This window comes from Pantherophis guttatus, chromosome 1, assembly GCF_059756535.1.
Source record: "Pantherophis guttatus breed Tessera chromosome 1, ASM5975653v1, whole genome shotgun sequence".
NCBI classification, from domain to species: Eukaryota; Metazoa; Chordata; class Lepidosauria; order Squamata; family Colubridae; genus Pantherophis; species Pantherophis guttatus.
The window spans coordinates 246,134,024-246,710,739 of NC_142063.1; the positions used below are offsets into that span (position 1 = coordinate 246,134,024).

Here is a 576,716-nt window from a genome sequence, read left to right on the forward strand (position 1 = left end):
CAAACTGACATGTCTATCCAGAGAAACACTGGCTATTGACTACAAACAGAAATCAATGATCACAAGCTCTCTGAGTTGACTGAATTTCCACCTTGTGAACAGCCGCTCTTTTTGCCAGAGACAGATTTTGGTATCTATTGAAGGGACAGTAGTATTTTCAATGAAAAAACATCAAGTACCACACAACTAATCCTAAGGAGCCATGGTGGTACAGTGGTTAGAATGCAGTATTGTAGGCAAACTCTTCCCACAGCCGCAAGCTCGATCCTGACGGGGCTCAAGGTTGACTCAGCCTTTCATCCTTCCGAAGTCAGTAAAGTGAGGACCCAGGTTGTTGGGAGCAATGTGCTGAGTTTGTAAATTGCTCAGAGGATTCTGTAAAGCCACTGTGGAGTGCTATATAAGTCTAAGTTCTATGGCTTTATGAGCTCAGCCCAACTCTAAAAATCAAATGGAAAGTGCTCCAAATGATGCTTGAGGCTGAATGAAGCAACATGGGTTAACCAACACTGAATCTCAGGTATGAGCCGTAAACATAACCTGCAAGTAGAAAGAATATGGAAGTCTTTAAGCTAATGTGGCTTCTGCTAATTAAATAATAAAATCAGAACCACTGACTTCATTCAGGTAAGTGCTTGATTTCTTTATATCAAAATAGAGTACTGATTAATGTACATGTCTCAACCTACCCTGTTCTTCATATGTTATCTGGAATTCCCATCATCCCCAGCCAGGTTGGCCAAGAGCTCCTTTCCATGCACATCCATGAGAGGGCATCATGACATCAAAGTGACGACATGCACATCATGATATCATATATGTTCATCTAATTTGCCTCAGTTGTGTCATATGAGATGACTGAGGCTAATTACATCATTTCATTATTGTACAAGGATGACAGATCATGGTTATAATCAATTCTCCCCACAAGTACCTATGCCCCCTCTCCCGTACACTCATACATTGATCTGATTCTGATAGTGCAAAGGGAAAGAGGTTATGTTTACACATGTATCATATGTTAATGGAGCCATGCTTGAAGAGCTCTATTAGGTGTGGGGGGTTAGTTTTTACACAACACACTGAAGAGAAACTAACTATATGGAATGCATTCAGACAACACACTAAGCTAAAAGTGTGGTTTGGTGGTTTGGTAAGTCCTGAAAATCCAATGTAAAAATGTTGTGGTTGTATGAAAGATGAATAGTTGTTAGGCTTTTGTGCTCCAGCCTATACACAATTATTTTTGTTCAAAGCAGCTAAGTTTGTTTCAATACCTCTGGCAAGGAAACAAGCTTTTCCAGTGAAAGAAGACCATGTGAACAAAACATAATAGTCCAGAAGTCCATAGAAAATGGTCTAGGACAGGGGTCTCCAACCTTAGCAACTTTAAGCCTGGAGGACTTCAACTCCCAGAATTCCCCAGCCAGCTGGCTGGGGAATTCTGGGAGTTGAAGTCCTCCAGGCTTAAAGTTGCCAAGGTTGGAAACTCCTGGTCTAGGAGGCTGTTGAAAGTGAAGACAATACCACTTGCAATGCCGCATAATTCCCAAAGATTCAGATGTCAGTTGGAGAGCAAGAAAAACATTCCTAAGAGTGAGAGATGATCAGCAACGGAACACACTGCCTCAGGAGATGGTGAGTTACCGGAGATATTTAAATGTCTGTTGGGCATGCTTTAGGAGTGGTTTCCTGTGCAACAGGGCAAGCAGTTAGATTAAATGATCTCCTTCTATCCTAGAGTTTAGGGTCAATTTTATATTTGCAGAATCTTTGTAAAAGTCTGATCTCATCCTGCTTTCTATCCTGCTCATGAGAGCAGCAACAGAACAAGAGTTAGTCTTGTTGGGGGACACTGTCAATCTCCACAGTGTCCCATTTAATGGAATCCTGGACCATTAAAGAAGAAACTTATCCCCCCAATAGAAAAGAAGCGGGATTGGAATTCAGGTCTACCATCAGTCTTGCAGTGGATCCTTTATAGCTACATCAGAGCCAAATCGGATTTTTCTCTGAAAATGAGCTCATTTCGCCAATGCCCCGATTCAGATGCTCCTGATTGGCCCACGTTAATTCCCATCTATTGTTCACAATGGGATTTAAGGGAAGACAACAGAAAAAGCAGGGAGAGTGGTAATTGTTGCTCATTGCTTCTTCTTTTTGTCCTACCAGGATTTTGCCATGCAGTGTTGGAATGGTCCATATTAATCTTGGCTTGCTCTGCTCAGGGTGTGCATCTGTTTTTGGTCATATATGTGCTTAGGTGATATACTGTATGGCTAAGCGCACATTTCCTCTCTTTGAAACTAAACCTGTTTGAGTACACAGAATCTTTTAAAAAGAAGTTGTGGTAAATATAGACAAATAGAATCTTAACAACTTTACATTGTAAATAAAACAGCCAGGCAGGGCATGTGAAAAAGAAAATATCCAGAAAAGGAAAGAAAAATAAACCAAGGCTATTCTTACACCAATTAGTGACTATTTTACACAGTAGATGTTAGGACAAACTGGGCTCAAAAGTCTTCATTCTGTTCATTCCAGATTTCTCACGTTATCCTCCAAGCTCTTAACCTCATTTTCCCTCCTCCTCTTGCTCGCCTCCTTTGCTCTCGCTCTCTTTTCACCGTAATCTTTTAAATAGTGCCTCATCAGCAAATCTGCTGTTCCAAACCTGCCTTGCCAAGAGGCCGCTTGTCTTTGCGGTGTTTGGACTCGCTGGGAGAACAAGTACTCCTTGCACGTGGCCCACAGGCTCTTCTGCAAAAGAGGAAAGAAGGGATCCCTTTTCACCAGGCCCATCCCATCAGGATTACCTTCTTCTTCTTCTTCTTTTTAAATACATTTTATTAATTTCCTATTTATTACATTTCTTAGTGCTTAATAAACATGGTGTTGTCTGGGTATTCAGATTGCTTAGCAATACCAATTCCCTTCTTACTCTCCACTCCTTTTTTCCAACCATTGGCAAAAGAAGTTCCATGTTTGATAATATCCTGTGTCTTCTTTCTGTTTGATTTTCAATGTAAGTCTATCCATTTCTGCACAATATAATATCTTTTTAATTATCTCTTCATCTTGCGGTATTTCTACCTTCTGAAGGTTTGGTGTCAAAAACGTCACGAGACACACAACATACCCAAACACATCATGCAAGCACACCAGATATCTGACACTGGACATACCTTCCTCAAACCCTCAAGACCAGGAATGAAATCCAGCAGGTTCTGACAGGTTCTGGAGAACCGGTAGCGAAAATTTTGAGCAGTTTGGAGAACCGGCAAATACCACCTCTGGCTGGCCCCAGAGTGGGGAGGGAATGGGAATTTTGCAATATCCTTCCCCTGGAGTGGGGTGGAAATGGAGTTTTTGCAACATCCTTCCCCCAAGAGTGGGGAAGGAATGGGGATTTTGTAGTATCCCTCCCTTGGAGTGGTGTGGGAATGGAGATTTTGCAGTATCCTTTCCCTGCCACGCCCACCAAGCCACGCCCATCAAGTCACACCACACCCACCAAGCCACACCCACAGAACCGGTAGTAAAACAATTTGGATTTCACCACTGCTCAAGGCTAATTATTGATTTTTCTTTTCTTTCCACAGCCTTCCCTGTCACTGTCCTTACATGACCTTAAAAGCTGGTACAAAAGAGATGACCTGCTGCCCCCTATCTCTGCGTCTTTAGGCTCATGACTGCGAGTTGTTCAAGAAGAGAATGAAAGAAAACTGAGGACTCTGTATCACCTGTCCAATTTTAGCTATGGGCTTCATTTTCATTTGGCGACACACCTGAATGTTTGAATAAACGTATTTTTCTCCTTTGCTTCTCCTGCACAAAGCATCCATTACAACGATGGTTGTTTTTTTCTAGTTATTCATGAAGTGGTCTTTTTCTCCAATTATTTGGGTATTGTATAAATGTAAGAGTGTGTGTAGGCATGTGTCTATGCACGTGTGTGTAAGCATATGGAAGCAATTATCTTGTACTTAGACAAGAATTATTTTTCTTCCTGCCTCTTGTTCTTTGCTGTTCATTTAATGAAAGTGGTACAAGGCAGGAGGAACCCAATAACCTGATTTTTGAACTGAAGTCTGCAAATGGTTTGTGTAAGGTTTGGAAAGGTTGTCATCCATTCGATCCGGTTCTGCGCAAGACTTAGGTAATTCACAGAAAGCACAAACGAGACCTATATTTGTAGGGTGTGGGTGTGGGTGTAAAAAATAGACTCCTTGCACATAGAAGCACTGCACTGACAAGATTGGAGCTGTGTCCTTCTGTCCCAACTGTACCATCGGGCTTACCAAGGCTTAAGAAACTGAGCCAATTAATTTAACTGTTGGCTCAGCTCCTGCTCCAACTGAATGCCGCAAAGACAGTTTTGCAAAGGTAGTTGTAGAGCCTAGCATTTTAATTAGTGGGAAGTCTTTCCACATCTTTTCGTCCAGCTCCTGGGATTTTCTTCCTCCCACTTATAGTCAAGGCAATGTGGCATCTAGCCATCATCCTTCCATCCTTCGTACTTGGATTAAGGGACATCTTTGCTACATGCTCAGTTCTACATAGCTCAAGTTCCCTTCCATCTGTGCTTCCTTTAGAAAAAGAAAAATCACATGGGAAAAGACGAACAAAAGAGTTTGTGAAGGTCAATTCCCCCTCCCAATTTTGCATTGGTCAGTTGATGACCCACTGGCTGGCTAGAAAATAGCAGTGAAGATACCGGCATAGTAATGCAAAACTTATGCCAAACATCTGAGGAATAATATGAGTGGCTATGTAGAAATGCTCTTCAATCCATCCTTGAGGGTTGGCAGGAGAAAAGGAAAGGCCTGTGTTTAATCCTGGCTCTTTGTAAATGACCATGAATCTGGAAATTCTTTGAGAAATCAATTCAGTGGAATTGAAAAAAAAACTTGAAGATATCTGACGCCTTTTTGACAGCTATTGGTCTGGTAAAAATGCTAATGTATTGGGCCCTAGCAAAGAGGCTGGTTTGTGACCAGACCAGGACCACATTCCAGAACATTCATGAAAAAGGTGGCGTGGGTGTATGTGTGTTGCCTGACACAAAGCAGCCCAGCCCATCCTTTGGGTGTGGTTGCTATCTGCCTCTGACGTACTTATTCCAACTAAGAAGTGTTGACCACAGATGGTATCAGTTTCTTCCTGCTACCTAACAAAATCAATCTCTTCGCCATCCTGTCCAGCCACCTTTCCCCCCCCTCTTCCAACTAGCCCACAATTCCAGGAAGGAAAAAGGCAATGTCAATTGGCATCAGGGGCAAATGCTTGGATCATAGACAATGGCATCTTCATTCCGTATACAAGCAGGGAAAGATGCCTTCAGAATCAGCTTCTCCTTTGTTTGCTCAAATTAATGACTGATTTTGGACAACAATCCAACCTACATCTCATCCTCCCAATTAGGACATGGCAAAACCATAGCTGAGTTCCTCCCATTCAGTCTCCCCCCCACACACCGGTTTTGAGTCTTTCTTCTTCCTCAAGTTAGAGAAGAGGAAGACCCACCTAACAGACCTGGTTTTTTGGGTCTAGGACAATTTGCCATAGCCAACTCGTCATAGCCAACTCAGTGGAGAACTCCTGCCGGTTCTGTCCGGCTCACACGAAGCAATAGCACCGGGGGCCCGTGGTTCAGTGAACCGGTAGTTGCGGCAGTGCGAGGCTCCACCCACCCAGATGTTGTTACTTCCTAGTTTTTAACTTTCTGTGTATGCGCAAAGCCTTATGCGCATGCACAGAGGGTAAAAAATCGGACGTGATGATGGCGCGCTCCAAACTGGTAGGGAAGGTAAGTAGATTTCACCCCTGATCCAACTTGCCATGGCAAACTCACTACAGCCAACTTGCCATGGCTAACTCACCACAGCCAGCCTGCCATGGCAAAATCACCACTGCCAACTTGCCATGGCTAACTCACCATGGCCAATTTGCTGGCCAACTTGCTATAGTCAACCCACCGCAGGACAACTCTCCGCAGGACAAAAGTTACATAATATTGAAGAAATGGTGGAATAGAATCATTAAAGAAAGGATGCAAAAGGAGGGACAAATGAAATGTGAAGGACAAAAAATTGAAATAATTTGTAAATTATTTTAAATAATTAAGTTGAATTGCTGAATTGTCCTGTGGCAAGTTGGCCATGGCAAGTTGGCCCTGTGTCTTTTCAACCTTGGAACCATGACCTGAGTAGAAGATTGGGATCCCTGGAAAGGGTGGTGGAAAGGCCACCTATTTCCCTTATCACAGAAATCTGTTGAATCGAAGTAAGGGATTACTGTTTATTGGTATCTGAAGAAATGATCGAATAGGCGGTTACCACTATTGGCTGCATTCAATATCTAGAATTGTCCCTATAGTTCCCATTGCTGGCTTTTGAACTAGAAATCAAAGTGGGCATTACTATTGGCTGTAAAAGTGTCAATCTCCTGTCATTTTATACTGATAGATTAACCATCCTATTTTGAACAAGGGCAAAATGGACTTTTTGTATAAAGATTAAAAAAGGGGGAAAAATAAATTTGTGATTTTTGGTTTTTCTGATTTGATAACAAGTTAATATATTTATTTATTTATTTATTTATTAATTAAATTTCTATACCGCCCTTCTCCAATAGGACTCAGGGCGGTGCACAGCCAAGATAAAAACAAAGCATACAAAATTTAAGAACAGTATTAAAATAATTAAATATTTTGGCCGAAATTAAGATAACCCAATTTAAAATCAATTTAAAATATATGATAGGTTAAAATATACAGTATTTATATTCATAACTGCTGTGAAGCCACTATTTCATATCTTTTTTCTTTCTTTTCTAGTTTTCTTCAACTTTTTTCTTTTTTTGTACTCTACTTTTATATTCTTTTTTCTTTTTTGTTCCTTATTTTATATATTAGTATGTTACTTTTATCTTCTTGTAGAAAAGTTTCAATAAAATTAATATATAAACAAAATTAAAGTAACAAGTGAGTAATAAAAAAAAAGGAATGAAGTTATTCATTGCACCAGAGCCAGCAATAAAGTAATAAAAACAAATTCCCTAAAAGGCCCAGACTTTTAGAACTGGAATCAGGTAATTTCTTCTTGGGTGAATAATGACTGTAGGAGTAGTAGTAAACCTCATTTATTAGTCAATTGACCACATCAAAACAATGAGTGTCAACCACAATAAGCAACAATAAAATAAGGTAAGATATGGTAAAATAAGATAAAATAAAATAAGGTAAGATAAAATAAAATAAAGATAAAAGAATGAGATAACATAGTGTAAGATAAAATAGTCCATATGTGTTTGTTTCCTGTTCCTTTCTTAACATCTAGAATCTTATAATAGAGCATTTAGTTTTTGTTCTTTTAATACTGAGAAACTGATTCGTTCAGGACTGACAAAATCTGATCGATTCAGAAGTGTAGATCCCACTAGTTAGATACTTTTTTAAAAAAAATATCCTATACTACATAGAAAGAACGCTAATATGTGTTTCTTCTAAAAGATGGGCAGCAAAAATCAGAGGTAAAACGTTTATAATGATGGGAATAAGACAATCTGTTGTTATGATCCCTATATATGGGTCTGTCAAGTAGTGTTGGTAAAGACTGAGTTCTTTCTGGAGCATGTAATTCACAGTTATTTCTGTTTCTGGTGGTCCATAAACACACGTTCTCTCATAATATGGCACTTCATGGAATTGTCTATATTTAAACATAGAACCTAGCTTCTCAAATCTTGCTTTGGTAAAGACTATCTAATGGGAATTTATGGTAACTCATTGCCAGGTATTTTTCTGTTTGAAGACATTTTATTCTTGGCTAACTATTTCAACAATCTGATGTTTGCAAGTGACTCAATATTGGTTTGGATGTTAATGTCCAAAACTTTTTATTTGAATATTTCCTTGGCCTGAAGTCCAGCTGAGAGTAGATTGAGAAGCCAAGCTGCATTCAGAAGCCAAGCTGTGAGCTGCGAGATGATTTGGAGACTTTGATGCATCCAAGTGGTGTGTTGAAGTGTCCCCATCTGTTCTTCAAAGCTAATTTTTGGTAGTTTGTCAGGTTCTATTGGAAAATCATCCAACACTAGTTAAAGATTTTGATTACTGTTAGACAATAAATGGAGTGGTGGCCTATTTTAGTGTATTCCTGTTGATCTCCAGAATAAAACTTAAAAAATGTGTTTGATTTTGTTCAAGTAGGCGAGCCTTTGATAGGGCCCACAATTGTACACCATAAATTAGCAATTATATGATTTTTGCCTTGTGAATCTTTAAAATGGGAGGGGGGAGTGCTTGGGTAGTTATAACTGAGTAATTTAGTTAGCATTTTAGAACTTGATGTGGTCTTTATTGAACTTCATTTGAAGTGTTAGTCCCAGGCCTTGTGTTTGTAAAAAATGACTCCTAAATATGAGAAAGGCACTGTTCTATAGGCTTCTCTTTCAAGTGCCAGTTGTATTTGACCCACTGTTTTAAAAAAAACATCACTTTGGAATTAGTTTTATTAATCTTCAAAGAATTAGAAGTGAAAAAAGCACTGGATTTCCCCACCAGTCTTCTCAGGTCTACTTGTAAATGTGCCATCAGAACAATGCCATTTGTCTTTGTCTGTTAAGGTTCTTTGGCCCGTGAACGTCAGTAGAGATGTCATTCAATGGTGGAATGCTGCTGGTTTAACAACCAGTTCGGTGGGGGCGGGTTTCACGCACACACACACATGCTTCGCACTTACACGTGCCTAAGGCACTTGCACACAGCACTAAAAATGGAGCATTTAGAAACTCAGCTGCTTACCTTCCAAGTCAGCAACGGTAAGTAGAACAGCGAGGGGGGGGGAAATCAGCTGTGCTGTGCGATTGAGATGAGCTACAAAGCAGGAAATAAAGGACAGGATAGAACTGATTGTTGTTGATACCGGTTCGACTGAACCGCTCCGAACCAGCTGAATTCCACCTCTGATGTCATTGCCATAAAGGTTAAACAACATTGAGCCCAAGATGAGTTGAAGTCTACCTATCTTAAAGTTGCTAGGTTGAGAATTGCTGCAATAGAGGGTGATTACCAGGCCTGGATTCTGTATTTAGTTTGGCCAGTTTCTTCCATAAGGCATCTCTATTACGTCAAATGCTGTGCTCAGACCTATGGAAGATGTAAACAGGTGTTTACTATATGTTGCATATTTAGTAATAAATTGGTATGGCACAAAACGGATCTACTGTGGAGTGCCCAGGTCTGAATCCAGTCTGTTCTTCCACTAATATGTTTTTCTCAATCACTCAATCCTTGATTTTTCTCAAGAGATGTTTTGCATACATCTTATTGTTATGTCAATAAGACTTATAGGTCAGTAATTTTTATGGTCTTCCTTGCCTCATATTTTATGTATGGAGCTATAACACAGCTTCCCCATCCTTCAAGGATATGGTCAGTGTTGTCTATATAAGTAAAAAGCCCTGCCAGCAGAGAAGCCCACCAGTCAATATGTGTCCTGAAAAGTTCGGAGGGGTGGGGTATAATTAGTTGTAAGTATTCAGTTTACTGATTTCTCCAAGACATTTTTAATCAAGCGAAACAAATGTTTATTTTAAGCTGAGGGGCCATGATGGCTCAGTGGTTAAAGATGCTGAGCTTGTCAGCTGGAAAGCTGACAGCCTGAGTTTGAGACCCGAGCACCGTGTGATGGGATGAACTCCCATTACTTGTCCCAGGTCCCACTCACCTAGCAGTTTGAAAGCATGCAAGTAGATAAATAGGTACCACTTCAGTAGGAAGGTAACTGCATTTTGTGCTCCTTGGTGATAGACCATGGTCATGACGAAGACCATGTCTTCGGATAATGCTGGCTCCCTTGGCCAAGAAATGGAGATGACTGCCTTCTAGAATCAGACACGACTAGACAGAGGAAACCTTTACCTTTATTTCAAACTGTATACCCTTTTGAGCTACAGTCAAGTAAAACAGCTTATACCAATTTAAAATAACAAGAGCAAAAAATATCAAATGTGTTAAAATCACATGACAGGAAATTGAATCAGGTTAAACATCCTAATTACAATGAAAAGAAAAAGGGGAGGGAAGAAGAGGGCAGCGGAGAGAAGGGGAGGAAAATTATTGTTTGTAATATATGTGTTATACACAGCGACTTATTAATTTTCTTTACATTGTTAGCACTCTGAAGTTGGATTTCACTTAAAAATATAAGGTATCTATTTTAGTACATCAAATGTTTTTGGAGAAGAAAGCATGAATGGGCCTTCTTTGAAGCAGAGTCTAAAATATTCCGATGGTGATGGTCAGAAGTGGTATTCAGCCGGTTCTCACAGGTTCCGGCCCACCCATCTGCCCCAGCTCCAAGTCGTGCTATTTAGGCATGTTTTTGAGACCAGGTGCATGCGTGAAAGGCGCACGAGCAAGCAAAGCACATGTGTGGAAGCCGGGCACATGCATGGACAGCGCACGTGTGCATGAAGTGGGCGTGCACGTGCGGGGCGAACTGGTGGTAAAGATAAGTGAAACCCACCCCTGGTGGTGGTGGTGAAAATGATAGGCCAAAAAGCTGAAATGCTGATGAGGGGAAGAAGAGAGTCCCTGAGAGAATCCTCTCCTAGCCGCTTTTGATCTTCAGTGGCCAAAATGATGATCATAGTCAAGGCTATCGACTTAAGGATGGCATAGTTGTATTCTAGATAAATCAGCCAAAAAAAAAAAATCACACCCTATACTGTATATCTAAAATTTGCAGAGGCAAAACCAGAACGTATTGCTGTAACGCATTCCACGAGTGTGATTTCTTTCACTGTTTCTCTGCAATAATTCTCTTCTAATTCTGGTGCAGGATTTTCCCCAAATACCCTGCCAAATGGATCCATTTCATAAATCATAATTTTCTTCAAAATGCAAAGAAAATGCAGTTCAAATCCAGTATAAGAGAAGGAGAGAAAGGATAAAACTGAATTTCTTAGGGTTCCAGGAGACTTTATTAACCTGTACCTTTGGCCACCAATAAATACCAGATGACTTCAAATGTATTTTCTGGATTTATCAGCTGTAATTATCTTTTATCTCATCCTTGCCCTTCTTACTGAGCTGAAAGAGCCTACAATTTCATGCCATTTTCAAGGATAATGTTTCCTACTATTGAAGGCACAGAAGTGAAATAGCTTTAGGAGACAGCAGTGCTTATGCCAATAATATTTGATTAGGCCTAATTGATGCAATGATTATCAAAAGTTCACTAAATGGGAAAACCAGGGAAATGCATTTTGCAAGCCATTTTCTCATTTAGATGTTGCCCTTCTCTTTGTCTCTGGCAGGCCATATATTCCTATCTTATAAATGTCATTTATTGCTGTTTCCATGAAGAATGAAAATGCAGGACATTATGGTTTACAAGGAATTACCTGTAGTCTGTCATAGCATAAATACTTGGGTTTTTTTTGGGGGGGGGGGGCTTAGCAATATAACAAGATGCAAAATAATTAAACATAATAACAATTATAATGATAATTTATTAAGCACACATTTCCTTCATGAGCTGTTTTACATAAGACATTTTACACAAGATCAGAAATATACAGAGTCCAGTCCTTATTTGGAGAATAGATGATTACTTATAGTGTTATTCCATTTCATGTAATTTTAAATGGGCATGCTGCTTTTCAAAACTATGTTTTCCCAGAATAGCTTGCAACACATTTAAATCACCAAATAAAATACTGAAACAATCAAAATACATCATAAAACACTATAATTTTAATATATGTTAAAATAATGATGAAATAACATAGCTTAAGAGTTCCTCCACACTACGCATATTTAAAATTAACATATTAATTGATTTATCCTGAACCTTACCAGCTGCAGTTATATTCCAGCTCCATTTTCAATAAAGAGAAGGCAAAATCTATGCAAGAACCTTATTTATTTTTAAATGAGGCATTGTTGCTGTGGTTGTTGCTTCAAAAGAAATTGATAATATTCAATCACCAAAATAAAAATACATTCCTGCAGTTTAGCAGTAAAATTAAGGTTGTCTCATGTTGACAGAAGCTGCAGAAAGCCAGAAAAAGAGATGCTAAAATTGATTACATAGGAGACATGCCTGATGTTATTGTGCAATCATACAAATTGTGCTTGTAGAATATGAAGGGAAACAGCAGCGCTGTTGTGGTTTATCCCATTGAACAAAGTACAGTTTACAGGTTACCGTAGTAAGAATCATTGTATGGGAGACTGATGCTGAGGGAGAGGGATTAAAACGGTCTAGGCCAAGAGGTTTTTGAACTGTTCTTTAGATATCTAAAGGAATATTTAAACTAAAATCCATACAGGTCAGCATGAAATACATCAGTAGTGCCCCTTGGACTTCCTCAGAATTATGAGACGCCTGCTAGTAAAAGAAGAGTTGAGTCAATTTCTGAGTTTTGTAACTTGCTATATCAATGGCAATTTTTATTGGATTGCTTTAAAATTTGGCCCGGTTGTTGGCCGATCACAGGGGACCAGGTTCAAGTAATTATCTCAATTTCTGAAGGGGAAAGAGTTTTGGAGGGTAAGAAGAGTGAAAGATGATTTTGTGACTCATAATTACTGCAAGTAAGAACAGAATTTTATGCCATTTCACTGTAGACACACATTCATGGAAACAACACAAGGTGTCTAGTTTTTATAACATAGTTCCATGTCACGCATCAGAGTATATTTGGGCAATAGTAGGGGAAGGTTGAACAATTTTTTCTTGTTGTGAACATCAGGATATCTCTGTACTTGGTTCAATCCTGTAATTTTAAGAATGGTTTCATTCCTGTTCACTTATGATACACTGAAACAGGAAAACATTGCTTTTCCCAATTTCCGACACTTGATCCTTTCTTCTTGCTTTCTTTAATATTTCATGATTTTGTACTGGTTTTATGTTTTAGGCACATTGCTCTTTTTATTGTGGCATGAAAACAACAGCATATGGGCTTGGTTTCTTCCCCCTCCAGCTTCACAAAGTCACCAGTTTATTCTCCTTTTCCATCAGAAAACATCAATCTCTTCTCCAAAGTAACTATCTTTTTGATATATTGAGCTCAATCACCATTTCTTAATTGTGGTTTGTTGAGTGAACTACAGCGCAGAGGTCACCAATTAAGCGAAGCCATAAAGAAACAAACTTGAGGGGTTTAAATGGGTTAGGAATCGAGGGGGGAATGTCAAAACCCAACAAATGTCAATTGTGTGGGAATGATCTATGAACTGTGTTGCAGAAATAGTCAATAGATTCTTCTATCCCAATTGTCTTGCCTCAAGCAGATCTTGGTGAGTAGGCATAAGTAAATTTAGTGGGATTTACTACTTTTGAGTAGACACAAAATTGCATTACGTGCATGTTAGAATTGTTTTGAGACTAAAACAATGGAAGTTTTATCGGATACCTGAAATGTTATTGTCTTTAAAGGAAGTATGGAAGGTAGAAGTAAAATTCCTTGATTAACTCTCCAAACAATGTTCATAGACAAAGGTTCTCCTCAGCAAAGCTCTACCACACAACCAATATTTTCAGCACTTTGCTAAAAACTCAGTACCTATTCATTTAGTGTACCCAGCACATTCCTGATGAATCTCATATCTAGACTGGCACATATGTCATTCAATACAGCTAGCAAAAATATAGATTGAGGTTTATTTAATAAGCATCAGCAAATGTCAACAACGTTTAAGTGGGAAAAACAGGGTAAAAAGCAGGCAAAACCACAGAGAAACAGAAACATGAACAAGAAGCAAAGATTTGCATTACCTATGTTGAGATCTAAATATCAAAAAAGGGCAGAAAGTTCCAGAGGCCCTGGAAATCATATCGTGGATAAGTAGCATGAACAGTTCCAAAGACAATGACTTTTGGTTATTCTAGCTTTACGACAATATAATGTAACAACCGCCAAATAGAGATGGAAAATCTCTCTATTATATCCCTTGGTGACCCAAGTGCTGCTATCACTGCACTCTCACGGAAGCTGTGGAGGCCTGGATGGGAGACAACTGGCTTCAGTGGAACCCTGGCAAGACTGAATGGCTTTGGGTGTATGGAGCTTCAAGATCTGGGACTTTGACATCTTTAACTTTGGATGGATCCCATCCCATGTACCCCGGACAGATCTACAATTTAAAGCAGTGTAGATTCATTTCCCTTTCCCTCCAGCATTAAATTTATTTATTTATTTATTATTTAAATTTGTATACCGCCCTTCTCCCGAAGGACTCAGGGCGGTGCACAGCCAAAATTAAAATACATACAATACAAAATTTAAAATAATTTAAAAGCAGAATTAAATCGAATTGGCTTCCCAAAATATTAAAACTCATTACCCTTAAAATAACCCATTAAAATTTTAAGCCAGCCCAGCTTGCTGAAATAGGAAGGTCTTCAAAGCTCGACGGAAGGTACGCAGGTCCGGGATTAGTCGTATTCCTGGGGGTAGCTCGTTCCAGAGGGCGGGTGCCCCCACAGAGAAGGCTCTCCCCCTGGGGGTCGTCAGTCGGCATGGCTTGACCGACAGCACCCTAAGGAGGCCCTCTCTGTGGGACCGAGTTGGCCGGTGGGAGGTTATCGGTGGCAGAAGGTAGTCTCGCAAATAACCAGGCCCTAAGCCATGGAGCGCTTTAAAGGTGAGAACCAATACCTTGAAGTGCACCTGGAAGACCACCGGAAGCCAGTGCAGCTCGCGCAGGCAAGGTGTCACATGGGAGCGCCATGTCGCCCCCATAATTACCCGCGCGGCCGCATTCTGGACCAGCTGGAGCTTCCGAGTGCTCCTCAAGGGGAGCCCCATGTAGAGAGCATTGCAGTAGTCCAGGCGAGAGGTGACGAGGGCATGAGTGACCGTGCATAGGGAGTCCCTATGGTATGATGGTACTCCCACTTTGGGCCATGTGTCATGTTTTAAACCAGGCCACTAAAGCTTGTTTAAAAACAAGCTTTGGTAGCCTGTTTTTAACAAGCTTTGGTGGGGTAAGGAAACTGTCATTTAGGATAATGTATGACCCCAATCTTTGCACCTCCACCATCTTCGAGAGAAGAGGCTGAAAAGGTTAGGAATGCTGATGCTAAACTCTGAGAGCTCAGCTGCCGAGAGCACTAACGCCGATTGCTAATATCAGTGGTATTTTACAGCAATTATTACATTATACGCCAGTTTTGCCATGTCAGGCTACATCCTCTTGGTTCTCAGTATTTAATCTCCCTTGGTATTGTTTTTTAATGGAAGTACAGTCTGGGACAGTAAATCCTTCCAGAACCTTCTGAAATATTAATTAAAAAGAGCATTCATTGTAAGACTTTAATAACTACATTTTTGTTACTAATTATTGCAAATTTACTCTGCTTTTCTGAGTATCAGTTATCTCTGAACTTGGCACTCTTTTTATGTTGCAACAGAAATGTTTAATACAAATTGAGAGAACATGCTTTTTATTGTATTCGCTTCCCTTCTGTTTCATATCAAATCTGCTACCTGACAGCACGATCTTACGAAGTGATAGCACAAACTGTAATTTTTATTCCTGTAGTTAGTGATTCTTGAAATTAATTCCATTAAAAGCTCATCTGTTTTCAGGTTGTGAGGAATGGGACTTTATTTTAGAGGCTTATCGGGTATTAGCATACAATGAAAACTGTATATTGGATACTTCGTTTTCCAGAGGTCTCAGATAGTGTATATTTTAAAAAGATTAGAAAAATAGGACCTTCTAGTTCAGGGGTGTCAAACTCGATTTCATTGAGTGCCACATCAGGGTTATGTTTGACTTTGGGGGGCTGGGGTGGCATGGCCAGATCGACGTCACTCATATCGGGGGCGCCTATGGTGGCCCAAGTGCTCTGCCAGCAAAAACAGGCTCCTGAGCTCCGTTTTCAGCTGTGACAGCCTCCTGCAACCCTCCATCAGCGAAAACGGAACTTGGGAGTGCTGCCCATAGCCCTCGCAAGCTCCATTTTCAGCTGTGATGGCCTCCTGCAGCCCTCTGCCAGCAAAGGCGGAGCTCAGGAGGGCCGCATGCAGAGGCACTGTGGGCTGATCCTGCACTGTTTCCAGGATGGCCCCGCAGGCCAGATCTAAGCACCCCGCCAGCTGGATCCGGCCCCCGGGCCTTGAGTTTGACACCCCTGTTCTAGTTTCTCCTAAAGTATTAATATAAAGTGCATTTAGTTTTAGAAGTCACATCTGTGTTACATTATCTCTGTTTAAAAGATCTACATTACTATTTAAAACTTGTGAAGAATTATTTCTACTAATTCTTTCTCCACTTAATTCCCAGGAATAGAACAATAAAATGTGAATAAGAACTAAATTATAGCTGCCTTCAGTCTTCAAAGATCATAATATCAATGTTAATTAGGCTGTTTTATCAACCTGTGTAACACAGACTGACATTTCATATTCTGTTCTTTCTTTTTCCTGTCAAGTTAGACCTGGTTGACATTTTGTGATATTTCCTGATTTAGAACGGTAACATTATTTAGTTGATCACATTCTCAGGACAAGGAAATACAGGTTAATCTAGTGAATGGTTCAGTTTGCAGAACATATTAGGTTAAAATGCAATTAGCTAGCTTGTGCCTCAGTGTGTTGTGTGAATTCAGCCAATGTGGTTACTTTATTGTGCATGTAACCGGCAAACTCAGAAAATTGAGTAATAACACAGCCACTGACGTGATGCTTAATTCTTTCTTCTGCTCCTGTTTTCCATTTCCTTTGATTGAATTTATGGATCATGTTAAGCAATGACTGACCAACCATGATTTATTAAATAAGACATAATTTGTGTGAGTGCATACAGCTCAATAAAACTTCAATCACAGTTTATATATCACATGGACTAGGTGGAGAAAACATGTTGAAGTACACATACAAAACAATATTTAAACTTAGCTGAAATTCAGTGTATCATATCAGAAGTGACCTGAAGTTCTTTGTAAAGGCTACCAAAATGCAGTATTATGGTGGCCAGTAAACTACATGGATGCTACCAATTCCCGAATTGTCCAGGGGCATCATTTTATTCATTAAAAATGTTTCTATATCACTTCAATAAAAATCACTCTAAGTACCAGTAGTATAATGCTGCTGCCAATGTATAGAAGGCAGTAAACAGGATTATATTAATGCTTTTCATCCAATTCTTTTATCATAATATGGGAAAAAAGAATCTCATTGCCTTTGAAATGCTGTCCATGGTCTTCAGTCATATGTAGATTTATCGGTTTGAGATATTCTGATTTTCATTTCTAATCAAAACAACTTCAAAAATGTCTCTATGGACTTAAATTTGTTTTTGAATGCGCACAGGGTGAATAGATTTTTGTAATATCCTTTCATTCTACCTATTTATCATGTTCTTTCTTTTTTCGTTGCCAAACAATGGCGTACCATCTTGCCTGTCCATAGACTGCATTTAATTCTGCTCAAAATGGGGTAGATAAATTCTCTTTCAGTACCAAAGTAAATCTGGATGCATTTCATTGTACAGAAGTACAAGAAATTATCATTTTTAAAAATCTGACTTTTTTTATAGTAAGAGGCCATGAAATTATCCTCTGACAGCCTGCATTCAGCCACTGCTTCCGTCTAACTGTTCATATATCCACTGAAACACTTTGCAGATAAGTACAAACTGAGAGAGAATAGAACACTTTCTGGTAAGGAAGTTAGGAGAGGGATCAGAGGTCGATTCTTAAAAAAACAACAGACAGAAACTGGGAGGAAAAAAATGGAAAGAGAACTTGGACACTGTGTCCATGCATTATGGACGGCACAAAGAAAAATGGATCCAGACAATGTTACACTGGTTTCAATAAAAAATAATATTGGTTGCTGGACCTAAATTGAATTGGCCTGTATTAAAATGTGGAAAGCTTGTTAATTCAAGCAAAAAATCTGGAGAACTTTGCTGAAGGGAAGATTTGGATGAGATCTGGCAGAAGATTTTGCCCACTCAACACAGAGGACATCTCAGGGATCCCAGAACATTCTGTCAGTCAATGCTGAAAACAGAGCATATGCCAGTCTCAGAGAGAAAGAAGGCTGGCCAGTATATATTTAGCCCTTTCCTTATCTCTAAAGTAGGATGTAAATAGAGAGGTGTGCAATTATAAATAGCCCATATGCACAAGCAAATTGGAGCAATATTATAGCTTGCAATCATACATGTAGTTAAAGAAATCACAAATTATGATATCCAGATGTAGAGAGGCAATCGAAAAAGACAAACAATGGCATCGTTAGATGGTAAGGGGAAAAAAGGGAAAACAAAACAAAAAAAACACTTTGGAATGCATTTAGCTCGTTATACAGTAAATTCTGCTTACAGAACTTACACTGGAGGAACTAAAGCTAATGTTGTTAGCTTTTCATAATAAAGAAAAAATAACTTCAAAAAAATGCAAAGGAAACTGTTGTTTTACTATGTCATTCATAAAATCCTATGAACCCTCATAACTTAATTCCAGCTAAACAAAATTCGGAATGACTGGAACCGTATTTTCATTTCGATCATTTGTTTCTCGTTTAAAAACCAAACAAACTTATATGGGTCTGAAATGTAAAACTGTCTTTATTCCTATAGAATTAGATAACTATGACTGCAGATGGTATGGAATTCAATATAAAAACTAAAACTTTAAAAAACTTTACTTTAAAAAGCTGACACAAAAACTCCTGTAATAATTTGTGGAAGTCGGCAAGTGGCCTGTTAATTTTATCAAATTCTGATTTTCCAAAAATACAGGCATTCATGGATTTCCATGATCACAAATTCAAGGCGCATTGTTTGCAATCTTTGTATCTTGTTTTGAATGGATTCTCTAAATTGGTCTAGCTCTAATTGGGTCCTTTTCTATATAAGGAGAAAACTAATCGTGTGGCCTGAGCACCCTCCACATTTTAAATTTTTATTAAGTTTTTAAGAATTACCAGGATATCATCACTAGAAACCATCCTTTTCTTTTCCTTCTATTTATGTCCTCTTGATTGACATTTTATGATGTTTGTATAGCTGACACAGAAGTCTGTAACTTATTTTGTATGGGTCTGCCCTTGAAGATGACTTGGAAGCACCAGCTGGCATAGGACGCAGCTGTCTGCTTGGCCGCCAACACTAATCGGTCCAGCAGAATAATATCTATTTTGGAGAAGCTGCATTGATTGCCAGAAGGCTTCACTTCAAGCAGGGGGTTGCAGTCTCTAAAGTCCTTTGCTGAGTTGGGCCCTTGTTATCTTTGGGACCATCTTCTCCAGAATCTGCCTTCTCTACATAAATTAGCCAAGAATGTAGGCTATGGGTGCCCATCCTTAGAGAGATCAGGGGGCAGGAACCCAGTAAATAGTATTCTCAATGGCAGACTCTTTATTAACGCCAAGGTTAGATTAACCTCCACCCTTTTATCTTAATAGAAGCAGGTAAAACCTCCTTATTTCCCAGGGCATTCAGTGAGGAACCTTTTAAATGAGAACACTAACAGGCCTTAGGGACACGGTGACTCAGTGGCTAAGATGCTGAGCTTGTCGATCGAAAGGTCGGCAGTTCAGCGATTCAAATCCCTAGTGCCACGTAATTACTTGTCCCATTACTTGTCCTAGCTTCTGCCAACCTAGCAGTGCGAAAGCATGAAAAAAATGCAAGTAGAAAAAATAGGTGGGAAGGTAACAGCATTCCGTGCGCCTTTGGCGTTTAGTCATGTCGGCCACATGACCACGGAGACTTCTTCGGACAGCGCTGGCTCTTTGGCTTTGAAACGGAGATGAGCACCGCCCCCTAGAGTTGGGAACGACTAGCACATATGTGTGAGGGGAACCTTTACCTAACAGGCCTTATTTTTACAGTTTAGTACAGAATTGTTTTTATGGATATTTTAATGCATGCATTCTGTTATCCCCCAAGTCATATGAGTAGATGGCATTCAAATATGAATATTTTAGTTTGTTATTTTTAACTTGGCTTATTTTACTAAATTAATGAAAAGAAATTATGGGCCCAACTTTGTTCATTCTCTTTGATTGTATCAGAACTGTTTGCTCAGGTAGTCCTTGACTTACAACAGTTCATTTAGTGACCATTCAAAGTTACAATGGCACTGAAAAAAGTGTCTTGTGACCGTTTTTCACACTTACGACCATTGCAGCATCCCCATGGTCACGTGATCAAAGTTCAGGCGCTTGGCAACTGACTCATATTTATGACGGTTGCAGTGTCTCAGGGTCATGTGATCCCCTTTTGCGACCTTCTCCAAGCAGTCAATGGTGAAGCCAGATTTGCTTAACAAACTTGTTACTAATTTAACAACTGCAGGGATTCGCTTAACAACTGTGGCAGGAAAGGTCGTAAAATGGGGCAAAACTCACCTAACAAATGTCTCACTTAGCAACAAAAATTTTGGCCTTAATTGTAGTCTTAACTTGAGGACTACCTGTATTCCAAACAAAGTTTGGTGAAAAAACAGTGTGAGAACATCTGCTGCATTTGATAATTTTTAAAAGAAAATAATGAGTATTTCTTTTGGGCTAAAGTTCAGCAAGATACAGTGATGGATTCTATGGATTCCATTCTTCGTATCAGGATTCAACCTTAGGAAGATGGCTAAAGGGACATGCTTCTGAACCAGTGGTGGGTTTGCCCCCGGTTCGCACCGGTTCTATAGAACCGGTAGTAAAACCGGTGGGAGGCTCCACCCACCAACCCCGACGGCATGCGCAGAAGAGTGCGTGCGCGTGTGCAGCCCCATTGCAAATCGGTAGTAAAGGTAAGTAGAACCCACCCCTGTTCTGAACAAATTAGAGTGTGTTCTTCTCATCCAAAAGGTTGTTGATCAAGGAGATCACAACTTGTAGCAGTGGAGTAAAACAGCAGCTCTTTGGTTCATTTGTTTTGAAAGTACTTTGCTGGTTGTTCATTACATTTTGGTTAGAAATTGAGATTGTGTAACTTGAAAAAACATGGTACACATTTCCATATGGCATAAAGTTTCCCAAAAATGGTACAATCTGTATAGATGTTTTTCTTGTCAGAATGACAGAGGCAGCTGCAAAAGAAACATATTATGAAATAAGCAATTTTAATTTGGGTAACAGCATGAATATAAATACTGAATTCTTAAGGGACATGACAGTTTAAGAGCCTATAGCCTATAGCTTCCTTTTTTAAAAAACATTTTCTGTAAAGCTTGTAAATTATAACATAATCCTTAAGCAAACTCTGGACTACATGTGTGTGAAAAGATACATGTATATGAAAACATACACCTTCCTTTATGCAAATTTGTCATATATTAGTTTTAACCCCCAAGGCTGATCTAACTTGGTTAGTAAGCTTCATGATATAACTCCAGAATCAGAATCGTCTCTCATTAATTGGTAATAGCATTTTCTATATCGGAATTAAAGAACCCCATAGAAATGTTCTAAACAAAGTATTTGTTTTCTGAAAATATTTTATAGATATATCAGTTAGAATAATTCTCAGAATATAAATTAATCTGAGAAATATATTCACTTTTTAATATTTCATCCTTTCATAACTGTAAATTATACTGCAAAGGCTACTGCATCAACTGTTCTGATATTTCATGCATTGTTCAGCTTTTGAGCCCAAGAAAATAAAATTTACTACCTGCATTTCTTTGCCATAAACTGTAAATTTATTAAATACTGTATGTACTGTAAATTGATATTACTTTGGTTTTCTTAATATTTAACCTTATCCTAGATGCTCACTTTACATTTCTATTTTGATAATTAGCACTTTTCAGTCTTCCTTATATTTAGACAATAAGGTGGAATTGCCTATGTATCTCAAACTGTTACTGATTCAATATCCATTTTTTCTAATAGCTCTCATCTCTTTTTTGCATAATTTCCAAATTATTTTATTAAAATTGAAACAAGAAGATAAAAAGTAACACAAACTAATATAAGGAAGAAAAAAAGCAAAAGAAATAAATGAAAGAAAAAGCAAATAGTGCAAAAAACAAAAAATGAATACTAGGAAAGAAAAAAATTATAAAGAAATGGTTTTCAATGTTCTTCACAGCAATTATAAGTGCAAACATATTTTAATCTCTCTCTAAATTTATGTCATATTACTCTTCTTTCTATATCCTATCTAACCAAACCACAGATCACAAATTCATTTATTTTCAGTAAGGGGCTTCCAATCAACAATAAAAATAGGTAATATCTTTTATATAATCAAAGAAGTCAATTCATCCATTTCAGTAAAATCTGACAATTCCACCAAGCATTTCTCTAGAATGGGTAGTGTTGAATCTTTCTATCTTTATGTGTATGGTAATCTTGCTTTCATAATCATACATTGAAATAATCTTCCATGGCTTTTTCTATCTGTTTATCCATTAGTCCTAAAAGGAAAAGTTGGTTTTAATTGAATCTTTATCTTTAAAATCCTCTATATCAAGGTATGTATTTGAATCCATTTTTTTAAAAAACTTCTTGATATCTCAACAAACTATGATAAAATATCCCTTCATATTGTTCACATTTCAAACATATATTTGAAACGCCTTTACACATTCTAGAAAATTTCTCTTATATTGTGTGCCAGCAGTATATCATTTTATAAAAATTCTCTTTGAGATTATAATATAGTATAAATTTCAACCCCTTTAACCACTTATTTTCCAATTGATACATCTGTATACTATAACCAAAATTCTTAACCCCCTTTATCATACATTGATCAACCTGTTCTTCCTGTTTCAAATTTCAACAATAGTTTGTACATTTTAGCAATTAAGGTTTATCAAAGGTACACAATTGTATTTCAAATTCTTACTTTGCTCCATGCAATAAATCTTTTTATTCATTTTCAGTCTTTCAGATAATTGTTCTATTGATTTGATTTTAAATTCCCCTTTGTTTTCAAATAAGTTCAACCATTTATCTTTATTAACCCTTTCTTTTCTACTATATGCTTCTTGAACGGAGATCCATAAAGATGTTTTCAGACACAACTTGGGTTTATATCTATTCCATATGGTCAAGATGACATATCTAATAAAATTATTTTTAGTGTCCACATTAATTTTAACTTTATCAAAGCATAAATATTCATTTCATCCAAACTTTAGGCTGTGACCTTTTAACTGTAAAAGTCTCTTGTTTCTCAGCAATACCCATTCTTTCATTCAGACAAAACAATTATCAGTGAAGTACAATTTCAAAGCCAACGTATTTTTTTTCTTTGCCACTGTTTAAATGGTATATCAGTTGCCAAAACTAGTATGGTCTTAAATAAATTCTAGGCAAAACATTCATTTTTTTCACATAAATTCTTTCCAACAGTAACAATTTTAATTTCTTCTATCTTAAAATACCTTTTTCACACAATGTCTTAACACTATTAGTTTGAAATAGCATACAATTCATATTTAGCATAGTAATAACCAAGTATTTTACTTTTTTCTCAAATCTTAAAACCAGTTTTCTCCATCAGTTCTATTTGATCTTCTAATTTCATATTTTTCTGAACATCTTTGTCTTCTGATTATTAATCTTGAAACCTGCTAATGTACCAAACCCCCTTAATTTTTCTATTGCCAGTCCATCAAGTGGATCTTATCAAAATCATCTGCAAATGTCTTCAATGAATATATTTTTTTTTCATCTTAACTCCCATAATTCATTGTCTTATGTCTCTATTCAATACCTCACGAACCAAAATGTACAAAAGTGCAGACGGCGAACATCCTGGTCTTGTCCCTTTTTAAATCTAGCATTGTTTTATTAGTTTTCTGTTAACAATTATTTCTGCTTTTTGAGAAGTATAAATTGACCTTACCCACCTAATAACATTATTTCCTAGGTTCATATGTTCCAGAATTCTAAACAACAACAAAAAATCTAATTCAAATTGTCAAACAGCTTCTCTGCATTGATCAATGCAGGTTACTTTTCATTATGTCTTGCTCCAACTATTGCAGAATATTAACATTTCTAACATTATTTTGTAATTGCCTTTTATGTAAAAATTTGCATTGATCTTCATTAATAAAATCCTGTAAAATTATTTGTTGTCTTTCAGCCAAAAGAGTTCGTAATCATTATTCAATAAAGACATTGGTTGATAATTTCCTGTCCCTCATTAGGTAACATTATAATCTCTTTCCAACTATCAGGAATCTTTCTGCAGTATTTCCTGACTTTTGTATAAGGTCCCAATCTCAACTCAGGAAATCAACAGAGACTTGCCAATCTTTTCTCTGATATCCTCTCCATGTTCTTCTAGAATTGTTCTAAATCTTAAGCAATTTTTTCTCTAAGTTCCAATAATGCCAAACTGTCCAAATCCATCTCCAACTCTCTGTATAACTTCTATCCTACTTCCCCAATCTTCCACCTTGTCAATAATTTGTTTGAAATCTGTAGCCAGTGGCCCTATAGATTTTTCAATTTTCTTAACTTTTTTCTGATCTTTTTTCATCCATGCAAATCTTTCTTCCTTTACCTTTTTAACTTTTTACCAAATTGTTAAACAATTTCTGCAACAAATCTGATGAAATGTCCTTATCTGTAAATTGTTCCAATGAACCCCCATATCCTTCTCCCAATTTGACAGTTTTCCTTGTGGTTGCCATGGTAAGAAAGTAAAAGTATGTTAATTACTACAGAGAACGTAAAAGGCAGGCTTCTTTTTTCTATTTTCTTCTCCCTATATTTAACATTTTAGTCCCAATTGTCTCTCCATATTCAGTCATATAGTCCAATTCATATTACTCTTATCTTCTGGTTTTGTAAAATCCATCCATTATTACTGTCCTTTAAAATAAACTATCAATATTTCCATAAAGATCCAATTTTTTACTCTAATTAGTGTTTCTATTTTCAAAGGCAGTTTCATCAGAAAAAATAGTTTTTCTTATTTTTTTTTTAAATGTCCCTTGTCCATGTAAAACTTTCTTATATCACAATCTTGTTAAGCGTTTTGCTTTTTAAATTAAAATCCTCTAAGATATCAGGGTTTTATTTTTCTCTTCTTAAATTTCAAAAAGAAGGCACTCAGAGAGTCTTTGATCTTCTATGCTATTTGGAATATCTCTCTTATGTTGTAAAGCAATTAAATTGTATAGTGATTAAGAAGGTGAGGCTTTTGGAAGGTCAAAAGACTATAAAGGCTGTGCAGCAATTTAGGGCACATTGTAAATCCCTTAACTCCCAAGCCGCTTGCCTCACGATTGACCATAAGAAACTAATGTCCTGCAGCCTCCTTGAGAGAAGCAGCTCTTCCAGAGCTTGTGTGGGTGATCCCTAATTTCTCTTTCCTCTGGAGAAATTTTTCAACCAGAACCATCTCCTGCCTGGGAATTCCACTGCTGGGCTGCCTCTGCTTGCACAGACACTGGTAGAGACATCTAACCAGCTGTAACATTCACCCAGAAGCCCCTACTAGCTCTCATCTCTACTAGTTCTCATGCTGTATATTCACTGCGTAGGTTTAGCAGATTATGAGGACAATAAGGATCTTTGTCTCATTCCCTTTCATATTCGAAAGCATTCTGTTTTTGTCCAGATTAAATTTTTATGGCGGCTTCTTGCTCACTGTAAAGATTCCCTAGAAGAATAATCAGGTGTTCTGTCACGGTCACCAACCTTAACATACATGCTAGCGTGATTCAAACAGTTCAAGTGCCACAGCATCCAGGGGCAGGGGAAGTGTGTCAAAACAGACAAGATGACGGTCAAAGTAAAACCTCGCTATTCTGGGGGAATGCAGTATTATTGTCCTACAAAAGTGGTGGGGCTTTAATTGTAATGTTGTAACCACCATCTTGTCTTTGACCCAGCCCTGCAGAGGCTGTTTGTCAAAGGCCTCTCAATAAAGCAAAGATGCCTTCTAATGCCTTCATTTCTAATCTCATGCCCCTCTGCCTTTTTCAAAGTCTGATTTTTTTCGGGTGTTATTTCTGCATGGTTCTACTCTTCTTTGTAAATCTTAAGCAACATTCCACTTACAAGCATGGCCAAAATTAAATAAATGGAATTATGTCAAAAAAAGCTAGATTATTACACAACTTTGTTCATATTTGTTGTAAGATAACCTTTATTGTCATTTTTTCTTTGGGCACTCTGTCACACATTAAAAATGAAATTCTGTTGTCTGCTCTCTATAATAAGTGTTATATAGATGTTACTCCACAGGCTTAAATATTTAAATATTTTAATTTCTCATCTATTCTGGATGCTTCCATATTTGACAGCTCCTCTATTCCTCACTTTTTATTAGGGATGGTTCCAAAATCTTTCATCTTTCCTTCATTTTATAATCCTGTTTATAATGGGTTTCTTTACATCTTATTTTAAAATAATTTGCCACTATTAGATCTCTTCCATAATTACTCTTTTAAGTATTCCTTACATAGATGTTAAGTTTTCCTATGATTCTTCTGATCTTCTTAAAAAGATCTTTCACTTTTCTATTGTTACATTCCTCTGCATGTTAGCATTCTTGCTGAAGATGTCTTAGCCGGATATTGGGAGTTTGTAGTCAGTCATTGTCCAGAGCTTTGTTTTATCCACACTTAGTTTTATCCATGCTGGCTTGTTCTGCCAGTCACTAAGATGTTTTTTCTTTTTAAAATGTTGGTTTGCTTTGGTAGTATGGACAGTGTTTCTTATCTTTTCCCATAGCTTTTCAGTTGCTTTTTCACATATGTTAACCATATGGGACCTTATTTCTAACATTGATCTTATATTCTGATTGTGTATTTTCTAGGTCATACATTAATGGCACATCTGCTGTCTGTAATTCTCTAAGTTTAACCTACTTACGCAACACCAATAATTAATGGTTTGTCAATAATCTGCCCCCAAAGTATTTGGCTGGCTGGATTGTACTTCTTCATATTTGTATCCTATTAGGCAATTGATTTGGTTCCACTGTTGTCAATTTAATGAAGTTTGCATGTAAAGGCCGTGTTTATATTCCTCAAAGCAATATAAGCATTAATGACAATAAGCCAAAAAAAAAAAAAACCCATCACTTCTCAAACCCCTATTAATCTATCTCCTATGTATTGTGTTTCATATAATTTTATGCAAAAATTGTACTGTATACAGAATTCTTTGACAGTTTCCTCCACTGCCTCTGCAGTACTATAGGTACATACATTTCCTGATGCTTACCAGATATCTAATACTCTTGATAGATGTGCTGTATATCTTATTGGTTTCTAGCCTAGCATGTACTTAGCAATATCCTTTTAGAATAGATCTTGTTTTGTAGCCCTTCCACTGTAACTTTATTCCTTCAAAAGGATTCGTGATCTAAACAGCATATCCTCTGGCACCAGAGGAAGAAAGCAAAACAGCAGTTTCTCATTGTTGCACTGTAGCCATTGACCCCCAATATTCCCGCTACATGATTCCAGAGGACTGGATACTATTTAGAGCATTGGGACAATGATATAAAGATCATTGGTGAAGAAAGAACTGGTGAATGTTGCTGTTGGAAAACTTCTGGATTCGGATTCTTCCAGAAATGAAAAAACAACAACAACAACCCAGTACGACTGGATTATCCAGTACAAAAAATTGATCGGGAACAAGCCATGCTAAAATTAAATGCACAGAATAATTTTGGGGTGCGGGAGATCTTGCTTGTGGCTTATTTTTAACAATTTACTTCAGCAGTTTCCATCTTGCCCTTGTATCACTGGTTGTTCTAAACAGTATGACCTTCAATCTATACTGTGATCAGTATATCAAAAATCAGTATATCAAAAATTGTGGTTTTGATAGAGCATATAGTTTACCTACTACAAAAATGTAAAAATAGAACAGTGGGTCATTGTTGACAATTTAAAGGTGGATACAAAAACAGCTTTTGACTTAGAGCTGCAATTATCATCAAATTACAATTCCCAGAATTTGAGCTAGCTGTTTAGTATAGTTGATATTTTATAAATTGTCTGATCATCTTTTTCAGGCCCAAGCTGTTCTTCATCTTCAGTGCTTGCATACTGTAAAAGGAAATTAGCATCACTTCTAAAAATGGGCCAATTCTCTAGATTCAGAAATTATGGTTTTGGCCTGTGACATACTGCAGTTGAGATCCCTCCACAAGATTAGGTTCTTAGGAGTTACCTAGAGAAGTATTTGGGAAAAAAATAGCTTTCATTTTGGAAGCACCTATGCCTTCAATTACAAACCAAGCGATCCCTTATCAAGAGTCATGGATTTTCTGAAGAGCATCAGAAGTGATTTCTGGAGCTTGCAACCACAGGGCTCATACTTGGCACAAGGCTGCCTTTTCCTTTGCCATTTAAACGTTATTCTTTTGCTTGTTCTCACCAGTCCCAAACTCATCCAAGTGGCCAATTCTTTCAGAATCCCCCATCGGCCCCTTTTGCCTGGGGAACAGAGGCCAGCCTTGTCAAGGGGCTGCTAAATGAAGTGGAGGGTTCACTGGCAGAGTGTGAGAAAATTCTCAGCAGCTATTCAAGGCCATGGACCAGGTGCACCCACTTCCCCGGCACCAAGGAGCTGCTACCGCCTCATCTTGAGCTGCTAAAAAATTGTTTACTCTTTGGTAGCAAAACAACATTGTTTACTTTATGGGGAAAAACAGCGAAGGCACAAAGTGTTTCAAACACACCAAGGGCTTCACAAACCTTCTAGTGTCCTATAACACTGAAAGCATTAAAAGGCAAAAAAGAATGCCTGCCTGCAAATGTGTGTGTACACACACAGAGAGAACGAAGGCCCGATACAAAACAAGGTTCTTCTCTTTGGCACCAGTGTTCTGGGACACATTAAGTGTAAGAAAGGGAAAAACAGAGGCTTAAAGGGAGAAAAGCATTTCTTTATTTATCGCTTGGGTCTACAATAGCTACCTTTGTACAAGAGCAACCCTGCTGCTGCCTCATCAAGCCAAGCCTGCTTTCTGATCAAGAAAAGCCCATCTGCATCCAGTATATTAGAGGGTGTTTTAAAAGATACAAGTTTCGTTCTTTTGTGACTATTCCTCATGTATTGATGCCAAAGTTATTGTCAGTTTAGGTGGTCTGCTAAATAATTAAACATCAACTATGAGCTGCCTGAGGGAAGGTTTAAAATGTGCCTTGGGTTTTAAAGAGTCGTGCCTCCTAGGGACCCTTCTTTCCATGGCTGCTTGGTATTTCCAATTCAGCTCCTTTTTAGCCTGACAGACTGGCTCCTCTGGTGGAGCGTGTGGTCCAAACTGCAGCTAAAAGGAGGCCACTGCAACCTGTCTACCTTTGTCACCGGCTCACAACTGCTGAAGAATCAATTAAATATTTTATGTGTAGTTTCATCTGAGAAAATCGGAGGTGTGGTCATTATTCTTCCTTCGAGGCTCCAAGTGTGAACATTTGTCAACTAAATCTGTCTACAAGGAAATGGAAGGCTTCTGCACAATTAGAGATTTTTGAATGTTGTGTTTCCTCTCTTCTCTGAACCTCAAGTCAGTTTCATGGGCATGAAAGCATCTCCTGTGGTCCCTAGGGAAAGTTGACTCTCGAACAGATTGCTCTAGAACATAAAAGATGAGGCAATTCTTATTTCTGAAATTGTTCGTGCCACTCTGATTTGATTACATTTTGCTCCCCTTCTTTCTTGTTTGGTACAAGAGGAGTTTCTAAACTGCTGCCTGTTTCTAAGTTTGTTTTATTATAGATCTCAAGTAGGCTACCCATAAGTCACATGAACTCCATCTTGATATTTTTCAGCAGATTGCCTGCCGATTTGCCACCGACATTACGTAGTAGCATAGGCTGGGATCACATGTCTGTTCCCTGTTTATGCTTTTTCTATGGTCTCTACGACAGATTTTAGTAAAAGATTGAATTAAATTTAGAAATTTGCAGACCAGAGGGTGAATAAATGATGCAGAGGAAACCATCTTTATGGGAAAAAATGTGGCTACAGAAAAATGTGGTTTTTATTCCAGTTACATCCCGTTACTTTGGCCAGGCTCATTTTTTCACACCACATTCTGTGAACTGCAAAAAAGATTATGCAGTAGTAAGTTAGAGATGTGTTATGGGAGAAAAAGGACAACAAATGAAGTTTTTATGTACATCTTTTTAAACTTAAGCTTTGAGAGAGAAAAAAAATCCAGAATTAGTCTTAGATTGCATCTTGTTTTTTCGAGATACACAAATTGGTGGTGGACTGTGGTTGCATGTGTATGCCTGCATTTTAAATTTATATAAATAGTTCAGAGCATTGTTAAGAAAAAAAAAGAGACATGTGGTTAATTTACTTGTGCTCTTCTCTTGGTTCATTTGGAAGCATCAAGCTGCACAATGCCAAAGTCAGGATATCGGGATTATTCATATAGTTTAGCCCCTTATAGATTTACTTTCTTCTTCTGATGATGATTAAATGAGACAGAGCTCTTTAGATTTGCCACATTGGGTGACTGATGGACCTCATGGGGCTCTAAAGGAACTTTGGGTCCCCCCCAAAAAAATCTGTTGGGCCCTTCAGACAAGGCTTTGGTTGCAGCCTGGAATAGGTGAATGACTGAGACCTTGAACCAGATTGTTCCTGTGCTGCATTTCTCTATGTGCCAATCCCACAGTGTACCTTGATTTCCTGACAGAGTACCAGAAGCAATCCCCAAAGTGACTTTGGAAAAAGACAAAGTGAATCCAACTAAACACAGGCCAACATTGTGACAACAATCAGCATTTGCCCAGTGGGCCTGCTTAGACTGACCTGTGCCTTATTTGGGAGGCTAGGCCACAGGCAAAGTTTCACAATATCTTATCACTTATGATATTGAGTTCCTTGACAAGAAACACAAGAGAAGGCAAAATCATTTGGATTTGCCTGAATAATTTGTTCCACCTTCTCCAGTTTGATGCCCTTCAGAACTATTGCAATATCTCTTATAAATTAAGGAAGCTTGGGGAAAGCTTAATTAAAATTAGTTTTCTTATGGCCTTTCATAACTGGCTAGTTTCTGCTGCCCTCTGTCTTTAAATAGAACAAAGCTTGTTGAACCAAACCGCACCATCGTTGAGTGTGAGACAGAGAACAGCAAATTCCATTAAGTGCATAAATAAGGTGCATATATGGTGCAAGATATTCAAAACAGCTGATCAGATGATAAAAATGAACACGCTGTTTATCCTATACAATAGCTACTATGACATTGATTCTGATGGCCCTTTCAGCTAATAGCGTGTACATAGGTAGATGCAGTATTTTCTATTATAAAACTGAATAAATGCAATTTAATATATGAATTAATTTTATAGATTCAAAAGTGCTACAGTTTTATTTATGCTTTATACTATAAGTGTATTTCCATATATAGTACATTTACTCAAAAGTAACTCCATTGAATTCAGGGACTCTTTCTTCTAAGTAAATTGGTATAAGATTACAGCCTCAATGCAACACACAGTTTAATTCAATACTGCAAAGAGAGCAACCCTATAGTAAAAACAAAAATCTACAGGACAGTTATGTTATTTTGTGCATTGCACACATTTGCACTGTAAAATTGGGAATTCTGAACCACCTACTTTTTTTATATTTGCTGATAAAATGTTTTTAAAAGTTTATCTTATTTGCAGTATAAGATTTCATATCATTTTCATGCAGTTCATAAAAATATTATTTAAATTCTTCTTACAAACTTAACCTAGGAACTAATTTCACTTGGGAACTAAATCTATATAAATTTGCATAGGACTAGCAGACTGATATGGAAGACACATGTCATTAAATTCAGCCTAAACAGATCACAGCAGAAACCTATGAGAAAGGAAACAGGAAATGGCTGTCTTCTAAAATGATGTGTTTTTCCTTCGCTTGTTAATTTTATAAATTCTAATTATTCGTGTATCTCAGAATAACAATGTTTTATATAAACTAATTTAATCAAATAGATTGCAGTCAAAACTGCAGTCTTAATCTTATATTCCCAGTACGGTAATATTTGCTTTACCATGTTAAAATAAATTTCAAGAAACTAATGCATACCATTTTTTGTAGACTAAACCCAAAATAAATATGGAATCCAGGATTCTCATTATTACTTTACTTTGCAGTAACTACTCAAAGCACCCTGGAAATCTTGAAGCCATTCGATAATTGGGGTAACAGAACTATCAAAATAATTTTATTTCAATTTGCTCTTCACTCTTACGAAGATTTCTTCTTCTAAAGTGGTATACACAGTCTATTAGAACAATTTTATCTGCGTATGCATACACAGATTAAAACTATTCACTTTCTATCATCAATTCCATTCTTGACTTTAAAAAAAGTAGAAGCTTATTGAAATTTTAAAAAAGGATGATGCGCACTAACTTTATGTTATTTGGCAAGCTGGAAAGGAAGCATTCAAAGAAACATTGAGCTCACAAAAATATTCTCAAATTAAAAAAAAAATCTGTGGAAGAAAATAAATTATATCAATTTAGCCATTCAATAACTGTTGTATTTCAGGAAAAATGCTATGGTTCCCAAAGAAATGCAATTTAAAGTAAGATACTATGGTGAAACAAAAAAGATGCAATGGTGATAAGAAACCCAAAACCCATATTGCACTATTTCAATATGACAAAGATGATTCTAGAGAGCAACCTTATTACACACTACCTCTAGCTTGAAGCTAGGAGTCAAAAATAGTTTGCGATATACAGTTAAGATCATCCATTCAATATCAAAATTGTGATTGACATATCTAAAATTATGGGCACCGCTGAAGTAGGATTGTAGATATTGTAGCCAAAAATATTATATTTTCAAGCTTGCCCATCATGACAACAATGTGTTTTTAGCCTCACTGTGTCTACATAGAAAGAATGAAGTGAGAACAATATTTGGCTGGGAACTTTTATAATGAACTAACGCATCTGAGAGTGAATTCCCAGGTTTAGCAGCAAATATAAAAGAATGTAAGTGTTAATTGTTGTTGCTATTGTTTTGTGTGTTTGTGTGTGTGTCAGTAATCACTATTAGAAAACAGGAAGGAAAATTAAACTAGAAAAGTGAGGCATAAGTGTACAGTTGCAATAGGAGCTGAAGGCTGGTAGCTATTTTTTTGTTCAATCCTGGATACAATTGTTGTAAGTTTTATTTTAATTAAATTGTCAGATCAACATTTCAAAAGCACAACAGACCTCTAAAGAGAAATGTCTGAATTTTTATGCAACTCAAATGAATATTAGGATTATGTTAATGGAGCTAAAATGTTCTGGAATAAGAAACAAACCTTTAAAATAAGGAAAGCCCTTTAAACTAAAAAATCTGACAGCCCATATTGCACAAATATTTATGGTCTTGTCATTGATTCACCTTTTCAGTGAGAAAGAATATGGTTTTTCTATATTTATATGAATAGCTTTGGCAAATTTCAAGAAAAAAATTGTTTAATTCAAAGAGATAAGATTTATAAATTGTTGCAAGATCTATTTTTCTTATGTGAAATAAAATTTTCACAATTGCAGAGACTGATAACAAAAATGTTTTTAAAGTATATATTATTTTTCATTGTTAAAATACAGAGCTGTTATCCTTTAAACATGCTTTCACTCTTAAACACTATTTAGCCCGACTAGATATTTTATCCTCCATAATTATGTTTCCTTATCAACTCTAATCCATATTTTTTAAACTATAGCAATCTACACTAAAATTTATCATCACAATTTCCAGGTTTCTTATTTTGATTTATATATACAGAAACAAATATATTAAAACATCATAATTTTAAATGTTTTTGAAAAAAACAGGAGTTCATTAAATGGTACGAACAACTGTACTTTAAAATGTTTTTTAAAAATGAGTTTTGATTAAAGCTAAAGCATGCATAAAAATTAGGTACAACTAATTTTTTTAGAAGGTTTTTCAAAGCATGGCACCATTGTACATAATAGGAAGAAGCAAAAGCAAATCAATGTAAGGGTTTAAACTACTACCAATTTTTGAGGTAAATACTGGGATGCATATGGATATGCTACAGTTGTGTTATTTTTTCCATAAACCTGAATTTAGTATGTTGTAACACAGCTATAAACTTATTGACTGTATGGATATATTGCAAAAAATGAAATCTTTCACTTATCAGTAACTGAAGAACATGATTTTTTTAAAATGCACATGACCAAAAAGAAAAAAAAAGGAAAATTACAACATGTCACAGATTCAATTTCCAATGTTCCAATGAACAGCAGCTAAAAATTTAGTAATTAATTCTGTGCAGGACATGTGGATCAAAAAGATGATAAATAAGAAGAAATATATCCCCGTGAATCTGGCAATTTGCTGAGCTATGTCTGATATTTCCCAAATACTTCTGGTCCAAAGGAGCAATGCTCAACTCGGTGTAAATTAAGAGAATCCCAGCCTTTATAGCTTTTTCAGTATAAGGAAGACACGGGCAGTTTTACCTATTTTAAATTTAAATCAGTTTTGTTATTTTTTCAAAAAAAGCCCCCTACAATATGGTTTCAATTTGGAAAGTAAAACAAATGGCTACATTTAAACAAGATTCCTATTCCTGCTATTTCATGATCGTCTATATTTCATTATGTAACAGTGAACATGAAATGAGGTCTCTTTTAGCTAGGCAGGAATATGCCTTCAACTGAGATGCTTTGTATCGTGCAACTCGATCCTGCAGAACACGTCAACTATATAACAGTATGTATTTTTTTCTCCAAAGATGGGGAAATTATCTTAGTAGAAAACCTACTGTCACCTTTGCTTTTTCATAGAAATACTTAGAATTCATACATTGCATCAATATCAGCAATAAAGAACATTTAAAAGCTTCAAGATATTCAGTGTCAGCTTAAGATGCAAATAAAATGATAAGCACCCAAAACTTATGTCCTTCAGAATTTAAGCAGCTTTCTATTGCCTATCAAAACTACAAATGTACACATTTTAAAATTCTGCAACAATTTATAAATAAGCGGTCGTACCAGGATATTAAAGTACATTTGAGCCCATGCTAATTCAGAATTTCCTGTTACAAAACCTTCTATTTTTATGTGACATGCATTATTGTTACCTTACAGAACATTATCTTACAGAACAATTCTGCTTATGTTAAGATATAAATTGTACTTAGCTGAATACAATGTATAATTTCCTTCAAATGTATTTAGTATTGCTTTTATGAATTAAAATAATTGCAAGTATAGATCCCTTGACTGCATCTTAATATATCCAAGATTATAAATTATATAATTTATAAACTAACATTCACATACATTTAATAGAACATGGTTGCCACAAATAATTAAGAGAAAGATCTCTATTTTTATGTTGTGTTCATTTCTTAATTTAGGTTGCTTAATAGCCTTACAAATGAATCAAATAACTTTTTTTGAAGAATGTGTCATTTATAAATGAAGTATATAAATGATTTTATTATTCTGCTTGTAACAAAACGTTTTAGAATTAAGCTGGTGAAGAATAAAATAATAATTAACTATTCATCTTTCATTTTTAAAGCTGCAAAGCTCCTATTACCAGGTCAGATTTATTCATGGTTCAGTTGTACTTAAAACAACTTGGCTCTGTGTCTTAATTCTAAATACTTTGTTTCTATTGCTTGTAATAGCACAAAGGGATATATTTTGGCCAATTAAATATTCTAAGATTTTATTTTCTCACTAATGTCTTTTGGGCCTTCAAAAAATATCCTACAATTCTAACAGTATTGATTATATGAAAATGAACAGATTTCATTTTTGTGTCTAATTTTAGTATTTATTTATATAGCAAAAAGGAAATCTGTATGAAAACTTCATTAAAAAATAATCTCTAGGAAAACTAAGACAAATACATGTCTCTTACATTTTCCTCAAAATTATTATTCTCTTTTGTTGGCTGGGGTTCTAACATATAAAGCAATAGACACCCTCACCCAATCCTCATAAAATCTCATTTTCAATTTCAATATCTAAAGAAGAAAGCACAGTACCTACCATCAGATTCTAGGTATCTTTGATGAAGTGTATGGAAATGCTTTGGTATCATGGCTGTAATATTTGTTCTACTGATGTTCTTGGAATATTCAAGCAGAAGTACACCTTTTTACACCGTAAGACTACCTGGCAAGGGAAAGCCAAAAGCAAAGGCTTTCAGGACAATGAGGTTAGATGACAACCGCTAGTGTTAATCTTTCCTATCATTTTTTCTCTCTCTTTTTGTTAATCTTTTCATTGGCACTTTGCAACTTTATGAATCATCTTCAAATTCTTATTTTCATTTAAGTGGATGCAATCTCTTATTTTAAATACAAATCGCGGATATTTCCCTGTCTTCCTCTTACGTTTTTCACCCTTTCTCTGTCCTCAGGTTGTCATTATGTCTTTATTCTAAAATAGCCTTTTCTTCATTACTGTCTTTCAAGTCATCTGCTTCCTATTTCCATTTTTTTGGAGGGGGGGGGCAAAGATCTTACGAAGACAGTGTATATATTGTATTTTTTTTACTTTCTTTCAACATTACTACGCTATTTTTGCTTCCTTCCTTCCTGCTCACTTCTGCCCTTTCTATATAGTCCTCAACTTACAAGTTTGTTTAGTGATCAAAGTTACAACGGCACTGAAAACAGCGCCTTATGACTGTTTTTCACACTTATGACTGTTGCAGCATCCCTAAGGTCATCTGATCAAATTTCAGATGCTTGGCAACTGGCTCATATTTATGATGGTTGCAGTGTCCCTGGGCCTTGTGATCACCTTTTCTGACCTTCTGACAAGCAAGGTCAATGGGGAAGCAGATTCAGTTAGTAACCATGTTACTAACTTAGCAACTGCAGTGATTTGCTTAACAAGTGTGGCAAGAAAGGTTTTAAAATGGAGCAAAACTCAAGTGAAAGGGCAGGAAGCAAGCAAGAACAGTAAGTGTCGTAAGGTTGACTACCTGTATTGCAACTGTCTTGCTTAGCAACATAAATTTTGGGCTCAGTTGTGGTCGTAAATCAAGGATTATCTGTACTGGCATTCTTGATTGGCAATGGAATTTGTACATTTTATGTAATACCTAACACACTGAGTGTAGTACCAAGCATGTAGTATATTAATCAAACTAAAGTAACAGTTTGCATGTCATATGGATTAAAAGGCTGATCAGCGTAGTACATGATGATGTAGAAGCACCTTCCTTCAATCCTGCATGTCCTGGGTAAAGCAGGAGACTTGTATTATGCGTATCTTATTTATGCTGTTCTTCTTCCATAGGGTGTATGTGTGGAGGGGAGGAAAAAATAATATATCAGCTTATTGAATATACCAATCTCTCCAAAACATGCATGATGTGTCTGACATCATGATGCATGGAGCCGTGATGGTGCAGTGGTTAGAACACAGCATTCTGCTGACAGCCTGGAGTTTGATCCTGCCGGGGCTCAAAGTTGTCTCAGCCTTCCATTCTTCCAAGGACAGTAAAACGAGGACCCAGATTGTTGGGAACAATATGCTGACATTTGTAAACCCCTCAGAGAGTGCTGTGAAGAACTATGGAGTGATATATAAGTCTAAGTGCTAGTTCTAGTGGTACCGCATAGAAGTGAGTAGAAGGCTGTTCTGTTAACAGGTACTCTTAGTTTAGTGACCACAATTGGGGAAAGCAACTCACTGATTAAATGAAGCAATTGCTAAGTGAAACTGTGATTGTGCTTATTACGATTTTAGTTCAGCTTTCCTTTGCTTTATAGACCAGGAAAGGTCATAAATGCGAGCTTTGGTCATAAAGTTACTTTTTTATCACTGTCATAACGGCAAACAATCACTAAATGAAACAGTTGCTAAACAAAGGACTACCAGCATTGGGAAAAGTGAAGATTGGCCAGTTCCCTAGATTTGTATGACTGTAACCTTGTTGCTCGTATACGATTTTTATTGACTGTTTCCTAATATGATTTGATTGCTTATTTGTACCCTATGACTATCATTAAGTGTTGTACCTTATGATTCTTGACGAATGTATCTTTTCTTTCATGTACAGCGAGAGCATATGCACCAAGACAAATTCCTTGTGTGTCCAATCACACCTGGCCAATAAAGAATTCTATCTGTGATTCAATACTTGTGGGGATCCTAGGGATGGCTGACAAACAGGGGAAAACATAGGACTTTCTTTTTATGCATGACATCAGCTGCAAGGATATTATATGTACAAAGATGGAAAGAGGAACATCTTTTTTATTGTTTTAAAATGTTTTTAGTATTTTAATTGTAATTGTATTTTTTGATTTGTAAACCAACCAGAATCATTGAGCGAGATGGCCAGCTATAGAAACTGAATAAATAAACAAACAAACAAACAAACAAACGAATGAAATACCCATAGTGGAGGAATGGATCTTGAAATTAATGGAACCAGCTGAGATGATCAAAGTGATCCCTTTGATTAGAGACAGTAATTTGGCTAAATTTCTTGAGGCTTGGAAAACCATTGTTAGATTTCCTACAAGAAAAGGAGAAAAATGAGTTTTTGACTCTGGGATTGAGAATTAGATCTGATTTGGTTAAAGAAATATTATGAATTGTTAAGTATATGGTTATGATATATATACAGTTGATAAATCATATATTTATATATAGTTTATATATGCATTAGATGAAATTTAAATTAAGAATGTATGAATATTATTTAATATTAACCTTGATTATCTGTATTTGAAAGGTTTTAAAATATTGATGTTATTCATTTGAATTTAGAGGAGTTTGTTGTATTTTATTGTCTCTGTATTGAAGAAAGCCAGAGGTCACATTTTTATATATATCTGCTTTAATGTATGATTTTTAGTCACTCTTTCTTTATCCTTTTATCCCCTTCCCTTTTTCCTTTAATGTTTGTATTTTTTGTGTTTTATATTTATATTTACACACACACACACACACACACACACACACACACACACACACACACACAAGTGTAGACAGACAGACAGACAATTGGATAGATAATCTAAAGCACAGACAAAGGCCCTAATCTCACCAAAGGTGTTTTTTCCCAAACACTCTTAAATTGGCTAATTCAACATACTGCCTTAGCTCTTTTTTCTCCTATAGAAGTACCAAAAAATAATGTCCAGAGAACTGAATTAAGAAAAATAACATAGTTTCTATAAGTGACTATTTAGGAAAAGATAGGAAAACATTTGCACAAGAGTGCTTTGCAATATTTTTATTTTTTGGGGACATCACATAAAATGACGAAAAATTTAGGTTATGCAAACAAGTAGTTAGTAGTATCACTATAAGAATTGGGAGTCCTCGTTTTCAGTAATTTATCTTTTTAATATATACCTTGAAATTCCATAATCACATTTCAGTCTTTCCCACTATACATTTAAAGTAAAATGAGATCCACAGTAAGTTTTACGAAGGAGCATTTTATCCTCATTCATTAATGAAGATAATTATAAGCTGTCACTTAACTTCTTGTATATTTCATAAACACAGAACTGTTCATTCTCCTCCAGTCTAAACATATACGGTACATGCACCCTACAGATAATCAGCATAATTTTCCCTCATACCTTGTGTACACTTTGAACTAAGAGTCCAAGTTTTCTATAGTGAAATCAGACTGCCATCTATGGGTGTAAATTAAGACTTAGCAAACAACCTACCACAAGGCCATTTTTTCATACTCCAAATTATAGGATTTATAATAGGCCACAATTTTCAAATTTATTTGGATATAAACAGCATTAAATGTACTGAATTACTTCATCAACTACAGAAATTCAAATGTTTAGTACATTATTTCCACTTGCATGCTGGAAATAGGAAAAATAATAAACACAAAAATGTGGTAGGAACATTTAGATTTTGCTTTCTGCAAGTAAGCAAGATATAGAAAACAGCGGTATTCAAAAAGTTAGATTGGATATTTATTAGGAATAGTTCATATGTTACATAACTATAACTGTATTTATGCAGCAAATATTTTTCCATGCATCAGAAATATTACAATAATGTAACAATAATGTTATTGTTATATTCTGACAGGAATATAGAGTATGCCTTGGCAAATTAAAGATAAGGAACTGCTTTCATCTTGAGTTTTTATATATAAAATCAAAAACTAAATGGAGATAAAAGAGGCACACAAGAAAGCAAGTTGTATAAAGTGTCACATTATCACTGTTAACAAAAAGAAAGTCAACAAATAGCTAAATAAAATATAATTTTAGCTTTACTCCACTTAAAAGGATGATTGCAATATACTTTGATAATCAATTAATTTCTAAATGATCTGAGAACAATAATATGTAGCTGGGCTTTTTAAAAAACTGCACTGCAGTAAACTGGCTAGATTATACAATGGGCACTACTAGACGATTTAAAAAATAAAATGATGAAAATATCTGTATAATAACTTGTTTATAAAGTTAATTGAACATTATGGAAAAAATGTGCAATTTTTAAGTATAATGTTATATGTTTTTGGGTAATGAAGAATTCCATTCAGTATTATAGCCAGTCTCAAGTACAACTACCAAATCTGTGTTGAAAAATATAGGCTACAGAAACGTTGTTGGCTTTAATCAGTTTCTCCTTCAATCCCTATTGACTTGGTTCTCTTATTTAAGTCTCACAAGAGCCATGTATTCAATTTAGCTAAATTTTCCAGCTACCATATAATTTTTAGATGCATTCTGAGACAATCTCTCTCAGTTCTCATATTTAGGTTTGGATCTTCCCTCTGCACTTCATATTATAGATTTTGTTTATTTGGTAAATAATCAACTTTACAAAAGTTGATTAAGCATTCTGGGAGGAAAAACCATCATTAACCACTATGGTTGTTATGTCAATGTAACATATGCCCTTTTAGTCACCAGCACTTTGTGGCAACACTTGTGCAAAGCACAGAACAATCCATTTGCTGGATGACTGATCAGAATCTCCAATAGAGAGAAGTATCTTTTGGAAAGGACAAAAGAAACATTTTAGAAATTTTCCAAAAAAGGGGATAATATGTAAACTAAAAATTAAAAATATATTAACAGAAAAAAATAAACATGTAGTGTCTGTATTATATAGGAAAGGAGGTTTAGAGAAAAATGAGAACAATTTGGCTTCATCATAAAATTAATATAAATAATCTCCAACCTTAGATATTTCTTTCTGAAGAATGATACAAACATTAAAAGAGAGACACTGTAATTACAAAACCAATTCATTAATCATTTTGTATCCAAGATTTAAAAATAAATTTAAACATTTTAGAAAATATTTTGTGGTCAGGGTTGTTCATATTTTAATTAAGGAGAAAAAGGGATCTCTTTCTCTTTCCAAACTATGAAGGCAGCCAAATTGCATCATTGACAATGTTTCAACTGCCGCATAGCTAGCTTCTAGATTAACTAGACTGTTACTTTCAAATGCAAAGAAGTTCTAATCTAATGAAATCTGTTCCATAACATGTAAGCTGATTCTATATATTGCAACTGAGCATACTTATGTAATTGCTAGTATAACATATATATGTTAATGCATTTTATTGGAAGACAAGATAGTCTCGTAATTTGTTAGGATAACATCTATATGCTTCTTCACATTATGTAGAACAATTAATAAACTAAAATAATTTAACATAAAACAGATACATTTCAGAAACTATGTTTTAAAGCAACTATTGGAAATTATATAATTGTTATAAAACAATTATTGGAAATTTAGCAAAGAATTCAGTGATAGTAACTGTAGGTGCATTGTGTAAATGAAAGCTGATCTGTTACCTCTGAATCAATACAAAGTCTACTAAAAAGTATCTAAAATAATTATTTCACCTCTAATACAACAAGAGGATATAGATGATGATTCAGACTTCCAATTCCATCAGTAAAGAATATGTTAGCTTTCCATTCAATGGTATTGGAATTGCTATATTTTGTATATGATAGAGGTAAAATTTAAAATTACTTTATTAAATATATAAAATGTATATTATATTTTCTAATGAATAGATTTAAAAGATAATGCACATGAATGATATTTGTATACAACTAGGTCTGATTTTATTAGGGTGCAAGAGATAATTACTTCTTTGCAACAAGATTCTGTCACAACACAGGCAATGTTAGCAAAGTCAAATTGCATATCATTTTTGCAAGTTGCATAAAAAGAACGTGTATATAACTATATAATCATGCATAGACCCATATTCTAGAATATATGTGTCTAATATTTATAATCTAATAATGTAATAAAGATAAATGACAGTTAAAGATTTGTGGGTTTTCTCCATCCCTGTTTTTTCCTTTTAGAACTATAAAACAGGGGACAGATATATGTTTTAAAAAACGTCTGTAAACTGAAGAATGAAATTTATTGTAGAAATCTGAATCTGTCTGAAAGTGTCTATTGTCATTTTTAATGAAGGAAAACTTCTGCAGTGGTCTAACCTGGGTATTTCCTGTATAGCAGGACTGATTCACAATAATAAAATCTGTGCCTTGGTGTGCATCTTCTGTTTTACTGCCAGCCTTACTGCAACATTTTGTTGATCTGAAATAAAAGAAACTTGTGAGAGGCCAAATGGATGCTGAAGGGTGTGTGGAGTTTCTTATATTTATGGCCTATATTTGAAGTCTTCCTTGTGTCTTGGGAAAAGCTGACATCTTTTCCATTTATATAACTGTCTTCGTTGCATAACATCCAGCGTGCAAAGCGCACAGCTCCTTTAATTCTATATCAGTCTCTATCATCAGTATAGTCTGGATTGAGGCTGAGAAAATTGTACTTATCACTTTACCATATAAATTGTTCCTTATTTCAGTACCTGTTTCAGAGAGATTTCAAAACAGAAGATGAGGTGTGCACCCCACAATTTAAAACAGGGCCTTCTTAATAGTGGCACTACAGTTTGAGAATCATCTCTCTGCAACTCTTTCAGACCAACAATCAAGTAAACAATACTCCAATCAAGAGCCATCAGTAAACAGCCCAACCAAAGAATCTCTAAGACCCGCATGGACAGGCTTTCAAATGCAAAGAAGTTCTAATATAAACTGATAGAAAACAGCATTCCTTACTAGCACTGATGAGGTTACCTAGTTAAATTAATGAAATATCTGCAAGAAAACAAGCAAGCTCAGAGACCACCAAGGAGCCCTCACTCTTTCAAATGTTCAGGGTATTTTATTTTTGGCAAGCTTTTATATTTCCTTCCATTCCTATATTTATGTCACCTTAGCTGGCATTTACCCATGTTTAAATTGCCTTTAAATTGTATTCTCATTTTTTCAGCATGTAATCCAATGTTTCCTAACATTCTTCTCTTAACCTCATTGGGACTTGCTTCCAGGTAGTCATGAATTGAGCTGCATATTTAGTGATTTTAAAAAATCTATGTATTATTTTGGAGTAGGAAAGCTTTATAGAAAATTACAAAACAAAGTAAGAATTGTGTTAGATAATTTTAAAAAATCTTGTGATGAGAAGGCAATAGAAATACCAGAATAGTCTTTAGGGAAGAAAAAGTGATATAGAAAATGCACAGAAAGAAATTACATGGAAATATGAGAACCCAATGTAATTTAGTGTTTATAATGTATACCCTCCCCCACACACTTTAATCCAAGTTCAAAATGGATTAAATTTTTTAAAAAGGAACAGGAGAACCAAAGAGCACAGTGAAATCCAAATCTCACTAAGTAATTCCTTTGGGGAAGACACCGCCTCCCAAAAATTGCAGGAATAAATTACCAAAAAGCTTTTATTATAGAAACCTTCCTGTAAAAAGCATAGTCCAAAAGAATGAAGTTAGGTTGTAAGCAATAGAAATTAACAGTGCCAACCTTCCTAAGGCCTGCTCATATTTAGTGCCAACAGGTCCCCTAGTGGTTTAATCAAATATTGCTGAATGACACCAAATGTGATTTGGCCTCAACAACTACAGATCACAAATATTTATTATATAGTATATGGGCAAAAAACTATCAGCATTGCTAAATACAATTTCCTACTTTTTAAATTTCCATTGACTGGAATATTGGAGGAAGATAATGCATATCTTTTGTCTTCCAAACTATATGAGGAAATGTTCAAGATTAAAAATAGCCCTTCAATATTTCTAAATCTTTCATGATGCATGTAGGGCATCTGAAATAATTTAATATTAAATAATTCTCCATAAAGCAGAACTAAACTAATATTGGTTTATACATTTGGTTTACTTACTATATGCACACATTTCTAAAAAATCATTTCCACTAACTGCAAGAGAAAAAAAAGTAGCATAGCTACTTTTACATTGTTTTTTCTTAGAGGAAGAATATAGGATGCACTTATATAAGAGCTTATTATATTTTTCTTCATTTTAATCACTGGCAATGTATAAAAAGCTTGTGAATTATTATCACCAGTCCCAATTTATTTCTAACCTTTGGAATTATTGCATATCTTTAAATGCAGGTACCAACTGCATTTCATGCCTCATGCTGAGAGTAATAGGTAACTTCAGAAAACAAAGTGCCTAGATAAGAAATCAACACTCAAAGTAATACTGCTTAAGTTTGTTCTTAGAGGTTTCTAAGATTGAAGGCTTGAAGATTAGGACTGCCTGCTGTCTGGGGTCTCCCTTTCACTTTGCGTCCATTACACACATTCCACCCCAATACAAGTTTTCTCTCTTCTCATGTACTGTACGTCATTATTATTTCCTAGACATATAAAGAGCATGCAGAGAACGTTCTGTTAACAAGCCCCAAGTCGTCTTTTAGAACACCAGAGTTAGATTACTTTATTATTCTGATAAAAGCTTAATGAAAAAGATCTTTATTCATTTAGAGACATGCATGTTCTATTTCATTTTTTTGTACCAATTTCATTACAAATATGTTTATATAGATTTAACATAAACATGCCTAGTAAACGTATGTCCTTCAGTGTAGTCCTGTTTCTGCTTTTCCCAAATGTGACGAACACATTTGGGAAGACAGAGAGAAAAGCAGAGAACTAGTTGTTGCTCTATAAATGCTCAGCATTCCAAACAACTTTTCCAAGTGGCCAATCTAGTCCTAAGTACTGTTGATGTTTGCAGCACACTTCAAAGTAAGGGAGACTGCATAAATATGACTGGCATGGGATTACAAGCCCAGATCCTTCATTGAGTTATGGAATGTATTTCTGCTCATCGAGGCCTATCTTTTCAAGAAGCTGAGCTGAGTCATGGAAGAAAACCCTAGATTTTTAATTTAGCCATGGTGTTCTCTTAACATTTCATTTGTATGTGTGCAAATAGAATTTATGCATTATTATTAATATTGGTTGAGTTCTTTTAATGTTGTTTTAAGTAATGTTTGTTTTATCCAGGTTGTTATGGAAAACTATTGTTATGGCCTTTATCTCTGCCTCTTTGAAAAAGTAAAAGGATTAAAGGGACACAATCTAGGGGGTAAAAACACCACCAAAATCATTTAGATGGTGTAGCTGGAGTGTCCCGATTCCCACATCCCTCTTTATCAAAGATCTCCCTTATCATTTATCAGCAATACTCATGTACACAACCCTGCCTGAGGATTCTAGCGATTGTACAGTAAGTACCAAAGCTTTGCCATCTCCACTTCGTTTGGTACGTGCAGTGTACCAAACATTATGCTTACAGTTTAATCCATATTAAACTGCACATCTCTGAAAGACAGGTAAGCAGAATTAAATCTGTCTTAACACAGATAACGTTGCATATATATGCATTCATTTCTAGGATTTAAAAATCCCTTTCCAACAATTCTGCCCCCTTTTTTTTTACATTATGTCTTGATGGAGAAATTCTAAATGAAATAGAGCACTGTATTTACATACTATATCTACCTATACATACTCTATTTACATGCATTCTACCTATTTAAACACATATCTATTTCTTGCTGCCTTGAATTGGAAACAAAACAAGATAAAGCAAAAAAAAAAAGTATTCAGTGGTAGCCTGCATCAATATTATTAGCCTGGATTTGTTATGAGTGAGTGAATTAGTGTGCGTGTGAGTGTGTGTGTGTCTGTCTGTTGTCTGTCTGTGTAGTATACTTCATGTTTTCAACTAATGCAAATTATTATTTCAATTTTTTTTATATATAACTTAAGACGGTGCACGTTTCTCTTCCTTATTCTACTTAAAAACACGCCACCAAAATACTTGTTAGTATATATACAATATACTGAATGAATTCCTCCTCCCTCCCTTCGTTTGCCCAAAACACAGAATAACACATACACACATACACACACACGCACAGACAAACGCACGTTTCCATGTAAACAAGTTATTTACCTTTGTCTGTCTTCTTTGCATAACATTCACTGTAGGACTTAGACCCAGCTGTTTGTTTACAAACCACACAAGTCAGCACTAGGTTGTTTTGTGTTTTGTTTTCCCCTTTTTAAACCCTCCAAGAAAACTTAAAATGGCAGGAAAATAAAGCACAGTGCAAATACATTCCGCCCGACATCGCGCTACCATTTAGCCCAAAGCCCCTGTTTAAAAGACTGAAAACGCACGCGAGAAAACTGTGTTTACAACCCACTCGTGCTGACTTCCGCCCCCTTCCCCCACCCCCCCTTTACAACCCGAAAATAGTACACCTCCGCATCCCTAGAAAATTCTGCTTTCTGGCTGACAAGAGGATCTCATTTAAGCCTTTAATCTACGCTCTGCAAGACGCGAGGATCAGAAGGAAAATAAAATCACCGACATGCCATGAAAATAAGCAGAACACCCGACAGACCTTTTATTGCCTCTATGTATTTCCCTCCCTTAGTGACAGACGTTTCATTGGTTTTCAGCCGCGGCGCAAGCTCTGTTGCGATTGGCCGAACGGGTTGAGCTTAGCTCTGTTGGTAGGGAAAAGGCTGGCGGTCAAGCCGGCCAATCGCGTCTTTTGTTTCCAGGAGAAACATGGCACGAGGAGCTATTTCGATCCTACGGGTGTGATGTCAGCGCTGGAGGCCAGGCGGGCCCGGGGAAACGCGCGGTCTTACAAAGGGGCAGGAAAAGTATAGGCAAAAAGCGAGCTGGAGCAGTTATAGAGCCCCGGTGCAAGAGACACACCTGACCGAACTCAATCGGAATGGTTAGAGGCAAAATGTCCCAAAGGGGCTTTTTGCAAGAGGCAACTGGACTTTCTTGTTTTTTCTTACAATCAGTCAATCCATAATCGATCCAGATTGATTTATTACAGTTTCAGAAATCCCACATAGTCATTATTTATTTATTTATTATTTATTTATTTATTAAATTTTTATACCGCCCTTCTCCCGAAGGACTCGGGGCGGTGAACAGCCAAGGTTAAAATACATACAGTATGAAAATTAAAATAATTTAAAACATGATTAAATTAATTGGGCTTCCAAATTAATAACTTCTACTGTAATTTTGAGCTCATTACATCTTAATGGTTACAAGATCACTTACATCTAAGGGCAGTGTATCTTAAAAAAACAAATCTCACCCTTATGGGTGGTATGTGTCTTCCTCAATCTTGAGTCCTCTATCAAAGTGTCTATGGAGATTCTCGGTCATCCAGGTCATGGCTGTCCCAAAGGTGCTTTTTTCAAGAGGCAACTGGACTTTCTGGTTTTAATTTGAAGACGTTTTGCTTCTCATCCAAGAAGCTTCTTTAGCTCTGACAGGATAGTGGGGAATGGAAGGATTTATATTCCTTGCAGGCAGCTGGTCATTTGCATCCTTTTAGAGCAGGGGTGTCAAACTTGTGTCTTTCACGGCAGTGTCATGTGATGTATTGTGACCTTTTACCCCCTGCGCTAAATCGGGCGTGGGTGTGGCCAGCATGTGACGCATCTGGCCCGCAGGCCACGAGTTTGACAGCCCTGTTTTAGAGGGTTGTGAAGTACTTGGAGGTTTATCTGTGTCATCAGGGTCACCTGAGAAGTGATCCTGGTTCCTGTAGTCTGCAATTTTTTTCTCTGGAGTATAAATCCTTCCATTCTTCACTATCCTGTCAGAGCTGAAGAAGCTTCTTGGATGAGAAGCGAAACATCCTCAAAGAAAAAACAAGAAAGTTCAGTTGTCTCCTGAAAAAGCACCTTTGGAACAACCATGACCTGGGTGACTGAATCTCTATAGACTTTTGGAGGCAAAATGTGAAGGACCACATCACCACCGTAAATCCATACTGTAATGCTTTTTGGGCACCCTTCCCTCCATCGGTACGGAACTTACTAATCTTTCCGTAAGACCAAGGTATAGATAGTCCTCGGCTTACAACAGTTCACTTAGTTGTGGATGCTCCAATACTGGGAGTTTTTAAGAAGAGATTGGATAACTATTTGTCTGAAATGGTATAGGGCCATGATGGCAAACCTATGGCATGCGTGCCCAAAGTGACACACAAAGCCATGTCGCCTGGCATGTACGGCCTTGCCTGCTTGTCTTCTGGATTTTTGGCTCACCTGCACACGCAATGATCAACTGTCCTTCGGGTGCACAGCAGTGGCGAAAACCGGTGCACACATGCACTCTGGCCAGCTGATTGTTGGGTGTACGTGCGCACCAGAACCTGGAAGTTCGGCTTTTCTGGAGCGCGATCCCTTCTCGTGCGTGGCAGTGCTGAAAACTGGCCTGCGCATGGATGCAGGCCAGCTGATCGTCGGACACACATGCACGCTAAAACCCAGAAGTTTGGCTTTTCCGGAGCTTGGCCCTGATGAGTAGGTGCATGCGCGTGTGATGTTTTTGTGCAACCTTTTCAGCACTTGGTGCCGAAAAGGTTCGCCATCGCTGGTATAGGGTTTCCTGCCTAAGCAGGAGGTTGAACTAGAAGACCTCCAAGGTCCCTTGGAACTCTGTTATTCTTTTCTAGTGACAGTTCAAAATTACAACTGAAAAAAAAGACCATTTTAACAATTTTTCACATTTATAACCGTTTCAGCATCCCTATTGTTGCAAGATTTACATTTAGATGTTTGACAACCGACTCACATTTATGACAGTTGCATTGTCCCTGGGTCATGTGATCTCCTTTTGCGACCTTCTGACAAGCAAAGTCAATGGGGAAACCAGATTGACTTAACAACCATGTTACCAATTTACAACTGCAGTGATCCACTTAACAAATGTGCCAGTAAAAGTCGTAAAATGGGACAAAACCCACTTAACAAATTTCTCACTTAGCAACATAAATTTTGGACTCAATTGTGGTCGTAAATTGAGGACTACCTGTAGTTCAAAGATACCGTTCTTCCTTGGTCATATTTTTTAAAACATTGGGATTCATTTGCAGGATGCAATTTGTAAAACACGTTTGTAAGGAAACGTCGATCTTCTTATAGTACATTTGCTCTAAAATGGTATCTTTGAAAAATAATGCCGGTGCATTGCTAAAATGGGTAGCGTGGTAGTATAGATCTTCTGCTTAATGGTTTGTTTCAGAGCAGTGATCTCTTAATCTAGTGTCTCCAGATGTGCTGACTACATCACCCTGGTTCCCCTTAGGATGCTAGTTGAGTTGATAGAAAGTTCATACAGAGAAAGATAGAAAGTTAAATAAATAAAAAGTCCAATATTTCTGAGGGCACTATTTTGTCCAAGAGTAGCACTGCAAAGAATTATGGCCAGTTATAGGAATGGAGGTGTGTATTTTAAGATCCATCAAAATATAATCTATTTTTAATTCCATCCGCATGTAAATTGGAAAAGTCCAACCCTTCTTCCTTTCATGGTGGTTTAATTATTCCACCCCATTATAAAGCAGTAGCGATTTGTTCTTTGTACTTGTCATCAAGAACAAGTAAATTGGACTATTTTTTTTTTTGCTACATCCTGATGAGTTCTGCATATGATTGTATCTGGAAATTCATTGAACTGGGCAGAGCTTTATAACTGGGAAAACTTGGAACAAGTTAATTGCTTCTGATGATAATCCTATGTAACGTAATGGTTCCCTTTAGCATAGTTTATTTCTTCACATAATTCTTTAGAATAAATATATCCCCAAATAGCAGAACTGACTACTTGTGTGGAGAATAACATTTGAAAAATTAAAAGTCACTCATTGGGAAAACTCTCCAGTACTTTCATTACAGTAGAATTGTTAATGGCTTAAAACAATCAAACTATTATTTTGCCCAATTTAAGGTCATTGCATTGACTGATTGAGTGAGTGATTGAGTGATTGATTACTTGATGAGATTTGTCTAGTGCCTGAAACTGAAGTATTACACCAGAGGTCTTCAAACTTGGCAGCTTTAAGACTTGTGGACTTCAACTCCCAGAATTCTCCAGCCAGCATAGCTATACTATAGTACTCTGGACTACACTATACTTGTGCGTATGTAATTGTGAGAATTTACCTGGTGAAGTGACTTCCTTATAGGTTTAGTGTTTAAAAGCTAATTACAGTTTCATATGAGATACAAAGTGGGCTTGAAAGATCAAGGGTTTATGTCTGACAGCCATAAGTGGACAGGGAAAGGTTCTGCCTTGATTTCCAAGCTTGGCTTCTGAAGATACACCGCCTCAAAATCCTTCTTTTCACTTTCTGGCCACTATCTCAAAAATAACAAGGTAGTTCAGTAACATATTGTTGCAAACAAAACCCATAGATGCAAAGGTGTTGAGGCAAATCTACTATTTGTGTGCATGGATGTACCAGAAGTGGTATTCAGCAGTTCTGACCAGTTCTGGAGAACTGGTAGCGGAAATTTTGAGTAGTTTGGAGAACCGGTAAATACAACCTCTGACTAGCCCCGCCCCCATCTATTCTCTGCCTCCCAAGTCCTAGCTGATCGGGAGGAAATGGGGATTTTGCAGTAACCTTCCCCTGGAGTGGGGAGGGAATGGAGATTTTACAGTATCTTTCCCCTGCCACACCCACCAAGCCACGCCCACCAAGCCATCCCACACCCACCATGCCACGCTCACAGAACCGGTAGTAAAAAAAAATTAATCCTACCACTGAGGTGTACCATGGAGTGCTCACTTATTAGAATAAAGTTAAGCACTGAGTCATTCTGGGACATGAAGGGCTCTCACAGGGAAGAGCGTGTGGATTTATTTTCCATTGTGCTCAAGGGTAGGGCAAGAGCCAATGCATGGAAACGTTACAGAGAGAGATTGAAACTTGAAAATAAGAATTTCCTGATTGTGAGGCAGTGGAAGCAGTGGAAGAGCCTGCTTCCTGGAACTGTCAGTGCTCCATCAGTAGAAGTTTTCAAATAAAAGTTGAATAGCTATTTGTCTGGGATGATCTAAGTATTCCTGTTCTGCACAGTAGATTGGACTAGAAGACCTCTAAGGTCCCTTCAACCCTATGAATCTATGTATTAAGTTCAGCATTCCTTATCGACAGTGGACAGAAATGCCAGTTATGAGTCCTAAATTGTGAATAAAGGCGAAGGCCCATGCCTGCTATTAATGTTTATTGTCCATCCATTTCAGGGAATAATACTGACTTCTAGCTATATGAAAGTGAAACATTTATTTTTACTTAATCTTTATACCATTTATAGTTACATAACCCCCCATTGTTACCTTCTCCATTAGAATTCTTCCGTGCAAGGGTACTAACTATTCCATTACAGAACCACCTTTTAGCTGTCCCCAGAGGATAAAATAGGCTTGATCCATTTATTAAATGGAAAACTCTTGTTTCATAGCAGTGAATAAGATGTTTTCCTGAGCTAAGGACTATCTGGGTTATGCTGTGTTACACGCACACCTAGGTTCAGCCTATGTCAGTCACAGCCTGTTGAGGTATGCAGATCTTGTAAGGCTCCCCATCAGGTTCTTTGGAATACACAGAGTCTCAGTAAATTTAAAGTAACAGTAAAATTTTACTGGTTACAATGTGCATTTACTTTTTTTCACCTTCACGCATTCATCCACATTTACCTGTGTCCTTTTCAACTAGGCAGCTAGGCAATAGCGAGATGGACAGAAGCCACCAAGTCTGGATCCAAAGATGGCTTGAGTCGGTGGGCTTCATGACCCCTTAATATACCCAAAAGTTCTTGCTTGCTTGATTCCTAGGACTAGCAGCTACTCTTGCCTTGTCATTTACAAGTCTGTTGATAGGATTGGAGGGGGGGGGAGGGTTTCCGTGTGCTCAGACCCACTTTCCTTTATTTGGTTCAGGTTACATTTTCCCCCTATGTTTTCTTATCAGTTTGTTTCCTTTTTACCTACCTCCTTGAAAGGATCTTTTAGACAAAATTGCTGACTTTTTGTTCTCTCTGTTTATGTGCCTGCTTCATCTTTAATTATGGCATCTTCAGCCTAGACTCACAGCTGTGAGGTGGAGAGAAAGAGATGCTTGGTTTGTTTCACCTTCCAGCCCTTTAGGAAACACTATGATGATCTGGTACCACCCAGTATTATAGTAATGTCAGCCCAATGAGGAAGCTTGTTTCTATGGTGATCACACAAGTACCCACAATTGTGATCTTTTCTGAAAGGAAGGGGAAGAATGTTTGAAAGAAAATTATGCTGGCAGGAAGAGTAACTTGTTTCTGGCCGGCAACCAAGCACTGATTGGTTGTTAGGAGTATCCAGGTATCTGCTTTAATGTGCTTTCCTCCAATCTGTGGAGCAGCAGAAAAGTTTGCCAGCATAGTTTGCTAGTTAGCCTCAGCCAGAGTGGCGCTTTACTACAAACCTTGTTATAGGACAATGATTGGTGGATTTCCTGACATGTGGGAAAACACCCACCAATCATTGTCCCCAACAAGTGGGGCTAGGAGGGGGGTGGGAATGGAAAGTGAGTTTGGACAAGTTTCCTTGGAAGTCTCCACCTACTTTTGGATGATCTATGCTCTCTGCTCTTTCTTACTTTCACACTCTCTCTTGTCTGTTTCTCATACTCTCATTCTCTCTCTTCTTTCTTGCTTGTCTGTTTTACTCACATTCTCTTGCTCTAATGCTCATTCAGTCCTTCACTTCTTGATCTCACTCGTCTCTCTTATTAGCTCGTCTTTTGCTTATTTGTCTTGCTCACTCATGTGTGTCTCTTGCATTCTTTTTCTGCTACCTCATTTGTGTTCTTCCACGTTCTCTCAATTGTTCACACTCTTGCTCTGTTTAACAACTACTGACAGGGGTCTCTTGACAAACACTGGCAGGTGGACTTCAACCACATCAGTCAATGTTACCTGTCAGAGCATTTATTTTTTACATTTGTCTAGTGGTCTCATATGAGACTGATAGACCTGTTTAGATAAGGAGGGACCACACAATGGCTCACAATGGAACTTTGCAAAGGCATTATGTGAGCAGATGCCTGATCTTGTTATGACTCTGTAGTAGTTTATTATCTTGCTATTGCTGTTAAACGGCCGTGGTGGAAGGTCACAAGTGCCTGGAAGAAAGGGTGGCAAAAAACAGCCCATGGGAGCTGAACAGATCCCAACCTATGCCTCACTCTCACCACAATGTCTGTGAAAGTTCCATATATCATGTGCACTTCATGGCCTGTGTTGAAAGAAGATGGAAAACATGCTTTCAACATTGGATCAGATAAATAGAAAACAAGGATGCCTGGTCTGTTAGGTGGGCATGAGAGGAACGTTAAGTGATGCAGGCACATCCTTCAAGAATGGTTAGGAATGTATTTTTGAGAAAATGTGGGAGGTATGCTTGGTTGTGTCCTTAGTTCTGCTATCCTGGTCCAGAGGGACAAGTATTAATTGTTGTTTCTTGGCCAATTCAGTAGACTTACAAGCATGTGAATTCTCACATTGTCCCGATATTCTTAGAAATAGTCAATATAATTGACTTAATCTTGATTGCTTTTTAGCCCTGGGATAAGAAGAGTTTTAAGGGTTGTGGTGGCTCAGTGGCTAAGTCGCTGAGCTTGTTGATTGAAAGGTCGGCAGTTCAGCGGTTCAAATCCTTAGTGCCCCGTAATGGGGTGAGCTCCCGTTACTTGTCCCAGCTTCTGCCAACCTAGCAGTTTGAAAGCACGTAAAAAATGCAAGTAGAAAAATAGGGACCACCTTTGGTGGGAAGGTAACAGTGTTCCGTGTGCCTTTGGCGTTTATTCATGCCAGCCACATGACCATGGAGATGTCTTTGGACAGCGCTGGCTCTTTGGTTTTGAAACAGAGATGAGCACTGCCCCCTAGAGGCGGGAACGACTAGCACATATGTACGAGGGGAACCTTTACCTTTACCTAAGAAGAGTTTTATATGGTCATTTAAAATTGTCCTTAGTTACTTTTTCCCTTTTCTGATCATTTGTACATTTGATATATTAAGATTCTTGCCCCATGCATTCCTCTTGAAGCTGCCTGTTTCTCTGCCTTCCTTGTCCACCATATCAAGCCCAAACAAAGCTTGTTCTGAGATTTAGTTTTGTGAATGGCCCTCTATTCAGGATCAGTTGAATTGGGTTTATTCAACCAAAAATGCTATATTGCTATATGGCGAGTACTGAAATTGTGGTTAAAATGTTGTTAATAAGGTTTAAGGCAAGCCTTAATTTTGCTGCCTGAAGCAAAATTAAAGAAAATATTGAATCTCACTACATTTTCACCAAAAGAATGGAAACAAAACATTTCCCTGTCAGTGGGAAATATTGGGGCAGCAATATTTAAGGAGGTTCATTTTTTGTGATGAAGGTCATTTAGCCCACTTAATTATCCCAAAGTACATGCCATGTATTCATATGATTTGTTTTGGGAGGAGTTTTCTGTCCCTCTTAGTTGCCCACATCCACCAATAAGCTCTAAGAAGCACTCCAATTAGTTGGACAGAGGAAATGCATTCTATACATGGATGCTATTTCAATGGCAGGAACACACAATGCTTGTTTTGGAGTCAAGGAAATTATACTTTAGCTTTTCCTGAATAAAGTTTAACTAGCCAGAATTCCATATCTACAGTACATAGAGAGATGTAAAATAATTAATTAAAGTAATATTTTCTACCATATTTGTTGCTTTCTAGTGAGATGTGGGTGATTTTGTAGTGAGCCAATTTTAGAAAATCTTAAGTACCTTTTCAGTATAACTATATATCGGGTGAAATCCTCCTGATTCCGACCGGATCAGGCGATCCGGTAGTGATTGTGCCGGGTGGTTCGACGATCTGGTAGTGATGGCGGAGTGAAGCTCCGCCCACCCACCTGGGTGTTGTTACTTCCTGGTTTTAACCAGGAAGTGATGTGTTCTTTATCTTCTGCGCATGCACAGGTGGTTTTGCGTAGAAGGTCTGCGCGCGCATGCGAGCAGCGCATGCACTTCCAAACTGGTAAGGAAGGTAAGTAGATTTCATCCCTGCTATATATGTATATATAATATACGTAATTGCCTTGGAATGCAGTCTTCTTCATGGATTTCAATATACTATAGTGTTTTTAAAATGCATTTTTCAACTAGTGACATGTTAGCCTTTTTTTGTCAGGGTAGATTTATAATACAACATCTATATACAAATTTCATTAGAAATGTACGAACTGGAGATAAACTAAAAATGAAGTTTGTCTATTTATAATGGATATAAATAATCATTATAAGACAGAAATTGGAAATTTTAAGAGTCATGCTGAAAAAAATAACACCACTTTCTCCAATTTTCAGTTTTTATTTTTCTATAAGGAATACACTTTTATTGCATTTATATACAAATTAGGTAAGCAAAAGCATTTAGCCAATATAAATATATCATTCTTACTGTGATTTGACATAGCTGTTCTTGGGATGCTTGAAAAACTATATAGAGGTTGTGAGAATCTAAATTTACCACTAAGCCCATAAAATGTTGATTCCCAAATAGGGCACAACTCAGAAACCCCATCTGTCTTTTTAAATGTTTTGTAGGTATGAGACAGAATATAAATTAAATTCTTTCCTGTGTTTCACCACATCCAAGCTTGCTCACATCTTCCCCTTAATTCTATAAGAACAAATAGGATTTTATCATGCCGTGTAAGAGTGGAGAGATTAAAAGGAAGATGGATCTTGGCAGCATGTTTAGCTCTGGAGCTCTTAAAGTTGCAAGTAGGATATCCAAGCTGTAGGGTTCTCATGAGCTGAAGCAAACTTGAAAATATCTAGGGCTTCTGGACAAAATCTGTATGATGGGACCATTAATCAGTCTAGTATCCTACTAGACCGACTAAGGGAGTTGGGAGTGGGAGGCACCGTGTTACGGTGGTTCTCCTCTTATCTCTCCGGTTGGTCTCAGTTGGTGTTGATAGGAGGACAGAGGTCGACCCCTAGGCCCCTCGTTTGTGGGGTGCCTCAGGGCTTGGTCCTCTCTCCCCTTCTATTCAACATCTATATGAAACCGCTAGGGGAGATCATCCGACAATATGGGGTGAGATATCAGCAGTATGCCAATGATACCCAGCTGCATATCTCTACCCTGCATCATTTCAGTGAAGCAGTGGATGTGATGTGCCAGTGCCTGGAGGCTGTGAGAGTCTGGATGGGAGTCAACAGGCTCAGACTTAACCCAGACAAGACCGAGTGGCTGTGGGTATTGCCTCCCAAGGACCATGTCGATTGTCCATCCTTAGCCCTGGGGGTGGAGAAGCTGTCCCCCTCAGAACGGGTTCGCAATTTGGGTGTCCTCCTTGACCTACAGCTGAGATTAGAGCAACACCTAGAAGCTGTGGCTAAAGGGACCTTTGTACAGGTTCGCCTTGTACACTAATTGCGACCCTACCTGGATCGGGAGGCTCTTCTCACAGTCACTCATGCCCTTGTCACCTCAAGGTTGGATTATTGCAACACGCTCTACATGGGGCTACCCCTGAAAAGTGTTCGGAGATGACAGTTGGTCCAGAATGCAGCCGCTCGAGTGGTCATGGGTGCACCTAGGTACTCCCACATTACACCAATCCTCTGTGAGCTGCACTGGCTTCCTATCAATCTCCAGTCAAAATTCAAGGTGTTGGTTATTACCTTTAAAACCCTATATGGCTTAGGGCCAGGCTATCTTTGAGACCATCTTCTACCGCATAGCTCCCAATGACCGGTAAGATCCCACAGAGTTGGCCTCCTCTGGGTCCTGTCAGCTAAGCAATGTCGGCTGGCGGGTCCGCGGGGGAGGGCCTTCTCTGTGGCTGCCCCGGCTCTCTGGAATCAGCTACTTCCTGAGGCCCGGACCGCTCCCACCCTACTGGCCTTCCGGAAAATGGTGAAAACCTGGCTTTTCCGGCAGGCCGTTGATCTCGCCACTGCGATCTTGCGAGATCCGGCCATGAGCGGTGTGTATGGGTTTTTTTAACGTCTCTTATTGTATATTGTTTATATTGTTTTTGTTGTAAGTCGCCCAGAGTCCTCAGAGAGTTGGGCGGCATAGAAATACAAATAATAAATAAACAAACAAACAAACAAACAAACAAACAAATAAATAAATAAATAAATGTTGTCACTTCCAGTGAAAACATTGTAAATTACTATTACAATATTTATTGGCAGTTGTATTGTTGTTTAATGTGTTCTTGTGGGAGTAACTAGTTTGCCAATTGAGCAAGGCAAACTATTAAATATGTAATTATTTTGACTAAAAGCCATGATGGCTGCAATAGGACTACTTATCTCTAGAGTTGGCTTGCTATTGAACAGAAGGGGAAAAAATGGTAGCTGCTATTGGTAGTTTCTATTGGTTCTAGTACTTGTTTTTAGTTTTTATTAATTTTTTGATTTTTTTTTCAAAAAGTCCAGTGTGTAAAAATACAATCAGTCAATCCATAATCAATCCAGATTGATTTATTACAATTTCAGAAATCCCACATATTCATTAATAACTAATTTTGAATTAAGATGTAATGAATTTTGAATTCATTACATCTTAATGGTTACAAGATCACTTACATCTAAGTGCAGTGTACCCTAAAAAAACAAATCTCGCCCTTACGGGTGGTATGTGTCTTCTTCAATCTTGAGTCCTTTATCAAAGTGTCTATGGAGATTCTTAGTCATCCAAGTCATGGTTGTCCCAAAGGTGCTTTTTTCAAGAGGCAACTGGACTTTCTGGTTTTTCTTTGAAGACGTTTTGCTTCTCATCCAAGAAGCTTCTTCAGCTGTGACTGGATGGTGGGGAATGGAAGGATTTACATTCCTTGCAGACAGCTGGACATTTGCATTCTTTTAGTGGGTTGTTAAAGAATCTTAAAGAATGCAAATGTCCAGCTGTCTGCAAGAAATATACATCCTTCCATTCCCCACCATCCAGTCACAGCTGAAGAAGTTTCTTGGATGAGTAGTGAAACATCTTCAAAGAAAAAAACAGAAAGTCCAGTTGCCTCTTGAAAAAAAACACCTTTGGCTCCTCTATCAAAGGCTTGGGAGCTTGAAGGTTCTGCTCAGGATCTTAGCTGTTCTTAGTCCTGTACTCTTCTGGACAGAAAGTTCTGATGTTGTTCCTGGAATTTATTGGCGGCACTGTACGAGTTTAGGAAACACAGTCCTAAGTGCTCCTACCTTTATTTTTCACATTCCATCTACTTCCTTCTTCAGGCCCTGGTACATCTCCAGTTTCTCATACTCCTTCTTCCTGAAGGGAACATTAGGGGAAAAATACTTCAGCTTTGGCAGGAAGTTGGGGATTACTCATTATTAGACTTTGTGATCGCTGAGCACATGCATTATTCGGGAAATACACATAGAATTGTAGCTTTAAGCCTGCTCACATGTTTGTGGAATGCATCGCAAGTCAGTAGACAAGGCATAAGCCTCCCTTCCCCTTCTTTACAGGTGGTCCTCGACTTATGACTACAATTGAGTCCAAAATTTATGTTGTTAAGTGAGACATTTGTTAATAGAGCTTTGCCCATTTTACGACCTTTCTTGCCACAGCTGCTAAGTGAATCACTGCAGTTGTTAAGTTAGTAACCTGATTGTTAAGTGAATCTGGCTTCCCCATTGACTTTGTTTGTCAAAAGGTGATCACATGACTTTGGGACAATGCAATGGTCATAAGTGTGATCCAGTTGCCAAGCATCTGAATTTTGATCACATGACCATGGGGATGCTTCAAAGGTTGTAACTATGAAAAATAGTCATAATTCACTTTTTTCAGTGCCCTTGTAAGTTTGAACTAAGTAAACTATTATAAGTCAAGAGCTGTTTGTACTTGCACCAGCTTCTTGTATTTTCCTAATGGCAGTAAAATCCTTGAAAGGAAAGATTTACTGGTATTCTAAAAAATATGCCCAGAAAAACCCTGGTAAGATGCTGACTAGAGTGTTGAGAAATGACAAAGCAGGGCAGGGGTATGCATGGAAGAGAGGGCTGCTCTTTTCTTCTGCCTGCCTTGCAGTGTGTAACTTAGGACTCCAAATGTCTTGTATATTGCAGTAGTAATATATAAGGTAGTAAATTTTTTTACTACCAGTTCTGTGGGTGTGGCTTGGTGGGTGTGGTGTGGCTTGGTGGGCGTGGCAGGGGAAGGATATTGCAAAATCCCCATTCCCTCCCCACTCCGGGGGAAGGATATTGCAAAATCTCCATTCCCTCCCCACTCTGGGGCCAGCCAAAGATGGTATTTGCCGGTTCTCCGAACTACTCAAAATTTCCACTGCCGGTTCTCCGAACTGCTCAAAATTTCCACTACCAGTTCTCCAGAACCTGCTGGATTTCACCCCTGATATATTGGCATATTTTTGGTGCCTTCAAGTCACTGTTGACTCTTGATAACTGCCTGGAAAAGTTCCTGCAGTTTAACTATTTAGGATCCAAATATATATATTTGCAAAATATATAAGAGTTTTCATGTATTTGTTTCCTGCCTACAAAGCAACTCTTGGGACTGCTAATAATTAATTAGCTAATAGTTTATAATATATATAAAAAACAGACCACAAAGATTTGGGGGACTAGAACAGGGGTCCCCAACCTCCAGTCTGTGGACTTGCACAGGGCTCCGGCATGCCAGAAATAGGGCCTCACAAATAAGCAAAGTCCCATCCATGAGATGCAGGCATCACATGAAACCACACCCCATGGAAAAATCTCTCTCCACGGAACCGGTCCCTGGTACCCAAAAGGTTGGGGGCCGCTGGACTAGAACATGGCAAATCATGCTTTTGCGACCTTTATCTAAACTACTGCAATGTGCTCTTTGTGGGGCTGCCCTTCAGCATTTGGAAGCTTCAACTGGTGCAGAATATGGCTACAAGGGAGTAAAAGATGAGAATTCAATACATATAACACCATTGCTTTGTGAAGTGCATTGGTTGAGACTGTGTTTCTGGGTGCAATGGAAGGTGCTGGTTATCACTTTTAAACTCCTTTCATGGCTTGGGGCCGGGTTACCTTAAGGGACCGTCTTTTTCTAGTTATTCCTACCCTTTCAATTTAATCAAGCAGGTTGGGGACGTGTTTTGGCAGCAAAGAATATCTGTGGGGGAGAGGGAATGGTTCTATGTGAGTGGCAGGTGCGCGCACAAGCACGCACAGCTCCATTGCGGGTGCTCATACAAATGGAGCTTCATGTGCAAGCAGCTACTGCTCACACAAGTGGAGCTTGCCACGCAAGTACCTGCCACTCATGCAAGTGGAACTGCGTGTGTGAGCATGAGTGCCCGCCACTTCTGTGGCCCGGTTCCAAACAGGCCACAGCCCTGGGGTTGGGGTTGGGGACCCTACTCTAGAATATACTCCCTTCAGATACCAGAGTGACCCTGATCCTGTTGGCCTTCTGTATCCAAGCCTGGTCCCCGAGTGTGTTAAGGGCCCTGTTTCCTGGTTGTATTAACCTCCATAGTAACAGTTTTATTTGACGCCATATGTATTTATTTTGTACTATCTTAATTGTTTAATTATTTTTATGGCTTAAGATGTAGCTGCCGAGATCCACTTGTTAAGATGGGCAGCTATATAAATCAAATAAGCAAGTAAATTATAGTTTTGCATAACTGAAGTGAGAGACAAAAAGCCAGCATGATAATAACATCTGAGTAGACCTCTCTCCTGACATTTTTGCCATGTCTTACAGGGAAAAACTTTCATTTCTTCACCTATTTTCAAGACAAAAACATAAATCAAATAATAACGTCTGCATCTCATTTTGAACTAGCACCATATAAATTTGGTTTGGTTTTATTCTTGCATAACAGGCAAGAATAAAAAAAAATTGAGATTGCACTTTTGACTTCAGCATTAAAAGCTATTTTTATTATTTGCAAATTAAGCTGCATTTAGAAATTACATTTTTAACATTTAGATAGAAAAATACTTTATTTTTCACAGATACCAATTTTTCATTTTAAACGAAATATGGCATTTAGGTTACTTTTCCGTCAAAGAACATACCATTTTTAGAAATGATGCAAACTGTAGAGGCGTAATGCGCATGCTTTAAAATTTTGCTTCTTTCATTGCTATATTGTAATAGCAATGGCACTTCTACTTTGCAACCATGTCATAAGATAGAGTGTGCAATTACGAACATGCTTTTAGTGTAACTGTTTTTAAATGGCATCTAATTAGGACTCCAGTTTGAACTTGTGGTAACTTGCACAACTGGAGAACACCAGGAGATAAATGTCCCTTTTGGGTGCCCTTTGGCAGGGTTGGATTATAGCTTGATCAACCTCAGCAAGCAAATTAACAATAAATAAAAGGGAAGATGTCATTTAAGATGTCAGAAAGAACATCCGGGAGCACAGAATCTGATTCTTATGTTTATTATGAACATTTTCTCATGTGTTATTAGCTTAGCTTAATGTGCCATGTTGCATGCTGCAGAGGAAAGGGCATCTGCTGCTGACACTTGTTTACAAATTTTATTTATTTTATTTTTTATTTTATTAAATTTTTATACCGCCCTTCTCCCGGAGGACTCAGGGCGGTGTACAGCCAGAGATAAAACCCACAACATTATAAAAGTTAAAAGACGAATTAAAAGTATTAAATAATTTGGCCGAAAAAGCTAAAATAAAGACAACCCATTAAAATAGCATTAGGCCTGCCCTGCTTGGTGAAACAATAGCGTTTTGAGGGCGCGGCAAAAGGTGCGAAGGTCGGGAATCCTACGAATCTCCGGGGGCAGCTCGTTCCAGAGGGCAGGTGCCCCCACAGAGAAGGCTCTCCCCCTGGGGAATGCTCCCCTTCCTGTGGATTATTGCCTTTGTGATGATTGGCTGTTATTTGTGAGGTCCTTGGTGCTTTCTGAGCTTGGTGATTTTCTTGCAGACATTTCATTACCAAATTAGATAGCATCATAAGTGCATCATAACATCATGAGCACTGATGAAGTTATCTAGTTTGGTAATGAAACATCTATAAGAAAACCACCAAGTTCAGACAGCACCAAGGACCCCTCATTTCTACCCCGAGCTACAAATATTCCCTTCTATTGATAACTGTTATTTCCTGCTTGTCTTCAACAGGAAGCTGATGTAGAACATTGTAAATAGGTTGGGGATGGGTTTATCTTCTCCCAATCTCTTTTTGAAACGACCTTCACATCTTTGCAGGAGCTGAAAAAGATTGGCAGTAAGGGAGATTGCCATTTAGGTATTTCCAGTTATGTGATGACAATGCTGTGGTCTTTTATTCTGGATTCTTCTCCTGCCATCCCCCTGTCTCAGCTTTCAAGTATAGTCAACAGCCCTGGAATTTTCTGGTGGTCTCCCATCCGAATACTAAAATGGTTCCCTTTTCAACGTTAGTCAAAGCTGAATTGGTGTGGAGAACCCAAGCAACAATGAGCAAACCTGATCGACACCACTTGACATATGGCAGGGCTGGTTTGGGGTTTTTCCCAACTGTATTTATTTTCTTTGAACAAGCACAAAGGGGCCATTTCCTGAAATGGAAGTCCTAGCTTAGCACACATCTCAAGAGCACAGTTTGAGGGAGATTGCCTAAACTATTGCCTGGAAATCTATGCTACGTTTTAGCAATTTGGTTCTTAGCAATCAAGAGCAAGATTTTGAAATCAAAATTCTTTCTTCATCTTCATTTTTTTAGCTTATTCAGTCCTCCTGATGTTGTTCTTCCTCTTATCTCCTTAAAATTTCTCCTCGAAGATTACTGTCAAGTTTTCCTTTCCTCTTGGGACTGCTGAAAATTGTGGAATGAGACCATTTCCAGTATGCCAGGTCCCTAGCTTTTAACCAGCGAAATGTTTAACTTCTCATTAATACACGGAGAATTACAGTCTTTGCGGATTGAACTGATCAATAGAACTACCATATCTGGGCTCTGAAATTCTGAATAATCACTACATTTCTGCCAACTAGCAGTCATTCAGATTTCTGGAGCCTAATTAAGGTCATCCTTGCTGGTGATGTATGCTTTTCCTCTTAAGTTGGTAGTAACCAGAAGATCTTGTTTAGAGGACTCATTCTCTTAATATATACGCTCCCAAATCTTACATAAGGGTTAGATCAGTGGTGAAATCTAAAATTTGTTACTACCGGTTCTGTGGGCGTGGCTTGGTGGTGGTGGGGATAATATGATTGGGTGGGTATGGCCAATTTTTTTTTCTTTTAAAACCATTTTTTACATGTAAAACCATGTAAAAAATGCTTTCAAAAGACTCTGACGATCCCAGCTGAGTTGCCTGATCGTCAGAGGGTTTTTAAAAAACCCTCTGCTGATCAGGCAACTCAGCTGGGATCGTCAGAGCTTGGCTCGTCAGAGCTTGGCTCGTCAGAGGCATTTAAAAGAAAAAAAGCCTCTGATGATCGCGCGGTTCAGCTGGGCATGCGGGGCGGGGGCAGGGATTTTTGCTACCGGTTCTCCGAAATGCCCACCGCCATCGCTACCTATTTGGCCGAGCCGGTCCAAACCGGGAGCATTTCACCCCTGGGTAGATTCAGATCCACTGTAGTGACTTAAAGGTAAAGGTTCCCCTCGCACATATGTGCTAATTGTTTCCGACTCTAGGGGGCAGTGCTCATCTCCGTTTCAAAGCCGAAGAGCCAGCGCTGTCCAAAGACGTCTCCGTGGTCATGTGGCTGGCATGACTAAATACCAAAGGTGTACGGAACGCTGTTACCTTTCCACCAAAGGTTGTCCCTATTTTTCTACTTGCATTTTTTATGTGCTTTCAAACTGTTAGGTTGGCAGAAGCTGGGACAAGTAATGGGAGCTCATCCCGTTACGCGGCACTAGGGATTTGAACTGCTGAACTGCCGACCTTTTGATCGACAAACTCAGCGTCTTAGCCACTGAGCCACCGTGTCCCTGTAGTGACTTACTATTATCTAATTAAGACTAAGATTGCATTTTAATAAGTAAGTGAAAAAGTTATAGAAATAGAGGTTTCTATCTAATCAGTTCTTGACTTTTTTTATTCAGCATAAATAGATCACTCAGCGTAAATCTCAGGGTCAAACTCAGGAGTGAAATGCTCCTGGTTTGGACCGGATCACTCGATCCGGTAGTGATGGCGGCGGGTTGTTCAGAGAACCGGTAGCAAAAATACCTGTGCCCCCCCCCCATATGCCCAGCTGAGCCGCACGATCATCAGAGGCTATTTTTTTTTACTTTTAAAAGCATTTTTTTCTGCAACTCCTTCGGCCGAAAAGGTTATAGGGAAAAAAATGCCTTTAAAAGCCTCTGGCGATCCCAGCTGACTTGCCTGATCGTCAGACGCTTCTAAAAGCATTTTTTTCTGCAACCTCTTAAGGTTGTACAAAAAATGCTTTTAAAAGTAAAAAAAAAAAATTGACCACGCCCACCCAGTCACATTACCTCCCCCCCCCCCCCCCCCAGCCATGCCCACAGAACTGGTAGTAACAAATTTTAAATTTCACCCCTGGTCAAACTGCATGTGAAATACTTATACTTTTCCAATCAAAGAACTGAACCAGACAAGTAGATTTAACTTTTTTCTCATTATGGCTTCAGGTTTGGTGTATTTGCATTTTATCCCTGCTGTTTATTTTGGAAAGAAATATCTTTTCATTGACAATTTTTGAACTGGAATTAACCAGGACAGGAGGGTAGCTAAAATTCATATCAGGTAGCCTTTCATTGCTATCTTATATGAATGTTGTCTGCACAGAAGGATATGACTGAATGTTTTGAGTTCCATCTGTGTTTCATCAGTAAACTGCATGTATCGCACGTATTTTGCATCAGTTGCATGTCTTTTCCTCCCCCCCTATGATACAGCTACCTTCTTTTTTCTATGTAATCTGGGTGGAGGAATATACCAGTTATTATCCAGGCTATGGTCTGTTCACATAAACACGCTTCCTTAGAAGGAAGTGGATTGTGTGGTGAAATTTATGCAACATGGCCATGTGTAACACAAAACTGTAGGAAGAGGCTATTTCTATTATGGATTAGGATAAAAATAGGGAGTGTATATTGTGAACAAGCCATAAAATTAGCACAGCCAAAACTGCTAAAAATCACTAGTGACAAAAAAACCAAATCCTAATTTTTACATTATTGTATAGCTTATTCCACATTATTATTTTCTGTAGTTTGTCATGAAAATATTTATAGGAAATTCTCGATTTACAACAGTTTGTTTAGTGATCGTTCAAAGTTATGGCACTGAAAAAAGAGATTTATGACCGTTTTTCACAGATATGACCTTTGGAGCATCTCCATAGTCATATGATCAGATTTCAGATGCGTGGCAATTTGTTCATACTGTATTTATGACTGTTGCTGTGTCCCGGGGCCATGGGATCACCTTTTGCAACCTTCTGACAAGCAAAGTCAATGGGGAAGCCAGATTCACTTAATAATCAGGTTACTAATTTATGAACTACAGCAATTCACTTAACAACTGTGACAAGAAAGATTGTAAAATGGGGCAAACTCACTTAACAAATGTCTCGCTTAATTTTGGGCTTATAAATTGAGGACTACCTGATTTATCTATTTAAGAGACTGTCCAACTGCACAAGACTCTGAGCCATTTGCAATTTATTGAAAACAATGAAACAGTGGTATCATAAAAACATAAACCACAAGAGTCTGAAAAAAGAAACCGACTCACAATTAAACAAAAATCCTACAGGGTCTGGACATCCTACCTGTTCTAACCCAAGGCTTTAGGAAATATTGACTTTTTAAGATTACTTGAACATTGTGAGAGAGATAGCATACAAATCAGGAATGTAGGAATGCTGTTCCAGAGAGCAGGCACCATGAGAGAGAACTATTTCCTTGGGTGTCTTTAGATAACAATGGGAGCGACTGGCATATACTTAATCTGCCTGATTGTACAGGATAGGCTGAAACTATTGGAGATAGGTGCTCTCTCAAAAAGTCAGGCCTTGTGTCATGAAGGGCTTCATAGTTGGTAACCAAAACCTTGAATTACACCTGAAAGCCAACTGGCAACAAATTCAGCTCATGGAGCAGTGGTGTCACATGAATAAACTGAATCAAGCCCATTACTACCTACACATTCTGGAGCAGCTGTAGCTTCTGAGTGGTCTTCCAAGATCAACCCCATGTAACCTCAATTGCATGTTGCAATAATCCACCTAGATCTCTCAATCTATATATAAGAATCAATATATAAGAATAGGTCCTTCATGACTTAAGTCCGGGATATTTGCATGATCTTCTCCTGCCTGCCTCTCACCGTCCTGTTCGCTCACATAGAGCCGCTCTCCTCAGGGTTCCAATAGCGAGCCAATGTCACCTTGCTGTGCCCAGGGGTAGGGCGTTCTCTGTGGGTGCTCCCACCCTCTGGAATGAATTACCTACTGAGCTCTGGATGGCTCCTGATCTCCGCTCCTTCCATCGGGACTTGAAGACTTGGCTTTTCAAACAAATAGGCTGAGACTAATTCCGGGCTTTATTATTTACTACTAATTAATTATTTGGATTAAATTATGATTTTTTTGTACTTGTTTCTTAACTTGTGTTTGCCGCCCTGAGTCCTTCGGGAGAATGGCGGCATATAAATACATGTAATAAATAAATGAATAAATAAAATCTAGGAATGAGCATAATGGGTGAATAAGATGAATCTCTACGAAGCCTTTCTTGGCCATAACTGCCATTCGCTCTATAAGCAGGAACTGCTGGTTCAAGAAAGCCCCAGGTTGAGCACTAATCTCAGATGGGGAAGTGTGACCCCATCCACAATTAAAGACTGACAGTTCCCAGGAATAGGAAGGAAAAGGACCTTATCTGGTTTTGTCAGGATTAAGCTGATGACTGTAAGACTGTCCCAGACTCTCTCAACTTCCAGACACAGAAACACGTTACTAACTGGATTGCTCAGGTTGCACAGGATCAAGTATCAGATTCTGAGTTAACAGTTGACTCCACCCTGTGATTTGAGGTTATTTTAAGCAGGAGGGGTGAGAACACTGGGCAATCCCACAAATGAGGGCTCAATCCTGATTTAATTTTCATCATTACATAATTTGCATCAGTTTGCATCACTTGTGTAAGCATATAAGTTTGAAATTTTGCAAATGATATAAATCAACACAAATGATGTAAATTATGTCAATTAAGTATTCATGCAAATGATGTAAATTGATGCAAATGATCAAAATATGTTAATGATGACAATTTGGATTTAACAGGCATTCTGTTTTTATGGAGGTCCCTTCCCCACAGTTGGTCTGTAAAATTGAGGTTTTAATGTAGCTAAATCCCCTTTTATCATCTGCCTTCCATTTCTTTAAGCTTATTACTGCCTATTCTTTTTCTGTGCTCTGCATAATGTTGCTTACTCTGACAGTGAATAGTGTGGTGACTTAATATTAATAATAGAAAAGGCTTAATAATAGAAAAGATAAAAAGGCTTCCCTACCTGTAATTTAAACTGCTGGAGCAAAGAAAGCTGAAGAGAAATCCAGGAGGGAAGCTTTTGCAGAAAACATTGTGCATTCAGCATTAAATATATACTGTACCATTGGGTGCTACAGGACATGTCCCTGTCCTTCCTGCTGTTTATGAAGCTGCTAAGAAAAGTTAGTTTTGGGTGAGGTTACAGCAGTATGCTGATGATTGCCAGATCCACCTCAGGCCAAGCTGAAAATGTTGTGGAAGTCCTAAACTCAAGCTTGGAGGCTGTGAAGGTCTGTGCATCTTTAAGATTTGTGGACTTCAAATCCCAAAATTCCCCAGCCTAGTCTAGATGGATAGAAACAAGCTAAACTTTTGTGATAGCAAGGCAGAATTACAGAAACACTTTGGCTCAGACACATCCCCAGTGATTATTACAAATGAAGTCACCCCGAGGGAGCAGATTTGCACCTTGGGGGCTCTCCTACATGTTTAATTACCACAAAAACACTGGAAGTGGCTGTGACCAGGAGAGCTTGTGTTGGTGAAACAATTTTAAGTTTACCTGGACAATGCATCATTCGTGACTGTAATTCACACTCTCATTACTATATTATTAGATGAATGGAGCTGCTTTTGAAAACAGCCCAGAAACTTAAAACTAGTTCAAATTGCAGTAGTTAGGACGCTTGTAGGTACTAACCACTGCAGGTGGTCCTTGTTTAACAAATCAGCCATGCAGGAACCATTTGAATTTATGATGATGCTGAGCAAGTTGTAGGTATGACCAGTCCTTCTATTTACAACCTTGCAGCACCCCATAGTCATGTGATTGTGATTCACTGCTTTCCTTGCCAGCTTCTGACAAGCAAAGTCAGTGGGGAAGTCAGAAGGAAGTCAGTAGCTTAATGACCTATGCAGTCCTTAATAATGGTAACTGCTGGACATCTATGTGTTCACAACTGCAGTGTGTTCACAAGTTTGTTTGGGTTTTTGTTTTACTTATAAGTGGATTGGAGTTTCCAGTCTAATTAGTGAAGACTACCTGAGTGCAATATAAAACCTACAGGTAGTGCTTGTTTAACAGCCACTCTTTCAGTGACCATTTAAAATTACAGTGTCCCTGAATGAGTGGTACTTATGGCTGGTCCTCAAAGTTTCAATCGCCCTCCCCCATCCACCAGCTGCCATTGCTGGCCAAGCTGTACTTGTGCCATGCCTCGTTAGCCACCCACGTACTCTTCCCCATCTGACAGCAGCCACTTACCTGCCTGCTGGTCTCCTTGTGAGCCACCTGAGTTTTGTTTAACAATGTACAATCCTTGCTTAATGATGGCAACAGAGAATGGCAGAATTGTTATCACTGAGCAATGTGGTTATGTAATATCATGCTTTACAACTCGCTCAGTTAATGATGGAAATTCTGGTTCCTAGTTACTGTTGTTAAGAACTACTTGGGTTTGCTGGTTACTTCATTCACTCATTACAGTGTCAGGGTTAGAGAACCACATGTCATTGCTAATTAGGGTGAGAATCCTTAATGAAGTTCTTATGGATTAGTTTCCAAAGTTCTCATTTCCATTGTATGATCCTTTATACACAGACTTGAGAATATTGAACTGTAATCAGTTTCTGATTACGAAGTACAGTAGAACCTCTGGTCATGAATGCTTCTGACCACCACCATATTGAGTTCCAACCAAAAAATTCACAATTTTTTTTCACAGCTGATTTCCTCTTCTACGCCATTTTTTTTGTAAATTTCCGCCAAATTTCCAAAATTAGGTTTGGGTCACGACCAAATTGGTTTGCGACCAAAGTTATGGAACAAATTATGGTCGTGACCAGAGGTTCTACTGTAGTGTTTTTGTCTACAAAATTCTTTACAACTTGGCTTTAAAATACATGATCAGTTCTGTATCATTGCCAGGAAAACTATGTAAATGTGTCCATGAAGCCATCAGGATTCTCAAAGGAGTTACCTATTTATGTGTAGATGAGGGGTGGAAAGGATTGGAACTTCCTTTTAATTAAACAGTAAGGAACTGCGACTGCTAAGTGAGAAAATTATAAAGGAAAGCTAAGCACAAAAGTTAAAATTAACTCTTGAGTTTGACAGTTTAGAGAATGGGGAAAAGAGAAATAATGTGCCTATGAAAGAGGTTAGAGAAAGAGCCAAGAAAGCTTGGTGACTCTTACACAAAAGTGGCTCAATTAAATGTTACATTATTATAATCACAGGGAAAAGGTTCATGTTCATTATTTTGGCAGCATCATGGCATTAGACCCAGAGGTTTTGTCTGTGCCACCTCATAAGTAAGGGAATGATTCTGGGGAGGATGCCAGAGAATATAATGAATCCTCCATTCGATGTTTAAAATGACTTTAGGAAAAAAATTCCCTTTGGTTCCTAATCCAAAAAGTGCTTCAAAATGGAATACTAAGGGGGAAAAAAAGAGTTCATCGCAGATGGTATTTAATTTCCTTTGTGGTATCTCTTTAATTGAGAAGACACATGGATGAATATATATGAGAAGCAAGAAAATAATGTTCACTTTGTGACATTAGGCTTGGCTTGATTCCAGATTTTAATGCTTAGTGTTGACTGGTGAAATCCAGTGAGATAAGTTGGTCATGAATAACTTATACCTTGCTGATTTTAGTGTGTTTGTTGTCTAGGTAGATGAATAAACCTGAATCCACCCTATGTAACTTGCATTTAAATGTTGGTTTTCAATATTAATATTGTATAATTGATGTCTGATAGGAAATACTAATGGATTGATGTATAAAATGGACTTAATAATGTGTATCAATTTTAAATCCTGCTGTTTTTTGGGGGTGGGGGAAACAATCCTAATGTAAATAATGTTTATTTACAAGCCAATAAACTTATTTTAGGATAAAGCATTTTCATTAAATGAGAACACAGCCAACTGAATTATTTTGAAAACTAGTAGACTAGCATGAACCAGTCAGGCTTTATATGTGATTAAAATTAAAAGGGAAAGCTACGTAATTCATATTTGGGACAAATGAATCTGCTGAAGTTTGGGCTGTGTAATACTGGCTACAATATTCTATGATCGCAGTTGTATGTTATGGCAATTAAAAGAGAAAGAGAAATATTTATGGGGAAAAAATAATTATAGACACCAGATAGTGCTGCTAAAGTAACATTTAGAGTTATATAAGGAATATACAGTACTGTTCATCTTCTGAATATTTTACTACTCGCCTTTATTTGGGGGCGCACCACAAAATAAAAAGAGCACAAATTACGGGCACAATACAGGCTTCACTTAATCCCACTGAGCATGCTCACTCCCGGCTCACTAGTTACCAATAGGCGAAGGGCAAAGGCGTCAGTCGACGCTATTGGGCATGCTCAGCTTTTCTGAGTTTGCGCAGTATTTAATAAAAAAAAAGGGGGCAATTTTCATGCTACACCAGCTACGGCGAGAGAAGAAAAGCAACTCTGATTTGCGTACGTGACGACCCCCCGTTTCTCGTAGCGTTCTCGGTCGAAAGCTTTTATTTTCCCGCGATAGCTTTAAGCTAAGGAGCGAAGAATCAAGGGAAGGCTTGTAATGAAGGGAGGCCCGTGCGTGTACGGTTGCTATGGTAACGGGTCGCCGGGAGCTTGCCGCGCGGAAGCCTGGCGAATTGCGTTCGGTTTCCCGCGCGTGGGTTGAGCGTGCGCGGGCATAAGTTGTGTGTCCCTTGCCATGGCCAGCGCGCGTTAGGAATCTGGCCGATCTACTATGGCAGGTGCCTCTTCGCACTCTTCTCGCCTGTGAAACTTTGATGGGAATGACTGATGTTGGTGAGATTCAGTGATTATATACAGTAACCATCAGCTACCAGGATCCACCGAGTCTTAGAAGATAGTGAACATTAAATATGTAATTGAAGCGGGGCAGTCTCGGAAACGTAGGAAAGGAAGGACCCTATTTATTTCACCTTTCTTCTCTTTTAGACAAATGCTGGAATCAACTTGCATTTCATCGTAATGCTTGTCAGTAATAGCTAATAGCGAGTTTGCAACAAAGCAAATGGTGAATGTGCTTCCTTATATCAGAAGTTAATGCAGAATGTACAACAGATACGTTGCCAGGTTAGTATGACAATGACAATGCTCACAAACCATGCAGAAACACACCTAGCCAGCTGCATTTTAGTCTAGCATCTTGCATGATCAGCTGGTGAGGTGGTTTATGTATGTTGTAGTTTACTGTCTTGTACCAGGCCAGAAAACGAAGTAAATTTTGATTTAGTTAACCATGGGCTAATACCTTGGGGAAACACCTGTCAATATAGAGTAATTTTGGAATAATTCTGAGCTCATCTGTTAAACTTTATGATATTTCCTTAACAAAACTGTAATGAAGCCCCCCGCTGTTTAGGAAGTATATATGGGACAGTTTCTTCAGGGATTGAGAATTTAATAGGCTGAGAGGAATATATATCTAAGAAAAAGGCTTAAATAGAAAATTGATTTAAAACTATGATGGGTAGGAGAGCTGAATCTCATACTGATTCTTTTAATCACGCATGTATTACTCAATCTGTTTTCTCCATATGCATCATAGTGTCTTCCAAATGTGTGGAGAATCAGAATCCTCAGTTCCCATGGCTATTGTTCAGATGTTTGCAGATTCTGAAGGTGTAAAATGGGGAACTACCATATGATCTGAGTGTTTGCCATCTTCCTAAATCACGAAGTATGATTTATAAAGCACAGAAGCCAGAGTCAAACCAAATAATCCACATTATGTCTTTTGATGAAAATAGTTCACCATAACATCATATAACCTCCTCCCACACCCGCAAACTCTAAAAACAGCACAGCAAGCATCTGTTTGCTTGTAAGTATCAGTTGAGGGAAGAGAGGAAATTGAACTGGGAAGAATAGAAGGGCTGCTAACCTTTTGGTGCTGACCTTACGTTAAATTTCTTACAAGGAGGGATAAGAATTTAGGTGATGTATGTCATGAGTTTTCAAATCCTCGTTCAACTATCACAAGATGAAAGAAAGGTATGAACACAATTGTCCCTCTCAAGATGATTTTGTTCTTTACTCTATAACCTGTGTTGATTTAAGGCCATGAGGTTTATCTCTCCGTGCTATTTAACAAAGAGACTATTAGCAGTGGTTGGAAAAAAGGGGTGGAGATTAAGAATAGAATCTGTATTGCTAAACAAATTAAATACCCAGACAACACGATGTTTATTAAGCACTAAGCAATGTAATTAATAGAAAATTTATAACATTTATTAAAAAACAAAACAAAAAAAACAAAGAGACTAAAGAGGATGGGACAGGAAAAAGGTCATCTATTTGTTTCTGTAATTCTTGCATTACAAAAAAATGGTTATGGCTCAGAAATAAATTTCACCACTTGCTTGGCTTATCTGAGTTTGAAAATTCAACAAGGCTGGTAGTGTTTAAATGAAACCATCAGAGAATTTGGAAGCTATAAGCCAAACTTGGGAATTTGAAAAACTTTGCAAAGAAAGGGATGCTTCTGTAACTGTTGCCAATGAAACTGTATTTAAGCATCCCAAAGTTAGCTTGACTCAAGGGCTTCTTTACTGTTGGCACCACATATTTCTACCTAAACATAGAAATGTCTGCATCTGCTGAATTATTTTTGTGATGAGGAAATTAACACTTTATATATCTTTGCTTACTAGGAATCTTATACTGTAATTTTGAATTGTACACAAGGAAAATATTTAGACCCAGGAGTGTTCTAATCTCTGTTAAACAGATCACTGATGATCTTTAATATGGTCAGCACTCAGCAGTTAGGGATGACTTAGTTAATGTGAGCATGAGATTGGACTAAATAGCCTATAGCGACTTCTCCATTTTATTGTTTCTGTGTTTTGTGTTAACATTCACGACAGTGAAAACCATTCAGGAGTACAATTTTAGAAGATGGGCTGAAGATCCAGAAGGATCTTGATAGACTTGAACACTGGGCCATATACAACAAAATGCAACTCAGTGGTGAGAAAAGTAAGGTTTCATACTTGGGCAAGAAAAATTAAATGCACAGGTATAGAATAGGTAGTACCTGGCTCAACAGCAATAACTGTGAGAGGGATCTAGGAATCCTAGTGGACAACCACTTAAATATGAGCCAGCAGTATGTTGCAGTATACAGATTTCTACTGCTTTAGGAAACCCATAGTTCCATATATCCCATATATCCAGTTTTGCTCACCATGATACAAATTAAACACATCAGAGTTAAACTGTGTTCTATTTTTCTAGCTAGATATTCTTTAGGGATACTAAATGCCTAATAAGATCTAGTCAGAATTCTGTTTAAATAAAATATATACTGGTTTTGATGCCAATTTACAAACTGCTTCTAAAAATCTATTGAACGTAAAAAATAGTCTTCTCTGTTGATTGAAGAATTATTATTTAAAATTTCCAACTAAAGCCCTCTTGGATTTCTCACTACTGAGTGCAGCTGGAAAAAATTAAGTTTTTCCAGGGCGGCTTGCTTTTATTCTGTGTTTCTTATTCATTATTTAAATGGTTGCTTAAATAAGGTGCAAAATAATTAATTCAGCAGCTAAAAACAGACGAAATGGACCAAATCAAACTAAATGGAATAGTTGTGTGAGTGGAGCTAAAAAGAAGGAAAGAAACAGTTTGACACTAGAAAATTTATTTGAATTCTCTACAAAAACTGTAGAATAAGATTTTTCACAAGTTCATTAGCAAGTAAACATAGGAATGGATATACTATTACAACTAGGTTTTAATATTTCCTTGTTACTTAAACATAATGCATTCCAGTGGAACCAGTTCACACACATTTACCTACATCAAGTGCAGATATGTAAAACAAGCCAGCTACTCTGTGATGAAATATATTTCTGATCTCTGGGCTTGAAAAGAAATGTATTGGAAACAAGAACTGCAGAAATTACATTGAAATTGGTGTGTCTTTTTTATGCCTTGGCAGTAACAAATCAAATATTCTAAATGGATTGCTGACTAACACAGTGCTTTTTAAAAATTATAAATACATTAAAATAGGTTTTATTGATATATATATATACTGAAAGGGATCGTAGTTATTTTTTAAATTGATTGTTTATTCTTCTAGGAAGAAAAAGGATATTAGCATTTTTCTTGACTAATATTTAAATACTAATCAACAATGCTTATTCTCTGTTTAATAATACATATAGTGTTGCCTTCTTTCTTTTGAAACTAGATTTTTCTCTTTATCATTCAAATCCTGCTAAAATGTCATTATTGCATCACTCACTAAAATATAAACTAATAGGTGTTTAAGTGCTTTTATAAAGCGATATCAGTGTAGTTTTTATTTCAACTTGGAGAATTACCATGTTTGACTGAGAGCATGTAACAGAGATGCTTTCAATGAGTGGCTTTTGTGTATCTTTCATTTTTGTAAAAAGATTTTCTGTGCTTCTTATACTTCTGCGTGGGTTTTTTGTCATTAAGTAGGGCAAGAATAATTGTAGCTCCAGTATCAGAAGAAGCTTTGTATTAGTTGGAACAATTGCTGTTCTTTTTGCAGGTTCAAAAACTCTTATCTCTGAACAATTCAGATGGTCTGTAAACTTTCTTTAATAACATTGTAAGAGAGGGGGTATGCTGGTTTGATTGGACCTTTGGTACTGTAGGTCTAAGTGATCTATAACATTTATTCTGGGGGTATTAAGTATTAGAAGACTTAAGATGACATGCTGCTTTGCTACTTGTAAGTCTTTTATCAAACTTTAGATGTGCAGTCATTATTTCTTACTTCGACTTCTAAGGCATTCTGTTGTGTTTCTGACTTATTAACTCTGTCCTGCTTGGCCCAGTTCTTCCACTGATAAGTGCAAAAATCAAGATGCTTTTTCGCATAAAGCATTAATATGAGAGAAAGAAAATGAAAGCCCACATTTTTTCAGAAATGAGATAAAGTTAGGCAACATAAAGATATTTAAATGAGACCTTAAAAATCCATAATACTGTGATTAGCATTAATGGGGAACCTAGGAATCTGATCTGTTTTCCATATTTCGATTAGATCATATTAAGACTATTTAAAATAGCTCTACTATTGAATAGGTTCCAGAGATTGGAACAAAATTCCATAGGTTGCTGCAAAATGCAGCAATTATGCTTGTTAATTAACAAATAATATTACGATGTTTTTATTCCAGTATGGAATTTTATTCCAATATGGAATCTTCACTGATTCCATTTGCTTGTTGTTTCCCAGACTTAACTCTAAATGTTGGTCTTAAGCTTTAAAGCTTTGAATAGCTTAGGGCTCTAGTTAACTAATAGGCTGACTGTCTTGATATTCAGCTGTGAACCTGCCAAGGTCCAATTTTATTTTATAAGCTCTATGTGCTTCAAACTTATCAGAAATGTTTATTGTAGTATATATGTCTTATGTGTATTTGTTAATTTCTTGCTGAAGGATATTCATTACAGTTGGAAGTTGTATATCATAAATGTATGTATATCAGGGTACTGTATTGGAGAACCCTGTCATAGTATGGTTTTTGCTTATGTATAGACTAGACTGATTATGCTAATCTGCAGTGCAGACAGATGGCTAAGCAGCATGGACTAATGTCCAGTATATTGGGAACTACTAGGATTAGATGTACATTACTGTGTAATCTGAACTCTAAAAACTTACATAGGAAATAATCCTGTCTTTAATAATTTTCTGTGCAGCAATATGCAGTCTTCAAAGAACAAAAATGTAGACTATTCAGAAGCATTCTATAAGCCTATATTACCTGTCCAAAAGACTAGTGCTGAGATCATAAATGAAGCACGAAGTACACTAAGGACATTAAGAACTCAAAGGCCATTTACACCAAGGGATGAGCGAAGGAAACTTTTTGGTTCCACCTCTTCAAGAACACCTGAAAATAGACCACCTTCTGCTTTTAGGTATGAAAAGGGGGGGGGGATACTCTTGTTCATATTGAACATAGGCTTGAAACTTACCTGAGTATTTGTGATGACCCGGGGCGTGGCACGAAAGCAACACAGCCAGAGGATAGGCCTAATTCCCCTTTAGAAACTCCCCAACTTTGCCCCCAAATGTCCCCACATTTACTACAAGTCCTGGAGCAAAGCTCTCACACGCATGTTCAACAGCCTCTGGCTACGAGTAGTCCAGTAAGCAAGGTGAGCAAAGCAGTAACCAAGGCCAGAAGTCCAGTAAGCAAGGTTAGCAAAACAGTAACCAGAGCAAGAAGTTCAGCGAAGCAGGCAATCTGGGCAAGATCCAGAGCACAGTAATCTCCAGGCGTTGGCAAGTGCACACGAGGCTCCACAGATTCAATGCTTGTTCCCGACAAATGCCCCTCCCACCGGCATCTCCTTACATCTCAGTCCCCAGCTGTGCCTTGTGAAGGGGGGCAGGGCACTCTCCTACCTCATAGCTGGCTAAGTCTGTGTTGTTCTTGCCTTCTCTCTTCTCTTCGTGCTCTAGGATCAGAAGGGGGTTGTCCTTGCTCATTGCCTAAGCTCTATCTCTCCTGCTCCTCCCTGTCTACAAGCCTTTCTAATCATGAAACGCCCTGCCCGGATTGGCTCTGCCCTTCCCCAGTTTCTTCCAAAGCCAACGGAGCCACCCCCTTGATCTCTGTCAGCTCCTGTTCCAACTCATCTTCCCCTGCAGATTTAGGCGCTGACGGGGGCATGACAATATTTCTCATAATTCTCAATTCCAAAAATAAAAAAAAAAACAATTTTGCAGTTGTCCATATCTTATTACAACATAGATCCTCTAGAAATATTTAAAGTTACTCACTTCTAAAATGAAAATTCCAATCCAAAACCATTACTAGGTTTGTGTGTAGGAAGCTAAAGCTGCTGCAATATACTGGCTAAAACTTTTCTTTTTTTCTGTTGGTTTTGTGATTCCAGAAACAATTGCTTATATAGGAGAAGCTTTGTCACTGAATGGCTAACCACTGTAATTATTCATCACCACACACAGAAGGGACCAAAACAATAACAGCGTTAATTCTTCCACTGAATTTACCAGCTAGGAATCTATGAGATAAAACGAATATTTTTGTTTTTCTTTATAACAAAGGATTTTTATCCTTTACATGTTATTCCAAGAAAGAAGTTTGAGGTAAATTAAGCAACTTGGCAGTAAAAATATTTTCACTGCATTAGTGACACACAGAAGGAAATCTTGTGGTGAAAAACACACAAACAGCTGTGTACACATTGATTATTATGATTTGTTTTTCATTCTAGTCTCCACTCTTCAAGCTTTGAGTCAGTTGAGTCAAGACCTGTCTCTTGTGCACGCCTCAGCCCACTGGACCATGTGCGTATTTATTTTTGGCAATGCTTCTACACTCTATGCCCAATTAAATCTTGACACTAAGAAAACCTGTAATTTGTAGGGATTATGTAGTGTGATGCTTAAACCTACTGCCATAGTCCACTGGAGATTTTGTCATCTGCTCAAGATTGTGACCTGGCTGGGGGTATGCATCAAGGGGAAGGTACTCGGGTCACAGGAGGGGCAAAGAAGATTGAAGAGTTGCCATCTTTATTGTTATTACCAGGCAATAAACTGTAGGTTCAAAACAGGAGAGTGAATTTGCAATTTGAGAACAGAAAAATATATTCCACAATTAGCCTAAAGCAACCAGATAGTTCATATCTAGGCCAGAGCCCTTAGCTATCACTCGCTATAAAAGAAGTAGCATACTTTTTCTGTGACCATTGGCTTCCCCAGTGATGATGGTGGGTAGGCTAAAGAATCCTCTTGTTCATGAGAAAAAAACCCTGAGCTCCATTCCTTTGATTCAAAGAACAACTGCACCTTTTGTTAATTATATGATCGAGCATGAGGGTAAAGAAGATAGCTCCCGCTCAGAAGGACTAAATACTGTATTTTTTGCACTATGAGACGCACCAGACCATAAAATACACATTAGCTTTAGAGGAGGAAAACAAGAAAAGAAAATCTGCCTCTGCCTCCCAGCATCCATTCGGTATTCATCTGGTTAGCATCCTTGCAGCCGACAGCCTGGTCAGCTTCAGCATGTTATTGCAGCCCCAGCATGTGGCTTGTCAGGGCTCTGCTCCATTGCGCCCACCACCGGTCAACTGAGCTGGAGTCAACTGAGCTGGGATTGCTGGAGCCTTCACTCCCAAGCAGCTGATTGGCGGTTGGATCAGCCTGGAATACTGCCAATCAGCTGCTCTAGGCGGGGATCACCAGCACCGATTGCTGCCTTCGCCGTTCACCGTTCATCATTCAGTGGCGATCCCCGCTGCCTAGAACAGATGATCAGCAGTATTCCGGGAGGCCAATCTAACCGCCAATCAGTTGCTCGGCAGCGAAGGCTCCAGCGTTCCCTGGTGGTGGCGAACAGTGGCAGCGGTGAACTAGTCACTGCTGCACCAACCCCCCTCCTCCCCCTCTGCAATATTCGCTTTTCAGACATTTCCACCCACTTTTTTGGGGGGGGGAGTGTGTCTTATAGTGCAAAAAATACGGTGTTGGTTCTTGCATTTTGGGAGGATACAATCAATAGAAGACTTAGTTATAGAGTACTTAAGTCCTGCATTGTGATCCCACCCTCTGCTGGAAATCATTTGCTATTTTTCTCATTTTGAGATTGTTTTACAAGAATTTCCCATATCATTTGCATTCCTAAAAAAAAGTGCATTCTGTGTGCATTGGCACATTTTGTCAATTTTACCCAATATAATAAGACTGTGGCATATATCATGCGAGTGATATGAAAAATGGTTGCAAAAAAAATTTTAAAACTGGAGAAATAGCTCTGCCTGTTGGGAGTTAATAACATGATTAATGTCTATGCATTTTTACAGAATTTACTTAGTACAGTCCTCTTTAGTTTTGGTTCAAATTCTGTCATGTCCAATATAAACCTTTGTGAGAATATCTTCTAAGGAATTAGGAATTTGCACTCATGTGGTTGAATTATTCATATGCTACATTAAATTTTGTTTTGTAACAGAAGCCAAAATTATTGTCATCAGCCTCTAATTATGAAGACTATTGTGTTTCTCCAACTTTATCACCAATGGATTCAGAGGAGATCAGAAAAGTCAGCAATGCTCGTGCAAAGTTGTTTAAAACTGTTTCCTGTGGAAGTCTACTTCCAGATAAACTATTTCTTCCCAATGACTGTAAGAATACTAATCCATAACTTTCTCTATAACACAAATCCCTTTTTAAAATAATGAATGTAGCCTTTCAATATGAATCTAAATTTCACTCTTCCATCAATAAACCTATTGCCGATTTAATCAATGTAACTCTACATATATTTCCACCTTAGAAATAAGCACTGTTCAATTTAGTAAGATTCACTCCCAGGTAATTTTTTTTTTTTAAATTTGATTTATATGCCGCCCTTCTCCGGAGACTCAGGGCGGCTTACAGTGCGTTAAGCAATAGCCTTCATACTTTTGTATATTTATACAAGTCAGCTTATTGCCCCCACAAACTGGGTCCTCAATTTACCTACCTTAGAAAGGATGGAAGGCTGAGTCAACCTTGAGCCTGGCGAGATTCGATCTTACTTTAATTGCAGACAGCTGGTGTTAAATTACAGTGCTTCTGTCTGTTGAGCTAAACCAGGCTCCTTGATGTATGTATGATATTATAATCTCCATATATTAGTTTGAGCTTTAAATTACTGTATTTTTTGGAGTATAAGACGCACCGGAGTATAAGATGCAGCTTAGTTTTTGGGGAGGAAAATAGGAAAAAAAATCTGCCTACCAGGTATTAATCTGGCTAGCATCCTTAGTCTGGTCAGCTTCAGCACATTAGTTTGCTGATTTTGAGTACACACGCTTTTTATCCCCTACTTAGGGATAAAAAACAGCTTTTAAAGCACAGCTAAGAGTCGGAGGGAGCAGGCAAAGCACGGAAGATTGCTTCACTCACTAGTACTTCAGGGCTGAAAAAAAGCTTCGAAAAAGCTACATTCGAAGTATAAGACGCATCCAAATTTTCAGCCTCTTTTAGTGGGGGGGGGGGGAGTGCGTCTTATACTCTGAAAAATACGGTAGCCATCAGTCCATTATGCTTTCAGTCTAGTGAATGATCTTGCTAGAAAGGGGTAGAGGAAAGCCTCTTCAGGAGGTTTTACACAGTTGAAATTTTGTTGAAAGATTTTTACAAACACTTTAAAAACATTTATATTTCTTTAGAAAAATCTTTGATGCAAGGAAAAACCAATCACCTCTGTTCTTTATAAATGTACGTTATGCAGGTAGTCCTGGACTGAATGACTGTTCAAAGTTATGACAGACTTTCCTGGAGGTATTTACAACCCAGTTTCAAAATGCTGATGGCAACTCTTCCCCCCCCCCGATCACATGACCACAGGTTGTGTGCTCTCCCATACTTACAGGCATTAGCAGGATCCCATGGTCACGTGACTATGTTTTTTATAATGTAGTTTTGCTGAAAACCAGGGTTTACTTCGGTTTTTTGGCAAAACCAGTCCGTTGGTTCGCTGAACAATGGCAGCGTACATTTAATGACCACCACCAAAAGATCTTAAAATTGGGTCAGTCACGTGGACGGTCTGATTTTTGACTTTCATGATTATGAGTATGATGGGCAGACTCCATTACGGTTGTCAAGTTGAGGACTACCAGTAGTTGTTCAGTTGCAGTTAGAAAAAACAGCAAATACATGAACAACTCTTATTTCTGAACAGATGTTGTTAAAAGCTATCTTTCTGCATGTTTTACCTAGTGAAAATATTGCAACTTTTGTTTAATACAGGTAAGAGGCTGTATTTTGAAGAGCATTTTATTCCAAGGAGTGATCATGAAAGTTTTTCACAAAAGCTGCCTGTCCAGTTCAGCGTCAGGGATGCCTGTCTTCCACTAACTTATGTAGACCATCATAATAAGACAGTAGGAGAAGAATTTTTTCCACAAATGAGAAACATACCATTTCCAGCACAATTCAGCAGGCAAAGGTCAGTATTTTTTTTAACTTTACCATTTTCTCCACATATATTGTCCTGGAACAGCATTCTCCCAGAGATTTGCATGGCTCCCAATTTACCATCTTAAATGCATTAAAAACACATTTCCATAGGCCTTAGGTTAGAGTAAAGCAGGATCGGGATGGGGTGTTATCTATTTTTTATCTCTGTGGGTGGGGGTGAAAGTTAGCTACTGCTTCTCCTGGATAATATGTACTTTGGAGTTTTATTTCAAATATTACTGTTTTTCTGTGTTAAGTTGTCTAGAGTTGTAGAAGTTGGGTGGCCTAGAATTTGAAATATAAATAGATAGATAAATATTTTTAGATCCAGCTTCCTATACAACAATGTCTCTAAGTTACTTTCAAAATATACAATAAGAAATAAGTTAAGAATACTATTTTTAAAAAAAAACACCATACAGGAAAAACAAACAAACAAACAAACAAGAAGAAAACTTCCTCCATATGGAAGAGGCCAAGATCAAGGGAAGGTATAATTATGGGTAGGTCAGGAATATAAACAGACAACTAGAAGTGACTTTTAGATTCTGTCAATTAATGTCTGGATCAGTATGATCGAGCCATCAAAATATCTAGTCCCAAGTTGGTTCGGTTCTTACATGTCAAAAGCAAAATTTTAAATCTGGCTTTACAAACCAGCGTAGTTATTTCAACAGAACTATTATATATAAATACCCAATTGCTCCATTGTAGCTGCAGTTTTAATTTCTGCCTCAGTTACAAAAGTAATGTATAGAGCAGGTTATAGCCATTTAAATTCAAAATTATCAAAACAAGGACATCATTAGTAGCTGTTTGTGTTCAGGAAAGGACAAACTAGTTGATATACCAATTGAAGCTGGCAATAGCTGCTGCCCCCTGCTCTCCAGTACAGAGGTTACTTCAAGGTGTACAATTTACAGTGTTGATTTTAGGACCACTCGGATCTCTGTTCTTTCTGAGCGAATGCATAGGATTGAGGCCTGAGTTGGATCTATATCATTTCATTATATGCTCTAAAATAATTTGAATACCATAGTATGCAAAAAAGTTCAGAGTGTTCCAAAATTTGTTTTTATTCATTGTATATAAAAACTGAACTGAGAATTAGTTTTCGTACCCAAGTGAATATTTGGTTGCAAGAGGATTGGCATATATTCTTCTTTATAATTGCTAAGAGTAAACCTCCTGCAGACTGATAATAGTTAAACGTACTCATTTGTTTGTATATTTATTTTTGTATTTTACATTTTAGAATTATTACGTCAGTTTGTTGCAGTTACCTATACCTAACCTAATTATGCTCTGACAATGTATTTTTACCTTTCCTTACTCTTTTTAAGCTACTTGTTTAAATGCCAAAATTGTTTAAGCATAATTCACCGACAATATTAGTTGTACCAGTAAACTATGAAATCTTAGGTGCATTTCCTTTTAAATATAGAATTTACACTCATAGGTAGGCTAGGTTAAATGATTCAAGACAACTCTAATTTTAAATGTCTCAACTGACTTTATCTTATAACTTCATAGGTATGTATGTGATAAATGTTGCTTATTTAAACAGTTATTTAAACATTTAACAGCTTATTTAAACATGAAATAGTAACACTGTTCCTAATGAATGGTTTTAAATCGATTTAGAAATAAAAATTTTAAAATTAAGAACTTCCTTTCTATAATAGATATCAATTATCCTTATTTCCAAACTTCTCTAAGATAAATCAGGTGCCTTTTTAATGAAAGTGTTTTGCTTAAGACTGAAAAGTAGAATTGGAACTCCATGTAGGTTTTTCACTTTTCTACACATTACAAAGTGAAACTGGAAAATGTTGTATTTGTGAAAAAACAAAGGAACAAAGTTTAAAACTTTTAAAAGCTAATGTCAATACCTAAATGTTGCATTTATATCGACTGCTGATCAACTAGTGTCTATGGAATGTAAGGTTTCCATGCTTTGTTCCTTATCTTGTGGTTTACATTTTGTGTTACATGATTGTAGCTGCTCAGGCTCAGAAGCCTGAGCAGAAGTTTTTATGTTCAGTAATGATGACCTCTTGTGGTATAATTCTTTTACTGCAACATGGATAGATTAAATTTAAAACACACTATGAAATCGTGTTAACTACATTACGTAAATAAATGAAGCCAATGCATTTAATACTAAATCATTTATAAAAGAAGAACCAGTTTCATTTCTGATATGAGGAAACAAAGTAGAACTCTAAGAGGAGGTAAAATATTTTGTCTTTTATCCCATTTATATTCCCCTGTTAATTAAAAAAAATACATGTGGCATATAGGATTGGGTATTGCTTTCAATACCCATTGACCAGAGGATATAAATAAATGCTCAATTTCCTTTCCTCAGCTTATCCAGGGGGAGAGCAAACAGACTTCTGCTCCTTTCCTTCCCAGCTGCTCCCCAAACTGGTTGTGGTGAGACAATTTAGCTTGAGAAACAGGTGGTTTGGCCGCCCACTCATTCTCAGTGCTGTATCAACTCTTGGTAGAGTGTGCTAAAAACAAACCCCTTGGGAGCACTGATCATCTAATTGTGAGTTGCAGTTAGCTGTAATGAGTGTTGCCATCCTCTGACCAAATTAGATTACATGAGATTTCGTTGGATTGCAAGAGAAGGGTGAAATCTTTAATCCAGGAGTGTCAAACTCGTGTTGTCATGTCATCGTCACGTGAGATTGCAACTTCCCCCCCTTTGTTAAATGGGGGGTGGAGTGGCCAGCGTCTGACACATCTGGCCCATGGGCCGCAAGTTTGACACCCCTGCCTTACTCTATCAGAAAGTTATTAATTTACTTGCAGCAGTTGGTCACAGTGGTTGATTAAAAGTTATGATAAATAATTTATATAAATGGAATAAAAGATATTGATGAATATCCCTGCTCAGTTTGTTTAGTAATTGGCATATGAGAGAGAGGAAGAAAGAGTGTATGTAATTTTGGTTCCTGAGGAAATCCAAATTGTTTGGATGCAGAGAGATCTAGTAGCATAGTTTGTGTCAAGGTCATCAGTGTTAAAAGGGGCTCTCTACTTAATAAAATGCATTCCCAGTTTAGTGGATGAAAGGTCAGAGTAAATATTATACATGTATTCATAATTTTGATGGCTTTTTGGCATTTTTAAAAATTACTGCTAATTTCCCCCCCTTTTTAGTGACCAGTTTAATAGACAAGAGTCTCCTTTATCATATCCAGACTATACTGAAATGACTAAATCTGCAACTAAATCAGGTACATATTACATACTTAGCCCATATATAATTTTTCATTGTAATGTAATGATAAGCGAATGAACCTTGGCAAGCCAGAGCAAAGCTTTAGTCTTAAGTACTCTTCCCATGTGTCCAAAAGTCAAAAAATAATATTTGACTTAACCTAATTGTTCACAAGTCCTGGTTTGTCATAACATACAAAGCAGGAATTATGTTGTCAAAACATTTGTTAAAATAAAACTAAATGTTAATTTCTTTCTTCTCCTGATCTTTGGCTTGTTCAAGCTCATTTGTGTTGGATATCTTGAGTTAGGCCTGACTCCTGGAGATTCTGTGGACAATTACCCTCCATCTTGATTTGTTCTTGGGGAAAATCTACAGTTATTCTATGGACATTCCAGGGTTATCTCTGATTTAATCTATCTCTACTTTGCCTTCCTATCTTCTACATCTCTCAACTTTACCAGTTTAGTAAATTTATCTAGTTTCATCCTCATTTCATCCTCAGCTATCATTGCATGCCCAAGATTGAGTTTCTGCTTGGTAATTATTGCCTCAGTGGAATAGTCTGTCAGTCTTTCTTCCAGCATGGATTGATTGAGTTTTTCTTGTAGTCTGGGGTATTCTTCATATCTTTGATTCAGATGTCTACCTTTTTTCATTCGTTTTTAAGTTCCTAAGTGACTATTGCTTTAATTATTCTGCTATGTATTGGCATAAAAATATACATAGTTTTTATGATATTTTATAAAAGTGCCATTGCTTTTTCCTAGAAATAGTCTCTTTATTTCTTTAACATATTGTTCAGCTCAGGAAAACAATTATATACTATGTCCAATATTTACATTCCGTTATGATAGCTAAGCATACTGGTTAACATTGCTTTTGTGAATATCTTACATTAATACAGTTTTTAACCTTTCAATGTATGCTTTCTTAGTTAAGTTTTAAAAATCTTATTTATTTTTAGTTTTGTGGGTGTCATTCACAAAAATAAAACTGCTAGTGCTTTAATGTCCAGTTTGAATTTAGTGTGGCCAGCCAGTTTGATGTAGTGGTTAAGGTGCTGTCCTAGAAACAAGGAGACTGAAAGTTCTAGTTCCGCCTTAGGCATGAAAACCAGCTGGGTGACTGTGGGCCAATCGCTCCCTCTTAACCCAATCCACTTCTCAGGTTTGTTATTGTGGGAAAAATAGGAGGAGAGAGGAGAATTAGGTATGTTTGCAGCTGTGAATTACTTATAATAATAAAGATGGGATAACAATTTAATAAATAAACATCCCAAACATTTTTCCCAGTCATAGAATGATGTTGGTTCCTTGATATTTTGGACAGTTGAAGATGCTGGATGAATGCTGCACATGTAATAAACACTAACATAAATAAGATTTTGTTCTTTGATCATACTTTTTTAAGCGAAGTTTTTTTCATGAAGATAAAAGCTTATGATTGACTAGACATTTTTTGTATAATGTTTATATTTCTTCTGGTTTAGATATCTTTGTTTTGTAAGAGTCTAAGGTAAACAAAAAATAATATATGATGGTAAATTGTACAAATTATTGGAAGGTCAATCCTTAGACTTTTATTTGCCCTGGGAAATTGGCAGAGATGGGATGAAAGACAGTGAGGTGCTTGAAACTTGAAGGCAGTGACAAAGTGTTTAATTAAAAAGATGATTTAATTATGCAAATTGATTGCATAATTATTGGGCAAAGTGTTGGAATTAATCTAGCAGTGCTAGATTATATTGATTAGAATGAATAATCGTGTTTTAAATTTATCACAGAATAGAATCAATCTTTGTTACATTGTAATATGATGAGAATTGTAGAGCAGGAATGCAGTGTCGCCCAGTGGTTTATCTGTGGAGGACTTAGAAACCGTGGTGTTACAAAAATTCTAGTCCTTAGTTGAGAAATTATATCAAAGTGATATTGGGGATTTGTATTCCATTCCACATCATTAAACAATATAATATGAAGTTCCGTTGTATCCCTCATGTTTGTCAACATTTATCTGAAACACTTGAGATTTGTCATCCAGAAATTTGGATGTATAAAGTATCATTAATTATCATCCCTAGTGTCTAGACATTTTAAGGTGGAGAAGATGGCTAAAATGAGACTTAATCTGGCTCCAGAAACAGCTCTATAGAATCTGGGATCCCAACACTAGCATAGTCAAGGAAATCTTTGGGTGTGGCTTACATGTCTCTTCTAGGAATTGCTACCAATTATAATGTTAATATGACTTAAGGAGAAAATTATTAAATGCACAAGGACTGCTATACATCAGACTGCTTTTACAGTTCATAAATTTCACTTGGTCAGATGAAATGATCAAATGTAGAAAATTAAGCTATCAGTGCTGACTACTGATGCATTTCTAATCCCAATTAAAACCGATGGTTCAAATTTGAAGCAATAAACAGTTTAGACCAAGCAGCTTATTCTATTGCTTTCCAAGTTCCTGTTATTCCATCAAGAGCTTGTATATTCCATCAGGAGCTTGTATATTCGTATATGGCAATTTTTGTCCTTAGGGGATATATTAGGGTGAGAAAAGCCAATGGCTTGAAGTCATCCAGTGTGTTTCCATGGCGGAAGTAGACTTTATTTATTTATTTTATTTATTTGTCAAGTACATATTAGATAATATATATAAGCATAAGCATGAATTGAATACATAAAATGAATACAAATAAAGGGAACATTAGGACAGGGATGGTAGGCACGCTGATGCTCTTATGCACGCCCCTTACAGACCTCTTAGGGATGTGGTGAAGTTAACAGTAGACAGTCTTAGGTTAAAATTTTGGGGGTTTTGGGATGAAACCACAGAGTCAGGAAGTGTATTCCAGGCATTGACCACTCTGTTGCTGAAGTCATATTTTCTGCAATCGAGTTTGGCTATACAGAAGTCTATGTAAATTGCGTCTATTGCTTTGCCCTGATCGAGATTTGTAGCCCATATGTTTTGCAATGTAGAAGTTGTAGATTACAGGATAATTTTTTTCTGAAACCAAATTATTTATTAGAGAGTAGGTTGTTTGTTTCTAGGTGGAGGGTAATGGATTGGTTAATGATTGATTCCATGACTTTGCGGGTGACGCAGCATAAATGTGAGTAAAATAAATAAAAAATAAATAAAGAGATTGGTTTGTAATTTTCAACTAGACTGGGGTCTCCCTTTTTGAAGATAGGGATGACCGTGGCTAGTGACCACAGGTTGGGTAGGGAGCTGGTCCTGAAAGATTTTTCAAAGATTATGCTCAGGGGTTCTGCTATAGAGTGGAAAGCTTTTTTAAGAAATATGCACATAGTCCATCAGGTCCAATAGATAGAGATGGTTTTAGTCTGCGTAGTGCTTTTTCAATGTTATTTTCTTGAACCAAAATCTCCCCAGTTCTGCTCCAAAATTGAAATCATTTCTCCAGAGTTCTTCATACAACTTGTTAGTTAAAAAAGGATTTCCGAGAATCCCTCTGCTTACCTCAAACAGACACAGAGTGATAAGACAAATTGAACACAAAAACTGGCAATATATTATTTATTTATTTATTTATTTATCGGTTCAATTTATATGCCACCCTTCTCCGGAGACTCAGGGCGGCTTACAATGCATTAAGCAATAGCCTTCATACTTTTGTATATACCTGCTTAGTAGGGCTTTCGGACCCCCCCTAAGCGGTGTTCTTTTTTGTACAAAGTCAGCTTATTGCCCCCACAAACCGGGTCCTCATTTTACCTACCTCGAAAGGATGGAAGGCTGAGTCAACCTTGAGCCTGGTGAGATTTGAACTTGCAGTAATTGCAGGCAGCTGGTGCTATTTAACAGCACTTTAGTCTGCTGCGCCACCAAGGCTCTTATAGCTGGTCCTTATATAACAGAAAAATTGCTATGGACTCTCTTTTTAATTTGCCTTTAGTCTTTTGTGGAACCCTGGGGTTTGAAGAAACTTGCATTACACCATTATGATCCTGTTGTTTTATTAGCAACAATTAAATGTATGTTGTAGAATCTGCTGGGTTGTATTTTATTATTAATTTCATTAATTTTTGTTTTTCATTGAATTGCTCTTTATTACCTAAGAGTGCCCCCCCCACACACACATGTGCTTTTATTCTTAAATGCTTACTTGGGGGTTATAGGAAACCCACAGCATTTACATGAGCACTTTACTACCTTCCCTTTTATGTTCCTCACCAATTAGTATTCACTGATTTTTAGTAAACCCTTTTCCCATCTGTACATGATATGATCACATTATATTATCAAATTTGGACTGTCTTCTAACTCTGAAAACATGGTTGGAAGAAGTGGGTAGGAGCCATTTATTTTTTCTGTCTTGCACTGAAATGTCTTGTTAGTCAGGGAAGAGAAGCAATAAAGCGCTTCCTCCAGCAGAGCCTGTGTTTCTTTCCCAAAAAATCATGCCGAACTCCGCTTTGACAGAATTCTAATTGGGCTGGCTTTGCCCATAGTTGTAGATGGCCCAGTTGGTAGAAGTAAGCATTTACAGGTAGTCCTCGACTTACAACAGTTCATTTAATGACCGTTCAAACAGCACTGAAAAAAGTGACTTATGACCGTTTTTCACAGTTACAACCTTTGCAGTATCTCCACAGTCGTGTGGTCAAAATTCAGATGCTTGGCAACTGGTTCATAGCTATGGCAGTTGCAGTGGCCCAAGGTCATGTGATCACCTTTGCTGCTGACAAGCAAAATGAATGGGGAAACCAGATTCACTTAACAACTGGGTTACTAACTTATCAACTGCAATGATTCACTTAACAATTGTGGCAAGAAAGGTCGTAAAATGGGGCAAAACTCACTTAACAAATGTTTCACTTAACAACAGAAATGTTGGGCTCCATTGTGTCGTAAGTTGAGGACTACCAGTACAGAGAGAAGTACCAAGAATAAGGAGGAAAGAGAAGGGAAAGACATAGCATTCATGGGTGAAGTGTAGGTCTCAAGGTCTTTCTTTGTCTCAAGGTAGACATTCATGGTTTGGTTGACTCCTCAATTTGTCTATTATCTCCCCAGCTTGACTTACAAGGGCATCCATGAAATCTGTCCTGCCCAGTGATTTCAGAGTGAATTAATATTTCTCTATAAAGGAAAGCTCCTCTGCTATTTTAAAGGTTATTTATTTCTATGGCCCTCCTTGGCATAATCGGTGGTGGTGAAGGATCTTGCTCATGTAACCGTAACCTTCCCTAGATTCAATTGATTTAAGCTGACACTGATTTCCAATATAGCCATAAAGAAGACAGTAGCACTGCAGGTTCAGAAACCCTTACAGAAAATGGCTTGTCTAAACCCTTTTGATTCAGAACCAGGTTTGGTGTGGAAATGACCTTGATCACCCTGATGGACTATTTGTCCTGAGAGGGGGGGGGAGGGAGAGAGAGAGAGAGAGAGAGATGGGGAAGTATTGATTTTCCTTATTCTCAGTAGCTTTTGACACTATTGATTGTGGTTTGTTTTTTTTATAGCACTTGAGGGAGTTGGGAATGGAAGGCATCACTGTTACCTTTCTATATTCTTTCAGACGGTGGGAACTCTTTGGAAGTTGGTACCATTTTCCATATTATCTAATATCCATTTTATTGGGTACCAGTTAAAGTGACAAATGTGTTATCTGTTGACATTTGAGTTAGACTGTATCAGGTAAATCACAATCTGACTAACCAGTGGCTTTTATGTTTTCCCATTTTCACTCTCCCTAGAACATGCCCAGAACATACTGGGCATGTTCTAGGTATGTCTCTGGACTAAACTCGTGTGGAATGGACTAGTTGATACAGCCTGTTCCAAACACAGGAATATGCATGGAATATTTTGCACATCCATGTAATTTTGTTTCCCATGTAATTTTTATTTATTACATGTGACTTTCAAGAAGATTGATATTAGCACTTTGCTACATTTCTTACTAACTTGGAAAGAAGGAATGGAAGAGATTTTAAGCCATACTGAGCCATATAAATTTATAGCACATAATTTTATAAATAAAAATGAGTGCCATTTGTGTGTTTGTGTATGTGCACGCATGCATACACATGTAATTTGATTATTTGAAAGAAAATAGAGATTGGACATGACATGCCAGATCATATTTGGCAAGGCTAAACTCTCCAGATTGATCTATTGTGTGTTTACAGGCACTTTGCAGTGCCTCAGCTTTTTGTGCTTTTACTAAAGAAAGATTTCTGTGAACCAAAAGAAAATGTTAATTTGTTCAAGTGGAAAACTAGCAATTCAGTACTTATTAGAATTGTAATGATTCTCTCTGTATAGTAGGTAGATTTTTAAGATAACTAATGTTCAGTTATCTGAAACTCAGTGTTGCTAAGGCTCTTGAATTTTACATGCTAAAAACAGCAGCCAATAAATGTAGACCAGTGTCATTTTTGTGACCAGCATACAAAGCTGTGGTTATATCAATAAACCACCGAGAGAAGGAACTTCTGAACTTGTCTGTCTTTGCTTAAGTTTCCTGTTTTTCTTCTTTTTATTACTGAGACTGTTGAAGTTAGATTACTAAGAAAATTCTGTTGAAATATTTATGTTTTACCTGAGTGGTGCATACTACTATAGAACAAATTACAGTCTTATTAAATGTTTTGCCATAAGTTTTGTTGTGTGACTTATCTGAAAATCATTGTTAATGTATCTCTTCAATAATATATGTTTCAGAAAATAGTTTGGAAACAAATGAAATGGAAGAAGAAGAAGAAGAAGAAGAAGAAAGCTATTGGAAAATAAAAGTTTTACCAATTTTACATATATTAGAGATTGGTAAATAATATAGTTCTATAAAATTTGTTTGGGTTCCATAAACTAGACTTTTCAAGGCTTCATTGTATTCATTATTTCTAATAATATTTTTCCTATTACCAATTTTAAACAGTCCCATTGCTGGCAAGATAGCCTATATTCCTACTCTTAGTTTGGACTGGGGGCAAAGTGGAATGGAGATATAAAGATGTATTTGCAAGGTTTAAAAGTCTATTGCAAATGCATACGATAAACATTCAAAGAGGCTGTAAATATTAATGACATGTACTAGAAGTAGGCTATCTGGTACATTTTAGATGTTTTGAATGACAAATCCCATATTGGGAGTTAAAAGACCAAAACATAGACACTACCATATTTGTGGGTTTTTTTTTAATCATAACAAATACAAGCCATTGCTAAATGCAACACTAATTCTGTGATTCAGTTTTTATGTCTTAGCATTGTATATTGTGCTTGCTTAGATTAGTGTTTAAGAATCAGGTAGGGGAGCTCAAGATCTGCAGTAGGCTTTCAGTGGCATATTTGAGGCCACACTTCAAAAATAAGTAGAGCCATGGAAATGGTTTTAGGAATTTTAAGGGGTGAAATGAATGTCCTAAGCATCTGCCAAGTGTAATATATTCATTTCACTCCTTCAGCTCCCTCATCTTAACATCAGTGCAAAGAAGCCCCATATTTTTGATCCCATATATCTGAGAAAACTTTATTGCATATGAAAAAGATGCTAGCAGGTTACAGATGGCCCTAGTCTAGTTGCCTCTAGTTGAAGAAAAATGCATGCTGTTTCTGGGAAAGGTTTGGATAGTCACATAAACATCTATTAGAATGATACTGACCAAAAGCTATTTATATAGTTTTTACTCCAGGATCATTTTCAGGAGGAGTATTGAAAGGAACTCTCCAGTTGAGTCCATAAAATTTAAAATAGCTGTGTTTGTTGGTAGTGCAGGTTTTGTGGTATTTGTTTAAAAAAAGTTACTTTCTTCCTCTTTAAAATACTTGATCACTAATTTTACTTTCTGTTTTTTTTTCCAAATCAAATAGAAAACAATGTAGAAAGCCTCTGCGATGCCTGTACTATTCTTTACCAAACATTGGAAGAAGGAAATATGCTTGGCAAGCGATTCAAGAGGCGAAATTTACTGTTGAAGATGTTATATAAATTAGTTGATGTTACTTCCGATCCTCTTGGCTTGAAATTAGCAAAAATCATTCTGGGTGTAAGTTAAATCTGTTATACCTGTTACAGAATGTAATTCTATGATACTTGTATGAAAGTGGTAGTTATATCCTGAGAAATACGACTAAACGTTAACTACTAAATCATTTTTCATAAGAGATTGCAGAACTCAACTTTGCATTGTTTAAAATTACACTTTTTTTTTGTTCTATTGTTAAATTTACTTAAAATTTAGGAGATTAACAGTGCAATTATTCCTTTAGCTACTTAGAATTGAGTTTACTTCCAAGTAAATAAATATAGAATTTCACAATAGTACACAATAATAGATAAAAATACCATGTGCTCACTCTAGTCAATTTTTTTGAACTAAACTGTTCAACCTATACCAAAAAGCAGCTACACTTTGTGAGAATTTTTGCTTTCAAGGCATAACAACAAATGTATTTACTTGAATACATTTACTTGAATCCTAGAATAAGTCATAAACCACATTCCCTGACTTCTTACTTGATTGGTTGAATATCGAAGGGATAGATAGCAGAAGAAACTTGAGGAAAACAAATATTCATTATTGTAGTGTATGGTATCTCTCCTAAACCATTCAAAAATTTATATAACATTTTTAGAAAGCGCTGGCAACAGTTACTATCATATCATGCTCGTGTAATTTGTGATATACTATTTAATTTATTTGAAAGTATGTTTGTCATAGTAACTAAGACATTTGTCAAGACCTAATCATCACCTAGTAGCTATGTAGTAGCTATAGAAATTTATAAGAACTTGTTACTAGGTTTTTAACCATTTCCTACTTTCAACAACTTCTCCATTCACACATTCAAAATGGTATGCTGGATTCAAGTGAAGGGAAAATCTATTCATTAAGGAAATTCAGATTCTCTATATGTGTGTGGGTATGCAGTATATATTTGTGGATAACAATGATTACATTTTTCTTCCTGTAATGTAGTGCCTAAAGCAGGATTATTTCAGTTAGAATTACCCAAATGCATATAACATGGAAAACTGATTTAATGTCATTAGATTAATCAGCATCTCGCAGATGGTTTTATAATCACATTCCAGTACATTGCATGTAACAGGAAGCCCTGTTTTATATGATGTAGTATTGGTGTATAAATGGAGGACATTTCCTAAGATTGTATTGAAATTTGAACTTTCTTTCTTGCAGATTTTTCTGTCTCCAATAATTTTGGATTAGATAAATGGCTGTTACATGTTGATCATTTGATATGGGAGCTCTTATCTGAGTACTTGTTTTGGAATATGTTTGAAAGTTGTGATAAGGCTGCAAATGTTTCTAGTTTCAGTTACGTGCAGCATGTACATACAGGTAGTCCTTGACTTACAACCACAATTGAGCCCAACATTTCTGTGGCTAAGCAAGACTGAGGTTAAGTGAATTTTGCCCCATTTTACGATTTCTCTTAACCACTGTTGTTAAGTGAATCACTGCAGTTAATTAAGTTAGTAATGCAGTTGTTAAGTGAATCTGGCGTTCCCACTGACTTTGCTTGTGAAAAGGTCACAAAAGGTGATCCCATGACCTTGGGACACCACAGAAATATGAAGCAGTTGCCAAGCATCCAAATTTTGATCACAGGACATGGGGATGCTGCAGAGGTAAGTGTGAAAAATGGTACCAAATCACTTTTTCCAGTGTGGTTGTAACTTCGAACGGTCACGAAATGAATGGTTGTAAGTTGAGGACTACCTGAATATGAGAGCTGCTTTTAAAAGAACAGCTAAAACATAATGTGTAGTTATTTAATATGTATTCTCTTTTTCCATTTTTCCTTAAAGCTGAAAGTGAGTGGGAAGAATCTGCTTAATGTTTGCAAATTAGTATTTAAAATCAGCAGAAGTGAAAAAAATGATTCCCTTATTGAGAATGACCAAATACTGGGTAGGTAAATATTCTGTTCTGTGACTGAGTAGGATATCTTTTATAATGTGGAAAAGATAATATACTTGCTGTTATGTGTGGGCAGGGGAATATGAAACTGCCAAATAATTCAGTATAAATATGATTTCATTCTGCGTTTTGGTGTTAATTTTTTTTCTGTTTCTGATTTTGCCTATCCTAAATGCGTTAATGTTTTTGAAGCTAATGAAGCTAATATTAGCTAATCAGAAATACAAATATTATTACTGGGTAGGAACTGGACATAAAAATTGTAGCTGGAATCGAAGAAAAATATATAGAGAGAGATGAAAACTAATCACCAGGCTTATTCTTTGATCTCTGTTTCAACATGGAATCTACGTAACGTATTCCAAAACCCAATTAGAAAGATATTGTTTGACTTCTTCTCCCTTCCCACCTGATTTGGCTAAATGATATATTTTTCCTGCATCAAAGATTGCAAGACATATTTAAATGGTGAATGGGAGGGAACTTGTTATAATCCTAATTTGCATGAGAAATTAATACTTTGCTTATACATTGCATACAATTCTTTCATCTGGAATTTTGGGGCAAGAAAATGGAAACACTTTGAATCAGATTATTGTTAATCAGACTTTTAAATGATCTTTTAGTTAAAGATTAGTTAAAGCGTGCCCACTTTGGGCACTCAGTCCGGAAAAGGTTAGCCGTCACTGGGCTAGAATTTAAAAAAGAATGTTAGATTTGTATCCTGTCATCTTAATATGTGATTAATTCAAGGAAATACTTTTGTGTTTATAGGGTAATCTAAAGAATGTTTAGCAAGCCTTAGGTATCAATATCTAGATGTTGGAAGTACAGGTCCTTGACTTATGACTGCAATTGAGGCTAATATTTCTCTCGTTAAGTGAGACACTTGTTAAGTGAATTTTGCCCCATTTTACGACCTTTCTTGCCACAGTTGTTAAGTGAATCACCCCAGTTGATAAATTAGTAACCCAGTTGTTAAGTGAATCTGGATTGTGTGTGCTCTGTAGCTAAAAGATGTTCGATAGAAAGATTCTGCTACATCCTATTTCAAATGCTAGATTGAAGATAAGTGTTTGTAATAGAAAGAGTGGTCCAATATTACTCCCATGTGATCAAAGTTTGTAACTTGGGACCTGAGTTGGTCTCCATCTCCATCTCTCTCTCATGTGTATGTATTTATGTGTGTATTATTTTTACTTGTTTTTATTTCTGTTTATGTGCCTTTAATTTTTTCCCTTTGTTTTTAAATTAAAGTAAGGCAGTTGAATCAAAAAGTAAAAACTGTACATAGCTGGGTATTACCATCAGGAAGACAAGATACTTTTTAGCTGACATAACACACATGTGATTAGTACCTACTAATAATCAGAAATAATTATCCTCTAATGATTTTTATTATTGTGACCAAGACTTTTCATTATATGCAACTTCCATTGAAGCAAATTCAATTGTGTGCTAATTTCCTTTTTAAAAATGGACCTTTTTGCAATCACTGAGGGCTATATTTGCAAAAAGGAAATTTCCATTGCTTTGCCCTCATCAAAAACTTTCCTGGGTTTGGGAGAATGTTCAATCCAGGCCTTGGATTTGCGATATGCTCACATAGTTACAATGGAAAAAAAAAAACCAGCCAGAAATAGCTGGTAAGCTCCGCTGTTGCAAGTTCCTTCTCTTCAACAAATTTCCTCAGCTATTTCTCTTCCTTATCCCTTATCTGAATTATTGGGATGGCAGCAAGTAAATTAATCTTGAGCAACTGTTTTTGCAGTCTCATTGAATGCCTTTATTTCAAAGTACTTTAAATAAATAACAATGCAGAATTATTTATTTCTTTGATCAGTTTTATATTGCTTACTATATCACAAATTCTACGGTAATTTTGTATACAATAATCAATAGTTTATGTATTAATTAATTTAGAAAATGTATATGGCTGCCCAACTCATTCATGGTGACTCTGTGGCAGCTTAGTTGCAGAAATTATTATTACTTTATATGATAGTTCCTTAAAAAAAAAAAGGCCTGAACCTCATGTGGGGGGGGGGGTTGCGGGTTGCACTAGAGAGGAAGATTCACATCATACTAATTTTTTTTGTAGACTCTCTGCTTGAGATTTTGAGAACTGAAGACTTGCAAACAAACACTGAAGCTTTTCTTTATTGCACTGGTGCTATAAAATTTATTTCTGGCAATGCAAGGCTCATTAATGAAATGGTCAACAAGGGAGCTATTGAAATCCTGCTGCAAGTAATGAGAATGATTAATGAAATTAATGAAGATGATACTCGATTTTCCAGTTCAGGACATCTCTTGGTCCAGGTCAGAATTACATTTTTATTTCAATTATTCACTTATTTCAATTTATTTCAACAAAAAAGTTTCAAGCTTTCTAATGTGTTCCCTTGCCAGGTTTGACTTTTGGTGGACTGTCCAAGTTTTTTTTCTTAGAAGTATGGTGGAAATGGTTTGTTACTACTTTTATTCTGAGATGTTTTCCACATTTTCAGTCTAGGCAACTATATTATTCCAGTTCTAACCTTGTGCTACTCTGATGAGCTTTTCTGAATTAGCTAAAGCAACCTAAGCTATAGCAGGCACTTTAACTTAATAGTTCCAGAATGATAACACGGGTGTCAAACTTGCCGTGTCACATTGCCGTCACATGATGTTTCGCGATGTTTTTCCCCTTCGCGGAGCTGGGGTGGGCATTCCCTGCGCGTGACACATCCGGCCCATGGGCCGCCAGTTTGACACCCCTGATCTATCATGTCTGTTATTGTAAACTGATAAATTGTTACTAGAATTTATTGGAAAATTCTTACTACATACCAAAGGAATAGTGAATAAGGCATTCCTATCCTGTTGTGTCTTCCTGCCAGTTTCTGTCATGTGCAGTAGCTCTAGTTGTATACTTGCTGAATCTGGGTCTTGCATTCGTCTATTTTATTTTACTTTATATGTAAAATATTTGTATAGCGCCTCTTGTCTAAGATTAAGGCAGCATGGTTACTTCTTGCTGATAAGATTACAACAACCACGGTAGCTCAGGGTATTGAGTCAGTATAACATTCCTTTCCTTGGAACAAACAATAGGACATGAAATTAAGAAAGAATCATTGAAGTAGAGAGAAACAAGATGTATGTTCCATCTAGGACTAATGGGGGATGGGAATGCTAATAAGGCTGATCATGAAATATTGAAATTGATTCCTGATTCCTGTAAATATTTATTTGTTTATTTATTTGTTTATTTGTTTACTTACTTACTTACTTATTTATATAATACTATTTTTAGAAACTGTCCATGCCCCTCACATAAGACAATATCACCTTTTAAAGTTGTTTAGCTTTAAATTAGACTTGAAAAGAGTCCCAAGTTCTGGTCTGTTTGTGAAAGGTTGTTTGGGGTCTTTTTTTTTTTTCTCTCTAAATAAAAGTTTAATGTTACAATTATTGCTGTTCAGGAGTGGATGTAATGCCAAAACAGCAATATTTGTAATGAATATGTTGTAGTGATGGTGAAGGAGAATTATCTTGTAATTCATGGAACGATTTATTATTGAATTTTAATAACAGTTAAATGTAAGTTTAAAATAATAAAAAATTCTCATTTGAGCCATCTTGAATATTATTATTCAGGATCTCATATTAAAAGGGCCAGTTCAAACAAAAGGGTTTATGTTTGAAGAAATAAGCAGGGCCTTCAGTGATTTACAATAAGTACCTCATGTAATCTGAAACCTGAGGTTTAAAAAATGCTGAAAGGTTTGTTACTGTCTTTGCTAATTAAATGGTCTAATTGTTTGTAAATGTATATAAAGAAATAACTATGTCTAATGACTTAAAATTTTTGTATAAAAATACATGTGATAGCACATGCAAAATAAATAATTGGAATTCCAATGTTATGTTTTTAGAGAAACATATTTTGGGTCATTTGGCACAAAGAAAGATGAATTGAAGCCTAGTAGGTCTCTGTTCAGTTGTGAAGCGAGAGTTAAAAATAAGTCAAAAATAGAGAGGAATGGTATGGAATCTGTCATTTAGGGAGCTACATTTGATGGGTCCTACGTGGTAGACCTTCTTAGCTATAGCACCTGCATTGTGGAATATCCCGTCCTCTGAGTTGGGCTGACACCATCACTCCTAACTTTCTAAAGGCTTCTCAAAAAATGGTTGTGCCATCAGGCTGAGAACTGGTAAACTAGTAAAATGGCTCTCATTATAATCACTTCACCCATGATTTGTTTTAGCTGTGTTTTATAATTTTTAATGTTATCAGTAATAATAATATTTATTGCTGTTATTTGTGAACTATTTTTTTAAAAAAAAATTCTACTCCACTGAGAGTCACTTGTATTGTAAGATGGACAATTATATAAATTCAATAAATAAAATAGAAGTAGCAACTCCAAATAATGAATAAAGTTCTTTCAGATAAAAAGTGACTTACAAGTAGGAATGTTTTTAACAATAAAGCCTGTATCATTGTTTCATATTTTGAAGTTTAAATAACCTACACTATTTTCTACTGAGCTTCACACTACTGCCATCAGAGGAACGCTGTGCAAAATTTAGTTACATTTTCAAAAATGTCTGGTACTCCTAATAAAATTATGTTTACTGTGTTTGTTTAATTCATATTTAAATGTATTTTCTCTAGCTCACTGCCACTTTACGAAACTTGGTAGACTTACTTCAGTCAAGGTGCAAATTCCTTGAGTATGGAGCAATTCCAGAGCTCTGCCTCACATTGGAGAAACGTATGAGTGACAAGGATGTATGTACCAATGTGGCCAGAATATTCAGGTAACCCCACTATTTTTTTAAAAAAATACAGTGTAGATCTTTTTGCCTCTTCAGCAACCACCTCATTATCTATTGAAGTGGTTGCTTCCATAGAGATACTGTTTGTATTTCTGTTGAAATACTTTGGATCAGTATAGCGTTTAATTCCTGAACGATTTTCTTGGCTCACTTTTTTGAATAAGTAAACACAAATCTTTTGCAATCTAAACACAAGTAGGCCACCCACAGTCTTCTGGGCGCCCTTGAGTACATTATCTTTTTTGACTTGTGGTTTCTGTAAGAGTGTTAGTACTTCTCTCCCTCACCCAGCCAGCCGATAGGATTATTGTTACTTGCTTCTAATGCTGTAACCTGCCTTAGGATTGCTATGAGAAGGGAGGAAGAAACGTTATTGCTTCCTCCTCCTTCCTAGCAACCGTGCTCAAGATTGCGGATTTTTAAAATGACTTTAGCATAAGCAAAACAGAAATTGGCCTCAAAATCATTAAGCATGAAGAGCATAAGACCTCTTCCATTGTCCCTTTTAAATATTCTTGCTAGATATAGTATAGTACTAATTTTGAGTTGATTTATTGGGAAGGGATTAAGTTCTGCTTACTCCCCAAAAGATCTTATGCTGAATACTACTATGTCTGAATGTATATGAAGGTGTATTTGAATGGATGAATATGTATGTGCAAGCAACCAATAGATACGGCCTTGGGTTACTAACTTAACTCACCCCTGCTCTAAGGCAAAGGACATCAAAAACATCCCCATAGGAATGAATTAGGGGCATTGCTTGTTTAACACAGAAAACTTCTTATATTCCATCCCTTGTGTGATTCCTTCAGAAAAAGAATGCCACTATATCAAAGAGGAAATCTGTCTCCTGTAGCAGTGGCCAATGGCAGCAGGCAGCATTTAAGGCTGAATACAATAATATATTGACTTTTTCTCCCCCTTCTGTTCAGTAATCCATAATTAAATGGTCCAGTGAAACAGGTCAAGGTCTTCTTGCCATCAGCTGAGAGCTTCAGGACTTGCCATCTTTGTTTCGCCATCACTGCTGTTGTTACATCTTTTCTTCCTTCTCATAAAAATACCACTTTGCTTTACAGCAGCCACTTCCTGTGTGTGAGGTCCTTGGTACTCTCTGAGCTTGGTTGTTTTCTTGCAGACATTTCATTACCCAAGCTAGGTAACATTTTCAGTGCTCTGGTGATGTTACCTAGTTTGGATAATGAAACGTCTGCAAGGAAACAACCAAACTCAGAGAGCACCAAGGATCTCAACCTGAGCTACAAATATTCTGCTTTATTGGTACTTCCTTATATTTTTTGCTGCTGCATTATCCTTAGCTGCTGCCGCTTTGTCTTTCTTGTTGAGGTGCTTGAAGATGTTTGTGTTGTCTGCAAGAAATCATAGTGGGACTCAAAAGAAACAGTAGAGGGATTTGGGCAGAGGCTGAAGGGTGGGGGCCGGCGGGTGGGCAGGGCTTCAGCAATATTCTCTCTATAAGACACACACACATTACCACCTACTTTTGGGGGGGAGGGGAAGTATGTCTTATAGACCGAAAAATACGGTAAACTTTTGATTGTTATTATTCCTTGTGATAGAATTGATTTTTTTTGAGTCATCAAAGTCATTGCCGCTTGTTTCTCTAATTGTTACTTCTATTGAACTCTACAAAAATAGACAATGCTGGCCTTTTCATTTTGTACTATGAATAATGTTTTAAACCAACACAAAATACTTAGATTTTAGTTGGAAATCATAAAAGGAAACCTCATCTATATTATTGTTTCAAACATGCAGCAAACTTTCTTCCTTCAACGACTGCTGTACAGCTTTGGCAGATTGCTCCAGATGTTATGCCTTATTTTTAGCCCTGCTAAACAAATACCCAACAAAGCAGGTCAGTTTTTTTATCTCCTGGGTTTTTTTATATATTTTAATCCTTTAATGTGCCTGTGGTGTTGTATGTATGTTAGTCCATTTTTAGAGACAAATTCCATGTGTATTTTCCAGATAGAAATGAATGCCTTCAGCCATTTAGGCACTTAGAAATAGGTTCCTGGTGCAATACAATCCTTTACTTATAATCACAATTAGGACCAGAATTTCTGTTGCTAAACAAGATAGTTATTAAGTGAGTTCCACTTGATTTTTTGACCTTTTTTGTCATGGTTGTTAAACGATCACTGCAGTTGTTAAATGAATCACATGGTTATTATGTGAATCTAGTTTCCTCCATTGACTTTGCTTGTTGAAAGCCACTTGGAAACTCAGAAATGGTGATCACATGACCTTGGGATGCAACAACCTTTGTAAATACATGCCAGTTGCTAAGTGCCTGAACATGCCATCATGGGGATAATGTGACTGTTGTACATGCGAGAACTGATTGTAAGTCACTTTTTTCATTGTTGTAACTTTGAACACTTATTAAAGTAAGCTAATGGTTGTAAGTCAAAGACTATCTGTAGATGTAGATAGTACAAACCTCCTACTTACTGAGATGTAATAATAGAGGGGAAACTACAGATTTAAGGCTTGGGAGCTTCTTGGTCCAGAAACTTCTGTATTCGGCCAAAAATGGAATGAAAGAACAACAAATAAAAAGAAAAAAAGAATGATTTTTAGAATAATAGGAATGCATTAAAACAAATATTTTTTTTCATAACAAGAGCAGATTAAATGTTTCTTTTGACTGTTGCTATGTGGAGATCCCAATTCATTACAAATTGACGTAACTATATATTTTTAACTTGTGTCAGTTTTTAATGTAATTTATACTGAAAGAGTCAGTAAGGCATCAGGTTAGAAACAAGGAGGTCATGAGTTCTAGTCCCACTTTAGGCATGAAACCAGCTAGGTGACCTTGGACCAATTATGCTCTCTCAGCCCCTGGGAAGGAGGCAATAGCAAACGATCACTAGAAAACCTTGCCAAGAAATTTGCAGGTTCTAATCTAGGCAGGAATCAAACTGGCTCAAAAATACACACTTCTTTTTTAATGCTAATTCCATTATTATTGTTGTTTTGGATGTCTATGCCATAATAGTGGAATCTTTTCCCCTCTTTTACTATGAATTACTGCAGAGGAGTACTGATGCACACAAGGCAGAGTATGGATTATTCCAGAGTGTATCAGTACACTTCATTAAATGGTAATGTGCTCAATTCAACTGAGTAGTGATATTTATTCAGATATATGTAGTCCTATTCCAATCCTATTGTATCTCTTTTTTTATTTGTCCTGAGAACTGAATAATGGGACTCTGTTGACCAGCAAGTCCTAACCCTGATTCTCTTATGTGGAAAACGAAGGATGTCTCAGTAATAAATTCTTATTAGTAAATGTTGTTTGGAGTAAATACAGATATAAAACTTTTGAGATGAGAATGAAGTTAATAATAAGCCTAACTAATCATTGTTTAGTACTTCCTAATTCTCATTAGGTAGCCAATAATTTTTAACAGCATTAGAAAATGAGCATCTTGAAGTTCATTGTTCTGATACATTAGTTGCTTAATGCATCTACTATATTCTTCTTTGCAGAAAGGGATCACTCAAAAATTATATCTTTATGTTAATATTACATATTATAATAGAGAATTATGTCTTACTTAAAGATAAAAGTGAATCAGTTTTCACAAGTTTTTCTTCGCTAAGTACAGTATTTGTTTGCAAATGTTGTCTGAGGAAGAAGTAGGAATGGATATTCTAAAAGTAAATTAAGTCCTTTCTCCTATTTTCTACATTTTCAGCAGCACCATCCCTAAATAATACACAATAAAACAACTATTTCGTAGACAGTTATTGAATCTGTGTTGCTTTTGCACAAATTAATGATTATGTTGCTGGGTTAAATAAACATTGTAGTTTGTAGTTGGGTAGTATATTGAGATTCGATTTTGATCTTTTATTGAAATCAGTGTTATAAACGTGGGCTTAAAATTGTGAGAAGTTATGTTTTGAAAATATTGCTAGAGAGTATATGCTTCTGCAAGGAATGTTTTATGCTATTTGTATGTGTAAATGTGATAGATAAATAAAATCATGCTTGGTTGCATTATGTATTATTTCACTTTTGTACTAAGAATGAACTGTTTATTCAATATGAACAGAAGTGAGTTAGATTATTTTTTCAAACATTGAATTATTTATTGAAATGAAATTTATCAGTTTTCGTTTGCAGCAAATTATTTTCTTTCTTATGTTCAATTTCAGGACTTAGTTATCCGTATCATTTTCATTCTTGGCAATTTAACAGCAAAAAACAATCGAGCCCGGGAACAATTTTTTGAGGAGCAAGGAAGCATTGATACACTCATAACACTTTTCCAGACTTACTGTGAAAATGTTCCTAATCGTAAACTGTGGAAAGATGGCGAAATAAAGAACCTCAGACACCCTTCTGAAACAGAAGACATTCTCATCAAGCTGATAAGAGTGATTGCCAATCTGTCCATTCATCCAAATGTAGGTGCATGTTTGGCAACTAATCATCACATTGTGGCATTACTTATTACAGTACTTGGTAAGAACTGCTTTTGAATATATAATCTGTAGAAGACAAACCATCAATGTTAAAATCATTTGGCTGACATTAATTTATGTCAGACTTCCCAGCAGCAATGTACATTTTCTAAAAGCACAAGACACTCTTAGAATTGTTGCTTGCCCACCTTCCTGAACTATAAGTAAATACTTTCATTATATTAGGGAATTTCTGGAGCAATTTTTTAAAAGGTTCTTGGGTACTCATGCCCAGTAGTCATGTCAGTTGGAATTGAAATCTAACATAACTTGAGGTTGGGAAAGGCTGGAAGGTTCAGAGATACAGAACTAGCTGCATAGTTAAAAGTTCACCATTATCTTATCTTTTATCTGTAAGTTCATTGACTTTTTCAGTTTCCTGCTGTTTAATCTACATCCTAGAAATATATGTGTTAGTTGTATACTGAATAAACTGGCCATTTTAAATGATGGATTTCAATTCGTCTTGCTGCATTGCAATTGTGTAGCCCATAAAGACCATTATAATTGAGACAGCATTCCTGTAATTTTTTGTTTTAATTCTGTGCATTTTAAAAACTATGGTGACCATCATCTACACTACCAATTTTATTAGCTGATCATAAATTAGAAAAGAGAATTGACAGGGATTTTGTCTTCAATTTTTTTTCTTTGCTTTTTTCAAAACTTTCCAAGGTCTTGCTGGGCATATTATGTATTCAGATGTCAGTGTGAAGGGCTTCTCCTGGAAAAAAAAAACTGTGTGGCACTTAACAGTCAACCCTGACTTGATGCTGCCTAATGAATGAATGAAGGACTTCAGTAAAATGAATGTGTACATCTACTTGTATAAAAAACACACGGTTTCACTTTGAAATGGCCTCAGACAAAAAGGCTGAATTCAGCATCAGAATTTTATTGAAATGTTGCCAGTTCCTTATTACAGCAGTTAATTGTTTGGCTTCATTTTATGATGTCAGTGTAACTTTTTATACTAGAATGACTGAAGTTATGATGAGCTACATAATCGGTATCATGATAAAAGACTGAAGTCTTCTCTTCTAAATCACTAGAGAGCAAGTCGGTTGATGAATGTGAGGAATTGGTTATTAATGCCATTGCAACAATCAACAATTTATCCTTTTATCAAGTGAAGAATTCTGTAATCCAAGAGAAGAAATTACATATTGCAGAACGTAAGAATATTTTAAAAGTTAATTCTCTCTATTACATGGTAACACTCAGTATTGCTTATGATTTTTTTGAACAAAAAATCATCAAAAGGAGCTGATCTAATTTAATGATTTTTTTCAGACAATTTTGTAATGATAAAGCTGGCCCAATTTGGCTTAATCTTTGTCATGTTTGCCTTTATTGATTAGCCTTATAAAGGAGAACATGCTGATTTTGTAAACTGGTAGATTAGCATATTACCTCCCTTTCACTAGTTTTGTCATTTGTTTTTGTTCCTAACTCGTCAAAGGCTTGACTAGTGTAAAACATGATTCTTTGACTCTATAGATAATAAAGCTGAACTGCATATCACTGAAAGATGTCATATCAGAACTCACTGAACAAAATTTTCAGACACACAATATGTTAATAGGGATTTTCTGTCTTTGTAGATATTGCTGAATTGCTCTTTTAACATGTCTCACAATTGGCTGTGCTGGCTGAGTTTGTCAGAACTTGCAGTTCAGCATCTTTTGGAAGGGCACAAACACAACAACTCTGATATGCATGGTATTTTTAAAAAGTTGGAGTCTTGTTTACAAGAGATTTAGCAGTAATGAGAAAAGATAACTTCCTGATTAAGTAAGAAAAATGCCAAGATTGTCTAGATATTCAGTATGATTAATGGAGGTTTGTCAGCAGATAAGGAACAAAGGCAGGAGAAATGACAAGTTTTACAAGGGTGAGATTAAAAGTGAGAAAATAATTCTTATGAGGGCAGTTTCAGCAGAATGTAGAAAATAAAGGGAAATAATATTTTAAAGCTTTTTTTTTCCTGGTTCTTCCACTAACTAGGCTTCCCTAGTTAGTGGAATGTATACAGTCCTGGTCCAATTGTATGTTTCAGTGAATCCCTAAGTAAAAATAAACTGGCATAACCTCTGAATGGTGCAAAGTTTAAATACAACATCTTTGTGCAAATTTAACTGCACACCTATTATTTGTGTGCAGTAGTGAACAGGTTCAAAGTTTTAAAACAAACCCCAGTAAATATTGTGAATGCAAAAGTTTGGACACCTTTTCGGTGGATATTTTGAAATATCTCCTTTGGCAGAAAAAAAAAGAGCTTTCAAACATTTCTGGTAATAACCTAAGAAAACTTTTGGGAACTTTTCCACGGAGAACTTTTCTAAATCAGAAATATTTTAGATCTCCTTGCATGAACTACACATTTGAGTTCTCCCTATAGATTTTCAATAATACTCATTTGTGGGTACTGTGAAGCATTGCAAAAACCTTTCTTTTCTGTAAATAGGGTTGATTTGAACATTGTCTTGCTGAAGTATCCAACTGTTTTAAACTTCAGTTTCATTGACTGTGGATATTACTTCTACACTATGTTGATGTCCTGTTTTTAGTATTAAAACTTGATCAAGGGTAACTCGACTTATGCATAGCATTGTATAAATTGTATTTATATGTAGGTGTCATGGCACTTTTAGCTGAAGCACAACACACAGCAATTTTTCCCTCTACTCTGAGAGGCTAAAATAAAGATGTACTCATTGCTTAGTTTGACCTTCTGAGACATATTTAACTGTCCTGTTTTTGGAAAAAGATACTTATCCCTTAAAATATATATCTAATGCAGTGTATTTTCCACTTACAGTGCTTTTAAAGATGTTAATGAGCAGTCATATGGATGGAATTCTGGAGGCTATTCGTGTCTTTGGTAATCTTTCTCAAAACCATGAAATCTGCAATTTTATTATACAGCGAAAAGGTGAGCTCCTATTCCATTAGAAATAACCATGTTAAATAAAGTAACACAAATCATATATTCACAAAATGTTGCCTGTTAGATTTTGCTTAAAAGAAATGGCTGTTAAAACAATCTGCACAGAAAGAATTCTATTTCGGAATGCTTGGACAAGGGCCATAAAAGGAGATGGTTAAATTTAAGCAGAATTTGCAAAGGCACATATGTCATTTCATACTACACTCTGATTGCCTTCCAATTAAAATACATACTTTTTACTTTTAAAAAATTGAAAAGCCCAAAATATAATGAGAGAGCAATGCATGAGTTCAGCTTTGTATCAGGGGACTTTTTAAAAAAACAATCAAGAGTAATTGTGCTGAAAGTAGTCATGCCAAGTGTTCATGTTGAGATTATTGAGATAAACCCTTTGAAAAATATGGCATTTTCATTAATTGCATAGATAACTGATAACTGCTACAGAAGAGAAGTCAGTATGTCAGTCTTTTAGAAGTGGCATAGCAGTATTGTAATGGTGCATCTGATAAGTTATGTGTTCTTAAAAGCAAGTTTGTTCTCTTTGATTTTTTTTCTTCTGTGATCTAGTGTACAAGTTCATGATTGCTTTGCTTGATGCCAAGCACCAAGATGTCTGCTTTTCAGCCTGTGGAGTTCTCCTCAATCTTACTGTGGATAAAAGCAGGCGGAGTATTTTGAATGAAGAAGGAGGAATTAAAAAGTAAGTTCTAGAAAGTAGCTGAGTCAGAAAAGATATTGCTGAAATTCACACAGGGTCGGGGGATATCTAGTATATTTGTTCTTTCTATTTTCCTACAAGGCTTCTACAAAGACTCTAGTTTTCAAGGGTTTAATAACAGCTATTCACCTATTATTACAACAGATTAATCGATTGCTTGAGAGATTTTGGGCCCACAGACTGGCAACTGGCTGGTTTGATATGCAAAACTTTGTGGAACTACAGTGAGAATGTTACAAGTAATGACCCCTGCTTTGAAGATGATGACTCAAACGGTCTACTAGTTCTTCTTATGACATTTCTTGGTAAGCTGTAAAAGCTGTTTCTTTAATGAATGGAAATAGGACATATAGAAAGTTGCTTACATGACTTTTTTTCTATGTAGCCCATTATTTTCTTTACAGCCTTTCCAGAGTCTTAGCAAGAAATCATTACTAGCAATAACAATAGCACTTATATACCGCTTCATAGTGCTTTACAACCCTCTCTAAGCGGTTTACAGAGTCAGCAAATTGCAAATTGCCTCCAACAATCTGGGTCCTCATTTTACCGACCTCGGAAGGATGGAAAGCTGAGTCAACCTTGAGCCGGTCAGGATCGAACTCCTGGCAGTGAGCAGTGAGTTAGCCTGCAATACTACATTCTAACACTGCCACCATGGCTCATGATATTACCAACCACCTGTTTTTTTAAAAAAAGAAGCTATCAATTATTTGAGAGCCAGTTTGATCTAGTGGTTAAATTGTTGGACTAGGAGCACAGAAACCTGAGTTTTATTCCTGCATGAAAGCTAGCTAGGTAATATTTGGCTAGTCACTCCCTCTCAGCCTCAAGAAGGTGGCAGTGGCAAACCATCTCCAAAAACACTGCCTAGAAAACTCAATGAAGTAATCAGGAGTCAAGTCTGACTTAAAGGCAGGGGAAAAAATCGACTACCAAAACTCCTCAGGATATTTATCTTAAGATATTTATGCACATTCTTTTCTTTAGATCAGGAGTGTCAAACTTGATTTAATTGAGGGCCACATCATGGTTCCATTTGACCTTGGGGGTGGGGGTGGCTGGGGTGGGCGTGGCCAGCTTGATGTCATTTGTGTTGGGGATGCCTGTGGTGGCCCAAGCGGGGTTGGGAGGATCCTGTCTCCAGCGGAGGAACGCAAGACCAGGGAGAGGGCCAAACCCTTGTCCTCGCCAACTCAGGCCACGCGGAGGACCCCCGGATGGCAGCGCAGGCTGGAGGGTAAGCGCCTAGCCCGTCCTTTGAGCTCCCAAGGCACCGGTACCCCACAGGGCAGCCCCGCTTCTCCGAGGGGGTGCCTGGCTGTGCTTACCTCCTCGAGGCTGTTGCTGCTGTGCTTACTCTCCTTGGCTATGTTGCTCATGGTGTGTGTGGGAGGGCAAAGTGTGTGGGTCAGAGGGACACCCACTCCCTCTCTAAGCGAGGAGACCCAGCTTTGTAACAAAAGCATCCTCAGCGATAGAATGGGAGACCACCAAGAGAGGGCAGGAGGAGGAAAAAAGGGAATGGCGAAATGGCAGCAGGGCTGCTGGTGGCCAAGTGCTAAGGCAGGACTTCCCTCAGATCCTCCCTCCCTCTCATTATAATCACCTTCCTTCTTTCTCTTTTCTTTTCCCTTTCTTCTTCCTTCCCCCCTTTCCTTCTTTTTCCTTCCTTACTCTCTTCCCATCTTCCCTTCTTTTTGTCTTTCCTCTTTCCCTTTCTCCTTTCCTCTCCTTTCTTGGATGCTCAAATGCAAAAGGGGAAACATTTCTCAGTGCCTCCTAGTCTGTGAGCAAATGCCATGTTTGCTAGTAGTTTTGCTAGCAAGCTGCCAGTGAAAACGGAGCTCGCATGGCCCACCTGAGCTCCATTTTCAGCTGCCACCGCCGCCTCCAGTACGCTGCCAGCCGCCACCAGATTGTAAATCAGCTCCTGGTCGGCCTGGGTCAGGCTGAGGCACTACGGGCCAATCCTTCGCTGTTTCCAGTTTGGCCCCACGGGCCAGATCTAAGCACACCACAGGCCGGACCCGATCCGCAGGCCTTGAGCTTGACATCCCTGCTTTAGATTCTTCTTTGGGTTGGTAGCAGATACATCCAAATAGATGTGTGAATAACTCTTAAACTGTTTTAAGTTATATTTAATGCTGATTGGTAGGTATTCTTTTTCTTGCTGTAGATGAAGAACTGGCTCTGGCTTACAGTTTTGACAGTGACTTAAGAGAATATCACAAACTTTATTGGGAAACAGAGTTCAAACCTGTGGCACACAAACTTCTCCAGAGAATTCAAAATTGAAAATCATTACTTGAGTTCCTAATACTGTGTTTCAAGATGGGTGTTGAATCAATCAATGCACGAATCACTTCTGCAGCTGCTTTTGCAAATCATTAGATATCAAAACATTTCAGTATGTTTCCATGAAAAATGCCTTTTGTTTTCTAATTTTTCTACGTAGCATAGACATTCATTGTAAAACACCTTTTTCTTAAATTTCCAATGGCATTTAGGAAACATAGAAATAAAACTAATTGCAACATCTGAATTGAGTATCTTTTTGATTTAACTTTATAATAATGTTATGTTTTATATTTAAGATTTTATAAAAGATTGCAAAAATTAGTACCATGGTTATCAAGTATAGATCAAGGAATTCAGACAGCATTCATTGTTAAATAATTTTGTTAGGTTTTAATGTATAGAATAGTATTGCATTTGGTCAACAATTTCAAAATGAACTTTTAGATGATTCAGACTAAGATTCTCCATCCAATATTTTAAAAATGTATTGAAAATCACAGTATAAATGCAGATTTTTACTTTTAAACTATTGTAAATGTATTTATGTGATAAGATTATAATCCTTGTCCCTTTATTGATAAGACAATCTGGTAATTTAATTTAATTTAATTTAATTTAATTTAATTTAATTTAATTTAATTTAATTTAATTTAATTTAATTTAATTTAATTTAATTTAATTTAATTTATATGCCGCCTCTAAGTGAGATAGTTATTTGATTTCACAAATGAAATTCATAGAGCAGGGAATGAAATTGGTATTTTTAGCCAAAGCCAACTTTAAAATTGCACATTTGGCTTATATGTTTTGGATCAGCATTTGCCTTGCATTTTTGAATAAAGGAAATAGCAGATGCTTCCTGTTGAACTGTCAAGAATTGCAGTTTAACTTTTGTCGTTTTTCTCTCAAACACAAATTAGAAATACACACCAGATACAGCATTCATTCGTCTATTTTGTAATGAATGATACCAGTATTAATGTAAAAAGTCTGAAAAAAAGAGGAAAATGTTATTTTTTTATTTAAACAACCCAGTAATACTAACAAAGACCTCATACAAAAAGTGTTCATATATTTTACACATGCACGCACTCACATACGTATATCAAAATCACTTACAGGGTTTTTGTTCTTGTTGTTCTTACGCTATTTTCTTGTTTAACTACATAAGCTGCTACTTAAGGGGCAGACTGTAGAAATGAGTGTTTTAGTAAGAAACTATTTGAGGCCTGAATTGATATTTTGACACCTTTGATAGCTTCTAGGAATACTGAAGAAGTAAGATTATCTATCCTTGCTCTCAACTATTCAGTTTTTTCACAAAGTTGCAGATTTTTAAGCAGCTTTGATAGTCTTGCACTGCCTCAGTCTGAAATAATAAGACCAACCTAGACAGCAAAAGATTCTCTTAACAATCAAAACTGCTAATGTAACATCCTGTTCAGCTCTGCATTGTCAGCAAGGAGGTTCTCTTAACATCACATACAATGTAGGCTCAGACGATAGCATTACTTGCATTTGTTTATAGCTTAATAACTGGAATTGCTAGTCTCTTCATTTAACCAGCATGTTCAGCAGCATCAGGACTTTTACAACATTATTCACCCTTATATCAAAAGTAAATTCTTATCTTCCAGATTCTTATTTATTTCTGATAATACATGAAGATTTCGGTAATTAGTTGTCTGTCAGAAGTCATTGCCTCCTATGCTAACTAGAGCAGGCTGGAATCCATTTGATTGTGTCTCTGAACAACTGTCCTACCACCAACCTCAACATCAGCAGTAATATCCCACTAAGGAAGGAGCTGCAATAATACTAGTAGTAGCAGTAGGAATAATAATAATAAACACTATGGCACAAATAATTTCATGGCTTTTAGCCCCTGCTGGTTGAGAAGCTCCTTAACAAGCCCTGGCAAGTTGCCCCTGTGGCACCTTCGATTACTACTGCCCAAAGTTTTCACGTCATGTAACGAGTAATGGCTCTCAGAGCGTAAAGCAGTTCAGCTTGCATCCGTGCTTCTATGAGAAGCAAATTGACGTGAACCTTAAAGAAAATAAAAATAAGTTGGGTTTAGTGTCTTTTGTGCATTACAGTATTCTAAGGCATGCTAATATTTGAACTAAAGCCAGAAGAGAATCCATGAACGTACTAGTGATGGATGATGGCAGGGATATTATGCAACAGCCAATTAGAACTGCTGCCTCCATATAATACCGTGTTTCCCCGAAAATAAGACAGGGTCTTATTTTCTTTTGACACCCCCCAAAATAAGAGCTTGGCCTTATTATTGGGGGGGGGTGTCTTATTTTGGGGGTGCAGGAGGCGGTAAGCGTGGGACTGGGACTGCTGCCATTGCCTCCCCTCCCCATTCTTCGCGTTGGCCACTGCCCTGACGTCTCCCGCCACCGCTGCTTCCTCATGGAGCAGGACTCTGCAAGGCTTGTGCCATTGCATGCAGGAACTGCAGCACCACCACGAGCTTTATCATACCAGCACAGCTGGTGTCATTCTCGTGAGTTCAAGGAGTTTGGCTGAACTCGCGAGAAAGGTTTTTTTACAATGTGTCTCCCTGCACAGAATGGCGAGGAATGCGACGGTGCTGGAAAAGTAAGATGCGCGTCCTGCTTCTCGCCCACCCCACCTGCCACCCCTCTCAATAAAGAGACGGTGGGGAAGGGAAGTAGCCAGGCTGCTATTGCCATTGGGGTGGGACGAGACGTGTTGGGCCGTGCGACGCGCGTCTTATCTTTCCAGCACCATCACGTTCCTCGCCTTTCTGTCCAGGGAGACACGTAGAAAAAAACTTTCTTGTGAGTTCAAGGAGTTTGGCTGAACTTGTGAGAAAGTGCTGGAAAGGTAAGACGCGTGTCTCGCGGCCCAACACGTCCCATCCCAATGGCAACAGCAGCCTGGCTGCTTCCCTTCCCCACCATCTCTTTATTGAGAGGGGTGGCAGGTGGGGTGGGGGAGAAGCGAGACGCTTCTCGCCCACCCTACCTGCCACCCCCAAACTGCACCCTAAAGGGGGCGTGTGGCTAAGCGAGGGGCAGGAGCCCTGTTATGCCCGGCGGGGGGGAGTGGGGCAGTTGGTGGGGGGGGCTTATTTTGCTGGGGTGGTTTATATTATCACATGTCCTGAAAAGCCCAATTGGCCTTAGGACATGTCTTATTTTTGGGGAAACACGGTACCTATATGCAAATATTCATTAGGCTATGATAGCAATAGCACTTAGAATTATATACTGCTTCACAGTGTTTTACAGCCCTCTCTAAGCTGTTTACAGAGTCAGCCTATTGCCTCCAACAATCTGGGTCGTCATTTTACCGACCTCGGAAGGATGGAAGGCTGAGTCAACCTTGAGCCTAGTGAGATTTGATCTGCCAAATTGCAGGCAGCCGGCAGTCAGCAGAAGTAGCCTGCAGTACTGTATTCTTTTTTTTTTTTTTAATTTGATTTATATGCCGCCCTTCTCCGGAGACTCAGGGCGGCTTACAGTGCGTTAAGCAATATTCAAAATTCAAAATTCTAACCACTGCGCCACCAAGCTTTAGGCCTGGAATGACTTACATCTTATCTGGTGAGGCAAGGTAGCTCTAATCATAGGGACCTACAGAGTTTTCTTCAATACAGTACTTTAATGTGATTTCTACTAAAAGCAATAATGCAAAGAGAAAAATTGTATAGCCTAGCAAAAGTGTAAAGAGATAAAGTCAATATAAGCAAAACAAATGCTTTAGTAAATTAAACTGTCAATATTATTCAACCTACTAAGTTACAACACACAGATGTATAACATCGCATATACAACATACCTTCTCAGAATGTTTGAATTGCCTCCAGAAGCCATCATACATTCTATTTGTGGTTCTCTCAGGAGCACATACTACAGTTTTGATATAAATTTTAAAGCTGCGATCCAAAAGCTGATTAATTTCACCATAGTCGTAGTCATCGTATCTGTAATCAGGAGAACAAATATGTTCAGGTTTTGCATCACATTGTTGCCAGTTATAATAATTACTGCACTATTCCTCGCTATTTCACAGCCATATATTTTCTGGTAGATCTTAAGCTGGTTTTGCTAGAATCCCAATTATAGTAGTACCCTCAGTATTTTTGTCCATTCTCAATAGTTGGAAACAGCACATGTCCCCTTTTTTGGTGGTTTGACTGTTTCCATCTTCTACTCTATGTAGTCCTGTTCAGATATTGACTTTCAGAGTACTGCAGTTATCTTTTGCCTTTTTGAATCTGCTGCTTTCTCTGACAGCTTTCTTAGTATCTTCCAGCCATGGATTTGGGAGCAACACAAAATCTTTGTTCTAGAACTGTGATAGCTAACCTTTTCCAGACCAAGTGCCCAAAGCGTGCAAGTGCGAATGCGCCTGAACCTCCAAAATGCAATGTGTGTGTAGCCACTGTGCATGTGACCCCCCCCCCGCGCATAAGCAGCAGAGACCCGACCAACTGGCTGGCAGGAGGCGCGCGCACATGTGTAGCAGAGCTGAACTGGGCAATGGTTCACGTGCCCACATAGAGGGCGCTGCATGCCACCTGTGGCACATGCACCATAGGTTTGCCATCACGGTTCTAGAATTACTTTTAGCTTTAGCTTTTTTAGCTAGTTAGCTTTCTCGGGATACAAGGTTCTTACCTCAAGCACAATTATTATCCAGAATTTGCCTTTAAAAGCATTTGTTAGTAAGAAGTTACCAATGCAACTAGGATTTTATCCAGTTCATTGATTGTATGCTCATGGCTTTTGATGTAGGTTCTTAATATAAATTTCCATAATATGTGTTCAAGCAATATGGGAAACAAAATTTCCAAAATTAATAGATAACTAAAGCTGATCCGGACCAACCTTATTCCAAACATACAGTGGATGTAATTCCAGATTGCGCGTCTAAGCATTGATGTATCCACATCTTTATGCATAGCCATTGTGTTGTAAGTCAAGTTGTAGGCAATTTGAAACTTCTCATCTATCAGTTGTCCTACATCTGGATAGAGACGATTTACCAGCGAATATCCGTGGTCTTCCCACGAATAGTCCTTAAAAGCAAAATAGATACATGGAAGCAAGTTCTCACAAACAAAGTAGAAAAAATATATATTTTTCACTGCATTTTTAAAATACAAATTAATGAGATAATTGCTAGGTATTCCAACAGCATGGATACTCTGTTGTCCTCCACTGGTTTCAAGTACAGGTAGTCTTCAATTTATGACCCACAATTGAGACAGAATTTCCATTCCTATGCAGTGTGTTTTTCAAGTGAATTGTGCCTCGTTTTATGAACTTCTTTGATAGGTTTGTTAAGGGAGTCACTGCAGTCAAGTGAATTCAGCTTCCACCTTTGAATTTTCTTGTCAGAAGCCGGCTGGAACAGTATCATCCCCCCCCACATGAACCCAGGATGCTACAACTGTCTCAATACATGCCCATTGTCAAGTGCCTGAATTCTGATCCCCTGACAGTGGGAATGCTATGACTGTTGTGAGTATGAGAACTAGTCACAGGTCATTTTTTTCAGTGCTGGTGTAACTTCGAAAGGTTGCTAAACAAATGGTTATAAGTTGAGGACTATCTGTATAGCTTTCACAATAATCCCCTATATACTGCCTGAGAATGATTAGTAAATGCTCAAAGCTGCAGGGCACCAAATTGCCTGTGCTTAAAAAAAACCCATACAGCATGTAATTTATACACCTTAAAAAAAACCATACAGCATGTAATTTATACACCTAATATTCTGGGGCACACTTTACAATTCATACTGATAATGTATGACTTACCTGCACACGGAATGTAGGTACGTGCATCCCATGTCTTGAGAAATCTTTATAGCCATAGCTAGTATCCTCAAAGTGACGAGATACATCTCTTGTTGGTGCTATTTCTTCATCTTCTGTTAAATATGTAATAAATATGATAGTTTCACAAAAATAGCTTACAGACCATTGCCAAATTATAATAAATGACTTCTGTAATCAATACAGGAAAAGCATTTTGCAGATAAAATATAGCTTCTTCAAAAATGCTGTGCTGAAATTCCTCCCCATATAATCTTTTCTTTTAATAACAATAAAGATCAATACATGTTGATCGTATGTGTTACAAAACGGAGGGCTGCAACTTATTTGAATGTCACTTATGTGGTAGCAAATGAAAAATGGACAAGCTTGTTTTCTTCTGTAATTATTTCCAAATATGAGAAAACTAGCCCTTGAGAATGAACTCACTACTTAATTACTGTGAATGGGGTGAATCATGTAGACAGGACCAGGAATTAGCATCAAAGATCCTTGCTTTCGATCTTGTTGCCTTTCCATAAACAGATTAACAGGGTAGATACAATTAATATCCAGTCTACAAGTATATTAGAAAAGTTCATGGCTTTAGTGGCAATGAACCAACTATACAAGCTTAGCTGTACGATAATTGCTGCCACTGCAATTTTTGGGCTATAAGTTCCATATTGTAAATATGTCAGTTCTTCCACTATCAAATACTGTATGTAAAAGACTGGCTACAGGCTGGTTGTGAGCACTCTTTCTTGTGCTGCTTCTGAGAACCAAGGGGCAGGGAGAACGAGCCAACTGAATAGAAGCCTTGGCTTAGGCATGCCAAAATACACACATTGCTTGCAACACACACCCTTCCTATCTATATACAATTTGTTCTTAGGTAATTATGTGTGGCTAGGAAGGTATTTGTACCACTATATCTGGTACACCCATTGCATCTTTCCTAGATTGGAGGAGCCTGGCAGACCGTCACTCATTTCTCTAGTCATCTCATGGCTTGATTACTATAATGCATTCTACGTGGGCTGCCCTTGAAGACACCCCAGAAGCTTCAACTGATCCAGAAGGTAGTGGTACGAGCAGTGATGGGAAAGCATTGATATGGTCATGTAATCTGTCCACTTCATGAGTTACATTGGTTGCCAATTTGCTTCTGAGTGTAATTCAAAATGCTGGTCAATGCCTATAAAGACCTACATGTAATAGGTCCTGATTGATTGGTCAGTCAAATATTTAGATTTGATTTGACATTTTAATCCACCTATTTAACGCCTATTCCCAAGGCATTAAAAGATATCATCACAGGATGCTGTTCCAAGTAAAGCTGCCTTTTACAATTGACTAATGGCGATTTTGTCAATGTGATGGTATTCAAATGGTGCTCCAGAAGCTTTGGGATCTATCATTATTGGTACTACTTTTGCTTTCTTTTACTACAGTCATTTTACTTCTGTTTGTAGGTCTTTTGTATTTTGTTTTTTCCTCCAGTTATTTCTTTCCTATTCTTGCTGTCTTGATTTACTGTAACTTCCACTTTCCAGATTTTTTTTTGTTTGTTCTTATTGACAATTGTTAAGTCATTGTGGTTTTTATACCTACACACATGGAATTGTCATTTTGTAAATGATGTAAGAGCAGATTTCTGGTTTTGAATGTAACATTTTTAGTATTTCCTAGTACTATTGAAAACTTATTATGTTGTGGAACACAATACCATTTTTAACATTTGAAAAGAGATATTTTAAGCCCATACAGAGCCTTCGGTTTAAAATGAAATGACTAAATGGAGAAAGCCAAATTTGCTGGCCTGCTCCATTGAGCTAATAAATTCACATTTATTTATAAAAAACCTGTTTTGTCCTATTAGTGATTATGCAGCTTTCCGTTTTTAAACCTCTTAAGTTTTAACAGATTAATTTTAAGGATGATTGTTATAAAATGAATGTCTGTTAAACTGGCAAGTGCTAATGTGACAATTTGCATCATCTGCTTGATACCATTACACTAATTATGCCACTTGTGTTAATTTATGTCATTTGCATAATGGTGCTGTTTCACAAATGACAAATTATATTATTTACTTTGTGTGTGTAGTATTATGCAAATGATATCAATTTGTGCAGAAAATTGGTCTGATCCTTATAAAATCTTTTTCATCAAGATAAATCAAGATTTCACTGTATTTACCAAATCTAGTGTTCTTTAAGCTCCCTGAATTGTGAGTCACATAGCCAACAGATACGTTAGTTGGGAATTTTGTGGCTGGAGACCTAATACTTTTGGAAGGCAGCAGTTTTGCACCAACTGGCTCAGGGTGCGCAAATTTCCCATTTGTGCCAACCTGAAATATATTTTTCAGCAAATCTGAAGACTCCATTTAGTTAAGATGTTCTATTTTTTCATTTTGACAAACCAATGGGCAATCTCTGAGACCTGACACTTCTTTTCTGGATTATTGTTCATCTTGCTTAAGAAGTCGGACAGGTATATACTGAGCTGTGAAATATTTAACAACTTTTTGAAGGACAGTTGGATTCTTGATTTCTTAAAGGAAGCAATGTCAGGCTTATATTGTACTGAGGGGTGGTAGTTTAGGTACAAACTTTCTAAAAATTACTGCCCGATGGTCAGAACGTTTTAGAGTGCGCTGGGTTGAATGTAGGTTTGAATGATGATGACGATGACGATGTTGATGATAATTCTGACCCATTTTTACCCCTGGTTTTAGAAGCAGTTATTGTTGCCCTGATGAACTATTTATGTTACAGAATAATGAGGAAGTATAAATACTGGAACTGATAAATATATATGTGAAATTAAAAAAATAAAGAAATATGAAATACGTTCTGACCTGAGCAAACCACCAACATGCTTTCTCTCTTCTCCTTCTCGAATCGGGTGGCCTTTTCCTCTTGACTAGCTTCAACATCGTCTCTGCATTCCTGTATTTGCTTCATTTTTTCCATAAGTGCTTCTACTTCACAGGAGGGCTCGGGAGTCTTTAATAGCAAGATTTTTTAAAATTGCAATGTAGCACTGATACTCTATTATGATAAAGGCCAGATTTTCTATTTTATACCTAACATAGTATTTGCAACTTTTTTAGAATGCCTATTTATAGAATTAAGAAGAAAGCAAATACAATTTTTTCTAATGCTTAAATTAAAGGAACAATTATTCTGCTGCATAGCAAATACATGGAAATTGTTTTACCACTTGAAGGAATTTTTAAATCTCCTAAAATGAGAATATGTAAAGTTGATGCATAAATGTACTTGTGGGCAGGAATTGCTAGCAGTAGTTCCTTAGTGTGGCACTACATCACAGGATAGTAACATTAAATATCCTATAATTGTGATTGCTATAATACAGCTAATTCAACCATTTTGAACTTGTTAGAACAAATTTCAAAAAGGCTGAGGCCTTGCATTATTATTAATAAAGTCTCAACTGAGCGGCAAATCATGTTTCTAACTGATACGCTTCATAGTCCCAAAATTTCTTACAATTAAGAGTGACTATTTCTGTTTGTTTTAATTAAACCAACATAATGCAAACTGTTTGCGAGAAGACTGTTCGCTTCTTAAGAACTTTATGATTATCTTCAATCATATAATCTTGAAAAATAAAAACAATCTTATAATCATTCTTTGTCTTGCAGAGGATATATCAGATAATTCCAGGTGGTAATTTAGAAAAGTCAGACCAACTCTTGGAAGAAAAACATTTCTTGACCATTGATGTTTCTTCTAGCTCATATTGAGAAAAATCCAAGTCCGTGTATCTTAAGCCAATTGGGTTTCCTGGCATGCAATTATATCTAACACTGTGCATTTGCTGCAGTGCTGTATATGTTAATATATACAGTATTAGTAACAGTACAAAAGGTGCAGCTGAAATGAAATGTTATGTTCTAGACTACATTCAAGTTAAGATTGCTTTCAGCCTAATATGGCAGCCTCTTCCCACATCTGAGACTTCCAAAAATTTTCTCTGAATTTCTTTTGGTGTTCCAGGGTCCATGTGTTCAAACACTATGGTTACAAAGTCATACAGAAGTTTCCTCCAATGGTTAAGTAACAGATGTACTCCATTTCAGTGTGCCCCCTCTATAGCATCCATCTTGCATTTCTAAAGAGATTTACTTGATAGTTTAAAGTATTCATTCTCTCCATTAAAAAAAAAAAAGAGGAGGGAGGGACTAAGGGAAGGAAGGCAAGTTGTACAACTTTGCAAATATACACCACAACAAACGGATGCTTTTTTAAAAGGTAAACACACTCAACCTTTCAGAACATAATACTCACTGTAATATCTGTATCAGGGGTGTGCATCTTATACTCATCATGATTGCCATTTGTTATATCACAAATGCAATAACCATCAACGGAGAGCAGCCTGAAAGTGTGACCGCCATCACAGTGGATCTCTGGATTGATTCCACAGCCAAAAGTGAACGAAGCAAGCGAGTGATAGTGTGTGAGGAGTACTACAGCATGGACCAATTCTGCCAATGACCAGCTGTGTTCTTCGGTTTTTAGAAGTTGCTTTAAAAGAAAAAGCAGGGAGAAGGAATGTAATCATTACATCAAATTCGGTCAGGCCCCAAGAACCAACAGTGACATGTGGAGTTACTTCTGAGAGGTTCCTTTATTGTTCACCTACAGGCAGACTCTTGCCAGATTAAAGTAACTATCTGCATAACTATAGATGTACTGTGTAAACTACTAGTAGACTTTTCAAGCTCCGTTGCCTTTTTGCCTTCTGAAGCAGTCCCTCTCTTCTGGGACTCCAAACTATATTCCATAACAAACTTATAATCATCACACCACAAGTAATATTATAAAGGTAAGTCCACAGTGGATCAAAAATACTACAGCAAGAGATTAATGTTAAGTGTGTTCCATTCTAAAGGGTCCTTTTAAAATGCAGAAAGCCATGTTAAATACTTTTCAATCCTTTTTCATTTGACAGCTATGAGAATTACACCATGTATTGTTTGTTCTATGGATCTAGGACAATAATTTAGAAATAAAAGCAGGCAGTGGTGAAGGATGACTAAGCATAAAGTCTATGCAGGAAACAGAGTTTGAAACAATATAGTTTAACTACTTTAAATACTGTAAAAGTCAAACATCCAGAAACAATTTAGTCATTCGTGCTATGGGACTCAAAGATTTTGGAGAGAAAATATAATCAAAATGGGTACAATTTTGTATTTCTGGGGAGGAAGGATGATCTTTTCTTGTTACATTTTGAATTGGTAAAAACAAAAAGAGAACCTTTAAAAAAAAATATTGCAACAAGTGATGGGGAAACCCCTGCTGAGTTCATTAAAGTGATTTGGAGACAGATTCTGCAATAACTTAAATTTGAGTAACAAACATTAAATTGGTAGCTTAAGAATTATGGACCAACAAATAATGGCAGCCATTTCAAAAATATAAGATCATTACAGATTCAAGAAACATACTTACTTCAATATGTTCCTTTGTAATAAGCCAGGGTCTGTGTGCCAAGATTTTATTCAAATCACCCAACTTCTGCAACTTTTGAGGTGCATTTTCTAGACCATTCAGCCATTTAGGATCTCCTCCAACTTGCAGAAAATAATTGACATGAAGGTTTACCAAGTAAGAGCACTGATGTCTTGCTGCAGCCTAGGAAACAATGTGCAAACAAGAATTATGGAACAGAGATGTTCCGTAGTCATTTAAAAACATAATTACAGAGAACACTGCTTAGGTAAAGTAAAATAATGCATATAACACAATACCGTACACTACTGGGAAAAAAAACCATGCACTCTTTTAATTATTTCATTTTTGTATATGCCTTATATGCAAGATCAAAATTGAAAAGCAACACAATGAAATGGATTAAATTTGAAAGCAACTTGCAGTTAAATTTTAGGCTGAACTGCAACTCCCTCATCTCTCACTAATAATCACACTGGTGAGGATTGATGGGGAACAGTGTTCAGTTTCATCTGGCAGGCTGTACATTGATCAGCCCTGATTTAAGGATAGTATTGCTAGAAAGAAATTTCATTGACTGAAATGATATCCAAATTTTCCTTTAAAAAGCAAAGGCATATATAGTGGCTTACAAAACAGAATCATCGTTAGAATGATTTTTCAACAAGCTGAAAGCAGCAAGAACAAAACCACAAAGAAGTACAACTAGCACCTAAGTGAGTTAAATACATTACCTAATAGTCATTGGGGCAATGACTCTTCTGCATTTATTCCCTAGGCAATCCTAGGCAATAACATTTGACTGTTGATCTTCAAGTGATCTCTGTTAACAGTTTTACATAAATGTCAACAAACAAGATAAAAATCATGGAATCCAGGCCAAAGGGCTACATATGAGCCTTTTAAAGTATGCTATCAAAATTAAACTGGATCAATAAAATATTCTTCCTCTGCAAACTCCTCGCAACACAGTAACCCAGAAGATACCATGTTTTATACCAAAGTTAGATTAAAGTTGGACCATCACTACATATTAATGCAGTTAATAAAAATGCCACCTAATATTTATAGCATTTAAATCTAAAGTTACCTTCTTAAGCACTGTTAAACAAGGATAGACAAGAACTAACTATATGCAACACTTAGTAGTTGGCTATTTTTACATCCAGGATGTAACAAGCATGCAATGTGGACAACCTCAATGAGCCTGTTCATATTCTCAGGATGCAAAAATTGTAGGGAGCCTTTAATCTCTGCACTAACAACTGCAAAAGATGCATAACTTAATATGCACTGTAAATCAGAAGGAATTAAAATGATTTTATATACAAAAAAGTGTCTTGCAAACTGGTCATAGAAATGGAAGACTATGTATGACTGCAATGATGCAAAATAATTATTCTTTGCTATTCTCTCTATCATACAATAGAGACATCATTACTGAGATATAATAGTTTAGTTCTAATTTCGGTTTGAATTCATTCAAAACTGTACTCTATCACTTCAATTGTTTTATATACCCATTTCACTGTTAAAAAGTTTCCAGACTGACAATTTTCTTAGCTTTATGGAGATAGTGGAAAGGTGAACAATCCATTACCAAAGTTACAACCCAACCTCCTACAAGAGGAGCTGTGTAAGAACATTATTCAGACACATATACCACAGCAGGCCCATACATCAGAACAAGAAAACAGAACGCCTATGCAACAACTTCCAACAAAATGAATATCTATGCAGTTTTATCAAAAAGTTCCTGACTATGCTTGACTATGTACTAGAGCAGGGGTGGGCAAATATGGCCCCTTTATGACCTGTGAACTTCAACTCCCAGAATTCCTGAGCCAGCTTGGCTGTCTCAGGAATTCTGGGAGTTGAAGTCCACAAGTTGTAAAAGGGCCACAGTTGCCCACCCCTGGACTAGAGCATAATCAACACAAGCTATGAAAAAGATAACACTATTACACCAAAAAATCTCAGAAACGATCAACAGGACTATTTCAACCACCATAGTATTATGGTGGTTGGTAAGGCATTACCATAGCACGCAAACTAAATTAAATTAAAGCCCTCCAAAACCTCTTATGTAAACCAAAACAATGAAGGAAAAAACATGAAGGAAAAAACGGAAGTCATCTACTACATACAGTATAAGGACTGTAGCAGCCACTATGTAAGACAGACAAGCAGAAGACTAGAAGAGCAGATCCAGTCAGAAGGACACAATGCAAACCTCTTAATCTCATGCAGCCAAAAATGGACAGACTCAACCACAGTTTCAACTGGGAAACTGTGAGCATCCTAGACCAATTCCAAAAATGTTAGACAATTCCTGGAAACTTGATATTCAGTCAAATCAGCTACTGTAAGAAATAAACCATATTTACATGTCATTCAAGAGACAAAAGCTAAAAAGTAAAGAAAGACCAGAACAATCTCCTCCAGCAGCCAACACCCAGATAAACATAAACTAACACCAGACAAACAAGCAGAAACAATACCCTCAACAAGGAACTACCAAGTAGAAATCCACACCCCCATCAAAACCGGGAGGGTAAGCTACTGTATATAAACAGGGAACAAATCCACACTCACTAGCACTGATGATATTACCTAATTGAGTAATGAAATGTCTGCGAGCAAACAATCAAGCTCAGGGAACACCAAGGATCTACAGTTCAGTTCCGAGCTACATGTACTCTTCTACTGAAATTATAGAGCCCTTGGCAAGATTATTAAAAATATAGGAAGTTTCCATATTTACAACTGAGCTCACCCAAGCCAGTTCAGGTTGTCAGACTGTGGGACAACATTTTTGATTTAATTTAAATGCAGCCATAAAACATCAGTATTGAGTTAGGAATCGTTTAAAACTTTCCCCTTGAACTCTCTTATTTAAATCTATCTAATAATTTTAAATCCATTTTCCTAAAAGTCCACTTAATTTTAAATTAGTTTTGCTTTGGTGCTTTAGAGCTGTATGTGCTCTCTATTCAGCAAGTGCTAAAAAGTGAGTAATATGAGAAAGGGCATGTAGATTTAGATTTAGATCAAGAAAGATTGAAGAGGGAATGAGAAAACCACTTTGCTCAGTATCACTGATACTAAATTGGCTGCTTTTATGGAACATGACAATGTAAACAAAAGTCAACTTGTTTGTTGCTCATGTCAATAAAGAATTTGCATGTATGATACTGTGTAATTTTGAGTATAATATTTAGTGCAGATAGAAACTCATTAGGATATCTTACAATATTCCCGAGATAGAATGCTGTTATTTTTACAAATTAATAAAATTCACAGAGATCCTGAGATTCTCTAACCACATAGTCATATACTTTAAAGAGAAACGCTAATGCTGTAAGAAAAATGTTTCATGGGTCATATTCAACATACCATTATACCTATATAGTGTCGATAGCAAAGAGGCAGTGGACCATCCATCTGCAATAGATAATGCTGCGTTTTCAAAAAGCTCTCCAGATACCGTGGATGAAAAACCATCACCAATGTAATGTTATCCAAATGCCCTAAAGTTGTGAAAGACTCAGCAAACAAAGAAGACATCTGAGGATCCTCAGCGCTCACTTGAAGAATCTGTGTGAAGGGGGGGGGGAGAGAGAAACCACAGCAACAATATTTTCTAGGAGCAAAAATAAGATATTTTAAATAATTGTAAATTATTTAATAATTCAAAGCCAGTGTTTTTCAACCTCAGCAACTTTACGATGTATGGATTTCATCTGACAGAATTCCTCAGCCAGAAATGCTGGCTGAAGAATGCGGGGAGTTGAAGTCCATATATCTTCAAAGTCTTTTGAGAATGAGAAAAATAGTCCAAATAAATTGTTAAGTCTATATACTGTGCACACATTGAGTTGGGGCACAGAAGAGATTCTAGAAATTAACCATTACCCAAACATGGCAAATAGTATGCGAACTACAAATTAATAATGTGACTGATTAATTATCTGGAGGCACATTTTAGCTGAGAAATAAATAGAAAACATATTTTAATTATCAACAATGTATAGTCAATAAAGTCTTCCAAATTGCTAAGTAGTGGAAAATAAATCACTCTCAGAAGGCCACTTGTGAATCTTAATTTGGAATTAAAGTTCACCAGCTAATTATATTTATTTAACATGTATGTCTGTTACAATTATGGATCAGGTTAAACAATAGTTGATGCCCAAAAGAATTGGGCAACCAGTTTAAAATGGCCAATTAAATACTGGTAGTCCTCGACTTATGATTACAATTGAGCCCAAATTTTCTGTTATTAATGAGACATTTCTTAAGTGAGTTTTGCCCCATTTTATGACTTTTCTTTGCCACAGTTGTTAAGTGAATCACTGCAGTTGATAAGTTAGTAACCTGGTTGTTAAGTGAATCTGGCTTCCCCATTGACTTTGCTTGTCAGAAGGTTGCAAAAGATCATCACATGACCTTGGGACACAGCATCCGTCGTAAGTATGAACCAGTTAGCAAGCATCTGAATTCTGATCACATGATCATGGGGATGCTGCAAAGGTTGTAACTGTGAAGCTCACTTTTTTCAGTGTTGTCGTAACTGTGAACTGTCACTAAGTGAATTGCTGTAAGTCAAGGACTACCTGTATTAAAATTACATTTATTGTTTATTGTTTTATTTGTTCAATTTATATGCCTCCCTTCTCTGGAGACTTAGGGCGGCTTACAATGCGTTAAGCAATAGCCTTCATACTTTTTGTATATACCTGCTTAGTAGGGCTTTCGGGCCCCCCCTAAGCGGTGTTCTTTTTTATACAAAGTCAGCTTATTGCCCCCACAAACCGGGTCCTCATTTTACCTACCTCGAAAGGATGGAAGGCTGAGTCAACCTTGAGCCTTGTTGAGATTTGACCTTGCAGTAATTGCAGGCAGCTGGTGCTATTTAACAGCACTTTAGTCTGCTGCGCCACCAAGGCTCTACATGAACAACTTTTCCTGCTGCCAAACACTACTAATGATTTGTTGCACTCCGGATGGCCAATACAGATTTGCAGTTTAACAGCTGTTCTTCAGTCAACATTAAACTTTGAAAATCCCCTCCAACCCTGGCAAAAATGTCACAATTTCATTGTTTTCATGCAAAACAGAAAGCCTTAAATACCTCCATTTCTGGGATGTATCTGCTTGGTCCTTGTCCCAGTGGTCTGGGGATCCTAATTCCAAGTTCCTAGAAAAGAATATTATACTACAGTACCTGAACTTTTTAGTTATAAACATTTCAGCTGCGGCTTTGAGAGCAATTAATGCTTCACCACTGAAACAGAACCAGCCTTGTATTTCAAAAGTGCAATCAGTGGAAATGTTCTGCCCATGCTTCATAACAAGCCACACTTGTTTACAGTGCACCATTCTGCTGCCATTAAAAACAATGAAACCTGGTTCAGTAAAAAACCTAGTTTTGCATAAAGTACTTGGCAAAGGGTCAAGAACAAGGAGTTCAGTACACAGCTGCTAGCAGGGTAATGTCAGCGATACTGGAGGCTTTTGAAGTACATCTGCATATCCGCAAAACAGAGTATGTATGAAATCTCTCAGTATCTTTCAGGAAGTTAACAGGGCTGTAATTTTATCAGGGCTTGAGGGGGAAGCCACGAAAATACATGCAATAGGATTTTTTATATGTCTATTTAAAAATGACAAAGAACAAACAGTAATTTCTTAGACTGAATTTATAGTCAACTTGAAACTTTTATCCACCGCAAAACTTTCGCTGAATTAATTTTCAAGCCCCATTGCACAACTAAAATGTTTTCAGCTATGATATTTTAAACATATTACAAAAACAGTGAATTACCCAAGATTACCCAAGTGGCGTTTTTAAAAACACCTTTATACACACACTGCATGAACCAATTTTGCAATTGTATGATAATGCAGTTAAAAAGATAACCTTATGGAATTCACAAAACTAAAGCTGGTTGCCTTTGTTATTGTGAACAAGACCTAAGTCACATAATCATTTCTATTTTTTTTTTCGTGCAGAATCACTTCATCCAGAAAAGAAGTTCTGTGTCAGAACAAAATATTTTTCTCCTGCGTTCAGAAAAATATATATCAAGTTATGATATATAAGTATCTTCACCCATTAAAAATAATAAGTAGTAGACCCCAGCAATTTTTTAAAAAAAGCAAGACTTGGCCTTTGAAAAGCACTGCTGGAGCTTTGGCTGCCCACTGAAAAAGCAAAATGAATATGTGGGCAAAGTTATTACCTTACAACAGGTTCTAGAAAACAGGAACCAAGCCCTCTTCTGGTCAATTACCAAATAATCAAAAGAAAGACTGACCCAAGAGGCAGTTTGGTCTAGTGGTTAAGTTACTAGGCTAGAATCCAGAAGAGACTGTGAGTTCTAATCCTTCTGCTTTAGGCATAAAAGCCAGCTGGGTGACTTTGGTCAGTCGTACTCTCTCAGTCCAACCCACCTCACAAGGCTGTTGTGGGGAAAAAAAGAGGAGGAAGGAATATTAGATATATTTGCTGCCTTGAGTTATTTATTAAAATGATAAAGGCAGGATAATTTTTTTTAAAAAAAGGATGGTTGGATGGTTAAATGAATTATACATTATTTCCTCTCTCACGGACACATACACACACACCAATTATTTTAGAAATTTACAATAAATGAAAACATGGCATTTGTGATGTAGCTATAAGCATCCCAATAGGTTACCACAACCACAGCTGCCACCATCACTGCTCATTTACCCTGGCAAAGCCATGTAGCAGCAGCTTTCTTTTTATGGGAATATAACAATTTCCTTGCTCCAGAATCCCAGTCTGGATCCTTACTCTTTGTGCAAATATATGCTGGAGTTTATAAATATGGCAGTCAGCGACTGCTTTTTGAACTTTGATGGCACCACTAAAATACCTGGAGGACTAGAGAATGGTCATCACTGCATCTACTAGCTGTGCCAATACTGGACACCAGCAGCAATGGCTAACAGCACTGCAAGCGTCCATATCAGAAAGCATCATGCAGTTAAGATTCCTACTCTGAAGCAGAGGGTCAACATAAGCTTGGTGGCAGGACACTTAACAGAATCATTGGCATCCACAGATTGGGGAATTGGGGGAAAAAAATACAGGCGCACATCCTTTATCTTTTAATGGCATGTAGTCTATCTACTTGATAAAATGCATTGCTATTTTTTTTTTCTTTGATCAGTTTGAATAAATCTAACAGGCAAGCAAGACAATATGCAGGTCTAATATAAGCAACATGAGACGCCCAATCTTTTCTGCAGCCTCTCTCAAACCAGTATGGGCAAACATTGAAATGCCCCATTATTTCAATGTTCCTTATTCTACTTTCAGGTTTTATCAGTTTGTACAAGAATAGCAGTTCTTCACCACAGACAAAAGTCAAAGGCTGCCAAAAATACAGAAACATTAGAGAATCAGTACATAGGTTGTGGACCCCACCTCGATTCTTTAGCCCAAAATAGTTATGCTTTAAAGCTTTTTTCGGGGTGTCTTATCAGTACAGTATTGTATTATACTTTTTATCATGTTTTGCCTGTCTCTCATCTACACTTCTTGAAGCCTTCTTGCTTTTTGTTTTCTATTGCTAAACCTTCATCCAGAACTGTTTCATTACTTCCCATAACACAGTTCTTTTAGTCCATGCACTGAACTTCTAACTAGTTCAGAATCTATTGTCTTTACAATTAAAACTATAAAAGGTTTGCTGTACCATCTCTCAACTTTCATTTCCTCCACTACCTTCCTCAGTAGGTGTTGGTTTCCTTATACAACTTTGCCCTTTCTCTCTGTATGTTTATATTTACGCTCTGAAAGATCTTCCAGTTTTTAAAATTCTTCCCTCAAAACTATGTTTCCCATGAGACTTTTAATAACCCCTTAATTCATATGCTGCTTTCATCTGCATTCAATATATGGCTCCCCCCCCCCATCATTTATACCTGCCTACTCACCTTTTTAAAATGTTTATCCACTTGGGACAAGGATCCATCCTTATTCCCCTCATCCTCTCAGAAACATTTTCTGGTCAATTTAGATATTTAAATTGGCATGCAACAACATTCATCTTTAAATCTCTGTGGTTCTTTTCAGTTTCTAATAAATGATTTCATATTATGCTTTCATGTGGTAAGATTTGTATTGGTGGTTTGTACATTTCCCTTTAAGTACAATGAATGGTTAAAACAATTAGATTTTTCTCTACTCTTATTACTGAAGTGGACAAGACAGGCAAGTTGGATCTCTGGAGCTAAGCAATATTTTTAGGGTGGGAACATTCACAGAAACCATTTCCACCCACATACTGTTCTCTATTTTACAACTGGACAACAACACAACTGGAGATTTTCCTTGAGTCAGCCTCCAAACAACCAATTGAGGAAGTGAGTTGATGCCAAATTGTATAAGAGATTATACAAAACTGATATTGTCTATAAAAAATTTTATGAGGTACACCACTGACTTCATATAACAAACACATGTTAAATTTCCTAGTAAAAGGTCTTCATAAGTAGAGTTCGCCTGTTCTATTTTTTTCTTATTTCACTCCAAAATTAATGTACAAGTCCTTAAATCTTATTTCTAGGCTTTTTGATTAAATGATAGCACAACCCACACTATACATAGACACCTTGAAAATGGTAAGCACCCATTCATAACACCATTATAGCCCAATATGTCATATTTTCATGGAACTGGCAACTCATTTCAGATTGCAAAAGTGATATCCATGAACAAAACATACTAAACATTTCAATTACAGAAGGAACATGAGACTACAATGTATAGAATGCTAATATATTAGAAGTCCAGGTTATCAAAAGAATAAGGACATTTAGAGGCCCTGGATGAGTTTATAGTATTCTTGCATTTAGCTGCTGCTTGCAAAGCTCCTGCACAAACAACCCACCATCTTTTACAGCAGTCTGGTCTGCTGCCAAAAAGCTCTACTCACAAATAAGTTATTTGCATGGCTTAACTGCATTTTATTTCTCTGCAATTTCCAATCACTCGTTTTAGGATTTGAAATGGCAAAAAAGCATTAACCCAGTCTGTTCTCCTTGGTTAGTAGGTATTTAATGGCAACAAGGATCAAAAGTGGTACTGAATTAGGAGCTTTAACAGCATAAACTAGGAAAAAAAAAATCTTGATTTTCAAAATTACCATCAAAGCAAATCTGAGTAGCATTACACTTCCAATTGTGCCATTATATTTTATGTATAGGAACAAGTAGTGTTCAGCCTTAAGCCAAAAGCAAACTAGATGGCAAAACAAGCAACAGTAAGGAAAAATCTTCCTGTAAACCAGGGAAACAGGAATGCACTACCAATTAAGCCAAGCTACCCATCCTCCCTGCTATCCCCATTATTTATGATGAACCACCAGTTTAAGGATATATTTTTAACCTCATGATAAAAAAAGAATATTAAAATCATACTATTTCAAATACTTTAGAAAGATTCTAACAAGACCATACCTTTCTATCCTAGGGACCAATTTCATTCTCTCCCTATATCCATTCCTGGATTTATACCGGTGTTGATTCACCAGAGTCCAGATCTGTCAACAGTCATTTTTGAACCCTTTCATTGCCAACCAACTTTCTAATTGGTCTGGGTTATTTTTTCAATATTTGATGCTTGCCTTCTGCATTTGTCATCTCCATTAAGCTTCTCTAGCGAAAAACCCAAAGGGCATCAAATCATACAAGATCGATCCTTGCCAAGTCCTCAAACGATAACGCGGCGCTTCCCCGGATTCTCTGTCCCGTCACGGGTCTTTTTACCTTGTTCCCACGGCTAGTACAGCCAAACGGTCGCCCTACTTCGCGGTGCCGAGTTGGGTTGGGGCTGCTCGCCAGCTTCATGCCTAAACGCGAATCGGGGATGCCGCCGCTGCCGTCGTTCCCTTCCCCACCGACGAGCCCCGCTTAGCACTCCAAAGAGCTCCAGAGCACAAGCCGGCCGAGACTTTAAAAACAGCTGGCGGGCGGGGCATCCCGAGCCGGGTACAAACAAGAGAAACGGAGCCCCGCCTTTTGGCCCGCCGCCCACCAATGAGCGGGCCCGGAGGGTTTTGGGGCGGGGCCCGACAAGCTACCTTGGCGGGGAGGGGAGCGAATGAGCAGAAGGCTCCGGGATGAGGGCGGAGAAGCCTGTGGAGCTTTCAAGCAGCTTCTCAAGCAGGCCGGCCGAGAGCTGCAGAAACGCGGCAAGCAAGGCCTCTGGTCCTTTTAGTCCTCCTCTCCTCTTCCTATGCAACATGAAGAGCAGGCTGTTTTTAAACGGCCTCTTTGCAGTACAGCGCGAGGAAGGCCGACTCTGATGAGAATCACTTGGCCGCTCCTTCTGCAAATAAAAGGGAAGAATTGTTTGCAACAGCGGAAGAGTAAAAAAAGGACTCTTGTCCCCAGCCTTCCAGTGTCCAGATCTGTTAAATTATCTCAAGGGCTTCAGCATTCTCCAAGTACAGGAGTGCTGGGTTGAGAGACAATATCAATACCCCATCTTTAAAAAAAAAAAAATACTGTATGCTTGTAGCAATATTTGAAGTATTTGATTTGGATCCCAAAAAATGTGTTGGAGATAGTAACAACCTCCAATCCGTCTAGTAAGAAAGAATGGAAAATCAGTTTTAGCCAGTGCAAATGTTTGTTGGGGTAGAAAACACATGTAAAGCAAGTGCTAAGGGAATGCATAGTGAAGATGATCCTGCTACCAAACAAGGCCCATATACTTAGCACACCCTTTGCAAGTGACTTCCAAGCACCAGTTTCTTCCACCTACACCTGATGCAGAAGAAAGAGCATTTGCTGGGAATTCCCCTGGCACTCTGCCCAAAGGCCGTCCCACAACTTTCTGTATTCCAGGCCAGAGAGCATTTCTCCTCATAAAATGTCACCTGCATTATATGATGCAACTGAAATCAATAACAACTTTTATAGCAAATCGGTCCAATCGGCAGCACTTTTCCAGCATTTTAGACAAGAATCTTTCCCAGCCTGTCCTAGAAAATGCCAAATGATGTTTTATATGCAAAATACATTGTTGTTAGGATCATTATGTTTTTGTCAGCCATAGCAAAAATTTCCTACGAACAACCTAATGGGAATTCCCATATATCTTTAGACCAATCATTTTACATGTAGCGTTGTGGACCAAATTGATCATCTTTTTCCCTCTTAACTAAAAAACATATTTGGTGTACATACCAATGGGTCTGCTCACATTATCTTATTTAACCTATTCAGAGAAGTGCTCTAAATTTCTTGACAATCTGTTTAATAATTCTTGGGCTCGTTAACTGAGCCATGTCTCTTCGTGCTTAAAGAATACATAAATTACAGAAATTAAAATTTCAGTTTACTTAACACATATTGCCTTTGTTCTCGCATAAACTTTGTGCGAGGGTTTCTGTATAGTTAGTGGACAATATTAATAACACTTTTCTCTCCCAAGAAAGGGAACTATTTAAACTGCAAAATTGAAATATTATCTTTTACATGTACGTTTTTAAAAACATAGAATTAACTATGTATTCCGGAAATTGCTGGATTTAGTGTGACATGAGAAGAGAACTTCGCTATTATTATTGTTTCAACAGAGCAATGTGGCTACTTATTAGGGCTGCCTCAGACAACACCACTACTATGGATGAGTTGGGAAAACATCTATTTGATTGCGGCTATATACTTTGTGTTTAAGTATTCTAAGAACAGATCATTATGTGGCAGCTACAGACCACATCCACAATTCCCCTTTGAATTTCATTTCCATTTGCTTTAACTCCGGGAACATATGGGTTTTTTTTAGGGGGGAAACCCTAATCCCCTCCATTAGCTGATTTGGAGATGTACAAAGACAGTGGGCATGGAAACTAGAGCTGCACATTCTTCAAAAAGGATTCAGAAGAAATGCTTTGGTTCTTTCCCGAATATAGAACCTCTCTACTAATTGCTGATTCTTTCCATGCTTTTAATAGAATTTGAAAAATATGTAGCACCTTTAAGTAATCTATTTGTTAAAGTTAGGAAAACATTTAAGCAGCCCATTTTCCAGGCTTCCATGAAAGCCTGGAAAAAGCCAGACTCCATTAATCAACAGCAGAGAGATAATGTTCTCAATCATTTTGTGTGAAAAGCCGTGAGGAAAATCCTCATCTTGAGGTAGGCTTCTCCTTTTTGAGAGCAAGTGTAGCATCACTTTAAAAAAATGCCCATGTTATTGCTTAAGTTATTGCTTAACTTCTGATACTGAAGAGTTCTGTAAATAGACTAAAATGTTTGGCAGCTCACTACAAAAGAGACCACAGTATTTTAGAGGTTAAATTGTCAGATTTTCCTCTTATACAGGTAGTCCTCAATTTACAACTACAATTGAGCCCAAAACTGCTGTTGCTAAGTGAGAAGTTTGTTAAATGACTTTTGCTCCATTTTATGACTTCTTGCCACAGTTGTTAAGTGAATCACAACAGTTGGTAAATTAGTAACACAGCTGCTAAGTGAAACTGATTTTCCCATTGACTTTACTTGTTAGAAGGTTGCCCCTGGATACTGCACTCATCGTGAGTCAGTTGCCAAGCATCTGAATTTTGATCATGTGACCATGGGGATGCTGCAATGGTCATAAGTGTGAAAAATGGTCATGTCACTTTTTTCCGTGATGTTGTAACTTTGAACAGTCACTAAATGAACTGTTGTAAGTCGAGGACTACCTTTAGTTATACTACTCCATGTTCATGCAGTTACTACAGTTTAATGCAATAATTACTTAAAACTTAATTCAGCATAGTTAAAGTAAGGAAAAGCCAAGATTATGTGTTAAGAAGACAAAAAGCTTAGCTCCTTCACTATTAATTTATGGAAATAATAGAGGTCATTTTTTACAGGGATGTTTTCTTTTTCTTCTTCTAAGAAAACGGTTACCCATAATCTAGAAAGCAGAATTTAGAAAGCTCATATCATAAACTAAATCTTATCTTCCTTTAGGACAGGAGAGTGGGTATAAAGCATATCCTAAATTGTATACACGACTTGTTCTTAATAACTCCAGAGTAAATTCTAATGTTGTTCATCTTATAGAAATAGAATGTAAATTTGGGGAAATTAGGAAAATGTATTATTGTCAGGAAGTGTAAAGATTCATTCTGCAGCAAACAGTTTGAGTTTACAGTTCTTTTATTAGTTAAGATCTATAACTGCCTTATTTATAATTCATTTTTAGTTTATTTGTCAAAAGTCCTGTATTTTATTTCAATTTGAGATAGCTGCTTTCAGCAATAATGGGTCGTCCTTCCCCATGATCCCCATAGAATACATTTTATTTGGAAAATTTAGAGCCACAATTATACCTACTAGCTTAACTATTTAATAATATTCATTAAATTGTTTGTATTTCCATGCCCTCCTAAGAGACAGCCATGTTTCTATGTATTCTAATAGCCTTAATTATATGTACCATCTAATTGCATTGTTATAATTGTAACATTATTGTAATTATTGCTACCGTGGCCTAGTGTTGATATATTTCTGAGCCATGTAAACCCACTCCATATAAAGGCTAGCTTTCATAATAACCATCAGCTGCTTTTTTTAAGTCACTATATTTTTATGTGTGGCAGAAATACTTTTCAGTAGTTTTCAAAGGGAGAATCAAAGTAGCATTCTCCAACAGAAAGAACAAAGAACCCTTAAAGTGTAAAAAAAAATACAATTGTGTAGTCTATTGTGGATCACAATCCACTTCATCAGATGTATAAAAACTCTGTTGAAATGGGTGGTGAGTGATCCTCAACAGCTTATGCAATCAACATTTTATTCTTCTTTAAAGAACTATACAAGCCTATAAATATGCTATAAAATGAAAAAAAAATTCTTTAACTTAAATAGTGCCCTTGCCAGGTGAAATAAACATTTTTTTTCATTTTGATTTACAGCTCTAAAGCTTAATGTATTTAATGTTTAGTGATTAGAGACTACTCAGCCTTTACTATATGTGTTGCAACTTTAAAAAAATGATGTGAACGTATCTCATTTACTGTACCTTCTGGGGAAAGAACAAAGGCAAGAAAGAGAGGCAGACAACTGAGAAAAACAAGGCAGCCCTTCAAACAGGTCTTGTTCAACTTCCTAATTTGCCCAGGAACTAAGAGCCTAGCAACAGTTCTTATCCAATCAGAGATACAGGTACAAGGCTCAGCTCAAAACCTCACAAAAACCAGCCTCCTCCAATAGTTTCTTAGCAATGCCTTGCAACAAAAAAAGAACTGCAGTTTCATAAACTGAAATGGGATACAAACTTACCAATCTTCAGAGATAGTCTCCTCTGCCTGCAAAATCAAGACTAGTTGATTTTTAATCGAGCTTTTTAAAACTGCAGTCTCTTTCTTTAACCACCCTTTGATTAAGACTCCCTGTGTGTGTTTCTGTTGGACCTTAGCAAAAAAAAATTACTGTTTCATTGTACTCATTTCATTCCTCTGAATATTTTCTTTTTTCAAACTCTTCATTTTCAGTAGTTAACTCATTGCACACCTACTTGTACTTTGTTCCTAGACACTTCAATGTTTATATTTTTGTAGTCCAGTTTCATAAGCTCTTTAGGAAAGAAAAAGTTTCAGAATCAGTTATACAATATGAATCGAGTTTTCTCTCTCCAACCAGTTTATAATCAGCTTCCACTGAAATTTAGTAAAACTGCACAGAATCTTTTTGACACTTTGCAGTATAATTGTCCAGCCACTCCTCTTTAGCACTGCAGCTATTTTAAGTGGGGAACACCCACATTTACTTTCTAGAAAACATGTTTATGGCAATAAAGCAGAGTGTTTGCTTAAAAGTAATTAATGATCAATATAAAACTTAAAAACCTATAATTTAAAAAAAAAAATTTAAACCATCAGCCTAAGCATCTCACACAAAAATTTAAACTGTTACTGAAGGTCAAATTCTAAAATATTCAGTCTACCTACATACAATAGGCAGAGAAAAGTGATTCCTTCTTTTTTGTTTTCAGAAATGAGATTAGTGTTACATTCAGACTGTTCACAGAACTCATGTGCTACAGAAAAAGGATAAGATAGTACTGTGTAGCAGTACAGTACTGTGTAGATAGCACAGAGTCCTGTGATTGGGCTATGGAATCCTGTTTTCCTAAGCATTTCAGAGACAGATGAAGCTGCTATAACTGTAAAGGATTCAGAAGCAATTAGTGATATCCCAGACCATTTTTTTCCATACACCAGGATTATTGATCCCTCATTGGTGCCTAATTCTCTCTAGGCGAGAGGTGTGAAACTCAAGACCTGGGGGATGGATCTGGCCCACGGGGTGCTTAGATCTGGCCCTTGGGGGCCGCCCAGAGGTGGGTTCTACTTACCTTTACTACTGGTTGGCAGCGGGGCTGCGTGCTTGCGCTTGGCTCACTTGCGCTCTTCTGTGCATGCGCAGAAGTGTTTTGATGACGGGTCGGTGTGCGGAGCCTCCTGCCAGTTTTACTACCGGTTCTATAGAGCCGGTGCAAACCGGGGGCAACCCACCACTGGGGCCGCCCTTGGAAAGCAAAGGACTGGCCTGTGGTGCCTCTGCCAGTGAAAACGGAGTTCAGGAGGGCTGCATGCAGCCTCCCAAGCTCCATTTTCACTGGCAGTGTGTTGCAGGAGGCCATCACAGCCGAAAATGGAGCTTGCGAGGACCACGGGCAGTACTCGGGAGCCCATTTTTGGCAGAGCGCTCAGGGCCGCCACAGGCGCCCCCGACCCAAGTGACATCAAGCTGGCCACTCCCACCCTGGGTCCCCAAGGTCAAACACAACCCTGATGCGGCCCTCAATGAAATCAAGTTTGATACCCCTGCTCTAGGCCGTATTTATGGAATCAAATCCAGACGGAGGTTCAACTTCTTCCTCCATGCATACCCAATGATAAGCTATCTGTATGCTCAGTCAGGAAATGGCAATGCCAGTAAGGGGAAATCCTGCCCTCTCCTGAAGTTCTCATTCTGCTGCTGTCTGGCCATCTTTCCTCTACCCAAATAGAGGGTGGGAGCATGAAGAAGAAAGAAGAGGTTGGTGGGAACTGCCTTGTTTTCCAGGGGCTAGCTAAGTAGATCCTTTAGTCCCGGGGCCAAAGGAAATAGCTTAACACTAGTCAGACAGCCTTCTATTCTCTTGCTAGAACTGTTGGGGGGAGGAAGACTCAGTCCAGAAAGAATGGACAGGTAGAAATATCTGGAATGTGTTACCATTTGATCAGTACAGCACTAGTTAAACAGTTGTATCTGACTGTACATTAATGGGTCCAAGGTCAAGCTGGAGAGAAGTGCTGAGTGGTGCACTGCAGAGTTCCCTTCTCGGCTTTCTGCAATTCATCATATTTATTAATGACTTGAATGAAGAGTTCAAAAAATATGGATATCATATTTGAAGCCAACACAAAAATAGAGAATAAGCTGAAAAAATAGACAAAACCCAGCAAACTGAGCTTAAAGACAAAGGCAAAGTCCTACATTTGGGTAGGATAAATTAAAGGTATGAGTATAGGATGAGGTACAACAGTGGTCAACGGTATATGTGAAAAAAAATGAGGTTCTTGCTGGTTCATCAGGTAAGCAAGCGTCAACTGTGTGAGGCATCTTCAAAAAGGAGAAATTTAATCCTAGGTTGTATCCATATCAATATGGCATCAAAAATCCAAATGATGTCTACCTAAACAAGGAAGATCATTATTTAAATTCCATTAACACATCTTAAGATACATGATTTCAACTGGTCTACTCTAAATGTACTCTAAAACCTCAAACTAGCACTGGCTAAGACAAGGGTAAGAATATAAATTATTTCTTAATTAGGATTTTGCAACAGTATTTATATGGTGATGAGGGTTTTAACAGGGTTAATTAGAATGTTAGCACTTTAGACACTTTCTACTGAAATGAGCAAGCCAACAAATTACAATAAAGATTATTTAAAACTACATTAGAAATTCAAAATGAGGCACATTTAGTTTGGAGAAAGCAAATATGTTACTAGCCAAACAAGCATTTTTCTAGTTCTCCATTCTATAAATATTCACCATTCATCAATCTGCAACAGTGTTTGTGGTTTACATAACTTTATGGTCTCTATGAGTAGCTTCTGCTGACAAATGAAAATTCCTTTTGTGCACATCAATGAGATTAAATTTCATAAAGCTTCCAATTTTGTTTCAAATGTGTTTTTTCTTCCTTAATAAATAAAAAGTTGCAATGCTTTTTCCTTCTGAAAATTTTGTAAATAGATAAAGTTATTTAAAACCTTATCTAAAAACTAACATCTGTAAAACAGCAAAATACAATTAATAAATAAGTGACATGTTTATTAATATTTAAAACTGTAAAATCCATTCTACCATTGTAGTGAGTATTTCAAGTCAAAATGTTTATAAATTGAAATGCCTGGGAAAAGAGAAATGTTTTTGTTCAGGTGTGCCTCCTCAACTTGCTGGCTGGGGAATTTTGGGAGTTGAATTCACTTCTACCTCTGTATTTTAATATTTACTTGAAGCCATTGGGTGTAGAGTTGGACATCTGGGCAAACATGAAGTGTACCAATGGATTTCTAGGTGCAATTTAATGTGCTGTTGCCATCTCCAAGACCCTACATGACTTTAGATTCTGCTGTCTAAAGACCACTATTTGCAATGAGATTTGCCCATCCACTAAGATCTGGAAAAAGCGGCTCGCTTTCTTTTTTTAACCTTTCAACTCTTATGTATTGCTTTTGGTTTGAAGAATGTATTAAGCTTTGAAAAGGAAGAAAGAAGAAAGGAAGGGTGGGAAAGACAGGGAGGAAGGTATATTGATACTGAGGGAAGAGAATTATACTGTATTGTACTGATGTTCAAAGTATCATGTGGTATCATATTGATATCCAAAGAATTTTTCTATAGACTTTTAGCAATAGCAATAGCACTTAGACTTATATACCTCTTCACAGTGCTTTATAGCCCTCTCTAAGTAATTTAACCATGTTGCCCCAACAATCTGGGTCCTCGTTTTACCAACCTTGGGAGAATGGAAGATAACTAATTTGGAAATATAGGCAGATTATAATAAACAGTATTTATTGCTTGCCACCAAAATTCAAAGCGTTTTAACAAACTTACATTTTAATCTAGTAGGATCACAACAGAAAATGGGAATGAATCCTTTAATCAAATGAGTAAAAGTACATTTATATTTGAACAGTGTAAGGTAAGAAACAAAACATCATTTACAGAAAATGGGGAGGGGATAATATTTTTAGAATAAAGGGTTTTTGAAAGTGGAAAGAAAATTAATTCAATTATTAGATATGCAAGTAACTAAAACTCCAAATTCTTAGCCCTAATTCTACCACTACAAACTCCCTCCAAGGAGCTTCCAAGGAGAGCAGTTTCTTTGATGTCAGATTCACAGGACATGGTTCACCATGGTCCTAAAAGCTTCAGAAAACTTGTCTTTAAGAGACAGCTGTCCAAGCCACTTGGGTTGACTTAGCATATGTAGGACATAGATATCACAGTAATGTTTACATTTTGTCCTAGAGAAGTGTGCTTGAGGTAGGCCCCTCAGTTTTAGTGGAGTTGTGCTAAGGAAGAATTTAATTCAATGAAAAATAAAATGAACAACTTCCTTCAGCAGAGATCTGCAAATTTAGTATGACAATCAAAAAAGGCCTGAGCTTTTTTTTTTTTTAATGGTATCAGTAAAACAGAGAATCTCTTACAAAATGGCATCTGATAATTTTGTAACAGAACACTGCATCAGTGTTTCTCCTTGCTACAAATACATACTTATATTCTGGCTTCTAAAACAGAATAAAATGGGAAATACTTTGCTTCTCTAAAGCAGAATATGAAGAAGAAAATAGAAAAGTAGTTTTTTCACCTTTCCCTTTCTTTTTCTTTTTCTATATTTCTTTTTTTTAAAATAATTTTTATTAATATATTCTAGAATATTAATATATTCTATGCACCAATACACAATTCTTTTTCTATATTTCAATGCCTGTAATCCAGGTTTTTTTATATGGCAGCAAACAAAGTCTGGTCTTGAAATTTGAGACTTCACAGAAAAAGAATGTGCAACCTTCTGAATTCTAGACCACTGTCACTATGCACAAAATTTACTTGCATTATTCTCAGAAACAATTTGGAAACTTGGAGTGAGAACAATTTAAATAAAATTCAGTGGAAAAATAATATGCGCCCATTGGCAGTTATTTTTCCCTAGACAGCTATTATTCCTAAATTGTTTTTTTAAATGCAAGAGAAATTTAAGAAGCTGTGTCCCTAAAAACAACTACAGAATTGTAATACTTACCACTCATGCATACAACATGAATCATAACCAAAGCCTCCTCCTGGGCTATGGGCTATCTAAACAATTCCATATTATTAAAAAGAGGCCAGTTTATAAAAACCTAACACTGTTCACTCACACAATCGCAGTATTACTTTAGCATTTTATAAAAGCACTTGTTTTAAAATCAAGCATAATAAGGGATATTTGAGAAATTGCAGCCTACACTAGCCACCCACAATCAGAAAATTTCATAAAATTTCCAATTAAGAATATTAATAAAGTGTTTGTATTATTTGCTTGCTTCTACAAATGCACTATTTGCAAGTAAATAGCAGAGGCTTAAACTTTGTGCATGAATACACAAAAATGTAACCAACTATGTTCTTTGTAAATTATTATACTGCCATATCTCTCTGGCCATCTTTACTATTTGAGAAATAATCTTAAATTTCTTTCTAAAATAAAGAAAGCTTAGCATGCTTATATCACCACCCCCTATCCAAAACATGAAGCTGCAATCCTATATATGTGATGGCCAGGAAGCAAATTACCATGAAATGAATAGATTTTATTTTCAAGTACACACGTATACAACTGTACTGTCAAACAAGTCAAAGGACTTACTGTTCTCAAAAGAAACACTTATTCATTCCCCTTATTCATTACTAACCCACCCAAATAATTTGCAAATACTGTAATCATGTTTGTTTGAATATGAAGCATTGCATAAAAGGTTCTCTGAAATTCAGAGAAGATTCTATCTTGCTTTTAGGGATAAACAGATTCCAAGGGTGTGATCTCCTTCAGCCAATCACAAATCTAAGCCACAATGCTGCCATTCGTTCATGTCCTATTACAGCAAAGAGAGGCTTGTTTTTCTGCTTTTGTCTGAAACCTTAATGATGAATGGCTGCTTCAGGGAAAAGATTAAGCAGTGTTGTTAAGGCTTATTATGAAAAACCGATGAAACAAAGAAACAGCAACAGTTAATAGAATAATACCTCTAAAATACATCCGAATTTCAGAAAGAGAACATACTTTACCTCAGGATCTGTAATATTCCAACATGAACTTTTGTGACCAAATTAGACATGACAGCAGCAAAATTGGATCAGTGGCTAAATCTCTAGGAAGGTGGGGGAAAGGAACAATTTGAAGTATAATATGGCCAAAATGTGAAGAGCTGAATTTCCTGTTCACCCTTCCTCCACAAAACTACTTTAAGTGGGCATATATTTTTTCTTTCTTTCTAAAAACAGGGTTGTTTTCCATGCCCAGACAGAATTCTCTCTGGAGAAAAGGTTTTGAAAGCAAGTAATTATGGGTAAAAAAGCAAATACAAGGGAAAACTGAGCTCTCACTTCCACTGATACTCTTCTTGACAAAGTTTGCAAACATACTTTGCAGAGGATGTGGCTTGTGCATTACTTTTGCCAGTCCTCTCTTGCCAAGGAAAACAACCAGAGTATGATTTTTTACAAACATAATTTAGGATACTAAAAGCAGGTCATCACTTGAACTGAAAATGGTGTCTACTGTCTACACATTAATTTACATGACATAGTGACACTTTTGGCTGCCCTGAATAAACATGTAAGGTGAAGGTAAAGGGTCCTCAGAGTCTAGCTTGATTCCTGGTGAACTGAGATAAACAAATACATTACAGGTAGTCCTCCACTTACAACCATTCATTTAATGATTGTTGAAAGTTGTAACATTTTGGAAAAAATGGCTTATGACCTGTATACAGATTTATGCCTGTCATACCACCAACCCCCATGGTCACGTGACCATAATTTGGGCACTTGGCAATTAGCTTGTATTTATGATATTCACTTAATGACCTTGTTGATTTGCTTAACAACCAGTGTAAAAATTGTTGTAAAATCAGGTCTGACTCAATTTATGACCACAACTACTTACAATGGAAATTCTGGTTCCAATTGTGGTTGTAAGTCAAAGACTACTGTAGCTTTGTTGATAACAATACCAATGATTAGCCGCTGCCGCCTTCTGGGATTTTTGACCCTGGATTGCCTTGATATCTCCCATCCATCTAAGGATTTGCTAGCTAAAAATTTGATAATTCGCTTCCTTCATCACCCCAAATCCTTTCATATTTTTTCTTGCTATTACTTCATACATCACAACATTTCTATATTAAATTTCCTACTGATGGGCTTGTGAAACTTTGCATGCCTTTAGGATATGTAATAACTTAATGCCTTCATTCAATTTCAGGCCACCTGACTCCCCAGCAGCTTTGCGCAACTTAAATTAAAAATGTAAAATAAATTTTAATGAAAACAATCAGTGAAAAAGAATACAGACGACCAAAATAGGGGATATAAAACCCAAAAGGGTTCAACTATCATTCTAGCCCAAGACCTGGGAGAACAACCAGGTTTTTGACAATTTACAGAAAGTCAAAATACTGGGATAATAATATAGTAATAGAAGAAAGTGTGGATAATTGATGTAACAATACCAGGGGACAGTAGAGTACAACACAAATGGGGAAGATCACAGAGGACCAACATTTGAAAATGTAAGTTGAAATTTTATATTATAAATTGGCAGTGGTGCTTCCAGTGGTTATCAGCATATTGAATAGATCGGCACATACAGGTAGTCCAGGGGTGGGTTCTAAATTTTTTTAGTACCGGTTCTGTGGGCTTGACTTATTTTGTGGGCGTGGCTGAATAGTCATGTGACAATTATTTAGGATTTAGTTGGTCTACCAGGCTTTTAACTGCTTGCAGAGCTGTACCGATTTACCCATTTATTTTTGCAGGCACTGGTCTACCCATTTATTTTTGCAGCCACTGATCTACTCATGTATTTTTGCAGGCACTGATCTACTCATGTATTTTTGCAGGCACTGGTCTACCCATTTATTTTTGCAGGTACTGATCTATTCATGTATTTTGGCAGGCACTGATCTACTCATGTATTTTTTTTTTTAAATTTGATTTATATGCCGCCCTTCTCCAGAGACTCAGGGAGGCTTACAATGCGTTAAGCAATAGCCTTCATACTTTTGTAAATTTATACAAAGTCAGCTTATTGCCTCCACAAACTGGGTCCTCAATTTACCTACCTTAGAAAGGATGAAAGGCTGAGTCAACCTTGAGCCTGGGGAGATTCGAACTTGCAGTAATTGCAGGCAGCTGAATGTTAATAACAGGCTATTAGTCTGCTGTGCCACCAGGCTCTTTTTGCAGGCACTGGTCTACCCATTTATTTTTGCAGGCACTGGTCTACCCATTTATTTTCTTTTAACACTGATCAGCTGTAGGGCAGCCCTTTGAAGCCCCGGGGCAAGAGTTTAAACAGTTTTTTTCCCTCTAGCCATCAGCTGGGACTCAAGAGGCAGCAATAGTCTGGGGTGGGGCCAAATAAAAGGTAAGAATAACACAGGGGGGGGGGCAGAACCGGTTCGGTGACGTCATATCGTCACCGCTACCGGCTCGGCGGAACCAGGCGGAACCGGGAGGAACCCACCACTGAGGTAGTCCTATATTAGTCCTGTACCATTCCTTTATTGACCGTTCAAAATTACAATGGCACCGAAAAAAGTGATTTACGACTAGTCCTTGCATTTATGACCATTACAGCATCCCTAGGATCACATGGTCAAAATACAGGCCCTTGGCAACCAGCATACATGTACAAAGATTGCAGCATCCCGGGGTCATGTGATTGCCATATGCTGGCTGCCAACAAGTCAAGTCAATAAGGGAAGCTGGATTCACTTAAAGAGCACACGATTCACTGAACTGGAGTGATACGCTTAATAATCATGACAAGAAAGGTAGTAAAATCATCACAACTCACTTAACAACCATCTTACTTAGGCAATGGAAATTCTGATCTCAATTGTGGTCATAAGTCAAGGACTACCTGTATTGACTTACAACCATAATTAGGACTGAAATTTGGGTTGCTGAACAAAAAAATGTCATGTGACTGCATCGCCTAGTAGCTGCAATCCCAGCTACCTTTGTTAAGGTAATCTACCAGTCGTTAAAAGGGATGAGGTGGCTCAGTGGCTAAGACGCTGAGCTCATCGATCGAAAGGTCGGCAGTTCAGCGGTTCGAATCCCTAGTGCCACGTAATGGGGCGAGCCCCTGTTACTTGTTCCAGCTTCTGCCAACCTAGCAGTTCGAAAGCACGTAAAAAATGCAAGTAGAAAAATAGGGACCACCTTTGGTGGGAAAATAACAGCGTTCTGTGCACCTTCGGCATTTAGTCATGCCGGCCACATGACCACGGAGACGTCTTCGGACAGCCCTGGCTCTTCGGCTTTGAAATGGAGAAGAGCACCGGCCCCTAGAATTGGGAACGACTAGCACATATTTGCGAGGGGAACCTTTACCTTTTTTATCAGTTGTTAGCTGATGATCCACCTCAATCAAAGCCATTTCTGTCTTGGTCCCTTCCAGCCCTGAACCCAGTAAGGAACTGCCTCCGATTGATCCCCCCTAGCCACCTATTTCCCCCATATTACTGCCCCTTTGGCTCTGGGACTACATGCTACAACTCAGGAATCTGCAGCTACCCCCCTCAATCAAAGTCATCCTTGCTACCCTGCACCTGGTGACCCCTGCCATCCCTGCTAATCTTCACCATCTTCTTGTTCCTGCTGATGAGGCATGTCTGGCCTGGCCGTTGGGGCGTACGGGACTGGTTTCATGCAGCAAATAAGAAGGAAAAAAAAAGCACAAAGCAGCAGGAAGGGATGCAGCAGACTAACACTCCCCTTTGTACCACGTTCTTGAGCTGTAAGGGGCTGGCTTCGCACTGCAAAAAATTGAAAAAGAAAGGCTGCTTTTGGCTTCCCCCTCCCCATTTTCACAAAGCCCACCCACCCACCCAGGAGCTTGTTGCAAAAAGAAAAAGAAAAAGAAAAGGCCTTTATACTATTACAGTAAATCAATGAAAATGATTTTGTTTTCTAGATAGATAGTAGAATGTAAAATCAAAACTTTTAAAATAGAGAATAAGCTTCATTCTAAGTAACCTCACGGCCATCAGTAAAATGTTATTGAACTGGATTCTTTTCACCAGGAAGCTTTCCACTTGTCATAGAACTTGTGTCCTTTTTGGTTAGCCATTTTTGTTGACCTTCAGAAGCACTCAGTGCAGATAATACTTCCCATATGATAAAGCTGAAAGTATTTTGTTAAGTAGTTAAGCAGGATTCATACAGATGAGGAATCGATGCAAAATCTATTGCGGCTCTCTTAATTAGGGCCTGGTGGCTCAGCAGACTAAAAGCATTGTGATTAACACCAGCTGTCTGCAATTACTGTAAGTTCGAATCTCACCAGGCTCAAGGTTGACTCAGCCTTCCATCCTTTCTAAGGAAGGTAAAATGAGGACCCAGTTTGTGGGGGCAATAAGCTGACTTTGTATAAATATACAAAAGTATGAAGGCTATTGCTTAACGCATTGTAAGCCGCCCTGAGTCTCCGGAGAAGGGTGGCATATAAATCAAATTTAAAAAAAAAATATTAATCTATGAGCAAAATACAAATTTTCACCATGAGAACCATGCAGTACTTCTAGAAGATTCACATTCACATTCCCCCCTCTCCTCCCCCTGACTATTAAGGGTTAGAAAGTTTAAGTAAGAATTAGGGCAATATTGTTAACTAGCAGCGTCAATTACAGTAACATTGCCACAGAAGGAAGGAAAAAGGGAGGGAGGGAAAGCGAGTTTATTCCATTGGTTCTGGTGGGAAACCAACTGTTTATTTTTTTTTTCCTCATCTGTTGCTAATTAGTAGTCATTCCCATCTGGACAACTACAATGTTTCAAGTTAGTTCGTAAGTTTTATATATTTAAAAATCAGTATCTATATTTGACTATTCTTCTTCCCTATTCCTTTCCCCTTTGTTCATATCTTATTTATCTATTTATATAAGAAATTCATATAGCCTCCTATCTCACAATAATGACTCTGCCTTTTAGAAAGTCAGTAATCATGTTTTAAATTGCTCTGGGCATGGGTTATTATTTGTACAGGTCCATAATGCTGTCCATATTGTTAAAAAATGGAAGCATGCAGATCATTTGATAAGACGCTTCACTTTGGGTCCATTCTTAACATTACCTCTTGGTTTTCATGTCTTTTATACAAACATCTAAGGAAGCCTTGATGCACCAAGCCTTTGAATAACTAGGTCCACTTTGCTTGAATTATTTTCAGAGACCTATTAAACTTAACCAACTCACGTATCAGCTAATAGAAAGACACACACACACCATTTTTTTAATTTCGTACAACTCAAGCATGCACAGTGGTCTTGCTTCCCATTTCCCCACAGTAACTCTATGAGGCAAGGAGCTGGGCTGAGAAAGAATGACTGACCCAAAGTCACCCAGTGAGTTTTCAAGCCTAAGAGATGGAAGGTAAGATCAGTTCAAATGCTTTGACTCAATCTGGACTCTTTGTTAGTTCATGGACTCATCCATATATTGTACTTAATTAATTCCCAATAATACTGAAGTTGCTTGTCATTGCATTCTTCTGCAATGGTTTTTCAACTTTTTCAAGTCTAGCTTACAGTCCTTTTATTTCCTTTTAGTCTCCAATTAACCAAAGCTGACCAGCTTCACTTTCAAAATTAACCAAGATGTCTAAGTGCTACCAAGAAAAAAAGAGAAACTGAATGAACTCAAGTTATTTTCTTTTCACGATAGTGACAAGTTTTACTCATAAAACAGATGACTACAGATTGCAAAAAGACCAAGCAAAGAAAGTCTTTTCAGAATCTTTACCCAGATCTATCCAAGGGTGGATTTTAGTCTAGATTTTTGTCTTTCTACTTTTGTTATTTTGGTTTTGGCCTCTTCTTCAACTTCTTAAGTATTAGATAATAGCTTTTAATTATTTACACCAACTGCACAGTTTACACCATTTTTCTCTTCCAGATGTTGACCTTGTTCCTACAATTACTAGTGACTGTACCAATGATTGTAGGCTAAATTGTGGGGGTGTACAAACCATTCTGAACTTTGAAAAGTTTTTCCAATTTTAATGGAAATGTTCCAATGTTCCTCTGACCATAACAGCAATGTTCCAAGTAGCCTAAAACAGTTTTGATATAGTAGGAACATTTCTGTGCTAAGGTGGGAACTCATCTATTTTGAATCCAACCTCAAAATGTTCAGACTTTGAAATAGTCTACAAGCTAAATATGAACAAAGTGACTTAATACTAGTGTGTCACAAACTAATTTTATATTAGAATTGGATATATGTGAATATTTTTTCACAATTTCCATTCAATTGCCATGGATTTAACTTTTCTTATCTAGAATAAAAAAAACCCAAATTCCCATTCATCATTCCATATATGCATATTTTATATTGTTTCAAAGGAATCAAATCCTTCAGGCTTGTCTCACCATAATTTTGACCTTACTTCTTTCTCAAGTGAGTCATAGACTAAATATTCAGTATTGCACAACAGTGGCAATGTAGCTTATGGTAGCTCTTTGCATGCCAGTGCATATTAAAATTTTACAACATAAATACAGTGGGCATTCACACTGTTAAATAAAATATTTATAAGAAAACCTAGGGCAGGCCACATCTTACAAACACAAAAGGAACACCTCATTAAAAAGAAAGAATCAGTGCAGCCAAGTGAGAGAACAAATGAAGTATCCCTTGCCTATACAGGCAAATTCTTTATCTGAAGTTAAAAACATATTTAAATATGTGCAGCACTTAAAACAGGTTTTAGCACGATAAACATAAATAACAGTTTGGATTCCCAAATAGCATTATTTATTTAATTAGAAGTTGGAGCTACAATAGCTTTAGTCCAATTTAGGAAATAGTTAACTCTTAATATCCCATTCTAGGATCTGTAATTAAGGACTAACTTTTTATTTACCTATTTATTTTAACTCAAGGCAGTAAACATAATAATACTCCTTCCTCCTCACAACAACAATCTTATGAAGTGGGTTAGGCTGAGAGACTGGCTCAAGTTATACAGTCAGGTTTCATGCCTAAAATGGGACTAGAACTCACAGTCTCCTGGTTTCTAGGCCATCATCTTAACTACTGCAACAAATAAATTTCTTTGCTCTACATTGTATATACTATAAGTATACAACCTGGTTGTCTCCAAATGTTTGTGAATACTATTCCTATTCTCTCTAAACATGACCATAGAGTTATATTTATTGTACCAGTAATACAAAACATACCCTGAACTCTGCATATTTATGATTGCCATAACCACACAAATGTTCCTTCTAAGTCTTAGAAACAAAATCTTACAAACACTTTAATTTATCCATCCCAAGAATCTAAAGCTGAGTAGGAGTTATATGGTTCCCATGCTGATTGGTTGGGGAATAATTCCTGGCCCTAACACTGTTTTATTTAGAATCAAAAGTATTCTTAGCATATCTTAACAATCCTTAGAATCTGAATAGGAAAGGACAACATAAAGTTTGAGAAGGAAGCTGCGGTACTTCTATTGTGTTGTAAAATGGCCTTGGCTTCCTTTCATCCTTGCCATATCAGATTAGAGGCTTATATTATACCCCGGCAGATCATATGCCACTTTCATAGAACATCCATAAGTCTTATCAGAGACCAGGATAAAACTGGTCTATCTATCCAGTTCTATCCATCTAACTGTAATTCTCACTGGTGGTTCTTAATGCATCTGCTTCACTATCTAATGTTCAGAGATTAGGATTAGGGTTCAATAAGTACACATATTTACTTTAAACTGTATTATACAATGGGATATTCTATGATAAGATGTTCATATCTTTTGAAAACTTCTTTCAAATTCACTAGTTTATAAGGAAAACTTACATTCACTCTCTGTGTCTGTCTTAGAAATCTATATTCAGTGCAATTAAGAAGGAATCTAGGCAGAAATAATTTTTGGTTTCAAGTTAAAATCATATATTAGTTTAGATAACAACAGCATTTACCTCACAAGCAGCCAAAAAACTACTGTATTTCTAAGTTCATTTATACATATTTCAGACTAGTGGCATAAACAGGAATCTAAACTTGCAAAATTCATTAGGGATATTAAGAATATTTTTAAAATTTCTGAATCTAATTTAGAAGAATAGTTCTAATAATAATTCTTGTAATATTACAAGAATAGTTATCTATTGACAAAACCTCTGCAAGAAGCAACATTTGAAGAGCAACATTCCCTGGTCAGAATAAATGAATATTTATTGCAGGTGCAATTGGATAGTTTCAAAGAGATTCCTTAATTTTGTCTTTTCTTGAAATGTGGTACTTGCAATACAAGCCAGCAATTCCTATGGTGACACGGTGCCTTCCCTGGTACTTTTTTTATTATTATTCATGTGAGGATGGGAAGAAGAGCATTTTGTATGATTTCTTGAGTATTGTAACTATAAAAACCCTTCAAGATGAAATTGTCCTTTTGATGGACAAATATGGTATCTCAAATGTGATAACCCAACATGTTCTTCTTTCATGGAAGAGTGGAAATCCTCTTCCTCTCAGCAGGAACAGGAAGAGAATTGGAGCTGACAAAACCTTTTTGAACAGAATAGCCAACTGCTGTGTAAACACGTTTCAATATTTGGCAGCAGTTCAACCAGCAGATGGTAAAACAAGACAACACAAACTCTGTGAAATAATAATGACTATGAACTAGCAACTAGAAATGCAGTGCCCTTTTTTCTTAAGTAAACCCTTTAACTGTCAATGATTTAGTCAATTGGCACCCTTTTTGTCCTTGAGCTTGACAACTGCTTGAGCTTGACAATTGCAGTGGTCGGCCTCAAAATACATGTTCTAGGGAGTGTATAGAGGTAATTGACTCTATGCAGACAAAAATTATCCCATTATTCTTTCATGTATACTCTTCAGTGTACACGGAGAAGGTTTACATTATCTTTCCCTTTGTGGTGATATCACTCTGCACCACTCTTTCTTTGCAGGCAAGAAAGCACATGATTCAGTCACAGCTATATATAGTCTTCTCTACCTGTCTCCATGTATTTCCCCAATTTAACTAATTTTCCCAACAAGCAACTATTCGACTGCATTGAAAACTGTATTTTCTCAAAGAAATCATGGAAGCAGTGGCATGGAAGCAGGAGAGATCTGTAAGCAGATATGAACACTTTTGACATTTTTACACTATGTATGCACAAAATGGCAGCTTTAAACATCTATATATACATTCAGTAAATTACATAGCTTTAACCCATGTCCTACATAATATATCTGATTTTTGCTCTCAGTTGTGAAAAAATGTAAGGAATACATGCTATAGGTTAACACATCAACCATTAATAGTTGGAAAAATTAATGCTGTATAGAATAACTAAAAGATAGGAGCTTAATCTAGTGAATATTACATTTCTGCAAATATTTTATTTTGAATAAAAACATTTCTTTAACCAGGACTAGATAGCCAAGACTTAAAACAGAATCTAGGGTACTGAAAGAAACCACTCATAAAAATACACTTCAAGATACTGTTGATTGTTCTTTCATATTCTTGAATGTTTCATTTGGAAAGTTAATGTACCACATTAAACAAAATGCTTTGAGTTGGCAGAATGCTTGGAAAATTCTGCTCTCAATTTAGATTTACACATACCCTTTTCTTTATCACTTCCTGCCTGTGCCATCCTAACAATAAGTGCCACTTGAACATACTTTCTCCAGCAATCCTTTGTGCATCACAACAGCAGGAATATTTGCAAGATTTAAAGCTTTTCACCTGACACTTGTCAAAAACTCTCAAGAATAGAATAAAGTAGAAAAGAAATCTGGGCAGACAGAAGATTACAGTTCATTGATAAGTCCAGGCTTAAAGTAGTTTATTGATATTATTTACCAGAAAATATCTGAATTTTTTAGAGGACAGAAATCATTCTGATAATTACCAGAATTTCCATCATCTGCTCAAAATCTCAAAAGGTGTGTATCTTTTTTCCTAAGCAAGCTGGACTAGTCAGTTCCTAGTTTTTATCCAGCAAAACATTCCACATGTTCTCAAATGAGAAAGCAGGTTTAGCTTCTTTAATATAAGAGGCCTTAATCAACCAATACTCCATCTTGAACTTCTCCCTATATATCAAAGCAAAATTGAACTTTTATGTAGGTAAATTCTTCAGTTTCAAGTGAGGCAGCATGCTGGTAATAGGCAGTTTATCACCACTATTCCATGCCAAACCAGAAGACCTGTTGTGGAAGTCCAAACTCAATATCTGACAAAGCTGAGGGTTGGACGGGTAGAAACAAATTCAAAATTAATCTCAAGAAGGTAGAGCTGCTTTTGTTTCTCAGCTCAGAATCTGCCCCAGGTCTATTTGGACCATGAAATCCAGGCAATTGTTCTGGATGGGAATTTCCAGCGCAATGAGGTGGGTCGAATGAGGAGGTAGAGATTTCTAAGGGTCTCTCAGTAAAATGCCTGAAAAATTTAGCAGTTCTTTCATGAACTGGCATTTAGCTGAAGAATAGGAAACAAAGATTGGAAAGATTGAACTATACAGTGGAACTTCCCAGGGATCTGTATTAAAACTCATGTTTGTTAGCTTGCTCACAGATAAGTAACAAATGAGCAGTGAAGTCAGTAACACAAAATCCCTACTAACAACATATAGGCTATTTCACTGATAGTAATTTAGATTTTAGAACATCTCCATATTATCACTGAATTATTGCTTAAAAGATATAAATCCTGTTGTTGTCATTATTACTATTTTGGCACAAACATGGTTGAATGACTCTAGAAGATAGTCTAATGGGGAAATGACCAGAGTCTTCTAAGTTTCACTCAGTTATTGCTGTGGTAATATAAAATCCATCCTCATTATTATATAAACCTCACCATTTATTTCTATTTGCTGCTAATGTTCTAATGCTAATGATTCCAATAAGGTTCATTTAATAATAAAAAATGAATGATGATCTTGAAATGTAGGATGAAAAGTAGAAAAAAACAAGAGTTAAAACAGCAAGTATGTTCAAAGTAATCCAGTTGTAAATCCAGTTATGTATCACTAGCCTATTGCTGAAAGAAGCCAAAGTAGTATTAAGTGTTGCAGTGTAAAAGAAGTATTTCTTCTTTATCCCAACATAAAATCCCCATTGTGAACAATCTAGATTCTAAACCATATCATGGAATATCAGAGAGCTCTTCAGCTTCAACAGTTCTGATTTCTCTGTTATGGAAACATAAATATTCTCCTGGTTGGGGTAGACAACAACAGGAACACTAACCAATCACTTTCTTATAAAGAGAATACATATACTTGTGCATGCGCCACAGTTCAATGCTTCTATATTTCCTTCACACACAGAAGCCATTTTCTGAAACACCAGCTTTTCAGGAATATGCATATGATTTTCTTTTCTCCCAATTATTTTTCTGTTAAATAGTACTATACCTTGTATCTCTACAAACTGTCTAGAGTTAGCTTTGTATATGACAATGGCTATCAGGATACTTCATGCCATTTAGCAATAGCACTTAGACTTCTATACCGCTTCACAGTACTTTACAGCCCTCTCTAAGCGGTTTACAGAGTCAGCATATTGCCCCCAACAATTTGGGTTCTCATTTTACCCACCTCAGAAGGATGGAAGGCTGAGTCAACCTTGAAACTAGTGAGATTTGATCTGCCAAATTGCAGTGAGCCAGCAGTCAGCAGAAGTAGCCTGCAGTACTCCACTGCGCTACCCTGGCTCATTTAGTGGAAATTACATGTTAATTCCCTGTTTAGAAAACTGGCAAACTAAATTGTGGGGGTATACATCAATGCCAAAAATAACTTATCTGAAAAGTAAGCCTGATACACAATGTCATTCAACATGGAAATCACTTATGTAGAAACATTCTACACAGTAAAGAGACTATTTGGAAATGTCACCATGGGGAACTCCCTCAATATAACTATGGAAACCTGGGAAAGTAGATCACCTGGTATTTTATTCAAGAGCACTCTCAAATAAATAACAGGTCAATTGTCACTGTTTACCTGGACTTGCATCTTCTCAGTTGGGTAATATGGCTGCACCTTTTACTCTTGCAAAATCAGGTGCCTTTTTCCTTTCTAATAACAATAGTGCAGGATCAGTGGAGGAGGAAGATTAACTGTGTGAACTAACTATATCAGACATGCATGCTCTGAATATGCCAGGAGGCAATACTGAAGGTGAGAGATGTGGGGGTTTTTTTAATATAGTTTTTTAAAACTTTCCTTAATAAAAAAAATTACTTATTAGAAGTTCTGAAATGCATATATCAATTTGCATACATATTTTCAGTCTTGCTTGTTGGGTTAAACTTGACAATTAATAGCATTCCACACTCTAAATGGGGTATTAACTACCTACCATTACTTACTTACTATGCTAACCCCTAACTTGCATTCTCTTGCTTATGAGTGATGCACTTTGGGTTGCTGTAGTGGACATAAAAGCCTGCTGACAGATGTACTTTGTTGTGCAATTTGACTAGCTAATGCATTTTTCTTGACATAAGCATTTTAAACTAGTTTTCATTTTTCTTTCATGCATAGTGGCACAGAAACACAACTTTGGCTTATGGAGAAAAGCTAATTTCAGGAAGAATAGCTACCCATATCAGAAAATCAGCCACTTCCTTTTCTCAGTACTGAATAGTTTCCAAGGAACTATAGACCTGGAATTATTGTTAACTGTGTTTGATTCCTTAATTCCAAATATCTCTCTGCTGGAGCTATGCAGTACTTTGAATCTGAATCCCCAAAGGTGTTCTGGAACACATCAGAGTGCAAACATAGTACCTGACAGCAGTACCTTAAAACAAACACATTTTTGCCAGCTCATGTGGTGGGTTGAAAGGGCAGCCATTCAGTCCTGAAAAAAACTGCTTTAAATAGCTGTGGAAAAGTGAAATGTCTGTGCCTCCACGTGCTCCAAAGTATTTTACAGAACTAATATATATACCTTTTAATCCATTATTTTGTTCTTCAGTTGTTATATCTCAATATTCTAGGAAATAGAATCTGCAGAACTAAAGTCCTTCCACATTTGCTATTTTACCCATGAACTGTTAATTAGATTTCCCATGTGAGAATGGGATGATGAATTAGGTAAATCTCTCATCCAAAAGACTTCTAAACCTCATACCTACTAGGGAAAAAAAGTAGATCAGTTCTAATACATTTTTGTTGTAAATCTTCAACAAGTTAATCATCACCCAGAAATGTTCAGGCATATCACCATGGGATGCAGTGTATCTCTAATATTTATTCAGTGAAATATTCCTAGTGCCGCGTAATGGGGTGAGCTCCCGTTACTTGTCCCAGCTTCTGCCAACCTAGCAGTTCGAAAGCACGTAAAAAATGCAAGTAGAAAAATAGGGACCACCTTTGGTGGGAAGGTAACAGCGTTCCGTGTGGCTTTGGCATTTAGTCGTGCAGGCCACACAGAAACGTCTTTGGACAGCGCTGGCTATTTGGCTTTGAAATGGAGATGAGCACCGCCCTGTAGAGTCAGAAACAACTAGCAAGTAAGTGCAAGGGAAACCTTTACCTGTACCTTATATGTAAAAGTTCATATATTGAACGTGTTGCAAGTTTAATTATATAATTTACAATTTGAATCAACTCCTTACGTTGTGCTTATAATGATAGTTATCCTTTTCTGGGACAGAAAATAATGAGATAAAAGCTTTGTATTCCTCAACTTACAATTCCATTTGATGCTAAACAATGAAGTAAAAGCTTTATCTCTCAGATTTTTGCAGGTTATATTTCTATATGCTGACTTTCCATATTAATGAGCATGTGTGTACCATCACTTTCCATTTGCTATCCCATCATGTACCGCAATTCAATCATGATTTGAGGCTTACCTACTCAAGAGTAATTGAAAACATTTTGGGCTTCTGCAACCCAGGCCTTATCGCCTTACAAGATATTGTTTAAAACCTAAGTGGTACAAATCCAAACTGATGCCTATTTCAGATTCAGATGATAAAGCTCTCAACTTACTTAAAAAACAGTGTGAGAAATGGCAGCATGAAGGTAATGCGCAAGTACTGTACAAATCCAGGTGGTGATTGTATGAATGGCAAGCTAAGCTATTTTTTTGGCAGTTGGTATACAGTAGCAAAGTAACTAACATTAAAGGGAGCATCATTTATACGTTTAAAAAAAACTATCCCAAAATATTAAGAATGATAGGCTGGGCAATATAACATAAATACATGATCAATTCTGATAAGTCAAACTGATTTGCATGTCCCATAACAAAGCTGCACATTTTTGTACGATTCCCAAAATGGATTTTACCCTTTCAGAGTAGTTGCATTCCGGGGTGACCATCATTCTAAAATTCTGTGACATTTTCCCCCCAAGGTCATTGTTCTGTTTGATCATTGCCACTCCAGTTCCCATTATGTTTTTGTGCCAAGTCAGAAAGGCAAGACAACCAAGCGTAATCAAGAACAGAAGGTTATAAACCATGCTTTTACCTGAACGTGTTTCAGAATGGCTTCGGTCTTCTCTCTCACGTCTCTGAAGGGACACCTCTTGGAAAGCGTGAGCAGATGAGCAAGCATTTGGTTCAGCTCACCTGGGGCGCTATTTGCAGAGGGCAGGAGCCCTTCTGCAGCTGGAGGAGAGGCACTGCCTTGGTCCAGAGCCATTGCCTCGCTTTTCTTCAGGACCACCTGCTTTATGTTTTCCAAGGCGCTGACTCTTGCGTTGGCATCCCGGCTGCACAGCCCGTCCCACCTCACCTCTCCATCTCCTTCAGCCATTCTTAGAGGAAAAAAAAACACAATCCTCCACTCTTCCCAGTCTCAGTTTGCGGGCACCGTCCTCATGGTGAACTTTCTCTGGAAAAATCAAAAAAGGAGAACGGCTAAAGAACAGGGGAGGCTGGCACCACCACCACCACCACTGGGTTTACCTGTCAACCCCTAGACAATCCGTCCGTTTGCATGGCTGAGCAGCGCCAAGCGGTGCTTTCGGCCAAGTAGGTGGCGGAGCAAAGCGCCGAATTTTCTGCCACTGTCAGGCAGCAGATACTTCGATTTCCATAATCCCGGGCCAATTACAAACTTTCATGGGGAATGCCTGAGAAATCTGCTTGCTTTTTTTTTCCCGTAATGCAGAAACTGCATTAGGGAAGGGGATGAAAAAGCGGCTGGCTTCCACGACTCCAGATGCGGCAGAGTTAGTTCCTTCCTTCCTTCCTTCCTATGTCTGCTAGCCACTCTCACCCTCCGGGGGGGGAGAAAAAAAATGAAGCCCGAACTCCCCTTTTAAATTCTCTCCCTTCTACTTCTCGCCCTTGGCAGCACAGAGGAGATAGGAGTCGGGAGGTGGGGTGGAGCCAAGCATGCAAAGACCAGTGTGAAAGCGGATTGTGTGTGTGTGTGTGTGTGTGTGTGTGTGTGTGTGTGTGTGTGTGTGAACCTGATACAAGATTTTACCTGAGCAGATTTGCAAGCATGGGAGCAGGCGAAGCTACGCGCCCCGCACCCGTTTCCAGGAGTCCCTGGTTCTCTTCCCCGACCCCGATCCAGAAGGCGGCAGCCAAAGAGCCGGGGAGCCGCCTTCCCTCCTAAAGTTACACGCGCCTCTGAGCGAACGCGACAGGGAGCCGCCCCAGCCAATCCCGTTTTTTTTAGAAGTAACCAATCAACGTGAAGTATTCCCGAGGTATCTGGGATTTGTAGTGCCAATCGGGCCGAACCAGAAAGTCCCTAAACCCGAGGCCGGAAAAAAAAAATCCCTTAAAAAGGGGAGGAAAGGGGGCGGGGAGGATAGAGTACATGATTCAATCACGTGGGCGTATAAAATTAAAAATGAGGATGGGTTTCTTTTGTTGTTCGGTGGTGTCAGCGTTTTTGGATCTGAGTGAAATGCCTAGGATGAAGCCGACGAGTTCACTCAAGTTTTTCTCAAAACTTTCAAGTTCATTGTAACTTTTCTTTAATAAAGTATTAGCCTTAAAGTACCAGAAATAATTGTACCCTCTGCTAATTTTTTTATAAGGGACATTTATATAATAATCTTAGCAGGAAAGGTAGTCTTTACACTTCTGTAATTCTCTGTTACTAAGAAGTTTAATGGAAAGGTTTAGAATCTAAACTTTAGATAATGAAGATTATACAGAGACTATATTACCTTAACACAAAGAACCAGTTTGAATGTATGGAAGTTTTTTTTTTTTTTTTTAATTTATATGCAGCCCTTCTCCGGAGACTCAGGGCGGCTTACCATGCGTTAAGCAATAGCTTTCATACTTTTGTATATTTATACAAAGTCAGCTTATTGCCCCCACAAACTGGGTCCTCAATTTACCTACCTTAGAAAGGATGGAAGGCTGAGTCAACCTTGAGCCTGGTGAGATTCGAAGTTACAGTAATTGCAGACAGCTGGTGTTAATCACAATGCTATCAGTCTGCTGAGCCACCAGGCCCATTCATCAGTTCACCAGGCTAAACTTTTACTGTGAATCTGAATTTTAAAATACTATAGAAATAGAACAATAATAATTGAGCTCTTGAAAAGAGTACTTTAATAAAATCATTGTCAGGCCTGTCCAGTCCTTTTTCTATGCAGGGATTGTTAATCAAAAAGTGGGAAAAAGCGAAGAATTAAGTAGCCTCTCATTTTCTAATACAGTTTGGCTGACACTGTAAACTGCCTTGAATAATTTCAGCTTCATTACTGTGGTTCTCACTTAATCATTGCAGCCATGCCTGGGTGTAGGTGGGTGATATCACCAAATGCTGATTTTTTTTCTGATACATCATCACAACTGTGGAGTGTATGCTTGCCCAACTTAACAGCAGAGAAGCAAGATTGTTTTTGTATCAACATGATAGTATTACATAATATTATTTTATCTATTACAATAAATGTCTAGGAAACGTCTTGCAGCACATCTGGTAGTAAGAGCCATGGGTTGGGGATACGGGTGCAATAATGATCAACAGATATATGTGCATTACCATTTTTAAAAAAATAGAGTATGTAGAAAGAGACAGGACAGGAAATAGTTTCTGTCAAAACTATTATAATTTTCAATTACAGTTTATTAACCTATAAATAAATATATAAAATAAAATACTGTAAATATATAACCTATGATTGGTAGGATAAGCAACAATTTGCCAGACAGAGAATGAACAGTACAGAATAACACAAATTAAAAACAAGAGAAAATAAATAGTAATTTTTACTATTCTCCATCATAGGTTGGTGTACCTTTTCATATCTTTCTAGTGCAAACCATTCTTCCATCATAATCATGAATCAGTTTATATATTGCCTTTTGTTTTTCGTTTCAAGGATTTCATCAATTCCAGCCATGATTTTCTGAGGTTTCTCCTTCCTCTCAACTCATTCATTTTTCTTCATATACAAACGATTGTTCTTCAATTCAGCCTCAATTTTTCTCTCATGTAAATTAACTCAAAATAATTTTATACCAGTTGCTCAGGTTTCTATTCAGTCATATTCATTCATTCATTCATCATCCATTCATTCTTGGCACCATTTACTCTTGCATTATACACATTTTAAAGCAGGAGTCCCTAACCCCCAGGCCACAGACTTTTTGTATGAGAAGAGTAGATTAGATTACAAATTTTAGAGATATGTATACCATTTGCAACATTCCTGACTAACAATAAAAATAGTATAACCTAAATTTAGGTTAAATTTAGCACACTGTAGATAGCAGGCTACCGAAGTGGTAGTACTGTACAACTAAAGCCCAGATTTATTCAAGCATGTTCACATTATGAAAGAGAGGATCTCTAATACGGAAACTACCTTGCAAGCCAATATATTCCATCAGTTGGGAAATACATGCATGTACTGATCTGCCTGAGATTCCTTTTTAAAAAATCTCTACATTACATTACTAATCATAATATATATATAGGAGACATTGTGACACAGTAGTTAGAATGCAATATTGCAGACTAACACTGCCCACAGCCAAGAGTTTGATCCTGACCGACTCAAGGTTGACTCAGCCTTCCAAAGTCAGTAAAATGACTCAAATTGTTTGGGGCACTATGCTAACTCTGCAAACTGCTTAGAGAGGGCTGTAAAGCACCATGGAACAGTATATAGTCTAAGGGTTATTGCTATTGCTATTAAATGTGATAGTTTTCCTCCAAAAAGTTAAAAATAGAATATGTTATTTGCCCCCTTCATTTTAAATATAAGATTCTGAGAATTAAATTATCCAAACAAAATATTCTATATTGCATAAGTAAGAGAGAGGATAAATTCATAACAGAGGTAAAGGAAGCCAATTTCTTTTGATATTTATGTGATCAGATTTGCATTCGTGGTATTCCATATGATTTGTCTGTTAACTTTTAGCTCCTCCAGAACTTAAGGCTTAAATAGCAAGACAGTTTACCATCCTAGTACTTAACCTGCCAAACCACATGAAAACATTTCTGATAGGATCAAGGTGGCTACATTATGAAAAAAATATTTTTAAAGTCAAGTGTGAGCAACATATAATCTTCCATGTTTGATTAAACCTCATGCAAGCATTATAATTAGTCATGCTGGCTAGGGGCTGATCTGAGGTGAAGTTCAGCAACATCTTAAGGACCACACATTTCATCCCTTTTAATGTAAATTCCAAATTGAATTCAGAAAAATAGCTGTACAAGTAGACTTCCAGTCTGGAGATAATAGCTTCAGTTTCTAAAATTAATCAGATATTTAATATAATTGTATTTTTCCAAAGTAAAACTTCAATTATTACTAAAATAACTATTTTAATACTTCTAATAAACCAAAACTAACATGTATTCAAAATAAATGAGGGTGTATAAGCCCTATTAATTTTAAAGCCAGGATTTCCTGCTAAATAGTTTGGCAGTCATTAGTAAATGAATATTCTATTCTATCTACTGTAGAACATATATAGAAAGGGAACATATACTGTACATCACTAATCTAAAAGGTCACTAAGTAATATGGCTAAAAACTAGCAAACAAAATATATTCAATACCCTTCAAGTTATAGGATTTAACTACAAAAATACAAAATACAAAAATATAATGGACATATTATGAAATATATACAAACCTTCTGTCACCTCAAGAGAAGAAAAGTAATGGACAAAAAAAGTATAGGATAAGATTTGGGACAGCGGACAAGTATTGCAACAACTATTGTCTTCTAATAAAGATTAGTCCTGAAACCTAGTGTTTATATAATTATATTGAACAAACTGGCTTTTCCATAAAGAAAAGGCATTATATTGAACAAACTGGCTTTTCCATAAAGAACAAAATTAAAGAACATGAAAGCAATATTAGGCTTAAGAAACATATGGCAATTACCATGAATATCAATCAGGAAGACTAAAGCAAAAAATAAACGTCTAGAGAATGTCAACATCATGGCACAGTGTACGAGGGATTTCTGTAGAAACATTAAATTTACAAACATTCCAATAATTGAAAGTAGAATGATTATATGGTGGATGTTGATTAATTGTGGGCATTCTGCTCCGTCAAACACAGGTACCATGACATTGGTTGCCATGGGCCTGGATAACTCTGGCCATTCATTTATTATAATGGTTTTCTCTAGCCTGAGAACAACTGGTTCCTTCTTTACCATTTTCATTCCTTACACTAAAGAAGTATTTTGTAGATTCTTTTAAATCTAAAGACAACTTTTTAATTAGCAAATATTTGGAATTAGGCTCATTTAAACCAATTATTTTCAATTGATATAGACATTTCTAATGCTGTTACTGAACAATAGTGCAATTCTAAACTTATTTGCTAAGATACAAGTGCCAATAAGTTGCATAACTTCAGGTAATTAGGTTCAGGCTTGCTGCTCTGGTTTATTTTTACTATTATTTGTTTTTTAATGGTTAGGATTAAATAAACAAAACACCCTTCCTTCAAGGGCTGTAATTAAGGGAAAAAAAGAATCTATTTGTACATACAAGATGGGAGGACAAATTTTGTCTTCATCTCATCCATGTCTTCAACTTCAGTTCTTTTATTTTCTTTTACAGAATTCCAATAATTGATTTGACTACAGCACAGCATTCCCTAGTCTGGTATTTTTGATTCCAAGATAGCATGACTGATATGCTACATTTGGAAGGAACTAAATGTCCAGACTAACACATCTGAAGGATACCAGTGGGAGAAAGCTGCTTTAAAATAAGAACATTTCAATAAAACCTCAGCTTCTTGGAAAAAGTTTTGTGCTGCCACACTAGTGGTCTCACTGCTATATTCTTTCTTCCCATGGAGTTAGTCAGCAGACAAATGGCTGTCAGCCAGTACAGTACTCCACTTATTCTTTTCTTCTTTTTTGCTGCAAAGGTATAAAAAAGAAAATAAATGCTAGGAGTGGTTGCTCTCTCTCTCTCTCTCTCTCTCTCTGTGTGTGTGTGTGTGTGTGTTGGCAAGTTGCCTTCAAAGGAATTGATGAGAAGATAATGGCAAGGTGTCCAAATTTCTTGCCTACAGTACAGTTCCTCCAATGGGAACCTGCCTACAACATAACCCTAAAGGAAATGCTATAAAAGTATACCCTATGAAGCAGAAGCTAGATTGAGTTAACTGCTTTAGCTTCCCCAAGTTCTATGACATCACTGGATGCATGAAAGGAGCTTAAAAAACAAAAAGCATTTTGGGTAGCACTAATAGTTTTGTGTTATTAAATGCATATTTCAAGCATGTGACTTTTCTTATTAGATGCCACCAAAAGCAATCTGTTGAGAACATATTCTCAGAAAACTGGACTGTTTATAAGGACATTTCAAGCTTGCTTCAGAAAATAAGGGGATGCCAAAAGTCCAATACTCCACTTTTTAGTTATTTACTAATATATTGTACTGTAATATGATTTGTTTCACACTGATGTAAGAGTCCTAAATATGCACAACTGTTCTCAGACGAATTCTCAGTATAGTTGTGATTATATAAAATGTTTACATTATATAAATGGCCTTTTAAAGTCACTGAATGATTATCTGAAGATTTAATATGGTATAGATGAAGGTAGTGGTTTTGGAAATGTTGGGAAACAGGAAAAGAAGAAGAGAAAAAAGTTTTACACTGTTTGTTTCCTCAAGCTAACAAGTAATTATCCTATCAGGAGGAATTCTTAAAGTATCCACTGAAATAATATGTGCAGATGTTCAGCCAAGTATTCTGGATAGAAAACAAGTTTTAAAAGTTCACATTCCAAGCTGGTCTTTCTAAACAGTTCATTGCCAGTTGTATTGGATCCTGAGAACAAGAGCCAAAAGAGAAGGGAGTTTCCTCATATTGCTGTTCATATTGCAACTATTAACATGAATTTTGTTTGGAATGCGGTCAGGAACTGTGAATGATTCAGAATGCTGAAGGTTGAAATATGGTCATATTTTGTGCATAGTCCAATAAAGTATCTCAAAAGGTTTGATACAAGTTTTCTTGAAAGGCAAAGCATAATAGCATTTTTCAAACTTTTTTAAAGTATCAGAAAGTCTAAAAGGAAATTTGAATAATAAAGCATATTTATTGGGTTCAGCATTTTCTGAAAGTTTGGTTTATCCTTTATTTTGAGATAAGATTTTACAAAATACATTTTAAAATCAGAATTTCTTTTGAGCCCGCAATCGTCAAAATTAGTGTTATTAGTGAAAAACTAATATTGTTTCCATGTGCTTCATTCAGACCCCTGGAATGTTTTCCTGTACTGTACGTTGATATGCGGTACTTTTAAACTCAGAATTTGAATATATGATCCTCAAATAGCTGGTTTGCATTTTACTCTAAGGCAAGTTTTTTTTAAAAAAATTGTAGCCTTTGATTGTAGAATTCAGAAAAATAAATGTCAGGACCAAACTCCTACGTAAATTTACTTGGGAGTAAATTTCATCAAACCGACTGTGTAAACAAGCGGTTTACATTATTCTGATTCATTACTAGTGGTTAGCATATAAAACTGTTTTTATTTCTATTCAGAATGGTAATGGATTTGGGTGAAGGCCCGTGATTTTAAAAGCTACAATGCACTACTGTAATTTAGTGTAACACATGAAAAACAACCCTTCAAAAATAACATAAAGGTAAAAAGAGAAAACAGAGCTTGAACCGCAGAAAGCGCCAAACGCTTCATATGACATATCAAACTGGGAGCAGTTAGTCAACAAACCAGAGTTTAATCACAATGGTTTAGCAGAAACTAGAAAAGTCCCCTTCCCTCTTTTTAACCCTTTCTTAACAGATCTGCGTCATTCTAGACCAGGGTCCTCAAACTTGACAGCTTTAAGACTTGTGGACTTCAACTCCCAGAATTCTCCAGCCAGCATAGTTGGCTGGAGAATTCTGGGAATTGAAGTCCACAAGTCTTAAAGCTGTCAAGTTTGAAGACCTCTGTTCTAGACATTTAACAAGCGCTGTTCCTTGGGGGGGTGGGGGGGGAGTGTAATGCAGAAAAAGTCCACCTCTGCATAGCAAAACACTGAATTAATTACATTCCGTGGGGAAGCGAAGACACTTTGATCACATTTTTCTTATGCAAGACCCTCGCCTGGGGATCAAGCCGGAGCTGTCCGCAACCCTCCCGCCCGAGCCAACAACCAGCAGGCGCTTTGATTAAACAGGAGAATAGCAGCAAACCCCTATCAGCCGCCTCGAGCGCACAGACCTTCTCTGATTGGCGCAGTTAACAGCGGGCAGAAGAGTCTGGGCGGAGGCGGGCCTCATCCGGGTCTCTGTGCGGAGGCGGAGGTACGTTTGAGCGGGAGGGGAGGCGGTCTATTTAAAAAAACGGCCCCCTGGTGAGGGCGCTCTAGTAAACAGGTTGTTTTCTATGGTTGCAGGATATCGAGTTCCGAGGTAGGAGCCGAAGGAAAGTCGGCCGCCACTTTGGACCCGACGTGAAGAGGGGGATCGCTTCTGCTGAACTTCTGCTCGAACTTTCTTCTTCGGGTCTTTTTTTTTTTGTGTGTGTGTGAGGGGGGAGGAGGAGGACTGGCCTAATCGGTTGGAGGGGACCGACTATATGGCCTCAATTAGAAGGGAAGGTACTATAATTGTGTATTGGCTTCCTTTACGGGCTTCTGGGCAGCTCTTAATGGGAAAAGCTCTCCTATTCCGCTTTTTTGGTTTTCGTTTCCCGCAGAAATGGCCGGGTCAGTCGGTGGTCCTATTAAGCCAGGGGTCTCCAACCTTGGCAACTTTAAGCCTGGTGGACTTCAACTCCCAGAATTCCCCAGCCAGCAAAGCTGGGGAAAGTTGGCTGGGGAATTCTGGAAGTTGAAGTCCACCAGGCTTAAAGTTGCCAAGGTTGGAGACCCCTGTTTTAAGTTCACAGGCAGCCCACTTGTGGCTTCCTCAAGGAAGGAGAAGGGGTAGTGTATTAAATTTGTGTGTGTGTGTGATGAAAATAATATGTGTTTTAATTCGACACAAATAAAGGAATTTAAATATTAGAGATAAATTATTCCAGCTGGAAGATGGAACAACTAACCGTTTTTTTTCTTTTGTTTTAGTTGAATGCTGTCCTAGATCCTATACGATGGAGGTGAGTAATGCAATTTTAACAATCCATCCGTTTTAAAGTGATAATTTAAGAATAGAAAAGGCCTCAGCCTTTTTTATATAAAGTGAAATGATCCTTCTTTTATGTTGAATTTGTCAGTCGGATTCTATTGTTTTAAAGAAAATTGGTGAAAATCTAAAATGATCCTTGAATGTGGTATCCTTCCACGTTTGATTCAAATGACAAAAGATAAAAACCTAAAAAGGAAAATGTTGAGGAACACAGTATTTGAATTTTGATACGGATTTGAGGCACTTTTCAAAAGTAGAATTCTGAGATCTGCTAAGTGAAACCTGATGGAAAAAAGTCCTTATGATTCCAACTATTGAACCCAGAAAATTATTTTGAGTAGTCAAAATATTACTAGAAGGCATTCTACATCAAATGTATTTTGGATTACTGTACTTGAAATGTGCTTCATTTCAGTCACATAATACAATGCCAGGGGAGTTATATTTATGCTGTAATTATCCAATAATTAAGTATGAATCCCTCAACATCTACATTCGAAATCTATGCATATATTCATAGATTCTGTTTTTCTGCAATTTACTTGCGACTAATTTTACTGGTTTTAGGGGAAGAGAATAGATTTCCTGACACTTGTGCTTTAGTCCAAGGTGACAAAGTAATTTTTTGGTGGCAGAAAGCTCTGACTAATAATGAAACCATTGATGATCGGTAAAGAGACTCCAAATTAATTCCAGTCATAAGCAGTATCTGCTCTTTTGTATCAGTGAATAGATCCAAACAATTTAGTGGGGTCTGAATGAGGCCTTTCAACAATTTATTTGCTGATTATGCAATCTCATTGGGCACCAGCAGAATTTGCCAAAAGTACTACAAGATTAGAAAATTAGTTGGGAAATAAATAGGTGCTATACTATTGTCTGTAAAAGATAGGATAGGGGAGAATTGTCAGTAATTGATAAAAATACTCAATAGCTTGCCTTTACTATTTTGCAACCATCCTGGGCACAGTGTTCCATTATTATAAGAAAATTGTATTTAGTGAGATCATTGACTCTTTTATCCTACATATTTTATTAGATATAAGGCTCATGGAGTTTCTCCTAAAGCAGTTTATATATCTGAAATAAATTTAATCTGTATAAGCTAGTTATTCTTAGGCTCCCTGATCTATAATTTCTCCAATAGAATTACAGGTCTTTTGTTAGTCTAAATTAGATACTATGATTTGATCATAAGTGTGCTATATCAGGTTTGCATTCAAACAATTTTCATTACTCTTGTGACCCCAGAGCTCCCCAGAACCTTTTTTTATTTAGTCATTTTTACACATTTGAGCAAATTTTAAGACAATTCTGGTGCATGAATCTTTGCAGGGGTTTTAGAACACTGTTTCATCCCTTAAGTGTCAATAACCCTAATAAGAATTTGGAATCCTTTTTTAAATGTGACATTCAGTTAAAGCTCTATGTAATTCTCAAACTAATGGAAATTCTGTGTATTCCTGATCTAAGTTTTTAAAAGGAAATGGCTGAATAAATGCTTATGAGGAATTATAAATGCTACTGTATGTATTTTTCTGCAGTCTGTGGATAGTGAATCAAAACATAGCTATATTGGAAGTTTTCTTCAGCCTCCAGAAAGATTAAAATCTGCTTTTGCTGATCTCAGGCCAAAAAGTGTTATCAACTTCCCACCAAACAACCAAGGTAAAGTACAAAGCAGTATAGTATGACATACTATTAATGCGAAGCATGGTCAGTTTGTCTTCTTGGCCCATGTTTAATGTCTTTCAGAACATGGTACAGATACTCCTTGACTTACAACCATTCATTTAGCAACTGTTTGAAGTTATAGCAGCACTGAAAAAAAATCTCTTGACCCTGACCCAGCCAAGGTATACCGTCAAGGTCCTGAGACTGGGCAGATCTGGATGGAGAGAAACTGATTCTGAATTAATCCTACCAGGACTTTGTGTGGCTATCAAGGCCTGCAGATCCTATATTTCTCATCTTTAATCTTAGATGGGGCTGCATTTCCCCATTCAAGATTGGTGTGCAATCTAGGAATTGTCCTGGACTCTTACCTCCTGTTTGCACAGACCTTTCAAACAGTTACTCACTGACTCTAGTTACCCCATGTCTCAGTATGCCCATGTCCTGCCACTGCTTTGTGAGCTGCTCTGGTTGCCAATATCTTTGCTGGTGCAATTAAAGCTATTTGACACATTGCCTACCTTCCCATTATTTCTGTCCATCTATTAATAGCTGGCAGGGTTGATGCACTCTGGGTCTCCTTGATTAAACAGTGACTTAAGAAGTATGCCTTCTCTGTGAGGGCACCTGCTTTGTAGAATGAGATCCCCAAAGATTTGCATAGCTCCCATCCTGATGGTATTCTGAAAGGACTTGAAAATGTGGCTGTTCTTCTGGCCAGGCCTTGAGGTAGGGTAGATGAGATTCCTTTTTCTAGATACGTTCCTGTATATATAGTATAGATCAGCATCTGTTGTGACAGATGCTGATCTTGTATATTTCATATTGTATTTTCTTCAAAATATTGTTGCTTTATTTTAAATTGTGAGCTGCCCAGAGTTGTTTGAGCGGTAGGCAATACCTAAATCTAGTTAGTTAATGATCTTGCTGTGTTTATGAAATCCAAAATGCAAGAAATGCTTCCAAAATCTCCTGGACCATTAAAATGCTTAGTCATTTCCTTTCTTTCATAATTATTGGTTTTGTGTGTATGTCAGATGATGTCTAAGATATTGAACATATTACATTTATTTGGTCTGCTAATCACCACCATGTTAATCCTGTAAATCAGGGTTGGACTTTGGATTCTTGATGCTGTCTAAGTCTCGTTATAGCCTTGCCTCAGATAAACAACCAGGGAGGAAGTAATAACCAATCAAGGAACCATCAGGGAGGAAACCACACTCCTATCAAGACTGCAGGGCAAGCTATTATGCATAATTAGCTAGCAAACTCTACTCTCTCTTACTCTGATGATGTTATGTAGCCTGGTAACAAAACATCTACAAGAAAATAAGCCAGCATTTTTAATATCTGCTTAGATACTAGAAGTGTAATATCACACTGTTCCATTGTGGTATGTAATAATGCATACTTTTTCTTTTAATGATCAAAACTGAAAAATTAAAGTTTAGTCAACCTGTTTACCAGCTCTAGTGGCAGCCCTAAAAACTCTTCAAGAAAAGATCCATCGTCTTGAGATAGAAAGGATACAGGCTGAAAATGACCTGAACTGCTTGTCCAGAGAAGCTGCACAATACAGAAGAGCCTTGCAGCAGGAATCAAATAAAAAGAACATAGTTCACCAGGAGCTGATGGAAGAAAAGAAAGGTAACGTCTCAATAGTATTGGTAGTAGCTGTTCCAGACTACATCTGTTCTACCTTAATCTGACAGACCAATCATAGTATTGTGTTCTTTTTTGCATTCCATCTTAATATATAAGTAAGGTTATAATATGGTTAAAGGTATCTTATTAAGATAACATGTTCTTTTAAGAAATTGTAGGAAGTATGTAACAAATATACATACTCTGTTTATCTCTGTCTGTCAAATTTGTTTTTTTAATCTCTAATGAAACAAAGTATTACAATTAAACTTCTTTCCCCTGTTTTTCCCCTCCTTTCAGATGTGAGTGTGCCATTAAGGGCAGCACAATCACGCTGCTCTTTGCTGGAAAAGCAACTTGATTACATGAGAAAAATGGTGCTCAAAGCAGAGCTGGAAAAAAAACTGGTTCTGGAGCAGCAGGTACACAAATTAAACAAATCATTCTTAACATTTGTTTCTCCATGTGGTGTTTTATGTTAGTTTTCTTGATGTGGGTTTCTTCGTAATCTTGCATATTCAGATCAGTAGCACATGAATCATGGACCTGCTGTTGCTGGTATTTCTTGAAGATTCTTGAGCTTTTTCTAATAAACCACCTGCTGATTAAACAAACTGAGCTCTTGACAAGCTCACAGATGAGAAGTATTACTTTTTTCTCCCTTGAACAGATGGATACCTAGAAATAAAAATGAAAAATGCTCACCTAGGCTTTCTACCCAGATTTCTTAATATTAGACTTTTCAGCTTTATCACATTTTCAGCATTATAGGCTTTTTGAACATATTTTAAAGACGCTTTAAAATAAATTATTCTTTTCAAGGAAATGTATTGCTTAATTCTTAACTGCATGCATCAAGAATGATTCTGATGCTGAAGAAATGCACACATACCTTGCCTACAGATAAATGAGGATTGATTGGATGTTTGCTGAAAGAAATGTAGTGGAAGTTGGCATTTTGGATTGTGATCCAGAGATACTTTGTTACAGCTAGATGTTATTTATTAGGAGTAATTAGTAGGTATGAGCTATTAGCAGTGGATCTAGATTGTAGATAACACAGAGATTTCCATTTATGTATGTTCCTACCCATATTGTAAATTGTTGTTAGGGTAGGCATTTCATTTGACTACCATGCCCTTGAAACACAAGTCACAAATACGTTCATTCTTTGTCAACTTGCCATTCAACCGCCAATTATACCCAGAAATCTTGTTGTGGGCAACCTTCCATGGGCAACATTTGTCTGTACAAACAGTGTTACATGTCTAAGCTTCCTGTCCATACCTATTGTGCTTGTTCGATCACACCTATATCTGCTGTTGTTTGTAGGGCTATTGGTTCACCTTAAAATATTTGTTTAAATATGGTTTGCTATCAGTTGCATATTTTGTGCATATTTTACAGACACATCTTCAGAAGGAAGATGACCAAAATCAGATGGAACTCTGTGCAAAACTTGAAAAACTTGAAGTTCTAGAAAAACAGTGTTGGACTCTTATTAGCACTCAGAAAACTGCAGAAGTAAGAAAATATTACGGTATCATCCAAACAGACCTAGAGCATGTCTTTGGTTCTCTCTATCTAATGAGGCCATTTTCAAAGTGGCCATAAGAAGATGATAGTGCTTTTCAGCCTCCTTATTCCTCTCCAGCCTCTTATCTATCACCAGCAATTTGGCTTGGGAAAATTAACTAAAAACATTTTTTCAGCTTGTTTGTAAGATAAAACCCAGGGCACCATTTACTTTAGTTTTAATTTACCCTTTTGGGGACTCGAGAGGCTATAAATGGGTGAACTGCTTGCAGCCTACAAGTTCCTTATCTATTATATTTTTATTTTTTTCAGGAAAAGATCAAACATTTGGAACAGAAGCTTCTGGAAGAACAGCATCAGCGCAAGCTAATACAAGATAAAGCTGCACAGGTAAGGAAAATCAATATCGATATTGCCCTGGTGAATAAAAACAAAAGAACCTGTGGATTAAAAACCGTTAATCAGCTTTTGTTGAAGAATATTGCTATATTTAGAAACTCTGCTGTTTCAAAATACTTTTTCTGGGCTTACTACAGAAGGGGAGTAACAACTGTTACTCATAACGAGGCCTTGTGCCAGTCTAGCTGCTGGGATTTATGTTTTTTTTAAAAAAAAATTAACTCCTCTGGTGGGGAACATATCTAGTATTCCTCTATCCTCCTATATTACCCCCAACAACAAACCTGTAGATGAGTTGGGCTGAGAGAGTGGTTGGTCCAAAATCATCGAGCTTGCTTTTATACCTAAGGCTGGACTAGAACTCAGTGTCCTGGTTTCTGGTTTGGTGCCTTCACCTCTAGACCAAACTGGCTCTTCAGTTGACCCGATGTGTTAATTTCACTGTCAGCAATATTGCATGTTTTAACAATATTTTATAACATGATTTACATGTTATTGTAGCTGGAGATCTTAGCCTGAATATTAGTCTCATAAATGCATTCTTGTCTTTAAATAGCGCAGTCATTACATGTCATTTCTCTAATAAGACAACTGGATATGAATCTCTGCTAATTAAGACTGCTTGCTACAGATTTTGTCTAAAAGTTCAAAGGATGTGGTTAGGATTCTTGGGAAGCTTCAAAATACACTGTGTTAGTTGGGCCTATAAAGGTCACCATTTAGTTTTGTGGCTTAAAGAATGCAGCCCATTAGGTTTCTCAATTGGCATTGATTGCAAAAAGAAAGGAGGGGGAGGGCCTGTCAAACAATACTTGATACTGTGACAAAAATAATAGTTCTATGCTAAGCAGATTATTTATTTTTAAATAAATTTAGGCATGAAATAGCTGTTAAGAGTTCCTGGCTAAAAGTCTAAAAGTGTAAAAGTCTAGTTTTTTAATGCATTTGGCAGTAAGCCATTGTTAATTTACTGTAACTTCTATGACAGATCATGCAAAGCAAATTTTTAAAGGTATCTTTCCAGGGAGCCCTTATATCACATTATGACATTCCTGTCATAATGTGATATAAGGTCATGTGATATAAGGTCATATCAGTCATGTACTCATATTTTTCATCTTATTTTTTTATCTGACTGTTGGCTGTTAATAATGTTTACTACAGCTCCAGACAGGTCTTGAGATGAATAGAATTCTCTTGTCCTCACTTTCACCCGAAAAGGAGGTGAAGAAGAAAAGCAGAAAAAAGAAAGTCATAAAGGTAAAATGTTAATTTTCAACCATATTGTTAATAATATTGCGAAGTTAGGCAATTGATAACCTTCCATGTATTTTGTCCAAGGCAGGTTTTCTAGGAGTGCCTCTTAAAATGCATGTTTAATCTCAGCAAAGAAATGTAAAATGTGCCCAGTCATTTCTGTGATTAATAGATCCTACTCCTATTGTAGTTTTCAAATAAATTCACCTGAATTCTGCTTTTCCTCAAAAGTATTAGGCTATTAATCAAGCCTTCCAACTGGATACCAATCTTTTCTGGGGATTATCCCAAGACAGCATTTCCATTAGACATATTTTGGTTTTTCTAACTTTCAAAATAATCAATGTTATTTGGTATGCTTTTTGACCATCTTTTTCTTAAACTAAAAAAAACCAGATTGGATCAATTTTAAAATATATTTCTGAAATCTATTTAAGAATGGTCCATTGAAATCAATTGGATTCAGGCAGGTTGGAGTAGTTATTTAAAATTATGACTAATTTAAATCCCATTTATTTTAGTAAATAGTATTGTATAATTAAGTCTGAGCCCACCTGACTTCCTAAGTTGCACCCAGTTTTCCATTTGTGCATGTGATTTCTTCTTTCCTTATGGAATACCCATCATCCCTTATTCTGAGGTTTATGAAAACATTCAGAAAATGTTTGATAAGTGATGCAAGAAGGCTAATAAAAAAGGGAAGGACTGGCAAAGATCACACAAAAAAGGATTAAAATGTTTCCGTAATTCAGTGTATAAGAAATACTTTGAATATTGATATCATGAAACTTAAATGTTCTAAAGAGAAAGCTATAACCTTTCATATTTTGTCGAGTCTCAAACAAGTTTCGAGTCTTGAAACATTTCTCTCCCTTCTTCAATTAAAGTTTAGAACCTCACTTCTTTTTTTTTTTCAAATGAATAATAAATCCAGGTTTTAATTTTCAGAATAATTCTAGTTTGAAGAGAACACAACCAAGCTTTCAGGGTGGAATGTTGCCTTTTGTTGCTGGCAAGGTAAGCATTGTGTCTTTGTAAATGAGAATTTAGTCAAATTATTATTTGCTTAACAAAACGTTATACTTTGCTGCTTCTCCCACAAGTCTGCCAGCTCAAGTCACTCTGTTGTCGCAAATGTACAAACTGTCCTGCATATGATGAAACACCGAAACAGCCCTTGTATGACTTCACAATGTCCACAAGGCACTGAAAAGAGGACTTCAAGATGGACTGGTATTTGCAAACCAGTGTCTTATTCCACGACTTCCTGTGCTACTGAAACGCTTTCTGACCTCCTCCTGGGTATGCAAGATGAGTTGGGACAAATGAGTTTGTAAGTATTTGTGTATAGTTTTCCATACAATCTCTGCGGTGTCAGTGGATATTTTAACAACATACACTTTTTAATCTCTTGTCACCTACCAGATACTGGGACAACGTAAAAAGCACCAGATCTTCCTTCTCCACCTGTCCCATCCCATATATAGGCAGATGTGGAAAATGGCAAATTGCCTTTTGAAAGCAGGTGGTGATATAGGTTGATCCTATTCAAATATTAAAAAAAACAACAACCCAGATGCTATTTTTGTCACATCCACAACATTAATGGGAGCTGGATTGAACTTTAGAGGCACCTTACTAAAAGCAACAAAGTATCCTGAAATTCTTAGCAGCACAATAGGCAGTTATGGGTTCTTGGGTTAATGCCCCAGCTATAGGAGTTGGCAGTTTTTGGCACATATGACACTCCATGAACTGCATTGGTTGCTAATACAGGTAGTCCTCATCTTACAACAGTTCATTTTATGATTGTTCAAAGTTACAACAACACTGAAAAAAGTGAGTTATGACCATTTTTCACACTTATGACCATTGCAGCATCCCCGTGGTCAGATGATCAAACTTCATGCTTGGCAACTGACTCGTAGTTATGACCATTGCTGACGTGATCACCTTTTGTGACCTTCTGACAAGCAAAGTCAAAGGGGAATCCAGATTCACTGAACAACCGTGTTGCTAACTTAACAAATGCAAAGATTCACTTCACAACCGTGGCAAAAAAAAAGTCATAAAATGGGACAAACTCACTTAATATTTCACTTAGCAACATTCATTTTGGGCTCAATTGTGGTTGTAACTCGAGGACTACCTGTCTGTTTTGAGCTTCAGTTTTAAGGTGCTTGTAATTAGCTCTAAAGCTCTTGGGGTGGGGTTAAATGTGGGACCATGTCTCTCCAATTATATCTACCCATTCTGTTAGATTCAGCAGGAGAAGCTTGCTCTGGGTCCTGTCCACTCAGGAGTGTCATCTCATAAATTCCAGAAACAGAGCCTTCTCTGTCAGGATGCCTTCCCTTTGGAATATCATTCCCCTGGAGATCAGATACTCACACTTTGGCTGTGTTAATTATTGTGGTTGGTTGATTTTTGTCAACTGCTGTTATTTATGATATACCTTACTTAGGTAAAATAACCCGTATGCTATTTATGATGTACTCTACTAGAAATGTATGTGATTTACAAGCTTCTTATAAGAAACACTTTCCTAGTAGGGTGCCCAATTGCATGCCCAAATAACATCTGTCTAGTCTCAGCTGCGACTATTCCATCTCTTTAATTCTGCTGCTTCTCCAGTACCATCTGGAGTTTCATGCGGCAAACTTATTGGCGGCATTTATTTCTCATGCCCAATTAACCTGTACAAAACTTGAAATTTGGAGCTACTCGGCTCAAGTCATATCCTCATTCTGGTAGTCCTGGACTTACAACCATCTGTTTAGTGACTGTTCAAAGTTACAACGGCACTGAAAAAAAATGATGTGCAACCGATCCTCTCGCTTACAACTATTACAGCATCCCCATGGTCACATGATCAAAATTAATGTGCTTGGCAACTGGCATGTATTTATAATGACTGCAGTGTCCCAGGGTCATGTGTTTGCCATATGCAACTTTCCCAGCTGATTTCTGTCAAGCAAAGTCAATGGAAGAAGCCAGACTTGGCTTAACGACCGTGATTCATTTAACAACTGCAGTAATTTGCTTAACAGCCTCATTATTTAGATCTTAGTATTTTATGACTCTTGATGTACAAGTAATAAAGAAACCTACAAGGATGAACAAACAAAATGTAGATGTAGAGTAGAAAAATGCTAAATTGTGTTTAAGCAACTGATAGAATTTGTCTTCAACAGTGAACATCAAGAACTATCAAAGCAGATAGAGGAAAGCCAAAACCAGGACATTCGGGAAGACCTAGAACGTGAATTGGATTGTCTCGTGAAGCAGATGGAAATTAAAGGAGAACAGATTTCAAAACTGAAAAAGCACCAGGATCATGTAAGAGAACAATTCTGAAATCAGGAGATGTGACTAGTTAGAATGTGCCTTGTTAGACAGCCAATGCTTAGAACTGTGATGCTCGGGGAATGGAAAAACAAATTGAGAATAAATTGTATGACATTTCATACAGTTGAAACAATTATGAATGTGCCTGGAAGGACTAAAAATATACATCTACACAAAACGTTGACGTACATCATTGCTTTGCTGAATAATATGCACTATCATGCCACTAAGAAACGTTAAACCAATTGTTGTGTATTACGTTATTTATTCAAATACAGCTCTAAAAAAATCTTATTACCCATTTTAATCCTTGCACTTAAAACCAAAAATTATATCCATATTCCAAAAGTATAATAAAAAAAACATTTGATAATGCTTTTTCTTCCTGTATCATACCTAAATGTATTTGAGCAGGTGCTAAAAAGAGATTACTAGCTTTGAAGCAAAGTGAGCCTATCTTTGCATATCAGAATTAGTGTGCAATTTTTCTTTTATTTAGGTTTCTAAACTAAAGCAAAGAGCTCAGAAACTGAAGAAAGAGCCGGCATATTCAACATCAAGGCCTAATGAATTAAAAGGAAGCAAAGAGACTGTAATTTCTCCAAGTATTTGTTCCACAAATAAAACCACAAATTCTCTTCGGCTATTAAAAAGTGCTCAGAAGCTTCAATCAGTATTGAAGAAAGATGATATTGTGTGGGAATCATAGCTTCCACGTCTGATTTCATACATCGCTACCTGCTGATATTTGATTTTATAAGTTTGGTTTGCCTTAATAGTGTACCCACTAATTCTGAGAATAAGATGTGAGGTAAATAAATTCCCTGTTTTCTGTACTGGCATTTAAAAATTATTTTAACGAAGCTTGTATACTATTTTTAATTAAAGGACCTATCACTGTGTGGTCAAATTATTGTTTGCCTTTCCATACTTTCTTTCATGAGAGACTTTGAAGAAAAAGTATTACTTTGCATCTGGATTGAATTATAAAATACCTGGTGGTTTATTGTTTTATTTCTATAAAATATTTATAGACTGTTTTTCAGTAAACCAATAAACTTCAAAGTCTTAAAAAACATTTTAAAAAACTTAAAAAATACACAGTTCAGGTCTAGTTAAATCTCTATGCTTGCTTGTCTCACTGGTATTTTTTTTTATTAAAAGGTTTTATCAAGTATTACAACAATTTTTCCCATCCCTCCTCCCCCCCATCCCTCCTCCACCCCCCCATCCCTCCTCCACCCACCCCCCATCCCTCATCCCCCCTCACCCCGGACTTCTCAGAGCAAATACAGGGTATAACATTTAACAAACATAAACTAAAATATGCTAACTTTCTATAGACTCCAAACGCCCTCTTGCTCTTTAATTCCCCTTTCAACTAACAAAACATAATTCAAAAAGAAAAAATATTATTTTTTGTTTCATTCATAAGCTATCTGAAACTTTTTAGTCCGATATTTGTTTTGAATATAGTCAATCCATCTTCTCCATTCCGATATATATTTTTCATTTGAATGGTCCTTCAAGTATCCTGAAATTTTTGCCATCTGTGCTAAATTCACTACTTTTAATGTCCATTCTTCAATAGTAGGTACGTCTTCCTCCTTCCAATACTGCACTACCAAAAGTCTGGCTGCTGTTATTAAATTTAAAATCAGTTTAGTCTCTATAACCGTACAATCTGTAATTATACCCAACAGAAAGAACTGTGGAGTAAATTTTATCTTCTTTTTGAGAATATTTTGGATAATCCACCATATTTTTATCCAAAATGCCTTAATTTTTTTACATGTCCACCATATATGAAAATACATGGTATCATCACATTTGCATCTCCAACACTTAGGTTGCAAACTTGGATACATACAGGCTAGCTTTTTAGGATCTAGATGCCATCTATAAAACATTTTATAAAAATTCTCTCTTAAGTTTTGGGCTTGCGTAAACTTCACATTTCTAACTCATATTTTTTCCCATGTTTCCATCATTGGTTCTTCAATATTTTGTGCCCATTTTATCATACAGTCCTTAACTAGCTCCGTTTCTGAATCTATTTCTACCATCTTCATTTGTCTACCATTTATAAAACCAGTTTGATCATTATGAATCATTTGTTGCATGACTGTCATTAACCTATTTGCTAGTATTTTAGCAAAAATCTTATAATCTGTATTTAAAAGTGATATAGGCCTATAATTTTTTGGCTGGGTGTGGTCTTGATCCTCCTTTGGAATCAGAGAAATAAAAGCTGTCCTCCAGGATGGGGGTACATCTCCTCCAGATTGTATATTAGTAAATAATTCCTTAAGTGGTTCCACCATTTCTAACTGTAAGTATTTATAATAAGTGGCTGTCAAACCATCTGTCCCAGGGGCTTTACCCACTTTCAACTGCTTAATTGCAAACATAATTTCCTCAGAAGTTATCGGTTGATTTAAACCCTCCCTTTGCTGTTTTGTAATTATAGGAATATTCTCTTTCTGTAAATATCTATATCTATACTTTGAATTTTGTCATTAGCATACAACCTCGTATAAAATTCTAAAAATGCTTTTTTAATCATATTTTGCTGATAAACCTCTTTACCTTTATATTCTATTTTCTCTATAGTCCGTGACTTTTGTTTTTTCCTTAACAGATATGCTAACCATCTCCCTGGTTTGTTAGCATTGCAAAAAGTATTATGTTTAGCCTATTGCAAGTTAGTTGCAACCTGATCTGCCATTAACATATTAAATTGCCCTCGCAGTAAGTTAATTGCCTCTTTTATTTTCTTGACTGCTGGGTTCAATATCAAAGCTTGTTCTTTTTTTTTTTAATTTCCTCTTCTAAGTCCTTCCTTTTTTTCCCTTGTTTATGTCTATGTTTATTATTCAAATATATCAAAATACCTCTCATATATGCTTTACTTGCGTCCCAAACCATTTCCATAGATGTACCCTTATGCATATTCATAATGAAAAATTCTTTCATAAATTTTTTACATTCTTTTACATTTTCCTCATATCTAAACAGATTTTCATTTAACCTCCAAGACCTCTTAAATCCCTTTCCATACTCTAATTCCATCCAAACTGGACTACGATCCGTTAAAACTCTTGGACAGATCTTCGTCTTCTTCACCCTAGAAAAGAGATCATTGGTAATTAATATGAAATCAATCCTAGAAAAAGATTGATGTCTATCAGAAAAAAAAGTAAAATCTTTTTCTTCAGAGTTCCTCTCGCCAGATATCTCTCAACTCCATATCATCCATAATTTCAAAAAACAATTTTGGCAATCTGGCACGCGTTGAGATATTTTGCAAGAGCCCCTTCTTATCTTTTTTAGTGTCCAAAACTCCATTCCAAACACCCAATAAAATGCATAATTTATAATCCCATTGTAGTAACTCTGGAATGTAAAAGCTTGTAAAAATTTTTCTGTTGTTGGTTCAGTGCATATACTCCAATTAAAAGTATTTTTTCCCCTTTTATTAAAAGTTCAATTGCTATGAATCTTCCTTGATCATCTGCTTCAATTAGTTTAGCAATTAAGTCTTTTTTTAGGTATATAACTATACCATTCTTTTTCTCTGGAGCAGATGCAACAAAATGTGTACCTAACCTTGCATTTATTAAATATTTTTGATCTTTCCTTCTAATATGAGTATCTTGTAGACAGATTACTTCATTTTTAAACTGTTTCAGATAATGAAATATTTTTCTCCTCTTTTGTGGTGAATTTAGGCCATTAATATTCCAAGTCAGAAATCTAGTTGCCATTCTTGGCACCCTAAAGCTTCCAGAGCATCTGCTGGAAATCTCCATGCATTTTGCTTTTTGGCCTTGCTCCTCCCACTGCTTCTGTTTTTGTAATTTCTTGAGTTGTCATCTGGAGTTGCTGCACTCTTAATTCTTCTTGACGCTTGGCTGCCGCTCGGGTCTGTCTTTGATCCTTAGGTTCTTCTATTTTTTTGAATACCTCCAAAGCTTGAGCAGTAGTCGAAAGTTGTATTAAATCTTGAATAATCAAAGCTCCCCTTTGAGCCTGTACCAACGATTCTTCCTTCCCCCCCTTTCTTGCCCCCTCTGCTTCCGTCTTCCTTCTAGCTTCTGGGGACTGTGGGCATCCAGCCTTTAGTACATTGGTGTAAAAATCTCTTGCCTTCCACACTGAATTAAGACAATATCTTTCTCCTGAATAGTTCACCACTAGTCCAGCTGGAACCTTCCATCTGTACTGTATCTGACGGTCTCTCAGTTCTTCCACCAGAAAGTCATAATCCCTTCTGGCTCTCAGCATTTTGGGGGGGATTTCTTTCAGTATTAAAACCTCTTGCCCCTGCACTTGAAGTTTGGTTTTAAAAGTGGCTTGTAAAATTTCATTGCATATCCTCCTTGTAGTAAAATAGACTACAATGTCTCTTGGTAAATGTTTCTGTCTGGCGACCCATGAATTGACACGATAAATTTTGTCAATTTGCCATTCAAAAGTTGCTTTTTGTTCTCCCATTATCTGTGCAAATGCTTCTGCAAAAATCTCTCTCAAATTCTCTTGCTTATTTTCCTTCAGACCTCTTATTCTCAAAGCAAATTCCATGTCTCTATATTGTATCATTGTTACATCGGCCTCTGCTGTTTCCATCTTATTCTGAACCTCTCCCATTTTATTTTCCAAATTCACATTAGACTGCTTAATTTCTTCCACTTTTTCATCTAATGATTCAATATGGCTTGCCAGACCTTGAACTGCCATGACAATATCTTCTCTAATTTCCTGATTTCGAATTTGAATAAACTCTTTAATTTCAGCCATCTCATCAGCGACATCTCGAATTTTATCCTCAAACACCGAAGTAATTTTTTTTTCTGTAACAGAGGCTTGTGTTTTAAGGGCTTCCTGCAACATTTCAAGTGTTAATATTGGTGATTCCATTGGAACAGAGAGAGATTGCAATTTGGAAGTTTGAGCTGGTGACCTCCCAGCGCTTTTAGAGGCAACAGTCTATTTGTTTTGAGGCAATTTTTAGTTTTCAATTTGAATTTATTCAGCAACCAGAACAACAAATCCACCAGGTCCAAAAATTTCCAGTCCTTAAATAATATCAATCATTTTTTAAAATAACTACTATAGTCTTTTTAGCCTTTAAACCTTCTTTCTTTCAAAGCAAAGATCTCTAGTTTTAAACAGGGGCTGCCAGCACTAAACGAAACTTTCCTTTTAACTTTCACTTTCACACCCCATTAGAGCTCAATCGCCATCTTGCTTTCACTTTCTTCCCTTAATAACTCAGAAGGAAGTAATACACATTTAGAGTTAAAGTTTAGTACTTGCAAATCTGATCTCTTCTGGCTTTGCTCAGCCTGCTTCCAAATCCAATGTTTTATTCCATGCGTTGTTTGCAGGGGTGCAACGCTTAAAGCAGAAACATCCCGCATCCGGAGCTCTGTCGGGCTTCCAAGGAGCTCTCACCCTTCGAGCCCCAGAATTGTTCCTGGGGCTCTTGGGGAGCTCTACCTACACCTGTCTGCTCTCTTCCTCCCCTTTTCCCAGGGAGAAAGTTTCCAAGCCGCTAGATAGCTGATTTGCGCTGTTCTAGTGGCTTTACGCAATTACGGGGCTGGCGCTCACAAAGGAGCGTCTTCAACGCCTATGGTGCCACCGGAAGTCCCTCTCACTGATATTGTTATGCACCCATCATATTTTGCTAGTTTACAAAGCAGAAGTGTTACATGGGCATACTAAGGCACCCCCATCACTGTATGTGAAATCTTTGTCAGAGTAAAGAACTCTGGTACTGCCAAATATAAATACTAAAAACCAAATTTATCTGGTGCAAGCAGTTTGCAGGGTTCACGGAATTCTCCTTTTTTAGCACCCCAAGAATTGATCACATCACCTCCGATCACTCCAGAGAGGAGAAATTGGGTGCTTTAGCAGAATAGTCAGGGGAAGGAAACCAGTTGAATGCATCTCATGGTTATCATATTCAATTCTTACTTTTTTAACACCTGATGGCAAACCGGCTCTTAATAAATGAACGTATGAAGATGGTGTGGATTTGCAGTTGTTTAAATCAGTATTTCAAAAGGGCTTTGTGATATCTAACTTCCAAACACAAGTCTATGTTTTGGGCACCTACAGTCTCATTCAGGCCTACTAACCTTTCACATGGTTTTAACCGTCTCTAGAACTCAGCAAAATAATTTCTCCCACTTATGCAAAAGAACCCCATTTATTTATTTGGTCATTTTTTGATTAAAATAGAGCAACATGCCATCTATGAAACTGGAGCCCAGGAAGTTATTTTTTCAGCCCTCAGCTTTTGTGTATAGATGTTGTTACGGTTACCGCAAAGCCTAACCAGGCACTCTGACAAACGTCTCGATTGCATCTTTAGTTTTGATCACACTAGCTATAGAAACCTGTGGGAGATGTTTGCTGCTACTATTTCTAATAACGCAACTGAGCTCTTTGCTTTGCTAGGAGCTGTTTACCTTCTATGCTTGTGAAGTTGTGACCTTTCTATTGAGACCAGGTATCGTATTCTCTTAAACTATGTGTTCCAAGACAGAGAGCAAAAGTAACAGCAACTTAATTTTATTTGTCCCAGAAAGTGCATTTCCTTGTTAATTTATGCTAAAATAACTGCATATGCTAAAATAACTGCATATGCTAAAATAACTGCGTATGAAAGACCTTGATATACAGAACCAGGTCTTGCTCTGCTAAAGAAAGTACTACAGTAATCAAAATGAACAGTCACAGTTTTGCTCTTAAGAAAGATTTTTTAAAAATGGTTTTCTGGAAAGAGGTTAAATGCTATGTTTTTAGAATTATCATTTAAATCCTTAAAAAATTAAGATAATTGGAGAAGAAATTCTAACATATTTTCTCTTTATTCTCTCTACCTCCCGTCCTCTCCCTTCCCATCATCATAATGGTCATTTCAATTTTGTTTGCTTTTAGGGGAACAGGCATGCTTCCTAGTATTAATTATGTCTATTTTGAAATCTTATATATGGGTTGCTGGTATCATTCTTAATCTCATTACCTAAATTGGCTAGCACAGTCATGCCTGTGGCTTTTTCAGGGAGAGAGACATCAACTGATCATGGATTATTTTTGAAATTGTGATCTGGCATTTGAAAATCCTGTAAGCATCAGTTATACAATAGACTTGATGCTTAAAGAAAATACTAAAAAGTTTCATAAGAAATTGGGGGTGGGGGAGAATTATTTTGTTAAGGCATTTCTATATCTTGGCAGAAACAGTCACTCTGATTTAAGGGACATGCTTAAGACATTTTAAATCCCTCACAGTTTTAATTTATATATTAATTAGATGGAGTGCTTTTTCTAAAGAAATTGCATTGCATTTCCCAAATTTGATATGTTGTTACACTTTGGGCAACAAGTCAGGAAAAAGGGACATGCTTTTCCATAAGTCAGTAGGAAATTATCTGTGTGGGTTCAGCTGCAGCTTATGTAACTAGAACCCATATGATTTATTCTGATCATATTTTATGCTACTCAAATCACACCGAGAGCCAGTTCCTATATAAAAGCTACACTAATTAAGAACTGAGACTATAGAGTCATGCTCAAAGAGGAGAAATGGACAATTCTGTGTAATTATCAAAATCTTTGATACAAATGATTATACTGTTCTATGACCGTAATAAAGATTTGTTTTGATATTGGTGATTAGGTATGTTTTCGCTGTCTTTGAATTATATATCAAATGTCAGGATAAAATAATAAAAATTAAACATTTTAAAAGACTTCTGTCTGAACCCACCAGAATGAGCCAAAGATGTGAAGCAGTGTTAGAAAAATGCAGTCAGTGTTCTGCATTAATTACCGTGTTGGACGTGACTTGTTTCAAATTCCTTTCAGTCATTAACCTTATTACTCTGCTTTGCACCAATCACTATCTTTTTAGCTATCTCACAATCTGATTTTCAGGGGGGGAATGGAAAGCAATAAAATGATGTATTGTACCCTTGAGTTTCTTGAAAGAAAGCTTACATATAAATTAAATCATTGCATATTGCCACCACAGAAAGAACAAGCAGAGGACAGGATTTGTCATGGAATTGACATTGGAGGCAACAGATATATTAAGTCAGTTTTTGACCTTTCTGAAATATTCTGTAGTAATACTCAGCAAGGAATCTCTTGATGTATTCCAGATAGGCAACATATAACAGTCTCAGTATCTAAAACTATCATATATATAACTGCTAAAAGAAATTTGTAGGCCTGTCAAAGTTGCTAATGGTTTGGCTAACTAGGCCAGGAATAAGTATATTTCTTTTCTTTCAAAGTTCTTTTGTGCTATAATGTTATCGCACTTTATAATGCTATAAAGTCTGCTGATGTGGATCCAATATTAATGAGGCCAAATGTGGCTTTACTGAGAATGATCAAGAATCTAGTTCATATATCATAATTGATTGCATTTGGTTTGGTCTTACCATAATGTGTGAAATTGTAATTTATAAACCATATTTTATGGATTATAATTTGCACAATCTTGCTAAATTATGCCTTATTCAGTGAGCTGTTGTAAAACCAATAATAATGATGTGTGGACCCAGTTAGTAAAACATGAAAATACCTTATCCGTGTTTGTGTAAACACTGTATGATGGGTATATTTGATCTCTGAATAGGTGCTCTTTTAATGGATATTGTTGTTTGTTATGTCTTGTTTTTCATTTTGTAAAGTTGCCCTGAATTATTGGGAGGGATGCAGCCTAGAAATTTAACAAATAAATGAATAAATATCTTACACTAATGGAGGTAATAATTAGCTTTCAGCTTGGTCAGAATAAACTAAAGTGATGTTTTAGTAGTTAGCACTATCAACCAATAACCAATTTCTGGGTATTGGGGTGTAGATGCTTTCAATAAGTGAACCAGGAAAAGGCTAAAGAATAATTTGCAGATCATCTTCTCTTTCCTATTATATTGGTGACATAAAAGAAGCTTGAATTACAGCTAGAAGATATGCAGAGCTTATACTTCTGCTGGTTCTTTTGTCCTCAAACCAGAAATGAAACAAATATGCATCATACATTATACCTTATTTTGGTTTCTGTGCATTATATTTATACACTTACTCCTAAAATGCTTTGTTATGAAACCGTATTGTTGAAAATTGAATATAATTTTATCTACACTTTCTCTTTATGTTACAAGACCAAATGGATGAAACTTATAAGATCTCTTCAACTGAAAGAGTCCAACAGGTAGAGAAAGAATTAGCTGTGCAGCTGGCTGAACTGAAGACAGAAATTGAAGGAAATGGGATCTTACAGGGAACTCCACATTGGTAAAAACATCATTTTTTATTTAGGACCATAGCTGTTTCGTAAAGGGCCACATACCTTTGCTCCAATGCAGCTCCTTCCCATTCTTGGGCAAGGTTGTTCAAAGGTCTTCCTGTAAAATCATTGTGAGGAATGTATTGGGCATCTGTGGAATAAAGTCAGTTTGTTCTAGGTTGGACTTTAGCCTTGTAACAGGTCCTATGTTGGGTTCAGTCTTGCTCAGTTATTTGGGAGGAGGTTGACCCTATTGATGAAGTGAACAGGATTCTCATGGCAGTTAGCTTGGTCACCTGTCTACATTAAGCCATCAGTAGACCCAATGATGCTGGACATTTTTTTTAGGGGAAGTAATAGAAAAGGTGGTTGTGAACAGCAGCTCCAGAGAACTCTGGTGGAAATGGATTATTTGGATCCCTTTCATTCAGGATTCAGGCCTAGGAATGGGACCATAAAGCATTTATTGTGCTTTTAGATGACCTAGATAAGAGCAGGATAGAGGCAATACATCCATCCTTGTTCTTGATAGCTGTTATGATCTGTCATAATGTCCTTGAGAGAGAGGAGGAAGAGGAAGAGCTGCAGCCTACTTAGGTGATGGTCAGATAAGAGGTAGCTGAGCCCACAGAAGGAATAGGAACTTTGAAAATGTCTCAGAAGTGACCCACCTTGGCTTGTTGGACAGTAAAGAAAAGAGGGAGAGAAATGTATTTTCAGATTTTCAAGATTCTGTTACCCTAACCTTACAAAAGGTAATGTTAATAGTCATAGTTGGCCCTTTCTGTCTGGACTACCTTGAAGGGCTGAAATCCTGTCCCCTCCCCATCAACATCAACTGGGACCAGCCTTGAAGGAAAGAAGAAAAAGCATCAATGACTTAATAATACCTTTAAGGGTTTTTTTTACATTTGTTTTTAATTATTATGGTGGCCATATAAGTAGAAACAAATTTAAAAATCACATTATAAATATAGGCTTAATTTCAGAAAGAACAGCTGAACAATGATATATGCCAGTCAATCGTATATTTCTCTGCAGCATATTTGATTTTAATAATTCCAGCACACTTTATGTAACCTTCAAACAATATTCTTTAGGCTGTCCAACCCTATGTTTATCTACTTATGAAACAATATGTGAGGAGTGAATTACTGTTGTGATATCAGTGACTCACACACTGAAATCCAATTCATTAGATTACTGCAACTTGTTTATGGTGTTGCCTTTAGAGATAACCCAGAAATTCCCGGCATAAAACACGGTAGTGAGATTACTAGCAGGGCAAAGTTACTGCACAAATTGATTCACAGAATATCAAACAAAGATGGAAGGAGTATACTGTAGTTCAGTTAAGGTATGCATATTATCTTAGTTATTCTCTATTTAGAAGAACTTCTACAATAGAAGGTTAAATTAGATCAGCACATCTGGTTGTTTGCAAATTTGAAGCTTACCAAATTGATGGAATGGCTATAGGAATATGGGAAGCAACAGAAGAAGAATCAGTAAAGGTTCTATGCAAATTATGCCAGCAAATCTGAAGAATGACATCCCGACCAACTGACTTTATACCAATACTAAAGAATGGAGGCATAACCATGTTTGCAAACTGTTATACCACATCCTTAAGTTCACACATTAGCAAGAAAATGCTTAGGATCATCCAACACAGAGCAGGTGGCGATTCTCAGGTCATGGTTGCCTTAAAGGTGCTTTTCAAGAAGCAACTGGACTTCCTGGTTTTTCTTTGAAAACGTTTCACTTTTCATCAGCTGAAGAAGCTTCTTGGATGAGAAGTGAAACGTCTTCAAAGAAATACCAGAAAGTCCAGTTGCCTATTGAAAAAGCACCTTTGGGACATTTACCCCACAGTGTAATCCCTTGCCAACCTTTTTTCATTTCATTCTCACAATTCATGGAGGTATTTGCTACTGTGTGACCCCCCTTTAGAGAATGTTATGGCATCAGTTTAAAATTAGGGCCTTAGCCTGCTCATCTCTGGTTTTGACTGCATTCTACTGAAAATGATGTTCTGTTCAAAATATGCAGTTGTACAGCTGTTGACTTTCTCAAATAGTCAATTTCCCCACATCAATTGCTACATATTTGTTCTATTAGTATTCTAATATTTGTTCTACTTGTGATTGATAAAATGAATTAATCTGTATGCCAAGCCCCTCCACTAAGTGGGAATGACGAGATCTGACAAAGCTGAATTGGCCTTTTAATTTTAGCAGAAAAATTCCAATAGTTGGAAATAAAAATATATTTAACAAGATAAAGGTAAAGGTTCCCCTCACACATATGTGCTAGTTGTTCCCGACTCTAGGGGGCGGTGCTCATCTCCATTTCAAAGCCGAAGAGCTACACTGTCTGAAGACATCTCAGTGGTCATATGGCCGGCATGATTAAACGCCAAAGGTGCACGGAACACTGTTGCCTTCCCACCAAAGGTGGTCCCTATTTTTCTACTTGCATTTTTTATGTGCTTTTGAACTGCTAGGTTGGCAGAAGCTGGGACAAGTAATGGGAGCTCACCCCATTATGTGGCACTAGGGATTCAAACCGCTGAATTGCCAACCTTTCGATTGACAAGCTCAGCGTCTTAGCCACTGAGCCACCGCATCCCCTCTTAACAAGAGTAGGTGGGAATAAATATTGACTTGAAAGTTTCAGTCTGTGGATATTGGTGGGTTAGGCTGTATGGTGGGTTAGGCTTGAGTTTCCATGTGATTATTGCTAGATTCATTCTATATATTTTGCAGCTTTTAAATCATTTCATATATGTTTTATTGCTAATTCTGCTTTGGTCTACGCTACAATAATATTTCATCCTGTTTCATAGTTCTGTGCCTCTTCCAAAAGACATTGATTATTTCAGAAGAGAAAGGGAGTGGACACTGAAAAAATGTTTACAGGTAAGTAATAAATGCATCACTATAAAAAAAAATACCACAACATAGACAGTCCAAAAGTTATACCTCTTTTGCCTGTTGTTAAACCTATTCCAACTGGAGAAGCTTATTTCTGATTTTTAGTAATTATTTTATTGAATAACAAAATTGTCATTAGAATGTTCTGATTACTAAACAGCATTTTCTACAATTTTAAAAGATCCCACAATACTATAAAAATACCTATATTCAATGCCGCTGAATAATTTTACACTGTTGTTGATTTTTCTCAGGTTGCAGAGGCAAAGCCTCTTGTAATTCAGACTGATGTCCTGAAGAGGGAGCTAGATAGCTGTCTAAAAAGAGAATATACACCCGAAAGCTTACCCTTGTTGTTGTATCAGGTAATGTTTGCTTTTTTCACGTTTGAAGGTTTTTTCCCAGCCTAAATTTTCCGCCAAAAAAACCCTGGCATATTATGGCTTCTCAGTCTCCAAATTCCTCAAAGTTGTGCCTCTGATTGCCCATATTTTGTATTGGAATTTTTTAGTTTGAGGTGGACAATGAGCCAATGTGTATGCGAATGATATTCCAAGGAAGTTATTTAAACTGTATAGTTTTTCAGAAGTAAAACTGTAATTTTAATCTGTAAAAAATCTCTTTATTTTTGTACAAAGTTTTTTATCGACAGGATCCCACAGTTAGTCCAAAGCAAATACTTACATATGCTAAGATGGAAAAGATTTTGTCAGCACAGTAGTGTTATTGAACAACTGTACCCTTTCTACCAGGTATGAATTCTCAAAGTTTGCACAGTTGTTAAATATAATGTAAAATGTTTATTTTCAAATGAACTTAAATATGATTTAATGTTTGTTAAGTGCGGAGGCAAAGCTATAGAATTTTCTGTAAGTTCAATTTAATTTGAGAAAAATGGTATTTTCCTACATAATAACTTAAAAACCTGCTCATCTAAAATCACTGACTTCTTATTAATGTCTATTTCTATATGTGGGAACTTGCAGGGGAGTATTAAAATCTACCAACAAAAATAATTTCTATAGAATCATCTATCTAATGTATAGAATAGAATCTATAGAATATAGAATGTATAGAATATCTTTATAGAATATCTATAGGATAGGTAGTAACTATAGAAATTGTAATATGTGCATCTGTTCATGTATAGATTGGCTCTAAAACCAGGAGTCCAGTGGATCAATAATGTGATATTAACCATTTTGTTAGGCCAGCCAATAGGAAGAATTGTTGAAGCTTCAGACGGCGCCAAAGAGATGAATTTAGTTTTAGAAATCATTGATCCCCAACAAAGTTATGTTTCTAGTTCTCAGCAAACACTTTTTATAAGTAGGGGGAAAAAAACCTTTATAGCAATAGGCAAGCTTTTTGACTCTCTGAAGGAGATGGGTGATTTAAAAACATGAAAACAAACAACTTCCCAAAATTTTGGAAGGATATCTGTGGGTCTTCAAGGCATTCCTGAAAATAAAAATAATACTAGACTGGCACTTTGCTTTTATTTTTATTTTTTTTATGGCCCCTGCTAACATTTTGGAAGCTTCATTTTTCATTTTTTAAACTGAAGCCTTGTAGAAAAGGGAAGTCTAGGATACTGTAATGAAAGAGTGTTTGTTATTCTTGTAAAATACATATAAGGAATTGCCAGAAGCTAAGGCTACCAGAAGCTAAAAGAAAGTGGAGGTAGTTAAAACAGAAGAGAGACAGATATCTGTCGGGCAGAGAGAAGACAAGATAGGATATGACCCTGCAACCTTGTGACAAACTAAGTTATTTATTAAATAAGCACAGGCGAATTTTGATGATTTACCTCTTTAAAGAAAAAAACAATTTTGATAGAATCATAGAACGGTGAATAGGAAGGGACCACAAGGATTATCTAATCTAAATCTCTGTAAAGTTCAAGAAAACAAATTAAATCATCCTTGGGTGCTAGATATACTGACAACCTTATAACGTCACCTTATACAGAGTTCCGTAAATAACTGTAAATACTTTAAGAAAATAAGAGACAGAATATAATCTTCCTTCTTTGTCTGGATACTAGGGAAAAAATAGTAAGAAAGATATATGGCCATATATAGGTGATAAATAAATAAACCTCAGTGCAATAATTCTTAAAATTGTTCATTTGTGGATAAACTTAGTTTCTGGCAACCATATTTTATACATTCATGTATCTGCAAAAAATAACACAGAAATTGTGCTACTTCTCACCAAATCAACTTATTTTGCAAAAACCCCAAAGATGCTGTTGGAATGCACTCAAGTGGCTGAAGGTATCATATTGTTTGATAATGGTGCTTGATGTTCTAGGTCTGTGATGGCGAACCTTTTCTGGATTGAGTGCCCAAAGTGCATGTGCAAACCCCCAAAATGCAATGTGTGTGTGGCCCCGCGCATGTGCCCCCCTACGCATGCACGTGCAGCCTCCCGCATGTGCCCCACCCCGTGCATGTGCATGCTCCCCACACATGCGCCCCACACATGCGCAGCAGAGACCCTACGACTAGCTGACCGATAGGAGGCGAGCGCGCATGCGCAGCGAAGCTGAACTGGGGTGATAGCTCGTGTGCTCACAGAGAGGGCGCTGTGTGCCACCTGTGGCACGCATGCCATAGGTTCGCCACCACGGTTCTAGGTAGTTCGTTAATTCATCTTCCTGGGACAAGAAAGCCGCTTCCATCTTTTTCCTTTCTTTGTAGAAACAAGTGGCTCAAATTATGCAGGAGTATAATGATGCCATTCAAAGGTCTGCCAGACTCTCAAGTGTACGAGAGAGCTTTCTGATTGGAAAAGAAATTCCTATAAACCTGGTGACCCAGGAAGATTTGATGATCTACACACAATGGCTAATATGTCATTTGCATTCACTTAAAACCATCCATGCCTATCTCCAGGTAAGACAATGGCTTACGATGAAAGAGGCCATGAAGCGTTATGGGGAAGTTGAGACCCATTTCACAATTAATATTCATACATTTCTGCTAAAGGCAGCAGGGCACTTATATAGGTTGTGTTAACATTCTGCCAATAGTATTACAATATTAATGTAAAATGACAGCACAAAGTCTGGATCCCTTTGCAAATCCCCTCCCCAAATCTAGCCCTTTGAGCATTAACTGGATTCCTTGAAAAGCAGCTCTTTTTTCAGATGCAAGGCACCAGCCATAAATAGTTCAATATTTATTTTATAATTAGATAGCAGTAGATAAAGAACTAAAGATTTGTAAACGTTTCTACTGAGGTTGCATTCTTATATGGACATTTTTCAAAGGAGTGGCCTAAAGAACTCAAACCATTGTAGGCTAAAGCATTTACTGTGGTATAAATTTGATTGAGGATGAAAATGTGCACCATAAATTGATTGGACCTTAAGGAAATATGAGATTATCTTTCTTCTAATAGATAGGGAGTCTGGGACTCTCCAGACACTGCTGAACTGCAGTTCCTAATATCTTACAATAAGAATGAATTTAATAACTAGATGTGAAGTGAAGTCAGGGTCCATTCTTATTGTTTTACTTGGGCTAGTATATAAAACATGAAACATCCTTTCTGTAGGAAACTGGAGTTTATAATTTTTTAAATTTATTTTAAATTTGATTTATATGCTACCCTTCTCCGGAGACTCAGGGCGGCTTACAATGCGCTAAGCAATAGCCTTCATCCTTTTGTATATTTATACAAAGTCAGCTTATTGCCCCCACAACTGGGTCCTCAATTTACCTACCTTAAAAAGGATGGAAGGCTGAGTCAACCTTGAGCCTGGCGAGATTCGAACCTGCAGTAATTGCAGGCAGCTGGTCTTAATAACAGGGTGCTTTAGACCACTGTACTACCAAGGAAATAATAATATTTCTTTTATTAATAGCAAGATGCAGCCTACATTTTCTGAAATAACAGACTCATATAGGTGTTTGTGTCTCCAACCAATATAAAAAAAGAAGAAATAACCTTAGTTGAACAGCATATTTCAAAATGTCCTAGGCAGGATTCCCTAAATTATATTTCTTTACAAAGGCTGGGAATCTCAGTCCATTTCCCATGAAACAACAGTTTCTATCATTCTTTGGGGAGAAGTATAAAAGTAACTTATATTAATTAACTATTAATTACATGTGTACTACCTTCTGCTTTAAAGACATATAATGAATGTAAAACATGTGCTCAAATCTATAGGTACTCCAACACTTGCCTATTTCTCACAGGACAGAGGTAACCATTGACAGACATTCATTTCAAGGTGATGGAGATAAATCTAAAGCTTCTGGAAAAATGGATTTTTTGTCTCCCAGGGTGCAGGTCTCTGTCCACCCTAGCACTTTAGCCATGGAAGGTAAGGAATAATGATATCTGTATAATTTGAGAGCCACAGTCTTGAAGGGCTCTGGGGCCTATAAAAATTAGTTGAGAGACTGAACATGGGTCTCTCTTTCCCTCAGTGATTTCTGTATGAAGTAATTGTTTTGGCCCAATAACCATGCCGTAGGGATCTAGCTGCTAAACAGAGCTAGATGTCTTCGTGAATTTTCTAGAGAGAACATGTTTTCCAGTCTTTTCATGTTTCTCAAAATTAGAGCAGGAGGATTGGAAAAATACTGATTCAAGGTAAGGTAAGGTAAGGTAAGTTAAGGTGAGGTGAAGTGATAATAAGACAAGATAAGCCATAGGATAAGATAAGATAAAAGATAAGATAAGATATTCTGTTGCCTGCTCTCAAGAGAAAGTATATATTTACCATAATACACATATACACATGCTATATACATACACATAAATATATACTATTTATATTTAGCATTTCCTCAGGATAGAGTATCCTCTGGGTATTCAAAATAGTGTTGGTGGACCTTTACCTCCTATAACAAACTCTAATGGTAAGACTAGGCTAAGAGAGAGAATGACTAAACCCAAATTATCTAGGGAACTCTATTATTGAGGAGAACTTTGAATGGATCTCCCCAGTCCCATTCTAGTAGGTTTACTGCTACTTTATGTTGTTGTCCTCAACCTACCACCAATTGCTTAGTTATAATTTCAAGTTTCAAGGTACGACAGACTCCCCAAAAGATACCTATGACCTGGCTGCACAATCCCACAATCATGTGACTACATTTCAGGCACATTTACAGCTGTTTGTAAACATCCAGTGGTCATGAGGTTACAATGTTTTTGCTGAAAATCAGTGTTTACTTCCAATTTTTTGATTAAAAACATTCCCTAGTAGACAATAAGTTTGCTTAATGACTGCTGCAGAAAAGATCATAAAATCAGGTTGCTTACATGGGTGTCTCATTTTACGACCTTCAAGACTTATGATCATAATGAGCAGCCTCCTGTATGGTTGTAAATCAAGGTCTGCCAGTATGATTATACCAACATTGCAATTACTTCTTAGATTGAATTAACAAAGATGAACAAATATGTGCATATTCTACCTTTAGACTCAATCCAAGGTCATTTCAGGATTCTGGCCATATGATTCTGTACTCAGTTCATATCTGGCTATAATTTCAAAGGAAAATAGGCTTTTATGGAGCCAGAAAGATAATTCAAATGATTTGTTTCTTTGCTGTTTACTTTCAGTAACAAGTTATTCCAATCCATTTCTTTCGAAGATATTAAATAAAGTCTACACAGATAGACTTTATAAAATCTATACAGTATAGATTTAAATTGGATAGATTAAATGAGAAGATGATTAAGTAAAACATTAAAAGCAAAGACTGAGTGAAGTGTAGAGTAGGAACACAGAAGGCCTTATTCATGCCAAGCCATCAAACAACAAATTAGATTACCTACAATTCTACAAATTCTGGTGAACTTGATTGAACTTTAGCAAATTGTTGCACAGTAATTAAAATACTTGTCTCAATAAAATTATAACTCAAGAAACAATAAAGCAAACAATAAAGCAAAGGACCTACATCTGTGCAGGGAACATAATTATATTTGGGGTTTGAAATATACCTTGAAAATGTCTCTCAGTAGAAACTGCATTAGGCTCACATTTGGGCTACTAAACTACAAAGTAGAATTTAGTGTTCTGGCCGTCTCTCATTTTCGGGCCCAGATTAAAATGATGCTTTCTGCTCACTTTATTTTGGTCTTGTATTTGACTTACAACAGTTCATTTAATAACTATTCAAAGTACAATGGCTCTGAAAAAAGTGACTTATGGTTGTTTTTCACACTTATGGCTATTGCAGCATCCCCATGGTCATATGATCAAAATTCGGATTTTTGGCAACTAGCATGTATTAATAATGGTTGCAGTGTCCCGAGGTCATGTGCTCACTTTTGGTGAGTCAATGGGGAAGCCAGGTTCACTTAACAACCATGTTACTAACTTAACAGCTGCAGTGATTCACTTAACAACTGTGGCAAGAAAGATCGTAAAATGGGGTAAAACTCACTTAACAAATGTTTCACTTAGCCACAGAAATTGTGGGCTCAATTGTCATAAATCGAGGACTACCTATATTTATTTTCCTTTTTTTTTCTTTTCTGATTTTTATTGGTGTAAATCCTCCGGGGTCACAGACTGTGAGAGGAGCAGTTTACAAATCCTTTAAACAAGAAAGCAAGCAAGCAAATTGTCTGAGAAATACTTAGTCTGGGAGACTTCTCCCTTCTCCCTGATGTATGTGCCCAAGAATAGAGAATTTTCTCCATCACGAACTACAAGGGCAGCTGCTGGGGTCAAAGCCTTTCAGCCAGTATCACCCCACTTTAGGGCTGTCCTCCCCAAAGTGCTTGCCTGGCCCATCTCTGTGTTCTTTTCAGCACAAGATGAGGGCTGATCCCAGAACTCCAATCACTGCCATTTTAAAATTTGCATGTTTTGAGATGCTGTGACTTTGTTTTATTTACCTATTCATTTGTTTAGCTTAGAACCGACTTGTTATGTATTGATACTTTTGAGCGGGAGTTTCAAACCTGCAACATTTCTGATTGGCTGACAGTCCCTCCAGGATTGTATATAAGGAGGGCTGCAGCCTCTGAGTTTTTGCTGAAGTCTCACTGTAAATTAAAGAGCTGTTGTCACTTGCTTGGTTGTGCCTCTCGTTATTCCCGAACCACTTCATTGGCGACGAAGGTGGGATAGAGGTCACAACAAGCGACCCAGTGAGACCACGAGCTTCAGCTAGGCGACGAGGCGAACTACAGGAGGCATACCAAACATGTCTGCCTACGTTCCGCCCAAGCCTTTTGATCCGACCCGCGAAAAATGGGTCTCGTACCTAACGAGGTTTGAATGCTCGCTCGAAGCCAGCGACATGCAGGGGCTCTCCGCTAATCGGAAGAGGGCCCTCTTCCTAAGCCACTGCGGACCGGACGTGTTCGAGATGGCAGAGTCACTGTGTGAGCCAACGCCAGTCCAGACCGTCTCCTGGGACACCCTGATGGCCACACTCCGGGCTCACTACGCTCCCGTGCCCTCCAAGTTCGTGCAACGATACCAGCTCAGACAGCGCGTTCAGCGAGAGGGAGAACCGGTCAGCGCATACATGGCCAGCCTGAGAAAAGCCGCAACTCATTGCGACTATAGAGACTTGGATGATGCGTTGCTTGAGCAACTTATCTGCGGCGTTCGGGACATTAGGCTGCAACGGCGCCTGCTCGCCAAGCCTGATTTAACGTTTGCTGGAGCTCTCGACGAGGCCAGGGCTCACGAAGCCTCCACTAAAGCCGCAGAAACACTGCAGCGCCCGCTGACCAGCAAAGACAGCCCCAAGTCTGCCCCGGTGCACAGAGAAGACGCCGGATCCAGCTCGGAGTCCGAGTCGGATGAGGACGTCTTCCGAACGGAGCACCAGAGAAAAGACACCGGCAGCCCTCGGCGAAGCTGTCCCAGCTGTGGCGGGCACCATGATAGACTGTCGTGCAAGTACAGAGAGGCCATTTGCAGGCGTTGCGAGAAAAAAGGGCACTTGGCGCGAGTCTGTAGAGCCATTCTGCCCAGAAAACACCAACCACGTGAGCGCCACAGCCAACCGGAATCAACGCGCCAGAAGCAGCCAACGAGAGGAAGCGGCGCGAAAAAACGGCGCGAATTTGAACCTCGAGATGGCCGCAGCATTCACATAGACCAGGCCAGCACGGCGATCGAGGACAAAGTCAGCACGGTGGTCGAAATCAACGGCAAGCCATGCTCAATGGAGATCGACACCGGATCAGCTCTCTCCATAATGTCATGGGTGACCCTAAAGACCCTCCTGCCGTCGTTCCGGAAGGACCAGCTCTCCAAACAGAGACTGCGCATCCTAGACTACCAGGGGAACCGAGTCCCCCTCGAAGGCGTGGGCACGTTCCGGGTCACCTACGGAGACTACGAAAGAGACCTGCCACTGACCATCGTAACGAAGCAGCTTCCCAGCCTTCTCGGCATGGGATGGTTCCGAGCCCTCGGCATGGGCTTCACCGGCGTCCACCAGATGCTCAAGTCATCGTTGAAAGACAGCCTCCTGACCGAGTTCCAGGACGTTTTCGGGGACAAGTTGGGCAAGTATGTGGGAACCCCTATTTCCCTTAACTTAGACCCCAACGTAGCCCAAATAAGACTCAAGGCCAGACGGGTGCCGTTCGCATTGAAACCAAAGATCGATGCAGAATTGGACAAATTAATTAAACAAGGGGTGTTGGTTCCCGTTGACCATGCAAAGTGGGAAACCCCTATAGTGACCCCGGTAAAATCAGACGGCTCAATTAGGATCTGCGCCGACTATAAGTGCACGATCAACAAGGCCTTGCAGCCGAGCGCCTATCCGGTGCCGATCGTGCATCATCTACTACACTCCCTGGGGCCCGGAAAATTTTTTGCCAAATTAGACCTGGCTCAAGCCTACCAACAATTACCAGTTGACGATGCCACGGCGGAGGCGCAAACAATTGTGACTCATAGGGGTGCCTTCAAATGCACCAGGCTCCAGTTCGGGGTGAGCGTCGCACCCGGCCTGTTTCAAAGCACCATGGAGCGCCTCCTGCAAGGGCTCCCCGGAGTGGTGCCCTATTTTGACGACGTTCTAGTCAGTGCTCAAGACGAACGTCAGCTAGGGGACAGAGTAAGGAACGTCCTTTCGAGGTTTAGGGAGGCAGGTCTAAGACTAAAGAAAAACAAATGTATGATCGCTGTTCCCTCTGTTGAATTTTTGGGGTACAGGGTGGACGGCACAGGCATCCACCCTACCGAAAGCAAGGTGAGAGCTATTAGAAGCGCGCCTACCCCCAAGACCAAAGCAGAACTCCAAGCCTTCCTTGGGTTGCTCAACTTTTATTCGATGTTCCTAAAAGACAAAGCCACCGTGGCCGATCCTCTACACAAGCTATTGGGGAAGAATGTACCATGGGTATGGGGGAAACCACAGGCAGCCGCTTTTGAGGCAGTAAAAAGACTTCTATCGGAAGACAGTTTCCTCATCCAATACAACGCAGCGCTACCGCTCATATTGGTTTGTGACGCCTCCCCCGTAGGAGTTGGTGCCGTCCTAGGCCATAGACTGCCGAACGGCCTAGAGGCGCCCATTGCGTTTTACTCTCGCACCCTGTCAAGCGCAGAGCGAAACTATAGTCAGTTGGACAGAGAGGCTCTGGCTGCAATTGCGGGGGTTAAAAAGTTCCACGAATACCTCTATGGCCGTCAATTCGAACTTGTGACTGACCATCGGCCTTTGCTGGGACTTTTAGCAGGCGATAGGCCCACCCCCGCTGCTCTTTCTCCTCGTTTGACCAGATGGGCCATTTTTTTGTCGGCCTATTCCTATCAGCTTGTCCATCGACCCGGACGGACCTTGGGTCACGCAGACGCTCTCAGCCGCTGCCCCCTGCCTGACCTTCTTGACAACCCAACACCAGAAGCCTCCGTCCTTTTGCTGGACACTTTGACTTTGGGGCATATCTCCTCTTGCGAGGTGGCAAAGGCCTCGGCTCGAGACCCAATCATTCGTACTGTGATGGGCTGGGTATTGAAGGGGTGGCCGGTCAAGGTGGACGGGGGGGACTACCAAGGTTATGTTAACAAACGTAACGAACTGTTTATGCAAGGTGGTTGTTTGTTGTGGGGTGACCGGGTGGTAATTCCAACGAAACTACGAACAAGGGTCCTAGAATTGCTGCACGAAGGGCATCCGGGCATTGTTAGAATGAAAAGTTTAGCCCGCAGTTATGTTTGGTGGCCCAACATGGACCAAGTGATCTCCGAGTGGGTGGGGAAATGCAGGCCCTGCCAGGAGTCTCGTCCCGATCCCCCAGTAGCGCCCATACGAGAGTGGGAGAAACCAAAAGGGCCGTGGGGGAGGATCCATATTGATTTCGCTGGCCCCTTCCATGGGCAAACATTTCTAATCGTAGTCGATGCCTTTTCGAAATGGCTCGAAATAATCCTAATGCCCTCTACCACAGCCGAGGCAGTCATTAAAGCCCTCCGCAAACTATTTGCCACACATGGCCTACCGGATACCTTAGTATCTGACAATGGCCCTCAATTCACAGCGACCCTGTTCGAGGGCTACTTGGCCGGCCTGGGCATCCACCATGCCCTATCGGCCCCGTTCCACCCGGCCTCTAACGGATTGGCCGAACGTTTTGTGAGAACGGCCAAGGAGGCACTGTCCAGGTTAGATAACGGGGACTGGCAGGCCAGAATAGACCAATTCCTAGCTGTCCAGCATGCCACACCATGCACAGCCACAGGGAGAAGCCCAGCAGAACTTCTCATGGGTAGGAAGCTTCGGTGTGTATTAGACAGGCTTCACCCAAACTACTCGCACGAAAACTTCAAGGGAGAAACCTCTGGACTAAGACAGTTCCAGGTAGGGTCCCCGGTGTTCGCTCGCAATTATGCCAGCGGACCTCTATGGGTTGCAGGAACCATAGTGGGCATAACGGGCCCAAAATCCTATACGGTAGACGTAGGGGTAGACAGACTCTGGAAGTGCCACATAGACCAACTTAGAAAAAGGGTAGTTGGCGAAGCAAACATCCAGTTAGACATCTCCGAGCCTGACTATAACAACTTTCCCAAAACAGCTAACTCAAGCCCGGGTTCGCGAGAATACTTAGCTGACAAGCCCTGGTTCCAGCGCTGCCCCAGCGAGTCGCCACTCCCAACCGGGGATAACCACGCCCCGGATAAAATCCAGGAGGTTCCATTGGCGGAGCCGGGAGAGACAGAGAGTCCCTCCGACCAGCTCGACGCCCCAGCAGACACTGAACTGCGCAGGTCAACTAGAGCGAGAACTCGTCCTAGGCACCTGCGAGATTTTGTGTGTACATATGTAAATTTTTGAATGTCAGTGCTTTCTGGGAAGGGAGGGGTGTTATGTATTGATACTTTTGAGTGGGAGTTTCAAACCTGCAACATTTCTGATTGGCTGACAGTCCCTCCAGGATTGTATATAAGGAGGGCTGCAGCCTCTGAGTTTTTGCTGAAGTCTCACTGTAAATTAAAGAGCTGTTGTCACTTGCTTGGTTGTGCCTCTCGTTATTCCCGAACCACTTCACGACTCTAATCGTGTACAGTTAAACCAATACAAACCCTAACAAGGAAATGAACAGGGAAAGGACATTATGTAACAGGGAGAAACATGCAGCCAGCCCAAATAAGAAATGCTCATCACAAAAGCCCAGTGCCGTTGTTTATTTTAAGGTTTTATACACCTGGGTGTTTTTTAATGTCAGCTAACTGAAAATCTTGCAACCTAACTGTACTCTATGCCTTTTTAAAGATCCCACTAGACAGAAAAGACAAACAATTTTGAGAAGGCATTTCAACATGCAAAATGAGCAATGAAAGTTTAGGCCACCTATAGTATGATATTTGGAGGGCAGGGATTGTCTTGAGAGTCAGGAGCAGAGTGAGTTTCAGCAGTTCTGACCAGTTCAGTTGACCAGTTCTGGAGAACCGGTAGCAGAAATTTTGAATAGTTCGGAGAACCGGTAGTAAAAATTCTGACTGGCCCCACCCCCGTGTATTCCCTGCCTCCTAAGTCTCAGCTGATCGGGAGGAAATGGGGATTTTGAGATACCCTTCCCCTGGATTGGGGAGGGAATGGAGATTTTACAGTATCCTTTCCCTGCCACGCCCACCAAGCCATGCCCACCAAGCCACACCCACAGAACCGGTAGTAAAAAAATTTGAAAGCCACCACTGGTCAGGAGGACCTAATGTTTCTTATATTCTTCCATTAATTTTGCTTTCTTAAAGGAACCGTTGCAAAGAGTGCACTTCCCCAACACACTGCAGAAATGGACCAACTGAAACCACAGCTCAGACTTCTGCTTTCTCAACTGGATATTAATTATGATGTAGAGAATGTGAGACATTCTGCGAATGAGATGGAACTTTTTTCCATGGTAATAAAAATCCTGGTTTTTTTATTTCTTGTATATTGATGAAATGCAATTATGTTTTTAGTTTTTAGTCTGGTATGTAACTTTAAAAAATTCTGAGTTAGTGTAAATTAGTTCCCATTATCTAACTATTTAATGCACTGATCAGACAGCTCTATTTGCAATTCTGCAGACACAAAGTAAAAAGTAAAATTCCCTACAGGTTGCACTCAATTTTGGCGCCTTAATAGATACTTCTATGCTGTTTTTCTTGGCCCAAATATAAAAGTGGTTTATCACTGCTTTCTTCTGAAATCAGTCCCATTTGCTACCAGGCACAATGATGCCAAAATGAGAAAACATGCATTGCAGGGTCATGATTCAAGCCCTACCATCTATGTACTCGCATGTGGTTTTGTGATGCAAACAAAAAGGGGCAAAGTTTGCATTGTAACTTTGTGATACTACTTCCACTGCTGCAGAAACCTCTGTCTAGAATATTTCTCACTTTCCTGATTTATAAATTTTCTAATTCTAACTCATCCAAATCAGTAGTGGGTTCCTCCAGGTTCCGCCCGGTTCCACTGAGCCAGTAGCGGTGACGATATGATGTCACAGGTTCTGCCCCCCACCCCCCTTGTTATTCTTACCTTTTATTTGGCCCCATCCCCAATCTATTGCTGCCTCTGAGTCCCAGCTGATGGCTAGAGGGGAAAAAACTGTTTAAACTCTTGCCGCAGGGCTTCAAAGGGCCGCCCTACAGCTGATCAGTGTTAAAAGAAAACAAATGAGTAGACCGATGCCTGCAAAAATAAATGGGTAGACCAGTGCCTGCAAAAATACATGAGTAGATCACTGCCTGCAAAAATAAATGGGTAGACCAGTGCCTGCAAAAATACATGAGTAGACCAGTGCCTGCAAAAATAAATGAGTAGCCCAGTGTCTGCAAAAATAAATGGGTAGATTGGTACAGCTCTGCAAGCAGTTAAAAGCCTGGTAGACCAGTATCTCTGCTAAATCCTAAATAATTGTCACATGACCATCAAGCCACACCCACAAAATAAGCCACGCCCACAGAACCAGTAGTAAAAAATTTAGAACCCACCCCTGATCCAAATACTGTATTAACCAGGTCCAGTCCACTTAGATCCTGAATGAGACAAGATCAGTCAGGGGTGGCTATCTTCTGAGACATTCCATGTTTTTAAAGACAGCATGATTTGCTGACATGCCACATAATTTGAACATGTTTCTTAATAGAATTAATCTGGGCTGAAATATTTTTGGAACAGAATTTCTCTCTCCATATGTGTACATTGCATGCACAGAGCATATGTATGTGTGTGAGTGGGCAATTGATTTGCTTAAAAATATATTGCAAAATTATATAATTCAAAGGCTTTTAGAATGTTATATAGGAAGTGAAAGTCTGAATCCAATCTATTAAAAGTATTTTGTACAACAGGATAAAACGTATTGGGAGATATAACAAGGAGATACCTACCACCTCTAACATAGCCAGGTGGCAGGTAGATTTTTACAGCATATTAACGAACTTCATATAATCAGTAAACAATTATGTATCTTGTACAATGCAGGTCTGGATTTTTTTCTGAAAGCCTATAGTTAAAAAACAACAGTCCAAACTATTACTTATTTTAACATCAGCAAAGAATATAATAATCCTATCAATCTTCCCTTCCCTTCCTTTCCCTTCCCTTATGTTAGGTAAAATTAAATTTGGTTTAAAGTAAACAAGACTTCAGTGAACTCAATCTTTTCCTTGATTATAATGTTTCTGTACTGAGCAAGTAAATTCTGTCCTAGTACTGATTAATTCAGGGTAAAGCAATGTTATTTTTCTAGCTTAATCAGCATGATCTCCCCAACATCCTCAGGTCAAACATAAATTTAGGAGCATTTTCAATAAACAGCAAACAATGAGAACATTTCCTGTTTATGATGCTGGAACCCCCGGATCAGAAAAATTGAGCATTATGAACTCCAATGTGACTTTGAAAAAGACAGCAAATTGGACCTCTTTTATAAAGGTAAAAACTAAATTTCAACTTCAAGCTACGCAAGCAGCTATCTGAACTTTTGAATTTTCAAATTCTCAATAGCTAACTGCTATATAATCACCCTGAGTAAAACTGAAATTAAATATAATTATATTTAGGAAGACAGATTATGAGTCTTGTGTGTTTAGCTGTACGTGGAAAACCATACAAGAGCATGTATTATGCTTCTATATACTAAACTTAGAAGATGCTTCACATATAAGTGATTAGGGTTGCTCTTTGAAGAGGGAGATATACTGTGGACTGAGCAGCTGCAGTTTTCTTTCACAGCATTGACTGCACAGTATTCTGGAGGGTGGAAGGCCCTTGATGCTCTCTGCACTTGGTGATTTTCTTGCAGAGGTTTCATTACCAAATTAACATCACCAGTGCACTGATAATGTTACCTAGTTTGGTAATGAAACCTCTGCAAGAAAACCACCAAGTTCAGAGAGCACTTAGGGCCCCACAGTTCAACCCTGAGCTACAAATATTCTATCAACACAATATTCTTTTTCACACATACAAAATTGTTAATCCTCACCCACTACTAGATTAGTAAAATAAATTTTCTGTATTTTACTTTGAATATCTACATCTTGTCTGACAGATTAAGCCTCGACAAGATCCATGGCAACAAAAACTATTGATAAAACTTAAACAGTGGAAAAAGGTAGATGAACAGCTACAGATTCAATCAAAATTGTTACAGGTAAACAGCAACTTCTTTTAAAATTTACAGGTGGGTGTGTAACATCTTAGAATATTAATGACGTTCTCAAATTCCTTGTAATATGCATAGTAATATTACATGATACTTTCACTTCAAACAATTTCAGAAGTTTTGGGGTGTTAAGACAATATGTAAAATCACTGATGGGGGGAATCTTGTTTATTGTACAAAACCGTGGAACTTTCTTTCCACATTTTCTAGCAGAGAATATAGTTCTCCTGGATTTTCACACTATTTTGACATTCCTATAACCTTACTTTCGACTTACAACCAATCTATTAGTTAAATTTAACTCCCCCCAATTCTGATAGTTGATCACCGATGTTTAGCACAGATTCCAATAAGCATACAGGATACTGGATCCTACTTTTTTGGAGCTGTTTCCTGTGGAGACCAATTCTCTGTTCAATGACCTTATCAATATTCATTTTGCCATGCGGCTCTCAAAACTGGATACAGTATTATTAATACATGAAGCTGTTGAACAGTGAGTGCCTTTCAATTTAGTTCTAAAAGGCTCTGCACGCAATCAGAGAAGAAAGCTATCAGCTTTTCTACCTGAGATAACTTGCCCAGATGAGAGAAAGTGGGGGAGGTAGAATGGAAGGGGTTGCAAAAAGAAAAAGAGAAGAGAGTGGAAAAATAATAAAAAGAAAAATTCCCCCACAGATTCTGTCCCAGTGATATACTCTCCGTGTAATATCTAACACATCATTCCCAACTCCCAGGAAAAAGCCTCCTCATTTCTGCCCCAAGCAAATATGTAGAAGTGATTACATATTCAATATTATGAATGTTAATAGTGCATAATGGTAATATATTACCCTGTTTTCCCAAAAATAAGACATCCCCTGATAATAAGCCCAAACAGGCTTTTGAGCACATGTGCTAAAATAAGACCTCCCCGAAAATATTTAAACGCATGCGCAGCCAGTCCCCGCCATTTCCTCTGGTTTCCTCCACGTGCCCCAAAATAATAAGACCTCCCCAAAAATAAGGCCCAGCGCTTATTTCAAGGGTCCAAAAAAAATATAAAACAGGGTCTTATTTTTAGGGAAACATGGTATTACATATAAAAATCTAATAATAATTGATCGCATATAAATATGATAAATGTAATATTATATATTTGCAGTTTCCATACTTTAGTTTTTATGAATATCATTCTTTCCTTTTCCTAACTAGAAATATTTCACTTGCAAACATGTTTCCTGTTAGGAGAGCTGGAAAATTATGAACAAAATGCTTTGCAGCAGTCACTGTTAGAAAGCAAGCAACCAAACTGACACTAGCCTCAGGATCTTTGTTCTTTGGTTTGTACAGTTTGTTTTCCTAAATTAAAACATGTGGTTGTGTCAAACTAGGCTTCCAATCTGGAGTATGTGATGGAGGCTCTCCAGGAGCAAGCGGTAGCCATGCTAGAACCACCACCAATGACATCTGCCTTTATGACTTCTTTCCAATCGAAACATTACAGTCAGATCTGGGAAAAGCTTTATCGTAATCCCGAACTCTATCAGGTAATAACAGAGACTCTATTTGACAGTTCTTTCTAGGCAGCAAATGAAACAAATGCATTTTGGCAAAAAAATCACAAAAATTCAATACTATTTTGTTTGTTGCGAAAGCAACTGCCTGTGTTGTGGCCCGTCAGCGGCCTGCACAGATCGTGGCCGATCCTGACAACGAGGAGGCTGGTGTGGAGCCGTGCCAGCAGCCTACGCAGCTGGCGCTCGCGTCAAACAGTGAGGAAGCTGAAGAGGATGTGGTGCCAGAGGCAGAGACTCAATCTGGGCCTTCAGAACCTCCAGAGGCTCCTTCAAGTGGAGAGAGTGAAGTGGAGGAGCCTCTCCTCAATGCTCGAGCACACAGGGCTGCCAAAAGGCAGGAGTGGCTACTCAGGAGGAGGAGGTCTCCTCGAGAGTAAGGTTTGAGGATAATTGGCCACTCCTTTAGCCTATTTAAGTCGTATGCAGTTAGTAATTTCTTGCTGGAAACAATGTGTAATTATTATAGAGCATTTTGGAGAGTGAGTGTCTTATCGTATCTTGTTTTCTGGGCTGGTTGCCAACCTTTGACGAACTTTGTTTATTCTTGGTACATTATAACTTTGATAAGGACCGTTGGTGTGTGTCACAATCCTTGGGAATCCGGAGCTGGGGCAGAACAGCCTGCGAAGGCTCCTGGATTGGGGCTGAAAGGTGAAAGCGGAAGCAGTATGTCCCATAGTTGGGTAGACCAGGTTGCCATGATAGACTGGCCTCACTGAAAAAAACACTTATTTTGGTAAAAGATTTATATAATCTGAAGAAAAACCAGAGTATGGGATTTTTTACAGAGACTTTGTCCTTGTGGATCCAGAGAGATCAAAACTCTTGGCCATGTCCCTTTTATGATGCCCTATTACATCTGATCTCCCCAATCATTTCTAAATACAAGGGCCATATAGATAAATGTTATGCTTATTATTTTTTAAGGGATGCTAACCCTACACTCCCATATCAAGTAGCCGGTTCTTTTAATGACTGTTCAAAAATACAATGGCACTGAAAAAACGAGTTATGACCATTTTGCACACTTATGACCGTTGCAGCATCCCCATGGTCACATGATTGAAATTCAGATGCTTGGCAACTGACATATATATTTATGATGTTTGCCATGTCCCAGGGTCACATTATACAACGTGCAAATTTTTTAATTAGATATGCTGCTTTATTGACTTGTTACTTCTCCCCTTCCCCATTAACTAATGGATGTATTAAACTATTTCCCTTTTTATGGTCAAGATGGTAAAGATAGTTGATTTGCATTTTGGCTGTTTTCACTTTCCTAAGTCATATGTTATGTAAATATAAGATTGAAGGAAATTATTTACAGGTCCATGTATTCATAATTTCATATTTATGTAACATTGAAAAATAAAGGTGCATGTATCCATTTGACCGTAACATTTAATCTGCAGGGGCAGCAAACGAATGACAATAATAACAATCTTATTATGGCAATTGATGAAAAAAGCATGGAAAATCTCAACTTTAAAGAGGGTTCCTTTTTTTCAGGAAAGAGGAAACATGGAAGGTAAAAACGATTGCTTATAGTTTATAGTTTACTTTATTGTCATTGCACATGGTACAACGAAATTAAAAGCTGTCCTCAGTGTACATTTTAACTATAAAAATAAAAACACAAACATACATCCTTTACATTCTATATAATTGAAATTGAAAACCCGATATTGCACTATACTGTAGAATTCAATATGGTTATTGCCCTGGGATAGAAGCTGTTTTTCAGCCTATTTGTCCTTGTTTTTATTGACCTGTACCGTCTGCCAGATGGTAATAGTTCAAAAAAAGGGTGCCCAGGATAAGATGGATTTTTAAGAATGTTTTGAACTTTCTTAAGGCAGCGGGAGCTATAAAGCTCTTCCAAGGAGGGGAGAGGGCAACCCATGATCCTCTGGGCAATGACATTGACCCTCTGGAGTGCTGTCCTATCTGCCAATGGCAAACCATACACAGATGCAGTAAGTTAAAGTACTCTCTATAGTGCAGCGGTAGAAGGTCACCAGCAGTTTTTCATTCAGTTGTTGTTTCCTGAGAAATCTCAGGAAGTAATAATCTCTGCTGGGCCTTTTTGACCAATGCTGCAATGTGAGTGCCCCAGGTCAGGTCCTCTTTTACGATAAAATAAAATTTATTTTGTTTGTGTTGAGATTATACCCACACATGCACACGTACACAAAGACAGATTTTGTATACATAATGTTGTATATATAGCAAGAGACAGTGATTAATAATGTACATAATGCATCACTTGGTAATCTGGAAGTTTTGTGATTTTTCCCTTTCCTATTAGAAATTTCTATAATGAATAAATAATAGAGCGGTTTAAGGGTTCTAAAACAATGTGGGAAAAATGTGTCTGGAAGTGCATTGGGGCAGGCACATAGCACTTTTATGCGGCAATTTAAAACAGCTGCCAGTTTACTTATCATTGCACAATTGCTCTATGAAGCTACTACTTGATATTAAGAAAATACATGGCTGATACCACCTGAGCTATCCAACAATCTGTCTGATTCATCTTTCTTTCATTTAACACCTGACCCTGTATTGAAAAGCTGATAATCTGAAGACAGTCTTCAATAAATATGTCTCTTTCACGTGTTCCTAGTACACTTTTCTGACTTATCTGCATTGCTCCTGTAAGTGAACTTGCCGTAGGCAGTGAAGTCCCCCACCAACTTTCACACTGAAGATAGTATTGGGATGCTGATATAAGAGAATATTTCTGGCTCAGGACAGAACTGTAGGGGTCCCTGGTGCTCTCTGAGCTTAGTGGTTTTCTTATAGTCATTTCGTAACCAAACTAGGTAACATCATCAGTGCCAGTGATAATGGGGTTCTAGTTCTTCCCTTGGGGAATGCTTCAAGCTAAACTTCTACCTACTTTTCTTCCCCGATTATCCCATGATAAGATGTACGAATACAGAATTTAGGTAGATTTGTCCGCTTTGAAAATTCTCTTTTCCTTTGATCATCCAGAGATTCCACTTTTATTTCTGATAAAAATGCATATACTGTTCTGTTTTCTCACTAGCTCTTCATTCTTGAATTTCTTTGTTTATCCAAGTCCACAATTAGTTCTTCAGCAATATTAAAGGTCCAAGTTCTTGTCAGGCAGGAAGAGAAAAGTATGATCGCCCGGTTCGCGCCCATAGAGAGGGCCTACTAAGGGTGCCGTCGGCTAGACAGTGGCGGCTGGCGGCCCCCAGGGGAAGAGCCTTCTCGGTTGGGCGCCCACCCTCTGGAATCAACTCCCCTTGGAGCTCCGACTAGCACCTGACCTTCGCACCTTCCGCCGGGAATTAAAAACTTGGCTTTTCAAATCCCTTGACCTGGTTTTAAGGGTTTTAATGGGTTAATTTTAATTTTTTTTGATTTTAGTCTTTATTTTTATTGTGGCTTGTGTTTTATTGTTGTGAGCCGCCCTGAGTCCATTGTGAGATAGGGCGGCATATAAACTGAATAAAATAAATAAATAAATAAATGATATGATATAGGAAAGAATGGGACAGTGATACAGATAGTCCTTGATTTACGACTGTTTCCTTAATTACCATTCTAAGTTATGATGGATTCAAAAAATTCATGTATGACCCATCAAAGTTATGTCTACCACATACTCACTCACACACACACACACACACACACCTGCAGTCATGTGATCACATTTATGGTGCTTGGCAATCAATTTATGACTAGTTGCAGGATCCCATGGTCACATCTTGCAACTTTTTGGCAAAAAACACATATTGGATAAGCAGGATTTGAACTTACAATCATGATTCATTTAATGACCATGGTGACCCATTTAAAAATATTTGTAAAAACAGTCGTAAAATTGAATCCGATCATGTGGTGATCCAACTTACAATTGCAATGATTTATGACCAAAATTCTGAATTCAATTGGGGGCCATAAATTGAGGATTATCTGTATGTTAGAATAAACATTTTATATCATATACTGTAAATATTATAAAAGCTGAAGGTGCTATTTCTTGACTTTACTCCTTGGCATTTTCAGATATAGCAAGCTTTCCACAAGCATAAATGATAATGGCATTTATATAGTTTTTCATAAGTTCTCCTTATCTTAATCTGATTGCATCAGAATCCATCCATTCTAATTATTGTTCTGCTACAGAGGCATCCATATAAGTGAATTCGGTAGGAAATTTACTTCTAGGAAGGAAATATAAAGAGATTATTTAATTTAGATATAACAGAAAATCTGTCTGAGCTACAGTAATGTGATTTAATTTCTCTTTCTTGGAAAAAAAATAGTGAATTGACTGTCTCAGAGCTGCTAGGTTTAGATGAAGACTTGGAAGCACCCAGCAAAGACCTTTCCACGAGAAAAGGTGGATACTTGTCTGTCCTTTATTTACGCCACTTGAGAATCAGAGAATTACAGGTAATAAAATCTTTTAAGAAACAGAAACAGGGCCGTATAAAAGCCTGTGGCTGTGTATTTTTGCCAGTTGGTATTGTTATCATCATACTCATCATTGTTTAATCCCAATGACATTGATACCAGAGAATTTGCTTGGGAATCCTCAACTATTTCCGATCCATTGAAAGAACTCTGACCATCAGCACCTCAGGTCTTGCCTCGCGCAGCGGACATCTGATTTCCACCGCAGAAGATGCCAGCTGGGTGAACGCAGCCAAAGGAGGCACTGGCGCCTTTGGGGGTCTTGGCTCGCACTCTTACATGCATTACACTCCCGCTGACTATAAGGTGAGGCTTTGGTCACATTAGAATAGAGTTCCCCAATCTTTCCAGCTTTATGGACCGACAGGGGAGAGGGGGAGAGGGGATGGTTCCGCATGAGCAGTGGGTACGCGTACATGCGCATCTCCATTTGCACAAGCTTCGGGCATGTATGCCTGCTGCTGGCACAAATGGAATGCACCTACAGGCTTAGGTGCTGCTCAAGCAAGTGGGGATGGGTGCATGTACTCACCCACCATTTCTGTGGCCCAGTTCCGAATAGGTCAAGGTCAGGTAGTGGGCCACGGTCCGGGATTTGGAGAACCCTGTATTAGAGAATATTTTCATAGTCATAGATCTTTAAAAATAAAACATTAGGCCCAGTATATATTATATCTTTAGGAAAATTCCTAGTACATTTGCAAGAAGAAATGGACTGATATCTAGTTATAACAATGCTTGGTCAAAGTAGTAAAGTCTAAACCTGAAATCCAAGACCGACTAAATTATGTAGGGTTTCACTGGGTGTTTTACTTTTGACCCAGAGTTTAAACTTCTTATCTATCAGAATGCAAGTTCAAAAATAGAAACCATAAACCAGTGCATGAAGGAAGAAAAAAATACCTTCCAGTTCTCTGAATATTAGTCATGCAAGTCTAAGTTTTGTTGCAATATTTTCAGGATCAGACTCAATAAAGATAATAGGAGTTAGAGCTTTAAATATATTTCTTTTTAATTATGATAGGCATTCTATATTCACCGAATATTCAAGGTAGAAGCAGTTAGAATGGTGAGGGTGGCTCCTTATATATACAAGGGGTGGAGCTAGGAATGGGAGTGGTAAGTTATGAATACATTAAAGTCCAAAGAATAAGTTAACCTCTGATGTTCCATATATACATTATTTACACATTGGAGAATAAGGCATTTACATCTGACAAATCCCCCTCTAAATGCCGGTTCGTTACACAACACCAATTACATTCTGATTCAGGACAATATAATACATATAATTTAGAAGTTAAATATTTCTGTTGTTTAGAAGGTAAGGGTTTTGTTAATATGTCAGCTAATTGTTCAGAAGTATCGCAATGTATTGCTTTAATGAATCCGTCTTGAGACAGTTGTCTCACATGCTTAAACTTTATATCAATATGCCTGGACCTTTGTCCAATTGCATCGGATCTGGATATTTCAATGGCCGCTTTATTGTCTTCATGCATAATAAATGGTAAAGTGGGTTTCTTCCAAACATCAGTGATCAGATCATTGAACCATACAAGGTTATTTGCAGCCTTGGACAAACAAACATATTCCGCTTCTGTAGTAGAAGTGGCTACTAGTTCTTGTTTACCAGTATACCAGTAAACTGGACAATCATTCAATAGAAAAACATAACCAGAAGTACTCTTTCTGCATGATGTATCACCAGCCCAATCTGCATCAGCATAACAAGTAATTTTTGGTTCTCTGTCATTATTGGGTTCCAACATTAAACAAAAATCTAATGTACCCTTCAGATATCTTAGAATTCTCTTGACAGCTTCCCAATGATACAAGGTTGGTTTACTAACATATCTTGACAGTAGATTGAGAGGTAATGCAATATCTGGCCTAGTCCAATTAGATATATAAAGGAGTGAACCTATAACTGATCTGTAAAATGTGTTGTCTTTAAACTCAGGGGAAGATTCATCAGTGTTTCTAAGAAAATCAGTTTGCATAGGGGTGTCACAGGTTTTGGCATTATTTAAGTTACATTTGTTTAGGAGTTCGATGATTTTATCTTTCTGTGTAAGTTTGAATCCCCTTTTTGTTTTGTTAATTTGCACACCAAGGTATTTATTCACTTTACCCAGAGATTTCAGTGAGAAGTGTTCATTTAACTTATTTACAAAGATTTCCCTGCTCTCTTTATGCTTTCCAATGTATAAAATATCGTCCACGTAAATTAATACAAATTCAATATGATCATTACTCTTTTTTACAAAGAAACAGTTATCAGCAGTGGTGGCGTTGAAATCCATGGTCTTAAGTACTTTTACCAAGCAATCGTACCATCTTTTGCCGGATTGCTTTAATCCGTACAGACTCTTATTTAATAACCAAATTTCGTTCTTATTAGTGTATTGACTGTGTGGTGCTCTTACATATATTTCCTTATCTAATTTTGCATGTAAGTATGCGGTCTGTATGTCATATTGGAATACGTCCAGATTGAGTGCAGATGCTACTACAAGGGCTGTTTTGACACTCTCTGTTCTCACTGTGGGTGAATATGTATCAGTATAGTCTTCTGGGTATTTTTGTGCATAGCCTTGTGCAACTAGTCTAGCCTTGTATAAGGTATTGCCTCCTTCTAAGTTCTTAATTTTATAAATCCACCTGGTACCTATAATTGTTTTATCCTTAGGTGCGATCGCAGGTGTGAATACATTTAATCCTTGTAAACTTTCCATCTCTTTTTCCATAGCTAGTTCCCATTTTTCTCTTTCTTCATGTGGAAGTTTCAATACTTCTTCATATGTATTAGGTGTTATTTGTTCTCCATTCATATGCATTATGTAGTCTTTGTATTTATTTGGTATTTGGTTTCTATTGTTTCTAATAGTTCTTTCAGGCTTGCTATGGTTATCATGCAAATATCTAGCTTCCTTCTTTGTTAATGTGTCTGTCTTTATTTTATGCTGACTATTAGTCCAAGTTTTGATTTTGTTCTTACTTTTGTTGATATTTTGATTTTCTGTTGTTCCTTCCTCGCAAGATATCGTATCTTTACATTTATTAGGAAATATTTCATTAAGGTGCAATTTTGACCAATTGGCCTGTTCATGGAACACAGCTGTTCTGGATACTATAAATTTGTTATTACTATCAATAAATCTGTACCCTTTGGTTCCAGTTTCGTATCCCATGAATCTTAATCTCCTGGATACGTTTTCTCCCTTTCTCCTCAATTGTTTAGGTATGTGTACGTCTGCAGTGACTCCAAATATGTGCATGTGTGATAATTTGGGTTTTCTATTGTACATCACCTCATATGGTGTCTTATTCACAATACTGGACCAGGTTCTATTTTGAGTGTAATTTGAATAATGTAATGCCTCTGACCAAAATTGTTTGCCTAAACCAGCATCCTCTAATGTGCACCTAATCATGGTTTGTAGTGTGGAATTTTTCCTCTCTGCAACTCCATTTTGAAATGCAGAAAAAGGATTGGACGTGAAATGTAACATTCCTCTATCCTTTAACCATTGGGAGAATTCTTTAGACATGAACTCACATCCCCTATCTGTCATAATTTGCTTTATTCTGATATTATGTTGTGTTTCTATACGTTTGTAGAATTCCTTAAATTTCTGAAATGTTTCATCCTTGTGCTTTAATGTGTAAACAAAACCATATCGGCTGTAGTCATCCACTATTGTTAGGAAGTAACGTTTTCTATAGGTAATTGAGGGACTTAATGGACCAACTAAGTCCATATGTACCAAATCAAAAATATTGTTAGTTGATCTGTTAGATTTTTTTGGTCTGGGACTGGTTTTTAGTTTGGTGGATTTACATACTGAGCATTCCAAATAATTTTCACAATTTTTTATTTTGACACCTTCTGCGTGTTCAGTCATTTTTTGTACTACAGGAAAGCTTGCATGTCCTAACTTCCTGTGTAAGATGTGAGCACACTCATCATGAATTGGTTTACCTATTTTTGGTTTCTTTTCCTTGTATGTATTTTTGTGATCATGAGTTATTCTACACTCATCATTGTCACTGTTACTGACATTTTCATCATCTGCTTCAATACAATCTTCCATATTTGAATCAATGTTATGTAAACATCTTTCTTTAGTTATCAGATAGGGTAGACCTCCTTTTATCATTACAGTACCTACATTTGTTTTGTTCTTTTCTATAGTTGCTTTTCCTTTTGAGAAAACTATATTGATATCAGATTCTCTGCTTAATTTTATGGCACTTAGTATGTTGTGAGGTATTTCTGGGATTAATAATACCCCCTCTATTTTCCCTAGACCAGGCAAGGTCACATTTCCTTTGCCTAGTACTTGAACCTTTTCTTGATTAGCTACCTTTATCACAAACTTATCTTCTATAAATGAAGATAATATACTTTTGTTGTTGGTGGTGTGATTTGTTGCACCAGAATCAATAAGCCAATTGTTATTCTCATCCTGCTGTGTTCTGGTGCTGTCTTGTTTATTTAGCCCATTCAGTGACCCAGATTTCCTCTCTTTTGAATTTTCTCTACCCCCTCTACCTTCTTTGTAATTTGGTGGACTTCTATATTTGTGTCTATCTGTGGAAGATTGTCTGTAATTATATTTGCTCCTATATTCTGGCCTATGTCTCTCTCTTGAGACTTTGGGACAGTCTCTTCTACTATGTTCCCTGGATCCACAATTGTAGCATCTAAAGGCCTCATTATGTTTATCTTGAAAGACTACTTTCCTAAAAGGTTTGTGGTCTGTTTGGTTACTGGATCGATTTTTTCTTGAATTGTCTTCTGCTATCAATTTGTTAGATAGACTTTCTATGGATAAATATCCCAAATTAATGGTATCTAAGTGTGACATAAAGCTATCCCATGATGGATCAAGTGAATTGATAATAACACTTTTCATTGTTTGATCTGAAATCACTTCCCCCCTCAATTGTAGCTCAGCTCTTATTTTGTTTAGATTTATCAAATGCTCACTTATAGAAACCCCTGGTTTTACTCTAGAGGAAAAGAAATCCTTAGACATTCTTGTGGTTGTAGCTACGCTATCGCTGTGAAATAGATTAAACATGCATTGAATTATTTCTGATACAGTTAGGTTTGGTTTGATGCTATGATACATTGCAGGAGACACGCTAGATATTATTATGAAAAATGCTCTATGATGTAAACAATCTATTTTTAAAGTCCAAGGTCTTCTTGGAGGGCTAGTTATAAAGAATAGTAAATTTTCTTTCATGAAAATAACCTGAAGCTGTTGATACCACTCTTGTAAATTAATGCCATCAATTCTAAGTTTTGGGAAGTCACTGGGTAAGTTACCTACATTATTCTGTCCATTACTTACAACCTGGGGCAGTCCGTGATCTCTCAAGTGCAGGAAATTACAGAACGGCATTGGGATGCTTGCAATGAGTCTGCGCGGTTCTCTGGCCAGTTCAAGTCCTTCTGGGTCGTCTACGTAGTTTCGCACATGCGCGTTGCTCATTTCTTCTTTGGTGGCGTCGTGGAAGGTTCTCTCCCTTTCAGCTCTCTCGATCCGCTCCTCCTCAGATGAGTCGGTCTCTGGCTCGGTTTTTGGGGTTCTGGTGGTGGCGACGGTTCTTTTCTTCTTTTTGTGTGCGTTGGTATTCGATCTTGTCTGTGGTGTAGGGCGAAATCGGCATGGCTCTCTGGGCTCAGGCGTCGTCGCTTTCGAAGTCAGGATGGGAGCGTGCAGGTCTTGAGTCGCCGGTTTGATTTCTTGCTTCTTCGTAGATGTCTTGGTAATTTTCAGTCTTGGCCCAAAAGCAGCAAAAAGTGTTTTCATTGCTGATTTTACTTGAGATTTTGTTAAATCGTCTTCACTTTCTGATTTTGGATCATCTGAAGAGTTTGAGACTTCTTTCTCACTTTCTTCGTCTGATAGTGTTTTTCGCGCCAGAAATTTTGAACTGAGCGTTTTGATTGGCTCTGCTCCATTCTCTTTTGAAGTTCGTTGAAACCAAGATGGCTGCCATTCAAAATTTCGCGCGGGATCACATCTTTTCTTTTTAACAACTATTTTCTCAGTAGTCATCTCACTTACGGTTTTTTGATCTTTGGGTTTTTCTTTAATGACGTTTTTCTCTCTCGCTGCTCCGCTGTTCTTCAGCATCTCCTGGAGGTCCGCGATGAGACTTTCATCATTCTTTTGGCTTTTTAGTATCTTTAATATCTCTGACCTGAGTTCGTTATTTTCTATTTCGATTTCTTTCTGGTCATTATTTTCACTCATTAGTTCTTCTTCTTCAGTGGTGTATTCTTCGGATTCTCTCGAAATCGCATTGGTGGATTCGTTGGTCATCTCTTGATCAGTTTCTATTTCTTTGCTGTAGGCCCTGGTGTTGGGCCTATCTTTCTTGGACATTTTTAATTACTTATTGAGTCAATTAACCATCCTCTGCTACCAGCTTGTTGCAATATTTTCAGGATCAGACTCAATAAAGATAATAGGAGTTAGAGCTTTAAATATATTTCTTTTTAATTATGATAGGCATTCTATATTCACCGAATATTCAAGGTAGAAGCAGTTAGAATGGTGAGGGTGGCTCCTTATATATACAAGGGGTGGAGCTAGGAATGGGAGTGGTAAGTTATGAATACATTAAAGTCCAAAGAATAAGTTAACCTCTGATGTTCCATATATACATTATTTACACATTGGAGAATAAGGCATTTACATCTGACAAGTTTATTTGAGGAAGGTTTACTAATGGGCTTAATTCTGTAAACATAAGTATTCTAATCAGCCAAGTATCAAATACAGGTAGTTCTTGATTTACTACTACAATTGGGACTAGAACATCTGTTGCTACGTGAGGCTGTCCTTAAGGCAGTTGCAGTTCATTTGATCTCCTTTTTTGCCGTGGTTGTTAAGCAAATTACTGCGATCATTAAGTGAATCATATGGTCACTAAATGAATCCCGCTTCCCCCAGTGATGTTTCTTGATGGAAACCCCTTGTGACTGTTGTAAATGGTGATCATGTGATCCTAGGATGTTGCAAGTGTTGTAAATACATGTCAGTTGCCAAGCACCCGAATTTTGATCACATGAGCATAGAGATACTGCAACAGTTATGAGAACCGGTCGTAAGACATGTTGTTGTTGTTACTTTGAATGGTCATTAAACAAATGATCGTAAGACAAAGACTGTATGCTAAAACTAAGTTCACACATCCCACTAATCTGTAATCATGATTTGTTGAACAAGACTTAGTGGCTTGGTTCATACATGGTGCTAAGACATAAATCTTGGTTTACAAACCAAGCTAGCATTAAGCTCAGTTCAAACAAACCACATCCTATGTGAGGGGGACTTCAGCTCTTGCCAGAAAGGCAGAGGAAAAAACTAATCAGCGCTTCAAAAGTATTTCAGTATGTATCTGAATGAATGGATATCAATTTATCCCTTCTAGCTACAACCTGGATGAATGGATAAGGAATAAGAGGTTCCTTAAATTTAAAGGGTGATGGATTATGGATCGGAAGAGGAGGGCCCAGTGGGAAAGAAATGGATAAAAACCTGTTAAATCCACAGCTATTTGGTAATGGATTTATTGGTCAGCTATGATGTTTTCTTTTCAACATCTATGGCTCCACAGGTCCAAAGTGTGCAGTTCATGGAGTTTGCTGAGGTGGAGAACCATGATGATTTTTACACTGTTGAAGAGGCATACATTCATACCCAGGATCAGAGAGGGGCTTTTGTAATGTATGATGTGGCCCTCCAAGACCTGAAAGAGACAGAAAAGCATCTTTTGCTTGTGGCAAGCCAGTACATTGAGGTGGGAAAAGGTAAGGCCTTTATACAAATTGGCCCTGAAATATCTCTGCTATTACCAATGGTTGAAGGATAGAAACTCTCACAAAAAGCAGCCATGCCCAAAACAGAAATCACTTAGTAACCTAATAATAGAACCAAAGATAGTTGTTTCGAAGTAATTGTTGAAGAAGTAGCTCCAGAGGCACTAATTGTTTGAAACTTTAACCTTACTGGTTATTCGGGGTCACCATTTATTTGTAATGCATCTGTAATTATAGTAAGCGTCCCTATATTGATAATTTTCAGTTCAGTTCTGTGAAGCAGGAAAATCTTGATAACAGGGAGGAAATTCACTGCTTATGTTTTATTTGGGCATCATTAACTGCAAGTGCTTGTGACTGCTTGAATGTGTTTTTGCTGGGTTGAAGTCTTTTGTGTTATCCTTTTCTTTCTGAGGCCAGAAAGCAGGGCCTGATTCCTCTAGCAGCAGCTACTCAAGGCGGGCACAAACATCAGTGGATCGATCGGCAGTCTTGCTTGACCTTTGGACTTGTGAAGCAGATTTCTTAAAAAATAAGTGGCAGGTATACATATTCACGCTTCATTGGTCTTCTAAGAAATCAAGGACAAAAAAACAAAACAAAACCTGTAGAAAGTAAGAAAGATGACCTTGACAACGATATGCAAGATCGGTGGCCAGGGTGGAGATGAGAGAGAAACACATTTTAAGGTTATAAACAGATAATATTTGGAAGTGGCTCAGACAGATACCTCCCTAATTAACTGAACGATGAGACGGAGGAGGAGGTACAGCACAATCAGATTTGGGAGATACTGGTATCATAGCCGATCTCAATTTAGCCTTGCTGTGAATTCCTTGATTTCTTAGTTTAGTCTTCCTAGTGGGAGCCTGACAGATCCGCTGTGGGCAACTGATTTTGCACTGGACTGGATCAGTGGTGGGATTCAGCCAGTTCGCACCACTTTGGGAGAATTGGTTGTTAACTTTCTGAGCAGTTTGGTGAACTGGTTGTTGGAAGAAATCATTAGGGCAGAGAACCGGTTGTTAAATTATTTGAATCCCACCACTGGACTGGACACATCATTCATATTTCCAAATGGGTTTATTTACTAAATTGATTCATAGGGCTGCCCGTCTCAATTACATTTTTATTTATTTATTTTATTTCATCAAGCATATATTTTATGACAGATACAAGTGTAAACATAATTATAAATACATGAAAAGGATACGAATAAAAGAAACCATTAGGACAGGGACGGTAGGCACACTGTTGCGCTTATGCACGCCAGCTATATACATGACTCTGGGCAGCTCCCAACATTAAATCTCATGTTCTGTTTACATCTAGGAACGGAGGCCCTTATTTCAGATTTTTAATGTTTAACCTGATGAGGTGCATTCGTGTGTCTTTTTTATGTTTAACCTGATGAGTTGCATTCATGTGTCACTTCAACCATAACATACAAGAAAGAAAAGGGAGGGAATAGTGGATATTTTCCTTCTCCCCTAAATTACAAAATTATACAGTATTTATGTAGTCTCATCCCCACTCGGTCTAGCCTACCAAATGTTGCTGCCTGAAGTAAAGTTGTACAGGCAGTCCTCGACTTATGATCACAATTGAGCCCCAATTTTCTGTTGCTGAGACATTTGTTAATTGGGAGAGTTTTGCTCCCATTTTATGACCTTTCTTACCCCAGTTGTTAAGTGAATCACTGCAATTGTTAAGTTAGTAACACTGTTGATAAGTGAATCTGGTTACCCCATTGACTTTGCTTGTTGGAAGGTCATAAATGGGAATTCCCTGACCTTGGGACACTGCAACAGTCATAAATATGAGTCAGTTGCCAAGCATCTGAATTTTGATCCTGTGATCATGGGGATGCTACAATGGCCATAAGTGTGAAAAATGGTCATAAGTCACTTTTTCAGTATTGCTGTAACTTTGAATGGTCACTAAATGAATTGTTGTAAATCGAGGACTACCTCCATAGCTGACCACCAAAAGAACATTCTTGATACAGAAGATGCCTGGGATTTATTTTTTGCTTGTCCCTGGTGAAATTATAACCTCTTCCTGCTATTGTGAGCAACAGTCTGGCTTACAGGGTACAAGGGAGTCTGGATGGCATAAAACAAGGCCTTTATTTATTTCCTTAGCACCTGCACTTTGCCTCACTCCACCAATATTTCTGATTTAACCTGAATTATTGTTCTGAACATATTTATTTTAATTTTTGAAAAACTGGTGTAAAACAGCAAGACACTAGATATAGGCGGAGCAGAGAATCTCATTGAGAAATTTACATGTGGCATACACAGAAGTATTTGTTTCCAACTGAAAGATTTACGTTATTAGCAGATGAAAGCAAAAACAAATGAAAACAAAATGAAGGAAAAATAAACATTTTTTGCTTATTGTTTTGGCTATGCTTGAAATATATTTTCAGCTTCTCGATAGTTACTTTGAAGTATACCAACATGCTTTAGATTCAGAAGAAAGATTTACATTGGCTCAAGTAATAACTAACATCATGTACAGACGTCCTCGATTTGATTTCCACCTTGGGTATTTTATGAACACTTACAGAGATGAATGCACTTGTCTAAAGCTTCACCTCTGCTTGGTGAGAGATATTATGAACCGACAGGTAAGTTGACACTCTATGCAGTAGAACTTTGCAGTAGAGTAGCCAGGATAACTTGGATCTATTTTTATTTATTTTTTATTGGGTTTTAACAATTAATTCTTATTCAACTCTTGTGCATGACTATGACCATTTACATATCATCACACTAATATTCTCCTATACTCTATATAATTTTACAAAATCTACTATCTGTTATTTCCCTTTTTTCTATCTTCAATCCAATTATACCATATCTTCCATATTACGTAAAAGTCAGAATCCTCAACTTTGGATCTAATTCTTTATCTTTTCCATTGAATGCATGACATTCAATTTTTAGTATTTGACCTAGTGATCTACGGGGCATGCTGACTGCCAGTATTCAATTACAGATGTAAATACCTGTTTACTGTTTATGTGGTGTTTCTGCAAAGCATTGAAAATGGGGATAGGGACAAGAAACAGATGGAAGCTGGTGAATCTAGCAAATTCAGTTTATGTGTCACTTTAATTGCTTATATCAGGCTTCCTCTACCACTGAAGTCATGATATAACTTTTTTTAAAAATCAGAAATTGCTATATTTTATGTAACAAGATTTTTTTTATTTTGATTTTTTCCCCCCAGATAGAGAATCAGCGTAAATATAATTATAAAATTTGGCGTGGTGGTCCTAAAGGTTGTATCTCTGAATTTGGCTTTCCCCCACATATAGTTACAAAACAGTTAATTGCTCTCAGTAACAGCCCGTGAGTATCATTTGTCTCTCTAATATGGCACATAGGTTTATAATGGAGCTCATGTTTGCTATTGTTGTTTACTAAGAAAGTCACACAAGCAAATTCCATTGTTTATTCCCCATTATTATAAACAATCCCCATTGTTTATTATGCTGTTCTTCCAACTGCAAAAGGTCATTTCTCAGACCTAGTAATAATAAGGCATTAATTCTGTGTTAATTAATTCAGCATGCATATATGTAAATGGGGTCAATTCTAAATTAATAATAGACATGCAAACAATTAGGATTTATAATATTTTATTATCCCCTAAAATATTTCTTTAAAAATTGTAATATTGTATTATTTTAAAAAGTCAGGATCATGTCACTGTACTTGGACTCAAGAGCATTTTATAAGACTGTTTCAACATGGAAGGCTCCCTAAACCTTAAAAGTTAGAACTACAAGCAAAACGGAATCTGTGACTTTTTTAGTTGTGTTATCTGCTGTGTGGCGAAATTGACAATGTCTATTCCTCCCTTTCGTTTTGTAATAATGTATTACTCTTTATTTACTCAGTTCTATTCTTCTGTTTTCTCATAGGATAGACTTAAGGAAGTCATCTTTTCAACTGTGTATTTACAATATAAGTAAATATTTAAATAGGGTTGCCAGGTCTGCTTCCAAAAAATAGCGGACAAGCCGGGGGGGGGGGGGGTGTTAAGTAGTAAAAAAATAAAAAAAAATTTACAATTAAATTATATATTTTCTTACAAACATTTTAACACGCCATTTTAGGTCAGTCGACACAAGCTACAGTACATTTTTAAAATGTGAACTGTACATAATTTTATAATATATTTTTATTTTAATCTCATCTTTAGTTTTTTCGGAGAATCGAGTTCAATGGATATTTGATCTTTGTCTCATTCTAACTTACGAAAAAAAAGACAAAACGCGATTCTCCTATCCTTATTTTCTTAGACTGTACAGCTTTAGATTACGTACCATTTCATCATAAAGCTTTTGAATAAAAAAAATGTCCACTATTTTGTGAAAAAAAATAGTGAACATAATGTGAAAAAAGCAAACTGTCCGCTCAAATAGTGGACACCTGGCAACCCTATATTTAAATGTATTTTAAAAAATAATTATGTTAAACTATCATCATTCTGGTATATATGGATATAATTACGTTAAACTATCATTCTGGTATATATGGATATATATAGTGCACTGAGCTAAAAGACTGCAGCTAAGTTTATATATGGATAAATAAGAACATAAATTGAGTCATACATTCAATTAAGAGAATGCTTGTTTTCTAATCCAGTTCATCACTGAATCTTCTCATTCCTTTGGGGAATGAATAATCATTATTTTACATTACTTGTCATTTATGGTTATGTTTTTATTAGTTTTTTTGGTGAGGTAGTTTTTATTAGTTCATTTTCAAATAATCCCATTCTCTCATAATACATTTAATTCTTTTTTTCTTTTAAAGTACAGCTCTGAAGAACATGTATTTATTGGAATTTCATTCCTCCCTTGGCCTAGTATCTTTAATTCCTAAAGCTCTAGATCATATCCTTCAAGAGTTTCAGCAAATCTGTAGGCCAAACATAGCCAGTGAGGCCATTCGTTTGGAGGAACAAATACTTCAACTTTCTTTGGATGGATGGATGACCATGGAAAATCCAGAATCTTTTTATGGCGCTCAAATTCAGAGAGATGTATGTTTGTGTTCTTCATACAAGGATTTGGGTGGGTTTTTGCTGCTAAAATGTCCTAATCTCATTAAGTAGACATATAGGATTGGATTAATAGAGACAATTCAGAATTTTTATAGACCTGTTACAGATTCTATGTAAGTAAATTACTAATAAGGAAGGACTGGTATATTGATACAAAATTGTTTGAATTTAACTTCAGTGTTTCACTGATACAATGGAGTAAAGCCATTTTTCTTTGTGAGCTGGGCACAAGGTACTATTTGTGCTTTAAGAGAAACTATTTGCTGTTTATGTTTAAAAGTAAAAAAGAACATCTCCTCCCATAGTCATACTTGCCTTTTGTTCAATCATCTGAAGGTTCTTGTTCCATTTTCTCCTTCTTCTCCTATCTTTCAATTAAATATTTCCATGGTACAGAATAATATCTTGAACAATAATGTATTAATCGTAATATCAGTACAACAATCAATTGACATTATTTGAATTAAACATCTTTAAATACTATTCTTTCTTGGTAGATATTTGCAGACGTTCTGGTTGAGGATCCTCTTATTATAAGAGAAATTGTTATATTAGCCTTGAAATCGGTCTCAGAAGAAGAACAGAGATCGAGCAAAGAAAAGCAAACTATTACTCTGAATGTCTTTTCAAGACTCCTTGAACTTCTAACCCTCCGTCATCGGTTGATTGAGGCAGCAGTAGAAGGAGCACAGCTGGGCAGGTTAGCAAGGGGACACAGAGGAAACCATTATAGAAAGTTGTACTGAAATTCAGCAACACTTATTTTATTTAATCTAAATCTTTTCTATAGTATTGTTTTAATCTTTAAAAGTATAATGGCAAAATCCATTTTCAATGTAATATTTATTTTCTTGCTGATGTAATTCCCCCACTTTCTTCAATTCTCCCAAATCACAATTGACATCATCATATTGACTACTAACTTCTTAATTGAAATCACTATTTCTCTTTTTTTTTCTAAATATTTTTATTATACATTTTCCTTTATTATACATCACATTTCCAGTTTTGCAATACCAGTACACTGGATGTATCAAGTCCTTTTTAAGTACAAATAGTATTATACACCCTGAGTATAATACTAGTATAACCATTATTCTCGTAGTCATACAATATAGCAGGGGTCCCCAAACTTGGCAGCTTTAAGTCTTGTGGACTTCAACTCCCAGAATGCTGGCTGGAGAATTCTGGGAGTTGAAGTCCACAAGTCTTAAAGCTGCCAAGTTTGAAGACCTCTGCAATATAGTCTCTTTTAAATACATAATGTTGTACGTCATAGTTATAAAAATCAATATTTTCATAGTTGTACCATAACACTCTATACCTTTATCATGCTATATGTTTTAATCTATAATCCTGTACAATATGATAGTACTGTTACTTACGATATCTATTCTTATATATATCTATATAACTGTATCTATTTCTATTTTGTTGAACTTCTTTCGTTATTAGGTTACTAATCTCTGCACCTGTTATCTAACCATTTGTACAATAAATCCCATGTTGAGTAATACTCAGATTCTCCTTTATCTTTAAGTTCCATTGTTAACCTGTCCAATTCGGTGAAATCACTATTTCTCTTCTTCCATCCTGACCCAGTATAACTTCTGACCCCATGATCTATAGTTGGCTCTATCAGTATACTCAACTGAAAAGCCATTATTTTTAAGGGAAGCTGCAGATAACTCGGCCTGAGCTGTAAGGTAGATAGTTGATAATTGCAGTTGAATGCTTTTGATCAATACTGTTTAAATATGTTTGGCAAATCAAATTATACTGGTTTTGTTTGCTTTGGCATGTTCGTTAGTTAAAAAATATTACAAATATAATACACCAAAACCTTCTATTTATCTTTTCCTAACAACCCAAACTACAACTTGGCTTAGCAGGGAACAACCATCAACCAATAAGCTAGCACTCTGGCTTATTCCATGCCAATCTAGCCATGCAAAGAATCCAATAAGAAATAAGCCAGAATCCCTGATGCAGGAATCACAGTAATCAAATCATAGACAAAATTACACATGGTTTATTAGCATTCATTTTGGGAGATGCCAGCAAAAATCATCTGAGCAGTGGACAAAGTGAAATTATGGATTGAAATATTATTGTTGCAATATTTTCAGGATCAGACTCAATAATAATAATAAGAGTTAGAGGTTTAAATATATTTCTCTTTAATTATAATAGGCATTCTATATTCACTGAATATTCACAGATAGAAGCGAAGAAAATGGTGAAGGTGGCTCCTTATATATACAAAGGGTGGAGCCAAGAGTGGGAGTGGTGAATTATGAATACATTAAGAGTCAAAGAATAAGTTAACCCCTGATATCCCATATATACATTATTTACACATTAGGGAATAAGGCATTTACATCTGACAAATCCCCCTCTAAATGCCGGTTCGCTATACAACACCAATTACATTCAGATTCAGGACAATATAAGACATACAATTTGGAAGTTAAGTATTTGTGCTGTTTAGAAGGTAAAGGCTTCGTCAATATGTCAGCTAATTGTTCAGAGGTATCACAATGCACTGCTTTGATAAATCCATCTTGAGACAATTGTCTCACATGCTTAAATTTTATATCTATATGCCTGGATCTTTGTCCAATGGCATCGGATCTAGATATTTCAATGGCTGCTTTATTGTCTTCATGCATAACAAAAGGCAAAGCAGGTTTTTTCCAAACATCTGAAATTAAATCATTAAACCATACAAGGTTATTTGCAGCTTTGGATAAACAAACATATTCCGCTTCTGTGGTTGAAGTGGCTACCAGTTCTTGTTTACCAGTGTACCAGTAAACTGGACAGTCATTTAACAGAAAAATATAACCAGAAGTACTTTTTCTGCATGATATATCTCCAGCCCAATCCGCATCTGCGTAACATGTAAGTTTTGGTTCTTTATTATCACTAGGTTCTAATACTAGGCAAAAGTCTAATGTACTTTTCAGATATCTTAAAATTCTTTTGACAGCTTCCCAGTGATACATTGTTGGTTTGCTAACGTGCCTTGATAATAAATTGAATGGTAATGCAATATCTGGCCTAGTCCAATTAGATATATAAAGAAGTGAACCTATGACTGATCTATAAAATGTATTATCCTTGAATTCAGGGGAAGATTCATCAGTATTTCTAAGGAAATCAGTTTGCATAGGGGTATCACAGGGTTTGGCATTGTTTAAATTGCATTTGTTTAGAAGTTCAATAATCTTATCTTTCTGAGTAAGTTTGAATCCCCTTCTAGTTTTGTTAATTTGTACACCAAGGTATTTGTTTACTTTACCTAGAGATTTCAACGAGAAATGTTCATTTAGCTTGTTTACAAAGATTTCTCTTCTCTCTTTGTGTTTTCCTATATATAAAATATCGTCTACATAAATCAATACAAATTCAATGTAATCATCACTCTTTTTGACAAAGAAACAGTTATCAGCAGTGGTAGCGTTGAAATCCATGGTCTTAAGTACTTTTACCAAGCAATCGTACCATCTTTTGCCAGATTGCTTTAATCCGTATAAACTCTTGTTCAATAGCCAAATTTCATTTTTATTAGTGTATTGACTGTGAGGTGCTCTTACATATATTTCCTTATCTAGTTTTGCGTGTAGATACGCAGTCTGTATGTCATATTGAAATACATCAAGATTGAGTGCGGATGCTACTACTAGAGCTGTTTTAACACTCTCTGTTCTTACTGTGGGGGAGTACGTGTCAGTATAGTCCTCCGGATATTTTTGTGCATAACCTTGTGCAACCAATCTAGCTTTGTATAGGGTATTCCCTCCTTCTAGGTTCTTAATTTTATAAATCCACCTGGTACCAATAATTGTTTTATCTTTAGGTGCAATCGCAGGTGTGAATACATTTAATCCTTGCAAACTTTCCATCTCTTTTTTCATAGCTAGTTCCCATTTTTCTTTTTCTTCACGAGGGAGTTTTAATACTTCCTCATATGTATTAGGTGTTATTTGTTCACCATCCATATGCATTATGTAATCTCTGTATTTATTTGGTATTTGATTTCTGTTGTTCCTAATAGCTCTTTCAGGTTTGCTATGGTAGTCATGCAAATATCTTGCTTCCTTTTTTGTTAATGTGTCTGTCTTTATTTTGTGTTGACTATTTGTCCATGTTTTGGTTTTGTTTTTATTTTTGTTGATATTTTGATTTTCTATTGTCCCTTCCTCACGAGATTTTGTATCTTTGCATTTATTTGGAAATATTTCATTAAGATGTAATTTAGACCAGTTGGCCTGTTCATGGAACACAGCTGTTCTGGAAACTATAAATTTGTTATTATTATCAATGAATCTGTACCCTTTGGTGCCAGTTTCATATCCCATAAATCTTAGTCTTCTGGATACGTTTTCTCCCTTTCTTCTCAACTGTTTAGGTATGTGTACGTCTGCAGTGACCCCAAATATGTGCATGTGTGCTAATTTTGGTTTCCTATTATACATCACCTCATATGGTGTCTTATTCACAATACTGGACCAGGTTCTATTTTGAGTGTAATTTGAATAATGTAAGGCTTCTGACCAAAATTGTTTGCCTAAACCAGCATCCTCTAATGTGCACCTAATCATGGTTTGTAATGTGGAATTCTTTCTCTCTGCAATCCCGTTCTGGAACGCAGAAAATGGACTAGACGTGTAATGTAGCATTCCTCTATCCTTTAACCATTGGGAGAATTCTTTAGACATGAATTCACATCCCCTATCTGTCATAATTTGTTTTATTCTGATATTATGTTGTGTTTCTATGCGTTTGTAAAATTCCTTAAATTTTTGAAAGGTTTCATCCTTGTGTTTTAATGTGTAAACAAAACCATAGCGACTGTAATCGTCTACTATTGTTAGGAAGTAACGTTTTCTATAAGTGATTGATGGAGTTAATGGGCCAACTAAGTCCATGTGTACTAAGTCAAAAATTTTGTTAGTTGATCTGGTGGATTTTTTTGGCCTGGGACTAGTTTTTAGTTTAGTAGATTTGCATACTGAGCATTCCAAATAATTTTCACAATTTTTTATTTTGACACCTTCTGCGTGTTCAGTCATTTTTTGTACTACAGGAAAACTTGCATGTCCTAACTTCCTATGTAAGATGTGAGCACACTCGTCATGAATTGGTTTACCTATTTTTGGTTTCTTCTCATTGTGTGTATCTGTGTGATCATGAGATATTTTACATTCATCATTGTCACTGTTACTAATATTTTCATCATCTGCCTCAATACAATCTTCCATATTTGAATCAATGTTATGTAACCATCTTTCTTTTGTTATCAGATAGGGTAGGCCTCCTTTAATCATCACAGTGCCTACATTTGTTTTATTCTTCTCTAAAGTTGCTTTTCCCTTTGAGAAAACTATATTGATGTCAGAATCTCTGCTTAGTTTTATGGCACTTAGTATGTTATGAGGTATTTCTGGTATTAACAATACCCCCTCTATTTTTCCTAGACCAGGCAAGGTCACATTCCCTCTGCCTAATACTTGAACTTTTTCTTGATTAGCTACCTTTATTACAAACTTATCTTCTGTAAATGAAGACAATATATTTTTGTTATTAGTGGTGTGATTAGTTGCCCCAGAATCAATAAGCCAATTATTGTTCTCATTTTGTTGCGTTTTAGTGCTGTCTTGTTTATTTAGTCCATTCAGTGAACCAGATTTTCTCTCTTTTGAATTTTCTCTGCCCCCTCTACTTTCTCTGTAATTTGGTGGGCTTCTATATTTATGTCTATCTGTGGAAGACTGTCTATAATTGTATTTATTCCTATATTCTGACCTATGTCTTTCCTTTGAAATTTTGGGACAATCTCTTCTATTGTGTTCCCTGGACCCACAATTGTGGCATTTAAAAGTTTCATTATATTTTTCTTGGAAAGCTACCTTCCTAAAAGATTTGTGTTCTGTGTGATTGCTATAACGATTTTTTCTTGAATTGTCTTCTGCTATCAATTTGTTAGACAGACTTTCTATTGATAAATATCCTAGATTGATGGTGTCTAAGTGTGACATAAAACTATCCCATGATGAATCAAGTGAGTTGATAATAACACTTTTCATTGTTTGGTCTGAAATCACTTCCCCCCTCAAATGCAGCTCAGCTCTTATTTTGTTTAAAGATATTAAATGCTCACTTATGGAAACCCCTGGTTTTACTCTGGAAGAAAAGAAGTCCTTAGACATTCTTGTGGTGGTAGCTACACTATCGCTGTGAAACAAATTAAACATGCATTGAATTATTTCTGAAACAGTTAGATTTGGTTTGATGCTATGATACATTGCAGGAGACACGCTAGATATTATTAAGAAAAATGCCTTATGGTGTAAACAATCTATTTTTAAAGTCCAAGGTCTTCTTGGGGGACTAGTGATAAAAAATAGTAAATTTTCTTTCATAAAGACAACCTGGAGCTGTTGATACCATTCTTGCAAATTAATGCCATCAACCCTAAGTTTTGGGAAGTCACTGGGTAAGTTTCCCACATTATTTTGTCCATTACTTACAACCTGAGGTAGTCCGTGGTCTCGCAAGTGTAGGAAATTGCAAAACGGCATGGGGATGCTCGCAACGAGTCTGCGCGGTTCTCTGGCCAGTTCAAGTCTTTCCGGACCGTCTACGTAGTTTCGCACATGCGCGTTGTTCATTTCTTCTTTGTCGTCGTCGTGGAAGGTTCTCTCCATTGTAGCTCGCTCGCTCCGCTCCTCTTCAGACGAGTCGGTCTCTGGCTCGGTCTTAGGAGTTCTGATGGCGGCGACTGTTCTTCTCTTTCTTTTGGGTGCGTTGGCACTTGCTTCGGTCTGCGGTGTAGGGCGGAATCGACATGGCTCTCTGGGCTCGGGCGTCGTCGCTCTCGAAGTCAGGATGGGAGCGTGCAGGTCTTGAAGTATCGGCTTGTTCGCTTGCTTCTTCGTTGGCGCTTTGGAAATTTTTAATTTTGGCCCAAATGCAGCAAAAAGTGTCTTCATTGCTGACTTTACTTGGGATTTCGTTAAGTCGTCTTCACTTTCTGATTCTGGCTCTTCCGAAGAGTTTGAATCCTCCTTTTCACTTTCGTTGTCTGATAACGTTTTTCGCGCCAGAAATTTTGAACTGAGCATTTTGATTGGCTCTGCTTCGCTCACTTTGGAGGCTTGTTGAAACCAAGATGGCTGCCATTCAAAATTTCGCGCGGGGTCACATTTTTTCTTTTTCATAACGACTTTCTCTGTAGTCATATCACTCACAGTTTTTTGGTCTTTGGGTTTCTCTTTAGCGATGTTTTTCTCTCTCGCTGCTCCGCTGTTCTTCAGCATTTCTTGGAGGTTCGCGATGAGGCTTTCTTCATTCTTCTGGCTTTTTAATAACTTCAATATCTCTGACCTGAGTTCGTTATTTTCTATTTCGATTTCCTCCTGGCCATCATTTTCATTTATTAATTCTTCTTCTTCAGTGGTGTATTCTCCGGATTCTCTCGAAATCGCGTTTGTGGATTCGTTGATTATTTCTTGTTCAGTTTCTATTTCTTTGCTGTATGCCCTGGTGTTGGGCCTATCTTTCTTAGACATTTTTAGGTATTTATTGAGTCAATTAACCATCCTCTGCTACCAGCTTGTTGCAATATTTTCAGGATCAGACTCAATAATAATAATAAGAGTTAGAGGTTTAAATATATTTCTCTTTAATTATAATAGGCATTCTATATTCACTGAATATTCACAGATAGAAGCGAAGAAAATGGTGAAGGTGGCTCCTTATATATACAAAGGGTGGAGCCAAGAGTGGGAGTGGTGAATTATGAATACATTAAGAGTCAAAGAATAAGTTAACCCCTGATATCCCATATATACATTATTTACACATTAGGGAATAAGGCATTTACATCTGACAATTATAAAACTATATTTATTTTCTCTGGGTATGAAACTCAAAAGAACATATGACAGGCAATGAATGTGTGTGTTTTGTGTGAGCAGAGTGACCGCTATAAGTAGGTCAAATATGTACATTCTTTTTTTTCTTAGACTGTATAAAGAATTTGCAGAAGAAATGGGCTTTAATGAGTTTCATTTGTACTTACGGCCTGTGTACTTTGAATGTGCAACTCACAAAGAGAAGGCTGACCAGTTCTCACCAATATTCATCACTTCACTTTTAGAAGATCACGACATTAATGTGGACAGGTAAGTCAGAGGTTTACAGATGTTTTCAGCAGATATAAACATGCATAAATTTCAATTTTCAATTTCAATTTAATTCAATTTATAAGCTGCCCCTCTCCAAAGACTCAGGGCGGCTCACAATACATTTAAAATCCTAATAAAAAACATTTAAATCACCAACAAACTTAATAGTATTTGTCTCCATTCTGAAGATACACTTAGCAGTTTGATATAGAACAGCTACTGCTTTTAAAAAATATTTTGATAGAGTTTTGCAATACAACAAATGTATAAAAAATGAAAGAAAAATAAGAAAAAGGAAAGCATTAAGAATTAGAAAAAAGAAAAGCGAGAAAAAGAATGTTTACTTCTGCCCTTCTTTCTTAGAATAATTGCCATCTTAGTCTTCCCACTCCCTCTTTAAACCTTTCTAATCCTCATAGAACAGCTACTTCTTGCCACATACATTTCTCTTGAGTAGAATCCAATACTTCCTTTCTTCTATGTAACTAAAAGGGTATATCGGTAGTCCTTGACTTACTACCACAATGGAGCCTAAGCAAGGCAGTTGTTAAGTGAATTTTGCCCCATTTTATGACCTTTCTTGTCACAGTTGTTAAGTGAATCACTGCAGTTGTTAACGGAACCATTCAGTCATTAAGCGAATCTGGCTTCCCCCATTGGATGTTGCTTGTTGGAAGTCAGCTGGGAAGGTTACAAATGATGATCACATGACCCTGGGACAGCACAGCTATCATAAATACATGCCAGTTGCCAAGCACCTGGATATTGATCACGTGACTATGGGGATGCTGCAACGGTCATAAGTATGAACCCTGATCATAAGTCACTTTTCTTCAGTGCTGTTAAAACTTCAAATCATCACTAAATGAATGGTTGTAAGTCTAGGGCTACCTCTAGTTCTAATAAACTGTTGTATCATATAGATGTTTTTATATTGTTTTTAATTGTTTGTGAACTGCCCAGAATCATGAGACAAGTGGCTATATAAAATGAATGAATGAATGAATGAATGAACCCTTACTGCCTTTGGCTGACCTAACGACAGGGGTGGGTTCTACTTACCTTTACTACCGGACTGCGCGTGCGTGCTCACTTCGCTCATGCATGTGCTCTTCTGCGCATGTGCAGAAGCGTTTTGATGACGTCGGGGTCGGTGGGCAGAGCCTCCCGCCGGTTTTACTACCGGTTCTATAGAACCGGGGGCAACCCATCACTGCCTAAAGGTCATTATGGGCAGTTAGAGCAGAACTTGTAAAACTATATTCTGTAAAACTCTAAGATTCTATGAGAACTTGATGGGATTCTATGTAAGAGAAAGGGGGGAGAAAATTTCACTTGAAATATTTTCCACCAGCATCTCAGGCTGGAATTCTGGGATTTATTTATTAATAGGTGCTTCAGCCTAAACATTTTTGCAGCTCCATGAGTTAGAGAGCTGTTTGGAGCAAAACAGGGAGCCCCTATCATCCTTTATCATCTTTTCCTCAGTTACATTAAATACTTACCAATTACTTAATTACATCACATATTTCAGAAATTGACATTAGCATTTAGAAATTTAGCTGAACTGGAAAAGAGAATACACACACACACACATATAATTTGATATTGATATAAAGAGATATGCACATCCCAAAAATGGAAGAAACAATCCACACTTGTTCTTTTGAAAACTACAACTGAAATATTGGGTTGGGAATATTTGTAAATATGATTAATTTTTAAATAGTCTTCAGAAACACTGTTCAAATATATATTTTCTGCATAAACAAGAAAAGCTGAAATCACCTGTGATGAGAAGAAGGATAATCTTTCATGTAATTTCTATATATGGGTTGGCATTTCATTTCTGAAAAAATTAGACAATGTTCGTTGTTTTTTTGCAGATATATTCCTTCTAACTTAATGTTAGAGATCCAAGATATAGACAATCAAATTGGAAAATTTAGCTTTTGCACCAGGGAAAGCATTTTGCAGGTAACTGAAATATTTTTTATTCCGGTCTCAAAGCTATTATATTACTTCATTTTACTCTTCCTGCCCCTTTCCTATTTGTTTCGTTTTGTACTAAACCGGTAGTGTTTATGACTATACTTCTGACCAGAGTCATACAGATCCCATAAATAAAACATATTTTATAACTGCAGTTTGAAGATTTAGACCTCTTAGCATCTAGACTTTGAACAAATCTTGAAGCAAGAAATACAGTTCTAAACTATACCAAAAATCAACAATTTTGAAGCCTTTGGAAAAAAAATTAACTTCAGTGAATCCCAACCCTAAAATGCTCTGTCCAAAACAGAAAAAAGGATATTTGTGTTCCAAGGAAAATTCAGTGTCAAATAATTTATGTGAGTGGAGTCAGGTATAACAGAGGTCTGGGGCAGGGGTGAAATGTAAAATTTGTTACTACCAGTTCTGTGGGCGTGGCTTGGTGGTGGGGGGTAATGTGACTGGGTGGGTGTGGCCAACTTTTTTTTTTAACTTTTCAAAGCATTTTTTCTAATGCTTTGAAAAGCCTCTGCCGATCAGGAAACTCAGGTGGGATTGTCAGAGAGGCTTTTTAAAAAAATACCTCTCTGTCGATCAGGAAACTCAGCTGGGATTGTCAGAAACTTTTCAAAGCATTTTTTTAACCACCTCTTCGGCCAAGAGGTTGTAGAAAAAAATGCTTTGAAAAGCCTCTGACTATCCCAGCTGAGCTGCGTGATCATGAGAGGCTTTTTTTTTTTTTTTTACTTTTAAAAGCATTTTTTCGTCGGAAGAGATTGTAGAAAAAATGCTTTTAAAAGTAAAAAAAAAAGCCTCTGATGATCCTGTGGCTCAGCTGGGCATGGGGAGAGGGCGCAGGGATTTTTGCTACCGGTTCTCCAAACCACCCGCCGCCATCGCTACCAGATCGGGTGATCCGGTCTGAAGCATTTCACCTCTGGTCTGGGGTGGAAAAATTGATCACTGATCTTAATCAATCACATATCATTGCTAAAAAGATGATTGCTTCTGTATGTTCACTGGAGATCTTCTGATCAACATTATTACTTGTCTATGGTATTTGATTAAATTTGTTTTGTGCTAAACTATTGTCACAGAAGGTGACATGTAGTTAATTTTGGCTAATGTTGAAAATCCTATGCAGCGTCAGACATGGTAATAATAGAACAAAAGACTATCTGGAAATGACAAGGTTATACATGATAGACTGGAAAGTCTGTCAATGCACAGTATGTGTTTGCTTGTGTATAAACCGGGGGGGGGGGAATAATGGCATTGTTACACATGCATCTTAAGAATGTTACACGCACATATAGTTATCTGGAGTGAAGCTGACTAAGAGATCTTCTGAATTAGATACTGTTGCTTCCAAACTTCATGAAAAATCAGTTCTGCTTCTTGAATACAAATACAGATAGCCCTGGACTTATGATTGCATTTGAGCCCAAAACTTATGTTGCTAAGCGAGACATTTGTTAAGTGAATTTTGCCCAATTTTACAATCTTTCTTGTCAGAGTTGTTAAGTGAATCACTGCAGTTGTTAAGTTAGTAACAGGTTTGTTAAGTGAACCTGGCTTCCCTATTGTCTTTGCTTGTCCGAGGGTCACAAAAGATATTCACATGACCCTGGAACACTGCAACTGTCATAAATATGAGTCAATTGCCAAGCATCTGAATTTTGATTACTTCATAGGGATGCCACATAGGGATGGTCATAAGTGTGAGAATCAGTCATAATTCGCTTTTTTCAGTGCTGTTGTAACTTCAAACAGTCACTAAATGAACTGTTGTAACTTGAAGATTACCTGTACAACTGAAACAAGTTTATAGCCTCATTGTCAAACCTAAAGGAAGTAGGTGTGCAATGTTACATTATAATGACCACTAATCTTTATCTTCATCCTTCAGCTGTTACTGAAGCCGTATGGACTGGAAAACTTGCAGTTTGCTCTTGCTTGCCAAGTCACACATAAAAACATGGTCCTTGTAGCTGTTCAGCAGGCTGCATTTTGTCCTTCAGTACAGCCCACACTAACTGGAGACTTAAAGGTTGGCAACTTTTCCCCCTCTTTCTCCCTTTCAAAGACCAAATTTAAAAAAAACCCCATAAAAATCAAAAGCAAAAAAATTACGAGGAACGAGTGAGTCTTTCTTTGCTATCTGCCTTCCATGCTGTTTGACCTTATATTTACATTCTGCTGGGAAAATGTTAGACACATAGCTACCCTCCTGGCCTTCTCTTGTTTCGGATAGGAGATTATTGTCAAAGAAAAATAAAAAGTGAGGTTATGGGTACTGTTCTTTTCCCCTTCTAGGATTCAGGAAATTTTCTTTCCTTCAGTCATGCAATAGGACTTAGGTCTTAGACTTATATATAGTGCTCCACAAAGTTTTACAGCACCCTCTGAGTGGTTTACAAATGTCAGCATATTGCCCCCAACAATCTGGGTCTGCATTTTACCAACCTTGAAAGGATGGAAAGCTGAGTTGACCTTGAGCCCATTAGGATCAAACTCTTGGCTGTGGACAGAGTTAGCCTGCAATAGTGTATTCTAACTACCGTGCCTCCAGGGCAATGCAATAATGTAAGCAGACATACAGTAATGTAAGAATCATAGGACAGGTGATTCTTTTATAGAGGCATACACTGCTAGAAATAATATACTGTCATTGTGAATAGTGGCCATTGATAGCCTATAAGGAAGTAACAGCATTTATTTATTTAACAGTATGTCATATTATGCAAGATTAGGGTATTATACAAACTCTGCCACTTTTCTTAATTCCTGCAGCCGTCCTGTGAAAAAATTAGGACAACCCCCCTCCCCAGGATAATCTTCAAGATCTGCCTTTAAGTTTAACCCATGTTGCTTGGTGAAAGTCAAACACTATAACCGTTGCTCCATATTGGAATTTTTGGTGGGAAAAAAAGGGTTGTGATTTGTAGGCAACAATTTGTCTTTTTCTTTCTCTTTCCTTCTTTGCTCATGTGGTTTATCCTTTTCAGAAAAGTGCATAATATAAAAAAGAATAAAATGGAAATCAGTGCAGACTTGTCATTTAGCACGTGCTAACAATTTGCCTCAGGAGATCATAATATTCCTCTTAAATGCTCTGTTAAAATTAGATTTTAAGCAATTGTTGTTTCCAATTGCGCCTGTTTTTTTTTCAGAAACACATGAATTTTAAAAAAATCTCATTAGTTTTCTTCCTAGACAGCTATTTTCTGAGTAAAAAGCAAAGTGTGTTTAATATGTGCACTTCCTTCAGGAACGTTATTCAGCTCCACACCTATACAGCCTCCTGGCTATTTAATGCTTCCTTGTTCTTTTTTTCTTTTTTGTATTTGTTTTTCTTTCGGGAGTATTAGAAGAAGCCAAACTAAAGAACTTGAAACCACAGAGTCAAAATGTCCTTCAACAGGGCCGTATGATGGCATCAAGCATCCAAGAGCATGTGCTGAATTCCAGGACACTTACAAGGGCCTCTGTTTACACTGACCTTTCTCTCCCCTTTATAAAAATATTCAGCATAACAATATGAGCCATCTTCCATTTAAATTTCTCAAAATGCCCTCAGAGGTGGTTGTCTTCCACAACAAAAACTTGTCTGATGGTATCAGCGTGGCTTCCCTGAGTAAGAGACCTCATTGTTCTTCTCTTTCAGGAAGGACACCTGAGTGCGAAAGGTCAGAGCAACAGCTCACCAAATGGAAGAAGTTCTACAGTTGGGAGTGAAGCAGAGGATGTCTTGATGTCTCATTCCATTAGGCGATTTGCAGCTGGAGGTTGCAATTCAAAGAGGTAGTTTAGTATGACATACACACCCTTTGTGGTGTCGGGGCAAACGTGCTGAATGAGGACTGGAGAGAACAGGTCCACCCCAACCAACCACAGAAAACCATTGGATGACTTTGGAATCATAATTCTCTATCAGTTGTAGGAAGTTAGCACCCCCCTCTCCTAGAAAAATGAAATATTCTAGGAAATATTAAAAGGCAGAATATTTCCCCTAAAAGAAAAATAGAAATCTTAAAACAGAAACTCAGCCCCAGCTCCCTGCCCCCAGCAGATACTTTGGTTATTTGCAAGACAAAAGGCTGGGCCAGCTTATCTACAGCACAAAAGACAAACCCATTAAGCCGTAATAGGAATTGCCCAAAGCCCCTTCATTACATCATCACCCGGCAAGATTCAACCAGACCTGGGACACAGACAGCCTACAAAGTTAGCTAAGATCCCCACCCCCTGGGAGTCTGTCAGCCAATGGGATACCTTTCTTGTACAGGAACAGGAAACTCTAAGGCAGGGCCCAAGAGAGTGTATAAATATATCCCTCTCTCCACTCCATGTGCTCTTTTTTTGCCCAGGACCCAAAAACCCCAGGTGGTCCTACCCACCATTAAACCATCTTTCCAAGCAGTCTCCATGTTTCCAGTACCTTTCTTCTCACTTGGAACTGAATCCAGATAGACAGTTCTTCTAACACAGCGTAACCTATTTCATGGGATAAGAATAAAACGAAGGAAAATCCCTTCTTGATGGAAAAAGAGACAATAAATACTAATAAACAATAAATAATAATTTTAAAAAGATCAGAGCATTTGGGTATTTAGGCTAGGGCTAGGTAGAGCAAAGGGCTAGGTAGAGTAAAGTAAGAAAATGGCAACTGTTCTCATGCCTGAATGCTCTTTCTGGACTTAAATACCAGTTGCAGACAGTAGCCTACACCCAAAAGGCTGTTGCTCCCAAATAACTCTTCTAAGTAAACCTATCCCTCCTCTACTCCTTTTGGGGGAGGGGATTTTCCAAAAGGGAAAGAAGATCTTCCAGAATATAGTAATAGCTCTGCTGCTGATTTTGATTTGTAATGTACTCTGTACACTCGCATCTTAAGACAGCAAGTGCTGCTTCAAATACAAATTCAAAGTGTGTTATTGCTTTGTGCCTTAAAGGGCAGTCTGTGTTTTCCATGGAGAAATCCCAGCTCCTCATTTAGCAACATGCTGACATAGTTGGGAAAGATTCCCAAATGCATGACTGCAGCTGGGCCAGCATTACAGATCGTGGGGGTTCAGAAAACAACATACGTTCGTCACTTTGAGTTATTTGTAAAAATAATAAAGGTATAATTTAAATTAATAAATAGATAGAAGATAAGATAGATAGATAGATATTGCAGAAAATGGAAAACTTTCCAAGTTTGACATATTAATTAAACATATTTTAATAATTTAATTCATCCTGTTAATATAATGCATGGTTTTAGATTTTTCATAAAAGCAAGAAACCCCCTGAAAAGCAACAACATTATGTGTAAAGAAAGTTTAATGAAAGTTTAATAATTAATAAAATGTTACTTATGAGTCAGTAGTGGGTTTCAAATCCCGGTGCTACTGGTTCGCTATCAGTAGTGTGCGGTGCTTCTGCGCATGCTGGGCATGATGATGTCTGGGCAGGTGGGCGGAGCCTTTCACCACCATCGCTACCGGTTTTCCCGAACCAGGGTGAACCAGGAGCAACCACCATTGTTATGAATACAGTTTGCATTCCAGTAATATTTCTTAGTAACATTATTTTCCTTCATTCTCCAGACCTACCGAGGCTTTTGTTTCGATTCAGCTGGAGAAACAGGGTCCACGTGACCTGATGCTGAATACATTCATTCAGAAGAAACATATCTTGGGAAGTCGAATACAAAATCCAGTAAGTGTATGTGGAATTATTTAAGAATTAACCAATGTTTGATTATAATTTTTAAAGGATTATTCATCAACTTTACTATAATAGCTTTGGCTTTAAGTTTTTGGATATTTTTTGTCCTTACAGATAGTCCTCAACTTAAAACCACAATTGAGGCCAGAATTTCCATTGTTAAGCAAGGCACTTAAATGAATTGTCTCGATTTTATGACCATGTTTTTCTTTTGCTATTTGAGGGAACTGTTATACAAAAATATTTCTGAGAACAGGGATGAGGATCAAATCCTATTTATATTTTAAAATCTATATATTTATGCAATTTATTTGTATATTTATTGTTATATTTCCAGAAGTTGGGGCATCAGATTGGGTAAATCGTCAACACACTGAAATAATTCTGAATGTATCAGGTTGGGATTGGAATCAGAGAAGTGTTAAGAGAATTCCTGAATCTTTCCACTACGATCACTTACTTTCCTTTAAAATATCCTTTTAAAGGTCCAAGACAATATAAAAAATCTTGAATGGGCTGAGCAAAAAAAATCAGAATTCAGGGCCACTATTGCGTTACTTTATATAACGCCTAAAGAACCTGTAGTAAAAATATTTTAAAAATATTTAACTTTTTAAAAAAAATAGTTGTGCAAACAAGGGTGCCTTTCCACTCCTATATGTTAACTCTTGAATTCAAGGTATTCTATTTACACCTTTTCATATATAATTATTACAACTGTGTACAATTTAGGTGACAAACAAGTGGCATTAATTTTCTTCTAGGATGAAGCTGAAAAAGTCAAAAGAGAAGTTATTGCTGAATATTGTCACAGGCAAGTACAAGAAATGTATGCAGTATCTCTCCATAAGAGTCATACGTAGTATGTTTACTTTTCCCCACAGCCCATGTTATGGTAGGAAATGGTGCAATGTTGACTTTTATTCAGCACAGGCTATAGAGGAACTAGAGAGAGTAAATACAATCCTAAAATGAAACAGATTGAAATATCTGATACATAGCATTCTGTTAATAGTTAAAGCAGGAAACAATCAAAACCCAATTAATCCTTTATATAACCTTTCAATGTGTATTATACGAACTGGATATTTACAGCATTTATATAAATAAATCATTCATCAACCTTAGTGTTATATATAAGGCAGAAGAAACTGTCTTGATATTCAAGCTATGAAGTCTGGATTGTGGCAGTGCTGGTTTTGTTATAAAGAGTCTCAGCAGGAGGTAGCTATTGCTACTGATATCATATATCATGCTGCTGAATCAGAGATAAAGAAACAGAACGGTTCCATGGAGTTCAGATTATAACTCAAACAACATGACTACTATTCAGGGATTTCAGGAAGTGTAGTCCAAAATATCCGGAGGTGGGCATGTAATTTAGATCTGCATTGCACTGTTTCTGATATTATAAGTGTTGTGACTTGAATTTTTAAAAAAAAAAATGGAGGGGGGGGGGGAAATATGTCACAGGCTGGAATGTTGACTTAAAAATTTACAATAAAAAAATTATTTTCCAATGTAGAAGTCACATAATTACTTGATACCATCACAATGAAACAATAAGAAATATTAATGAATGCCTGCATTCTTCCACCATTACCCATTGCTAAGGCTGAAAAGTTATAATCCTGTGCATTATGATCTCACAGCAGCACTTACAAGTTTTTGAGACTTCTTCCTTTTGAAGTTGGTAATTTGAATATCAAGGCTCTGTTTTTTAAAAAAAATATATTAGGCAGATCATTCTTCTGATATTAAGATTTGGATCCTGTTTAGGTTGACTCATCGTATGTCTCAGTACTCTCTTCGAAGTCAGATCGTTGCCTATTATAACAGTATAAAAACAATGCTGGATGACTTTCCCAGAGTGAAAGACAAATACTTTACCATAGGATTGCCACAAGAGAAAAAAGATGAAAAAGAATCCAAAGAAAAAGTTAAGAGTGATCCCAGGTTTGTAACTTGTTTGCAAGGTCCCCTACCAACTTGATTGGAGTGCCAAAAAGAATAGAACTAGCATTGTGAGGGAACAGTGGGGTTAAACCAATATCAATTAGTGGTTCTTGGGTGCTGTGTACCATTGAATTTATTTGTACAAGTAATTCAGTTATTCTGTTAACAACCAGGTCATTCCAGCCACGACCTCGTTGCTTGCTGTCCAGTGATGGACAATCCTTCTTGAACCTGTGGTTCATCCCTCACCCTTCAGAAACCCTAGCTGCATTCAAAATGCTACCAGAGAAGGTCAGTGCTTTGACAATCTTGCAAAAAGTTCTTTATTGGCCAAACAGCCTAGATCTGAGATTGATCAAATAGTAGAGTGCAAATATGAATAGCACAGGAAAAAAAATATTCTATTGGGAATCATGATTTTAAAAATGACTGAGATGTGAGGAGGTATTTGATACTCTGCAAGATTTTCTCTCATCATCATCTCTCATAAACAATCAGAGATACTATGAAAGCAAACTATCCTCACTCAGAATTATGGACTTAGTCCAACTTAATAGATGCTCCATTTTGGGAAACTTTTGGCCTATCCTTTGGCAGATAGCAGGTACAAATATTTTATCAGCTGCTGTGTGTGGATATGCATAATGGTATATGCATAATGCTTATCCTTTAAGAGCTGAATGCAACAAAATTTCATTTTAATGTATACTGATTAGTGTACATTTAACGTGACTATTCTATTCTATTCTATTCTATTCTATTCTATTCTATTCTATTCTATTCTATTCTATTCTATTCTATTCTATTCTTTGCTGGATGATATCTGAGATAGAAGGAACATACGTTAAGCATGCCTTTCTCCTGTACAGAGATCTAGCAGTGATACTCAAATTGCTACAGAAGCTAAATTGCACTGCTTCTTACCATACATAATAAATAACTGTAATGCAGTGAAGATCCTCCCAGTTTCCTAAGAGATTTGGTTAACCCAGTATGCTAATCCATAATTGTTTACACTATGATTTTTTAAAAAAAGACACAATTGGCTTTCTTATGCACTGGGATCATAATTAAAATGCTACCATTTTAAGGGTTCATCAATCCTGCTGAAGTGTATTATAATTTAGTGCATTAATATTTTGAGAGAAACCGAGGGTGGCAAAAAGACTGGGACCACATTGTTGATGTGGAAGGACAGGGATTTGGAAGACAGGTTTGAAGGTTTATTTTGTTTTTTTAAATGTATAGGACTAAGGGCTTACCTTACAATTGTTGTAACTTTTGTATTTTCATCTTTAGCTCCTCATGATTTATGAAATAATATAGCAATCATGGTCAGAAGAAGGCTTTGGGATTACAAAAAAGGAGGTTCGGAGGACCTCATTTGTATCTGCGGCCACAGGTTGCCCATGTGTGATTTAGCAGAGTGCAAGAATTCACAAGATGAAAAAAAAACGAGGAAATATAGTAGAAACTTTAAATAACCTTGGTTAACTCCTAAATATTGGATGTGCTACTGTTTCTAAGTAAAATACAAAGTTCATCCGCTAAATTTTAATTCACCCAGAAAAAAAAATACTCAGGCTTACTGTCTGGTAACTACTGTAATAGTGGTTGCCCCTGGGATAGAAGTAGAAGCGAGGCAGCCAAGGGAATGATCAGATAAAAGCAGCTTAGCCTTCAGTAGGAATGTGGGCCAGGCACTTGGCTCAGAAGAGAACCTCCCTAGTTTCTTGGGCTTAAGTTAAAAGGGATGTGGGGAGAGATATAATTTCAGACTGCAAGACTCTGTTAATGTAAGCTTACAATCAAGTAGAATTAGCTCATCTGGCTGTGGACCTCATTTACCTATCTACCAGTAGGCAACTCAAGCACAGCTTGTTGGCACTAAATATAGAAGGACAGTAGGACACTCAGTGAATCTGTTTGGAGAGGATTTATGAAAGGTAGCAATTACAGCAGTTTATGAATGATTGAATCGGTGTCACTTTGATCTCCTCAGTCAGTTTCTTTAAAGCATTTCTCTACCTGTTCTTGAATTGGATAGACAACCAAACGGCTTACATATTTTTTGGGGGGGATTTGATTTATATGCTGCCCTTCTCCGGAGACTCAGGGCGGCTTACAGTGCGTTAAGCAATAGCTTTCATACTTTTGTATATTTTATACAAAGTCAGCTTATTGCCCCCACAAACTGGATCCTCAATTTACCTACCTTAGAAAGGATGGAAGGCTGAGTCAACCTTGAGCCTGGCAATTTAATAAAAGCGCGACAGGCTTGCCATCCCAACAGACGGAGATAGAACAAAAAGAAAAGATAGGTGTAACTTCTGAAAGTTATAAAGTCCTTGTAATGATCAGATATAAAACAGACTTAATTCAAGTGGAGTATTGTTTGCCCTCATAACACACCAGCCAGGCAATTCAAAAATGGCAAATCACCCAGATAAGCCATTACAGCAACTGTGATTTCTGCTGTCCCTCTGCAGAGGGAATGGAAGGACTCCTGGATGATCAGCGTAGATGAGGTCAAACCAGGTGGAGCTGGCTGCTACTTCCATTTTGTGATTGCTAACTGCTTGATGATCTGTGTTTCTTTCTGAAATTCTGTCCTTTAACCCCCTTTCTCACAGGTTGGCTGTAGTGCCCTGCGGCACACATTGCAAATCGTGGCACCCTTTCACGACATTATTGCATACATTTTCAGTTTTGCTCAGCTAGGAAGTGCACCAGGCTGCTTGGATTACAGGTGTCCTTCTGAACATCTCACAGCAGACTGGGGAGGGACTGAGCAGATTGGTTAGTATCCATTGCTCAATATTGGGATATGATTTGTTCTGGTTGGGGACAGAGTATTGTTTATTGTTGTGAACGCTGGAAGAGGAGTTGATCTATTTTGCCACAGCTTGATGGCAGCTGTTCCATAATGGTAGACTGAACAAAGACCTGGGAGGTGAGCAAGTAGAAATAATTTTCTCTATTAATAGAATGATCTGCCCCACAAGTTGCAGAAATGAAGCTACACTTTTCAATGTACTAATAGTTGCAGAACACCAAGGTTTTGGTCCACTAAACATTTCAAATGAAAAGCCATGTTTTCCAGAGGAGTGACACTAAAGGGTGGAGGAAGCATAGACTGTATATCCCATTTTGGATGGGACAGTTATTATTTCAAGTGAGCTGTCAAGATTTTGCCTGACGATTAATAAATTTGTCTGAATGTCTCAGGAGACGAGAACTTTTGAATCCCTTGAACCAAATTGATAGGTTCTGAGAAAAGCACACCAGTCAGAATAAGTCAAACTAGCAACAACTTGGTTGTTTTTCATAGAAAACTGCAGTGTAATAACTGGATAAAAGTATTTGATGTGATATTACAAAAAAAAAAAGACCAAAGGTACCAACACATGCTCTTCTTTTGATTTTAGGAATTGAACTTCTTGAAATACAGAAAAAAATAGACAGCCTTCCAAATTCCTCAGATCCAAAGAAAGTGTCTCATATGCTGACCATGCTCAAAGAAGTGAAGTTTCTTCAATTTGAAGCAGCAGTGAGATATTCAATGAGGTAATATATGAAAAATGATGAATAATTTCAATAATAATTGAAAATAATTCAAATGATGAATTTTAATTTTATCTTAAAAACATTAGGGTTGTTTAAATTGTCATGGGCCAAATTATTTAATCAGATTTTATACTGTTTTTAAATTTTGTAATTTATGTGTTTTATCTGGCTGTTCACCGCCCTGAGTCCTGCGGGAGTAGGGCGGTATATAAATCTAATAAAATAAATAAATAAATAAATAAATAAATAAATAAATAAATAAATAAATAAATAAATAAATAAATAAATAGAACATCAGAGGTATTTTCTTTTAAGATGTTTGCACACAGTGTGTGTGTGTGTGTATTTTAGGATTAGATATTTTTGAATAGTAAAATAAGAAACAAGGAATTAAATAATATTAAATAAGGAATTTTAAAAGATGTAAATAAAATCTATTCAAATGAATTTTTGTTTTGTTTCCTTCTAGAAGCTATAAAAAGTATTTTATTTCTACATTTTGTGGAAAGCTATAAATACAATATGAAATAAACAGCACTGATTGTTGTGGAACCTTTTTAGTTTATTAAACCTGTACACTATTTATAAAATGCATTTAAGATCACATATGAAGAGTAAGTCTGCGCGTCTCTTCAATGGTGAAGTGTGTAAGTTGTGAATGTTCATGGGAAACGTATTGTATAAACTGGAGTAAAAGGACAGAAGAATAAGAAATTCCAAATTGGTTTCATTGAGGTCCAAGAGCATAATTATATTACCAGCTGAAATTAACATTCCTTCTCCATGGGAATAACAGGAAGTAGTGTGTTTTTAATGAGAAAAGCCATTTTGACCACCTTCAGCATCCTGGTAGGTAGGTAGGGGTTCAGAGATAAAACAATGGGAAATGTTAGACCACTTTTCAGGCAGATGTTGTCACAGTAACTTAAAATGTATTGTACAATGTTTAAGCGGAATAAATTGGAAATTGGATTTGTCTTTTCAGTATTTATTTTAAAAATGTATATGGCCACCCATCTTAAGCAATTCTGGGTAACTCACAATAACAATAAATATTTTTCCAACAACCCTTCAGGGAAGCATTTTTATCATCTGGAAATGTTTCTGCATATCAGAGTATTACTGACAACATTTACCACGCGTTGCCTCCCATGAGTAATGCAGTTTTTGGAAGTGCATTTGCTTCTCAACTCCAAATCCCACAGCTATTAGATCCACATGGCCAGAGAGTGAGTAAAATGGCTTTTTCAAGATATATTTCCTTTAACTTCTGAAACATCTTTCAGCAACATTTATCTCTCATCTATTCTCCAAAGAATTCTGTTCAGCATTTAACAATTAAAAACAGCTGAAGTGCTTTGCTTCTCATCTGTACCAAAGGTATATATAGAAGGTACAAATACGGATAGTGTGTGTGTTAAAATGAAAAAGTTCAAGCAAATGTCTACTGGAGTGGACTAGCGTATCTTTCTGACCTACTTTTTCACAGTCTGAAAGGTATTGTAATTAGCAATTTCTGGTTTTACCAGTAATGATAGAATTCATAATTTTAGCAGAGGACTATACAAATCTGTGGAGAGCAGCTTTTGAACCAAAACGTTTGACTGCCCTCATGGCAGTCAATAGGTTTCTTTCTATGATAGCTCTGTACTTCTGGGGAGCTCGTTTCAGCATTTTCCTGTAATAAAAAAATGTGGTCTTCACCATTGTAATGTGGATGGTGGTAAAACTTCAACTCACACATATGGCTTTTCTGATTCTCTCTGTGTGTGTCTGTGTGTCTTCAAGTCAGTGTTGACTTATGGTGACTGCCCAGACAAGTTCGTGCAGTTTTCTTGGAAGATTTCAGAAGTAGTTTTAGTGCTCCTGGTGCTCTCTGAGCTTGTTTTCTTGCAGATGTTTCCTTACTCAACTACCAGTAATATCGAGTTACCTAACTACATTACCTAATTGGTAATGAAACCTGTGCAAGAAAATAACCAAGCTCAGAGAGCACTAAGGACTCCAGGGTTGTACCTTAGCTACAAATACTCTATTCCAGAAGTGGTTTTTCCATTGCTTGCTTCCTAGGGCTGAGAAAGAAAAACTGGCTCAAGGCCACCCAACTGGCTTTGTGCCTAAGATGGGACTAAAACTTTCCCCATTTGTAGCCTACTGCCTTAACCACTACATCACATTGGCTCTGTACATAAGTCTTTAACTCATTTTGTTTCTAAGCCAAGAACCTCTCTTGACAATGTAAGAGACTTTATGCAAGGTCTCCTCCTCATGTTCATATCAATTTTCCTCTAGTATTTATTTATTTATTTATTTATTTATTTATTTATTTATTTATTTATTTATTTATTTATTTATTTAACCACCCATCTTACCACAAGGTAACTCTGGATGGTTGAACCCTTGAATTTTTCTTTGCCCACCACAGCAAGCAGACTTTTGTGACATTCCATAGGGACCTTCTTGCTCCATCGTGCTTGGAAGAGCAGAGCTTGGCCTTTTGCCACAGCAAGGATGTTAAGTACTTGTCCAAGTGTTCACAGGATACTCTGAGTCCTGGAAGGTTGAGGATTTTCTGTCAGGTTGGGAATGGGTATCTCTTTCCATTCATGGAGAACCAGCTATGAATTTAATAACTTTCTAGTGCATTTCCAGCTAGCTGAAGCTCAGTTGCTCAGGGTAAAAAAAACATTATTCTCTTGAATATTATTAATAGCACTCACATGATGAGAAAAAGACAATGCAAGGAGACTTTTAAAATGATAGTGACTGAAGATGAAGAGCAAATGTGACAAATTATGCCCATGTAGGGGTTTTCACTGTGATGATAAAGGGGTGAAGTGTCTACAGAGATTTTTCCTGGAATTTTACTGTTCCTCTTTTTCCTAGCACAGTTCACTGAGCAATGCACACTTCTTCAATTAAACTGGACTTAAAGATACTAGAGGTAATATACATGTGCCTGGGGCTTAATATTAGAGCTCTACAATTATCGCTTTCTTTAGGCATTAATGCTGTTTCCCTGGAGGACATTCTTAGCAAAAGGAGGTCTATTTCCTGACACCATAAGCAACCTAAATCCCATCAATTCCAGTATGCAGGTATGAGACTTTTGTTCCTTAGTAATCTTATATTTCTTTATGTTTCCGACACTATGCAGATGACTACAGAAATTAAAACACATTTATTGCATCTAAAACAAATCTATTATATTGCTATATCTGAATTAAACAACTTGGTACCATATAATCGTATTTCATGCCCTACTGTGACTTCTTAGATGAATCAATGATTCATCTTTCATTAAAATCCAATCAAGTTCTGAATTCATTTCATCTTTTCTAGTTATGTCTATGTGGTCTGAGCACTGAGGATCAAAAAGTAGCTCACGGAGAGCTGATTGGGATAGAGTTTATAATGGAAGATGTTCTCTGGAATTCTGAAATTCTGATTGACCACCAAGAAGTGCAAAAACCATTCAGAAAGGTAAAACAGGTGGAATTGTGCACAAATCTTGTTCTGTTTGGGGCTGACCACATTTGCATTTAGCACTAAATAAAGAACTTTAACACTACAATTTTTTTTTATTTCTTGCATTAATTACATGATAAAATTGTTCCAAGTTCCAGAAAAATTACGTGTGGCGACTTTTGCTAGAAGGTATCAATCATATAACTGAATGCCAGTATATCTTTAAATGCCTTGACTTTTTTTTTTAAAAAAAAATCTGAACTACCATGTCAGGCTAGAGACTAGTAGATCAGTGATCAGTAACAGGACAATTTTTATATAATAAGAATAACTGAGAGTTACTTGGTGCTCTCTGAGCTTGGTTGTTTTCTTGCATTACCCAACTAGGTAACATCAACAGTGCTAGTCTTTTCTGCAAGAAAACAACCAAGCTCAGTGACCACCAAGGACCCTCCATTTCAACTCTGAACTACAAATATTCTCCTTTATTGATATAAGAATAACTGTATGAAAAGTTTACAATTGTTAATTCACACAATGTATATTTTGGTTTCTTTTGACACTGAGTATTAATGTGGACTGACATAAGTTAGCTGTAGACTTGAATCATTCATTCAGTTTTTTGAATTTGTTACATTGGCAAAAATGTGCTTTTGCAGTTCTGTTAAAATCTCTTTCTAAAAAATGATCTTGTATTTTTCAATCATTGTTTCATCAGGTTTCAGCAACATCAACATCTGAAGCAAAAGGAAAAGCTTTAACAGCACCCCCTGATACAATGACCTCATATGCCTTGCAGAGATCATATCTGATACAATGGAAGCAGCTGGAAATGTTAAAGGCAGAATGGGGAAGACTTAAATTGAAAGTTGAAGATATCAACACAGTTCCTCTGTATAAGCAGTTTTCTGAACTGTATGAGTAAGTTACATCCTAATGTAAAACTATTTTTAATTTAGAGATTCAGTGATATTAAATCTCAGTAGTGCAGATTATAAAATAAAACATTATTTATATTTCATTTTCCTGTTTTCCTTGTTACATTAAATTTAATTGTAAAACAATATAAATTTAACAACAGTATGCATCTAAATAAGGATAAAGAAAAATTGATTTACTTTTCTTTCTTGAACTTCTATGTTAAATAAAAATCAGAATATACCCAATCATGTATTTAATCTGTTACACTTGCCCCAATCTTGGGAATGAGGAAATATTACTGGCTGTGAGTCTAATTGAAAAGATTCCTAAACTGCATCCCATTGTTTTCACAACTTTATGAGGTAAGTAAACAAGGAAGTGATTTGATTGACTTCATTCGTAAATGTTTATGGCAACTTTGCTAAGTTATCTAACAATTGTGATTTGTAGGCCGATGCACTTGAAGGGGCCTGGTGAAATCTACCCACTGTTTATAGGGAATAAAGCCAGTAGGCTTCTGGGCGCAATTCAAGGTCCTGGTCATCAGCTATTAAGTCCTCCATAGCATCTCTCTGTTGTTTCTACCCACCCAGAGTTGATACACTTCAGATCTCTTCCATAAATAGCTGCCATCTTCTGGGATTAAGAAAGCATGGTCTCTCTTGCACACTAACCTGCCCTCTGGGACTCCATCACCCCTAGATACAAATGATGTCTATTCTCCTGGGGTCCCAGAAAGCTTTTAAAACCTGGTCTGTTCCAGCTCTGACATTAATGATGTATCTTTAGGGGCCCTCTCATATTAGTATGGTTTATTGTTCTGCTTGTTTTAGTCTTGGCTGCCTGTTTATATGTATTTAATTATTTTTTATTGTTTTCTGAATTTTGTTAGCTACCCAGAGTCTAGTGGAATGGATGGTTACAACCCTTTACAGGGTTAAACTGTCGGTTCTTGGTGGCCCAGTGAAGTTTTACTTTTACTTCCATTGCTTTAGTCACTTGTCACCAAATGGAATTAGCGAAATGGAAATATTTTCATTATTAGTGGCACCATTTTTCAAATATCAATATGAACAGAAGATATTTGTAAATATTGCTATCATTTGAAGTCACCAAAAAGTTATTTAACAAAAGAACCCATGTATGGAGATATATCTTTGCATTTTTTTTAGAGCTGAAATCTTTCATGCTGCAATGAGATCCATAGCCAGACATTGGGGTATAGAGGATGAGTTTGAAGAATATGGCACCATCCAACCATGTTCACTCTTCCCTAAAGAAGTTTCAAAAATTGATGTAATAACACACCAGGTAAAATAGATATGACAGAGCAAAATAAGAGATTGGTGTTTGTTCATTAAAACATATATATCAACGATATTTCCTCTAACAAATTAGAAGGCGTCTATCTCTAGCCAGATTTTATTTGAGTTTCCTTATGAATAGATAACAATGATTGTGTTACAATTAATATTTTATATTGTTATGTTCTCTTTCCATATTTCCATTTTAATTTAATTGAAATCTTGTGAGGCAGGTTAAATAGAGATAGCATCTATGATCATCCAGTAAATTTCATGACTAACTAAGCTATGCATCAGTTCTTTTTTAGGAAGGCAAGTCAATTTTACAAGTGGCAGATAAAATAAAATTTTATTAAAGAAAAATTAAATTTCTTTCTTTTAAAACTTTAAATAGAAACAAATTAGAGCTGTTCAAACAGCAACAAATAAGAAAAACACAGATGAAAATATTCTATGCAGCTACAAGATAACATTGGTTGCTAGAAATGACATGATCTCTGCTAGAATCTCAAAGGAGATATTATTATAATAGCTGATAATATTATGAGTCACAAGATATTGTGAAGGAGATGTCTGTCTTTTGAACATGAGTAAGATATAATTCAAAGGTGACAAAATTCAGTTTAACTTGCTCAGAACAGTAAAGAACAGGGATTTAACAGAACACTGTAAACAGAAACCAAGACTGGAAAAAAATATGTGGCTAGAATAATTTTATTTATTTCTACAGAAATAGAACCCGCTTGAAACAAATGTTTCTCTGCTTCATCTTGGTTTTTGGAGGTTCTAATATGTTAATATTGGAATATATGCTGCACAGATAGAAGAGATCCTATTCTTAATCAGCAACTCTATGGCTTTTCCCAAGTTTGCATTTGATTTAAAAGGACCACAGGATCTATCTCCAGCAGAAATGGCTGGGAGTATCTACCTTTATTTAAATGACAGCCATCTATAATTGTGTACATGTGTACTGAACATCTGTCCAGGCAGGTTGTACGCTGACATGCAGGCCAAATGCATTGCCGACAGATACCATTATAATTTCTACATGTATTCTTGCTTCATTATTTAGTGTTATTTTCCATAATAAAAATAACTTATTAATATATTGTATTTGGAGAGGATTTTTTAAAATAAATCTTGCAACTTCGTAACAAATGTATTTCTTTGATTTCTATTCTGCCTTCTTACCCTGGAGAGTGTATATAAAAACTAAAACAGACATATGCTGTTGGTCCGCTTCACCTGATATTGCCTGGCAGCCCTGTGACCATAATCTTCCCACCAACATATGGGAGTCTTTGTGCTTTTCCTGTTGCCAGGAAACAGAAAAAAAAAGTTTGTCAAAGGCAGCTATGTCAATCAGTTGTAGAAAAACCAATAAACGTCCTCATGGATTCTTAAAGATTAGCAGGTCTGTTATGAAATAAGATTTGGTTGACAAATTTTATTTCATCAAGTATGTAAAATGAGGAAGTAAGTGAAAATTGCCATCTTAATGACTGTGGAAACCTGAGACCATTTTTTTTTTTGCCAGAAAGCTGGTGGGGAGGAATTATAACAGGCTACTTCAGGAACTCTGTTACAGTTATCAGAACAAAACACTCAGTTGGGTAACCTTGGGCCAGTCACTCATTTATAGCCCTATGAAGAAGGCAATGGCAAACCACTTCCAAAAATCTTGCCAAGAAAACTCAGGGATCAGTCCAGGCCATGACTCAAAATATAACTATACAAATGAAACAAACAAAGCATCAGGAACAAAAATATTATTTGTTTGAAAACTTAGTTTCATATATATGTGTGTAAGTTTTTTTTTTGTTGTTGATTGCCTTTAAAACAACCTCCTCCTGTTTTGTGAATGTGAAGAAAGTACCTGCTAGCTATAATTTTTACAAATGTTTCCATTAATAATAAATCAACCTTACTATTAAAAATGCTGTGATTCATTTGATTATTTTTAGATGACTAGTTTTTTTTAATGGTTTTTAACTTCACAGTATTAATCAAACATTTGTGGATAAAAGTTGGAGTAGTCCTTGAAAAACCCTCACTTTAAATTTTTATATTTTTTAAAAAAGTTTTTCACTTTATACTAGACAAACAAACATACAATACATAATCAGTCATTCAGTGAATCATCTGAATGAATCTTTTGTGTCTTCTTCTTACTTCTCCAATGTTTATCATATCTCAATATTTTCATTACATTTATTATAACATTTCTCCCACATTTTTTACTTTTAATACATTTATCTATCTTCTCTTCACTCATTTCATTACATTTCCCTATATATATATCTTCTCTAGCCAATAATAAAATTGCCCCATATCTTATAATATTCTGATTCCTCCCTTTCTTTAATTGTCAAAGTTAATCTATTCATTTCTTCACAATCCAATATTTTCTTAATTACTTCTCCCTCTGTAGGGATTTTCTCTGCTTTCCATCTTTGCGCAAATACTATCCTCGCTGCAGTTATTATATATATAATCACATAAGTGTTTACTAATTTTCTCTGGTAAGATACCCAATAGGAACAGCTCAGGTTTTAAATCTATATGTTGTTGTAGCATTTCTTCTAACCATGTTTTAATTTTCATCCAATAATTTCTCGCTTCTGGACATGTCCACCACATATTTTTATTTTTAGATGACTAGTTTTTTAAATGGTTTTTAATTTAACAGTATTAGTCAAACATTCATGGATAAAAGTTGGAGTAATCCTTGCAAAACCCTCACTTTAAATTTTAAAGTACTCACAGTACTCTCTGAATCAGTTTAGTTGCTCTTGATAAAAGAAAAAAAAATCTGCTTTTTTTTTCTAGTTTCAAAAACTTTTGGAAAATTTAGAAGTACATATGATCCATGATGTACAAAAGAAAATTAACAAAGAAATAACACTGGTTTTATCTGAAAAAGCAAGAGAAGAAAGGCACCTCCCCACAGGTAATAACTGAAAATGCTTCAAATTCAGGACAGATCTTTAGGTGTCTTGTTAACAATGTGGACTAAGCATATGCTAGGAGATTCCTGGGAGCCATCATACTCAACAGACAATTAATTCATTTTTAGTACAGGTAGTCCGTGATTTACGACCATAATTGAGCCCAAAATTTCTGTTGCTAAGTGAGATGGTTAAGGGAGTTTTGCTCCATTTTATGAACTTTCTTGCTACAGTTAAGTGAATAACTACAGTTGTTAAGTTAGTGACACGGTTATTAAGCAAATCTGTTTCCCCATTAACTTTACTTGTCAGAAGGTCACAAAAGATGTTCACACGATACTGCAACCGTCATAAATATGAACCAGTTGCCAAGTATCCGAATTTTGATCATGTGAACATAGGAATGCTGCAATGGTCGCAGTGTGAAAAATCGTCATAAGTCACTTTTTTCAGTCTGAAAAAAATTAGTCTAAATGAATGATTGTAAGTCGAGGACTAATTTTTACTTTGAGTCAACAAACACTGAGCAATTATACTTCTTGTTTCCTAATGAATTTTCCTTTCCCTTGTTGGATTTGGCAGTGGAGGGTTTATGCATATCTAACTATGCACATAGACCTGGCTGACACCTTTTATAAGAAACATCCATTAATTTAAGAACAAGTTTTGCTTTATGAAACAAAGACAATAGGTAAAAGAAAGGAAGAAAAAAAATAACATGGTATGTGTGGAAGTTAACTTGAATGAAAACTTTTTTCCCCAACAATAATTGTAGCACTTGGAGTAAGGATACAGTAACAATTTTCTTTGGGGTTTCATTTCTTTGGGTTCCTTATGCAAAATCCTTGCCTTCCTTATGAGTATTCAACTTTTTAAAAAGCAGTCATAGCATTGCATATACAGTAGCATTTAGCAGTGGTCCATATTTCATGAATCTGAATATTGCTGATGTATCTCTTTTGTTCACTCTTGCAGAACTCTGGAAGCATCACAGCATGCAAGAAATGTTCTTTGTCACAAGGCCTGAAATAGTTGAATCATTTATACAGAGGCTAATGGAAGATCATCAAGAAATTAATGCAGAGGTACGTATATTACACCAGCTTCAACTAGTAGAGGTTCTCAAGCATTTTGTTTCAGATTTACCTTCTCATGTCTCTGAATTAAAATCATCATGTTAGATGCAGATGGTAGATCTTGGGATTTTATATATGCAGTACATCTAAGGGGTGGGTTCTACTTACCTTTGCTACTGGTTTGCAATGGGGCCGCGCGCTTGCTTGCTTTGCTCGCGCGTGCGCTTCTGCGCATGTGCAGAAGCGTTTTGATTACGTTGGGGTTGGTGGGTGGAGCCTCCCGCCGGTTTTACTACAGGTTCTATAGAACTGGTGCGAACCAGGGGTAACCCACCACTGGTACATCTTCTTCACTATCAATGAACTGTGGAGGAAGCACTAGGAGAAACCAAATTTGCCTATGTGGCCTAACACTGTTTTTTGCCTAACTGTGTTTGCCTAACACTGAGAGTCAGTTTGGTCTAGTGGTTAAAGCACCTGGCTAGAAACCAAAAGACCGATTTTAGCTCCATCTTGAAAGTCAGCTGTATGATTTTGGACCAGTCACTGCCTTTCAACCCAACTCACTTTACAGAATTGTTGTTGTGGGGAAAATAGAAGGCGGAAGGAGTATTATGTCAGATTGTTGCATTCAGTTATTTATAAAGTAATAACAATGAGATAAAAATCTTTTAAAAACCAATTTATTTTCTGATTTTATTTAATTTCCAGATTACCTTTCAAAGGGACCACTTTAAAAAATGCCTTACCTCTCTAGCTTGTGATGTCATGGCCAGAGAACGTAGCAACTTTGAAACCTACTCCATGTTCTATGAAAATCTGCTCCGTTGGCAACATCAGCTACTATATCAAAAAGAACAGGTATTCTCCTGCTACTGGTTCTATAACAGGAAAAGGGGGAAGTGATTCTTCATTTCTTTGAACAAAATAATGTCCTGAACATGGAGAAAAGGTATCAATTTCTGAAAGGCCAAATTAGTTAAAAGTACATTTTCATTCTGTTTCAGGAAGTGCATGTCATAGAAGACAACACAGGAGCTGTTGAAATGGATCTGAGTCAAGTTAGTGGCTGTGACTTTTGTGCTTTTATTCAGGGAGGTGTATGAATGCCTCCTGGTGTCCTTATACTCTAAAGACTTATTTTGAAAGATTACATTTACAAATAAAATTGTAAATCATTGCTTCTACCTCTTTTATAGATAGCTAGACTGAGTCATGAGATGATTCTGGAAATAACTGCTTTGCGAGCCAAAGTTACTGATCTGCAAAAAGAAGAACACAATATCAAAGAAAAGATAAGAAAAGAAGTTCAAGAGGATTATGAAGCATTGGTACAAAATATATTTTTGGTGTGTCTGCAAATAAAAGTAGGTACAAGAGATACAGAGGGATGTAAAATCAAGTAGATTATTCCAATGCTTTTTCAGAAAAGTGTTGAAATTTAGTACAATATTTTATGCTTTTTCAAGAATAAGTGCTAAATTCCAAAGATCAGGTCCTGTGTAGACAAGATAAGACAGCAGAGCAATATGCCATGTTTATTCTGTCCATGTTTTCCTTACTTCTGGAATTATTTAACTTCCTTGCTACTTTATTTTAGTGGAACTTCACCATTGAAAAGATCAATTGTTTGCTCGTTGTTTTCAGATTACCATAGTGAAGGATGATACCAGTTAGCAAAAGAAAAAAAAAAGCAAAATGTAATTCCTCCACATACTATGTCACTGGTCTTGTTTTAATTCATTACATTTTATTTCTTCTCAGAGCTCAGTGTATAGAATGTCAGTACATGAAGGAAAAACAAACAGTCCCAATGTGCTTTTTTTCAAGAGACACCTGGACTTTTTTGAAGTCCAGGCAACAGTTGCCTGGACTTCAAGAGGTAAGTCCAGTTGCCTCTTGAAAAAAGCACCTTTGGGACAACCATGACCTGGATGACTGAGAATCTCCATAGACATAAAAACAAACAGAAATGTCAAATTTGGTTTTTATTTAATGGAAGGCTGGCTTCAAAAAGCTTTTTCCAGAAATGAATTAGTTTCATTTTCTCATGTTGCCTTTGATTACTAGGTAGGGATTAGGAGAAATGTCTAGGTTGCTGGCCAGTGTTTATTTTACAAATAATAATGTTAAAGATGGGGAGATTTTATTTTTGTGTTTCCAGATTTTAAAAATCTTACAGAATTGTTTTCTTAAAATTCATTTATTTGAAAAGAGGCATTCAGAGTTTGACTTTGCGTTATGGCTGCAGGGGAAAGTAGATGAATATCGTCTAAGCATGAACAAACAAATGTCAGAAATCATCAGTGAAGTGAGAAAAGAGGGTGTGGAGAAAATTATTAATCTGAAGAAAAAGTTTGGCTCTACAAAGGATAACAGTGCGCTTGAAGAACATTTGGCTCAGGTAGCCCTTTAGTTTGCTTAATGCTTAGGAATAAAAGAAACAAATCATGACCTAGGGTCAAAAAAAACCAAGCTGAGAATTGCAATTTGATATACATACATTAGAGACATCCCTCTGACAGCTATTAGAGCTAACAAAACAAAGCATGTAGACATGAAATTTTTTGTATTCTGACATTGAATAAGGATTATGCAAATTTCTATGGCTTTTTCTTTTGAATCGTTACCAGATATTGTCTGACTCTCATTCATTAAAATAATGTGTTACGAATTAGAATATATCTGGTCTGAATTTCACATCTTTTTGAGATTGATACTGATATTTAGGTTTAGAGACCAGAAAAGCTGAGCTAATTTGAATTGCACCTCTGCCTGAGGTAGCCTTCTTTTTTCTCAGTCTAAGTTCCTTTCACATCAGCTATTTTGGGGAGAAGATCAAGAATCTGATGAATTTAATGCTAAACAAAATGTATTCATTAGCATTTTTTATTAATTTTTATGGACCGGTATATACAAATATTATGTGATGAAGACAAAGGTTATTGAAAAAAGGTGTTATTGGGGATAAAAATGTATTTCTTTTATAATTGTTTAAATGTAGAAAATCTTCCTGTTTTCCATATAAATATGAATTTAACAGTAAAAAAAAATTGCTTGAGATAAATTTTACGCTGGTTCTTGCTCATTGCATAATTTACAGAATCACCAGAAGCACAATCCTACGGAGTACAATGAACATTACTCCCAGATTAAATGTCTAGAATTTCAGTCTGAGATGCTTTATGAATGAACTTTTCACATTATTAATTTTATCAGAAAACAAAACCTCTGAAAAATATATACTCTATATCAGGAATGGAAGAAAGAGATGATATTGCAGGTTTTATTCAGAACCAAAAATCTGATGACTGATTCTATACATATCTCATTGCGAGCAGTTATAATGCAAAAGAGAATATGCTAGGGTCTGTGGTGGAATTCAGCCAGTTTGCACCACTTCGGGAAAACCAGTTGTTAATTTTCTGAGCAGTTTGGCAAACTGGTTGTTGGAACAAATCATTAGGGCAGAGAACCGGTTGTTAAATTACTTGAATCCCACCACTGGCTAGGGTCTACTTTTTTTTTTTTTTAATTTGATTTATATGCCGCCCTTCTCTGGAGACTCAGGGCGGCTTACAATGTGTTAAGCAATAGCCTTCATACTTTTGTATATTTATACAAAGTCATCTTATTGCCCCCATAATCTTAATCTGTAATCTTAATCGTAATCTGTAAATTTAATCGTAAGCTGAACTATTGCTCTGGGTATTTTTGAATAGCCATAGAATTTTTTTGTATTATGGAGAGAGATTATATGACATATAATTTAACATGTCTTTCTTTAAGTTTCTGTTTTGTATTCATATCTCTTTCCTCACTAGAACAGAGACTGATGCTTATTGTTAAAAGGTTGTTGCAAGGATTTTGGTGAGAGAATGCTAATAGAAAGAACCTATGCTCTTTAGCAGGGGAAGTTGCAGGAACTACGGGATGAAAACAGTGAATTGGAGAAGTTGTTATGCAAACTGAAGGTCTTAAAGTTCTGGAAAGAAACAATGCAAAAAGCACAATTTTTGACAACATTGCAAGAAGTAGAGAAGGTGAGATTCCCTTAAAAAAGCTACTGGCTTTTTAATAAAAGTATAATAAATAAACATGTAAATTGTGACTTTTTAAAAAAAAAATAGCATAAATTGGGATTGGACAGGTCTTCAGGGCAGAATATATGTTTTGCTTATATGTGTGCTCGCTTCTACACAAAGATATCAGCTTTTGAAAATAACACATGCATTAATTAGAGGAGTACGTAGCCCTGCAGGACAAATGTGCACGCCCTATGTCCCAAAATTGTGTTGCTGAGATTTAATGAATGCTTGTTTTAAATTAAAAATAGGATTGAAATTACTTTCCACTCTGAATCACCCTAAAAATAGTCCATTTTTCTCATTTTTATGCTAGTTATGGCTTGGTCCAACTTTTTAAAGGATGGGAATAGAAACAAGAAGTGTTCCGTTATAGAATGACCTCATTACATGATCAATTAAAGTCCTGAACCTGGCAGATAGTTGAAATCTGATTTGTGGCCTCCAGCCTCTCAAATATTGCCCATACCTACACTGAAGGATCACTGAGAAAGGCAGAGGTTTTAGGGTCATTTTCTTTCTGTCATACACCTCCAGACTGTTGCTTCCCCCAGTTATTAGCATTTGATTTTAGCAAGAAAGGAAATGAAATGTTGTCTGTCTGCCTCCTGCCAGTTCTGCAGCAGACAATTTTTAATGTTTACACCAGGAGTGGAAAATTATCTATTGCCAAGCATCCAGCTGCAGGCAGCTGACAGGTGGGTGATGGGGAAAAAGAGAAGAGCTCCTATGGAGTGAAATCAGCCACCACTGTCCCCAAAAGTACTTTAAGGTGCCTCATGGGCTTGTTGTACAGAAAAATAGTATGGTGCCTTGAGTTGGCAAATGAGACCTGCAATATCAATCAATCGTCCACAAGCAACTGAGTGCTTAGTTCACCATAGTCTCATAAATCTAAACAGTTTATTTAACTGTAGTTGTAGAAAGAATAACTTCTCTCACATTAAGAGATGTTCTGCCAGTTTAAGATGGCTGTGGACATGATTATTTAAACTAGAGGAAGGCCACATTGAATGGTTGGGGCTAATACTTTTTATTTCAGAAGAGGTGAAATAAAGCAGCAGTGTAGGCAGCACTGATGTTGTGAAAATTAAGAGTCAGAATTGAAAGAAGTAGAGATTTTTTGATGTTTGTTTGGTATTAAGCTTTAAAAGATCTACAGTAGACAAAAAAAAACATGGGGACCTCTTCACACATCGAAAAGGAGACAAAGTTAAACACATCATGAAGGAGACAAAGTTAACAACCTTATAAATAATTCAGCCTCTCTGAGAGTTGATTCTCTATCTTAGATCTTGCTGAATCCTTTGCCTTTGCAGGAGGCTGTTCAGAATAAAAAAGAGTGCTTGCAATCCCAGATGAAGTCGGAAGAAGAGGCCATTTTATTTAATCATCAGTTGAGAGCTATAAGGAAAGTCTTGGCAGAATCTCAGACTGAAAATAAAAAGCTGAAGCAACAACTAGAGAAACAGGTATCTGCCTAAGCTCATCATATACCATGTAGCCAACAAAATCCTCTTCTTTTATTATTTTTACTGAATTCAATAACATCACCCTCATTTTTAAACTATGTGTTTCCGTATTTCATTTTTTTTATAAAACTTTAACAAGAATCTGTGTATTTCTTCCTCCTACCAAAATGTAACCATTAATTCACTTCAATCTGTTTAAAACGTACAAATGGAATCAACATAAGCATTGCTTGCAAATATCTATCACTCTTGAATCAAAATATATTTTCACATTAACTCTTCAAAATGTAAAAATATTTTTTCTATCTCTTAGTAATCATCTGGATGATACATTTAGAAATGCTCTTAATAATTAAAATGGGTATTATGCTGGGGATAAGAGTCTAATTTAATAACTTCTGGATAGTGTATAAAACCTATTTATTTTCCTATATCCTTTGGAACTTCATATTTGGCCTTACAGTTGACTTAAATCCAGTTTATTTATACCCAGAATATTAAAGTATACAATTTTTATAAATTTAGATACTGATTATAGAAATTTATTTCTTCTTCTTCTTGTGACACATCCATCGTTGGACATTGGGGATCATGTTGGCAATCCTATTTTTGTCAACAGCCACATGAAAAAGTGCTGATGAGATTTGTCCAAACCGGTCCCTTAGGTTTTGAAGCCATGAAGTTTTTCTTCTGCCTGGACCTCATTTGCCTTTAATCTTTCCCTGGAGGATTAAGTGAAGGATGCTGTATTTTTATTTATTTATTTATAGAAATTATAAATAAATTATAGAATTTATATTTATAAATGTATAGAAATTTATTTAATAACAAAAATACAGTATATAGACCAGCACAATAATACTGGACTTCAAGATTATTTTAAGTGCTAACTATAAGGTCCCATTCAAAATGGGACCAGCTCCAAGAATCTTAGAAAAAGAGACATGGGAAGTACTCCCATCTAAAATTTTGTTTGTTAATGTGACATTATAGAGTAATATCACTCAGGATTCACTTTTTAAGGAAACAAATCATTTCTTACAGCAATATGCAAGTTTTAAAGGACATATATTACATAAATTATTCAAAGCAAAATATTGTCAGACAAGGTATTTTTCTTATCCAGATGTATTTTAATTCCTAGAGTGCCTCTCATTAAAAACAAGCCAAGTCTCTGGAAAGCAATCTGACATTAAAATCTAAATCTAAATGGCTGTTGTAATAGAATGATATGTGTGAGACAAATTACTTTACATTTTACTCCTAAAGATTATAAAAATGAAAAATTTAATTTCTTGCTATTTTTTAAAGATGGAATGAAATAATTTTTGCTTCCTGCAGTCAATTTTAATCACTTTTTTATTTGAATATTCTATGCAGCATTGCAAAACATATATTTTGATAAAAATATTGTCTCTGTATATAGTTTAGTCTATATTAATAAATTTATTTAATTCAGTTTCTTTTCTCCTGAGATTAAACACAGTATTATACTAATCTTGTTAATATTTTCATATAGGAATACTTACTTCAGGAAGCAGAACGTAAGATTAATCAAGAATTTTGTAAAAGACAGCAATTAGATTTGATTAAGACAGCAAACTTGGACAAAATGTTAGAAAACCTTGGGGAGAGAGAAGTGAAGTTATTGAACCTGACAGAAGAATCGGAAAAATCCTCTAAAACAAGACATTTCCAGGAAGCAAAGATGAAGAAAGAAATTCAACAAGTAAGGTTATAAATATTTTAGTGAGTTACCAAAGGATGTATTTTTGTACATGCTTTGAAATCTTCTTGCCAACATGAGTAAAAACAAAGTCATGCACCAGAATGTATATCTGAATTTTAAAATGCAGTAATAGACAAAGTTGATTCAGATTTTTTTTACATTTTTTGTTGCACCTTTATCATTTTTATAAAAAAAAAATCAAGGCAGCAAACATACTTAATACTCCTCCTTTCTCCTATTTTTCCTGCAACAACCTCGTGAGGTGAGTTGGGCAGAGAGAGAGAAAGTGACTGACCCAATCATCCAGCTGGTTTTTCATGCCTAAGGTGGGAGAAAAACTTATTTACTGGTTCCTGGCTTGATGCCTTAACCACTAGAGTAGACCCATGCAAAACGGCTTCCACCTTTGGCTTCCACTTACCTTCAGATCTCTTTTTGCCTGGCAGAATAAGAGCACCATTATTTTGTAGCTAATATATTTTATTGCTGCCCTATGGTTTTTTGATTTTCTGTAGTCATCTGTTCTAAATTGCTAGGCTTGTTCTGATGCTAGTATAATTGATACGGAATATATATGCCATCCTTGCTATAGGGCAATTAATTTGGCTGTTTGTAGTAGTTGAGCACAGTTGTGGTTAATTTTTATTCATTTTCTGAGTCTTTCCAAACTGGCACAGGGAAGTCTGGAAGATTGTCACTTCGTATTACTGTTGCTTTCTTCTGCCAGAAAAAAATAAAAAAACAAAATTCCAGGAGCGTGATTAGCATTGGCTCCATCATGGGTAGTCCTAGGGAGCCTAATTTACTGTCAATCCCTTTCTGCCTCTGTGGTTGAACAGCCACTGGGGAGAGGGTGAAAAATAAAAAGGAAACAAAGTCTTGTTTTCACAAGGCTCTCTCGCATGTAGCTCTGTCTTGGAAGCAGGAAAGTACAATTAATACCAACATAAGCTTCATTTGACCACATGGAATTGCTTTGTTCTCAAACAGTCCTATGGCTGTTTCATGCTAAATTTAATCCCTTCTGGTTCAGCTGTCAATATTAATTGAACTAAGGTTAAAAGCATTTCCTTTCCTTTATGCACTCAGTGTTTTAAGTATGGATCATAATATGAATTTGGGATTATTTATAAACATATATATATATATATACCTATTTTAGATAAGAAGCCAGCTGACCCAGGAACGCAATTTAAAACTGAATGCTTTCCAAAAGATACATGAGCTGCAGTGTCAACGTTATGACTCAGAAGCTGCAATTTCCCAGAAATGTTCCCCTGCAGGTATAAATGTAGTTTGAAAGATAATTGGTTGCAATTATATTTTAGTTCCATTGCACGGCTATTATTCCAAACAAAAACAAAATCAGAAGTAAGAATCTGTGGCCTTGGAAAGGCAGGGAAGGTGAAAGCAATTAAATAAAATCAGGCCTTTGACTAAGAATTATGTCAGTATGTCTCATTTGCCAACATACTCAGATCTACTCACCAATTAATTTCAGTGAGCCAAAAGCCATGGAGAAAAATAGTAACAATGGCATAGGATACAATTCAAACAAATTACCATATCATCCTCAGAACCATCAATTTTGAATGAAAAGGTGAGAGGAGGAGATTCTCTCACTCTTGGTTTTGCTAACTAATGCTAATGTCCTTTATTGTTGAAATTAATCTAAAACGGACCTTGAAAATATTTATTGAATAGCTTCAGTATGAGAGCTACCCATTATCCAAAGTCAGTATGTTAACACACTGCTGCTGAAAACTAGACACTTCTTGTAGCCCTCAGTCAGTTCACATTTGATATATGTGCTGAAATAGCAGGATCTTTTTCTTTTCTATTAACTAGGCATCCCAATTTCCTTTCTGTTGCAGTAGTTTTTTTGTATTATTTTCAGTCAATAATTTGTAATTTGTACTGTGTTTTCCCGAAAATAAGACATGTCCAGATAAACCCAATCGGGCTTTTCAGCACATGCGATAATATAAGCCACCCCCGCAGAATAAGCCCTCCTACCAACTACTTACACGCATGCACAGTTGGTCCCGCCGCCTTTAGGGATGCAATTTGGGGGTGGCAAGTGGGGTGGGCGAGAAGTGGGACGCAGGTCTTACCTTTCAAGCTCCATCGCTTTCCTCGCCGTTGTGTCTAGGGAAACACACTGTAAAAGAAAACTTAAAGAAGTTTGATTGAACTTGCAAGGTTTTCTTTTACAGCGCGTTTCCCTGGACACAACGGCAAGAAATGCAACGGAGCTGGAAAGGCAAGACGCATGTCCCGCTTCTCACCCGCCCCACCTGCCACCCCAATTGCATCCCTAAAGGGGGCGGGTGGCTAAGCTAGGGGCAGGAGCCCCGTCATGCCTGGTGAGGGGGAAGGCAAAGAGATGGCAAGGGGAACGTCTCGTTCCATGTGTCTTGCTTTTCCTCCGCCCCACCTGCCACCCTTCTCGATAAAGAGATAGCGGGGAAGGGAAGCAACTGTTGCCATTGGGGTGGGGTGGGACATGTTGGGCCGCTTGGCCAGCGTGAAGAACAGGGAGGGGAGGTGATGGCAGCGACGGGACATCCAGTCCCACGCTCGCCGGCCCTTGCACCCCCAAAATAAGCCCCCTGATAATAAGGCCAAGCCCTTTGGGGGGGGGGTGTCAAAAGAAAATAAGACCCTGTCTTATTTTCGGGGAAACACAGTAGCTCAGGACTGAAAATATATCAGGATTTATATTGTGATAAGGGCAGCAAAGCATACTTCTCTGCCCTTACTGCATCTACAGTTAACTACCTATTGGCCCTATTTCAGGTAATCAGGTCCCTTTGGGGTAAGGAGGAGCTGGGAAGCCCTTTCAAGACTGCTGTGAGTTGTTCAACTTTGCTCAGAGTTGGACTCTGCTTGGGCAGATCCTTTGGAAATAACCAAGACACATTTGAGTCCTGTAATCTGGGAGGAACTTGAGCTGGTTGATCCTAAAGAAGTGAACAGGGTTTCCATGGTTGTGAGCTCAGCCACCTGTGGTCTGGATCTATGCCCCTTTTGGCTGATTTAAGGTGTCCTCAGAAGTGCCATATGTTTGGTTCCAAATGGTGGTTAATACATGTGGGAGGGGTTGGCACAATCTGCCTTGAAGGAGGCACAGATGTGCCCCATACTTGGACCAATCATGTTAGACAATGTTCATCCAGATGTTTTTAGTGAAGGTGGTTGGGAGGGTGGTTGCAACTCAGTTTCAGAGGGCCCTGGGGGAAGTGATTTATATGGACCTTTTCAGTTTGGGTTTAGACTAAAAAAGATATTGGTTATGGTTCTGTTGACTTTTTTTATACAAGTTTTATTAATTTTTTTCTTTCATCATACATATTTTATGAACATGACCGGGTCACATCTTATATATAATCATAGTTATAATGTATTTTAATCTTCCCATTTTTTTCAATATTCATCTCTTTTGTATAATCCTTTATCACAAATTAGTCATTTTTCACCATATCTTATTATTTCAACTTCTGCTGTGTTGTTCTCTTTCCATAATTCTTTATCATTTTCAATTTTACTTACAGATAAGATCATTTTATACCTTATATTTCTCCTCAGTTTCAATTATTCCAGTTATTTACTATCTTTCTTCATTTCTGAAGTATGTCTCTAATTCCTTTTTCCCAATCATTAGTATTTGAGTATTCATCTTAATTTACATTATCAAAATTAATAATGTTGTTAAAGTACTTATTTTCACATTTCCATCTGCTGAGATTTATCACAAACAAGTTCTATTCATTCTTCTTTACAATAATTGCTTTCATGATTTCAACATTGTTATTCTCTTTACAATTGACATTTTAAATATTCATCTTAATTTACATTGTTATCAAAATTAATGTTATTAAATTACTTATTTTCACATTTCTATCTGCTGAGATTTAATATAAACAAATTCTATTCAGAATTTGTTTAGTCAATTTTCACCATATCTTATTTCAACTTCTGCCATATTATTCTCTTTACATACTTCTTTATCATTTCATATTCAATGCTTTCACCTATATAACATCACAGTATATCCTATAATTCTTCTCTCTTACCAATACAATAACAATTTAAATTCAAGACTATCAAAATTGCTATTATTGTTATATTGTCTACTTTCCCATTCCCATTCATTAATCTACATTAATATTTACTAATATTTACCCCATAATCATTCATCTTTAACCATCATCTCTCAATCTTTTCCCATTTTCTAATAGTTTTTTGATTAACCCTTTTTCTCACTCAATTCTTTTTTTTCTTTTTATATATGTTACATTTCATCTTCTGGATTCCTTTTATCTTTTTGGTTGTACTTTTTGAGCATCCTTCACCAAGACTTTCCCTTGTCTTTCCCAGGTATTTCCCTTTTTCCCTTTTAACTGTTTCTTTTTTAGGGGGAATTTTCCCTCTTTCCTCTCTACTCTTTTTACATTCCCAAAAATTTCTATAATATTATCTATCTGATTTTTATTTTTTAATATTTTCTCTTCAACACTGTTAACTTCTTGCTTCTCGTTTATAATTCCCTCTCCAAACTCTTCACTTTTTTTTCTATAACTTTGTTAATTTTCTATTTCTTTTTTGCCTAATAAAGATTCACATATACTTTTAAACATCAAAATTAACTCTTCATATATCTGCAACTCTGTTTTGTAGCAATATAAAATTATTAAAACCTCCCCAATTGTATCTCTTTTCAGTTAGCCAAAATTTAAAGTTTATTTAATTTTCTTATATCTCTTCTTCTTTTTCTTCGATTATTCGTTCTTCAAATTTAAAATAATCTCAATTATTAATTGTCCAAATTCAGCAACATCAAATCCAATTAAAAGGCTATCTTCCAGGAGAGAAGGAAATGAAACAAAATCTCAGATGTAAAATACAGTCACTCCTTAAATGTTCTCAGTGTCCAAATTATCTTCTATATGGCCAAGATCGAGTCTTCCAGCTGCCATTTCTTCTGTTTTGTCTATTTAAGTAGACTATTACAGTACTTATTTTTCCCTCCAGCAGATGCTACTCTCCATTTCTATTCCATTACAAAATAGTCTGTTAAGTCCAATTAATTATCAAAATATCCAGAAATTTTTAAAATCCTCATCTAAGTTGTTTTTTTTTCTGAAAATCACTTTTTTCCCCTTTTGAAATATTTTGCTTTTCCCAATTCTCCAGATCTAAAACTCTTTCTTAGGCTTTTTGTATTACAGTCCCCCACTTTTTCTTTTTTCCGCGTGTGTGTCCCCCCCCCAAATGCCAGATAGCCGCTAGTCCAAGCTCAGGAATTTCTTTTAAGACTCCAATTTCAATTTTTTCTCAGTATAAATTGGCAATTATCTCACCCAGTTCTAACACTCTGTCCAAACGCCGCTCCAGCTCAATTCTTAGGTCCGGTTGTCCCAGCTTCTAGGTGGCCACCATACGATGGCTGCCGTGCCGGCTTTAGGAGAGCTGTTTCTGTTCCAACGAGGAAATTGCCAATTCCTTGCGATCCACGAAACGCCTCATTTCTTCACCATCCCTGCAAGACGGCTATGGCTCGAAAGCCTCCCGGCAGCAGTTCATCTGGCTGGGTTTTGTGCGGCTCATCAGAGCCTGCTATTTTCCAGTCCGTTCCCACTGCGACGTCAACCGGAAGTCTCATGGTTCTGTTGACTTTTGATGGGCTTGGGACAGGAGTGGTGCAACCATCCTCACTGTCCTAGAACTGTAAATGGCTTCTAATACAATTGTATCTTTCTAGATTGCCTTTGGGGATTGGGAGCAGGAGCCATTATTTTGCCATTGCCAGGATGAGTCAAAATCGGTTCCAGCCCATCCAGTTCCCCACAATCTCCAAACAAACAGCACTGCAACAGCATTGCCTATGTAGCTTGGCGTGATGTATCAACAGCCTCCCAGGATTTGGTGATGTGTCATTTAATTCCAGACAGGGTTGTACTCCTCAAACCGAGCTTGTAATTTGAGGTTCTTGTGGATTCTCTACTCCTACTTATGGAATAGGTGGCAGCAGCAGTACCTAGATCAATTGTTGTTGTTCCAACAATTGTGAACTTTTCTGGACTAGGAGGCTGTGCTTATAGTCAACTCCTCTTTGGAGTACCAGAGTAAGTATACACTGTACATGGGGCTGCCCTTGAGCACTACCCAAAAGCTACAACTGTTTTCGGATGCAGTACATGCAGTGTTGGGCACTCCCAAGTTTGCTCATGTTATAGCCCTGTTGTATGAGTCACATTTTGGCTCCCATTTTCCTTCTGGGTACAGTAGAAGGTGCTGTTTATCACCATAAAACCTTACATGCCATGGGAATATGTGGTGCTCTCTGAGCTTAATTGTTTTCTTGCCAACATCTCATTACCCAGCTAAGTAACATCATTCCTGCATTATCCATCAGTGGTAAAGAAACATCTGCAAAAAAAAAAAAAAAAAAAAAAAAGGCTCCAAGCACCAAGGATCCCACAGTTCAAACGGTGAACTACAGATATTCTTTTTATCAATGGGAGTGCCTCTCACTGAGATATCTGTCTGTTCCACCATATTGAAGGGGTAGGTATACTCCAGGTCCTCTCTCTGAAATGTTGCTATCTAGTGTCTTTTCTGTGGAACATCTTCCACTTGCTATCTAGTGTCTTCCCTATCTTGTGGAACATCTTCCCTCTGGCAATCTGGGAGCCACCCACCCTTTTAACCTTCCAAAGGGCCATCAACCCTAACCTTATTGTGTGCTCAGGTGCTGGGATAGTGACGGGAGCTTGCAGATGGTTATAGGAGCATCCTAGGAGGATGTTTCATGCATGGGATGTTTATGCTTTTAATGTTTTTTTAGTTTTGTTGTGAGTCACCCAGAATTATCTTCTGACAGGAACCATAAAATCGTTTACATAATTATAAATGAATGCTTCAAAATATAGATCCAGGTAATTTGATCCATGAAACACATGCATGCATTTAAACCTGCATCATATAACTAATTAAACCTCCATCAGTAATGAAGCATTACCTAAATCCACGCCATATAGGAATCATCCCTGTGAACACCTTCTTTGTACCAGTTCTTAATTGCTCAAATAACACAACTATTATCTACTTGTACAACTGGGAAGAAACGTTTTAAAAAACCATTACAGGGGATTTACTTGCTGAAGCCTGGATGAACTCTTGGCTCTGTTTACATGCACAAATGCTTAAAGTTAGGACTCCAGTGCTTGACAATATCATACTGATAAAACAGCAGCTGCATTATAGCATATCTCTATTCGGAAATACTGTTATTGAGTTGTAAGAAAAGCTAAGATAGTATGAGCAGTTGAGTATGGTGTGAGAATTTAATTATATCCACTTATTTAGATATATAGTAGTATTGCATACAGCATCAAAAACAGTCGGAAGACTCCATTTTAATGTTAACTAAATTTGAAATCTGATTAATCATAATCTAAACATGACTTCCTGAGCTCCTGAAAACAAAATACAAGTCTAACAAAAAGTGATGCATCCAGATCTGTTAAAAATGTAGACGTTTTGATACTTTATTTTTATTTTTCATAGTTTATTTTTCATTTCATCTTATTTATGTTCTTGCTTTCAGTTGCAAGAAGGTCTGCTAATCTTTCACACATTACTAAAAGCAAACATTACTATTTTCCAGGTAAGAACTAAGCTATCAACATCATTTTTCATTTTAACTTTAGCGTACTATCTTGGAAAGCTGTAAGGAAAAATATGTAAACCTGTAGGCTCCCTATACCAAGTAGTTATTAGTATATAAAAACAAATAAAGTTCATGGATGGTATGTTTTTATAAACAGTGAGAATTTATTACTATATCATTGCCATCGTAATGTTTACAATGCCCTGAGTTGAGCTTGACCTCTGGAGATTACATGGATATATGGCTGTGTTATGATGACAGTAGACCAAGAGGCAAAAGTATTAAAGTGGTTTGTGCCTGTCATCATCCAGGATGTTTTTTAATCTCTCTGGTCAAACCTACTAGATTGCTCTGACAGCAACAACTACATCCTGGTAAGAATGTAATTTAAAGGATAACCTAGCTAACTTGGACTAATGTCAAAAAAGCTAATGGTATGGGATACTATCAAGAATGCCCTGGGCCTGGAAATTGGGGAAAAAATATTCAGAATATTGCCAAGATATCAAATGCATTCTGTTCAGATTGCTTTAAAGTTCATTCACACACTTCAATTGTCATCCACACCAGCAATGGAAACATTCTAATGAATAAGCATCTTTTCTATGTAGAGCTGTGAATGGGATATATTAACAAAGAATACAATGTAGCATTGTGTACCTGTGCACACCAATATTCCAGAAATTGTTCCAAGCTCTAAGATTAACTGTACAAATTAATCAAAGCCTAGAATGTACTGCTGGTCTTCTGTAATGACCTCATTGCATTTTGTGCTTTGTTTACATTGTTAGAAGTAGAGGTACACCAAATGGAATTTTTAAAGTACAAAATTTCACAAAATGTCTTGCATCAAATGAAACTGACAGATTATTTTGGAAGTACTCTGAGCTTTTGACAGAGATTAATGAGTTTAAAACACCTCCAAAAATGCTGAAAACCACAGGATGTTTGTAAATGATGTATTTTCAAGAAATGATATGCAGTCGCTTCGATGTGACCTAGAAGAGGTGCTTGGAAATTATTTAGAGCCCAAATGCAGTATCTGTTCAACTGGGGAGAGGCTGTAACATTACCATTTAACAGTAACAGTAGAGCAGAACATGCAAAGATTGTCCAAAACAGGTGGTAGATTCTCATTTCAAACCAACCGTAATAGGTGCTATCACACTATAGCAGGTGTGTCAAACTCTCATGGCCTGCAGGCCGGATGTGTCATGTGCTGGCATGCCCACCCCGAGTTTAGTGAAGGGGAAAAAAGTCCCAATAAGTCACATGACAACAACGTGACAACATGAGTTTGACATCCCTGCAGTACAGTGACTTTCAAAGGGGGAGAAAAAGGGATTGGTTCCAACCTTGAAAATAAACACATCTGCTTCTAGTATCTATCAGAACGATGGCTGTAGGCTTTTTAGTTGACTAGTCTCATTGACGAGAACAGATGTGAACTACGTCTCTTTTCTGCAATCTCACTCAGTTGCCCTCTACAATTGTCAGGCAAATTGCTATTAAGAAGGCTATGCAAATAAAAAAGAAGTTATAGATTTGCCTGGGGGAAAAAAATCACCTTTTTTTCGTATGTGATGCTATCCCTATGCCCAGTGTGAGAAAGTATTTTGCGTTTTTGTTATATTTTATAGGGATTTGCCTAACAGAAGGTAAGAAGCTATCATTGACTTTTTTGCCGGGAGGGGGAGGAGGAGAGGTTTGTTTTTGGATGGACAACTATATAACATTATATTATATACTGCATTTATATTTCAGGTTCTTCTTCATGCAGTCAGAATGCAGAATTGCCAACATTCATATTAACCAAGGATTCCACTCAGAATCTTTTGACAGCCAAAACCAAGTTAGAGAAGATTCCTAGACCAAAAACAGTGAGTAGTGAAAAGTTAATGAAAACATCAGACAACAAGTAAAGTTATCCAGTCGAGAGCAACAAGTTTATTAATTTGAATGCTATTTTTTAAAAGAATTTCACTATGAAAGAATAACAATGGTTATTCTTGCATGTGTATACACCTCAGATATGCAGTGGGGTTTTCCTCTGCTCTGCTTCCCCAGATTATGCCGCTACAAAAAATAGCCATTCCCAAATCTTTGAAATGTTAGCTATTCAGAGTGCAAAACGTAAAAATAATGAACTTTGTCTTTCCAGGTACCTTCAGGATGGAGAAAAAGAATAGTAGACGTTCTATTGCCAGATCTTACCCAAACTTCACATTCTACTTTTCCTGTGCAACAAGAGTGAAACACATCTCAAAAATAAACTGCTACTAGATTTGTCATTGACCAAGACTGAAAACATTACTGTGCATATAGTTGCTGTCAGTAATTGTTAATAAAACTTTTCCTACCATATTTTCTTCAATGCTTTTGAGTAATAATATGAGAATAAAAGATTTTGGCTTTGTCATGCCATATTGAAATTTCATTGTTGTTCTTTTGAAAGTTACATATTGTCATTGTACAGGTAGTCCTCAACGTACGGCTACAATTGAGCCCAAAATTTATGTTAAGAGAGAAATTTAAGTGGGTTTTGCCCCATTTTACAACTTTTCTCACCACATTTGTTAAATGAATCACTGTAGTTCTTAAATTAGTAACATGGTTATTAAGTGAATCTAATTTCCTCATTGACGTTTCTTGTCAGGTTGCAAAAGGGGATCACATGACTCCGGGACACTGCAACAGTCATAAATGTGAGTCAATTGTTAAGCATCTGAATGTAAATGTGATCATGGGGATGCTACAATGGTCACAAGTCCCTTTTTTCAGTGCTGTTGTAACTTCGAACGGTCACTAAAGGAACTATTGTAAGTCGAGGACTACCTGTATATAATGCACATGCATTGTATAAAACTGTAGTTTGATATTTCTTAAACAAATGATTTCTTGGGTCCCCTAAATTACAAATGCCTTATGAAAGTACATAGCACTATTACATGTTGTCAATGTAATGTTTATTAGGTTGTTTATGTAGTCTAGTTCTAAGTAACTTACTTGGACAAAAAAAGCATTTTAATAAATGATTTATTATTTTCGTATTACGGTTGTAAATAATTTGCATTTCTTCCAATGACAACACCACATATGCAGTACATAATATCTATAACATTCCATTCCCTATGCAGTACATTTGCATATGAGAGTTCTAAGAACAATCCAGATAAAGAATGAAAGTCACAATTTACTATCTAAAGAATTAAGGTCCACGTGATCAGTTATTCTATACAGGCAATTGCTTAAAAAACAAACAATATACTGAATTTCAAATGACCAGCAAAGTGATAAAAATCTATTCATATTAATTCATAAGTAATGGCATTATACCGAAAACAAAGTTTTATCTATCTATCTAAATCTAGATGGTAAAGAATTTAATATGTGAATAACTGGGAAGCCCCTTAATGTGTCTGCTGTAGTTTGGTAGATTACAAATGAAGTTGGTTTAGAAAATCAAATCTACTGCCACTGCATGAAATTGTTAGCAATGCCCTAGTAACTAAACATATAGTTTTATGGGTAAATAGAAAATATAGATTTCCTGAAAGGTAATACTAATACCTGAATTTTCTAAAATCATTGGAAAAGAGTAATTGCTGACACTAAGGGGCAGATATATTGATTAAAGTTTCTTTCCCTGACATGAGGCCAACATTAAGAAAATTTAAGGCACTTGAAAGAGGGTTCACTATATTTAGGAATACATGTTTTAATGTCTTTGACAGGTATTCTTGGCTCAGTAACAAAATCATCTCACATTTTGATTTTGGAAGTGCATACTGCACTGTCAGTTTTGAAACATTTCTCCCTTTAAATTTACAAGGTAAATATTAACATTCAAGAATAAGCATGGAAGCAAAAAGTAAATAGCTTTTTAATCTTACTTTGAAGAATACGTTAATCTAATATTAAGAGTGCATTTTTAAACCATCATTCTTTAGAATTTCATTAGTGTTGTGTTTAAATTTTCAGCTTAACTTAAATTTATAAAGATCATGGGAAGATGAGTAAAATGACTACCACAAGGCCATTAAATACACATCACCTATTTTGGAAATATCTGAATGGAGTAGCCAGTTCAACTGTCTTATTCACCTGAGCTATTGTCTTTTAGGAGTGCAGTTGTTGGAAGATTCTTTAAAATTACAGTACTCTCTACTAAATATATTTTATGAATTGACTTTCTGACTAATATTGAAGTGAATTTTACTCAAACTGGAAGGATTAAGGAAATTAGAATGATGTTAACATTTTTAACAATAAATCCACAGAGTCAATTTTGTCACCAGCATAATATCAACCACTGCAGTTCCTCTTTGACTGGAGCTCATCCAGCAGAAGCACTTAACCCTATAAACTGAGTTTTGATTATTTCAATTGTATTTATCAAATGACTTGCAAAACAAACATTAAGAAGCTATTAAGAGAATAATCAAAATAAAATAACTTAGTTCAAGTGTTCAATCAAGTTTGTTTCTATCACAATTGTTCTATCACACAATTTGCTGTATTATGAGACCTACAGGTAGGATATTGCTATGTGGGAATAAAATATTCCAAGATCCATGCAGGACTACAGTACCTTTAAAATATCCATAATATTGTGAGCACAAATTGTTTGCTAAAATTATTATCCTCATATGAAAAGTGTAGCATTTTCTAAGGCAGGTAATTTGAAGGCTACGGACAAATGGCTTTAGAAACAGTAAACAAAGCCTGAATACAGCAGATTGAATCCATACTTTGCCACATTTAATAGACCCACAAAAATCAGTTGGATAAATTCATCACATGTAGCGTACCGAATCTATTTTCCTCAAAGGATCTAATTCCTCAAAAATATAGATCCAATACATTGTATTAACACATATGAAAACAGTTAACAATGTTAGCATATAGTGCTGAGGTTTCATATGTCTAATGGAGAAAACTTGGTGCAAATAAAATGACATTCTTCACTGAACCTCAAAATATAAGATGGCACAACACTTCAATTTGCAATCTGCTAATTAAGGCACTGGTCCTTCTTCCTTACGCATAGGGGAACTTATATCTTTTGATCATCATTCTTCCTATAGATGCTTACACTTACAATAGAAAACAATCACCCTTGTAACATCATATAATATGGAAAAATATGGGCATTCATATTTGTTAAGAAAAAAATATCCTAAAAACATCCTACAAATCTCTTCCAATTTCCAAGCTGAACAGATAAAAAAACCGTAATTTTCATAGGTACTTTTTATGTCAAATTAACAGTAATCTATTTTTAATAATGATGCATAGGGATATTGTATCTAAACCTAATTAAATCACTGTAATCGTAAATTTACCTACCAAGGACATTGCTGCCACTAAATGCAATAACTATCAACAACTATATTTGGCATATCAAATAAAAGAATAGATTCTATAGTAGCAGCTACTAAAAATTTAAAACAGCAAATAAGGGTTCATGCAGAATATTGCAAATATTTCTGTTCAGCAAGACATGATTCACACAACCTTATTCCAAGCACGTTGCAGACCTATTTTTTTTAAGTCTTGAAAAATAATATCTTGAACTGCTGTATTCCATAAAGAATAAGCATCTTTTGGTGTAGCTAACCATAAATATTGAGCTAATCTAAGTCCACTTAAAAAGCAACATTTTCCTAGAGTGTGTGATAGTTTTGTTCTTTGGACTTGCAAAATTTATACAGAAAGAAGATAACTGCTTGCAGACCCAGCACAAGTACAATACCACCAATGAAACTGGCTGCATCAAAACTTGCTTTATGATGTGATGGCTTGGTAGTTGGTATTAGAGCTGATGTACCTGTCAAATAAGAGGATTATAATTATTAGTGATTTGCTCCTGAATTATATTTTCTATGTATTTTTTTTTATCATCTAAAATCAGTTCTACAGTTCTGTCTCTATGAAACAGAATTTGAATACACTCTTCAAGTCCTTTTCTAGATTAGATGCTACAAGCAGGCGAGGTCAATTGCTGTTTAAACCTGTTCAGATTATTTACATCCTGTGTGAGGATGCCATAGAGACCACAGATACATGATTAAAAAAAAAAAATGCAAATCTTATAAGATTTAATTATCTTGCAAACTCTCAAAGAATGATTTAAAAGTGTTATATGATGTGGAAATTAATTGCTGATTCCCTCCCCACTTTGCAATGTATCTCTCTTGGAATCATTAAAGCTAAGCACAACTAATTACTTAACGCATTGTAAGCCGCCCTGAGTCTCCGGAGAAGGGCGGCATATAAATCTAAATAAATAAACAAACAAACAAACAAACAAACAAACAAACAAACTACTGCTTCACAAAGAAAAGCTTATGAAGTGACAAAAGACACTTGCTTTATGATTCAGATGTTTTGTAGATGGTCCCTTACCTCCCTGGAAGGGAACATTATTACACAATTTGACTCTTGTTTTCCAGTGTCTGACAATAGACACATACTATTTTATTTAATCCATAGTTCACTTGCCTTTTGCTTTTTCTTATTCACCCAAGACAAGAACTGTCTTACAAGTAACTTTCCTCAAGACAACAGAGTTCATTATGAATGCCTGTTAAAATTAAATTTTACCTGTTTTAGCAGTAATAACAGTAGTGGCAATGGTTGTACTATTCAGAATAGGTTTTCCTGTCGAAGTTGAGTTAATTGTACTACCTGTTATAAAGAAACAGTTTATACCATTTTATTTGCCTTGAAATATGAATGTACATGTATACTTACAATCCTATTTGTGATTCAGATCATTGAACATGACCACATATATTTTGAAGGACTATGAAAATTATAAAAATATCAATGAATGATATACTGAACACAATTTAAGAATCAAATATAAAAGAGGGCAATATCATAAATGGAAACCCACAAAAATGTTGATCTTCAATTGGAGACTGCCAAGAACAAGAATGTAAAACAAGACTCTTGTATTGTTATTGAGATTAGTGGAGGAAAGAGATCAGGAAAAGGAGGATATAGCCTGCGCAGTTGTTTTTATATATTTAGGCAGTGAGGATTTTGGAGAAGAAAATATATATCTTTTTCTTGTGTCTTTTTGCATTTTCTTGATCAAATAGACAAATATCAACTCATGAGTTACTTCTGTAACTATTATGCATTTCAGCACAACTAGATCTCTTTGTTGCTGTGCAAATTAATTGGGTTGAAATGCCTACATTCAATATTATAACTATGTAGTTTCAACCAAGGAGAATTTCTAAAAGCAGTCAAGTAACAATACTGTAAATGCAGGCACATTTAAAATTTTACCAGTTATACAAGAAATTACTCATGAAAAGAGAATGGAAATATAGAAACTGAATTTTTTGTTTAGAAGAAATGCTTAGAAATAGTGATTTATGAATTGCTGTATATTTATAATTTTTATACTGTTACTTGAACAATACTAACACACACTCTCAAAGCAGATTTTGCTTGATCTATAGATTTATCAAATTACTGATATAATTGAGCATAATTACTTGAGCACAAGAATCACATAAGCACGTAAGTAAAAAACATGTCTCTTCAAATACTTATTTTACTACAGATTCATTACTGGAAAGCATTAAATTAAAACAATATGTCTGCATCAATGCAGATATTTTTTATTGTTACCTGTTGGGCTGGTGACTGTGGTGGAGTTACTAGCTGTAGTAGTCTTACTAGCTGTAGTACTGGGAGATAAATCTAAAAAACAAAATAAAACTATGAAGCATAAAATTGATTTTAGTAGTAATATTTAGTAGTAATATCTAGGCTGAGAATTCTTCTAGGGTTCTTATGCACATGTAAATCTTTACTTGAGTAACTTGGTGTTTGTCCTGGCATTTTTAAAAGAAATATCATTTAAAGCAGGGGTGAAATCTACTTACCTTTCCTATTGGTTCGGAAGTGCGCGCACGCTTGCTTCACTTGCATTTCACATGCGATTTTGAACCCACTGCGCATGCGCAAAACCAGGTTACTTCCTGGTTAAAACAGGTTACTTCCTGGTTAAAACCAGGAAGTAACGACATCCGGGCGGGTGGGCGGAGCCTCGCACTGCCGCCACTACCAGTTCTCCGAACCACCTGCCGCTGCTGCTACTGGTTCACCCGAACTGGTGCGAACCGGTAGCATTTCAGTCCTGATTTAAAGTTAATAATTACAGCAGTAATTACTCCGCTCATCAGTAGTCAATAATCAGCTGGAGTTCATGAGACATCTAAATCCCTTCTACAGTAATGGATAACCAGCTCTTCATCTTCATTGGGATTGCAAAGCTATTGAGATTCAAGAAGAGAAAAAGTATCCACTGAAGGGGCAGGATTGAAATCTTGTACATGACACTTTACATCATCTGCCCTAGAAGCTGGGAAATATCATTAAGTCCAGGTGACTAGTCTGAACAACTGACAAAACTACTAAATAGTCTATTCATTTTTTTTTGGTAAGGTTCTTTTTTCAGACTTTTTTCAGTGTTTAGAATTTCATCAAAGGGTTATCAGTGTACTAATTAAAATAACTCTTATCTTTATTAATTAGAAATCCTAACTCTTTGATGGTCTACATCAGGGGTGGCAAACTTGGTTTGGGCTGCATTATATTTGATCTCAGGAGGCCAGGGTAGGAGAGGCGAGGGTGGGCGTGACCAGCTCGATGTCACTTGTGTTGGGGACGCCTGTGGTGGCCTGAGTGCTCTGCCAGTGAAAATGGGATCCTGAACTCCGTTTTTAGCTGTGACGGCCTCCTGCAACCCCTCTGTCAGTGAAAATGGAGCTCGGTAGGGCCACCCACAGCCCTCCCAAGTTTTGTTATCACTGGAAGAGGCATCAAGGGCTGGTCCTTTGCTATTTCCAAGGTGGCCCTGCGGGCCAGATCTAAGCACCCCATGGGCCGGATCCAGCCCTCAGGCCTTGAGTTTGACACCCCTGGTCTACATAGTGATTGTGTCATACTCCTGCTGAGTTGATGGAGATTGAATTAGAAGCTCTACATAGGGGTACTGAGCTATTGGGATTTGAAATGGGCTGACAGTCACCACCATCTTTGTTAGTGGAAGGGTTCTGAATTGGTTGTCAATGTACTGTTATCCAAACCTCAGAAAATTCTTATGGAATGAGCAAACTGCAATGTTTAGGCAAGGCTCCTATTAGCCAATGAGGTCAAGATAAGGTGCTTTTTGAAGATATTCAGTGATGGAACTCAAGAGTTACCATAAAAACTTGTGGCATTTTGTGGTGCAGTTCACTCATTTAGCTTTGTAATTATGCAAATTTTTCTCATTTTTATTGTACAAGCAATAGGTAGTCCCTGACTTACAACAGCTTGTTTAGTGACTATTCAAAGTTACAACAGCACTGAGTCCTTCGGGAGAAGGGCGGTATAGAAATTTAATAAAATAAAATAAAATAAATTGAAAAAAGTGACTTATGACCATTCTCCACACTTACGACCATTGCAGGAACACGTGTTTTCAAAATTCAGACACTTGGCAACTGATTCATATTTATGACAGTTGCAATGTTCTGGGATCACATGATCATCTTTTGCGACCTTCAGACAAGCAAAGTCAATGAGGAAACCAGATTCACTTGATAACCGTGTCACTCACTTAACAACTGCAGTGATTCACTTAACAACGGAGGCAAGAAAGATTGTAAAATGGGGCAAAACTCACTTAACAAATGTCTCACTTAGCAACAGAACTTTGGGGCTCAATTATGGTCCTAAATTGAGGACTACCTATACAGAATCTCTCACCTTGTGAACCCATGGAAAAACCTGAACAATGTTCATATTTTAGAAACAAACCGAAAAGAGATTATCAGCCTGCTAAAGTTTTACGGTTGCATCAGAAAGAATTAACTGCATCATATTTTGAAAACACTGCAGAGTTCATCCTTTTTTAATAGAGTTCTCAACAGAATTCTATTCCATAACAATAGGGAAAAAGGATGGACATAAAGAAACACAGAAATAGTAAAAGGCAAGATTTGCCAGCAATGGAGAATTTAAAGAAACAAGAATATTTTCAGTTGTCATCTGGCAGCTGCAGTGCAGTAAAAGATTAGGTGCTGAACAAACATAATCAATATGTTTGTCCTGTTTACTATACTGAATAAAGTTTTCAGGCAGCTTTGCTTTCAGGTTGTTTGGCCCTTAAATAATTATTCTCTTTATCATCATATATGCATAAATACTCACCTGCACATGTCCCGTTTTCAGAAACAGCAACACAACCAGGTAATGTAGTTGTGGAATTTGTGCACTGAGACGGAGTTTTTTCTAGAGAAAAAAAACAGCTTTTAATGAATGAAACTTTAAAGCATTTGGATACAGTTCTTATTATAAACCTTGTTCTATAATGCCCTTAAAAACCCAATGAAGTTCTGATTTAATAAAATATTAAGTAAATATTTAGTAAAACATGTAGAAATCTACAGTTAAAACACTGGCTTAATATGTAAAAGATAAACCCCACTCATCTCTTAGCTTTTTTCAAGTTTAATTTTATCAGGTTCTATGTTGTAGAAATAATAGAAGACACAAGGGGAGAGGGGAAGAATTCTTAAACATTGCCAGATTATAGTCTGAAACTATAACAATTCCATTCAGTAGTTTTCACTGCAAATTGTTTCAATTTTTCATTATTCCAATGATTTCTTGCTATTTCCTTTTCAATGCAATCTCTTTCTATGCTTTCATTAAGTTTATCAATACCATGCTTATTTTGCCATTTTAGCAACCATATATTTTTGTGTTAATGTGCTGCACATATCTTCTAGTTGGTAGATTAAGGCAGAATTAATCTAGCAGAATAATCAGAACACAACAGGGAGCAGTTTAAAATAAGGTATTTTGACCACATAAGAGCCGTGATGGCGAACCTATGGCACGGGTGTCACAGGTGGCACGTGGAGCCATATCGGTGGGCACGCAAACTCAGCTCTGGCACACATGCGTGCACCGGACAGTTGATTTTCGGGCCTTCTGGGCCCACCAGAAGCCAGGAAACACGCTGTTTCCAGCCTCCGGAGGGCCTCTAGGAAGGGTGGGGAAGGCTGTTTTTGCCCTCCCCAGGCTCCTAGAAAGGCTCTGGGGCCTGGGGAGAGCGAAAAATGGGTCTACTGGGCCCACCGTGCCATCACGTGCCAAAAGCAGGGGGAGCACGGGGGGGTGGGGTGGGGCGCATAGAATTATGGATGTGGGCACAAGTCCCCCCCCATTTTTGGCACACGATGGCAAAAAGGTTAGCCATCACTGACATAGAGGAAGTGAATGAGTGGATTCCAGAACCATATTAATGGTGTTACGAAATACTAGGATAAATAGGATTTAATAAGGATAAATCTATTGTATTATGAATGCTGATAATAAGGATAGGAAGATATGGAGAGTTGTAGTTAATCCTTACTGACAACTTTGTGTCATTCTGCTTAATGTGTAAAAATAAACATATCTGATTTTCCAAATAATGATTACTAAGACTAGATTTAGTTTTCCTTTAAAAAATAACACCACAAATTGTGGCCTTAATTTTTCTTTACTATTTGTTTCCTCTTCTTTGTACTTTCTATAATGTTGCTTAGCCCAAAAGAAACTGGTGGGCTGTCTGTCTTTTAGTTATTAGATTGCTTAGCAATCTCTTAGCAGATATCTCCATATTTCATATACAAGCCTAAATACCAACGAACAACTTGAGGGGCAAAATACATATGATTTCCATATTTCATATACAAGCCTAAATACCAATGAACAACTTGAGGGGCAAAATACATATGATTATGCTCTCTTATCAAATTACATGAATCTCTGAAGTTGCATATATGTAACAATAACAGATTTTTATATATGTTTTGGTTGTGAAGAACCAAACCTTACAATGTTTAATCTTACAATGTGTGCAAAAACTAATAAAGTCAAGAAAAAAATGTAATAAATCAGAAGTATTTCAATGTAATTCAATTTACCAGTGCATTGAAACCATGTGCAATTCAGTTGAGATGATTCAATAGCAATGCAGGAAGTACAATTTGTATGTCTTTCACAGCCAACTAGAACAGAAAATAAATTGTAAAAACAGAAGCCAGTTAACAATAGATAGAAAATAGAAATGTAAAAGATAACAAACAGTTTAAACTTAAAGGCTTTACTGTATCACTGATGACTAAAAATATTTGCATGATAGATACTTTATATGTGAACCAAAATCCAGAAATAGTTGTAATAGTCTTCATTTTTAAATGGAAAATTAACAGAGCAAAGGAGTGGAAGGAGTAGACAAAGCATGGGACATTACGAATTACCATATTTTTCACACTATAAAATACACCATAGTATAAGACGCACCTTCATTTTTGGGGAGGAAAATAAGAAAAAAGCTGATTGGGGGTGGATCGGCCTCCCGGAATACCCCCAATCAGCTGTTCCCAGAGGTAAACTTTAGCAACATGTTCCTTGGTTGTGAGCTCTGCGCCTTGCTTTTTTTTTCAGCCTCTGAAACCTCCGTCTCAGAGGCTTTTTTTTTTTCAGCCTCTCAAACTTCAGAGGCTTTTTTCAGTCTCTGAAACCTCCATTTCAGAGGCTGGGGCAGGGCTACATTTGGTGTATATGATGCACCCAAATTTTCACCCCCTTTTAGGGGTTAGGAAAGGTGCGTCTTATACTTCGAAAAATACAGTATTCATATTTAGAATTTGGTTCTTCAACAGCTAATTTTGTTAGCTATTCTTGGCTCACAAAATATTAGGTTAACCTATTGCAGTATTATTTGCATGCCAAATTTATGTGTCTATAAGCCTTAAAGCTCGTCTTCTTTTCCTTTCACTCTAAAAATGGATCTAATTTTAGCAACAGCAATAGTACTTAAGACTTATATACCGCTTCACAATGCTTTACAGCCTTCTCTAAGTGGTTTACAGTGTCAGTTTATTGCCCCAACAATCTGTGCCCTCATTTTACCCAACTAAGAAGAATGGAAGGATGAGTCAACCTTGAGCAAGTCAAGCAGAATAAGGGCCTTCTTCGTGGTGGCTCCCTCTCTCTGGGAACATCATTCTCCCAGAGATTAGAACAGCCCCAACCCTAATTCTCTTCTGGAAGGTGCTGAACACCTGGTTCTGCCAGCGGGCCCGGGGAACCCAGAGTAGGATGGAGCACATTAAATGGCTCATGTCTGTTGCTGGGGTGGGAGTCAGCGGTGATTTTATTACATTAATTTATTCGATTTTTTATGAGTTTTAGTTTTTTAAATGTTTTTTTGTTATATTCTGTAAGCCGCCTTGAGCGAATAGGCGGCAATATAAATCAAATAAATCAAATCAAATCAATCAATAAATAAATATCAGCCTGCAATACTGCATTCTAACCACTTCACCACCACTGCTTTTAATTACTAAATTCTATACACTAATGACACTAATTTAAATTTCAACTAAATTCTTTCAAGTTTAACAAGAATATCCCTAACTATCACAATAAAATGTCATATTTATACTTACGGCACAAATAGTGCTTTCCCTGTCTTAAGGATAAGATAATCAATTTCAATGATCCACCCAATGACAAAATGGATTGTTCTAGATTCCAAAAAGTTCTGTCAAAGCCCTGATTGCTCTGTGGATGTAGAGCTGTCCTGAGCGGTTAATGCAATCACTCCTAAGCATGTTCTTCTTGCCAGCAGAGCCTGAACAGCAACTTGGCATGTATCTGAATTGAGAACTATGAAATAAGCAGGATGTCTTCTAGAATACACATGAAGAAAAGCCCATGCCAAATAAAGTTTGATACAGTTTAGGGCCCGTTAAAAAGTCAATATGGTACAGTATGGAGGTCTTCCAAATGTCACCCAATGGAGCTTTTCTAAATAGCAAGGTGCATATTGCAATCTGTCCCAAAGAAAGACCCAAACTCTCAGTAACATATGAGAAATCCATAAGAAACCTTGAATGCTTGCATTCACTACAATTCAACCTCTGCACTGATGCAAATCCAGATGTGGAAGCATCCAGAATACTATCCTGTCCCATTTTGGATGAGTTTCAGTGGTGATGCTCAAGATGAGCATGGTATGTGATTGATCTGTCAATTGTGTATTCAACTCTTACAATTACAGGCAGTCCTTGACTTACAACAGTTCATTTAGTGACCATTCAAAATTACAATGGCACTGAAAAGGTGACATGAACTTTTTTCACACTTGCAACCATTGCAGCATCCCCATGGTCATGTGATCAAAATTCAGATGCTTGAGAACTGACTCACTTTTATTACCATTGCAGTATCCTGGGCTCATGCAATCACCTTTTGCATTCTTCTGATAAGGAAAGTCAACAGGAAAACCAGATTCACTTACTTATGTTACTAATTTAACAGCTGCAGTGATTCACTTAACTCTGGCTAAGAAAGATAATAAAATGGAGCAAAATTCACTTAACAAATGTCTCACTTAGCAACAAACATTTTGGGCTCAATTGTGGTTGTAAGTTGAGGACTTCGTGTACTGTCTTATTAAATTAGTAAGATAGCCTAGTTAAGGCCATCAATGCTTCAGAATGAGAAAGGGAATAGTTCCATCCTTCTTTGTTCTCTATTTTTATAACTCTATTGATCCTCTAGGACTTCTTAGTAGCTTTCATACCATTGATTATGGTGTTTTCTTGAACAGGCAGTCTAATTTGGGCTATGGTGGAAGTATACTATAGTGGTTTCACATGTACTTGGAAACCCTTTTTCATAAGGGAGAATTACTGTTTCTAAAACTGTACTTGTACATGGCAACTGAGATACAGAGTCCCTGGGGTTTCATATTATTTCACCATGCTTTTTAACATATGTAAATAAAAATGCTGAGCAGTCATCCACAGATGTGGGCTGAGGTGCTCTCAACATACAGTTTTCACCTAGCTCTACTTCTCCTTCTTAACCAACGGGTGAGACAATTGGCATTCAGTTCTTGGGCAGGGTAAGGGACAGGATAGCAGTGATTTACCAATTATCAGGTGATTTACCAATTATGAGCTTACCGAGACAGAGATAGTCTTACAACAATATTCATATTCTGGTAACTTCCTGGTTGGATTATTGCAATGTATTGTACATGGAAGCCCTTCAAAAACATTCTGACAATTTCAGCTGTTTAAAATAGAGCAGTTACACTGCCCCCCTGGACTGTCTTGACACAGATTATTCCAGTATTTCACCATCTATATTGGTTACTGCTCCATTTCCAAACTCTATTCAAAGTGATAGCTTTCACCTTTAAAGCCCTCAAAAGCTTAGGTGCAAGTTGCCTAAGGAGCACCTTCTTTCATATGTATCTACCCAGACCTCAGTATCGTCTAACAAGGCTCTCCAGGTCCTCCCACAAAGGTGGTGATGTGGATTTCTATAAAGGAGAAAGCCTTTTGTAGGCCTTCATAACAAAACAAAAGTAATTCTGCTACTTCCGGCTCTAATTTGTCCCCCTTCGATTCGCCTTGCTAAAGTGGCCTTGCCGGCCAGCAGAAGAAACTCAAAAAAGGGTCCACAAATGACTACCTGCCTCCATCTCGCAAGGCTCAAATACATCGGGCATTTCTTTCACCTCTCCGCCGTCCATTTAAATCCCGGACAAACCGAAAAGCAGCCGCGTGGCTTCTTATTCCAGCAAGCGAAAGCAGCGACCGTAACTGTCGTTTAAAACCGTCTGTTCTTCAAACGGCTTTTTTCTTGCTGTGAAATTCGGTCGCTTTTGAGCGCAGACCGAAGGAAACGCTTGGCGTGCGGACAATCCAGCGGAGAGTGCTTGCAACTGTGCGCGGTGGGATCGCAGCGAAGGACTTCTTTTCCTTCTGGGATATATCGATCAGAATAGAGCCGGAAGGGACCTCGGAGATCTTCTAGTCCAACCCCCCTCCTGCTCAAGCAGGAGACCCTATACCATTTCAGACAAAGTGGCAGTCCAGTCTCTTCTTAAAAGCCTCCAGTGATGAAACACCTACAACTTTTGGTGGCAAGCAGTTCCACCGGTTAATTGTCCTCACCGTTAGGAAGTTTCTCCTTAATTCCAGGTTGCTTCTCTCTTTGGTTAGTTTCCAATCGTTTTTTTTTTTTGTCTTGCCTTTTTGAACAGTGATTCATATATGTGTGGGTGTGTGTGCGTTGCAGGTATATATTTATATATGTATATAGCCATGTATTGTGTGTGATATGTATGTGTTTGGGTAGATATACACTTTCTCTTGGCAACAGAATTTCATTTTTAATGCGGGCCGGTGTGCTCGCAGTAAAAAAAAATGACAATAAAGTTGTCTTATCTTCCGCCTTCGGCGACCCCACGACTTTTCTCAGGCCATTCGTTTCTCCCCACTCCCTCCACACCCTCGGCCACGACTCTGGCAACCGGTTCCCCAACTCGAAACGCGGCCGAAGGTGCCGAAGGAAGAACCGCAGCGGCCGCCTGCCTTTCTTTTTCTCACGCCTCGGGATTCGCGGCCAAAACCCTTTCCCCTCGGGACGCGCGGCAGCCCAGGGTCTCCGCCTGCTAAATCGACGGGCCGCCTCAAGTGAAGCCCAGGCGTTTCCAGCACGCTCCCCCCACCCCACGGCTCACCCTCTTCCTTACCTTCTTCGACATCTGCTTTGCTTTGCGGAATAAGGCAAGAGGCGAGAACCGTGAGGAGCAGCGAACAAGCCAGGGTATCCCAGAAGTAGCGCTGGCGGCTGTAACGGCTCATGTCGGCAAACGGTGGAGAAAACTGAGACCACCCCCTCCCCTCTCAGAAGAACGTCGTCCGTTCCAGGTGGCCGTTTAACGCCCCGTCTCGCGCCCAGCGGTTTCCCTTCCCGGACCGTACTGCCTTCTGCAATCACGTGAGGCGGCCGTTGAACGGAGGACGGAACGAGGAGGCCAAGGGCGTGGCCTCGCTTACACCTTTCTAGTATATAATAGCTTTAGACCACTACCCCCCCCTCGTCTTTTACTGCGTTGGAACGGCCCCTCCCACATCGGAATCGGCACGTCGTAGTCACGTGGCCGACGCTTCGCCCGCGAATCGAAGGTGGGAAGCGCTGCGGCCGCTCTAGGCCCGTACGCTACAATCCCTTCTCTCGTAAATCTGGCGACGCAATTGGCGAGGAAGTGAGGTCATGCAATGCTCTGCCGCCGCAAAATTCGCAAATGTTAATGCGGTGCCGTGTGGAGCTTCGGGATCGGATTGGTACTATCTGCTTCCATAGCACAAAGGCTTTTCGTAAAACCGTGAGATCAAAAGTTTTTTTTTTTTTAAAAAAAAGAAAAAAACTTTTTGGATATGCGCGAAAAATGTTTTTGGAACTTGGGAATCGCACCCCACCCTACATATTTAGATATGACTTGGAAGATAAATTGTCAGCCAAAATTAACATAATTTCCCTCCAGACGTTCGGGCATCTTTGGTCTAATCTTTAGCGTCTAATAAATTACATTTTATTTTTCACTCTTCCAAAAATTCGGTATTTACTGTACACAAAATTAAACAGTGCAGATAGTCCTCGGCTTACAACAGTTCATTTAGTGACCGTTCAAAGTTACAATGGCGCTGGACAAAGTGACTTATGGCCATTTGTCAGAACATGTAACATCCCCATGATCATGTGATCAAAATTCAGATGCTTGGCAACTGGTTCATACTTAACGACCATTGCTGTGTCCCAAGGACATGTGATCACTTTTTGCAACCTTTTGGCAAGCAAAGTCAATGGGAAAGCCAGATTCAATTAACAACTGGGTTATTAACTTATCAACTGCAGTGATTCACTTAACTGTAGCAAGAAAGGTCGTAAAATGGGGCAAAACTCACTTAACAAATGTCTCACTTAACAACAGAAATTTGGGGCTCATTTGTGGTCGTAAGTTACGGACTACCTGTATATGAGAGAAAGACTGAACTCTTTATCTACCTTGAATGCCTTTACAAGGTTACATAGATGCCTTTACAAGGTTACAAAGATGATTACAAATATCATAAGCATGCTTTATAAGTGAGATCTTTAAAGGCCTTTTCTAGATCTATGGTATTTTAACAAAACATTCTATTTATACATTGCCAAATTGATATAGCCCTTCACTTCCTCTCCCATTTTAATAAGAACAGTTAAAAACTAGTGGTTGAACAAGTTTAGCAGGTTGGGTTGATGGTTTTACTGTCTGCCTTTTCCCTAAGAAGGATCATTGCTCTACATATGGGACAATTTCCCATCCCCTTTTGCATAAAAAAAACTCCATACAACCTGTAATCTGAAATAGATACAGATTTGGGATGTTTCTGGGAGTACTTTGTCTCGTGTTTGTAACGTCTTTCTTAAAATCTGATGAGGGGAATAGTGAGTTCAAGCACTGTTATATAATGTGAATCTGTGAAGCCCAATCAATTCTTAACCTGTAGATTGAAATATACTGCTCAAAAAAATAAAGGGAACACAAGCAGAAGATATCCGAGATCTGAATGAATGAAATAGCTTTATTAAATACTTTGTTCTTTACATACAGTAGTTTATATACTGCCCAAACAACTAAAGAGAACACAAAACTACTGTATGTAACGAACAAAATATTTAATAAGGCTATTTCATTCATTCAGATCTCGGATGTCTTCTGCTCGTGTTCCCTTTATTTTTTTGAGCAGTATATATCAGTTATTATCCTCCAAAGGGCAGTAATTTGGTAGTGCATCACTCCTGAAGCATCACTGGATGAGAATGATAACACAAAACCCATCATGTCTGGAGTTTCTCTGTTATCCAGGTTATGGTTGTCCCAAAAGTGTTGTTCAAAAGACAACTGGGATTTCTTGGTTTTTTCCTTCCTTGTCCAAGAAGCTTCTTCATTGGGAAAAAAAAATCAAGACAGTCCAGTTGCCTTTTGAACAACACCTTTGACCCATAATATTTCTACTAACTCATCATTATCACAAGTTAAATCACATATAATAAGACCAGTCTCCAAGAATCCCTTTAAAAGTTGTCATCAAGCTGTACTGTTGATTTAATGGGAATGTATTAAATATATAAGAAGTAATAGTATATATTTAATTGTACTTAAAATTTAATACAAATTAATCCGAATATTAATTTTGTTTTGGCCCTACCACTCAAAGCTCAAATCCAGCACTCGGCTACAAAAGGTGGCAGATCACTAATGCTTAAGAATTGTTATAATAATAGTAGTAGTAGTAGTAATAATAATAATAATAATAATAATAATTATTATTATTATTATTATTATTATTATTATTATTATTATTATTATTTTATTTCTATACCGCCCTTCTCCCGAAGGACTCAGGGCGGTGTACAGCCAATTTAAAAACACAAGACACAACAATAATTAAAAATTAAAATAATTAAATAGATTTGGCCGATTTAAAACCCCAAAAATTAAAATACCCCAATTTAAAATTATTATATCGACAGCCCTGCCTGGCGGAACAACAGGGTCTTCAGTGCGCAGCGGAACACCCGGAGGTCGGAGATCTTACGTATTTCCGGGGGCAGTTCATTCCACAGGGTTGGGGCTCCCACAGAGAAGGCCCTCCCCCTGGGTGTCGCCAGCCGACATAACTTGGCTGATGGCACCCTGAGGAGACCCTCTCTGTGGGAACGGACTGGTCGGTGGGAGGCTATTGGTGGCAGAAGACGGTCTCGAAGGTACCCGGGTCCTGTGCCATGGAGCGCTTTAAAGGTGGTAACCAACACCTTGAATCGCACCCGGAAGACCACTGGGAGCCAGTGCAGCTCGCGCAGGAGGGGTGTCACGCGGGCACGAGGTCCGCCCATAACCACCCGCGCGGCTGCATTCTGGACCAGCTGGAGCCTCCGAGTGCTCTTCAAGGGGAGCCCCATGTAGAGAGCATTACAATAGTCCAGCCGGGAGGTGACAAGGGCATGAGTGACCGTGCGCAAGGCGTCCCGGTCCAGAAAGGGCTGCAACTTGATGAATAAATTCTTTACCAGACTAATCAGAGGTCCATTTGGTTTAGGTTTAGGTATGAGGTATATTTGAATAAATCAAATATATCTCATAATTCATTGTGATTCTCATCAAGATGAATAAAACATGTAATTTGATAATATTAAAATTAGAGAATCTCTTTAGTGCTTCCTGCATAAGAAAACTATGTTATTGCATTGGCTATGAAGAGCCTGCCAATGTTAAAAAAACCAAATGAATGTGCTTAAACACATCTAATTCTCTTTGAGCAACTCAGTCTGTAGAAAATCCTCTTTTTAGAATCTCAGATCAATCTTTCACAATTTTCTTATTTACTCAGTAAATAAGCTATCTTGACCTCTGTTTTACAGATTTTATAACTGAAGTTCAGATTAATCAAGTATTTTGTCATAACATCTTTATCTTCAGTAGATATCCTTAAAAATCTAACATGTGATTTAGCAACAAACTCAGTAGTTTATTTCCCTTGGGTCAACAAGTCCAAAACATAAATCCAAAATTTTATCCATCTTGAAAGTATTATAGACTTCTCTTTTTGTGTCCGTCTCTATCCTATGTAATGTTGTATGATAGCTTGCTGGGTATACAAGTGATTGAAGTGGAAAAATGGAGAGATATCTCTTAATTCTGATCATCTTTGAAACATTTTAGTTCACTTTAGTGGTATGTGCTTTTCCTCTTTTGTATTTTTGACCACCCAGGGTCACATTATTGGAATTGGCCACTATATAAAAGTTCTAAATAAATAATTTGCAAGTTGTGCTTTGACTAGCAGCATTGTGGAGATCCAAAGTGGCACTCGGCTCTCCCAGGTGATAAAAGGGATCCTTTGTTGATGGGATGAACATTTGGCTAGTAAATGATAATGCAGATTTTCATGCTAGGGCAAAACTGGTACCTCATTGGGCCTTATTTCCTTCTAAAAGTAGAATACCACTCATTTAGTAGTTTATAATGATGATATTCTGAATCCAGTCTGTTCTGGGCTAAAAAATAACAACAACCCACAGGCCACACCAACCAATTTGGTGTAGTGGTTAGGGCTTCAGGCTAGAAACTGAGACATTAGGAATTCTAGCCCTACCATAGGCACAAAGCTAAGTGATGACTTTGGGCCAGTCATTCTCTGATGGAAGGAAGGACGGAATGAGCTGGTATTCAGCCGGTTCAGACTGGTTCGGGCGAACTGGTAGCTCCAATGATCAGCTGGCCCCACCCACCTGCCCCTGCCTATCCTTTATTTCCTGCTTTCTAGCTCATCTCAATCGCGCGCACAGCTGATTTCCCCTTCCCCTCGCTGTTCTACTTACTGTTGCTGACTTGGAAGGTAAGCAGCTGAGCTTCTAAATGCCCCATTTTCAGCGTGAAGCACTCACTCACCGAACCAGTTGTTAAACCGGCAGCATCCCACCACTGGAGGGAATGGCAAACCATTTCCGAAATCTTACCAAGAAAAGTGCAGGGACTTACTAGGCAGTCACAAAGAGTCAAGACTGACGTGAAAGCACCCATCCACTCACCCAGCACACACATGTATACTGCTCACAAAGGTAAAGCCATCAGATGTGGGCTGCTGAAGCCAGTTGATAACTAGATAGCAGAAAAGAGCTGTGGGGAAATCTCTGCTGCCATCTGTAGGCTCCATAATATTTTGTATCCCAAAATATTCAAGAGTATGATTATATGCATTACAGGTAGGCCTCTCTTAGTGGCTCTAATTGCAATTCCACCACTAAGTGCACCACAGTAGTGAGTTGCAAAACCCGTCGCTACTGGTTCGCTTGTGCGCTCGCACTCGCGCGATGCTTCTGCTCATGTGCAGAAGCGTCCGGCACGGGTGGGCGGAGCCTCCTACCACCGCCGCTACCAGTCCGCCGATCCAGGTAGAACCCAATAGCAACCCACCACTGGTGCACCAGTCATTAAGCAAAACATCACATGATTGCCTCACACTTGGCTTCTCCATTTTGGCTTTCTTTTTGTTTCATAAATGACGACATGGTGTAATATGTCATGTGTTGTTGTTCATCTGAGGCTGTATTTTATCTAGTTTTAAGAACTGCTAAGGACCAGATGATTTTTACTATGGCCTCAGACATATAACCATAGCATTCAAATAGTGTGTACTTTCTTTTTCACATGACTGTATTTTGCTTTGGAAAGGAAAAGGACAGTAAGTGCTTTTATTCTTTTGTAAAAATTAAAAAGTAATTTTTATTTGTCAACTTTTTTAACTGCTACAAGTCGTATGATCAGAACAGAGCAACACTCTACAATAAAATTAACATCTATAGTATACAGTAATCATGGCTGGAAAACATTACAATTAATAATTCTGCATTGTAGCACTGGTCTCTCATTGAATGTCTCTGATAATTCCAGTTCCCGGAGAACTTCTGAGCCCTCGATCACCTGTCTAAAGTAATAATTTAAAAAGAAACCTAAGTAAATCCTTGGAATTTATGTCAGTTGGATTGGTATTAAACCATAGTTTAAGAGTACTATTTTTTTGTTTATTTATTTGAAATCTATGGCTGACCATCTTAAAATACAACTCTGGGCTGCTCTTAGCAGTAATAAAATTATAAACCATATAATCAGGAAAGAAAAACTAAAATGAACTAAAAAACCTGGCACCCCAACCATCTTCTAGGATTCCCCAATAGTCACCCACCAGCTTTTATCACTTTGCCCTAATGCCTGGAAAAACAGCCAGGTCTTGAAGACTTTTCAGGAAGCTAAAAATATGGGCTGCCTGCTGGATTGTTGGCAGGATGATGTTCCACAAGATAGATTAATGCAGCTACCTCACTTCAGTGAATCTTCCCACTAATATTGCTTTGAGTTCCATGATAGAAGAAAGACAGGAGAGAAACATTAAAAAAGAAAAAAAAGAAAAGAAAATGTTCCTATGTTTCAGTTACATCATTTATACTTGGGATACCCAGAGTGACGTTTTACACCTACCCAAAAGCCACATATTTGGTATTCAGATATGGTGCAGCTTGTAATGTGATGTAGAATTGGGACCCGTTGGTGTGACGTCCTTTGTTGACCATTCCAAGAATCCCTCTCTTATCATGGGGAACTGCAAAATTTTCATCTAAAAACAGTAGAATAAGCAATATATAAGTGTGCAGGTGTGGATATACCTATATATAAACATACGAATACCAAGGCTGATGAAACTGTCTTTATCCCCATTGAATTAGCCTGCACAAGTTAAAAAGTCTTGATTAGTCAATCCAGAGGTCATTTTCTAAGTCTTTCCAGTTCTTGCAAAAGAGGCTGGGAGGCTGTTGCTTCCCTTTTAATAGCCCTCTTTCCCTGGTCCTTCATCACACCATAATAGTCCCATAATACATAGTACCATAATACATAGTCCCACTTGTTTCTGTGTATGGTTTTACTCCCCATTAGAGTGGAGTTGGAGTGCGGGTAGACATGCCTTGTTTTTGCAAAGCATCTCTGAGATTTCTTGATTATGGACACCAGAAGGAGCAGTTTACCTCTCAGGTGACATGGATCGAATCATTTTATATATGGGGAGTTGTGTTTGGCCCTAAACAGACCTGGTTGGGGCTAAAACCAGGTTTCTCTTTATTCTCTTCCTGGCTCCCTGCAAATAAGGCTATAGTGTAAGCACAGTTCTCTATGGCCAACTAATTTACTTTTTCTAGTGTTATATTGGCTTGCCTGCTTGCCTTAGTTCATTGTAATATCTATAATGCAACCAGAAAAAAGTATCGATCATTCCCAGTTTTAGACAGAAAGATGAGGAATACCTATTATGTACAATTCACAAATACACCTCAAAATCGAGCTCCCCACTATTCCATACCATGACAATGAGTTGCTCTGTGGTTCCTAGGAATAGTCTATTGCTCTCCATGTTTATCAACTTCTTCTATAGCTTTACTTCTCCTGGTGATGATGGCCAAAAATCAAACACCTTGTGAACTATCGAGAATTTGGAATATATGAGTTCTAAACTGCTTTTGAATCTCTTCAGCTCAAACCTGACCCTTTTTATGAGGAAGTGAAAATGGAAAGTGGCACTTGTAATACAAATGGTTGGCATTTGCATTACACTGATTAAAGTAAGAGTTTCAATATCTCCTTAACTCTTATTTTACACTATTTCTTTCAATTCTGTTTCTCTTAGAAAATTATTTTTTACATTTAGGATATAATCATTGCCTATGATATTTGTGAAACCTGCTATTTATGTAGGACCAGCTTTGTTTAAGAAAATACTACCTTCAAACACGGGGCCATATATCGATTCACCTCCATTTCCTTTTCCACCATCTATATCTATGTACATTATGAAAAATAAAATAAAATTATACATTATTTTTTATATCAGAAAACAGAATTTTAAATGACACTGTCATGTATAATATTATGATTTGTAATGTTTGTCTTTAAGCGAAATTAGGAAAAATATCAAAAAAGCAAAAAGCAAAAACACAAAACTATATATAAATGAATATTTTACAGATTATCTATGGGTGATTATAATGGTTCTCTTTCACTGAAACCGTTTCTAGAACTTTACATACATATCCATGCTTGAGAAGCTCTTATATATTTCATGACATTGGGAAGAGTGCTACTGTATATTAGTTTAATGGTTATTATTAACAAATCCTGCAATATAGGGAACTCATAATATTAGTTGTGGCTGAAATACATCTTCTGACATCCAGGATTGATCATGTTTGTTTGGATTCCTGGGGAGCATAATTCAGCAGCAGTCAGAGGACCACAAGTTCCCATATTTTGTTGTAACAGAAAGCCCAAAACATCTTTATGTCAAATACATGATGACTATTCTGTGTTTAGGCTTGCTTCTATCTAAATAAAAGGCTTCCATCCAGATAAATTTATATAAAATTTAAATTTTGTGTAAAAATTCCCCCATGTTTTATTCCACCCCCATGCTTGTGATTATCTAAAATATAATTCTTATCTAAAGGTTTGGTTTTATTCTGTTGATGGGGAGGAAGAACACTCTCATATGCTGGGTAGTATACCAAACTTGTCCCTTCACTTTTTTTTTGAAGAGTTTTCAATACATACCTCCTCCTTGTATCCAGCCATTTTTTACAATTCGATGAAAAATTGAATCCTTGTAAGTGAGTTCCAATCCAGACTCAGAGTATCCTTTCTCTCCTGTACATAAACACTTGAAATTATGGCATGTTCTGGGGCAAATATCAGAATAGAGCTGGACAATAGAAGAATATGGAAAATTTCAGAAGCTCAGTCCCTGAGGTCAGTGGGAAAGGAAACATTACATTAATTTATGAGATGAATGGATCACAATTACTTCTGTATATACCAGGTATTTTATCAAAGATTGTGACATCTTTTAAAAACGAGAGTTTTATCCTCATGAGAAAAGGCAATGCATTTTAAAATGGGAACAAAGAAACATGATTCAGAGATTGAGGTCTTGAGCATGTCCTCCTTCTGTTATCTGTTCTATTATTTTATGGTGACATATAATTACTTTTCTGCCTCAGTCCAACTGCTCACTATCATTTCACCCATCTCAGCCAACCAATAAAGCAATAAAGCTAATAGCCCTTGGCAATGGTGTTGCCTCTCTTTTGGAACACATGTCCCTCGCCAAGGGGCTCTCCTGGCAATTTTTCAGCTGTGTTTCAGGAGGCAATTTCTCCTTTTCTTCTAAAGAGCTTTTAGTTTAAGTTTTAAGAGAGGGAATGGACAGATTTATTTTCCATGGTGTTATATGATAACTTACTAATTTTAGTATTTGCATGTTGTAATAGCGTATTTTACATTTACTGTGAATCATTTGCAAATGTTCACAAGGACAAAGGTGCTTTTTCAACAGGCAAATGGACTTTCCGGTTTGTTCGTTTTTTTGAAGACGTTTTGCTTCTCATCCAGAAAGCTTCTTTAACTCTGGCTGGATGGTGAGGAGAGCTGAAGAACAGAGGTGGGATTCACATAATTTACCTCCAGGTTCTCCCAGCATTGAAAATGTGAGTGTGCGCATGGTCTCGCTTGGCTCACATGTGCCACCTCCACACATGCACCCAGCCTTCCATGCATGCGCTTTGCTCACATGCGTGCCTTCCGCGCATGCGCCCAGCCTCAAAAACGTGCCTAAATAGGACAGCATAGAGCCGGGGCGGGCCCACCACGATTTCTGCTACAAATTGGTCTGAACTGGCTCAATACCCCCTCTGCTGAAGAAGCTTCTTTGATGAGAAGCAAAACGTCTTCAAAGAAAAACCAGATAGTCCAGTTGCCTCTTGAAAAAGCACCTTTGGGACAACCGTGATCTGAATGACTGAGAATCTCCACAGACATTCACAAGGACACAATGCAGAAATTCAAGATACGTGCATACACACAAATACCCAGAGACGGGGAGGGGGAGAGGGAGAGAGAGAGAGAGAGAGAGAGAAAACTGCTTGATTAGAAAATTTATGGCACAATGCTAAACATGTTTAGAGAGAAAGAAAAAAGTTTGAGGAGTTGGCAGTAAGAGTCTATTGGATTGCCGCTTTAATAAATCCTTTTGAGTTTTAAACATTTAATTCATCAAATAAGCATCAGCTTGCATTTGAAAAAAAATCTAAATCAAAATATATTTGTTTTATGTTCTGAGGAGTCATTGCATCAACTTTAAAAGCATTCCTTTCTCTTTGTTACACATATGCCTATGCACGCATATACAAGGTACAAGGGATTGTACTTTCTAAGGTGACACTATTCATATTGAATTTTTATGTAGTTATATAAAAATTGGTGTAATAAAATTTGCATCTTTACACCCATTAGTGGGCCTAAGAAAATATTTTAAAATAAAACTGACTGATCAAACCAATATTTTTTGACCAGGATGAACCCACAAAATTTAGGCTCAAGAGACCGGAAATGTTGTACACACTATTGCATTGTCATCTAAATAATTCTTATGAGTAGTCATTCTTCAACTTCATTCATGTTCCAATGTGTAATTGATCTCACATCAGGAATTGGATCTTGAGTGTTTTAAATAACCGTTTCAAACATAAATGTATTTGCTTCCATGTGCAAGATAAAAACAAGGATTGTTTGTCTTTTCCTTGGGCAACTTACCTCAAAGAGCAATTTTCCAGTCGAAACTTCCTGAACTGCTATTTCCATGAAAACAAATATATGCTGCCAAGATAAAGAAACCAAACCCTATGGTTAAAGTAGAACCGAGTGAGTGAATCACTGGATAAAGATTGCTCCCTTCTGACTCTGAGTCATGCTTCAGAAGGTAAAGGGTCAAATTCCAGTAAGTAGTCAATTTCACCAGCATTTCCCTGAAGCTATGACTTGTCAATATTTTACTATTAGAAGGCTTGATCAATAACCGTCAACTAAACTTTCAAAGAACTCAGACATCATATGGATGAGTCTGGAAAGCATTCCAGGGTACATGTTTATAGCAGGGGCTCAGGCTCTTAGATCAAATGTGAACTGAGAATACATAGAACAATGTATCTGTGAAATTTAAGCAACCTATTTATGTTAGGTAGTCAAGCTGTGTTTTAAGGGTTGAATTAATTCCTGATCATCCCCAGGTTTTCCACTTCTTCACTGTTCCTGAACCTCTGCTGGGAAGGGTGTGCCAAAGCTTCATAAACCGTTCTATGAAGGCACTGCATGGACTCAGTGAAGAAATGGATAGCTTTGGATAGTGAAGTAGGTGGCGTATAAATTCAGTAATAAATAAATAAATAAATAAATAAATAAATAAATAAATAAATAAATAAATAAATAAATAAAAATAAAATGAATGGAATGAAAGTCACCACATAAACCAAGATATTGAAAGCACATCTGTCAAGGAACAGCTTGGTCTGCAAACATGCCACAGTTGAAACTGTCTGAAGGCAACAATGTTTTTTTTTAAAAAAATATGTATTAATGTAAATTAGAGAAAATGATACTGAAAATATGGGTGTTTTTTTAAAAAAACAACTCTCCTTTTTGAATGATTAGAATAAAATTATTTCCAGCTTCATTATACCACTTCTATTTTAGGAGGCATTAAGCCTGAGATCAAAACAGTTTTTACAAGTTAATCTGTGAACTTTCACAGTGAGTGATCACCTATGTTCCAGAATGCATTCTTGAGATGGTGGGAGCCTTTCTTGTGAGCTTTTCGGATCATTTTGTCCCCAAAATGGATTGATAATGTAGTCCAGGAGTGTCAAACTTCCGGCCCGTGGGCCAGATGTGTCATGTTCTGGCCACGCCCACCCCTGGTTTAGTGAAGGGAAAGTTGTGATACGTCATGTGATAACATGTCATCGTGAGTTTGACACCCCTGATGTAGTCCATTCAACAAGCCTTTTATGGTAAAGGGCCAAACATTTATTTTCCATTCCAGATCTGAGCTGCACCAAAACTTCCATATCATATACATTGCCAATTTTTGTATCAGACTCGGCAGGAACTCACAGCATTCCAGACACTTTACCCTTATTAAACACTTGGCTTGATTTGGCAGAAAACTCTCAGATGTGACATGGCTATAATAGAATCTTTATATCAGTTAAGAGTAAAGCCCTAAACTAAATTGTTTGTTTACTCACAGCCATGCAAAGAATTCACAGCCTTCAGATGCAGCTATACTTCAACATGTAGGCTTTTTCTTCCTGCTCTTCTGAATTCATGATATTGGCCACTCTATGGCCTTGAGAGACAGCTGAAAGATGTTCATGGGACAGTTGCTATTTGCCTTGGAACTACTGGTTCCTGCCAAGCTCAGCCCTTACAAGCATTCAGACTGTGCTCTGGACCTCAGCTGCCTGTTTTTAATCACTTACTCACTCACTGACAATTCCCATTTCTTTTCAACTTTGTTGCATAATTTCTAAAAAAATATTTATAATGGAAAACTAAGTAGCAAATAAATATTACTAGCTTGAGTCATGCAGCCAGTGATGGAGTTACAAGCTGGCTTATCATGGCTCCAGCATCCCTGACAATGAAATATACTACGGCCTCCCAGATAGATGCATTCAATATTTCAATTTAAAAAGGATTCTGCTATATCCTTGCTTGGCCTGGAAATGTCAGTAGCAATCCATTTTAGTTTGTTTGTGAGGATTGTTTGGACTTTCCTGAAAGGTGGGATTTTGGACAGCCGTAAATCTGTCAGAAGCTATTATTGGTGTTTATCTGTAAAGCATGATATGAAGAAGAGAGGGAGTTAAATCTATGATTTTAAGGTTAGTGTTTAGTAAGGTTTATGTGATTTAAATGCCACAAAAATGATGACTACAGCAACTTAAAAAAATGGGAGAAAATCTATTAACTGAAATTCTCCTGATTACTCTTAATTTTTTAAAGCCTTTTCTAAGTCAACATAGGGTTTTATGTAAACTCCAAATATCGTATAGCCATCAGTGAGACTTCTAAAAATCCAAATATCACCTTTTTGGCTTTTAAGTATTTTGTGAGGAAATCTGATGTAATTGCTTCATAAAGTGCTGTGGGCTTAAAGTCTTTATAATCCCAAACATCATAAGCCCACTTCAGCAGCATTTTTTCATCTCCAAGAAGCTGGCCATCAATAAAACACATCACATTGGATGGGTATTCCCATGTTTCACCTCTCAGTTCCTGCGATCAGAAAACAAAATGGCAATATTAAGGACTGATACACATATCATAGAAAATCACTAAACATTTTACATTGGTAATAAAATTAAGAATAGATCTGAAAAGATGAGTTTTTGCTAAAAGATTCAAGTTTGAAAGCATTACATCAGTTGATCAATAAATTTCCTATTTAATTACTGAATTTCTAACCCATCTTTCTGTTTCGTGAACTGTAAATTCACTTTTCATGCATCATACTAAGCCATAAATTGTTCTTTCTGGCTCCTTTTATTGTGGAATTCCAGCTTACAATAAAGCACAGAAAAAGGCTTTTGTCAATTATTCAACAAATCATAATTTAGTATAATATGCTATACTGTTAGACCTCAAACAAACCACTTCTCCTTAATTTGGGCTAATTTGTCCTAATTTGGAAATAGAAGTCATACCATCAGAAATTAGCCAACTATACTTTAGTCTACCACCTTGTACAAACCAATCAGTGTAATTATTTTGCAGTTCAGTGTGGTGTGCAAACTCTGAAATTGGAATAATAAAACTAGTTAACTATAGATAAGCATATTGTAAAAATACAGCCAGAAATAAAATATACCTTCTTTTTTTCTTGTAGATATTCATCCCATGCAAACTGTAATAAAGGAAGTACTTTAGGCTCAGCTATCTTGGTGGGGAAATTTCTCCTAAGGGTCTAAATATGCAAGAGAAAAGTTTTAAAGACTGAGCTATGTTTTATATTTTATAATGGTGCTCCTAAAATACACATAACCATTATAGTCAAGTAGCCAATCATATAAGTTACTTAAGTAACAATATTTTGGGATGGCCTATAAAAGAGGAATTTATACAACTCTACTTGCATGTCATATGTCATGCAACAGTTTTATCATAATGACGTCAATTTCTCCTGCATTTATTATACAAGAGTAAAATGGCTAAAAATAGTTTAAGCAATGGAGCGGTAGCAGTGAGACTTGCAAGTCAAGAAATTTGTTTTTCATCAAGCATCAGTTCAACTAAATGATCCTTAGTTAGCTTCCATCTCTCTCTACAATATATTTCATTGTATCGCATAATCTAGGAAGTATGTACAATGAACTGACAGATATTTATGATGTAGCATCAGAACTAAGTTTCTGAATGAAGGTCAATATCCTTTCACAGAAAAATATACTCTTGGGAGATATTGATATATGTCAGATTTTAATTGCTTCCCTTTGGGTTAGCCATTTTGTTCATAATGACTCTCCTCCATCCCTACTTCCTTTTCTTTGTAGCCCTCCCAAGATAGATGCCTCTCCACAGTCCATGAAGAAGGCATTCCATCAATGGGTTTAATTGGTTAACATCTTTTTAGTCTACCCATCTAATTAATTCTTGATTTTTTATAATAATGTGTGAGTTGACATGAAGTGGCCTAGGAAAAACAGCCTTTATATAGCTGCTTGAATACTAAAAATAAATATTTATTTTTTGCATATTTTTTGTGCAGACATAATTCCCTCCTAGAGTGGCATTCTCCACATCTTTACATTTGCAGAGGTTTTCAGCAGCTGAACTAAACATTTGAAAACAAGTCAACTTGGGGGCGGTTTTTTTTCATCTTGAAGGATGTGAGAGTTTTATTTCTACATAACTGAAGGAAATTTATTTTATTTTATAAATTCATTAACTGCTACAGAAGGCAAGAGGAACATAAAAATGGACAGTTTGTCAGGGGCATTATTTTTTTAAAGTTACAAAACCCTACCTTATAACTGCATACTGACAGCATAGAAGATAGAATCATAGGCGTGGAAGGGATCTCAGACGTTTTCTAGTCCAACCTCCTCAAGGCAGGAGATCTTATACCATCCCGGTCAAATAATTGTCCAGTCTATTTTGGAAAACCTCCAGTGATGGAGGACTTACAACTCCAGGGGGCAAGCTATTCCATTGATCAATTGTTCTCACTGTCAGAAAATTTCTCCTTCCTTCTAGGTTGGATTTCTCTTCAACTAACTTTCCACCCATTACTTCTTATAACACGTTTAAATCTTGAGCTCAACCGACAATTCTGTTCTGGAAGAATCTACTGTTTGTTCAACCTTTGCAATTCCATGTTTGCGGTCTGAAGAGCTCAGGGCAACATTATCAACACAAAGAGCAACAAGGAAAAGAGAAGCAGTTCCCCAAGATGTGAGCAGTGGATCTGCAAGAAGGACCTGAGTCCTGGGAATTACCTCTGCTGCGTGTGCTGCCATGTGAAAGGAAGGTTCGGTGAGCAGGCCCACCACCTCCACTTCTTGAAGCTTTATAGACTGAACACATGGGTTCTTCGACCACATTACCCACAAAGTTTTCTCTCTCTTCTCTTTGCTTTTCAGCCGCCTCACTTCTTCTCAAGCAGCAGCAGGAGAAAAATCAACAAGTCCCCTCACCATAGCAACTCCAATCAGGTGCTACCATTCTCTCCAGCTGGGAGTTCTGCCAGCCAGCGATTGATTCCCAGCAGACTTTTCCCTTATTTAATGCAACATGAAACCCAACCGGTCTGTTTGCAGGTATGTTTAAATCTGATAATTAGCTGTTATTATTAACCCAGAATGTTGATTTTCCAATGAAATATCGTAATGAGATAGCCGTGTGTTGGCTCATTGAACATGCTGAGCTGTGATACCCACTGAGAAGAAACCAACATTCTTCTTTTCCTTTCCTACCTATACATTTGCATAGGGAATTATTTAAACAGTACATATTGATTAGTGGTGCCCTGTAGAATTAATTTACACAGATGATAATAACATCTGATTAAAATCTCATTAACAACATAAAGTGCTTTTGGGTTGGTGGTGGGCTTCTTTGTTCTTTGATTAGTACAGTTAAATAGATAATTCTTGCCATAATTAAGCTCCGCTGATAGAAACAACACGTAATGTCACATGCATAAGAATGGAGCTTAAAGTTAATTAAGAAAATAGGATAAACTTAATATGTATATAAGTAATTATGTTATATACCCAAATTAGATCAATCATTGACTGCATGTGATTATGAAATTTTATTTTAAATACTTTTTAAAAATATTAACGTATATACTTGCAGATAAGCCAAACCCAATTTTTAAGGTGCGTTGTGGCACCTCAAATTCTGGTAATCACTTACAGTCACAATTGAGCCCAAAATTTCTGTTGCTAAGTGAGACATTTGTTAAGTGAGTTTTCCCCATTTTACAACCTTTCTTACCACAATTGTTAAGTGATTCACTGCAGTTGTTAAATTAGTAACACAGTTGTTAAGTGAAACTGGCTTCCCTATTGACCTTGCTTGTCACAAATGGTGACCACATGACCCAAGGACACTGCAACGATGAGTCAGTTGCCAAGCATTTGGATTTTGATCACGTGATCATGGGGATTCTGCAATGTGAAAAATGATGGTCATTTTTTTTGTGCCATTGTAACTTTGTTCACTAAATGAATTATTGTAAACCAAGGACTACCTATACAGTAATGAGACTGGAATATTTTCCACTATGGACTGACAACTGTTGCCATCTATACCTACTTGTGTTGCAGCTTCTCAGATACTATCACCCTGTGATCTTGAAATATGCTTGGCTCGCAGACGGTTACTCTGCAGGTTGTTTCAAGATTTATCTTCTTTTTCTTCTTCTTGTTATTCTCATTCACTTAAGACAGTATAGAGAAGATCTCACCAACAGGTAAGGAATATCTATCATGTGGATCTTAATGAAAGTGTGTAGAAGCTTTTCTGTTTTGTCATGTTGTTTTACCTAAGTGTTTTAAATTCCTTAGGGATCCTAATGACAGCCATTTCATTCCTGTGAAATTTGCAGACTCCTTGATGTTGACAGCCAGATAAATTTTAAGGGAGAGATTGGTAATGTGGGAAAAAGGTAAATATTTCAATTGTTGTTGTGTAATACTGAAAAGATACACAAAAGTACTGTATTCCCAAGTAAAACAGGATATCCTACATATGTTTATAATTCAGGAAATCAGTTTTGTTTTTATTGATAGTCAGAGGGAGCTCCAAAAAACCACTGGTTCCTGCTGTAAGGAATGGGGAGGCAAACCCTAATTTACATTTATTGGTAAGTGCTCAGGCAACACTCAGTTTTGGTTGATGTTCAGGCTAATTGGGAACACATAGGCAGGGCAATTATTCAATCTCTTTTTCTGCTAGGTAATGTTTTTCTTTAAAAAATAAAAAGATAGAAGCTGGAAACTGAACTGAGAATAGAAATGTGGTTCATTCTCCCCAGCAGCCTCAAATAATTGACTGAAATGCAAAGGGATCTGAAAATTAAATGCAGGAATAATTGAGATAGAAACATGTTTCAGGAAGTCATCTTGCGGTATGGCAAGAACAGGGGTGAAATGCTCCTGGTTCGGACCGGATTGTCTGATCCGGTAGCAATGGAGGTGGGTGGTTCGGAGAAAAATCCCTGCCCGCCCCCCCCCCCATGGCCAGCTGAGCTGCGCAATCATCAGAGGCTTTTTTTTAATTTTTAAAAGCATTTTTTTTAGAACCTTTGGTGGAAAAATGCTTTTAAAAGTAAAAAAAAAGCCTCTGATAATCGCGCGGCTCAGGTGGGATCGTCACAGGTTTTTAAAAGCATTTTTTTTACAACCTCTTCGGCCAAAGAGGTTGTAGAAAAAATGTTTTTAAAAGAAAAAAAGCCTCTGCCGATCAGGCAACTCAGCTGGGATCATCAGAGGTTTTTAAAAGCCGAAGAGGTTGTAGAAAAAATGTTTTTAAAAGAAAAAAAGCCTCTGCCGATCAGGCAACTCAGCTGGGATCATCAGAGGTTTTTAAAAGCCGAAGAGGTTGTAGAAAAAATGGTTTTAAAAGTAAAAAAAAAAAAAAAAAGGTTGGCCACACCTACCCAGTCACATTACCAAGCCACGCCCATAGAACTGGTAATAACAAAATTTACATTTCACTACTGGGCAAGAGCCTTATATTAAAATGTGCCTACTTTTCCAGAAAAGTAGAAAAATAAGGGTGCTAGGAATGATTTGGGAAGGCTACAGGAGGTCCTAGAAAGCATCCTCAAAAATTTGTTGTTGTTAATAGGGTATTTGTGACTGGTCATATCCATCATGGCTGCTCTTTTGTGATAGCATCTAAATATAATCTCAAATTATTATTTGGGCATATGGGGAAATAGTTGAAATATATATTTTATATTTGCACATATGATTATTGCAATTATATTGTAACTTTATATATTTTTCTTAAAACAATTGCATATTTAATTTGTTCTTATTTATACTGCAGAAGCATAGGTTTGACCTGTAAGGAACACATTTTTGACAAAAGAAAAGGTTTGTAACACACAGATAAACCGTGGAAGAAATTTTCCCCCCAGAAGGATTAATGTATGCATTGTGTTTATTTTAAAAGCAATGTAGCTTTATCTTACATAAAGAAGCATTATATTTTAAATGTTTAACTGATGGCACAATTTCATCATTTAGAGCAGAATTATTTCCCGGTTATATGTCTTTTGCCCCTCCTGATATATATATATTTTTCTTATGCAAACCTTCAGAGTTAATTATCTTCACTACATTATTCAATTGGTTTTAAGACACTGAACTTTTTAAAACAACAGATTTATAAAAATCTCAATCAGCAACTGAGGGACAAATGAGTACCCTCTCTCCCATGTACAAACTCTTAGCACCTTCATCTCCTGTTCTGCATTATACAAAGCTTACCACCAGGATGCTGAAGTAATCCGCAAGGTTTCATCTCCAACCAGTGTTTATTACCACAGTGAAGCTTTCCTATATTCAGTAGAATCCATATTGTACAGTTTAGGCAGTATGAGGAAAGGAAGAATGGAAGGTATAGTGCACATCTGAGAACGGATGTGCATCACACTGCAATTCCTTAAAGAGAAAGTCTCTCTTCTTACTCCTTCCTATTTTTAGACTACTTCGGCCTTCGATCAGCTGGCCAGTGCGCATGCTCACGCAAGAAAATGGAAGACCAGCTCTTCCAGTTTCTAGCACTGCCACATGCACAAAGGCCAGCTGATCGTCGTGCATGCATGCACGTCAGAAACCTGGAAGAGGAACGGGTGCTGCCGCGCATGCACGGCAACATGGGTCCATGCGCCACTTCAGGCACGCGTGCCATAGGTTTGCCATCACAGGCCTATGCCCATCTGTTTGGAGATATAACTTTTATTTTTTCTGTCTTTTGAAATTATACATTTACTTTTGCAAAATGTTGCAAAAATTCCTCAAGTCTTATTTTACCTATGCTTGTAGAAACCTTCTAATAAAACTGTCTCTCGCAAAGTCTTAATGGACACAGATTGATCCATTTTTAAAAAAAATCCAAACATGAGCTTGCTTTAGCCCAAACTAATGAGCATATAGGAGAAAAAAATACTATATATATAGATATCTATATATAAAATCAGTTGATATATATATATACAGTATAAGTCCATTCAGAGGCAATTTTACATCCCATCATTTTCAGTGGAAAAATTAAGCATGCATTGTTTTTTCTCACTGAAATAACAGAGATGGCAAAATGTGTAAGCAGGCTTGTACCATGTTCTTTTAATATTTGATTGCAATTTAGGCAAAATGCATGAGAACACACTGGTTAAAAAGCTATGCTTTCAACATATATCTAAATTGATAAATCTGCAAAGTAAAAATGCATAAACCAATTGCCGTTACGGCAACAATCAACATTACTAGCATGTGAAATTAAATAGGGAATACTATATATATAATGCATTTCACATGAAGGCTCTTCTTTCATCTTGATAAATAAATATATCTAAGAAGGAAATCAGTCTGTGTTTTAAAAAGCCTGCCCTTCAGTGTGATGATCTCGAGATGGCTGGTCTACAGTTAGAGGCTGTTAAGCTGAATTGGAGATATGTACAGTTTGGGTCTGTCCCTTGCTAATTTGAGGAGGTAGAATTGTATCTTGACTGATGTGAAACCGTTGGTTAGGTTCTTGGGCCATCTGCAGATGCGGGGTTGGATGCGATGTTCCTGCAGCTATTTGAAGCACATCTGCTTGACTCTGATTGGCATGGAGATGTTCCAGAGCTTCTTTGGACAGTGTGATAACATGCATTTGTTCAGTCTGGGGAGAATCCATTGAGTCACTCACAATGCTGATATTCTGAATCTGGTCTGTGGGTTCTGTTTGGCCTGAAAGAATCAGGTTCTGCAGCTGCTGTGATGGCTGAGTGAGAAGAGTAAGGCTGCCTGTGTGCTCTGTCATCACATTTTGGGAATCATCTGAAGTGACAACACTAATGCCTTGATTATGGCTGGGCACAAAGTTTATGTTGTGCACCGAATCTGTCACCAACAGCTGAATCTCCTGGGGTCCAGAGGTAGAAAGTTGATACTGCTGCAGCTGAAGAATGTTCCTGACGTCCTCTGTGCTGCTACTGTTGGATGAAGTGTTGGCTTCCTGTAGCTGCTTCTCTTTGATATGAATTTTCAAATGAGATTTCAAATTGTCTAAACGTGCAAACTGCACACAACACTCTGAACAAGAGAAAGGTTTTTTGCCGGTGTGCAAGATACAATGTCTCCTTTTGGCGCTGGAATCGGAAAAGGATTTTCCACAAATACTACACGAATATGGCTTTTCTCCTCTGAAAGAGAGGACATCTGGTTTGATCACATATGTCAATATTTTGCGAAGCATGGATGTTATTAAGAACCCAAAGCATTATTCAAATATCACAGCATTAAAACTGAATGGCAGATGGATTCTCTCTCTCTTCCTTCCTATGAAGTACACTTACTCAGGTAAGTGATATGTAAATAAATGGAAGCCATCTTACTTTCTTATCATGCAGTGTAAATCATTACTGTATGATAGAATGAAACTCTGAAATCCTGTTGCTGCTCATGATGCCTCAACATGATTGGTAGCTAGTTTGCCAATCTCAAAAACTATTGGGCAGGAGCGTAGATATATGGCGAGACAACTGGGCGCGTCTAAACCCATTTTACTCTTGCCATTTATACTGCAGTAGCCATGTTTGTTTCTAATCATATTCCAATATGTCTACCCCATAGAATAACAGTAATCAAACTACCATATGTTGAGGCAGCAGGTGAATAAGTCTGTCATTAAGATGACATGGTAATACTATTCTTTTTTATCCATTTTGGGGATTTACATTGGTGCAACTGAGGTAATAAGTGAAAACATATTAACATAGTAAATAGAGAAAAATTCCACACAGTCACAATTTTTCTGTATAGCTTCCTATCCCTTTACTATTGAGCTTTCAAAGACTTTTAGGATTGTCAGCTTTCTCTGCTTTTATAAACAGATGATGATCTGTAGGTGCCCCATAAAAAACAAATTTCAAAGTTTTTTAAAAAAGACATTACTATCCATTTCTAATGTACATATACTCTCAATCTGTAATGGCAAACTTTTTTTAACCAAAAGAAGATAAATTAAAACTGTATGCCTTGTGTCATCTATAATGAGAAACCCAGAGTTCATTTAAAGCAGGACCCAATAGAGGTCATTGTTTTTTGGGGTTTTTTGGCAATATATATTCAATAATGTGACAGTGCTCATTAGCTTTGGGCTAAAGACTAAGTATAATGTGCACCAGTGATTAAAAATAATTTGCTTAAATATTCACAATGATGTAGACCAGGTGTGACTGGCCCACGGGCCACATGCAATCCTGAGCAGCTAGTAATGCTAGCAATGCAGTTCAGCTAGATCATAAACTTTTAACATCATGTGATTTTATATTATAAAACTATGTTATATCAGGCTCAAGACAATTTCTCTTCACTCAATGCGGCCCAGGCAAGCCAAAAGGTTGTATACCCATGGTGCAGGCAATCAAAATTGTCAGCATACAGCATACCATGAACTGAATTTACAAACTATGATCTGTAATTGCAGCAGACAATAAAACTGTATTAATAGCCTCACTCGAATTATTTCCCATAAACTGGTTTCCATGCAAAATCACAAAGAAAAAAAAGGGAAGGAGATACCTGTGAATTCTGATATGTGTCTGAAGAGAACTTTTTGCTGTAAATGACTTGCCACAGATTTCACAAGTAAATGGCTTTTCACCTATAAAAACTTGCTGATTAGTAATAGTAATTATCTCTTATTTAAAGAACAATTAAGAGACTTTGACTTATAAGTAGACTCTAATGAATGAAACAACCAAATCTCATGCTAATTCATAACTATTAGGGTGAATAAATAATGAATTGAGATATGAACATACAAGAAAATACTGAAATTTTTTTGGAGGACAATGTTTTTCTCTTCAGTCTTCTTTAACTGCTCCTGCTCTAAAAAATTAGGGGGGAAAGATTATGAAATACATCATATTTTAATGTAAAATTATACATAAAATGGATAATACTGATTTTATTTCCTTTTAATAATCTGCTCATGGTTTTCAGCCATAATCATTTGCCTTCTGATAAAAAAGCAGGAGTTCTATTTCCTACCAGCCAAAATTTCTCGAACAGTAGCAGCAGTTTGACAGTGGAAACCAATTATTCAAATGTAATAAGTTGGCCTTCACTGAATGTACTGAAGTATCCATCAGTTTAGATTCCTGCGAAATCAGCAGTAGGACTCCCACACTGGGCTGCAAAACTCCAGAGGACTGCCTAATATGGCAGCTAAAGTCCATGATCTTAATAGCCCCTACCAATTCTTTTACTGTAAACTTTGCACCGTATTGATTCAGCACCACACAGTTTCATTGTTAAAGATTAGAATCCATTATAAGATCATTTATTATCTACAGATGAATGCTGCTTACTTGGATGTTCCTACCTAAATAATATATACTGCCAGCTTTTTTTCAGAAAAGAATAGAAAGCAGCATTACCTGTATGTGTTCTTAAATGTTTCTTTAATTGAGCTGTATCCATGAATTTACGATGACAGAGGATGCATTCTGGCAATGAATGGCCTGATTATGTAAAATGAAAAATAAATTATTATTTTTCCCAAGTGTGTCTATTTCATTTATAATTTTTATCTTAACATGTCGGTGGTTAATAATAAATTAAGAAGTTTACAATTCTAATACAACTGAAACCAAAGTAATGCCACAATTGATGGAAGCATTATAGAGAACATTTAGAAAATTAAAACATGGGATAATGGTTCCATCAAATGCTAGGCGAACTGACATCTGCTTGCATGGTGGATTTCTCTACTTTCCTTTCACATGCACTCCAATTACTTCCAGATTTGGGAGGTGTGCGAGGGATGAAGGAGGAATCTCTTATGGTGACTGATACTGTTGTATCAGCAGATGACTACTATTGCATGTGTCCCTATATTCTTCTAGTTATTGCTCATCAGTACATTTGCAATTATACTTTTCCCAATATAATCTTAGTAACTTAGTAACTAAACTATTACATTAATGAAACAAGCTTGTACTATAACATAATAATGCCAAAGTTAAGCTGGTGGTCCAATTCACCACAGCAACTGTTCTACAAGCAACTCTATTTTTCTAGCTTCTTCATATGCAGGAATTATCCCTTTACTATCTCTATCGTCAATCATAATTTTTAGCTTATTATGAATTGCTTCCTTTCAATTGTGTATTTTCAGCAGAAAATATCCCCAACTCCTCAAACACAGAATATTTTAATTTTTTGTATTATCACATTACTCATATAATAATTCTGCAAAATGATCAGATGGCACTAACAATGTGCTGAAACATTTATGGAATGCACAGTAAACAAATATATAGCTATTGGTTATGAATCAATAATTAAACGTACAAGAAAACCTCAACATTTCCTAGCAAATTGTAGTATTCTTTAATTCATTATACCTGTGTGAACTCTATAGTGACTTTTAAGTTGCCTTCTCTGGCTGAAGTATTTTCCACACTGGTCACAGGTAAAAGCCTTCTGACCTGAAAAGAAAGAGGGGAAAAAGAGAAACTGTAGTTATTTATTTGTACTTATGGTAATCTGAGCAGCCATCTGTGAATTCACACCTAGTTATTCTGATCTTGCATAGCAACTCAGTTGAAATATTCCAGAGTGCAGGGAATTCTGATAAGAACCCTGCCATTACAAAGTAGGGCATCATCCAAAACCCTGTTCTTAGGACTGCCATAAAAGGTTGAAACCAAGGTGATTATTCTTAGTGGCAGGTAGGATGAATGAGGTATATTGTTTATTGTAAAATGGAACAGCAGATTAAATATGAAGTGGCAATTTGGTTCAATTATGAAAATAACTGAAACCAAGAGACAAAATTGAAATGTTAAAAAGTGTGATGGGGATTTTGAAAAAATATGTTGTAAATGATGAAATAAAATAATTAATTGATGCTATAGTAAGAAATCAGGAATTAGGGGCAGATAGTGATATTGCTTATCATGTACTAAGAAGAGATTAAGATAAGATGTGGAAGGTCAATTAAGTTAAAGGGTTTCAATATAATAATTGAATATGATAAAGTACATTATTCATAGCCAAAAAGTGTGATGGGGATTCTGAGAAATATATTTTATAAATGGAGAAATAAGATAATTAATTGATGTTACGCTAAGAAATTAGGAATTGAAGGGCAGATGGTGATACAGTTTATATATTATGTATTAAGAAGAGATTAAGATAAGATAAAGAAGTAGGGAAAAAGAATATTATGGCAGAAATTGAGATTGTAAATTGTACTTGGAAAAAACAAAAAGGAAGATTGGAATAGATGATAAAAATCAATATATAACTATGTTATAAGAAGTATAAGATGTGACCCGGTCAACACTCTGTTCATAAAATATGTATGTGAAAGAAAAAATTAATAAAACTTGTTTTGAAAAAAAGAAAAAAAAGAAATAGCAAATACAGGAAAATGAAACATTTCCTCAGAAATACTTGATAATATTTCACATTTTGTATGTGGACTTCCATTTACAGAACATTACATAAGCAGATTTCTATTTACCTCATTTCTGCGGCCACCACCACATTCTCATTACTTATCTCTGTTAATTGATTTTGAGAGCATGTAGTAGTTAGAAGAGGGAGGAGGAATTTCTCTTGTCTCGTTCTTGGAACAAGAAGAGTAGTAAAGCCTTGAATACCAGTGGATTATGGGTGCTATATCCAATGTACCTTATTCAAAGGAAAACACACCTGGGACTTCTACCATTAATGTGAAATTGATATAGAATTTATTCCACAGGAAAAAATCATGAGCTATAAAAAGCTTTCTATAACTGAATGGAAAGATCTAGTCTTATGGATTAATGTATAGCCCCTATGAACTACAGAAGTATACCTTATAAAAAAACCAGACACTAAGGACAAAATATTGGGGTCAGCTATAATTTCCGATTCCTAAAACGAGTTCTCGGAAGTGTCAAACATACTCTTACTGAAATAATGCAGGTATACTCATTCTAATCCAGCCAGGGATTATTTTTTTCACTTTACAATTTTAGCCTAATGAGTGGCTTTTGATCTTACCTGTATGAAGACTCATGTGTTCCAGGAGAGAATGTTTTGTGGTTAAAGCCTTATTGCAAACTGTGCAAGCATATGGCCGTTCCCCAGTGTGCATCCGCTCATGGACTTGGAGAGAGTGCTTCTGGGAAAAGCCTTTGCCGCATTCACCACATTTGAATGGGCGCTCTCCTGAAAACAAAAGTATGGCACTGTGAATGGGAAACAGACATTTCAAGCAGATGGAGCAGTACTTGAAATAACAACATGCATCATTTAATTTAAATCAGAAGTAATTTTTCAATACTACTACAGTTTGAAAATACTACAAAGGCAGAAATGTTGATGGTAAAATTAAGTGTTTCTACAAAAGGGCAATTTTAAGAATTTTAATTCGAGTAGCACCCAACTTTCTTCATCTATATTCTGCTGTAATTATTTATATAAATAACTGTAGTCCATGAAGATACCTAATATTCTTTCTTCTCCCATTTTTTGCCACAACAATCCTATAAAGTGGGTTAAGCTGAGAGAGATTCATTTGCCCAAGTCACCCAGTTGGCTTCGTGCCTAAATTGGGTACTAGCATTCCTCGTCTCCTGGTTTCTATGCTGGTGTCTTAACCAAAAGGAGATAGATAAACCAAGAAAACAAAAGTGTTCCTTTTTTGAGGCTGTATTGAAAAATAGAAGCACAAGGATTCCTAATTCACAGTGCAGAACTACAAGAGCTAATTACTGACGTGAATCCATGAGTAGATGCACAGAGATAAAATCTCCCATCAGTCAAGTCTAACACTTGAGGACTTGAGGACAAGTCCACTTTATTTTAAGTAACAAAAACTTTCCTGTCTGGTCTACAATGCAGGAATTTCCTAGTGATCTCTCATTTAAATACTAAGCAAAACCTGCATCATTTTTTCAGGCTTATACATGAGTCACTAATTGCAGCCAATTACTGTGACTTAACATATATGCAAGCTCTTAAATTTTGTAGCAATATGAAAATATACCAGTTTACCATAAAGCAGGTGTTGGGAATAGTTAAACATTTGGGTGGGTGGATGGGTGAGTAAGTAGGACAGGGCGCTTGTCAAGTTTTTCAACCTTAAAACTAAGACCTCTGCATCCATCTGTTGCAAGAAAAAGATAAGACAATCCTAGAGAAACCATTATCCTCAGAATTTTTCACCACAGACTGAAGATCTAGCCTTTCATATAACCAAAGGCTTAAAAGTCTAATGATTTCACATCACCTGTTTTATAAGACTTGGTATAATTTCCATTGAATATTTTACAAGGCTCCTGAGCCTGATAAATGGATTCTTAAAAACAATAGTTTAAGAGAGCCAGTTTGGTCTAGTGGTTAAGGCACTGGGCAAGAAAGTTGGAGACTGTAAATTCTAGTCCCGCCTTAGTCATAAGTCAACTCAGTGACCTTGGGACAGTCACCCTCATTCAGCCCAACGCACCTCATGGGGTTATTGTGGGGAAAATAGGAGGAAGGTATGTTGGATATATTTGCCACCTTGAGTTCTTTGTAAAAATAATAAAGGCAGGATACAAATAAATAAAACATAAAAATTAAGAGAAAATTAAACTACCTTAAACATTACTGTTTAATGTTGACTTTTCCTCCATTTTGTATGTAACTTAAACAAATATAGTCACTGAAGATTAGGCAGCTGATTTTCAGGCACAATTCTTTGGACAAGCTAGCAAATGTATTTTTTCTTCCAGCTTTTTGGAAGATGAGACATGTGTGTTGGATCATTCTGAGAAGGATTTTCAAAAATCGTACTGTAGGTTGCTAAGGAGATTCCAATTTCTATCAATGCAAGTTTTAATTTTTAATTATAAATGTAAACATTATTGCTTAAACTAATAAATATTGCATATGAAAGTTTTTAAATAATTTTATTATCGGCAAACAATGAGGAAAAGTTTTGGGAGACTCATGATTTACCTGTATTATACCACTGCTGCGCAAGCTGCGTTGACTTCTGGATTCCTTTGGGGTACAATTCAAGGTGCTGGTTATCACCTTTAAAGCCCTGTAGGGCACAAGGCCAGGTTATACGAATGGCCTTTTTCCCTTAGAGGACATCTACTTTTCCTATTAGATTGGACAGGATGGGCTTACTCCAGGTCTCCTCTAGTCATTTGCTGGGATCTAGGGAACAAGCCTTTTCCATAGCTGCATTTACCCCATGAAGGGCCATTTTCCTCTTTGTCTTCTGGAAGGCTGTTAAGATCAAACCTTCAGATGTTGGGCCAGAATGGGAAGTGAGCTCAGAATTTGTGATGTTGAGAAGATAGTGTTATGGTGTTTTGTGGTATGCAATATTTTTTAACCATATGCATTTTATTATTTATATATCTGATAAGTAAGCCATCTAGGTTATTTTATACAATATGAGTGGCCGTATACTTTTTAAAATAAATAATAAATAAAAGTTTAGATTTATTCATTTCCCCAACTATTGGTTGATCATTTATACATTATATTAATCTTTCAATCACAGTTTAATAACAAGTAGAGTGCTTGTAATATTTTGCCCTAAGATTGAAAAGAAAACTAACCTGTATGACTTCTTCGGTGTATAGCTAAAAAATGATTATATTTAAAGACTTTCCCACAGTCTTTGCACTCAACTTCAGAACCAGTACGTTTTCTTCTGCCATTGGCCCTTTTTGACAGCCCACTGTCCTCTTCATCACCAATAAGTTTATAATCTTTTAATTTTATTGACCGCCGTATCCTACGTTTGCTGTAACGACTCTGAGTGATCTGTGTATTTTGGCACTTAGGATCATAGTTCTCATCCTTTTCTGTTGAGATGCTTACCACAGCTTCTGTCCTACATATTTCTCTTCCCTCTCCACTTACAGGAATGAGTTCATTGGTATTTCTGTCTTCTACCACAGCCTCCCGTTTTATAAAATTTTGCTTATTATGAACCGAGTTGTTCTCTTTTAATTGCACATCTTCAGCTGAAAGGGATTCCAGTTTTTCTTCCTGAATGTTCTTCACTTTTCTTGGTCTTCCACGCTTTCGCTTTGGTGGATCTTCACTTTTCTTTGCTAAGACAGTTATTGGAGTTTCAGCATTAGAAATTCCAGATAATGCGTTTGTTAAGCTGCAGTTCCTCTCTTGCTCTGTATATGCTTTAACTAGATCATTCACTTTGAGGAGATGAGCAGTAGCTAAAATCTGTTCTATACTTTTTTCACTAGCTTGTAGGCAGCCTGTGTAAATAAATTCCAATAGTACACCAAAAGCATCTGCTACCATTCCTTCCAACATGTAGATTGACTGGCCAATCTCGCCCTCTTCAATGAACATCATGGAAAAATATTCACTGCTGGCAGCAAGTAATGCCTTATGGGCTCTAAAGTGAACATTTTCTACAATTAAAGTGATGTCACACAAAAAATCTTTTTTTCTCTGTTCCTCAAATTTAATCAGGATAGTGTCTCTGTGAACCTTGGAGTGGATTGCTATAAGTTTCTCTGAAGAATTAGATACAACTTCATCCATTATTGCTAAAGATAAAGGGAAAAAAAGAAACTAAGATTCAAAGTGCTCCAAGACAAATGGAAAATACTTATTTAAGTACAAGGAACATATGCTGGTCTATTTGAATGACATTACACAATGACCCGAAACTGCCAACTTTCAGTGTTATTCAGGCTAGCCAATATAATTCTGAATTACCGTATTTTTTGGAGTATAAGATGCACCAGAGTATAAGACGCACCTTAGTTTTTGGGGAGGAAAATAAGGAAAAGGCTGATTGGCAGGTGGATCGGCCGCCTGGAATACCCCCAATCAGCTGTTCCCAGAGGTGAATTTTAGCAACAGGTTCCTTGGTTGTGAGCTCTGTGCCTTGCCTTTTTTTTCTGCCTCTGAAACTCTGTTTCAGAAAAAACTTTTTTTCCTGCCTCTGAAAGCCTCAGAAACAGAGCTTCAGAAAAAAAAGCCTCTGAAGCTGTTTGGGGGCTTCTTTTCTGAAGCTTCGTTTCTGATGCTTTTTTCAGCCTCTGAAACCTCCCTTTGAGAAGCTGAGCGGGGCTACATTCGGACTATAAGACGCACCCTATAAGATTTTCACCCTCTTTTTTTGGGGGAAAAGGTGCGCCTTATACTCTGAAAAATACGGTAAGCATCCTAAATAAGGGCCTCATTTAAATACCAAGTTTTAATAGTTATTTAATTAAGTTAATAATTAAATAGTTTTAAAAATTGAATAAACATTGACACCAACATAGCAAAAAGAAGAACTCTATGACAAGATCCTCCAAAGTTTGAAAGGGGAAGGCAATTTTCATGAATTTGCCACCTATTTTTTGTAATGCCTTACCCCTAGAAAGTCTGTTTTGGAAAAGTGGGGGGACTCTCCAGAGAAACATGGGAAATGGCAGTGGGGGAAAGCAGTAATACATTTCACCTCTTTTCTTTAAACTTATGGAAGCACCTAGTTAGTGGAGTCAGCCATAGAATAAATCCTTTCACTTAGGGAAGAGTATGTATGTATGTATGTATTTATAAAATTTATTGGACGCCCATCTTACCATAAGATAACTCTGGGCGCCTTACAGTCACAAAACTATACCTGCATTAAAACATAAATAAATTAAAACTCAGAATTAAAATCTAAGCACATGTGGGGAGGGCAGAGGCGGAATGGGTGGAGGTGGGATCTGTTGTTACTCCATCAACCTCTTCCACTATGCTGTTCCCCCATCGGGCCTCCAGGCCAACCAGCAGAGCCCTTTAGGCCCTTTCGAAAGGAGGGTTGGGACCAGCCTCACATGGGGAACGGGTGTGTGTAAGATGCTGTAGAGGACAGGAGCAACAACAGAGAAGGCCCTCCTCCTGGACCTCTAAGTAAATTGGGATGCAAACCCTTTGGCTGAAATTTTAGCTCCATTTATTCATACAGGTATTTCTACACAGGCACACAGATGTACATGTACGCACAGAGGGTTTGCACTGGGGTTACCAAGAACAGAATACCATTCAAATTAGACAACTTGAATGTAATACAGTACATATGTATTAAAGTTTGACTTCTAATTAGCTGCCAATTATAAGTAGACCTCAGGACTTATTCCTAAGTATATATTTGTGAATAACAAGAAAGGGTTCTTTCAAATCAACAAAGGCAGAATTCTGATACGAATGTAAGTTTTTTAAAAGCATTATTGGAGATAAGGTAAATAAAAATGTGATCTAGTGAGAAATTATACATATTCAAGCTTTTTTTTTTTTTTAAATAGAAATCTCAAATTTAGCAGTGATGCAATTGAAACTTGCAAGACAGATATCGTCCAGATCTATTTTTTGTACTTTTTAACACATGGGAATGATTATATTAATGTCCTGGTCAATAGGAAACTGGCCAGTGTTGTCACAATGTACAAAAAGCACCTCTCTTTGTTTAAATAGTGCAACTGTACCTTTTCCCATGCTTGCTGTTGGCTTTTTCCACATATCTGGGAAAAGGTGTGGCTACTTTATTGTTTTGAAGTAAAGTGCTTTATTCAGATTTCTGTCTATTGCATAGTTACTCTTTCAAAGGCTTTGCATAGTATTACTGGCCAGTATCACTGACGTAAGAACCACTTATAATAATAATAATCTAAGGTCAACTGAGCCTCAGGCAGAAATCTATAATTTTTTTTTCAAATAAATGCTGATGTAGCCACTTTTTCTAAAACCACTTAAGAAATCTTTTACAGGGCCTGTCACAGAAGTATGTTTGTTTTCCAATATTTTTTGAAAGTTGAAACTAAACAGGATATTTATAGGCTACTCGTTCCATTAACAGGCTTTTCTCTTAGATAATGTGTATATACAGTTTTGTGCCACATCCAACTTTTCCATAGAATCATATTTCTAATTGAACAGTAATTTTCAATATTGATTTAATGCATTGTTTATTCTGGGATTTGTACTACACTAGCTTAACATGTTCAATTGGGATGCTTTTACGCTTTTCTTTTTTTACATTTTCTTTTTTATTTACATTTTTCTATGAAAATTAAAAAATGACTTTTATTTCCTCCCATGTTAAACATCCCTAAGAACATTAAAACCATGTATCACGCTATATTCCACCGTTTACTCTGTACCATACTTTCCCTTCCAGCTTAAGATGCCATACTGCGTGATTTCATGGATACATGAAGAATAACAAATAAATTTCTTTTTCTACAATGAGACAATTCCCCCTATTTGTTTCAAAGCTTTTTGCAGAAGCAAAAAAGAAGACCCAATTAGAGAAAATAAGGGGAAAAAAAATATGACTGCTCTTTCAAAGATCTGCCTGTTATGCCCATTTCCCTTTGCTCTCCTACTTAAAACAAAAGAGGAGTCACGACTGCAAAGCGAGACAAGGCAGAGAAATAATGAAATAAAGGGAAAGGGATGAAAAAAAACGGAATCGCGATGCCCGCTTTATTTATTTATTTTCCTCCCGCCAGAACTTTCCTGCCTTTCACAAGCTGCGAGCGAAATTCAACAGGTGACGCTTCTTTTTTTTCCATCTCAACCCAACTGGGATAAATAAACACGAGGTTTCGGGGTAGTGAATTTCTCCCCCTCCAACACCCATTGGAAGTGCCGTCCTTCCGACGATCGTTATTTACCAACCTAACCCATTTACCCAAAATAAGCATCGGTAGCGGGCGGAATGAAGCAGAAATCCCGGCCATCCCGTAATAATCCATAAAGAGAAGACCCAGAGGAAGAGTTGGAACCCCCCAAACGCCTCTATCGCGCCGTTCGTCTAATAACTGTCAACGGAAGACCAAGGTCTTTCTCTGCATAATCTCTTAGACGTCCAGGGGGGCGGAGGGGGAGGGGGAAGAGAGAGAGAGAGAGAAAAAAAAAGTCAGCGATGAAGCCGGACTCACCCTCGGACTGCGAAAGCTGCAGATACGGAGCCCCGCAACAAGGCGGTTGAAGGCATACGCCGGAAGCGGCAGGCGCGTATCCCGGAAGTGAGGTCACAAGACGAGGGAGGAGGGGGACAGAAGGGTGGGGTGGAGTTCGGGCGTAGGAAGAAGGTAGGACGGTTACGAGTTCGTTGCCCTTAAGCGACAGGCGGGCGATGCCCTTCTGTCCAAGCCGCCGTGTTCTGGGATTGGAGGATCCGGACAGTGTGCCGATTCGGATTTCCCAGCAGGAAGATAGCAAAAGCATTTAGCAATCCCAAAGGTGCTTTTTCTGGAGGCGGCTGGACTTGGTTTTTTTTTTTTCCTTTTGAAGACGTTTCGCTTCTCATCCAAGAAGCTTCTTCAATTTTGACAGGATAGTGGGGAATGGAAGGATTTGTATCAGTGGTGGGTTTCAAATTTTTTTCCTACCGGTTCTATGGGTGTGGCGTGGTGGGCGTGGCATTGCTTGGTGGGCGTGGCGTGGCGGGCGTGGCTGTAAAATCTCCCATTCCCTCCCACTGCAGGGGAAGGTTATTGCAAAATCCCCATTTCCTCCCAATCAGCTGGGACTTGGGAGGCAAAGAATAGATGGGGGCGGGGCCAGTCAGTATTTTTTCTACCGGTTATCCGAACTACTCAAAATTTCTGCTACCGGTTCTCCGGAACTGGTCAGAACCTGCTTGAAACCCACCTCTGATTTGTATTCCTTGCAGATAAGAAAAAACAAGGAAGTCCAATTGCCTCCTGAAGAAAGCACCTTTGGGACAACCATGACCTGGATGACTGAGGTTAACTCTGCTGACTGCCAGGGGCTTGATCCTCTGTAACCCGCTTAGAGGGCACTGTAAAGCACTATGAAGCTGTAGATAGGTCTAAGTGCTGTTGCTAAGTGCTACAAGTCTGTAGAGATTCTCAGTCATCCAGGTCATGCTTGTCCCAAAGGTGCTTTTTTCAGGAGACAACTGGACTTTACAGTGCCCTCTAAGCACTTTACAGAGTCAGCATATGGCCCCCAACAATCTGGGTCCTCATTTTACCGCAAATTGGATCTTCATTTTACCGATCTTGGAAGGATTGGAAGGCTGAGTCAACCTTGAGCCGGTGGGGATCAAGCCCCTGGCAGTCAGCAGAGTTAGCTTGCAATACTGCATTCTAACCACTGTGCCACCATGTCACCTCTGCCCCACCGTGGCTTTTGAAAATAATGATCAAAATGTGGAGTGCAAGGGTTCTGTATCTCACTCAACCATGCTATCTAATTTTTTGCCAAACACATTGATTTTTTTCCAAATTGAACGAAAACATTGAGAAAATTCTAACCATATCTATGGAGATTCTCAGTCATCCAAGTCATAGTTGTGCCAAAAGTGTTTTTTCTGAAGATGCTCCTTGGCTGAGAAGGAAAATGTCCTCAAGAGAAGAAACACAGGAAGTCCAGTTGCCTTTTGAAATAGCACCTTTGGGACAGTAGGCAGAGATCGCATGGGACTCTCCAAGCTGGCACCCTTTACTTAGGGTGTCCAATAACAAAGTCCAAAGACAGGCCACTGGGTATTGGGATGGCAGGCGTATAAGTACAAAAATATTCTTGGCACTAAGAATGGCAAACACATGGAGTCCGGGTGTTTTGTGATGGGGCATTTGTAACCTAAATGGTAGCAGTAAAGGAAAACTTCCAATTTTTCTCATTTTAGGGGAAGGATTTCCTCCCCTTAAAAGAGTTTCCAGATTGACACCATGCCTATTCAGGACATTTTACTGTTTTACTGAGGAAAACAAATGAAAAGAATAGATGCACAAAATAATTGCAAAGTGCTTCCCAACTGTTGACCCGGAGATCTTTGGAAAAATTCTCTGTTTGGTATCTGAGTTGCACTTAAAATATAGTTTCCTAAGATACATTTGAACAATTACTTTTTGCCAAGTATCTTCAGATGGGTTTTATTTGATTGCTGTCTATATGCGGCTCCATTCCAGAATGGTTTTGTACGGCTGAGAAAGTTGTTCAAACTGCTATGTGTGTTTCCACTGCCAGTTCAGCTAATGCTGCAACAACCAAGCAGCCCTGAGCCATTTGCCAATTAACAATTTATTAAACTAGCTGTTGACATTTTAGCTTAATATGTTGCACAAATCTGTCTACGTTGTTAGCTTATGGCTTATGGTATTGGACAAACACATAAACTGATTTAATTGAAGGATCCTCGGTGCTCTATGAGTTTGGTTGTTTTTTTGCAGACGTTTCATTATCCAAGCTAGGTAACTTCTTCAGTGCCACTAGCACTGAGGATGTTACCTAGTTTGGGTAATGAAATATCTGCAAGAAAACAACCAAGCTCAGAGAGCACCGTGGAACCTTCATTTCAACTGTGAGCTACAAATATTCTCCTTTATTGATACTGATTTTATTGAGTAAACTATAATGGTTTATTCAGTTGACTGATCCCTAAGCCTGATTTGTACTGATTAATAGAGCTTTGTGTCTGTGTTGACCCTACTATTTCAGATTGGAGGGGAAGTCATATAATTGCTAATATTCAGGTTTCAAATGGAAATATCTGATAATGTTTTCTTCATGCCGTCTGGTTTTTTCTATGGAAGATTTATTTTTGAATTGAAGAGCATTCAACTATACGAGCCTCTGCTTGCCGAAATGGTACAGACCTCATTCACCAATCTCAGTGAAGACAAGTCTATACCAACTGCTAATCTGATTAGTCACTGAAGTGAGGAAAACATGGTATTAAGACAAGCCATTTGAAAAACCACCGTTTTTAAAGGCATTGTTTATAATAAATATTCATTCAGAATTTTTCCAGTTTTCCATTCTATCAAGGGTAAATAGGACAAAAATATGCAACTGACTGTATTGCTCCATTGTGCTTAGTATAGAGTTGCTGAAAGGATATACACAGTAGAATGAGATTACGCTCAAACTATTCAAAAGTGTAAAATGAAGCAATTACTCATATTTATTTAGAGCAGGGTGGGGAAGAAACAATAGCAATGACCTGAATGTGGATTCTTTCAAATAACTACATATAGAAGTTAATATTTCACTAGTTAACAAAAGTAACAAATTTAAACCACTACAATAACAACTGAAAGCCAAGATATCTCAAATTTATGACATATCTCATAATATCTCAAATTATCTCAGATCTTTATATTTAAATAAACTAAATATTTAAGTACAGTAATGTCGAACAATAATGATTTAACAAATAGCTTACAGCAGTTAAAGTTCTATCTTTAACCACTGAAGAATATTGATATACCCACAATTATAAACATATTTTCTTAGAAGTAGACTTAATAAAAACAATCTTTACTAAATTCCTTGCAAAATTAGGACTATAGGGCAATTTACAAATATGTTTGTACACTCAGTTTTACAAAGTGCATTTTGCAAACCATCCTATAGGAAACTACAGTATTGCCTCATTTAGACTTGCAACAAGCCAGTGACATGAGCTTATCTTGATCCGTTCTGTAATCAGGCAGGTTCTAAAAAAACCGTATAAACAACCATTTTTGTATAATTTAACAGTCAAATATGAATATATCACTTTCCAGTATTTTTGCAATATTTCACACTAATAGGAAGTTGGGTCCACATCTTTGAGAGACAAGAAAGTCTGTAATTTGTGATCAAAATCAATAGGTCGATTTTGAGGCTCCTTGTACTTCTTTGTCATTTTGATGCCTAGGTATGGGATAAGTTCACAATGGTCTATGAACCGTTCCAACTTCATTTTATACTTCTTTCGTATATAGTCTGGGCTGTTAGGGTTATATGCTGTAAAAAATTAAACACCATTAATTATCCATCATATTTCAGAATTCACATTACTATTATTCCAATATCCAAAGTCACATAGAATCAGTGGTGGGTTGCTACCGGTTCCCCTGGTTCGGGCAAATCGGTAGCAGTGGCAGGAGGCTCCGCCCACCCGCTTGGATGTCATCAAATATGCTCTGTGCATGCGCAGAAGCAAATATGCTCTGCACGTGCGTGAGTGAACCAATAGCAAAGGTAAGTGAAACCCACCACTGCATAAAATGCATGCACATACTATGTTTCAGTGGTTCCCAATATCTCACTAGATGTTTATTTAACTATTTTTTAAACTTGCATCTATATACTCCTAGGAAAACTAGCCTCTGGCAATTTACAACAGTAGCTACTGTAGTGGTAACTTCTAATATTGAGTTCTTGCTATGAGAAAAGTGCTGGAAGTAAAGAAAAATGGATAATGAGCATAAAAATTAAAAATAGTTCAACTTGCTTGTTTTTTCACATATTTTCTCCATACCACCTTACACATTAACAGGCTAAAAATTCATCTTTAAAGGCATGAGACTGCTGCTCTTATTTTTAGTTTTTAGATGCAATCTATATAATAATTTTTTTAAAATTACAATTATGAACCAAAACCATAAAAACAAAAGCAATTGTTGTTCAAGTAAATCTAATCAAATTATACTGGGTTTAACTCTTGGAATGGAGGGAAAAAATACAGTAAAATCAAGAGGAAATTCTTTTCCCTTCAATTTTCTGTTCCGTATTGAATTTTTTTTCAGATTCCGATAAATACAAGTTTTACTTCTTATCAATTTCATGTGCAACCATATTTTTTATAAGGTTGCATGGCCCATTAGTGGACAATGAGCTGTTTCAACCGAGCCACAGAAACATCAGGTAAGCGCATATGTGTATCCCCACTTGGGTGAGCAGCGGGTGAGCATGTGCATGCGCAGTCCATTTATATGCCAGCCACTCACAAGGAACCATCCCCTCTTCCGGTTCACAAAGCTGGAAAAGTTGGGGAACTCTGCATTAGATCACCTCTTGATTATTTTTTTCCCCTTAACGGTCTGCTTCCGAGCGTTCATATTATGGATTTGGTATTGCCTAAATGTTCCTTTGTTTCATTATTCCTGTATCGATATGATGCTTTCATTATGCATCTCTCTATTTAGAAGTCAGCATTTACACTGACATAACCAATGTAACCATTTGTTTCTGCATATACGTTTACAAATCCTTTCCTGCTCCCGTCCCTTCATATAGTAAAAAAATATACTAAAATTAAAAATAACTTCTGGAAAAGGAACAAATCTACTTGAAAAGAATGTTCTTTTTCTATGTATCAAGAAAATTATTAATAGTTTTTTCGTTGGATTAATTCTGATGTCAGTGCTCAACCTGAATGTTTCTATAGTTAACTATATAGAAATAATTAAATTTTGCCATACCATGGTATGGCAAAAATGGTACGATTGGCTGGATAAAAGGAAAATAAAACAAAAATAGGACCACACTAAAGGAAACAGACTAATTAGACAGGGATTGAGTACTAATTAAGAAAACAAATACATTAAAAAGGGAATTCAAAATTTAGTTATATAACTAAAGGTGTAGAAATACACATAGAGAAATATAGTTTACCGATGTGATTATCCAAAATACAAGTCGTAAGACTTGATCTATGTTTATTTGTGATGTATGTAGTGTATTGTTATATTTGTACTTGTTTTTTTTTTTAACTAAATAAAAATTAAAAAAAAGAAATAACTAAATTTTTATAACAATAATGCTCTTTTCCTTTCTTTACCTTTTAAATGATAGGCTATGAATAGCAAAGCGGTCCTTTTCACACTCAGGAATGGAAATTTTGGCTTTAAGCAACCAACTGCATTCATTGCTTTTATTAAAGCTGTAGCCACACCCTTTGGGATAAAATATTTTTAATGTTAATTGTTCAGTATGATATCATTTCATAGATATGCTTTATAATGTACATGGCTTGATACTGAGCTTCACAGAGGGACTGAATACAGTTTCTGAAGCACCTTAAAATTTGATTTTTTAAAAAAAAATACTTTTAGATGTATGTTAAAGTTACAGTATATGTCTCATTTAATTTGGCCATGCCGTGGGGAAATTCACTGCAGAAAGCAATTATGTTTGGAAGAGTTAGTGGTAAAAGGAAACCAGGCCATCTAAGAACACACATGGCTGGGCACCATTAAAGCTGAAACCAGCCAGAGTGGTGCAAGGTCAAATGATATGGAGAGACCTGGAATCACAACACTTGGACACGATTTAATGGATAATATCATCATCATCATCATCGTCATCATCATATGTTAAAAGAGCTGAATTTGTATTTGTTGAGAGTTCAGAAATTTGGATAGGTTTGAGTAATTTGAGTGGAAGATCAAACAGGATTGCCAAGCAGCGGTGACCCTAGTGTATACTAATTTAGATCCTAGATGATTTAGGAAATAATTATGTATAATTATCTTATTTGGCATTATAAATATGCAGATTTGATTTGATCACAGAGTCTTAACTTTTGGGACATATGTGGCACATTTCTATGCATCACAAATCAAATCTAGTCTTAAAATCAAAATTATAAAAAAGGTGTACCAATGAATAGGAAACATTTTAATGAAAATGATCCATTTTGTTTTAGAAAGGTCGTTCTAGATGTGTATAAATATAGCTAACACTGATTAGAATCCAAATAAATATTTAAATTCGATTATAAATAACAACAAGAAAAAAAACCTGCTCAAGATATCCAGTCAGAGGAAGAGCTGTCAACACTATAGGTTCCTTTAAGGGGGGAAGCTTATGTGGAAGTGTCAGTTTCCAATATTTTTCTGGTTTTCTAAGAATACGGAAATGAAAAGTCAGCAAAATGTAAACCTAGCTCAACATATAGATATGAAGATACTTAATGCATTCCATACCTCATAAACCTCTGAAGTTTTTCTTCATTTTCAAAAATATATAGCTTTTTGCGATAAAGTACAGCATATTCAATGTTCCCAGGTACCAGAGCTTCATATCTCAAGAGAAAAGAAGAGCAATATATATATATATTAATTTGCATCCTGCCTTTCTGTTTCAAATTGTGTCAGGAAATTATCCTTAAAATATAAAGCCCTTAAAATTATTTTAGGGCTTTGCAGATAATGATTAGCCTTTAAATTGAATATAGAAATGCACCAGAAACCAGTGAGCCAAGATAAAAGAAAGGCCACATGCTTCAAGTAATTAGTTGTGATCAAAATTTCAGCCAGCGAATATTTTTCAAAAGGGCTTAATCTTTTCAACTAGCACTGTTTTTCAAACCTTTTTCAAAAATTATCCCCAATTAATTGTATTGCAAACATTCAACATTTCTGTACATAACTTTTGCAGTCCTTTATCTGTCAGCTCTGGGTATAACCCAGTCCTGGGCTATACATAACTTCATCTTTTTTGGGAACAAAGAACCAGCATAGACAGAACAAAAGCATTTCTCAAGTTAGCAGCCATACGGGAATCCAGAAGCATGTGTAGACTGTGATTTTTCAAGAAATAATCTATAAAATCTCACATCCTTAACCCTAAAATTATCCAGGAAGATTTATATTGAGTGTATTACCGTACTGTACATTACAGATATCATACAATGTAATGTACAGTGTGGTATATATTCTAGATACTAGGCATTAGTTTGATAATCTTTGGAATATGTGTTTGGCCAACATGTTTGTAATATTTGGTGAAATATAAAAAGTGTGAATGGAAGCTCTTTCTGTATATTTTAAGTTTAGAACGCAACACAGTTTAAAATGCATGTCAAAGTGAAGATGGAATTTTGGATCTTCTATGAAGTAAGCAGATACACCTGCATGTTGTGGCCCCGCCCTCTGAGCCTGTCCCATCGGAGGAAGAAAGCTCCAAGCATGAGGAAGAGGAGTCAGCCAGGCCTCCCTCTCCAGGCCCCTCCCCTCTGGCACTGTCTCAGGAGCCGGCCGAGGGAGAGGAGATTAGCCGGGAGACAGGTGTCTCGGATGAGAGCGAGGGAGAGACGTCATTCCTGGATGCACGCCTCCGAAGGCGTGATAAACGATTGCAGCAGCTCAGGAGGCGTGCTAGGGATTAGAACTGAGTCACTGGACCACACCCCAGAGACTATATAATAGAGGGTGGTGGCCAGTGATCCCTGTGACGAACAAAAATAAACCTTGGATAGTCACTAAAGCCTCGTCCGAAACTGCTGAGAGGAATATTATTTTCTGTTGGACTCTTGCACGCTGAGTATATTATCTTTCTGTTCTGTGGAAATAAAAGCACTTGGCAGACGGTGTGTATTTCGCTGCCAAGTTGGAGATAAAGACCTGGGTGTGTGCCAAGTGCTTCCTTAACCCTCGGCTGGCTGTGTTTGTGTGTGTGTGTGGACGGGGACAGATCACTGCATAATATATTTTACTAGCTGAATATCCAGGCTCCGCTACAAAACTATGTGATCGAGCTTGATAAATCGACACTTACATCTTGAAAATTAATGAGTAGTTACGATCGGCCTCCTCTCCCCTTCTCTCCCTCAGCCTTTCCCCACATAAGCCTATCCTATCCTATCCTATCCTATCCTATCCTATCCTATCCTATCCTATCCTATCCTATCCTATCCTATCCTATCCTATCCTATCCTATCCTATTCCCCCTTCTCTCCCTCAGGCTTGCCCCACAGAAACGTCTCCTATCCCCTTCTCTCCCTCAGGCTTGCCCCACAGAACAGGGGTCGGTTCTACTTACCTTTACTACCGGTTCGCATCGTGCCCACGCGCAATGATTAAGATTAAGAAAATGGTTCATAAAAGTTGCAAAAGGAAAGGCTTCAGTTGCTTTATAAAGCGTTTTATCATTTAATTTTTTAAGCTATTTACAGTTTTATAGTCTGTCCTAAGTTTGCCTTGGATATTTTAGTTCTGGTTGTTTTTGCTTCAAGTTGATTCTCTTAATTATTGTAAAATACTGACAGTCCAGTTGATGGCATTGAGTATAAATTTTATAAAAATATTTCAAAGAATTGTTTTTTGACATTACATTTAATGGAAATGAAAATGTGAGTGTTTACCTTTTCTTTCCATCAAGATAAGTAACTGGGCAGAAGCCTTGCAGTTCAGCTTGCATAGGAAATAACGCTTTTACATCTGCAATAGTCAACCTTTTGGGTAAATCATTTAGTAAAGGAAGAGGATAAGGTGCCAATGGAGGAACATATAATTCTGGAGTTTTCAAAAATTTCTGCATTGAAAGAAATAATATTTCACAAGAAGAAACATACTTTAAGATAAGAAACAAAATACTGTATGAATCTATGAAAAAAAATGGATTTTCTTTTTTAATTACTGTCTACTTAGTACTATAGAACATTTATCATCAGTCCTTTGATAAATGCTCTATAGAACAACAATCAAATTATGAAGAGGGAGGGAAGGATTCAAGAATTACCGGTACCAAAATGTTCAACAAAGATAGCATAATCGTTCTGAAAGGAAGCTTTGAGGACAGGGAGATGGTATTGATAGGGGCCAGGCTACAGGTAGTCCTCGACTTACAATCACAATTGAGCCCCAGATTTCTGTTGCTAAGCGAGACAATGGTTAAGTGAGATTTGCCCCATTTTATGACCTTTCTTGCCAGAGTGGTTAAGTGAATCACTGCAGTTGATAAATTAGTAATACAGTTGTTAAGTGAATCTGGCTTCCTCAGTTTGCTTGTGAGAAGGTTGCAAAAGGTCATCACATGATTTCAGGACACTGCAGCAGTCATAAATATGAACAAGTTGCCAAGATCCAAATTTTGATCACATGACAATGGGGATATTGCAACTGTCGTAAATGGTGGGGAACAGTCCTAAGTCACTTTTTTCAATGGCATTGTAACTTTGGTCACTAAATGGATGGTTGTAAGTCAAGGACTACCTGTATGCAAAAGGAAGTATTTCATTATCACTGTCCCAGAAATTATTTCATTTACTGCTTTTATTTAGTCTTTAAAAAATGAAAATACATCTTAAAGTACAACTGCTACTACATTTTAATTAACAGCATTGTATTCTTAAAGCTCAGGAAAAAAAAGAACAGCACAATTGAGTGAATAAGTATAATGTATAACCATTATGTATAATATTACTCCTGAACATTCAAACAACATCCCAATACATTAAATGCAATATTGTAGGAAGAATTGAATACTGGGCTTAAGGGACAGTAATTTGCCTAAGACAATCCAAAATGCTGGGTGGGTGCTAAGATACCATAGGCTTCCCTCCTCACTTTGTTGTGTATGCCATGTGTGGTGAAAACCTCCCACCAGTTTTGGTATAAGCCATAGCAGCAGAGTTTGCGCTCCTATAATCTGTTTTTGTTTCCAAACCCTTCCCCAAATGGGGAAGATTGGGAAGAATATCTTCAGAAGGTTCTCTACATCTTTGAAGAGTCCAGTGCTTGCTCTCACTTGCTAGTCAGTTCCCTACCTCTACCTCTTGCTACCCCTACCCCTTGCTACCCCTACCACTACTTTCTTGCTACTCTACCCTACTCCTACCTTTTCTCCACAAGGGTCTCTTGCCTCACCACAATGCAAGTCATGTCAGCCCAGCTGCGCTGGGCCTCACGGCTCGGGGCTGTCATTCAGGCAGGACTGGGGAGCTGACCTGGTGATGCTCAGAAGTATGTCCGGTCGCCCAGCCTAGGCGTCAGAAGCCTGCTCCCGCCACTGTGATCACCACCGAAGCCTGCACCGCCACTGCACAGCTGAAAGGCGGGCCCTGGAAATAGCTGACGTTCGGGGCCTCGCCTGTGCAGAACCAAACCAAGCCAAGCCAAGCCAAGCCTCAGCTGGTCTGATGAGCCGAGGGAAAAGGCGGAGTTAAAGCAGGCTATGTTTGGTGTAGGTGGCTTGCTTGATCAGATGTGGGTTAACTGTAGAAGAAATGTGAGATGGGGTGGGGCCAAGGGGTGGAGTCATGGGTGGAGCGTGGGAGTCTTTAAAATGGTGATGGGGAGTACTGCGCGAAAGCGCTGACAATATCTCACTTTGAAAATTGGTGACTTTTGGAACGTGCCAAAGGGCCGAATAAAGATCTCTACAACTAGGAACCCGGTTGCCTGGAGTCTTATTTCAAAGCGCCATTCTGGAACCTGACAAGTAAATTTCAATTTGTATACGCCTAACAATCTATACAATCTCTCACAACTCTTTGCATCAGCATCTATTTTGCTGATTAATATTATAATACTTACGTCTAACTCCTTCTGTCCAGACATTTTGTAGTAATGTCCTCGAAATTCTGCAGCAAACTTCAGAGAAGGAGAATCGGAGCAATCAATAAGTTCTTCTCTTTCCGCAAGGCTCACTGGACAATATTGCCCAAACTCTCCCAGCCGAGAGAGCAATTCACTTGGTGTGATACACATATCAGCAATACTGGCGGCTTTTCCTGTTAACAATTGAATACACTACACTACTATCTTATTTTATTTATTAAATTTATAAGCCACCCATCTCACCACCAAGTAACTTTTACAGCATCATAAATAACAATTTGGACAATGAAAAAGTTAGAAATACGGTAGTAAAACATGAAGCATTAAAATTAAAACATCATCATTAACAACAAATTAAATAAAAGATCCAATGCCTAAACAGGGTGGAGATGGAATCTTATCTAATCTACAAGTCACTTCCTTAATGGGACATCCCAAGCCAGATGACAGAGACAGATTTTCAGGCTCTTTCAGAAGACAAGAGGGTGGAGGCAGTTCTCACCTCGAGGGGCACATTGCTCCAGAGGCAGGAGCCATGGCAGAAAAGGATTATCTCCTGGACCTCACAGTCAGAACCCCTTGACTGACAGGGTCTGCAGCATGCCCCTTCTGCTGCAATGAGTAAATAGACCAATCTCATAGGGGTGAGATGGTTCCTCAGGTAGCCTGGACCCAAGTTGAATTGCATCCAGAAGCAGATGGGTAACCAATGGAGTTTGAGCAACAGAGGTGTCACATGGGGTTCCCAAAACTGTTTGCAATGCTGCATTTTGTATCAGATGTAGTTTTTAAATGCTCTTCAAGGGTAACTCAATGTAGATTGCATTTCAGAAGTCCAAGGGCGAGATGACTAGGGCATGAGTGACTGAGAGCAGGGCCTCAAGATCCAGGTAAGTTTAGTTGTTCAACATTTGTTTTTAACAAAGATTCCCCACTAACATCTATATTGTGCTGTGACCCTGTGACATTGTTTTCATCTCATCTTCTGCACATGAATGAAACAAACTTAAGCTGTCCTTGCTGGTGTTAAAAAGTACTTTCCCACTCCCATACCCCCCTAGGGAAATCTCAGGCTGCATAAAATCTGTTAGACTTAACGCATTCATTATCTTGCAAAGAAGTTAGTGACTTGGAGTGAATAGGAACAGAGAAGATAGAGGTGGAATAGGGATTGGAAATGGGTGTAGTAAGTGTCATGCCATTTAATGGTCAATTTAAGAGTGGGTGGAGACTACTTCAACTATGCAGTGGCCAAAGAACTCCTAGTATGCTTTTTAAACATTATTCCATATACCGGTAATTTTTTAGAAATTGAAAATACCACTCCACCTTCAAATTAACATAACATTAATAACCATTAGTAATTAATCATATCATTCAAATAGTAAGAAGCTTGAGCGTGTAATTCCACTTTCCTGCTATAGGGTAGAAAATACAGACATGTTTAATGATTACAATGTCATATAAAAATATATGACTTCCTATTGCTACATGAATTGCACACATCATAAGGGACAGAAGGAAGATCTCTCTCATATGTGTGTGGGGATGGGTGGGTTTTGTAGTTATAAAACCAATACTGTACTAGATGGATTTGGATTATTTTGACAAATAGCATCTGGACATATCATGAGTTTCCTCAAACTAATTCTCTTTAAATTTCAGATACCTTAATTTTTATTTTAAGATGAATTCAAGTTCAAGTATAATATTGTAGAATTGAACACTAATTTCCTTGACAAACAATTATTCATTTAAAACAAGACTTTCAGCTTACCTTGCCGTATTCTTTCCAGGTATAACTGGATTTGTTTAGTAACTGCTTGAGTTTCCTGTAGGATTTTGTTCCAGATCCACCATTTGCTGTGAGATCCATCAAGTACATACCAGTTCTGGTGCTGTTCCTCATAGAATGGCCTGATTTCTTCAGTTTGTGCTTTGTAACAGGAATTCTTGAGGGAAATGATGTGAGAGCTGTCATGCAGTGGGTAGGAAGGTCTGAGAAAACAATTTGAAGAACTATTACTGCAAAACTTCAAAGTTTGCCCTCCTAAAAATTGTTCGGTTGTAGGTTATATTGATTGTTGCAGTAATAGTGGTAATGAGCATAACATGATTTCCTCTTTTACTTAGTGTTCTCATCACTATGCTTCCTCCCTGTTACCTCCCCCTCCCCCTTCATTTTTTTCTGGAAAGCTCTCCAGAAGTCCAAGATATTATTTTGGGCGGGGTGGGGGGATTTATCCACATAAACTCTTCTATTATGATGCAAGGGCTGTATGTAGCTCCCAAACCCCATAACTCCTTGAGATTCTGCTGCCAGAATTCAGTAAACAATTTCAATGGCTCAATTCCTAACTGATTTTTGGAGGCAAACCCCCCCCGCCATACGATAAAAGCATGCTTTTTTTTAAACAATTTTTTTTGATTTTAAAAAAAATGTAATTCACTACAATGCCCCCCCCCTCCGGAAGAATAAACATTGGATGAAAAATGCCATATCATGCCTTCTGGTTATGTCACTGTTTCACATAGAACTGTCTTTCTCAGCTGATATTTTTAGAGTGACAACCAAAAAGTTACCCAAGTTGTTATTAGTTATTGAATTAGTTTTAAATACCATTCATTTATCATATATATAAAAAAACCTTTACCGTGTGACCTGTGTATAATCCTCTTTCATGAAACATAAATACTTCTAAATCAGGGTATTGAAGATTTATCACTATGAAAATTTATGCCACAATAAATTTATTCTGAAGCTGCCACAGAATTTTTTGTTCTTTTGTTATATTGGTATATATTCTTTGCCAGTATTATTGTACAGACAAATACTAAAGATATGCATGTATCCTGTAAATATATCATGAGGCACAAAGGTAGACAATTGAAATTACATTTAAGGAGCATATTTAGTTAGTTATTGACCATTCTATGTTCTGTCCACAATAATAGAACTAAATGTGTTAACTTTTATATGGTTTGTTGTTTACATGTTATTTTATTTTTTTTAAAAAAAACCTGTAATGTCAATTTTAAAAAAAGTTTTACTTTTACTAATAGAATCAGTTTATGGGAGTTATTCATGTCCTTGGCATTGCTACCTGTTAGGACTTTGTTTATCCTGAAGTGCTCTTCTTAAAACCTCCTTTATATCAATATCTAACTCAAAGATTTTTATTGGAATGATTTTCATTTCTTCCAAGAGGTCTACCTGTTTTCTTGTAACTGGGTATCCATCAATAACAACTCTATGAGAGAGAAAATGAATAGAATTCAGATCTGACTTCAGATTTATTTTGCAACAGTAAGAGTTCCTATAATTTCTGAATGCTGCTAACAAGATAGAGAACACAAACCAGAAGGAAACAGTAACAAAATTGTATATTTACAAAAAGAGAGAGAGAGAGGAGGAGGACGGAGGGAGAGAGAGGGAGAAGGAGAGAGGGAGACTTAAAAGAATTCTGAAACTTACAATCAGACGTTTTATATGTATATACCGGTATGTACGTTTGAATGTGTGTGTATATACTGTACAACATATATATGTATGTGTATAAATATTTGATATAGTATTTTAAAACTAGCAAATACTGAAAAGTTATCTGTTGTCCTATATATCTATTACAATCCATGAACAAATAAATACACTGAATTTTTAGTAAAAAAGAAGTAAAAAAGTATTATGATTATAGCAATGGTTTAAGAAGCTATATCACTCTTTTTTTGTTTTGTTTTGAAATGCAGAGATTTGACTTTCCAGTAGTAAACTGCTATGAGAATTATTAGAATTATGTGGTAGACAATCCACAATAGTCTGTGGCATAGACTGGAAATAGCTTCTTACTGTTTTGCTAAACCCTACAGAAATAATGCAATACCTGAAATAGAAATTGCTCACCCTGAAGTGTTACACACAGTATCCATCAAGGCAATATCTAAGGCCCTTAAGGCAAGTTCATCAGGTGCAGTCAGTCCTTTGTGAAGATGCCACTTTAGCACAAGGGCCAATTCAGTTTCTGCCTGATTGTTTAATATTGAACGGATAGCATCTCCCATGGAAAGGCGCAATAATCCATATGTTTCTGCAAATTTTTTGGCCACTGCAAAACATGTTGCCAATTCTTAATACATTTTTCATTATATCAGCTAAATATACTGATTGTGTTCTAAGGAATAAACAATTATGATCAACAGAAACAGTTAAAATAAAAACTAATACAGTGACTAACATTGATGGGAAGAAATATATAGTCCAAGATATTTTTAAAGTTTAATTACCATCACTTGACTAAACAAGAATAGCAGTTTATTAATAGAAAAACAGCTTTGCCCATGGTTCCCTGGGGGACCAATTACATGAAAATATTCATATTGGCAGCTACGTGTGCATCTCTCCCTTGGTTATATTACAGTTATTTTGCATTATGTCTTACAGCAGTATATATACCGGTAGTAAAGATATATATACTTTAAAATATATTATGCCTTAATTACTTAAAGGAAATATACCTCACATGAAAAAATATTTTTATTTTAAATTGTAATGGATTTATTAATTTAGTTTAATTTAAATTTAATGTAAATGTAAATTTAATTTTTAAAGAAGTACAAAGAAACCTATACCTTATATAATGGGGATCTGTAAATTTCCAGGATTGGGGGTTTAAAACTGCAGCTAAATAAAAGGCTGCAGGTGACAATATTAAAAGGATATTGATATTACTGAAAAGGGCGGGATTTATCCTGTTTTTTTTTTTTTTAAGTGAGCAGGGGAAAAATCTTTCTCATTTTCACCCTTAAAAATCTTCCAAGCCTCAAAATGCAGCTTGCAGTTCTGTCACCAAAGTTTGATGATACAATGACTGAATTTTAGTTGCATGGTTCTGAACTATGAGGAGGTGAATTGTGCTTTTTTTTTTTTAATTTGATTTATATGCCGCCCTTCTCCGGAGACTCAGGGCGGTTTACAATGCGTTAAGCAATAGCCTTCATACTTTTGTATATTTATACAAAGTCAACTTATTGCCCCCACAAACTGGGTCCTCAATTTACCTACCTTAGAAAGGATGGAAGGCTGAGTCAACCTTGAGCCTGGGGAGATTCGAACTAGCAGTAATTGCAGGCAGCTGGATGATAATAACAGGCTATTAGTCTGCTGCACCACCAGGCTCTTTTGTTTTGCTTCCTCACAATAAAAAAAAAGGCAAGCAAACACAAACACCAATATTCTCACAGCTGAGTTAGAAACCTACCTGTTGTCTTTCCAGACCTTGGAGGCCCAACAATGGCAATTTTAACTGGTACAGTTGGTTTAGGTTTAGGCTGGCGGAGATATTTGAGGGGATTTTTCATAAATTTTTCTCTGTTTTCTTTACTTGTAAAGAAATATATACAGTTTCGATGAATAACTGGAAAACTCGGTGTGTCATCATTTCGAAAGGGCTTGATTGCATCTCCTTCACTTAGCTGCAATAAATACAAAATTATTGATGTCCAAAATTACATTAAAATTACGAAGCCCTTTGGAGTTGAACAGCCAATTTGGATGGTCGATAAATTTAAATAATAAATAAACAATGTATTATTTGTAACTTACATAATAATTTTTTATTATGTTAAATAGATTTTGCCAAATAGTAATCTTTCATTTGTGAGAAGGAAGCTAAGCTTCTTCATCCTGCAATTTAAATAATTTATGCTAGTACCAATACTTGCTGAAAAGCATTGACTATTAAAGCTACATTTAAGAATCATTACTACAGACATAATCCTAGCTAGGTCTTTTGGAAGTATACCTGAAAGAAAAAAAAGAAGCTATCTAAAATTAAAATGCTTCAAATTTGGGAGCCTCTGTCAGCCCAAACTTTTCCCTTGAGACAAATTTCACATCGAAGGCTCCTGGAACCTTGAGTTGAAGGCAATCTTTGGCTGTTGCCAGAATGATTTGATATTAGCATAATACATTGTGGAACTTTTCGCTTTTTTCTCCTGGCAGGCTCCATCCCTGTTTAACTTATGCAAGTCCATCAAGATATGGCTATGTTATCAGGAGCCCCCAAGGGAATGTTGAGTTATTTCCACGATTATTAATATCAGTTACTCTTTCCTTGCCTTTTAAAATTAAAATATTAATTTTTAAATTGTTAACGTATGGGTTGTTATGGTATGCTATCTTTTTTGAAATGGGCAGCTATATAAACATTGTGAATAAATAAATAAAAAATAAAATTGTGGATAGTATTTTTATAGTTAAAGTGGTCTATTCTGCAGACCACTGGCAACTGAACAGGGACTGACTGAGCTCCTATTTTTATAGCTAGATGCCCCAACTTTTGATTGGTGTTTAGCTGAGCTTGTTTCCAATTGGTGCAGATTGGTGAGGGCTGGTCTCTCCACCAAAATGAACAATCAGAATCGGGCACAAGGAAAGAACCAATTAGAAACTTGTAGCTATTTCTTTAGCCAATAGGCAGAACTGCAACTTGAGAAGAACATATCTGTAACCCAAAAATCTTTGCATTGTATTTCTTACAGTTTTTCTTCTACCAGTTACATGACATGACACGAGCGTCTCCTCTGCCAATGTTCTGATAGGGATTCTGTGGTGGTAAGTGGAACACAGAACTGGCTTCCTAGATATCTTACTATAGAAAAGAAAATAACTAATGGTCAGTAGCTGGAGGCACTTTGTCTGTTGATAAGTAGCTGGAAAAGCAAGGAAAAAGGGGCGATGCATTTCTATACATCCAAAATGGACTTGAAGCCCCATTTTTGACTTACTTTTATAATAAACTTTTGTTTTACTAATTAACATTTTATGAATGTAACCCATAATGATAGTCCTTGCTTATAATTATAAATAGTAAAAGGTATATTGAATTGAGAAATAGTTTTAGAAAGCCAGCAACCTGACTGTTTGGTTACCTTGACAGGATCCCATTGGCCAAAATTGCTTGGATGTTTATAAGAGAGAACAATCATTTTCCGTGCAAGTGAAAAACTTAGCGGATAACATTTCTCAAAAATGCTCTCACGATTTTCTACAAGGTCTTTTAGCTTTTTATACAATTGGTAGCGCACAATGTGAGGCTTTCTTTTGCAAGGAAGAGTTATTAGAGGTATGAGTACTTTTTCAAATTCTTCCTGGGAACAAAAAATAGGAAAGAAATTTAAAAATATGGTTAAGAGCTATTTTAAATAAGTACTTTTCATAAAGCCTCAACAACTAAATCACCACTGTGGGCATATCACATGTTAATTAGAGTTATGGAATTGGCAAACTACTTTTCAGAAGAATAGCAGATGGCAATGGTATTAAAAGGATACCACTGCAAAATCCACTAATGGCACCTGATACATAGAATCAATAAGTTATTGACAATCTGCATTTTCAATTGGTTTAATATCGTCATTCATCTTAAGTATGTACAGTTATATTCATTGTTTTTTAAGATTCATTAAAATATTCATGATTTTAATGATCATGGCGGAAAGAGTAGCTGATGAATGGACTGACTCCCTGAATTCCTCACTGGATTAAGGAGAGGCATAAGATTGCTCTCAAATGCTTTTAGCAAAAGCTCCCTGCGAGAAAACCCAAATTTTAATTAATTTCCTTTACTTTGCTTGACAGCTACCATATATTGATGCTCCAAAGTAACATATTACTGACCAATTCTTCTGAGGTATCTAAGTTACGCAAATTTCTAAACTGTTTAGGCAAATATTAAAACAGACTAGAGATAAGTTAGATATGCTGAAAATACCTGCATAGTTTGCACATTTGCAGTATCTGCTTCATATCTCTCTGCAATCTCAGTCTTTATGCGCTCAATAGCATCAGTCTCTTGCTCTTCCTCCTCTTCCTCCTCTTCTTCTTTCGGAAACTCATCTTCCAGAATAGCTTCAATATCTTCTTCTTCTTCATCATCTTCTTCTTCACCTTCAGCTTCAAGCTTCCTTGCCTCACTCTAAAATTAAGCATGTTGCTGTAGAATGATTTTTGAAGACTTCCAAGAAATAAGTGTTGTCAAATCAAAAGCAGCAACAATAGCTTGCTGAAATGCTACAATATCGATAGACATGGAACTCAAAAGCCAGTGAAATTTAATTGCCATATGATTGAACTCATTTTGAGTTTATGTACAGATGTCGATGCCAAACAATGTGCTGAGGAACAGCATAGGACATGGATGCTCAACTTTTTTAGGGACAGAAGCCACATTTGCCCTTTTGGGCACAATGGGCACTATAATACAATAAGTAGTATGTGTGAGACCAGGACAAATATTTGATTTGATTTTAATTAAAATTAAATATAGCATTGTTAATATAGCAGGATCCAATCTGGGTCGGTCACCATTATATAAGGTATGAGAAGTTCCCTAAGATGGGCTCCAGCATGAGTCTGAAAGCTCGAAAGACAAAACTTCCCGGTGACTGACCCAGATTGGATCCTGCAACATTATTCTGGGACATGTATATTTGTCTTCATTCATTGTTAATATAGTTATCCTATAGGTTAACATTTAATAAACCCCCTTCTGTATTATTAAATATTATAGTTTAATAATAATAATTTTGGGAGTCCATTGGAGCTGCTCCCAAGATTTTCAAGAACCTAAAGCCTCAGGTGAGACTTTTCTGTTATAATATGTGGTGGGATTGAAGTAGAAAGGATGATCCCTAAAAATCAGAGAAATTGCTTTTAATAAGTGTATAATTTGGGGAGGGTGGGGAGTCAAAGGTAACAATTGGGGGGAAATAGAAGAATACCTGGGGAAGGAAGGAGAGAATTATGCTTCAACATCCCTAATTTTTGAAATCTGGGTCTAGCCCAAACCACTGATCATCTGATTTTTCTCCTCTGGATAAAAATAATTTTGGAATGATGTCATACTCAATTTTGTTTGCTTATTACTGCTAATACAGATGAAGCCAAATTAAGCTGATTCTTTGCCACATACAGTTTATTGTATTGTATTGTATTGTATTGTATTGTATTGTATTGTATTTATTATTTCATTTATTTATTAATTTATCAAAATTGTACAGCAGCCCATTTCACAAAAAGTCATTCTGGGCAGCACACAAGAATCCAATACAACACCACATATCAAATCAATATTTAAAAAAAAACATTTTCAAGTAATTGATTCTTTATTCAAATATGTAGCACATATTTAATTTACTCTGAGAGACAACTGAATCTGTATTTATGATGTTATTTACACTAGATGCAAGATGAGCACAGAAAGTACAATGACCTAATCTGGATGAATTTTGCAAAAAGGGAAAAAGGAACATAACTTTTCTCCTCCCAATACTTGAGGAAACACTAACTCTCCAAATCAGAATCCTAATAAAAATTAAACTAAAGCAAGATAAAAGCAACATTTTGGTACTGTCTAATTTATCCCTCCAAGTATCCATGGGTTAGCTCCAGAGTATGTAAATAGAAAGACTTTGTCTGTTGAAAGAAAATATTGACAACCACAAGATTTCTATCTAAAGAAGTTGGGAAAGTGAATTTTATTCGTGTTTCATTTCTTCTATAACCTTTCTTCTCCCTTGCCATCTCCTTCACTATTTTGGATGGAACCCTAATTTTCAGGGGGGATTGTAGGCAGTTGGAGAAATCAGGCAAAACTCACTCTCTCTCCACCCTACCCCCCCAATCCTTCTGTAAAAATATTCCATGAACAAATATTGTGAAATGAAGGGGCAAATTTATGTGTTGACTTGAAACATTTATCACCAGGCAAATAAATTGACCTAATTTTATTTTATTTTATTTTTCATACTCATGACAGATTGCTTTCCTAAGTACAATTTGTTCTTAAGGAAGCAATGCGATTGTAAGGAAGATGAGCTCAGTTAGAGAGGAGCTATCCTATTTGGGTTATCTAGTCTTGGCAACTTAGCTATTGAAATTTGATATTGTAAAATTTTAATGTCATCCATCATATATTTTTAGATAGCTATTTTTGTAACTGTTTTATCTTTTTCCCTTTTTCTTTTCTGTTTTGTTTGAAAAGGCCTTCAGGCTATTCAATAAACTATACTATACTCTTAAGGAAGCAATGACTGAACTTAAAACTTTGTATAGTGTTGGGTGGAAAAAAGGGGAAAAAATAAAGATCACAGTAATTATAAAATACAAATAAAACCTCTTTTTGGCTATGTTTCAGATGCTTCAGATGAACAGGTACAAGTCCCTAAGCAACTGACTGATTCCATTGTGGGATGAATGGATAATTCATAAATAATCTTCAAAGAGTAATAACTGGTATTGGTATACCAGGGTGGGTTCTACTTTTTTTAAAAAAATTTTTTTGATTTATATGCCGCCCTTCTCCGGAGACTCAGGGCGGCTTACAATGCATTAAGCAATAGCCTTCATACTTTTGTATATTTATACAAAGTCAGCTTATTGCCCCCACAAACGGGGTCCTCATTTCACCTACCTTAGAAAGGTAGCTTACTTACCTTTACTACTGTTTTGCATCGTGCCCGCACACATGCGCTCGCTTCGCTCGCGTGTGTGCTCTTCTGCGCATACACAGTTCACTTTTGATGACGTCCAGGTCAGTGGGTGGAGCCTCCCGCCGGTTTTACTAACGGTTCTATAGAACCGGGGGCAACCCACCACTGTGGTATACAATCTGGCTTTGCTGCCTAGACACAGTCATGGACTAGAAATAGTGGGCTGAACTGCTATTAGTGAAATGAAAAAACAAGCCAGCTACCCTCTTTTAAAATTAAGAGTGGGAACACAATGAAAAGGTTTTGGCATCTTGAGCTCATATTGTGGTCACTTCATTACTTCTACAAATAAGGAAATATATATGATAGATAGGGGGACAGAATTAAACCTTAGGACTGGAATGGATCCTTCAAAAGGCTCTCCTTTTACAGGCTGGATGACATTATAGTACTGAATGTGGAACCAAAATGCAAACTTTCACAAAATCATCATCAGACTCCTGAAATTCCAGTACCATCATTTATAGTACTGGAATTTATGGTACCGAGACGTGCCTCAGAAAAGTGTTAAACTTGTCACGTAACAACACACCAAACGTTCGTATGTTCTGTGCTCATATATAAAATGAAACACATTTATGACTGTTTCTTTAAAAGAAGGGAATGAATGAAAGGAATATTAAAATAAAACATGCTTTAATAATGCTCTTTACTTTTTTAAATATTTAATAATAGTGATAATAAATCAGCCTTAATGAATTTGATATTTCTTCACTGAGTGAAGTGAGATTTATTAAATAAAATCTTAAAATTGTCCTAGCATGCATCTTCCTTTTATATTTTGTCTTGGGTTATAGTGAGTGCTAAAAGTTCACTTTCATATTAATATTTTGAAGGAAAAGGAATTAGAACTCTCAGTAAGTTTTCACATAAAAACTATGTTCATTTACACATTTTTCAGTTGTTTCAAAATAAAATCTGAGAAGTGACCTGCTAACATTTCCTCTTCATTTAGGATTGGAATCTACCCCAAATTCATAAAATCTTTTTCTTAAATCTTATGACCACCTTTAAGGTATGTGGAAAATGCTGGTGGTCAGAAGAGAATTTAAGAACATTCCTTTTAAAATTTTACAATAATATTGCATTTGAAGCATATTGATATTAAGATGGTGATGATGCTAGATGGCATCTTTATTGTATTTAGTGAAAAAAAGTCAGTTGATGGGGTCAACAGACAGCTGATGTCAACGAGCACAATGAACATAAAGGCTTCTTAGTCAATGATTATTTTCTCAAAGCAAAACATTTAAGTACTTTATTCCATTCCAGCCAATTTAGAGAAAAATGTGCCATAATTATAATCTGAGATCATTTAGCAATTTCTTTTTTGTTCAATTCCAGCACAGTGTCCAAATACTAGTCATTTTATAAATTCCTATAAAATTAATTCAAAACAATGTTTAAAAATAGGTTTTATGAAATTTAATTTTGCCTTACGAGTCTTCTTACCTCTAATTTCTTTCTTGTTTGTTCAGTTAGAAGTGCTGCCCGTCTTCTAGCAATTTGCTCTTCCTGTTAATAAAATATCCTAATGTACATATTTACATTGTTTCTAACCAATCTACTAATATTAAATCTCATTTTTTTCAATTAACCCCTGATAATAAAGCTAACCAGAATCTGTTAAATGAGTCTTCCTCAATTCATAAAAAACACTGAGCCAAAAATAATGTAGTAAATCCAGCATAATATATAAAGATGATATGATAGATTAATCTTAAATCATAGATTGGAAAGTGACCTCAGAGTCATTTAGCTCAACCAACTCAATCCTCAGTGCTAGATGTGCTAAAATATTTGGTACTGTCCAACCAAAACACCTATCGTTCTAGTTTTAAACCAATCTGCTCCAAATAGCCAACTGTAGCTTTTGGCTAGTTAAAAAAAAAGTAGTCTCTATCATTAAAAAGGTTATCTGTCCTTGAATTATATAATTCAATTCGCTTCGTTGCGAAGGTTGTTGAGAGTGTGGTAGCGCAACAGCTTCCCCGGTACCTGGATGAAGCTGTCTATCTAGACCCACTCCAGTCCGGCTTCCGGCCTGGGCACAGCACAGAAAAGGCATTGGTCGCATTGGTGGATGATCTCTGGAGGGCTCGGGATAGGGGTTGCTCCTCTATCCTGGTCCTATTAGACCTCTCAGTGGCTTTTGATACCATCGACCATGGTATCATGTTGCACCGTTTGGCGGGGTTGGGGGTGGGGGGCACCGTTCTGCGGTGGTTCTCCTCCTACCTCTCTGACCGGTCGCAATCTGTGTTGACAGGGGGGCAGCGGTCGACCCCGAGGCACCTTGCTTGTGGGGTGCCACAAGGGTCGGTCCTCTCGCCCCTTCTGTTCAACATTTATGTAAAGCCGCTGGGTGAGATCATCCGTGGCTTCGGGGTGGAGTTCCATCAGTACGCTGATGACACCCAGCTGTACATCTCCACCCCAGGCCACCCCAACGATGCCCTTGAAGTGATGTCCCAGTGCCTGGAGGCCGTGCGGGCCTGGATGGGGAGAAACAGGCTCCGACTCAACCCCTCCAAGACCGAGTTGCTGTGGCTTCTGGCGTCCCGATATAGCCAGCTGATGCCATCGCTGGCTATTGGGGGCGAATCACTCGCCCCCACGGAGAGGTCTCGTAACTTGGGCGTCCTCCTGGATGCACGGCTGTCTTTAGAAGATCATTTGACGGCCGTGGCCAGGGGGGCTTTTTATCAGGTTCGCCTGATACGCCAGTTACGCCCCTTTCTAGATCGGGACTCCCTACGCACAGTCACTCAGGCACTCGTCACTTCCCGCCTGGACTACTGCAATGCTCTCTACATGGGGCTCCCCCTGGGGTGCACCCGGAGGCTCCAGCTGGTCCAGAATGCGGCTGCGCGGGGGATTATGGGGGCAACGAGGCGCTCCCATGTGACACCTCTCCTGCGCGAGCTGCACTGGCTTCCGGTGGTCTTCCGGGTGCGCTTCAAGGTGTTGGTCACCACCTTTAAAGCGCTCCATGGCTTAGGGCCGGGGTATTTACGAGACCGCCTTCTGCCACCAATAGCCTCCCACCGGCCAGTACGCTCGCACAGAGTGGGCCTCCTCCGGGTGCCGTCCGCCAGACAATGTCGGCTGGCGACCCCCAGGGGGAGAGCCTTCTCTGTGGCAGCGCCCACCTTCTGGAATAACCTCCCCCCAGAGATACGTATAATAACAGGCCTCCGGATTTTTCGTCGGGCCCTGAAAACCTATCTATTTCAACTAGCTGGGCTGGCTTGAGTTAAATTTTAAATTGATTTTAAATCGGATTGTTTTAATTTACGGCCAAAATATTTAATTATTTTAAACTGTTTTTTAAATTTTGTATGTTCTGTTTTTTACTTTGGCTGTTCACCGCCCTGAGTCCTATTTGGAGAAGGGCGGTATAGAAATGGAAACAAACAAACAAATAAATAAATAAATAAATAATACTTGTAATACTTACTCTCACTTTTGCCTTCATTTCTTTAACCTGCTGCTTCTTTTCCATCTTCTTAGTTTGTTTCTCTTTCCATTTAGTTACTTGTTTCATAAGAAGTCTGTCAGAAATGTCCTCTTCTTCAGCTTCAAGACAAATTACAATATCCGGAAAAAGGGAACGCTCTGCTAAGTACTGGACCTCTTCTCCTATTCGTGGAAAACCATCAAGTATAAACCCAGCAGAACTAAAGGGAAACAATATTTGGAGAAAAAAAAGTTGTCACTATTCCTTGGGAGTTTAGTTTGCTTGTTTTTTTTTTTTTTAATCAAACAATGAGAAAAATATCATACTGTTTTGTGGGTAAAGCTAATTGGAGAATTCATCAGGGATGTAGAGGCCAGTTTTATTTAATTTGATGAATTTGTGTCACATTTGGAAAAGCAAAAATTTGATTAAAATTCTATTAGTAATAAAGCCAAAAATTAATCTGTTTGCTGCTTTAGAATAGGTTAGAATGTTTAAGAGACCTGCTAAACAATGGCTTATGATAATGCATGCGATAACATGCATTATCATAGCCTGGTTTAGAGTCTCAGAATTGGTAACAATTTTAGTTGCATCGAATAAAGCTTTGTTTCCAAATCATTTCAGAAACTGTTCATTTTGGGGCATCACACTGTACAAAAGATTCTGAGAGAAAGACAAGGATAATAAGAAGTGGAAACATTTCCTGTGAAAGGAGTATAAGGGAAATGGATATGATTAGCTTTGCAAAGAAACACTTAGGGGTTAGCTCTCCTCAGATGTCTGAAAGGTTTTTCTCAAAAGAGGAGGCTGTAATTGATTTTTCTTTTTCCCTAGAATTTTTCTATTGTCAAATATCAGAGGGCTGAGAAATGCCATAGCACTGGTTAGAAGTGAAAGGGCTTAAAGTGCTCAGGCAAAAGATCATATTTATACTGCAATCAATATAAAAGCAATTTATTTTTGTTTTAAGATGATGTCTGTACCCTGAACCCATCACAAGAAATACACTATGGGTTGCTTTTGGCAATAAAGCAGAAAGATTGACTTGTTAGTTTATATATTCTTTCTTATTTCATCCATAGCTTGTTGTAATCTCTGAGGCAGAATCAAGGTTTAGTGGATTTTTTTAATGCTTCTTAAAAAATTCCTGCACTGGAAGAAGAAAACAAGGTACAAACCATGAATTGGCTACACAAGCTGTAATGACCTTGCTGATTTTCAGGACACCTCTGAGTTGTTAAAAAAAAAGTCAGGGTTAAAACAAATTTAGATTTGCTCTTGTTTTACAAGGCTTATTAACTATTATTTAATTGTGAAAGTAGCTAATAGCTTCCTTATAAAAATAAGACTTGTAGGATTAAATATGGAGAAATATGTACTTCATGTGAAATATTGGACAAATAATATGATTGATATTTTCAGCTGGAATTTACATGCTATATAGCGGGGGAAAAAGTGAGATTATTAAAAACAAAAACAAAAACAAGAGTTACCGAAATGGCTCCTTCATCCACCAATCAAGAACAATATTATCAAGCACTTCCATGGGAATTGGTTCATTTTCTAATATATTGGCCTTGATTGCTTCTTCCTCGTCTGTTAATAGCACATCTTTCTGTTAAAATGTTCAAAATACATGAAAAATAATTATCTAATAAGTGGTAATGTAATTAAGGACTTTGATTAATAATTTTGCATAATTGAAGGTTTCACTTAACTTCCTTTCATAATTACATAGTTACAGTATATGGTTATAGAGCATAATATTCTATGCACCATAAAACTATATAATTTAAATTGAATATATTTATTTCATTTCCCAGAAATGCATTCATGGAATAAGTGTATATTTAGGCTGTTCTAATGATATAACTATCTATAAAAAATAGATAGCTCTCGATTTACTACCACAACTGAGCCCAAAATTTATGTTGCTAAGCAAGACAGTGAATCACTATAGTTCTTAAGCTAGTAACATGGTTGTTAAGTGAATCTGGCTTTTCCATTGACTTTGCTTGTCAGAAAGTTGCAAAAGGGGATCACATGACCCCAAGATACTGCAACCGTCATAAATATGAGTCAGTTGAGAAGTGTCTGAATTTTGATCATGTGACCATGGGATGCTGCAGCGGTCATAAGCGTGAACTGCATTTTGGGCATCAGCAACTGGCCTGTATTTATGACTATTTGCAGCATCCCATGGTCACATGGCCATGGTTAACAACATTTTTGCCAGAAACCAGAATCTACTTCCAATTTCTGGGGAAAAAATGTCCAATAGTGAACAATGGGTTCACTTAACGACCACTATTTTTGCTTTCAAAATGCTATGTTCACTTAATGATTGCTGGGTTTGTTTAACAGCCCCTGCAAAAAAGGTCATAAAATTGGATGCAGGTCCATGATCACCCAATTAATGATTGTAATTATGGGCTCAATTATGGCATAAATCTGTATTGTAGAGTAGATATTATATCAGCATCATTCCTACACTGTTGTGGACATTCAACTAAAATAGCATGCATTTCATACATTGAGTTTGGTGGGACAATTGGGCTAATGAAATTTAGTTCTTTTAGACTGATGTTATTGCAACATCTTACCTCCAAACTTGCTTAGCCTGCTGTAATATGGAGTCAGTTGCAGGGGTGAAATGCTCCTGGTTCGGACCGGCTCGGGCGAGTAGGTAGTGATGGTGGTGGGCAGTTCGGAGAACCAGTAGCAAAAATCCCTGCCCCCACCCCCCACGCCCAGCCACCCTCACAGAACCGATAGTAACAAATTTTAGATTTCACCACTGGTCAGTTGGTCTATACAGTGAATAGATGAATAAATAAGAAATAAGAATCAGAAATGACTGATGTCTTCCTGTAGCCCAATTGGCACAATAGGGTGGTTAAAGATGAGCTAAAAAGTAGGATACAGAATTATAGCTTGTCTTCTTTCCATTAACAATATTGGCAATTCCCACCATAGCTTTCTTTGATGGAAACTCATCTTCCACTTTGGAGGAAGCTAACAAGGAATATATATAGTAGCTCGATTACCTCAGGAATGTGCTTACTTTCCTCTTCACTCCCTTCTTCAAATTCAGGTGCACTTTCAGGAATAGTGGATTCTCCCAATTCCTGTGTTCCCTCACCTTCCTCTTCCTCCTCCTCTTCTTCAAGTCCAACTCTTTTTCCTGTTTTGAGCATGATCAATTCTTGCAAGCGTTCTTCAAATTGAATATGAAAAATATTTAGCTTGTCTGCTAACCACCGGGCACAGACTGTTTTACCTATTCCATGTGGCCCCAGCAGACATATTCTTATAGGAGGAGCCTGAAAAGGAAATGTGTGAATATAATTATATAGGTTTTTAAAAGAGAAGATTAAGATTAATCAATAAGATTATTGAATGAATATTTCTAAGAAAAACCTTTTTGAGAAACTTCAGGCAGAAGATCCATATTTTCAAACGTATTATTGACTAATAGTAAATACTTCAACATGAGTAACAGAATTATATATAGAAAGTATGTTGCATGACAGCTGTTTTACTCTGATGCTGCTTTCATACATCTGCACATTTCAAAGCATCTCTTTGGAATCAAACCTGTAGCACTGCATAGCCTTAGCAGTTAAAAAAACAATAAATCAGCAAGCAACCGAGCTATATTATGTAGAAATATCCAGCTAACTTTGGATGATCTCAAAAAGCTAAGCAGTAGCAGATGCAGTTTGTCATTAGATGAGAGACCTTCAAAAATTTCCAGAGCTGGAGTCAAAACTGTGAAGATGAAAACAGATCCCAGAAGGCAGTAATGATAAACTATTTTTGTAAGAAAACCACATGGATGTGTCTCAGAGAAGACTTTTCCTAACTTGCAAAATAAAAATATGTTGTGTATTTTAAAGGAAGGATGGAAACTGTTGGCTATCAAATATTGTACGATTACAATCCCTACCATTACCAATCATGCTAGCAAGGAGTGTTTGGTATTGGAATTCAACATTGGTTTTTATTGATATACTGAATTGTTACTCATTTAAGTAATACAGAGACGGAAGTATAGTATAGTGAGCCCCAGAGCCATCTTCAAACGAAGAAGACAATGCTGATCCTTTGGCAGGTAGACAACATGAAACCTCTATTTAACTAAGCTTGATTGGCGACTTGCCTCTAGAACAGAGGTGTCAAACTCAAGGCCCACGGGCTGGATCCACCCCATGGAGTGCTTAGATCTGGCCCGTGGGGCCGCCTGGAAACAGCGAAGAACTGGCCCATGGTCCTCTGCCAGCAAAAATGGAGCTCGCAAGGGCTGTATGTGACCCTCCCAAGCTCCGTGTTTGCTGGCAGAGGGTTGCAGGAGGCCGTCACAGCCAAAAACAGAGTGTTCGGGTCACCACAGGTGCCCCCGACAGGAATGACGTCGAGCTGGCTGCATCCACCCTGGCCTCCCGAGGTCAAACACAACCCTGATGCTGCCCTCAATGAAATTGAGTTTGACACCCCTGCTCTAGAAGTTGCGGGTGCTCCAATACTGAAGGTTTTTAAGAAGAGATTGGATAATCATTTGTCTGAAATGATACAGGGTTTCCTGCCTGAGCAGAGGGTTGGACTAGAAGACCTTCAAGGTCCCTTCCAACTCTGTTATTCTGATAATATATGGACCGACATTTTTTTCCTTCTATAGCCATCAGAGCCAAGAGTATCTTGTAACAGCTGCACTTCAGTATTGAGTTCTGAACCTTCTCTTGCTCAGAAATAATATTTAACTCAACACATTCAGTAATATTCAGACCCAAGTACAACTTATCAGTTGGATTACTTAAGAGGTAAGGAGCCTAGTCTCAAAATGTTTTGCCAAAAAGACTATACTCCAATAGTTCCTAGAAGATAATAACAGGTAGGTCTGATAAAAGATTTTTACTCCCAAGATTTTGCTTTGGACTAGAGCAGCTGCCCTTTGTTAAGGCACATTTAATTCAGCAGCAATTCATAAATGATATTGCAATATTTCCCAGATGCTCTGCATGGAAGCTGCTTTTGCACATAACAGATCAGTCCAGAAAAATATTATGTTGAATTTTTGCTATATGCCAAATTTGGATACACAGTCGAGGAATCCATTGTTTCTTGGGAAGACCTGAATATCTTTATTATCATCACCATTGCCGTTCTGTTAAAATATCACATGTTAAGCACAGATAAACATAGATGCCCACATGGAGGTACATATTTGAAAAACATTGGAACTTCAATTTGTGTTAATTTATATAGCTCCTGTATGTAAGAATTACATACTTTTAATGGCTCATTGTGAGAAACATACTCGTCAGGATTTTCTAGAAATTTATCTCTGTTTTCTGGAGTTGAAAAATAATAGTATTTTTCTCTATATTTAGCTGCATTTTCAGTATTTCCTGGATAAAGGATAAAGTTTTCCTTCAGAATCACTGGACAGAAATTCTTTGTATCTCCCATGTGTCTCTTCCTCTCAGCAATTTTTTCTTCATCCTTAAAACAGCAAAATATTTCTGATAAGATTACTTACATTAACACTTTAAAGAATCTGGATTTACTTTAACACATTGGCCCAGAACTACGTAATTCAGAGGGTAGGAAGCAGCTGCAGATCAGTGGTGGGTTTCACTTACCTTTGCTACCAGTTCGCTTGTGCACGCATGCACCTCTTCTGCATATGCGCAAAAGCTTCTGCGTATGCGCAGAGCGTATTTGATGATGTCTGGGTGGGTGGGCGGTGCCTCCCGCCGCCGCTAATACCGGTTCGCCCAAACCGGGGCAAACCGGTAGCAACCCACCACTGCTGCAGATCCATTCTATACTTGGTTAAGGTGTTAAACAAGGAATGAGGAATCCAGATTCAATTCCACCCACAGGTGTGGAAACCTGTTGGGTGATTTTGATCAATCACTCTGTCTCTCAACCCCACCTCTCTCATAGAGTGGTTGTTGGGGGATAAAATAAAGGGAAATTCACATATAAGCAGTCATGGGATTGAAATTTTTGAACAACCGGTTCTGTGCGCGTGGCTTGGTGAGTATGGCTTGGTGGTCATGTGACTGGGCGGGCATGGCCAACTCAACGTCACTCACAGCAAAGTGGGGCAGCACCTTGCTTTGAGTGATGTCGAGTTCACCACGCCCACTCAGTCACATGACTGATGCTGCAGAGACAGGGCGATTTCCTATCTTCTCTCCCCTCCGCCCTTGGGCTGACAAGATAAAAGCCCATCCCCACTGCACGCCAAAGCACCTCCTCCCATGCTGCCCCCCATTAATTCGTGCTAAGTCTTCCTCTTTGGAAGACTTTGCTGATTGTTCATTGTCCTACAAAACAAGCTGCAGTGTTCAGTCCATGAGTCCAGCTCCTGCCTTTCTAAACCTCTCCACCCCATCCCGCTTGCTTCCACCTCAGACTAGCCAGCTCGGCTCAATTACCTCTGTCCCATTTCCCCTCCTTCAGAGGCCCCTTACTCACTCTCCTTGCTTCTTTCCCAACAACCGCCTCTTTCTTCATCCAAATGTTCACACTGAGCAAACACATACATATCTCATGGTGCTGGAGGGTTCCCGGCCAGGGGTGGCTTCCTGGCCAGTGGGGAGAGCGTTCTCCCAGCCAGCATGGAGACGTGGCGCCAGTGGCACAGCAAGCCAGGCAAGCCTGGGGACAGGGGGCAGCTAGTTAGCTAGGCCACAAGCGCCACGTGGCATGGAACTGCAGTGCCAGTGGCAAAGCAAGCCAGGCAAGCCCAGGGATGGGGGGCAGTGGGAGTTGACTCATCCGGGGCTTGCAGTGGTGGCGGCCTAGGCCGGCCCAGGAGTTGGCACTTGACTGGGGCTTGCGATGACAGCAGTGGAGGCAGCTAAGCCAGGAGATAGCAATCGACTGGGGTTTGCTTGCCAGCTCACTCACTCAGGGAGATCAGGGCCATGGTGGAAGGCAGGCAGTAATGGCGGGCGAAGGCAGGCAGCAATGGCAGGTGAAGGCAGGCAGCAATGGTGGGCAAGTGGGCAAGATGAGGAGTGACTGTGCAGGGTGGGCGGGTGGGGCGGGACCAGCCGGTGGTGTGATTTGCCAGTTCTCTGGACTGTGAAAAATCGTAACGATCGGTTTGCCCGAACTGGTCCGAACCGGCTGAACCCCCTGCATATAAACTGCCTGGATCTAAGGTTAGATTTAAATCTAATGAACAAATAATTTTAAGAAAACCTCCATTACTTAAGACATAACCAGTCTGATAGTGTAGATAGGGAATAAGGAGGTGGGAGAAAGAAGTCATGAGCAGGAGCCATGTGTCCAGAAGAGCTCCCAAGTCATGTACAAGGTTTGTTTGTGGCAGTTCCACCCCATCCAGCTAAATTCCCAGGGGTCCCCAAATGCAAGCCTAGTTAAGTCTTGTTAGATTGGGCTGAAGCCTGTTGTTTCCCATCCAAATTCCCACAGCCTTCAAATACCAAAACAAGACACCAGCAGCCTTGTCCCATGCCAATAGATGACTTTCCCCTCAGGCTTTATATAGATGTTGAACAGGAGCAGAGAGTACTGAACCTTGCAGGATTCAACAAAGTAGGGGTTGTGGATAGACTTCTTCAGCCACCATGTTTGCATATATGCAAAAAGCTAGCTGGCCTTTCATTCATATGCAAACATTGCATTCTTGAACTTATACTCTTTCTATAAAGGTGAAGTTATATAACCTTTTATCTTGTATAACATGTCATTCAGTAAATTACAGTTTAAAATAATCTATTGAGTCGAGAACTAGAGCTTACTTCTTCCTCTTCTTCTTCTTCCTCTTCATCGCCCTCTTCTTCTTCTTCTGCCTGTGCCTCTGCTTCAGCCTGCAAATCTTCTTGTTCTTCATCATCATCTTCAGGTGATAATTCCCAGCCATGATATTTAAAAGTTTCTGTCGGAGATAGTCAGTTTTCAGGCCATATTTTTTTTTAAAAAATACTGTACATGCAGGACCAGAGATAGAATACGAATTTGCATGGAATTCTACAATGAAATTCTTCAAACCATAGCTTGATCAGATTATATTCTGGTATTTCAGAAATTTATTAAGATTTTAATTCACAAATTCCTAACCATCATGAAAAGTTGGTAGAGCATGCTAAAAACTAGACTTTAAACGTATCAGATTGGTGTGTAAGTGTACAAATACAGGATTGCTGAAATCAGTGAATCATAAGGAATATCCTGGTGTCCATAACTATGTGCTCCTAACCAGTGGTCATATTCAATTTTTTCCCCTACTGGTTCTGTGGGCGTGGCTTGATGGAGTAATCATGTGACTGAGTGGGCGTGTCTAACTTGATGTCACTCATGCCCACGGCCACAGAACCTGGTAGGAAAAAAATTTGAACTTACTGCTATTCTTCCTACCTATTTTCTGCCCAAGCCTGGCCTAATCTGTCAAAGGCCTGGCCTGATCCTGCATGCACTCCCTTCGCCAGTTGCACATGTTGCCCTGTTTCCCTTCCTTCAGAGGCCCCGGCCCTTAAACTCCCCGGTTCCTCCCCCCACGACTGCCTCTTTTGTCATCCTGCAGCCACGACCTTACCTTCCTCCCACAGCTGGCTGCCAGGAAAGGAAAACCTGCGTTGTGCCGTCACTGCTGGGTGGCTCCCCACCAGCCCGCATCTCACCTCCCCTGTTGCGAGATGCGTGCAACCGCCGCATATTTTGTCTGTTGTGGCTGGAGTCCAGTCACACCGAAAAAAGACGCTGTGGCTGCATGCTTCTTGCAGTAAAAATTACCAACCTCCTGCTCCACTCCTCCAATGCACCCCCGCCAACCTGTTTTATGTGTCGGCCGCACAGGGGCATCCCATTGCCTGCTGCCACTGCACCAAAGGGACTTGACCAGGCAAGTCTGAGCAGAGCAGCGCAGCAGGCAATGGAGTGTGCCAGCCGCCCATAGAGGCCGAGGCAGATGGTGAGAGGGCAGAGGCTCTGGGCAAGGCCCCAAACCGGCCAAGGCGTGTGGCAAGCGGGCAGAGGCTCCAGGGCAAGGCTGGAGCTGGGGAATGGCGCATTCCCCGACCTAGTTGAAGCGGATGAAAAGCAGCCGGCGGCTCCGGAGCAAGGCCGCAGCCATGCGGCTGCACCGCCAACGGCTTCACAAGGTACGTGAGCCCTGGGACTGGGGGGGGGGGAGCTAGCAAGTACTTACCTGTAGGCAGGAGGAGGCAGCTCCATTGGGGTGCAGGCACCATGGAAGGCAAAGTCAGCTTAAGCAGGCAAGCTGCAGAGCAGACTGTGCATGTGCAAGCGATAGTGCTGGGAAGGTCAGATCACCTGAGGAGTGACTGACAACGTGAGGCAAGTAGCTGGGCCACATGATGAAGTGAAGGCAACATATATAGGGCTGGGATGGATGGGGCAAGCATTGGGTAGGAGGGATGAGGAAGTGAGCATCGACTGGGCGGGGGGCGGGGGGCGGGCCAGCCAGAGGTCGCTACCGGTTCGGCAACCTAGGCCAAATTTCCCCTACCGGTTTGCCCAAACCAATGTGAACTGGCTGAATGCAACCTCTGCTCCTAACCAAAATGATGCTATAATGAAAAAATATCCAGTGATATCATGACATAAGTCCCACCCTTTACAGGTATGTAAGAGACAGTCTATCAATTGTTACCACCACTCGTTGTATTCTTGCACATTAGGTGTCAGCCTTTGAATCCTAAAATCTAAAATAAAAAGCTCACAGAAATATATATATTTCTGGAAATGAAGGTTCACGATATTATTCAATACACAGTTTATTATGAATCCATATTGTGCAGAATAAAAGCAGTGCCGATAGTTTCTATTTATCAACATTATAAATCATGAAAGCTCTGAACCAGAATCTCCTGTTAAAAAATTACCACTCTCAATTCGATATGTGTAGCTATGAACTGATTCCCTCTGTCCCTTCTGATATCATCCCATATTTTCTGTATACTCCAACTTCTTTATGTAAAAACATGTAAGTCATTGTCATAAAGTGTAGCAATGTTATAACTACTAGCTCTGATAACTTTAAATATTCAGGAGAATGGATCAATCAATAACTATGATCCCTGACATTTAAAACAGATAATTATTATTATTATTATTAATGGTTGGTTGCACAGTCAGCTAGATATTTAGATTGGATTTGGCATTTTTATGAACCTATTGAGTCCTTCCTAAGGTCCTAGGATAGGCAGATGTTGTTTGATGGTATTATTATTATTTATTGGTTAATCTTTAGTGAGATTCACAGCCTTTGAGGCTGGTTAATAGCTCAGCAGCTCGAGTCCTAACCAAGGACCTAGGAACTGTTAAGGTATCGTCGGAGGATGTAAGCTGTTCCGAGTAAGGTGGTTTTTTGTAGAGTCAAAATGTTCAAGTCCGGCAAATTTAGAATTTCTAAATAGCGGGGTAGCCCTTTGGGTATTGCTCCGAGGGCTCCAATTACAATCGGGACAACACACGATTTCTTTTTCCACAGTCGCTCAACTTCAATTTGTAAGTCCCGGTACTTTGTGATTTTTTCTTGCTGCTTATCTTCAATTCGTGCATCACCAGGTATTGCAATGTCAATGAACCATACTTTTTTCTTTTCAACTATTGTTATGTCAGGTGTGTTGTGGACCAATTGCCTGTCAGTCTGAGTCCTAAAGTCCCACAAGATCTTGAGTTTCTCATTCTCTAAAACTTTCTCAACCTGATGTTCCCAGTGGTTTTTGCTGTACTCAAATCCAAACTTCTGGCACAATTTCCAGTGAATGATTTTAGCAACACGGTCATGGCGTTGTAGGTAGTCAGTTTGTGAAATTTTGCTGCACCCACTGATCAGGTGGTCGACTGTCTCATCTTTCTCATTGCAGAGGCCGCATTTGCTGTTGGTGGTAACATGTTGAATTTTTGCCTTCATACAGTTTGTGGCTAGGGCTTGTTCTTGAGCTGCCAAAATAAAGCTTTCAGTTTCTTTTTTCAGTACTCCTGATCTTAACCAGTTCCAAGTTAGTTTCTGGTCAGCTTTGCCTTCAATACTTTTAAAGTATTGGCCATGCAGAGCTTTGTGTTTCCAATTTTCAGCTCGCTGCTCAATTACTTCTTTCTTATATTCTGCTTTTGTTTTAGTTGTCTTTAAAAGGCCTCCTTTATTTACTTCCTTAATCATTGGTTCTTCACTTTTCTGGATGTAATCATTCAAGCTGCATTTTTCTTCTTCCACAGTCTGCTTTACTTGTAGGAGTCCTCGACCACCCTCTGCTCTTGGTAAATATAATCGGTCAACATCACTTTTAGGGTGCAAGGCATGATTCATTGTCATAAGCTTCCTTGTTTTTCTGTCCAAATTGTCTAACTCCATCTGGGTCCAGTCAATTATTCCTGCAGAGTATCTAATCACAGGTATAGCCCAGGTATTTATGGCTTTTATGATGTTTCCTCCACTCAATTTGGACATTAATATCTTACGAATTCGCCGAATGTACTTGGCTGAAGTTAATTCCTTGACTTTATTATGCATTAAATCAGAGGCTTCTAAAATCCCCAAGTACTTGTAGCCTTCTTCTGATTTTACTGCCTTTATCATTTCTTCATTCTCTAGTTCTATTCCATCCTCTTTTATGATCTTGCCTGCTTTGGTTGCTATTGTTGCACATTTGTCAATTCCAAACTGCATACCAATGTCTTGGCTGAATTCTTTTGTGTTTTCAATTAATAAATTATTATTATTATTATTATTATTATTATTATTATTATTATTATTATTATTATTATTATTATTATTATTATTATTATATTTGTATGCAGCTGAACTCTCATGAGTCTTGGTGACTCATAACATTCAAAAAAAGAAATAACAATATTATCAATAAAACTTTTAAAATAAAAAAATAAAGGTATAGCAAATGTGATGAAGTGAGGGATCTCCCTCACCAACATCCTGGGTGATGAGTTAAGGTCTTCATCAGGTTTCTAAATAACAACAAAGTGGGGTCAATTGGATATTGGCAGTAACCTCATTCGAGAGGGCCACCACTGCTATACAAAGGTGTACTTCCAGAGCTCTTAGAGATGACATTGTTTAATCAGAGTGCACCAACCCTGCAGAATCAAATTGACTGGGCCAATATTATGTGAGACAGGTGGCTCCTCAATTAACCAGGCCCTATGCCATGTTTATAGGTAATAAACAGGATCCTGAATTACACCTGGAAGCAAACCAGCAATCAATGCAACTTGTGAAGTAGAGGTCTTACACAGGGGTGAAATCTACTTACCTTCCTTACTGGTTCGGACGTGCATGTGCCGTGCAGACCCTCTGCACATGCGCAAAACCTTCTGTGCATGCGCAGAGGGTAAAAAACACATTACTTCCTGATTAAAACCAGGAAGTAATGACAACCGGGCGGGTGGGTGGAGCCTCGCGCCACCATCGCTAACAGTTCTCCGAACCACCTGCCACAATCGCTACCAGATCACCCGATTTGGTCCGAACCGGGAGCATTTCACTCCTGGTCTTACATGAGGCATAGTGAGGCATGCTCATCGCTGCTCACCCCATCACATTCTGGATCAGTTGAAGCTTCTGGGGTGTCTTTAAGGCAGCTTCATGTAAAGAGCATTGCAATAGTCAAGCCAAGAAGTAACTAGGGCATAGGTGGCTATCTGAGGACCCCCTGATTCAGGAAGGATAGATCTGGTGTACCAGATGGAGTTGTGCAAAGTTCCTGGCTACAGAAAACATCTACTCTTTAAACAGGAGCTTCAAGTCCATATTCATATTCACAGCTAGTACCTGATCCTAAGAGACAATTCAGCAGGAAAACCATCATATTTGAAAAGTACCGTATTTTTCGGAGTATAAGATGCATCTTTTTACCCCCCCAAAGAGGGTGAAAATTTAGGTGCGTCTTATACACTGAATGTAGCTCTGCCCACCTACTGGCCCCCACCCTTTGGCCTGTGCCTCGCAGCAGTTACCTTCTTGCAAGCAAACAGCAAGAAAAAACAGCCCCTTCCAACTTCAGCATAGGTTAATTAGCACAAGTTGTTTAGATCAGCCTCCTGACCCCCAGCTGATTTGCTCTCAGCTGTTTTGTGCAGGGCTCTCCTGCTTGCTGCAAAGAGTGCTGGAGCAAATTTTTTTTCCCTAGCTATGCTGAAAAAACAAAACTGAAAGTAAAGCAGGCTCTTTCCTGCAAGGTGACAAAATGAGGCAGAGAGATATTTCTTTTCTTTTTCCTCACCAAAAAAGGTAGGTGCAAACAATGGGAAATTTAGGGAAAAAGGAGAGTTCAAGATTTTAAAACACACACACAAAAAAGCTCTATTTAACTAGGGAATTGTAATAATTGAGATACTATTAATTGTATATTGTGTTGAAAGCAGAAATGGTTAAGTTGTGGTTTGGAGGAATATAAGGGGAAAATTATTTGGTTTATTATTATTGGTAAATATAATTAATTGATTTGTAAGAAATTGGATTGCATGGAAATAATTGGAATATTCATGTTCACATTGATTAATATACAAAAAAGATAGTTATAACTAATTGATTTATATAAAAATGTTGAATTTGTATTATACAATTGTAATATTAAATAATTAACCAATGTGAGGATGGATATAAAAATAGATGACAATGGGAAGGAGTATAATATAGAATAGAAGGGAAAAATTGAATTTGATTAAGATTAGAGATGAGAATGAAGGGTAATATTGGTTTTAAAAAAAATAGATAAATATGGCAAAAAGAAAATATAGAAATTGTAAATTTAATTGAAATGACTAAACACTGTTTAAATTTGTGAACCAGCCAAATACTCTGTTCAAAGAAAATACATTGTATGTTTGTATGTGTGTTTGTTTAAAAAATTAAAACAAAAACAAAACAAAAACAACAACAACCAAAAAAGGTAGGTGCGTCTTATACTCCGGTGCGTCTTATACTCCGAAAAATACGGTAGATCTCCTTCCCTTCATTCATTCTCTTCAAATAGACTATAATTAATAGCATCCTCTGATTTCCCAGAAGAAAAATTAAGTCCTGTTTTGTTTATTTATCTCTAGAGGAAGCCACCCCAGCTTGGTCAACATTGCCTACAATTTCATAATCAAATGGCAAGATCACTTTTCTATTTCTTCTATTCTCCTGCCGACAGTCTATTTTTTTAAAAAAGTTTTTTAAAAACGTTCTATTTTAATACATGAATACTTTTTTTCAAATGAATAAAAGTCATGTTGATTAACAGGATAGTGCATTCATATTAAAACAGCCTTTTTATTAAACCAGTTAAAGGTTTATAGAATGTTAAATATTAACTTCAAATGATTTCTCTTGCTCTTATTGTTTATTTTTTAAGTAGAAGCACGTGTACATACAATACTATGATGTGGGCCGCAATTGTAAGATGTTATTTGCCTCTTAAGAAGTAGCTCATAACTTGTACAAATTTGCTTTAACCAACTTTATTTATAATTTGAAGAAATTGTTAATAAAACAAAGCCAAAAACCACCCGAAATCTCCTGAGGAAGAAATAATTTTGAAAGAACAGTGAATGTGAATTACTTACGTTGCATAGCTTGCACACACTTATTAAACAGCATTTCTGGAGTCTGCCCGTCAATCTCCAATTCAGTAATCTGGACCAAAAGTGATTCTGTAATATGAGACTCTAATTTTTGCCAGTTATTCTGGAACTGGATGACCTTATTTTTAAATGGCTCCATTTCTACTACATCTGGAAAACCATCTTCAGGATACTCGGGCATCGTGACTCCTAAACAAATCAAGTTGCATTTTAGGAAACAATTATGCATTAACAATAAGATGCTCTCTTATGTGTGCTGGCGGGACTTTCTTCTTGATACTCTGTCCAGTTCTTATGGAGCCACAATGGAAGACTTCACAAGAAGGAGGACCGACAAAACTAAATAGACCTGTAAGGACTTCTGCAGAAGTTCAGAAATCTGAAAGGGGGAGGGAGAAATACTTAAGTGAAATTCCTCTAACAGCTCTATGAAGAATAGATGTGCTAATGAATCTATTGAAGGAAAAGTGAAAAATTGGATGGAGGAAGAATGAAGTATTCTAAGGAGGACATAACTGCAACACTAAACTAGGATAGGGCACACAACCAAAGTTTGTTTCAACTCTACATTTTTATGAAAAAAGAATTGGAATGATTATACAAAGCCATTAGTTATGGGTTATTCAATGCAGACCACCCCGTGGCAGGATGAGTGACCCAGTCAACCACTAACCTAGTTCAGATGCAATACTTTTCAAGTGTTCATATTGTGATACAGATTTTTCTTCACTTTCAAGGGGTTCTGTTGATTCTGTGGAGACCAGGAGAGAATCATTGTTACTTAATTTTGCATAGTGTATTTGGAACATTAAGAGCTTTCAAAATGTTTAGGAAATTAGCAGTTTTGATGTTCTCCAGATTTTCACTTTGTAGGCTTTGCCTCTGAAAGTTTATCAAATTAAGCCAGTAAAAGGAAGGGGTTTTTTTTCCTATAAAAAAGAACTAATAAATATATTAATTAGATGGTGATAAAGAATGAAATGTAAATGGTGATATTTAATAGATACATTGGTGATGATGATAGATTTATAAGGCCATCAAATCACAGATGCTCATTGTATTTTTACATTAAAAATACAGTGAAAACAAAACGCTAATAGTGCCATAGGATTAAACGAATAAAAATACTTGTCTTCTATAATGAACTATTACTGATATATACATATATATAAATCTAACCTGTCTTAGATTCTTCAGGTTCTTTGGAGTCTGCAGAAACCTGTGCTTCATCACTCTGATCTACAAACTGCACTGTTTCTGTAAACAGGTATATAAAAACACTGAGGTTTCTTATTAAATGGATTTCCCCTGATCCATATAATCATGGGAAAGCTAAAAAATATGCTAAGAAACCATAAAGTTATAGAGAATTGAAGATTATTAAAATAAACCTATTGAATAAAAGTTACAGATAAGGGAGATGGGCTAATTATGTTATTATTTGTGATCGGTGGTGGGATTCAAAATTTTTTACTACCAGTTCTGTGGACATGGCTTGGTGGGTGTGGCATGGCTTGGTGAGCATGGCTTGGTGGGCGTGGCAGGGAAAGGATATTGTAAAAACTCCATTCACACCCCACTCCAGGGAATGGGGATACTGCAAAATCCCCATTTCTTCCCAATCAGCTGGGACTCGGGAGGCAGAGAATAGATGGGGGTGGGACCATCAGAGGTGGTATTTACCAGTTCTCTGAACTACTCAAAATTTCCGCTACTAGTTCTCCAGAACTGGTCAGAACCTGCTAATATCACTTCTGTTTGTGCTGTATAATTGCTGTGATTTAAATTTGATTTGAACTTCAATAGCTGGTACCAAAGGAGGCAAGCTGATCTTCAGAGTCAATCTTTCCATTATGTAATGAAAAAAAACTTTATGACAAATTTTATTTTTTAGGATGGCTACTGTCAGACTTTACAACATGGCCCCAGAGCAGGATTTAGCTCTTCAAAAGCCTTGGCAGTATCCCCACAGGTTCCATATTTTGTCATACAATTATAATTTTAAATGTGAATAAAGAGGAAAATTATTAATACATCATTGGAGAGTAACTATGTCAATATTATAATATTTGTAATATGTACTTTCTATGAAATTTTAATTTCTTTGTGATCATTCTGCCCAATACATACTTAAATCGTGTCCTTGGGATATATACTTTTACAGGCCAGATGTGACTCTCAGCAGGAATAACTCGCATATTAGCGTTTTAGATGTTAGTCTGCTAGTATGATTCAAATGACATCTTAGTTCAGTCTCAGTGCAGAAATGGATGTTTCCACATGAGAATTATACTTTAAGAATGTCTTAACAAACAGAAGAATACTATTTGTAGCAAGAACATTGTCAAAGAAATTGGAAAAAGAAGACATGGTAAGAAAAATACTTTGCTGCCCTCAGATTTTCTATACCAGAGTTACACACACAATTATGTAATAAAACAACTTGATGTTTGTCAGAAAACAAAGATAAATATCTGTGATATCCTAACCTCCGGATGTTTCTTTCTGTTTAGATTCAGAAAAATCAACTTGTCCTGGCTGGCCTCTTTCAACCCCAAAGCTACCTTCCATAAACTCTGTAGATTCTACAAACAAAAAAAACAAAACAAAACATTTTTTATGGAAACATTTATAAAGTAATTTTGGAACTCTAAGGTGAGACTTTACAGTACTATAAACAATATAAACAGTTTAGAAAGTCATGAGACAACCCAAAATTGGATCCCAATTTAAGCTTTAAAAAAACATAAAATACAATCAGACAAAATCCTAAAATTACAAATAAAGCCAGAATGCTAGATTCCACATTTCAGAGTTACAAGGAGTACTTGAATATCAATGAGAAGTCATCCATTTTCAGAACTTGCAATAATTGTTTGGGCTAGCGATTAGAAATCAGTGGCCTCACATCTATGGAATTTATTTCCTGATACTGCTATGAGGCTCTTGCCCAAGCCATTCATTTACTTAATTTCTCCTAATGCCCTTATGATGTGCATCAGATGCCTTCCAGTTCCATTTTTATATTTTGGCAAGTCCTATACATATACTGTATGAGTATGGTAGGCATGATGAATGGTAGGGACAGAGTCATGCCCCAGATTTAAATTCTTCCTTATTTAGTAGTGCTTGTGAGTTTAACAATATGATTAATATGCACAAAATTAACATCATTGCTGTAATAATTCTAAATACACAATTGTATTTCTTACCTCTGTCTTCAGCAGATTCCTGCGCTTGCAGTTTTAACATTTCTTGTAGTTCTCTTCTGCAATTAGAAGTTCAAGCAATTTATTATTTATTTACTGTAAGATGAGAATATGACAGAAGAGAAGTAAACATATATGTATGTAATTATAAGTAAAACTTCTATAGGGATATGGCAGTGGCCTCATAACTGGATATCCAATTCAGCTATCCAGGCCATTGCCTTTGGTGTTGCTTCATTCAGATCTTCTAGGGAACAAGAAAACACACGCTGTGGGGAACCTTGCCCCATGTGTTTAATAGTTTGCATAGCAGCATCACAATCACAACAAGGGGAATCCTACCATCCCCACTGATATAGGTCAGAGGCAATTCTTCCAGTATCACACCTAATTCTGTTCAATTTTGACCAGACAAAGCGAGGCAAGTCAAAAGCAGGTGGTTTGGTAGAGGGATCACTAATGGTCAGGCCACAAGAAGGTACCTTGGACCATTCCTCTCTCCAGTCATTCTTAGGGTGAAACTGGGTAGATGTTAATTGAATAGCTGTTTTCCAAACTGGTCTATGGGGTTTCAATCTTGTGACAGGCTGTGCATTGTCCTGGTGAATAGGGAGGGACTTGTAGTTCAGCATCCTTGACCATAGCCAAATGAGAGCTTGTTGTTTTCTAATGTGCAATGGTATGATATTGCTAAGTACTGGTAACTGGTGCACAGGAGTGGGATGCAATGTGCCAGAGATGATACGCATTTGTCTGGTGGAGTTGGTCATTGACCATTTGGATGTGGGCACTATTAAGCCACACCTTGGCACAATATTTAGCTGTGGAATAAACCAAAGCCAAGGCTGTCCCAAAGGTGCTTTTTTCAAGAGGCAACTGGACTTTCTGGTTTTTCTTCGAAGACATTTTGCTTCTCATCCAAGAAGCTTCTTCAGCTCTGAAGAAGAGAGCTGTAGAAGCTTCTTGGATGAGAAACGAAACATCTTCCAAGAAAAACCAGAAAATCCAGCTGCCTCTTGAAAAAAGCGCCTTTGGGACCACCATGACCTGAATGACTAAGAATCTCCACAGACAAAGCCAAGGCTGTTGTTCGTAGGGTGTTCCAGCCAGTCTATTCAGTAAATTGTTGCTTTTCAATTTTGCAGCTGTTTTTTCCTGGTGTTGCTGGAAGGTTAATGATCTGCCCAATGTTATCCCCAAGTATTTCGGAGTTATTACATTGTAAAATACACTGTGAAAATACAGTGAAGTTCTAGAACTTCATTGAAGGCTGGTAATTTGCTTACCTACTACTGAGGTGGAATGTGGCTACTTCTATTTTTGTTGGGTTTGGTTGGAGGCACCATTTTTTGACGTAGAATTCAAACAATTCAAATGATAATATAACATGAATGAAAATGAACTGCAATTTTCCTGAATATAAATTATTCTTTTAAAAAAATCCATATTGGTCTGCCCATAATCAGTCTAACACCATGATGGCGAACCTATGGCATGTGTAGCCATATCAGTGGGCACACCAGCTCAGCTCTGGCACGCATACACGTGCCGGCCAGCTGATTTTCGGGCCTTCTGGGCCCACCAGAAGTAGGGAAAAAGGTTGTTTCCTACCTCCGAAGGGCCTGGGGGTGGCTGGGGAAGGCCCATTTTTCTTTCTTACCTGGCTCCAGATCCTCTCTATGCATCTGGGAGGGCAAAAACAGCCTTTCCCATGCCCTCAGAGGCCCTCCGGACGCCAACTCCTGGTGGAACAGGAAGTGACTTTTTTGCTGTCCTAGACAGCAAAAGAGAGGCTCTGGAGGCTGGGGACAGCAAAAAATGTCACTTCCTGTCCCACCAGGAGTTGGGAAATGGGCCATTTCAGGTCTTTGGAGGGCCTCCGAGGGAGTGGGAAAGGCTGTTTTCGCCCTCTGCAGATGCATAGAGAAGATCTGGAGCTAGGTAAGAAAGAAAAACGGGCTATCACATGCCAGAAGCGGGGGGGGGAGGAGGAGGGGGGCTGCACATGCATGTGCAGGGCAGGGCGCATAGAATTATGGGCACGGCCATGTGCACGAACCTCCCCCACCCACCCTTCTCCTGGCACGCGATGGCAAAAAGGTCTAACAGGTTATACACATTTCGGTAAAAATAAAATAGCTAAATCTGGGTTGGGCTTCTCAGCAATTAGTTTATTCTCTGTAAAGGTAAGCTATGGCATAAAAGAATACCAGGGATTTTTTTTAATGTAGACCAACCTTCATTGTAGTCTGTTTTAATTAAATCTCTATCTCCCCTTCCCCTCTCCAAATACTTGCTTTGCTTCTTCTTCCTCTTGTTTCTTTTTCAAAGCATCATCTATTAGCCTTTGTATAATCTGAGCATCAATTTCTTCTTTATTTGCTTCATACAGTCTATGCAGTATCAGCTGTCCTGCAATATAATAGAAAACAAGACAACAGAAAAGGGCTGTGTACCACATCTCAGAAACTATAAAACTTTTAAAAAAAGATACATTGTTGATCCCAATAATATTTAACTACATAATGCGCCCAATAATATTTAAGTGTATTAGGCAGCATTCGTTAGACAATTACTTCAAATGTTTTAAGAAATCAAAGGTCTTTCAATATCTGAATAAAATTAATTGAGCAGCTGAAGGAAATAAATAGTATATCACTATTTATGCCTCACTTTAATGGAAGTATGCATTAATCAAGGAATAAACAGGTGGAAAAGTAGGATATAGTAATGGTAGGATTAATGTATCAATTCTGTGTGTGTGCAGTTCTTTTCTATGTTATTTGCAAGTTGAAAATGAAAAATCTCTAAAACAGAGATTGAATCTCTAGCTATGGTCAGGCTTCAGGTTCCCTAACTTCTGATTGGCGATACTGGATGAGGCTGATGGGAATTCAAATCCAACAACAGCATTCACATTTTTAGAGATTGAATTTCACAGCTGGGAGGAAGAACATGTTGAAAACTTAACCACTTCACTATGATGATTATTCCTTAAGTGACATTTGTTTTATATATTCATGTCGAAATATTACCATTTTGTTCATTCTTCAAACAAATCACAGTATCAGGTAGGAGTCCTTTTTCTAACAAAGCAATCCAATGGTCTGTCAGTGGAGGGAAATTATCCACTACCCATCCTCCTTTACTCGCAGCTCCAGGATATCTACTTGAATTTGTCTTCTGTAGCTGAAATAAAAGTATGGAATGAGCATATTAAATGGTTGAATATCCAGAATGACAAGTGCATTCTTTAGACTAAGGATACATTTTTGATTTCAGTTGACTGGCTTGCATGAATTTTTCCTCAGCTGTAGAATTTTCATCAACTATTGCAACGAGCTAATTCATTCAAAAGTATGCTACGTATCAGAGAGAGACAGTTACAAAGTTATGACAATTTGCACTTGCTAGACCAAACCTTTTCCTTGAATTCTAGAATAACTCTGTTAATCTAAAGACTCATTTTTTATTCAGTCCTTACATACAATTCAGATAACAGAATAACAGAGTTGGAAGGGACCTTGGAGGTCTTCTAGTCTAACCCTCTGCTCAGGCAGGAAAACCTATACTTTTTTCAGAAAAATGGTTGTCCAATCTCTTCTTAAAAACTTCCAGTGTTGGAGCAGAAGTTGTAAATAGGGTTTCTTGCCTGAGCAGTAGGTTGGAGTAAAAGACTTCCAACCTCCCTTCCAACTCCGTTATTCTTTTAAATTATTATCAAATTGTTGCAGCCTTATGTTTTTCATGGGATTGTTCCAAGAAGATTTTTAGAGTTTACTGGCTTTGCAATACTTGCAAATACCCACCCCACCCCACCCTGCTTTCTCTTTTTGCTTTCTGATTATTAAAATGGGAACATTTAAATAAATGGCCTTTTCATTTTTCTTTGGATGATTCTTTTTAATTAAGCTAATATCAAGTATCCTTCTTGCACTGGGAGTAGAAGAAGCAGAAATCCAGAGTGGGCAATTAACAGTGAAAGTCTGTATTAGTTTGTTCAAGAATAATCTTTGTCATGTTTATTGAGGCTTACTTGTACACGACTCTCATCCCCACTCTGCCCCACTCATCCCCTCTGAATCAGTCCAAAGCAATAAAATAGATATGACTTGCAAACACAAATCCTTTAATTAATACTAATATAACATTTCATGTGAAGATTGTATTTTTGCGAATAAAGAAGATGAAGAAAAGCATTGGTAAATAATACAGCATTATGTTGAACTTTTCATGGAACACTGTATGAATCATATGTTTGATGTTTGGAACACTCAAAACATTTCATCTTTCCAGCCAACAATACTTTTATAAATTGCAAAAGGAATGGTGCCGTCAGCCAAACAATGCCGACTGGCGGCCCCCAGGGGGAGAGCCTTCTCTGTGGGGGCACCTACTATCTGGAACGAGCTCCCCCCAGAGATATGGAGGATCCCGGATCTGCGCACCTTCCGCCGCGCCTTAAAGACCTTACTATTTCACCAGGCCGGCCTGGCCTAATTTTTCCCCCTCTTTTATAAAAGATTTTTAAAATTTTAAACATCTTTTAGTATTTATATATTCAATTTTAAATTGGTTTTAAAAGTTTGGGGTTTTAAATTTGTCGGGGCCAAAATTATTTAATTTGATTTTATTCTATTTTTTAAATTTTGTATTGTATGTGTTTTTATTGTTTGGCTGTGCACCGCCCTGAGTCCTTCGGGAGTAGGGCGGTATAGAAATCTAATAAATGAAATGAAATGAAATGAAATGACAGTAGACCTACAACATCCACATAGATTTTTTTCTTTGTGGTCAATTGCATGTTAAGGAAGTGACATTTGGAGACCAGCATAACTGGAAACACTGGAATGAGAATTATGTTCATTTTGGGAAGTGCTGCAAATGAAAAGCGGATTTCATAGAGATTTAAAAACCGAAAGTAGGTAGTGAAATGCATCAGATTTACAATGAAAAGTGCAGGTCCCCAGTATAGTGATTACAGGACATTTCAACATTTTTAATTAGAGATTTTGTTTAGAAATTGTTCAATCTTGTCTGATTCTTGGAGACTGCCCGGACAAGTCCCCATAATTTTCTTGGCAAGGTTTTTCAAAAATGGTTTGCCTCCTTCCTTAGAACCAAGAGAAAGTGACTGGACCAAAATTACCCAGCTGTCTTTATGCCTATGACATGATTATACAACACCGTCTCCTGGTTTCAAGCCTAATGCTTTATTCATTATACCAAACTGGTTCTCTTTAGAAGTCCTAGAAAAGGCCAAAAAATTTTATTAGCAACATTCTTCTATATCAGCCCCCCCAAAAATCCCTTGTAAGAAAAGGACATTACAAAATTCAAAATGTCTCTGGGACATAAAATATATAATATATAAAACGAGAGAGGAGCATTCTAAAAAATGAGTAATGGAGAACAAATAAATAAAGAATTTTTAAAGAATATCCTCAGGCTATGAGAAAGCAGTAGTTTGGGGCATCTTAACAGGTCTAATATTTTAATGGCATATCCCAGATTGATCATTTCTATGCCAGTGAAATTATTCTCTGTATGCAAACACTCGAATTTGGATTTAAACTAATCTGTAATCTTCCTTATAACATTACCAAATTGGTAATGATTGACATAATTTTAAATACATTAAATAACATGTCGGTTATAGAACGATCTTTCTATTATGCATGCCTTTCATTTGATCCTGATGCTTTTACCTCTTCAATGGTTTCTTCTAATACGTCCGCATATTTTTCTGGTGCCAGAGTAATTGGAAACAGCATTGCAGCTTCTACAGCGCTCTGGACCACTTCCTGGATATCTGGATGGTCAAGAGGGATCTCCGACTCTGTTTGTACTGTTGAGATATCTGCTTATCATATAGAAAAAAATCCATGCGTAAGTATCCCAAAATGTAGTGAACTCTAAAAAATCCTGTTAATATTACTATAAGGAATGGAAGCTTCCATTAGTGGAATAACAGGGTTCTGTTTTCCAAATCTAAACTGAAGGATTGCATGAGCTTCTGAATAAATTTGGTGGGAGCAGGGAGAAAAGGAAAAGGGGAAACACCATTGCTTAAGCAAAATTCTACCCATACAATGATAATGTTCTAGAATCTAGATGTTCTTTTGGACAGTTTTTTTTAAAAAAATACCGCACTAGTTTTGTTATGGATTGAAAGAATGTATTACAAAATATAGATTTCATATTTAAGAAAGCATAGAAACCTATCTTGTTAGTGAGAGGGAGCCTGGTCCCAAACAAGAACATGTCTGTCTTCTCTTATTACTGATGATACCAAATGTTGAAGAGAAATATTTAGAAAAGAAAGCATGGTGGGGGGAGGGGGGAATCTCATAGTGGATTGCATACTAGTAGCAAAAGGATCTGGCATTACTTGCCAACATATTTTTACAACCTGGGAGGATAATAATAATTCTGATCCAGGAAGAAATAAAGAGTCTCCTTATGTTGAGGGAAGGACAAAGTTTGACTCTTCCATTAATTACACAACAAAAAAGCAGGAAATGCTTGTCTAGTGATATTTCCTGTGTAAGCACTGCATCAAATTTTGCCCAAATCACATAAACAAGTAACTGAGAGTGAAAGATGCCCATCTCCATCACTCTCAATATCATATAAATATTTGGATCAAGTGAGCAAATACCCTGTAACCCGGTAATAATTGATATTCTTCAATTACAGCAAATACTACTTCCACTACAGATATTTATTTTTAATGCTGATTATTCAGCTTTTTAAGGTAGGCCAACTCAGAAAACAGACTCCACAATCGTGAACTCTGTTTTGATATACGAGACAGAGGGAGAGAGAAAACCAGAATCTTGAAAGTCCAACTGAGTTTTCCCCTCCTGCCTTCTTATACTCTAGTGCAGGGGTCTGCAACCTTAAACACTCAAAGAGCCATTTGGATCCGTTTCCCACAGAATGCAAAACACTGGGAGCCACAAAATCTGGGTGGGCGTGGCCAACTCAACGTCATTCACTCCCACCCAGTCACATGACCTCCCCCCAGCCATGCCTACTCAGGTTTTGTGGCTCCCGGTGTTTTCTTTTCTATGGGAAATAGATCTCTCTCTCTCTCTCTCCCCCTCTCTCTTTCTCCCTCCCTCTCCTTCCCTCATCTCTCTCTTTCTCTCTCTTCTCTTTCTCTCTCCCATCTTTTTCTCTTTCTCCCTCTCTCCCTCTTATCTCCCTCTCTCTCTCATCTCTCTCTCTTTCTGTCTCTCTCTCTTTATGTCACTCTCTCTCCCTCCTTACCTCCATCCCCAGGCGCCCCCAAAGATGCTTGGCAGGCAAAGTACAGGACGACATCCCTCCCCCTCACCAAGGCAGCGTCCACTGAATCCTTGCTAAATTGGGCAAAGGTGGCGAGAGGGGACCAGACAGAGCCGAATCGAGCCAAATCTGTCTCTCCCTCTCTGTCTCTCTTGCTACCTGACTGCAGCAGGAAACGGCGAGTGTATACTTCCGGCTTTGGTTGGCGCTGGATGCGTGACCTGCTCTCCGCCCCGAGAGAGAGAGTTGCCAGGGGTGAGTGGGGCAGGGTCGCATTGTGGCTCTGCGTCATAATGGGCTCCAGAAGGAGGAAGGGATCAAGTCTCCCCCATTGCAAAGCGCGCTTTCACTGTGCTGTGCAAGGCACTGTGAGAGCACCAGGCAGGCCATAGAGGGGCTACTGGATCTTTCCCCCGCCCCATGCCAAAAGGAAAGCTAGCCGGGCTTCTCCTCCTAGAAGCCTCCTACCCTCCTTCCTGCTCCCTTCCCCTTACCCCCCACTCAATCCCACTTTGGGACAGAAGAGCATGTGCTGGAAACACGTGATGGTGTGACATTGGAGTGCACCTTCTGATCCTCTGGCGCTCGGCCCGCAACTCTCCGTGCTCCTCCAGGCCCCAGCCATCGCTGCCTGGCTTCTTCAAAGGCGTGGTGATTTCAAAGGTAGCAGCTTGCGTTGGAGGTGCCGGACCAGCCTCTCCCCCCCCACTGGGTTTTTGTGCTCAGCGCTCGGCCAGGGGAGGGGAATGCTTCCCCACACCCACCCCTTCTTTCTCTTGGCCCTGCTGACGAGGGAGGAGGAAGGCCAGGCTTGGGGGATGACCCCCACGCTGCAAGATCCACCCTGCTGTTCTCTCCCAGCCCTCCTTGCTGGCGGCAACAGCAAATTCCATGACAAAGGCAGAATCCTGTTGCCCCACAAAGGCAACTACAGGGATGCTTCGCTCCTGCACTAAGGCTCCAGCCATCACCACGGCTGTGACAGGGTGACAGCTCTTTCATTTCTCTGCTGTGACAGGGTGACAGGGAGCCACAGCAGAGGGGTGAAAGAGCTGCATGTGGCTCTGGAGCCATGGGTTGCCGACATCCGCTCTAGTGAATAAGGCCAGAGTCAATCTGAGCAGTTTTCTTACATTTTACATTGCGTTGTGACTTTAATGTATGCTTTTGTTCACATAACCATCATTATCTCTGCCTAATTTCCACATTCTATCCATAATACCTATTTGTTCTGCAGACTGGGATGAAGACATTTCTTCAGTCTCATCTTCTTCTTTTATTACACTCCCTTGTTTCATGATACTGTCCTCTAGATCAGGTATTAAGAGAAATAAAATACATTGAGTTATGCAGACAATGTGTTTCTGTGGACTCACATGGTTGGTTCACATAGTACTCTAAATCAGAACGTGGTTTCTTTGATTTTGCTTAGACCTGCCACTGAAAAGAATTCATTGGGATTGACACCAACACAGTAAGGAACGCTTATGCCAAGAATCTGAATGGTGTAAAAACAGGTTACAGCTCTATTTGATTATCCTGGTGTAATTAAAAACCACACTGATGGATCTTTAAAATTTGGTATGCAGGAGCAAAGCTTAGTAATCATTACTGCAGGACACAGGAAATAGAACTTTAAAGTTTTCCCTTTCTGGCTATGATATCACTATCTTGTTAAGTTAGTAACACAGTTGTTAGGTGAATCTAACTTCCCCATTGACTTTGCTCATCAGAAGGTTACAAAAGGTGACCACATGACCCCTGAACACACTACAACCATCATAAATATGAGTTAGTTGCCAAGTGTCTGAATTTCGATCACATGACCATGGGGATGCCATAATAGCTGTAAGTGTGAAAAACAGTCATAAGTCACTTTTATTAGTGATGTTATAACTTCGAACAGTCACTAAACTAACTGTTGTAAGTCAGCTACCTGTATGTACTTTAAATGAACAACATTCCCAATTTTGGTAGAAAAATTTTGATCAGGAGAATAATGTAGAAGGAGAGGCAGGGGTGCTACTGGTTTGCTCCGGTTCAGGCGAACTGGTAGTGATAAAAACTACTGGTTTGGGCGAACCAGTAGTTAAAAAAGCTACTGATTCCTCCAAACCAGTATTTCTGATGATCAACTGTGCAGTGGGGTTTACCTTTGCTAGCAAGCAGGAAATCCTGCTTTCTAGCAAAGCTAAATCGCACGCCACAGCTGATCCCCCCTTGCTGTTCTACTTACCTTCCCAAGCTTCCTTTTGCATGTACTGTGTATGCACGTGCACATCACGTGCCAAAAGTAGCCTTAGGGAGGTAAGTAGAACAGCGAGGAGGGGATCAGATGTGGCGCGCAATTTAGCAGGAAATCCTGCTTTCTAGCGAAGCTAAATCGCATGCCACAGCTGATCCCCCCCTCGCTTCTACTTACCTTCCCAAGCCTCCTTTTGTATTGCACATGCACGCACTGCGCGCATGTGCAGTCAGTGAACCAGTAACAAACTGGTTCGGATTTCATCACTGAGGAGAGGGTTAATTTTTTTTCTCCTGTGCCATAGCTTGCATATACTACAGAATCCTTTTTTCTCCACTGTTTATTAGATTTTTCTAAAGAGATGGGTAACCTGCTTTTATAAATATAATTCTCGGAAAGACATGCCTGGTCCTTAAATACTTAAATATTTGCAGCTGAGAAATAAAGAATGGGAGAGAATTTGAGAGAAAATTAAAAAAACAAAACCAAATGAATTTTAGCTAACAAAAGTTTAAGGAATGTTGACTTATACCACACTCCAACATGTGATTACCCAGAAGTAAGTCTCATTGACTTCAGTGGAATTTAATCCTAGAAAATTGGAATAGGATTGCAGACTTAAACTCATGTCTGGTTGCTTGAACCAGTTGGGCATAATCATCAATCATAAAATACAGTACAGCATATACAATTGTGTCCTCAAAATGGATTTGCATGGATATCAGAGCTGCTTTCAAATTCCAGATAAAATAAAAATAATTTGTCTATTATCTATTGTATCTTATTAACTGTTACATCATAATTTTTCATAATTATGAATATCCTCCTTTGATACAAGCTAAAATAATTGAAGATTAAGAAATAAAGTATGGCATATATTTCCTCCTTCTTCCTTCATATATTAGAGGAAAAGACTGGCCAAGTGAAAAACCACTTTACCTGTTGTTTATTTAAATTTCAATTAAATGAGAACAAACCAACTATAAATCATAGTTTCAGGACTTGGATGATTTAAATAAATAAATAACTCCCTGGCCTCTAGCATCACAGGGAACTGTGGCAGGAGTAAAAGTGGAAACAAAAGCTTTCATTTTTCACCTTATTTTCATAAAATAAGGGAAGGAAGAATGTCTGTGAAAAGTCTGAACTTAGTTGTTGTTACTTCATATAGCAGTAAATTATGGTCAATTTGATCAATTAATCATTCACTGTAGGACGGTAAAATCTCAGCTTCAGGATTGGGACCATATAGAGTGTAGAAAATCCATTTACAAATCTACATATACAAATAATGCTTCCATAGCAGAAAAAAAAAATTCTGTCTTGTTTGATCAGTTCATTTTGAACATGCAGGCAGATTCTTTTACAAATGAAAATATTCACCCCCCATCCCCCACTCCCACCCCAGTTTATCACATTACAGCAACAGAGAAATAATGCCAGGTTTATATCCATATCAAAACAAAATGTATCGCAAGTCTTCTGACAACCTAAACAACTGGATACCAAGGATGGGGCTTACTTCACTATGCAGGGAGAGCTCTGTGGGTATCCTATTCTTCTATAGAATGTATGAAAAATCAAATCCTTAGATTACCTTTTGGGCTAGTCATTGTTGAGGCAACACTGGGCAACATTGAACTTTTTTCCTCTGTGGGAATATACTCCTCCTCTTCCTCATTTTCCAGTTCCCTATCACCGAACTCTTGGGCATATAGCTCAGCTATAAAAAAAATTTAACATAATTAACGTGAAGTACTTCTTCTATTAAAGAATGATTTCAGACAATTTCAGAAGGTCTTAATAAACACGATGGGCATTTAACAAATTACATTTATTAATTGATAAGGTATTTGTAACCTGCATCTGCATAATAAACTTGTCTTCCCTACCTCCATTTTACCTCGTTTCAAATCAAGCCACTCTATGAATCTGATGACATGAACTGCAGCTTGTGAAATCTTATGCCTTTTAATAACATTTGTCAATTAGAAAATGTGCTTTTTTTTTTTTTTTTTTTTGCTAGTTGAGATTGCAGTTGTTTTAGCTACCGAACACAAATAATGGAAAGGAAATGTTCACGATTTGGAAGTGATATAAACCCTATGTGGCAATGTCCCTGGTTTAATCAATTTATGAAGTTTATAAACCCGCCACCCTACCCTTACAAGATTGCTGTTCAATCTTTCCTCTAAAGGAAGATTAGAGAAGATTATGTTTGGTTTCAACAGAAGAGAATATAAAGAGAGCAGTGGTCCCAACCCCTGGGCCATGGCCTACTACTGGGCTGTGGCCCATTTAGAACAGGGCTGTGGAAATGGCAGGTGAGCAGACAGATGCATGCAACTCCACTTGTGCTTTCAGCAGGCAAACATGTGCGTGCAGCTCCATTTGTGCAAGCGGCGGATGCACATGCCTGCTGCACATGTAAATGGAGCTGTGCACACGTGTGCTCACCTACCACTCATGCGAAACCATCCCCCTCCTCCCTATCTGCCATTAGATTTAAACATGTTCTGACAGAGTAAAAACTGTTGGCAGAAAAACTGAGCTAGAAATTGTTTGGCAATAAAAACATATGGTTGGTTGGATGGATGGATAGATTTTTATACAGCCAAGCTCCAGAGAAACTCCTGGTAGTCTGTACATAAAAATGATAAATAAGATTTAAATATAAAACCAGAATAAATAACCAGCTCAAAAATATATTTTTCTCAAAAACATTCAATAAATACTTTGTACTGAAATAACATACTGTATTAATACTGATAGAGTTAACTGTCTGTGGCTGATGATAATAATAATAATAATAATAATAATAATAATAATAATAATAATAATAATATATTGAAGGATTGAGCTAGTTTTACATTAGTATTTTATAGATATATCTCTTTCTTCCAATGACAATAAGTACTATATTTTGCATATTTGTTTTGATAATTTTAGAAAATGTTATAATTTTGGTTGTATTTCCTCATCTCTTCATTATTTTACCTTACCAAGAAAATATTTAAATGTTCAAAAAAGCAACATCCTAATGGAGAAGAGAAAAAAATGACCTCATTCTTCTCATTTTAAATAGCAATTCACTGCTTGCAGTCGATCACTGCAATGTTCGTTCTTTCATCCAGCAAGTCCTTGTAGAAACATTCTTACATAACTTCTGAATTGAAACAACTATATCTGAACAACTGAGCCTCTTAGCTTTGACATGGAACTATCTCACCTTGTTCCTTCAGTTGCTGCTCTATTTCCATTTTCTCTTTCACTCTGGCAATGCCTACCAGGATTGCTTCAGCTCGGGTCTGCTCAAGAAGTTCTAGTTTTGCTTCTTCATAATGTATTTTCAGAAGAGCTTCCATGTCAAGAACCTACAGAAAACCATTGAACATGGCCTCTTAGGGAGGATGAGGCAGATACATCGGTAGTTTGTCCAGTTTCTTTCTTTTTTTCTCTGTATGCTTAATTTTGTGCATGCACATTGCCAGAGTCCCCTTGTAGGGGAAATGGGTGGCATAAAAATTTAATAAATAAATAGTATGAAAGCAGATACTCATGTAAAGTTCCTTGATCACTAGAGAAGAGTTGATATAGAAACCTAATACCAAGGTAAATAAATTAAAGTTTTTCTAAAATCTTTCTCCACTATTGCTTTTGTCTGGTTTCACTTTTAAAGCAAGAAACTTTGAATTGCCATTTATAGGGCTCAACAGAATCAGGTGACAGAATAATCCAAGGAAAATTTACCTGGCCTTTAATAATTGGTCTCCCAGAAAAATTAGGAATACAATTCCCAGTTTCAGCAATATTTATATTCTTTGTGGTTCTGTACTAAGCTCTTGGTTGTCAAAGTCATTGTGTTTAAGAGTCTTCTATTTAAATAAGATATTCTATAAACAGGCATTTTGAGATGTTGATACTAAAATGAATTTATACCCACCTTTCCCTGATAATGGTTTGCAAGCAACTCACACAGGGTTGTTTTCCCAGATAACGGTGGGCCCAGTATCAGTACTTTACAAGGTGGAAGTGGCATAGGTGGAAGCAGGTAAGAACGAGGATTCAGCATGAATAGTTTCAATGCTTCTTCCGAAGAAAGCAGGTACATCTTACCTAAGAAGCTACAAAGAAAGCAAAAATAGCTTTAGAAACTATAGCTTTAGAAAAAAATTGCATTAAGGCTAACAAAGTTCTACTTACCTAACAGTATTGTCTGCAGTTCCCATGATAATGTCACCATCTTTTAAAGCCACAGGACATGCTCGGCCCCATTTGCTGCGACGCCATCGATGTCTAGGTCCTACAAGTTTATAGGATGCAAGCACCCGAAAAAGTTCACCCTGAGGGCCAAAATAAAGAAAAAAATGGAAGTCCTTGAAAAACATATTGTACTGAAAAGTGACGGGTATTTTACCATCCTATATTTTCAAACATGAGGTCACTAATTTTAACCAAGCTGCTGAAAGTTAAAATAAAAGCCCTCTCTAAGCGGTTTACAGAGTCAGCATATTGCCCCCAACAATCTGGGCCTTCATTTTACTGACCTCGGAAGGATGGAAGGCTGAGTCAACTTTGAGTCAGTTAGAATTGAACTGCCAAACTGCAGGCAGCCAGCAGTCAGCAGAAGTAGCCCTGCCGTACTGCATTCTAACCACTGTGTCACCACGGCTCAGTGATGATATGAAAGGTTTACACATAAGCTCTTATCAGAAGATACTGTGATATTTTTAGGATTTTTCTTAAAAATGAAATGTGGGAATATTTTACTTATATAGCTAGTTTGGTCTAATGGTTAAGGCACTGGCCTAGAAGCCAGGAGACCATGAGTCCTTCTGCCTTAGAAATGAAAGCTAGTGTCTGGGCCAGTCCCTCCCTCTCAGGCCAACCCATCTCATAGGATAACTCTTCTGGGGAAAATATGAGGAAAGAGTATTAGACATGTTCACTGCCTGATTTTAAAAAAATAATAAAGACAGGATATAATAATATAAAAACAAATAGCACACCATAAACAATAACAACAGAGAATAAGAAATCCCAATAAATCGTTTGTCGTTTGTATCTAGGGCATTCTTTGAAGTTGTGTGATATGCTTTAATCTGCTATAAGTAAGAAAAATCTATTATCAGCATTTATAGCAACACTTGTTAATATGACTGTGTGCTATTTCTACTGGCAACCAATAGGAACACATACAAATGTCACACTTACATTTTCCAGACCATCTAACAGTTCTTCGTCTGCACTCTGAAGCTTGGTTATAAGAGCTCCATTCCGTTGGCCCATGGATTCAAGGCGAGTTATTACTGACTGAGCAAAAGCATATAACAGTTTGTGCAGAAAATATATTTAGTTAATATTGGGTATTTGGTTTTGAAATATAAAACCAGTTTGAAAGAGTACTTCAATACAATTTTTTAAAATAAACTTGATCAATAAAAGATAGCAGGTGGGAAATATAGTTCTCTGCAATTTCTGAAAGGTTATTAATAGATGCATTAATATCATAATAATACTAATATTATCAACATATTGAACTGTCTTGAACATATAGGATAGAGATAGAGAACTCATTGCCAAGTTGTAGAAACCCTGTTGCCTTAAAGGAGGCAGGGTTGAAACTGGAATAGGGTTGTATAATTGGCATTGAAAATCAGTGTGTGTTCCTTACTTACTTTAAAAAGTTCATCTGCATTCTTGTTTCCATCCAATTCGAAAAGATACTGAGAGTCCTGCTCAGCCATTAATTCCTGAAATTTTAAAACAGAAATATGACTGAATATATACATTGGATTTGATTCGGATCCCATGGCTTCAGATGATTGCACTGACATGTCTGGGGAAAAATCTGTGCTATTTTTTTGACATATCTTTTTCTTAATATCTAATATTAATGTAACTGTAATATTTACTTGACAAAGAATGTGAGGACAAACACTTCACTCATAAGTACAAATGAATTTAATGCAATCACAGGCCAGAACTGCATAAATTCAATTGTACTTATGAATGAACACAGTTTAGAATTTGACGAAGAAGAGATGTCGGGCTGGCAGAGGAGTCATATTCTACCTTATTCACATTGTCCATGTCATATTTCTTGACTGAGGACAATATTGAACTTACGTATCCATTCAACCAGTCCATGTGGCAAGCAAGACCACTCTAGAACCAAATGCAATGTCTTGGCAAGCAACAGCTCTACAGTATGGCTCCAATACAGAACAACTATTTGTGCCTCCCTATTTTTTGATAAATGCGCATGGACATATGAAGAAAAAAGGAGATTCCTTCCCAAATTTATGAAAGATTCAAGGCATTTTAGAATATAATTTATTTTTAAAATATTTTATATTTTGGTTCCCATAGTACTACCATATTTTTCGGAGTATAAGACGCACCAGAGTATAAGAAACAGTTTAGTTTTTGGGGAGGAAAATAGGAAAAAAAAATTGCCTACCAGATATTTATCTGGCTAGCCTTAGTCTGGTCAGCTTCAGCACATTAGTTTGCTGGTTTTTTATCCCCTGCTTGGGGATAAAAAACAGCTTCTAGGGCACAGCTGAGAGGAAGCAGCAATGAGAAAAGCAGGGAAAGCATGGGGGAGATCACTTCACTTGGCTAGCGCCTAGTTTGGGCTGAAAAAAAACTTCTAAAGAACAGCTGAGAGTCGGAGCAAAGCATGGAGATCGCTTCACTCGTTAGTGTCTCGTTAAAGCACAGCGGAGAGTCGAGGGAGCAGGCAAAGCTGGGAAGATCGCTTCACTCACTAGCGCCTTGCTAACGCCTTGTTAGGGCTGAAAAAAAGCTTTGAAAAAGCTACATTCGGAGTATAAGACGCACCCAAATTTTCAGCCTCTTTGGGGGGGGGAAGGTGCATCTTATACTCCAATACAGTAATTCTACAGTTTAGGTGAAACCATGATTACTTTCATCCCCCTTTTTGTTTTTAAAAAGCAGATGCCTAAATAAGGATCCCTGTCCTCTATATAGCAGTATCGGGGGGGGGGACCCTCTTTTTCAATACAGTACCAGTACTATCACTGAAAATTGAGATTACAAAGATAAAAACCTAATACAAAATTTAAAAAAAAGAATAAGAAAAAATGGAAAGTGTAGAGGAGAAAACTCAATATGTGGACCTAGCTTTTGGGCTCTATGTCACATTTTATGGTTTAGTATGGTCTTCTACCCTTGCTCCAACTTTGCAGTTTCAAACACTCCTCTAATCAAGATTGAAACAAATCTGTAATGTTGCTTCCTGTTACTTTGATGAAACCACCCTTTAATCTTCCCCAAAGAGTAAATATTGTTTACAATATTTACATACATAGTACAGTCCTATTCACTCTGCAGTACTAGCTCACCCAGGTTGGTCTTAACTCCTCTAAAAATATTAGGTTGGGCCACAATCACCAAGAGTCAATTTGGATAGTGATGTGGGCAATATATAAATGTAATAAATAAATATACTCCACACTTAAAGTACCTTATAAATTCAGCCAACTGTGATTTATTCAATGAGTCAAACCATGCCTTGCTGTAATATGTAAAACTAGGTCTTAAAAGTTCATGGATCATAATAATCATCTTAGTACAATGTGTTAAAGATGAGCATTTGTGCTGTCAATATAATATAGCTCATGGATTCATGAGACAGTTATCTAAGCTTATTAGCAATAACAAAAGTTATAACATTGATATGTGTTTCCCCCCCCCTTCTTTTCTTACTTCTGGGTGTCATGGCTAAGAAGTGCAAAAGGTATTATCTTATCTTACCTCTAGGGGACGCAGCATAATATCTTTATAGAGTTCAATTCTCTTTTGTGCATTTTCAATAAAATCTTCTGGCCTTTGCACTAAAGTTGGCAAAATTTCTGTCAACATAATTTGATCAGCCTAGGTGGAAGGGAAAAAAATCATTTTTTTAAATGAAGTAAATACATATAGAAAGCTTTGTTCTACCTCCCACTCTGAATGTATAAAATCAGCAATGATAAACATTAGCTGTATGCAGAACAAAATTAATTAGCTGAAAACAATTTTCAACTGTCTAAAATGGCTTAGTTATGGGCTGAAATGAACCTTTGAGAAAACATTATTCCTGAACAAATATGCAATTCCAGTTAGTAAAATTGAATTGATTTTGTAAGCTTTTTTTTAAAAAAAATATTTTCCTGCTGGAGTCCTGTTGAGGAATTCTTAGATAGATAGATAGATAGATAGATAGATAGATAGATAGATAGATAGATAGATGAGAGAGAGAGAGAGACAGAGAGACAGAGAGACAGAGAGACAGAGAGAGAGAGTGGGAGGAGGGAGGGAAAGGGAGAGAGAGACAGAGAGAGAGACAGAGACAGAGGTGTGTCATAAAACCTGCCCTGCATCAATCAAACAAGGCTGCTACTTCTGAAGGATGCTGTTCCCAATGCTAAAATTGAACTCTGCTAGTCCAGACAATTTTATACTTGGAATGGGAGGAGACCCCAGCCAGTTCTTCGCTTCAGCCGGCCAATTTAAAGGCTTAGTAATACTGTTAATTAAAGACATATAGCTTTAATATGGTTACAAATGACAATGGATTTTTCCCCAAAAAATGCAGCGTGTAGAATTAGGGTATTACATAATTTGATTAACTTTATTGAAGAAGAACGTTGCATTGTTTAACAAATATTAAACAATGTGTTTATGAATGATCCAAGCTTTTCTTTTATTTGAAACAAATAATTGTCTTTTTAGAAAATGTGCGTAAACTACCTCATTTGACTCCTCTTCCTCTTCTTCCTCTTCTGCTTCCTCATCCTCATCTTCACTTTTACGTAATTCTTTCTTCTTTTTCTTACGCTTTTCAATAATATCAGGATCCCAATCATCTCTTTTAAATATATGTCCTGTGTCAGGCTGCTGTCTTTGACCAGTGATTCTTTGGCACAAGTCATTGTTGGGACACTAGTGGGGAAAACAGATCATTATGAGATGGAAGTTGTTCCAAATCCAATAAGGTAACTTTGTAACTCTTCTTTCTAAGATCTTAGGAGGGGAACTTTTATTGCTAATGTGCTGGTAGAGTTTCTTTTAAAACTATTAAAAGACAGTTGGCAACTTCTACTTTTATGACAATGGGTGGCTTTACGAAGCATAATTTGTAAAGGTATGAAACAGAGATATAAAATAAATAGAAGATTTACTAAGAACTTTCAAATGCGATTACCTTAATATTAATCAGGAAATCTGGTTTTAATTTTAAATTTTTAATCACATCTATTTGTTCTGGTGTAGACATAAAGTCCTCAGAAAGAGAAGGGAAATCACAGAGAACATAACCTGCAAGAGGGGAAATGCAAATATTTTTATACAGTACTTAAAGAACCCATACTTATTTACAATAATTATGGAATGACTATGGGTCTTTCTTCATTTGTATCTAACCACTGTACAACCAATTCCTGGAAACATTTTATACTGCTATGTCTTCATATTGTCTTCAACCAACAAATAGCTTTATGTATGAAAACAGTGTTTTCCCCTTAGATCAAAATAACAGAATAACAAAGTTGGAGGGACCTTGGAGGTCTTCCAGTCCAACAGCAGTTTCAAGGGGTGTCAAATCTGATGTACAGTATTTCAACGCCTATGCTATTGGAAGTCCATCTGATAAACTGGGACAGTAGAATCTGTACCTACGGGCCCCTTGAAATAGGAATGAAAGTGCACTCTCTCCTCTGGTCTCCATATCTGCTTTACTACACTTCTTATTTTCCTTCCTAAAGGAAGAGGAGAGGTCTGGAGAGGTGCCCAATTTTGAAAGAGCAACGGACTCCTGTAAACCGGAGAATCTACACTTTTCTTCTACAACTTTAAAAACTTCCACTTTCTTCTCTAATCTCATTTTTACCAGAGTGTTTTCTTTTGTGTAATACATATGCTCAAAATGAGCAAATACTATAGCTAACATAAAAATATAACCCCCACTGCCTTACAGAGCCACCCAAACTTCTGTGGGAATTGAGTAGCCTCTAAATCCCTTCCCTCCCTCCCCCCCATTCAATCATTTGCAATTCTCCGAGACTGCCTGGACAAGTTCCTGCTATTTATTTGGCAAGGTTTTTCAGAAGTGGTTTGCCATTTCCTCCTTCCTAGAGTTGAGAGAAAGTGATGGGCCCAAGGTCATCCAGCAGGCTTCATGCCTAAAACGAGACTAGAAGTTCAGGTTTCCTGGATTCTAGCCTGATGCCTTAATCACTACACAATATTGGTTCTTTTTATTTCTTCTGTTAAAAATTGTCCAATTTTTGGAGACTGCCTGGATAAGGACTGGAAAAGTCCCTGAATTTGCCTTGGCAAGATTTTTCAGAAGTGGCTAGCAATTACCTCCTTTCTAGGGCAAATAGAAAGAAACTGGACCAAGGTCATCCAGATGATTTTGTATCCAAGGCAGGATCAGAACTCAGCGGCTTCTGGTTTCTAGCCTAATGCCTTAGCCACTACACTAAACTGGCTTTCTAAATCCCATACAATCCACGAAACAGACAGACAAATAAATAAGTCAGAGGTATGTATTTCTAGGATTATGATGAGCTTACTTAATAAATAGTGGAAAAAAGAAGATGCAGCAACCCATACCGAAGTGATTAATCTCTGGTGAGTCCAGCTTGATCATAAGCATCTTTATCACCAACTCTTCAGGAACATTTTGACCTTGGTAAAGTAGGTCCTTACACTTAAGGAGAACAATGTAAAATATTGAATTGCATTGAGAATATATAATAGGCGATATATAATTAATATGCAAAGCTGCCTTATACTATATAAAAAAAAATATCCAGATGCTCTCAATATTCCTTCTTTTATGTTTTGGACTACAACTCCCACAAATCTTTGCTCTTCTCTCTCTCTCTCTCTTTCTTTCTCTCTCTCTCCCTCCCTCCCTCTCTCCCTCCCTCCCTCCCTCCCTCTCCCTCCTTCTTTCTATTTTCTTTTATAGCACCTCCTTAAGAATAAATTCTACTACTGTATATTATCTGATGCACTGTCTTAAACTGGAGATGCCAAAAAATGAACCTATATGCAAAACATGTGGTCTACCACTGAGCTTGGTACATTGCCCATAGTTCAAATCCAATCAAATTGCAATAATTCAAAGTTGTGAGCTGAAGTGGGCTTTAACTAATAGTGCTCATTGAAAGAATTATAAATTCACTAAGGAATAAAATACAAAAATATACCTCAAAATCCAAGCTTAAATAAATAAGTACAGGCTTTACCTTCAGTCCATATTCTGTTTCGGCTGTTATGTTTTCATTTATAACTTCAAAAGCTAAAAGGATATATCACACAGAAAAAAATAAAAATTGTTTAGATGGTGCTGTGTGCATGTATATATGCAGTACTGTATAATGCAAAACAGAATTTAGATAACTTTAAATGGCAATTCAAAACAACATTTTTAATATTGAAGTTCATGCATTCTTTTTCCATAAAAATACATCTGCAGTGATGGTTTCTTGTATATATCTCTCTCTACAAAGAGATAATAAATGCAATGCCAATAATAAGTGCAGAAACCATGAAGTGGCCATATTTTGTGTTGCTCTAGTTAGGTAACATCTGATCTCCTGTGAATTCTTTAAGGAACATTTATCTTTCTGTGCTGTAGCCAAGTTTTCCTTTGAAAATTATACAAGATGCTTAACATTACTTCTAAATATCCTGAAATGTCTAGAGAAGTTGCACAATGCATGACTCATTGAGTTAGATCCAGACATACAACTAGTCTGGCCGGTATGTGACAATAGTTGAGATAATATTAAAAGAAGTTTGCTTGTAATGTTAAGTGGTATACAAAATAAATCAGTTTTGCACAAAGTGAAACATAAACGGATCCTGCTAGTATCAAATCAAACAGATCACAAATGTGGATTTACAGGATATGCAAACATAAGTGGACAAAAATTTGTCTTCAATAATTCCACACAGGGAAGAAAGATAAAAAACATACTTGTTTGTTTCATCCATTATCTTTCTTGCTATTGTAATTTTTTAAAAACTGTAAACATTTTTTTATTAAGTTATACAGTATTATAAAATACAAAATACAAAAGTAAATAAAAGAGCAGTGAGGAGGGAGGGGAAAGGGGAAAGAGAAGTGAGGAAAGGTAGGGAAAAGAAAAGAAAAAGAAGTATTGACTTCCGACTCTCTCTGTTTGCAGTAGAATAAGGTATTAGCATCAAATCACAGCTTTTTGTTTTTCCATAATAATATGAACAAGTAATTTCTATAAAGATCTATCAATCTAATTTATAAAACCTAAAGTCAAAGTTACATTCTTGTCCACATCAAGCACGAAATTCAGAAGCGATTTCCATATGAAAACAAAAGTGCTTTTTTCGTAATTTTTTTTTTTTTGAAGAATGGGCTTTGCTTGCTTTTTTATATTTTAAAATGTCATTTACTGAGATTAATCAAAAATTGTGGTTGGCGCCTGTGCCATCTCACTCTCCAATGCTTTCACTCTGTGTATGTGTGAATTCCTCAAATAAATTATGACCAAAAGGTGAGGTAACTGTACTGTAACTGTACTTTCATGCATTGATGATACATGATATCCAATAGGGGGAAGTTAGAAGAGAAAAGATAGACAATGTTACTCAGGGCCTTTCATCTGGTTTCTTCTTTTACATGCTAACCTTTTTGATCCCTGTTAAGCAGGGTTTGGAGATATGCTTTAAATGCACATTAATTGGCCAAGAATCAAAATGTGTTTTCAAATGACTAATACACTACTATTGTTCTTTATAATGACTCCAGCACAACTGTATGTATAGTACAGGTAGTCCTGGACTTATGACCACAATTGAGCCCAAAATTACTCTTGCTATGCAAGACAGTTGTTAAGTGAATTTTGCTGTTTCTTGTCACAGTTATGTGAAATCACTGCAGTTGTTAAATTAGTAACATGGTTGTTAAGCAAATCTTGCCTCCCCGTTGACTTTGCTTCTCAGAAGGTTGTAAAAAGTGATCACGACCTTAGGACATTGCAACCATCATAAATATGAATCATTTGTCAAAAGTCTGAATTTTTATCATGTCACCATGGGGATGCTACAATGGTCTTAAGTGTGAAAAACGGTCATAAGTCACTTTTTTCAGTGCCATTGTAACTTCAAATGGTCACTAAATGAACTGTTGTAACTGGAGAACTACCTGTACAATAGCTGTATTATATCTTCCTATTATAATTTGTCCAGAGTCCAAATGTTACCTAAGTATTGTAAAACAACATTAAATATTTTCATTTCTTTTTTCTCTTCAACTATTACAACTTTGGAGAAGAAGGAATCAATATCTTTTTCTCTAAAGCCAATTCTAGACCTCCAGAGTACCTACTATGGGCTGATAATTATCATTGTCATTAAAACTCCTATTTAAATAGAAAAGTCTAATTATAGTTCTGTGTGCTTATCTAGTACTTGACCATGATTTCCACAAAATAAAAGACACTTTTAGCCACCAGAGGGCTCCCATGTTGTGCTAATTGTTGTCTGCTCTAATTTTAAAGTAGCAGGTAACAAAGAATAGGCTCATATAAACAATTTCCCTTTCAGAACTTAAATAAAATTATACTGCAATTTTAAAAATTCAGAAATTTTAGCCACAGGATTCTTTAGAAATCACTGTAATTATGTTCTAATGATAGCACTTCAAAGAAATGATGTTTCTGGGAACAAACTGGAAAATCAAGTACATGCTGCCTCATAGTTTTAGGGTTTTACTCAGAAACCTGCTGATGCCAAATTAATTCTAAAAGAACAAGCCAGAATCCAATCACTAGCTTGCTGTGCTACATTCTTTATCCACTCTTGCAAATTTAATGTAAAAACTACTGCTCCCAAAGGTAAGGTAGTTTCTCTGTGGGCCAGAATATCCCTGAGGAGAACTTAATTTAAAAACCAAAAATAGATTTCTAAAAAGCTGTACCTGATAGAGAATATATATTTCCCTCTAATCACTTCAGTTATCCCATACTCTCTATGTGAATTAATCATGGCAAGCTAAGTTTAAATGGAATGGGAAAGGCTGGACTCAAGCATGTTTTAGTCATAAATTATTGGTAAAATATCTTGAAGAAAATCTTCAGATTATTACTGAAATTGAGGCAACTAGGAGAAAATTTCTATAAGATTTAAAGGCGTATCTTCCATAAGACTAAGGGAATCCTTATGTTGCACAAATACAGAGGACTTTTTATGTCCTCTTTCTACTGGTCCCATATGGACTTAAAAAAAAAAAAACTTCTGATCCAACTCTTTCACTTTTTTCATTTTTCATTTTCAAGATTAATGACTTGTCCAGAGATTAGCAGAAGCAGTTTATTAACCCCTTAATAAAAAAATTACATGTCATTACAATATTTTTTCCTTTCCTATTCTCACCAAGGTCACTGTTACTGACTTCATTAGGGTTCATTTAAAAAATGTATATTGCAACTGGTGTTTTAAATTTGTATCTGTTATATTTGTATGACCATAATGGAATGTGAAACAACATTGGAATATGGAAAGTAGGATACAGGTTAGGATCACACAAAAATCATAGATAGAATACTATAATGTTTTAATGTAGAGATTGATGGTACTTATATTAACTTTGTAGAGTGGACTAGCTTTTTCTTGTTGTTTTAAGTAATTCTCTAACTATATTACACTTTATGTAATATGGTTACTGTCTATGTTACCACTGATATTACCCATAAATGAGCAGAAAAAAGTTTTGGTAGCTTTAGTATCAGTATCTTTAAAACAAGTTTTTCAAAGAGGGGTAGGCGGCGAATATCTTATTTCATCATCAGAAATCAAGTTCCAAAGCATTAGATTCATTTTATAAAAATATGGCAATACTCCCAGTAGTATCTGCTAAAAATTCAAAATCTCTCCAACAGAAAAGGAATATACATTGTCAAACTCTTCTGAATTTATATGTTAGTTCATGAAAATGTTGCACTTTTTTCTTTAAATTAAATAGGTTTCTAGAATGTTAGAAATTATACAAACATGCATAGAATGAAATACAGTAAAATGAATAGTTTTTATATTTACCATCTACAAGAGTGCACTTCCAAAATTGGGCTATTTTTTTAGCTAATGTTTTCTTCCCAACACCCTTAAAATGAGAAAACAAAAAGAAAAGGATTATTAAAACTAGAATGAATTGAAGTGCTTCAAATATAATAAATTAGAATGAAACAATGAAAACTGAAATATTTATTAGAATAAGGAGTGACTAGAATTTCCATCCATATTATTAAATGTCAGAAATCCTGTATATGGCTCTAATTGTGTATGAAATATATTTTGCTTTTCCAATTTTTTTATTGAAAAATGGTCTCCTTGTTCTTGCTACCTTTCAAAGCAAAGATATATTTGACACTTTTAAGTCATTAGCTCTGGTAGTTAAATCAATGTGATTCTATGTTCTGTGCTATGTATCTGCTTGTAAGGTTTCATGTTAGGGATAAAAAGAAACAAAGAAAACTGGGGCTATGATCATGCATTTGCTTGCTTCTACTAAATATATAATATAATATTAGCAAACAATTCCATTTTACAAAGCAAAATTGATAGAGTTACATTAGGAGCTTGGTCCTACTGCTGATTTTTTAAATTAATCAATTAATCATATTCATAAAGTACTAAATTCTGAGGATTCGGAGCAGCTTATTACATAACATACACAAGAAACATATATATGAAAGACATGAACTGCTTTATTCTGAGAATACCCCTCAGAAGTGTTATTGGGACCAGTATAAAGTAGAATGGAGTTATACAGATGGCAACTAATTCCTAAATTCTCCTGCCATCATGGTAAGTAACCATACAAATGAGAATTTCAAGAAGAGTCTAATCAAATAAATTCAGAAGCATTAATGGTGTATATAAATTTTGGCTTGCTGAATTACCAGTAGATCCACTGCAATTATCAATCAGATAATTGTAACTCCATGCAGCATCATCTCAAATGCATGACAGAAATAAATCCCACAGCAATCAATGCAATTTGTTTTCTAATGCAAAGTCGAGAGGGTGTATGGTCAGGCACATGAGTATAGTTAGACAGAAGCCAACTCATAAGATATATTACAAAATAAGATTGTGACACTCAGTATTGTGGAATGAAAAGGACAGATTTTATGAGCCTCTATATTGACTCCCTATAGCCACCATACTTTGTGATATAGCAAAACAGTCATTTATCTGCCTGCCTGCTACAGACAGCAATAAAATAGAATAAATACAATACAATACAGTAAAATGCAATTGAGGCTCTGAGCAAAATTCTCCCATAATGCATCATGAAAAATACCTACTGGTCTCAGATAACATTGTAGCCTCAATGTCTGAGGAAAACGATTTTCAAAACCTTCTGAGAGACTTTCAAATTCAGGGCCATCTGAATGTTAGGGGAAGGGGAAGGGCAGGCACTCTGACAGAAAAGGTATGCTTTCTGGGTCCAACTAATTGACACTGCTTAACAGACCCAGAGCAGACCCATTTTGTCTGATTTGGTGAGAAGAAACTATCAGAAACAGTCAGTCCCATAATAACCTGACCTCATGCCATACATGGGTGATAACCAGACTTGGAAGCTATTGAAAGCAATATAGCTCATGAAACAGTGATACCTTGGTATGCCATGGGATACCAAGGCTACAAGTTCTGCTGCATACTGGATCAGTTGCAGCCTCTGACTGCTTTTCAAAGGAAGCTCCAAGAATAAAGCATTGCAATACTCCAAGTGGAAGCTGATTAAAATGTGAGTAGATATGGAAGAGTTCCCTGATCCATGAATGGAGTCAACTGACAATATGGATTTGTGCAAACGGTTTCCTGTCACCAGCTCCTTGAGTAAGAATCATGAATTCAAGAGGAACCCAACTTATGCATCAGCTCTGACTGGGGGGGTGTTATGCCATCCAGAGTCACAAAATCAGAGACAGAACATTTTTAAAAAAAATTGATTTATATGCTGCCCTTCTCCGGAGACTCAGGGCGGCTTACAATGCGTTAAGCAATAGCCTTCATACTTTTGTATATTTTTACAAAGTCAGCTTATTGCCCCCACAAACTGGGTCCTCAATTTACCTACCTTAGAAAGGATGGAAGGCTGAGTCAACCTTGAGCCTGGCAAGATTCGAACTTACTAAATGCAGACAGCTGGAGTTAAATTACAATGCATTAGTCTGCTGAGCTATCCAGGCTCCTGGATTTCCAGATTGGGGAGGCCCTGAAATCCATATTTTATGCCATGCCATGCTGTACATTCTAGCAGTGATCTAGAAAAGATATCCTGGCAAAAAAAAAGTTTGCCATACCGACAGCATCATTTTATGAATGAAATTCATAAATATTTTATGAATAAAATTCATAAAATATGAATTTTATTCAGGAGTTCATATGTTCCACAGATATTATTACTTTATTACTTACATGTACATTTTTCTAGCAATAAAACTTATGGAATTTCATTGGATTTCTAAATAAAGATATATATGTGTCAGTATTTTGAATTAGTCTGTTTAAAGTGCCAATTTAATCATGTCGGCCTTTTTCTTACTGGTTTTCCAAGGATGATGAAGCAAGTAGGCTTGGACAAAAGGAAGACTCTGTCAGCTTCATCTTCATCATATATATCTACAAAAGGGTAAGGTTGTTCATCTTCTGGAGATGCCATCATTCAATCTACATTTAAAAGATAGAATTAGTTATTAAGATCCTTACTACTTTTTACATCTGCGGCTATAGCAGCAAGTAGCTCATCTCGGTTGATGGGGGGGGGAGGGGAATAGGGTTGCACCTAGTTTTTGAATGGGAGACAACCAGAAAATCCTATGACTACTGACTATATTAAGAATCCCAAAATAATAGTCAAGCAAAAATAAAAATCCTGAAAGAAGGCAATGGCACACTACTTCTGCAATAAAAACTCATTTTTTCTGATCCTGTAGTTTCTGGGATGCCTATGAAAACCTATGGATGTGTCCATGCAGACAACAGGCATCAGTTCAACGAACACCTATATAATCTGTGAGCCTCATAAATATATCACTGCCATATGAATTGCAGCATAAAAGCAGCTCGGTAAAAAAGTTTTCCTGCGTAGCCAAATTTGCCAACAGCCTCTTCCTAGAGGTATTTCACAGTCCCCTGGGGTATGATGACTAATAGTAAATTTGAGCTGGGTTTCCCCTTTATTTTCAAATAAAAGCCCTTCTTGAGAGCACGGACCAAAAAAGCGAGGTAAAAATATGGTAAATGAATGAAAAACGAAACAAAACCCAACGATCACAGAGTGGTGCTTCATCCCAACTCGGCAACCTTGACTATGGCGCGAGGGTGGGCACAAATGAGCTTGATGAAATCATTTTCACGAGCGTTGCCGGCGCAGAAAACGGATTAAAAGGGTCACCCAGGGAAGACTTACTGCAGGATGAGGCCAAGCGGGGTTTCGCCGCTTCGCTTTGGCAACAGCACGGCACGAAAGCTCCGCAAGCGATTTGTGTTCCCCCGTAACCGTGGAGATAACGCCCCGCCTCCTCTCTCTTTCTCTCGGAATACCCCCACCCCCCACCCCGCTCGCTTCACCCAATCAACGGTCCCTGCGCGATCCCGCCCACAAAAGGGCCGTTACACAGCAGAGCGCGAGGAAACCCGTAGAATGTTTAAGGGTGCTTCGCTAACGGTTTTTAACGGGAGCTTTTCAATGTTAACCGTCTCCTAGGGCAAACTCTCAGCTTCTTAGGGAGCCGACCGATCCTCGGCGGGCGTTGCGTGGGTTAAACGGGCGCAACTGACTTGCAGCCCCAGGATCGGCTTGTAATGTGGCAAATGACGGAATCCCTCATTTGCTGAGCGGTTTCAGCGACGGTCTCAGGGCAACGATAGACATATCCACGCGGGGGTGGTGGTGGGTGGGTGGGTCTCGCTGATTTCAATGAAGCCGATTTCTTGGTGTGAATATTTAAAACTCTTTTTCTGAATGAAAAAGAAAGGGGGGGGGGGTTTAAGAAAGCTGAAACGTCAAGTAGTACTTGCTATATATACTGCTCAAAAAAATAAAGGGAACACAAGCAGAAGACATCCGAGATCTGAATGAATGAAATAGCCTTATTAAATACTTTGTTCGTTACATACAGTAGTTTATACACTGCTCAAAGAACTAAAGGGAACACAAAACTACTGTATGTAACGAACAAAGTATTTAATAAGGCTATTTCATTCATTCAGATCTCGGATGTCTTCTGCTCGTGTTCCCTTTATTTTTTTGAGCAGTGTAGTTTCAAGATTTACTGAGCCTTCCATCCTTCCGAGGTCGATAAAACGAGGACCCAGATTGTTGGGGGCAATATGCTGATTATAAACTACTTAGAGAGAGCTGTAAAGCACAGTGAAGCGGCATATAAGTCTAAGTGCTATTGCTATTCAATGCCTGTGATTTGAATTCTGCCTCAACAGAGTACTAGCCTCAGTGGGCAGGAATGTTACTCACACCCGCGTGGGGTACTCCTAGGGAACAGAGGGATGCAACTTCATGCAAACGATGACGTGGATTTTTCATCCACGAAAGCCGAAGTCCTTTAGGGAAAAAAAAGAAGTTAAGGGAGCCGTCTTCACAAAGCTTATGTCCTGCAAGTTACTACCCCCGTGGTAGATTTCCTAGATTCCACTCGCCGATAGCGCGAGCAGAGGATGAAAAAGGCTATTTGGCGTCAAAATTTCCTCTGTTCCGGGCAAGAATCGGTATCATTCCCAAACCAAAAATGGCCGCGGCGCCGGCAAATTCAATCACGTGGTTTTGCGCTTCCCTTAGCTGTCAGTCTCTCGCGATCTTGCTCGGTGTTGGCGGAACAGCCGCCTACTCTCGATGGGGAGACAGGGTGTGCGTCTCCCCTGTTTCTTCGGCTCCCGATCGACCCTTCCTCGTAGGGTCCCTCGCCGATCGAGTAAAACGGAGAAGAAAATGGGTTCACGCGGTCCGCATTTATCTCGAGCCGTAGCTTAGCCAAGGCCAAGCCTAGCCTTCAAAAAGGAGGAAGGGGCGTTATAGGGCAGGTGGGAGCTTTCGCAGGTGCCTTGAGTGTAATCCCCTCCGCTGTGTTACCATGCCTGCGGCGGCTCCGATCATCAGCTCTGTGCAAAAACTGGTGCTGTACGAAACTAGAGCTGTAAGTAACCCCCACAACGCCTGCTGCTTCCCTACTATTTTTGCCATTGATTGGGATCCTATAGGTTTTGGACTGAAGAAAGTGGAAGGATCCTAGTTATTCCCATTGAACAGAGGAAGTCCCCTAAGTGCAGATTTTAGTCTTAGCTGGTGGATTTCTACACTGGCCAGGCTAGAAGTTTTGTTTTCTGCGTTACAAGGAGTGCAGCCCATGGCTGGAGTAATAGGAGCAGTTATGCCCTAATCTCTCATTTTCCAATGAACACCTATTAATTATATTTTCTTTACTATGGAGAGCTACCTGGAGCCACTTTTGGAACTATAGAAGAGCAACCAGGAAAGAATACTGGGATGAGCTGCGTTGGCTTGAACTTGTATTCGGCTTTGAGGCCTAGTAAAGTGATCTGGTAGCTAACTGGAATCTATACATTTAGAGCTAGCAGATATGTCAATACTAGTGGTAGGATCTTGGCTGTTGTCATACCTAAGTGCAGCTTTCTTAAAAACATAACTCTTTGCAATGTGTTTTGATGTGTTAAGCCAACATACTTGGCTAATGAGCACAGGAGAGCTAGCAGCTTCCCTCTTCTTAGAGCTTGTTTATTATATTTTAACAAAGGTAAATCTCTCATCATAAAATTAGAGTCATTTCAAATTTAGATAATATACTAAGTCTTGATTTTTTGTTGAAATGCAATCTCAGTGAAGGCAGGGAATAAGATGCTGATGCATATCATTCACTGAAAATTTTTAGTGAGTCATGCAAAGAGAGCCCCAGAAATATGTTCTCTGACAAAATTAAATCCTTGGATCTGAAGTAGATAAACTTTTCTTAAGTCTATTTTTTCCCCTCAGTGTAGAAAAAATGATGGAAGTGTGCACCAGCTGTTTTTCTCCAGAACAGCTGGCCAGAATGCAACACATTCCAGGTGGAGATACTGATCAGACCTATGCTTTGAAACTTCAGTAGTAAGAAAAGTGAACTCTAGAGTGAATGTTTTGGTATCCATTGAGAACATATCTGCAGACTGTGAAGTCTCCTATCTATTTCGTCCTCCTAGGGAACATTTTTCTTGAATGCAGAATAGTTCTGGTATCTGAGCATTCATGACCCAATGCCCAGTATTGGCTGTATTACTGTTACCAAGGAAAAAGTGTGATGTTGAATTAACAAATACATGTTGGGTAACTTGAATAAGATGTCTATCCTATGCAGTATTTTGAATAATGGAAGCGTGCAGTTCCTGAAACCTGCTTGGATTTATTTATGGATAATGGTTGATATAATGGATACATTAATCCCCTTTTTCAATATCAGGAAGTTATTTATATGTGTTGAAGTCTGACAGCAGATTGTATGTTGGATACTAGCTGAGTACTATCTATAAACTCCAAATCCATTATTTAGCAAACTTATTGTATGGTTAAAAATGTTTGTAGGATTTATACTGAATATCTGAAATCTGGTTTGCCCTCTGAAGCAACATCCCCTTGAATTTTGCAAGAGTCTAACCCAACAAGGATTGTGCAAGTCTTTAAAATATAGCTTTACTTCCAGGTGAATTTTGTAAATCAGAATGTTGCCTATGGTTTGCAATAGATAATGGTAATTCTGTAACCAAAACATCTGAAGTAAATACAGCAGAAATAATCATCTATATACATTTTTGTAATTCGTTGACTTTTCCTATATTTTTAAAAGTTCCCTGTTGCTTAGCCTGATAATAATGGAACCCAGTTTAAAATGTTTTCTGTTATCCTTTTTTAAAAAAGGTTAAGGTGATCTTGGGTCGTACATCTGTTCAATTAGTACAAAAAGCTTTCATGTACAAATTATTAGAAGCAATGGTCAGTTGTTTGGCTTTCGTTTTGTTTTGTAAATTATTGCTAAATTAGTGCAGATTGAATGAAGGATGTAATAAATATATTTGGGAATGAATCATACTGGAAACAGCGGAAAAGGGAGCTGCGCATCTTTATTTGGGATTATTGCATCATCTGTTTATTTGATACAGATGATCATATTGTTAAAGTTAAAAATTATACTTAACCCAAGGATTCTCAAAACTGTCAGTCATGACTGCAATAAGCATTACAAAATGTGGGTGGGTGGGAGGAAGGACTAGGCAAAATTGGATACGGTCAAAACTCATTTGTGGTTTGCCTAGTAGGTTCTGCACAATAAATGGGGATTAAAGGCCAAAATGAGTTTTGGGAGATGACTGAACACACTACTAATGTGCATTTTCCATGAAGAGAATCAAACAATTGTTTATTTTAGGAATGGCAATATTGCAATGTTGATAACCTCTGGTTTAAACTATGAAGATTTGTCCCAAAGGTGCTTTTTCAAAAGGCAGTTGGACTTTCTTTGTTTTTCCTTGAAGATGGTTCACTTCTCATCCAAGAAGCTTCTACAGTTCTGATTGAATAGTGGAGAATGGTTTATATTCCTTGCAAAAAAAGCACCTTTGGAACAAGGTGGATGACTGAGAATCTCCATAGACACTACGAGGATTCGGTTAGCCTTTCAGTGGCTTTGAGTTTCTTGTGAGGGCGTTAGTGTGGTTTATGGCTCAGTCTAACTGTTGAAATAGTTTTCATATCACAGGATACCCCTGCATAAAAATTATATATATGGCTTATGTCTTGTATGATCACTAAGTTGTAGATATAATAAAATAACTCAATGCTGAGAAATAATTCCCTGAGAAAATTGCAAAAAAAAAGAAAAAGATATGAAAACTTCAGTTCACTTATAATGTACACAATCCATGCTTTATAACAGCAAAATGGCAAGCCAACAGCTGTCATGGCACATTAAATAAAATCCAACAGCTAGTAGCACTAATATTGTGCAACAATAAATGAGCGGAAATATTGTATCTCAAGAAGTAAAATAGGCCCAAGGGCAAAAAAAGCAGATGATTTTGCTTTTAAATTTGGGGAGGGTGGTTTGTAAGAATAATGTAATGTAATTACTTCAATTAACCATTACATTACGTATAGTCCTTGACTTACAACCATTAGTTTAGTGGCCAGTTGAGGTTACAACGGCCCCGAACAGTGATTTATGACAGGTTTACAATTGTTGCAGCATCTCCATAGACACATGATCAAAATTCAGGTGTTTGGCAACTGGCATGTACTTATGATAGTTGCACTGTCCTGGGGTCATGTGATCATCATTTGTAATCTTTCCAGCCAGTTTCCAATAAGATTCAATGGAGGAAGCCAGATTCGCTTAATGATTGATTTACTTAACTGCAATGATTTACTTAACAACGGAGGCAAAAAGATCATAAAGTGGAGCACAATTCACTTAACTCCTGACTCTTTAGTGCTCCTTGTATAAACACAATTTACTTTCTCCCAATATTTTTGTCAAATCGTACATCTAGTACAATTGGTAGGATGTCATCTTTTACCTCAAAAATTTTAGAAGTATTAGAAAGCATCACAAATGTTATTAACTGATTGTTCAGTGGATCAAAAATAAGAAAATAATGCTATCAATGTAACAAGGTTGAAGTCAGAAATTACTTAAAATAGAATGAGGATGTTAGGATAGGTTTTTTAAAAAATGAAAAATGAATATTTCAAAAATATCAGGATGATAAATTATATTTGAAGAGTATTGATAGAAGAACTGATTGAATTACTGTAAATTGGATGAACTTCGTTCTTGCAAATGAAAGTTCATGTCAATATAATCACATGACTTGCAGAAAGTATATAACGTCCATAACTATTGCTTTACTGTTTTATTTGCTTTTTTTTTACATCCCCAGCGATATTTTCTTGTTGGAAGTAACCAGGCAGAAACCAAATACCGTGTTTTGAAAATCGATCGTACAGAACCCAAGGATTTAGTTGTTATTGATGACAGAGTGAGTACTTCAACATTTGAGATGTTACTATTCAAAAGAAAATATAAAAATCCAATATGACACTTCATTGGATTTAAGCTGCATTTAAATTCTCAGTATTTTTTTTCTTTTTATTACTTATTTTCATAATACTATTTTGTTTTACATAGCTTCCTAATAAATGAGTTAAGCAACAGTAAATAGATTGCTTGGAGAGAAGGCTTGGTTCTAAGAAAGAACAATTTCTGAATAAAAGGAATTATTGCGTTCCCTGACAGGGTTTATTGAAAGAGCTCCTTCAGGTGAAGAAAGGACATCTTTGGATAAAGCTCAATTAGAAACCATGTCTTAGATTCATTTTTTGACTCTGAAAGGGAAATTGGAACTTCTGGTGTTAATTCTGGGAAATTCATGAATTTCATCGTTTGTGCAATAATAACAAGCCAGTATTTATGCTGGAAGGGATTCTTATTTTTCTTAAATTGTGGTTCTAAGGACCTTGATTTTGAGTTAATTTTACCTGAATCATATTATTCACAATAAATTCCCAGTTTTTCTTAATAATTTACTCCGCCAAAGAATATGACAAAGTGTTGGGGGGGGGGCATTTGGAACTTTGGGAGAAAATATAAACCATTTTGAATTTTAGGCAGCATTTTTCTTTACCTTACTCTAAAGATAAAATTCTAGATTTCCTCTCCAGAGATTTATATGCTAAAAAGGAATGCTTCTTCCTTTTGTTAATGTTTACCCCCTACCCCCAATATTCCATGTATTTGTGCTTGGGACACAATATATATACGGTGAACATTATAAGACAAAGGAGAAACATAGAAATGGGAGAAAGTAGTCATAAGATTCAAATAAAATAATACTTAAACTATTAATGGTAATCAAACTTGCATATATTTGTGTATGTATTTGAAATTTTGAGAGCCATAGAAATTCTCAGAAAATGTCTGATATGTGATGAAATACTTTGCTCATTCATAAAATAGTCACTATGGGCAAAATAATTAACCATAGAATATTGGTTTTTCCAAATCCCCCCTGTTACTTGCACTAGCCTACTTCTCTGGATGTTTTTCTGGCATCGCTGCATCCCTTTATCTCTCTTTTGTCAAATCAGCCTTTCAGATAAATCACCGAGTTTTGTCCCTTGCATTTTACTTTTTTTAGCAATGCTTGTCAGTCCCAGTTGGGGTCAGAGAGATTCTTTGAAAAAAAGATAATGATATCTTGTTTTCCCCAAAATAAGATATCCCCTGATAATTTATTTATTTATTTATTTATTATTTATTACATGTATTTATATGCCGCCATTCTCCCGAAGGACTCAGGGCGGCGAACATAAGTTAAGAAACAAGTACCATAAAATCATAATTTAATCCAAATAATTAATAATAATAATAATTAATAAATAATAATAATAATAATAATAATAATAATAATAATAATAATAATAATCCCAACCGGGCTTTTGAGTGCATGGCAATAAGGCCAAACAATTATTTCAGGGTTCAAAAAAATATAAGACACGGTCTTATTTTCAGGGAAACATGGTATAAAGTGGTACTTTTGATTTAAGTATAGTAGCATCCCATTAAAAATATTACTATAAAAATTAAATGTACAAAAATGATATGAGACAAGAATCATGGATTCTTGATGGAAACCCAGCTCAAGATTAACTCAGCCTTCCATCCTTCCAAGGTTGGTAAAATGAGGAGCCAGATTGTTGGGGGCAATATGCTGACTCTGTAAACTGCTAAGAGAGGGCTGTAAAGCACTGTGAAGTGGTATATAAGTCTAAGTGCTATTGCTATTGCGATTATAACCTGTCTACATATAATACAGGTATAATCCATTTATGACCACAGTTGAGCCCAAAATTTCTGCTGTTAAGTGAGAGATTTGTTAAGTGAGTTTTGCCCCATTTTACAACCTTTCTTGCCACAGTTGTTAAGTGAATCACTACAGTTAATATTAGTAACTCAGTTGTTAATTGAATCTGGCTTTCTTATTGACTTTGATTATCAGAAGATCACAAAAGATGATCACATGACCTTGGGACACAGCAATGGTCATAAACATGAACCAGTTGCCAAGCATATGAATTTTGATCACATGATCACATGCTGCAAAGGTCGTAACTGTGAAAAATAAGTCACATTTTTCAGTGCCATTGTAACTTTGAAGGGTCACTAAATGAACGGTTGTAATTTGAGGACAACCTGTACTAGAAAGATTTTCAGTATTGTTATGCCTTCATTAGCAAATTGTATCAAACAAAGTTTATGCTGTCCTTGAGCTCATGCAAAATAGGTACTTCTGCCCTAGGAAGGTGACTGAAACTGCTTTGTAGAAGTTATAAATGAAGTTTTTAATACATTCAGAAATATTTAAAGTCACTATACATTTTCATTTTCAAGCATGTATATACCCAGCAAGAAGTGAGAGAGCTACTAGGCCGTTTAGATCTGGGCAATAGGACAAAAATTGGACAAAAGGGCTCATCTGGATTATTACGTGCTGTCTCTGCTTTTGGGATAGTAGGTAAGTTACTTTATTTTTATTAGCTTGTTTTAATAACAGCCAAGGCACTGCAATTATTATTTTAGACATAAGCACAAAACACACTTATGAAGCAAAATTGAAACAAGAACTCTGCAATTAAGAATAGGGTAATAATTTGGAAGTTATGTGGATTCCGATTTTTTGTGGATCTGTGGCACCTTTGATATGACCTTAGAAATCTCTCTTAATTTACCCTTGAAAATAGGTAATCCATAACACATAAAATACTTGATTTATGTTTATGTGCTTGTTTAAATAAATACATAAATACATTTTTAGTTTGCTTTTCAGCATAAAAATTATATGATCTCTATATCAATGGTAGAAAACATGTAGAATTTTTTTTAAAAAAAATTATAGACAGAATACCATCAAAGCAGATGCAAAATATTTACACTCTCAATAAAATAAAGGAGACTTTATTGTACCTAAAGGCTACTGGTGATACTCAACAATGTGTGATCAAAAAGCAAGTGTGCACAATGGACTTTTACTTTTCTTCTTGGACCCTGGTGAATTCATTAAATGATAATGAATTATCACTTAATTCATCTATAACACAATAAAAATATATTTCACATTTTAATAAAAATACTTCTAATATCCTTTTCATTTATGAAAAAAACATAAGGCTAAATATAAGTCTTCATTTATAATGGAAACAAAAGCTACAACTTTGATTAGTCTGTGACATTTATGAGAAACAGTGAAAAAAAGATAACGTTTATAGTCTTATTTTTTTAAAAAACCCAGAAGGATTGTTTTTTTTTTTTTAAAGCCTATGCTCAGCTCTTTAGAATTAAAAGTCTCAATTCTAAAAAAAAGATGCAAACAACATTCAAGAAAATATTTTCCCCAAAGACAAGAATTAAGATAATATGCTCAGAACGAGTATGGATACTAACATTTGAAACGTGAACCACAATAGTTGATTTCAACTCCTAGCCTATTTTTAGAATAGACATGCTCTTATGAAAGAGTTTATTGCTCAGTCAAATACTGTTTTTCAGAAGTTGGATGGTGAAAAATGTTACATACATACTCTTATACAATGACTAATTTCTTGAGACTGATGCATGATATAACGGTATTTGTTTTTGATAAAGTTAACAGTCTTACTTTCTTCAAGAACTACAAAATAGCACTAATTGTCAAGAACAGGTAAAAACACCTTTTCCATATGTTCATGTCAATTTATATTCCTCTTCACTGTCAGGAGTAGAGGCCTGTAAATACAGTTCATTCAGAAAGTATTCAGACCCCCTTCACTTTTCTCAATTTTGTTATTCTGCAGCCTAATTCTACAGTTGTTGAACGTTAGTAAGAGGTGGCCAAGAACCCAATGGTCACTCTGGCTGAGCTCCAAGTATCCTGTGTAGAGATAGGACAGAGTTTCAGAAGAACAACCATCACTGCTGCCCTCCACCGATCTGGACTTTTTTTTTTTTTTATTTGATTTATATGCCGCCCTTCTCCGGAGACTCAGGGCGGCTTACAATGCGTTAAACAATAGCCTTCATACTTTTGTATATTTATACAAAGTCAACTTATTGCCCCCACAAACTGGGTCCTCATTTCACCTACCTTAGAAAGGATGGAAGGCTGAGTCAACCTTGAGCCTTGGAGAGATTCGAATCAGCAGTAAATTGTAGGCAGCTGTGTTAATAACAGGGTGCTTAGACCACTGTACTATCAAGGCTTTATGGCTTTATGGCAGAGTGACCAGATAGAAGCCTCTTCTCAGTGCAAAACACATGAAAGCTCGCTTAGTGTTTGTTTCTCACAATCTGAGAGCCCTTCAGGTGCTTTTTTGCTAATATGAACTTCTTGTAAGCATATAATTTCTATATGCTTCTCTAATTTATTAAATATTTTCCCTCTTTTTATTGCCAAGTTCAGTCCATGTATATTCAAATATATTATTTTAATTTCTTCTTCCATTTCTTATTTATTTACTTGTTTTGTCGATCTAGTCGTTCTTATCTCTCTTTGTTCTTTAACTTCTAACTGCCTAAAAGACAAATTAGAAACAATATAAGAATTATACTGGATACATTTGTATACTACGAGGTACATCCAGAGAAACAAATGGCACTGTTATTTTTAGACGCGCAGAAAGCATTTGATAATGTGAATTGGCAATTTATGACTTTATAATTACAAAAGAAGTGCTTTTTTGCAAACTCCAAGTGGGCTTTCATATGTTTTGCACTGAGGAGAGGCTTCCATCTAGCCACTTTGCCATAAAGCCCAGATCGGTGGAGGGTTGCAGTGATGGTTGTCCTTCTGGAACTCTGTCTCATCTCCACACAGGATCTCTGAAGCTCAGTCAGAGTGACCATTGGGTTCTTAGTCACGTCTCTTACTAAGGCCCTTTTCCCCTGATTGCTCAGTTTGACTGGACGACCAGCTCTTGGAAGAATCCTTGAGCGATTGTGCCAAACATCTTCTATTTGAGAATTATGAGGCCACTGTGCTCTTGGAACCTTCAGCACAGCAGAAATTTTAATGTAGCTTTCCCCAGATCTGTGCCTTGCAGTAATCCTGTCTCTGAGCTCTACAGGCAGTTTCTTTAACCTCACACCTTTTGCTCTGCTACAGGATGCATTGTCAGCTGTGACGCCTTCTATAGAGAGGTGTGTGCCTTTCCAAATCATGTCCAATCAATTTAATTTACCACAGGTCGACTCCATTCAAAGTGTAGAAACATGTCAGCAATGATCAAGAGAAATGGGAGGCTAAATTTCCCATGTTGTTGCAAAGGGTCTGAATACTTATGCCTATGAGATCTTTCAGTTTTTTCTTTTTAATAAATTTATAGACATTTCTAATATTCTGTCTTTTTGGGGGAATGAATGTAGATTAATGAGAGAAAAAAATGAATATCAACAACTGTAGAATCAGGCTGCAGCATAACAAAATTGACAAAAGTGAAAGGGGTCTGAATACTTTCTGAATGCATAGCAGGGGTGAAATGCTCCCGGTTTGGACTGGCTCGGGCGAATAGGTAGCGATGATGGCCGGTGGTTCGGAGAACCAGTAGCAATGGCAGCTGGAGGCTCTGCCCATCCGCCCACCCACCCCATTCCCCGGAATCGGGGAATGCACCATTCCCAGACTCCTACTGCTCACCTTTCTCCCGCGGCTGGCTGTCAGGGAAGGCAAGTGCCCGAAAGGTAGCAGAGTCGCTCATTCTCCTTGAATGAGCCGCTCTAGTCCACGCACCAGCTGCGCAAGCGCACATTGTTTATTTAATTCAGCGGCAGGTTGGGTGTGTGCTTGCGCAGCCGGCGCGTGGACCAGAGTGGCTCATTCAAGAAGGAGAATGAGTGACTCCGATACCTTTCGGGCGCTTGCCTTCCCTGACAGCCAGCCGCGGGAGAAAGGTGAGCAGTAGGAGTCCGGGAATGGTGCATTCCTCGACTCCAGGGAATGGGGCAGGTGGGCGGAGCCGCATGGCGAAGGGCAAGCAGGCAGCGGCTCTACGGCAAAGCCAGAGTTGAGGAATGGTGCATTCTCTGACTCCTACTGCTCACCTTTCTCCCGTGGCTGGCTGTCAGGGAAGGCAAGCGCCCGAAAGGTACCAGAGTTGTTCACTCTCCTTCTTGAATGAGCTGCTCTGGTCCACGCGCCAGCTGCGCAAGAGCACATCCAACCTGTCGCTGAATTAAATAAACTGCGCGCTTGCGCAGCCAGCGCATGGACCAGAGCGGCTCATTCAAGAAGGAGAGTGAGCGACTCCAGTACCTTTCACGCGCTTGCCTTCCCTGACAGCCAGCTGCGGGAGAAAGGTGAGCAGTAGGAGCCCGGGGAATGGGACGGGTAGGAGAAAGAAATTTAAAAAGTTTTTCTACCGGCTTCTGTGGGCGTGTCTTGGTGGAAGGGGGTCTTGTGACTGAGTGGGCGTGGCTGTGCGTGACATCGAGTTGGCCACGCCTACTCAGTCACAGCACACACCCCTCCACCAAGCCACGCCCACAGAACTGGTAGAGAAAAATTTTAGATTTTACCCCTAATGCATAGTAACTGCTATTATAAATTGCACCTTCTTCTGTAGTCTGGAATGGAAGGATAAAAGCCATGAGTATCACTTGCTTATTACTGAACTACTGATTTGTGAATTCTCAGAAGAATTGCTGTCAACAAGAATGCAAGTTTACTATTAAAATTTTAGTGGCTACTGGAAAAGCAGCTGTTATGCAATTACATATTGTTGCTCAAGAATCCCATAAGATACTCAATGAAATGTTTATTGTTCAACTGGGACTGTGAAACAAAGAAATAATTGTGCATCTGACAGACCGTAATAGAAGACCAGTAAACTGTATTCTGCTTGATGCATCATTATCTAGGCAGGGATAATAATATGTATTGAAAGATCAGTCTGTACCCAATTTCGCATGTACTGTATATCTTGTTTTTGTTTGTGTAATTCCCCATGTCTTAGAGCGGGAATAGGCACAATGCTGAACCCCTAATGTCTGTCATAACTGAAAGAAGAATGGTTAAGACAACAATATCTGTCAGTTTTAATGTGAGCAAAGATGGGAATTATCCAACATATGTACAGTTTTAGACTGCCCATTTTTGACCTAAAGGCTCCAATGTCTCCTGCTCATTTTTACAAACTATTACTTTTGCATTATTTCCATGGCTTTGTATAAACACTTAAGAAATCTGACTCAAAATAATAGTTGTGGCTTCTAAAAATATTTAAATATGAAAACAGCATCATTATGTTTTCAGCAGCAGAAAAGTATAACATCAGTAATGCAATTTTCTAGAAGTAAATAATGATACTATGGCACTAATACTACAAGGTTATTTTCTTCTATAATACTTATGAAAACAATGCCATATGTGCTTTTAAAAATAAGGCACAATAACACAATATCAAAAATAATACAAAAATAAGCTGCATTTCTGCCTACCCAACTATGTGTAAAACACATGAGAAAAAATTGCACTTTTCCATAATAAAATAAATGTTTTCAGTAACTTAGTATTTTCTAAATATGAGACTAAAAATACTGATATTTTTTAATCTCTGGATCAGTTTTTGCTTTTCCAGGTGGGGTTTATTCTGATCCTGCAGATATAATGGTGACAATTATTCAAACTACGTTAACTACTAATTAACTACTTGGAGATACACAGAAAGTCTTTACAATAGTTAGCATACTACCGTGTGCTATAATTTTGGTTGTTCTTAATCATTGTGTGAATCTTTTTTTTTTTTTTGCACTACATACAACTAGTTGAGACAAATTAAGGAACTGGCTATTTTCAAAGATTAATATGTATTCTTCCCCTTAAACTGCTTTTATTTTTATTTTATTTTTTTATTGAAAGGCAAGATTTAAGAGCTGGCAACTGTGTGGTAAATGCTGTCATCTTCACATAAAAGGCCATGGCAATTTTCACAGAGCTCCATTTGTTAGCAGAAATGCCAGTACACAGCTGGAATGCATAGTTATTAAAAATATTGTACTATACAAATATGTTCAACTTATTTCACATTGTACATAATTTCTACTTCACACAAAGCGCAGTAATATTTCCCTTTGAGTTTGATGTGAGATTCACCCAAGCAAGGCAGATCTGCTCAATTTTGGACAATCAGGTTTACCACAGCCAATCATTCCTCCATAAAAACACTTGATGGAACAAGTATTTTGTGGAATTATTGGGATCTACTGGCATGGCCAAGACATTGGAAGAATGAACTAATAGGATAATATCAATCACTAGTCAGATCTTTGTTTGATTATTGTAGCATCTTCCTCAGATGAGCTCTGGTCTCAGCCTTGAGTATTTTTCTTATCCTTTGAAATTCTTCCCTTTTACAGTTTTTTTTAAAAACAGAGCTTTCAAAGTATCTGTCTTTCAAATTATTCTTTAGATCACTGTTTCTCAACCTTAGCCACTTTTAGATGTACAGACTTAAACTTCCAGAACCTGACAATGGCCAGAATCTGTTTTAAATAGCAATAGCAATAGCACTTAGTGCTTTACAGCCCTCTCTAAGCAATTGACAGATTCAACATATTGCCCCAACAATTTGGGTCCTCATTTTACCGACCTTGGAAGGATAGAAGGCTGAGTCAACCTTGAGTCTACTGAGATTTTAACTGCCAAATTGCAGGCAGCCGGCAGGCAGCAGAATTAGCCTGCAGTACTGCACTCTAACTACTGTGCCACCGTGGTTCATCTTCAGATTGGGCCAGGTCAGCATCCAGCCACTGAGTGTGCTTGTCTACCATCTCATAGCCAACTATACTTTGTTGTTATTATATTTTTTTGCATTTTGCATAACATTCTGCAATATTTCTACGTGTAGCTTTGATAATAGACTCCTCACATTTGAAATCTATTGTCCTGCAACCAGGAGAAAACAGTTCACAGTGTGTGGAAGTACTCCTAATCCTCAAGGGATATTTTTAGGATAGTAGTAGGAGTAGTGAAGCTGTAGGGAGATGACAGGAAAAAATGTGTTGCACCTGTTTGCTTTCTCTGTATGCAGCATTGTGAAGTACATCCAATTGAGAAAGATGTTCCATTGAAAGTAGTGCCACCATTGAAAAAAGTCCAATTTTTTAGTGCTTCTTTATTAGAAGCATTTGAAACAGGCTGATGGGAAAAAATATGCTCTTTTAGAATGCACACAGTTTCACATTGAAGTACTTGGCTGCGACATTTGCTGTTGAAGTTGAGCATCATACCGTTTTCAATTACAGTATACAGAATGACTCTCTAAATAGTCAATTAGCTATAAATCCTTCTTTGTAGAATTACAATAAAAGGTCATTTGCCAGATTTCTTGATTGATAACAGTAATAGATTGAAGGAGTGAAAAGTTAATCTGATGTGTCATGTCAAATATTGTAGATTATTGAAAATTTTCATTATGGGAAAGGCTGTATGGATTTGCTAGGAAATATATCATACATTGCAATGCTGAACAGTTGATTCAGATGGAGGCTAAGAAGAACAAAGTATATCTGACATTGTAGTGTCAGATATTAATGGAACATTAATTAGATTAAATTAAATTAGAATTTAATTAAATTAGATTTAAATTAGATTTATCTGGTTAGAAGTGGTATACTCCTGAGTTTATATGGTATGTGGGGATGAGGGTGGGTGGGTATAGTTTAAATATAGTTTAAAATAGTAATCAAGTGTTCTTATACTGAAGTTATCTTCTCTTGAGTCTCTTCCTAATAGTTTAATTATGCTTTCTCATTTACTTAGCTGGACAATTAAAATTGTATTTAATACATTATATGTATTGTACATATGTGTTTTCCCAAAAATAAGACCCTGTCTTATATTTTTTTGAACCCTGAAATAAGTGCATGGCCTTATTTTTGGGGTTGTCTTATTATTTTGGGGCGCGTGGAGCAAGACGGAGCTCCTCTTGCCATCTTACCTGATTTCCAGCTCTGTCTCCCTAACCTAACCAGAGGAAATGGTGGGGACCGGCTGCGCATGCATTTAAATATTTTCAGGGAGAGCTTATTTTCAGGGAGGGCTTATTTTCTTGGGGGGGGGAGGCTTATTTTCACGCATGTGCTCAAAAGCCCTATTGGGCTTATTATTGGGATGTCTTATTTTAGGGGAAACAGTGTAATATCACACACACACACAATATGTATAAAACATAGGTTTAAAGAAGTAGAGCACTATGCTTATTTGCAGAATGATAGTTCCTTTCCTTTCTTTTCTTTTCCTTTCCTTTCCTTTCCTTTCCTTTCCTTTCCTTTCCTTTCCTTTCCTTTCCTTTCCTTTCCTTTCCTTTCCTTTCCTTTCCCCTTTTGTTAACTGCCTCTTTCCTTTCTCTCATTTCCAACTCTTTTATCTTCTGCCTTGTCTTCCTTATACAGAATGTTCAGTTAACTCATTACTTAGATTTCATCTCAATGGGACATTCCATTTTCCTCAGTTCACCCCAGGCATTGATTTGATGAAATATGCTTTGAGAATGCAATACATAATTTTTCAAAAGAGATGAAGTGAGCAGCCATGTTGAAAAACACTTTTCAATGTATGTTCATTAATTATTTCATGTATAATTTAACAGGAAAAGAAGGTTACTTTAGCAAAATTTGGTAGATTAAATATTTATTCAGGAATGACAGTTTCCCCTCCAATCTCTAGTGTTATAAGGTGCCAGAAATACAATATAATTATTGCAACCTTGACAGAATTTGTGCTTGTGTTTTTAGCTTTCTCGTAGTGTAGTGAATCAAGTGACAGATACAAATAATAGGTGATTTATTCTGTTTCTCGCAGGTTTTGTCAGATTCTTAGAAGGTTATTACATTGTGCTAATTACAAAGAGGCGAAAGATGGCAGATATCGGAGGACATGCAGTATATAAAATAGAAGATACAAATATGATCTACATTCCAAATGACTCTGTACGAGTGAGTCATCCTGATGAAGCAAGGTACCGTACTTTTTGGAGTATAAGACACACTCCCCCCTCCCCAAAAGAGGGTGGAAATGTTGATGCATCTTATACACTGAATATAGCCATTTTTGGCTGTCTCCATTTTGCTTTAGAAAAACAGGGACCAACATGTGATACTATATACTGCTTACCTTAGCTGATCTTAAAAAGCTATCAGCTGGACTGGAAAAAGAAAGCAATGGTAATCCACTTCCATAATATTACCAAGAAAACAAGACCTCAGTGCCTTCCGTCATGCCCTTAAAACCCACTTTTTCCAGCAAGCCGGGCTGGTTTAGGAAGAAATTTTAAATTTTTTATATGTTTTAATTGGTTTGTGATTTTTAAATTTTTGGGCCAAATTTATATATATTTTAATTGTTTTTAATATTTGTATTTCATGTTTTTAATTCTGGCTGTGCACCGCCCTGAGTCCTCAGGGAGAAGGGCAGTATATAAATTGAAAAATAAAATAAAAATAAATAAAAAAATAAACTTAGATATATCCACAGAAGCTTGCATCAAGAGTAGTTTTTACTTGTAGGATTAGAAATTTGAGCTCCATTTTATGATAGCTCATGCAAAAACATTAGATGCAGGGCATTGGTTCTAATTTTCATACAGAGTTGATCAGCCTGAACAAATGGCTTTTGAGGAATGAGTAACACTTTTCCTGTAGTTCATGACAGCAAAAAACCAGCAAACCTGAGCAAGAACATTGGAAAAGAAAGGGAAAAACCTTCTGAGAAAAACTGCCTAGCAAATAGGTTTGTTGTAGGTTGTATGATTTATTGCTTCCCTTTCTTTCCAGTGACACGTTCAATATCATAAGAAATAAATGAAATATTTCTGCAGTATGATTTTAATAAGATGCACATAACTGATACAGCCTATAGTAGCTCTAAATTTGCTTCCTTTAGCTTGAATTAATATGCAAAATTCAGAATTTGGACCTGCTTCTGGATTCTTGCTGACTGGGCTATGTTAGCATGTTTAATTTTGAAAAGAGAAGTAAGAGATGATTGTGCTCTTCAAATACATGAAGCAGTTCGCATGGAAGATGTGACCTATGGTATTACTTAGAAGGCTGCCATTCACTATATGTACTTAAATGGAAGGATACAGAAATCTGTTTGGGATGCTTTAATTTGGATTTCTGTACTGGGCAGAAACAATTAAGTAGGTATTAACATCAATTGTGCGTAATGTATTCCAGATAGAATTTTATTATTTTAGTGTATGCTTCTACATTTTATCACCACATTTTCTTTATCTAAATTTTAATATATTACTATTTAATACCTTATAGACCATCATATAGAAATATAGCTTGCACTTAATAGTGAAGCATTATTTCCAATTTTTGCTGCCTTACTTTAAATATAGTCTGCTACTCTCGTTCCTACAGTTTTCACTTTTCCTCTTCTTTTTTGTGTGTAATTTATTCACCTATTTTGATCTCATTCCCTGTGCCCCCTGTAATATTGATACTGAACTGTATTTACATTTGATTGTCGACCATAATAAAGGATTTTATTTGATTATAACTAGCACAATAAGTTTTGATAGAGAGTGTTAAAGACAACATACTCTTTCTGCATAAAATATCTTTTATTATCTTTTGGGTTTTGTCTGTAGATACCTCCGAATTTTTCAGAATGTGGACCTGTCCAGTAATTTTTATTTCAGGTATGTTTCTAACTGTATTTTGAAGTATTCATTGGAATTATTAACAATAACACTAGCAATAGCACTTAGGAGCGGTCCCCAAGCATTCCGATTCCATGGATTGGCAGCAGCAGTGGGAGGGGGAGGAGATGATTTTGCGTGTGTGCCCACTGCTTGCTGAAATGGAGCTTCATGCACCCACACATTTGCCCAATCGCCTGCTACTGGCCACTTCCCAATGGGCCAAGAACCAGAAGTTGGGGACCCCTGCTTTACAGCACTCTCTGAGCAGTTTCTAATGTCAACATATTGCCTCCAACAATCTGGATCCTCATTTACTGATCTCAGAAGGATGAAAGGCTGAGTCAACCTTGAGTTAGTCAGGATCGAACTCCAGACTGTGGACAGAGTTAGCCTGCAAAACTGCATTTTAATCACTGTGCCAACAGGGCTCCTTGATTTATTATTGAGGATGACCTAGAATTTTTATATTTCTTTCTCTTATTGGCTTAGAATAGTATACTTAAAATATTCACACTTGGCCAATAAACCTATTCTATTCTATTCTATTCTATTCTATTCTATTCTATTCTATTCTATTCTATTCTATTCTATTCTATTCTATTCTATTCTATTCTATTCTATTCTATTCTATTCTATTCTATTCTATTCTATTCTATTCCATTCCATTCCATTCCATTCCATTCCATCCCAACCCAACCCAACCCAACCCAACCCAACCCAACCCAACCCAACCCAATCCATGGCTGAAATACAGCATCCCTGTGAACAAGTTACTCAGCGCTCTCTTTCTTGCTTACTCTTTACCAATATGCATAACCTGATCTTCCTCTGGAGTGTACCATATCAAGTATTCTGTAATCCTAAATGACTACAAATAGACATTTCAATATGCCAGGTTTTAAGGACTTGGAATGTAACTTTTTTACTGTGTATTTTCCAGATGCACTGTAAAAACTGTATTTAGGCTCCTGTATTCTCAGTTGCTGTCACATTCACATTCTGTCAGCTATCATTACCTCATTTCAAAATAATTTTGACAGGAGAGTTGAGTACTGTGGTATTTCATAGGAAAAGTAACTGAAGAATTAAAAACTTCCATTCCACATAAGACATCCACTGTTAAGGGAAACTGTTCTCAGTCATGGATCCACACTTCGTTTTGCTTTTCTTCAAGGCAACTCACATGTATTCCAAATCCTTTGAACATATTTTCATTCGATATAGGAAAGATCTAAAGGATTATATAGCGTTATTTAAGTAGGAGAAAGTTTTCAATTGGCAGCATTTAGAAGACTTTGAATGTAAGTATAGAAAAATAATGGAATTTAAAGGAAACCATCTACCACAGTGGGAGGAAATTAGAAGATACTACCATTAGAAATTTTTAGATGTGCAAATTGCCAGTGGAAGGGTAGTGAGTAGATGGCTTGTTGCTAGGAATGATATTTTTTTTGTCAAAAGAAACTAAAATAGCTGTGTACAACAGTTGCTTGTGTCTACTTTGTTATATGAAATAAGACTTGAGTAGTCAGGGAAAACATAATAGTACAGATTATCCTCATGTAGTTCAGTGACTGGTCAAATGTGCAACAGTGCTAAAAGAGAGGGATTTATGACAGGTCCTCATTTCCAATTGTCACAGCATCCTGACAATCATATGATTGTGATTTGGGTACTTGGCACCCAGCTCACAATTACAATTTTGAAGCAAGCTGTGATCACACGATTGTAATTTCTGATATTTCCTGCCAGTTTCCTTCAAGCAAAATCAATGGAAAAGCCAGCAGGAAGTTGAAAGTTGCAGTCACATGAGGCTCTTACTTAACAATCCATGCAGTCATCACTTAACTATGGCAACCGGGACTGTCAGAGGTGCCATTCCTAAGCAACATGGTCACATGACTTCATACTTTATGATCTTATCACTTAGCAATGGCAGTTCCAGTCCCAATTGCTATTGTACCCCAAGGACTTTTTGTAAGTTGAATACAGTGAGACTGGAGATACTTAGTAAGTGGTGAACTGTCCATTGGATGGAATTAATAAAATCTTCCAAAACGGAGAGATGAGAAGTTTAAAGAGCAAATGTATGAATTAGTGTATGTATGAATTAGTATATGATAGAAACAATTATGGTTTGCAAATAGAGAGAGGTATGTACCCGTATTGGTGTAAACTAGATTCAACTACTGCATATTTTTTTTCTTTTCATTTTTAATATTCTGCTTTTAATATCTGGTTGACGGAAGGATGGAAGATTGACTCATCCTTCCATCCTTCCGAGGTGAGTAAAATGAGGACCGAGATTGTTGGGGGCAATATGACTCTGTAAACTGTTTAGAGAGGGCTGTAAAAGCACTATGAAGTGGTATATAAGTGCTATTGCTTTCTTTGGTTTACTGTTTTTCTGTCCTTTTGTTCGGTTGCTTACCCCCCAAAAAGAATAATATGATGGATTGAATGCACGTATGGATGGATTCAATCTTGTCCATCATGACCTTGTAATATACTAGAAAATTATATTTTGTGAATAGATTCCATCATTTTGATTTCTCAGACTGGATAATCTAGAATTGTGACTTTCATAATTCACTCAATTTGTCACACATTCACACACATTTGAAATTCAGTCCATAAAGCATACTGCTTGTTCACTATCATTGGGTTAATTGGTATTTTATTTCTAAGGAACTGTACAATTAGAAGACACAGTACTGTAAATTAAAGCAATTTGTTTTGGATAACTGAAAACTTTTCAGAATGATGGCCAGTAATTTTTTTCAGATTTTTTTTATTTTTCTCCCAATTTTAGCTATAGCTATGATCTGTCCCACTCCCTTCAATATAACCTTACAGTTTTGAGAATGCCTCTAGATGTACTTAAAACAGAAACAACACGAACTCGTCAAGAGTGTTTTGATATTTTTGAAGATGAGGGACTTGCGACTCAAAATGGAAATTGTAAGTATCCTTTCCATACAGCTGTCTAATTTTGTAATGCTTTTAATGCAGAGACATGAACTTCTTTAACTTAATCAGTATTACACTGAAAGTGTTCAGAGTTAATAAAGAATTATATAAGGTATCGATTACACCTAGTTTGATTTTGAAAGCAAAACAATTTGTATAAATTATTGATCCCTTATTTGGTTAAATTAGCATGTAAGTTAAAAGAGAATAATATAAACAAGTGATAGTTAATATTTTGCAAAAATACCTTTATATAAAGGATCAGTGGTTATGAATTTATTTATAAAGAAACATCTGTGATATATAATTAATATCAATAGATACTAATGATAAATATTAATGGGAAACAATTGTGGTTCTCTGATACCGTTGGATTATAAACAATAATTGACTAAACACCTTCAGTTTTTAGCTCAACCATGTGAAGTAATTAAAATTAAATCATGCTTAATTATTTATACTAGGTATCTCTTCCCACAAGTTACTGCTGTAAATGTGAAAAATTCTCTTGAACCGTTTACAAGTTACAGATCATTATATCTGAAGGACATAAGCCTGGAAATTTTCATATAGGCAGTATGCAAGTATTGCATTCATGAGGAAGATTGCATACGGATTTCATTCTATAAAGAAGCCCTTTTAATACTAATAGCTTCCCTAAATTTAGTAGAAAAGAGCGCATTTGGTGTCTTCCTATTCTGTCAAATAGAAGATTGTAAGGTCTCATAAAGCATTTGGGTTGGTATAGAATTAGGAACAGCAATACAGTTTGAATTCCACCAGTTTCTTAAAGAACTGGAGAAGAGTGAGAACTTTCTTGCATGCTTTTTTGTGTCAAGGAACATGCTCTCCAACAGTGGCTTATATCCTCTTCCCCTTTTTTCCCTTTAAAAAAGCACAGGCCTTGCTTGGCATTATAGTGTAAAGAGAAGAACTCTACTGTATCAGATCAAAAAGTAATATAGATAAATATCTTGTTTCCAGTAGCAGTGAAAAAAATGTTTCTGGTGTTCTGATCTGTCTAATCTTATGCAATGATTCAGACATTATATGACTCTTTCTGTTAGTGTTCCATAACATCCTTAGCAGAACTTCTGGCCTTTGTTTATTCACCAGTTATATTGCAAGTTAATAAACACAGATACTTATCTAAATAGGTACTGCATGTGTGTGGTATAAACTGACAACGATTGATCTAACGTAAGGTTCAAAATAATGTTCTTACTGTTTTTGCAATAACTTTTCAGGTGTATTTGGAATTTGCAGTGAACCTTACAGAAAATATGTGTGGAATGGGAAATTGCTTGATGTTGTCAAAACTGCAGTTCATCGAGACTGGCTTTTGTATGTTATTCATGGATTTTGTGGGCAGTCGAGTATCCTTCTTCTGTTAGTTATTAATGTTTGTTACAGTAACAGCAAATTGCTATTCTAGAAAGAAAACTGAATCATGGTAACATACAATAAAGTCCTTCCTTGGGTTCTTTGTATGTGGCTATTAAACTCACCCACAAATTAATTAGCTGTTTGTAAAAAAACCTCTTAGATCTTAAGAGCTGGAAAACAAATTTTCAGTGTTCATCTACATGCAGATAATGAAACACAATGAAGGAAAATTCTTATTCTAAGCATGCCTATTACGAGAAATCATGAATGGGGTTAGTGTTGCCAGTGAAGAAATAAAAGACCAAATAAAGACTTCATTTCCTACCACAATGACTGTGTTGGACTTCACTGTGAAATTAGCTTGCAATGGAATAATTAAGCATACTCCTTTTGCAGCAGATAGTAGAATACATAGCTAACAAAACTTAATTACGATTAAATGCATTTTAATACAACAGAAAAATGGAAAAGGATATACCAAAGTAATTGAGAACTTATTTATTATTTTAGAGTACATATATAAATGTTCTTCTACTTGTAGATCAGTTGAAGAAGGAGCAATGTGATTTTTCTGCATTTCCTTTTCTTTTTTTTTAAAGTTTTTATTAAAATATTTTACATATACAATAAGTATATTCAAAGAAAAAGACATAGTAAATGTGAACGAGAGAAAAAAGAAAGACAAAAAGAGACAAAAGAGGTATAAAAAAATACAAAATGTATTTTTGCTGTTCAGCAAAAATGAACAGAAATATAAGAAATGGTTTCTGATCTTCCTCTTGGCAGTTGTACATACAATTTTAATCAAGTCCCTCTCTGACATCATATTTCTCTTCTTTCTATAGACTATTTTTTTCTAATCAACAAAACCCAAAGTCAGAAAATCATTTTCTTTTTAAATATAAAAAGTCCGTAAAGAGTTTGCAGTCATTGATGAATGTCAATAATGACCTTTCTCTAATCAAAGGATTCAATTTGGTTATCTCAGGAGGTTCAGTCAATTTTACCAACTATTCATGGTTGATAAGTGCCGAATATTTCCATCTTTGTGCATATAATAGTTTTTGCCCAGTGGTCATAAATTGAAATAATCTTCCAAGACTCTTTTCTAACTATGCGTCCATCAATTCTAAAGGGAAAAGGTCTGGCTTTAATTGAATATTACACTTTAAAATCCTTCAGATCAATGTGCTTATTTGAAACCTTTTTTTTTTTTTTTACATATCTACCAAGCGTGATAAATTGTCCCTTCATGTTGCTCATATTTACAACACACATTTAGAATGCCTGGATATATTGCTGACATCAGCTACCAATGATACATCTCTTTATACTTTTGTAGTCTTTCTATCCTGGTTTTTGGCTTTTTCCCACTCTTCCTTACAGAAATTGTCTAGCTCAGAAATATTCTTCAAGGAAAATTGGGAAAAATGCCGTCGTGTTAATATTTAATTGAATCTGTTCTTTTTGTCTGTAGAGATTCTTAGGCATCCAGGTCATTGTTGTCCCAAAGGTGCTTTTTTGAAAGGTCACTGGACTTTGTTTTTCTTTGAAGACATTTCGCTTCTCATCCAAAAAGCTTCTTCAGTTCTTTGTTTTTCCTTGAAACATCTTCAAGAAACAACAAAGTCCAGTTGCCTTTCGAAAAAGCACCTTTGGGACAATCTGTTCTTTTGTTTGGCCACATAATATTTACTGTACTAGTGGCTGTTGAACAACCTCAGAGCATAATAAAGCCATTCCATGTTTAATAGTTGGCAAGATAATATTCTAGTAGGGATTTGTTTATTATCTTGTCCTGAATTCAACAGCTTAAATTTTTTGTCTTTTTAAGCAGTGACACAGTTGAAATTGCCAATTGAAAATAGTTAGCATTTTTTAAAAAATAAACCTTACCCTGATTTGCAAGAGTGAATTGCCTTCATTTTCAAATCTTTGGATAGGTGCTTAAAGGAATCCATGGTTATTAAAATAGAAAAAACAACAATCACAAGCAAGATTTAGAAGAGGCAGAGTATTTATTTACCTCTGAATATCTGGCTAATCGTGCCATAGGAGTAATGAGTAACAAATTTGGAGGCTTTATTTATATTTCCTATGTTTTTAAAAAGCAACACTGAATCAATTGGAACAGTGTCCAAGCTTCTGCACCTGCTCGATTCACTGCTTCCTTATTTTGAATCTTTAAATGGTTGAGTGTACTTCAGATTTACCAAAAGATGCAACATTTAATTTTAATTTATGCAGAGGTTATGTTAACCTGTGTTCACCAAGGGATGCACAAAACATACAATTTAAACAGTAGTGCCTGATATTTTTCCATTCAATTCTAAAATAGAATTTCTGCCTTTCTTGTTCTTTGTTAGGGTAGTTTGAAAGATTAAAATGTTGCTAGACTAAAAGAACATTCGGTTTTTAAAAATGGGAACTGTATACTTGCTCTGTGTTTATGTATATGCCAGGACTGAAAGGAAGTTAAAAAAAAAAAAGAATGTGGGATAGTGACTAACATATATTTATAAACCTTATCTTGGATTCCAAGAACTGCTTATTTATGGTCGTCCAGTGTATGTCACTTTGATAGCTAGAAGATCAAGTAAATTTGCTGGAACACGGTTTCTAAAGAGAGGAGCAAACTGTGAGGTAATATATATAATTGAAATGTTTTTCATTGTTGTATGAAAATGTTGCATGAGATGTACTTACCCCCATCCCACAGGCTTGGTCTTCGTGGTAACTCTGTTTTGCCATTTAGCCAAATAAATAAATAAATAAATAAAAAATTCTAAATTATATTTTTTCTTATTTTGGGAAAGTGTATATCATGAGGTCCAAGACAAGCTCTAGTTTATACTTCATTTGTTTTGTTAATATGATCAATCACCTTAAATAAAATTACAAAAACTATGCATCTGTTATTGTTAGATGCAATGATTCCAGGCTTTTCAATATACTTCTGTGTATCGCAATTTAATGATTGCAGTTTTTGTGTGCCCAGAGAAATGTTCATTTATGCATTTCAGATTTAAGAATTCTCTGACAAAACACTGACAAGGTAGTAATATTTAGATTTTTTACATAAATCCACAGGGGCATCAAGGTCAAACTGTTTAATCAGGTTGCAAACTGTGGGACTTATTCAAAACTCGACTTTTTTTTAATGTCTGGGAATATATTGATACTCATTTACGCAAGCAAATTTCTTAAATATGTATTAAGGTGGAAGGGCTCCTTCCCCCCCCCCCCCCCAAGTTTTGGAGATCAGTAATTGTGGTATGATATTTTTATCTCCTGTGGGCTATCTCTGTTCTAATGGTATCACCTTTCATTCTTTTCCTCTCTCTTCCAAATGCCCCATGGACACTTCAGATAACCGAACTCCAAGCAAATGTGAATAATATCTAAGAACTGTGGATATTAAGAATGTATGTTATTAGTGGTAGTGTAGCCATCAGTACAACTGCACTTCTGAATCAACCATATGAATATAGAATTTAAGTAGAGCTATATTTAATGTCATAATCATCTGCCTCATTCCATCAATATCAATCTACTATATAGCGAAGTGATTCATTGTTTTTAGTTGCACAGCAGAATTCTTTCCAGGGGACCATGTTGGGGATGCATAGTTAGATATTTCTGAAGCACAGTGTTCTCCTGCAGTCATGATATTTGGTTTGGAGTAACTAGATTTAGGAACAGAAGGAAAAACTACAATTTCAGTGTAGATGAGAGCAAAATGAAATTAGTGAGACATTTTTCCAAATAATCTTATTTGGAGAATTATTGTTGAGTGATTAAGACAATGCCACGAATCATAATCCATCATTGCTTTTGCTATGCTAAAATGAAAACTAAGGTGACAATTGAGTGATGAGACATTTGAAGATGATGTTGATAATTTGAAGTATTATAAAGTTACTGCTTTTTTCACGCAGGGAGATGTAGCGAATGAAGTAGAAACTGAGCAAATACTTTACGATGCTTCAGTAATGTCATTTTCTGCTGGAAGCTATTCATCTTACGTCCAAGTGCGAGGTTCGGTCCCTCTGTATTGGTCTCAGGACATATCGACTATGATGCCTAAGCCACCAATTACGCGTATGTACAAAATATTGATTTGTAGATTGTGTGCAGATTATGTGCTGGTAAATTACTGATTCTTGTGCTTCCAGCTGTAGTTTCAAGATGGAAAAGTAATAGTTTGATCAGTCATAGCCAATTGTAAATTGTACTGGTAAAAGTTTTCTAAGTGATAACATTAATATATACTCTGGTTATACAATCTATACTACCACATAGTGAGATAGTGGCCATGAATCCTGTTAATATTTTATAGATAAAGCATTTCAAGACATAGACAAATATATTTTCTTCGTCATACCCACACTTTTAATATACCTCTTTCTTCTTTTCTAAGGACAGTCAGCTAATCTTCAAGATAACCTCCCAATTTAAATTTAAATAGGCAGGATCATGTTGTTATATCAGGGACAGAGCTTGTGTAGGTAGGTAGTGAGGAAAGGCTATTCTTTCAAAATAAATATATTAATTAGATGCAATACAAGCCTCAGCTTTCTTAAAGAGGTTGTTGGCCTTATAGCATCCTTGTGCTATTCTCCTAGCAAGTAGTACCTCTCATAAGACTGTAGGGGGCTCTGATTTTTAAGGAAGTTCTGTTGGTTTGTGGAGCCTCCTTAAAACACTGCCTCCTACAGTCTCAAGAGAAGTACTACTTACCAGAAGAATAGCACACAGTTGCCCTGAGGTTGGCAGCTTCTACAAGAAAGCTGAGCTTCACATTGCATTACATCACATGAGAGCAGGTCAAAGCCTGGGGAGGCCTGAGGGACAAGAAACAGCACTGGGTGCCTCAGGGATGGGGGAGTCATTGGGAGGCCCTGGGCAGGCAACCCTGGCCCTGTGCTTCTAAGGGCTTCTCCCACCCCTGAGGCAACTGGTGCTACATTTAACAACCCATGTGTTCATTTTAATAATTGAATTGGAGGGGTCATTAGGTGAGATGCTTCACTTAACTATAATGGGCAGGCTCCATTACAGTTGTAAGTTGAGGACTACCTGTAATAAATATTACCCGCTGCAGGGTTGGGTGTAATGTTTGACCAACAGAGCTATGACAGTTTTTTAGAAATTCAATAATATATTATTTAGTTAACTAGCTATTAAAAGCAAATACTTAATCTTTATTACCTATCAGTTACATAGAAACATTAGTGTTTCTTGCTTCTTCCTGTATGCTGCTTAACAAAACAGAACTTAAAAGACATATTGGACACTTAAAAGACATAAAACTATTGCTGCTTTGTTGTCTTTTTTTTGCTCACAAATAGAAAAGATAAGTAATATTGTGTTATTGAATTATGGATTTGTTTGGCCTATCTCAACTAGTTATATAAGATCAAGCCAGGGGATAAAAATATGCACTGTGTGTTTTAAAACTCATCAAAAAAGAAAGTAAAAAGGCAATTGTATACAAGTAAGTATCACTTTATTGATCCAGTAAAACTTCAGATACTGAAAATAAGAAAAAAAATCCCCTCTTTTCCCTTTATCCCATTTACACTGCCCAGTTGGTTAAACTTTTTGAACAACATTGTAAGTGGTATAGGAAGCTGTAGAAAGAAGTAAAAATCATTGGAAATTGTACCTCTGCTGGTTGCACTTTGATATGAGAGTGGCTCAAATTGTACCATCAAAGTGATAATAACTGATTGCAATCCATTATTTGTTCAGGTTTTTTTCTTGCTGAGATCATTAAGTTATTAGGTCAAATTGAAAGGGTCAGTACTGCATACATACCAGGGGTGAAATCCAGCAGGTTCTGACAGGTTCTGGAGAAATTTTGAGCAGTTTGGAGAACTGGCAAATACCACCTCTGGCTGGCCCCAGAGTGGGGAGGAAATGGAGATTTTGCAATATCCTTCCCCCAGGAGTGGGGAGGGAATGGGGATTTTGCAGTATCCTTCCCCTGGAGTGGGGTGGGAATGGAGATTTTGCAGTATCCTTCCTCTGCCACGCCCACCAAGCCATACCACACCCACCAAGCCACGCCCACAGAAGCAGTAGTAAAAAAAAATTGGATTTCACCGATACATACCATTCTGAACTCCAGGAGAAACAGCAAAATATAAATGCAACAGACAAAACCATGGTGACATGGGAATTCTGTTTCTGTTACAAGGTCATGCTCATTCATCTAATTAGAGCTAATTCAGAACCTATGTCTTTTATATATACTGTACAGCCAAAGTAGATCTGAAACCAGAGTACCCTTCTGCCCTGAATTCTTTCAAATACTGTATTCCATCACTGAGAGCCAAGAGTTGTTGGAAGTATTTGCTTCAGATGTATCTCAGTACCCTTTTTTAGCATTATTGTCCAGCTTATTATTTTTTATGTGTATGTTATCATTTCACAAAAGAACTCTGTATAACAGTATAAGCAGTTCGTGTGCATGGGTGAGACGCCTTCACTTTCCAGGTTTAGAAAATTTTATTACAAAATAGATGAGAGGAAAACAGTATCATCTGTCCTGAAAATAAGCTCCATGACTTTCCATCTGTTTTGTAGTTTCAACGAGGATTGCTAAGTATGAAATGTATAGCATATTAAAACCAAATAAGAGCCCAGGACTCTGTTCATCTAATATGAATTGCTGTTTTTCTAGTGGATCAGGCAGACCCATTTGCTCATGTAGCTGCTCTTCACTTTGATCAAATGCTTCAGAGATTTGGCTCTCCGATCATCATTTTGAACCTTGTCAAGGTAAACATTTTTTGCTTGTGTTAATTCCTAAAAGTTGTCAGCTCTTGGGGAGAGACCCTAAAGACCAAGATCTTGTCATTCAGAAAAATCAAGATAAATTAAATATCTTATTAAACCATTCAAAGATATTACAAAACGTGTTAATGTACTTGGGATCATTTTCCTGTTTTATTTTCAGGTAAGTCTTGATGATTTTGTGAAATGTTTTTGCTTTATGACTAATATTTTTAGTACATTCAAATTATTTATTTTATCAATCTCCTTGAACATTTTTAACATGCTGACTATAAGCTGTATTTATTGAAGATATTATTGTTACTACCCTGTCTAGGGAGACTTGTATTTACTTCTATTTTCCAATCCATGTAGCATTCCCATGGAAAGCTACTACAAAAAATATTTGGCATTTCAGAGACAAGTTCTCAGAGCTGTGCTTCCCTTTTGAAGTGCTTTTTTGAAGTGTAACTTGTCAGTGAGTAAAATCAATTATTTCTTTTGATAAAGAGTTTTAAATTATTTAGTGCAGTGTTTTATGTGATCAAGAATTTCTGTCATTTTAAGGATTTCAGCTATGCATATGTGGAAACTGAGTACATTAATACATTTTAAAATATAATTCCTAAATGTTTCTAAATGTGCCAGAAGATAGAATCAGTTTTTATAATAAATTTTGTTTCTTCTAAATACTTTGCAAGGAATAGATTTCTTAAGCATCCATAATTAGCATATGTATATAGGTGAAACTCGAAAAATTAGAATATCGTGCAAAAGTTCATTTATTTCAGTAATACAACTTAAAAGATGAAACTAATATATGAGATAGTAGACTCATTACATGCAAAGCGAGATAGTTCAAGCCTTGATTTGTCATAATTTTGATGATTATGGCTCACAGGTCATGAAAACCCCAAATTCACAATCTCAGAAAATTAGAATATTGTGAAAAGGTTCAATATTCTAGGCTCAAAGTGTCCCACTCTAATCAGCTAATTAAGCCATAACACCTGCAAAGGGTTCCTGAGCCTTTAAATGGTCTCTCAGTCTGCTTCAGTAGGAATCACAATCATGGGAAAGACTGCTGAACTGACAGTTGTGCAGAAAACCATCATTGACACCCTCCATAAGCAGGGAAAGCCTCAAAAGATAATTGCAAAAGAAGTTGGATGTTCCCAAAGTGCTGTATCAAAGCACATTAATAGAAAGTTATGTGGAACAGAAAAGTGTGGAAGAAAAAGGTGCACAAGCAGCAGGGATGACCGCAGCCTGGAGAGGATTGTCAGGAAAAGGGCATTCAAAAGTGTTGGGGACTTTCACAAGGAGTGGATTGAGGCTGGAGTCAGTACATCAAGAGCCACCACACACACCACACATCCTGGACATGGGCTTCAAATGTCTTATTCCTCTTGTCAAGCCACTCCTGAACAACAAACAATGTCAGAAGCGTCTTACTTGGGCTAAAGACAAAAAAAACTGGTCTGTTGCTCAGTGGTCCAAAGTCCTCTTTTCTGATGAGAGCAACTTTTGCATCTCATTTGGAAACCAAGGACCCAGAGTCTGGAGGAAGAATGGAGAGGCACACGCTGCAAGATGCTTGAAGTCCGGTGTGAAGTTTCCACAGTCTGTGTTGATTTGGGGAGCCATGTCATTTGCTGGTGTTGGTCCACTGTGCTTCATTAAGTCCAGGGTCAACACAGCCATCTACCAGGAGATTTTGGAGCACTTCATGCTTCCTTCCGCAGACGAGCTTTATGGGGATGCTGACTTCATTTTCTAGCAGGACTTGGCACCTGTCCACACTGCCAAAAATACCAAAACCTGGTTCAATGACCATGGGATTACTGTGCTTGATTGGCCAGCAAACTCGCCTGACTTGAACCCCATACAGAATCTATGGGGCATTGCCAAGAGAAAGATGAGAGACATGAGACCGAACAATGCAGAAGAGCTGAAGGTCACTATTGAAGCATCCTGGTCTTCCATAACACCTCAGCAGTGCCACAGGCTGATAGCATCCATGCCACGCCGCATTGAGGCAGTAATTGACGCAAAAGGGGCCCAAACCAAGTACTGAGTACATATGCATGCTTATACTTTTCAGAGGTCCGATATTGTTCTATGTACAATCCTTGTTTTATTGATTTCATGTAATATTCTAATTTTCTGAGATTGTGAATTTGGGGTTTTCATGAGCTGTAAGCCATAATCATCAAAATTATGACAAATCAAGGCGTGAACTATCGCGCTTTGCATATAATGAGTCTATCTCATATATTAGTTTCACCTTTTAAGTTGCATTACTTGAAATAAATGAACTTTTGCACGATATTCTAATTTTTCGAGTTTCACTTGTTTATCCTACATACCAATTTGAGAACTCAATAAATATTTCAGCAAATGGTACATAGCTGTATATCTTTCTAGGCACTGCTGTGAGGAAAGGAGTAGCTCCGAGGAATCATGCAGAGTTAGAGTGAAAAAAAACAATGACAAAATCAGTTTGGAGATTAACCCTTATTATCCCACTTTTTGAAGATACAGATTAAGGGAAGAAACATTTTTAGTTCTCCGGTATGAATTGAATGGAGAAAAAGATGTTTACATGAAGTTTTTAAAAGTTGCCATGAACTTGCTAAAATTGAACTTGATAATAAGCAATAATTTATCATTATGGGAAAAATCTATAGAGGTTCTCAAGTTGGAATGCTTCTTTTATTCCTTTTATGTTAGAAGAGAAAATTGTAAATTTTCAGTAGTGATCAAAAGAAGGTACCAATTGTATTATAAAATCATAATTTTCATAGTTGATTTACTTGCCCAGTTCCAAATCTTAGTTTGTAAAGGCTGATCTTAGTTTATGTTTTTAACATAAGGCTAAATTGCTCTTCTATACGGAAGGATGGGGAAAGAATGACAGTAGTGTTCTGTGTACATTGTGGCATGATATCAATGAATCATCAATCCACCAAGTTCAACATTGTCTATGCTGATTGGCTAGGAGTTTTTCTGAGCCCTATCTGGAGATGTCAAGGTTTGAAGGTGAGATTCTACTACAAAAAGTTTGCTCTAGTCCAAACTTGTGGCCCTCCATCCTTAGGGAGATCTTTTGCAGGTTACCACTATAAAAATGTTGCACCATTTCCTATAGTCAACTGGCATGCCTTAAACTTGCATTCTATTAGAATTAGCATTAATACATTATTAATGCAACTTATTTTAAACCACTGTATGTGGCAATATTTTACTTTTCTGATTTTATAAACTTGTGCTAGAACTGAATTGACATAATTTTAATATCAAAAATAATAAAGAGCAAGAATTCCAGTCTATTTTAACTGTCAACCCTTGAAGTAAAATTGTATCTAAAACTGTTTCATTAGTAAGTAACTCTCCTAACTGTTCTTTTGTCAACAACCACTGAAGAGAAAATTTAGGCATGTAATTTTTTTTTTTCATTTTCTTTCTCACCCACATTAATTAACAATTTGTCCCTTTGATCACTTTAGAACATAAATTACTCACTGAGAATGACACAGTGGGGGGAAAAATGAAGTAAATAGATAATTTATTTTCACTTGCTTTGTTGCAAATTTCTTACAGAACAGCTGCTCAAGATCCTATCTGACATTCCAGAAAGCCATTTATCTGACAGAATATACATATCCCGTAGGAGTATTTGAATGCTATTCTTGCTTACACCCTGTCAGCTTTACTAATGGCTGAGCCAGGGAAAAAGATTGGTGGTGTTATGTCTAAATACTATACAACCAAGTTACACAGGTACATGATTTGAGGTCCCTCAGAGCCAAAAAGCTTATTATCTGAATAGAGGCAAGTATTTTAGCTGCCGTTGTTCATAGGCCTTAAGGTCAAACGCAGTGATATAAAAAGAATGATGTAGAAAAGAGACTAACTTAGTAAGATACCACCCTAGTAACAAGTCATGCTGTTAAATAACCTGCACTTTCTGATTATCCCGAATTTTCCAAATTATTATTAGAATTAGAATTCTTTATTGGCCAAGTATATTGGATACACACAAGGAATTTGTCTCTGGTGCAATAAGTGATAATCAGAATCATTATATTCCTTTGTACATTTTGGGGGTGGGGGAGCAAAGAAAGCATGTAGAAAAAATATTTTAATAGTGAAGAGTTCTGATGTATCTAAAGAATGTCTTAAAAAATCTCAAACAGATATGCAAGCTTCTTATAGAAGCTTGGGAAATTCAAAGGAGTGTATCAGCTATTTGTTATGAAGAAAAATTTCTCCTCTGAGAGGACAGAAGTGGAAAAGATGTGAAGTGATTTTATGATCTCTGTCAATTGTTGCTTCCTCGGTACCCTAGAATCCCTCATGGGATTGTTGATATTACAGATAAAATTACTGAGTGCATAGCATATGTGCAGTATTACTTAGTATATCATTGTTTATATTAATAGCTAACTAGATAAACATGTTTTCTAGGTGATATAGTCATGGGGAGGCAGAGCATGCTTAAAGCCAACATTTAAAGTAAGAGATGTTAGATATCTGTGAGGGTTCTTTGCTCTCCAAGGACTGAGCACAACACAGCATACCAAATATTTTATTGCAGCACATACCTTCCCTAATAATAGGCCAGTGCTCTGAGTCAACTCCATCCTTCTAGAACTTTGCAAAGTGATGTTGCCACGTAACTATGTCTTTAATACTCAAGTTCTTTGTATTCAGTCTATTAATACTCAGTTCAAACAAAAGTCTCAGTCTTTAACGTAGCATCAACCTTTGGCTTTTTCCAAAAGGTTTTTTATTACTTAAAATGGGGTGCTATTTCAGTGTGGTTGCTCCTTTTCTAGTTGCTGCTGAGCTCCAGATAAGGATCCATGCAGGACTCCCACCAGAATATCCTGCTCACCATAGTTAGTGGTCCTGGCAGTTGACCGGTAGTGTTCTTGCCTGCTTATAATAGCTGCCAATCTCCAGAGGTTGCCTCCCCCTGTCTGTACATTGGCTTATCTCCTTTTCTCCCACACTCCTCTTCACTTTGCGTTAGTGTGTGCTTTTCTTAGCTAAGAACCTGGGTGAGGTGAAGTTGCCTCTGGACATCAGCAGGTCCTTCACAAAAGCAGATTGCATCTCAGTTTCACTCCCCCTCACCACATCTGAGTAGTAATTCACATATGACTTCAAATGTCTCTATTATTGGTAGAGGAAAGCTTGGATTTATCCCAAAGTGCTTTCTATTGTAGCTTTTTAGAAACTGGAAAAGAAAGGAAGGACGTGTCAAATAAGAGTAAAAGATTATTTAAATAGTCAAAACTCGTTCTGGAGAATTGCTGGGAAATCAGAAAGTAGCAAATGAAACAAAATTTCCAACCACAATAAAAATGTTAGTTAAGAGTCTGTTGTTCATGGTAAAACATAACTAGTGATGATAGTCTCTGTAAATCTCAGCATATAGTAGCTATATGGCTATATAGTAGCTATATGGTTCACAGAGGCTAAACAGAAAGCTATCTCCTGAATACTTAGAAAAAAAAATATCCAGAGGATTCCAGAGTTGTAGGCTGAGCTGGGACAGTACAGGTAGTCCTTGAATTATAACCACAGTTGAGCCCAAAATTTCTGTTGCTAAGCTAGACAGTTGTAATGTTGCCCCATTTTATGACCTTCTTGCCTCAGTGGTTAAGTGAATCACTGCAGTTGTTAAATTTGCAACACAGATGTTAAGTAAATCTGGCTTCCCTTTTGACTTTGCTTGTCAGAAGTTTGGAAAAGGTGATCACGTGACCCCAGGACACTGCAAATATCATAAATATGAGTCAGTTGTCAAGCGGCCGAATTTTAATGTGACGATGGGGATGCTGCAGTAGTTGTAAGTGTGAAAAACGGTCATAAGTCACTTTTTTCAGTGCCGTTGTAACTTTGAACGGTCACTAGATGAACTGTTGTAAATTAAGGACTATCTGTAAGATACCATCCAGCATACACATGTGAGCTGCATTCACTACCAAATCCATGAGCTCCTCTCCCCCTAATTCATAGGAATTGCTTAAAGTGCTCTTATGAGGAAACATTCAAAGCAAGCTGAATTGACTCTGAGTAGGCAACAGAGAGAGGAATCAGTCACGAACAAGTGGCTCAGTAAACCAAATGGTTTATATTCCCTGACCATATCTCAAAGATAGTATAGCTAGTATGCTAACCTAGAGAGGGATAAATAATGACACTCAGATGGGTTTATTAAAACCATTCCACTGTTATGCAGTATCATTTGTACAGTGTCTGCCTTTTTTGAGGTCTTGTCTTTGAAATGTAGTGGGTCGAAGGTATATAAGCCATGGTTCTGCTTTTGCTCAGGTCTGCTCAACAAGCTGCCAGTGTTTTGTTGGGAGCCTGGCCTACATTGTAATTGTTTGCACTACTTAATCAATGTATGTTGTATCTTTAAGGCAGGGATGTCAAACTTGATTTCATGGAGGGACGCATTAGGATTGTGTTTGATCTCGGAGGGCCAGGGTGGTGGCGGCCAGGGGTGGGCGTGGCTGGGATGGGCTTGGCCATGTTGGTTGTTTGAAGCAGGCTCAAGATGCATTTTTCCCCCTTCTTTCTTTCCACAGTTCTTTACTGTAATCATTTTCCTATCTCTTCTATCAGATATTACTGGCAAACATTTATTACTTATTCTTCATACGCCACTAAACTTTTTATTTCTAAATTTATACCCCATTGTTTAATAGTAAATTGCTTTTCCAGACAGAAAAGCTATTTATACTATTGTATTTTTATTATTCAACTAATAATAAAAATACAATAGCATAAATAACATGACAATACAAGATCTAACAGCAGAGACGAATTTCCAGAATAGTAAATAGAAACAACTGACAATTATAGAGTGTTGAATGTAGATTAAATGGACCTACAGTATGTAAAATCTGGCATTAAACTGTAGTATTAATATAGGATGTTGCTTGTTTTCTATCCAGATCAGGCACTTACTTGTGGCCACATAATTGTAATCCAGTCCAATCCAGTCCTCCTGCAGCACTCTGCCAGCTGAAAACAGGCTGCATGGGGACTGGATTGTCTATCTGAGTAACAACTTTTGGTTGTTCTGTAAAATATAGAATAAAAGAGCTGTCAGTTGGCAAACCATTTAATTCTGTCTGAAACAAAGTGTCTTGTCATAACTTTGGCGGTTGTGTGCCAGGATCAAAGATCTGTAAAGCTTTTAATTTTTAAGTATTCTCTTTGGCAAAAAGGTTCTTTGATTCATAGTTTATCACATATAAATTTAAGGTTTTTTTTTTTTGACACAGCAGTCTTTATATGTTGCATTGTTAAATTGTGCAGACTAATTCTAATACACTCAGAAAAAAACAGCCTGAAACTGGATGTGTCCTTTACTAAACCAAGAGGCAGGTGGAAAATCTATCTCTAAAGAAAAACTTTAAACTCATTGTACCACATTCTGCCCCAAATCTGGCAATAGTACAGATTAGATTCATGTTACCTTAAAGCAATTGCTTCATTTCTATGTAAATTACCAGCAAGATGAGTGGCCTGATGTATTGCAGATGGCTAAGTTCACAAATGACAGCATGCTGACGTGTAGCCATTCAGACCTTATTTAGGTACCGGCCATACATGTCAACATCTTGTGCCTTATCCTGCTTTGTATCTAATATCTTACATTTTCTATAGGAATTTCAGGCAATCAGCTGGATTTCCCCCCCCAAAAAACTTCAAAGAAATGTACTGCTGATCATCACCATCAAGAACAGTTCTCATTGCTATTAGGGCTTTCTACTTAGTTCTTACCTTACAGATGCTTTTCCAAGAAACCAGATTCCAAATTTATTGGCCTGTTCCCTGGATTAGCACAATTCAACCCCGTTGTTGTTCACCCTTTCATGGTTTCCTGGTCTTTGAATATATTCTTTCCCCCTTACACTCTGTCCAACTTTCCCAGTCTCAATTATAGGGAGGATGAAAACTCTTGGGTTCTTAAGACTGGAGGGCCAGACTGGAATATCTGGTTCACTGGAAGATATGAACAGAGGCACAAACAGACTGTGGGAAGCAGTAAAGGATATCCAGGCATGGGGCCTTCTTCAACAGTTCCATTTGCCATATCCTAACTGGCCTTGCAATGTTGCCATATCACTTACTTACTCTTGTTCTGTCAATGAACAGAACAACAAGCATTCAAGGATACAAGAACTACTTTATTATAGAAAAATTAATAAAGTTATTACAAAACAATCCAGACAACTGCAACTGTGTCTCGGATATAGGTTCTGTTATTATGAAATCAAGCTTTAAATTCTTATGCCTTTATTTCATGCCATGCAGTGCAATTACCTTAAACCCACTCTCTTTTGGCCGAAATATAGGATAAAATATAGGGCAGTAACCAACCACAAGAGTCATGGTACCAGGCACCATACCAAAATAGCTGGGTATGTCTAGCAAGTGAATCTCCTGGATGGACTTTAGACAGCTTAGGACAGAAAACATAGCTTTAAAATATAAAATATAGGAGTGCATTTGTAGTGGGTGGAGATTTATCCATTTTGTCACTCAAAATATTATAGATGGGCCATAATAGTGATGAGGAAAGGATAAAGCGCAGATCCAGCCCTAGTTCTTTTTAGTATTTTGAAGGCACTTGATTCCTGTTCCACATTGTCAACCTCTAAATGTATCTCTGTATTTCTGAAAATGTGCAAACGGAGACTTTGTAAATCAAACAGCTAAAATGTAAACAGATTCCCCCCTCCCCCACCCAATTGGAAATAGCAGTTTTCAGAAGCTGAGCTGGAGACTGTTGTAAACAAATATTAGACACAAAACGTTGTTGGCTGTTAAATTTTTAGATTTAATTAGAGCTATCATGTGTATCTAAGCTCACGTGACTCTGCCAGGTGAATCATTGCATGCTGTTATTCACAGGGCTTCTGGAATATGGCTGAAAATGCACTTCTCTGAAGATGCTCAGTACTAGAACATCCCATTAACACTTTCCTGTCATTTATGTGTGGGGAGAAGAGGATATTATCCTAGACATCTGAGCCAACCTTGAATCACTTGCTTAATCAGATGTACAGCCTATGTAGTTTTATTTAGACACATCATTTAAGATAAATGGTTTTTAAACAATAATTTGTTATTTAGTATGATGTGGAAATAGGAAACAGTAAAGAGCTTTTTCTGTTATTTGCATATTTATCATTTTCATAGGAAAGAGTTTAATACTACTATGAATCTTCAGGATTAGAGCAACATGAGCTTCATGAGTTGGTATCTAGAACATTTTTATGGGACAAATTATATATATATATAAAAGCTGTAAGTGTCGATTTATTAAGCCTGATCACATAGTTTCGTAGCGGAGCACGGGTATTCAGATAGTATAAATATAAATCTGATGTTTAAAAAAATCTGATAATAAAATATTCTTGGCAAAACATTTTTCCATATTTTATGATTAATGATAACTAAAGTTTATAATATAATTCAGTTAGATTCTTTTATATCAATTGGTTATAAATGTTTTTTGAGTTTATGTTTAGGGTGTAGAACTAAAGAATAGTTTGTTATAAATGTTGTTTTAAAGAGAAAAGTGGACTTTGGTCAATTTATATTAGGATGCTTTTTCTATTCAGCACCATTGCCACATGGCAATGTGTTTTAAAGAATCGTAGAAGGTTCATTTAAAATTTTGAGTTCAACATCCAACTGCAATGCAGGAATCCAAATGAAAGCATCCTAGACAAATGGCTATTTAACCTTTGTTCAAACAGACCCAATGAAAGCTAGACTGTTAGATTGCTTTTATTATTAAATATTTTGCAACATTCAATTGAATGTATCTTTATGTAGTTTCAGGCATCACTTTTTGAACCAAGTTACCGCAAATCGGCTAACTTATAGTATGCGTCCAAAATCTGAGACCTATAGTTCCCATGGGATTGTAATTTGGCAAATTTGTGACTACTTCAATGATATTACAATGTCATACTGCCACCCAGAGATTCTAGGAAAGACCAGTCCTTCCCTAGATTAGTGGAGGCCAGGGAACTGGACTGTGCAAGTGGTGGGCCCAATCATGTGGCACAGCTCCGAGTAAAGCTGTATGTGCTGGCCCACCTGTCACACACTCTGGTTCTGAATAGGCCATGGCCTGATAGTAAGCCACGGCCCAGGCACGGGTTAGGGACCCCTGCTCTATTGACTGTCAGAGTGTGGTCAGTTGCAGCCAAGTCAGCAGAAAGTCAGATGTTGCTACTGCTCCCATTGCTTTTTTGCCCTTGGTCATTCTGTGTTTCCAGTTAGGAAAGGAAATATCTCTAAAATTACCATATGGGGGTCTCGGATTATCTAGTACAATACAAAAACAGAAACAAAAGGCAATTACTGGGGACAAAAAAAACCCCATAGTATAATAGAACTGCTGTGCTCCCAACTGAGTATGCTGTTACGTGGTGTACCATATGGTGTACCCTGTTTGAGCAGATATATCTGATGCATGTTTAAAAAGCTCCAAAGGTTCACTTTTTAAAGTTGTTAGGTTTGTTGCTAGTTCTGTGTCGGTATAGATTTCTGAAAGAGTGCCCTGACTAAAAAATTGGCCGCATTTTGAAAATGCAAAATCTGCTTGTATCCTTCAGTGCTTCATTGTATTTACTAATATATACAGTTTGCTTTAGTACAGTTTTTTCCCCTCCCTAAGAGCTTAAATTATTTAGTGTACAGTATATATACCATTTCAGTTAATGTTTTTTTTTAAGGAACGTGAAAAAAGAAAACACGAAAGGATACTAAGCGAAGAGCTTGTTGCTGCTGTAACTTACCTCAATCAGTTTTTACCTCCTGAACATGCTATTGTATACATTCCTTGGGATATGGCCAAATATACAAAGAGGTACGTGAGGTTGTGAATATGTTTATGGAGCATATGAGCAAATATAGCTTACTCACATATGCAGCTCTTGTCTTTAGCAGCATTTAGTATGTACTTATGCTAACTGTAATACACTATATTAATAAAAAATAACCATTGTTGTCTAATTTTATATAATGGTATAAGGAAAGATCACGGAAGACAAGGGGAAGAGCCACAGTCAAGGGAACAGTCCAGGGGTGAAATGCTCCCGGTTCGGACCGGCTCGGGCGAGTAGGTAGCGATGATGGCCAGTGGTTCGGAGAACTGGTAGCAATGGCAGCTGGAGGCTCCGCCCACCCGCCCACCCGCCCCATTTCCCGGACTCGGGGAATGCACCATTCCCCGGACTCCTACTGCTCACCTTTCTCCCATGGCTGGCGGTCAGGGAAGGCAAGCGCCCGAAAGGTACCGGAGTCGCTCACTCTCCTTCTTGAATGAGCCACTCTGGTCCACGTGCCGGCTGCGCAAGCGCACATCGTTTATTTAATTCAGTGGCAGGTTGGGTGTGTGCTTGCGCAGCCGGCGCTTTCCTTCCCTGACAGCCAGCTGCAGGAGAAAGGTGAGCAGTAGGAGTCTGGGGAATGGGGCGGGTGGGCGGAGCCGCGGGAGAAAGAAATTTAAAAAGTTTTCGTACCGGGTTCTGTGGGCGTGGCTTGATGGAAGGTGGTCTTGTGACTGAATGGGCGTGGCTGTGAGTGACATCGAGTTGGCCACGCCCACTCAGTCACAGGACACACACCCCCGCCCACCAAGCCATGTCCACAGAACCAGTAGTGAAAAATTTTAGATTTCACCCCTGGAACAGTCAGACAAGAGGCAGTTTAGCCACTAAAGGAATGTGGATGTGGTAAACCTCTCAGAAGGGACCGTCCCTAGTTTCTTGGACTGTAAAGGCAACAGGCAGAAATATACTTTTACACTTGCAAGATTCTGTTATTAACTTTACAGTAAAATAGAATTGGCCCATTTGGTCATGTTTCTTGTTAGGATCACCTCAATAAGCTGATTCCTTAATACTGTACTGCCATAATTTAAGAGATGTTGGGCAGTGCAACTGAAAAAAAAAGCTTTTCCAGCTTTGGAACATACAAAAGAACACCAGCAGTGCACTGCTAATCTAACCCCTGACCTGTCTAGTCCAGCAGTTTCTTCGTACCATGGCCAATGGCACATGGAAACCTACTAGTGTCCCAGCAGATGTCCTTCAGATACAATCACACTGCCATCAATAGCTGTTGATCCCCAGAACTTGCATCAGTTGAGCCAAGTCTTTTTTGAAATAATAGCCAAGCTATTAGCCCATATCACATCTGGTAGCAAATTCCAAATCTGACTTATGCATTGTGAAAAACTATTTCATTCGTCTGTGCTTTTTCAGGATTCAATTTCATTGGATGAAGTCTGGTTCCAGTATTTTGGGAAGGAAAAAATAGCTTGTCTTTATTCATTTTATCCCTACCAGGCATAATTTTGTACTTATCAGTTGTGTCCCCTCTCATTCGTCACATCAAAGCCCCAAATGTCAAAACCTTTGCTCATAGGGAAGCTGCTCCAGTCCTTCGATCATCTTAGTGGCCCTCATGTATATCTTCTCTAGCTCCACTGTATCTAGAATTGCACACAGTGTTCCAGATGCAGTCACATCATTGATTTATATAAGGGCAATGTGATATTGGCACCTCTATTTTTAATACTGTTTCTTATTATCGGTAATATGCTGCATTGAATTGTTTACCCGTTCAGTGCTTTATAAAGGATCTGAAAAAAGAAGCAGTTTAAAGGCCTTAAAAAAACTTATGAGATCAGGATCCAAACATAGAAATCTATAAAACCACATCAGTTTTATTTAGAGGGATCCTGGTGGTTTTTAACCTCTTACGACTTTTTCCAGACCAATGTGTGACATTTAGTTTTACCATCTTTCGTTTCCTGTATGATAGGACTGTAGGTGGACTTCTGCATTTACATTTAAATCAGACAATGAAAACAAAGTTATTCTTGCATTTTGAAAGTTCTTTACTTTTGATTCACTAAAGATATTTTCAACAAAAGGAAAAAAAAATGTACTTTTTACTTTTATTCCCACTTAGCAAACTGTGTAATGTCCTTGATCGATTGAATGTGATTGCTGAAAACGTAGTGAAGAAAACTGGCTTCTTTGTAAATCGGCCTGATTCCTTCTGCAATGTTTTGCGACCAGATGAAAAGTAGGTATTAGGCCAGAGTGCTAGATATCATTTGTAATTGCTCTTTAAATACATTTCTAAAAATCTGTATTGTTTAGTACACTAGTAGTACATTAATATCAAGATGTGCCTCAAATACAAAATTATGGTTCATGTGTTTTCATACCAATTGGAGATGACTTGTAACTTTATTCATCATATTCCAGTGTTGTATGCAATGGTGAGTAAATCTCAAAATAGTGTATAACCTGACATAAAAAATAAGACATATCAATATATTGATACATAGTTGAAAGTATTATTATTATTATGGTGCAATTTGGCATTTTTATTCACCTATCGAATCCTTCCCAAAGACATGGGATAGGCCGGTATTGTTGTTTGATGGTGTTAAAGGTATTATCACAGAGTGTAAGCTGTTTCAAGTAAAACTTCTGTTTGCAATTGACAAATAGTGATTTTGTCAATGCCAATGGTATTTAAATGACGTTTTGGAATTGCATCTGCCTATTACTATTTGTACTATTTTTGCTTTCTTTTGCCTTAGCCATTCTACTTCTGTTTGCAGAACTTTGTATTTTTCGCAAGTTGTTTCTCTTCTATTCTGCTGACACCAGGTATTGCAACATCCGCTATGCAAACTTGTTTGTCTTTCTTATCAACAATGGTTAAGTCTAGGATGTTAGGCAGTAGGTGCTTATCTGTTTGAATACTGAAGAATACTTTAGCTTCTTCATTTTTCCTACTTTCTTTATTAAATTGCCCCTCCCTCCATTTCTTGCTTGCAGGCAAACAGTATTTCTTGCAGATATTTCAATGCAGCATTGTTGCTACTTTGTCATGCCATTGTTTGTAGTCAGTCTTTGTATTCTTGCAGCAACTAACTAGGTAGTGCACTGTTTCTTCAACTTCCTTACAGAGGTGGCATTTACTGTCTGTTGCTGTCTTCTCAATTCTGGCTTTGTATGCATTTGTTCTTGTGCAGTCAGAATTAGCCCCTCTATCTCTTTCTTCAATTTTCTTGCCCTTAGCCATTGCCAATTCTGTTGTTATTTGCTTTGCCTGCTATTTTTTTTTTAATATAGTGGCATGTAAATACTTTGATTTGCCATGTCTTTTTTCTATTCTTTATTTTATCTTCCTTGTAGGCCAGTTTGGTCTCTCAATTTCCAGCTCCAAAAACTAAGAAAGATATGTTGAGATTCTTCTGAGCAGTTTCCTTTATTGTTCCTCACCTATAGATAGAAATCTAACCCAACCTAAAGCAGACCTCCTGCATCATTAAACATACACTCTGAGAACTAGGAAGGAGCTGTCTTAACTCTCTTTTCCCACATAAACTTATTTTGCTCCTCTAGAATGAACTCCCTTCCTCCTGGCACTCTGGATTACATTTCACCACACTCCAGTACCAAGTCTTTATGGTGTATTAGCTTCAGTGCATCTTCAGTTCTTCTTCTAATGCCCTTTCTTCTTCTTCTTCAGCCATCTGGTATACTTGCAACATTCCTTATCCACTGATCCTCCTTAGGAAGTAGAGTCTGCCAACATCACTGGATGGATGATGGGCATAATTCATTGTCAATATTTTTCTAGTCTTCCTTGAGTCGAGTTCACTATTTCAGCTGTGTATCTTTTGCCTGGGATTGCCTAGTTGTTAATTACCTTGATGGTATTTCCTCCAGAGAATTTGGACTTTGAGATCTTTTTCACTCTCGTGATGTATTCACTTCTAACCTTATTCTTGACTTCAGTTTTATCCTTGTTTTCAGGCTGAAGAATGTCTAAGTATATATAGTGATCTTCTTCATCCAGACTCTTGATTTTATTTTTATAGGGGATCTTGTTTCCTTCAGTTTACACTGTTTTTCCTCTGTTGATAGTGTGGGTGGCACATTTGTCCAATCCAAACTTCATTGCAATATCTTGGCTGTTTACTTGAACAACATTGAGCGATTCTATTTCAGATGATGTGTTTCCATACAGCTTCAGATAGTCCATGTAAGGCAGGTGGCATAGTCCGGCAGATATTTTTGATGTTTGAAAGCCATGGCCTGATATGTTCAGTATTGTTGACAGAGGAATCAGTGCAATGACAAACAGTAGTGATGATATTATTATTATTTAAATTTATACGCTGCCTAACTCCAATGACTCTGGGTAGTTATAAATGAATAGAATAGAATAGAATAGAATAGAATAGAATAGAACAGAACAGAACAGAACAGAACAGAACAGAACAGAGACTAGACTAGACTAGACTAGACTAGACTAGACTAGACTAGACTAGACTAGACTAGACTAGACTAGACTAGACTAGAGAGTTGGAAGCAGGGTGGATTTGATTTAAATCGAGTTGATTTAAATCACAATTTAAATCATGATTTAAATCACTAGTAAAAAGGCTTGATTTAAATCACCTCGATTTAAATCATAATTTTTAAAGAGCAACTGTCATCTCTGTTACTCCTTTGACCCACTGTTGACTCACTGATAGTCCCAGTGTTGCAGAATATACAGCCTCATGCTACATAACTAAGCTCTATTTCATGCTGAATAAACTAAATTATTTATGTATCTTAAATAGAAAACTATCTTATGATAGATTTTTACCCCAAAAGTTTTTTATTAAAATAAATTCGATAAAAATAAAAAAAATCCGATTTAAATAAAAAAAAATCCGATTTAAATCAAAAAAATCTGATTTTTTTTTATTTTTTTAAAAAAATCATTGATTTTTATCCACCCTGGTTGGAAGGGACCTTGGAGGTCTTCTAGCCCAACCCCCTGCTCAGGCAGGAAACCCTATACCATTTCAGACAAATGGTTGTCCAGTTTCTTCTTATAAACTTCCAAATTGGAACATTCACAATTTCTGGTGGCAACTGATTAATTGTTCTAACTGTCAGGAAATTTCTTCTTAGTTTTAAGTTGCTTCTCTCCTTGATTAGTTTCCATCCATTGCTTCTTGTCCTGCCCTCACGTGCTTTGGAGAATAGCTAAAATGTTAAAAACAAGAAAAAATGCAGTGATAGATAAAAAGATGTCAAATGTGACAGAGAAACCAGACATGAAAGAGACAAATCCATACAGAAACAAATCCATACAGTCCAAAGAGAGTTTCAGTCATCCTCATCAAAGGCCTGGGTGAAGAAGAAGGTTTTCAAGGCCCGTTGAAACACCAGCAGGATGGGGGTCAGTCAGATCTCCATAGCAATCTCATTCCAGAATCAATGTTAGAGCCAAACTTTAATGCAGGGTTTTATATGAAATGTTTACTCGCCCCATTCTTAATTGATAGAAACCTATTCATTTAACCAAACATATGTAACTCTGAACTGGTCGACTTTAGAAAAAGAATGTGGACAAGACAGACAAAAGTAGTAAGAGAATACGTGTCTTTTTTCCTAGTTGATTAGCAATTAAAAGAGTTGAAATCCAAATACATCTAGATGACACTAGACTGGAGAAGGTACTATACAGTATGTCTTACTGATAGAATACAGTGTTATGAACCTGAACACTAGTATGCTTTTGGCCATCTCTTTTTTTAATTGGTTCAGAGTAGTATACATTGTTCATTATATATTCAGCAGACATTGTAGGAATCTTTAAAACAAAATAAAATCTTTATTTTATTTATTTATTTATTTATTTATTAGATTTTTATACCGCCCCCTCTCCCGAAGGACTCGGGGCGGTGCACAGCCAAAGTTAAAAACATACAATATAAACAATTAAAATACGTTTAAAACAGAATTAAATCTAAGATGGCTCCCCAATTTAAAATGCCTTACCCATACCCCTATAAAAAGACAAATTTAAAATTTAAAAATTTAAAATTTCCACATTTAAAAAGGGGGAAGATTTAGGCCAGGCCAGCTTGATAAAATAGAAAAGTCTTAAGTGCGCGGCGGAAGGTGCGCAGATCCGGGATCCTACGTATCTCCGGGGGGAGCTCGTTCCAAATCGTAGGTGCCCCCACAGAGAAGGCTCTCCCCCTAGGGGCCGACAGCCGACATTGTTTGGCCGACGGCACCCGGAGGAGCCCCTCTCTATGGGAGCGTACTGGCCGGTGGGAGGCTATTGGTGGTAGCAGGCGGTCCCGTAAATAACCAGGTCCTAAGCCATGGAGCGCTTTAAAGGTGATAACCAGAACCTTGAAGCGCACTCGGAAGACCACCGGGAGCCAGTGCAGCTCGCGCAGGAAAGGTGTCACATGGGAACTCCATGTCGCTCCCATCACCACCCGCGCGGCCGCACTCTGCGCCAGTTGGAGCCTCCGAGTGCACCTCAAGGGGAGCCCCATGTAGAGAGCATTGCAGTAATCCAGACGAGAAGTAACGAGGGCATGAGTGACTGTGTGTAGGGAGTCCCGATCTAGATAGGGACGCAACTGGCGGATCAGGCGAACCTGATGAAAAATCCTCCCGGACACGGCCGTCACATGCTCTTCTAACGACAGCCGTGAATCCAGGAGGACGCCCAAGTTGCGAGCCCTATCCGTGGGGGCCAATGATTCGCCCCCAATAGTCAGCGATGGCATTAGCTGACTATATCGGGACGTCGGAAACCACAGCCACTCGGTCTTGGATGGGTTGAGCCTGAGCCTGTTCCTCCCCATCCAGATCCGTACGGCCTCCAGGCACTGGGACATCACTTCAAGGGCATCGTTGGGGTGATCCGGGGTGGAGATGTACAGCTGGGTGTCGTCAGCGTACTGATGGTACTCCACCCCAAAACCACGGATGATCTCGCCCAGCGGCTTTACATAAATGTTGAACAAAAGGGGCGAGAGGACCGATCCCTGCGGCACCCCACATATGAGGGGCCTCGGGGTCGACCTCTGCCCCCCTGTCAACACAGACTGCGACCGGTCGGAGAGAAAGGAGGAGAACCACCTTAGTACGGTGCCTCCCACCCCCAACTCTTCCAACCGGTGCAGCATGATACCATGGTCGATGGTATCAAAAGCCGCTGAGAGATCTAACAGGACCAGGACAGAGGAACAACCCCTGTCCCGAGCCCTCCAGAGATCATCAACCAACGCGACCAATGCCGTTTCCGTGCTGTAACCAGGCCTGAAACCCGACTGGAACGGATCCAGATACGACGCTTCATCCAGGTACTGGGGAAGCTGTCCCGCAACCACACTCTCAACAACCTTCGCCACAAAACGAAGGTTGGAGACTGGACGATAATTAGCCAATATTGCCGGGTCCAGGGAAGGCTTCTTGAGGAGGGGCCTCACCACCGCCTCCTTAAGGGCGGCGGGGAAGACACCCTCACCCAATGAAGCATTTATAATCCCCTGGAGCCAGCCTCGCGTCACCTCCCGGGAAGCCAGCACTAACCAGGAGGGACACGGGTCCAACAAACATGTGGTCGCGTTCAATCTACCCAGAATCCTGTCCACGTCATCTGGGGTCACAGGATCAAACTCATCCCAGATAACAGTCTCAAGACCTGCCTCCGTCACTCTCGCTGGATCTACCCAGTCAGAGTCCAGACCTTCTCGAATCTGAGTGATTTTGTCATACAGATACTGAACAAAGTCCTCGGCTCTTCCCTCCAAGGGGTCCTCCCGCGCTTCCTGGTGGAGCAGGGAGCGGGTCACCCTAAACAGGGCGGCCGGGCGATTATCTGATGACGCAATAAGAGCAGCAAAATGCGTACATTTTGCTGCTTTTATCGCCACTAGGTAAGTCCTAATATGGGATCTAACCAGTGTCCGGTCCGATTCAGAAAGACTAGCTCTCCAACTACTCTCTAGGCGTCTTTTCCGGCGCTTCATCTCCCTCAGCTCCTCGGTAAACCAAGGAGCAAGGCGAGATCCGCGCCGGGTCAGAGGCCGCAAAGGCACGACTCGATCCAGGGCCCCAGCGGCCGCCCTATCCCAGGCGGCCACTAGGTCTCCAGTCGAGGCGTGAGCCAGAACCTCAGGAATTGGCCCAAGCTCCGTCTGGAACCTATCAGGTTCCATCAGGCGCCTGGGGCGGTACCATCTTATCGGTTCCGATAAATTTTATCAAATTTACCAAAAAGACTATTGATTCTTCATTACAATTCATGAATTAATTTGGAAATGTTACACAGTTATTGATCAATTGCATAGAATTCCTTAATACAGTTAATATATCTTCATACATTATTCAACAGTGAGCAAGTCATTAATATTAAAGAATAATATTTAATATTAACAGTCACTTCATTTATTAAGGGATGTATTATGAGATGCTCTTGGGAAAATTTATCTTAAGGTTTGAGCTTTCTATTCCCTGCAAAACTTACAGCATCATCTATATGTTAATGCCATTTCTCAGTAACTATGCAGAAAGTGTTTTCCCTAGATGGAACTGTGATAAGTCTCAGCTCTTGGAGTTGACAGAAAAATATTTTTTAATACTGGAATCAGTCTTTCAAATTTCCCAGCCTTTATGTTCTACATAAAAGGATATGCCTGTGATTCCTTTTCCAAGAGTTCAGGGATAGGACAAGGTCATGGAAAAGGTTTTTCTGTGTGAGGTTGCCCCAACCCTGCGGGATATTATTCAAATTAGTAACCCCGCCCATATCATTTCAGAAAGAGTTGAAGACTATCCTCTTGTATTGGGTTTATGGATGATGTGTGGTTATAAAGAATGCTTCTATACTCTGTGCCCAATCATTGTTTATATTAAATCTGTCTTTATTTTTAATGTTTTTAATATTTTCTTCATTGTGCAACATATTGGCTAATAATTGTTGGTTTTCCAGCAGCCCAGTATTTTAAATAGAATTGTAGAATATTCATGAACCTTCATATATTTTGAAAGTTAGAATCTAGCATGGTCTACTAGGCCAGAGAAGAATGCCTGCAGTTTAAGGAAAGGAATGCTAAATAAATCATAATATTATTGCTGGATTGAATAAGGGAGTAAAGTTTAAGGTTTTTAAGTATTGTTTTAATTGCTACATATAAGAAGAGCACTAAGATATTCAGCAATAATAAAATTAAACCAAAAACATCCAAAAATGAAAAATGAATTTTAACAAAATAAAGTAGACAAAAAAAGAAAGAAAGGAATTCTACTTTATACATCAAACTTACTTATTGGTTCAAAAAAATATAATACAATAATTGGGTACAAAATAATATTTTAAAATATAAAATTATGCCAACGAAGAATGTATTATGTCAGCTTTTGATTAGTAGAAAACGCCTTTTTCAAGAAAGACTGATAAATTCCTTATTTCCAAAAGCCACTCCTTAATATTGGAAATAATGTCACATTTCCAATTTCTCAAAACTGTTCTTCTTTACCAACTCCTTTCACCTCCCCATCCTATCCCACACAGTACTACCATAATTCTTCCTAGTTAGATATCAGAGTTTTGACATATAATTAACTCACATTAATTTCTTTAGCATTTAAACATTTCCCTGGATATCTATTTGCATGCAGTAAAATACCATTCCCCCTAAATGTCAACATTTCACAAGACCATATCGTGAGTAGGAGTACAGTGGTTCACGTGGTTAAGGACGCTAAGTTAGCAAGCCCACTTTCCAGACCCAAGTGCTGTTGCATTGCAGAGTGATGTCCCATTACTCACTCCAGCTCCTTGACTGAGACTTGAAAGGATGTCCTTTGGTCAATGGTGATGTCATCAGCTAATCCTTTCAACCCGGAAGCACCGTACCAAGTGCCTCCAATACAAACGGGACAGGGTCATTTGAGTGAATGAACCCTCAAATTTTTTGCAGAGAAAATCTGATGTCCATGATATGATAGCCATGGGAGCCTAGAGAGCCCTGTGAAGAGGGTGGGGGAGATCTTTTGGCCCCTGTTGTGGGAGGGATTAAAGAATAAGAAGCAAAATATGTGTCTTAAGTCTTCCAAAGGCGTATATTATCCCTTAATACATAGTCCAATTTTTCAGATTTTGAATATGTTCAGGGATAACTTGGCCACTTATATATCCCAGTTCCCAAAGAATTCCCCCAAATTTTGTCTCTTTCTGCTCTGTTGGCATAGAGTTATTCTGCTATACAAGGAGAATACTTCCTTCGTAAGAATTCCTTCTTAAGATTTTTCTAAAGTTTGAACAAGATTCTTATATATAGAAAACTGTATCTTATAAAGCACTTGTATTTTTATACTACAGATGGAATGAACTAGGAGGATATGTAGTTCCCAGTGGCCGTTTGCAGGTAAATGAAATGAACTTTTAAAAAATTATTATTACAGTACTATAGATCAGTATTCTCAGATAGACAAGCTATATTTATCACTAGGGAAAGCAGTCTTTTGGAGAATTATTGTGAATTTACATAAAAGTGATGCTTCTAGTTTATATTCATAAAAGCATTTTTAAAATGCTACACTATAAGTAGAAATACAGCACATTTGGCATTTACTGATGTGTTTTGAGCTAATTACAGATTCTGCATTTATGAAAATGATTTTTCAGACAGGAGTTCTTCGAACCAATTGTGTGGACTGTTTAGATCGCACAAATACAGCCCAATTTATGGTTGGAAAGTGTGCTTTAGCTTACCAACTCTATTCCTTGGGATTGATTGACAAACCTAATCTTCTGTTTGACACAGATGCTGTTAGGTAAGACTTTCCTTCTGCAAGATTTAGTAAATACAGCCATTTGTTTTACACTACTAATTCTTTTCTAAACCTCTGTTTCTGCACCTCATTTCACATTAACTTGAATATTTTAGCATATTTAAATGCAGATTCGTTTATCTGACAGCTGAAAAATCTTTCTCTATTCCCAAAGCATGGATGATTTATTTATTTATTTATTGCGGAAACATCTTTGCTGTTCCCATTTAATTACTCTAAAGCAGCTTTTGTACAGTTCTAGTTGACTTTAAATTGGCATTTAATCTTTCTCAAATCTTTTTGGTAAAAATTATAGTAAGCTTTGTGAAATTGGAGAGGTTCTTCAGTTCCTACAAGGTTGAATGACAAATGCTAATGGATATTGGCTATGAGAAAGATTAAATTAAAATGCCAGTTGATTATTACTGTTTTTAGTAGAAATAATAATAATAAATAATAATAATAAAAATAATCTTTGCAACAAGGTTCTCTAATTTAATACCTAAGAAGAATATTTTTATGTTTGGCTTTTAAAATGCTCTCCTCTATGCTCTTTTTTTGGGAAACGCTTACAGATTCAAAGATCAGCTGCCCATATGGGTCAGGAAAAACTGAGACAGTAATGTGTGCTTTTACAAAGCTTGTTTTATAGTGATGTCCATGAACGTGTCCATTTTAGTAAGGATTTCAATCGAACTAGATGTGTCTTGTCAACTTTTTGTTTTAGTTGATAATTGCCGAGCAGGAACAACAGACAAAGCAAATGTCTGTGTGGGAACTTTGCTATTGGCCATATGAGGTCAATATCAATTTTCCTTGCTTTGCTTTGAGTCATAGTTTCAAATCTGTACTGTCTGGATATAATGGAAGTTTTTAACTTGCACTCTATCTATGTTAGTGATAAAGCCCTAAATTTACCACATGGCAACATATTTCTGCCTGCTCAAGAAATAGCTAATGGTTTCTCATTTGCATCTGTTCCCCTAAGATGCAATTCTAAACTATGTTACTCTTCCTGCTTTAGATTATTTGAAGAATTATATGAAGATCATGGGGATACATTGTCACTCCAGTATGGTGGCTCTCAACTGGTTCATAGAGTAAAAACCTACAGAAAAATAGCACCCTGGACCCAGCATTCTAAAGATATTATGCAAACTCTTTCAAGATACTATAGCAATGCTTTTTCAGGTATTGAACTGAATTCTGTGTTTGAAGATTTTTTTTTTTTAAATTTGATTTATATGCCGCCCTTCTCCGGAGACTCAGGGCGGCTTACAATGCGTTAAGCAATAGCCTTCATACTTTTGTATATTTATACAAAGTCAGTTTATTGCCCCCACAAACAGGGTCCTCATTTTACCTACCTTAGAAAGGATGGAAGGCTGAGTCAATCTTGAGCCTGGTGAGATTCAAACTTACAGTAATTGCAGATAGCTGGTGTTAATCACAATGCTTTTAGTCTGCTGAGCCACCAGACCCTTTTTCATTTCCCCCCCATATCATTTAAGAGGCACTTTAGAGATATTTTTTTCTAATTACTAATAATTAGTAGTAATCAGGTTTGACAGAGAATATTGTTCTGATTAAAAAGACACTTATCAAATAAAAGTATGGATATATATAGATAGCCACAAGAAATTTTGTTTTATGAAAATCAAAGTATTCTCAAGTTGCGATATTGTACATATGTACAATTGTATAATAAGTTCATGGTATATCCAAATTCAATTTTCCATGTATTGCTGTCCTGGAAATTGATTTACACATAATAGCCAAGGTTATAGAATAGAATAGAATTCTTTATTGGCCAGGTGTGATTGGACACACAAGGAATTTGTCTTTGGTGCATAAGCTCTCAGTGTACATAAAAGATATAAGTGATAAATCATTGATAATGGATTAGTGGGGAAATAATGGGGAAAGACACCTTCAGCACAATGTGATTGTGGGGCCCCTCGACAGACTATCCAGCATATAGTGAGGGAATGCCCTAACAGAAGGTATCCAGGAGATTCTAGGGACTTCCTCTGCATAACAACGGCAGCTACTGACTGGATCTCCAAACTCGACATTAAACTTTGAAATGTTATTTCTGTTTTCCTTTTAGGTTTTCTTACTGCTTTTTTATTGTTTTAATTGTTTTTAACCTGTAAAAATGAAGTGTTTTAATACTGTGTGTGACCAATCATACGCTAAATAAATAAATAAATGGATTAGTTACACATAAACTGTGAGCTGTTGAATAGGCTCTTCGCATGATTCCTGTCTTGCTAAAGAAAAATATATTAGTTAATAAAGGGATCATTTTTTAGAGCAGAGATTTAGAAAACTCCCAAAAAGTATAATAGGGAAGCATTCAAGGGAAGAACCCAACTTCCAAGTTTAATGTGAAAGAAATAATTGTAGAATAAGTTCTCTAGAAGATAATTCTTTAATTAAAGTGACATTGAAATAAAATAAAATTGATTTTAAGTAGAAAGGAAAATGGAACTTGTTGTGTTAGGCATTATGAAATAGCATATTAGAAAAAATATAGAAAGGCTATAGAAAACATACAGATATATGCATGAGTGCATGCAAATTGCCACTGTATTGTGTTCTCTTTGTAAGGAGAGTACTGGGCTATGTGTGAACTTATCCATAGTGACTGACTGCTGCAGGCAGGAAGAAATGCCCAGAATATAATGATGATTTTTTGGTGTACTTTTGCAAATAGGTTAAGAAATAATTTGAAACAAAAATTCTGTTTGCAGCTATAGATCTGGGTTTCCTATAATGTTAATATTCTATCCCCATTCCTTTACTGCTTTCTGGCAATAAAACTAATGATAAATTATGAGTGAACATGTTTGTTTTTTTAAAACAAATTAAATCCCTTTCCTTGTATCTTTTAGATGCTGACCGGCAAGATTCTATTAACTTGTTTCTAGGAGTATTTCAGCCTGAAGAAGGAAAGTCTCATCTTTGGGAACTTCCTACTGATTTTTATTTGCATCAAAAGGACACAATGAATCTTCTCCAGACAAGGCGAAGGTATTTCATTTCAATATTCCCGAAGTACAGAAAATCAAATAGTTCCATTCCATTTCCTTCTGCCTCCATCCTATATTTTAGTGGGTTGTAGGGAGCTTCAAGAGAAAGAGTGTATGGTCTTTCTGCCACTTTTACTAATGGAAACCTGTGCAAGAGTTTTTATTGCAAGCAGAAACTTCCATTAATAAAGTTTTTCAAAACTTTTCATTCATAGAGTTATTTATTTAGTTATCAAATTTGTATAGTCACCTATCTCATCAAAAATTGACTCTGGGTGGCATACAAGAATTGAATAACACAACAAATATAAAACATCAGATATGGAGATACTGTATAAAAATCCACCTTAAAAGATGATATCAAAACAAAGATTGCATGCAGGGCTCTTTCCATCCCATAGCAAGCAAAAGGGATCTCTGCATGCAGTTCTGCCCTGTTCTGTCTCAAACAAATGTACCGTATTAGGCATTGTTTTCCCGACTGCTGTCAGCAATATCTTTCTGCTTTATCTATATAATTGAAATAAGTAAAGTTTAAATTATCAAGCACAATGTGACAAAGATGTCACAATGAAAGGAATTGGCAAGGGATCCCTCAAAGATCTGGATCCGCTCCAGTTTGGCTTCAGGCCTGGGCACAGCATGGAAATGGCATTGGTCGCGTTGGTGGATAATCTCTGGAGGGCTCGGGATAGGAGTTGTTCCTCTATCCTGGTCCTGTTAGATCTCTCAGCGGCTTTTGATACCATTGGCCATGATATCATGTTGCACCGGTTGGAGTGATTGGGGGTGGGGGCCACCGTCCTGCGGTGGTTCTCCTCCTATCTCTCCGACTGGTCGCAGTCGGTGTTGGCAGGGGGGCAGAGGTCGACCCCGAGGCGCCTTGTTTGTGGGGTGCCTCAGGGGTCGGTCCTCTCGCCCCTTCTGTTCAATATTTATGTGAAGCCGCTGGGTGAGATCATCCGTGGCTTTGGGGTAGAGTTCCATCAGTATGCTGATGACACTCAGCTGTACATCTCCACCCCAGGCGATCCCAACGATGCCCTTGAAGTGATGTCCTGGTTCTGGAGGCCGTGCGGATCTGGATGGGGAGTAACAGGCTTCGACTCAACCCTTCCAAGACCGAGTGGCTATGGCTTCCGGCGTCCCGATATAACCAGCTGGTGCCATCGCTGGCTATCGGGGGCGAGTTATTGGCCCCCACGGATAGGGCTTGCAACTTGGGTGTCCTCCTGGATGCACGGCTGTCTTTAGAAGAGCATATGACGGCCGTGGCCAGGGGGGCTTTTTATCAGGTCTGCCTGATTCGCCAGTTGCGTCCCTTTCTGGATCGGGACTCCTTACGCACAGTCACTCAGGCACTCGTCACTTCCCGCCTGGACTACTGCAATGCCCTCTACATGGGGCTCCCCTTGAGGAGCACCCGGAGGCTCCAACTGGTGCAGAATGCGGCCGCGCGGGGGATTATGGAAGCGAGGGGGCACCTCTCCTGTATGAGCTGCATTGGCTTCCAGTTGTCTTCCGGGTGCGCTTCAAGGTGTTGGTTACCACCTTCAAAGCGCTCCATGGCATTTGCAGGACCGTCTTCTGCCGCCGATAGCCTCCCACCGACCAGTACGCGCCCACAGAGAGGGACTCCTCAGGGTGCCGTCAGCCAGGCAATGTCAGCTGGCGACCACCAGGGGGAGGGCCTTCTCTGTGGCAGCTCCTGCCCTCTGGAACGATTTGCCCCCGGAGATACGAAGGATATCAGATCTCCGGGTCTTTCGCCGTGCCCTGAAAACTTTTCTTTTCCATCAAGCAGGGCTGGCGTGAACCCCCTCCCCCTTTTTTAGTCTTTTTTAGTTTTTTAGTTTTTAAATTGTCATTGGGTTTTAATTGAATTGTTTTAAATTGGGCCAGTTATTTAATTCTTTTAATAATTTTAAATTTTGTATTGGCATGTGTTTTAGTTCTGGCTGTTCACCGCTCTGAGTCCACTAGGAGAAGGGCGGTATACAAATTGAAATAAATAAATAAATAAATAAATAAATAAATAAATTTCTTCAGAACTAAAGTATTTCAACTTCTTTATAAATAAACTGGACTTAGCGGCATGGAGGAACATTGGCCGGTGACAGTTAATTCAGGGTGCTAAAAACAAAAGAAATTCCAAAAGTTCCAAAATTGTTTTCCAAACTAAATAAAGATTGAAATGAAAAGCTATATTGAAGTAGAAGTTTAATGTAATATACACTGGGACAAAAATATATTTTAGAATTAGAAAACATGCTAATACTTAGATCAAAATGATTCATCATCAGGTAGTATAAGATATACTTTTAAGAGAACTGGGTAACTTTGTGGATGATATGACAGTGAATGGCTACTACTCATAAATGCTCAGTACTGCTTCCAAGATCAACTACAGCATGCACTTGAATATTACTTATTGTAGAACAACATGAGTAAGGGTAATTGCATTTATGTTGTACATCTCATCATGTAAAAGTATCCCATTGGTCACTACCTAAAGCAATATTACTAGACGTTGTATTATCATGATACAGTTACAATCTGAAGATAGTTTACACTGTAAACTCTTGATCTTAGTGTCAGTTTAGTGGATGCCTTTGAGTTATGATTCAGAATTACAGGCTTTATCTCAATTTGTTCAGTCAGAATGACCATGATGGAGAAAGCAGCTAGAACTTATTCTTTGATTATATTGGTTTGTAAAATGTACAGTCTTTGTAGAGAATGGCTTTTTTATGACTAAGGATAAGATTATTATCCATAGCAATATGAGGAAAGAAATGTTTAGTCACCTTTAGAGATCTCATCATGCCACTCAGAGAACAAAAACAAAGCAAGAACATGGCTGATGATCAAAATGACAAACCACACACACATACAGAAATTGAATAGTGTAAGGATTTGTCAAGAGAAGATGAGAAGATGAATTGGTAGAAGACAATGAAGCTTTTACACTGGGAAATACCTACTAGTTTTAATGTTAGCAGATACATATATTTGCTTTAATATATTGGTTTACAAGGGCTCAAAAGGTTATTCACAAAAGTTACATATGCCAGATATGGTATTCCTCAGTATGATCATTTCCATTTTCCATCTTCCATCAGAGAAAATGAAACATTTTGCAGGGTTTAGGAGAGTAAAATTAATCGTAGGTGACTGGACTGAACAATCCAAACAATTCAATTAACACTAAAACAGCAAGAGAAAATGTCTGATTAGTTTTATTACATTTTCAGAATACACAGTTGATTGGCTTGGAATATTTCCCAGCAAAGTTATTTGTAGGCCCTCTTTTAAAGACACTCCTTCCTCTTAATATATCTGCAAATAGTCCCAAAGATGCTTTTTTTCAAAAGATAACTGGACTTTGTTAGGGCTTTTTTTCTTTTGAAAACATTTCACTTCCCATCCAAGAAGCTTCTTCAGTTTTCATAATCTCTTTAAATAACTTTTCAGTCTAAGATTTTTGATCACTAAGTATGTTTTCTATTACGAGACCTATGGAGTGAGAAAGCATGCTTACTATCACAGTTGGCTAAATGATGAATTTTTAAATCATGAGATTCAATGCGCATGGGTAACAGCATAAGGTTGGCAATTGGAAAGGACAACAGTACCAAATCCAGACGTATGATTTTGCTTTGTCATATTAGTAGGTAAAAGATACTGATGCAAAAGAAGACATTTGAAAGAGAATGAAATAACCTCAAATTCTGAACCTCAAGTTCTGTGAATGATTAGTAGGAGTTTAATATCAGGTATAGCAAACTAGTCTAGCATAGAGTGCCTTCAACAATTGGTTCTATTTCATAAATGCCAGTAGCTGAAAGAGATGGAGGTTGGGACAAGTTCATTAATGCTAAGTTAAATGTTTGGGAGGAGCTATGCAGCAGTACAATTCTGCAGCAGCCAGAAGCTAAACATATGAGTAATGCTCTGCTCAATTTCTGTTATTCAGAATTAAGATAGTTTAAACTTTTACAAATACTTTTTGAAAAATCATTTAATAATCAACGTTAATATATAGTTTTTAATATAAACAAGCAATGTTGTAATTGTTCTATGTCACATTTTATAATGGAAGGGGAAGATGTATATTTCTGCTACTTTAGGACTAATTACCTATAATTAAAAGTGGGCTAGATATGAATGATTTCTTAAGGATGTTATGTTGTTTTGCTTTAGTGGGCTGTTCTGTTAAGAATGATATACATTCTTGACTGAAGTAAGGAATGTATTATATAAAAAAGGAGGGTATTAAGCTAGATAATTATTTAACCTCAACCTCACAGCTAATTTCTCATTTATCTTTATAATGGTTCTAATTTGCTGCATAATATCATAAAGAATTTATAATCTAAAATTTGACATCAAGATTATTGGAAAAGGAAGCTTGAATAATACGGAATGTATAATTTTGTATACATATATGTGAGCTTAGCAACTGTAGGGCATGAGGAATAGGGCGAGGGTTTGGGTAGAGGTCTCCGAGGGCAGCAAGAGGAGAAGCATCATGTGGCAAGAGGCAATTGCAAATATTTGAAGGATGAATGAATGCTTTTCTCATTTTATGTTTTTGGTTTTTTGTTTAAAGCTACACATTTTGGTGGACTCCCGGTGTTTTAAAATATTTGCCACTGCCTTTTGATGAAGGTAAATTATACTTGTATAGTATGAAAACTGTATAACCTGTATAATATGCAACATAAAATGGTCATAACAAAAATCATTCCCTAACATAGTGATGAACTAAGCTTGCATGTTGTTAATAAGGCATTATCCCTTTATGTAGATATATGAAATATGGATTTAGCAGTATATAATACTCTGATTATCTCACTTATCCATCTTAATATATTATGTTTCCCTCATTTTTCAACTTCACCCATTAATATAACTAAGGAAACTTTGGATTTGAGGGATATTTTGCTTGGCTTCCTCCTGTTTTAATGGATTAAGTTGCATGAAGAGTTATTTGATAAACTGAGGGACAAAAAGGAGAAGTACAAAAAAAATGAAAGAGGGGCAGGTAGCTAAAACAGAATACTAGCAAATAGCCTGAGTCTGCCAGGACAGTCAGGATGGTCGGGACTCAGAATGAATTAAGACTTGCAATGAACACTAAAAATAACAAAAAGGTTTCTGTTGAAATGTAAGGAGAAAGCAAAATCAAAGAAATGATCAGTAACTAATGGAAGACGATGATAAGAAGATGATGGGCAGCAGGAAGAAAGCGCAAGTGCTTAATTCCTTCTTTGCATCTGATTTCAAGCAAAAGAGAAATAGTTCAATTTATCAAAAGCAGCACTGTGGGAGACAGAACAGGAATGCATGTCAAAATAGGGAAGGATTTGGTAAGAGAATACTTATCTGCTTTGGCAAGTTCAAATCTCCTGGGCCAGATGGTTTATATTCTAGATACTGAAGGAGCTGGTAGGTGTAATTTTGGAACAACTGAGTGAAATCTTTCAGAGCTCCTGGAAAAGAGCTGATGTGGTTTCTTCAAAATGGGAAAAAAGATGATCCAGGAAAATACAGACCAATCAGGTTGGCATCAATATCTGTGAAAATCAAACAATGGATTAGTAGATCAAGGAAATGATGTGAACATAGTATAACTTAGACATCAGTAAGGCATTTAATAAAGTAGACCACTGCCAACTTCTTGGTCAAATAGAACAATGTGGAAGATAAAGTACAGTAGTACCACCAGATGAATTTGCATTTGGCTGACCAACCACACTTGGCATGCGGTTCTCAATGGAACTACCTCTATGTGGGGTAGAGTATGAAGCATGCAGTGGGGTACCTTAAGGTTCTGTCTAGGGTTCAGTGCTCTTCAACATCCTCATAAATGACCTAAATGAGGGGACTGAAGGGGCGTTCATCAAATTGGTGGATAATAAATGTTCTGGAGGCCAAATCACATGATGAATAGGTAAGGGAATTATGTATGTTAAGTCTAACGAAGAAAAAACCTGGGAGAGATCTTCCAATATTTGAAGCTGTCACAGAGAAGATGATGTCATACATAGCACCTAAGGGTAGGGCAAGAAGCAATGGGTGGAAGCTCATCAAAGAGAAATAAGGAGGAATTTCCTGACAGTAAGAATGATTAATCAATGGAACAATTTGCCTCCAGGAGTTTTGGGTGCTCTATCACTAGAGGTTTTCAAGATGTTTGGGCAACCATTTGTCCAGAATGGTATAAAGACTCCTGCTTTGGGCAGGGGGCTGAACTAAAAGACCTCAAAGGTCTCTTCCAGCCCTATGATTCTAGATGGACTTAGCTAGCTATAGAGCACTGTTCTATGTTGTGATGGCCCTTCAGGCCAAAAACTTGATTTGGTTTTTTTTTTTTAAATATATGTATTGTCACTTATCTAAAATCATTAACAGAAGTTAATTGGCTGGGGAAACATGGAGAGGGACTTATTTGCTACTATTTTTTTTAAAGAGGAGAGAGGTCATATATTCTAACATGGAAAGTGCAAAATCCTCAATATGCTAATAATAAAAATATTAATAAAATGACAAAAGAAAAGCAAAATTTAAGGGTTTGGATATAATCCATCCACAAATCTAAAAGTTAGTGCAAGCTGTATTTTTCCTTTTCACTTAGAAGTATGATTTACTTGTTTTAGTGACATGTGCTGAAAACCAGAGGAAGTTAATAGTGAAGAGATTTCATAAATTTGATGATGAGATTGATATTCATAATGATTTTTTTCGACCATATGAACTCAGCAGTTTTGATGACATCTTTTGCTTGGCAATGACAAATTCAATGCGGTATGTTTATTACATTTTTATTTGATGTTGCATTTTGAACTTGCTCCAAATTCTTATTCAATTTTCTTTAAAAAGTATATAATAGAAAATATACCGTAAGACAGAAGCAGCAATGGACTGTTAGAAATTACATACTGTTTCTGTTTTAATTCAATAAATGATGTGCTAAATTCCAAAGAATTCTGTACTGTGTGCTTCCAGTTTCAAAAGAAACTTAGTTCTGTCCAATATCCATCATAGTGCATTTATAAACCAACCTAGTTTTAGGAATTCACCAATATAAGATGTTCTGAAATATTTGCATTTTGCTGATAAGTGTGTGGGATAGATTGGTGTGTGAATCAGTTATTAAGAAGTGAATCTGACATGGTATAGATTATTTAACAAGAGGAATGTCATTTAATACATGCAGAAAACAGTGATGTTGGAAATGGACAGTAATACAAATAAATCACTTTCTAACTTGAATGTTATGTGCGTGTGTGTGCGTGTGCTGTGTGTGTATGTACAGTATATGTATATGCACACACACATTTTATGGCAATTACATCTGAAATACTCTATTGTCCAGAAAAATATTACTCCTGAAAAGTAATGTAGCTTTTTATTTGATTATTGGTTTTTCTTTCTCCTTCACATTTCTTCAGAGATTTTATGCCTAAGAATGTTCCCATTGATCCCAGCCCATTTACTGTACGTAAACCAGATGAAACTGGAAAATCTGTTTTGGGGTAAGGAAAGAAGTGCTGTAAAAAGCATAATATTGCTTTATTTATTTAGCTATATATCTGCTATTGCTCTGCTATTGGATAGATTGCAGTGTGAATTGGACCAATGACTATTTTTTGTGTCAAAAGGATGTGTCAACAGGGGTGAAATGTATGCACGAGGCTGGGCTTTGAATTTCAGCTTCTAAATCTTGAGTAGTTTAATAGATTTACAGTAAACCATCTTTCTGCTTGCAGAACCCACAAAAGGAGATCAGCATCTGTCTTTGCTTCTGTCAGAGAGATTTATGCTGTTCTCTTTTCCTCTGGATTCCTCTGGTAGCTGGACACCTACATAAACCAAACTAAGATAATACCAAGTAATGGTAGTAAAACTAGCTGCCAGCGTACCAGGTAGCAGTGCATTCAGTGCTGTTTCCCCCTCTCCCCACCCCCAAAGTAAATGCTCTCTTCTAATGGGGGGGGGGGGGGTGAGGATTCTTCTAAAAAACAAGAATAATCTAACAATTACAGAACTACTCCAATGTTTTATTGCCATTTGATCCATGAAATTTCTTTTTAGTATTTCTACTGTTACTTCCTTTACATTAAAGGTTATAAGTGGTTTTGCTGTCTAGTGTCTACCTTACAAGGTTGCTTGTTTAGCGCCATTTCAGTTATTGGGGCAGAATTCAAATCAAATCCGAGATAAGCATCCTTCTTCTGTTTTCTTTTTTCATTTTTGTACTTCATCAGCCAGGTCTTATCTTAGCAAAAAGTCATTCCTGTTTCTTCAGTTAGGCTTATCCCCACTCCTCAAGATAGACAGTTACTCACTAAAGAGCTTGGCAGTGCAGCAGCTGGTAAAGGAAGAATTATACAGAAAGATGTACCATTGCAGGAATTTTTAATGTGGGTTAGATAATGTCCTTTGAGTATAATTCAGCTTCCTGACCCGCTAGCAAGCTGCAGAAGGCTTTCTGGTTGCTTGTGACTCACAGACTGCAAGTTATCCACTCATTTTAATGCAATAGATCTTTTTTCCCAGGGAAAAATAGAAATGTATGCTAGTCTTATTTCTTAATACCTTCTATACATACAAAATAAATAAAATATATTTATAAAAGTATGTTTAGTTTCTAAAATTAAAAAAAGCAGCATCTTATTCAGGTAATTATAAATTGACAGTGTTAATCACATTTACTGTACCTCTGATTTTTCTAATTATTTCCCAGTCTTTTGCATTTCTAATGATATACTCCTATTTGTTGATCTACTCTGCATACAATATCTCTCTCTGTAGTTCCGTGTATTTAAGATCTTGTTTTATTACCAATGTTGCTATGAGATACTGGTTCTGTTATGTTTTAGTTAAGTAACTCAGTTATTACTATCAGATTCAGCTGAAACGAGATAAGTAAGAACATTGTGTCCATTTTGATTTATTTTTTATTTCTTAATCTGAATTGGGAATGGAATTTTGGTAATTACAATTCAATACTTGTGAAAATCTGTAGGTTGAGATAAGTTTATATAGTCTGCATACTTCTTGGCTCTATGCTGGTTTGCAGGAAAAGACTAGTTCCAAGTGTCTTTGCCTTTTGCAAAGAAATCTTTTGAGCTACCTTCACCTAATAGGTAGTGTTGAGAAGCATGACTTCTACAGATACGGTATGTTTCCCTACTAAAATTTACTGTTGCAACATTGTGTTAACATATGTCCATCTGTTCCCACAGTGCATTAAGCAGTCTTAAGAATTCACAACAGATCTAGAACTCTACCTTCAAAAATTGCAGTGATAACAGTCAGTTAATGGTCTTGTGACATTTATTTATTTATTTATTATTTACATTTTTATATTGCCCTTCTCCCGAGGGACTCTGGGCAGTGCACAGCCATACTAAAACATGTGTATCTATAGAATTTAAAAAACAGTTTAAAACATATTAAATGATTTGGCCCTATATTAAAAACTAAAACACCCATTAAAATCCATTCTTAAGCCAGCCCAGCCTGTTGAAACAGTAGAGTCTTAAGGGCACGGCGAAAGGGCACGGTGACAGCTAGAGTCTTAAGGACACGGTGACAGCTGAAGGTACAGAGTTTTCTGTGTTGAGAGATCTTCAAACTCTGTTGATTATCCTAATTTTGCTCAAATATTTTGTAATGTGCCTGATGAAAGAGTTTACTTTTAATAGTATAACTATTGAATCAGGATTAACTACTGCTTCATTTGAGTACATCCAAGAATTTTTTCTTAAATTTTTACATTCTGTTCTTGTTTTTATTTTTAATGATCCCTTTTTTAAAAAAGAACATAAGGGTAGTTTCATTTCTTCATCTCTGTCCTCAGTCTCTAAAATCAATTTGCTGAAAGGAACATTCTTATATGTCTTTAAGAAGGTAAATACTATAATTGTATGCAAGTGATCAATAAGGCTATCCGTACTGAAAATCTAGTCATATTTTGTTCTTAATATACCATGCCTCATAGAGAACAGATCAATTGGATTTTTTCCTCTTGAAATAGTTCAGAGACTTTAAATCATTACTGTTTCAGTGATATCAGTGTTAAAATGTTCTGATCTTGATCTGGAGCCATTTAACCACTTCACTAGTTTGCAATTTACTGTTTTCTAGCCTGGACTTTTTAAGTGTTGGCAAATGACTCAGTTCAGCTAACAAAGTCATCCTTTGCTCTTTTCTTTGTTTGTAAAGTTTTACTTGATAATCTGAACATTAAAAGCCATTTTAATTGGTTACTTCTTTCCTAACATTTTTGCACCTCAGATTAAAATGTATAGTCAAAGTCATAGATGACATGAAGAGCCAAATGGCCCAGAGGCAGAACAAACTGTAATTGTAGCTGGAACAGAAAGTCTAACAGAATTTAGCCTTAGAGGATCAAGGACTCTAGCAAGTGAAAAGAATGAAAGCATAGTATGATATTTTATGGAGAAATCCATGAAGCTTCTGTTAAAGGGGCATTTTGTGCAATGTCTTACTGCAGCTATAGTGTTCCAGATCTCTCAATCTGGAGGCATATCAGGGATAGTGGTGTCTCTCCACCCTACTTTTCAAGTTTGAATGGTTTATTTATTTAACCTAGAATATTACTAACCATCAGTATTTTAGCGGTTTACTAGAAAAACTGTCGAGTCCTACCGGAGCTCGCCATCAATGGAGGGTGTGGGAGGAAAAGGAGTGGAGATAAGCAGCCGCAGCGAACACACAAATAGTTCCTGGATAGCAGCATTCAGGGCGATGATTGATGACGTTGCTGGGCCTCTCCGATTCTGCTGTCCTCGCTGCTCTGGTGCTCGCAGCTGTTACTGTTAAGGGAGTGGGGGGTGCTTGATTGATAATCACCGGATGTATGTTTAAGGGGCTGAGTTTTTGTTAAATAGCACTGTGGTGTGATTACACCCAGCGCTGACTTTGAACCAAAACACCGACTTGTACTTTACTTTTGACTGCAAGCTTATCATTGCCAAAGTAAACCCTGATTCTCTGTGCGTTACTGGTGATTATTTCCTATCGCAGTTCTGAACGAACGACAAGCCGAGAGAAAGTCAGCGCTTGGTTCCTTTTCGCAAGAGGTGAGGAGTCCCTGTGGCTTTGCAGCAAAGGGGGATATGGCAGAAGGGACAGCCTTGGAAGAGCAGGAGTGTGGTGGAGATGTGGAGGGCTGGAGGGAAAGACGATGGACTGAGGAGGATGAAGGGGATTGGGGGTATCCTGCCTCATCCGGTCCCAGCACCATGGATATGCTACGTGAGCGTTTTGGGGAATCTGGATTTCGTGACGCCCCATCCTGGCAGCCCTGGGTTGCAGGGCTGGAGCCTCCAGGTTCTTCTTGGCAGGATACAGGGGTGACTGCTTCGGAGACCCAATTCCGGCTCACAAGTCCTAAATTGAGGATGGAGCGGACTTCTAGACGATCCATGGACCAACCCCCTCCAGAACAAGACCAAGGTGCCTCGTCAGGAGACCTTGGAGCCGGTCCTGAGCCCCAACCAATGCAATTGGCAGGGGGCTTACCTGTTGGGAGTCGCAGGGCGACGAGGGACCGACCTAGGCAGGACAGGAGAGCGACTGGAGCAGCGAGGACCCCAGGCCCCATGCCTTGGCCTCCGGGGGCCCCGCCGGGGCTGTGGGTCCCGCAGGCCGTTTGGGGACCGCCTGCCCTGCAGACTTCCTTTGACGGAAGCCCTGAACGAGTGGCTCTTTTCTTAAGCCAGGTGATAAGCCATATGGACCAATATGGACAGTGGTATCCCTCCCAGTGGGCTATGGTGGTTGCTGTTACGGGGGTCCTGACGGGAGAAGCGGCTGAGTGGGTGGCAGGCCTCCATGCTAAACATGCAAGGGAACTCGTGGACATGGGACGATTTCTGGAGGCTCTTCGTGCCAGATTTGAAGACGAAACAAGCGCCCAGGTTGCAGAGGGGGATTTGTTTGCGCTTAAGCAACGGGGCGTACCAGCAAAGGAGTATGTACAGGAGTTCCGAAAGATTGCGGCTCGGTTGGTGGGGTGGCCAGAACGTCTTCTGGTGCACCAATTCCATAAAGGACTAGACCGTGATTTACGGCAAGCCTGCGTGTACCGGGGCTTGCCCCCCAAGTTGAGTGTGTGGTACAAGGCAGCCATCGAATTGGACGTCGGTCTCCGAGAATTCCGTATACGGGGTGAAGGGGTTGCAAGTCAAGGAAAACGACCAGCAGAACGCACACAACCACCCAAGGAGACTAAACCGAATGCTGGCTCCGGCTTGGGGGAAAGGATCCAGCGGCCTGCGTTTCGTTGCTTCAGATGTAATCGCCTTGGTCATCGAGCAGCTGACTGTCCTCATCCCATGCCCCGCAACTCGGACCAAAACCCCCCTCCTAGAGCTGTGTTGAGAGGCAGAGGCCGACCAACATCCGAACGGTCCCAAATGACTCAATCCTCCTGTATGGAGAGGGATCCCCTGGCTACAGATACTAAGAAAGTGGTGGCGGAAAGATTCCCGATTGTGGCTGGGGATAGTGATGACGACGATGAGGACCAACACGACCCGATGGTGAGCGACCCCATCCGACCTTTTGTGGTACCAGTCGTACTCCGAAACCCACGGGCAACCACTGGACGCCGATATGAGGCATTGATTGACTCAGGGTGTACTCGTTGTTTAATTCGTAGGGCAATAGTTGACGAACTTGGGCTGCGGGTTGTGCGGTTGAGAACCCCTATTACATTTGAACAAATGGATGGTTCATTGCTGGGAGGGGCACCAGTGACTCATATAACAGAAAAGGTGCACCTCGATATTGGGGAGCATACCGAAACTATTCGGTTTATTATAGTGGAGAAAATGTTAGAACCCGTAATTTTAGGATTAGCATGGTTGGACAAGTGGGCTCCTACGATATGGTGGGAAGGGGGTTTTCGCAAACTTCGATTACCGTTGGGACCTCCCCCTACCAAGGAGGAAAAGGAGCCAGCAGGGGGAATAGAAGTAGAGAGCCCACCAGCAGACACGACGTATCCTAATGTGTATAAGGATCTCGCCAGAGTCTTTAGTGAGGAGGAATGTGAGACCCTGCCTCCTCACCGGCCTACGGATTGCAGTATTGAGTTAATACCCGGGGCGAAGCTACCCAAGCCCCGGATGTATTCAATGACACAACCCGAACTAAAAGAATTACGAAAATATATAGACAAGAACTTGGCCCGGGGTTTTATCACACCTAGTCGATCAAAGATGGCTGCCCCTGTCCTGTTTCGTGGGAAGAAAGATGGGGGTTTACGCTTATGCGTTGACTTCAGAGGTCTCAATGCGGTGTGTGTGGAGCCCCTCTATCCACTTCCTTTAATGAAGGACCTGTTAGCTGCCCTAGCCACCGGTCGTATCTTTACGAAACTCGACCTACGCGAAGCGTATTATAGGATACGAATCAAACCAGGGGATGAGTGGAAAACAACATTCAATTGTCCCTTGGGAAGCTATCAGTTCCAGGTCATGCCGTTCGGACTACAGGGCGCCCCTGCGGTGTTCATGCAGTTCATCAATGAAGTGCTGCATGAACATCTGTACAGGGGTGTCCTTGTATATTTGGATGACATCTTAATTTACACGCAAACTGAAGAGGAACATATATCTCTGGTCCGACAGGTCTTAGACAAATTATTAGCTGCTAGGCTGTACGTGAAACTATCCAAATGTGAGTTTCACAAAAAGAGGATAGATTATCTAGGCTATAGAATATCAGAGAGCGGGGTAGAGATGGATCCCAGAAAAGTCCAGGCAGTGCTTGAATGGCAGGCCCCTAGAACCAGAAAGCAATTGCAGAGCTTTCTAGGCTTTGCAAACTTCTATCGGCAGTTCATTCCCAGATTTGCTGAAATAGCCCTACCACTAACGGATCTGTTACAGACCAAACCGGCCACGGCTAAACCAAAGCCGGGACAAGCGTTGACGTGGTCGTCAGCGTGTCAAATGGCTTTCAAGCAGTTAAAAACACTCTTTGCTCAAGAACCAGTACTCAAGCATCCAGACCCAACGCAGGCATTCGTAGTCCAGGCAGATGCTAGCGACGTGGCTGTAGGAGCAGTACTCCTACAAAGAACACAGCAGGGAGGGTTACAACCTTGTGCCTATACGTCTAAAAAGTTAACCACGACAGAGCGGGCATGGGCGATCTGGGAAAAAGAGGCATTCGCGGTCCGTTGGGCGTTGATGACATGGCGACATCTCTTGGAGGGGGCGTCTCATCCTTTTGAGGTATGGACGGACCATAAAAACTTAGAAGCCTTACAAACGCCCAGGCGACTATCTCCCAAACAGATAAGGTGGGCACAATATTTTCAGCGTTTCTCTTTCCGGTTGCGGTATGTTCCTGCTGGGAAAAACTTCCTGGCTGATGCGCTGTCCCGGATGCCACAGTATAATAGCAAGCGAGAGGAAGTGATAGAACCTCTAATTGCACCTTCCCAAATCCTATTAAGACTTACAGAAGTAGATGGTCACTTACGTACCGAGTTTAAAACAGCTTTACAACAGGATCAATGGGTAATCCAAAACCCCTCTATGGTTAGCTATAATGATGGAATAGCGTGGAGGGAGAATAGAATATATGTTCCAGAACGTTTACGGAACGTAGTGTTATGCAGGTGCCATGATGCCAAGTCAGCAGGCCATTTTGGGTATTTAAAAACTCTACACCTTGTGAGGAGGCAATTCTGGTGGCCACGAATGCGTAAGGACATAGAAACATACGTAAAAGGTTGCACAACCTGTGCAACCGCCAAACCCTGGTCTGGACGACCGTTAGGACTATTACAGACAGTCGCGAATCCTAGCAGGCCTTGGGAAGAGATCGCTATGGATTTCATAGTCGATCTCCCCCCTAGCCATGGCCACACTGTAATTTGGACGGTGGTAGATCTGTTTTCGAAACAGGCCCACTTTGTGCCATGTAAAAGCATACCATCCGCGCGACAATTAACCGAACTCTTTTTACAACATATCTATCGTCTCCATGGAGCACCTAAGAGGATTATATCCGACCGCGGTGTTCAATTCACCTCTAAATTTTGGAGACGATTTGTCCGTTTAATTGGGTCCTCTCAAGGGTTAAGTTCAGCATTCCACCCGAGCACTAATGGGGCGGCTGAACGGGCCAATGCCATGGTCGAAAGATATATCAGATGCTACGTTTCTTACCAGCAGACGAATTGGTCAGGACTCCTGCCTTTCGCCGAAGTGGCATATAACAACATACCTCACCGCAGTACTGGGTTCTCCCCTTTCCAAGTAATATATGGCCGAGAGTTTTCAGCCATTCCAGAGTTAGATCCCCCTATGACAGACGGTGACACGCCACGCGGTTGGGCCGATAAAATTAGTCATGTATGGCCAAGTGTAAAAACAGCATTACAAAAGGCAGCAGACGAGTACAAAAAATATGCAGACAAGAAAAGAGCTGATCCAAAACCATTCCGGATAGGAGACAAAGTATACTTATCTACAAAATACCTTAAACTCCGACTGCCCAGTAAAAAATTAGGACCTAAATATATAGGACCATTTCCCATAACACAAGTCATCAATCCCGTAACCGTAGCTCTTAAACTTCCCCCTCTGTTCAGTAGGATACATCCCGTATTCCATAGCAGTTTGGTGAAACCGGTGACGACAGAAAGGCCAGGTACCTCGACTACTCCACCGGGTCCCGTGCATACCAACCAATATGAGATAGATCGAATATTGGACTCCAGGGTTCGTAGGGGGATGTTACAATATCTTGTGCGGTGGAAAGGATATCCTATAACACAGGCCTCGTGGGTGGCAGCACCCGATGTTCACGCTGCCCGATTGATACAACGGTTCCATCGGAAATACCCAGACAAACCTAATACAGGATCGTAACAGTGACTAACATTTGTATGCTTTCTATTTATCGGTGAGCTCCCGGTAGGGGGGGCCGCCTGTCGAGTCCTACCGGAGCTCGCCATCAATGGAGGGTGTGGGAGGAAAAGGAGTGGAGATAAGCAGCCGCAGCGAACACACAAATAGTTCCTGGATAGCAGCATTCAGGGCGATGATTGATGACGTTGCTGGGCCTCTCCGATTCTGCTGTCCTCGCTGCTCTGGTGCTCGCAGCTGTTACTGTTAAGGGAGTGGGGGGTGCTTGATTGATAATCACCGGATGTATGTTTAAGGGGCTGAGTTTTTGTTAAATAGCACTGTGGTGTGATTACACCCAGCGCTGACTTTGAACCAAAACACCGACTTGTACTTTACTTTTGACTGCAAGCTTATCATTGCCAAAGTAAACCCTGATTCTCTGTGCGTTACTGGTGATTATTTCCTATCGCAGTTCTGAACGAACGACAAGCCGAGAAAGTCTTGAAATTCAAGACATTGGAAAAGCTCAGATACAAACTTTATATGTTATTGTCAGCTCTTTGAGGTAGATCAGGTCAGGAAACAGAACTACCGGTATTTTACTATTGTAAAGTGTGTTAACATAAACTTGTAAGAATATCCCTTTTCCACCTCTTAAACCAAACAGTCCAAGCAGGATGATTTTGATCTTTCCTCTCCTCTCCTCTAGCACGTCTTATCTTTGTACTCCTTATCTTATTCTTCCACTTCCACAAGCTCTTCAGAAAATGCTGTTCAAAGAAAGAGGAAGCCCAAATCATCCCCAGACATCCAAAATGCAGTAAATAATTAACCAGTAAATACCCTGTTTCCTCCCAAATAAGACATCCCCTGATAATAAGCCCAATCGGGCTTTTGAGTGCATGGTAATAAAGCCAAGCGCTTATTTCAGGGTTCAAAAAAATATAAGACAGGGTCTTATTTTTGGGGAAACATGGTAGTATAATAGTAGAAATGATAGTAAAGTCAAGCAATGGAGCCCTTAACACTTTCAGAGCCCTATGCTTGGGTACAGAGCCAATTTTTAAAGCATTACAAAAGGCCAGCAGGGTTGGAGCCTTTCTAATCTCTGAGGGGAGAATATTCCACAAAGCAGGGCCGTCTTCTGAGCTCTACCAGCCGACACTGTTAAATCAAATTGGATATTTTATTACCCTTTGGATCAGGGTTATTAACGATATTCTCATTGTAAAAAAAAGTATTGATGAGATATTAAGAGCAGTCCCAGGGCTTCACATGTTCCTTTACCAGAATCTCCATTTTAAATGAATGTTTTCCCACAGCCACTATTCATGTTTACTTGGTTTAACAATTAACATAAACCACAGGTCTTTCCTACTTAGGATATCCTCAGGCTCATATTGTTGTTAAGTTTAGGGAAATAGGACTTCCTTAAGAAGAAATTGAATATTTTTACTCCTATCCCCAATGTGTCAAAAGTGTGCAGAATCTGGATGACAGTCAGCCCCCACCCCCAAAAGCCTGTGAACTGATAAACATGTTTCCAAATTTTATCAAAATTTAACATTTGATTAACTTTGGAAACATGTTTTGTTGTTAATCACAACAAAAGACAAGTTAAGAAACAAGCTACTGTTAATTTCAATTCATTAACTACTGAAGTTTAATGAAATTTACATGAAATTAAGTCAGATTTTGGTATGGTTCTTGTCCGTCTATTATTTTTAAATGTGTGACTTCTGGCAGGTTAATCAAAGGTTAAGTGCAGCTTTGACTCGGATGAAATATCAAGAGGGAAAAACCTAGCACCAATTAATGTAAGGAAAAGAAGAAGAATCCTTTTGTTCTATTTCTGTTTCTTGAATTCACAATTCTGTCCTTCCTCAGGAACAAAAGCAACCGAGGAGAAGAAACGGTACTGCAACGTAAAACGGCTGCTAGTGCTCCTCCGCCACCCAGCGAGGAGGCCCTGTCCAGCAGCTCTGAGGATGATTCTGGAACTGATAAAGAAGACGAGGGTGCTACCTCTCAGCGTTCAACACCTGTGAAAATATCAGATACTGGAGACAATACCAAAATAACCGAAGTAAGAAATTGGGGTGCCACAAAGACGGGCACGATTTTATATCTGCTCTTCTGCTTTGTATTCAATATGTACCAAAGGCTTACACATCTGATTATCTCTCTGCATTAGAGACATTTTTTTTCTAAGATTCAAAGGCAATCACAAGAAGATAAAACCAAAATAAAAACACTGAGGAGGGACCTCGGAAAGCAGATGGAGTACTTAAAAAGCAATTTTAAAAGGGATTGTGCAACTGATTAGATTTCATGCAGAAAATATACCGTGAAGTACTTGATATGTATCAGTGTTTTAAATTAAACTAGGTAATTCAGCCAGGAATGAAAAATGGATTAATAGAATTTTGGCTTAATGTAGAAATATAGCTTAATACTACATTTTCAAATAGGAATACTAATTTAGCCAGATGATACCCTTGTGCAGACTGATTCACTACCATTATACTGCTTCAATATCTGGTGATGTTAATGAAGATATGTAAACACAATAAGATGAGGCATCTTGGCAATTTTGTTTCAGCACAACTTGGACATTTATGATTGTACAGAGAAAAGTTCAGAGCACAACTGTATGGACAATCAAAGATCAAAATGTGTGTCTTGTCTTTCAAAACTTGTCTTGAGAACAAAATTCTCAAGAAGAATTTTATACTTCTGGCCAGATTGGGACTACAAGCCATAGTTGAGGCTGTGGGTGGCAAACGGGTTTCCTGTCTATCTGGGGGTTTACCATCTCTGGTCTTGGACAAGTTTGCTCTGCCCTAGGTGGACCTAGTGTATAAGCTGGGAATCCTCCTGTACTCATGATTCCTGCTTGAGGAGCAGGTGGCAGTCATAGTAAGAGAGCCTTTGTACAACTTTGAACTATACGCATTTCCTAGATTGGGAGCCCTTGTCTCAGTCACTCATCCCTGGTCATCTCCTGCATGGACTACTACAATGTGCTGTACATAGGACTACCCTTGAAGAGTATCTGGAAGCTGCAAGCTGTGCATGTAACTTCTGCTGCATGAGCTCCACTGGATACTTGTCCAGGTCCAAACATTTTTGCTTTTAGTTTTATATTAATCAGATTAACAGTATTTGATACTGTGATTCCCAAATTTGGAGAACTGTAATATGTTCAAATTGTAGTTAGTGAGAACAAGTCAGGGCCAGACCATGCTCTTATACTAAGCAGATTGCCCTCAAGTATGGGTTTCATCTAATATCTAAATATTAAATATTTACATTTGGTATATTGATTATGTTATTTACTTTATTTATTTATTTATAAATTAATTTGAATTTAATTTGAATTAAATTTAATTTTGAAAGTTTATTCTCCCTTTTAGATGCCAAAGAGGAGGTTTGGTGGGGTATGTAGCATAATATCCTGATATCCCTGGAATATTAAATATTTTAGTCCCTTCATCTGGAAAAACCATATGATCTCTTTGGAGGTGTGCATTTGAATATGCACACATAGACTCTTTCTCACTGCTGATATTTTACCTGCTTTGATTTTGCATGGCTATAGTTGCGTAAGTTGAGAATTAATGGGAAAATCTTCATTATTGCAGATTATTTGTGGAATCCTTCTAATACACAACATCAAAAAATTATCTGAAATGTTGGCCCATTTTTAGTTCTTTTAGTGCTTTCGAAGAGGAAATATAATAACATCCCCAAAACTGAGTTGCTATGCCTTACTGAAGTTGGGGAAATTAGATGGCAACATGAGTGTTAATGAGCTGCGCCTCTTAATTCCTTTTACTCCAACCTTTGTCCCAAAATCACTACTTTGCTTCTAGGTAGAGGCCTAGATAAACTAGAGGAGGATTTTATTCTTTTGCTCTGAGGCCAGTACTCTGAGACTATCAAGAAGATTGCAAGGTTCTTTTCTGTCACTAGTCTTGATACATTGCTAATTACTGGAAATGCTCTAAATTGAGTAATAGTAAATGCTTTGTGTTGATCATACGTTTTGTGATAATTGATTTTTTCCCTTTTTTCTGGAATCCTGATCATTGATAGAAATATATCATGTCACGCTTAAGGAGCCCTAATGCTCTTAATGCCACTCTTTCCTCACCCCTAACAGCAGGGTTAGCAAATTAACTGACCATGGTTTGTTTAAAATTACATGTGTTGGTGAGAAGCAAAATGAAGATGTTTTTGGCTGGAGTTGTCTAGAGAACACAGCTGTAGTTTGGTAATCCATCCTTCATCCAATTTTATGATTACACACACTAGTGAAAAAAAAAAACCCATGAAGAATTAGAATTAAGCTGATGTTCAGATAGGAACCAGCAGCCACAGACGTGTGCTAACTAGCACTTATGATTAAGTATGTCCTACAGATATTTCCAATATGAACAAAACTGACTGTAGATATCTAATGAATAGTACTAGATCAGAAAAAAAGGAACAGCACTAATGTGTTATTTATTACCACAGTCTTTTGTGGATTGAAGCATTGTTTACACACATAAATGAAGAATTTTTTTTAAATAAAATCATACATTACATGTCCCATTTCTGCTTATCCATTCCTATTCCTTTTCATTCACTATAACATTATACCTCTAAATATGTTTTTGGATATTACTTACGCTTCTCTGCTGTTCTTTGTATTCTTATATTTATTCTTTTTTTTCTTCTAGTTATTTCTTATTTCATTTCAGTTTCCTGTTTTCATATTTCTGTTTCCTTTTCCCCTTCTCTTTGTGAAGGCTGCTTTACCTTTCACCAGAGATCTTATGGCCTGAAGACACTATTAAGAAAATGCATAAAATACACTTATTTCACTACAATTTTTCCCTATATAATCCTGAAATGTTATATCCTGAAGCAGATCTTTGTTCCCTTGTCTGTTGGCTTGCCATGGACTCTGGCCATTTCTTTCTCACTTAAGCACCTATCTGTTCCTAACAGCATGGCACAAAATTAACCTTGCTCCATTGCCTGCCTGGCTCATCTTCTCTGAGTCACAGGGAGCTTATGGGAACATGCAAGAGACAAAAACAGGTAATGAAAATAATTGTTCCAGTAATTTAAAAACGCCAAAAAGTCCTACAAAATAATTTGGGTAATGTTAACACTTGTAGTGTTGACACATGCACTGTACTGTAACATTGCAACCAATTTATACTTACTTTTAAAAAAATGACAATTTCTTTTGAAAATCAATAGATTATCTGGGGGGAGTTCGATCCTGTGGCTCCCGAGGACATGGACAGGGTCCTGGGACGGCTGAACGCAACCACATGTTTATTGGACCCGTGCCCCTCCTGGTTGGTACTGGCTTCCCGGGAGGTGACACGAGGCTGGCTCCAGAAGATTGTTAACGCTTCTTTGAGTGAGGGGGTCCTGACGGCCGCTTTGAAAGAAGCGGTTGTGAGGCCCCTCCTCAAGAAGCCCTCTCTGGATCCGGCTATTTTGGCTAACTATCGTCCAGTCTCCAACCTTCGCTTTGTTGCGAAGGTTGTTGAGAGTGTGGTGGCGCAACAGCTTCCCCGGTACCTGGATGAAGCTGTCTATCTAGACCCGCTCCAGTCCGGCTTCCGGCCTGGGCACAGCATGGAAACGGCATTGGTCGCGTTGGTGGATGATCTCTGGAGGGCTCGGGATAGGGGTTGCTCCTCTATCCTGGTCCTGTTAGACCTCTCAGCGGCTTTTGATACCATCGACCATGGTATCATATTGCACCGGTTGGCGGGGTTGGGGGTGGGGGGCACCGTTCTGCGGTGGTTCTCCTCCTACCTCTCTGACCGGTCGCAATCTGTGTTGACAGGGGGGCAGCGGTCGACCCCGAGGCACCTTGCTTGTGGGGTGCCACAAGGGTCGGTCCTCTCGCCCCTTCTGTTCAACATTTATGTAAAGCCGCTGGGTGAGATCATCCGTGGCTACGGGGTGGAGTTCCATCAGTACGCTGATGACACCCAGCTGTACATCTCCACCCCAGGCCACCCCAACGATGCCCTTGAAGTGATGTCCCAGTGCCTGGAGGCCGTGCGGGCCTGGATGGGGAGAAACAGGCTCCGACTCAACCCCTCCAAGACCGAGTGGCTGTGGCTTCCGGCGTCCCGATATAGCCAGCTGACGCCATCGCTGGCTATTGGGGGCGAATCACTCGCCCCCACGGAGAGGGCTCGTAACTTGGGCGTCCTCCTGGATGCACGGCTGTCGTTAGAAGATCATTTGACGGCCGTGGCCAGGGGAGCTTTTCATCAGGTCCGCCTGATACGCCAGTTGCGCCCCTTTCTAGATCGGGACTCCCTACGCACAGTCACTCAGGCACTTGTCACTTCCCGCCTCGACTACTGCAACGCTCTCTACATGGGGCTCCCCCTGGGGTGCACCCGGAGGCTCCAGCTGGTCCAGAATGCGGCCGCGCGGGGGATTATGGGGGCGACGAGGCGCTCCCATGTAACACTTCTCCTGCGCGAGCTGCACTGGCTCCCGGTGGTCTTCCGGGTGCGCTTCAAGGTGTTGGTGACCACCTTTAAAGCGCTCCATGGCTTAGGGCCGGGGTACTTACGAGACCGCCTTCTGCCACCAATAGCCTCCCACCGGCCAGTACGCTCGCACAGAGTGGGCCTCCTCAGGGTGCCGTCCGCCAGACAATGTCGGCTGATGACCCCCAGGGGAAGAGCCTTCTCTGTGGCGGCGCCCACCCTCTGGAACAACCTCCCCCCAGAGATACGTACAATAACAGACCTCCGGATTTTTCGTCGGGCCCTGAAAACCCATTTATTTCAACTAGTGGGGCTGGCTTGAGTTAATTTTAAATTGATTTTAAATTGGGTTATTTTAATTTACGGCCAATAATATTTAATTGTTTTAAATTGTTTTTAAATTTTGTATGTATTGTTTTTTATTCTGGCTGTTCACCGCCCTGAGTCCTATTCTGGAGAAGGGCGGTATAGAAATTTAAATAATAATAATAATAAATAAATAATAATAATAAAAGTATTAGAAATCTCAGACGTAGCATCTAAGTTTCCTGTATAATATTCAGAGACACATGTGTCTCTTCCTAAAAGCAGGTGTCTACAACATTTTAACTGCAGATCATTTATCTCTGTTCAGAGATCCTAAAATTCCCAAGTAGCCTAACCTATTTGTCTTCTAACATATGGAAAAAAATTCCCTCTTTTAAAAAAAGAAGAACTGGCATCAGAATATTGAAATGCAGTGCACTCCTGTGAACGGTTTTAGATAGCTAATCATGTATGATTCAATATTGCATTTCTCCCGTATCTGAGATTCTATTAATTTTCTTCTCTTCCGATGCTTTGCTGAATTACCTGCTTAATTGCACACATTTGCTTGTTTGTGATGATCTCAGACTTCTTAGGGTTTTTCAGAAGTATTTGGAGTTCTCCCTGTAAAAATTACCTTTCAGGTGTATTGGAAGATGTTCCCTGTTGCAAAGATAGAAATAAGAGTTTGTGTGTGAATGGAGTAAAAAAGCTTTTGTTTTTGTCCTCTGACATCAAAATATTCAAATACTGTCTCTCCATAGGGTGTAAGATACAGTATAGTACCAATGTCTAGATAACCTGACTCATGCAAGCACATGCATTCTAATTAGTAACTTCTTCTACAGTAAAGAACAGGGATCTAAGAGTCGTAGTGGACAACCATTTAAGTATTAGCAAGTAGTGTGCCGCAGCTGCCAAAAAAGCCAATGCAGTCTAGGCTGCATCAACAGAGAAATAGTATGAAGGTCATGTGAAGTATTAGTACTATTATATATTGTTTTGGTAAGACCACACTTGGAATATTGCATCCAACTTTGGTCACTGTGATACAAAAAAGATATCGAGTCACTAGAAAAGAGTGTAAAGAAGAGCAACAAAAAAAATTAGGTGATTTAGAGGCTAAAACATGATGAACGATTGCAGGAACCAGGTATGTCTAGTCTAATGAAAAGATGGTCTGGGGTGACAGTCTTCCAATATTTGAAGGATTGTCACAGAGAAGACGGGGACAACCTATTCTCCAAAGCACCTGAAGGCAAGACAAAAAGTAACAGATGGAAACTTATCAAAGAAATCCAACCTAGAACTAAGGAGAAATTTCTTGACAGTGAGAACAATTAATCAATAGAACAGCTTGCCTTCGTATGTTGTGGTTGCTCCATCACTGGAGATTTTTAAGAAGAGATTGGACAGCCATTTGTTTGAAATGGTATAAGGTTTCCTGCTTGAGCAGAGAGTTGGACTAGAAGACTTCCAAAATCTTTTCCAACTCTTATTCTGCATTCTATAAATCAAATCCAATAGCCTAATTCTTTTTCACTCCTCTTATACAGGGTAGTAAATATCACTAGAGTCAGATTTATGCTTTTGTCCTGATGACATTGCCTAGCTCTGAAATCAGTTTAAAATGACAGAAGTGCCTATAAATTGCATTCTCTTATCACAGCCATGTTTGCAGCTTTCCTCAGTCTTCATTGAACCTTGCCTTTCTTTTGTGGGGAAGCTGGAGATGCAGATACTGTAGCTGTGCATCAAGCATTCCAGCTTATGGTACTTGGTGAGAGCAGACCTACAGTTTCATTCACACTACAACTACTTTGGAGAAGCATAGGATAGCCAAGGCAACCATGCTTGTAAGTTCTTTAGTTGGAGCAAATATATCTGTTGCTGAATATAATAAATGAAGTGGAGATGGAGAGTTGAGAGGATGTTGAGAGATCTTGAGATCAGGAGCCAAATGGATTGACTTTGTAGGATGGAGACGATTTATATCTTACAGGGGGGAAAGCAATTATTTTAGAGAGTGATTGAAGCAGAAAAACAGCATAAGAAGAGCCTGTTCTGTGAGGCCAATCTGACCAAAAACCAGAAATATCAAATATGTCAAGGTTCTTCTTACACAAGAGGTAGCTGTGTAATTCCTACCTTGAGTATGAAGAAAGTTCTAATAAGGAATTTGCTTTATAAACCAAATGAAGCCAAATTTTTACCAGGACTCTGGACTGTTATTTTCAAATCCAGATATACCCAGTATATAACTTTGTCTCAAAAGGAATATTCCTGATGAAAGATACTTTCCCTGAAGTGTAGCTAGGAGCATGTATGCAGGGAGATCTCCCTTCCTTTCTCTGGTGAGAAAAATGATTGGTGTTTTTAACTATAGAGTAGAAATGGCTAGACAAGAGGCTGGGAAACCAGTAAGAGATTATTTCCGTTCAGCCTCAGTTTGAAATGAAAATTGGCAGGAAACAGGATTTCTGCACAGCATAATTGACACTGTGGTAACGTATGCTCTAAGGCCAGTGTAGGAAAAGATTAGCTAAGAATTCCTTTTTCTGTGTGGTATTTAAGCTTAATTTACTATCTCTGAAGAATTTAAGCTCTTGGTTCATGGTCAATAAATTGTCTTCTTTTAGGCAACGTGGAACCTTTATGCATCAGAGTTCAGATTAACAATATTTTATGATTACCCAGAACCTTCTTAACCTTCTGTCTGTTCTGGCTCCATATTTGCTATTGAAAGTTGTATCTAGGCCTTAAATGTTTGTATTCACTTTCCCCACTCCTTTTTTAAAAGAGCTAAAGAAATTAATTTATTGCTTGTGAGATTGCTCTGTCTCCAAAGAAGGTGGGGGACTGATTATCCCTAGTCACACTCCTCTTGATACGAAAGCAAGAGGTGGCATTTATCAACGTATTGTTTTTATTATTTATCAGTAAACATCCTGGAAGGTTAAGTGAGAGGGATTCTAGGTAAAGGCAATCTTCCTCTGTGGAAGATAGGTGATGTTAGCAAGTAACTACCTGCTGTAGTAATGCTACAGCAAGAAGGTAGCCAGAATGTGTAAAACCCAGAGTCCTTCTGGGAAAGGAAGGATGAGCCCTCCTTTTAGCCTATCAACCATGTTACTAAAAGGGATAAATAAGAAGAGCAAAGAATTAAACAGGATATATTTTGTAGCAACTTTCTCATAAACTTTGCAGAGATAAGTGAAAGTTGGTAATTAGGTCAGATGAATTCTTTTGCCTGGTCAAGTAAGATATTCTATTCAGATGTCTGGATAGCAAAATCTGGGAATTACTAGCATCTGAATCCAGTAACTTCAGAATTGAATCATAAAGTTGATAACTAATGATAACAGCTTAATGTACTATATTGGGTAAAAAGCAATTCTATATACTGTACAGAAGGGTTTGTTACAAAAACGTCTTTTATTGGCCTTGGTTTTCCTTGCATGTAGCTTCATTGGAGACTGAATTCTGATGTTGCTGATGTTGTGGTTAAGAATATTCTATTACATCATGTATGAATAACATGCTGTGAACATATATGCACACAGTCTCACATATAGATAAACACAAATGTGTATGTATAACCAGATGCTTCTCTTTTAAAAGCTAAAAATGGTTTAAGTTGTCACATTTCTTCTTAGTGGGGATATGTTCTAGGCTTCTAAAATTATTTCCATAATAACATGGTCATTTTTTTTGACAAATCTCCTAGCTTCATGGTATCATTGTTGAGACAGTAGCCCCAATTGTGTACTGTAATTAATACAGTTACATCCAAAAGTTGTATTAGGAATTGTTGTATTGGTAGTTTTAAACCCAGTCCTTCTATGATATGTATTACATTTAATAATTATTGAATTCTATGTTTGTGTTTGGTTCTCGGGTGTATTGTACAATAATACTTGCCTAATTTGAACACAATGCAATATATGTCCTTTCAAATTTTCTGTGTTTAAAGATTACTTCTTTGGGAAGCACTTGTGCCTCTGCTTTGCTATTGGGTTTATTTCATTTCATTGTTTTCTTGGAGGAGTGGGTTGGCTATTGCTGCTTTTTAAATTGTATTTCTTGAAATCTTTGAATAAACTTACAATCTAAGACATATCACCCCTAAAATTTTATCTTACTTTGTTTTAGAATGTAGTGCAACCTACCAAAGATGTCTATGGAATTAATCTTTCAGAATCTCCTTCAGAGGATGATCTCAGCATATATACAAGGTAGGTTTTTTATTATCTTGCTAATGCTGAAAGAAAGCAAACCTAAATATTTGAAAAAGAAAAGAAAAATGGCGATGTTTCAACCAGAAGTATGCTCACTTACATTGTACTCACCTCAGTGAGAGAATTCACAGATTGCTTTTATTTTGCTTAGTTTAGTGGGTATAGATCATTAAGAAGTTGTTTAATTGTGTATCTCTAAAATAAATTCATATATCTTCTTTTTTTTAAAAAAAATCTTTATCTCCAAGAAAATCTGAAAGTAAAAAGTATGGGTGGTAGTTATCATCATCATGCTGAATCATTTTTTATTTAAAACAGCAGTATAAAACAAGGTAGACCACACAATTAGCTGCGTTGCTAAATGTAATTTTAAATCTAGATTTCCGCAGTCTTAAATCCAAGATGCTAGCCACTCTAGCTCTGATTTAAAAAGCCTGCCAAGCTCTGCCATCTATTGCATGGCACATCACTCACCTTGTCCACAATTTCTTGTTATTAAGAGCAAATCTCCATTGTCTGTAGATTTCACAGTAATGTATGGAAAAGAATAAGGAAGATTCCAGATATTGCACCTTTCTGCTAATGCTGGTATTTTTAAGCCTGGTGCTGTAATGCATGGAGCTAGAGTATGGTATTCTTTAGCCTGCTCCATAATAGGCCTCATTGGAACCAATTACTGACCAATATCTAAGCTTTTGGGCATTAAATCTAGTTCAAGTGAATTAGTGATGGGTGTTCACATAAAGACTTCTTCAATTCTCATTCTCACAAGATGAAATCTAGGGAAAGAACACATATATATTTCTGCATGTAAGATACATACTACATGCATGGGTTATAAATATAATAAAGTCTTACCTTTGTACATTAGCATGATAATAGTAAAAGGTTGTCTTTATTTATTCTGTGATCCTTTGAATAAAATGTATTTGGCTTTTAGAGAAAAGAAAGCTATGAAGACCCTCAAATGTCTAGCACTAGCCTAAAAGTATTTCAATTCCTGCATTACTCACTCACAAATTAACTTCTAGGAAAGGATATTGTATTTTCAAGCTGCTTTTAATGGAACTTGATGTCTCTTACTGATATATGACTCTTACAAAGTCTGCAAGAAACATATTATTTTCATTATTTCAGACAGTATGTTTCCCAGTGTGCTTGTTCTGTCTCTGTTCATAGGTTTGTTCAGTTGGGACAGAGTCAACAGAAGCAAGAAAAAAGTTCCCAAACTTTCTCTCCTAAAAACTTAGACGGAGTTATAAATTTGTAAGTATGGAGTGCTCAATCTGTCTACTTAAAATGTTTCAAAAGTTCTTTTCCAATCTTTTTATCATTCATTATTATTATTATTTCAATTATTATTTCAATGATTATGGTCTTTTTTGTCATGAATGAAGGTGAATATACTTGTTCCAGGATAATGTTGCAGTATCCCGTCTGGGTCAGTCACTGGGACCAGAGGTTTTGTCTTCCAAGCTTTTGGACTCATACTTGAGCCCATCTGCAGAGAACTTCTCTGTAGCCAACTTCTGTCTAGGCTAGAGAAAAGTTCCCTGAAGATGAGCTGCAGCATAAGTTCAAAAGCTTGGAAGACAAAACTTTTGGTCCTGGTGACTGACCCAGATTGGATCCTGGTCTTTTTTGTATTTAACAAAATAACTAGTAAACATTAAAATGATACTTTAAAAAGTAACATCGTATTTCTTGGAGGAACAGAATTATGATTTACACTTTTACTTTTTAAGACAATATATAGAGACTCTGCACAAACCTAAGTTATTGTCTTCCAATTATTTTGAACATTAAGAGTTTGTAGTGTTTTCATGAAATGGACCTATGGAATAGTAAAGTAATAGATGATGTCATTAGACAGTTTCTAATGTTCAGAATGCCAAAGATGAAAAGCAGAATCTTTTGAAGACTTTTGAATGGTGGGATCGGAAGAGTAAAATTAATAACATATTGTGTACTTAAATGTAAGACTAGAAACCTAATAGGAAACCAGACAATTAAGAGAGTTTGGCATATATGTGGGATCACAGCAAAGCCATTATAGAGCCAGGATAGGACATCACACGATCACAGTAATGAAACAGATGAAATATAGTAGAATGCTGCATAGAAGTGAAAATCCCAGAACAAATTGATTGAAAAGTAGAAAAGAGATGTCTGCCATGTTAATACTGATAATCAATCATGGAAGATGAGGAATGCGGGGTTTTAGAAAAAAAGATAAGAAATTTCTTTGCTCAACTTACACAAGAGACATTTCTCTTCCTACGCATACTCCTTTCACCAAAATTGGTTTTAAGTAGTCCCTAAGCTTTCAGAGTCAATTTTTAGTAATGGCAGGGGTGGCAAAAGAGGAAGGTTTACCTGTCCCTCTTCTATTGACTAAAGTAGTTACATAAGCAGAACAATAGGTGCCCAATTAGATTTTATACCATTACTATTATTATGACATTGTTTGTCTTTTATATGTCCCACCTTTCTTCTACAGCTCACTACTCTGTGTATTTATTTTAACTACATAATAACACTTAAGTTGATTGGGGTGAGAGTTAATTCCTGCTCCAAAGTCATCTCATGAGTTCCATGGTGAAGCAGCAATATGAACTAATCTCTTCAGTCTCATTCCAACACCTAAACTTCTAGTCAACAGCGAAATGAAATTGCATTGATCATTTGTCAGACTTCGGTGACATCAAGTAACATGGAAATAGGGTAGAATTAAAAATCAAATTAAGATAAATAAAATAAACATAGCCAGCACAGATATAAGTTCCTTAAGAGATCATCATAAATTGTAGCAAAAAATAGGGAAGCAGATAAGTTAGTCACTAATTTTTGAGGAAGTTTAATCAAATTAGATTATTAGTGAGGTTCTGCCAGCCTTGCTGTCTATTAAACAGATCATACGAGAATGTTTCCCTCTGATTACTAACTAAATTAATAACCGATAGACCCACTGACCAACCAACCAACCAGCATATCATGTTCCAGGGCCTTGAGAGGCTATAGCAGCCAGAAGACTCCTGAAAAGTGTTGGGGCGTGTCCTTCCATTTCATTAGGAATAGGCAATTTTTTTCAGGTTGTGTGACTACATCCTTTCCTTCTTTTCCGCATGCTGAAGTTTTGTGAGCTACAGTTCAGTAGCAGATATTTTGGACACAGGAAGCATTTAAAAATATGTAATAATGTCACAAAATAAGCACCATATTGGACAGTAAAACATGCATGGCATATGTCACTCACTTTTTTTTATATTGCCATGTGAATAATCAAGAAAGAGAAGCTTTGAATGGTATTGTTGATGTCTATTAAAGGAAATCTCTGACTAGAATTTCTATCTTACCTCTTGAAATTTCTCCCGAGTTTAACATTCATTTTATTTTATTTACTTTTCACAGAACACCCATCTCTGCTTTCTCTCAAGACAACATTTATGAAGTCCAGCCACCAAAAGTGGACAGGAAATCTATTGAGATTTTTCATGCTCACATCCAAGCAAGCAAGGGTATCATGCAGCCTTTGGGAAAAGATGACATCTTCCTATACCGAGAGTATATTAGGAATAGATACCTATGAAAACCATGCCAGTACTCATCTCTTCTGAATGTAACTCCGCTGAATCTTAGATAGATCTTTCAAGGAAAGTTAGGAGAAAAGTACCTTGAATGCCTCTTGTATGTATTTTTTTCTCCCACAATTCCAAGGAGGACAGATGACATCTTTAATGGCTTTGTGGTACTAATACAAGTAACTTCAGGTGTGAATAATTAGTTTGAAAAAGAACTGAATATAACCTTTGAGAAGGATTGAGAATATTAAAGATTTTGATAAGCAATATTTTGTACAAATGTAAGCACATACACATATTGTATATGTACACACATATATAGACATCCATAAGTAAATTCATATGCGCACTTTGACATAGTTAGAGAGTGAAAAGTTGCCATAAAATTAAACTCTACTTCAACTTTTATACATGGCCAAAGTCCCAGCAACATACCTAAAAAGATCTAAAAACATGCCCTCTATAAAGTAATTTCTAATACTTTTCCGTTAGAGGTCAGGGTAAAGAAATTTTTATTTGATAAAGTAGAGTGGGGTTTTATATCAAGAAAATTGGATAATAAAATGTTTGCAAACATACAGTCAGCTCAGAGAGCACCAAGGACTCCATAGTTTCTAATTTACTGTCCTCATTTTCATTAGGCCCAATTGATTAGAAAATAAAAGGAATGCTTAGCATTTTTTATGCATTGCAAACAGGAGATTCTACCATTTGTGTTTCTGTGACAGCACCTTTTGCAGATCCAATCCCAAGGTCTTCACTGAAACAAGCGGAGTAGGCATGGCAGAAGACAATTTTGTTGCCATCTATTATGAAGGCATTGGAATTGTTGCACAAGCTTCAGACATGGATGTCAGTTTCTATTGCATCTGAATCGCAATCATATGACCATGGGGCCACTGTAAGTCCCTTCATTCATTAAATTTTGAATGATCACTGAATGAGTGGTCATCATCTGAGGCTTACTTGTATCAATATGAATCTTTATAGGGATTGTGTACCTGATATAATCATTCACTCTACATTGTCTTCTAGAGTGTGATCTATTTCTGAGATAATCTATGAAACTTCTGTTCAGTATGAATAATGCCAACCTACAGTAATAATACCAACAATAAATAACACTAAGATTAACAATAGACAAACAATCAAGAAGTAAACACTATCCCAATCAAGGAACTGCAATACAAGCTAACAGTAAACAGCCCAACCAAAGAACTACTAAGATGACTCCCTACTAACACTGACAGGGCAAGCCACTAGAATATATATTGAGAACAAACCCCACTCCTTACTAGCACTGATGGATGATGTTACTTAGTTTGGGTAAACCCTAAGTTACAAATATTCTCCTTTATCAGACCCATTAATACAACGAAGCAACACTATTTGGTTATAGAAGAAATTAATGCAGCTTGGAAACAATTTACCGAGAAGTTGCTTACAAGATTGTTTGATATTAAAGCAGAAGATATAGAAAGCAACAAATTTTATTGGATAAAACAGAGACTGACCGATTTGATTTTAAAAAAATGCTGTATTACAAAAGCAATAAGGAAAAAGATGCTCTAGATCTGGCAAAATTGATTTACATAGAAAACCTCTGCAGACTTAGATGAACTCACAGATACTGTATCATCATATGTCAGCTTCTGTGAAAACTTAAGTGTATCGACCAGGAACTTGTGAATATACAATAACTACAAACCTTGGTTCACAGCTAAACTTAAGCAGCTATGTCGTTCCAAAGAGGAAGCCTACAGAAAAGGTGATAAAATGCTGTACAATCAGGCCAGAAATGTATTAACAAGGGAAATCAGAGCAGCAAAAAGAAGCTACTCTGAAAAGCTAAAGAATCAGTTCTCAACAAATGAACCAGCAAACATGTGGAAAACTCTTAAAAATATCACCGATTACAGCAAACCTTCCCAGGCTGACGGAAATCAACAACTGGCAGATGACCTGAATGGGTTTTACTGCAGGTTTGAAAGGAAACTACAGCCACCTATCTCCCCAACCCCCATCTCAAGTTATATAAAAACATACAAGAATCGTTACAATGGATAATGTTGGAGATTTTCAATGAGGCTCTGGAGGAGGTGAAGTTACTGGCAACCTGGACAGAAGCAATTATTATCCTCATTCCCAAGGAAGACACTGATCGGCAACAAATTCAAAACTACAGACCGATATCTTTACTAAATATGCTATAAAACATTCACAACAACTATAGAGAGAATAAAAAAAATATCGAATAAATATATCCATCCAGATCAAAATGGATTTTTAACAGGACGACAGATAAAAAACAACATGAGGATTATAATGAATACTCTGGAATTCTATGAAGTCCATCCTGAAAAGCAAGATACACTGGTTTTCCTTGATGCCCAGAAGGCTTTTGATAAGTTGAATTGGAAATTTATTACAACACAATTGAACTATATGGAATTCGGGACAAAATTTGAAAAGATGGTTGAAAAAATATATACTAAACAAACAGCTAGGGTAATTATGAATGACGGAATGACAGAAAAATTTGACATAACCAAAGGAATAAGACATGGGTGCCCACTTTCTCCTCTTCTATTTATTTTATCATTAGAAACACTTTTGACAAAAATTAGAGAAGATCAAGAAATAAAGGGTTTAAAAGTCAAGAAGGAAGAATATAAGGTTCACGCCTTCGCTGATGATTTGGTATTTATTTTGGAAGACCCATTAGAAACCAGCCCTAAATTGATTCAAAAAATAGAAGAATTCAGTGAGGTAGCAGGATTTAAGATTAATAAAAATAAATCCAAATTAATATCCAAAAACTGATGGAGATTGTGAAATAGATTTATTATATTCAATCAGAAGACAACTTTTAAAGAGGTGTGGTTCAATTTGTATAAAAAACTACTGAACAACAAGTGCTGTGGAGATACAAATTATGACTTTGGGGAATGAGATGTAATTGTTGATCAAAGATAATGATTTCAGTGGTTTATGGTAGATAAGAAGCCGTCGTGGACTTTCTGCATATGAAATACAATAGCACTTAGATTTATATACTACTTCACAATGCTTTACAACCCTCTAAGCAGTTTACACAGTCAGGATATCACCCCCCAAATCTGGGTCCTTATTTTACTGATCTTGGAAGGATGGAAGACTGAATCAACCTTGAGCCGGTGAGAATCGAACTGCCGAACTGCTGGCAGTCAGCAGAATTAGCCTACAGAATTAACCTGCAATACTGCATTCTAAACATTGCGCCACTGTAGATTGTTAACAGAGGGCTTTGAAATTTAGCGGTGGTGTTGATTTTACCTGTTAACCTTTTTTTAAAAAAGTAAATACATGGTAGGTCAAATTAGCTTGGCAAATAGAGCTGTAGAAGCTTTTGCAAGGAAGGAAATGATTATTGTTGAAATGTATCTCAATATTCAACTGTGGGGGACAATATATGTGTATGTTTTTTTAAAATGCACTTTTTTGTCTTGGTTAGTTTTTGCTTTGTTGTTTCCCTTTTTTCTGTTGAATTTTGTATTTTAGTTTTGGAAATAAAATTAAAAAGTCATGCAAATAATAAATCAGAAGAAAGACTTGGAAGGCCCTTTCCTGTTGGGTTTATAAAAAGAGTTGTTCAACTAAACTGTTCCTAAGAGTAGACAAAGAGAAATTATTCAAGCTATTCCTAAAAGGAGACAAATAAAAAAAAATGACAACAAATCAACTTCTGGATGTTATTTGATGGGATTAAAGATTATCCTTTTAAAAAGAAAACAGTAGATTAATAAAGTGAATTTATCTGATCAGAATTAAAATATATTCACTGTGGTTTCTTGTAGATATTAGTTGGATTTCTTTTTCACTAGGAGTGAATGATAAGGCTTTAAAGAATGGTTTATAAATGGGGAGATAATTTTTATCTCCCCATTTATAAACCACATAACCATTAAGATTTAGAGAAAGTGATAAATTGGATTAAAATAGATTTATTGATTTAAGATTATAATATATAGTTACTATTCCTGATAGCTCTTTTGTTGATTAGGACTGAAAGATTTTTTAAAGTATAATTTGATATTGATAAGTGATGAGATATGGGAAAGGTATCATTTTATTATTATTATTGAACTACCAAAAAGATGTTAAGTTACTGAAATTGCTTATACTTATCTGGAGGGTGAAGGGAATTATATCAGACACAAGCAACTAGAGCCACTTATGAATAGCCTCAAGCTGAAATTTTATTGTTTATCACCTATGTTACAAGAATCTTACCAAACTGTTTGCCTTCCATGGGAACGACCAGATAAGGTTTCATGGATTCTATGGGAGATCATGCTTATGGCATTTATAGCAATGTAATGACTCCAAGTTTGACCCCAGCTTGACCTGCCAATTTAGCTGAAAATTCCTCCAAAGTTGTCTTTTGTCTCTTTTCCTCTCTCAATCTTTTTGTATTTTTCTAATTTTCATGTCTTCAGTGGTTTTTATTAGTTTTTTATCTTTTTGATTATAAACTTTAATAAATTCTTAGGTCAAAAATTATAACAATGTTTTATGTTTGTTTTTATGTATTGTATGCCATCCAAAGACACACAGCTAAATAAATTTGTTAAAGAAAGAAAGAAAAAGAAAGAAAGAAACTAAAAGAAAAGAAACGGTCCAATTTCTTTTTCTGAATTATTTTGTTTAAGTTCATGTTTTGTTTTTTGTTTTTAGAAAATTATAATTTCCATGTTCTTTAAAAAAAAAACAAATAAACTGGTTTTATCTACTAATTTTCTTGCAATGGCTTATTAATCGTATTGGTAATATTATCAATTTAATGATTTCTTTATGAGCTTTTCCTACCTTGGAATTGTCGGTAAGGGAATTTGTAATATAATAAAATGATGTAAAGGTTCCTTTAAATCACGGATGTCAAACTCGATTTCATTGAGGGCTGCATCAGGGTTGTTTTTTACCTTGGGGGGGCCAGGTTGGGCGTGGTCAGCTTGACGTCATTCATGTTGGGGGTGCCTGTGGTGGCCTGAGCACTCTGCCAGTGAAAACGGGGTCCCGGGGTCCGTTTTTGGCCACGATGGCCTCCTGCAATCCTCTGCTAGGGAAAATGGAACTCGGGAGGGTACCGTCTGCAACCCTCCCAAGCTCCATTTTCACTGGCAGAGGCACTGCAGGCCAGTCCTTCACTGTTTCCAGGGTGGCCCCACAGGCCAGATCTAAGCACCCCGTGGGCCGGATCCAGCCCTTGGGCCTTGAGTTTGACACCCTTGCTTTAAATGGAGCTCCATTCCTAATGAATGCATCAATATTGTATTCCAGCTGCATTTGGTGTAATCTCACATCCAAATTCTGACCAGATCCAACAAGGTTTGCTTTTCAAGATTAGCTAAGATCAGCTAGGTGCTGCCACTGAATTAGATGCTCTTTTTTCATAATATGAAAATGATAGAAATATGCAATAATATTTGAGATTTGAACATCTCTTGAAATATCGAGTTCATTGTAGATCAGCAAAAATCCATGAGAATTTATGTTAACCATTATTAATTGCCAGCAATTTTTTTCCCTTTGCTATATAAAGTCCGGCCACCTTGAAAAAATTTTTATTTCAGTCCTTCCCCAGAAAAATTGAATACAACATTCTTGCTTTATTGACCATTGTCCCCGTTCCTCTTGCCTCTGTTTGAAATTACTCTGATTACAGTGATCTCTAATGCATTATAGATTTTATTTGCTTTTTTCACTCCTGCTCAAAGAATACTTATTTTTCTAGGATCAATCAATTCTTAGTTTAACATTGCTTTTGAGTTTTGTGAAGTAACTGCTAGTGCCCTGTCATAAAAGATTTCATTATGCACTACAGAAGTGATGGTTATTCCATAAATCCCCAGAGGTTGTTCTTACACTAAGTTTACTATAAATCAATGTATTTTTGTCTTTGCCTACATTTAAATTTACTGTCTAAACACTATATTCCCCCATCACCATTAGTATCAACCATTCAGGTTAATGTATTCCACATTTTAACTTGCAAGTCACTGAACATTGTAGTGATACTTCTTTCAGAAATTATTTAAAATTTCTCTTATGATAACTCATAACTCATTGACTGCATTGTTATTCATATCCTAACAATCTGGTACTAAATGACACTTGGACACATTAAATAGTTATTGACACTTGGACACATTAAATAGTTATGCCATGTTGACACGTAAGCAAAGAGGTGATGTCTCTTTAAACGTCCTAGAAAACATTTCTGTGATACATATCTGAGCCTCCCTCAAAAATGCCACTTCATATTAAGACAAACTAAAGGAATTGACTTTTAAGGTTTATTTTTATTTTACCTTCCTTCTATTTTCCCCACAACAACAATTGTCTGAAGTGGGTTGGGCTGGGTGCCCAAGGCAGGATTAGAACTCCCAATCTCCTGTTTTCTACCGTGATCCCTTAACAACTAGACTAAATTAGTCTACTCAGTTCATTTTGGCATATTATTCAGGGCAAGTTTGACAAACAGGTTTGGTAACTGAAATATGGCATAAACAAAACATTTATGTTCAATGAATGCTGGTTAAAATCATTTTTATTCTCTTGATTGAGGAAGAGATTAAACTCATTAATCTGTCTCTTAAAGTCAGCCAGAATATTCAGAAAAGCTATGAAACCCAATGACATTTTGATTGGGCTCTCATGAAGGAGCATATGATCATCATTGCCTTACCTGACCCAAAATTTAAAAATAACATTTAAATTTCATTTTCACAATTTGTCAGGGAAAGCTTGAAGATATAATATAATAAAGCCAGAACAAAAACGCCATGTACCAAGCTTTAGTAATCCAGTAATGGTTAGGGTTCAAAAGAATAATTTGTCTGTGTATATGACAAATTTCCACACCTTCTTTTAGAGAACATTTTTCTGTTCCCTAGATGAAAAAAAAATGCAGTATAATGTTGTGTTTTTCTGGGATTATTTACTATATAACTGATTCTAATTAGGTCACCTGTCACCTGTTCACTATCATTTGTTGCTCTATTATAAAGTTTTCCAGCATAGTCCTTTCGTATTCTTAATTTTCTAAGCCACTCCAAAGACCACGTCTAAGTATGGCAAATCTTGTTGGAAATAGAGAACCATTATTCTCCTTGTGTCAGTTGATTTCTCAACATATTAGTGATGAAGTTTCTATGTAACTTTGTTGACTCAGTAGTATAAGTGCCAATCAAAAGAAAGTGTCAATCAATATTGGGTTCCTCCTACCAAATGTATACATTCCAGCAAGACGACAGGACTAGGAGGACAACAATGGGAAGTATTCATGGAAGTACAGATCTGAGAGAAGCTCAGAGTCTAAGCCCAGAAATGCTTTCATCTGTTAGGAAGAAAGATTTAAGAATCATTTTAGGATTAGGCCCTAGAAGTGGTGGGTTGCCCCCGGTTCGCGCCAGTTCTATAGAACCCGTAGTAAAACTGGTGGGAGGCTCCACCCACCAACCCCGACATCATCAAAATGCTTCTGTGCATGTGCAGAAGCTTCTGAGCTTGTGCACGGCCCCGCTGCAAACCGGTAGTAAAGGTACTGTAAGTAGAACCCACCCCTTGGCCCTAGACTAGTATTGATGAGATACAGATAACAGATGAGACCCTATTTTTTACGGCTGAGAGGGAATGAGTGGTCAGCTGACTTTGGGTCTAAGGTGAAACTAGAACTCATAATCTCCATGTTTCTAGTCCACGGTCTTAATAACTACACCAAACTGGCTCTGGCTCCCAAATTCTATTCAACCATTTTTACTCCTTTTTTTAAGCAATAGACCATGTAACTTAATTAGCGTTTGTACATTTTAATAATTCTCTTTCCATTTTTCCACCTTTAATAAACATTCTGCCACTGTACAAAGATTTATCTACTTCCTCTAGTTTTTCATCATTTATGTGTAACTTGAAATTGTTCATTCCATTTTCCCTGTCAAATCCTTGGTCCTTAATACATTAATATTCAGATCCATATTCCTCATTTAATTGTACAGTCTTTCTAACATTGCAGGAATATATTGTATATTGTGAAAGTAATAGAAAGGATATGGATTAAGTAGCCTGATTATGATTTATTAAATGTGCACATTTCCTAACTCCTAACAACTCTAAACTGGTGGATTAATTTTGTAAAATAGAGTTGATATATATTACATGCAGGGAAATGAAGCTTTTATTCAGATTGTTGAAGGGGGATGATAATGTGGAATTGAAATCTGTGTTATAAATGTTAGGTCATCATCATTTTAGCCATTATCTATCCACTACAGGATGAAGGCCTCTTCCACATGTTTCCAACTAATATGGTCCTGAGCTTCCTTTTGCCCACAATATTTGCTGCTGTCATTGATCCATCTTGTTTAGGTCTCTTTTGTGGATGCTTTTTATCAAGTGGGATCCATTCTATGACTGCCTTGGTCCACCTGCCATCAGTTCTTCTTGCTATGTGACCAGCCCATTTCCATTTCAATTCTTTACTGTCTTGATGATTTTGTTTGTTGTCTAATCCATGTGCAGGTCTTTCTGTCTTGTCTTGCAATGCTGAGCATGTATCTTTCCATGTGTTGTGGCCCCGCCCTCTGAGCCTGTCCCATCGGAGGAAGAAAGCTCCGAGCATGAGGAAGAAGAGTCAGCCAGGCCTCCCTCTCCAGGCCCCTCCCCTCTGGCATTGTCTCAAGTGCCGGCCGAGGGAGAGGAGACAGCTGGTTCGGATCAGAGTGATGAAGAAACATCATTCCTGGACGCACGCCTCCGAAGGCATGATAAACGTTTGCAGCAATTTAGGAGGCGTGCTAGGGATTAGAACTGAGTCACTGGACCACATCCCAGAGACTATATAATAGAGGGTGGTGGTCAAGGATCCTTGTGACGAACAAAGCAAACCTTGGATAGTCACTAAAGCCTCGTCCGGAACTGCTGAGAGAAGGATTTAAAGTGTTGGACATTTGGACTCTTGAGTATTTATCTTTCTGTTTTACTTTGAAAATAAAGTCACTTGGCAGACGGTGTGTCTATCGCTGCCAAGTGGGAGATAAGACTTGGGTGCGTTCCAAAGTGTTTTCTTAACCCTCGACTGGCTGTGTTTGTGTGTGTGTGGGTACGGGGACAGATCACCATGGCTCTTTGCACCACTTGTAGCTTTTGTATCCCTCCTAAAAAAAATGGATGAAAATGAAGTCATAAGTGCTATGAAAATGCTGAAAATGGTAAGGGTGTAACTGTAGAAGAAAAACAATAAAATATGGAAGTGATTTGCTCATGATGTGGCTATGTCACTTGTATAATATGAGTGATTCATTTGCATCTGATGTTGACAACCAGAAGAATGCTGTTATTGATCTCTTCCATTATATGGAAAGGTAACAAGAAAGAATGCAACAAGTACAGGGGGATTCCATCTTCTCATCCTAACAATTGCTACAATTTATTGGTTTTCTTTTGGTAAAGAGTTATTCTCAGCAAGAAGAATAATGTCATGAGCTTGGAATTGAAGACATCTACAGAACAGGACACTTAACAAATGCTCAAGCATTCCATGTCACTCTGCCAGGACATCTTCCATCGATTTGCTCTTCACATACACTCCCAAGTGTTTAAATTCTATATTTAAACTTTTTTCAACATTTGTGTTTTCAATTAAAGTGTTGGTTTTTAACCTCGCAGTGGTTAATCACAAATCCAGTTAAAATATTCAGCAACACAGATCCATATTCTGTGGATCTATGAATATGAGATCCACCTTAAGATGTGTTGTGAAAAGCACACCTGAAGGGATGCTTTTTAAGTTGGTTATTGCCACAAATTGCTACTTTCTCTTTCCTTCCTAAGATCCTATGTGCCAAAACTGGATGTCAATTAAGCAGAAATTATTCAAGTTTCAATTATCAAGAGAAGTTGCATTGTACTGTACTTTACGCTGCTTTGGATAACATGACTGTAGCTGGTTCTTCTTATTTACATTGTGTTTATGTTAGTTTATTCTAAAATAAACCATTCAGAAAAACTTGCTTTGGAACAGGATTCAGTGGTGTCCTTGATGTCGTCTGGACTTGCTTGTTCACTTGAAGAAGTTTTCTTACCTGATTAGTAACCTCATCTGTGCTCTAGTACAGGGGTGGGCAACTGTGGCCCTTTTACAACCTGTGGACTTCAACTCCCAGAATTCCTGAGACAGCAAAGCCCTTTGCTGTCTTAGGAATTTACAAAGTCCCTTTGTAAAAGGGCCACAGTTGCCCACCCCTGCTCTAGTACATAGTAAAGCGATGAAGCACGCAAACAACCAAGATAAAAACACCCCAAGGACTCCAAAGTTCAACCACGAGCTACATATATATTCTCTTGTATTGGAACAGGATACAATTACTATGAATGAGGAAATATTATCATATGCTATTGGTAGTAAAAAATAGTGATAAAATCAAATTTCTCTTTGACAACATCTCTATGAATGCCAGTCTGCTTCACATATTATGTTAAATCAGGCTTGATAACTAAACCCAATCATCCGGGTACAACTTAAGACCATAAAACATTGGTTGGTAAACCGTAGTAGCTTGAGTTCTCATTGTTTCCTATCATTAACTTGCAATGCCATAGTTCTATGGGAAATATATATTTTGCAGGCAGAAGTCTGAGAATCAGTCTTAGCTATCTCAAGGATTCTGCACATGTCTTGTAATGAATTACGCAAAAGATCACTGCCATAGAACCTGGTGCCAGATGCCAGGTTCTAGTTCTGTTTTAGGCACAGAGCAGGGGTGAGTTCTACTTACTTTTACTACTGGTTTGCATTGTGCCTGCATGCGTGCGCATTTGCTTCGCTCGCTCGGGCATGCGTGCGCACATCACTTCTGATGATGTCCAGGTCAGTGGGCGGAGCCTCCCACCAGTTTTACTACCAGTTCTTGGGAACTGGTCCGAACCGGGGGCAACCTACCACTGGCACAGAGCCAGCTGGGTGCCCTTGGGTCAGTCACTCACTCTCAGCCCTTAGAAGGAAGCAATGGCAAAGTAATTCTGAAATCTTGTCAGGAAAGTTGCAGGGAATTGTCTACATAGTTGCCAGGAATCAAAACTCACTCAAAGGCTATGTCTTTTCACCTAAAAGTGGAGATCTGAAGAGCCTCTAGGTGCTGAGGTGCTCTCTTGAAATGTTTAGGACTGCAACCTTGATACAGTACTATTGTTTTGGATAGCCATCTGGATTATAAATATATTGGAAATCTTAGCAGCAATGTGATACATAAATAATAAATAGCATGGACCTACATGATGTTGCTTGACATTCCGACCCTGCTTGCAAGTTTCTCAGGACAACCATGGTCAAAGACAAAATATTGGCCTTATGTATCTTGGTATGGCCAGAAAGACAATATTTAGATAAAAACACACCTCTCTCCTAAATTACACATATTCTAATCTTATCAGTCATGCTGACAAATCAATTGCATAGAAGGTAGACAGACAAATAGAGCCATCATCAGGAAGACATTTGTACAATAATAATCTGAAGAGACCTTTTGAAATAAGATATATACTTAATAGACAGCAAAGTATTTTGCTTGGTATCCATTTTTAAATAACTAGATTAGAAAATGGGTACTTTGGGGTTTTTTTCCATATTCCAGATTTTATGATGTAATTCTGAGTTAAAATATATATACATATTTAAAAGCATTTGTAATAGGGAAAGTAATAGTCAAAGTATCTAAATTAGCAAAGGGTATGTGAGAAAGTGAAAGTGAGCTTTCTCATTTTAAATAGGCAAAAAGATATTGTAATGTGCAGACAAAACCTTATGTTATCATTGATTTTTCAGTTTTCTCCATTTTGCTGGTCATTTCTCATATCTGCTGACATTATAAATGTGTCTAGTCTTTCAATCCCAGATCCAGACTTTTGATTTTTTTCCCACATTTATCCACTTAAATCCCTCACTGCGGGCCTTCTATATATTGATATTTCACACTATAAGAATCCTGCTGAATTTCTAAATCAATCTCAAAGGACATTCTGACACATACTGCCAGCTATAGTATTGTTGAAAAGGATTTTCATAGTTTTCATAGTGCTTGACAGAACATACTTCATTCGAAATTATGCCACAGAACGCAAACACTGATTAGATTATTATTCTTTTATTTCTCTATTGAGATTTAAAAACTGCATGGCTTTAACATTAGAAGGCCACTGGAAAAATAAAGACAAATCACTTTGCTTGTAGCTTTTTCTTAGCTTGCATCTAAAAAGAAAAAAGTTTGTTTCATATGAAGGGGATGCAGGCAATTTTTTCTGATCACCAGACCACATTTTTTAATTTAATTTTTTTATTTGCCTTTTGAAGGTCATGATGGTGATGGAGTGTTGTTAATGAGAAGGATGTGGGTTTGGATTACCTGGCTGCATGTTCCAAATAGGTATCATAAGTCTATCAAAACATATCTATGTGATTTCTCAATTCATCATCATCATCCATCATCAATATCATGATGTTCATCATCATTATGTTCATCAACATTATAGACTGAGGGGAGCATATGTGGCTTGTTCAGGGTTAATGCAGAATAGGGGTGAGTAACCTTTCATTGGTGTAAAACTGATTAGGATGATGGGGATATGATCTAGGTCAGGGCAGCATATTAGATCTGAAGGATGCTTTAGAACAGGGGTGTCAAACTCACATCATCACAGCGGTGTCATGTGACATATTGGGACTTTTCCCCCTTTCGCTAAACCAGCTGTGGCCATGGCCAGCGCGTGATGCATCCGGCCCGCGGACTGGGAGTTTGACAGCCCTGCTTTAGAATATGCAGAGATACCGTCAAGGTTGACTTGCAAGGTGCTTCTTCCCGCTTGACAAGCTAACGGAGGGGGTATGGATATGATTAGAATATGTGGGAAGCTGGGAGGGAGAAAAGGAATTTATGTGAGCGTTTGCAGCCTGAGAAAATCTCGCAACCCCAAGGTCAGGCACTGAAGACTTTTGAAAGATGTGTAGACTGTTTTCCCAAAATAAAATGCTTAACCTGGATTGGTGGACAGTGGACACTGGGTGGTCCAGGGTAGGAAAAAGTTGTTGTTTTTTTTACTATGCTGCGCTTCACGCCAAAACCTGACAACTGGCTTTGCTTCTTCTGTGCCTCTATGGATCTGTCAGTAAAGTTTTACTCTTGGTAACAAAAAAATGTCCCAGGAGTTTCTTTTTCTGTACTTACCAATGGGACAAAGGGATGTAATTTTGCAACTCCTTACAGAGGGCAGTTGTGTGATCTCAAGAAAAGTTGCAGCTGCTTTAAAGAGTCATAGAAACATCTGTTTACCTTTCAGTCCCAAGAACTGTACAATCCATGTGTGCATTAGTGGATGGATTGATGCTTTTACTCATAAGGAAGACCAGGCGTTCCTGCATTTTGCTGGTTTTGTGACATCTCCTTATATGAAAGACAGCCTAATGGACCAAGAGCTGCAGAACACTCTTTTTGGCATATGGAGGCCACACTCGGGTAGGACCAGTACCCTTTGGGAAGTTTTCCCGGGTTTTTAAATGAAGGAAGGAAGAGGATGCAGAGGTCGGCAGGCCACATTGCTGTGAGTTTTTCTTTACCTGTGCTGCCCTGCTGGCAAGGCTGTTGCATGAGTAATTGTTTAAAAAGACAGATCTTTTCAGAGCATAAAAATAAAACCACCGCTATCTTTTTTTAAAACTTTCTTCTGGCAATGGAAACACTAATTCACACTCTGGAACAGGCAACCTGCTGCAAAGTCTGCCTTTCATTTATTTGTCCAATCGCTAGAAAAATACGGCAGCCAAAATCAATTTCACTCAATTGTTCCTCTTCAGAGTTTCAGCACCAATCCAATCTTGGCCTGTGTAATTCACAGGAATACGTACCAATATGAAATTTGGACTCCAGTTAAAAAGAGGCCATAGCTCGGTGACAGAGCACAATTTGGACATGTAAACTTCATCCCAGGTCTAAACTGTGGCATCTGGGACTGACTCGCCCCACTTGGGCTGGCAGAAAAGACATGTTGCGGGCCCCTTCAGCCAAGGAATTCCAGCTGGCAGGGTCCAGGACAAGGGCCTTTTTTTTTTGCTTTGGAGCATCTTACCCCCAAAGTGAGATCTACTCCCTCCCTTCTGACCTTCCACAAAGACCTGAAGACCTGGCTCTGCCAGCTAGCTTGGGGCCCCAGTGGGAGAGAGTCATACTGGAGGTGGTTGATGGATCCTGCTCTCTCGCTCCTCATCTTCCAACCGTAATCTTTTCCTGATTGTAATTCCATCTTATTATTTTTAGAAACATTTATGTGTTATGCTTTTATAGCTTTCAATGTTGTAAGCTGTGCAGAGTCTCCCCAAGGCGAGATGGGCAGCAAACAAATTTAATAAATAAATCTCAAGGTAGAGCTGGAAACATCTCTGTTTGAAATAGCAGAGTGCTCTAGTGGTCATCAGTATCTCCCAGGTTTCAGGCAGACTCATAGTTGGATGGCTGGCTGGCTGGCTGGCTGCTGATTGGAAATTCACTGGGTGACTTGAACTCACTCGCCCTGTCTCAAGCCAGCCTACCTCACAGAGTTGCTACTGGGATAAAATGAAAGGAGTTTCCTGTGGAAGTCATCTTCAACCATTCTATCAGAATAGAAGACTAAACAAACATACAGCAAGTTGTAAAGACAAAAAAGATCTTATCTGAAGCCTTGGGAGCCCTCAGATATACAGCATCAATACTGGGTAGCAAAAGATGATCCTTTCAGTACACTTACTGTACCATTTTTGCCTTTGAAAAAAAACCCAGCTAGTCAAACGTTAACTGCCTACAAAAGAGCCAGATTCTTGTTGTCCTCCTGTTGATATTACTGTCAGAGTCCCTTAGACCTTCCAAAACTAACAAAGTTAATCCAGCCAAAAATTAGTTTTTTGTCCATGAGCTAAATGCCAACAGTCTGTCCCATCTAAGACAAGAAACCTGGAATGCAACCCAATTAAATTCTGAGTATTCCAGGGGACACCTTTTTCTTGACAGATCCATAATGTGACATTTTTAAAAACCCAGAGCTAAAGAAAATATATACTTGATTATACATGTTATAACTGCAGCGAGGATTGTATTTACATAAAACTGGAAAGCAAAGAAAATTCCTATAGAGGGAGAAGTAATTAAGAAAATGTTGGAATGTGCAGAAATGAATAAATTAACACTGGCAATTAAAGAAAAGGAAGAATCAGAGTATTTTAAGGTATGGAGGCAATTTTATCAATGATTAGAGATATATATGAAAATATAATTAAAAATTTTGGGGAAAATGTTGTAGGCATAAAATGAATTAACATAAAAGTAAGAATTTGGAAAGAATATTATAACAAATTAAATGGAAGTATAAAGATATGATAGAAATATAGTAAGAGAATGATGGAGGAGGAAGTAGAGGACAGAAAACATGTACTCAGATGAAGCACTGAATGATTAATGATGTATATTTGTTTGTTAAAAAAATTAAAAAAACTTTTTTTTATTTTAAAAGTTTTAAAAAAAGTTTACAAACAAACAACAACCCAGAGCTCCATTTTTCTCATGGATTCTGTCCAACCCTAAGGGCAAGAGGCTTTCCAAGAACCAGTCTGGAAAGTTTCACTTGCAGATTGAAACCGATGAGCAAGCTGCAGCAGCAGGCAGCCTCTAACAATTGTCCAAAACTAATGCAAAAGTCAAGCTTGAGAGGATCAACAAGAATAAATTGCCAGCCAGCAGCGAGATGTCTTTTTTATAAAATCACTGAAATTTTATACCTGTTCCAGCAGTCCCATTAATCTCCCCAAAAGCAACATTTCAGAAATGAGATTTATCCTAGAATAAAATCTTCCTTCCAAGAAGGCCAATTAATTGGTCTTTTCCATAGAACTTACAAATGCCTATACTCCACAGAGATTCTCTGAGTTTTGTTTACAGTTTGGGATCTATTCTGTTGTCAGATTGTGGTGAATGGCTAAACCTTATTCCCTCCAGAATCTGCTGTATGCAAGCAAGGAAGCTGAGCAGCCTGGACATCAGGGGTGGCCACAGGAAGGTCAAAAAAAGATATAAAAAAAGGAAGGGCTTCAAATATGCATTTACCATCAGCTCCTCCCCTTTTTGAAAGAGGGAATAAATGTTTAGCTGTTAGGCCCAGTACTCTTCAATATCTTAGACAGGAAGATAGAAGGGGAACTCATCATATTTGCAGATGAAACCAAGTTGGCAGGAATAAGCAATTCTCCAGAACAGAGGTCTCCAAACTTTGCGGCTTGGCAGCCTGGTTGGGGGGAGGAGAGGGGAACTGGGTCGCTCAAGCAGTGGGCTGGTACATGTGGACGTGGACGTATGCACGCAAAGTTCCACTCACAGAAGAGAAGTCTTTGGGGTGCACTTTCATGCGTCTTCAGGCTTCTCCATGACAAAAGCTTTTGCAAAGGGACAGAATGCCTGAAACAGCATGAGATTGCTCCCACAAAGCCATTTTTTTTTTGTCTGTTTGCAAAAGCTTTTGGCATGGAGAAGAGAAGCCTTTGGAAGAGCGGTCTTGTGCTCCTTCAGACTCACTGAGGCTGCCCAACATTCCAAAAGCCGATTGGGTGTCCTGCGCAGGCAGCCTTGGTAAATCAGCAAAGCTGAGCAGATTGCACTCATCTCACTCAGCCTCTGCTCTGACCGCTCCACTCTTGGAGCATCGGGAGTAGGTGGCTTGGCAGTCTGAGTAGGGGGTGAGAGGGGAACCAGGCTGTGTGACTGGTGGGCCAGCATGCACATGCACAGATGCAGATCCACTCACACAAGACAGAAGAGAAGCCTTTGGAGTGCCACTTGGGTGAGTGGAGCTGCACACACATACTGACCCACCTCTCATGCTGCCCGGTTCTGAATAGGCCATGACCCGGTAATGGGCCACAGCCCAGGGGTTGGGGACCCCTGCTCCAGAAGATGGACTCAAGATACAGAAGAGTTTTGACAAACATGAACACCTGGCCCTATTTAACAAAATGAAATTTAAGAGTGAGAAAAGTAAGCCCCAAAATTTAGGCAAGAAAAACCAAATGCACAGGTATAGAATAGGTGGTAACTGGCTCAATAGTAGTAATTGCAAGAGGGATTTGGACTCCTAGTGGACAATCACTTAAATATGATGCAGCAGTGTGCTGCAGGTGCCAAAAAAAAAAAAAAAGCCAACACAGTCCTGGGCTGCATTAACAGAGAGATAGAATCAAGATCACGTGAAACGTTAGTACCAGCGGTATAAAGCGGTACTAACGTTTCACGTGATCTTGATTCTATCTCTCTGTTAATGCAGCCCAGGACTGTGTTGGCTTTTTTTTTTTTGGCACCTGTGGTAAGACCACATTTGGAATATTGCATCCAGGTTTGGTTACCACAATATAAAAAAGATGTTGAGACTTTGGAAAGAGTGCAGAGAAGAACAACAAAGATGATTAGGAGACTGGAAGCTAAAATATATGAAGAACAGTTTCATGAATTGGGTATGACTAGTTTAATGAAAAGAAGGACTAGGGGAGATGTGATAGCAGTATTCCAATATCTTAGGGGCTGCCACAAAGAAGAGGAAGTTAAGCTATTCTGCAAAGCACCTGAGGGCAAGACAAGGAGCAATCGATGGAAAGTAATCAAGGAGAGAACTAACCTAGAACTAAGAACAAATTTCCTGACAGAGCAATTAATCTGTGGAATGACTTCCTTCCAGAAGTTGTGGGTGCTCCAACATTGGACATTTTTAAGAAGAGATTGGACAGCCATTTGTCTGAAATGGGTCTCCTGATTAAGTAGGGGGTTGGAGTAGAACTTTCAAGTCCATTTTTCCAGTATTCTGTTTTGGAACCCTAACCTCAAGAAAGAGTGGAAGAGGAGGAAAGATGTCCCTGAGAAAAAGAAAAAGCAATTTTCCTGAACCTAGCCTTTTTGTTTATAAAAAGGTATCTTTAAGTCAGGGGAAGAAGTGAGAAAGAGATTGTTGGAAGCAAAGGTGGTATTCAGCAGGTTCTGACCAGTTCTGGAGAACCGGTAGAGGAAATTTTGAGTAGTTTGGAGAACCGGTAAATACCACCTCTGACTGGCCTCGCCCCCATCTATTCTCTGCCTCCCGAGTCCCAGCTGATCGGGAGGAAATGGGGATTTTACAGTATCCTTCCCCTGGAGTGGGGTGGGAATGGAGATTTTACACTATCCTTCCCCTGCCATGCCCAGCAAGCCACGCCCAGCAAGCCACACCCACAGAACCGGTAGTAAAAATTTTTGAATCCCGCCACTGGTTGGAAGGCAGAAGATCACTATGAAGGTTGAATAAAGACCTATGGTGCACTGACCTTGTGGGGATGAGGCCATGCTTGGAAAGGCAGATTGCAGTATACAGGTCAACAAAAGTGTAAACTGCCTGGATCTGTAGTAAAGACTTGTGCTGGTTTCTCTGAAAGATGGACATAAGGGTGAGAGTGCTGAATTGGGATCCAGAAGGAAAAGAGGAAAAGGGAGAAAAGTTAAATTGCTCCTAAGCCTCCAGATGAAAAGTGGAAATAGAAAATATTACTGCCCAGAAAGGAGTAGTGGAAACCTGGAACCAACTTCCAGCAGAGGAAATGGGTCAATCATCAGTAACTGCTTGGGATAAACACATGCTCATCATCCAAGAAAAATTAAAAATAAATAATAATAATAATAATTAAAAATAATAAACAAACTAAAAAGAAAACAAAAACAACAAGAAAAAACCTCAAAGGACAGACTCAGTGGACCACTAGGTCTTTTTCTAGGAAATCTGGTACAAGAAGAATTTATCTAGGTAATCACTGAATCACAGAGTATCAGAAATCAGTAACTAAAATGCACTGTCATGTTTGATGCTTTCCCCCCCAGGATCTGAGTCTGCTTCGTTGTGTCTGGTAATTGCCTCTCAATAACTGTTCTAATGAAGTTTGCTGTACTTGTGAAAAGCAAACTCGGTTCTTGTATACTTTGTTCCATCATAAACTTTGGGTCCTTCTGCTCATGGTGGATCTGTGCCCAGGATCCCTGTAGCATTTTATGGCAGATTAATGATTAAGCCACTGATTGTGATTTTTTTCTTTTTTCTTTTGGTCAGCAACCTAGTCCTTATTTCACCCACTTGTAATTGTTTTGAGCATCTGGCCATCTAAAATTAAAAGGAACTTTTCCTACTCCTATGGTTAATCCATCTGATTTTTAAAATATAGCATTGTTCTCGGATCTCACACCTTAAAATGGGTCTCCAGTGGAACTACAATAGTCAGCTATCATCACCATCATCATCCCTCAATTTACTGCCAAGTAAATCTCTGAAATGTGAGTTCTTCATTTGTCTTAAAACCAGTGTTAAAGAGAGGATATTGGACCACAACTTTCCTTTCCCTTGGAAATATGGCATTGACAGTAGAAATACCACAGGAGGGATGCAGGACCACATGGTGTGGTTACTCCCAGAGAACTCCTGGCCAGGGGTGATGGGGTGGGGAGGGCAACAGCAACATTAAGATTCCTGGCTTTAGGTTTTATCCTATGAACTTCCAGTCCTTTGCCACAATGTAAGTGTTCAAACCAGGGAAGAAATCTACTTACCTTCCTTACCAGTTCGGAAGTGCAAAGTCACATTCGCGTGCAGATCCTCTGCACATGTGCAAACCCTTCTGCGCATGCGCAGAGGGTAAAAAACACATTACTTCCTGGTTAAAACCAGGAAGTAATGACACCCGGATGGGTGGGCGGAGCCTCGCGCCGCCATCGCTACCGGTTCTCCGAACCACCTGCCACAATCGCTACCGGATTGCCTGATCCGGTCAGAACCAGGAGCATTTCACCCCTGGTTCAAACTGCTAAGGATGAATATAGGCGTTCTGTGACTAGTGAAAGTCTGGCCTCCATATTTTTCAATCCAGTGATCTTCGTAGCTGTATTTGTAATGACAAAGTTAGTTCTGAAACTTTTAGATCAAGGGCAATGGCAGTTTATTTCTGGGCAGTGTTTTAGTCACAAAGGAAATTATTTTTGATCGAAGTTAGCCAATTTATACATTCAGCCCAGTATTGCCAATAAAAGAAACAAGCAACTTCTGACACTCAATACTTTTGCAGGCGTTCAACTTCCAAAGAAATTGGGATGGGTAGGGGAAAAACAAGAGGCAATGTTTTTAACCCCATCTATTCTACAATCTACAGAATTTGCATCTTGAACTATACTGAATGCCACTTTTATGTCATCTGATAGTGAAGAAAAGGAGGATAGAAGATCTAAGAATTTGTATTATTAAGCAAACAAAATAACTCAGACAACACAAAGTTTATTAAACACTAATTAAATGTAATAGTAGAAAATTAATAACACTTTATTAAAAAAAAAATCTAAGAACTTCCTCTAAGCCCATCTGCCTGCAATGTATTCATGTGCTCTACAAGAGCGCTGCAATCCTTTCCCTAAACAGCCATCAGGAATGGATCTATTACAGCAGGGAAACTGAAAATCTGCTTTGTTGCACAGCACTTTCTCCCAGTAGGATAAATAAGCATGACACAACCTTAATCTTATTCGGTGCCTGCTCTTTTTAAGCAACTGAGTCAATCTGCCTTCTCTTTACTTGCAAAATTCCATGAAACCAGAATGTTGGTTTTCTATTCGTTTGTTTTGGCTGAAGACTATGGTTGGCTTTTGAGTGGCAGCCTGGAGATGTCACAGCCAAATTGGTTCATAATGAATTCAGAATTAATTACTATTACATTAATAGGTTGACATGTCTATTATTTTTTTTCATATTTCCCCCTTCTGTCTAATTATAAATTACATTGGGAGGGACCCATATCCCTGAGGTAGGATAAAGGACACAAGATTGTAAGACACTAACACAACTGAAAGTTCAGTATGTATGGCTCATGATTAAAATATGCCATGCTTTGGTAAAACTAATCTGATTGTATTATGCAGTGAGCACCTTCAAATCAAATGCAAAATAAGAGGAAGGAGAGTTAAGAAACCATAAAGTAGCTGTCAGCATTAATCTTGTCAGGGGCAGGGGTATCACTATTTACAGTATAAGTATGTTCCAGTATAGGCTGCAAGAGAGTGAAATGTTGGTGTGTTTAGATTAATTAATAGTTAATTAATAATTAGAATAGATTAGTTTCTTGGCTAAGCTGGTATCCTATTGCAACATAGGCTGATGGGAAGTTCAGCAACTATTTCCTAGAAATGCAGGCAGCCAAAATACTGACAGCAGGTACCCATTTAGCCAGTAGCAAATACTGTAGAAGCCGCTGTTGAAAACAATTGTACAAATGCAGGTTGAAGGCACAAAGCACAATGTGAAATTATTAAAGATTAATAACCACAGTAAATTATTCACTTGAATATGATCCAAAAACCAACAGATCTGCTGTACGTTTCAAAGGCAGCTAGAATAGCGATGAGAAGAAGCTTGGCTAAATCTGCTTTTTTAAAAAGATGTATCTGCATTCCCTTTCAATTCTACTGGAGCTTCTTCTTGTTCTTGTTGCTGCTGCTAACATCTGTCTTTTGAGTCTGCAAAACTAAACCACTTACAGTAGGCTCCTAATGTACATCTTAAAGGATCTACTTGTCTTCTACAGACCCTACACATCTACCAACTACTCACATCCTGGACATAAATTGTTTCAATTTCTACTCTCAAAACGACATTATAGGGCACTGCACACCAGAACAACTAGACACAAGGACAGCTTTTTCCCAAATGCCATCACTCTGTTAAACAACTAATTCCCACAACAGTCAGATTATTTACTAAAACTGTATTACTATTATTCTTCTCATCCTTCCTAGTACCCCTCTCTTCCCACTTATGACTATTTATTTATTTATTTATTCAATTTGTATGCCGCCCCTCTCCGAAGACTCAGGGTGGCTCACAATGCATTTAAAATCATTATAAAAAACATTTAAAAATTAAAAACATTAAAAACATTAAAACTCGTTCACACCATTCATGGCCGGATCTCACCGGATCGCAATAACCATGTTGTTTGTATCTTTACAATTTATATTGTTTAATTTGTTTCCTAGTACAACTTGATTGCTTATTAGTAACCTATAACTATCAATAAGTATTGTATCTTATGATTCTTGATGAATGTATTTTATTTTTTCTTTATGCACGCTGAGAGCATATGCACCAAAGACAAATTCCTTGTGTGTCCAATCACACTTGGCCAATAAAAAATTCTATTCTATTCTATTCTGCAGATATACTTGTTGGGGACTGGGAGAAGCAAAAGTTTTTACTTTGAAAAAGGAAATAGTATCTGGTTTTCAGTTATTTTTTAAAATTATACTGGTATGTTTAAAGCTTCTAAGGTATACATTTCAATCTATGGATTCAATCATATCTACATAACTGTATTGTCTGCCTGCCTGCCTGCCTATCTATCTATTCTTGTTTCAGGTGATGGCCACTCTTAAACAAACTGTGCAATTGAATACCAGCACAATCACGCTCTTCAATATCTGTTATTGCAATAATATTTTCCTATATGTGACATTGCTCCACAGATAGGGTACATCCAAGAGAGCTATAGGGATTGAGCTAGAACCGAAACATCCTAGTTTAAAATCCGACCTCAGCCATACATTCATTCAATTAAACATAACCCATTTTCTCTCCCTCAACCTCAGTTTCCCCCTTTCCAGTAGAGTAGATAATGTCTTTCAGGATAGCATTCAAAATGGCAGGCAGAGAGTGACTCTGGATATTTTCAAGCAAGTGAAGACTATTACAGGCTGGATCCAATCTGGGTCAGAATAGCTAGATTTAAAGCTGCTTTCAGTATGCTTAAGATCGAATGCAACCAGAAGAAATTAGGGGCAGTTTGCAGTCTAGTAGTCTAAGATTTCAGTTAATACATCTATTATGATTGCCACAATGTTTCATGTAGGTCTTATTATGAATTTTAGGGAAAGGGAGGGATTTAGGAATGGATCTTCCTCTTGGAACACAAATGTCAGATTGTGTAAAATTGTCAGTACAGAATTGGCAGTTTGTTTGCTTAGCATGGAACATACCCTTAAAAAACAACGTATGTGGCCCCATATCCATGGAGAATATCTTTATTACTAAGGAAGTCCATCAAAAAAACTTTCCCATCATCTTCTCTCTGTCCTCAGTATTCAATACCCATGATCCTCCCCCACCCCCATTATGTGGAAGAAAAAGATAGGAATTAATTTCTTCCCTTAATTTCATTCAGTCACTTCAACATAAAGTCTTGGATTCTGAATGATGAAAAGACTTGAAATAAGTATTATTTCCTTTCTTAGGAAAGAAAGTAAAAGCCAGCCAGCCTTCATGTAATATTTGTTTTTGGCTTAGTGCAATGTTACAACCAAATGCTGTGGTTTGTGAGTTAGTTTGTGGCTTAATTAACCCCATCAATTGTGGCTTAATCAATAACCATGATTATGACTGAGGGCTTCCTGTTTGCTGCTGGCCGCCGCCAGACGTTCCTTAGGGATCGTCAGCTTCCACTGCCTGTTAGAGCCGCCTTCACAACGGAACGGCGGCTCGAAAAAACTCCGTTCCCATGAGGAAACGGAGATAGAGCCGGCAGGGGTGGGTAGAACTCTCTGCAGAGTCCCAAAAGTTTTTCTTTTACTTTTGGGATGGAGCGGATGAGATGCCCCATATCCCCAGCCGTTGCTCCGGGCTTTGGGAGACCTCTGCTAATGCAGAGCCAGGCGTCAAAAGCAAGCTTGCGAATTTGACAGATTACTCAAAGAAAATGTGAGCTGGACCTGTAATACTGAAGCGCAAGTATTTTACTTATCTTTTAAAAATTACTTAAGAGAATAGAGGAAGAGAAAGAGGAAAAAAGTTTCTTTTTAAAATGGCGTCTGCCGCGGCTGGAGAAGAGTTTGAGAGGGAAAGTTCTTCCGTTTTTTATTATTACAATGTAGCGGAATAAATACCACTGGCTACATTTGTAGACAAAACTCCGCTCCTGTTTTTGTTTTTCTCTTTTTTCCCTGGAGGCTTGAGTGTTGCTGGCTGGAAGTCTTTTGTCTTGTTTTTTTTTTTTCTCCTTTTAACAAAGCCTGCTTAGGCGGAAACATGGCACTGAGGCTTGTGAAGTCAGACAAACAAATAGGTGGGGGGGATTCCCCCACCAAGAATTTAAAGCAATATGTTTTAACTCTTCAGTCCCAGAAACCTGATTTTAATATAATAGAATTTCTCTTAGAGGAGATTGAAAGAAGGGATGAGATTGTGAATCAGCAACTTGAAAAATTTAAGCAGGAAACTAAGGAATTGGTGAAATCCAAGTTTGACTTTTTGCAGCAAAAAATTTTAAAATTGCCAGAATTCATGATTCGGTTGGATACAAATACTAATTTACTAGAGTCAAAAATGGATGAAATTCAAGATAAATTGGACAATAGATTTCAAAAAATTGAAAATGATTTGTTAAATATTCAGGATTATAGTTCAGAAGAAAAATTTAAAATGGATGCTGACCAAAAGTCTGGTAATGTAGAATATCTGGAACAGAGGATTCAAAAAGAGGTTCTAAAGATACAATATAATTTCACAGAATATGCAATAAGACTTAGAGGTTTGCAGGAAAATAACAGAGATGACTTAAGGAAAATATCTTCTGAATTTCTAGCTGGGATTTTAAAGATTCAACCTGAGGAAGTGTTTTGTAGGATTGACAGAGCTTATCGAATAAACTCTTGGACTGCCAAGCAAAGGCAATTGCCTAGAGATGTGGTAATCTATTTTTCAGATAAAGAAATTAGGAATAAAATTGTGCAAAATTCCTTCAATTCTAATTTGCAATTGTATGGAAGAAAGATTTGGATTTACAAGGAACTCCCACCTAAGATATTAATGGAAAGGAAGAAATTTGGCTTTCTGGTGTCTGAGTTAAAAAGGAGAAATATTCAATTCCGGTGGGACGTCCCAGTTGGTATTATATTGAGATATCAAGGAGAAAGATACCAGTTAAATACTGTTGAAAGGGCGGAAGAATTTTATCAAAATAGGTTGAAAATGAATTTAACGTCTTCAGATATAATACAGGATAAGCAGAAGGAGCTGGAACTAAAGACAGAGACTGTACCAGATAAATTGCCTTTGGATTTATCGGATACCCCAGCTGGATTATCTACAAATTTGAGAGAAGTGCCATCTGATTTTAATGTGATGACTTATCAAGGCAAGGACAAGCATGGAAACCAATTAGAGGATATACAAGGGATAAAAAAGAAATGCGAGACACAAAAAATTAGGATGGAGGTCAAACCCACAAAAAGAAAACAAAAAAAGAAATAGGTTGTACAAAAATAGAAATTTCTAACCCAAGCAACAGTGAAGCCAGTGATTTTAAAATATGAATGATTATGTGAAAACATAGAGGAGGCGACATATTGGTCAATATCATCCTGAGGATAGTGGCAGATCTCTGCATTGCCGTAATTTTGGGACATGGAAAGAGCCTCAAATTGATGGTTTTGAATTATCTATTTTGAAACTTCTTTTTGTGTTGATAAATATATTATAATTATCTTGAATTATAAGGCAAGAGAATCACATTGGGACATGCAGAAGATCGGGTTGTTACCCAATACGATGATGGAAATTAATAATCCTGATGAAACCCACAATTATTATTATATGGAATACAATTATAATGTCACTCGGGTGGTTGTTTTTACTTTTATATATATAAGAAGATGTTTACTACTGATGGGGGCAGATATGATTGGAGATCTTGAATAAACTGTTGCATCCGCAAGCTATGTTACCCTATTATGGATGTTGGTTTTAACAATCCAGTGGAAAGACTTCAAGAAGATATTATATGGACTATAAATTTAAAGTTATTGTCTTTTCTTTTTTTTTATTTAGATATAATGGAATATATATATATATATATTTTTAAGTAGTGTGGGCAGTGAATTAAAGATATCAAGAATTGTTGTGTATGGTAAATTTGTAAGACAGTGGGTGAATAAGCTAGCTACAGACTGATTAGTTTAAGAAAAGGGATTTTTAAGTGATACATTTAGGGGAGTGGAGGAAATGGATAGAGTGGAATAAATGTTAAATTAGATTTTATGGGGAGCCCGCTTTGAAATGTTATTAAAGTAGGACTTATTGTATAGTTTTAAAGTGGAAGGTGGTTTTGAATTGTTGCAATAATGCATAGATATAAAACACTATTATGCTAAATTAGAGTTATTTTATAATAGTTATAGTATAATGTGTTTGTTTTTTTTTGTTTTGTTTTTTTTTTTCTCTTCTTCTTTTCTGAAATGTATGGATAAAGGGGGATTTATAATACTTTTAGTAAGTAAAGGTCAGTATTTTGAGGAGGGAGTAAGTAATCTGTTATGAATTAGGGTTTTTTTTTGTTACGAAGAAGTCACAGGGGGGGAAGGGTGGGGAGGGGGGGTTAGGGAGGGGGGGGAGGGGGGGAAAAAGGGGGAAAAATTTGTATTTGAAAACCTTTTCAATAAAAAAAATAAAATAACCATGATTATGACTGAGCACAGTGTATAAGTCCAGTGTGTTGTATCAACTGATATCCATTCATGTTCATTTTTGTTCACCTTCTTCTCTGTAATGCATGAAACGTATTGTAGAATCCATATTTCTCCATGGCTGAAACATCTCATTTGGGTTCATTAATTTCACTTTCCACTCAAGGTCATAGTCAGCCTGGCAGGGTTCACACTAATTTTCCATGGAAAAATTGTGCTCTTTAACAGGCCAACTGATGCTGGCTTACATGCTGCAAAAAGCACAACAAGAGAGGAAATAGAGTCCCTTTGTTCTGAAGCCACGCACAACCTGTGTTCGCTTTCACCGTCTCTCTCCTCCTGTCCTTTTTTTGAGTTTGTCTGTGCATCTCAGATTTGTCACCTTGTTCTCAGAAGCAATAGTGCAACATTTTCCTCACACGCCTGGAAAAGTGTCTATTTCCAAATGACACCTCCTGCCACTTTTTAAATCTTTGTTCTTGCACTTGGTTTAATCTGCACAGTGCTGGCAGCGCTTTTGAAATTTCCACCTTAGTATTGAGCCAATCTTTGACTTGTCAGCCTCTGTTTTCAAACATCGATGAAAGTGAATCAGTGCAGTATCCAAGCAACAAGAGAAATGGCCACATTGAAGGAGCTTTTTTCCCCCCCTGAACTCCAAAAGCCCAGGAGTATCACTAGAACTTAACCATGAGGGAGAACGAATTCATTTTTAATGTTGAGGGGGCTTGCACTGATGGAGCTCAACCAATCTCATTGTACATACATTGTGCACTGAAAATAAAGATTTGAATTTGATTATTATTGCCACCTCAAGTGCTATACTATAGGACCGTGATGGCAAACATATGGCACACATGCCAGAGGTGTCACACTAGCCGTTGCCCCAGCTCAGCTCTTCTGCACATGAACGCGTGCCTCCTGCCAGCCAGCTGGTCTTCGGGTCTCTGCCGTGCATTCACAGGGGCAGGGTGCATGTGGTGTGTGTGTGGCATGCATGCATTACATTTGGGGGGGTGCGCACATGCACACGCACATTTGCATGCACCCACACATGCGTGCACACGCGCTTTGGGCACTCGGTCTGGAAAAGGTTAGCCATCACTGCCATAGAACTCCAACTGTGGGAAAACCATGTTGCTTGGTAACAGTTTAGATAAAATATGACTTTTTTTTTGTTTGTTTCTGGAGGAATCCCTCACGTGTGATATAGAATAGTGTAAGACGTTTCCAAGTTCAATCCTGGAATCCTTTCAGCCTTGACAAGAAAGCTAGAAAACCCCTCTGAGAAAATCAAAATAGCTGTTCCAAATATTGTCCTTTTTATGGGTGTCTGGTATGTTCTAACAGAATTTTTTTTCTCCTGCATGGAAAATCATTAAACATCGTAAGAAATTGTAGGTAACTTCAGCTCTGTGTGGAGTGTGCCTTGCAGCTTCTCCAACCATAAGAAAATAATAATTATACACAACCAGTTCAGCAAAATTACTACATTTTTAAAAAAACAAAAAGAGTGCAACGAACTTTCTAAGACAGAAAACTAAAGGCATAGGAGAAATAAGAAAGTTTAAAAGTTATCTTTTTTGCAAACTGTGGCACTGAAATTGAATGGTTCATTTCCTGCTTTGGGCTGAAGTCCCTGTAGGTGTCTGCAAACCTGCAGAGGTATGCAGAAAAAGCAATGTCAAAATATTAAAAACTGCTTATTCATTGGATCACAGGTTCTTTATTTTCATTTTTTTTGTTCCTGCATGTTCTGTCCCCGTCTGACACACGCACACCAGCAGTCGACCAAGAATTAAAATAAACCAACAGACAAGAATTTCCTTTGATAACAGAATTGGCAGCAACCCAGTGGCTGCTTGCCAATAGTTTTTACTTACAAAGGGAGGTTTATCTCCTCCGACCGAAAACATCAAAGTCCACAAAAGCCAAAGAATAGTCAAGTCCAGTCCAAAAAATCAGTCCAAGCAGAGCATATAACAGAGTTCCAGAAATACAGAATGACTTGCTAGCTTTCAGTTTTGTCCGTCACAAAGCCTGAATGGCCACCACACCCCCTTTTATCCCCTGTGGGGTGTGGTCCAGTGACTCAGCTTAATCTCTGGAACGCCTCCTTCTCTGATGCGTGCGCTTGTCTTTCCGACGCTGTCGGGGATCCAGCCAAGACTTATCTCCGTCGCTGTCTAACTGCGGCTGCTCGGAAATGCCTGGCTCCTGGCCTATCTCTTCTCCTGCGGAAGACACCTGAGGCATTGCCAGAGAGGAGGGTCCTGGAGAGGGAGGCCTTGCCAACTCCTCTCCTTCACTTTCGGAGTCTTCTCCCTCCGATAAGACGGGCTCGGGGGTCGGAGTCACAACACTGCACAGATAAAAATCATTCTGAAAAAAATATTGACAATTTTTCACTGTGGTCTTCTGAGGGAGTAATGATAAATTAAAACATTTCTGAATGAGTGGAAGCAACTTCTGCAGCTAAAACCAAAGGACCATCAAATAGACCAGTCCCACAGAATTTATCTGGATAAGGAGAGGATGGGAAATTACACATCTGTACTCTGGATGCTACATCTAGTGAGATTATAGGACATTGGTTTTCCACAGGTTTGAACACTGTAAGACAAAGGGAGCCATCATGATCTTAACCAAGATCTTAACTTTTTAAAGGACACTGATCTTTCTCATTTTCTTTCTAATCACTTTCAGAAATTATCTATTTCTAAGGATGTTAGAGATTATAAAAATCTTTTGCTGACACTAGCACTTAAATGTTAATGATTTATGGATTTGCACATGTGTAAGGGATAGCTTAATAAGAAGAGATACTTGCATTTAATGTTACGGAGTAATAAATTAGTAGGTTTGTACTTGTGATGAAGATCAGAAGTTACTTCTTTGCATTTCTTTTTCTTTTCTTTTTTTTATGTATATCTACTACTCTTTTTTCTTTCCTTTAACCTTCTTTCAGAATTTAATTGCATTTTTAAAAAATGAAAGATACTGACAGTTAGGAACTGAGATTTTGCTTCCTTTTGTAAAAAATAATACTTTGGTGGCTTTGATTATGCTGTCTGTGCTTAGATGAAAAGAATAGTGATGACATCTGCAGCTGTCTCTCTTCACTGAGGGAACACTGAAGCTGTGTGGAATGCCTTTGATGGAGAGAATAGTGCTTTTTTCTGAGCTACGGAGCCAATGCTGGTGGTTCCATCTTCTCCCCCAATCACACAGTCTCAGGAGATGTTATTCCAGAAGGCAGGTGCCACAATAGAGAAGTTATGTTTCCTAGGTTGCAAAGAATGCCATTGTTTAATCAAAGTGATCCAGAGCATGACAATGCTGCTAGCTCATACTGGCAGAAAATTTGCAAGCCCCTCAAATTTCCTGGTCCCATGTCATGTAGAGGTTTATAGGTAATAACAAGCACCTTGAATTACACCTGGGTGCATAATTACACCAGATGCAACTTGCAAAGCAGAGATGCAACACTGAGGCATGCCCAGCATTACCTGTATCACTATATTCCAGACCATTGAAGCTTCCAAGCGCTCTTCAAGGGCAACTTCATGTAGAGTGCATTGAAATCATTCAGCTGTGAAGTAACGAGAGCATGAGTGACTGCCTGAAGGGCTTTTCCCATTCCCAGGAAATGACACAACTGGCACACAAGATGAAGCTATGCAAATGCCTTCTTGGCCACCGCTGCCACCTGCTCTTTAAGCAGAAGCTGTGAAGCTAAGAAGGCCCTCAGATTGTGCACTACTCTTGAATAGGGAAGTACAATCCTATCTAAGGTTAAAGAAGAAAAAATCACCAAGTAATCCAGAGCCATTCAATCTTGATAGAATTGAGAGGTGGGGTGTGTCAGTTTTTGAGAGTTTCTAGCCTGATAATTTAATCATTGTACCAAATGGCTCTTAGGAAACTATTGGCTATGTTTGGTCAAAATCAAAGTAAAAAAAGCTATTACAAATATTGATGTGTGTGTGTGTGTGTGACGGATAGTAGGGGGAGATAGGGAAAGAGGGAGAGATTTATATGCAAGAACTTTGTGGTTACCTCTTTGACATAAAGCCCCATTTCTTGGCACGTTCCTGACAGGAACATTACTACAGATCACTTCATCCACAGAACAAACAGTTACAAGTGGCCTTGTAGTTATTTCTGGGATCTGTAGAAACAGAGAGTCCTTTGGCACCAATTGTGCTTTTCGACTTCAAGAGATACTAATGTGAAAAGGAGGGCTGAGAACTTCCCTAATAAGTGATTGACTCGAGAAGCTGTAAAAATAAAAGTGCAGAGAGAGGTGCTGTTACAGGCTGAATCTCTCTTGTCTTGGAGGAAATTAAAAAAAAGATATCAGGAGGAAATGGCTGTATTTGTGGAAAAAGAAGGCTATCCTGATGTTTAACTTGACCCTGCTTATAAAAGCAAAGGAAGACCAATCCCAAACAAAAATTCTCTTTACAAGAAATTCAGAGCATCTCTTATTTTAAAGATAAATCATTTGGTGAAAAACTTGATATCTTTTCAGATAAACAGAGTAGAAATCCTGCCTCTTATTCTGCTGCAAATATATTCATCAATTAAAGCAGAAGTTTTTGAAATCCATTGGAAGTGGCCAGTTGTCCATCTTGGCATTTGTAGCCAGCTCTCAAGATTGTGCAGGCTGCCTACAGAACAGATGCTGCTCTGGAGACATTACCATTCTGAACATAAAACCTATCAGTCACAAGGCAAGAAATACATTTATGTGCATCTATCATGTACATCTATACTATTGCCAGAAACCAGAAATGACTGAAACAGAGTTCATTCAGACAAGGGTTTTTTGGCTCCTTCCTCTTACTACAACCCCTCCCCACACTGAACTCCAACCAAGGTTACCTAAAGCCAGTAATCTCTAATAGCCCAATAAAAAATACTTGATGCTATACCAGCCTGGGCAACTATTACTTGTGAAATTATTTTCCATATGTGTGAGGAAAATATTTTACAAATTAAAAAAAAAAGATCAAGTTTCCTTAATTTTTGACATATTTGTTTTGGAGAAAATAGAAGCTATTGGGGAAATTTGGCTGACTACCACAGTATCAGAGATTCTGAGGTTGTTTAGGTATTAAATTTATCTGCATTCTACTCAAGACATCTTTTAACAAAAATGGGAAACATCAAAATGAAATAAAATAAGTGCTGTCCGTTTGCTTCTAAATCCAGCAACTATGGCTATGCTCCTCTGTCTCACTCCTATACCAACATGGCTTATCTCAATTATTCCATTCATCTCTGGTATTTTAAAATTGTTCATCTGCATTCATATCAAGTGCAGTGAAACCTCAGAAGATAGTTATTGTTCTGTTTATTTTCAATCCGTTTCTCCAAAAAGATGTTCCAAGGCATATCAGCTGTGTGAACGAAAGGCAATCAAAATCGGCTGCACGAAATGACATTTGGAATCATAATTGCATCGTTCAGAGAAAATAGATTGCCAAACAATATTGCTTCATTTGTACCTGGCTTAATAATGATAACTCGATTTTAAAATTATGAAGACATTCCTAGTCCTTCAAATCATCCCTCAGTCTGCTTCAAGCTTCCCTTTTTGTTTCAATCAACTCATGCCTTGCATTTGTAGACATGGATTCAATCTACTGGAACTTGTCAATTCAGTATTGTTATTGTTAGTAGCAGCATAAAAATCAAATAACAAACATAATGTTATCATCATCTTCAACTTCATAAGTATCCTAGCTGCTAGATTAAATTGGTATTAATATTAGGAAGGATTGCAGAATTGGCAGTCAGTAAAATAAATTTTAGTTAGTCCCAATGGAGTGTATCTGCACCTACAAAGATCAGAATAGGGCAAGCAATGACATTCCCTGAGAAAATTGGATTTTGAAGAAGCAGGATAGGAAGAGTATTGTGCTTTGGTGTTGGGGAAGACTTCTAAGAACAGCCAACAAAAACAAACAAATGGACCACAAACTAATTAACATAAAGTTCTCACTTGAGACACATGTGAGCAGGCTCAAATTATCCTGGCTCAGATAATTCAAGTCTTATGCAAAGACCCAGCTCTCTGGGAAACACTCTGATGCTAGGAAGTGTAGAAGGAACAAGAACTGGATAGCCAGCCGCAAGGTGGATGGACTCAATTACAATAGCAGTGAAGGGACTGTTGGAAGACCCAAAAGGCTATCTTAGGGACAGATCACCATGGAAAAAAACTTATTTGGTCATTAAGAGTCGAAATCAAACTTGATGGCACTGTAGCAGCAATGGTCCTACTTTTCTGACAGTGGGGTTTGCCATGCTCCTCCTAATAAGTCTTTTAGGCAATTGCCAAGATAAATAATGTCCACCTTTTCTGGTAGCTTGTGCCTTGGTGAATGTATCAAATTCTACCTAAGCAGATATGAAGAAGTGGTAGCAACTCTTCATTATCTCAAGATTCAGTAACATTGTTGCTGCATTCTGCCTTAGGCTGTTTTTTGTGGATTTTTATGGAAGCTCAGTTGATGCCAAACTCAATAGATCAGGTTTTGATGAGTTATAAATTGCATGAATCCTTCAGTATCTCTGCTAGTTCTCAATAGATACATTGCAATGTGACAGAACTGATACGCAAAACTCTTAGCAGCTTGATTCTGCATCCCTAAACCTGCCTTTTCCTCTTTGTCCGGTTACTATCATTAATGTAAATTATGAATGTCTTCTTGGAGATGCTTTCCATGCTGCAACTTGGAAAAAAGAGAAATTGTATGCTAGAGGTCTTATAAGTAAGTGGTATTCCCACAGAGATTAATCAAAATTGAAATCTAAATAATTTCCAGAATAGCTACAAAACGTTCCTCTTGGGTTGTGTGATCAGTTGCAAAGATTCGCCAGGAATCCAAATATATTACAATGTTTGTAAAGATATGTCTTTGAGGGTTTTTTGACCATTTTTTTTGCAGATTTCCACAACTTTATCAACATCTCAAAGTTGAATGCAGTTTTGTAATATGACAAAAAAGCGGGTATCTCTGGAGAACGTGTCCAAATTCCAGATATTATGATGGCCTTCAATTTCTATTCTCTCACAAATTTACAGATTCTCGAATGCTTCCAATAAATAAGCAAGAATTTAAAATCATATATAGAAAAATATCTTTCCAGAGGAGAATAATGATCCAGTGCAAGGGCAAACATATCTGAGGATATACTTTAGCAGGTGAAAAAAAAAATAATTTAGGCAAGATAGTATAGCAAGTTTCTTGTCAGGAAGTGGTGACCAGTATAAAAACTTGAATTTTTAAATTTTGTCATGCGAAAACCCTCTCTGAGGTTGTCATTCTCAACCTGGGTTGAAGACAAAAGACAACTTTTTTATTTATTTTTTTTATTTTTATTTATTTTTATATGCCGCCCTTCTCCAGAGACTCAGGGCGGCTTACAATGCGTTAAGCAATAGCCTTCATCCTTTTGTATATTTTATACAAAGTCAGCTTATTGCCCCCCACAAACCGGGTTCTCATTTTACCCACCTTACAAAGGATGGAAGGCTGAGTCGACCTTGAGCCTGGTGAGAATTGAACTCGCAGTAATTGCAGGCAGCTGGATGTTAAATGCTGCCTTAGTAGGAGGCATTAGCCTCCTACGCCACTCAGGCTCCTAAGCAACTGAGAATCAGAACATTCTGCTCATCTAAATAAAATTCACCAGGCCTCAACTAGTAAATATTTTCTGACATTTTCCTGACACTAGCCTGAACAAATACAAGAGTAAAAACTATGTTGATGTTGGGAGTTTCTGTGCAACATATTTCTTTATAGTGGAAAAATGAAAGAAAAGATAAGAATAAAGTATATTTTGTTAAGCAGGCCATGTCTTTTGAAGGAAAATAAGCAATAAGCAGCTCAGACATTTTTTTCAGCCTCTCATCCTGGAGATTTGCAATTAAAAGGATTGAAAATCATTGAAAGAGTATTACAAGAATTGAAAATGGATCCTTTGATGTGCTACTTTCTGACAGTTTATAGACGTTATCTCCTTGTGTCTCTTGTTAAACCAAGTTCAAAAATCTTTAAAACAAAAGTTTTAAAACTACAAAAGTTTCCAAAGATTTATTGACTGAAATGAAAGTGTGATTAAAAGCACATATTTAATTTTCCCTTTTTGCCTGGGAGAAAAAAAGAAAATATGTTTCATTCAACAACTAAGTGGCTCAGTGACTGAGCTGTCCTTGGTACTAAATTTCTAGGCTTTGCATTCAGTACAGATAGTTTTCAACTTACAATCACAATTGAGCCCAAAATTTCTGTTGCTAAGTGAGACATTTGTTAAGTGAATTTTGCCCCACTTTATGACCTTTCTTACCACAGGTGTTAAGTGAATCACTGCAGTTTTTAAATTAGTAACACAGTTGTTGAGTGTATCTGGCTTCCCCATTGACCTTGTTTGTCAGAAGGTCACAAAAGGGTCACATGACCCTGGGAAACTGCAACTATCATAAATATGAGTCAATTGCCAGGCATCTAAATTTTGATCATGTGACCATGGGGATGTTGCAATGGTCGTAAGTGTGAAAAATGGTTATAACTCACTTTTTTCAGTGCCATTGTAACTTTGAACTGTCACTAAGTCTGATGACCTGGGGCATGGCACAAAGGCAACACAGCTAGAGAGTAAGTATGAGTCCCTTCATTAGCTCCAACTTTGCCCCCAACATCTTGTTTACTCTCCGGTCTGGAGAAAAACTCTCCCACAAAACTGTAACAGCCATTGGCTGAAAATACTCCAGTCCAAGCGTTATAAACAGAAAACTTCCAACTATAAATCCAACAAAGCAAGATAAGGTAATTAATCTGGCAGGGCAAGCAAGATAAGGTGTTCCAGAAGTGAAGTAGCACGGCAGTAAATCAAACCAGTTGGGAGGATGCCAGGAACTCAGATAAAGCAGTTAACACAAGATGACCTCAGCATTTGTTCCAGACAACCGCCCTTCCCATTTGCCTCTCCTTTAAACTCCATCCCCAGGTGTGCCTTGTGAAGGGAATCGGGCCCCTTTCCTCCCTCGTAAGCCATGCAACCCACATTGCTCTCTTCTCTGTTCTTCCTTGTGTGCCCTAGGATGAGGAGGGGGTGGGTCTTGGTCTTCATCTGAACCCCATCTCCCTTGTTCTACCTCTCCCCTGCTCTGCCCAGCCTAACTTTGCCCTTCCCCAGTTTCCTCCACAGCCAACGGAGCCACTCTCTCGCTTTCTGTCAGCTGCTCATCTTCCCCTTCGGATTCAGACTCCGATGGGAGCATGACACTAAGTGAACTGTTGTAAATCAAGGACTACCTGTAGAAGAAAGCGTGCAACTCTTTTTAGTTTAGGAAACAAAAAGCAATGACAGGCAAGACAGAAGTGCATATAATTATTCATAGTGCAGAGAAAATTAGGAGAAAGATTTTCTATATCTTTCTCATAATCTAAGAAACCCAGATTCTTCATTGATACTACGGAGGGAGACTTGAGACAGATAAAAGGCACTTGTTCTTTAAAACAATCACAACAAGCAAGCAAAAACAGCACATGGTTAAACTATGGAATTTGTCATTACCAGCTGCAGTAGAATTTGGCCTTCCAAAGAAGATTAGACACAAAATAGAAAAGAAGGCTGTCAATGGCTACAGGTGGATTTTATCCAGTTATGACCTTCATAACTTTGAAGGGCCGAATGAATTGCACATAGGATACTGAAGGAACTTGCTGATGATCTGACCAAACCTTCTTGCATTATATATGAGAAATACTGGAGAACTATTAAAGTGCCAAATGACTGGAGGAGGGCAAATATTGACCATATCTACAAAAAGGTGGAAAAAAGAAGCAAACTATGACCAGTCATTTTGATCAGGGATGTTAGTTTATGTTTATGTTAAAGCAAACCTTCAAGTATCCTGAAAGCAATGTGGCACTGCAATTACCAGAAGTCAACATGGATTTGTGAAGTACAAGCCTGAACAGACTAATTGTAGCTTGCTCTATTCAATTTAACTCTGATAGATAACTTCTTTAATAGATTCTAGGGATGTTATAGCAAAATATATGATATGGTATCCATAAGCTACTTTTCCAAGCTGGTTAAATGGTGACTAGATGGCATGGCTGACGTGCGTACGTAACTTAGTGGAGGGCTAACTTATGGGATCAGATGGACATTTGGCTGGCTGATGTGGGCAAAGAAAAGTTAATGTTGTAAGCATTGATTTGATCATTCTGATACTCTTTGAATCTTATCAGCATTTCACAGCCAAAGATGAAGCCAGTAGTACTAGCATCAAGTTACTCATACTAGTAAGTCAGGATTGCTGGTGAGTCCCAATATCACATGAATAAACTTCATATAAGTGCCCATTCATTTATACTACTATGATATATCCAAATCATAAGCATAATGTTTCCAAGTAAGATAGCATTATGGAAAAAGAATGTCAGAATTGCTTGAATCTTGGCTTGTTTGGGGGAAGTTTATTACCTTTGATAACAGAGCAAAGGGCTTGAAGGTGGAGGCAATATCTGATGAAATCTAGTATGTAAAGTCTAGCAAATAAACCATGCTTGACATTTAATGTGCAAGAAATGCTGCTACTTTGCCATATTGAATTAGTAAGTCTAAATATCAGAATTAGATGACTGTACATTGATATTACTCATACATTTAAAGGCAGTATCTTATTTTAAACATTTATTCTTCTTTTTCATTCCAAATTCCAAAACTGACATCAACATTCCATTCTGGAAATTTGAAAGATTATTTTGCAAATATTTTGTAAAAATATTGTTCCTCCAGCAGCACGTTCTGATACAGACTTTGCTTTTGTTTACTGAATGCATCCAGGAAATTAATATCCTATTCTTTGCCCAACCTGTAAACCTGTTCTTTTGACTTAGTTATTTCAAAGTAGTGAGATCATTCTTTGAGCAACAAGCAGAGTTTGCCACAAAGTTAAGAATATCATGTTTGCAAATGTATATCTTTGTCTGAAGTTTGCAACTGAAAGCACATCACATGCAATACCAGTATAATAAAACCAATTTCCCTTGTTGCTGTAGAAACATGTTTTTGCCGATTTTCTAGTCACAATGCTCAAAGATGCTGGTTTTATTTAGAACATCTCAAACAAAAAGGTTTGCTTTTCAGTTTGTTCAGAGCACAATAAGGGCACAAAGATTCTACCCTTTGTGCAGAAAGCCGTTTTAAAGCAGGCTCGGATGAATCTTGCTTTGTTCAGCTTGTAAACGAACTAGTATTCAACTTCTAATATTAGAAACTCCCACAGAGCTTGCAAACTTGCACCTAAGGCTTGTTTCCTTGGTGACCAATGATTGGTTTACTGGGTGATAACATTGGCTCATTTTGAGGAATGTGTCCTTTGAATACATCTTGCTAACAATGATTCATCAAAATATACCAGTCACTAATAATTCAGAGAATTAAATTTATTTTATGCTGGGTGACAAGGATCTCGGAGTTTGCTTTTAGTGTGCTGCATACTGTCCTCCTGCTCATTTCATAGGGATAGTCAATTTGCAGCTGATGGCCCACCTATTGATTAATGCCATCACTCGGGCAATTGCATTCTGTCAAAGAATATCAGATCTGGTCCAGCTGACCTCCCGCATATTGTTTGATTTCTTGTCAGGACCATCCTTGCCTCTCTGTTTGCCTGCACAAGAAATGTAGGGTTGCAAATGGTATTCATTAGCTTCTTCCATTGCAATTATTCCTTGCCGGGGGAAAAACACTATCTGTCATTTAAACGAATGGCAGCCATGTTCATAAGGAGGTGTCATTTGTGCAGCTTTAAATCTTATCTTACTTTATTGAATGAATAAATCGAAGAAGGGGCTAAGAACCATATGGTGTAAGTGTGGGTGGAGACAAATATGATGATCGATGAACGGTGCCAGTGCCTTTCTCCTTACATGGTGGGATGCACTCTGACCCTAGATATTTATCAGCATCCTTGAACATCTGACAGCTCCAGTCAGAAGAAAATAGCAGCAGGAGGAAAAGTCCTGAAGGCAGGAGAGCCACCTCAAGTTACAATACAAAGCTTCTTGTTACTTCCCTGTTTATGAGGTGAACCCAGACTTTGACAGCAGAGTCAAAATGACACTGCTACCTTGAATGAAAGAAAAATACGAATAAACTTGAGAAATGGCACAAAATCTTTAACATCCCTTAGGGGAAAAAAAAAACCAGGCTTACTAAGAACCAACCAAGCTTAATGGTTTGGCAGCACTGAGTGGCAATACCCTGATCACAGAGGAAATGAAATAGAGCATCTTGGAGGACAACTGGCATATTATGGATGGTACACTGATTGGATCCTGGACAGTGCAACATCTAGTTGTAGATCCCACTTAGTTTTATCAGTGTGGTTTCATGGTATTAGAGTTAACATACAGTATATTATAATGTAAGGGTACTGATCATCTAGTGCAGGGATGTCAAACTCACATCATCATGGCGTCATGTGATGTATTGGGACTTTCCCCCCATTGCTAAACTGGGAGTGGGCATGGCCAGCACATGACGCATCCGGCCCAGGGGCCAGGAATTTGACAGCCCTGATCTAGTGGGCCAAGATCTCAGGGCTAAGCATACTTCCAAAGTGATTCAGAAGAAATACTTTGATCCTTTTATAAGCCCTTCAGGCTTTTCCATGAACGTAGGGAAAAATACATCATTGTTTTAAAGTAATATTAATTTTAATGACCGGATGGGGGAGGCATTAAAATTTACCTCTCATTTATTTTGAAGATCTGTTGATTATTATTATTGTTATGTTTGTTGTATATTCAGCCAGATGTTCAGACTGGATTTGGCATTGTTTGTTCACCTATCCAGTTTTTCCCAAGGATCTGGAAAAGCAGATGTTTGATAGTGTTACAGATATCATCACAGGATGTAAACTGTTCAAATAAAACTGCCTTTGCAATTGACAGATGGTGAATTTGTCAATGCTGATGATGTTCAAGTGGTGCTCCAATTGTTTTGGGACCCAAGCAGTGGTGGGTTGCCCCCTGTTTGCATCAGTAGTAAAACCAGCGGGAGGCCCTGCTCACCGCCCCCAACGTCACCAAAATGTTTCTGCGCATGCACAGAAGAGCACGTGCGCATGCGAAGCAAGCTCGCGCATGCAGCCCCATTGCGAACTGGTAGTAAAGGTAAGTAGAACCCACCCCTGGACCCAAGGCACCTACTACTAGTATTATGTGACACTACCTTGATGTGGTTGTGTGTGAGGAAGATGAGAGCTATGCCAGATGTTCAACTATGCACAACAGGTCTCATCAGAGGAGACAGACAAAGAGTGTCTCTCTCATAAAAGAATATAGTGAGACATAAATTACAGAAAGCCATACTGACTCTGTTGTCTCCCTAGTCAACAAGGACCACACTAGATGTTCGAATTCCTGGACATCTGGTGAAAAATGGGCTACAGGACTCAGGATTATTGGCTGAGCAACCAGGACCAGCAGTTGTAGAACTGCTGGAAAAGAAAGATGTTTACCCATCACAAATATACAATGACTGAAAGCAAAGAATCATTTTGGTATTATGTTATTAGGTTTCTATTCCACCTTTTTATGTAGACCTCAAAGTGGTGAATATACTTTATACTCCAGCTTCCTATTTACCTACAACTAAAACTTTATTTAAAATAATTTTGCATGATCAGTTATCTTAGGATGTAAGTTGTTTCTCTTTAAACAACTGAAGCAACCCCTCCCCCCAATGCTGTTGGAGAGAAACTCATGAGTAGACCACAGCTCCATCTTTCTTCTCAGCTATTTTTACAATGATGACCCTGGTCCATTTGTCTAAGTCAAACCCAGGACCTCAATACCCTGTCACCAAAATAACTTGGCTGTAAGGATCTGCAGAACTGGGTCAGTCACAACAAGGAGACGTTAGCAATGCTCCTAAGGAGAAAGACCTCCCTCCCACCACCAAATACAGGCTGTATCTACTTTATAGAAACAAAGAGACTGGAGTTACAAATGGATTCTTGATTATAAGGCAGCTGTCAAGCAGCCCCCTATCTCGATACAAGTGAAGCCATGGTAAGATAAGCATGTGTTTTACATTTGAGAAAAATACGCACTAAGTAATTTCTTATCTCAGGTATGCTATGTGCCAGACTATGCTGTGTGCTGCTGTGCTGTGTCCATTATGAGGCTTAACTCCAACTAAGCAAGCACAAACTTTTCTATTTTCCTACAGTGCATAGTCTGAGAAATATTTACAATAAGACCTAATAGATTCTCTCTCTCATTCTCTCTCTCCCTCTCCCTCTTTTCTGTACGCATTACCATTTATCATTCACCTTTTCTTTTCTTTTCTTTTCTTTTATTCTATTCAATGATAAATTGCCTAGTTGCTAAATTCATCCCTCCAATTTCTCATAGGTTATTATTTTTGTTTTAATCTGCCTTGCTCATAAGAAACAGTGGCGCTTTAACCATTTACTTGCTTGGTTGAATGCAGGCTGTTTCCTGCTTAATCTCTTAGGAGTTTTCATCTGGAGGTATAATGAATAACTCAGTCACATAAGGAATTCAGTACTTGATATCAGACAATAGAAAACCTGTGCCATTTGCCAATCTTGAAAAATTTAAGCATTGTGACAGTACTATATTTAAAATATAATAATCATCTTTACTAACACTTCAGTAAGTATCAGAAGGGATTTCCTACCATGGTCTTACTGACCCCAGCACAAAGCCTTGACTGTCATCATTAAGTGAGGCAGCAGATATTTCCAATCAAATCAGGAAATCTAATTTTATAGAAAATACAGATAATCCACGTAGGATGTATCCTATGAATATTCATATTAAACAAAAAAGAAAAAGAACAGGTATTGTTTTGTCTTCTGGGATCTCTCTTTCTTCCTTTCACTATTCATCCATCCCCTTATGGGTCCATTTACAATAATACTTGCATGGCAATAATACTTCAAAGAATTGTTACAGCTCTGCTAGTCAGGAGGAATCCAAATTGCCTTTACCGCTAAAGCCTCTCTTTAATTTTTGTCCATACTTTTACATTCATTGGACTGATGAAAGAAATGACTCCATCTCTCTTTCTCGTTATAATCAAATGTTTTTGTTGACAGTGGCAATCAAAGAGCGCTGACGGAACAGAAGCCCAGGCTGTTTGTCACTGTGACTCTGACCAGTAACCAGTTTTTTCTAGGTCAGCATTCAAGCTGTTTTCGGTGCTTCTATAACTCCTTTTCACATACCCCAGGGGTGGGCAAATGTGTCTCTTTTACAACCTATGGACTTCAACTCCCAGAATTCCTGAGACAGCCAAACTTGGCTGTCTCAGGAATTCTGGGAGTTGAAGTCCACAGGTTGTAAAAGAGACACATTTGCCCACCCCTGACATACCCTATTGGGGAATTTGCACATAGTGTGCTTTTGAAATATTTGTAAATATTCACAAGGGATAACTAAATACATACAATAAACAGCACTAGGGGATTGTAGAACAGAAGACAGAGAATTGGAGAAGATCACCAAGTATCTAGAGCTGAAAAATAAAACTGAAGGATGATTGGCATAAATCAGTTGTGGTGGTCCCAGTGGTTACAAGCAAATTGAGTGCCATCTAAAGAAAAAATTGAATGGCACTTAGAAAATCTGGGCCTTGACAAAATTTTCATCAGTCAGTTGCAAAAGGCCAAACAGCTTGGATCCAGTGACATACTATGCAGATACATTGAAATATCCTAGATTCTTGGGAAGAATTCAATACATAAGAAGGCCAACACCAGCTAAAGAACTGGCAGTTTTGATTTCACATTATTGTGCATATAACAATAATAATAATTCATAACAATAACAATAGTAACAATAATAATAATTCATAACAATAACAATAGTAACAATAATAAATAATAATAACCATTAGCACCAGTCAATCGTATTTGTAACACATTTTTAAATGTTCAATTGATTGAGTTTCATGTTTAATGAATAAAAGAGATAATAATAATAAACTCAAATTAGACATGATCGAATTGCTAAATTAATCCACTGGTCATTATGTAAAAAATAAGCCCTACCTATATCCAAAAGTCATGGGAACATAAAGTGGAAAAAGTTGTCAAAAATGAGACGGTGAAGATCTTGTCGGACTTTCGAATACAGAGGGATCGTCATTTAGAACACAACACGCCAGATATCACAGTTGTCGAGGGCTGAAGCATACAATTTATTGATATTGCTGTACCAGGAGACGCCAGAGTCAAAGAAAAAGAACTGAAAAAATCATGAAATCTTGCGACCTGGCCATTGAAACTACACGGTTATGGATGAAACATGAAACAGTGATACCCATTGTCATCGGGGCACTTGGTACCATGTCCAAGAATTTTACAAAACACATCAAGAAATTGCAGCTTCCTGCAATAACACCAGCGGAACTGAAAAAAACTGTGCTACTCGGAACATCATATATTTTAAGAAGATACTTGGCTGATACCTAGGACGCTGGCAGCAACCTGTATCAACTATTAGCACTAGTCAATGGTATTTATGATACATTTTTAAATGTTCAGTTGACTGAGTTTCGTGTTTAATGAATAAAAGAGATAATAATAATAGACAAGAGCTTCTTCGGAACTGTATAAAGACACTGTTGTATAGCCATTCAGTGCATAATGAGAAAAAAAGAAATTGAAATAAATTAAATTTTGCTCATACAAATTAGAGTTAGTTTAGGATTGTGCATAGAGAGCACTAGAATTTATGACTGTGAAGAAAGAAAATGAGGGAATATAATTCACAATTTCTTGAATTAAACAAAGAAATTGTCCTACAATTGCATACTGTATGGTCATGCATTATTATGCAATATTAGCAGTTTGGTTTGTTCATTTAACAGAAATATAAAGGGATTTAATATGTGCCTGCAAGCTGTATTTCAAAACAGTCCTCACAGCTTGATCACAATGGTGATCAAATACAATTTTTCCAGTATAACAACAGGGAGTTGTGTAACAGAGGGAGAATGGGTCTTCTTTAGCATTGTAATATCAGTTGTTTTGTAACTATAAAGGCACACACTATTCATTTCCGCTGTCCCCCTGTTAGCTTCCAAATTCTTGGGATTGAACTCAAAGGAACACAAGCTTCTGAAAAATAAAAATCAATGAACCTTCCAGTACAAAATTAATATGTACTTATTTTTTTCAAAAGTCAGCAATCACAAATCAAAACACGGATAAGAATCGTATTTTAGGTATATCAGCAACAATTGACTGAAGAATCTGAAATTCTTAGTCCCTTGGCTACAACAAATAAATTTTGCTTAATTAGAATGATCCAATTTGATTAAATTAAATCAAATAATTTTTGGGGTACATCTTTTGGCATGCCATCCAAAGGTCAAAGTTGTGTTCCTCTGGCTCAGATTAAAAAATGCAGAGGAAAAACTATTTTACTACTAATTAGGATCTTTTGCAGTCAATTAGCAAGATTGCTAGATAACATTTTAATAACTACATTTATAAGTGGAACAGACCTCTAATTTGCACAAAGTTAATTATCATTATCTGACTTAGGAATTAGAGAGATATAAATTGCATTAAGAGATGCCGGCAAAGAACTAGATCAAAATATATAATTTTGATTTGCCTGTGAGTTATTAAAAGAAATGCAGACTCTTCCCTTCCTTTCCTTGCTCTCATGTCTGCTTTTGAATCAGTGGAAATAATATTCTAAACTTGGGGTGAATTCTACAGGTTTGTGAGCCACAGATCTTCTAACCATCAAATGAAACTCTTAAAATACCCTTTAAGACCACAGGACAAAAGGAAGATGTAGCATTTCATTGATGAACATGGGGAAAGTTCTGTACGCTGAATTTCTGCCTGAAAGTCTCAGGGGTTGTTTAAAGAGAAAAAAATGAAAGAAAAAAGTGGAAACTCTACTAGGCCAAGTCAGGCAGACCAACTGATCAAGAATTGTTCTTCTTTAGAAGCACACAAACATAGCAGTTTATATGCCATTTCTAGTGTTAGCTCTGCACTCCCCTTTTATCAAGATCGACTTATGGAGGAAAATTTGATTTTAGCAATAGCACTAGCACTTAGACTTATATACCACTTCGCAGTGCTTTTACAATGCTTTTATAGTCCTCTCTAAGCAGTTTACAAAGTCAGCATATTGCCCCCAACAACTTGGGTCCCCATTTTACCCACCTTGGAAGGATGGAAGGCTGAGTCAACCTTGAGCCTGGTGAGATTCAATCTGCCAGATTTCAGGCAGCCACAGTCAGCAGAAGTAGCCTGCAGTACTGCACTCTAACCACTGCACCACTCTTTTGATAGATATTCAAATGCCCATCATGGGGCAACTCTTGATCAAAAGCATATTATTTATTTATTTGTTTGTTTGTTCAACTTGTATGCCGCCTTGTAAGGTGGCTTACAGTGCATTTAAAAACCATATATAAAACATTAAAAGTTAAACCATTAAAAACAATTAAAACCTATTCACACCATTCATGGCCGGATCTCTCCAGATTTCAACAGCGAGATTAATGGCCCCAGGCCTGCCGGAAGAGCCAGGTCTTCACCACTTTTCGAAAGGCCAATAGGGTGGGGATGGTCCGGACCGCAGGAGGTAACTGGTTCCAGAGAGCTGGGGCAGCCACAGAGAAGGCCCTCCCCTGCGGGCCTGCCAGCCGGCATTGTTTAGCTAACGAGACCCTGAGGAAATCAACTCTGTGGGATCTTACCAGTCGCTGGGAGCTATGCGGTAGAAGGTGGTCTCGAAGATAATATTAGTAGCATAATGGTACAATTGTCAAGGGAGCCATGTATTTTAATTCATTTTCTCTAATTAAGACAACCATCTCTTAAGCTGAGAAGTAAATGAAAGGAACTTGAGGGCTCCTTTCTCCATCTTTTCATTGCTTATGTAAAGCAAAAGGTGCAGAAAAGAAAGGTGGCTCAGATCAACTCCATCCCAAAGGAATCTTCTGAATTGTTTTCAAGTGACTCAATCAATAACACCCATGCTAAAGGTCTGCTTAGCACTCTATTTGGCCAAGTTTCTGTCCATGAACTACTGAAGTCACTGTCTCCTGTGCCCCTTAGAGAATCACAAAGAATAATTGTTATTGTTATTGCTGGTAACGCTTGGCACTTAAAAGGCAGTGCTGGAACACTGAGCTCAGAAAAACCAGGATGAGAGACAGGCATTGTCTGGGGTGCAAAAATGACTTACTTACTTCAGCTAATGATCCTCTAAAATAAAGAAGGCAAACTTCTTATGGCCAAGGATGAGCATGACGACAATGATGATGATGATGGTATTATCGTCCTACTTTCTGAGAGTCATAGTGTTTGGGGCAGTGGCATAGTAATATCACTACAGGGGCCAGGTAGGATTTGGCATCTTTCTTTACCTACTGCATTGGGTACAGTTCAGAGATATATTAACCTTACTATAGGCTCACACTCAGGGGTGAAATCTACTTACCTTCCCCACCAGTTAGGAAGTCACGTGTGCGCGTGGACCTTCTTCGCATGTGCAAATCCTTCTGCACATGCGCAGAGGGTAAAAAACAGGCTACTTCCTGGTTAAAACCAGGAAGTAACGATGACTGGGTGGGTGGGCGGAGCCTCATGCTGCCATCGCTACCAGTTCTCCGAACCACCCACCACCATCGCTATCAGTTTGGCCGAACTAGCTCGAACTGGTGCCATTTCACCCCTGCTCACACTCCTGTTCATTTTCACTTTCAGTGAAACAAGACCTCGAAATGGCACCACTGCTTTTCAGTGGTTTGTTGCTGCATTTCTTCAGTCTTGGGCTTTGAGGGGAATAAATGGGCCCTGGGAGTAGTTAAAGGATTGTGTTTTGCTTATCCTGTTCCAAAATGGTGATTTTGTAAAAATGAAGAAAAGATATCGCTATCCAAGCTGTCTAGGCTACAACAATTCTTTATATTACTTTGTGTTGTGGCCCCTGTTGCTTTAAATCAGTGGTGAAGAACCTGTGCCGTTTACATCTAAATAAATAACTTTCAGAACCTCTCACTATTGGCCACCCTAGCTGAGCAAAATTTGTCCACAGATTCCTTCTTATGTGGATAAACACAACTATCACACCAAAAAGAAAAAATTAGTGGCAAGTTTGGGAGACCCCTGACATGTGCAGGAATATGAAATGCCTAATGACTGTGCATTCTGAGTAGCCATAGAAAATGATGGATAATTGAAAACTGGAGAAAAGGAGAGGAAATGGAGTTGAGTGGTTGATAGCTGAATAGAAACCACTCTATGCTGCAATAATTTGCTTCAGGCAGGAGCATTCTGAAAGCTCAAGATGGTAGCCAAGGCATGTCTTTAAGAGTCTTACCTTGAAGGTGGAGGCAATGGGGAGGGGCAATGGGGCTTTAATCACATAGTTGCAATTAACACTCTGAGCTTTTGAGCCTTTGCAGTTGTTTCTGTTTGTAGGTCCCCTTTCATTTACTTCTATTTAATTGAAGCATATCTGAATTTGATTAGAGTGAACATGTAGTGGTCAAGATGTTGGATGAAGATGGAGGAAACCGGTTCAGGTTCAGGACCAACTGAGTGTGTTATTCTCTCTCAGACCAATCTTTATAATATTAATACCTGAATGTGAGCTGGAATCACTTGCATATAGAGGAGCAAAAAGATAGGAAGCCTATTTGCATTTTAGATAGCTAATTGTCATAAACTCAAAAGATTGCAGATCATACTGAGAAAGAAATAAAGCTGTGACAGGAGAGGAGTTATGGTTCAGATGATGAAGCCCATAAAGTTATCTCTCCAGAGTAGGATTGTTCAGCCAGTACCCTCAATTCCACCGCATTCTGCCCACATGAAACTCCTTTACAGAATATCACAAAGCAAAAGCAGGAGCAGGTAAAACAAATGACTCAGCAAGTAAGAAAAAATAATTTCTGAATTTGGAGGTAGGAGCAAATGTGTGGGAGGGAAGCAAGATTGCTAATACACCTGATCAAGGGGCAGGCAGAACTTTTCTATCCCACTGGTTACAAACATTTAAATCCTCAGAGTGAAGCAAAATTCATTACTCCGGCTCCCTTGCTGGAACATATGAGATCAAACAAATGACTTACTTTAACTAATGAACTCTCTGATGTGCCCAAAAAAGGCAGGGAAAAAGAACCCCAGATAGAAGGCAAATGAAAATACATTCCAAAGCCAAGAGATAATCTAACTCTAACAATATTTTCATGTAAGTTATGGACTTTTATCTTCATTCCAGTTTAATTTTTTTAAAAAAGTACTACTCTATAAGATGAACCCTAGTTGTGCTTTACTATAGCAGGAGAAGGAGTTGTCATGGAAATGTTGCCTACTTGCATGAGCAATGTGGCAGTCCTGTATTTCAGATGAAAAAACTGCTGGACCCAGCAGCTAAGTCACACGAGGTAAAGAGGGCAGATTTGTTCAACAAATTCATTTCAGATTTGGCTGCAATAGTTTGTTCAATTAATCTACCTCCAAATCAAGTCAGTGGGGTTTCTTTTTGCTACAGCTGCTGAAGTATAAATGTCATCACTAGCATAACTCTGCTATGAGAGCAGTTGCTGGATGGGCTGGTTCCAGTAGCTAGCTAAGATAGCCTTCATCCAAAGTCTTTCATTAAAACCCCCACCATCCCCAGACAACATAAGCTAAAACACACAAATCAGACTTCACAATATCACAACATGCTTTCAACATTTTTAAAGCAAAATATGGCAGGAGGGATATAAACCTGTGGATGTGTAGTGATGGTGTTGCACAGTGGCTCAACTGACATTAAAGGCCAAGAGCTTGTGACATATTGTATTTTTCAGAGTATAAGACGCACCTTCCCTCCCCCAAAAGAGGGCGAAAATCTGGGTGCGTTTTATACTCTGAATGTAGCCCCACCCAGCCTCGCAAACGGAGATTTCAGAGGCTGAAAGAAGCCTCAGAAACGAAGCTTCAGAAAAAAAGCCTCTGAAAGGCTTTTATCTAAAATAATATGGCAAGCAACAAAAGAAGAATCATTAAAGGTTCTAACCAAACTATGTTAACAAATCTGGAGAATGACACAATAACCAACAGATCGGAAGAGGTTACTCTACATACCAATACCAAAGAAAGGAGATTGAACAGAGTACAGGTAGCCCTTCAGAATAAAAGCCTCTGAAAGAAGCTTCAGAAAAAAAGCCTTTTTTTTCTGAAGCTCTGTTTCGGAGGCTATCAGAGGCAGAAAAAAAGTTTTTTCTGAAACAGAGTTTCAGAAGTTTCAGAGGCAGAAAAAAAATCAAGGCATAGAGCTCACAACCAAGGAACCTGTTGCTAAAATTCACCTCTGGAAATATCTGATTGGGGGTGTTCCGAGAGGCTGGTCTACCCACCAATCAGCTTTTTTTCTTATTTCCCTCCCCAAAAACTAAGGTGCGTCTTATACTCTGATGCATCTTATACTCTGAAAAATATGGTAGGTGACAGCTTGTCTCTCCCATTGATACCACATTGCAAAATAGCACCTCAATGGACAAATGCACCAAACTGATTGAAAGTCAGCTATCGTGTTTACAGTCGGAGGAAAGTTAAGCAGCGCACTTACTTTACTTCACTGCTGGAAGCAAGCAGACTTTATTAGTTCATGAAGCAACTTTAAAGTAAAGGGGTGCTTCGCTTGAACCTTCACTGAAGGAAGCATCTCTTCAAAAATCAACCTGGCCCTATGATTTATGCCGTAACTGAGTTTGTAGAAGGTATCCCCCGTACATGGTGTATATGCTTCTCATTGCACACTGAGCAGAAAAGGTTGTGTATGTGTTTGGAAAAGGAGGGGCACACAGTTAGTTCTCTGTTTGTGTTAGCATATCGATACCAGTGTTAGCATATTGATGGTCACTAAAGAATTATATCATATTCTGATTTTCAGCTCTTTGGTTTCAAGGTATATATCCTATGCCATCTAGTCGCATAAAAGTATGAAAGAGATTGTGGAAAAAATGTCAAAGATAGAGTACAAAGCAGGTCATAGAAACAGAAGATTTTCTTCTAAAAATTTTCACCTGCTGAAGTGTGCAGATATAGCAGAATGAATATTTCCAAGATTCAATAAAAATGGTTCTGAAAATATGAAGTGGTTCTTAATATGGGGACAAGTGGTGGTTTCCATACAAACTGGATGAGGTGCTGTCATTCAAAAGTCGGGGGGGGGTTGACTTCTGGTTGACGCCGCGGCGAGCGGAAGGGAAAATAGGGGGCTCTTTGGAGCCCCGCAAAAACCCCGACTTTTAAGCCACCGCCGGCAGGTCTGCAGACCTACCCTGTCCTGGAGGGACAGGGGATTAGAGAGGGACCCCTTGGATGGCCGAGAGGAACGGGCAGGTTCCTCAGGGCCAGAGGATTGCCCTCTGCGCCGGCGGTGGTGGGAGAGGCAATCATGGTGGCTGCCCCAAAGCTTCGGCAGCCGGGACAAGCAAAGTGCAAGAGGAAACACAGGAGCAAGATGTTTGAATGCCGGGTGAGTAGGATTAGCCCAGGCAAGAACAGTCTTCAAACATTTAAATACTAATAATGAACCTGGCCCTAACAGCGGCTAAGAACTATTTGGGCAAAGAATTTAAACAATTAACAAGGAGAAGACCCATTAAAGGACAATAGCACCAATTGATTGCTTTTGGAATTTAACATCCCTTTGGATGGATTTAAAATTTGATATTTTCATGGTCTTTAATGAGAATGGATTAGCTTGGAAGGGGAAGAAGGAGAAGAGGAAACAAGCAGAATGCTTTTTAAAGCTAAGAGAATAACAAGTGGAGGAAGTTAAAATGGTTGAGAGAATGAAAGTGCAAATTGCAACTGTGGAAAGTTTGCTGATTAAAGAAGAAACTTTATCACTTGCTTCCAGAATTGGATTATTTTGAGGAAAAATTAAGGAGGCTTGATTTTAAATGTACTTAAACTGTCTTTGGACTACTTATGGACAGTTGGAAAGAAGAAATTAATTGGAACAATTAAAATTACTGATTAATGGTGTTCTAACATAAGGGAAGGGCGGAGCCCCACAAGAAGACATGATGATACCATATATGGAATACAAAAGAACTAAATCCTTTAGTCTTTATAACTTTATTGATATTGGAAATGAAAAGAAAAAAAAGAAAGAAAGTTTGGACAGATTGGAGAAGGAAAACCAGAATATACTGGGTAGCAAGATGAGAAAAGATGGATGTAAATATTTTCTATGTAATTGATGTCTAAATAATGTAAGGAGTGTTCCTCCTGCTTCTTTCTCTCTCTTTTCTACTTTTCTACTTTTTCTTTCCTTTTTTTAATATCTTCTTATTATATTATTATTATATTCCTCTCTTTTTGTTTTCCTTTTTTTCTCCTTTCTCTTTTTGAATCTTTCTTTTTGATTTTTTCTGCTATACTTTTATTGCTTTTTTCTTCTCCCTTTCTCTTTCCTACTTTTACCTTTCATTACTATTATCAAGAGAAGTGATTTTCAAGGTGGGGAAAATGTGATTATAGAAAAACTACAAGAAATATGAAGATTATGAATGAATTTTTGACTATTAATAAAAATTGTTGATAGATTCAACTACTACAGAAAATTGTTTCTTTAAAATGGTTTAAAATATTGTTTTTTATAGAAAATAAGAAATCCTGAATGAAGCTTTCAATATTACCAAGAATTGTTTATAGACTTTATGACTATTTTAAAGTGAGAAATGTCATTATAGAAAAACTACAAAAAATGTGGATATTTTGAAAGAATTTCTAAAAAAAAATATTAATAAGCGTTCCAATGGTTACAGAAAATGGATTTGAAAATGGTTTAAAATGTTGTTTTTCTACAGTAAATAAGAGAATGGGAATGAATTTTTGAATATTAATAAGACTTGTTTATAGATTTTATAACTATGGTAAATGGGTTTTTTAAATGGTTTAAAATGTTGTTTTACATAAAAAAAACAAATAAGAAATGGGAGAAATTTTAAGAAAATTAATAGTTCAGGAGAGAGTAGGAAAGAAGATATATACTAAAACGCATTATTAGTTTAAATTGGCAAAGAAATATGATTTTGGGGATCAGATGATTAAAGCTAAATTGTGAATTAGTCAAATATAAGGTTAGGAGTGGAGGAAAGCATTTCTGGAGAACAGCTGATTAGGCTGTGAACCAGCAAAAAATAAACCTAGGAGGAGAGGAGGAGGCAATGCTGGAGAGCAGTGAGAGCCAAAATGCGAACCAGTCAAATATAGGGTTAGGAGTGGAGGAAAGCATTCCTGGAAGACAGCTAATTAAGCTGTGAACCAGCCAAAAATAAACTTAGAAGGAGTGGAGGAGACAATGCTGGGGACAAGTTAAAGCTAAACTGTGAACCAGCTAAATATAAGGTAAGGAGTGGAGGAAAGCATCCCTGGAAAACAGCTGAAAAGCTGTTATCCAGCCAAAAATAAACCTAGGAGGAGTGAAGGAGATATTTTTGAAGAACAGTTACTGATTTTGAAATGTTCTTAAGAGAGGAATAAAATACTTTATGTTGATTATTAGATGTGAGTTAAAAGAAACATTGACTTGATTTGGGTCTTTGAAGTAAGGAAAATATATGAAAAACTGATTGTTAAAATGATAAATGAATATTATAAAGAGCTGTTTAGATTTGAAGTTTACGATTTAGGGTGATTACATAATAAAATATTAAATGTTAGAATAAGATGTTAGATTGAATGATAAAAATTGGGTTTAGATTTGTTCTTTTTTTCTTCTTTTTCCCTTTAAGACGTTAACTGATGAAATTTGGAATTTAAACTTATTTTATACCGGATCAAACCCATGCTCTAAAAAGATGTTGTTTTATGTTTTATGTGGAAAAATAAATTTAAAAAATGTCAAAAAAAAAAAAAAGAGTCAGGGGGTTTGAAACAGACACAAAGCCGGAACTAGTGAAACCTGCTTAAACACTACAAAGGGGGATAGGAACTGTTGTATGTTGAATGATTAGATATAATGAGATACTGTGCTCAACAGGCATTGAGTTTGATTCTTCTGGAACTCAATCTGGCCCAGCCAGCTAGACTTTGAGTTGGGTAAGGAGACAGGGGTGTTTATAAGAGGGACTGATACGTTTACTTCAGAAAGCAGACAATAAAGTTGCATTTATTTGTTATAACATATATTTGTTTCTAATAAAGGAGAATATTTGTAGTTCAGGGTTGAGATGAGGGGTCCTTGGTGCTCTCTAAGCTTGCTTTGCTTTCTTGCCGACGTTTCATTACCCTAACTAGGTAACATCATCAGTGCTACGGTAGTAAGGAGTGCTGTTTGCTGTCAGTTTATATTCTGGTGTCTTGCCTGTCTGTCTGTGTGGATGGGTGGGTCTTAGAGATTCTTTTGTTGAGCTGTTTACTGATGGCCCTTTGGCAGTTTCTTGATTGGGGCATTGCTTACTTGATCGTTGGTCTGAAGTTGACCTTGGAGTTAATGCTGACCCGAGTGTTGATTATTGGTGGAGAACTGATGGAGTTTTTTTCTCTTTTGGGCGGGTTGATTGTCTCTTTTGCATAGTCTAGAGAAGTTGTTAATGTCTATGTGTCTATCGATGGCTGATTTGTCAGGCTTCTAGAAATTCCCTGGCATTTTTGGATTGCCTTGGTCTAGATTGTCACATTTTCCCAATTTCCCAATATTTGTTTCTATGTATCCCAAATATCTGGCTTAAATAAGAATAACAAGTAATACTGGAAATATTATAAAGACCCTCTTTATGGATCTTCATATGACAACATCTTGTCTAATATCTTTTTCACATTGTTTACTGTAGTTATTTGTTGCTAAGCCAAATATCATAAAAGCATGGAGTAATATTCTTCACACTTTTTATAATGTACCTGGGTACTATTTTAGTACAGAAACTGTCCTGGGTTGGAGAAACTGGCTTCTGCTTCACTTTAAATAAGCATGGTGCATTCTGGGGTGGGGGAGGAAGTTTCTTTATTCCCTTGGTTAAACAGTCCCTATGTTATGAATAAACAAGAACAGCTTATTTGCATAAAAGAAGCAACAACCATATATATATAAACAGGATGTCAGGAATAAATGCCTTGCTTCTGACCCAGGGCTAGGGGCAGGGGGGCTGGGCAAGCCAAACCCCAAGGTCCACCCTAACCCAATAACCCCTCCTTACCTTAGCCACGCCCAGGGGGTACTTAAGGGTCAGCCATGCGGTCCTGCTTCAGTTCCAGCCTTGTACCTGTAATGAAGAGATGCCTTGTTAATAAATGTTATCTGTTTTGATGAATACCTGCTTGTGGAGTTATTGGGCGCGATCCTTGAACACATTTAACACAGGATCACTCAGATACAACAATAACTATGAACAAACTAAGCTATTAAACTCAGTGGGAGTTCTTCAGAGAGGGCTTGCTGAGAAATTACCAGTCCTTCTATTCTCTCACACACTTACACATAACAGATTGAATAGGTGCCTTAGAGATGCAGTGTATTTCAAAGGGCCATCGACTAATTCTGTCCTCTTTCTCTTGCAAAATGCTCAGCAGAACAGCTGGGTCATGTAGAAATTTTCCCTCTCTCTGCTTAATGAAACTTCTCCATCCTGGTCCATCTGATCCATCTGATCCAATTCATTTCTTCCTTTGTCTTTTTAAATCTTGGGGGTTCCCCAGGGGTGGGATTCAGCCACTTCTGATTGGTTTGGGCATACCGGTAGCTCCGATGATCAGCTGAGAGCGAACCGGTTCGCTCCGGCGATCAGATGGGCCCGCCTGCTTGCCCCTGCGCTATAACATACCTATATTTCTTTTGTTTTAAGCCCAGCTGATAGGCGCGGCAAGAGGTGGGTTTCAGCAGGTTCTGACCAGTTCTGGAGAACCGGTAGTGGAAATTTTGAGTAGTTTGGAGAACCGGTAGTAAAAATTCTGACTGGCCCCGCCCCCATCTATTCTCTGCCTCCCAAGTCCCAGCTTATTGGGTGGAAATGGGGATTTTTGCAGTATCCTTCCCCTGCCACGCCATGCCACACCCACCAAGCCACACCCACAGAACCGGTAGTAAAAAAAAATTGAAACCCACCACTGGGCACAGCAGAGCAGATTGCCGTGCCTCAGCTGTTTTACTCACTCTGGATTCAGTAGAAGGTAATTTTCGATTGTATTGAGCATGCACAGAAGTGTGAATTTGGCGTGCATGTAAACGAAGCGAGCATGTCTGAGCGAAGCACACGTGCAGCAAACCAGTTGTTACAACCAGTGAATCCCACCACTGGGGTTCACCCCCCCTCCAGTTAATTCATGGAGCCTTTTCTTTACTGGCGAAGCAAGCAGACATTCTCTCCAGACTTGATTGGGCATTGCCAACCAATACTCCTTATTCCTTTGCATCTCTAAGCTGACTTTTCCCCTCATCCTCTGTAAGAAGTAGAATCCTGAGTGGACGTAATGCTGGGGAATAAAAACTTTGTCTGTTGAAATGGTATGGGGCACGGGTGTCAAACCCGCTGCGTCACGTTGCCATCCGTGATGTTGCATGACGTTTTTCCCATTCGTGGACCTGGAGTGGGTGTGGCCTGTGCATGATTCATCCTGCCCATGGGTCGCCAGTTTGACACCCCTGGTATAGGGTTTCCTGCCTCAGCAGGGGGTTGGACTAGAAGACCTCCAAGGTCCCTTCCAACTCTGTTATTCGGTTCTCCCTATTAATTCTTGCCTATTCATGAGTAGTCTTTCATCATTATTTGTAAAGGTTGCCCAACTTTAAAGTAACCTCATCTTTCCCTTAGCTACTGTATGATATTAGGCTAAACTTCTCCATTCTCTTCCAGGTGTCTGTCTGTCTGTCTGTCTGTCTGTCTCTCTCTCTCCCCCCCTACTTCAATGAACGCAGATCACGTTCCTACTTTTTCTAACTCATGAGTTTAATTTTTTTTGTCTCTACAACTTGGAACAAATCCCCTGCCTTCTCCAAAAGTCGAATTCCAATTTTTTTCCCCCTGGCGACAAGCAATTTAAACTTTTCATTTGCAACAACTGCTCATCTCTAACCTCTATTAGTTCTTTCTACAACTTGATCCTATCTCTACTTGATCCTAAGTTTCATCATTCATTGATCTTTTTACAGAGACAGGTTTGAGTGCCTATCAAAACATATTACATGTGGTTTTTTTTTCATGTGATTGGCATCAGCTGAATTTTTTTTTTCTTGAAGAAGCTGTGAGGAATTATGTTAGCAATGGCCCGTTGGATTGAATCCAAACCATTTCTGGAGGCAGAAAAAGTAATTGGAAAGAAAACATCTTACTCATCTTCTTTGTTACATTAAAAGCTCTTCCATGAATATCATGGAAAAAACTATTTCAGGATCTAAGTTTTGTACTCAATCATTTTAATGTGATAAATGCAGTAAATGCAGATTCTATTGAAAAACATTGTATATATGTTTTATTGATGATATGTTTTAAATTGATGCTATTACACAGGGGTAGGCTCCTGGGGGTTTGGGAGAACCTCTAGCTAAGATTCTGTGCAGTTTGGAGAACCCCCAAATCCCACTCCTGGCTGGCCCCACCCATCCCACCCCTCCCCTCCCAGGAGTCCATACGCGGCCCGTTTTGGATGCAGGTAACTGCCGGGCACATGCAGAGGCTCGGAGAGGGTGAAAAAAGGGCCTACTGGAAGTTTGAGAAGGTTGGAAACAGGCCTCCAGAGGGCCTCTGGAGCCTGGGGAAGCCATTTTCACCCTCCCAAAGGCTTGAGGATAGCCGCCAGAGCCCAGGGAGGGCAAAAGGGAGCCCAGGGAGGGCACCTCCAGCCGTGATGCAGGAGGCCGACTAGGCCACGCCCACCATGTCCATGCCCACTCAGCAACTGGGCAGAGAACCCCTTGCTAAAACTTTTGAAGCCCACCCTTGTATGTACATATATTTTGTTGATGTTATTAGTCCTTTTCTAGTCATTGTGTGAATGAAGTTGGGTAACACAGACACTTTCTAAATCAGGAGTTCTACACCTAAGGTCTGCTGACCCTTTCAGGTCCATGGATAGACTTCAGGGGATCTCCAAGAACGAGAGTGAGAAAAAATAACTGTTAATCAAGATTATTTTCAACACCAGGAACCACCATAATAAAAAATTAAAATTGATTATATGTTGCACATATTCAAAAAAACTTTAGCTTGCCTATCTTTTAAATTCATTTATTATCTTGTTACTGATTTAACGAATTAATAAAGAAGCACATATTATATTACATATTCGTTATTTTAAATATGTTTATAATTTTGTTTGGGCATAGTTGGTTTCCTTTGTAATACAATCCATATCAACGTATTTATTTTATGCATTTAAATATATTTTTCTGAAAAAATGTCCACAGGTTTCAACAGATTATCAGAGGGCTCCATGGCAATAGAAGTACCACTATTCTAGAGGGTAGTGCCAATATACAGAGTTCTATTCTACTTTGGTAAAACCATCTTTGACTTAGCTAATTGGTTTATTTCACTGCTGAAATAAAATAAATAAAGAACCTTGAGAATGATTTTTTTTTGTTTGTTTAGTTTAGATCACTAATTGTGGGTAATGAGGAAATGAAGCATTATAACCTTGTAAGGGAGAGAAACATCAATTAAATAGAAGTACGTAAATAAATTTAATACATAGAGTTGAAACATTTTAAAGTGGATTTTAATTGAAACTATCTTTTTTATGCAATGGATTTTAAAATGAGCTTCTACTCGCTAAACTAAATATAGAAGGCCACTAAACACAATTACACAATGAAGTAATAGTATGACCAATATATTTTAACGTTAATTGCTAACTGCAATGTTTGAGGGTGACTTTCTCCCGTACTGGGAAAGCCTCCTGGTGGAATTTGGGCAGGGAATATTTTATTTATTTTATTTATTTTTATTATTCATATTTCTATGCCGCCCACTCTCCGAGGACTCTGAGCGGCTTACACCAAAGACAGTATACTAAATAGCATATTGCCCCCAACAATCTGGGTCCTCATTTTACCCACCTCGGAAGGATAGAAGACTGAGTTAACCTTGAGCCAGTGAGATTTGATCCGCTGATCTGCTGAACTAGCAGTCAGCTGAAGTAGCTGCAGTACTGCACCCTAACCACTGCGCCACCTCGGCTCTAGCATAGCATAGAAAGCACAAAAGATAGGAAGGCTTCTAGAGCAGGGGTCTCCAACCTTGGCAATTTTAAGCCTGGAGGACGTCAACTTCCAGAATTCTGAGTGCTTCCCAGAATTCTGGAAGTTGACGTCCTCCAGGCTTAAAGTTGCCAAGGTTGGAGACCACTGGTTTAGGGAACAGTCAGATAGATTTTACTTCATGATCTATCTCTAACCTGTTCTTTCAAGTCTCCCAACAGTGCACTCATGACCACTGTAACCAAGTTCTTCCATCTTGCTGCTAGTTATCCTTTTCTCTTTCTTTTCACCTTTCTGAACATTTTCTAAGGCCTCCACGGTTGCTTTCCCAAGTGCTTGTCTGCAGCATATTTCTTGACTGCTTGTTCCTTTCCTGTTCATGGTTGATCATACAAAGCACAAGCTGTCCACCATTTTGATTTCTTCATTGACAGTTCTACTGGTGGTTCTCCCTGTTGTCATTAGTTTGATCTTCTTTATGTTTAATCTTAGTCACTTTTCACTGAGCTCTTTGACTGTTAGTTCTAGGGGTATACTCTCTCCTTTTTGCCATTGTAGGAAGAAAGTGTCAAGTCTATTTGAGCATCGGGTTCCAACAGATACATTTATTTCCCCTCAGATATTGGAACCAGATGTGAGGAATTGTGTGTGTGTCTAATCTGCCTGCTGCTGAGTTGTCCCGGCAAGATTTATGCCTGTGTGGATGCTGTCACGCTGAGATGCTAGAACTGGTTCACAGATAGCAATGAGACGAATGATGCCACGACATGCATAAGGCTTCATACCTGTGTTGCCTTTCTGATGATAAAAAACTCAAAATACAAAAATGGAAACAATTTGATAGTGCTACCTCCTGATTATACAGAGCAGAAGTGTGATGACTAAGGGATTCAGTCTTTTGATAAACCAATCTTGCAAAAGAAAAACAGAGTCAACCTTTAAAAAGGATAAAACATAAGCCACCTTTTCAATTTTAAGTATTAAAGTGCAAACATTCAGTGTAGAAGAAGACAAATTACAGGTCACAGCCAAACAGGCTAAGTGGTTAAAAAAAGGAAAAGCAAAAAGAAACAATAGTACTTTGCACAAAGATGGTGCTTGACTGCTATAAACTGCTCCAAATACAACATCATAATGAGACACTTCAGAAATATTATACATCCCAAGGTGATTCTAAAGAAAATATATATTTCATGAATATAGCCTGACAGACTCATGAAAGGTTAGTTTAAACGTAGAAAATAGAACTAAAAAGCCTAGCTCAAATTCATGCCTATGTACTTCATTTATCTATTTCTACAAAAATAGAAAATCTAAACCACCTGGCTCTTTGCTTTAACTTTCAGAGCCATTAAAGCTTTTTAGTAATTTCTAACTTTAATTAGAGGCTGCTGGGAATGGCGGAAACTCAATTCTTTATCTGCCCTCTGTTAATGGACTTTTACTCTCTCTTTTGGAAAAAAAAAAAAGAGAGAGAGAGAGAGAGAGAGAGAGGCTGGGATGACCTGACTCTTAATATGAACCAATCATAATGTATTTGCAGGTTCTGAGATGTATAACCGTTGGTCCTTCATAAATTTATTTCTTGGAAGAAATTTATTTTCTTGGAAGAAGAATATGGCTGCTCATCTTGCTTAACAGTAGATGAAACACCATAACAAATTCACAACGCAGGTACATTTTATTGGGCTCAACTAACATCCCACCCCAGCCCCTAGAGAAAGACCAGGAGGGAGAATGTTCTATAGGGCAGGAGCCGTAACAGAGAAGGCAAAGAACCATAGTCTGAACTTTTTCAAAAGTAAAAAACTAGCTAGTAATGTAGAGATGATTCAGAGAAAATGTGATTAAAACAGTAAGTTATTAATCCAAAAACAACTCAAGAAAACTGAAAAGAAAAAGAACTGCGTATACTATGGGAACAAGGTGATTTTGTAAGGACATCTATAACACCTATAAAATGTTATAATGAAAGCAAGATGGGCTTTTCTATTATCACAACTGGAAATAGCAAAACAAACAGTTTCAGAGTGGATCTGTTGGTTTCCGATGGTATAAGGATTTCATTGAAAATTCAAGCTGAATTCTTCCTTGTGTCGTGATAGCATCACAGTAGGTGTATCTATCTCTTACAGAATGTTGACAACAATTAAAAGAGAAAAATACATCACATCCTATAGATACCAAAAATGTATCTATATCTTGAATTTCTTCTTTCCCATAAGATAGATAGATAGATAGATAAATAGATAGATAGATAGATAGATAGATAGATAGATAGATAGATAGATAGATGATAGATAGATAGATAGATAGATAGATAGATAGATAGATAGATAGATACATACATACATACATACATACATACATGTATCTGTATCTTACGGGAAAGAAGAAATTCAAGATATAGATACCATTTTTGATGGTATGAAGTCTTCCCCTAAAATATTCAGTAATGGATTCTTTCTTTCTTTCTTTCTTTCTTTCTTTCTTTCTTTCTTTCTTTCTTTCTTTCTTTCTTTCTCTCTCTCTCTCTCTCTCTCTCTCTCTCTCTCTCTCTCTCTCCCCGAACCCAGAAGACTTGCATTTGATTCTTTCTATCTCAAAAGTCTCCAGCACCCTGTCATTGTCATTAGCTGCTCAACAAATCAAGAAAAAAATATAATTGTATAAGAATGGAACAGAACATTTTTATTACAGTCACTGACCAGTTATGTCATAGTATTTACAGCGCTTGAATTGAAATACATAAAAATGTCTAAATAAATTGGAAATAATATTAAAATAAAAAAAAAATCACAGCGATAAAGTACGTCAGTGGTGTTAAGTTAAATACTTAAGACTAGTTACTACAACAACAAAAAGTAGTTTTCAAAGGTATAAAAGAAAAAATGTAGTATAAACTGACATAAAAATCTCGATGTTGTCTAATTATTTCCTTTGAATAATAATTACTATACTATCTGTTCCTAATTGTACGAAGTCTGAAGCAGAATTTGGCAACTGTAAAAGAAGCATCATCATTATGATCTGTGAACAGAAATGCAATATAAAATTTGTCTGGTCTGTCAGGAAACTTACTCAAAAGTGAATACAGGTGATGAATTTCATCATTATGTCCACAAAACAATAACACATGAACTCAGTTTTAGCTGCGCCTTCCTGAATAACAAGGCCTCTCTGTAAAGTACAGTTGTATCTTGGTACTTACTGTTAATTGGTTTTGGGAGGTGCAATGAGTACCCAAAAATGATGAGTACCAAACAATTTTTCCCCATAAGGAATAATGTAGTGAGTCACAAGGCAGCTGACAAGTTCTAGCTTGTGCGTTGAGTACCAAACAAATGATGAGTATTGAGACAAAATTTTCATGTCAAAATGCATTGAGTACCAAATTCGATGAGTTTCAAAGCAGTTGAGTACCAAGGTACTACTGTAGATATGTAGGTTTCTTTCTACCCTGAAGGTTGAAGGAAGTGCATTAAATGTGCCAAGCTAAAGATCATAAGTCATTTTTGCAGGAACAAGTTTATAAAGCTATTTCGCGGGGACAAAAAGTTTTAATTTAAGTTCTCTTCTCAAAATAAGGAAAGCACTATTGAAAGAGATAGTATTATCTCTCAACCAATCAAATCCATTACTTGCAGTTGGACTTCTTCTTTAGCTTTAGTGAAGACCCCAAAAATGCAGGGCCGCTAAAGCTGGATGGTATTTTGTACTTTTGCCTTGCAAGTCTTATTCCAAATTGAGTAAATGTTATCTAATAGTGGGCTAATCTTCAGGAAAAATATATCAACATAATCAGTAAATGATATTTTTCATCCAAAACCCTGCTTCTACCAAACCTACCTCCAGTTCCATGAGAAATATATTATGGGAGCTCAAACATAACTCTGAAAATCTTCTGCGCTAATCTCCAGATGATCTAAATCGATCTGTTCACACTGCAGAGATGCAGGTGACAATTTTTATTATCTGAACTAGGACTTGATTTGACCATGGAAAAATGCTAAATGTTAAGTCCTTTATACACATGCCCATGCCCATACCCATATCCATTGTCTACAACTCTGAGGCAAAAGCCAGATCTTCCTGTATGTGCTGGTGCTGATAATATTTGGAAGAAGCCATGGTTGTCATGAAATTCTGTCATTTCCCAGCCCCAACCTCCAAGGCAGGAGGTCCAAGTCTGTTCTGACCTAGGCTTCCTTAGAAAGTAAACAGCACAATTTTAATCCCGGCAAACTTCTTTTATTCATATGGCTGTGAATTATTGCTATTCACAGTCCAAAAGGCTTCTCAAACAGTCTTTCAGGGGAATGTTTATAAACACCCACCTTGAATGCTGCCAGAGAACTAATTGCCAAAAGCAGGGCAAGGCCAAACTTAGCACAGAGTCAAACAGAACTTTCCAAAGCTTTAACCAACCAGATCAAATAATTGCTTCCTGCAAATGCTCACGTCCTGTTGGCTCCTTTTTTATGTCTTATGGGAGGGGCCAATCATCTCCAAGCCTTACTCTCAAGTTAACCCTGTTATCTTAATTGTTCTTGTCTTCTGGCAGCTCTGCACATGTGCATTCTGGGAACAGTCCCCCGCTGTTCTTCTGCCTCGCTGAAGTCAGACTCCGGAGGCAGAAAATAACTACCAGATGGCCTTGGGCCCCTCTCTGCCTCCGACTCAGAGCCCTCGTCTGAGCCTTCCCCAGACTCCAGGACTGGCCCATGTTCCTCCCCAACCTCCTCACTGTCCGAATCTGCTGCCAGCTCTGCTGGCTGCTGGCAGGCCACAACAAAGTCACCCCACACTTTATACAGTAGGCACAGAGACTTCAACGCCAACCTCAACGCCACAAGCCTGAGCAAGAACCTTTTTGGCAGCAAGGCACAAACACACACACACACACACACATACATACTTACATACCATGGGTGGGTTCTAAATTTTTTTACTACTGGTTCTGTGGGTGTGGCTTATTTTGTGGGTGTGGCTTGGGGGGGTCATGTGAATGGGTGGGCGTGGTCAACTTTTTTTTTTGTTTACTTTTAAAACATTATTTCTACAACCTTAAGAGGTTGCAGAAAAAAATACTTTTAGAAGCTTCTGACGATCAGGCAAATCTGCTGGGATCGCCAGAAGCTTTTAAAGGCATTTTTTTCCCTACAACCTCTTTGGCTGATGAGGTTTGCAGGAAAAAATGCTTTTATAAGCTTCTGATGATCAGGCAAATCTGCTGGGATTGCCAGAGGCTTTTAAAGGGATTTTTTTCCCCTACAACCTCTTCAGCTTTTTTTTATTACCGGTTCTTGCGAACCGGTGCAAACCAGAAGCAACCCACCACTGATATATACAGTATGTGTATATAATTGAGAGAAATATGTGTACCTGTGTGTTGTAGTTGTTGGAAACTTTGGTGGAAGGTTTGTTGTAGTGTGAAAAGACAGAAGAAACTAGCTGGAGAATCACGTGGTAACTTAGGACGGAGAGAAGTTTCTATAATGTTGCAGGACATACATAATTTACAGGAATAAAACTGATAAAAAGGAAAAGGGGGGATTGAGAGAAATATGGATTATTCCTGTAAAGAGTATACCCTGAGCTACGCTATTTTAAATACCTTATTTTACCTTGTATAACCTGATTATATAACCGAGAAATAAGAACATGAGAAGAGGAATTGTTTTGCTTCTGTGATGCTTGTTTTGCAGGATATATGAGGATATAACCCTCATTTGTCATCTTCAGGCTGGTGTCTTCGGCCTTGTGCTTCTAGGAGCAATGTGTGATTGTGGCTGTTTCTTCTTTTTAACTGCCAGTGGGGGTATGAACTGATTGGGTGGGAGCATGGCTGTGTTCTGATTGGGTGGAGGTGTGTTCTGATTGGGAGGGGGCTTGGCTGTGCTCTGATTGGGTGGGGGCTTGGCTGTGCTCAGGTTGGTCTGAGTTGCAGGGGGATTTGAACTCGTGACCTGTGTTGCTGTTGTTTGGCTCCGCGTTCGTGGTCGTGCCACATCTTTATGGAGTGTGTCAGTTTGCTTCATGTATGGATTGGAGGGGTTTAAAGTGGTTAATGATGCAGCTGTGGTCTGGCTTCTGGTTTGTGGTCATGCCTCATCATCGGTGTGGGTTTGGGCTTGCTTTTTGCGTGGATGTGTGGAGGTGACGTCCTGTGTGGTTTTCATGAGTGTGGGTTTGGTGTTATTCTTTGTGTTTGGGATTCGTTTGTCAATAAGGGCAGGTTTCCAAATGGCTGGTAGGTGGGAAGTATCATCTCTTTTATTCATGCTGTGGGGATGTTTTTCTATCTCGATGGCTTCTCTGATTGTGTGTATAATTCAGTTTTCAGATCATCTTTTTCAGCTAGGCATTTGGTTCTGGAGATGAGAGTCTTGGCTACGGAGTTGATTTGTGCAGGGTGGTGATGTGATTGAGCGTTTAAGTAGCAGTTTGTGTGTGTTTTTTCCGGTAGATGGTGTGTCCTAGGGAGCCGTTGGGTTTTTTGTAGACTAGGACATCCAGAAAGGGAAGTTGGTTATTGGCTTCTATTTCCACAGTAAACTATATTTTGGGGTGTAGATTGTTGAGATGTGTGAGGAAGTTGCCCAGTTTTTCCTTTCCATGTGGCCAAATTATGAAAGTGTCATCTACATATCTGAGCCAGAGTTTGGGTTTGTGTTCAGATTTATCTAAAGCGTTGGTTTCAAAGTGTTCCATGTATAGGTTTGCGATGACGGGTGAGAGGGGTGATCCCATAGGTGCTCCTTCTATCTTTTTGTATCTTTGTCCATTGTGGATGAAGTATGTGTTGATTAGGCAGATCTAGCATGTGTTTAGGGGGGTTGTATTTGTTTTGGATAGCTGTCAAGGCTTCTTTAATAGGCACTTGGGTGAAGAGGGATATGACATCGAAACTCACGAGTAGGTCACTAGGTTGTACGTTTTGTTTCTTTATAATTTCTATGAAGTGGAATGAGTTTTGTACGTGAGAGGTGATGGATTCTGCATAGGGCTGAAGTTGTTTGGCAAGAAATTTGGCAAGATTCTGTAGAAGTGTGCCTATACAGCTGACTATGGGTCTGAGTGGTGTTCCTTCTTTGTGTATCTTGGGGAGGCCATGGAGCTTGGGGCATCTGGATGATTTCTCTCTGGGGATGATTCTTTGCTGGATCTCTTCACTGATGGGAGAGGCTTTTATTTTGGATTTGGTGGGTTTTTTCCAGGTAGGTGGTGGGGTCAGTGTTTAGAGATTTGTAAGCGGGGTCTTGGAGTAGGTTGGATAGTTTGGTTTGGTAGTCAGATGTGTTTATCACCACTGTGGCATTACCTTTGTCTGCTGGGACAATCATCCTCACCAGATTCAAACCCCATCCCATCCCATAGACGAGGTGCAGCCACCGTCCAGAGGCCGGACTACAGCAGCATTGCCAGCTGCTGCGCCCTCCTCCAATCCTCACGCAAAGCAAACTAGCACACACCATGAACACATGACAAGACCTCATACTCGGAGCCAAACCAAAGCCCATGATGTTACATCACAGCCATCTGCTCAAGACAATACATCACAGAACTCAGGATGTTACAACACTAAAGCTCAGGATGTTACAACACAGCCAACTACCCAGGATGTTGCAGCACAGGACTCAGGATATCACAACACTAGAGCTCAGGATGCTATCACACAACCCATTACCCTTCAAGGTTTTGGTTACCACCTTTAAAGCGCTCCATGGCTTAGGACCTGGTTATCTACGGGACCGCCTACTACCACCAATAGCCTCCCACCGGCCAGTATGCTCTCATAGAGAGGGACTCCTCTGGGTGCCGTCAGCCAAACAATGTCGGCTGGCGACCCCTAGGGGGAGAGCCTTCTCTGTGGGGGCACCTACCGTCTGGAATGAGCTCCCCCTGGAGATACGGAGGATCCCGGATCTGCGCACCTTCCGCCGCGCTGTGAAGACCTTTTTATTCCAGCAGGCGGGCTTGGCCTAATCTCTTCCCTTTTAAATATGTAAATTTTAATCTGTTTTTAAATTATTGGGGTGTTTTAATCTGTCTGGGCCAAAATAATTTAATTTGATTTTATCTGGTTTTTAAAATTTTTTATGTCTATGTTATTTTATTGTTTGGCTGTTCACCGCCCTGAGTCCTTCGGGAGTAGGGCGGTATACAAATCGAATAAATAAATAAATAAATAAATAAATAAATTACCCAGGTCGTTAAAACACAAAAGGCTAATGGGCACACAGGCTAATGGTTGTATTTCGTCTATGGAATACAACCACCTTCCAGAAGCCAGACCATGGTGGCATCACCAGCTGCTGCACCCCCCTCTGATCCCCACACAAAGCAAACTGACACACGCCATGAACACATGGCAAGACCTCAAACTTGGAGCCAAACCAAAGCCCGGGATGTGGCATCACAGCCATCTGCTCAGGACATTACATCAAAGAACTCAGGATATCGCAACACTAGAACTCAGGATGCTAACACACAGCCCATTACCCAGGTCGTTAAAACACAAAAGACTAATGGGCACACATCAAGGAACTCATCCACACAGGATGTTACGAAACAGCTGACTAATCTGCAAACATTAACTCCATCAACCAACCAAGATGTAACAACACAGGCAACCAACCCGTTCACAGCAACAAAGCCAGCACCCCACACCTCCCCACCAGTATTTATAGAGAGACGGCAGCTCCGATCACGCTTTCCTCACACAAGCACGAAGCCGAAAACACCAGCCTGAAGATGACGAGTGGGACCTCATCGAAACATTGCCAAGATACTCTCAATCTTACACGTGAAAAGACCTGAATACACCAAAACTTGCATACCTCTACCCATGAAAATCTACGAAAACACACACACACACACACACACACACACACACACACACACACACACATTATATTATATTATATATACGTGTATATAATATCTACAATGGAACAGTAGATGATACAGTGATGTAGAAGTGAAGTTTCCCTTCCATCAGGTTCTGCTCCTTTTTAGTGGAATGTGCCCTAAAAAGCTGACTTTTCTTACTCATTTCAAGAATTGTTATATGGGGGAAAACCTTCTGTTTACATTTACCAAGAAAGCATGAACGTGCATTTGCTTATTCCTTTAGATGTACGTGGCAGTGCATTAATGCAACTGGTATCAGTTTCCTTCAAAGAAAACATCACTGAAGCCCTTATAATGCCACTTTCTCAGTCAACTGTAAAAACTTATACAGTATTTCTATTTTTACTTCATTTCCACTTCACTGCTATCTTGAAATTTAAATTGTTTAATCTTATCCTTTAACCTGACTGAGATATTTTATTTAGCAAGTAGCCATCAGCCTTCATAGGCGTAATGTTGTTTAAGAAACATTTGCCAGGAATCAAATGTTAAAATAATCTATTTTGCTTTTAGCTAAAGAAAATGATCTCTTAACTTTGTATGACACAGTAGCATTTCCAGTGCCACATATACCATATATGATTTTTGTGGATAGGTATATTAAGGGACGCGGTGGCTCAGAGGCTAAGATGCTGAGCTTGTCGATCGAAAGGTCAGCAGTTCAGCGGTTCAAATCCCTAGTGCCGCGTAATGGGGTGAGCTCTTGTTACTTGTCCCAGCTTCTGCCAACCTAGCAGTTCGAAAGCACTTGTGTAAAAAATGCAAGTAGAAAAATAGGAACCACCTTTGGTGGGAAGGTAACAGCGTTCAGTGTGCCTTTGGCATTTCGTCATGCCAGCCACATGACCACGGAGACATCTTTGGACAGCGCTGGATCTTTAGCTTTGAAATGGAGATGAACACCGCCCCCTAGACTCGGGAACGACTAGCACATATGTGCAAGGGGAACCTTTACTTTTTATATTAAGATACTTTGTGTATACACCTCTGTGTACAATGCTTACACAATTTACAATATTTAACATGCATGGATTGGTTGATTGATTGATTGATTGCACATTGATGTAAATGAACTCAGTGTCTTCTAAAACACTATGAACTGTGATTAAGACATGGCTCCTCCACACGTAACATTTATCACTTGGAATTGGTTCTGTGCTCCTGCATTACGACACTAGAATTTTTCTTCAGATGAGTCCATTAACATTCCTGCAGTCAACATAGGGTTGATCTTAATGACCTAAATTGTTCCTTCCAACTCCATGATTCTATGATGGCTCAGCTATGGTGCAGGAAGAAAGATTGTGAAGGTAACTTTCAGCATTATTGGTAAAGGTGCAAAGTAGATTAATTCCAATTGGTGAGAACTCTCTTGCCTACTCCCCACCCCAACTTCTTGGCTAGTTTCCCACCCTGCTAATGTCAAAGCTTTACATCAAGCCATGTAAAAGCTTTCAGTGTTTTACATCAAGCTATAAACATGAGTATCCCTCATTTTGGTTAAAGTGCAGGCATTGTATGGGGGGATACGGTTAAAGATGCTGAGCTTGTCAGTTGGAAAGCTTGGGTTTGGGACCCAAGCGTTGCACAATCGGGTGAGCTCCAATTCCTTGCTCCAGCTCCTGCCCACCTAGCAATTGGAAAGCATGTAAATGAAAGTAGATTAATAGGTACCATTTTGGTGGAAAATACCAGCATTTTATGAGCCTTTGGCATATAGCCATGCTGGCCACACGACCACAGAAATTGTCTTTGGATGACACTGGTTCCCTCAGCCAAGAAACAGAGATGAGCACTGTGCCCTAGAGCTGGATATGACTGGACAGGGAAATCTTTATCTTTTTGCAGTCATTGTGATTTTTAAAGAGAGTAATTGGGTTTTTTTTTTCCTTTGCTTGGAAAACAAATGCAACCAGACAACCCTGAAGGTAGAACTGACTAGAGACCAAGTTTTGAACTGCCCCATTATTTGACTGGAAGGCACACTGGCCTTCTTCTGAAGAAGGAGCCTGGGTGGCGCAGCGGACTAAAGTACTGTTAAGTAGCACTTAAATAGCACTTAGCTGCCAGCTGCCTGCAATTACTGCGAGTTCAAATCTCACCAGGCTCAAGGTTGACTCAGCCTTCCATCCTTCCGAGGTAGGTAAAATGAGGACCCGGATTGTGGGGGCAATAAGCTGATTTTGTATAAAAAAGAACACCGCTTAGGGGGCCCCGAAAGCCCTACAAAGCAGGTATATACAAAAGTATGAAGGCTATTGCTTAACGCATTGTAAGCCGCCCTGAGTCTCCGGAGAAGGGCGGCATATAAATCGAACCAATAAATAAATAAATAAATAAATAAATAAATAAATAAATAAATAAATAAATAAATAAATAAATAAATAATGAATGTTGTGAGTGATTAATGTCTAATAAACTGTTTTCCAAAGGTTTCCAAAGGTTTAGGGAATGAAAATCTCATCAAATTGCTAAAAAAAAAAAAAAAAACCAGTTCCACCAACATCTATAGAGATTCTCAGCAATCCAGGTCATAATGTCCAGTCAATGTCAGCTGGCGCTCTCGCAGGGGGAGAGCGTTCTCTGTGGGAGCGCCGACCCTCTGGAATGGGCTGCCCACCGGCCTCAGGACAGCCCCTAACCTCCTCTCCTTCTGCTGCAAATTGAAGACGTGGCTTTTTCACCAAATGGGCTGAATCCATAGGGGTGATTTTTAATAATTTTAATTAAATTTTTAATTAATTTTAACTAATTTTAAATTTATTTATTTATTTATTTATTTATTTATTTATTTATTTATTTATTTTTACATTTATATACTGCCCTTCTCCCTGAGGACTCAGGGCGGTGTACAGCCAGAATTAAAAAACATGAAATATAAATATTAAAAACAATTAATATATATATAAATTTGGCCCAAAATTAAAAATACAAACCAATTAAAACATTTAAAATTTCTTCTTAAGCCAGCCCGGCTTGCTGGAAAAAGTGGGTTTTAAGGGCACGGCGGAAGGCACTAAGGTCTTGGATTCTCCTTATCTCTGGGGGCAACTGATTCCAGAGGGTAGGTGCCCCCACAGAGAAGGCCCTCCCCCTGGGGGTCACCAGCCTACATTGATTGGCTGATGGCACCCTGAGGAGGCCCTCTCTGTGGGAGCACACGGGACGATGGGAGGTCGTCGGTAGCAGCAGGCGGTCTCGAAGATAGCTAGGCCCGATGCCATGGAGTGCTTTAAAGGTGATAACCAACACCTTGAAGCGCACCCGGAAGACCACTGGGAGCCAGTGCAGCTCGCGCAGGAGCAGTGTTACATGGGAGCGCCATGCTGCTCCCATCACTACAACCGCTGCTGCATTCTGGACCAGTTGGAGCCTCCAGGTCCTCTTCAAGGGGAGCCCATGTAGAGAGCGTTGCAGTAGTCCAGGCTAGAGGTGACGAGGGCATGATGACTGTGCACAGGGAATCCCGATCAAGAAAGGGACGCAACTGGCGAATCAGGCGAACCTGACAAAAGGTCCCCCTGGTTACAGCTGTCAGATGTTCCTCCAAGGACAGCTGCATATCCAGGAGGACTCCCAGATTGCGAGCCCTTTCTGTGGGGGCCAAAGACTCGCCCCCAATAGTCAGTGATGGAGTCAACTGACTATATCGGGATGCCGGGAGCCACAGCCACTCAGTCTTGGAAGGGTTGAGCTTGAGCCTGTTCCTTCCCATCCAGATCCGCACAGCCTCCAGGTACTGGGATATCACTTCAAGGGCATCATTGGGGTGGCCTGGGGTAGAGATGTACAGCTGGGTGTCATCAGCGTACTGGTGATATCTCACCCCGAAGCCACGGATGATCTCGCCCAGCGGCTTTACATAAATGTTGAACAGAAGGGGCGAGAGGACCGATCCCTGCGGCACTCCACAGATGAGAGGCCTCGAGGTCAAATTGACTTTGATGTTTATGTAATTTTTTTGTCTCCTTCTTGTAAGCTGCCCTGAATCCTTCGGGAGAAGGGTGGCATATAAATTACATAAATAAAATAAATAAATAAACAATTGACCCAAAGGTGCTTTTTGAAGAGGCAACTGGACTTCCTAGTTTTTCTTTGAAGACATTTTGCTTCTCATCCAAGAAGCTTCTTCAGCTCTGACTGGATGGTGGGGAATGGAAGGATTTATACTTCTTGAAGATAGCTGGTCATTTGCATTCTCAGTTCCACCAGCAGAACTCATTAGGGCTGTAAAGTGCTTCGATGCAAAAGGACAAAGGTACTTTGGAGTTTTTGGGCACACCAGATTAAATTCTTGTAGCTTTTTATGTTCTCAGATAAATGTGAGAAGGCAATTTAATTGTCACCTTTGTTTTAACAAAGCCAAAGTTTTCTTTGGGATGGGAACATATATTGAATATATATGTAACAAAAATAGAAGAGAACTGCTTCCTGTTTTGAATATTCTTCCTTCCAATGTTCTCTTGAAGAAAGTTGCATAAGGCCACAATGGATCATTCTGAGCTAGGACTACAATTTAAGTGTGAAGTTATTTATTTTATCATTTGTAAAGTTATTTGAAAATCAGTTCCATAAAAATCTGTTGGTGTTTTCACATGGCATAGCAGTGGGTTGTCTGAGAGCAGTTTCATGCCCATTCGTTTAAATATTTATAAAGTATTTTTGCACCTTTGACCAAAGGGCAACGAGCAAAATACAGACATAAAAATATAACAGCATATTAATGAAGCTCTAAAATTAAGAAAACAATACTAAATGAATGCATAAACTATAAAGCACTCTTTCCAGAACTTCAGCAATAAAATAATAAACAGCAGCATGTATATTATTAAAGTATACGGTTTTGGCCTTTTAAAATTCTGCTACTGAAGGAACTGTTGTGAAAAAAATGCCCATTTAAGTAAAGAAAGAAAGTGTTTGGGGACAGATGCAATAAAGTATTTTTTATTTGCATCCACGACTACTATAAGTACTGGGCTTCTCACCAAAAGAATGCGGAAGAACTCTAAATCCAACACGGTTATAGGTCAGTGATGGCTAACCTTTTTGCCATCGTGTGCCAAAACGGGGGGAGCACAGTGGGGTCACGCGTGCATGTGCCCACACCCATAATTCAATGCACGTGTGACACTCCCCCACTCCCCTGCTTTTGGCACACGATGGCACGATGGGCCCGGTAGGCCCGTTTTTCACCCTCGGGAGGCTCCAGAGGCTTTCTTGGAGCCTGGGGAGGGCAAAAACAGCCTTCCCCACACCCCCAGAGGCCCTTCGGAGGTCGGAAACAGCCCGTTTCCCGACTTCCGGTGGGACCAGAAGGCCCGAAAATCAGCTGGCTGGCACGTACATGCGCGCTGGAGCTGAGCTAGGGCAATGCTCATGTGCCCACAGATATGGCTCCACGTGCCACCTGTGGCACCCGTGCCATAGGTTTGCCATCATGGTTATAGGTTATAAAGCTGAAGGTTTCTCCTGTTTATTCGTGTCCAACTCTAGGGGGCAGTGTGCTCATCTCTATTTCTTAGCCGAGGGAGCCAGTGTTGTCCGAAGACATTTCCGTGGTCATGTGACCAGTATAACTATACATCGAGGTGCACAGAAGGTGTTGTCTTCCCATGAAAGTGGTACTTATTTAGCTACTTATATTTTCATGTTTCTAATTGCTTAAGTGGACAGGAGTTGGGGCGAGTAATGGGAAATCATCCCATTGCATGGTGCTCAGGTCAGCTCAGGTCCAGCTGACAAGCTCAGCATCTTTAACCTCTGAGCCATCATGCCCTGACCCTTTACAGGTTATATACCCTTTGAAATGGCAAGATTTACAAAAACAGTGTAAGCAATTACAATGTGACCTTTAATGCAGAAATGTAGAATCTGATAACATAGGATGACCTTACTATGGGCTGATCCATTGCCTCTACATTCTGCTTTTCTAACGACATCCAAGCCAGCCCTTTTTACTGATAACTGAGGGAACGTCTCTTGCCGGTCATATCTACCCAATCCACTAGAGTGGGGAGGCAAGGAACGTTGTGGGTCCCATCCCCTAAGCAGATACATCTGGCAGGACCCTTCTCCATGGTGGATCCCTCCCTCTGGAACATCATCCCCCCACCCCCAGAGATTAGACTGGTCTCCACTCTAACACTCTTTTGGAAGGCTCTAAAGATGTAGTTCTGCCAGCAGGCCTGGAGAAGCCAGAGTAGGATAGAGCCCATTTAATGGCTAGTATGAATGTGCATGGTGGCCAGGGTGGGGGGGGGTTTATTATTTTTCTTCTTTTTATTTCTTTTACATGGCGATTTATATACTTGTAAGCCGCCTTGAATCACCATGTGTGAATAGGTGGCAATATAAAAATTCTAAATAAATAAAATAAATACTAGCATCTTGTAATACAAATATTGTCCCTTCCCACCATGAAAAAGAAATAATGGTTTTTATTATCTGTCTTCTTCTCTTCCAGGTCATCAGGCAAATTCAGTTTGTCTGCTCTATCTGATATGCCCTTCAGAATCATAATGTAAAAATAGAATATTATTTGTTCCCCACAGAACCAGTGGCACATCCATAGAGGATCATTCCATTAAGTTTAAGTTATTAGTAAGAAACTTATGCATATTTGCTTTCATCAGTTCTAGTAAGAATTGCTAACTGTTATTATTTTTTTTTCATTTTTGTTACACATTTGGGTAAACAAGGATGTGAAAAAGTGATGTAATATAAGCCAAATATAATTTATTATATATGTGCATGGATTTCAATTCAGTTCTTTATCCAATAAAAAAAATTGGCTTTCATTTATGACTACCACCATTTCAGTTAAATCCATTCAACGAGATGCATTTTAACTAGGACTTTATTTGTGAAAGTGTATTTTACAGAATGAGAATCTGCAGGAACAGATTTACTTGCTGTTTTGTCCAATCTGTGTCTCCAGATTATTAGGATTACAATTTTAGGAAATGTCATTTTACATTGGAGAAGTCTATTCCTACTCTAGAGAGTATTCTATTGATGTAGTCTCTAGAAGGACTCTTTTGACCACTCTAAAAATGCCTAGATATGAGATTTGCACAAAAAGTATTTGCACAAAAAGTGTTGATTAATTATAGCTCATGGAATACCCTCTGGTCTTCACACCTAAGGAAGAAGGTTGCTAAGAAATGAGTCAATTTCTTCGACTCTGAACCAAGCCCTATGTGTGGGTTCACAGAGTGGTAAAAGACACCCTCTTGTCAAGCTTGACTCCCACAGGTCTAGTGCACATTGATCCACCTTTCTTGGCCACAGGAAAATCCCAGGATGTGTTTTCCCATTTCCAATCTAATCTACACTCTGGAAATCTCGGTTGGTTTCCCATCTAAATTAACATCCACATTTTATCCTGCTTGGTTTCCTAGATTAAAAACAAGATTGGCTACATGCTGCCCCCTATTGAGGTGCTTGCATGCAAGTACCGCTTTTAAAATGGCCAAGGCAAGTGCAACACAGCACAGGTTTGCCAACAGGCATAGAGCCTATGAAGGAGCTGGAAGATTAGCTGCCAACGGTATTCACTTTATACTTCGTGGATCACCCTACTGCTTTCACTGAATCGGCTCAAGCTTCGGGGAATCTCTAATCTTCAGAAAGTGGTTATGGTCGGCATCAAAGGGTCCATACTTCTGTCTGGGGGCCCTTTCCCGTCAGTCCCTTTGCTCTGCCCTCAATGCTGAGAACCCCTTATGGGACCCCCTTCTCCCCATTCCTCCCCCCCCGTCCCATCTCCCCCAGGTTTAGGATGGATCCCTTCCACAACACAGCTGGGTTCGGGATTCCTCCTATCGGTCCACACATTCTCTCCACTCTTCCCTTTCTCCCAATTGTGACTGGGATTACTATATGCCCCCCTCTTTTTTTTTAGTTCCCCCTCCCCTTCCCGGGAGCTCGGCAGCGCTTTCCCTTTCTCTGGTTTTATGCCCCCGTCTGGGGAGGATTTTTTTCCGCGCCCTTTCTCCGCCCCCCCCCCCATCGCTGGGCTGGCTCTCCGAGGCCAGAGCTCCATGTGAGCGCAGGGAGAGAGTTTCGCCCTGCCCTCTCATTTACGTCAAACTCAGCGCGGGTCTCAAGGCTCCCGCTCTTTTCTCCCTCACTCTTGAGCTACGGAGGGTGAACAGCGGCGCCAGCCAATTCTCCGCCTCCTCGGCTCCTGCCCCGCCAAAGGCAAAGAGGGGAGACCGCCGGGGTTTGCAGCCACGCGACGGGAGCAGATTTGCGGGCGGTCAGCGGCGAAAGCAGCGAGCGAGACCCATGAGAAGCAGCCGTCAGCTTTGAGATCGAATCCGAGTAAGAAAATGGTCTGCCGGTTCGGGGGGCGTGTTAAGGTGGGAGAATTGTAGCCTTGGGGAGAAGAAAGTGCTCGGCGCGCTGCTCCTGGTAGCAAATATAGAGGCTTTTTAAAGGGCCGGGGTCTAGCCCATCACTTAGGCTTGGAAGGCGCCCGACAACTCTGCGCTCAAGAGGAAGACGGGGCGGGAAAGGAAACTTGAGGTTCAGCACCACGGACAGCACTCCTCGGCTTCTGCATGCAGTTCATTTGTTTCTTCCTCCTGCTCCCATTAGACTTAGAATAATTCTCCCTCCTTCATACATTACCGTCATCTTCCTGCTGGATTTCACTCTTTCTTCCTCATTATTTTTCTTGCCTTATTTTAACCGCAACCCCCCCCCTTTTTTTTCTTTTTTTCCCCATTTTTTCTCCTTGCACAGGTGGCTTTTGCCAGCGGTGGCAGAAATGAACGAAAGCGTCCCCTTGAATGAGACTGGGGCTCCGGCACCTTGGATTCAGAGCAGCAGTGGCAATTCTTCGCTGGAATTTTCCTCCAAGCTCCCCATCTTTATCCTCAATCCTTGGGATATTATGCTCTGCATCTCTGGAACCATCATTGCCTGCGAAAATGCCATCGTGGTGGCCATTATATTCTACACTCCCAATCTGAGAACCCCAATGTTTGTGCTGATTGGGAGCTTGGCCACGGCAGACCTCCTGGCTGGAGTTGGCCTGATCCTTAATTTTGTATTCCAATATGTGATCCAGTCAGAAACCATCAGCCTTATTACCGTTGGTTTCCTAGTTGCCTCTTTCACTGCTTCTGTGAGTAGCTTATTAGCTATCACAGTAGATCGTTATCTTTCTCTATACAATGCACTGACTTATTACTCTGAGAAGACTGTTTTTTGTATTCATATGATGCTAATCATCACCTGGGGGGTTTCACTCTGCTTAGGACTATTGCCTGTCCTAGGCTGGAATTGTATGGAAGATTATTCATCATGCAGTATTGTCAGACCTTTGACCAAAAGCAATGTGACTTTGTTGTCTGCCTCCTTCTTTTTCATTTTTATCCTTATGCTCCACCTGTACATCAAAATCTGCAAAATAGTTTGCAGGCATGCACATCAAATCGCACTCCAACAGCACTTCTTAACTGCATCTCACTATGTTGCAACCAAAAAGGGAGTCTCTACACTTGCTATCATCCTTGGGACCTTTGGAGCCAGTTGGTTACCTTTCGCTATCTACTGTGTCATTGGAGATTCAAACTACCCTGCGGTGTACACTTATGCCACACTTTTACCTGCTACCTACAACTCCATGATCAATCCCATAATTTATGCCTACAGAAACCAAGAGATTCAGAGGTCCATGTGGGTTCTTTTCTGTGGCTGCTTTCAATCCAAAGTGTCCTTTCGTTCAAGATCCCCCAGTGATGTTTAAGTGACTTCTCCCTCTGTGTAGGTTTGCACAAAGTGACAATTTTCAACTTTTTGTGAATTACAGTGCCTGGTATGAACCAGATCCATGTTGTGAAATTGTTTTTTGGGGGGGGGAGATGTTTAAACAGTAGCACTTTATGTATGTGTATTCTTGAGAATGTGACAGGTCTGGAGTTTCTGATTATGTGAAACTAAACTAAAAACAAACAAACAAACAAAAAACATGGATGTATACAAGATTGTACATTGTATTTGTGAAGTGAAGGCATTCCAAGACTGCATAATTATAGCACTTTATTTTTAGCTGCTGAACTGCCAAAACAGTATTGCCATTCTCAAAGGGCAAAGAAAGAATGAAAATAAGTGAAATGTTGTCTAGTTTAGGATGTGAGTGATAATATATTTTGCTGCACAGTATTGATAAATTATGACATTTTGTATACAAATAAACAAATTCATTACATTTTTATTCTGTGTTGAACTGTTTTAATGGTTTAAAAACACTATCAATGTTTCGCACTGCCTCACCTTTATTTACAAGAAACATTTATTGGGTACCTTCACATAAATTCTTTACAAAGAGAAATCATAGCATAAAACAAGGAAACAAAATAAAACTATTTTGTTTGTTTACTTTCTGGTAAGTAGTAATTTATTTTCCATAAAAAAAAAAAAAGAACAGCAAAGCAAGCTTTAGAATGCTCACTAACTTTGCTTGCTGGAAATTCCCAGCTTTAACCTTCGTTTATATAAAATATAATTAATAATAAACATAATTTTCTAGAAGGTAAGGAGAGATAAAATACCAATCTTCAAGTTCTTGAAAGCCTGTCACAAGGAGGAATGTGTAAATTCATTCTTCATAGTTCCTGAGGGTAAGACAAGAAATACTGGGTGGAAGCTTCACAGAAGGAGAGCCAAATTCAAAAGAAGGAATTTCCTGGCTGTGAGAGCTCTGTGCAGAGAGCAGGCTGCCTCCTGGAGTTGTGGATGCACAATAACTGGAAGTGTTCAAGCCAAGACTGGACAGTCACTTGTCTGGATTGGTGTGTTTCCATCCCCAGAAAAGGGATTGGACTAGCAGACATTTAAGGTACCTTTCAAACCTTATGATTCTTTGAATGTAACATTTTAATGTTCTTGCAACATGCTTGCAATATACTTCAGACTGGGCAATATATTCTGCAACTGGAAATCAAATTATCATTTATCAATTTTGCATTTGAATATTGCAACATATATTAAGGCTAATTGCTATATAATATCTCCCCCAGCCTCTTCCCAATCTTAGATATTTTCTAAAATCTAGAATTCAGATCAAACTGGCTAATATTTGCATTCTACAATAGCATATTCTAAAGAAGGGGAGAAGGAAGGAAGGAAGAAGGAAGGAAGGAAGGAAGGAAGGAAGGAAGGAAGGAAGGAAGGAAGGAAGGAAGGAGCTAGAGCTAACTTTATTAACATTATGATCCAATAACAGCAAAACTGAGACAGAATGTAATACCAGCCTGGTAACTGTAATGTTAACAGTACATGTACAAAAACATTAAATGCCCCATTTCAATTTGCATACAGAGGTGAGATGAGTTTTCATTCTTAGATTTTCTACAACTTGAACTCCAGTTTGAAGGATCAGAATTTCATTCAGGAATGATGAGTATAGCCTTGTAATGTGCATGGATGGGTATATATATTATAGCATACCCTTGTCATTTTTGAAGGGATAATGGAGCACTCCGTCTTACTGAAAGGTCTCTGTGGCTCATGTAACCTCCCCACCTGCAACTCCTGAACAAATGAACAAAATTTGTCAGCATTACTAATCCAGCTAACACAGAAAAATGAGTCCTCTGGAGTCTCCTAGCTTGGTATGAAGGACTATTATGGGGAACTTGAGTTTAGTAGTAATGGAATGTTAATAATGTTTACTGTCTGCAGTTGTACTTTACTGTTTGACAATAAAGATTGTAAAATTCAGAAGCTTTGAGGACTATTTGATTATAAATCTAGGACTGCAAAACAGGAAACAAAGACGCACTGCAGACGTATAAGCCTCCAAAATATTTCTCCTTGCTTGACTCCAATGCTGTTCTCTGCCCTTGGTAGCTTGCTATGAAATGTTTCAGTGGTAAAGTCTAGCATGTGATGTGATATAGAAGCTGGGAAAACAGTTTCATTTAAAGAAACCACCACATCATATGCCCATAAGTAAGTATGAACAGGCCTATCAGTTGCACTAATATTCACAAGTCTAATTTCCTTCAGATGAGAACTTTTGTAGCTCTTCTGTAAATTGTTGGTAATTTCATAATTATGGCTGCTTATGATGGATATATAATAGCAATAGCACTTAGACTTCTATACCGCTTTATGGTGCTATGCAGCCCTCTCTAAACAGTTTACAGGGTCAGCACATTGGCCCCAACAATCTGGGTCCTTGTTTTACTGACCTTGAAAGGATGGAAGGCTGAGTCAACCTTGAACCGGTCAGGATCGAACTGCCAAACTGCTGGCAATCAGCAGTCGGCAGAATTAACCTGAAATACTGCATTCTAACCACTGCACCACTATCATATATAATGTTTTTGGTTACTGCTTATCTCCTGTTTTGCCCTGGATCCAGACCTCTTCAACATTTCCACAGATGACTTAGCTGAGAGGATACTCAACAAATTTTGCTCAACAAATTTACAAATAACACAAAGTAGGGGAGGAAGGATTTATTGAGAAGACAGACTCAAGATTCTAACATATCTAACAAATTGCACTGGTCTACAAATTTTGGGAAATTATTGATCGCCAAAATAAAATGTGTTAACCATATCATATTTTGCTTAGATGAATTAAAAAACAGGTGATAAAGGTGCTGGTTGGGTAAAGTTTTCAAGATATTTCACAATAAAGATTGCTATATAGGCGAGTATATTAGCCTACAAGGGAGGGAAATGTCTAATGATCATGATGTCTCGTAACTTCTCGAAAAAGTATGGTAGAACAATGAAAATGGTACCACATGGAAGTGTATAAATTTATCTTCACTTTGAAAACAGCAAGGTAGATAACTACAAAAAAGAAGAGGAAAATTTGCTTAGGTCCTATAATACACTTGGTGCAAACATGTCACTTCTTACACTTGCATTTAGACTATTTCCCTTTTAACTGTGGGGCAGTGAGTGATGAGCATGGGAAGAGATTCCACCAGGATATCGCAGGCATGGAGAAAAAGATACTAAGGGAAATGGAGTCTGTCCATGCTTGCTGATTACTGCTGGAATCTCTCCAGGGAGAAAAGCCAAAAAGCGCAGTTTAGATACTGAATAAAGATGGAACCTTGTCATTTAATCTGATGTTAAAGCTTGTCAGTTTTCCATGGAAAAAGCATGAAAATGTTACATGAAAAACCAATAAATCAAGGGTCCTCAAACTATGGCCCATGGGCTGCATGCGGCCAGCCAAAGCCATTAATCCGACCCATGCAGGACCACAAGGCTGCCCCACCCACATTGGCCCGCCCATCCTTCGACTGAGCAAAGGACTTATCTTCGCGAGCCCCACGGGTTGGAACTGAAAGGTAAGGCCAACAATTTTGGCCTGCAGAGACATTCTGGAGGTGGGGGCGGTGAAAAACGGGCTGCACAGATGCCCCAGGAGGTCAAAAAACTGAGCAAAAATGGCCCGGTTTTGGACAAAAATGGGCCATTTTCACTTGTTTTTGGCCTGCAGAGATGTTCTGGAGGCAGGGAGATGAAAATGGGGTGCACAGATGTCCCAAGAGGCCAAAAAATGGGCAAAAACAGCCCATTTTTGCCCCCAAAATGGGCCATTTTCGCCCATTTTTGGCCTGCAGAATTCTTCTGGAAGCAGGGGAGGTTAAAAACAGGGTGCGCGGATGCCCTGGGAGGCCAAAAACGGCCCCATTTTTCACCTCTCCTGCCTCCAGAAGATAGATAGAGAAAGAGAGAGAGATAGACAGAGAGAGAATGAGAGACAGAGTGGGAGAGAGAGAGAGAGAGAGAGAGGGAGAGACAGAAGGGAGAAGAGAGAGACAGAGAGATTTCTCAAGCTCCTTGGGACTGAGAAGAATTGATGCAAGACTGAGTTTCCTGAAGTGGACCACTAGACTTCTAAACAACTGAAAAAATGATCGAGTAAAAAGAAAAGTCAACTAAAAGAGCAACATGCAAACAAAAGCAAATAAAACACCCCTAGGAGAAAAACAAATTAAAGTTTAATTTGTGTGCATTGTTTAATAGACTGTTAAATTGGCCACACCCGCCTGGTCACATGACCACCTAGCCACACCCACCCAGCCGGTCCAGCCCCCCAACAGTCTGAGGGACTGTGAATTGGCCCTCTGTTTAAAAACTTTGAGGACCTCTGCAATAAATGAATGGAAAGTTATGTTACTGATATCAATAAAAAGATAAATTTATAATGATTGGTGTTGCACCATTCTCATTGCTATATCACATTTTGCAGAAAAGTTATGGAGCATATCACACATCCCCTTTGTAATTTTGAATTATTTTGATGCAATTTTGACCTGAAGCTGTATCTTGGAAACTGATGCCAATTAATACTCAGGACTTAATTTTCCTTTATTAATGACCCAATTCTGGTAAAATTAAGCTACTTTCATTTCCGAGGCTTTCTCCTTGCAGGCCAGTGTTGCAGTTCAATTGAAGAAATGTAGATTCTATACTTAGGTTGGAAAAAACAGATGCTCAGATACAAGGGAGGTGGTGTTACTTGTGAGAAAGATCTTGGTGTCCTGATAGACCACTGATCAAACATTAACCAGTAGTGAGCTGCAGCTGTCAAAAGAGCTAATGCAATCTTGGGTTGCACCAAGGGAGATAAAGTGTCAAAATCATGGGAAGTGATAGTTCCACTCTAGCTGCACTGATCTGACCATACCTGGAATGCCATGAAAAACAGCAGTAAAGATGGTGAGGGATTTAGAAGTTAAATCCTATGAAGAACAGTTAAGGAACGGGTTAAGTTTGGCCAAAGAAGAGAAGGCGAAGAAGAGACATGATAGCAATCTTCAAATACACAAAAGGCAGTCACATAGAAGATAAATTTCTGGACCATGACAGTTATTAAGCAGTGAAACAGCTTGCCTCCTGAAGCTGTGGGTGTTCCATCACTGAAAGTTTTCAAACAAAGATTAGATAACCATTTGTCTGGGGTAGTCAGAGCATTCCTGCCTTGGGGATGTGGTTGAGTGAAGGACAAGTGGTGGGTTTCTCCCGGTTCACCGAACCGGTTCTCTTTGGGCCCTCCTGCCCCCCCCGTTATTCTTACCTTTTATTTGGCCCCGCCCCCAATCTATTCACTGCCTCCCGAGTCCCAGTTGATCAGCTCGAAGGAAAAAAAGTGTTTAAACTCTTGCCGCGGGGCTTCAAAGGGCCGCCCTACAGCTGATCAGTGTTAAAAGGCAGTGTGGTGGTAAACCAGGGTGCTCGAAAAACAAATCGGTAGACCAGTGCCTTCAAAAACAAATGAGTAGACCGGTGCCTCCAAAAATGAATGAGTAGACCAGTGCCTCCAAAAACAAATGGGTAGACCGGTACAGCTCTGCAAGCAGTTAAAAGCCTGGTAGACCAATACTTCTGCCAAATCCTAAAGAATTGTCACATGACCATCAAGCCATACCCACAAAATAAGCCACACCCACAGAACCGGTAGTAAAAAAATTTAGAACCCACCCCCGAGAAGGACCCATCCAATCTATGATTGTTCGATTGTATCAACATTTAGGGAGCAAATAGGAGTTAGAACTGGATAACCCTTCAATGTCCCTTCCAACTCTGTGATTCGATGAACAAATTACACATAAATAAAGAAAAAAGTAGCAGTTTTACTTCTTAATATGTTTCTCATACACTATTTCTAATTACATTGTAAACTTTCTAGAAACATTATAGACTAAATATTTAAAAAGTTTCTTAAGTGTAAAATATTATTCTGAGATTGGAGATACTGTATTTTACTACAGATAGTCCTGGATTTACAACCAGTAAATGACCATTTGAAGTTACAAGAGACTTCCCCAGCTATTTACAACCCAGTTTTGGAGTTACAACAGCCACACACAAACATACTTGTGATGATGTGATTGTATTTTGGTAGCTTGACAACAGGCTCACCTCTATGGCTATTTGTACCATCTCGCAGTCAGGCGACTGCAATTTACAACATTTTTTTGATGGTTTCCATTTACTTTCGGTTTCTGGCAAAAAAAAAAAATCCATTGGGGAAAATGGATTTACTTAACAACCACCACATTCACTTAACACCTATGGCTTTCACTTAATGGTCATCATAAAAAATGGTTGTAACTTTGAATGTGGTCACATGATGTCTTGCTTTATGACTACAATAACTTGCCTCCATAATTCTGGGGTCAATTACATAAGTCAAGGATTGCCTGTGTATTACCAAGTCAGCCACCATATGCAACATGGATTCAGCATGGGAGAAAAACGGAGAGCTAGAAATTATAGATAACATAAAAATGGGGTCAATACTATTGTAATGCCCTCAGTAGCCCTGGAAATTCTACCAGCATTATTTCTCACGAGGTTCTGGTGCAGCAATGAGGGGCATGCTGTTGAATGAACCCATGTACTTATAATAACATCAATGTCTTCCGCAGTACCTACAAAACTGTACTTCATTCCCTTAGTACTCATGTCACAGCAAATAACATCAGGGGGTTTGTTCTTCATTTTTTGCTTTGCTTTGCTTTACCAGAGTCAGATATTTAAATCTATTTACATATCATGAATGTAACATACAAATATAACACTGTCTTCCAATATTTTCTCACAGTAACAGTCCAATGAGATAGTCTGGACCAGGGGTGAAATGCTACCGGTTCACACCAGTTCGGGAGAACCGGTAGTGGCGGCAGCGCGAAGCTCCGCCCACCCGCCCGGATGTCATTAATTCCTGGTTTTAACCAGGAAGTAATCTGTTTTTGACCCTCTGTGCATGCGCAAAAGGCTTTGTGCATGGGCAGAGGGTCCAAAATTGCACGTGACGCATGTGTGCACGCTCGCTCCACTCACACGTGTGCACAGAGCACACACTTCCAATCCAGTAGGGAAGGTAAGTAGATTTCACCCCTGGTCTGGACTGAAAATTACTTGACCTTCTGTAGTTGAAGGTGGACTTAAACCTGGTTCCCCTTGCTCATATTCTAATGTCTGAATTACAACACACTGGCTCATTTATTTTGGGCACAGACCATTGAGCTATTTTTAATTTTAGGAGGTATTCTGTATAAAGTTTGGCTCATTATCATTCCAAACATTGTAAGATTACCCTGGATTTGCTAAGAATTTACTCATGCATTGGGTGGTAGGGAGCTGTTATTTGGCTGCATAAACAATTCTGGAATTTGGAAAAGAAGTACTGATTATCTTTTTTACTGCACCCCAAAGACATTCATAATTATAAACTCAATTTCAAACTGAGGCGAAATGAGGTCACTATCACAAATTAGTCACCAGTACGAGGAAGTAGAAAATTGAACTTGTAAACTCTCATGGCTGCCTTACTGGTAAATTGCTGATCCTTCCTTTTTTCCCCAGCTGGCTGTAGTTTCAAACACCACTGGCTCTTGCTAGTGTTATGCAAGCTTTTTGAAAAGTATCCGTATTTTCCATACTAAAAACCCATATATACTGTATAGCACCATACATAAAGATCACACAGGTGTCTTCCTTCTAAGGCCTGCACTCAGTGAAAATCCCTTACTAATTCTAAATTTAATGTTTACTCAGCAAGTTAGATACTGGCATAACAAGTCATACAAGCAATTCGCTATGTTTTAATCAGGGGTGAAATGCTCCCGGTTCTGACTGGCTCGGGCGAGTAGGTAGCAATGGTGGCGGGCAGTTCGGAGAACTGGTAGCAAAAATCCCTGCCCCCGCCCCCAGCTGAGCCCCGCGATCATCAGAGCCTTTTTTTCCTTTTAAATGGCTCTGACCAGCCAAGCTCTGACATCCCAGCTGAGTTGCCTGCTAATCAGGCAACTCAGCTTGGATTGCCAGAGCCATGTAAAAGAAAAAAAGTTTCTTTTTTTCTCCCCCCCCCTTCCCAGGCTCCAGCTTGCTTACCTTAGCTGCTGATCGCAGGACAATCGCAATCCATGCATCAGCAAGCAACTGAATCTCCCTGCCTGCAGTCAAGCTCATCGGTGAGCAGCTCTTTCTGCCTGCCTGCCATCCTGCCTAGACTTGTGGACTTCAACTCCCAGCAAAGCTGGCTCAGGAATTCTGGGAGTTGAAGTCCACAAGTCTTAAAGTTGCCAAGGTTGGAGACCCCTGTTCTACTAGGTAAGTTTTTTTCCCCTTTGGGAGCTTTAAAAAAATAGTTAATTAGGGTTTTTTTAGTTGTTCTTTTTTTTTGACCTAGCCATTTAAAGTTTAGGAAGTTTTAAATTTAGCTTATAAAAATAAAAATAAATTAAAATAAAATAATTTTTTTTAAAATTTGATTTATATGCCGCCCTTCTTTGGAGACTCAGGGCAGCTTACAATGCATTAAGCAATAGTCTTCATACTTTTGTATATTTATACAAAGTCAGCTTATTGGCCCCACAAACTGGGTCCTCAATTTACCTACCTTAGAAAGGATGGAAGGGTTTCACTCTAACTACACAAACACACAAAATCTCACAAAGCTGGATGTGGAATTTTGTGTGTATAAAGTGTGAAAGTTGGTTTTTTGGGCTTTTTGTGGCTGTGTGAGGTTCCTGCTTGTTGCAGGGGCCATTTTGAGTCTAGCACAGCTGTTTTTACATTGTGGGTGAGCCAGTTGTGTTGTGTTGTGTTTTGTAGGTTAAAAAAGGGCAAAGAAGTACGTTGACTTGGCCACGCCCACCCAGTCACCTTACCACCAAGCCCCGCCCACTAATTAAGCCCCGCCCACAGAACCGGTAGCAAAAATTTTTAGATTTCACCCCTAGTTTTAATACAAGTGGTTCAGGGGTGGGTTCTAATTTTTTTTACTTCCAGTTCTGTGGGAGTGGCTTATTTTGTGGGTGTGGCTTGATGGTCATATGACAATTCTTTAGGATTTAGCAGAGGTACTGGTCTACCAGGCTTTTAACTGCTTGCAGAGCTGTACCGGTCTACTCATTTGTTTTTGGAGGCACCAGTCTACCACCACACTGCCTTTTAGCACTGATCAGCTTTAGGGCGGCCCTTTGAAGCCCCAAGGCAAGAGTTTAAACAGTTTTTTTTTCTTCTAGCTGATCAGCTGGGACTCAGGAGGCAGCAATAGATTGGGGGTGGGGCCAAATACAAGGTAAGAATAACGTGAGGGGGCGGGGGGCAGAACTGGTTCATTGACATCATATCATCACTGCTACCGCCTCGGCGGAACCGGGCGGAACTGGGAGGAACCCACCACTGAAGTAGTTGCTCCTTCAGGGTAAATATTGCATTAGGCAAAATTCAGAATTTTGACCTGGGGGGGGCATGGCCAGGGGGGGCATGGCCAGGATGGCTATGGCCAGCTCGATATCATTCATGTTGGGGGTCCCTGTGGTGGCCCAGATGAGGCTGTGGGGATCCCTTGTCTCCAGCGGAGGAAGGCGAGACCAGGGAGGGGGACAAACCCTTGTCCTCCGGAGGAGCCTCGCCACCCCTCTCAGGCCACGTGGAGGACCCCTGGATAGTGGTGCAGGCTGTCCAGAGCAGTAGTGAGTGGAGGGCAACCTCCCAGGGCACTGGGACCCCCACAGCCCAGCCCAGCCCTGCTTCCTGGCTGCACTTACCTCAAGGTGACTCATGGTGTGCGCGGAAGGGCAAAATGTGTGGATCAGAGGGAGGCCCACTCCCTCTCCATGTGCGGAGACCTAGCTTTGTAACCAGCTTTGCATCCTCAGTGATAGGATGGAAGACCCTCAGGAGAGGTAAGGAGAAGGAGACAAGGAGATGGCGAAAGGACAGCAGGGCTGGTGGTGGCCAAGTGCTAAGGCAGGGTTCTCCCTCCTTCTCATTATAATCTCCTTCCTTCCTTCCTTCCTTCCTTCCTTCCTTCCTTCCTTCCTTCCTTCCTTCCTTCCTTCCTTCCTTCCTTCCTTCCTTCCTTTGTTTTCGGCTGCAACGGCTTCCTCCAGCACTCTGCCAACTAAAACAGCTGCCACCAGGTTGTAGATCAGTGCCCAGTTGGCCTGGGCTGGGCTGAGGCCCTGCGGTCCGGTCGTTTGCTGTTTCTAGGATGGCACCACAGGCCAGATCTAAGCACCCCGTGGGCCGGATCCAGCCTGCGGGCCTTCAGTTTGATACCCCAGCTCTAAAGGATGAAGTGCTCGTTCTCAGAACAGACTGGGGAACACGAGAGAACACAGAGAGAAAAAGAAAGTGGGGTTACATATCTTGAGCAAAATATTCCATGGTTTCCGGCATCAACACAGTTCTGTTTTAACCCATTTCTGAACAATGTATAAGTAAAGTAGCCATTACTGTTCTCAAAAAATTGGGTAAACTATTGTTAATTTTTAACAGAACCTCCCCCTACGATCATAGCAACCCAGGTCTCTGAATGCTTCTAAGAGTCACATGAATAATAATGTAAATGATCTGGTATAGAGACAATTGCAAGAAATCACTCTCCGCTTCTAATGATTTCTGGGAAGAAATCATCCTAAATAAAGAGGATAGATCAGTTTTGTTCTGGTTAACTCTTAGACTAGAATTGACGTCAGTCTAGTTGCAGTAAAAAGGTGGCTTTTCATCAGGCACAGTGCTGATCTGCAGGGATACCTGAGCAGAATACCATTATTACCAGCAACAACATTTCTGCTTTTCCAGATTAGAAAAGCCTTGGGTTATATGCAAATGCTGAAAGCGTTTTCAGGAAGAAATGATGTGCCCTGTGTAATTGTATATATGTCATTTTTAAACTCTCTTCACCCTGTTTGGAAAGCTATTTAAAATTCAGAAGCAGGGAATAATTGCTTACATGGCAGGAAGGCTCAGTATGAAATAGTTGAAGCAGAATTTATTTTCAGATAAATTTAGGCTTAATCAGTTTCATGGCTTAACTACAGAGGTTAAATTAGTATCACCTGACTATAAAGTTAATATTGATTCTTTATAAATCATTCCTGATGGGAAATAGCTGCTGTTCTACAGTATTCCCTTTAGATCAGGGGTGTCAAACTCAATTTCATTGAGGGCTGCATCAGGGTTGTGTTTGACCTCAGGGGGCCAGGTGGGCGTGGATGGCATGAACGTGGCTGGAGTGAGCATGGCCAGCTTGATGTTGCTCATGTCGGATGCGCCTGGGGGGGCTACATTGTCTCCAGCAGAGGAAGGCGAGGCTAGGGAGAGGGTCAAACCCTTATCCTCCAGAGGAGCCTCACCGTCCCTCTCAGGCCATGCGGAGGACCCCCAGGAAGCGGCGCAGGCTGTCCAAAGCCCTAGGTAGTGGAGGGTAAGTGCCCAGCCCAACCTTCGAATTCCCGGGGCACTGGGACCCCACAACCAGCCCAGCCCAGCCCTGCTTCGCCCAGGGGGTGCCCAGGAGGTGCACTTACCACCTCCTCGAGGCTGCTGCTGTGTTCACTCTATTTGGCCAGGTTGCTCATGGTGTGTATGGGAGGGCAAAGTGTGTGGGTTAGAGGGCGTGCAGCCCTCCTGAGCTCCATTTTTGGTGACCACGGCCTCCTCCAGCATGCTGCCAGTGAAAACGGAGCTCGGGACAGCTATGTGCAGCCCTCCCTAGCTCCATTTCCAGGTTGTAGCGGCACCAGAGGCCGGTACTTTGCTGTTTTCAGGGTGGCCCAGTGGGCCAGGGTGGCCCAGTGGGCCAGATGCGGCCTGCAGGCCTTGAGTTTGACACCCGTTTTAGATACGCAGACCTTTTTCTTTGATTATTTTCTCTAGGTCCATTGTATCATATCTATGTGAGTGGTATGGTGGCCTAGTGGTAAAGACACTTGCCTCCCACTCAGAAGGTTGAGAGTTCAATCCTATGTAGCAACAGATATTTTTCTCCTAGGGCACAAAGAAAAAATATCTGCTGCAAACTCCACATGGCATCAGGAAGGGCATCCAGCCAGTAAATGCTCAGCTCCATCCAGTCATTCCAACTCTACCCCAAATTAAGGGATTATAGGTCGTAAAAAGGGAGATTTTTTTTATTGTATCAGGTGTGTGCGTGCACGTCTGGGTATGTGCATATAAATCCAAGAATGGTATTGCTAATAAACAATAACACTTCCTATGCCTGATGAATTGTGAGGATGTTTACATATTTCAATATTACAGAAAATGTATCTTTTCAACACTACTTTCAAACTCCATCATTTTGAAACATTAATTTAATACCATAGGTGAAGGTGCTGGGAGAAGAGTAGAGTTGAAATTCAAGTGCGTAAACCAATCAAGCATATTTGAGTCTCGCTGTTTCAGAAGGAAAGAAGAAGAAATTGTAAAATTACTTGCTTGTTGCTTAACTTTTTAAAGAAAAAAAAATATTTTGAAATTAGAATACGAATGTGGCCACAATCCAGTCCACAGGCACTTTAAATTTATTTCTCTTAGATTTAAATGTTTCTTAGCTTTTCCACTGGACTCTGAGCAGGGCAAACTCCGGGGCCCCATGCAGGCTTCATCAAGCTTTGGTTTGGATTCTGAAACTTCTGAACTGCTCATTTTCACTTGTCATCAAAGTTCAGCACGCTTGTTACCATTTTAAACCACTTGGACTTTACCAGACGTAATTCCGGTTTGACTATACCCAACAATTATAGAAAAGCAATTTAGCATAACAACTTTATTAAAAAACTGTTGTTACAATAATACTGAAAATAGTTCTGACTGTTGATTAACTGTAGGCTTTTTAAAAATTGAATGACAATAATCTCATTTGTACAGATATTTGGGGTGTGTGGGGGGGACAAAAATGCTTTCTAAATATTTTTATAAAGATTTCACAATACTTCTAACGATGCATGCCAACTTACTTCAATAACCTGAAGCATATTATATTTTGTTCCAGACAGAAATGAGCTAATTATGACTTAAGTACTTGGCTATTGGTGGAATCAGCTCACTTCCAGCAGTGAGTTGATATCCTAGAGAGGTTTCATAAAACCAAATACCTCTAGAACACCAATCGGTATTCCTCCCCCTCTCCCCCGTTGCATCCATATGGAAAAGGGGAAGGAAGAGAGTCAAGTCTAACCTGCTGAGTCTCTTTGGTGGCTGTACCTTGATAATTATGCTGATTTAATAATAATAATTGTAACCATCCTAAGACCTTGAGAAGAATAAAATTTTCCAATAATAAAAAAAATACAAATCCAGCCAGTTCTATCTGGTGGATTGTGTGGAAATAACAAAAGAGGATGAGGAGGAAGAGGAAGAGGAGGAGCAGGAGGAGGACGAGGAGCAGGAGGACGAGGAGCAGGAGGAGAAGAAAAGTGACAGTACCCATCTTCTCCTTTGGAAATTGGGAAGATTCAAAATTGTCACTGCAGGAGCGACCCTTCCAGCCTGTGATGTGCATGTTGCTGGCACACAAAGAGAGTCTAATGATTGGTTGAGTGTCGTGCAGAGAGAGAAACCTCTAAATTGCAGTGCCCTACACACACATCAATAAGGCAAGGCTTTCAGACTTAAATGGATGAAGCTGGCAAATGTCTACATCTGCTCTGCATCAATTTATGTCATAAAATGTTCACAAATATATAAGTAAATGAATAAATTGACAGCACTCCAAAGCCAAGCTTTTTATTAGATGAGCTATACCAATAGGTTAAATACCAGAGCCTTTACCCAGACCTTATTCAATCCATATACAGCAGGAGTTTTGCCTGGGGATAAAACCAAAGGGCCCACAGAAGGATGATGCCCTGTTAAAGCTTACATTGTTAATCTCACTCATGTGCAAAACTACTAAGGGCAACATCCAGAGAATAAATATATTTATGCTTTGGATGTACTGACCTTCTGTAATTATATATTGAAATGTAGGTGTACAGTCCATCCTAAGTTAAGTATATTTGAATCTCATCGTTTTAAACATAAGAAGAGTTATCATGTGAATGTGATGTAAGCATGATTTCAGTGGGGGCATGGAGCTGTTGCTTAACTCTGCAACAATTAAGACATATGAGTGTCCAACATTCAGTGGCGGGACATTTGAGGCCTCTAGGACACAAAAAGACCAAAGGCACAGGTTGTTCACACCTGATGGAAAATACTGACGTCCTATTTGTGCTGCCATTACTGTTTTTTTGCCTAAAGAAGTGTTTCTCAGACTTAGTAACTTTAAGACATGTGGACTCCAGAATTCCCCAGCCAACATGAGACCTGAGGAATACAGACACGGCAAAAGAGATGTGGAGGAGAAAGGATGAAAAAGCAAATATAAGAGTCGATTTTCAACCATGCTATTTTCATCTTACATAACTAGCTGAAAGAAGACAAGGAAGAAAAGGAAAAAAAAAACACCTCAGATGCTTGTTAGGAGATGGCTGGGAAGGACCCAAAGCGGCAGAACTTGCTCGAAATGGAATAGATTAATGTGTCTCTTCTTTGGAATGACTGATGCCTGGTTTTCTCATTTTTATTATTCATCAGGTGTTCATTAAAAAGAAAATCTCTGCAACCATCTAGTTTGTTTTGAAAGGCAGGGAAGTTTGGGGAAGATTAAGTTTTCTCCAAAGACAATTCAATGTAGCCCATGCTGGGCAGTGTAAAGATGGCACCCCCTGATGCATTCTCTTTCCAAGAAACTTGTAATGGAACAGGAGCTGCATAAAGGCTGCATAAAGGCTCACTTTACATACTGAAAAGCCCCAATATTATGTACAATGGCAAAATCGAAATTAGCACTAAATTTGAGCATATTGAAAGTGATTCCTCCTCACACAAGGCCCTGCAAAATTACACTGTGGCAAATGACTACTCTGTTGCTTTTCCTCCTCATGTTCTTATACGATTGTAATTCTGAATAAAAAAACTCTTTTGTATTCAAATGCATTTTAGGGCCAGACTTTCTCTCTCAACTTGCCTGGACTCAAATCCTTCATGTAACTTTAAGCATTCCCCTCCCCCCCACCTCTGTCAATAGTTTTTTAAAATTCAAAGATAAAAGTGTGTGTTATATGCCTTTCTTCTCCATCAGGGGTCCAAAAAGCTTTTGGGCTGATTGTTATATTTGGGATGTGAAAGCATTTTAATGGGCATTCTCACTGAGGGGATGCCGCAAAGGGCCAGGCAAGACACACACAAAAATGGCATTTACCAAAAGCCCTCCTTATTATCTCTTTGGCTTCCGGAAGGTACTATTAACTTATTTCTGTTTTTTTCTTCTGGAGAATAGGGCACATTTCTCTGTTATTTTATTTTCTACCATACTACCAAGAACCTAAGAGCATAGCCCAACAGCAGTCTTGGAAATACCTATTATAAACTTCGTTTTGCAACATGTTTGCATCCCATTTAATTTATTTTTAATTAAAAGAATCTGAAAATTATAAAATAAAATCAGTTGAGACAAAGACCTGGGTGGATACTGAGGGAGGTATCTGCAGGCTTTATACTGTGTACTGTAGATATTGCTCATTCTAGTGTTATAATTTTTAGATTAATAATAATAATAATATCTCTGACACTATCACACAACAACAGGTCCTTAGGAAGGACTTGATAGATGGATAAAAATGTCAAATCCAGTCTAAACATCTGGCTGACTATGCAACCAACCATAATAATATCTAAAGTAATAGTAAAGTATTTTAATGACTGAAACTTAACATTTCCACAGGAAATTTATCCTCAGATGATACTTTTCTGATACTCACTCCTACAATTGCCTCTTTTTAAGGAAACATTGATTAATCCTGGATAGTACGTTCAACAACTTCCAAGAATTAAAACTAGCTTCTTTTCGAATAAGCTCCCAACCTTTTTTTTTCTTCTTGTTTTGAAATATAATTGTCATGTTTCATGTTGATTATATACTGCAGTGAATATTCAAAGTGAACCATACAGGAAAGGAGCTGGAAGCAAAAGGAAATGCATATGAACTCCTATATGAATACACTTGTAGCTTCTGTTCTGATAACATGTGTGACAGATTTAAAATTATTAATATTTGTCAGATTTTTAATTGTAACAAGTAATACTTTACAACTCAAGGAAACATATAATGTAAGGTTCATACCTGTGGGCTGACATACTATTAGTCACTTTTAGTTAATGTTATTTAGTGTAGAACAAAAAGTGAATGTGCTTACAACTTAATGCTCTCTCCTCTTTCCTCCCAGGTCTTTCTTCATAGGATCTGAGAGGTAAGAAAATTAAATTAGTCTCCGTTAATTAGGCTGCCCAGAAAGAACAATTTTTATGTATCTTAACACTTTCAATTTATGCTTGGTTGTAAAATGTAAAATCCAGGGCAAAATATTCTGACTACAGTCCATGGAAATATGGAGCTAATTTGTAATATCCAATAGGACTTTTGACATGCTGGCTTAAATGTCGAATATTAAATGTTCTTGAAGCTAAAAAAAATCTAGAAATAAAATTGATGTATCATTAAGATCAGCTGTTCCAAGAAAAATAAAAACATTAATCATCCAGCTGTAAAGCTTTATCCAATTACATCTACTTTTTTTAAAAAAAATCTTGGGCAACACAATGTTCAATTTCCATGGCTCTTTGAACTTGGCTAGTTATAGTTTGAGCCGGTTTGATGTAGCAGTTAAAGCATCATGTTTGAAATTAAGAGACTGTGAGTTCTAGTCCTACTTTGGACACAAAGCCATCTGGGTGACCTTGGGCCAGACACTTTCTCTCAGCCCTAGGAAGGAGGCAATGACAAACCTCTTCTGAAAAACCTTGCCAAGAAAGCTGCAGGGACTTGTGTGTGTGTGTATACACACACAGACACACACACACACATATACATACATACATACGTACATATATATATATATATATATATATATATATATATATATATATATATATATATATATATATATGTCATACACATTCAGATGGTAGAATTCTCTGAGAATTGGACAGATTGAAGTGAAGATACATATCTATACACACACACAACATACACACCAGTGGTGGGTTGCTCCCGGTTCGGTCCAGTTCTATAGAACCGGTAGAAAATGGCGGGAGGCTCCTCCCACCCATCACAACATCATCATGGGTGATCTGGGCATGCACAGAAGCTTCTGCATGCACGCTCCCATTGCAAACCGGTAGTAAAGGTAAGTGGAACCCATCCCTGACACACACAACACACACACACACACACACACACACTTTCTTCACTTCAATCTGTTCAATTCTCAGAGAATTCTGTCATCTGAATGTGTATGACAGAAATGGCCCTTCTAGTGTTTTTAGTCTATGATATTGTTCAATAGAACTGAAAGGTAACTAATAGTTATGTCTCAAAGTGCATACATATCAATACATCAGGAAAGATAGCAACACAGCCTGAAACTAACTTCTTTACTTCGTCAGTGATGGTTGTTGTGGGTGATATCTCAGTAAAGGGGAGAAGGCACAGAAGAGGAAAATAATGCATGAGATCAAGTAAAGAAATAGAACAGAGAAGTGAGATAGAGTAGTGGAGAAAAAAAAGTAACGCAGAGAGGGGAAGGGAATATGTTAAAAGGTTGAAGTCATGAATTGTTGAGAAAAAGGAGAAAAGTCAGCTGTGTCTGATCAGTTTAGCAGGCACAATTATTCTTTTTTAGTCTACGAAATGATGGATATGTTCTGCAAATGGTTCTGACAAGTTGACCAACCAGATTTTTTTTTTCTCAGCAGAATGAAGACAGCTTTTATTGCTCCACATGAAGTAACATTGGTTTATTGAAGAGAAAGGATTATTAGAGCACACACACATTAGAAAAGTTATATATTTTTTTTCTCATTCGCTGTTTAAAATTCTATTTGGCAGGTAACTGGTAAACCATCGCTCAGTCTCAGAAGAATGTTCAAAATCCGGGCTAACACTTAAACACTTTTCGGAAATAAAAAGATAACCAATTGCCTTTAATAAACGATATTACAGAGTGGTATTCGTTCATGATGAATGTCTAGGTAATTTAGTCTGTTTGCTGACTGCATGTGTTTTACCACGTATTGTCTGGGCATTAAGATTAACAACAGATCAGTTCTGTTCCATGCTGTCTCTCTTTGCAATGAAAAATGTAATCGCTTGTTCTTCACAGCTCTTCTGTTCCTGGTCCCTTAATCTGTCCTGGTATCTTTCTACACTGTGCTACCACTTCCCAGTGCCTAATTGCAATATATCTATCAGTTTATATTCACTCCCAGCATTCCACTCCGGCACTCCCAGCTTTTATCCTGCTGTGTATTTTAACTCCGTTTTCCCACTTATTTAATTTTTTTTCCTCGACAACACGCTAATCTCTTTAGGAACTCTTTCTAGGACCTACCCATGCTTTCTCAGTCACTCTCCCTGTATTATAATGGAGGGGTCCACAACCCCCTGGGCTGCAGACCATCCCCAATCTGTGGTGCACCAGAAACCAAGCCATGCAAAAGTCCCATCTGCACATGTGTGGGATGTAGGAAGCATGCAAACCCCCCCACACACACACATACACACGGTCCACAAAAAAAATGCTCTCCATTGAATTGGTCCCAAACAGGTTGGGGCCACTGTAATAATGTGGGTCTTGTTCACTATGGTTTGTTGAATAAACCATAGCAGCTGTGTTCTCACATGTAGCTCACCCACCCACTATGGCTTAAATCACAAATTAAGCTGAAATCAAACAGATAACATAATGTTTTACTGTAATACGTAAACCCAGCCTATTTCTATAGCTCATTTGCATCACACACACACACAGAGAGTGATAAAAGTGATAAAATGATAAAGCATTGAACTCGTGCCCAGCTCTCTTGACTGCCTGCAGCTTAGGTCACCAAAACATTCTAGAAAATACTGTAAAAGTGTTAAGATGCAGTACAGATAGTGTGGGAGAAATATTGAATTGATGCTTGGAGCTATATTGGCACCCCAACTCTCCAGAAGAATTAGACAGGCTAGTGCACTGAATAGCATCTCAGTGCTTTACTTTCTTTGGTCCTGCTGTGACTTTCCTCTTCTCCAGTGGTGGTATTCAGCCAGTTCGTACCAGTTCAGGCAAACTGGTAGCGGAGATTGCCCACCCGCCCCAGCGCTATGCTGTCCTATTTAGCCCCATTTTTGAGGCCGTGTGCATGCGCAGAAGGCACACGCGTGAGCAAAGCACATGCGCAGAAGGCCGGGTGCATGCACGGAAGGTGCGTGCACGTGAAGCGAGTGTGTGCATGCACGGCCAACCGGTGGTAAAAATCTTTGAAACCCACCTCTGCTCTTCTCATCATTTCTCCCTGAGCACTACCAAGTGCAGTGAAAACAATTGTCCTTTTAACAGTAAATGTCTGTGGAGATTCTCATTCTTCCAGGTCATGGTTGTCCCAAAGGTGCTCTTTGTTTCAAGAGGCAACTGGACTTTCTGGTACCAGGAAAAAAAAAAAAAGCACCTTTGGGACTTTTAACAGTAAAGAGACATGAACATCTGCTCTCAGGAATTGTCTTGGCCCTAATATTTTGCTTTACTTTTTTCTCCGGGTAGGGTGGGGGGTGGGGTGGGTGAATAGGTATCATTGTGTTTGTAACACTAGATGAATCCTAGCATTTTAAACGGGGTGCAAGGTTTTCGTTTTTTATTTTCTTCCTAGGATTTCTTATTTGTCGTATAAAGAAAATCAGGGGGAAAAAATTCAACTTTCCCTTTGTGACAATGGGTGGACAAACCTTTTCTTTCCTATGTTGGACAGTATTCCCACATGAATAATCCAAAGGATGCTGTATGATCAAAGTCAAGAGAAGGTTAATGTTTTCTCCCTTTCTGACCTCCACCCAGAGCCCTTCTGTCTTTTTTATCCTCACACTGCAGGCTAATTTGTGCGGGGGGGAAAGGAGATCGCTTTTGCTAGAGATCTGAACTGCGCGTTTGCAAAGGGCTTTTGAATTTAGGACAAAAGCAGCATGAAATTAGATCAAGGGCTGTGTATGGCCTAAAGGCTGCAGATTGCCAACCCTGCTTAAAAGAATGCTTGGAACAAGCTAATTTACTGTAACTCACTGCCGTTAGGAAGTGTGTGAAGATGACTAATGGCAATCTCAAATTCAATTTAAAGCATGATGTATTTTCTTGGCTTTTTTTTTCCTTTCTTTTCTTACTGATTGGCAGCTCAGATCGAAAGTCTTGGGATGGAGAGGTGTACAAATATTGTGAGAAATAAGGTGAAGGTGAAGCCTGGAAAAATGAGAGTGGTGCATTAAATTATTGGCTGAGGTCAATACTTCTTTCTTTGCCTTTAGCTTCTTTGACATTAGACAAGAAGATCCCACATGAAGTGGAAGTGAGCAGGTCACAACAAGTGTTTACACCTACAGTAAACAAATAAAAAAGGGTATCATTTAAATGTGCAAGTCAAAATGGTCAAAATGAGGAAGCCCTGCCTCTTTTTCTTACATATAGGCCAGAGGTGGGTTTCAGCAGGTTCTGACCAGTTCTGGAGAACTGGTAGCGGAAATTTTGAGCAGTTCAGAGAACCAATAGTAAAAATTCTGACTGGCCCCACCCACATCTATTCTCTGCCTCCCAGGTCCCAGCTGATCAGGAGGAAATGGGGATTTTGCAGTATCTTTCCCCTGGAGTGGGGTGGGAATGGAGATTTTACAATATCCTTCCCCTGTCACGCCCACCAAGCCACACCCACAGAACCAGTAGTAAAAATATTTGAAACCCACCACTGATATAGGCCAAGGATTTGATTAAGTATTTCAGGCCCAGAGAGGGAGAACATCTTCATCCCATCGTTGTTGTTGTCATCATCATCACCCTTCTTTTCTCCCCCTCGCTCAATTCTTGTGACTTCATATTTGATGATAGTATAAGAAACGTAGTTTCATCAAAACAAATCAGCTTATGTGGTCAGTAGAAAACTGAGCAAGGAATGAAGATTATCTTTTTCTCAAATAAGTTTGCACATTTTTTTTCAGGCTGGGGTCTTCATTTTGATGATTGGGTGCACTGCATTTTGACAGTGACCACAAACAGCTATGAATTGCCCTTGTTCCTGGAGATGTACAATATAGTCCTCACCATGCTGGGAATAATTGACCCTACTGAATTTGGCAAAGCAAAAGGACGTTAATTCTGTTAGGGCAGATTTTTTTTAAAAAAAGGATTTATTGAAAATGACATGTTTCTTTCACAAATGTAAGCTTGGACATCTGATTATTACAGAAAGCAAAACTGACACATTCTCTCCTCTTCATCTACAGTAGCTTCATAAACAAGCACGGTTCAAAATATACACAAAATTCACAATATTCACAAAATATTCACATGAAGCCACATATAGATAACCCAAAATATTGTATTTGGCTATTGTGAGTACAGGTGGTCCTTGTTTAGTGGACACACTTGGAACCAGAAACTTAGTCATTAAGTGATATCGTTACTAAGTGAAACCACAAGTGTGCTTATGATCTTATTTCAGTTTTCTTGGCTTTACAGACATGCAAATCTCATAAATTTCCGGATAGGTTGCAAAGTTACCTTTGCATCACCATCATAACTGTGAATGATCACTAAGTGAGAGAGTTGCTAAATGAGGACTACCTGTAGATACACATTTAACAAACTGGAGGATCTTTTGTTAACTAATATGTTGAATTAAGGCAAATCTTTGGTCTCCTAAGGTTATGTAAAGGTAATGTGATCAGTTGCCTAGTTTTGAAATTATTTTTGTCAATGTTTTGCTTGCTTTGAATGTTACATATTTATTTCATAATTACTGTTAGTTGCATTGAGTACCCTTGATGAAAAGTTGGAATGCACATTTAAATGGTACGTTAAATAATACAGTAACAGCAACTCTCACGTCATTTTCAAATATTTATCTGAGTCAAAATATCTTACTTCTGTGCATCTTAATGTTGGGATAAATTCCCAAGTATACTCCTCTTAAACGATTCACAGTTAAATCACCCTTATAGGACTGTAGATTGTGACTTTATTTTGCATTTCTTTGTTTTATGTACAGTGTCCTTGCTCTTTTTCATTCTGTATGTCATGCTTTCAGTGGGTTTTGTTCATTTTCTCCTTCTTGTGGAGTAAATGGACGATAAGGAGGAGGGTTGGTGCTCAGTGAGGTTCCGTTTTAATGAACATGTTTTATTCATCGACTCAAAGTATAGCAGAAAGGGTGACTTGAGGTAACTTCCCTTCAGAATTATTACAACCAACTTGTCCTTGCTAATACTCCACAAGAAGTGTATTTTTCAGAGAGTTAGCTCAGACAGAAGACTAATATGCTGTCTAGAGCATTTTCCCTCAGGGGCTAGACCTAGAAAATCAACCTGAGAACGATGGCAACTGGCAGAGCCTTTATGGTTGCTCAGTATATAAATGGCAGGCGCAGGTTGGTAATGGATATGGAGAAGTGATAGAGTGACTAGCAACAGAGGACTGGTCCATCAAGCCAGGCCAGTCACTTACACAACACAATTTCTTGCTTTGATGGCTGAATTAGCATGAGTATTGGAATCTAAACAGTATTGGAAGAGACATATTCATCCCACCAGGATGGGACCCACTACAGTGCTGGTGATCTTCAAGAATTTAGTTGCTGATTGTTTTTTTTTTTTTTAATTTTATTTATTAATCCCACCTTTCTTTCAGGAATTTAAGGCAGTAACATGTAGGGTTCCCTCCTCCTGCAGAAGAAATAAGAGATACTCAACAATGATGGAAACTTTCATTACTGCTGAGTGGCTTAATAATTTAGTGCAATTTTCAATGTAAGTGCCCCGATTCAGCTATCATGCTGTGAATTAAAAAACACGCAAACATGAACAAGGGCAGCAAATAAAGTTAATGAAATTGTAGGTGGTCCAGAGAATATTTTATTCTGATGGAGTGTATTTTTTTAAAGAAAAGAATAATTTTGGTTGAATTGAGCCAAAATCACTAGGCATGTTGATTGATGAGGTATTTGGGTCTGTCCTAAGCTATGGGAACTCACTGGGTGACTTTGGACTAGTCACTCTCTCACCAACCGACTCCTCATGGGGCAATTGTGGGAAGTGAGGTAAGTTGAAGTGAGATCCACAAATAAGCTGCCTTGAGCTCCTGGAGGACTGGTGAGGGATATAAAACTAATAGCTAAATATTTTATTTTACCTCAGACAAACGTGCTTATTGATGGGGTTTCAACATTCACAACATTAAGCTGATACAATATCCCTTCTTTGCTTTTTGCAAGGAAAAAAAATAGTACCTTCCAATTGTGCTAATGTATTTCAAGATGACCCCCTCTGAGTTTTTGACCATAATAATACAGAGCAACTATTTATTGACTGTTCCATTGCTTTGTTATATTGATCTGTGGCTCTGGGCTTATAGTGTTACAGGTCAAACAGACCTGACTCTGCATCTCCTAAGAGGAAACAGAATTATTATTTGCAACTATCGTATCTCAGGAGTATTTTTTTATTGCAGGCCTTAAATAAGTTTGCATGTCTGCAAACTCCTTTAAGAGATGATCCCTTAAGGACTCCATTTGAATTTATCAACACTTGTAAAATGGCTTCATCTGTACTCCCAGGTAGAGACAGCATTATTAGAAAACAAATATATTTTAATTTTATCCTGTTGCTCTTCGTTAATATGAAAGGGTGGTCCCTAGTACAGACCTTATATTCTTTTTCACTGGTTGTAGGGATGCTTGAGAAATTGAATCTTTGCATTTGTAATCTTTGCAAGGTATAATTTTCACTTCCTCATCAGCCATTCTTTGTCATTGTGCATTCATTTACTTGTGTTAGAGATGTTTTGGCAGCTCTCTTCAGAATACAGCTAATCACCCAAACTATCCATCCAACATTCCCTAGTTAAAGCATTTGATCCTATGTCCTTCAAGATTTTTTTTAAAAAAACATTCCTCTATTAATGAATCATATTTGCCTTGCTTATCAGGTCTTAAAGAATGTGACCTTGAGGAGAGAGGCTGTCTTGCCACTAATCTTATAAAGCCTCTTGGAGATCTTTTTTGTTGTTGTTGTCGTTGTTAAAGAAAGGGCAACATATTAAAAATAAAGAGTGAAATAGCCAGGAGTTAGCTTTGGAAAATATGCATCATTTATTGTGATTTTCTTCAGTAAAAGTCTGCAACCCTCGCCGTTGACTTGGAGAGTCCATTGCCATAAAATTACAGAAGTGAATGGGAATGGTCCATACCAGTGGTGGGCTGCTGCTGGTTTGGACCAGTTCGGGAAAACCGGTAGTTCCAACAATCAGCTGGCCCCGCCCACTCACCCCTGCCCTATCCTGTCCTATATTTCCGTCTTTCTGGCTCAGCTGATTCACACGGCACATCTGATTTCCCCGCCTCCGCTGTTCTACTTACTGGGGCTGCCTTAGAAGGTAAGCAGCCGAGCTTCAAATTGCTGTATTTTGAAAGCTGCGCGGAAGCATGTTAGGCACACGTGCGCGTGTGCAGCAAGCACTCACAAAACCGGTTATTAAACCGGTTGCAGCCCATCACTGGTCCATACTGATTCCCCTACTCACCTCAGCATCTCAAACCTTGTTCTGATGATGAGACCAGAGCAAAATAGACAAGGTGCCTTCTTAAAGAAGGGCAGCACAACAGTAACAGTGCTTGTGTCATGTTAGTAGCCGATTGCTCTCAGCAGCTGCAGCAGCAACACTGATATAGCCTAGCTTCTTCCTGGGGCTCTGAGGAAGGACCAGGCTGCCCCCAATGGTTCGCTCTCCCAGCCAAACCAGGCAGGAAACACAACTAGATGAACTAATTCTACTTTATTGTAAGGCTACATTTATTTATTTATTTATTTATTTATTTATTTATTTATTTATTTATTTATTTATTTATTTATTTATTTATTTAATTATTTAATTAATTAATTAATTATTGGTTCGATTTATATGCCGCCCTTCTCTGGAGACTCAGGGCGGCTTACAATGCGTTAAGCAATAGCCTTCATACTTTTGTATATACCTGCTTAGTAGGGCTTTCGCGCGCCCCCCCCACAAGCAGTGTTCTTTTTTATACAAAGTCAGCCCCCACAATCCAGGTCCTCATTTTACCTACCTTGAAAGGATGGAAGGCTGAGTCAACCTTGAGCCTGGTGAGATTCGAACTTGCAGTAATTGCAGGCTGCTGTTGTTACTTAACAGTACTTTAACCTGCTGCGTCACCAAGGCTCTTAATTAACAGGATTTTGCAAGTCTGAAGGCACAAGTGTCCCACAGCAATTATTAATTGCTTCATCCATTAGGGCAGGTTCTTCCTAAGTTTCTTTCTCTGGCCATTAGAGTAGGCTTTAACAGTAGGCTCCTGCTTTTGCTTGTTTCCTAGGCAGCATCTCTTATCCTTTTCCTCCAAGGTCATTCAAGATTACATTACACCTACCTTTATTAAGGAATCAACACTATGAAGATAGAGATAGAAATAAAGAGATACACACAGAGAGCGATCCAGATATCTATCTATCTATCTATCTATCTATCTATCTATCTATCTATCTATCTATCTATCTATCTATCTATCTATCTATCTATCCATCCATCTATCTATCTATCTATCTATCTATCTATCTATCTATCTATCTATCTATCTAATCTATCTATCTATCTATCTATCTATCTATCTATCTATCTATCTATCTATCTATCTATCATCTATATCTGTCTGTCTATCTATCTATCTATCTATCTATCTATCTATCTATCTATCTATCTATCTATCTATCATCTATCTATCTATCTATCTATCTATCATCTATCTATCTATCTATCTATCCTAAATACTTTACTTTACTTTATTTTACTTTTATTTGATATGTATACTGCCCTACTCCCGAAGGACTCAGGGCGGTGAACAGCCAACAATAAAATACATACATATAAAATTTAAAAAACAGAAATAAAATCGAATTAAATAGTTTGGTCCAGACAGATTAAAACCCCAATCAATTAAAAACAAATTTAAACTTTGAGGATTAAAGATATTAAAAATATTAAAATATTAAAATTGTTTAAAAAGAGGGAGAATGTTAGGCCAGGCCCGCCTGGTGAAATAAAAAGGTCTTTAGAGCGCGGTGGAAGGTGTGCAGATCCAGGATCCTCCGAATCTCCGGGGGGAGTTCGTTCCAGATAGTAGGTGCCCCCACAGAGAAGGCTCTCCCCCTGGGGGCTGCCAGTTGACATTGTTTGGCCAACGGCACCCGGAGGAGTCCCTCCCTATGAGAGCATACCGGCCAGTGGGAGGCTATTGGTGGTTGTAGGCGGTCCCGCAAGTACCCAGGTCCTGAGCCATGGAGCGCTTTAAAGGTGGTAACCAAAACCTTGAAGCGCACCCGGAAGACCACCAGGAGCCAGTGCAGCTCACACAGGAGGGGTGTTACATGGGAGCACCATGTCGCTCGCATTACCACCCACGCGGCCGCACTCTGCACCAGTTGGAGCCTCCGGGTGCTCCTCAAGGGGAGCCCCATGTAGAGAGCGTTACAATAGTCCAGACGGGAGGTGATGAGGGCATGAGTGGCCATGTGTAAGGAGTCCCGATCCAGAAAGAGACACAACTGGCGAATCAGGCAGACCTGATGAAAAATCCTCCCGGTCACGGCCGTCAAGTGCTCTTCTAAAGACAGCCGTGAATCCTCCTTGGGAGGACGCCCAAGTTGCGCACCCTCTCCGTGGGGGCCAATGATTCGCCACCAATAGTCAGTGATGGCACCAACTGACTATATCGGGCCGTCGGAAACCACAGCCACTCAGTCTTGGATGGGTTGAGTCTGAGCCTATTCCTCCCCATCCAGATCCGCACGGCCTCCAGGCACCGGGATATCACTTTAAGGGCATAGTTGAGGTGGTCTGGGGTGGAGATGTACAGCTGGGTGTCATCAGCGTACTGGTGGTACTTCACCCCGAAACCACGGATGATCTCGCCCAGCGGCTTCACGTAAATGTTGAACAGGAGGAGCGAGAGGACCAACCCTTGCAGCACCCCGCATATGAGGGGCCTCGGGGTCAACCTCTGCCCCCCTGTCAACACAGACTGCGACCAGTCAGAGAGAAAGGAGGAGAACCACTGCAACACAGTGCCTCCCACCCCTAACTCTTCCAACCGGTGCAGCATGATACCATGGTCGATGGTATTAAAAGCCGCTGAGAGATCTAACAGGACCAGGACAGAGGAGCACCCCCTGTTCCTAGCCCTCCAGAGATCATCTACCAATGTGACCAATGCCGTTTCTGTGCTGTACCCAGGCCTGAAGCCCGACTGGAACAGATCCAGATATGTCGTTTCATCCAGGTGCTGGGGGAGCTGTTGCGCAACCACACTTTCAACAACCTTCGCCACAAAGCAAAGGTTGGAGACCGGACGATAGTTTACCAACATTTACCAAATACAAAAAAGGGGGAAAAGTAAATTGTCCACATAGTCTCAGAAATTAAAAAGGTGAATATTTGCACGAATGTACTCTGTGTTTTAATAGTCCAAAGTATTAAAGTAATTACTGAATGAAGTAATAGAATAATGGGAGTCAATATTTTAACAGAAGGTAAGTAAATGAGGTATGAGGATCTCAGTCATGTACGCTAGTCTGTTG

General features: G+C 37.9%; 10 protein-coding genes and 2 long non-coding RNA genes across 30 annotated transcripts; 6 read left to right on the forward strand and 6 right to left on the reverse strand.

Moving 5' to 3' along the window:
* Window positions 1-373: 373 nt before the first annotated feature.
* On the forward strand, window positions 374-3,850 carry LOC117660834 (uncharacterized). Its single transcript, XR_015731396.1, has 2 exons — window positions 374-627; window positions 2,173-3,850. It is a non-coding gene; the product is annotated as an uncharacterized LOC117660834 (long non-coding RNA).
* A 7,652-nt stretch (window positions 3,851-11,502) lies between these two features.
* LOC117660833 (uncharacterized) lies at window positions 11,503-46,791 on the reverse strand. Its single transcript, XR_015731397.1, has 5 exons — window positions 46,742-46,791; window positions 42,422-42,524; window positions 38,344-38,466; window positions 35,979-36,104; window positions 11,503-21,068 (listed from the first exon to the last, which is right to left on the reverse strand). It is a non-coding gene; the product is annotated as an uncharacterized LOC117660833 (long non-coding RNA).
* Window positions 46,792-71,000: 24,209 nt separating this feature from the next.
* On the forward strand, window positions 71,001-110,386 carry ARMC2 (armadillo repeat containing 2). Of its 2 annotated transcripts, none has more exons than XM_034409124.3 (19): window positions 71,001-71,133; window positions 71,626-71,763; window positions 76,381-76,602; window positions 77,929-78,001; window positions 79,674-79,845; window positions 81,461-81,659; window positions 84,845-84,921; window positions 91,611-91,712; window positions 92,760-92,935; window positions 94,723-94,825; window positions 96,936-97,156; window positions 99,501-99,646; window positions 101,447-101,546; window positions 103,865-104,174; window positions 105,226-105,348; window positions 106,995-107,108; window positions 107,691-107,823; window positions 107,986-108,146; window positions 110,021-110,386. In XM_034409124.3, the coding sequence occupies exons 2-19, from the start codon at window positions 71,741-71,743 to the stop codon at window positions 110,137-110,139; spliced, it is 2,574 nt and encodes an 857-aa protein (XP_034265015.2). In that variant the 5' UTR covers window positions 71,001-71,133; window positions 71,626-71,740; the 3' UTR covers window positions 110,140-110,386. The 2 variants fall into 2 exon arrangements, with proteins under 2 accessions (XP_034265015.2, XP_034265014.2); XM_034409123.2 differs by having other exon boundaries at window positions 71,121-71,472.
* A 760-nt stretch (window positions 110,387-111,146) lies between these two features.
* SESN1 (sestrin 1) lies at window positions 111,147-157,563 on the reverse strand. 10 transcript variants are annotated; one of them, XM_034409125.3, is made up of 11 exons: window positions 157,252-157,563; window positions 156,286-156,651; window positions 126,572-126,637; window positions 124,834-125,034; window positions 121,438-121,620; window positions 120,268-120,507; window positions 118,812-118,959; window positions 115,949-116,061; window positions 115,014-115,204; window positions 113,962-114,106; window positions 111,147-112,191 (listed from the first exon to the last, which is right to left on the reverse strand). In XM_034409125.3, the coding sequence occupies exons 2-11, from the start codon at window positions 156,571-156,573 to the stop codon at window positions 112,105-112,107; spliced, it is 1,662 nt and encodes a 553-aa protein (XP_034265016.2). In that variant the 5' UTR covers window positions 156,574-156,651; window positions 157,252-157,563; the 3' UTR covers window positions 111,147-112,104. The 10 variants fall into 10 exon arrangements, with proteins under 10 accessions (XP_034265016.2, XP_034265017.2, XP_087738754.1 ...); XM_034409126.3 differs by having other exon boundaries at window positions 156,286-156,645; window positions 157,252-157,555; XM_087882628.1 differs by having other exon boundaries at window positions 156,286-156,677; window positions 156,726-157,532.
* Window positions 157,564-164,556: 6,993 nt separating this feature from the next.
* CEP57L1 (centrosomal protein 57 like 1) lies at window positions 164,557-176,150 on the forward strand. 2 transcript variants are annotated; one of them, XM_034409133.3, is made up of 12 exons: window positions 164,557-164,662; window positions 165,319-165,350; window positions 166,924-167,047; window positions 168,524-168,703; window positions 169,001-169,122; window positions 170,108-170,224; window positions 170,549-170,626; window positions 171,800-171,895; window positions 172,841-172,909; window positions 172,996-173,225; window positions 175,087-175,231; window positions 175,740-176,150. In XM_034409133.3, exons 2-12 carry the CDS (start codon window positions 165,345-165,347, stop codon window positions 175,947-175,949), a joined length of 1,377 nt encoding a protein of 458 aa, XP_034265024.1. In that variant the 5' UTR covers window positions 164,557-164,662; window positions 165,319-165,344; the 3' UTR covers window positions 175,950-176,150. The 2 variants fall into 2 exon arrangements, with proteins under 2 accessions (XP_034265024.1, XP_034265023.1); XM_034409132.3 differs by having other exon boundaries at window positions 164,582-164,850.
* Window positions 176,151-181,594: 5,444 nt separating this feature from the next.
* Window positions 181,595-270,713, forward strand: LOC117660839 (uncharacterized). The gene is made up of 48 exons (XM_034409135.3): window positions 181,595-181,763; window positions 184,432-184,564; window positions 187,405-187,477; window positions 187,747-187,857; window positions 188,131-188,244; window positions 190,198-190,392; window positions 191,675-191,831; window positions 199,701-199,849; window positions 201,724-201,876; window positions 202,496-202,597; window positions 203,983-204,138; window positions 205,584-205,699; window positions 208,473-208,602; window positions 208,726-208,929; window positions 216,268-216,460; window positions 216,885-217,012; window positions 218,904-219,104; window positions 219,710-219,831; window positions 221,308-221,536; window positions 222,055-222,257; window positions 229,591-229,749; window positions 231,639-231,729; window positions 233,654-233,794; window positions 235,412-235,548; window positions 237,339-237,450; window positions 238,224-238,273; window positions 239,239-239,415; window positions 239,589-239,706; window positions 242,049-242,214; window positions 242,844-242,982; window positions 244,058-244,211; window positions 245,985-246,080; window positions 246,325-246,465; window positions 247,169-247,371; window positions 248,544-248,682; window positions 251,508-251,628; window positions 252,602-252,711; window positions 253,414-253,563; window positions 253,710-253,763; window positions 253,902-254,069; window positions 254,954-255,106; window positions 256,611-256,745; window positions 258,107-258,259; window positions 259,779-259,988; window positions 261,151-261,271; window positions 267,601-267,660; window positions 269,428-269,543; window positions 269,825-270,713. The coding sequence occupies exons 2-48, from the start codon at window positions 184,437-184,439 to the stop codon at window positions 269,915-269,917; spliced, it is 6,531 nt and encodes a 2,176-aa protein (XP_034265026.2). The 5' UTR covers window positions 181,595-181,763; window positions 184,432-184,436; the 3' UTR covers window positions 269,918-270,713.
* Window positions 270,683-284,796, reverse strand: CD164 (CD164 molecule). The gene is made up of 6 exons (XM_034409136.3): window positions 284,285-284,796; window positions 279,651-279,734; window positions 277,885-277,965; window positions 275,314-275,385; window positions 274,270-274,353; window positions 270,683-273,493 (listed from the first exon to the last, which is right to left on the reverse strand). The coding sequence occupies exons 1-6, from the start codon at window positions 284,394-284,396 to the stop codon at window positions 273,330-273,332; spliced, it is 597 nt and encodes a 198-aa protein (XP_034265027.1). The 5' UTR covers window positions 284,397-284,796; the 3' UTR covers window positions 270,683-273,329.
* A 5,035-nt stretch (window positions 284,797-289,831) lies between these two features.
* PPIL6 (peptidylprolyl isomerase like 6) lies at window positions 289,832-299,715 on the reverse strand. Of its 2 annotated transcripts, none has more exons than XM_034409138.3 (8): window positions 299,515-299,715; window positions 297,888-297,983; window positions 297,107-297,295; window positions 294,773-294,835; window positions 292,736-292,883; window positions 291,911-291,967; window positions 290,618-290,753; window positions 289,832-290,066 (listed from the first exon to the last, which is right to left on the reverse strand). In XM_034409138.3, the coding sequence occupies exons 1-8, from the start codon at window positions 299,617-299,619 to the stop codon at window positions 289,955-289,957; spliced, it is 906 nt and encodes a 301-aa protein (XP_034265029.1). In that variant the 5' UTR covers window positions 299,620-299,715; the 3' UTR covers window positions 289,832-289,954. The 2 variants fall into 2 exon arrangements, with proteins under 2 accessions (XP_034265029.1, XP_034265030.1); XM_034409139.3 differs by lacking the exon at window positions 299,515-299,715 and adding an exon at window positions 299,043-299,478.
* Window positions 299,716-303,855: 4,140 nt separating this feature from the next.
* ZBTB24 (zinc finger and BTB domain containing 24) lies at window positions 303,856-316,780 on the reverse strand. Its single transcript, XM_034409137.2, has 7 exons — window positions 316,698-316,780; window positions 312,360-313,322; window positions 309,802-309,969; window positions 308,154-308,237; window positions 307,185-307,268; window positions 306,325-306,406; window positions 303,856-304,943 (listed from the first exon to the last, which is right to left on the reverse strand). The coding sequence occupies exons 2-7, from the start codon at window positions 313,315-313,317 to the stop codon at window positions 304,190-304,192; spliced, it is 2,130 nt and encodes a 709-aa protein (XP_034265028.2). The 5' UTR covers window positions 313,318-313,322; window positions 316,698-316,780; the 3' UTR covers window positions 303,856-304,189.
* Window positions 316,781-319,663: 2,883 nt separating this feature from the next.
* AK9 (adenylate kinase 9) lies at window positions 319,664-387,853 on the reverse strand. Of its 7 annotated transcripts, none has more exons than XM_034409143.2 (41): window positions 387,674-387,853; window positions 386,807-386,931; window positions 384,289-384,352; window positions 380,457-380,509; window positions 379,816-379,912; window positions 378,404-378,516; window positions 377,950-378,141; window positions 376,972-377,091; window positions 374,868-374,942; window positions 374,404-374,502; window positions 373,393-373,532; window positions 373,133-373,313; window positions 372,419-372,563; window positions 370,787-370,912; window positions 368,167-368,253; window positions 365,360-365,511; window positions 362,687-362,840; window positions 361,949-362,063; window positions 359,655-359,710; window positions 358,932-359,027; window positions 357,622-357,699; window positions 357,116-357,193; window positions 356,425-356,631; window positions 349,635-349,771; window positions 347,143-347,355; window positions 344,901-345,176; window positions 343,347-343,468; window positions 341,851-342,070; window positions 339,843-339,905; window positions 335,612-335,815; window positions 334,770-334,988; window positions 333,098-333,311; window positions 331,744-331,945; window positions 330,947-331,093; window positions 329,620-329,840; window positions 327,819-328,015; window positions 325,646-325,815; window positions 323,487-323,585; window positions 323,302-323,404; window positions 322,340-322,454; window positions 319,664-320,520 (listed from the first exon to the last, which is right to left on the reverse strand). In XM_034409143.2, exons 2-41 carry the CDS (start codon window positions 386,924-386,926, stop codon window positions 320,318-320,320), a joined length of 5,673 nt encoding a protein of 1,890 aa, XP_034265034.2. In that variant the 5' UTR covers window positions 386,927-386,931; window positions 387,674-387,853; the 3' UTR covers window positions 319,664-320,317. The 7 variants fall into 7 exon arrangements, 6 of the variants coding, with proteins under 6 accessions (XP_034265034.2, XP_034265032.2, XP_087738759.1 ...); XM_034409141.2 differs by having other exon boundaries at window positions 365,360-365,514; window positions 387,674-387,840; XM_087882633.1 differs by lacking the exon at window positions 357,622-357,699.
* Window positions 387,854-387,878: 25 nt separating this feature from the next.
* FIG4 (FIG4 phosphoinositide 5-phosphatase) lies at window positions 387,879-472,720 on the forward strand. The gene is made up of 23 exons (XM_034409148.3): window positions 387,879-389,414; window positions 393,205-393,303; window positions 395,715-395,838; window positions 404,155-404,311; window positions 405,953-406,003; window positions 408,819-408,967; window positions 410,224-410,352; window positions 412,905-413,005; window positions 414,301-414,463; window positions 417,051-417,148; window positions 427,924-428,057; window positions 430,169-430,285; window positions 438,413-438,458; window positions 438,719-438,867; window positions 439,889-440,055; window positions 441,762-441,900; window positions 446,512-446,570; window positions 448,562-448,709; window positions 449,357-449,440; window positions 459,695-459,893; window positions 468,787-468,869; window positions 470,052-470,138; window positions 472,284-472,720. Exons 1-23 carry the CDS (start codon window positions 389,352-389,354, stop codon window positions 472,459-472,461), a joined length of 2,724 nt encoding a protein of 907 aa, XP_034265039.1. The 5' UTR covers window positions 387,879-389,351; the 3' UTR covers window positions 472,462-472,720.
* A 74,611-nt stretch (window positions 472,721-547,331) lies between these two features.
* Window positions 547,332-549,447, forward strand: GPR6 (G protein-coupled receptor 6). The gene is made up of 2 exons (XM_034409228.2): window positions 547,332-547,547; window positions 547,971-549,447. The coding sequence occupies exon 2, from the start codon at window positions 547,996-547,998 to the stop codon at window positions 548,977-548,979; it is 984 nt and encodes a 327-aa protein (XP_034265119.1). The 5' UTR covers window positions 547,332-547,547; window positions 547,971-547,995; the 3' UTR covers window positions 548,980-549,447.
* The last annotated feature ends 27,269 nt before the right edge of the window (window positions 549,448-576,716 follow it).

Excerpts from the sequence above, each read along its gene's own strand:
- ARMC2 (XM_034409124.3), top strand. The coding sequence starts at position 71,741 with ATGTACAACAGATACGTTGCCAG. Across the intron at positions 97,157-99,500 it reads CAGGACATCTCTTGGTCCAG|CTCACTGCCACTTTACGAAA; the intron begins GTCAGAATTACA and ends TATTTTCTCTAG. Across the intron at positions 107,109-107,690 it reads TTTTATTATACAGCGAAAAG|TGTACAAGTTCATGATTGCT; the intron begins GTGAGCTCCTAT and ends TCTGTGATCTAG.
- AK9 (XM_034409141.2), bottom strand. The coding sequence starts at position 386,926 with ATGATGGCATCTCCAGAAGATGAACAACCTTACCCTTTTGTAGATATA. Across the intron at positions 370,913-372,418 it reads GCAGCAACTGAAGGAACAAG|CTGAGCTATATGCCCAAGAG; the intron begins GTGAGATAGTTC and ends TTTTTTTTATAG. Across the intron at positions 320,521-322,339 it reads CATAGCCTATCATTTAAAAG|CATATAACCCTAACAGCCCA; the intron begins GTAAAGAAAGGA and ends AATTTTTTACAG.
- SESN1 (XM_034409125.3), bottom strand. The coding sequence starts at position 156,573 with ATGGCTGAAGGAGATGGAGAGGTGAGGTGGGACGGGCTGTGCAGCCGG. Across the intron at positions 116,062-118,811 it reads CATGTTGGTGGTTTGCTCAG|AAGATGAAGAAATAGCACCA; the intron begins GTCAGAACGTAT and ends CATATTTAACAG. Across the intron at positions 114,107-115,013 it reads CACTGTATGTTTGGAATAAG|ATACGATGACTACGACTATG; the intron begins GTTGGTCCGGAT and ends TCCTGATTACAG.
- PPIL6 (XM_034409138.3), bottom strand. The coding sequence starts at position 299,619 with ATGTGGTCGAAGAACCCATGTGTTCAGTCTATAAAGCTTCAAGAAGTG. Across the intron at positions 297,296-297,887 it reads ATCTACAAGAAAAAAAGAAG|GAACTGAGAGGTGAAACATG; the intron begins GTATATTTTATT and ends TTCTGATCGCAG. Across the intron at positions 290,754-291,910 it reads ATATGGCCCCGTGTTTGAAG|ATGAAAATTTTGCAGTTCCC; the intron begins GTAGTATTTTCT and ends TACTGTTTTTAG.
- CEP57L1 (XM_034409132.3), top strand. The coding sequence starts at position 164,829 with ATGGCCTCAATTAGAAGGGAAG. Across the intron at positions 173,226-175,086 it reads GAGTTGGGACAAATGAGTTT|TGAACATCAAGAACTATCAA; the intron begins GTAAGTATTTGT and ends TGTCTTCAACAG. Across the intron at positions 175,232-175,739 it reads TGAAAAAGCACCAGGATCAT|GTTTCTAAACTAAAGCAAAG; the intron begins GTAAGAGAACAA and ends TCTTTTATTTAG.
- CD164 (XM_034409136.3), bottom strand. The coding sequence starts at position 284,396 with ATGAGCCGTTACAGCCGCCAGCGCTACTTCTGGGATACCCTGGCTTGT. Across the intron at positions 277,966-279,650 it reads CACATGGTTTCAATGCACTG|AAAAAACTCCGTCTCAGTGC; the intron begins GTAAATTGAATT and ends TTTTTTCTCTAG. Across the intron at positions 275,386-277,884 it reads TGAAAACGGGACATGTGCAG|ATTTATCTCCCAGTACTACA; the intron begins GTGAGTATTTAT and ends TTTGTTTTTTAG.
- ZBTB24 (XM_034409137.2), bottom strand. The coding sequence starts at position 313,317 with ATGGATGAAGTTGTATCTAATTCTTCAGAGAAACTTATAGCAATCCAC. Across the intron at positions 309,970-312,359 it reads ACACCGAAGAAGTCATACAG|GAGAGCGCCCATTCAAATGT; the intron begins GTTAGTTTTCTT and ends TTTTGTTTTCAG. Across the intron at positions 306,407-307,184 it reads ACATTTAAGAACACATACAG|GTGAAAAGCCATTTACTTGT; the intron begins GTAATGCTGCTT and ends AAGTTTTTATAG.
- FIG4 (XM_034409148.3), top strand. The coding sequence starts at position 389,352 with ATGCCTGCGGCGGCTCCGATCATCAGCTCTGTGCAAAAACTGGTGCTG. Across the intron at positions 417,149-427,923 it reads TCATTTTGAACCTTGTCAAG|GAACGTGAAAAAAGAAAACA; the intron begins GTAAACATTTTT and ends TTTTTTTTTAAG. Across the intron at positions 438,868-439,888 it reads TTTGACACAGATGCTGTTAG|ATTATTTGAAGAATTATATG; the intron begins GTAAGACTTTCC and ends TTCCTGCTTTAG.
- GPR6 (XM_034409228.2), top strand. The coding sequence starts at position 547,996 with ATGAACGAAAGCGTCCCCTTGAATGAGACTGGGGCTCCGGCACCTTGG.
- LOC117660839 (XM_034409135.3), top strand. The coding sequence starts at position 184,437 with ATGGATGAAACTTATAAGATCTCTTCAACTGAAAGAGTCCAACAGGTA. Across the intron at positions 216,461-216,884 it reads GTACATTGAGGTGGGAAAAG|GCCAGAAAGCAGGGCCTGAT; the intron begins GTAAGGCCTTTA and ends TTTCTTTCTGAG. Across the intron at positions 256,746-258,106 it reads CATTGCAAGAAGTAGAGAAG|GAGGCTGTTCAGAATAAAAA; the intron begins GTGAGATTCCCT and ends TTGCCTTTGCAG.